At 39.1% G+C, this 532500-nt stretch overlaps 2 protein-coding genes, 1 non-coding gene and 1 pseudogene across 5 annotated transcripts in view; 2 read left to right on the top strand and 2 right to left on the bottom strand.

Moving 5' to 3' along the window:
* Positions 1-153899: 153899 nt before the first annotated feature.
* PDE3A (phosphodiesterase 3A) lies at positions 153900-486681 on the top strand. The gene is made up of 16 exons (XM_075552015.1): positions 153900-155641; positions 352946-352996; positions 416040-416297; positions 418442-418596; positions 422376-422497; positions 432938-433160; positions 438439-438524; positions 439645-439799; positions 443233-443370; positions 444176-444287; positions 455235-455348; positions 455474-455673; positions 457740-457943; positions 459019-459174; positions 462221-462470; positions 478710-486681. The coding sequence occupies exons 1-16, from the start codon at positions 154688-154690 to the stop codon at positions 478949-478951; spliced, it is 3420 nt and encodes a 1139-aa protein (XP_075408130.1). The 5' UTR covers positions 153900-154687; the 3' UTR covers positions 478952-486681.
* Positions 261025-261632, bottom strand: LOC142450268 (transmembrane protein 126A pseudogene; annotated as a pseudogene).
* LOC142452185 (small nucleolar RNA SNORA42/SNORA80 family) lies at positions 386201-386334 on the bottom strand. The gene has a single exon (XR_012785217.1). It is a non-coding gene; the product is annotated as a small nucleolar RNA SNORA42/SNORA80 family (small nucleolar RNA).
* Positions 486682-510778: 24097 nt separating the features above from the next.
* The window catches only part of SLCO1C1 (solute carrier organic anion transporter family member 1C1), a 61577-nt gene continuing 39855 nt past the window's right edge, over positions 510779-532500 (top strand). For 2 of the 3 annotated variants that reach the window (XM_075553063.1, XM_075553062.1), the window contains exons 1-6: positions 510779-510907; positions 513169-513310; positions 518707-518839; positions 526558-526682; positions 529665-529811; positions 531553-531651. In XM_075553063.1, coding sequence (XP_075409178.1) covers positions 510779-510907; positions 513169-513310; positions 518707-518839; positions 526558-526682; positions 529665-529811; positions 531553-531651 — 775 coding nt within the window. The remainder of the gene's footprint in view (positions 510908-513168; positions 513311-518706; positions 518840-526557; positions 526683-529664; positions 529812-531552; positions 531652-532500) is intronic. The other variant, XM_075553064.1, reaches the window with a different exon arrangement.

The following is a 532500-nucleotide window of genomic DNA, read 5'->3' as shown; positions in this document are numbered from 1 at the left end:
GTTTGTCCTGCGGCTGTGCGGATGCACAGATAGGTGTTGGTCGAGGTAGAGGAGAGAGGAATGTTTGAGGAAGATGGTGAAGAGAGAGTTTGCTTGCTTGCTTTGCTCACACATCCAAAGTTCAAGAGGATAAAATCAAGGGTTTGGGAGACAGAGCAGAGTGACAGATTCAGTCAGGGAAAAGGGAAAAGAGGATTATTGTTATTAGAACTCAGGAGAGGAGCTCTAAGCAAAGATGTTTCCCGTTGGAAAGATGATGACTAAATAAGAGGAGTGTCGCCGGTTACCACAGTGTCTAAGCCATTTTGTCTCATGCTTTTAACGGAAGCCTTACAGAAACGTGTAACCATTGCTAAGGGTTCGAATTCCTCACCACGCAGGACAAGTCGATCACAGCAGTGAGGAGTGACAGATGAGCCAAAGATTTGTGGTCCTCCATCGACATTTAAAGAGCTTCGGGTACTGGTTAAAGCATTCTGCTGCTAACGAAAAACAGGTCTGCGGTTTGAATACACTGCAGAGCGACTGACAGCCTGCTTCCCTCATGATTTACAATCTTAACATCCCTTTAGGGCAGGTCTCTTCTCTTCCAGAGTCCCTGCAAATTGAAATCAACTAGATAGGAGTGAGTTTTTGATTTGGGTGTATATTTAAGCTTAGAGCTGGGTGCTAATGCTTCTGTGTCCATAGTTTAATCCTCTTAGCTGTCTGGGAATGTCTTCAATCTGAGGTTTCAGGGAGCCTGTCAAGGCTGATGGGGGAATGCATAAAAGGTTTTGCCATTCTCTCCTGTAAGATATGCCAGTTCTGTAGAGCCCTAATTTTAACACGGGGATGAACATCTCTTAAATCAGCAACCTAATTCATCAGAATTAAGGGGAATGAACAGGTGCTCTTTGCTTTGTAGTAAAAAAAAAGACATTAATGGGAGCGGGGGACTACTAGCATAGACTATAAGCAGAAACTGAGACTGCTTGGGTATCGGCCAGATGGCTCGTAACTTAGAATGCGTTTTTCTTATTTCTTTCAACTCTTAAATCAAATGGCATGTATACATGTCTATATATTTTTAAAGAAAATAATATTTCACTGTTCTTTCAATTTCCATTATCAGTGAAATTTAGTGCATTTTTGCATCACTGTATGTTAATAAAAATCGAAATTACCACTTTGTAAAATCATATACATTCCTGTCATGATATAGTTAACAAATCTGCTTTAGAGCTCCTTATATTTTTTTCTGGTTTGATATTTAAATATTCTGGTGAATCTTTTGGGTGTGTGCATAATATAGATAAATTAGTGTAAGTTCTAAGAAACTGAATGACTGCGAAGCCTCAATATGCTTTATTACCAAATTTGTCTCATAGAAACTAGTGTGAATTTATTCCCAAGATACCATTTGAGAAAATACCCATATGCTGTATTTTCATCAATGTTGTATTTAACTATGTATTTAACTACCTCTGCCAGTCTCCTAAAGAGCTCTGGGAGGTTAAACATTGATCTGTTGAACAAAGGGCTGGCATTCAAGCCACCAGCTTCCCCTCTGAAGAAAGATGAACCCGTCTACTGCCAGAAAGCCCTGCCCTCCGGAGCAATTCGATTCTGCCTTCCTGGGCATCACTATGACTCAGTCCGGGTTCAGTCAGCCTCAGAGTTCAGAAGTAGTAAGTCCTCTTTAATTTTCTTTCTTTATCACACATCGAAGAGTATTTTGTCATGCATTTATTTTAGTTTACCAGTATCTTCATCCTTTTTAACACAAGCAATTTATTTATCAAGGTCTTATAGACTTTGTCTTCACTGATGTATATATTATCTCTGTTTTCACTTTTATCTTGTAAAACTTTGTTTTAAATTTTAAAAGTTCAGTTTTTTCTTGTCTGTTTTTTCTTTCCTAGCTATGGTCTAATGCTGTGATTTATAGCTTTGGTTTCAAATGATTAGAAAGAACTGCCATTAGTACAATATATACTAAACTATATATTCCTCTTGTATTTTTGAAGTTTGTTTTCTGCATTAATTAATTAATTAATTAATTAAGTTTTTTAAACCCCCCCATGCATTAACTTTTTAAATAATTCTAAAATTTATTTTAGTGCCAGATATAAGTCTCAGCATATTTTATTTTCAATTAGTAGACCCCAAAATAATTTGTTTAAAATTTTATTCTTTTAAAAATCAATATATAATTAACATAACTCAAGGTTTTAAATCCACCTTATTTTAATCTATATCTAATTCTACCTAAAACAATAAATGTTTTAATTATTTCCATTATATAATATATTTTAATATTATAGGAAAAGAATTATTATTAATGTAAATTTTAGTTTTTATTAAATTACTTTAAAATGAAGAGTCTTGATTTCTGTTTTTGTTAGGCTGGAGTATCTAGAAAAATAAAGCCAGTGACAATTATACATGTGTATGTAGAATGAAATTTGTATCAGAAAAGTGACACACGTGGTGTAGAAGTGCATCGATCCAGGCTGAATTAAATCTGTTGGTCCAACATTAAACCAGAGGCTTCTGCTGACTTGTGTAGGTGCCAGGCTTGACACATAAGGAAGCAGTAGGAAGAAGACAACACACAGCCTGGGTACAAAGTTAAATGGACCCAAGGTTGACAGTTTGCTGATCGTCCTTGTGGCTGGCAGGCATTATAGCAGGAGGTTAACAAATAGGAAACAGATTCAGAGACAGCAAGAAATCACAAGCTTCCCCCCATTGTCTGCTTAAAAAGAAGCAGGCCACCTCCAATTTCACTAGAGCTGTAACCTGATCAAGGGAGCTGTACTGGACCGCTGATAGCTGCTCACAGAGTTGATGTTATGTAGATCCCATCATGGATTTGATTACATTGTATTAGATCCCATTATGGGGAATTACTGTCAAACTATTGATACAAGTTGATACAAACCTAATTGTTACACAATCCTTTTAAAGTTATAATTCAAACTGGCTTAAGTAGAACACTTAAGTTCATAGATTCAAAGAAGAGGTTGGAAATTGTGCTTTCAGAAAAGCATCAAGACATTTAAATTTTAAAACAGTGAAACTGCTGAGAAACACTGGTAAGGTTTTCCCTTGAACTTTTAGCTCTATCTTCCCTATTATGGCAGTCTTATACTCACTATAGACATAGTGGGAAATATAGCTGCCCCAAACTCGATATTGTATTTGTAAGACTCAAATACCAATATCAAAAAATTCTCCATTTTTGACTCATTTTAAGTGTATTTGAATTTTCTGATACTTTGATCAGTTCAGGTTAAGAATCCACCATTTTTCATAATCCAAGCTATGAAAATACACTCATGGCAGGTAATTTTGTATTCGTTTTTGGAATGCATTAGTAGGTGTGTAAATTGTGTTTGAAATTAAGGGCATGATTATGCTTGGGGAAATATTTTGACAATGTAAATGTATAAAAGATTAGGAGAATGATTTTCTTTTTTCTTTTCTTAATAGTGTAAGAAACATTAGTATTGAGGTTGCTGTTTGAAAAGTTGACCCGAATAGTTTACATATTTGAAGTGCGTAATAGTATTACTTATTAAAAGATGTTTTGAATTGAATTTGGTTGGTGACCCTAGAAGCTTTAAAAAATCATTTTATTGGGGGCTTGTACAATTCTTATCCCAATCCATACATCCATCCATTGTGTTAAGCACATTTGTACATTTGTTGCCATCATCATTTTCAAAAGGTTTTCTTTCTACTTGAGTCCTTAATATCACCTCCTCATTTTTCCCCTTCCTCCTCACTCCCCCCTCCTTCATGAACCCTTCATAATTTGTAAATAATTATTTTGTCATATCTTACACTGTCCGACGTCTCCCTTCACCCACTTTTATGTTGTCCATCCCCCAGGGAGGAGGTTATATGTAGATCCTTGTAATCGGTTCCCCCTTTCTTCCCACCACCCTCCCGGTATCACCACTCTCACCACTGGTCCTGAAGAGATCATCTGTACTGATTCCATGTGTTTCCAGTTCCAATCTGTGCCAATGTACATCTTCTGGTCTAGCCAGATTTGTAAGTTGGAATTGGGATCATGATAGTCGGGGGAGGAAGCATTTAAGAACTAGAGGAAAGTGCAGGGTATCATTGTTGACACCTTGCACCCTGACTGGCTTATCTCCTCCATGTGACCCTTCTGTAAGGGAGTGTACAGTTGCTTACACATGGACTTTGGGTCTCCACTCTGCACTCGCTCTCATTTACAAAGATATAATTTTTTGTTCTTTGATGACTGATACCTGCTCCCTTTGACACCTTGCGGTCACACAGGCTGGTGTGCTTCTTCTATGTGGGCTTTGTTGCTTCTGAGCTAGATGGCTGTTTGTTTATCTTCAAGCCTTTAAGATCCCAGGTGCTATATCTTTTGATAGCTGGGCACCATCAGCTTTCTTCACCACATTTACTTTTGCACCCACTTTGTCTTCAGTGATCCTATTGGGAAGGTGGGCACCAGCAGTTTTTTCAGAGTATGGGCAATCATAATTTGGCTAAATGAGTCCGTTATGCCAATTCCACCATTTCACCTCATAAAACAAGATCCAAATTCAAAGAAATCCTGGTTTCAATGCTTGTCTTTAGAGAGTGTTATATAGTTCTCCTCAATGATGGAAGGTTGATACCATCACCTCCAAATCACAAAGATTTATCAGATACTTGCTTTTACAGAAAAATTGAGCCATCAGAGAAATCACATTGCCCTCCTTTCACAGTCTCATCGTTTTAAACCTCTTGCCCCTTGTTGCAGGTTTACTGTGGGGCCTAAGAGTGAAATAGTTGCAATTTAAGGAAGCAATCCCCTTTAATTTGCCTGGAAGACAATGGATGGAGATGATGGGTGGTTAAAACATGTGCAATTTCCAAATGCAAGCCTTACCTACAAGCAACTACTTCACTTGTATTAATTTGGCCTGTGGGATGGGCCAATTATGGATAACATGCCTATTACTAAAGCTATCAAGTCCAAGATTTTTCTACTAAAATTGTGTAAAGGCTCCAAGTTAATCATGTGGGTAAGTAGAAGAAAGGATGAACCACAGAGAAACAATATTGAACTGATCCTCTCTGTGTCCATTCGTTAGCAGTCAGCATATTGTGCCCTTCTTCTAAGATGCACAGTTTTAAAAACCCTGTTTAATTATAACATTTAATATCCAAAGTCTTATCAGTTCACTTTAGAAATAATAAGATAGTTCTGGTCCAAATGGCAGTGTTGTCAGACACACCACCGTTTTCCTACAGAAAAGAGGTTAGAAGATGCTGGTGGATCATGAGTATCAAAGGAAAAAGATAAACAGCACATGTAATCACATATGAAAAGAAAACACTGATCCCAAACAACAAACTAGATGAGACGTGGAAGGCTCCTGCCAGTCAGCCCAACACCGTGTGATAATCTTGAAACAAAAATAGCAGCAATGTCAGGTGAGGGGCAGATAAGGCAATTCATGGACTTCCCAGCAGTGCAAGAGGATGTAGAGTCACTGGGCAGACGTACCCAGAATAGGATAAAGGTCTGAATCTTGGCTGCAGGCAACATGAAAATCCCAGGCACAGCGACCAGAGGAGTACGCTCCTACCACTCCCTCACTTCTTGGTGATTAGTGACACAATCCTAATTCCGAGCCACGGAGGATGAAGGTTTGAACTTCCTTTATCCCAACCCAAGCCCCAATAGGCACCATTCCATTCCTGACCATGTAACGTCTGCGTCATGCAGCAATAGGCTGCTTGGCTGCGGCACAGCAGCTCGCCCCGCCCTTTCTATCAAGCCGCAGGTGGTGCCTGCACCACCCCTCCAACCACGAGAGGTAGCAGATCACTCCTGTGCTTAATGGCCTTCAAAAAGGACAGGCTCCAAAAGAAAACCACCCAGACCTGTCAGAATCAAGCTTTAAAACAAACGATAAGAGACCACTCAGAGCATCCCAGGAAAATTGAAATGTTATAAATGGGAAATTAAAAGACTGGCTTCCCAATAGAAATAATGTAGGTCAAAGGCAGTGGGATGATATATGAGAAGGTATCCCCCCCAAAACCGATTTTTTTTCAAAGCTATGTATTTTTTTTTTTTACAAAACAACCTTATCACCTTCACAGTACTCTCCATTACACTTAATACATTTGTCAAATCTGCTATTCCATTTGGAAAACATTTTTCAAACTCATCTGTTTGGATGGCTGACATCACCTCCCTCGATTTTTTCTTTACCTCTTCTATGTGGTCACATTGCTGTCTTTTCAGGTCCCTCTGCATTCACAGAAACAAAAAGAAGTCACATGAAGTGAGGTCAGGTGAGCAAGGTGCATGGGATAAGAGAGGCATGCTGGGGTTTTTTTGCGCCAAACTGGTGCACTGAGATGGTTGTATGAACAGGTGCATTGTTGTGGTGGCAAAACTAGTCGCTCACCGGCCACAAATCAGGCCTGTTTTTGTCACACACTGTTAAACAATCTGTTCAGAACCTCTGATTGGGAAGCTTGATTGTCTGACCTGGTGGAATGAACTCCAAATGCACTTCAAGTCAACATTTCCGTCCCTTAGGGAAGTAGACAGAACTCCAGAATGAGAGTTGTCATCAATTGACATTCCACCTTTTCTGAAACGAGAAAACCACTCATATGCTTCAGTTTTTCCCTGAGCACTGTCCTTACTAGCTGTGTTTAGTATCACAGCATCACAACAGTTTTTGTGGCATTTTTTTTTCCTGAAACAGGAAACAAAATTACATTTCTGCATGCTGTTCTCTTAAATTGACCTTCACAAAAAAATGAAATTGGAGTGAAACTGTTCTCAGGAAAAATTCACTGTGGCCAGAGAGAACCTTCTCAGGAGATGCCACTGGGTGCACTAACTTAGAGCGAGTTGCCTGAGTTGCTGAATACTTGATGCTCCCCTACTGGGGAAAATGCTTACTATGAAAGTTCTGCCCTGCCCAGAACAACCCCAAGTTTTTTTGGGTACCTTTCATAAAACTTTAAATTGAAAAAAACAGCACATACTTATAGATTCAGTTAAACTCTATATTCAGTATGTATAAAATAAATAGGAAAATATTCGTTATATAAGATGGTGCATTCAGTAAAATTATATATTCAGTAAAATACAATGATGGAAGTAAGACATTTCCAGATGCACATAAATTAAGAGAATTCGTAAATACCATACCACTCTTATGAGAAATACTGCAAGGAATCCTCAATGAACCAACCTCAGAAAACAACCTGATATTAATGTACGTGACAAAAATTACCCCCAAACCAACCCAGGTTAAAAAAGAAAATTCAAAATAGAACAAAAGACAAAATAGGGAAGCAGTGACATCAATATGTAAGCAATGGCAACTTCAAAACAGAAAGAGACAGTTAAGCAAACCTGGGGTAGTTATTGAAATTTCACATGGGCCAGTCAAAGCAATGCCAAGTTCTTTCATTATTTCACTTGTTCTTCTTGAACTTCCCTTTGGAATGAATGGTCTGTTCAACTCTTTTACTTTATAACTTTTCTATTTCCTTTAAGCTACTGTATGTTCAAAAGTAAGTTTCAGAGTCTCTTTTGACATCCACTTTGATCTTTTACTTATTTCCTGATTTTAATGATCTTTTATGTTCTTCATACATGTTTCCATGTCATCCCACGACTTGTTAGCTCTTCTGTTCATAGCATCAAACCTATTCTTGAGATACTTTTGAAATTCAGGTGGGATATTCTTAGGGTTGTATTTTGGCTCTCTTGGACTTGTTTTAATTTTCTTCACATTGAATCTGAGTAATTGACAATCTGTTTTACAGCCCATGTTTTGTTTCAGCGGACAATATGGAGCCTCTCCATCATCTCTTCTCTGTTATTTTTGATAATAAATGTGACACAATTGCTCCTGAAGTTGTCATTCACATAACAGTAAACCATATGATTATAAAATTCAAAAAGGACCAACGCATGTATTTTTCAGTTCACCAAGGTCTAGAATATTGATCTTCCTGCATCTCATTTTATTTTTTATTTCTTCCAATTTTCCTGGATCTAGACTTCAAACATTCCACATGGCAATTATTCATAGATCCAGATGTTCTTTCTTATTTTGAGTCTTGCTTCATCAAATGAGTCATTTTATGCTATCCATGTCATGAAGATTGACTCTATTTTTAGGAAGCAACTCTCCACCTCTCCTATTTTTACTTCCCTACATTTTGAAGAGTCCTGGCAGGGTCTTGGGCTCCAAATTTGGCTGCTAGCCACTAGGTCAGGATTTTGAATCCATTAGCCACCTCTTGGGAGAAAGATGAGGTTTTCTGTTCCCATACGTATTTACAGTCTTAGAAACATATTGAGCTAATTCTGCTCTGTCCTGTAGGATTGTTGTGAGTAGGAACCAACTCTGTGGCAATGAGTTTCCATTTCAAACTGAAAGATTCATCTTCAAGCAGTATATTTGACAAGGATCGGCTGCTATACATACAAGCGAACACCTATGAGTATACTATAGCTTCAAGGGAAGTCTATATCAATTGGCATGACATAGTTCATAAAGATAATATCCTACATTCTACTTGTTTGATTAGCATCTTCTTCTTCTTCCTCCTCCCCCTCTTCTTTTTGTTAATAAGAAGGAACTTTATATCAAGAAGTAATTGTATATCAGGAAAACATCCCAGTCCAGTCCAGAACAAGTCCTTATGTCCAATACTGGTCCATACGTCCCTCTTGAGATTCACACAGTCACAAGTAATGATGACAAATTCAGGAATATCACCAGCCAGTGGGTACAATGTCCTGTGGATCCTTTGGGCTCATCTCCTGTTCTCTAGTAGATCTCACGTTGTCTCATTAACGGGAAGATAAAGGCAGAGAGAGGGGAGAGATTCCCAGGATCCTCTCTGAGAAGGTCACACCCACAAGGAGGCACCATCAAGCTGTGACCTGATTGACAGGATAGACTCCACTCCTACACTTTTATATCTTCAAGATTATGTAACGACCACAGACCAGCCCTTGTCAACTTGACACCTAGACACAACTCTTTAGTCATACATAATTTTTCAAACAAAGACAATAGTAAATTTGTATTTGTGCCTCACAAGATAAAATTAAAATGCATACAACTCAAAATGTCCCATCCTCATTTAAACATAATACTCTATAAGTAAACAAAACAAAATAATCTATGCACCTAATAACAACAACAACATCTCATTGCTCTGTTCAAATAACAGTCTCTTTGCCTATGCACATATTCCTTGTGTGGGCAATTAAGTGCCCTACACAAGGTTATCCATATTTGTTATGAACCACAGAGTCAGATATCTTTGTCTAGTCAGTAAAACTAAATACATTGACTTCTAGTGTCCTCTGATTTCTGCCAAGACTCCCCTGACATTAGCAATAACATTCTGTGTTTCCTGTCTTCTTCTCAATCTACCTTGAATTTGTAGCTATTCCCTGTCAATATCCTGCTACAATCTTTTGTTTTATTTATCTTTATTAAATGTGTACTTGTGTGAGCTGTTCAATGTTGTTATTTGATAATCAATAGATAGGATTATACAGTGATCAATCATACTTATGCTCCTTAGAAAAATAAACCAGTAGAAGTCAAAAGTCAACAGTGGCCAACAAAATTCAACAGGCAGGTTGGCAAGACAGATGGGCAAATAGAAATGTCCAGGGAAGAAATGAAAAGACTGTTACCACATTGATGAGGTTGCAATTAATGTTATGAAATTAAAAGGGTATAAATTATAATATGGATATGAATCTATCTGAATGAGAAATGAATTTACTTTTCACATTTTCACCTAAATTCTGATAAAATATTAAAAATATAGTAATAGTGAAGAAAACAAGAACATATTTAGGAAACACTTCCTACATCCTGGAACTAAATGATAAAGCCAGAAAACAGGTGTCTTTGGTGTTACTAGTGATGTGATACACTCTTATCACTATTATATGATAAAATAAGCATATGAACTTATTAAGATTAACCTAAAGATGCCTTATGAGTTTCATCCTAACTACTCATATATTACCATACATTAATACTTTCATATTTCCCGTACCTTCAGCTAGACCTTCTATGTAGCTTTAGTACTGTAGTACTTGTTTATAAGTACTTGTTTACTACTACTTCATCTTTTTTCTTTGTTGTTCTTGTCAGTATCTCTTAATCTGTCAGTTTCTGAATCAGAGACATCTTATTTATCATTGAATCCTTAGAAACTTAGCACAGTGATTTAACACATGATGGTGTTCTATAAATTCTTAATAAGTTAAAAAGTAAAGATGCCATAGAAATAGTAAAATTCAAAGTGGGATAAAAAAACTAGGTTGCTCATTTTTATATGTGAAACTATTTTACATAATCACAATTGGAGCCTTTAACTCTATCTATACTATGATTCCATGAACTTCTCATATATTGGCTGCCTTGTAAATACTATAAATCACACCCTTTTATTATATATCAAATATGTAAATACACTAAGACCTCTAAAAGACTTTTAGAATAATATATGCTCTATGGAAACAATTAGAAATGTCATCAAAGTTTCAGGTAGGTCATTGAGTGAAAATAGATCATCAAATAGATATATTCTCTCTGTGTTGTTTTTTGTGTGTGTTTGTTTTCTGAATTATATCAGGAAGGATCCAGCTGCTAACAGAAAATTAGGCAATTTGACCCCATCCAGTGTCTCCGTGGGTTAAAAATCTAACCCCAGAAAATGAGTAGCCTAGAAACCCCTAGGGAGTGATTAAAATCTGTCACATGGGGTCAAATAAATTGAACATCAACTCTACTCAACAACACACAACAGGAGTAGATCTAAATACATTTCTTGCATATATATACCCAATTGTTCAAAATACTGTAGTTTTCTAATATGTCTTGAAATCAGATATTAACCCACCCATTTTATTTCAAGGAGCCCTGGTGGGGCAGTTTGAATCCACTGGTCAAACTGAGAAAGAAGGAAGCGATATTAGGGGCTCTTCTACTCTGTTCCCTGGAGGTACTATGAGTCAGAATCACAGTGGGAATTTTATTCTTTTTAAAAACTGGTTTGGGCTCTACTAGGTGATGTATATGTTTAAATGAATTATATAATGTTTGCAAATTCCTACAGAACAAAATTAAAATTAAAATTCTATTGAAATTATGATAGAATTTTATGAAATGATAGATCAATTTAGATAGCTAGCATACTAACCCAACATTTTTCTCTCAGTTTGTCACATTGTGTATTGTGTGATGCTGAAAGCTATGTCACTGGCACTTCAAATACCAGCAGGGTTACTCCAACTAAGCATGAAATACATAGAAGAAATAAGATGCCTACTTTGAAGAAATTAGCCACTGCAACTCTGATGGCTAGCATTGAAACACGGTCAGATACTGAAACGTTCATTAATAGGAGAAAATTATCAGAAATAGTACAAAAGATGAGCACTTTGGGTTGATGGCATTGAAAGAATGAGGAATTGCTGCTTTCTCTAAGTAAGAGCTGCCTTCTCATTGATGGTGCCTGGCTATTAAAAAACATAGTGCCTGGGGTCTTAAAGGCTTGGAAATAAACAAGCATCCATCTAGCAAGGAAGCAACAAAGCCCACATGGAAGAAGTACATCAACATGTGGGATCATGAGGTGTCAACGGGATCTGGCATCAGGCATCAAAAGAACCAAAATAAAGAAGTATATTGATGCAAATGATGGGGTCAGAGTGGATACCCAAAGCCCATCTGTAGACCATTGGACATTCCCTCATAGAAGGGTCACAAGGAAAAATGAGACATGCAGGGCAGCATAGCATCAATAGAACACACAACAGTCCTCTAGTCCTTTAATGCTTATCCCCCCCCCTATCATGACCCCAGTTCTACCTTACATGTCCGGCTAGACCAGAGTACATACACTGGTACTGATAAGAGCTCTCAACACACGGAAGTCAGGCCAGATAACCCCCAAAATGAACATTAATGAGAGTAATGATACTATGAGGGTAGGAGGAAGGTGGGAGAAGATGGGGGAGAAACAGGGATCTGACTACAATGATTTGTACATCCCCCACCTCCCTAGGGGGACAAGCAACAGTAACATGGGCAAAGGGAGACAGCAGGCAGTATAAGATATGAAAATAATGATAATTAATAATTTATCAGGGGTCCATAGGGTGAGAGATTTGGGGAGGGAGAGAAAAAAAAGAGCTGATACCAAAGGCTCAAACCAAAAGAAAATATTTTGTAAATGATGGTGGTAATATATGTACAAATATGCTTGATACAATTGATGTATGGATAGTTATAATAGTTGTAAGAGCTCCAAATAAAATGATTTATTTTTTTAAAAAATTTAACTTCAAATGTATGAATCTAGGAAAATTGGAATCCATCCAGAATAAAGTGGAATGCATAAAGCTCAATATTGTTGGCAAAATAAATATTGTAGACATCAGTGAGCTGAAAAGGACTGCTAACGGCCATTTAAAGTCAACACTCATATGGTAACTATGCCAGGAATGATAGATTCGAGAAGAATGCATCACATTCAGAGTCAAAAAGGACATTTCAAATCTCTCCTGAAGTACCATTCTGTCTGTGATAGGATAATATATATCCACAGGCAAGAAAATCTAATAAACACAACTAATATTCAAACTTATACACAAACCATCTACTGATACAGAAATTGAAGAATTTATCAGTGTTTACAGTCTTAAATTGATCAAATATGCAACAGATATGTATTGATAATTATTAGCAATTGGAATAAAAATGTTGGCAAAAAAGAGGAAGGAACAATAATTGAAAAATACAGAATTGGTGATTGAATTGAAGCTGAAGATAAAGTATGATAGAATGTTGTAATACCAACAGATTCTTCATAGCATATATCTTTTTTCAACAACACAAAGAGCAACTATACATATGAACTTCTCCAGGTAGAATATATATGTGGTAGTTACATAATCCGGTATCAATTTGGGACTTGATAGGATTGAGAATGAAGGGGTGAAGTCTCATCTGTCAAGCAGATCATAGTCAATGAGGCCTCTGTGTGGGGATGACCTTCTCCTGAGAATTCAGGGAATTCCTAGATTTCCTACTTGGAGGTGGGAGACAGACTCTCTCTTTTTCTCTGCTCACTTCCTGCGAGACATCCCTGAGGAGGAAACACAAGTCACTACGCTGATAGACCCCATGCTTGGAAACTGGAGAAGCCATGTGGATCAATTTATTCAATTTATGGATTTGCTGAGAAAATAATCAGAATCAGAATTTAAATCAGAATTGGAGGAAGGCTTATGAACAACCTCTGATATGCAGACAACGCAAACTTGCTTGCTGAAATGGAGGAGGACTTGAAGCACTTGCTAATGAAGATTCAGGATTGCAGCCTTCCATATGGCTTACAACTCGATGTTAAGAAAACCAAAAATCCTCATATTTGGGCCAATAAGGAAAATTATGATAAATGAAGAAAAGTTTGAAATGGACAAGGATTACATTTTGCTTGGATCAACAATCAATACTAATGGAAGCAACAATCAAGAGATCAGAAGACACATTGTATTGGTAAATCTGCTGTATAAGACATCTCTGATGTCTTGAAAAGCAAGGATGTTACATTGAGGACCAAGGTGAGCTTGACCAAGGCATTGTATTTTCAATGGCCTCATATGCATGTGAAATTGGACATTGAATAAGGAAGACCTAAGAAGAATTGCTGCATGTGAATTGTGGTGCTTGTGAAATATATTCAAAGCACCATGGAATGTCAAAAGAACCAACAAATCTGTCTTGGAAGAAGTACAGCTAGAAGGTTCCTTCGAGACAAGGATGGTGAGGCATCATCTCCTGTCCTTTGGACATATTGCCTAGTAAAGTGGCAGCAAAAAAGAGGAAGGCCCTTCAGAAGATGCACTGATGCAGTGAGTGTAACTACCGGCTCAATCTGAGGGAACAACTGTCAGGATGGTGCAGGGCTTGGCAGTGTTTTGTTCTATAGCACTTAGGATCACTGTGAGCCGAGCTGACTCAACAGCACCTAACAATATATGAACAATGATGTCTGTTCCATTCCATGGACTAGATATGTCCATTTATTGAGGGCTTCTTCAATTCACTCAATTATTTTTTTTCTTCTTTCAGTTTTCAAAGTACAGGTTTTTATTCTTGTGCATTTATCTATACTAAATCTAATTAAATAAAATAATGTCATAACAATAATATCAATGTATTACATATTCTACTATGTTTCTTAGAAAAGAACCTGAAAGTTAAATGGCTTAATTTTTTCTGAGTTCCCACATTTCACTAAATATGCTTTAATGTTTTTTTTATTTATTGAAGGTTGTGAAATAGGGCTTTAAACAAATTATATGTAATATATATATAACTATTTCAATATAGAATAAATACATATAGTCATAAGAAAACATAAGATTTCTAGATATTATGTCAAGATTTAATCTAACGTACTTTTCTATGTGATTGGCAACTGTCACGGGAGCTAAACATATGTCCTAAAGACTAAAGTAAACTAAATCTATGTAATCTAGCCATATTATACCACTTTAACAATTAAGTTTCTGAGTATATCATTCCAGAAACAGGAGTCTATGAAAAAGAATGTGACATCAGGACTGGGGAGAGACTCATAGACAGCCTACAATAAGCAGATGACCCAACCTAATTTGCTGACAACAGAAGACTTAAAGCTCTTACTGACGAAGATTAAGGACTACAACCTTCCATATGAATGACATTTCAACATAAAGCAAATAGAAACTCTCAATTTGGGCCAATAAGCAACATCATGAAAAGCAGAGAAAAGATTGAAGGTGTTACGGGTTTCATCTTACTCAGCTCCACAGTCAAATCAGTGAAGAAATCAAATAATGGATTGCACAACAACTGCAAAGACCTCTTTAAATGACTGAAAAACAAAGATGTAACTGTGAAGACAGAGGCGTGCTGGCTCAGGTCAGGGTATTTGAAATTGTCTCCTGTGCATGCAAAATCTGGATCATGAAGAAGGAACACCGAAGCATAATTAATACGTGCAGTTTATGGTGGAGGTGAAGAATACTGAATAGACCCTGACACTGAGAAGAACGAGCAGATCTGAATACTTGAGGCTTGGTCTCATGAACTTTGGACATGCCATCAGCAGGATCAGTCATCAGAGAAGGTCCTCATGGTGGTGACATAAAGGGTGAGTGAAAAAGAGGGAGATATTCCAGAAGATGACTGGCCCAGTGGCTGCAACCACGGGCTCACACATGGAGAAGTTGGTGGTGCGTGATGGGGCAGTTCTAATGTCATACGTCGCACTGCCCACCCTACGGCACCTAACGAAACACCAATGCAGTGCATTCATTTCCATTTCTGTTTTACGATTCCAAGTAGCAAAAAGAACACATTTCTTTTCAATGATTCACAGAAGGTCACACAAAAAAGCTTTATTAACTAGGATGCTACTTAGCAGAAGGTAAAGCCCAATCCTAGGAAATAAGTAGCTTTCCAGGACATGATACCAACTTACAATCATGCTTTCAGTGTTTTATTACATTGAGTTTTCCCTAAATAAATGATATAATTGAAAAATAATACTACAAGACAGCTAATTAGGATAAAACTTACAATTATACAATTTTAACCACATTCAATAAATATTAGCTCACATTTAGCTTATTTAGAAGTCCTATTTGTTTGCAATTAAAATAGAGTTGAATACTTCAACTTTTAAAAAAGAGTTGAATGCTTCAATTTGCCTGAAATTTCAAAAATTTGCCTTGATATATTTGAACAGGATTAAATTTTCCTCACCAGAAATATTTTCTATTTTATAAAATAAATACCATTTCTGTTTATGTACCTTATGATGGTTTCTAAGTTAATGTTGATTTTATCTGTAATGCAGAAGCTGATTGTCACTGTGAATTAACTAAGCTTTTTGTTGTCAGAAACTATTACTATTTTTATACCTTGCTGGTGTGCCAGTAAATTTTTCTCACTTCATTATTATGACCAGGCCTTTATAATATCACTTAATACAGGATGAAAATATTTATCCAGTTTGGGTTTGGATGATTCTGAGCATGAACGATGGTTGTAAAGAAGGGTTTTCACTAATGAATAACAGCACCCTTCAGAGCTATGGGTACATGCAATTTTAATAGATGCATTTATTTGATTACCATCAGCCATTTGTAGTGTGTTCCAGTTGCTCCCTGTTAATTCACTTGGACAAATAGTTATTAACCCAAGACTTCTCATACTCTCTGAACTAGACTTATTTTTATTTAAATATAAGTTTAAATTTGTAAACCATTTTACAAATACCAAATTAAGTTTTTAGCATTTACCTTTTTTTGAAGGACAGACTAAGGAGGTTTGTTATGTTGCTTTGTACAAAATTTGAAATAATGTCTTTTAAATATCAGGGAGAGAATCTACCTCTAAAATACATACATGACTCATTAGTAAAGAAACTGAATTTTAGTAATTAGACACTGAATATTTTAACATGTACACTTCAGACTTTCTCTCCAATTCCAAATTCTCACATTTTTACTCTCCTAAAAACAGTGCTGGGTTTGTTCTAAGCAGCTTTCCTTGCGTTTTTTCCTCAGTTGCTTCCAGGGCAAGTGACATGAATCGCCGTGCTGTTCACATTGATAGTGTATGATGGTTTAACCCTCAGAACTCAAGTGCTGTGTACTTTGGCTTCATTCCAAGTCACCATGGGATGTACATAGGGCATACTTTGTCTTCACTGAAATCCCGAAAACACTGCGATTTCAGATTATGTTCTACCTGCTGCAAAATAATAAACTTGACCTATCTACCGCCTCTCTCTGGAGCCCATAAAGCATTCCCCGTGGTTCTTTTAAAACTAAATACGGAATATGTCTGTCACGGGATATTTATTTCTGTGGATATTCATATTAATGTGTGGATTTGGGTGCCGTTGTTACTTTCATTTCAAAATGAATTTTCACAGGAAATTGGCAATGTTTCTCTATGAAATTTAGGTCTAATTTCACAGAGATAATTCTTCCTGTGTCAATGTTTTCATTGAGAGTGCAAAATTGATTGAGCACACAATTACTTATTTGTACTCAAAATCACTAAGTAGATCTTTGCCTCTAGTATAAAAGGGTCTCTTTTGTTAGTATTTGTAAATGAAAGCCAAACTGCACAGTTCATTTTGAAGTTAGCAAGGTTTTAGAAGCACGTTTGTTGAAAAAACATAGGAGTTCAGTTACAACTCAAGGGAATGAGCCAAAAGATGCTCCATGCTACAGGAAATCTGAGATAAAAGTATGTAAAAAGCCTCAATGGTCAATGTTTGACACAAATAAGCCTTCAAAATGCTCAAATGGAGTTTAACTGGGTTTTTTAGTTTATAGTATACCAAATAGTCAGTTTCACTATTTTGTCATATTTCTCTGAGGTTTTGAGAAAATCAAAGGGATAAGTTATATTTTCAATTTTGAAAAATTTAATTAAATAATCTTAGTATTGATGTTCTGTCTTTCTTAAAAATCATTTTATTGGGGGCTCATACAACTCCTATAAAAATCCATACATACATTAATTGTGTAAAACACATTTGTACATCCATTACCCTCATCAGTCTCAAAATATTTGCTCTCCTCTTAAGCCCCTGGCACCAGCTCCTCATTTTTCCCTCCCTCCCCCCTACCCACTCCCTCGTGAACCCTTGAAATTTTATAAATTATGATTTTGTAATATCTTACACTGTCTGACGTCTTCCTTCACCCACTTTTCTGTTGTCTGCTCCCCAGGGAGGAGGTTATATATAGATCCCTGTAATCCACTCCATGTTTGCAACCCACCCTCCCTCCACCCTCCGGGTTTCACCACTCTCACCACTGGTCCTGAAGGGATCATCTGTGCTGGATTCCCTGTGTTTCCAGTTCCTATCTGTACCAGTGTACATCCTCTGGTCTACTCACATTTTTAAGGTACAATTGGGATCATGATAGTGGTGGGGAGGTGGGGAGGAAGCATTTAGGAACTAGAGGATAGTTGTATGTTTCATTGTTGCTACATTGCACCCTGACTGGCTCATCTCATCCCCATAGCCCTTCAGTAATGGGGTGTCCAGTTGCCTACCAATGGTGTTTGGGTCCCCAATCTGCACTCCCCCTCATTCACAATGATATGAGTTTTTGTTCTTTGATGCCTAATCCCTGATCCCTTCAACGCCTTGTGATCACATAGGCTGGTGTGCTTCTTCCATGTGGGCTTTGTTGCTTCTGAGCTAGATGGCTGCTTGTATTCCTTTGATGTTCTGTGCTAATTCTTGCACAGATCAGTTCTAATTCTGTGCTAATTCTTTCAACAGATCAGTTCATGACAATCATAGCCAGGAGTATAGAAGCAGGAAAAATACCATGTTTGGTATACAAATACTATTCCAGATTAGCAAACTTTTCAAGATTGCTTCTGAGCCTCTCTCATCATGTTGGTCAGGGTATAACTCACAACCATGTGACCTTGGTACCCCAATGTACCTGAGGGTGAGCGTCCCTTCCAGGACTGACCAGTGGGATAGCAGCAGATAACTTTCAAACACACTCTGCCTAAGTGCAAACCATTTTATACTGCCAGTCAATGTCAGAGCGAGCTCTGTGGAGGCCAAATGTATGATAGAGATGCACAATGGACTTGTGCCTCTTGCTGTAAACCATTGGTTATTACTGTTATTATAGCGAGGTAACTCAAGTTGGCCCAACTCTTAGCAACTCCACATGCACAACAAAGCCAAACCCTGCCTGGCCCTGGGCCATCCTCATGACTATTCTGTTTGAGCCCATAATGTCACAGGCATGTGTCCATCCAACTTACTGACAGTCTTCTCCTTTTTCACTAAACTTCTGTTTTACCAAGCATTATTTGCTCTTCCAGGGACCGATCATTCCTGATACCATGTCCAAAGTAGCTGGAAGAAGTTCTGCCATCCTTGCTCCTCAGGAACGTTCTGATTGTACTTCAACCAATGCAGGTGCATTTATTCAAGGTACTTTCAACATTCTTCACCAACACAATAGTTCAAATACTTCAAACTTTATGCAGTCTTCATGCACTGACCAGCTTCCATATGTATGTAAAATGACATACAGAACTATGGCTGAGGTCAGAGGCACCTTAGTCCTCAAAGTTACATTTTTTTATCTCTTCACATTTTAAAGAGGCCTTGTGCAGCAGAATCGCCCGGTGCAGTACATTCTTTGCGGTCTTGACTACTGCTTCCATGAGTGTTGTGGTCTCAAGTGAAATGAAAGTCTTGGTAGCTTCAAGGTTTCCAACTTATTGTGATGTTGGATATTGGCCCAATTATGAAGATTTTTGTTTCCCTTTCACTTAAATGCAATTCATAATGAAGGCTTCAGGATTTGAGCTTCATCGTTAAATACTCCAATTCCTCCTTTTGGCAAGCAAGGTTATGTCATTTGCAGATCCTAAATTGGTATTAAGTCTCATTCCCATCCTTGTGCTATGTTCTCCTTCACATAGTTCAACTTCTCAGATTATTTGCTTACCATAAAGAGTGAACAAGTATGATGAAAGGCTACAACCCTGGCCCTGGTTTTGAACCATGAAGTAGTCTCCTGCTCTGTTAAGACTGCATTGGTCCGTGACAGTTTCACATATGCGCAATGAAGTGATCTAAAATTCCCATTATACATATTGTTATTTATAGCTTGATGTGATCCACATAGTTGAATGCTTTTACATAGTTAAATACTTGTTGAATATCTTTCTGAAGTTCTCTGCTTTTTACCAAGTTCCATCTGAAATCAGAAATGCTATTCTTCTCACCAGGTCCTCTTTTGAACCCAGCTTTCATTTCTAATAGCTCTCTCGAGTTGGGATGCTGCTTTTGCTTTTGAATTATCTTGATCACAATTTTGTTTAAATGTGATATTGATGATAAAAGACAGCTTCCATCTTCTTTCAGAATTTGCACAGATATTAATTTCTTACAGTTAATTGACCAGATAGCTATTTTCCACATTTCTTGGCATGGACTAGGCAGTGCTTAATTAGCTGGTTTTTGCTAATACCTTCAGTTCAGCTTGGAATTTTTGCTAATATGTTCAGTGCAGCTTGGAATTCTTCCTTCAGTATCATATACTACCTCTTGAAATGGTTGAATGTTGATGAGTTCTTTCTGGTACGGTTTCTCAATATATTCCTTACATCTTCTTTTGATGCTTTCTGCATCATTCACTAATTTTCCCATAAAAGTAGTTCAATAATATAACTTCACTTTTGAATATGTCCTTTCTTTCTTTCTTTCAGCTTGAGATATGCTGAGTGTACACTTTCCCTTTCTCTTTCTAACACCAGGTCTTCCATCACGCATTTCACTATAATACTTTACATTGTCTTCCTGAGCTGTCCTTTGTAATTCTCTTTGTAGTTTTTCATGTCATCATTTTTTTATTTGCTTTAGCTACTTGAACTTCAAGAGTAATTTACAGAGTCTTTTCTAACATCTACTTTGGAATTTTCTTTATTAACTTGTTTTTTAATGCCCTTTGTTTTAGTCATGTGTGATATCATCCCACAGCTCACCAGATCTTTGATCATTTTTGTTCAATGCATTAAATTTGTTCTTCAGATGTTCTCTCAATTCAAGGGAGATATACTCAAGGTTGTATTTTAGCTTTCATGAACTTGTTTTATTTGGATTCTACTTCAACCTGAACTTGCATATGAGTAAAGGATAGTGTGGTATTTGGTCCCTAGGTAGTTCCTGGTTTTGTTTTAACAACTGATTATGAGATTCTCCATTGTTTCTTCCTGCTAATGTAATTAACTGTTAACTTCCACAAACGTGGTGCTCATAATTTAATCTCTAATTAATTATACATATGTGTGTACATGTATATATACATAAATGTAATTAAAAGTATAAATGCTAATATAAGTATAATTATATACTCATGGCATTTTAGTTGTTTCTATCTCATAATGACCAGGCGGGACAAAGTAGAACTGCTTCATAAGATTTGTGAGACAGGGTGTTTTTTTTTTTTACTTTTTATTTTGAATTAAGTGAAGATGTGCAGAGAAGATCATCCATTTTACATGCAACAATACATCCATATTTTGAGAAGCTTCCTTCTCAAAGTAGAGTCGACCCTGGTAACATGACTGGAGTAGAGCCGATAGGCTTGGAGCCTTCCAGTTTGTCATGTGTTGATAGGGCACAACTCAAGGTGAGGAGAAATAGTTGTAAACATCAATTACTAATCAGAATATCAGATGTAAAAAGTATGAATGTAAGAAAATTGGAAGTTGTCAAAAATGTAATGGAAGGCATAACGATTGATATCCTAGACATTAGTGACCCTCTCATCAGATTTATTCAATCTGCTCCAATCATTAGAGAAGCTGGATTAAATGAAAAATAATGTGGCATCAGTATTGGAGAAAGGTTTATCAACAACTTGCTATATGTGAATAACACAACCTTGCTTGCTGAAAGTGAGGAAGACTTGAAGCACTTGCTGATGAAATCTAGGATTGCAACCTTCAGTATGGATCACAGCTCAATGTAAAGAAGACCCCAATCCTCACAACTGGACCAATAGGTAACATGATAAGGGGAGAAAAGGCTGGTTTTGTCAAGGATTTTGTCTTGCTTGGTCCACAATCAATGCTCATGGAAGCAATAGTGAAGAAATCAAAAGATAAGTTGCATCAGGTAAATCTGCTGCACAAGACCTCTTTAAAGTATCAAAACAAAGATATTACTTTGTGGACTAAAGTGTCCATGACATTTTCCAATGCTTCACGTGCATGTGAAAGTTGGATATTCAATAAGGAAGACCAAAGAAAAATTGATGCACTTGGGTGCTGGAGACGAATGTGGAGAGTACAATGGGCTGAGAAAAGGACCAACGGATATTTCTTGGAAGAAATATGGCCAGAGCATCCCTTAGAAGTAAAGATGGTAAAACTTCACCTTATGTACTTTGGACATATTGTCAGGAGAGACCAGTCCCTGGAGAAGGACATCATGTTTGGTAAAGGGGGCTGCAGTGAAAAAAAAGGACCTCAGGAGATGAAATGACACAGTGACTGCAACCAGGGACACCACACCGGCATAAGAACAATGGGGAGGATGGCACAGGACTTCACAGTGTTCCATTTGGTTGCCATACGGTTGCTAAAGGTTAGATCTGATTCAAGGGCACCACAGCAAGACCAACAACATGAGCTGAATGGTCCAGTATTGGCCAGTTTGAATCCCAAAGTCATCTTGTTTACTATGCCAGGAATGACACAATCTAGAAGACTGGCTTTGCATTAGTTGTAAGAAAGGACATTTCAAGATTTATATTGAAGTACAATAATGTCTGAGACAGGATTATATCTATCCACTTTCTTGGAAATCTAATCCACACAATTATTGTTCAAATTTGTACACCAAGCTGTAAAGCTAGCAAGGAAGAAATTAAAGAATTCTACCAATGTTTTCTGTCAGAAATTGAGCAAATATGAAATCAAGATGCATTGATAATTATGAATGGTTGGAATTCAAAAGTTGGAAACAAAAAGGAAGGAACGGCAGTAGAAAAATAAGCTCTTGACTATAGAAAAGGAACTGGCGATCACATGATAGAATTTTGCAGTGACCAACAAAGACTCTGTTCTAGCAAGTACCTTTTCCTCAACAATACAAACCACAACTATACACATAAACTTCTCAAGTCTAATACGCAGTCACCGATTATTTCTGTGGGCAGAGATAGTGGAGAAGCTCAATATCAGCACCTAAAACCAGGTGAGGTATTGACTGTGGGCAGACCATCTGTTATTCACCTGAAAGTTCAGGTTGAAGCTGAGGAAAACTGAAACAAGTCTTCAAGAACCAAAATACAACCTTGATTATGAGTATATCCCACCTGAATTTTGAGAACATATCAAGAACATATTTGACTCATTGAACACTAATGATAGAAGACCTGATGAGCAGTGGGAGGACATCAAGAACATCATTCACAAAGAAAGCAAAAGATTAAAAGACAAGAAAAAAGAACAAAGCAGATATCAAAAGGGGATCTCATACTTACTCTTAATCATAGAATAGCTAAGACAAATGGTGGGGATGATGAAATAAAAGAGCTAAACAGAAAAGTTCAAAGGGTAGCTCAAGAAAACCAAGTAAAATATTGGGGAAAGAACTAGGTTATAAACCAAAAACGAAGGACATGCTCATTTATCTTAATCTGAAAAAACTCAAGAAAAAAATTCAAGCCTGTGAGTTGAAATACTGAAAGATTTTATGGGTAAAGTATTCCATGACACAGGAAGCATCCATAGAAAATGGAGTCAATGCACAGAATCATTGTACCGAAAAGAATTAGTCAGAATATCATTCTTCAAAAGACTGAAGAATCCACACATTTGAATTATTACGGTGTTAGAGAAGAATATTGAAATACTATGAACTGCTCAAAGGACCAAGGGTACTCCTTAGGGGAGTGGATCTCAACCTGTGAGTTGTGACCCCTTTGGGGGTCAAATGAGCCTTTCACAGGGGTTGCCTAAGACCATCAAAAAACACATAACTATTTCACAATATATAATTACTGTAATGTAACTGAGAGGAATTACTGAAACCCAAATGAAGTCTGGGTATGATAGTGGGACAAGAGGAAAGTAAAAGGACATAGAGGAAAGAACTAGGAGGCAAAGGGCATTTATAGAGGTCTAAATAAAGGCATGTACCTATGTAAATATATTTATATATGACGATGGGGAAATAGATTTATGTGTATATATTTATAGGTTTAGTATTAAAGTAGCAGATGGGCATTGGGCCTCCACTCAAGTACTCTGTCAATGCAAGAACATTTTGTTCTATTAAACTGGCATTTCATGATGTGCTCACCTTCCCAACATGATCACTGAAGACAAAGTGGGTGCACAAGCAAATGTGGTGAAGAAAGCTGATGGTGCCTGGTTATCAAAAGATATAGCATCTAGGATCTTAAAAACTTGAAGGTAAACAAATGGCTATCTAGCTCAGAAGCAAAAAAAGCCCACATGAAGAAGCACACCAGCCTGTGTGATCATGAAGTATTGATAGGATCTGGTATCAGGCATCAAAGAACAAAAAATCAAATCGTTGTGAATGAGGGAGAGTGCAGATTAGGAACCCAAAGCCCGTCTGCAGGCAACTGGACATTCCCTTATAGAAGGGTTATGGGGAAGATATGAGCCAGTCAGGGTGCAGTGTAGCAATGATGAAACATACAACTTTCCTCTAGTTCCTAAATGCTTCCTCTTTCCCCGTCACAGCCCCCCACCTCCCCATCATCATCCCAATTCTACCTTACAAATCTGGCTAAACCAGAGGATGCACAGTGGTACAGATAGCAACTGGAAACACAGGGAAGCCAGGACAGATACCTTTTTAGGATCAGTACTGAGAATAGCTCTACTGGGAGGGTAAAGGGAGGGTGGGGTAGAAAGGGGGAACCAATTACAAGGATCTACATATAACCTCCTTCCTGGGGAATGGACAACAGAAAGTTGGTGAAGGGAGATGTTGGATAGTGTAAGATAGGACAAAATAATAATAATTTATAAATTATCAAGGGTTCATGAGGGAGGTAGGAGCAGGGAGGGAGGGGGAAAATGAGGAGCTGATACCAAGGGCTCAAGCTGAAAGCAAATGATTTTAGAATGATGATGGCAATAATGATTAAATATATGTATATATAATTATCATAAATATTGTTTTGTGATTAATCACTATGCTTTAATTGTTTGATTATGTTCAATTTGTATCAATGAAATAAATTCTGCCTGTCAGATGTTTACATTATGATTCATAACAGTAGCAAAATTACAGTTATGAAATAACAGCAAAAATAATTTTATGGTTGGAGGTCACCATGGCATGAGGAACTGTATTAAAGGGTCGTGGCATTAGGAAGGTTGAGAAACACTTCCTTAGAGACAAGCATGGTGAGACTTCATTTTACATGCTTTGGACATGGGAGCAGCAGGGGTGGTGGGGGTGGGGTTGGTGGGAGACCTGCAAGGAGATAGATTGACACAGTGGCTGCAGCAATGAGCTCAACGTAGAAACAATGGTGAGGATGGCATGGGCCTGGGCTGTTTTATTCTTTTGTGCAGAAGGTTACCATGGGAGCAGAACTGACAGGGTGGCTACTAAGAACAATATACAGGTATGTTGCATTAGCGCTTAAATTCTAAGGGTTTGGCGTGCTGACGGCTGGGATTTGGAAAATATGTTTTAGCTTCAGTTTTCAGTTTGACCTCAATTCAGCTCTCAATCGAATTTTTTCTGATCATTAATTAGCAAGGTAAAAAGTTTTGCCCTCTTGCAGAATGTGAACTTCCCCTAGCCTGGTCTAGTGAGTCAAGTGTTAGCCTGTTAACTGCAAGGTCAGCGATTCACCTGCTATTGATGGGACTATAAGCTCCAGCAAATATTTAGAGCCTCACAGATGCTAGGATGCCATCCTACTTTGTGCTTTAGTACCAGAGTTAGAATTTACTCTATGGCACTGAGTGAGTCGGTTGCCCAGAGAGGAACAATTATGCCCTCACGGGACTTACCTTATGAAAGGTTGGGATGCCAGGGTCATACCCACAATTATGTAGCCAGGCTGACTGGGGGATTTTCCTAATCTGTAGTTCTTACATATCCCAATCATAGTACTTTTCTCACTTTTAAAGTCCTACTTTGTGACAGTGATTAATTGGCCTGCTGCCAGTCAATTTTGCATGATCTTTAAGTAAACCACACTTCATAAAGTCTTTGAACACCATATAGCCAAATGTTGATGGTCTCCCACCTATGGGTAATTTGTGTTTGTCTTGTGGTTGCCATGTTTAAGATTTCATAAAGGAGTTGCTATAGGATATATTTAAATTGAGGATTTCCCAAACCCCACTTCTCAATCAATATATATAAGGAAATTTCAAATAGCTCATGGAAAATGAAATTAATAGATATAAATTTTGAAATGGAAATTTTATCTCTCAACACAGGCTCCAAAAAGTTCAAGGCACACTTATAAGTGATTGTATCAGTACATCCATAAAGAAATGAAAATCTTGGGAAGGTAATCACATCAGTGTAATCTGACAGTTTTAACTGAAGAAAATTCGGTGCCCTTTAAAGATTTTTTAAAAAATTTGTTGTTAGATACAATCTATTTGGTTCTGATTTGTAGTAATCTTATGTGTAACGGAATGATTCGCAAACAAAGAGAAATCTAGAATTAATCAAATGAGGACTGTGAACTGGATACCTAATGATTGTCAAATTCCTTTGTTTGATGAGAGGAGTAAGCAGGGACATTGTTGTGGTAGAGAAGGACTCCGGTTTGATGCTTTATTGAGCATTTTTCTGTGACCACTTTCGCTAACTTGTCCAAAACACTCGCATAATAAGCACAATTCATTGTTATTTGGACCTCCAGAAAGTCAACAAGCAAAATAGCTGAGCATGCCCCCCAAATGTTGCCCTGAGTTTTGCTCTTGACGTGTCTGCTTTTACTTGGATGAGACCCTTTCTCCATCTTTGTAATAATGCTTTGTCTTCATGGTTATACCAGTAGTGCCATTTTTCCTGTCCTGTTACAATTGTTTCAAGAAATTCTTCGGGATCTTAATCCCAGTGGTGTAAAACATTTTATTTTAGGTGAAACAATTTGGGTGTCCAGAAAGATGGCTCAACGTTGGTTTGTCAGTAATAACTGTGTAAGCTGAACCAATATAGATATCGACAGGGCTAACTATTATTTCTGTAGTTAATTTTAGACCCTTTTCAGTTTGGACACAAATATGAATTTTTTTCTTGAAAATTATTTTGGATGGTCTGCTACTATAAGTTTCATATTCAAAATCATTGTCCTTACTTAGGAAATTTGTCCATTATACATTTTTCATAAGGAATCAATAAGTTCAACCTTATTCAACCACCCCCCCCCCATAAAACCAAAACAAAACAAATTACTGCCATTGAGTTGTTTTTGCGTCATAGTGACCCTACAGGAAAGGACAGAACTTCCCTTTTGAGTTTTGAAGATTGTGGCTTTAGAGGAATAGAAAGTTCCAGCTTTCCCCAGTGGCTGGTGATTTTGAACTTCTAATATTGCAGACACCCCGCAAGCTCCTCTTGTCCACCCACGTTTCACTACAAATGTTATGTTTGATTTTGCTTCAATGTTTGCCAAAGAATATGATAGGGATTCTTTCAAATTCAGGTCTTATCCTTCATAGTACCTCAAATAAAGGTACAAATGTGCGTGACACAATGGATGCATGCATGAATTGTGATAAGAGTGGTACTAGCCCCCAATAAAATGATTTAAAATAGTTATGTAACAAGCTAGTAAAAGTTTATCTTGATGTAATTTGTTTGTAAAAATGCATGCATCATTTTTCATAGCATGCATTGTTGATACATGAAGCTCTCTCATAGTGGAATTCTTTTTTATATATAAATCATTTTATTGGGGGTTCGTACTATTATCACAATCAATACATCCATCTATTGTGTCAAGCACATTTGTAAATATGTTGCCATCATCATTTTCAAAGCATTTTCTTTCTACTTTGGTATCAGCTCCTCATTTTTCCCATTCCTCCCCGTCCCTCCCTCTCTCATGAACCCTTGATAATTTATAAATTATTATTTTTCATGTCTTGCTTTGTCCAATGTCTCCCTATACCCCCTTGTCCATTTTCAACCCCCCTGTCAGGGGATGGATTATAGATAGGTCATTGTGATCATTTCCTCTTTCCTGCCCCTCACCTTCCCCTTACCCTCCTGCTATGGCTACTCTCAATATTCATCCCGAGGAGTTTATCTGTCCTGTGCATGCTCATGGGTAAGGTTTGTAAGGTATAATTAGGGTCATAAAAGTAAGGTATAATTAGGGTCATGATAGTAGGGGGAGGAAGCATTAAAGAACCAGAGTAAATCTATATGTTTCATCAGTGCTATACTCTACCCTGACTGGCCTGTCTTCTCCCCACAACCCTTTGTAAGGGGATGTCCAATTGCCTACAGAGTGGCTTTGGGCTTCTACTCCTCACCCCACCCCACGCCCATTCACATTATACTTTTTTTGCTCTGGGTCTTTGATGTCTGATACTTGATCCCATCGACACCTCATGATCACACTGGCTGGTTTGCTTCTTCTATGTGGGCTTTGTTGCTTCTCAGCTAGATGGCCACTTGTTTATCTTCAAGACCCCAGATGCTATATCTTTTGATAGCCGGACACCATCAGCTTACTTCACCACATTTGCTTGTATACTTGCTTTGTCTTCAGCGATCCTGTCAGAAAGGTAAGCATCTCAGAATGCTGGATTATTAGAACACAGTGTTCTTGTGTTGAGGGAATACTTGAATAGAGGCCTAATACCATAATGGAATTCTTTCCTGAACTTTTGAGCCTCAGGTTTAGCAGTGCGAATTTACCAAGAGAAAAGAAGAGGCTATCTGCTCTCTCTCTCTCTTTTTTTTTTTTTTTTACGAAAATAATTTCGTGGTTGGGGTCCCCGCAGCATGTGGCACTGTCTGAAAGGTCCGCAGCATTCGGAAAGGTAAGCCCCACTGTCCTCCCAGGCCCCTATGAGCTGGGATCCACACAGCAACCATGGAATTTCTTTAATCCTGGAAGCAAGTCTTTTCCTTAATTTTCACACGGCTGGGGCCCACACTCCCAAACCATCTGTCACCTGGTGAATGCACTGATTAAGGGTTTTTAAAAATCAACCAGTCAGCACACCTGGAGCCAGGGAAAGGTGCAGGGCTGTACATAAAAATGAGATCAGAAAAGCATATGGTTGAGAATGAGGGGTGGTCGGAGCAGAGACCCAAAGCTCATCTGTAGACAGTGGGACATTCCCCCACAGGGGGTGAGTCAACCAGGGAGCAGTGAAGCACCCATGAAATACACAATACTCCTTTGGTTCATTAAGGCTTCCTCACCCCTCCACAACCATGACTCCCGCTATCTACCCTCATAGAGAATTACAGACTTGAAAATCCTCAGGAGCACATAAATACATATTTATTTATTTATTTATACCACTACACCACCATATTTATTAATATATCAGAGATATAATTTTTATTTATAAAATAATTCATAATATAAATTCTGATTTTTACTTTATGCATATCATATATCCATAAACTATATTGCATGCCTTTATATATATACTTCAGTACTTGTTACATATAAATGTTTCATCTCCGTAGATTTTATTTTTAAAGTATTTAAAGTTAACTTAAAATTAATTCTAAACATCATATTTTAAATAGCATAAAATAAGTTATCATTCTATTTTCCAAGTATATATTAAGCTCACTTTTTAAAAGAAATACAATTAATTTATTAAATTTCTTCTGATCTGTGGTTCAAGGATACCCAGTAGAAAGAGGAGAAAATAAGGTGTCTGGCTGTGCAGTGAGGCTCTCAGTCACCAAAAATCTGGGAGAACTTTTGATGCTTCTGAGCATAAAACTGCAGTACCTGAATAGTGGGTTCAACTTCTTTGTGAAACTACCCCTAGAATTTTACCTAATCCTTTATCCTCCTCCTTTCTGTTACTCTGGGTTTAACATCAATGGTCAAATTTAATTCTTAAGTCCAGGAAGGAACAGCAAGTTCTTGTAGTCATTCCCCCAAGTAATAATTTTAAAGTCTTGCATCAACCAGGCAAATTGCATCACAGATGCTAAGAGGAAAAATTTTTAGGGGGAAAATATTCAAGTGTGCTGAACATTATAAAGAAATACAGGAAAGGGAAAAAGTAAAACTGAATATTCTGATTTAGGGTCATTAGCAAGAATTCCTAAATCTACTATAACAATATATTTTATAGCAAATTCTATTACATTTTTTGGTAAGTTTAATAGTGCATTTTTAGTAAAATCGAATAAAGAAGTCTTACTAATAGAAATGCATTAGTGAGATGCTGGTTGGAGCTAAATGAGAGCATTTTTGAAGTAAATATTTGAGAAGTTTTAGGTAAAGGCAGCAAGAGAGCAGTAGGTGTAGTTAGAGAATAGGGCTCGTTTAAAGAATCAAGAGGGAGTGCTGTTTGCATAGAGGCTATGTGTACGGTGACCGCCCACAAGGTCAGCAGTTTGAAATCATCAGCTGCTCTGAGGGATAAAGTTGTGACTTTCTACTGCTGCAAAGAGTGACAACCTCAAAAACCCATCTGGGCAGTTCCTGTAGCATCACAATGTGTGAGATTGACTTGATAGCATGCCAAGTAAAACTAGATGCATGTCTTTTTTTTAGACAGATTAGGTTTAAGCAAGACATATTTTGATGTTTTTTCCATTATTGCTTTTACCAATAAAGCCAAACATTTATAGAAGAAATCCATATATAATACATTTATTATTCAGATAATTTTGTCACTGCTCTTGCCTCATAGACTTAAATGCAAGACCTTGGATTCCAGTCTGTAATAATGAGAAAGACCTTTTTGAGCCAGCTAGAAGTAAAGCTATTCCTCATAGAATTTAAAATCTATTCCATGAAAACTTAAGACCAAGTAATCTGCACATAATAAGCTACATATATTTTCACTGTATTGCCACAAATACTTTTGCTGACAAAAACAATTTTATTATGGACAAGAGACTGCTCTTTCAGAGATTTTCCTCTCTAGCTTTTCATATCAGAGACCGAGACAAAAGTGAAAGTACACTTTAATCCTTTCTTTCTGGCTCTCTTCTTCATTCTTTCAGCCCAACCACCAAATGTTTATGTTCTAGGCACTGGGCTAGAAGCCAGAGATGAATAAGACACAGGCCTTGTTATCAAGGGGCCCACCGTCCAGTGGAAGAGATAGAGTAGATCAGAACAAGGCATTGAGTGAAGCAGGTTTTCTGAAACAAAAGGGTGCCCCTCTGGGAAAATAGAAAGAAGCAGCCAATAAGATGTAGGAGGCAGGGGGACATTTAACAAGATTTCACAGATAAAATGGCAGCTCAGATAATTGTGAGCTTATGTTTGCTGAGTACACAAAGTCAAAAGAATGTTCCTGGTAGATGCAGGAATACACGGTAAAATAAAAGAGGCGGGGCGCCAGCGCTCTGACCGCATTCTGTATGTACGTGGGGATAATGAAAGAAGGGTCCCAAGGAGGTATGCCGGTCCAGAAGTCTATAAAGTATATGCTAAAGGCAATAGAATGCCACCGATATTTTGGTCCATCTTCTTAATATCTTATAACCCAATGGGAGATGGATTTCAGAGAGGCTCAAGCAGAAAGAAGAGGGGGGTAATTATTTATATAACTCATGTATCAGCTGTGACTGGGTTCTTAAAGGTAGTATTCTAAAGGGTAGCAATTGGTCTCTGTCTTCCCAGAGAAAAGAAAAATGATGAAAATTGAAAGGCATATGGAAATATTTGTCCAGTGGACTAATAGGTCATGCAAAATCATCCTCCATGACTCTTTGACCAGAACTAGATAGTACCTGGTGACCACCATCACCTGTTCCAGAAAGGATCACATTAGAAGAGGTGTTCTCAACCTTTGGGTCACAACCCCTTTGGGGTCGAAGAACCCTTTCACAGAGGTAACCCGATTCATAACAGTAGCAAAATTACAGTTATGAAGTAGCAATGGAAATAATTTTATGGTTGGGGTCAGTATTAAAGGGTTGTGACATTTGGGAGGTTGAGAACCACTGCAGTAGAAGGACAACAATATACAATCATAATAGAGATAATATTGGTCAGATAGAAACTGGTATAACTCCTAAACTATGACTCATAGACATTCTTTAACTCCGGAACTGAACTCGCCCCTGTGTGAGAAGCATCAGCCATTTAACATCGGCAGGACAGCGCCTTTACCCAGGGACAAGGTTCAGAGGTTAGGAAAGAAAGAGGAAGAGAAACTGGAAGCACAAGGAGGCATACGTGAGGAAGTAGATTGCAAGAGTTGAGTCAAAGCAACACATGCATGTTCAAGGTAAAATCTATTATCTGCTCTGTAAATCTTCATCAAATCATAATAAGAAGGTATTCTGGTTTTTGATCCTAGAAATGGTGCACATGTGAACTCATGTAGTGTGCCTAGCAGTTGACAGAAGAATAAGGACAAATTATTATTGGGGGGAAAAGTTATCCATATCTATTTTATGGAAGAAAAAAAATGAAAACAAAAACAAGTACCTTCACTAGTGTTTCGATAGGACGATGTGGAACTGCCAGGTTGATATTAAAGGCTACAAAACTTCTGGAACAGAAATCCTCCTCTGAGTCACTCAGAGCAGATGGTGAGGTTCAAACTGCTGACCTAGTGGTCAGTAGCCAACACAGAACCCACCACACCACTGTGCAAACTAGAGGATGTATGCCCCAAATTTGCTACTTCATTGTAAATATTTGTTGAGGATCAATGATTATTTACTTAATTTAAAGATAAGAAAATGTAAGGTGTTCTCAGGCAGAATTTTGTCTTTTGTTTCCTCTTTTTCTGTCCTTTTGTTCCTTTTAATTTCATTAATGCTGAGAAAGTGAACGTGGGCTAATTTAGGGAAAAGTAAACTCTTTCTTTTTATTTGAATTCATATCTTCAATAAACATTTATATAATACCTGCTCTGTGTCCCTGAGGATGTGAAGAGAAAATGCCATGGTCTACAGCCTTGACCTAAAGACGTCACAGTCTAATATAGGACCCAGTACAAAATAGTATAATGATTTTCATAATGGTGATTTTTATGAATTACAGGAAAAATACAGAAGAAAGTAGCATGTGAGGTCCAACTTGAATACCAAATAATTTTAATAATAGACAAAATGAGTCAGAGACAATAAATACATTTTCTATTCAAAAGTTCAGACAAATAAAGAAAACTAGCATGATGAAGAAGACAGAATCTCTTAAAATGACTTAGAAAATAATGGTGAGACATGGAATTATTCAAGCTAACTGAGGGCCAGGCTATGGAGGAGTTATTATGATAAAATATTCAAGAATTATGACATGATCAGAGGAGAGGAAAGGAAGTCATATTAGTTAAGCATATGCCAACTCCTTGATAAGTGCTTTAGATATAATTATCTCAGCATGATGTAATGACAAGAGAGAAGTTTGAAAATCAGCCAAATGAGTTCAAATACTAAATCTTCTTCACTAATTTGAACAGTTGGGGGCAGTTATTTAAGTTCTTAGAACTTCCCTATTTTTATCTTCCTCATGTTTAATATATAACTTTCAGGGTTGATATATTTCTGCACTCAGTCTGTTAGTGTGTGATAATATATCATCTTGCCAATATCATATTTCAAATGAAATAAGTCATGATATTTCTCAAATAATTTGGGTTTTTAAAAAAAATGTTCTATGCATTATTCAATGAAAAATACTTAAATGCCTTTGATACGAGTGGAAGACAGCTGTTCCAAGATTGTTAAACTGTTGAATTGTTGGATAAACATGGCCTTGCTACATCAATGGCCTATATGCTATACTCAGAAATGCATTATTCCTGCCAACTTGTGTGGGAATATTACTGTGATATTACAAATATTATTGTAAAATTCTCTGACAATAAACTCCCATTGTATAAATAGGCTCTAGCCACAAAGGATTGATTCTGTACAAGTGTTTCAAGTACTGTGATAAGGAGTTACCCTGCATGGACCCAATAGCCCTTTCTCAACAGGGCTTTTAAAAATTGGCACCAGGGGCTAATCAAAGATAATATTAATAGAAGATTATTATGCCCCAGGGGGGTGTTCGATAAGACTCTCTACAAGGAGAATTTGAAAGGGAGTCAAAGGCAGATTAAAACAAACAAACAAACAACATAGATCCAGGAATACGTTTGGGTTCCCACTAAATCCTAGCTCCAACTTAAAAACAATTACCTTATATACTCGAATATAAGCCAACCCAAGTATAAGCCATGGTACCTAATTATTACCTGGGAAACTAGAAAAATTGATTGACTCGAGTAAAAGCCTAGGGTGGAAAATGCAGAAGCTATTGGTGAGTTTCAATAATCAAAACAAATGAAAATAAAATGACTAAAATTTGAGACATCAGTGGGGTAATGTATTTAAATATTTATTTTAAATTAAAAAAAACATAAATAAAAGGACAACAAGCCATTTGACATTAGTAAACCCAGCACAGTAAGTGGAAAATAGGTTCAACAAAATCAATAAGGTATCAACAATGATACCTTAAGCGTACTATTTCCTGAGCTCAATCAGCAACGAAGCTAAAATGTAAAGAGTTAAAATCATTCAAAACTGGATTCCTCATCATCATCCCTATCCCAATGCAGAGCTTCAGCTGGTGTGAGGTCATCATAGACACTGTCCTCACTGAGATCACCATCATCACCATCACTGCTGTCATTTTCATACAAAGCACAGTCTTCACTACCATCCATAGCATTACTAATACTTCATTTCTGGAAGGCATGTCGCACCATGTCTTCTGGAATGTCTTCCCATGCATCTCAAACCCACTTTGCTATTAACTCTATGTCAGGCTTCATGAGATTTCCTCCTTTTTTTAGTCGGGCTTGACCAGATGACATCCATTCATGCCACATCTTTCATACACGATCTTTAAAAGGCTTGTTCAAAGATACACCCAGAGGCTGCAGTACAGATGTAAGCCCACCTGGAATAACAGCTAAAGTAATTTTACTAGATTTTCCCAAATTTTTATGTCATCTGATAGGTGGGCGCCGAACATGTCCCAAACATGTAACGATGGCTTTTTCTTTAAGGTTGCTCCTGGTTGTCGGTTCCAAATTTCTTCCAGCCATTTTTTTGTTTCATCTTCATCCATCCAGCTTTTAAACATGTGTATGCATAGTAATTCTTGGTGGGAAGTTGATCTTTTTAGGCAAGGTCTTTCTTTTAAAAATAATGACAGGATGCAGCATAGTTCCATTAGCCAAACATGATAGAACCACTGTAAAGTTTTTTTTTTTTCATTTCCTGTGGTTTTGAGAAAAATGGTTTTTTTTTCTCCTAAACTTGCCACAGTTCTGTTGCTTGGAAGATCAAAATTCATGGCAGTTTCATCCATATTCCCAATATCTGCCAGGTCATAATTATAAATCCTTCTTTGTTTTATAATAAATTACTGGAATGACAATTTTTTTTTTCTTCAAGGTCTTGTGGCAATTTCTGGGAAATCTTTGTTCTTTGTCTCAAACAAAGCAGTAGGCCAAATCTATGCATGAAGCGGGTACACCATCCTGCTGACGCAGCAAATTTTTCAAAGCCTGGTGCTTTATATTTGTCATCCTTATCCATTTGTAGAGCATGTATGTGGATTCCCATGCGTGTTATGCAGTAACCATTTTGACGACACTCTATAACCCATTTATGCAATTCACTCTCTAGAGCCCCATAAAAAGACGTTAAACCACGATGAGCTTTTTTAGCTTTTGGAATCTATTCCAAGTAAGCCTTCATTTTCCACCACTCCCTCACTTGCTTTTCTCAACACAGAATTCCCTACTTGTAATACTGTTATTGCTCTCTTCTGCTCTTGACACAACTTTCATTTTGAAACCAGGCTCATAGGACTAGTGTTTTTGTTTTGGTTCAAGAGTATCAATTGCTAATAGGATAAAAAAACAAGACTTTGAAAAAGAACTTTCACGTGTTAGCCAGGAGGGTGGGGGAGTCCATGTGGGCGGGGGATGCAGTATGTGAATTAACACAGACACCAGAGGGGAGAAATGGAGTGCAGCCACAGACACATCCTTACCAGTTCAGCTGCTGGAATAAGTGAATCACTACAGATGCTTCTGTGAATTGGAGACGTCCACGTCATAGTCATAGGACATCTCTGATTGGTTAGATGTGAGTAAACAAACATTCAAAGCCCTGCAGTGTCAGTGGGACTTTGAATGAACAGCAGAGAAACAGAAATCACCAGTGAGATAATGAGTGATTGTCCCGTTACCTTGGGGGTCCCTGTGAGACGTTAAACCTCACTGGGGTACCACCGACCCATGTAGAAGCTGAACCCTAGTTTTTCAGCAATTTTTTTTGCTGAAAAACTCAGCTTATACATGAGTATATACGGTAGTTCTTGTAGCATGGCCCTACTAGATACTAGCCCTCAAGAGGGGAACAAAGAAGATATGGTTGCTATTACAAAATGTGGTGAAGAAATTAGATGTTGCCAAGCTATCAAATAAAATAGAGTCTAGGATCTTAAAGGTTTGTCTCCCAACAAGCAGCCATCAAACTGAGATGTCAAATAAGAAGAAACACATCATCATTGGTCATCAAAGAATTGTAGATCATATAATCCAAAGTCAACGAAGGGAAAAGTATCAGAGTCTAAATTTTGAGGATTCGGTTTGCAGAAGTCTGTGGATGACAGGGGGAGCCCAAGATATATTTGTGGGAACTACCTAGGAAAATAAGCCTCCAGTGATCTCCCTCTATCCATAATTGAGAGGTGGGAGGAAAATGGATACTAAGCAGAGTGAATTGGAGAGATGAGTATAGAAGATCAAAGGCTACATTACCCTTGATCATGCCTTACCGGGTTTCCCACACCCAACTCACCACCAATTTGTATCACTTGTTGCTCCCTTGTCCCTGGGTTTGTTAACACCACTTCCTTTCCCCCACCTCCCCCTATCCCATTCTACCCTGGAACTGTCAGTCCCATTGTTTTTCCCTCCAGATTGTTCATCCAGCCTATTTTATTAAGACAGACCTGCAGAGATAATAGCATGCACAAAAACAAGACAGAGCAAAACCAAACAACAATATACAACAAAACAACAACTACAACAAACCACTGACAAAGAACAAAACAAACACAAGAAGAAAGAAAAGCTTGTAGTTAGTTCAAGGATCATTTGTTGGCCTTTAGGAGTGTTTTTCAGTCTGGTCTATTGGGGCACCACTCCCTGGCCCCAAAGTCTACCTTCAGCATTCCCTGGGACCTCACTGCTCCATTCCCTTGCTGTTCTGTTGCACTCCTCCAGTGCTTTGCCTCAGTATGGTGGAATCAGATCGGGCACAATTCCCACACCATGTCTCCAGTGCTGTCCCCAGCAGGGCCATGGGTCAGTGAGGGGCATCATGTCTCATAGTGGGGCTGGCCATGTGGTCTTCTCTGTGGACTGGCTGCTCTAATTGGGCTCATCATCCTCAGAGCCTGGTGGGCCAGGATGTGTTCCATTCTCTCCAACTCCCCCTTCATCTGCTCCCGTGTGCTCTTATCAGATATGTCCCTTTCCATGCTGTCCTTTAAAATAAATTCTTCTTGGGGGAAGGGTAGGTGTCAACTTAGTATTTGGGGCTGGGATCAGCCCCCTAGACCTCTCCACGGGTTCGCTACTCCACTCCGGAATGTTGCACTCACACCTTGGGGCACTGGGTTGAAGTCTGGTGTCTCTTTCCCTGTGGAGATATAAACAATATCCTTCCCTTGGGTGGGTTAGTGCCCCATGCCCCGGCTACCCATTTCTTCCTTATTTTCATCATTTTTTTCCTTTACCCACCTCCTCCCCAGTTGTCTACCATGTGAATCCTTGCATTTGATCCGGTCCCTGCCATACTACACAGTCCTCATGTAACCAAGAGGAATTGCTGAAACCCAGGTGAGGACTGACCATGATAGTGGGACAGGAAGAAAGTCAAGGGAAATAGAGGAAAGAGCGGGGAGGCAAAGAGCATGAGGTCTAGAAAAAGACATGTACATATGCAAGTAAATTTATATATGAGGATGGGGAAATAGATCTATGTGCCTATATTTATAGGTTTAGTATTAAAGTAGCAGAAGGACATTGGGCCTCCACTCGAGTATTCCCTCAACACAAGAATAACTTCTTCTATTAAATTGGCATTCTATGATGCTCACCTTCCTGATACAACTACTGAAGACAAAGTGGGTGAATAAGCAAATGTGGTGAAGAAAGCTGATTGTGCCCAGCTATCAAAAGATGTAGCATCTGGGGTCTTAAAAACTTGAGGGTAAATAAGCGGCCATCTAGCTCAGAAGTAAGAAAGCCCACATGGAAGAACACACCAGCCTGTGTGATCACGAGGTGCCAAAGGGATCAGTTATCAGGCATCAAAGAACAAAAATTCATATCATTGGATGCACACCTCCATGATATGTTTGCTGAAGACAAATGGGTACATAAGCAAATGTGGCGAAGAAAGCTGATGGTGCCCAGCTGTCAAAAGATATAGCATCTGGTGTCTTAAAGACTTGAAGGTAAAGAAGTGGCCATCGAGCTCAGAAGCAAGAAAGCCCACATGGAACAAACACACCAGCCTGTGTGATCACAAGGTGTTGAAGGGATCAGGTGTAAGTCATCATCAGAACAAAAAATCTTACTATAGTGAATGACGGGGCTAGTGCAGAGTGGAAACCCAAAGCCCATTTGTTGGCCACTGGAGATCCCCTTGCAGATGGTTCTAGGGGAGGAGATGAACCAGTCAAAGTGAGATGTAATAACAATGAAAAATACAACTTTCCTCTAGTTCCTAAATGTTCCCCCCACTTCCCCACCCCACTCTCATGATCCAAATTCTACCTTGCAAGTCTGGCTAGAGCAGAGGATGTACACTCGTGCATATAGGAGCTGGAGGCACAGGGAATCCAGGATGGATGATACCTTCAGGACCAGGGGTGTGAGGGGCGATGCTGGGAGAGTAGAGGGTGAATGGGATGGAAAGGGGGAACCGATTACAAGGATCTACATGTGACCTCCTCCCTGGGGGATGGAGAACAGAAAAGGGGGTGAAGGGAGATGCTGGATAGGGAAAGATATGACAAAATAATAATTTATAAATTATCAAGGGTTCATGAGGGAGGGGGAAGTAGGGAGGGAGGGGAAAATATGAGGACCTGATGCCAGGGGTTAAGTGGAGAGCAAATGTTTTGAGAATGATGACGGCAATGAATGTACAGATGTGCTTTACACAATTGATGTAAGTATGGATTGTGATAAGAGTTATAGGAACCCCTAATAAAATGATTTGAAAAAAAACAGATCAAAAGGATAAACCTGACTTAAATAGAGTAAACATTTGTCAGTTGATCCCCCTTTGATGCACACTGGACCTGATCTGGTTTTCAACATAGTCTGGATTTTTGTTTTGTTTTGTCCTTATTTGTGCAAATTAGGAGCTATCTCAGTGGTGTTATATCATTGGGGGTCACCCTCCTGAAGTTATGCTCGATGTTTTTCTGTGTTTCAGTATATGAAAATCAGGATCAATGAACTTATAGGGACAGCAAGTAGAATAAGTTTGGGGTTTTGTTTGGAGGTTGGGGGTATTTTCGGTACTGTTGTGGAGGGTGGCGTGGTAATAGGGAGATGATGTCCAAGGAGTCCATGAAGGAAAAGAATGTTTGGAAACTGATTTTGGTAGAAATTGTAGAATATTGCTTGACACGATTGAACTGTGGAGTGATATGATACATGTAGTAACTCCCAATTATGCATATACACATGTACATATATATATACACATGTTGTAGTTACAGTCTGGTGTCAATTTAGGACTTGAGAGGATTAAGGGTGTATGGGGTGGAGTCTAATCTTTCAATCAGATCATAGCCAATGAGGCTTCTGTGTGCCCATGGTGTTCTCCTGAGAATTCTGGGAATTCCTGTATTTTCCTCTTTGGAGGCAGGAGACATTCTCTTTTGACTCACTCCCTTAAAGACACACTATTGACCAGACACATGTCTATGCTGATAGAACCCGTGCTCTGGGAACTGGAGAAGCCGCATAGAGACCCCTGTCAGTGCTCAGATGCTAACAACTCACTGGTCTTTGATCGTCCTGCATTAGGCATCATTGCATGTGTTTCATGAGTCTGAAGGGGATTTTATAGATTGGTATTGGACATATGGGCGAATATCTTATACACATATGTGCGTTTGTGAATTTGTTTCTCTGGTCTACCTGGACTTACTCACATATATATTTAAGTTTCAAGTCTCAGAGATCCTATTTAGTGTCTCTCTGAGTCAGTCTACTCAATAGCATTGTTTCATTTTGTTTGTTTGTTTTTGTTTGTAATTTATCCAATGGTGGATATTTAGTTTATGTCAACCTTTTTGCTTTTGGGAATACTGCTGGTATGAAGATGTGTGTGTGTGTTAGTGTTTGCTGTAACAACAATTTTGAGTCTACAACTAACAGGGATTGTTGGATCGTAGGATGCGGTGACTAGAGTTTAGGCCAACTTCAATGCATCTGAGTGGCAGTGGGGACAGAGGCCAACTTGTCAATAGCAGGGTCGGTAGCCTGAGGGGTGTGGCCTTTGTAGAAAAGAGGCGGTGGGAACTTCTCTTTCTCTTTGCCTTAGATCTTTGACCTTCTGCTTGCTTCTATTCTGTGTTTGCCTTAGTGGTTATGTTAAGCTGCTTACCGCAAGGCCAGTGGTTTGAAAACTACCAGGTGCCCAAGGCAGAAAGCTATGGCTATCTACTCCCAGAAGGATTTAGTCTTGGACACCCACAGCCATCCTACACTATGGGTTAGAATTGACTCAATAGCAGTGAATTACCAAGTATGTGATCTAAGGGTAATGATGAACAATATTTGTATCATCAACAACTTTTGTATCATCTCAATCTGGAATGGAGGGAATAAGGGTTGGAGTATAATTCAAAGGGGAAAGACATCTAAACCAAAGTTTACTGCCTCGAGCCAATGCCAACTCATCTGATGAGTAAACAGAGACAGCCCATGTAGATCACACATTCTAGACGCTGAGTCCTTCCTTTTTAAGAGGAGAAAGGGTACAGTAGCTAGAGTGGAGACAGTGCTGAGGACACGTTATTCCTAAAATGGAAGAGACGTGAACATGTTTACAGGCAAAGGGAAGATGCCAATAGAAAGGAAGAGGGTGACGGTACTGAGAAGAGAGGGGAATCATTAATGGAGGAATCAAGGCAAAGATAGAATGTCATGAATATATCAATTGCTAGATATTTTCAGTAAGGTTTAGTGTCTGCAAAGATCGTAATTTGGCTGAAAAGTATTCAATTTTTAAGTTAACTTCAGCATGTCTACTGATATATTGTCTTGTCTTTTCTAAACTTTTCTACACTTAATCATTTAAAGTCTTGTAACACCCTACTTCCTCCACCAAAAACAAACACAGGCACAAACAATTCTAAGTTAAATTAATGAAAACTCGGATTCAAAAGAGCTGAGATCTTCATAGTAAAACAATACCCGAGATGACTGAAGGAATCTCATCAGAGCCGTTTTGCAGACTTGTAGAAGCTGTTCTGCTTTTCAGCCTGGAGTTTTGTACATTCTGATGTGCAAAAACAATGAGAAAGAGGATGACGTCAAACATGGGAAAGAAATGGCCGGAATCCAATGGGAAAGACATGCCCTCCACTTTTGGCAGGAGGAGTGCAGTGAGCCAGTGGCTTTGTGAAGTGATGAGTCACACTTGAATGGAGGCTCTGGAAGGAATTAGTTCCAGAGAAGACTGGAGCGCTCCCTGAAATGTACGACCGCCTCTAGCCATCAACAAGACGTGTGTAATCACTGCAGGGCAAAATCAGTCCTAAGATCCTCACACCTTCTTGTTGGACCCAGCGGAGTAGCTGTAGCTTCCAGTGCTTCTGTGCTGGGTGTAAAAGGACAGTCCCCCATCCTCCGTTTCAGTGAGCAAACATTTCATAAGGAACACTCTTTAGAAAACATCATTATATGATCTGACAGATCATTAATCAATCATTCGATCTCTCTCTGGGCACATTGCAAATTTGCTCTAATGTTTATTATTTTCTGTTTTCTTTCAAACTGGAGTTTATCTCTGTTGTGTTTTCTTATTGTTTATAGACTTTTTGATTCTTCGTTATGGACTTTTCTATGTTTTTCCAGTATATGAAACCCAGGATGGTGAATCTACTGAGAGACAATAACTAGATTAAGAGTTCCTGGGAGCTACGGCAGGGGATCGGGGGGGGGGTGGGGGGGTGGGGGGGGGGTGGGAGGGGGATAAAGGAAAGTTAATAACAAGGAGTATAAGAAGGAAGAAAATGTTCTAAAACTGATTGTGGTAGCAATTGATATGACTGAACCATTGAATTGTATGATGTCTGGATTATGTGCTAATAAAATGGTTGTTTTGAGAAAAAGAGGAAAAAATGGGTTTTAAATATGGTCAATAGGTCATGAAAGCCAGGAGAGAATGATCTGCTAAAAGGGTCTCTGAGCCATAAAATCCATGAACTTGAGCAAGAGGAGGCCTTTACCTCCCTGAAGCTATCAGCAAAAATAAAATAAATAAAAACTGACTGGGTGCAAGCAGTTGAACATTGTATGGTCTCACAATTACCCCTGAATTAAACTCAGAGATTTCAATGTCACTAAAGAACAAAAACAAATTTAAATATCAAGCATCCATAATGAGAATTATTATACATACCTAATACCATGTATTTTAAATCAAACGTCCTAGCCCTTGTGATAGTAATCAGCTCAGTATCTAATGCTTTATTCCATCTTTTTTGAATAATATTCAAATGATATAAATAGAAGTACTTATCGGTGTCCATCCTGTCTATGGTATCATTTCATAGTATTGATACAACCTTAAAAAGAAATAGTAAATGTCCTCTGCTCATATTATAGATTAATGACTGTTACACTCCTGTGTGTTCTGATTTGACAGGAAAATGAAGTTAGATTTTGTAGTGTGAGTTATCAAAGTGTGACCTTAATCCACACTCGGCCCCCACAGCTGGTTTTTAAGTGAACTGCCAAGAAATCAATACAACTCACTAGTAGATCATCCGGTTCATAAATTACCCCATGATCGATGGAGCACAGAGGAAGGGTGCTGGATATTTAAAATGGGTTAAAAATATGATTGGAAACGCAGTTGTGCAATAACGTCAGAACACAGCATCAGCGTGTGCCAAAACATCTGCTAGTTCCTAGCTTTTCTAATATTATTCTTACTTTTGTTCATTTTTCAAAACTGAAGGACTTGAGACGACTGGAGAGGTAACCCGCCTACTTTTGGGAGCTTCGTGTGAACACACAACGTCTTTGCAAGTCAGTTGTGATCAAAGGACTTGAACATTTCACATTTCCATTTTCATTTGCTTTGGAGAATAACCTTGCTACTGGATTAATGTTAAATAAAATAGATGGATCCACAAACTGTAAACATCTCCACCGTTTGACTCAAATGATGTCAGCGGAGTCTGATCTGAGGCCAATTGTGGACTCTGAAGGAATGTTCTCTAACAGCGGTTGAGGGAGTTTGCTTGACTCTGACTTTTGAAAATTGCCAGCATGTTATATGTATGTCCCTCCTGCCATTTGGAAGGAGCTGGGAGTTGTGGGCAGAGAAGACGTGATTGTCCCCAGCCTCCCTTTGCATGAACCTTTGCATGGCTCACTTAACAGTTTGTATTACCTTGTTATTCTCGTTGTCCTCTTGTGTCCTATTCTGAACTTTTCCTGAATGTAGTTTTTCTCTCTTTTCCTTCAGAGTTGAGCTTGCCGAAATCTAATAAAAAATGTTCCATGGCTGCCCTCAGGCATGTGATAACAATGTATTTTATTTGTGGATCCCCGCCTATTATTCGTACAATACTGTTGGGGAGACATTGTGAGGGTCCGATATAAAATTGCTCTTGTTAATGATAGTTGTGATTTTGTTAATTCCAACTCATGATGATCCCATGATTCATGGAGTGGAGTGGTCCCACTGTTTTCCATAGCAGTTCACCAGCTCAGTCTTCCAAGGTGCCCGTGGCAGTCTTTCAAATGGCCAACTTTTATCTTGTAGATGAGCACTTAACTGGCCACCCAGAACTCCACAATGCTAGATATTTTTTCTGATTTTGCAAGGGAAGAAACTGAAGTGTATAAAATAATTGAAGAAAATAGGAATTCTAGTGAGCAGGTGTTAAAATATTACAGTAAAGAAAAAGTCCTGGAAATAGTACCTACTCTGTGCTGGATAGTGTACTAGGTGCTGGAATTTTAAAGTGTATTCATTCAAATTTTCACAGTAACTTTAAACATTTAATAGCATGATTTTCATTTACTGCTCAGCCTAGGGCCATTACTTGACTCCAACTCTATCTCCTTCCAAAGTCCATGTTTCTTGTCACATTAGAAAATGCTGCCTCCCAATTGAAGTAATAATTTTATTACATATTTAAGTAGTACATTTAGTTTTACTTAAGCATTTTATTATCTATTAGTTTAGTCTTTCAAGAATATTTGAAGTTTAAAAGAGATTACTAACGTTGTCCTGCAGATAAAGAATCACATTTTTAAAAGAGGATCCTTTGAGCAGTTTTAAAAGATTAATCAAATTAGAATAAAACAAAATAAAGGTCTTTGGTGTTGAAACATTGTGCAATTATATTAGAACACATCATCTGTTTTTGAATATGGGGTTCTGTTTTTGTTTTTAAATTTGAAGAGAAGCAAAACAGTAAATGAAATGTGTACCAAGACTTCTACAAATAATTACCTAAATTTATGGGCTATCATTAAGGCCAGAGGATACACACTACTATTGTATGTGTGCAGAAAGCATGTAAACGCTTACATAGCAGGTACCATATATTTACTTCTGTCACATGTTTCAAGAAATATTTTTGAATGAAATTTAAACATTTAATAACATTTAAACTTTAAAAGAGCATTTATTAACGAGGCCAATACATCTAGAAGTTACAGACAGCAGAATGAAAACATAATGGGCTGTGATTACAGTTGTAAAACTTCAACTTTTCAACTTCCCTCATTTTCCTCTGATGAGAGAGAGCGAGAGAGAGAAAGAGAGAGAGAGAGAGAGAATATAACCCCTCCCTGGCCTTCATTGGGAAAATGTGTCCTGGGGAATATTTTTAATTATGAATGCATACTGCATACCAATTTTTCTGTTGTTGTTAGTTGGCATTGAGTCAGCTCCCACCCATAACAACCTTAGGCAAATAGAACAGAATAAAAATTCCCCACTTCTGTGCCATCCTCACAATTCTTTCTACTGTTTCAGTCACTGTGAGGGGCTTCCTCTTTTTCAATAACCCCCAATTTTACCAAACATAAAGCCCTTCTGCAGCAACTGGTCTCTCCTGACAACCTGTCCAAAGACAATAAGATGAAGTCTTGTGAGGTTTGCCTTTAAGGCACACTGGCCATGTTTCATCCAAGGCAGAGATGTTTGTCCTTTTATCAGTTCATGATCCTTTTAATGTTCTTCTCCAGCACCACAATTCAAATGCATCAATTCTCCCTCAGTCTTTTTATAGAACATCCAACTTCCGTATGCATAGGAGGCCAAGGGAAATATAATATCCAGAGATTATATTTTATTAAAATAACAAAAAGTTGTTTATAAATTTCAAAAAGACTGTCGAAATGTGTTGATTAGTTCCAGAGAAGTAGCTAAAGTGTTTCTGAATAGTATGAAGGGCTGTTACTGGCACTGTGTTACTTAACTGTGTGTTAAGTATTCTCGCTGCTAGCCAGAGGTCTCCGGGAGAATAAGAGGCAGTTCGTTTCCCGAACCCCTTACAGCCTCAGAACCTTACAGAGCAACTCGACTTCAGCCTGATGGGTTCCTGTTTGGGGAAGGGACTTGAAAGAGATGGTTTATATTTTCAAAAACTCACATTTGCTCTATTCTGAGTCTAGGAGGAAAATGGCCTTCCTCAGTTTACATCTAGAGCACCCATCTAGGTATGTGTATGAATTCTCCTTGTATCAATATTTCCCTAGTCTGCTAAAGGATTCTGGTCATTGAGGAAATGACTTCCTTCTGCCTGGGCAATTGTGATCCTGTAAAGCACAGAAAGTACCAGACCAGTTTAGTGGGAAATCTTGTGGACTTTGCTTCAATGTGTAAATTACAACCCTCATTCTTTAATGGTGGCTCAAACTTGTGATTTATGATGAGATTGTATTTATTCCTAAGTATGATACACATATATGGCCTTGGTTGTACAATTAAAAAAGGGCATTTTCCTATGGAAATAGCCAAATTGCATTAAATTAAAAGTATTTAGTAAAATAATTTCCTCTGAAATGTGAGAAGATAATGTTTATGTAATGTTTCAATTCAGCATACAAAGAATGATCTAATCAGAGTTATAGACACAATAAGAGGCTTCTTCGTATCTTTCAAAAATGCCAACAATATTCCAAACAAAGCAAAACACCAAACACACACACACACACACACACACACAGTTCTTATCATCCGCTTATCCAGTCATATGCAATCTTTCCTTGATTTGAGTGTCAGCAGTGTGTGTGTGTGTGAATACAAAGAGTTAAATGATGTCACTGTAAACCCTAAAACTTGTGATGAGTCGATTTCTTCAAGTATATATAATTAAGAACACCTGCTATGCTTCTTCCTGGGAGGCTCTGAGACTGTTTTTCTCAGTTGAGGAATAGATTACTGGCCTGTAGGCTCTTCAGGCTAGCTTGAAAAAAAAAAAAAAGAAAGTCAAAGAAAAATCCCACCTGTTGAGGAAAGGAAGGTTGCGGTTAATTACGAAATCAACAACATTAGAATGGACAAGTGTAAAATTCCCTATTGGGGTCACATGCATAATTTTGTCATCAAATTTGATGACTTTTCCTCTGAGGCTTGTGTAAGGTAAGATGGGTTTTGTTTTGTTGAGGAGAAAAGTGCTTCTTTCATCCACTTCCCTCTTCCAAAATATCTCCTTGAAAATATTATTGACTTATTAAAAGCCCAAAATTTTGATTTTACAAACCAAAGTCTTGGCTTTCTGACTCATAGAACGTAGGTACATTCCTCCAGAATTAACTCGGATTTTTCTCGTGGTACATAGAAGCTATAAGAAGTTCTATGAATACTTTTTGCAACTTTTGGAAGACAGTTTTGCCAGTCAGCTTTAGGATACTTAGGTTTGTATTTAGATTTGAAATGCTTACTCATTAACAAATGTCTTCTCTGTTCTTTATTGGTATGGACGGCTCTGTTGTTGATTCCTTAACAGTTTCCAAGAAATGTTTATGAAAGGTTAGAGACATGATTCTGCTTACCAAGTTAGCCAGACACGATATGAGACACTGGCAAAAGACACGAGCTCTTGGTTTATACTTCATAGCAAAACAATCTCTATGAAGATCATGCTGGCAAAGTTTCCCTTGCCTGCCATCTTCCCTGAAACGAATGTGACAGGGCTGAGGTTGCTGCTATGCATACCCACACTGGTAGCACAGTAGTTAAGCACTTGGTGTTAACTAAAAGGTCATGGTTTGACTCTACAAGCCACTCCCAGAGAGAAATATGTGTCAGTCAACTCCTGTAAAAAATTACAGTCTTGTAAACCCTATGGGAAGTTCTACCCTGCCTCTTTTTTCCCAATTGTTTAAGGATGAGTCATAGTTGACTCAAGAGCAACACGTTTAGTTTTAGTTCTGTTCTGATAGGACTGGTAACTCAGCGATAACATCTGCCAGGAGAAACCCAATTTCTACAAACAAGTTCACATGCACAAGTACAATGGTTAGAATTTCAACGTATCATTTTGAGAGACATAAGTCAATCATACCATGATCCAAAAGTGGATTTCTAATTATTGCAGATGGATACTATTGGTGGTGAGAAGAAGAAGGATTCCTGGGAGCAACAGGAAACACAACAAGGTTGCTATTGTGAAAATGAAAGAAGCACAAACTGTATGCGAATATTCATTCTTCCAATCAACAAAGAGTAATTGCATATATTTATGTAAATTATATATTTATTAATTGTATATATCAACTATGCCAGCTACCAAAATTTCTTAGCTTTAATGAGATATGGTCTTAAAAGTAACATATAATAAAGCACTTTGTCAGGCATCTACAAACAAATATATTAATCATTTTCTTTGATTGCTAAGTGTTTGGTGGGACAATCATAAAAAATAATAATAACACCAAGCAAACTGATTGTTACATACAAAACCATGTATTTTTATATCTTATTTACAAAGACTTGTTCTTAATTATTGTTTTTCTAAACAGTATGTCTGGTCTCTTTCTGGGTGCAATTACATAAAGAATTGGTGAGGGCCTGACCCACAGAGAATCCCTTTTAGCAGGATGACAGCATAATGAGCTGAAGGCTAATAGGCCAGGCAGCCAATGCAGCTGAGCATCATCAAAGAGCCTCATGGGAAGAAAACTCAGGATATAGAAACCATCTGGCTAGAGGTACGTTAGCAAAGGTTCATAAGGAAATCCAGCTTTTGCTAACTACAGTTACAGCAACTCAGAACAGAAACCATTTAACTATCTAAATAAAATGAGTGATTAAAGATTCCAGAAAGGGCGTCCTACAATGTTCTCTTCAGACATGCTGGCGTTTGCTCCTCAGATACCTCTAGCTGAAAATGAGCTAGATTTTACTCACAGTATATTCTGCCAGTATACACTTTAGGAGTACAGTTTTTTTCTTAGATGAACAGAAATTCTGTCGCCTGTGAGTATTAGATGGAATTTGAAGACTAGTTTGTTTTCATAATTATAGAACACACCACGTGTCTGTCAATTTGTTGAATGGTAATGGCTTATATGTTCTCTGCTTTAGTATTTTTTCAGGATCACCACAGTGGACAGGTTTCAATCGAAATTCTTGACAAAAGACAGATTTGAAAGAAAGGCCTGATAATCTGCTTTTTCAAAATTAGCCACAGAAAACTTTCTGAATCACTGCAGTACATAGTCCAATATTGTGCCAGAAGATGAAGCCGCTATATTGGAAGGCACTAAAAATATATATTGATTATAGCAATGAACTTTTAGCATAACGACAGTCACAAACATGATACAAGACCAGGTAACGTGTCCTTCCGTTGTACATGGCAGAGTAGGGGTTGCCACAAAGATTCTGAGCCGACTCAGTGATAGCTAACCACAAGCTAACCGAGAGTGTTGGTACAGTCGATATATCCTGGAAAGAAATGAAAGGCTTTCTAAGAATGAGATAGTTAACAACCAGCCAGTTGTTTGAGCTAAACAATACAAACCCTTTAAAGTCAATAGATGCTATTATGGTTACTCAATTATCGTCATGGATAAAATACAAGTTTATAAAGTAGATATTTACACAATTTAGTTTGGTTACAATTTTAATATTATTAGGGACAATTGCCAGACAATTGAGAAAAGAAATCAAGCCGAGTTACTCAGTATATATTAAAGGGCAATGCAGTGGTCTGACAGGAAGAAATCAAGGGATGAAGAGAGATGAGTCGGAGAATCAGGTGAGAGGGCAAAGGAGAGAGATTCTCTGGGCACACAGGAGATGTATTATGTATACATGGGAGAGGGAAGCAGGGGACCCAAGCCAAGGTTTTATTTCTATGTATATATAAGAATAACATGAAATAAAAACACAAGCAACTTGTGAAAAGATTCTGTAAGGAAGATTATTTCACCAATGACAGACACAAACTATCAATTACAGAGAGTAAAATAAAATAATAAACCTTGATAGACAGATGACATGATGGATTAGTTTTCCTGTAGTAATGTGGCAACAAGAAACCACCAAGAATGTTATGCAGAAAAAAAACATTTTCAAATGAATTTTAGGAGAATAAAGTAGTAGACTAGTAACATAAAATTTTACCCCTTTTTCAGGCATCACCAATGAAATATTATCATATTATCAATGGAGTTATTATAATAAAGTTAATGTCTTTAATACAGAATCTTAATACATTTATTCACCTGTACACAGTACCATATGGTTTTCAATTGGCAACATAGTAACATAGTTAAAACATTATAAAATATATATTTGGAGTGAATTTTATTATTCTTCTCAATTAGCATAGGAGCCCTGGTGCCCTTGTTGATTGGTAGAATGAATATTTGGGGTTTTTTTGTTGTATTTTAAAATCATTTTATTAGGGGCTCATACAATCATATCACAATCCATACTTACATCTGTTGTGTCAAGAACATATGTACATTTGTTGCCATCATTATTCTCAAAACATTTGCCTTCTATTTGAGCCCTTAATATCGAATGCTCATTTCCCCTCCATCCCCACTCCTCCCTACCCCAGGAATCTTTCATAAGTCATAAATTATTATTTTGTCATATATTATACTGTCTGATGTCCCCTGCCCACCCTCTTCTCTGCTGTCCATCCCCCAGGGAGGAGGCTATACATAGATTCTTATAATCAGTTCCCCCTTTCTCTCCACCCTCCAGGCATCACCACTCTCACCACTGGTCCTGAAGGAGTCCTGGATTCCCTGTTTCGAGTTGCTATCTGTACCAATGTATATCCTCTGATCTAGCCAGATTTGTAAGGTAGAATTGGGATCATTATAGTGGGGAGGAGGAAGCATTTAAGAACTAGAGGAAAGTTGTATGTTTCATTGTTGCTACCCTACACCCTGACTGACTATCTCTTCACAACCCTTCAGTAAGGGGGTGCCCAGTTGACTGCCGATGGGCTTTGAGGCTCCACTCTGCACTCAACCACAATTACAATGATATGATTTTTTGTTCCTTTATGCTTGATACCTGATCCCTTCGACAGCTCGTGGTCACACAGGTTGGTGTGTTTTTTCCATGTGGGCTTTGTTGCTTCTGAACTAGATGGCCACTTGTTTATCTTCAAGCCTTTAAGACCCCAGACGCTATATCTTTTGATAGCCGGGCATCTTCAGCTTTCTTCACCACATTTGCTTATGCACACATTTGTCTTCATTGATTGTATCAGGAAGGTGGGCACCAACTGATATGATTAATATTTGTATAAAAGTGTTTTGTTTTTCCGTGTAGCAACGCTGCTGTGTTTTCTATTGGAGTCTGAAAATCTCCAGTTACATCGGGCCCATTGACTTGAGTTGGACTGACCTGGCCTGCTTTGTTCATATAACGTCTGTCTTAGACATAACGGGGGCCATAGCTCTGGTTTGTCAGAATACTTAGCTTAACACAGCACCTAACAATAAGAGCCACAACTTTTTGTGACACACTGGTTTTGTCAGTAGGTTTGATCTATCCGTATTGTATCCATCAGAATAGACTAAACTGCAGTAGCCACAAATTCAAGCCTTTATATCTTAAAACTGTGCAGTTTTGCCTGCTTCTTATATTATAACTGAATTTCTGGTTAAATGGTAGGTTCTATAATCCTAGTTCTTACTTAGAAACACAGAGTGGGATGAACACATCACTGTGTGTCCATGATTGTTGAGGCACGCACACCCTGAAATCCCATGGTACAGTTCACACTTGTTTCTTAATTTATACCTTCTATTCTTTTTGTATTTAAAGACCAACACTGTAACATTGACCTTTAAAGTTCAAAAAAAGGTAATCCTAATGTAAGTCTAGAAGGAAACTTGACAATATGTGATATCTGCACTGTACATGTATTATGCAATGTAACGGAGTATTTGTTGGCTTCAAACAAGGGATATGTATTAAGTGAAAATTCCTGAGTGGTCAGAAATTCGGATATGTCTTACAAAGGTGATTTGGGATTCATAGCTCTCCTCAGTTGCTGTCCAGAGTCAGCTAGTACTGCAGTCATTGGTGGACTTGATGAGGCTCCTGGATCTGCTTTAAAATTCACTTATGTGAACTGCTGGACAAAGGACTCAGCTCCTCAAAACCTGAATTTCTCCTTAAGGTATGGTAGCATGCTACCCCTTGGAAGTGATATAGCATCCCTTGTGTCATAATCACCTGACTACATATACCAGCAATGGCAATTTGTGGAACAGGATTACACAACAGCCTGAATAGCAGTTGGAAGGAATCATCTGAGGCAATAGTATAGCTAGCTATCATAAACACCAATGACAATCATATTTCACTAAACACAGCAGTGTTTATATAGAAGCAGATACCATGATGACTGTATAACCCCATTCAAGGGGAACCAATAACAGAATTGCAACTGAGTAGATACATTGAATGGTGTGATATATGGCAAATAATAATAATATGATATATAATAATAAGGGTTTCAGGAGGGTGTGGGGGTAAAGGAGAGTTGGTATCAAACCAGTTAAGGAAAAAAGAAAATGTTTTTAAACTGATGGTGATAGACATTGTAAAATTATGCTTGATCTAACTGAATTATGGATTGTTATAATATGTTTGAGCTCCCAATAAAATGATTAATAATAATAATAATAAAAAGCTGCATGGGGTGGTCAGTAGGTTAAACATCTCAAGAAGTATCAGGAATAATGAAAACGGAGAAAAGATCTTTGAATTTGACACATAAAAGTCCATTCATTGCTTGAGGGAGACTAATTTTTAAATAAGCAGTGTAGCTTATAGGAAATAGCAAATTTTCGATGCTTAGGAATTATATATAGCCTATTTGCTAGAAAAGTTGGGCAACAAAAGGAGAAAAGACATGACAGGAAGTAAAAATGGTGCAGTGGTAAAGGGAAAAACTTTCAAGATGATGGAGAATAAGTTGTTGCTTTTAACACCTGATATTTCTATTAATAGCTGCTCAGTGTAGCAATTTTCCCACAACTTTTAGAGAAGTAGGGAAATACAATTACAATGAGATAAATTATAGAATAAAAGAATACCCAAAATAAACGTAGCTACCGTATGCACTTTGTATAAGCCGAGTTTTTCAGCACATTTTAAAATTCCATTTTTGTGATAAAATTAGGTGCCTCAGCTCATATTCGAGTCGGCTTATACTGGAGTGTGTACGGTATTCTCTGCTATGCTACCCTCTTATCTCCATATGACACAACACAGACCAGTTCGAATGATGATCATTCCACACAGAGTTCTATTCATAAAATGCTTCCTGATAAGTTATTTCTTGTTTGCTTTAATTGTTTTAATTAAATTTAGTTCACTTTCTTTGCTTATCTTACGTCTCACCCCTCCACAAAGTCTTCAAAATACCATTCAAACCATTTGTTTATATATTTCTTAGAGCATAAATAATGCAATAACTTATAATTAATGAAATATTGGAGTGGAGTATAAGTTCCTGTCAGGTAGGAGTTTGTCTCAAAATTTTGATGAGCGCCCAATTGCCTATATAACAACAACGCTAGCCTCCCTTCTCGCGGCAGCAATGTGGTGATTTTCCTTCCTGGTTTCTGCTGCAGAGATGCTGAAGTGACACTTTTGACCTAGATTGAGCCTGGACCCACAGGGAACTTTGTTTCTTCCTCTTGGCGATCGTAATTAGTCCTGGGAGGAATAAAATGACCCAAGTTAAAGGACATAATTTGATTCCATTCTGGACACTGGTTTAAGTCATCCAGGAAGCTGACTCTATCTGATGGACTGACGGGAGCGGGAAGCTTCCGGGATGCTGCCTTGCAGCTGGAAAAAGGAGTAAATCCAAAGGGCGTATGAGTTGTGCTAAGAGATGAAACTAGTGGTATGTTTTACCCCCTGTCTCAAGCTTTGCTTCTGTACCCTGGGGGCATGTTAGTTGGTCAGCTGGAGTTCAGTTTTCTCCAATTGAAAGAGACGTTTGCGCCCCCATTTTCCTTTCTGGACACTCGAGGTACTACATAGCACATCCAATATTCTTCACCAAGGCAGCAATTCCTAACATTGCCCGGTATTTCAAAGGTGATTTCACTAACACATTGAAACAGCTTCTAAACCAATGATGAAAATTAAATTTTAATTCATAATTCAAGAAAACGCAGCTGCTGAATGATACCAGCAGTGAAAGGCAGAAGGCGCATACCTATGTGGAAATGGTCTCAAAACAAGGATACTGGCAGTTTATAAAACCCAATATAAATATTCCTTTTGGATTAGTCAAAGCTCAGAGTTTTCATTCTTTGCAATTTTAAACCAACCAGATTTTTGAAATCTATTTTTCAACCTGGGAAATGTATTTTTATTACTCAAATGAAATATTTTCTTTAAGCACAGTTGTCACATCTATTATTTAAACTCTTTAAATTAGCCCTTTCTTTCTATGATGGAATATTCTGTTTTCCTCACTTCTTGACATCTTGTTATTTAATGAAACAAAATTTTCCTATGAACCTTTTATATATTATTTTTCCACTTAGAACAATCTATCTTTTATAATATTTACATATTTTCCTGTTTGATTTTGTCCTGATTACTGGAGCTTTCAAGAGCAAGTTTTTGTCTTAAGTTCAACTTGTGAGACTTCTTCATGTGTAATATTGTAAACTTCATTCCCTTCATTGCTGGACCATATATATTCTCAATGTATATAGAATAGAAGAGCAATGAAATGATGTTTAATGCATAATGGAATTCTCTAGAAATTATATATAATAATAATTATTATTATTATTGTCTCTTCCATCAGAGCTTTTGGTGTACGAAATTAGAAAAAAGATTATGTAGTAATGATTAATAGTATGACTTTTTAAAGTTATGTATTTAAAATTATAATATTTTATTTATCATCTACTTTTCAGGACACAACATATAACCCAGTTATAAAATATATTAGCATGCAGCATATATATAGGGAAAATATAAAGAACTATTTTGTGAAGAGATTTTCCAGGACTTTTCAACATTGAGAGGAAAATATTGAAATTTATTGATATAATTGCTAAAAGTTACCTAGGTATTTAGCTATCAAACAGTGTTTTATTTATTGTGTTTGTTTGTTTTTCTTTTTCGTAAGCCACCTAACGTAGAGGAGTTTGGCTTTGCTGCAAGCAGTCTTTATATTGTTGCCAAAGAATATCTTCTGAAAGCTGATTATATGACTCCTCTGCTTAGAATTTTTGAATTGCTGCCCATAGATGTCAGTCCAAAGTTCAAGCTCCTGGCACATGATGGCCTTTAACGTCCTGATTCCTGCCTACTTCTCTATGTTTCTCACCTGTTAGTCTCCCGTAATGCTGGTTGCATTAAGCTCATTGTTCAGTATTAAGTAGAGGCAGCTCAGAAGCCAGCTTTTCTTTACTCCATAGTATAGTTTAACAATGGTGTGCCAAACTTTCTCAGCCTGCTGGGCTAATAGAGCTTATTAAGAAAATGCAAATTTACTAACTTCTTTAACACTCCTGCTTATTTAAAATCTCATTTTGAAATCTAGAGGCATGTGTTGTGAATCTCTTTTGCTTCACTCCCTCCATCCCACCCAGGGCTGGCTAGTCTTGCTGGGAAGCAGATGGCTCTTGGATTCTCCCTCTCACTCCCTCACCTTACATCTGCCAACACGCTGGTCTCTGGGATCCTTCCTTTCCAGCTCCATTCCAGCCGAGGGCGCCTTCTTCAGCGTGCCCGGGTCTTCATAGGAAAGAGGAAAAGGAGAGAGTTGTTGTGGAGTAGGAATCAAGGGTATATTCAAGTAGAAATGAGCTACAAAAGTTTTTGATATCTTATTTTTTGAAAGTAAATCACCACATATTTCTATGGAGGTGCTTTTAGGCACATCAAAACTTCCCATTCGCAGATAAGAACTCTTCCAGCTTACGCCACCAAAGGAATCTATCTGTCTGTTCTTGGCCACTTTGATTACACATTTGTTTGTTGATGGTGGCTTTAGGCTGGTTTACACTGACAGGTCATTAGGTTCTTTCTGTTGCTAATATACAGAAGTTTACACACTTTAGAATCCCCCAAACCTGTATTTGGAAGACAAAGAAACAGTGCAGTGAATCTGAAGTAGAGCAATTTTTGAAACCCAAAACCCTAAAATTAAATGTTATGCCACTTATATCTGGAGAAACTTTCACATATTTTGATGATAAATTACTACTAATAATTTTACTTTCATCACTTTGAGAGCCAAATAAGGTAATATGGGTGAAACATTTAAAAATCTATAAAGATTTATAAAATACAAGTATTGTCAGGTTTCCTGAGCGGGTGATTTCTTGGTTCTCAGCTTCACATGAGAACGAATTCATGCTGAAGCTCATTTTGGAAACCACGTGGGTTTTAATGAAGGACCGGACAAGTTTCAGGTGTTACAGTCACAAAAGGGTTCCCACTGGGCATGAACAACCTCGAGGAACAGCACATGCACATGAGCGGGACAGGGGAGGGATACCGGAGACCAAGAGGTTGAGGGAGAAAGGGGCAAGAGGTCACAGAGGCCAAGCACAGGACAGGGGGACTGGGACCAGAGAGACTGCAGGGCATGAGAGATCATGCCAGAGCGTGCTTCCTGCTTTTATGCTGGCCCACCCCCTGACTGGGGGAGGTGTGGCTGACAATATTGGTTGACCTCATTGGCTGGGTTAAGCCCACCTGGGTGAGGTCATGAGCCTGGGCCTAGTTTGGATCGCCCATGTGTACCTCCCACCTGGTGGGGGCTTTGAGTGTGAGCTTGCTCACTAATGGTTACCTGATTTCTTTACAACCTTCTCTATGAGGGGGGTGAGGGTGGGACTTTTCAGGCATGGGAGGGAAAATGCCCCTGTCCTGAATCTGGGTACCTAACATTTCACCTTTAAAGAAGGATGGACCCAAATCTTTGGGGGTACTGGGCTGTTTCCTGCTGACCAAAGGGACATGACATAGGGCATTCGGGTCCACCTCCTTCCTACTCCATTGGGAGGGGTGGTCCACTTAGAGGCCCATGGTGGATGAAGTTGGGATGACCTATGAGCTGGTGATCCTGCGGTTGGCAACTTGGCTTAGGGTTGTTGGTAACCTGACGATCTGGAAGAAAGAAAACAGGTGAATAGTTTACAACCGTTTAGGTAAGGTTGGGGCAACTCTGTGAGGGAGCAGTGCCCTTGGAAGTGTGAGTTAGTGTCACGGGAAGATTTGAAAGGAAATCTTAGGACTGACAGGTATGGGTGCGGTTTACTTAAACACAAGAATTGTGTAAGAGCATTTACCCCTTAAAAAAATGTTTGTGTGTCTGAGGTAGTGTTTTCAGTGGAACACTTATCTGTCTCAGGGTGTCGGTAGACAGCATCCAACAGTTCCCAGAAGGACTTGTCTGTGTGCTCCACTTCTGAGGGGTCAAGTTGTGACAGCTTCCACAGTTTTACCCGAGAAGGGTGGATCCAAGCACTTTGACCTGGAATTTTAAGGGCAGTGGGGGTAGAGAGAATCACTAGTAAAGGACCCTTCCAGACTGGCTGGAGCTGGGAATTGGGGCACCTTCCCTCCAGGTTATTGTAGGAACGAGGTCTCTTGGCAGGCACAAGGGTGGTAGCCTTCCCTCCCCTTGGGTCTGGGTGAGCCCATGCTGATGGAATGCCTGCTGGCATGGGGCTACCCCTATGGCACATTGCTATATTAAAGTGACCTCGGAGTCTATAGCTGGCTTTGTTACAAGGAAAGGTCGTCCATAGAAAACTTCATGGGGCTTATTTAAACACATAGGTTGCTCTGGGGCAATTCTGAGACATAACAGAGCTACTGGCATGCATTCTTCCAGTTCATCTGAGTTTCTTGTGTCAGTTTCCTGAGGGTTAGCTTTAACTGCTGGTTAATTCTCTCTACCTGCCCTGAGGACAGTAGCTGCCTGGTGCAGTGGAGATGATAGGTTATTCCTAAGTGTTGAGAGACTCCTTGAGTGATTTGGGAAATGAAAGAAGACCCATTATCACTCTGCAGTGATTTAGGAAGCCCAAACTGAGGAAGTATTTCCTGAGGTAACCTTTCAGATACTGTATGAGCCTTGTCAGGGCCTTTTCAGTGTGGGTGGCAAGTTTCAATTCACGTAGGAAAGGTGTCTGTGAACACTAGAAGGTACTTGAATCCTTAGATGGCTGGAACCCAGGTAAAGTCTATCAGCCAGTCTTCCCCAGGACAGTATCCCTTGCACTGGATGGGCTGAGCACAGTGACTTCTAAGCGCCCCTTGGGGACTGATGGTCTAACAGGTGCAACAGTGAGCAGTTACAGACCTGATAGTCGATGTTAAGTGGCCCCACTGAACTGTTGAGTGTGCAAGGTCAAGGAGGGTTTATAGCTAAGATGGGTGGCAACTTGGAAAATTTCCAACTTTCCACTGTATCCTGTGTGGCACTAGGAGTTTGTTGTTTTTCTCCCACCATCCATCAGGTGGAAGGCAGAATTCCTGAGTTTTAACCTGTCCATTTCTTCTGGAGAGTAATCTAGAATAGGAAGCTGGTTTGTGGGGATTAGGGCATTCATGGAGACTAGGGGTTGTGCCCAGGGCTGCCTGTCTGTCTACCCTGTCAGCTGCTCAGTTGCCCACAGTGACTTGAGTCACCTTTCTGGTGCCCTCGGCAATGCACTACTGCCACTTCAGTAGGTTTTTGGACAGCTTCTAAGAGTGCCCTGATCAGGTCACTTAATGGGGCTTCCCTGAGTGATTAGATAACCTCTTTCCTGCTAGATTGGAGAGTGTGTGTGCAGAACTAAAAACCCTTATTTAGAATCTGTGGACAGTGTTAATTTCCTTCTCTCTGCTAGTTTGAGGCTCCATGACAAAGCTGTGAGTTCAACCAGCTGGGCTGAAGTACCTGTGGGCAAGGGGTTGGCTTCAATGACATAGTTGAGGGAAACAATGGCATACCCAGCCCTGTGCACTCCATTGGTCACAAAGCTTCTACCATCAAAGAACCAGATACAGCCTGTTATGTAAGCAGTTGGTCTTTAAGGTCTGCCCAAGGAAGGTTATTAGTGGGCAGTAGCTCAAAGCAGGAATGGAGGGGCTCAGAGTCCTTCCCAGGGTCAGGGAGTAACATAGCTGGATTGAGGGTGCTACATTAGGGTTTATGGCACGTTCCCACTGTTCCTGGGTGGGGGGGATTTGAAGCTCCTCTGTGGTAAGGGACATTTGCAAAGCTATAGTGGGACTAGTGTGAGGACAATGACTATGTGGGTGTGTAGCTTAGACAATACATCTCAGCCTAGAAGAGTGACTGAACATTGAGGGACTACTAGGAAGCTATTAAAGTAGTAAAAGTTGTCCCAGAGGCACCTTTAGGGTTCAGTAAAGTGTTTAACTACAGGTTTTCCTGACACTTCCAGGATGATGCCATGAGTCCAGGAAGGAGGTAAGGACAGAGTAGGTAGCCCCAGTATCTAGGAGGAAACTTACTGGCCTACCTGCCATATCTATGGTCACCAGAGGCTCCAGATGGTTAACAGCAATCTCCTGCTGCTTGGCCATCTGGGCCGAGTCATTTCAATCTTCAGTTAAAAGCTGCACACTAGTCTGAGGGCATCTCCCCTCATGGTTGTCTCCCACAGGACAGAAGGCTGCCCAGTGGCCAGTTTGTTTGTAGCAGTCGCATGGCCCGTGTGGAGGCCTAGTCCAGTTAGGGAAATTCCCAGGCAATAGCACACATGACACTTGGTGCCTTGTGCAGGGGTCTTGGAAACCTGGGAGGCAGTCAGTGGGCATTCAGGCAGTACATGTGCATGCCTAATGTTCTTTCTTCTCTCCTTCCCACTTCCTGTCCCATTGTAAAAGGTGACATTGGCACTAGTGACCATGTCTCATAAGGTAACTCCTGCAGGCTTCTCCACTAACTTCTGGAGCTTTGCCAAATGTCTGGTGCAGCCTGTGTGAGAAATTTGTCCCCGAAGAAGACTTGCCCTGCATATGAGTCCGTGTCTAGGCTTGACAAAAGGAAAACCAGCCAGTAGAACAACCCAAAACAATACATCAGCAGAAAGCCAAAGCAAACACCAAACAGGACCAAGCTACTTGTTTGTAAACAGGAGAAAACAGTTTGGGGGATATCCGTGGAAAAACACAGGTAAACCCCCATGGCAACTAGGTAGTGCTAGCACCACCACCAACCCCCTCTCCCCCCACACACACACTTGGTTGGAGCCCTGCACGCCATCTTGCTGAGCTTGGTAGAGGACCACATGCTCAGTTGCCTACAATGAAAATGGCAGCAGACACTGAGAGGTGCCATCTCAATGAAGTCAGTGGAGTCACGTGTTTGGTTACCCTCCAAAAAATGGTGGCTGCATTGTACAGTGGAGTTGAGAGTTAGAAGGGATGGGAAGTCAGACCAACAGGTTTTTGCGTGAGGCAGTTTTGCTGGCAGGAACACGGAGAAAAACACTGAAAAACAATTGAGGCTTTGGGGACCAGCGTTCCCAAACTCTGCATGCTTTCTGCCTCACAGGAAGCAAAGCTGCGGGAATAATAGAGCCAGGGATTGGCAGAAAGGCAGACGGGCAGGGGGAGGAGAGAAGGGCACCCCTTCCATCCTTTGATGAAGTAAATCTCACGTGGCACCTCTCAAGGACAGGGCTAAGCGGTCTGGAGGAGAAGGTCCCGTCTCCCCTCCTACAGAGACAGGCATTTTCCAAACCACACGTCTTGCTGTTTAATTCCAGCACTTGGAAAGTTCAACCGAGCCACCCGTTTCTCAGTCTCTCAAGAATGGTGAGGGGAAGTCCAAACAAACAAGTGCACTCAGAGTCCATGAAGCAGGAAGTGTATGCCTGCTCAAGGGACGTGGCGATGTCCCCAGCAGGCCGACCTTAGAAATGTAGTCCAAAGGTTTTATCTGAGTTATGGCAACACCGTGTAAGGTGCCTCAGTTCTTGCTTCCCATGATGAAAGCATTCACGCCAAAGCCCATTTTGTGATCCAAGTCAGTATTTTTTTTTAAGGACCGGACAAGTTTTAGGTTTTCCAGTCTCAAAAGAGTACACGCTATTTCAGGGAAGTGTGCTGGGCCACGTGGCAGCTGCATGGGAGTTTACAACTGGACGCACGCAGGGACAGGAGAGTCAGAGGTGAGAGAGCGCGACATCGGAGAGAAGCAGAACGTACTTCCTGCCTTTATCCTACTCCACCGCCTGGCTGGGGAAGGTGGGGCTGAGGGTATTGGTTAGCCCCATTAGCTGTGTTAAGTCCCCCTGGGTGGTGTCATGGCCTGGGCCTAGCTTGGGCCACCCGGGTGTTCCTCTGACCTGCTTGGGGGCTTGAATTTGAGCGTGCTCAATTTGGAGGTCACCGGATTTCCATTCAACCTCCTCTACGGGGCCTGTGCAGGCATGGGAGGAACACCACCTCCACCACCCACCCCTACCTGAATGTAGCTACCAACATTTCTTTTATTCATTCATCTTTTCTATTTGCTCTTTTTGAAGTTGGAAAGGAAAGGCACCAATGTGGTTTGAACAGCTTAAGCTTCCCCCATCCCCTCATCTCTTGTTTGGCATGTATACCCTCACCACTCAACTTTTTCATATCTGGTGTTGCTTTAAATCTACCTCCTAGTTCATTGAATACTGCTTGGGATCTTGAAAGCTTACAAGTAGCCAGCCAAGATAGGAAATTGGTGTCTGTTTGTCTGGAGCAACAAAGGAAGAAGGAACATCCAGTACAGGATGGAGAGTGTAGAGCTCATTGCTTCCATGAACAACTATCGCCTCTGATAGGAGACCGGAAATTAGATGGTGTCCACTCCCATTACTGACCATTTTTATCAAAGAACCTATAGATGTGTGCTGTTTTAAAAGGGCAGAAATGCAGAACAGAATTTCACATTTTCCTGCACTCCAGACTTCCAATAGCCTGAATGACCCATGGAACTCTTGCTTTGGTGTCGGCATGAAAACTTAAATCATACATATCCTCTGATGTTATCTTAATACAAAGATAACATCTTGATTGTCTGATATTATCTTTAATATCTTAAAACTAAGGTTTAGCTTAGGTAGTTTAAAAATTTTTTTTTAAGTCTGCCTTGAGCACTACGGGGATCAAAGTGGTGACAGCAACTCCAACGTTAGATAGGAAGCTTTAGGGAAATACGTTTATGTTAATGTAGTATAACTCATCCAAAGGAGCTATACTCCATGTGTACATACTCTATTAGTTATACCAATGGAGTGTAACTCATGTGAAGGAAATAAGAAAGGGCACACACCTCCAGAGTGTACTCAATCTCAATGAATTGCCTGGAGTGTGCAAACAAAAACTATTGAATTGGTATACACACTGCTGTGTATATTCTAAGCAAGAAAGTTAAAAGGAGGAAACTGGAAATCAGAAAGAAAAAGAAACACAAGAAAGACTTCCCACTAGTCTAGGCATTCTACATATCTTATCTCTTTTTAGTTTTCAAATGCTAACTATATTTATTTCTGCCTCCAAGGTATAAATGAAAATTCTTAGGGATATAATGAAGTCTTAATAGTAGCTGGTTCTGGGAAATGTATAAGGAATAAGTAATAGGGGGTTTTACTTCTTATTCAGCCCTGTATTTTTCTCTATTTTTCAAAAAATTAGAATGTATCTTATTTTAAATGTATATTTATTTTAAATATATACATTAAAAAAGTTTTTCAATGGGGAACTATAAATTGTGTCGGGTTAAGGATATACCTAAGACACCATCCACAGCCAATAACTAGCCACCTCATTCTTTACTAAGTTTGTATTTAGTGGTGGATACCATGTCCAGTGACTTTAGTAATAGCTGGGTGTGAACAGAGAAATCAGTAAGCAACTGTTGATGGCAGGACTGCCCATTGTTCTGGCAGACCCATTTCCACTAATCCTTTTTGCTATTTTTTCCCTTTTTTATAGTAAGATTTTGAATCTATAACCAAAGATTTCACCTAAATTTGCTGAGTTGGAAAGAAAGAAAGAAAGAAAGAAAGAAAGAAAGAAAGAAAGAAAGAAAGAAAGAAAGAAAGAAAAGAGTGTTGTGTGCTTTGAATATACCTGAGAATATACCTCAGAACCCAGAGCAGAGATGTCCTCGGTGGTTAAATGTCACACATCTGGACTGCAGATGACTCAGTAAGTAGGTGCTGTCTGTACATTAGGGGCTCCTGATGTTGGATAAATATGGTTTGGGGAGCTTTGTTCTAGCCTTTCATTCATTTGCTATTAATGACCTTGACCTTGTTTTTGTTCACAGTTCTGCCATGACATTTACATGGCACATCTTGCTTGTTAGTGTCCAATAAAAGAATTAAAATATTATCAAGACTAGGTGCTTTCTCTTTTCACTTCCCAATAATATAGAGAGAGTGAAGATGATAAGGAGAATGTGTTTTCTGATCATATATTCCTCTGGTAAACAATCCTGGAGATTAAAACCATTCTTTCAGGCTTTCATCTCCTAACTTCAGAAAGAATATCTGACATCCCAAACATTAGAACAGCACAGACAGGCTTATCCTAATACATGAATTAAATAAGAAGCATCTGTAGATGGAAGAAGACAGCATCTTGTAGAACATATCACATTGTTCAGTATTTTTTTCCTGCCAGTGAAGAACTAGACCCTAAAACTTCACACATTCAATAACACATTTGTACAAGTTTTAAGTGACCAAAGGTACAATGACACTGATGGAACGTTAATTTATTTGTTCCTGCTACAAGACCTTGGGATGCTTGGAAACTGACTGCAGTCTGGGATATTCCATGCAGCACTGCAAGTGGGAGCTAGGACTCTGGGAATTTAAATGGGAGAGACAGTCTACAGAAATGTCTTTTTTTGCTATCCAAAGGGGTTTTAGCAAATTTACAGTCTTTGATGATTAATTATTTTAATATGGTTGTGATCACAATCTTGGCTTGAAAGGTGCAATAGAAGAACATTTCCAAATATTTATACAGAGTGAGTCTAAGTTTTAGTAAAAGCATAATTCATAAGTTTCCACAAGGGCATATGACTACATAGTCAAATTTATTTGCAGCATCAATTTTGTGCATATAGTCATTTAATGACAATCTCAATAAATAATACCACATAGTTAGAGAATAGAATTTCTATTTTATTTTTGGAATTCAAAAGTAAAATATATTGCCTCCTTGCTTTTGCAATATATAATAAATCTTCACAATAAAAATATTTTAAGAATGAAAATAACAGGACTGTATCTTCTCTTATAGCATGTTTCTCATTTTCTAAAAGCTTCACATGCACAGGATTTTCTTCCTAAGCAATTCTAATGTGTTGGTAAGTTTTGATGAGCTACAGGGAGAATGAGACTAAACAACAGGGTACAATCCGTTTGTTTATTCTTGACTTAGTTGAATAACTGAGTATTATTTATTGATAATAATATCAAATGGCTACATGTATTTTGCCTCATGTGTACCTACCATAGAAGGTTACCATAACATTGACATGGCATTAAATATAAAAATGTGAGGGTTATACCAAGAAAAGACAAGCTATAGAGTCTGACACAGATTACAATCCTTCCTTTTAATATAACTGTCTTTAAGTACAATAGGGAATTGGGGTCATAATTCTCTCAGCAATATCACAAGACAAGTGGCACTTATCTGTATCATTTTAAAGATTAAAAGTAAAAAGGTTCCAGGGGTGGAAAGTTAGGACATTTCTGAGAAAGGGGACAAAATAACAGAATATTTCTCTCTCTATGAGAAGATGCAAATTCCTAGCTAAATCACCTTGAAAAAGTAAAGGTTCAATTACATTTTCTTATAACTATCTACCTTGTATTTTATAAGTGAAGTACAATGATTCATTTATCATGGTCAAATGATTCACACTTAAAAGACTTAGGTATATGTGCATAAACCAACCAAACTCACTGCCATTGAGTCAATTCCAACTCAGAGAGCCACCTATGGGACCATGCAGAACTGCTCCATAGGGTTTCTCAGACTGTCTTTAATGGAGCAGGCAGCCTATCTTTCTCCTACTATATGTACATGTTGCTGTTGGGAGGTACCAACAAGTTGACTTCAATCTATAGTGACCAAATGCACAACAGAAGAAGCTCTATGTACATAGCTGGTATCAATAACTAATTTTAACAAAAATCATATCATTCAAAATGTGGGTGAGTGCAGAGTGAAGACTCAAAGCCCAATGGTAGCCAACCAGACACCCCTTGCTGAGGGGCTGTGGGGAGGAGATGAACCAAGCAGGGTGCAGGGTAGCAAAGATGAAACATATAACTTTCCTCTAGTCCTTAAATACTCCCCCCCCCAATTTCATGATCCCAATTCTACCTTGTAAATCTGGCTATACCAGAGGATGTACATTAGTACAGATAGCAACTGGAAACACAGGGAATCCCGGACAGATGACTCCTCCAGGACCAGTGATAAGAGTGGCGATGCCTGGAGGGTGGAGAGAATGTAGGGTAGAAAGGGGGAACTGGTTATAGAAATCTACCTATAGCCTCCTCCCTGGGGGAGGGACAGCAGAGAAGAGGGCAGGGGGAGACGTCAGACAGTATAATATATGACAAAATAATAATAATATGTGAATAATGAGGTAGGGGAGAATGGGGAGGGAGGAGGAAAATGAGCACCATATATTAAGGGCTCAAGTAGAAGGCAAATGTTTTGAGAGTGATGATGGCAACAAATGTACATATGTTCTTGACACAATGGATGGATGTATGGATTGTGATAAGAATTGTATGAGCCCCCAATAAAATGATTTAAAAAATAAAATAACTAATTTTAATTTTAAGCTATCATAGTTTCAATACCTTGGCTAAGAAATTATGGACTCTATATTTGTCTTGACTAGCAATTCAAATTATTAAATGCACTTTCTTTTCTAAAAATTCTAATTACTAAAATGCCTTCTCTTCATATATGAAGAAAAGAATATATTCAATGTCTCCTATGATTCAAAGTCAGTTCAGATTTATCTGTGGTTAGATTTGTCTTGCGTTGCTATGGTTATCTGCCATGAGTCAACACCAAATCATGGCGACCTCCTGCATAAGAGCTGAAAATGTCGCTTAGCTGTGCTTCATCCTCACAATTACCTGCATCTTCTAGTGCATCCTTGAGATTACTTTGCCAATCTACTTGATCAGAAACTCGCCATGCCCTGGTTGGGTCTCTATTTCATTAAAACTCAAACACCAGTCTGCTGAGGGCACAAACCAACCACTGAGTGGGCAGATTACAAAGAGACATCCCCTCTGGGCAGAAAATTGAGAGAGTACCTCTGCGTGGGAGGCTCAAGTCATGCAGCAACCTCGGTGAGTGGCGCACAGGCTAACTTTGAGGCCCCTGGTCTTTTGGCGCAGCCCCTTTGGGCATCAGACAAATTGTACATCAATACCCGGTGGCCTATATACAGTGAATTAATGAGACAATGAAGACATAAGTGAATAAATGAGCACAATCTGTTACGTAGTTCCAAGGTTGAAGCAATAGTAGGATAAGGTTTAGTGCAGATAAATGGTGCTCGGAAGACTATGGAAGTTGCTGTTCCCTGATTTGTGGCCACTAGGGCATTTTCTGATTAGTTCTTTCAAATCCACCTACTCTGATGTTGGTAGCAATAGAAAGTAAGAACAAGGCATTTGCCTGAAAATATTTTGCAGACATAAAACCAGTACTGGTCCAAAGGTGCCTTTAACAAGTTGCTGCTGCCTTGTGAGGATGTACCTGAAAATACCAACTGCTCAATCTCATTTGACTACAAGCAAAGTTTATCTTATCCTGCAGGTGTGTCTGTCAAAAAGGCAGGAGGAATTCTTTAAAAGGTGGACAAAGTAAACGACATAAAATCATGTACTGAATTATAGACTGCTGTTTCTAATCTGCTAGGGCCCCAAATGGAAAGGCAGAGTAAAAACCAAAAAGTATGACAGTAAATAGTATAATGGTCTAACATTCAGGAAGAATATAGAACTAGAGTTTTCTACAGCCTACACAGTAACTCAAAAGGCATTTATATAACATCAGGAGTATCTAATATACAAGCAAGTCTGAAGATTTCAATGAGCTCTGATTTATCCTTCCCCGATGTTAGAGTTCTGCCATAGTTCAGATTGTATTGATCATACATGAAAACATTTCATTCTGCTCACTTGTTCAAGAAGGAAAATAATTTGGATTTCTGGAAAGTAGTTAAAGTAAAAAAGAACTAAAAGACTGTTAGACTGGGTTGAATAGAGAAACAAATCCAGAAACAATTCACACTCATATGTGTGTAAGAAAGGGCTTTTTACCAAGAAGCAGTTATATTTCAAGAAAACATCCCAGATCAGTGCAACTCAAGTCCATACGAGTGTGTCCAATGCTAGTCCATAAGTCCCTCTTCAGACCCACGATGCCCCATGCAATGACGCAGAATGCAGGCACATCACTGGTCGATGGGAGCAAAGTTCCATGAATCCAATGGTGGTGGCTTCGACAGTTCTCCCAGAAACTTGATAGCAGAAAGATGAAGAGAGAGAGAGTGAGATCCCTGGATCCTCCTTATGAGAAGTCCATGCCCACTAAGAAGTACCATCAGTCTGTGACCTCATTAACAGGCTAGACGCCACTTTTATATCTTCAGGTTGACCGGAAAATGTTCTAACTATCACAAACACGTCTTGTTCAGAGGAATGTTCTCTTACTCTAGTAAGAATGTGTCGTGTCTGTGACTCAGTCATCAGTTGCAACTACTTCATTGTGACTTGGGTATTCTGACAGGACTTCTGTGGAGGTTGTCTTGAGGATGAAAGCTTTCACACAATGAATACTTGTCCAAATTAGAATGCTCTGATAATAACCCTTTGCAAGGACAGGTTTGATATTAAACTGGTGTGAAAGTCTATACCATATCAAGTGCCATCCCTTGAGTAACGCAGGGGATCTGGACCACACCAGGTGACACACTGTCAGAGGGAATGACAGCCAAATGACCATCGATATAATTCTTGTATAATGTTTCAGTAGAATTTATTATTTTAATATTAATATTCATGTGATGTTGCCATTGTTAGGTGCCATTAGGTCAGCTCCCAACCATAGCAACATGTACAACAGAGCAAAACAGTGCCCAGGCCACGTAGGTCGTTATAAAATCAAAAGTGTATTTTTCACAATCCCAGTTTACATGGGCCAATATACTCGCAGGACTAAAAGTAGATGCTGATTGACGTTTTGTGCATTCTATTGTACTCCCATCAGAGCTTCCACTGCTACCCAATTGTGACGATGCTCCCAAATGTTACATATATGTGTATATAACAATGTAATATATATATATATATATATATATATAATGTTACACATATAATATATAGGGTTGCACACATATAATATATATCAAATGTTACATATATGATCAATGTAATTGGGAAATGGGCAATTGGTTAATATATATAAACACACAGGCATATATGTATGTATATACATGATGGTGGAGAAAGTCTCTCAATGAGACTTTCCTAGGTGTTTTTTGGCTAAAGCTTTGGTTGACTTTCTCTAAGCACATTCATAATAAACAGATATTCTCATTCTCTGGCCCTCCAGAAAGTCAAGTAAAATGCCTAAATATACCCCCAAAATATTGCCATGAGTTTTCTCTGGACTGGTGTGATTTTACTTTGACTAGACCCCTTCCACCCTCTGGTTGGTTTTTCTTTGTCTTCAGAATGGTACCAGTTAAGTCATGTCTCGTTGCCTGTTACCATTCTTCCCAGAAATATTTCTGGATTTGGACTCCCCACTCTTTCCTGCCACTGGTCTGAGCATAATAGTTCCAGCACTCATGGAGCAAGAGGTTTGCTCGATGTTAATTTTTACATCATAATTGCGTAAGATGAACCAATTGAGATGCATATTTCATTGGCTATTTCTGATATGAATTGTTCATCTCTCTTTAATTGGTACATGAAACATATTAATCATTTTCATTGCAAATTGATGTGGATGGAGTGCTGTGGCAAGCTTCAACTGTAATATAGTCTTGTCCTACTTAAAGCAAGTTATCCATATGTAAAACTACGACAACTTTGGGGCTTTGTCTGCATAAACGTCTCATAAAGCAGCTGTGATTTCACCAATCTTCCACCCAAGAATAATATTAATTTGATGTTTGTTCTTGCTTTAAATTTAGCATAACTTGGGATGCTCTAATAGGGGCTTATATCAACAGATTTCTTATCTTTCTCAGTTCCTTGAACTAGATCCTATGCCGATATGAAATATTGAATTAATACAAGTTTATTTTAATGCAAAAAAGGTTTTGAAATGAATGCATAGTTTTCTTTATTCCAAGGAAATTCTCGGCAGATTTTACTCTTCAACCTTTTATCTTGAAGTCAAACCTCTTAACTGTTTACATCAAAAGGAGTAACGTTATATGTAGAGGTCTTGGCCATTGCGTGTGATAGTGTAAGATATCAATGATGATGATGATGATGATGATGATCGTGAAACATCCCCGGTGGCACTGTCAAGTAAGTTTTGGACTGCCGACAGCCAGATCGGTCGTTTGAACACAGCCATCACTCTGCGAGAAAGATGAGACTGTGCGCTCCCATAAAAATCCACAGTCCCAGAAAGTCCATGTCGGGTTCCTGTGAATCAGAAGAGATGTGAGAACAGTGGAGTGTCTGAGGCATTATAATATCATCATTGATTATGCATATCACTATTATCACTGGTAACTCAGTAGTAGGTTAAAAACACCGTCTCTGAAGTAAAACTGCCTGTGTATTTTAAAAGGTAATGTGTACACTTGCTTTTAATGGAGTGAACACACAACCATCCATTACCCAAATGCAATCTAGCTGTATGAACTAGGTGTGTCTGTGTTGTTCTCAGCAACCCATGCCGTGTTTCTCCTAATCACGCTTTCTTCCCCTGCTCATCTAAGCAATATCTTTACTCTTGCACAGTTTTGTCAAGAAATTACTTGGAATTGTATTTACAAATTTAATATTTTCCATTTGTGGATTTAGGCCAGAGATTGTAAACTTGTGATCTTTGGCCCTTATGCATATGTAGGTAATGATATAAAATGTTTCCGAACATTTATTATTTTCCAAGCACTATTCATTATAAGTTCATTTATTCTTTATAATACTTTACAAATTATATTCCATTAGTTCTATTTTGTGTAACCTGGTGATATTTTTGTAGTCTGCATGTATTTGTCATATTTTCAAGCTTGACCATAGTCTGCCTTTTGTTCATAAATGCCTAACACCTTTCACCTTAAAATTAATACTTAACATTCAAACTTATTTTGGGAGGAACATTCACCTTCTTGGGGTTTCCTTGCTGGCATGATTACATCGAGCATCTTCCTGGATAAGTAAGGAAGGTGAGACTTGTAACATTTGCTTTTATACCCCCAATTAAGACTAAACACTGAATTTTGTCAAAGAAGGAACTCTATAGAAATACGCTACTAACTTTTAAAGTTACTAAAAGGACAAAATATATTTTTCCTCCAGGAAACTGAAATAACGGTCCAATTCATTTTAAATAATTTCAAAATGTGGAGAAAAAAAGATGAAGTGAAAAATCTCTTCAATTTTATAATAGTTTTGCTAACGCAACTTAAGAATGTGATGAAAAAAATTTAAATATAAGTACATAAATGGATGTTTCAAATATTGATGACTTTTTCCTCATTTCTAATTTTATTTAATGCCCAGTCTGATCTTTGGTAATATAAAAAACAACTTGAACATATTTAATTTTGTCAAAGAAGATATCTATGAACCTAACCCAAATGTAAGAGTTAAATTATATGACTGTTCATGTTTCATTAGAATCTTGGGTTCAAGGAAAACAGAGTAAGTCCATATGAAGAATGTGAAAGTTCACTTCAAAGTTAAAAAAGACCAACATGGGTGTCAGAAGAGCCACTGAAGATGAAATATGATCAAAAGAGCTAAATGATGTTGTAACAGAACCAAACAAAAGATTTTAAAGGTAGTTGTGGTGGTTACATAATCTCCTGTCAACTTGAAGTATTATGAGTAAAGGGTGGAGTCTAGCCTGTCAATTGGGTCACAGTCTGATGAAGTCTGATGGTCTTGTCAAGAGGATTCTAGGAACTTCCTCTCTTGATTCTGCCATCAGAGAAGCAGGTCTCTTCTCTCTCTCTCTCTCTCTCTCTCTCTCTCTCCCTCTTTCCCTCAGCTTCCTATTGACAAGCTGCAGGGATCTACACTGCTGGTATTTAGTGCTGCGATGCTTCCACTGCCAGTGGATCCACAAGACATCACCCACTGGCCTGTGATCATCCTACATCCGCACCATTGGAAGCGCTGCATGAATCTAAAGAAGATTGTTTGGACTAGTATGGGATTTATGGTCTAATTTTGGACTGATGGACTTGATTTGAACTGGACTAGGATGTTTTATCAATATGGAATTGCTCTTTGATATAAAACCTTTTTTTTAAAACATTTTATTAGGAACTCATACAACTCTTATCACAATCCATACATATGCATACATCAATTGTATAAAGCACATCCGTACATTCTTTGCCCTAATCATTTTCAAAGCATTTGCTCTCCACTTAAGCCCTTTGCATCAAGTCCTCTTTTTCCCCGCCCTCCCACTCCCCCCTCCTCATGAGCCCTTGATAATTTATAAATTATTATTTTGTCATATCTTGCCCTATGCGACGTCTCCCTTCACCCCTTTTCTGTTGTCCATACCCCAGGGAGGAGGTCACATTTATATCCTTGTAATCAGTTCCCCTTTTCCAACCCACTCACCCTCTACCCTCCAAGTATCGCCCCTCACACCCCTGGTCCTGAAGATATTATCCACCCTGGATTCCCTGTGCCTCCAGCTCCTATCTGCACCAGTGTACAACCTCTGCTCTATCCAGACTTGCAAGGTAGAATTCGGATCATAGTAGTGGTGGGGGGAGGAAGCATTTAAGAACTGGAGGAAAGCTGTATTCTTCATCGGTGCTACGTCGCACCCTGACTGATTCATCTCCTCCCCTAGACCCCTCTGTGAGGGGATCTCCAGTGGCCGACAAATGGGCATCGGGTCTCCACTCTGCACTTCCCCCTTCATAAAACCCTTTCTTACACACATATGAGTGTCTCTGGATTTTTTTCTCTAGTTTACCCATACTGACACAGTAGTCCTAGAAAACGAAGTGTGTTAAGACCTGGATGGAGTTAGAAAACCTAAAGTATAGAATAGGCTCAGTTTCCCAGGTTGAATGAATTGAATATAAAAATAAAGCCTGGAGTTTTAACATTAACCAAATAGTTGGTGTTTTGAATCCATTAGAAACTTGGGCGAAAGATGAATTATTTTTGTTAACTATTTGCAGCATCAGTAGCCTCAGGGAGTAGTTATACTCTGTACTATAGGGTAACTATGAGTCTGAATCTATTTGATGACACAGTTATTGATTTATTTGTTTATAATGGGCACACTATTGGATAACACAGGAAGCATCAAGGGAAGGTAGAAGGAATATACAGAGTCACTATCCCAAACACCTGTATGGCCTTCATCCATTTCATAAAGTAGCATGTGAAGAAGAACCAGTGATACTAAAGGAAGAAGTCAAGCTACTATGCAGAAAGCACTGGCAAAAAACAAGCTCTAGGCATTGATGTTTGAACAAATGGATGTTTCAACTGAGATGGTTTCACAAATGGATGCAATTCTGGAACTGCTGCTTCCTCTATGCCAGGAAATTTGGAAGCCAGCTATTGGACCATCCAACAGGAAGACCCCTGTGTTTGTGTCCATTCCAGAGAAAAGTGGTAGAACAGAATGCACACTTACAGAACAATATCATCAATATAATATGCACGTAAAATTTTCTTCGAAGGAATTTAAAACTGCAGCAGTACATTGACAAGGAACTGACAGAAAGTCAAGCTAGAATCAAAAGAGAATATAGGATGAGGGATATCATTACTTATGTTAGATTGATCTTGGCTGAAAGCAGAGGACATCAAAAAAGATATCTCCTGTGTTTCATTGACGATGTAAAGACATTTGACTGGGTGAATAGTAACAAGTTGTGGATAACATTGTGTAGAATGGGAATTCAAGAACACTTAATTCTGCTCATGCAGAATATATGCATACACCGAGAGGCAATTGTTTGGTTAGAAAATGGGAATCTCTGTGATTTAGCATTGGGAAAAGTGTGTGTCAGGGTTGCATCCCTTCACCATACTAATTCAATCTATATGCTAAGCAAATAATCCAAGTAGATGGGCTACATAAAGAAAAATGCAGGATCAAAATTGGAGGAAGGCATATTAACGACCTGAGATTTGCAGATGACACAAACTAGCTTGCTAAAACTACCAAACACTATAAGCAATATCACTGCAAATGAAGAAAAGATTATTGGTATCTATAATCAGTACTCATCAAAGCAGCAGAAATCAAGAAATCCAGTGTGACACTGTGTGGTTGTTAGGGTTTTTGGTGTCAACATGGCGCCTGTAAGAAAACACGGTGGAGTGTAGCCTGTCAATTAAGTTGCAGCTTTATGACTGCCTTTAGAGGGGGACAGAGACAATGGCTCTCTGAAGACTGCTTCCATTCTCTCTGTCCCTTTACCTTCCTGTTGATGAGCCACACCGAGACCTGCAGGAACCCTGTGATGCGGCCATCGCCATTGGATCCACACAGCTCTGCACCCACCAGCCTGTGATCTTCCTGCATTCTGCATCATTGCATGTGGATGTGTGAGTCTGAAGAGGGATTCATGGACTAGCATAGGGCATATGGACTTGATCTGGAATGGGCTGAGATGTTTGCTTGACATATAATTACTTATTGATATAAAGCTGTCTCTTAAACATACATGAGTGTCTCTGGATTTGTTTCTCTAGTCAACTCAGCTAACACATATTACATTAGTTAAATCTGCCACAACAAACTAACGTGCAGCCATCAAGTCCCTTCTGATTCATTGTAACCCTATAGAATAGAGTAAACATACTCCTTAGGACTTCTGATACTGCACTATCTACTACAAAAGAACTCTTTAAAGTGTCAATTTGAAGACTCGGGTGCATCATATTTAAGCCGTAGCTCTTGAAATTGCCTCATAGGCATGTGAATGCTGGACCATGAGTATGGAAGACCAAAGAATCAATGCCCTTGAATTATAGTATTGGCAAAGAATACTGAAAATACCCTAACAAAACTCAAATCAATTCTGCCATGAAGTGGATGCCTATTCATAGTGATCGTATAGGACAGGGTAGACCTGCCTCCATGAGTTTCTGAGACAGTACCTGTTTATGGGATTAGAAAGCCCATCTTCTCCCTTGGAGCTAGCTGGTGAGTTTGAACTGTTGACCTCTCATACCATAGCCCATTGAATAACCACTACACCAGTATACCATGGACTACCAGAAAAACAGGCAAATCTATCTCAGAAGTACAATCCTCCTTTGGATCAAGAATGGTAAGACTGTCTCACTTACTCTGGATTTTTCAGAAAGGGCCACACCCAGAGGACATCATGCTTTGTAGAGTCATCAAAAAAGAGCAAGCCCCTCAGTGAGATGGATGGACAGATACAATGGCTCCAACAATGGGCTCAAACGTAGCACAGACTATTTTGACGCTGCAGGTCTGGCAGTTATTCCTTCTGTTATACATACAGTTGCACTGAATTGGAACCAACTCTAGGGCAGTGGGTTGTTTATTGGACTGCTAACCACAAGGTTGGTGGCTCAAACTGATCAACTGCTCTTAGGAGAAGATTGAGGCCAACTGGTGCTGTAAGCATTTATTCGTAGTTTCAGAAACCCTTTCGAGAGATTCTACTCTGTCCTTGTGGGCCACTATGAATGGACTTCTAGGTTTTTCAATTCTAGAGCACCTCACAATAACAACAGTGAGAAAAAGAATTAATAAAATCTTTCTCAAATGCCTGTTCGAAATGTTTGAGGGGCGAGGACAAACTAAGGTTTGACTATTTGGACAATGTGTGCACAGTCAGCCTTTGGCAAAGAGCACTATCAACTACAGGATATGATGCTAAAGATTTTACTCACACAGAAAGAAAATACTTCCAAGAAAGAGCAGTACTAACCTCTATTATGTAATTTGTCCCTCTAGTTCCGATCTGATTGTCTAACTGTTTAATGAGCTTGTTTTTCCTTAAAATTTATCACTAATTTAATTGCTTAAATGCATAAAATTGTGGACCTGGGATTTCCACCAAAGACTGTTTGGAAGAGCAAAAATGTTGAAAACAACCTACATGTCCCATTCAAAGGACTTGGTTAAGTGATAAAAGATAGAAGCACATAATAAACTGCTATCCGCCAGCTACTAAAGGCTTTCGAAAAGCAGAATCCACTCGATGGCAGTGGGGTTGGATTTTAATATACTTTCTAACATGGAAAGGTATTCACAAAATAAACAGCATAAAATAGTAATAAGTTATAGCTATGAATTACATTTTTCTTAAAAACCACTGCATACATGTATGCAAATACATGTATATGTATATATGTGCACTGCATACATGTATGCAAATGCATGTATATATATATGTATATATGTGTATGTAGATGTATATGCTGTTATAGCAGTGAAGTGTTCCTTTTTAGAATAAAAATGCCCTTTTGGACTAAAGGGGAATACGTCACTGCTATGACAGCTATTCGTTTCTTTCCTGGAACTGTGTGTGTTCTTTATTGTTTTATGTTTTAATTTTTTCAGATTCTAATTTTTTCACAATGTTCCTGTATCACTTTTGTAATGAAAAATAGAGGAATGGTAATTTGAAAAGATAAAGAGAAAGCAATTTTTAAAAGAACCCTCTACACCCCCACCTCCAACATCCCTACTCTAAATTAATTAAGGTTCATTTGTTTACAATTAGTCTCTCTGAGATGTGGCTATCTCAAGGCTGCCCTTGCAAATCCGGCTCCACTCTACAGACTCTTGGAAACATCAGCTAAAGTTTGTGGTGATGATTCCATTGTGTTATTACCCATGATTGATTATCTCAGTTGGAGGTGACTTTGCGGGATTATCTGTTTCTGATTGGCCTTTGAAAGGAAAAGTATATTCATGGGGTAGTGTGGTCGTTACATAACCTGTTGCCAATTTGAGAGGATTAAGAGTAAAGGGGTGGAGTTCAGTCTGTCAATCAGGCCACAGCTTGATGACCTCATTTGGAGGTACTTAAGAGATAAATAGCTCGCTGGAGGTGGGACACAGGCTCACTCCCTTCGAGACATCTCTGTGGAGCCAAAGGAGCCACATGGAGACCACTGCCAGTGCTGAGGTGCTGACACTGCTACTCGATTCACAATACCTTCCACCCACTGGCTGTGATTTTCCTGCATTCAGTGTCATTGCATGTGTTTTTGTGAGTCTGAAGGGGATTTTATAGATTTGTACCAAACATGTGGCCTAATATTGGACTTATGGAATTGATTTGGACTGGGCTGGGATGTTTTCTCAAAATTTAACTGTTCTTGTATATAAAGTTCTTTCTTGTATGTATATGCGTGTTTATAAATTTGCTTCTCTAGTCTACCTAGGTTAACACAAGTATTTTCCTGATGCCAGTCAAAACTTGCTCCTTTTTTCCCTTGATTTCTCTTACTATCAATGTAAATTGATGCCACAAACCATGAAAAACAAAGAGGGTCCTTGAAATGCATATCTTTAATATTTAAAAAATAACAAATAGGTATTAATAGAAATTCATATATTTAACATTTGTCATACATCTTTTCAAGAGTATAATTGGTTTGAATAAAAATAAATTGTTAAATATTTTTATAACACTACCAAAATTTTTGTCTCTTTTTAAAATTGCATATGCTAAATAATAAAGTATTTCCAACTCATTCTCATCCTTTCTTCCTGTGTAGTACACTTGTCTAAATTATAAATACAAAGAATTAAGAGATTGGAACAAAGAAATATAGTAAACTAGACCAGTTTCTCATTAACATCAGCTGTGCTGACGGAATAAAGTTTTCTGATTATCAGGATCTGAGCAGCCTGTTTCTCATGATATAAAAATGGAGTTTTACATCCAAAGAGATGTGAGGTTTTAATTTCTGATGTTGACTGGTCAAATTGACCTAAGATAGATACCTAACTTACATTTCACAACTTAAAACCAAAGAAGTAAGATTTGGAATTCAAATATTTTATTAACATTCTCAGTCTAGAGAAATCAAGAATTTAGGCTTAATATTCTCTTGGCTAAGTAGTTCTGTGAAGTCAATTTCAATTCATAGTGACTTTGTGCGACAGAATAGACTTATCTCATAAGGTTTTCTTGGCTGCAATCTGATGGAAGCTGATCACCAGGTCTTTGTCCTTCTGTCTGGTTGCGTGGGCTCTCCCCGTCAGCTCTTCAGTTTACATCAGCACAGCACCGTACCTGCACTATAGATCTGCCCTAACAAGGAAACAGCCATGCTTGTGGGTGGCAAAATCACTGGGTGGCAATGCGAAAAGAGCAAAAACATATTAGAAATAATTATGAATATCAATTTATTGTGTTTTCAAATTTCAAATGCTATGGTGTTTTGTTTGTTTTTATTAAATAAACCTGGAAAAGCAAATCTCTTGTATTTGCTTTTCTCCTCTGTGAACAAAAAGCAAACATTTTACTCATTGCTCTGTAGCTCATTACTGCATTCCTCTATCCATGCTAAGACACTCAATTGTTTGGAGAACTGACCAATGAACAATGTTTTTCTCCTTTCTAAACTCTCTAGTGCTGAAGGAAATTTCCTCTCCCAAACAGGAACTGGTCTTGGGGAGTACAGTTTATTTGAAAAATGTGCGTTGTTGTGGTGGTTAGGTGCCATCCAATGGGTTTGTTACAGCCGCACTCACAGAGAAGTTGGTGTGTGGTAACAGACTCCTTTGCAGTGTACAAAGGATCCAGAAAAGTTAAGGCTCTTGATGGTTCTAGGGCTTTACTCCACCGAGATTACAATTGGAAACAAACCACCCAAGGTTAAAGGGTAGACTCACCATTAGCTGGCCACACCAGACACTGCAGGATTTAAAACTACCTTTCAGAAGACAAATGCATTTCTTTCATTTGCAAATGAATAAGAAGTAGACCACCTGGCAAGATCAAAATACTGTTCCTCATCAGCTGTACAATTCTTTCTATGGTTGCAGCCAGTTATTCAACCACAATAGGATCCTAATTTAAGACATCTTTCTGGACTATTGTAATGAGATAATTCCAAAATGTGTTCTGGTGGTTGAAACTGAGAGAAGCTGAGCGAGGCAACAGGGTGGCCTTAAGAAAGAGCTGGGGTTTTTTATATTGTGTTTTTTTTCCCAAATGGGCAGGGAAAGCAAGGACTAGCCAGAAGCAAAGTAAGTATTGCATACAAGAACAGTGTTTGGGAAGTCAGGAAACCCAAGGAAGTGAGAGACTCAAGAAGAAAACAAGCTCCAAGTTCCTCTGGAAAGAAAATTATGACATTAAACTCTCTGATTTCTTGTAAGGAATAGTCCCTATTCCTCAAAGCACTTTTAGCCAACAAGAAAAATGAGAACATTTTTCAGTGTCTATTACAGAAAATAATGTTCAGGACATTTTTGAGCCTTTAATAGGGGCACACAAGCTTACTAGGATTTCTTAGTTTTCAAAGTGTGTGAAGACAACTAAGTTCTCTTCCATGCGCTCTGGCAAACTTGCCTTTGATGAGGCACATATTGATGGTGTCCCTATGTGTATGAATGGGGCTTCAAAATTTCCGTGGCAAAGTTGGATAAAATGATAATGGATTTTTTCTACAGACCTTGAGAACCCCTCATATATATTTAGGTGAGTCACATAGAATCCACTTTTAATTGTATTTATTTTAAATCATTAGACGGTAAGATCTATCAAAGCTTAGTTTTTCTAAATTATTTCTTCTAATTACCCAGCACTTAACCTGAAACTGTGTGAGGTGAGTTTAAGAGTGGGCTGCTAACAAAATATCAATGGTTCAAACCGACCAGCTGTTCTAAAGAAGACACCTGAAGCATTCTGCATCCTTAAAGATTGACAGACTCTGACATGCTATAGAGTGTTCTGCTCTGTCCTCTGGGGACCCTATGAGTTATAATCAACTTGATATCCACAAGTTGGGTTTGGTTTGCATGACTAGATGATTAGGCTAGAGCAGGGTCAGCAAACTTCTCAGCTGGAAGAGCCAATCCTGTCACTCACACCAACTTAAACATTATTTGAGAGCCATACCTATATTTATAAATCACCATTATCTGAATAATATCCTTTGAGGTTTTTCAATTTTGCTTCGGAGTCACATCCTCAATGAGCCACAGGTGGCTTGGGAGCCACCGGGTGCTGGCTCCTAGGCTAGGGCATCTCATGTGGAGAGGAGACTGCCTGCTACTCCCCAGAGCAGTTTTTTGTTGTTTGAACTGCTGACCTTACGTTTTGTAGCTCGGCACATCGCCCACTATACCACCAGGGTTCTCCATCTATATAATAGCCTAAACTTGTGATCTCTCCCAAGTTCCTGCTTTTCTACTTGTTTACCCTTCTGCTGTTTTCTGTGATCAAGATTGCCATAGGCAGACAGCAGCATCCAACAATGGGACTAACATTTTATTGTTTTTTTTGTAAGCCACAAGCTCATTAGATATGCAATCTGCCTTCTAACTTATTTCAATAGTGTGGGTTGCTATCCTTCTAGTCTGAAATATCAGTTTTCCCTGGCAGTGCCCTAGTCAATGCCATATCTTTTTAGGTTATTGGTTACAAATCAGCCCCCTTTTAGGTGCCAATTTCTCAATAAACTACATTATGCTGCACTAGCTAAGCCCACAATTGTAGTGAACTGTGATAACAAAGGTTCATTTTCGCTTTCAAGTCATATTTTTCACAGAGTGGCCTGGGATTTCCATGTTTTCTACACTGGATCTCAGACTGAGTCGCTACCATCTCACATGCTATGAGCTGAAAGGGTGGAAAGAATGCTCAAAACCACTCAGGCACAATAGAATGTTCTTGCTCTAAAGGGACACACTTCACTCCTACTCACAGCCCTTCAGCCAGAACAAGCGCAACCACAGCACAACGAGGAGTGCCATTCTCTACTCTGAACCCAAAAAATGGGGAGATGGACCTATTTCTTGAAACATATTAATGACTACCACCACAACAGTGAGGATTTCTGTAGGCTGTCCTGGCAACTACACTGAAGAAATAACACCTTAGAATCCCTACAAATACCTGTAAGATATATAGCTCTTATTTTGCATTTGAGGGAAGGAATATGCAGCTGAATCTAAAATCTTGACTTTTATTCTCCTAGAAATACTACTCCAAAATAAAAATGGATTCTCTGAATGGCCAATAAACATGTGAGACAATATTCCCAATCATTAGCTATAAGAGAAATGCAAATTAAAAGGAGATACCACCTAATACCCTCAAAGATAGCCCGATTCAAAAAAGTCAGAAAGCAACAAGTGTTGGAGGGGCTGTGGGGAGACAGGAACTCTCATCCATTGCTGGTGGACTTGCAAGTATGTACAGCCACTATGGACATCTATCTGGCGATATTTAAAGCAGATGGAAATGGAACTACTATACGACCCAACAATCCCTCTACTGGGCATATATATACCCAGAAGAGGCAAGAAACAAACCACAGCCAGACATCTGTGCTCAAATGTTCATTGCGACACAGTTCACAATTGCAAGGAGTTGGAAACAACCCAAATTTCCATCAACTGATGAATGGACTTTACTACGCATCACTAAAAAGCAGTGATGAACGTATGAAGCACACCGCCGCATGGGAAGAACTGGAGGAAATTATGCTAAGTGAAGTAAACCAAGCACAAGACAAGTACAACATGAGTCCACTTTAAAAAAATGCAAAAGGGGCATAGGGAAAAAGCTACTGTATGCACACATTCCTGGGGTGAGGTCCAGGTAGTATGGCAGGGCCAGACCAAATCCAGGAATGCATATGGTAGCCAACTAAAAAGGAAGAGGGGGAAAGGAAAAGAAAAAAAATAGTTAGAGGGGGAGCAGGGCACTAACCCACCCAAGGGAAGGGCATTGTTTATATCGCCATAGGGAAAGAGGGACAAGATTTCAACCCGGAGCTCCAAGATGTGAATGCAGCTTACTGGCATGGAGAAGGGAACCAGTGGAGAGGTCTTAGTAGCCAGCTCCAATCCTAACTACGTGGACACCAGTCTCTCCATCCAGAAGAATTTATTTCAGGGAACAGCAACTGAAGCTGCAACTCAGGGAGAGGGATATGTCTGAGTAGAGCACATGGAAGCAAATGAATGGGGAGGAAGAGAGTGGGGCACATCCTGACTAACCAAGCCTTGAGGACTATAACCCCACTCAAAACAGTCAATTCACAGAGAATACCATATGGTCAGCCCCATTATGAGACAAGATATCCCTCATGAACTCATAGCCCAACAGGGGATAACACTGGAGACACAGTGTGGGAATTGTGCCTGATCTGACACCACCACACCAAGGAAAAACATTACGAGCATGCAACAGAACAGAGCAATAAAGTCCCCAGGGAACACCAAAAATAGACTTTGGGGCCAGGTCGTGGCACCCATCAGACTCGACCGGAACACACTCCTAAAGGCCAACAAACAGTCATTGAACTATCTACATGCTTTGCTTTCTTTTTTTTTTTTTTGTCATTGGTTTTTGTGGTCGTTGTTTGTTTCCTTTTGTTGCTTAGTTTTGCTCTGTATTGTTTTTGTGCATGTTATTATCTCTGCAGATCTGTCTAAATAAGGTAGGCTGGATGAACAATCTGGAGAAGAAAACAATGGGACCAATGGTTCTGGGAGGACATGGGAGAAGGGAAGGTGGGGGGAAAGGAAGTGGTGTTAACAAATCCAGGGACAAGGAAACAAGTGATCCAAAATTGGTGGTGAGGTGGGTGTGGGAGGCCTGGGAGGGCATTATCAAGGGTAAGGTAACTGAGAGGAATTAGTGAAACCCAAATGAAGGCTGAGCATGATACTGGGACAAGAGGAGAGTCAAAGGAATTAGAGGAGAGAGCTAGGAGGCAAAGGGAATATATATAGAGGTCTAAATAAAGGCATGTACATATGTAAATATATATAAGAGGTTGGGGAATAATTATCTGTCCATATATTTATAGGTTTAATATTAAGGTAGCAGATGGATATTGGGCCTTCACTCAAGTACTCCCTCAATGCAAGAATACTTTGTTCTATTAAACTGGCATTCCATGTACTCCCTCAATGCAAGAATACTTTGTTCTATTAAACTGGCATTCCATGATGCTCATCTTCCCAACACGAACATTGAAGACAAAGAGGGTGCATAAGCAAATGTGGTGAAGAAAGCTGATAGTGCCTGGCTATCAAAAGATATAGTGTCTAGGGTCTTAAAGACTTGAAGGTGAACCAGCGGCCATCTGAGAAGCAACAAAGTCCACATGGAAGAAGCTCACCAGCCTGTATGTTCACGAGGTGCTGAAGGGATCAGTTATCAGGCATCAAAGAACAAAAAATCATATCATTGTGTGCTCACTTTCCCAACAGAATCACTGAAGATAAATGGGTACATAAGCAAATGTGGTGAAGAAAGCCAATGGTGCCTGGCTATCAAAAGTTTAGCGAATGGGGTCTTAAATGCTTAAATGCTTAAAGTAAACAAGCGGCTATCTAGCTCAGAAGCAACAAAGTCCACATGGAAGAAGTACATCAGCCTTTGTGAACACGAGCTGTCGAAGGGATCAGCTATCAGGCATCAAAGAACAAATATAAAATCATTGTGAATAAGGGAGAGTATAGATTGGGACATCCCCTTACAGAAGAATCACGGGGAGGAGATGAGCCAGTCAGGGACCAGGTTATCAATGATGAAACATATAACTTTCCTCTAGATCCTAAATGCTTCCTCACCCCCCACTATCATGATCCCAATTCTACCTTACAAATCCAGCTAGACCAGAGGATGCATACTGGTACAGATTGGTACTGGAAACACAGGGAATCCAGGGTGGATGATCCCTTCAGGACCAGTGGTGATAGTGGCTATACTGGAAGGATGGAGGGAGGGTGGGGTGGAAAGGGGAAACTGATTACAAGGATCTACATATAATCTCCTCCTGGGGGACGGACAACAGAAAAGTGTGTGAAAGGAGATGTCGGATGGTGTAAGATATGACAAAATAATAATAATTTATAAATTATCCAGGGTTTTCAGTAGGGAGAGGGGAATAAGGAGGGAGGGAAAAATGAAGAGATGATACCAAGGGTTCAAGCAGAAAGCAAATGTTTTGAGAATGATGATGGTAACAGATGTGCTTGACACAATGGATGGATGTATGGATTGTGATAAGAGTTTTATTAGCCCTCAATAAAATTATTAAAAATAAAAGAGGACTCAAGGTTAAAATTTTAATACAAAAAATATTTTAATACTATCTCCTACAATACTTGCAACATTTGGGGCATATTCCTACAAAGGAGCTTCAAAAAGAATGTAGAAAAATAGAATTGATAGAAAATGGGTTTCTTCCCACAAATTTTGGGATGCTTCCTCATATTACAATAATGATTCCTTACTAATACTAATTACTGTTTATCTGAAATTAAAATTTACTGAGTCTTCTGTATTTTTGTTTGCTTCATAGAGTAACTTTATCCACAAGTATTGTGGGTTTTATGTAAAAGACAAGAGATTGTAAAGGGCTAAAAATAATTTGAGATAGCAATTGAATTCTTAGTAAAACTACCAAGTATATGAAAATGGGCCAATGAAACATCTGTTGATCTAGCCCGAGGGCAATTCTCTGTCCTTGAACTTATAAAACTAATATCTCTATGGCTCTTATGGCTGGTCTTATGAGTACCAACCACTGCTTACAAGTAGATGCTGATTTATATCACTCCTAGATTGAGTTTCTGAGGATACAAATCTTTACTGGAGCACCCAGCCTCATCCTTCCCTTGTGTAGCAGGTGCTGGTTTTGAAGAGCCAGCCTTGAGTTAGCAGTCGAATGCTTACCTGACTGCCGCACGAGAGCCCCTTTCTCATGAAAAGTAAATAGTAAAGATATTTTCAGCTTGGTTTTATTTCCTCTAACTTTAATACAAGTATTTGCACTCTATTTATTTTGGTATACATGCAAACCTGAAACTATTCAAAATAAATTTGTTGAATGAAAAGTAAATAAGAGCAGTTATTTCATATGGCGTGTGTGTGTGCGTGTATAACCAAATGTACGTATAGAAACAGAATCATAGAACCCACAACTATTGAGTTCATAGGCACGTGTACATGATTTTTATTACCTCATTTTAATTTTCACAGGGTGTATACAAGTTCTCCATTTTATAGACAAATGATTAAACTAATAAAATGAGGTGTAGAGGGATTAAACTATTAGACAAGACACAGTGATATATACCAAGCTACAGAACAGTGTACGGTGATGTCACTATTCCACCCAGGTCTGTCAGATAACAGGTCTATTAGACTCTAAAGCATCCTCTGAGAGAAATCGAAATAAAACTACATTTTACAAAAATAGAGCAGGCTGGCACATTTTTTCTGCCCACACCAATGCACATAAGAGATACTCCGAGAATCTGAGATGTATTGATAAACTTCCACCTTCTTTATTTTTTGACATTTCATAACCAGGAACTTGATTGAACATCTGCTTTTGAATAGCATATTTATTGACATAGTTTATAAAGTTCCTCTGAAAAGTAAAGGGATTTTATAAAATATACCTATTTCCTTTCAAAGTAATATACCTAGAAAATGGAAGAAAAAGTATAGACATGCTTTTCATTTAAAAAGTAAAATAAATAAAGTAAGATCTATAGGAATGCCATTAGTGAAATAATGAAATAACTAATCTTTTTTAAGAGAGATTAAGTGTATGCAAAATTTTGCTTACTAGAAAAATAGAATAGATAAATGATTAATAAGTCAAAGGAATTTGTAATCATATTATACAAAGAAATGAAAGTGGAATATCCTTTTCAATCATTTTCATAACTCTACCTGAACATATGCATCTCAATGAAGAACTATACAAAACATAAGAGCTTAAATCAAATTTCCCTGGTAAGGGACCTGGATTGACTGAAAGTTACAGGACAACTAAGGTACCAGGGACCTATTAGGACGCATTCTACACCCTGAAGATTTGGACTCAAAGTGATTAATATCTCATGGCTGACCTGGGTCTTAGATCTAATCCATGGCTGGTCACACTCTCTCCAAAGCTGCTGATCACGTGGTGCTGCATCACACTTCCTGCTGAGAAAAGCATCCCTATCTCCAGTGATAGCAGGGTAAAGCCCAGGGGCGGGAGAAACAGGATGACTCTCACCAAGATAGACTGACATGGGAGTCACCACCATGGGCTGGGACATAACCTCAGTTGTCAGGATAGCACAGTTAGGACTGGGCAATGTTGTCTGTGGTGCACACCAACATCTCAAGTGAGGAAAAGAATGCTTAATTTCAAATGATGTTTTCAAGTCTAGACATGGTTTCAGTTAGTGTAAATCTAGAGAAGGGGAAAAAAGCTACACTGTTAGCTTGGTGAGAAAGGGACTTTGTTCATAAGTATAATCAAAGCAGTACTTTTCCATAATTTGCCTAATTTAATTTGGGGTTTAAATGAACCTTAAATGTACTTCATTGAAAACATTTCCTGCCAGTACAAGCTGTTTGCTTCCTCTTCTGAACTGCTGCAACATGTGTTGTGAAATTGTGCGTGTGATACTAGCATATATGCAATCTTTAATAAGATTTATCATGTGTATAGATCTACAATTAAAAATATGTTCATATCTCCAAACACATTTTAATAATAAAATCCTATGAATGAATGCATCAACAATCTCACTTTATAGATTAAAAAATAGAGGTCCAGTGAGATAGAGTCATTTGTTTAAATTGTTAAAAGTAATAGATCTGAAACTCTTCTGATTCAAAATATACCATACTTTCACTGAAATTACCATTGCTCTTATATTGCTGGTAATATTTACCAAATTTTTTCTGATTACTAATAGAATTAGAAGCTTTTGTGTGTCCTGAAAATTTTTAATACCAACACTCACAAAAGTTCTGAAGGATAATCATTAAAAATAAAAAAAATCTGTTGAGTAATTTTAGAATGAGATGCAATTTGGTTATATTTTAAAATATAGTGAGCTGAATTTCCTACAAAATGTTTTCATGTTAAGTTTCTAATATGTTTGCCTGCCAATGTTTCAATTTCATGTTAAAATAAGCCAACAAAATATCGACTCATTTCAATAACTTCCAAGCAAAAAATACCAAAAAGTTCCAATTTTACAATCATCTTATACATTTTAACATTTCTAGAAAGTTAACTTTACTGGGTAAAGGCAAACAGAAGTCAGTAAAACACAAACTTAAACATATCATTGGAAAATTGATTTGAAGGAATATGTTTTTGTTTTATTTTACCATTAAATTATAATGACTTCAGTAGTTAACAACGTTGAGAGTGTATTTTTATCAGAGGCAATTGATTCACAATGAGGGGAAATGTCTCTGCAATGAGTAAAATATAATTTCAAAAACAATTTTGATTCTCCAATGATCTTAAAATGACTCAACTCAGTTCCTGAACAAAATGCAAATACAAAACAAAACAATAAGAAAAAATTCTGTAGCTTCTATAAAATAAGACATGTTTTATTTCCAAGAAATTTTCTGCTCAAAGAAATACCAGTGATTGGATCTTAAAGGTTTAAGCTCCATTGTCTTCAATCACAAATTTAGCCTTTCTAGAAGTAAAATTCACTGAAAGACAATGTGGAGAGTGGGAAGTTTACTTTTGGAAACTCTTAAAAATAAGTTCAAAACACAACTTGGCATTCTGTGATACTCACCCTCCCAGCACAAAATGGGTACACAAGCAAATGTGGTGAATAATACTGATGGCGCCTGGCTATTAAAAGATATAGCAACTGTGATCTCAAAGGCTTGAAGTTAAACAAGCAGCCATCTAGCAGAGAAAGCAAGAAGCACACCAGCCTGTGCAATCATGGGGTGATGAAAGAATCGGATAACAGGCATCAGAAGACCCCAAACAAACAAATAAAAAAAACCCAAATTATTGAAAATGAGGGGGGTCAGAGCAGAAACCCAAAACCCATTTGTAGATACAGCCCCTCACAGAAGGGTCACAAGGAAGGGATGAGTAAACCAGGATGAAGTGAAATATAGCACAATATTCCTCTGATTCCTTGAGGCTTCTGCACCCCCCACTATCATGACCCAATCCTGCCTTTCACTGTGGTCTAGGCTGAAGCATATACACAGGTACAGACAAGAGATCTGGACACATGGAATTCAGGTCAGATTACCCCTTCAGGTTCAGAAATGGGAATAGCGGTAACAGAGGGCAGGGGAAAGGTGGGGGAGAGGAGTGGGGAGGAAACAGGGGGAAAGGAAAAAGTGGTCAGTGTAATATATGAAAATAATAATAATTTATAATTTTTCAAGGGGTCACAAGAGTGGGAGGGGGAGGGGGGATAAAATGAGGAGCTGATATTAAGGGTTCGCACAGAATGTAAATGCTTAGAAAATAATGATGGCAACATATGTGCAAATATATCTGATACAATGATGTGTGGATTATTATAAGAGCAATAAGAGCCCCAATTAACTGATCTTAGAAAATAGTAAGTTAAAAACAAACATACTATTCCCTTAGAAGATGTCACATTAAAGAAATATATCTGTATTCCTTAACATTATATTTCTACTAAAGGGGCCAAGATGACATAGCAGGCTAAGCATTAAGCTGCTAACTGCAAGGCAGGCCATCAAAGCCCTTCAGCAGGAGAATGGTGCAGTTGACCATTCCCATAAAGATTGATAGTCTTGGAAACCCTAAGGAGCAGTTTTATTCTGTCATATAGGGTTGCTGAGTCAAAATTGACTTGATGATGGTGAATATGGTAATTAAGTCACCCAAGTAGTTAGCAGAGTTCACACTTACCTCCTACATGCCTCCAGAGTTCCATTGTACAAAATTATTTTTATTTCTGGAGTAGGCATGTGTATTAGGCAGCATTCTCTAGAGAAACAAAATCAGGACACATGATCATATCTATCATCTATCTATCTATCTATCTATCTATCTATCTATCTATCTATCTATCTATCTATCTATCTATCTTAGATCAGCAGTTCTCAACCTGTGGGTCACGACCCCTTTGGGGGTTGAATGACCCTTTCACTGGGGTCACCTAAGAACACTGGAAAACACATATTTCTGATGGTCTTAGGAACACAGACATGGCTCCTCTATCCATCTCCAGGAGGGTCCGTCCACATGCAGATACGCCCACATATGAGTACCCAGCCTGAAGACTGTTACCCATATTACACCATGCTTTAAGACAAAAATTCATTTATTTGTAAATTAGAATGAAATATTTCACAATTATGTATTGTTTTTGTCATATATACTCGAGTATAAGCTTATCCGAATATCAGCCAAGGTACCTAATTTTACCACAAAAACTGCATTAAAAATGTGCTGAAAAACTCGGCTTATACACCAGTATATTCCTAGCTTTAATTATGTTCAATTTGAACATAATGAAATACATGAAAATGCAATGAAATTAAAATACATTGAAAACATATCCTGTATTTCAGACATTTACATTATGATTCAAAACAATGAAAAATTACAGTTATGAAGAGCAACAAAAATAATTTTATGGTTGGGGGTCACTCCAACATGAGGAACTGTATGAAAGGGTCACGGCATTAAGAAGGTTGAGAACCACTGATCTAGATAGGTAGATTTATACAGGGAGAAGGAATGTATCAGCTAATTAATCCACACAGCAGTACAGAGGGCTCAGTTCAACTCACTTTGGTGGATCAGTTAGAATACTGAAGACTCCTCAACTCATGTGGGCTGCTAGTCCAAGGTGAAGGAAGCAGGCACCTGAGTCTTCCCTCCAGCAAGACAAGCAAAGTCTGTCAAAGGCAGCAGACAGCAGGGAGGGGCAGCAATAGTCAGTAGCTCAGGAGTTTAGCGAAGCAGATCCACCAGCCTTGGGCATGCTGAAGGAGCCTCAAGTTCTAGTGACACTACCCATGGATGGACTTGGCCCACAGGTGGTGCAGCACACAGTTGAGGCAAAGAACTAGTTCAAGTGGCAGCACGCTAGTCTAATCACCCGTGAAGAAGAGAGACAGGATGCTGGCAGTCCGAAGTATTTATCTCGGCTGATTGCCCTCGAATTAAGCTGCAACTGGATGAAACCATGCCCACATGTTCCTATGGAGGCCTAGTTGGCACAATAGACCTATCACGGCATGCTTCAACATTTTGATGAGGAATTCGTGGTTTATGGAAACAACTGATAGCAGCCACAGTCTACATCCTGTAACTGTACAGATCCTCTCTTCATTCATGTATTTAACACATCTCCAGTGAGTGCCTATCATAAGTGGGGTACTGTGCTTTGAATGAGGTTATTAATGGTAAATAAACATGATCTCAACATGGAAAGGAAACATCAAAGAAATGCTTATACAGATATTGTTAAATTAAAATTTTCTTATTTCTACTGATAATCTGAAGGTGGGTCTTTTTTTTTCAGACTAAAGACACAAATTCATTATCAAGCACTAGACACATGCATAACAAACCCAGTGGTTATAGCATTTCAGAGCTCAGCTGCTCATCATAAGATTGATCATTACAAACCATCTAGGGGTTTTGCAGGAGAAAGACCAGGTTGTCTGCTTTCATAAAGACTGCATCTAAACAAAGTTGCTGTCATGTCATTTCTGACCCACACAAGCCCTATCAACCAAGTGCAATTGCCTCATCAGGTTTTCAAGGATATAATTTCTACAGAAGTACATCTTTCTCCTACCGAGTGACTAATGGGTTTGAACCGTCAAAGTTTTCCCTTAGCAGTTAGCATCACTTAACTACCACATCACTAGGGAAACTTTCATAAAGATTACAACCTAGAAACTCCTATCAGATCATTCTGCGCTGTCACCTGGGGTTGCCACGAGTCAAAGCTGGATTTGAAGGCATCTGGCAAGAACAACTCCCATAGTTACTGAAAATGGTCAGTCAGCTTCGCACACATGCATCAATCCCAAAGAAATCACCAGACTAGAAAGATCGCCAAATTCAGATGCTATGAACCTAGCTTAACGTTCTGGCTCTCAAAACTTTATAAGATACGGGTTATGGTTGAGGTGTTACTCTTATTTCCATCATCCATGAAATATGGAAGGACTGGTCCTGAAATGCTCTTGAACCATTCACTTTGTGGGACGACATGTAATCAGTGTGGTAATAGAGAACTTCAGAATTTGTTCACAACGGAAAATCTGGCCCATTCATTTTATGGACAGATTCTTAATTTTAATTGTTCTGTTGAGTATGTCTTACATAAATATCATAGCCATTAGAGAATAGAGGTTCATTTTTAATTCAAGTCACTCTGCCCACAACAGAAATCAGCTACAAAAGGTTAGATTGTTTATGTATTTCAGCATCACATTCACCTGATGCCTTTTATTTCAGTCAACAAATAGCCTTAGTTTATCCGACAGTTGCATGTTCAAAAGGGTATTGTGCCGTGTTTCTCTGCTTTATTTTTTTAATAGCCAAAGGATTCTGAAAGTTATCTCTTGAGTAAGCATGATAGGGAGACTGTTTCCTGGCTGAGTTTCTCAAGCTTTCCATGCAAATCCATAAAAATGAACTTGCACAGACATTCTGGGACATTTCTGTGGAGTAATGTGAGCAATTTAGGCTCAAGTATGTGGGAACAGCCGTAGGAGAGCACATTAGCATGCCGTGCTTAGTGTAAGCACCCTTTCCCTTTGTGACATCAGTGGGCAATCTGCAGGCAGATTATTACCTAGCCATGTCAAGAATTTTCCATCCTTCTCATCTTGGACTTGAAAAAAATTGATGTCTAGCTAGGGACAATTAAAAGACATATGGCAAAGTAGTATAAGTAAAAAAGTTTTCATGCTTTTATTTAATTTAATAACTCTGTTAATGCTTTGTAGCTTTTGAAAATGTAGCCAGCGCTCTTTAAATTAGATCAGATTCCTTCAATGTTTTTCTTCCTTTCTCTCAATCTCATCGTCTCTCTTTTTCTGTCCCCTTTCTATTACTTTTTTCACTGAATATACATGAGGTAAAAAGAATGAAATGTTACCATTTATCAAAAATCTCATATAGTTTTTTTTATGGAAACTCCCCTCAAGAAAAACAACCTTCTCCTAAGTAAATATCAGCAAGTAAATGAAATAAGATGGGTACTAAAAACTGAGACACCGAAAGGAATTGTTCCCAAACCAAAATCAAACTCACTGCCATCAAGTCAATTCTGATTCAGTAACCATAGAGGGCAGAGCTTCCCAACCTGTGGGTCACGACCCGTCTGGGGGACTTTGGGGGGGGGGGCTGCACATGGGGGTGGGAGGGGTGGCGAATGACCCTTTCACAGGGGTCGCCTGATTCATAACACTAGCAAAATGACATTTACGGAGTACCAACGAAAATAATTTTATGATTGGGGGGGTCCCCACAACATGAGGAACCGTATGAAAGGGTCGTGGCATTAGGAAGGTTGTGAACCACTGCTCTAGAGCATATTTAGCCTGTGAACTGCCCCTGTGGGTTTCCAAAGCTGGGAATCTTTTGGGGAGCAGAAAGCAAATCTTTCTTCATCCGAGGGGCTGTTGGGCTCCACACATTGATTGCTCTGTAGTCAGCAGCAAAACTCATAACTCACCACCCATCCAGGGCCCCTGGGACGGACCCCAAGGATAAGAACACTGTTATTCCTACTTGACGCCCCGCATCCCCTTGCACAGTGGCGCAACCCTCGCCTCCGTTTCTGCATCAAACAGACTCGGAGGTGCCTTTACTGTGCAAAGCCAACCCCATTCTGGAAACTTCTTACAACCCCAAACGATCTGTCTCATTTGAGTTTTGTCAAAATGACATTGGTTTGCAAATCAAATTTAGTGCATTGGGACTTATTGGACTTTTACAAAACGTGAGAGCAACTCATTTTTTTAGATAAATAAATGAAGGGATTGGGGATTTGGTATGAAATTAATATGTATTCTGAGTATAAAAGAAGGTATAAAGCTTGATGTAGCTACATTTTCCATTGTTTTATATATGTGTATCCAGTCACATACTTTTTGAAGAAAAGGAATCTTCTGAGTCTGATTTTTATTTTCTCTTACACATGAATTTCTTATACCTTCATGACTCCAACTTATTTTCAGGACCTAATGTGATCCTGTTGACCTGTTTATGTGGATACTACCTGGATATCTCACAGGCACTGATATTTCTGTCAAAACAGAACTATCTTCGTCCTTCAAGGGCTTCAGGGGGCTTTAGGTGGTGTGTTTAAGTTACTGGTATAACCGAATCAAATCCTTCCAATCACCCTTGACCTGTCCCTCAACCCCCCATCCAAAGACCACTGAATGCTGTGCGCCAAGTCTCTTACTTTTCATCCCCACTGCCAGTACGTTTTAGCCCAAATCCTCAGTATACTTCGCTGTGGTTGTAAGAACATTCATCAGGGATCCCTGGCTAGACCTATCTACGTCTGGGGGTGGGTGACTACATTGCCAAACGATTAGGAACCAAGGGGTCAAGAACATGAGATGGAGAATTCAGCAGAAGGAGCTACTAGAGTCACTGCAACCATGTATTAGCTATGCGATTAATACTTATTTGACTCCAATAGGTTCACTCTCCTCAAATATCAAGTGGAGAGTGGATTTACTACACAGCGTTGCTGCGAGACGGAATGTAGTCATGCATATAAAGTATTTAGAAGATTGCTAGCATCTAGTATGTTGAATCTTAATTGATGAAGGGTCAGGAAGGGAAGGCTAACAGAAAGCACAAAAGCTGGGGAGACCGAAGCAGTGTAGCCATTCAGAAATAAGAGTGCTCATTTCAGTATCAATTGACTGCTATTAGATAAAGACCCCAGGCTGAGAGGTTCATTAGATAATATTCTCTAGCTCAATAACATTTACTGACTCTTTTTAAAGTGCAAAGTGGAAGAGATAATTCAGTAGGGAGAACACCACCACCCATCGATCCATGTATACACACACATTCGTAAACTTGGAGACCCTCACGGGAAAATATTTCTAGCAAGCCGCTCTTAATGCACAATAATGAAAAGTGACCACAGCAAGTACTGTTGCAAAGCTTTCTGGGTAGTTGTTTATTTATAATATTAAAAATGATCATTTCACAATGACCCTATATTATCAATATAAAGCTACAAATAATAGGAAACTTTGGCCAGGACACTTAATTATATTGTGTATATATATATATATATATATATATATATATATATATATATATATATATATATATATATATATATATATATATAATATTCAATCTTCACTCGCTTTTAGTCCTGATTTCTTTCTTCTGACTCATTTCAAAAAGCTCCTTTTTATCATTTTCAGTTGGCAAGGCTCATTGTGTCTTCAATTCTCCAGGGAACGATTCCCCCTTGGTGTCAGTGCCGCATTCAGGACTTATCTGACAGGGACAGTGTTCAGTAGCTACCAATAGTACTACCAATAGTAGCTACCAATGATAGTAATGGGGCAGATCTGTCTGGTTTTTCTTTCTACTGGGAGAAGAAAGGCAAGAGTGTGTCAGTGATGGTCTCCTCACCAGACCAGTTTTCATGTGATCAATTATAACAAAATCAAATGTGTCCATTCGCTGCTAACTGAAGCAGAATCTGTTTCAGGAAACATTGAACTACTCCATTCTAACCTCAATGACTTATCCTATTTTCTCACCATTTAAAATGTCCTTTGGCTTTCCTTTCTCCTCATAGCGGGGTAGACCTATTTACAAAACATACGGTGGTAGTTATATAATTTGTCAATTTGAGAATTAAGAGTATAGGGGTGGAGTCTAGCTTGTCAATCAGATTATAGTCAATGAGGCCTCTGTGTGGGCATGGCCTTCTCCTGAGAATTCTGGGAAATCTGGCACTTCCTGCTTAGAAGCAGGAGACACTTCTTTCTCTCTGCCGCTCACTGGCAGACACTGCAGCTGACAAGATACTGTGGAACTAATCTAGTACCCTAAATTGGAGAAATCACATGGACCTACCCTGATGCAACCAGACCTGTGAAGCCGGAGAAGCCACATAGTGACCCCTGCCAGTGCTGAGAAGCTTACAACGTCACTGGATCCAAAGACTTTCTACCCACTGGCTTGTGATTGTCCTGCATTCAGCTTTACTGCATGTGTTTTGTGAGTCTGAAGTGGACTTTATAGATTGAGATCAGACATGTGGGCTAATATTGCAGTTATGGACTTGATCTGGACTGGGCTGGGGTGTTTTCTCAATATTCAACTGCTCTTGTATATAAACCTCTTTCTTGTACACATATGAGTATCCATGGATTTGTTTCTTTAGTCTACCCAGACTAACACACATACCCAAAAGGAGACTTGGCCACTTTGGTAATTATGGACTACAATCTATTCGGATAGCAAAGCAAGTCCAGTAGGGAAGAAACCTATTAAACCCCAAAACACCAAACCTCTTGCTGTTGGGTTCCTTCCTGGCATCTGTTGTTGAACTGCTCTGTAGTCTTTTCTTGCTTTGCTCATTAACGGAAGCAGATGAGGTAAACGCCTGTGGCACAGCTGGGTGAGTTTGACCTGCTAAGTGTTATATCAGCAGTTAAATGCAAATCACTCAGTAATGGTTTATGTTGGCAGGGGTTTATTTATGGGTATTCATTTGTTTCTTTTTTTATTCATTTGTTGCTATAAGCTCTTGTATAATGTAAAGGGTCCGGCTGCCAACCCAAGGGTCAGTTGGTTTGAACCAATCCACTGGTGACTTTTCAATCTAGGGCCCTGAGGGGAAAGTTCAACATATTGATGACGGCAACTCTGAATTGCGTCAACTTGACAGAAAACAGTAAAACACGTTTGTTTGTTTTAAATATGAGTTTTCTTCAATTTTTTTTTGAATATTAGGGTTTATCTCAACTTGTTACCATTTGTAAAATATCTTTTATTTTGGTCTTTGGTAGATAGCCTAGGTATTATCTCCCGCCCCCCCCCGCCCCAATATGTTGGTATTTTGTACTATATCTGGCTACAGGAAAGGAGGGCTGGTGGCATACTGGCTGGTGCACTGGGCTGTTCACTAGAGGTCATGCTCTCAGGGGAGAAACATGATGTGCTTGGTTCCTATGAAGAAGTACAACCTCAGAAACTCACAGGGATGTTCTATTCTGTCCTTCAGGACCACTGTGAGTTTGCTTTTACATTGTTGCAGTTGTCAAGCATCTGCATATTGAAATAAGGAAGATAATGTGAGGATATTTAAAACTCTGAATTAAAAAGAAATCAAGAAAAGATTTCAAGCAATGAAGTTTTAGGAAATGTAAAGAAAATAGAGTTGTTAAGATTTAGTTCCAACTAATTAAGTGTGAAGTGAAGTTCTTGGTGATTCAAGTCCACTCCAAAGGAACCTCTGAATAAAGGCCTGGTGATTTACTTAAGAAAAAAAAAAAACTCACTGAAATCCCTGTGGAGCGTAGTTCCTCTCTGACACTCATGAGGTTGCCTGAATTTGGAGGTGACTCAATGGCATATAACAACAAGTCTAAGGTTGGTGGAAGGCAGTGATAGTCATAAATGTTCTAGAATGACATCCTTTGGAATGGAGTGGTGGAAGGATAGTAAATTATTCCCATTTATTGTCTAAAACATAATACTATTAGTGGAAATACTGGGAAATGGAGTGGCATACATTCATAGGTGTTGTCTGGAGGTGTAACAAAGACGCTTAACTTACTCAAGAAATTCCAAGGGTTTAGAGTTATCTTTTAGGAACCAAGGAAAAGATGACATTCTTTGGATACAGTTAAATTTTTACCCCACAGGTATTTTGAAATTTTATCTTATGTGAAGAGAACCAGACAAGCTTTGCTTATCTTCCTTGTGATTCATTTGGTTATCTGAAGCGTATTGTCTTTCATACATGTTGGTAACCCTCCAACAGCATTAATGTCTTTGAATATTGCTCCATATCATTCTTTCAACTGCGTTAGAGTGAAACTCCAATAAGATCTACAGCTGATCAACTTATTACATCCCCCTAAAAGTGAAGCACTCTTAACAAGTGAATCAACCTTTCATGTTTCCCACGTGTTTCTTTGTGGTGCAATTAGTGCAATCTTCAATTCCACCTTCCTGTGTGTCGATTTCATCTTTAAGCTTGTCTAGTGATACACATTTCTCACCCGCCTGATTCTGCTCTTTGCTAGTTAAACTCACTTTCTCTCAGTAGCTTATTGCTTTAATTGTCTTGCAGTTTTAAATTTTCTTTTGTTACAAGTTTATGTCCCTTGGTCTTATTCTTTAAGTGGTAGGTTGAGGCTAATGAATACGAGAATTCTGTGCACTTGTTTTTTCTAAGCAGTAAAGGAACTTACCAGGATAGCTTTAAATTCTCAGGGTTTTTTTCAGCCCATCATATACATTCTCAGGGTTTTTTTTAGCCCATCATATATTCTTACCCTACACTTCTCATTAAGAATCCTGCCTCATGATCAAGACTGAGGAAGGGGGAAAATTAGCTAGAATTTTATTTACTTAACCCATTGAAAGGATTGCCATTTTGGGCTCTTGGTTTATACAATGGTGTCTCTGTGCTGTCTTCAGACATGGAGTTTCCCCTGGTTTTGTCTCCTGGCTGGCAGATATGGACATTTAAAATTCAAACACCCTATCATGAATTTTCCGATGCCCCAAAGGCAAACACCTGCGTTTCTTGTTTCTAAGACATCTTACTTTCCAAAAAGTTTAGGTATACCTTTAGAAAGGTGATTGCGGCGGGGGTCAGGGTGTTCTGTGTGTGTGGAGTTAATCCAGAATCATTGGCTGTTTTTCACTGGGAGATTTATTCCAGGCAGCTAAGCTACTATAAATAGAGAAACAGAAGACAAACCTCGAGGAAAATTGCTGTTAGAATCGTGGTAGAAACTCTCAACATTGAAGGGTTCCAAAAGCCCCCAGTCAATCTCATAGTTCATATTGGAGACTTACCATGCAATAGGGAACTGGTCTGGAGGAAATGGCGTCCAAAAATGGAACAGAGACTGCCTAAGAGAACCAGAAGACTAACTAAAACTATCCCAACATAATGCTCAAACCATACTACAAGCGATGCTTATGGAAGCAGCACCAAGATGAGCTTGATCCAAGCCAGGGTCTTTTCAGTTGCTCAGATTCATGGGAAAGTTGGACATTATAAGGAAGACCACAGAAGAATCAATGCATTTGAATTGTGGTGCTGGAGAAGAATCTTGAGAGAATTATGGACCGCTAAAAGGAGAGGTCAGTCTCTCTTGGAAGAAGTACAGCCAGAGTGCTCCTTCGAGGGAAGGTTAACAAGTCTTTGTCTTACGTCTTTTGGACCTTTTGTCAGGAGAGACCAGTCCCTTGAGGAAAGCATCCTGATTAGTATTGCAGAAGGGCAGCAAAAAAGAGAAGGCCCTCAAGGAGTTGGATTGACACCATGGTTACACGTGACTCAAGCAAAACAATTTTGAGCATGGTGCAGGACCAGGCGTTGTTTCATTCTGTGTGCTTAGAGTCTCTGTGGGTTGGAACCAACTGGACAGCATCTCCCGACAACAACTAGAAACTCTGAAGTTAGTTCTTCTCCTCTGTTCCTGTGCTTTCTACTCTGCCTGGCTACCCAGTTTCTGTCCTCGCTTCCTTTACCTGGACATCATTACTTTCCATTCATTGTGCCTCTAAGAACCATCTCCCATTGTTATCACAATCTAATAAATTTATCTCCCAGCATGCCCTTGGAAATCAAATTCAAATGCATTCCCTGTTGGAGAATGTTCATGGTGATGAATTTCAGAATTCATTGAACATATATGAGAAACAGCTTCAGGGTACCTATGAGAATAGAAGTGGAGGCTGGTCAACCAATCAGAGAAGAGAATCACTTGCGATCAAGTTGGATTTGCTAATAGCAATGCATTTGCTATTAGCAAGAAAACTTGGTTTCTAAAATAGCAAAAGCAGTGAAGGACACAAATGGTGTAAGGTAGAACCCTACGAGAGAAGGGAAACTCAAGTATTTTCCACTAAAATTAACAACAGGAAACTGGAGAAAAATCTGTCAAAAGTTAAACAAAACAAAAACATAAACCTTAGAAGGCCAGGAAAAAAACAAGACAGTCCTCTTGAATTCTGGCCCTCACAGGTTTCACTGGGATTAGTTGAGTGGACTAACAAATTTATTTCAAAATTGTCATAAATAAATAAGAGATTGGTAGGAAAGATAGAAAATTAAATAATATGGTAAAATGGCCACTGTGTAAATGTACATGAGTATGTAAAATTCCCATTCAAAATTCATTTATTATTAAAATTTATTTTTAAATGCCATCTCTTTGCTGCTTATAAGAGACCTACCCAAAGCACACGGGCATAGAAGAAGTGGGGAAGGGGACATTTATAAAATGGTATCATGAGGTCCTTTTGATTCAGGAGGCAATTTCTACCACATTTGGTGTCTCGCCTTTGACCCTTCTACTAGGTGGTCCCCAAGGCTGTCAGCTCTCAGTGGTTTTCAAAGTCAAAGAAGACTCTCTGGCTTGCAAGACAGTCTCCACAACTAGATCCTTATGACCAAGTAGGTCCAATTTTGCTCAAGGTCTCTGATAATCAGCATGCTCTACAGACTGCAAGAAACCCCACAGAAAAACAGGATTTTTTTTTCCATTCTGACACTCAACAACCTCATTAACACAGTGCCTGCCCTTCTCCCAGAAAGCATTCCTGGCTTGTAACTAGTTTCTGGTGTTAACCGGATTCTTGAACACAGCATGTCAGATCATTATGTGATTCAAAATGGCCCTCTTGAATTAGGCACTACTAGAGCTTGTGTTTCTTTAGCCACTAATACAGCTGCACACATCATTTCTTTATTAAGATCAGTTTTGCAAGCCGTTTGGGGTGAGATTATCAGTAAGAAATGGTGCATTCACCCACTCCTATATGAACACTCCCATATATGCATACCGTTGGGGGGGAGGGATGGGGTTTTCCATAAAACTACACATATCTTTACTTTATGGAGTGCACACTTACATTTTCTATCCTATGATATTCTAATTGATTTTTAAATCCTGGTTGGAGTATACTTATTTCATTTCACAATCCACTAAAAGGTGGTAACACACAATTTGAAATGTCATCTCTAAGCTGTCGTCATGAAAGGACAAGCAAGCTCTGGCGCCATCAGTGGGCATCTTGGGCTTCACGCTCACGGTCTTTAGCAGCCTGCATGTGTGCCTTCACGGAGGTTCAGTGGAACACAGAAAAACCTATGCACACTTTAATTTGGTTCCTGGGGTTGACTTTGACTTTTATGACTAGACTGTTTTAGGATAAAATGTAATCTTACATTTTATATTTCAGTTTAGCATTTATATTTCCCCTCGTGTTTTTTAATGACAAGCAAAATAAACATCTCCTCCAGGAATTCCAACTCATAGTGACACTATAGGACAGGGTAGAATTGCTCCATTGGTTTGTGAGGCTGTAACTCTTTCAGAGCCAGACTGCCTGACCTTTCTCCTGATGGATGGCTGGTGGGTCCAAACCACCCTAGAGTTAGCAGCCCCAACACTTAAGACCCTGGGTCTCCAGGACTCCCTGTTTTTTTATTAGTTTGTTATATACAGTAAAAATCACAAACATTATTGGAAGTGTTATGCTTATGTAAGTAATAGTCAAAGCAGAAATAATTACCATGATTTGACTTAGAGCAAAATAAATCCTCAACTCTGGCCTGTTGGAAAAGAACGTTTATCGAGTTCAGGAGGTTTTCCATTTTTCCTATAGCTTAGTGTTTTCTGGATATATACAGAAATGGCCTTGTAACCCATCTCATCTTCTTTCTTAGAATTCTTGATTATTAATGTTTGAAGAGGGCTTTTCCTATTTTTTTCCATAAAGGGTAAATATGTGATTATTTTTTCAGTCTTCATATACAAAGAGAAGGTTTTTATTTTACATTAGCCCATACCTGGTTGTTTGAACAGGATGTAAAAGTAGCCTCACTATCTTTTATCTGTTGCAATTTTTCAGCTTTCATTTTATTGGGTCCTAGCAGAAAGGTTTGCTGATGAAAAATCTGATGCTGAATTGAATTCTCCTGTGTTGTTACTCTACTCTATTTTTTTCTCTGAAGTATTTAAAATTTTTCTTCATTCGCCATATTGGTCCATTCACTCCGTGTTCTGGATGAGAGACTGCTTTGGATGTTTGTATAAATAGGGAATGTAATCAAAATAGTCCTCTAGGTATATGGAGGTAAGTGGATTAGCTTTCCAGTGGTCAATATTAGGAGAGCGCTAAGCTGGGAGAGGCAGTAGGGGCAAAAGTGTTGGACGCTGAGCTTTCTCGGTGTACTAATTTTTCCTGCATTTCCTCTTTGCCTGGCTTCTCTTGTGGCAGAGCAGGGGTGTCCTGCTTTTCTTCCCTCTCGGATTCTAAGTCTAGGAAGTCCACGTTGACATTATTGACAGAGCCGTTCTTGAGGCTGGGCCTAAGCCAAAAACAATCAGTACCAGCTACGCTCCACACACAGGCCATCGAGGAAGGTAAGAAAGCAATTCCCTCCGGTGATTTGGAAGCAGTTGTGAAATTAATCTCCTTGGTCTATTTCTCTCGACATTTCTGGATTCTGAGATGGCTCCCCTTTGCTTCCTAGCTTGTACTCCACATGCTCGAGTTGGCTTTCTGTTTCGCTACTTCTTTCTCCAGCTCTGATCTCTATGTCCAGGAACTCATACCTCTCATACCTCTATTTCCATTTTTCTGCTCCCATGATCCATCAGCGTCCATTTGTTTTCTGCCACAGGATTTCTAATCCTTTAGGTTGCCAATGGGAGACTTCCCTGTTTGTTAGACTTACTTGCAAACTCTAAGGTCCGATTAATCCAACTCGGCTTGGACTGGCAAGACCACTCAGTGGCTGACACTCCTTTACCCCAAACAGATCCCCCTTTTAGAGCAGAATCCACTGTTCAGACAGAAGCCCCAGAGGTCCTCTCAATGACTGTCTCTTTCCCTTCAAGGTGGTGCTGAATGGGCTGACTGGGGAGATGCTGGTGGGTCAGAGCACAGCTGTGCTCTATAGGGTTTCCAGTGACAGGTTTTCCAGGGGCGCGATGCTTTTCTCTCAAGATGCCTTTGGGTGAACTTAAATCACCAGCCTTTCAGTTAACTGCTGACATTAGCGACACCCAGGGACTCTGGTTGATACTAGAGACAAAATCATGAATCAAAGTGTCAGCTTTCCTAAGATTTTCATTCTCATGAAGAGAGCCAGAAATGTAAAAATAAACAAATCCAAGATGTAAGCAAGTGAAAAGTGTAGAGAAGAAAAATGAAGGATGAAAAGGGAAGGTAATACATTGGAGATATTATTTTATTTAATAGGAAAATTTTATATATGATTAATTTTTCATGTGATTTTCCTATTTAATTTATATGGTAAGAGAAACAGAATTTAATAATTATAATGTGCAAATATCATTGTCAACAAATTTATTAAAATGAATTTTGCTTTGAGATAATGATTAATGTTTGAAATAAAATTGATATGATGGTGATAAAAAGTAAAGGAGGGACAAATGTATAATTTTGATTGTACACTGATTCAATTTAAAAACACGTTTTCATTTTAGTTATTTCTATACTATTTTAAGTGAAAAATATTCAAAAAGAATTTTTCTTAATGCTATTTTAAGCATTATGTTAATCTTCACTGTTCATAAAATTATCTTTAAAATGCATAGTCTTTTTAATGTACGCTAATATGCAAATGTATTAGACGATTGACTAACAAATTGAAGTTAATAGAGATGATTTGCTCAAAATTATACCAACAGCACAGTCAGCATTCAAACGTAGATCTAAAATCAGATTTGGTGTTAAAGCAAAATTCTTTCCACTACTCTAGCCTCCCCTATATAATTGGCTATACTTTGCAGTTTCTTAATCCTTAAATATATATTATCAATCTTTGTTATACTACAATAATTCCAAAACATTTTCTTTCTTCTCAAACTCCTTGATATCAGCTTCCTATTACTCACCTCCCCACTTAACTGCCATACCTCCTGCCCCCAAAACCTTAATCTAGTTATCGTCACTATAGATTCACACATCTTGCATTTCATATACTGAAAAACAGACAAAATACATAACGTAGACTCAAGAACAGTACCAACAATGACAAAATACAACAGGAACAAACTCCAATATGAAAATAAGCCATGAAAATATTATGAACTAGGTCAAGCACAAAGTATATCAAAGGGGGAGCAAATGACAAGGTTTTAGCCATTCAAATAAGAATTATCATTTTAATCTATTGGCATCTCTCCAATACTCTTTTGGATAATCGGGTTCTCCCAGGCCTCAGTTACGGTCAGAGCAAAATTTACTCTTGTGCAGATTCTGCAGATGTACTTTGGCTTCCACTGCTCTCCATAGCTTTCTGCACACCAGGATCTCAACAATGTAAACTTGGATGCAATTCCCTTCTTTAGATTTGGATTATACAATTTACAACCTTTACAACACCACGAATGTTGGTGTGCTTCTTCCACGTGGGCTCAGTTGATGTCTACTTAGATGGCTATTGTTTGAAAACAAGGCTTTAAGACCCCAGAATGTCCCAACCCACGGGAACTTCAACGCAGACCCTGGAGGAGGGAGTGAGAATTGGGGGGGGAAGAGACATGAGAAATGGAGACAAGACAAGTAGCCTGATCAAGTCTCATTTATTGAGTAAAAGGTTATAGCTTATATAGGCCAGGGAAAGGGAAACAAGCCACAGGTGTTTCCCTGAGAACAATGACTACAGAAAAAACAGTTCCTGTGGAAAGTTACAGAGCTCAGGCAATAAAGATCAAGACAATGGCCGGGACTCATGACTCTGGACAGGCAAGGTTATGGCCGGGCCTCATGGCTCCCCACACCAGACACACTGTTTTCTGGTAGCCAGGCACCATCTAATTTCTTCGCCTCACTTTTCTATAGCACATGTATCTTCTCTGTTTCCTTCAGGAGGGCAAGTATTGAGCAGGGCTTGTTTAATATACATTTCTCAATAATGTTTTAAATTTAGTTGCCTCTCCTCCCCCTCTAACCCTCAAGGACCTGTGGGGAGATAGTCAGAAAGGTCAGTGTACAGACCTGTAATTATGTTTGCTTTTTTGTTAATGTTTTTTATTTTTTTCTCTTTTTATCAATCTTTAGTTTTATTTTTGTCTTCATTATTGCTGCATTGCCTACCTATATAAGATAGGCATGGGAAGCAATCCCAATGAAAAAGCAACAAGACCAGCAGTTCCAGAGGGACTTTGGGGAAGGATGAGGCCAGGGAATGGAACAGGGAGCAAACATCACCATAGACAGGAGAACAACTAGGGAATTAGAAGCAACACAAGGAAGACAGAGATCCCAGTGGCGTTGGAGCAACAGCAATCTAGCTGAGAGGAATTACTTAGAGGCAGAAGAAAAGTGAGCATGATAGTGGGAAAGTATGAAGGTACAAGGAAACAGAGGAAAAAACCTAGAAAGCAAAGCTATGGCTAAAGGTGTCAGCATAGGTGTGTACATATGCAAATACATTCATTCATAAAAATAAATGTATTCACCTATGTACATATATTTATATGACAATACATTGAGGAAGTGGATGAATTTTGGACCTCTTCTCAAGCTTGTCTTCAATGCAAGAATACTTTATTCGAACAATGTAATTACTGAAGACAAAGTGGGTGTATATGCAAATGTGGTGTAGAAAGCAGATGGTACCTGGCTATGAAAAGATATAGTGTCTGGGGTCTTAAAGGCTTGAAGTTAAACTAGCGGCCATCTAGCAGAAAAGCAACAAGCCCACATGGAAGAAGCACACCAGCCTGTGCGATCATGAGGTGTCAATGGAATCAGGTAATAGGCATCAGAATCCCCAAACAAAACAAACAAAAAACATATTATTGAGAACAAGGGAGATTGGAGCAGAGACCCAAAACCCATCTGTAGACAACAGGATCTCCCCTCACAGAAGGATCACAAGAAAGGGATGAATCATTCAGGGTACAGTATAGCACCAATGAATAAAAAATATTGCCCTGGTTCTTTGAGGCTTCCTCATCCCCCACTATCGTGACCTAAGTCCTGCTGTGCAATTATAGTAGACCAGAACATGTACACTGGTACAGATAAGAGCTGAATCCAGGTCCGATTAACCCCTCAGGAACAGAAATGGGAGTAGAGATACCAGCAGGATAGGGCAAAGGTGGAGGGAGGAGGGGAAGGAGGGGGAACTGATCACAATGATCTATGCATAACACCGCCCTCCCCGCACCCTAAGTGGGATGAGTAACAGAAACATGGGTGAAGGGAGAAAGAGGTCAGTGTAGTACATAAAAATAATAATTTATAAGTTATCAAGGGGTCACAAAGGTGGGAGCAAGGTGAGGGAGGGAAAAAAAGAGGAGCTAATACGAAAGGCTCAAATAGATAGTAAATGTTTAGAAAATGATGATGGCAACATATGTACAAATATGTTTGATACAATTGATGTGTAGAACATTATAAGAGCTGTAAGAACCCCCAATAAAATTATTTTTAAAATAATTATTTAATTGAAAATAAATTAATTAAATTAGTCCCATGGGCTAATCAATGATACTGTAAACAGAAGGTCCTTTGCAACTGGGAAATGATAGATATGATTTTCTACCATAAAGTAACAAGGATATCTCTAAGGCAGATAAAAACACAAAGGCAGATAAAAAACATAGATTCAGGAGTGGCTACAACTTAATCCTAGCTCCTATCTAAGACAAAAAAATCTTAACTTTTGATAGGCTAATACTCTGTTTAAATGTCAGAGAATTGGTTCAGTAGCTTTCATTGCTAATGCATTGAGATATATCAGCATACTGTGGAGCAGTCTCACGTTTACCCCAGTTCCTCGTTTACCTGCAGCCACATTTCAGTTGGTATAATTTAATGTACAGGCCACTCTCTCACTGTGATCGAATCAGTTCTGACTCATAGCAAGCCTAAATGTGGTCCCTAAGTCTGCAAATCTGTACAGGAGTATACAACCACATCTTCCTTCCTCTGAGCAGTTCATAAGTTTGAATTGCCAACCTTATAGTTAGGAGCCTAATGTTTATCATGTAATGTCACCAGAGCTACTTCATAGACAGTCTTTGGGTTACCAACAAGACCTATCACTTAGTATACTCACAAGTTAAATGTGTAGCTAAGTCAGGATAGGTACATATGATTTCTATTTAGCATTACTTTAATACAGAAAAGGAGTAGTGCTTCAATGAGTTGAAGATTGGGCTGTTAACCAGAAGATTGGTGGTTCAAGTCTACCAATTATTCCTTAGGAGAAAGACTAGGCTGTCAGTTGCCCATGAAGCAGTTCTGCTTTGGCCTTAGAGGATCACCAAAAGTTGGAATCCATTCAAATTTTTGAGAAAAGTCATTTCCAATTTGATTGCCTGTGTCCTTTCTTTTTATCACTGAGACCATGTTTTCCAATTATGGATCTTTACTCTTATTTTCCTCCTTTCATAGTTTGTTCACCAGTGATTACCAATGCATCTTCATTGCGTACTTGATTCATTTCAGATTCAAGAATTGGGCAGAATTTTCAAATGTCTTTATCAGTGGCTTTGGTGAGTTTGAAAGATAGTCTCATTAACTTCTCTTCCTTCTGGGTGTTTAGATGTTGTTCTACACCGAATTGTACTTCAAAATAGACCTTGGCACATTCTTTTCTTTTGATAGCTTTATTGGTGTGCAATTCACTTACCATACAATTGATTGTTCTGTCGTATTAAGAAGAGTTGCGCAATCATGACCACAATTGCAGAACATTGTCTTCCCGCAGCCGTTGTCAGCTCTTCATTGCCTCCCCACCTCTCCTGCCATGGCCTGGAGGAAATTATGACCCAGTTACTCTATCTATAGATTTAGTTTTCCTGGATTTCATACACAGAAAATCATACAAAACGTAAACCCCAAACCCAAACCTCCAACAGCGACTAGATAAAATGCAGAAAAACCTCGATCAAAGAGAAAACAGAAAATATTAGAAGCCGAGACAACTTTAAAATGTGTCAGGAGGGAGATCAATGATAAGGTGTGATGAGCTTAGCCTAGCACATGACATAATCAAATGTGCAATACTCTCTGTCTGAGAGCAAGGCTGTTCATACCCCTGGACTATGGACAGAGGGCGGTCATGGGAGGCTTCATCCACCTGGGGATCCTGAAAATGGGTTTTGGTATTCCACTGTCATCCAGAACCTTCTGGAAACCAATGTTCAGAATTCAAGCTCTGAGACCATTCCTCATGAATTCATCATTTCTGTCATAGTAAATAATATGATTGTCCAATTCAAATGATTAATACCAGTTCATTTCATTTCATCAATGCCTAGAATATATTTTATTTTAATAAATTGTTTATTTTTTTAACAATTTCACCAACATAAAATTCACGTATCACATATCTCAATAGTTGAATCACATAGAATATTGTCCCTCTCAATTTCGATAACTTCACATTTTCTTCTATTCTGACTACATTCACTCTATGTTCCAGTTATCAATGGATCACCGAGGCTGTTCCTTCTCACTGATAGTAGTGCCCCATCAGCAATGAAAATCCTGAGCTTTGCTCCATCTATGTCACTAAGGTGAACTCTACTCTGAGGAAGTAGCTCTTCCCAGTCATGTTTTAAATGCCTTTCAACCTGAATGACTTATCTTCCAGCACTATGTCTGGAATAATGCTCTGAACCTATTATCAAGATTATGTTAAGTTTTCACAAGTGGACCCTTGTTCCCTTTCCCCGTGGATGAGCATCCTGCTGCTGGAACTTCCAGGGACATAACTTCCAGCCCCACAGCAACGTGCTAGTTTAAATATTGGGACACACACAGCTTGACCTAAATTATCCACACGAGGAAAACAAAATTTCTAACAGTAAGATAGATATATTCAGTACACAAATATATATTGCATCCACTTTTTTTTAAAAAAAAAGCAGTGCTGATATTGGTGTTTATAACATGAGCAATAACCATGGGATCTTTCTGCTTAAATGTCTAGGTAAAATCAATGAACAGAATGTACCTTCTTCCCCACTTATATTCTAACTCAGCTTCATTATAACGGATAAATATTCTTCCTAAAGATTTCAAGATTTCAAATTGAGTATACTGAAGTAGACAGATGGCTTGGTAGTAATACATACACACATGTAGCTTTGGATAAAGGACAAAAATGATTTCATTATGGTCATCTTAATTAGCATAATATTGCCTGGACTGCAATTTTTAAAAAGCTAAAACTTTTCTCATTTCAAAGCCTTGTTCTTAAATTTGATATTATCACTCTAATAATTTAAGACTCACTGAGTGTCTTGGGCACATTACTTTCAAAAGAGAGTATATGGGCATAATTATTTGCCTTATAAAATTAATCAATAGAGGTTTCTTGAATTCAAAACCTATCTAGTGGATATTTTAATATTTTCATTTCAGAATCTGCTTTTCTTGAACAGAGTTGTTACAAGAAATGAGGAGCACCTGTGTGTACATAGTGTCCATAACCGGGCAGGTTTTCAACTATCGACTGGAGCGCATGGAACACATGCCATCAGCAAGTAGAGCAGTTCCCGAGGTTGGCTTTGGAAGGCTGAAACTGCTGTGCTGAGGCGCCAATGGTTTAATCATAAACATTTCTATCTCATGAGCCTGGCTTTATATTCGTAGAGGAAATTAGAAGTGATATTTTCAGACCTTAAAAGAAAAAAAAACCAAAACAAAATAAGAAGAAAGAGAAGTTCTAGTCAGTCAAATAAATTTATTTTGGCAGTTGTATTTTCATAAAGGAAATCATAGACAAAATGTGTCCACTTTAAAAGAGAGTGGATAATGTCCCCATTTAATACTCATTTTATTACATATAATTATAGAATAATCAAAATATAAAGCCACATTTAAAATGTCCACTTCCCTTTTTATAGCATGTATTATATCATCATTTCGGGAGTCAAATCAGAATGAGGCATTTATTTTTATGAATGTCCTTAGATGTATTTGTACATTTATACCTTTCCTCCATTTCTTTCATTTTCTCTGTGTATAGGGCAGGCATACTTATTTGGCCCAGGGTAATGCTCATACAATAATGGCACAACTGCTGACGGTTTTCAACAGCAGAGACTTGGCAGTGCTGGATAAAGACTGGAGAGCACCAGCCAGCTCACAGGTGGACATTGTGGACATTTCCTTTTTCTGTTTTCCTGCTCCCCACCACCAGCCAATCAAGAGTGAAAGCCTTGACTCAAACCTGGCACCTTTAATTCTGATTCTCAGTTCAAAGGACTATACCTGCATTCCGACTCCTCGGCAGGTGACGTCAGCCGCGGTTGCTCTAGGAGTAGACTGCAGTCAACATGCTCACAGTGCATTTCTTCCTCTCTTTGTCGTAAAGTTCTTTTCTTTTATGAAGAAAAGTATGTATCAATGAAGGGCCGTGTTTAGAAAAATGGACTGATTGTCAGCTATTCTTAAAAGCAGTGCTTCTTCACTTTAAAACTCTATTTTTAAACTCTGCTCAGAGAGGAAAGAGGGACATGGACTTTGGAAACGCCTTTCTTTGTAGATTGCAGAGGCAGTCCTTCTAATAAATGGAAGGTTTGTCTGTTTCATCTCATTTCCCAAATATGATCTTGGGTCTCCAATTCATTGAAGCTTTGTGACAGAAAAACTCCATACCAACTTCAGAGGAGAAATCTTCATGGGATGGGGGATGATTGTTTTCTTTTGGAACATTTAAAGCATACATACTAATATTGTGATAACTGTGAAATCGACAAAAACCAATGGAGTTCGTAGTTTTCTGTGGCCGTTTAACACCTTATTACAGATTTATGAACTTTAAATGATATCTATCAAAAAGTTCTAGTTCTGTATATCTGCTGTCTGGCACAGCCTGACTAGGTTCTCCGCTCGGGAATCTCAAGGCTGAAATCAAGATATTTATTTAGCCTTGTCTTTCACCTAAAAGCTCTGCAAGAAAGTGTACTGACCAGCTAATCTGGATTGTTGACAAAATCCAGTTTTCTGACATTATGTGACTAAAATCCCCCTCTTTCTGGCTGTTGAGGGGGTGTCACTTTGAGCAAGTACAGGTTCTTCACAATCCTTTCTTCATGAACTCTTTAAGCCAGCAAAAGTATGTCCGTCCAATCATTCTTGTACTTGAAATCTGACTGCTATTCTACGACCTGGCAGAGAAAACGTCCTGCTTTTAAAGAACTCTGATGATTAGGTTAGGCCCTTCGGGATAATCTAGCTTCAGGTCAACTGATTAGGAACTCTAGTGACATCTGTCAGATCCCCGTTGCATATAATATGACATAATCATGTAACCATGGGAATAATACCAAGGGGTGGGATTCAGGAGATCATCTTAGAATTTTGCCTACCACACGGCTGTCCTGCCCTGGTGAACCTCTCCAGGTGATTGAAACTTTTCATTGTCCTGGTGCCATTTTAAAATTCTAAGATATAAAAAAAAAATGGATTAGAACACAAATGGTTCTTAGTCATAGAACTGCAAATGAAATGTGCCCGGTAAAGTGCAATTGAATATTGCTATGTCTAAACAGGTCAGTTGTGCATCTATTTGTAAATTTATTTCAACATTTGTTATTGCCTATATATGCATGCTTTTAAAATGCTCCTTCAAAGAAGTTGTAATAATTTAATGGTTTCCTCAAAAAGTGAAGCGTTTGACATGTGTTCATCTCATTTTTATATGAGTTTTGAATTTATTCTTAAATTAAGTGTTCTACAATATTTATTATACATTACTCATTATATTATTTATTTCATACATAAGGACATGATCAAGTATATAGAATCATTAGAAACTTGGTCTGTTAAACAAAATAATTATTTCACAAACATGAGCACACACTTTCCCCCATGATAGCTGAAGACAAAATGTGTGCATAAGCAAATGTGGTGAAGAAAGCTGATGCTGCCAGGCTATTAAAAGATATAGTACCTGGGATCTCAAAGACTGGAAGCTAAACAAGAGGCCATGTAGCAGAGAAGAAACAAAGCCCACATAGAAGAAACACACCAGCCTGTCTGATCACAAGGTGTTGATGAATAAGGTATCAGGCATCAGAAGACCTAAAACAAGCAAATATATCAATACAAATGATGGGGGTAGGAGTGGAGACCAAAAGCACATCTGTCGATAATTGGACATTCCCTCTCAGAAAGGTCACAAGGAAGGAACAAGACAGTCAAGGGACAGCACGGCACAGCACCGATGGAACACACAACATTCCTCTAGTTCCTCCCTCTACTCCCTATCATGACCCCAATTCTACCTTACAAATCTGGCTAGACTGGAGCAGGTACATTGGTACAGATATAAGCTCTTGACACCTGGAATCCAGGACAGATGACCCCCTCAGGAAGAGCAGTGGGAGGAGCAATCCGATGAGGGTAGGGAAAAGCAGGGGGAGAGGGAAAATGGGGAACCGAATACAATGAGGTGTAATAGCCCCTCCCCTTCCCTTGGGGATGAACAACAGTACCGCAGATGAAAGGAGAGAGAAGGCCGTATAAGATATGAAAACAATAATAACATAATTTTTCAGGGGTCCATGAAGGTATGAGGGTGGGGGGGGGAATAACAAGAAGAGCTGATACCAAGGGCTTAAACAGAAAGAAAATATTTTGAAATTGATGATGACAACATATGTATAAATGCGCTTGATACAATTGATGTATGGATTGTTCTAAGAGTTGTAAGAGCCTCCAATAAAATGCTTTATTTTTTTAAGAACATGAGCACATTTGAGTGGAAATGATATTGCAATTTCAAAGCATTTTTCAAGAAGGTTACTGCTAATGCTTTATAAACATTTTTACTACTATTATATGGAAAAACCCATAACTATGAACTTTATGAGCCAAATAATTTTTTCATAAGGAGATGTCCTGAGTATATGTATTTAATAATATGAGAATGAGGCAAAATATTGTTATAAACAAAATATTAAAACGTGAAGCAAATGTTTCTGGACAAATCCTCCCCTGAGATCTGTGCACTTCTGAAGAGGCAATGTTTCCATCGCGATAGCCCTTCCCCGGGGACTTCTGAGTTCTTTGATATATACAATGTCAAAGCATCCTGGAGGGATTCAAATCATGTCCTTTCTAAATATACTTTGACGTTGGGAAACAAAAGGATGTCTGAGGGGCAAGGTCAAGGCTGTAGAATGGCTGTGTAATAACATTTCCATATGCTAGCCTTTGCTATCCTTAAATGAGCAAGTGAATTGATGTAAAGGAGGGAAATTCAGTGAAACTTTCCTGATCTCTTATCAACAAGACAGTTTGCAATTTTTCTAACACTTCCTCTTAATAAGTCCTCATGATCATCCTGGCTCTTTAGAGAAAATCTCCCAAGATCACCCCTTTGGAATCCTAAAAAGCAATTGGCATAAATTTGTGATGTTTCTATTTTGAATATAGTTGGACAAGAAATCGCATCAGAAACCACTGTTTTGATTGGACCCTGCTCTCTGGATAATATTGGTTAACTCAAGATTCCTTCTTAGGGATGATTTGTTCCATACAATTGTTTTAATTAGCTTCAATCTCGCTCAAAAGACTGAAGGCAAGACCAGCTCTTGGACTTGGCCATTGCACAATGCTTTTGGCCCCATCCAACCAAAAGCTTGCCAAAGCCAAGATGTTTGCTTAAAATTGCAAAGGTCAAACAAACCATGTGAGATTCCAACTTCAGTAACTATCACGTCAGTGGTAATTATACAGTCTTCTTCCAACAGTTTCTGCGAGTCCACCAAAGTTTCTTGATTCATTGAGGCTGACAGTCTTACCTCTCTTGGTTCATATTTGAAGTCTCACAGACGTTTAGTACACTTGATCCATTTAAACACTTGTTTTGTGTGTGAGACATCATTCCTATAAGCTTGTTGACAGATTTCAATGATTTGGGAAGATGTCGACTTCAGGTTCATTAAAAATTTGATGTTAGCCCTGACACTCTATGGAGATCAAGTCAAGTACATTACTGAGAGAACTTGTTTGGCACCATCCACTAAGTGCAGAGGTGTGTTTTTTTGGAAATACACCAGTGCATTTATGAGCTGTATTTTTGGACTTGCCCTCATATTCACACTCAAACACACTGCTATAGAGTTGATTTCAACTCTTAGGGACTCTGTAAGGCAGAGTAGAACTGAACTGCCCCTGTGAGTTTCTGAGAATTTCTGAGACTGTAACTCTTTATGGGAGTAGAAGGCCTCATCTTTCTTCCAAGTACTGGCTGGTGTTTTCCAACTCCTAACCTTGTAGTTAACCCAATGGGTAAGCACTATGCCAATATATTTAAATTGGAATAACCTTATTTAACTTTCTTTCACTAAAGAAAGTTATCAGTTATGAGGACTGTTTGAATCAACATATAGAGAGGTGGAAGCATTGATCCTGACTTGCAAATTAAACAGGGTAATCTGGGCCATTTATGAATCTGGTTTTGTTGTTGTTACACATAGTTGTATGGATCAGTAGCCAATATTCAATCATTATTGAAAATTTTATCGCTACATTTAAATTTTGATGTATTGCATAACCACCGTGGCTTTCTCTCTATTCTATCATCTAGTGGTATTTTTGGCATCTCTTTCTGCCATTAGGTCATATGGACCCTATAGGACAGAGTAGACCCACCTCAGTGGGATGCCTAGGCTGTGAATCTTTACAGAAGGAGGAAGCCTCACATTTCTCCCTTGGAGGAGCTGGTGGGTATTGAAATGCTGACCTGTGGTTGGCAACCCAACTCGTAATCCAATATGCCCCCAGGACTAACTTAGGTCACTAATATGTACTAGGATTTCTGGTTGTCCTCTTGGGTAAGCAATGGACTGTGAACCTCAAAGTCTATGTTTCAAATCTATCAACAATTCCACAGGAGAAAGATGAGGCTATCTTCTTCCATCGGGGCTCCTCAGACATGCTAGTTGTGTTAGTCCAGGTTGACTAGAGAAACAAATTAATAGATGCTCATATGTGTATAAGAAAAAGCTTTATATTCAAGAGCAATTGAATATTGAGAAAATATCCTAGGCCAACCCAGATCCAGTCTATAAGTCCAATATTAGCCCACATGCCCAATACTAGTCCATGAATTCCTTTTTAAACTCACACAGTCATGCAATAATGTTTCCAATGGGTGGAAAGTCTTGTGGTCCCAGTGGCCGTAGGAGCATCTCAGTGCTGACAGGGGTCTCCATGTGACTCCTCCAGCTCCCAGGGCTTTAGCTGCATCAGCTTAGCTCCATCAGGCTCCTCAGTAATGTCTCACAGGGAGTGAGCATGTGTCCCACCTCCAGTGAGGCATTTATCTCCTTAGTGCCTCCAAATGAAGTCATCAAGCTGTGACCTGATTGACAGGCTAAACTCCATCCCTTCACTCTTAAGTCTCAAATTGACAACAGATTATGTAATTACCACACTAGTGATCTAATTATACAAAACTACTCCCAAATCCCACTGGATGCTAGATTTACAGCCTCAGGAACCTTGTATAGGGTTACTGTAAATTGACTTTGACTTGTTGGCAGTAGGTAGAATGTACTGAAGGATCCCTTGTGTAAACTCCAAGGGAGAAAAATGAGAATGTGTTGTAAAAAGTTATAGTCTCGACCCCCCCAAAGACCATTTCTACTCTGTCCTATAGGGTCGCTATGAGTCAGAATCAACTCAATGGCTGAGGGTTAGCATGTGTTGCCAATAAAATAAATATAAATAATAGTCTTGAAAATAAATCTAAAGGAGAATGGAACTATCAATTATTTCAAATGAAAACAAAAACAGACATGATTGCATATTCCTCAAATGAACGGGCCTCTTGCCTGAATGGAGATCCAGATTCACAAGATGACTAATTATGCTTCCCAGCTATGGCAGATCCAACATTTAAAATATAATATATTTTGGGTGGTCACTTATGTTTATTTCAGGATATGATTGGTTATGTTGAGCTACAATAATAAAAGATAGAAAACTGTTTTTGTTTGTTTGTTTGATTGCTAATTAGTAGCCAAAGTCAATATTTTCATTTTCAAAGAATAATGTTCTAATTAGGTAACTCACTGCCATCAAATGGATCCTGACTCATGCCTCAGTGGGTTTTGGAGACTATAACTGACTATGGTAGTAATAAGCCCCATTTTATCCCTCCAAACAGCTGGTAGGTTTGAACTGCTAACCTTGTGACTCACAGCCCAGCACACTACTCACTTCACCACCAGAGCGCCTTCTAATTACGTAATGGGATTATTGAAAATTAGGTTCATTATGTAGGGAAAGGGAAGAGAAGTAGTTAAATGTACCTTCCTCTGCTTCTATTTTTATATTGTTATTCGATTCAGGAAATAATATACCAGATGTTTTGTGGAAAGTATGCTTTTAAAAATATCTTAAAGTCAGTGAAAAGTTGCTTGTTCAGAAAAAGTATCAGAGTTAAAAAGCCTTGTGAACTTTAGAAGGAAATCATAAGGCTCGACTTGGCCTTCATTCTTTCTGAGAAGAGTGATCTCATAGGAATCACCCTCCCATGACTCATTTACAGCTCTGCGTACGTGACGAAAGAGAAGAGGCGACTGCTACTCTCAGGTCTAACTGGGTGACAGAAATTTATAGTATGGACTTGTGGGAGAGTTCCTGCAGCCTGATGAGTAGTTAGTCATCTAGAGTCAGTGAGTAGCACATTCGCCCTTAACCCCCCTCCATGCTGTTTTGTTAAAGGCAGTTAGCCAAGCGAGTTCAGCCTGCTGCGTGAAATGCATGAAATTCAGAGTGCTACATTTAGACTTTATAAGTAGGATACTTCTTTTTAAGTAGATTGTGTTTGTTTTATTTGCATTACTATAAAACAAACCCTTGAGACATTCTTCACACTTTCCAAAGTGTCCTAACATGATGCAGAAAGTGTTTATAAATAAGTCCCAGGAACAAATAAAGTGAATGAGCACATTTCAAAAATCAATGGTAAGTGGCTGGAAAATAAAGCTTTTTTTTTTTTCTCAAAGGGTGATCTAAAGCTGCGGCAGGATAGACTGACAGATCAATAGTGCACCTTTCCAGCTTGCTTCCCAAGGCCTTTGAACAGCGGCGCTTTCACGGCCACATCGAGCGTTACTTTGACTTTCTTGCTTTGATGCATTCCTGAGTTTATTACTGCTTAAAGGCAAAGTTTGGATTTTATTTATTTTAAAAGCATTAGAGAAATATTTGCAAAATGACTGGGTTTATAATAGAGGTGTCTAACAAACATAGATCAGTTGGCAAACCACAAGAAACTGGCCCCTGGTGATTTCCCTGAGTCAAGCCGAGCGAAGTGCTCAGTGGATGAGTCTTACAACATGGAATATTGCCTCCGAGCCTGAAACAGCATGATTAGTTGTTCACATAGAGACAATCAGGTTTAAAATCTGTCACTACTCTGAGATCTAAACAAATACCACGCTGCAAAGTTGCTTAAGCATACCAGCATATTGCCGATGAAAGCCAAAATGAAGCAGGCCAAACTAAGCAATTAAAAGAGTAAGAATTCCGTGTATACACATGTGGGCCACATCACAACAACCAATTGTTGAACCAGATTTTTTAATTAAGTCAATATTAGGGCTTAACTCATTGAGAGGTTCTTTGCTTTGGCCAGGCCAGCCTTCATTTTCAAATCCTCTCAGAACTCGGAGCCACGGTGAAAGTTGCACTTTCTCTAGGAAGCCTTTCCTGTTGAATTAGACTTACTCTAATTCCATCTCATCAGGAAGTCGACTTTCAGGGTCACAAATTTGGCCCTAAACTGTATTCAGTGCTCTGTTGCGTGCCGACTGTGTGCTTGTGCACACACGTGTCTGTGTGCGTACAGAACTTGCCCCGCTGTAGGAGTGTATGCTTCAGAGGGCAGGCAGTATGGCCTTCCCCTTTGTATGTCCCATAGTGCCTAGGGTAGCGTGCGTTCGTAAGCATGAAATGGTTCCACTGTAAAACGCCAGGCTACTGCTGCCAAAGGGGTTTTTAATGGGGTACACAGGAAGTATACTAGAGCACATGCTTTTTGCCTAGTAGGGGATTCATTTTCAACTTGGACCTAAGCTGGAATTTATTCTCCCAGCCAAAAGCAGTAGAATATACACCCCACCCCGCCCCGCCCCCTTGCAATTGCTAAGGCTCTGGCAGCGCACAGCAGCAGCAGCAGCAGCAGCAGCAGCAGCAGCAGCACAAAGAGCACTCAGAGGAGACAGAAAGTTGTCAGGCTGCTCCAATAGAGACAGAAGCCAGTCCCTTTGGAATAAATAGGCGCAGTGGCCCTTCAGCTGACAGCAGGGAGGATCCGCCTTTCTGTTTAAGGAGCCACGGTCTGTAAGGACTCTGCTAACTCTGAGAAGCAACAACTGGTGGAAGCTAAGTTGTTGCTATGATGAGTAATTTAAGAAATTACCACAAAGAAGTGTTTATCCTGGCGTAGAAGAGCAAGAGGGGTCATGAAGAGGAGGTGGATGAGAAAATTACCCAAAAATGAAGACAAGAAATCTGTGTGGTTCCTGAACAGAGATCGTGCACTAGCCTCCCGGAGCTAACGCTACAGACATTGGAGAAGAATCTCCAGATTCTATCCAACATTATTTCTAGCTTGTTATAGATGCTTGTCCTCGAATACAAGCAAATTATAATACTGAAGTATTAAGTATTCATAAATAATTACACCAAATAAATAATTTCACTTACATAAATATTTATTAAATAAATATACGAGAGTATATTAAATAAATGCTTAAGTTAAATATTAAATGTACCGAAACCAGTATAAGTAAAACTTTATAACACTTCTCTTCACAGAGCCTTTAGTTAAAGAACCCCTTCAGGTATCATTAATGGTAGAAATCCGAGCCTACTTCTTTTCAGGAATTAACCTAGTTCCTGTGTTGGATATAGTGGGTAACATTATTTATAGAACACAGGCAGTCCCCGGTTATGAATGTGATCTGTTTCCAATAGTATCTTTAAGTCAAATTTGTAGTTGGAGCAGGTGCATACAGCCTGGGTTAGCTTTACTTCAGTTCAAAAACATTTTTAAGGAATATAGAAATGTATGTGAAGCCAAAGAAGATGGATGTGACAAAGGGTTGCTTGGGTGTCGGGGTTGCGTCAGCCATTTCAAAGGGAGAACAAATTCATAGACCATTAAATGACAGGTAGCCTGTGTCTCCTAGTGAGGTACAGGCATGCATTACCTGACACTGCCTATAGATGTGACAGAAAAAAGCAGAGGTTAGATGCTTGATAACTTTGGAATTGAAAGAGGAAACAGCTGGTTCTAAATGAGCCTCCGAGCGTGACACTGACCGCAGTCAGTTTACCTGGGCTCATAGTTCGACATCCCAGCCCAAATCATCTTGTCAGTGACCGAGGGCTGAATGTCCGGGAGAGTCACTGGCATTTTCTACACACCCAAGAGGCCGAAAAATGCCATTCTGGTTAATTATGTTAAAACGGCGTTATAACTTAGCACTCCTGGTTTCCAGTGATTAAAAACCCCAACAGCAAGCTGGCTTAAGTACAAAAGGAATTTATTGCTTCGAATAACCGAAAACTTTTTGAAGGACTAGCCAGTTTGATGTTCAGGCTCAAACATCACAGTTGCCTAGTTCTCCATCTTGGATTGATTTCCTTCCACATGTTGGATTCATTTGCAAGCACGCTTTCCCTTCCTAATTAGAAACTTACCACTGCTGCTCCAGGCTTCACTTCCAGTGCAAAAGAGGGACACTATTTCCACCGACACTGGAGATGGTTGTTATGGCTCCAACAGAGCCACATACCCTGCCCTGGAGCGGTCATTAGACGGGAAGACAGGAGACGCGGATTCAAGTTAATTACCCCTGCAGATCGACTCCACCTTGAGTTTTGGCTGAGAAGAGGAATCCCTTATTTCTGAAGGTAAGGCAAGGTAATACTAGAAAGCAGAAAGGACATTGGCAGGGGTGGGGGCGGGGTGCTAATTCCATCATACCATGAGAACTTCAACAAAATAGTGTATTCACCCCAGTCTCAACCATTTTCCCTGCCAGTTGCTGTCCAGTTGGCTCACAGCCCTGTCGCAGTGGGTAAGCGTTCTAAAGTTTTCAGTGGCTGATTTTGTGGGAATAGATCTCAAGAAAGCGCTTCTGAAATGCCTCCAAACTACCTCTAGGTTAGCTGCGAATATACTGACCATTTGGACAATGAAAATATTCTTCTTTTTTTACCAAAAGTGAAAAACGCTGATGTGAATTTTCAGATCTTCTTTTGATTGGTCAAATAATTTGATTAAGGGAAGTTGGCTATATGGTTCAAATATTGTGTGACAACAACTGGTATGTTCATCCTCATACTAAACATATATCTGTTCAATAGTGCTCTGGGCATTAGCTTGCCAGAGGCTGCAATGCTCTCGAGTAGAAGCTCTAGCACCAGTGGTGTAAAGCCAGTTCTAACTGGTTAATAGACTCAGTTTTAAGTTCGAGGCAGCCAGCAGTCTAATGTAAAACTTGAATTGCTATATGTTACAGCTCAGGGGACAACACAAACTGCCACACTGCTTTGAACATGACACTCAGCTCTGGTAATTTCACCTCCATTTTCTTGAAAATATTATGCACCCACTTACTAAGTGCATTACTTTTGGACAGTCACCCTCTCTGAATCTCAGTTGAATAAATGTTAAGTGAGATAATGATATAGATAGTTGCTACCGTCGCGTCGACTCCAATCTATGACAACCTTATATACAACAGAATCAAAAGTGGTTTGACCCTGCATCATCCAAGCTCATTTCTGCAATTATCCAAGATCACCAACATGTTCAAGTTTATTTACTTTTTCCACATTCACAAGAGACTAAAAGCAAAAGAGATGAACAACTTATTTTGAGGGGGTCGGGTGGAGGCTGATTTTTAAAAGTCAATCTCTAGGCCTCTTTTCACAATCTGCCTAGATTTGGAAGTTCTGCTGAAACCTGTCTACTCCGAGTGGCACTGTTGCTTCTTTAAAGTTTCACTAGCCTAGTTTTGAGTGCCTGCCAGCACTGAGATTCAGGAGTTGGAGGGAGTCAAGTAGAGTATCTACCATAAGTTACATACATTCTTCCTAAATTCATTGTGGCAATTAAGAGCATCATTTAATTTTACATACTATATATATTCATGCCATATGTTTACTGTTATTATGTGCTAGCAAATAAACCTCCAATCTCCACAACTTAGAAAATCAGGTCTATTTCTCACTCATGATACATATCAGTTAGGCATCTGCTTCACATCTTCATTTACAAACAGAGTGAAGGAGAAGCTTCCCCTGAGGAAATTTGAGGATTTTACGGTGGAAGGAAAGGTTACTAGTGGAATCCATCTATCACAAATTCTTGCGTTCCATTGGTCAAATCAAGTCATATGGTCATGGCAAGCGTCAATGTGGTAGAGTGAACGTAGGCTTACTGAGAAGGGCAGGCATATGACAAAGATCTTTGATATGTATTCTTGTCACAGGGAAGAAAACGATGCTCTTGGAGAAAAGAAGAAATATCATGGTACTACCCAAGTTGATTAAAATTTTAAATTATGTTTCCATGTATTATATTACCTTGCCTTTACCTTGTGTGCAACAAGAATATTGTGGTAATTACATAATCTGGTGTCAATGTGGGACTTGAGAGGATTAAGAGTGAAGGGTGGAGTCTAGTCTTTCAATCAGTTCACAGCCAAAGAGGTCTCTGTGTGGGCAGGGTCGCCTTCTGAGAGTTCTGGGAACTGCTATTTTTCCTCATTGGAGATGGGAGACACTCTTTCTTGGCTTACTCCCTTGGACAATCACTACTACCAAGGCTGACTCCCTGCAAATCATCCCTGAGGAGAAGGCACTTGGACCTACCCTGATGCAGCCCTGAGTGCTGGAGAAGCCACCTGGAGAGCCCTGTCAACGCTGAGATTCTTAGACTGCCACCACTGGATCAAAAGAATTCCCACCCAGTAGCCAGTGATCATCCTGCATTTGGAGTCATTGCATGTGTTTCGTGAGTCTGAAGAGGACTTTATTTATCTGTATCAGCCATATGGGCTAATATCGGACTTACAGACTTGTTCTGGACTGGGTTGGGAGGTTTTCTCTATATTTAATTGCTCTTGTATATAAACCTCTTTTTTTATATACACGAGTCTCCCTGGATTTGTTTCTCTAGTCTCTCCAGACTAACACAAGGATATTGTTTAATACACTCTAAATATCGCATTTTTAAGCATTGCATTTACAATAGACCCAATGGGACTGTTTTGAAGGGAAAAATGTGAACACGGACCACATTTTCTCAATGCAAATGAACAATCAGTGTGGTTCCTAGCAATTCAGCTGCTTGGGGATCATGATGAAACCCATGAAGTTGAGGACGAGGGTGGGAGGATGCGGTGATGGGCCTGGGTCTGGGTCTCACTGTGCCTTTTCACGGTATCGCTTCTGATTCTTCACTGAGGTTGTCCCAGTACCGAGCTCTCAAGAAAGGGAACAGTTGCTGCATGTTTTGAGTGCACAAGTAAGTGTTACATGAACAAACAGTATTGATGGGGCTTCGGGTTCTCTTTCCTCCGAAGGAATCAGTTTCTGCAGTCATTTCAAACTACTGGCCCTGCAGTCATTGGATTAAGCAGCACTTTGGAGTTTGTTAGAAATGCACACTTTCAGGTCCAGCATCCAACTTACGAATCAGAAACTCCAGGAGAAAGACTCCCCTCAGCCCTCCTCAGAATTGTGAAATCCATCAACGTGTCAAAACGATGGGTCTAAGCATTCACTAGTTTCTGGAACTCCACCCTTTTGCTATGTGGTAGCAATGTTTCTGTGTAGCTAATATTCGCAGCCATATTTTTTTCTTTCATCTAATACAGTATATCATGGGGCATCATCTCTATCTGAATTAATAAAACCTATACAGCCTAGTGTTCTAAAACCTCAGCCAGACCGTTGACAGGGATTAGTATAAGAAATATTTCCATATCGCCACATATTTGCTTTAAAAATATGTTTTAGCTATTTGCCTCAGTATGCCACTTTGACCAATGTTATGTGATCTTGAAATAAAAACTTGTCTTATTTTAGGGCTCTGCTTTGCCAAAAATATTTATGGCTTTCCCAGTTGGGGCAGGAGAGAGACCTAGAGGACTTTGGTTTATTGCAGGCTGACTTGTGCAGGTCAAGAAGGGCGGTGGAAAAATCTGAACTGTGACTTGTTCCCAAACAGAATCCAGGTCACCGTTCCAGAAAAGAGAAAGAAGCTCTCAGGTGAAATTTACTATTTTTCTTTTTTCTCCTGGAATATTTAATGTAATTGGCACACTGGATGAATATATGGATTGTGATAAGAGATGCAAGAGCCCCAATTAAAGTATGGGGAAAATATTTAAAAGACATTTCTGAAGAGTGCCTGTTTTGGGGGCCAGAAAAAAATGTGAAGAAAAGCACAGCTGTGTGGGAATTGCTAAGTTAAAATTTTGAGTAAGATTTATTTTCCTAATTTTTGAAGTCTTTGGGTCACTTTGGGCTAACATATTGAGTAACTGCTAGTTCTTTAGTCATTTATGTAGTCCCGTAACTCGTTGGGTCTTCAGGTGTTAGTGGTCAATGTCGCTCTGTTGTTAGGTGCCGTGGAATCACTTGAGACTCCCAGAGACCCGTGCGCAGCAGAACTGAGCAATGGCTCCATCGTCCTCACAACCGTTATATATGTCTCCATGATTGCAACCATGGTGCCAATCCATCTCGTCAAGGGCATCCTCTTGGTTGCTGCCCTCAATTTCACTTCACACACTGTCCTTCTCTCAGGACTGGTCCCTCTGGATAACATGTCCAAAGTTCGTGAGAAGAAGTCTCACCCCTCCTTCCTTCCCAGGAATCTTCTAGCTCCACCTCTTTTAGGACAGACTGTTCTGGAAATCTGTAGTATTTTCAATATTCTTTTCAAGTACTATAGTTCAAGTTTATCGACTCTTCTTCAGTTTTCCTTATTCAATGTCCAACTTTCACACGCATATAAGGTCACTGAGAGTATCATGACTTTGGCGAGGCGATTCCTTGCTCTTCAGTACTCTAAAGAGTCTTGTCCAACAGGTCTTCCAATGCAGTATGTCATTTGAACCCTTGACTGCTGCTTCCATGAGCACTGCTTGTGGATGCAAGCAAGATGAAATCCTTAACCACCTCAGTCGTTTCTGCATTTATCGTAATGTTACCCATTGGTAAAGTTGTGAGAATTTTGCTTTTCTTTAGTGCATAATACATTAAATCTTAATTCGTGTTCAATACATTAAATTTATTCTTGAAATTATCTCTAAATTCAAAGGCAATGAACCCAAGATTATACTTTGGCCATGATGCTTTCAATCTTCTCATACATAAATAAGAAGGCCAAGGGAGAAGCTATGCCTTTGAATTATGGCTTTGGTAAGAATGTGAAAATACCATAAACAACCAGAAAAAAAATGTACAAGTCTATCTGGTAAGAAGAACAGTTCAATTGCTCTTCTGAAGTGAGGAATGGAGAGGCTTCATCTCACATATTTTGGACATGTTGTTCTCCAGGGATCAGTCCTGGAGAGAAATATCATGCCTGATAAATGTTCTGGTCACTGCCATAGCTACAGTCTCTCATGACCTCTCCTTGGCTTTCTTCGTTGTTCTCTGTTCACATGTCTAGGCTGGTGTGTTGACTTTCCCTCTGTGAAAGTATCTAGACAGGCTTGCTGACAGTTGAGTATCAGAGGCGCTAATGGTGAAATAAAGAAATACTCTACACTGTTATATTAAACTTCTTTTTCTCTAAGTGGCACTTTTTAGTTTCTTTTAGACTTACTCATTCAGTTTGTTAACACTCTCCTTTGCCTAAAGTAGCTGGCATAGGTTTTCTATGTGCTGTTCCAGAAGTTAATTTGTGTGATAAATCATTTTGTGTCTACCTTGCTCACTAATTCCCACTATATACCAACCCAAATTAAAAATGAAATGACCATCAAATACAAGTCCCTTTTTCATTTACATAATGCCTAAGAAGCAAGGAGGTCATCATTATTGCTTAAATGCGTTTACTAAAATTGGAGAATGCGATGCCTTCTACCACCGTCATTCTCCTGAGGAGGATTCCTTTGGAATATATGCTCCTATTCAACCCTCAAGAATCCAGCTAAAGATGATCAAATGGAGGCCTTTTTACCTTTCCATTATGATGTTGAGGACATATTTAGGAACTTTCATTTTTAAGAGAATAGCATTCATATGATACCAATCGTCATTATGTAGGCCAGCCCTCTGAGGCCCAGGAATTGACAAACCATTACCTTTGTGGGTGAAAGTGTCCCAGACCTTGTCTGGGAACCATTTTCTTAATTACCAGTACTGCAAGATGCAAGAGCGAAGTAGAGAGACTTCGAAAAAGAAGGTTGAGTTCAAGACAGTGGGTGACAGATTGTATTGAATGAGCAAATGCAGCGAGGAAGAGTTGGGAGAGACCCATTGGAGACGAAATTGGTAGACATTAAAGAGACCAGTGGCTCAAAGCCAAGGTCAGGAAGCTCTTTCAGAAATACACAGCCTGCTTGACACAGTGCTTTTATTCCGAAGAGGAGGAGCACCATCTGTGAAGTGAAAGCTATTCCTGAAACACACAGTAACAATTTATTTTTACGGTTTTTATGCGCAGTTATATCATTGTTGCTGTCAGGTGCTCTTTAAGTCCACCCCGATTTGCAGCAAGCTCGCCGGGGAGCATAGAACTGCTGCACAGTGCTTTCCAGCCTACAGTCTGTCCCAGAGCAGACCACGAAAACTTTCTCCAGTGGAACTGTTGGCTGACTTCAAACAAGGAGCCATTTGGTCACCAGCTGAACTGTTAACCATTGTACCACCAAGTATTAGCCATTATTTGGAAATTAGGAGCTTCTTTAGGCTTTATTTGGAGGGTTAGGGGGCTTTGTTCTTTGCTTCTATCATTATTGAGAAGTGAAAGGAAAATAACTGTCCTAGGAATCACGTCTTTACCCTCTCTTTTGAAAAGTCATATATTTGAAAAAGCATAAATATTTATGTGCATTTTATTCTCACAAACATTCTTTAGTCGGTTGGCTGCTTTTCTCTCTGAACTTCAGCCTGACTCTTCATCTTGACCACATTTAATGATGAGTCTCTGCTAAACCTTATTAAATGATTGTCAATCAATTGTTCACACCCCGTTGAGGAAGGAACGTAAATAAGTCCCTAAGTTGCTCCTTTTCAAGTAGCTAGCAAGTTCTAAGATCCTTCCACAAATGTATGCATTCTACAATCTGGAAAGGTGTATTTTCTTGACCATATTAATAAAGGCCACTGACTTTTATCAGATAAGCCACATACTGGCATGAATTACTGAAGAAAACATAGACTCTTCAGCAATCATTTTTGTCTTTTCAATTCAAATCAAAATAATAATTCTCTTCAATTTATAACTGCCTTTCACATCTGGTTTCAATTACATGTAAGGACAATAGTATCAAGTTTGCAGTCAATCTTCATGGTTTCAGAAAGTCTAGAGTCCACAGAAATTCAAATTATGTTCTGCATTTCCACCTTATTAGCTCATGATTCTTCTATAAAATCTTTGATCAAAGTATTCAGTCACGGTGGCCAGGTACAATGTAATTTTTCTCAAGGTAAAGGAGGTAATTGTTCATGGAAATTAATCTCATATTCCAAATCCTTCTTTTCCTGACTCTCCCTCTTCCCTTTTTGTTCCAGATTAATAGAGATAAATTATTATTTGGATGGACACTTTCCAGCTCTTAAGAGCCCAAGCACTAGGCAATAAACTAGCACGTAGAATAGAAGCATTAACTACAGGAGGCCAATTAAATAGGATGCCTAATGAAATGATAACCCTACAACTCCAAACCAAAGAACCATACATTTTCTGGCTGTACATAAACACTCTTTGCAGCTAATCTTTTTGGTTGCTATAGTAAATATGAGTTTACATTAAAAATATTGTTACTGGGATTTATTTCATATGTGTGCTACTTATTTAAAAAGTGTTAAAACACCGCTATGGTCAATGGATGGTTGATTCAATAATACATGAGTCTTAGTCTCATTAAATTTTTTTAGAAAACTTCTTGTCATAGAGTCAATGCCCATTTATAGCAACCATACATAAGATTTTTAAGTTTGCAAACCTTTACAGGTGTAGATAGCTTCATCTTTATTCCACAAAATATCGGATGGGCTTGAACTTCAGACCTTGTGGTTCTTGCAGTCCAACACTTAACTAATAGCACTACCAAAACTTAGTCTCCTTAGGATGACTGTAAATAAAATGATTTGGTTTAATGTGACATTGAGCTTTAAAAGATTATGTAGTCAGGGCCAATAAAAATTTTTTTAACAAAACTCAAATGGACATCTTCCCAAGTTATTGAAACATTGCAGCATGTTTACAGGAATGCTGTCCCGCATAAAATAACAGTCTTTAGATTGATCAAACGTTAGAAGGAAGGTGAGGGCAAGGTCAAAGTTGAGCCAAGAATGGAAGACCATTAAACCTGATGAACGAGATTTTGGCTGCAGTCCAAACTTCAAAAACTGGTGGAAGAAGACCATAGAGTTATCATTGATGCTGTAGCTACTGAATTCGGGATCTCACATCGTTTGGCATTGTAAATTTTAAGTTAACATCTTGGTCTCAGTTTATTTGGGTCTCTATGTATACCAAAAGTTTTCATGGAAGATTTGATCAGTTTATCGGTCTTTTAGGATAGATCAAAGCTAATGAAGATGATGTTATGGAACAAATCATAACCAGGAAGGAGTCTTGAACTTATCAGTATGATTAAGAGAACACTGACCAATCAAAACATTGTTTTCCTAAGAGATCTGCTGGACCAGTTAAATTCAAAGCAGTGAGATGAGCTCAGATGGTTATGGTGAATATTTCATTGGCATTCTAAAGAATTTTGGATTTTCTTGAAGGACACAGAATAATTATGGGGGACATTATGGAGAAGTTTTTAAAAGTTGGAACCTGCCTTGGTGAGAAAAATGCCAGAAAAATTGCACTGACTAAATTAATATCCGTCTTGGCAATGCTGTCCTACAAAAATTTCATTGGAAAATCTTACCCCATGCCTCCGAAAGCCCCAATTTTAACCCTTCAGACTTCTCTTAGTCCCCAAACTGAGAATACATCAAAAGAGCATTCATTGAGTCCCTGGAGAATACCAAACTGCCACTCTCATAAAGTGTGAATCGAAGAGTTCAGAGCTCTTCATGGTTACAGAGATGGAAGCACATCCTTCAGTAGTCCACAGACCTAGATGGATGATGTTGAGATATCGAAGATTCCCATTTTGATATATTTTAGTAATTACAAATCTTTTAAATATTTTTAATTATCTTTTTGTGTGTGTGAATACATATATATCACAAAACTATTGCCAATTTAACTTTCTACAAGTGTATAACTAATTTTTTTAAGTTTTATTTGTGGTCATCTACATATCACACCATTCATTTGTTCAATCATATCAAGAAGGCTTGTACAATCATTACCGCAATTAATTTGAGAACATTTTCCTCTTTCTTATACTCATGGTTATTCGTCTATTTTTTTAATTGTGGAAAAACCATCAAGTGTATCACTTATTGGCAGTAGTTACAATCATTGGCTTTGCAATGGTACCCTAGTGAACACACTATTTCCATCACTGTTAACCTCCTTTTCCCCCTTCCCTCCCACCACAGTAACCACTGATCAACTTTGTTCTCTATACACTTGTCTTCTCTTGTCTTCTTGTATGAGTTATTTTTTAATGTTTGCATTCCCTTAAGTAATTTCTCACTTTCATATTTCACCCTTCTATCTTTGCTCTCCAGTGATGATATCGAGGTATACACGGTCATCTTTCTGTGTCACGGTACATGTGATTTTGTCATTAGGCAAGAAGATTTCTCATATCCACACCGTGATTTTGGATCCTCTGGTAGATCATGGGGAGGTCATGCTCAGTCTGCTTTTGAGACTTGTGAATTTTGAGGTGTGAATGTTCCCGTGAGGTATTTTAGAAAAATAGGAACACATTTAACACTGTTAAATGGGCAGACAATTTACATCTCACAATGTTACCCACAATGTGATAGTACCTACTCATAGCAACCCCTTTAACTACCCCTCATTGGGACATGTGAGAACCAGACACTTATCAAAACACCAGGAACATGGTCTCCGTTTGATAGATATTCCCAATACTCACAGGTACTGTTGAGAAGTTGACTCTGAAACAGGGATTTGAGCTCCTTTGTTCTATTTCGCAGGTAATCCCAGGGCACTCTGGTAAGGAATGGGAAAGGGAAACAAGCAAGGGAAAGTAAACAATAATCATGGTTCATTAAAAAAGAGATTTTTCTACTGGGCAACTGGTGCCCAATCTCCCGGGCCACTTCCGCGAGAAAATGTAGAACACTGTTTCTCAACTACTTCACGTGACCTAAGGAAGGTGACATATTTAGCTACCAGTTCCCATTGATCATTGATAGAAGGACTGGTCTCAGAGACCTACCTCCACAGCCTGTCTCACCTGTGGACCGAGCCTGTGCCTCTGATGAAAGAGAAGGCCCAGGAAGGAGGTGCACATGATTGCAGAAAAATGCTATAGGCAGTGGTCAGCATCTCCACAGGTAAACTAGTGGCAATGAACAGAATATTGACTACATCTGCTATAGCCCCACTCTTGCAATACCCGGAGCCCTTAAGTCCGGTCTTTAGGTGTTCGCGTCCGTGACCAGTTTTTCAGGGGTTGTGCTTGTTTTACTCTCTGTTTCGGAGAGATTGGTGAGATAAATGAATTTTCCAGATGCCACAGAAAGCCCGGAGGTTATAATTGACACCCAGAGTCCCTTCTTCTACCCCTCGTTATAGTCTTCTCTCCCTCCGGTATCACTTCTGCTGGCCTCTGAGATAACCTTCAACACTAGGCCTGGGTCCCCATTGCCACAATGTACATCAATCAAAAAGTCCCCAGGCTAAGACCATCTGTAGGAAGCCACTGAGGCGTGTATGGAAGTTGCCTAAAGCACACAGGAAGGGAAGGGAAAGCATCTGCTATAGCCATAGTAAAAAATATATATATTTGCTATAAAACGTGGCATTCGATATAGGATTGAGAACCACAGTGCTAGTCTAGAAATTAGACATTTTTCTTTTTTAATGTCATCCTGAGAGCTGGACTCCAGATTTTTATCACTGAACATATCTTTATTTTATGCTATCATATAAAATTTTTATTATATAAAGAGACTTCCAAAAGTCTGTGGAAAATTAAATGAAAATAGCATAGAATTTTTCCCAAAGAAATCTTTGCATCGCCTTGTCTGAGGGCACAACTGAAGATAGAGGAATGGAAATAAAGCAAAGCAAACGCAGCCTGGTGTTCTCCTAATTTCCAGGACCTCTAAACTGACAGCATAAGGCAGCTGTTAACATGGACAGGAGGACTTGGAGTCCTCTGTAACCGAGCACAACATGCAAGTTTTCCACAATCGGCTGGTAACAGAGAGTAGTCTGTTCAGATTCCATTTAGTGCTACTGCTTGGGTGCAAGAGGGAACTTATTTTAGCTGTCAACCAAAATATATTGGCTAAATTACTATCATTTTCATTTAGAGGCAGCTGAAAAAATATACGTCAATTTCTCCCAGTGACCACTGGACTCAAGCCGTCTTTTCATTCATTAATGATTGAGCATCAGGCATTTCTAAGAAAGGTGATAGGGACTTCTCGCTCTCTTTCTTAGCACTTCCTTCATAGAGGTGCTGTACGGATTACTTCTGCCTGTGTGGTAATACCATTCAGTAGCCTGCTTTGAGTTTCCCAGTGGTGGAAAAGGAGTTATAAAAATTGTAAATTAAAAAATGCTACTGCTAATAAAGATGTTGATCTTGAAATGCAATACGAAAACCAGAGGCTGGAAATTTTCAATTTGTAATGAAATTCTATAAATCGGTGATCTCCCCAGACCTCCTGAGTCCAGCAAGGGTGGGCCCCAGGAAGACTTGGATGGAAGATGCCACAGGATGTGGTGGTGGTGAGTCAGTAGGTGGCCCTCTTCCATCCCAAAGTGGTCCAGAGCCAGCTCCTAGTCCTGGATTATGGAGCACCATGCTTCAAGAGAATCATCTATTGGGTGAGATGTAAGACTGAGGTCTGACCACTTTTGCCCATTAAAAATTCCAGGAAATTTTTATAAGGTTAAGGATGTGCCCTTGCGTTCAACAATCTGGTTCCAGTTGGTAGCAATAGTGGCTTCTTAGTGAGGTGCGGATTGAAAGAAGATGTGTGAAATTTTCAGAATAGTGATGAGCATTCTGTGTGAGAAAATTCAGGTACAATAATTCAGAATTGTATCTCAAAGTGTATTTTAAAATGCAGTAAACACAGCACCTGCTTTAACTATGTTATTGCAGCATAGAATGCGTTTCTAATTGCAGAGAGTCATAATGCTCTCTCTCAATAACTTTCCAGAGCCAGTTTTAGTTGCATTGGGCAGAAGGTATGCTGGTGGCACTACTGGGTAAACAAATGCTGGGCGACTCAAAGTAAGTTCGTGGTTCAAACCCACCAGCTTCTCCGAGGGAGACACACAAGGCCATTTGCACCCAAAAAGATGAACAACTCCAGAAACAAGATACTGGGTCCTGGTGAGTCAGAACTGACTCCATTGCTGTGGATTTTGAACTGGAGAACCAGTAGTTAGATATGGAGACTCGGGGACTTGTTCTTGGAGAGTTTCTCCAGAGTCTCTTTCCAGTTTCTTGATTAATTAATACTTGGTATATGAAATGGAGTACAACATATGATGAAAGATAATAATTATCTCAATTGAAAGTAATCTGATTATATCAAATGATGCTGGAAAAAGTGGATTTCCATCTGCAGTGAATGAAACAGATCCCATACCTTGCCCCATGGCTAAAACCAAACTCAAAATGAATTAGACAGGGACCTAAGTGAAAACCCCAGAGCTGTAAGGATCATCAATGAAAACAATTGAGACAAACTTAAGGTCTGTGTTGCAGAGCACACACAGACTACCAAATGTAATAAAGGGCGCACAGACAATGGAAGGCAAAAGAGATAACTGGGACCTATTACAAAAATACTTATGCACATCAAAAGACTTCATCAGAAGAATAAAATGAGAGCCCACTGACTGGGAGGGGGGAACTTTATCAATGACACAATGGACAAGGGACTAGTTACTAAAATCTATCAAACTAAGTGAAATCTCAATAAGAGAAATAAATCACATTAAAAGGTGGTCAGAGGACATGAATGTACAACTCACAAAGGATAACTTTGAATGACTAACAAACACATGACAAAATACGTTCACTCTTTATCTGGGAGATACAAATCAAAACAATAAGGAGATGTCATCTTATACTTACAACTATAGTTCAATTAAAACAAAAATTAAAAATACAAAGAACAACAAATGATGGAGAAGATGTAGAGAAACTGGAACTCTTATACACTGCTGGTGGGCTTGTCAATATGTGCAACCATTGTGGAAAGTGGCATGGCACTACCTTAAACAACTGGGGATAGATATACCAGACGACCTAGCACGTGGATATTTACTCCAAAGAAGTAAGCGGCAGAACACCAACAGACGGATGTTCTCCTTTGTTCATTGCAGCACCACTTCACAGTAATGGGAAGCTGGAAACTGTTCAAATGCCCATCAGTAACAGAACAGCTAAAGAAGCTCTGGTATACACACAATGGACTACTGTGCATCCCTAAAAGACAGGAATAAAACCACGAAACACCTCATGACATGGATGAAACTAGAAACCATTATATGTAGTCAATCACAAACAGACAAAGTTTGAATTCACTAATATAAGGATAAACACCAAGGCAGCTTCTGCTGCCAGGTCATGTAATCTTCTAAGCTGGTCTCCCAGGCAACAAGATTCAGATCCTGCCAAGCGCCTATGAATCATATATCACACTCTCTATATGGACATTTTAAAAACCACTTGGACAGAGGAGGCCTCGCCTCAGCAGTCAGTTTCTCAAGATGGAAGAAGAGGGAGAAGACCATTTAATTGATGGCACATAACATTGTGATAATCCCACTGAAAAGTGACAGACGCTCCTGAAATTGTGATTAGTAAACCTACCAGAAATTCAAGTCAAGATGAGGGGACGGGGCATAGACGTGTTTGAGAAAAGGATTACACTTGTATTGGTGGTAAACCAGGTGGAGCAACCTCCCACTGGGCAAAACAATACTTCTATGGAACCCAAGGAGAACATATGCCCAGTACTACTTTCCTAACTGGACACTTCTGACCCAGTTTCTATCCAGCCCTTTGTGACCCAGGCCTAGGGCTATAGACCATTTCCTTTTGAGGCCCACAACATCTTTCATAGGCCACACCAGAGAATTCTGTGTGGAAACCCAGTAGCGAAGGAGGCGTTAGCTCAAACTCACCTGTAGCAGATTTAAGGAAGGGAAACACTCTCGTGTGAAACACTCTCGTGTGAGTAGCAGCAGATGACTGCTATTCCAAGGTGATGGGATTGGTTCCCATCTCATGTTCTGAGGGTTCCCTGTAAACAGTGGCCAGGAACTACCATATGTTTACTATGCTAGTGCTCCCCTACATGCATTTTCTGGAAGGCATGATTCTGCCTCTCTGGATGAATGTTATTGCCCCCCTTGTTCATGTAAATAGTGTTCAGTTACTTAAGCTCCCAATCTAGACAAGTCAACAATTCATGTATTGTAGTCAGAAAAACTGGCCTGCACGTGTATAAATTCCTTTTCTCAACAATGTCTCAAATATTATACCATTGGAAAAATTAGTGACACTGTATAATTGAAGGAGCCCTGGTTGCCTAGTGGTTATTTCTTGGGCTGAGATCCACAAGATCAGCAGTTTAGAAACTGTTATGGCTACTTGGGAGAAAGATGGGGCTTTCTACTTCTGAAAATAATCACCGTCTCAGAAACTCAGCAGTGAAGTTCTACTTGGTCCCATTGATTGCAATGAGTCCACACTGACTCAATAGCAGTGGGTACCAACAGAATTGTCTTATGCCCCAGAGGGATAATTTATGATGTTCTACGTTACAAAATTATAATGCCATCTCTACAGTGAACCAGGGACATATAGAAACCATAAATATGTGAATGGATTTGGGACTTTCATTAATTCTAGCCCCATTCTAAGATCAATTAGTTCTTATGACATGGTTCTGCTTTCCCTCAAGAGGAGATGCTTTCCCTCAAGAGGAGATCGATGAAGGTATGAGTTCTATTAGAAACACATGGTAAGGAAACCGGATGGTGTCCGGCTATCAGAAAGAATAATGTCTGGGGCCTTAAAGACTTGTCATTCAATGAGTAGCCACCCAAGGGAGGCATCCATATGAAAGAAAAATACCAATCTGGATAATACATGGATTGTAAATAATAAAGTCCACATCTGAATAAGACAAAGATATCAGATTTATAGTTGTGAACACCCTGTTCCAGAAGACTATGGACTACAGTGGAAGCCCAAAATCTATTTGCAGGGTCCCCCATATAGATTGAGTTTCTGGTGAATCCCCTCTTTCTAGGGGTGTAAATAGTATTGCTATCAGACAGAGAGCATTGTAAAGTTGATTGTGGCAGAATTAGTTAGGTTAAAATGTAACCCTTTAATACTTGGTCTGTATTCTGAGTCATTTTAAAATTGTTCCAGCTTTTAATCTTTTCTGCTTTCTTTGCCATTGATGATTTTCTGTGTTCTTTGTCATTGGTGTGGAGTTTGTGTGTGTATCAGCGGTGTATGATTTTCTGTGTTCTTTGTCATTGGTGTGGAGTTTGTGTGTGGATCGGCGGTGTATGATTTTCTGTGTTCTTTTTCATTGGTGTGGAGTTTGTGTGTGGATCGGCGGTGTATGATTTCCTGTACATGACATCCTGGACAAGTAAACTGTAGACAGTCGAACTGTCTACTGAGAATTACCTAGGGACAGGGCAGGGAGGCTGGGGTGGGCAATGGGGGCCAACAGCAATGAGTACGAGAAGAAAGCTTTCTGGAATTGCGATGCTGATTGTGATAATTTCACAACTCTTATTAATATGACTGAATAATTAAATTGTATGATATGTTAATTATATGACAATAAAACTATGAAAAATTATAATCTGAGACCTTTCCTAACCCCCCTTTAGCTCTATCTGACTCAAAGATTCCAGAACTTTGAGCTATGTTATCATGACATTACATGTAATGTATGAATTGTAATACCCCAAATCAGAGCAATAATATCACATTAATTTTTAATAGGAAATGAATGAGAAGTTCTCATTATGGACTCTTAAACAAGCAACCAAAAAGTCACTATAAAGAGAAGTTACACGCTGATCTATATTTGGATACACCCATTTCCTAGGATGGGAAAAGAACCAAGTTGCGTTCTTCCACCTATCATGTACTATTCTTACTGAGCTCAAGAGATCTAATTTCTGTATTTTGACTAAAAGAAATCAAGGAGTCTAAACCCTGTATGTCATTTTCCATTTCTGTGGAAAATTACCATAGTACTGTTGTTCCAGTAGAATCACAATAATAACCATAATCTAACAGTTACAGGTAGAGAGTTAACTATCAAATTAACTAACATGCACAACACTGCACTGTCTCTCCTGCCATGTCACATATCGGTTACATTGAACAACCGTGCAATGCCTTCTTTCCCAATTGCCTACGAGTGTGGACCTCGGACTCATTTCTCAGTTTGCTTTTTTCTGGAGTTTAAGTCTTTGAAGTAGTTAGTTATAGACACTGATTACTTTTTTCCCTACAATTTTTAAAGGTATTATTAAAGAAATGCTGTACTTTGACATTTAAGACATAGTTTGGGTCAGGCCAACCTTATGTTCTATAATCATGAATTAGATTGCCCTTTTAGGGGCTAATGTTTTAGTAGAGACAAAAAATTAATAACCCTTTATTCTATAAGATCCAATTCTATTCAAAAGAATATTACTTATGTACTGTAATCAAGAACTAGTTTTCTTTAGCTACAGTCACTTAATGATGCAAAATATCTAAGTGTGAGATAGTACAATCAATAGAACCAACCTTGTGGCAGTTACATAATCTGTCAACTTGAGGAAGGGGTAGTATCTGGCCTGTCAATCAGGTTGCAGCTTGATGACTTCATTTGAAGGCAGAGCGGAGATAAATAATTCACTGGAGGCAGGACACACTCACTCCCTGCAAGACATTCATGTTGAGAAGACACATGGAGCTACTCTAGAGCCCTGGAGCGGAATGAGCCATATGAGATCCCTGCCACCTCTCATATGTGTCCATTGCCACTGGGTCCACAAGACTTTCTATTCATTGGCCTATGATCTTCCTCCATTCGGTGTCATTGCATGTGTTTTTTGATTGGTATGGGGCATATGAACTAATATCAGACTTATGGACTTGATCTGCACTGGGCTGGAATGTTTTCTCAATATTCAGTTGTTCTTGTATATAAAGCTCTTTCTTATACATATATGAGTGTCTATTAATTTGTTTCTCTAGTCTACCCAGACTAACATAGGCCTCTTGACAGAATTTGGGCATTATCTTAAGAGAAACACCTGATTGTGGCTCTATTCATACATTTAATCAATAAATATGATATTACTGCTATATTCATTTCACATATTTTAAAGTGAACAAAGTTAATGAATCATCTTTGAAAGCAGAATAAAAATGTGATTAAATTGTTATATTTCTTTCTAGAATCAACTGCTTTATAGAGCCAAAAGACTTTGTATTTTAATTATTTAGTTTCAAATTTATTTTCCCATTAATTTTACTTTTTATTTTGATAAAAAATATTTTAAAATAAACTAACCAAACATCTAAAGAATTTCAATGTATAAACAGCACAGGGAAAGACAACACGGTTTTTAAAAATAGAATTAATACAGAAAGAAATAATAGTGATTCCCTTTTTATTGTTGTTGTTAGGTGCCAATGAGTCAGTTTCCACACCGACGTACCCTGTGCACAACTGAATAAAACACTGCCCGGTCCTGCGCCACCCTCACAATTGCCCATATGTTTGCAGCCACTGTGTCAAATCATCTAGTGTAGGGCATTTACCTTTTTTGCTGTCCCTCTACTTTACCAAGCATGATGTCCTTCTCCAAGGACTGGTCTCTCCTGAAAACATGTCCAAAGTTCCAAAGTATATAAGACAAAGTCTTGCTCTCTTTGTTTGTAAGGTGCCGTCTTACTTCTCCCAAGACAGAGTTATTTTTTTGGCAGTCCATGGTACTTTCAATATTCTTCCTCAGCACCCCAATTCGAATACACTGATTATTATTCTTATTTTAGATTCATGTACAGTTAAAAAAATAATTCAAGACATACGCAGTCTTTCAAGCATGTTTTGCATTTCTAAGCAGATGATCTGTTTTCATTTTCTGTGGTACTCCCTTCCATGGTGGGGGTCGGTATAATTCTGGTTAGGGCCAGCATATGGTCCAGTCTCTTTATGGATTCCTCCACACGTTAAATTGCTCTCCTGGTTTGGTGTGTTATGGTGGGGTCTGTATGCACATTCCAGTTCTGTGGGGACGCAACCAATACTCTCCCCCTGGGTGGGTTAGTGCCCTGTTCCCCTGAGGGTCTTTTTTTCTTTTCACTGCCCCTCTGCTTTACCAAGAATGATGTTCTTCTCCAGTGACTGGTCTCTCCTGATAACACTCCTGGTGTGTGACATGAGACCTCTCCATCTTTGCTGTCTAGGAGCATTCTGACTTTACTCCCTCCAAGAGAGATGTGTGTCTTCTTTTGACAGCCCTTGGTACTTTCTGTATTCTTAGCCAGCTCCATAATTTGAATAATTTTTAGCTAAGAGATCCTTATTTTTTAAAGTGCAAATGAAAGAATCATTTCTTGTGATAATCTGTATTTGTAAACTGTGGTAGTTTTAATGAACGACAACAAAAACAGCATGGAATAGCTGGATCTGCAGGTGACACAACAGGAGATGGGTGAACCGGGCACAGGACTAGAGACAGAAGAAGTGAAGGGGCAAACAGGCTGGGCTCTACTCAGGGTCTCTCTCTTAAACCAAAGGCTAACCCCCAGAGGGGTGTCCTCAAGCATAAGAACAAATGACTGAATATTCATCCATTATACAAAAGGGGTGCACTAGGAAGATCTTGAGCTAAGTGCAAGAAGCTAGATGCAAAGGCCATTTATTGTCTGATCCGTTTGCATGAAGGGTTCCATCTACTGCTGTCGTGTTGATTCCAACTCTTTGAGATGCTATAATACAGAGGAGAGCTCCTCCTTAGGGTTGATGAGACTATACATCTTTGGGGGAGCTTACAGTCCAATCTTTTGTTAATGGAGCAGCTGATGGTTTTAAATTACTGAATTGGGAGTTAGCGGCCCAGCAATGAACCTACTGCACAATCAAGAGACTTAAGAAGAGGGGTCACAGGAACCCATGAAACACAACTTTCCTCTAGCTCTTTGGTGTTTCCTTCCACCCACTATCATGACCTCAATTTTACCTTACAAATTGGATTCGACCAGAGCATGCACACTGCTGTAGATAAGAGCCCGCAACACAGGGAATCCAAGATAGATAAACCTTTCTGGGTCAACAAGGAGAGTAGCAAAACCAGGATTACAGGAGTGTTGGGGAAGAGAGGGGGAATTGATCACAAGGATCATATAGAAGCCCCTCCCAGGGGATTAATAATGGAAAAATGGGTGAGGGGACACAGAGGATGATGTAAGATATGGAAAAATAATCTATAACTTATCAAGGGTTCATGAGGTAGGGCAGGCAGGGGAGCTGATATCAGGGGTTCAAGAGGGAAGAGAATGCTTTAAAAATGATGATGGCAACATATGTGCAAATATGCTTGACACATTGGAGGAATGTATGGATTGTGATAAGAGATATAAGAGTCCCAGTAAAAGTATTTTTAAAATAAATAAATAAATTGCAAACATGCAATTACCATATATAGATATGGTGCTGTCACCAAAAAATAATAGATGGATGGCAGATGGGATGCATGGTTGATAAATTGATATTTGTCACTCAGAACATGTGTCTTAATGTCTATTGATATCATCAACTGTCTATTTAAGGTCAAAGAAACATGTTCCGTGAGAGATAGACTTGTATAATAATTCACATTTGAACAGGCATTTATCTTTTCTTTTTTTCTTTACTAAATAATTACACTTTTTTTAAACAAACAAACAGAAAGAGGTGTCTAAAGAATAGAAATTGTCCAGACCTGGAGGAAAGGGGTGGGGGAAAGTGACTGCTAATGAGGATAGATTTTTTCCTGGGGTGATAAACACGTTCTAGAATTACGATATAGTGTAAACTGCACAGTTTTGTAACTATACAAAACACCCCTGAATGTACTAAACACACTTTAAAAGATGAATGTAAATTATATCTCTATTAAAGGTAAAAAGTGGAACTTCCCATCTTTGGAAATTCTTAAGCTATAGGAACTCTGATTAGGTAAAAGACAGTGAAGGGTAACCTTTAAATTCTCTTTCAAATCTAAGATATATATATATTAAATTGAGGAATATGTTGGAGTAATTAATGATAAACAATGGAGACAAGAGTCAGAATATTTAGATTTTTATCTTTGCTACTTTGGTAGCTTAAGTAGTCTCAGGCTTTTTGGGTAGTGATTTCCTTTTAGGTAAAATAAGGATAAGATGGTAAGCTTCAATTATTCACACAAAGGGTAAAGATTAATTAAGATAATAAACAATATTATTTTTAAAGCTGAAAAACACAATAGAAATATTTTTAGAATATTTTCAGAACTATATATTTGTTTCATTGGTGATTTTGAATGAACACTTCATAATTTCATTCCAAACTTAAAGTTTTGGTAGTTTCAAAGGAAAATTATATAGGGTCATTGATTGCTCCAGCTAGATTTTGCTACTAGTAAATTATCTTTCTGTGTTTCCTTTTGCCTAATTTTAGACGATGAAGCTTCCTCCCAAAATACTAACTTTCAATCACTCCAGTAACCATTTGAAAAAAAAATGCAGCAATTTAAAAAACAAGCAAATACTCAATTTACATGTACTTTTTATATAAAAAGAGATTTAAATTTATAGAGTAAAATAATGCTTTAGGCTTACATGTAAATTTTGTTCCTTACAGCCTAGTATTATGTATATAAAAATTAATAATTTTTGTGATTTTATTCTAGTAGGCAAGGTAAAATTTTTTTAATCTAGTAGTATATGGAATATAATATATTAATTTTTCCTTGGAGGACAAAGAAAGCAAAAATGGTTCAACTCTAGAATACTAACCACAGGCTGGTAGTTGAAATCCATTCAGAGGTATTTCAGAAGACAGGCCTACTGGTCTGCTTCCGAACTGTCACAGCCTAGAAGCCCTGTGGAGAGGTTAAACTCTTCACACAGTAGTTGTCTTGAGGTAGATTAACTGAAGACAACTAAACAACCTTACTTTCCTTTCTACCAGAAGATATCAAGTTTTTTCTCCATCTTCTCACAAATAGGTTCACATTAAAGTCATTTGTAAATTATAACCTATTTAAATGGTCTGTGCATCAGGGGCAACTGGAGACCTGAAACATTTAGGTCTGTGAGAAGTCTGCCCAGTTGTCTTCGATCACTTATTTCGCTACCATTGCATTTTTTCTTATGTCTTCCAAAAGAGCAGATCATTTTTCATGTTCTTGCATTTATTTATTTTTATTCTAATACATTCATTCCTCTTCATAATTGATTAGTGTTCCTTTCATAGAAGATTCACTTTTGGTAGATTATTATAAATATGAGCTGTATTCATTTAGGAAGAAAATAAAAGTGAAAATCCTAATCCATTTTCCCCCTGATATATGCTCGCCCTGCTCCCCTAAAAACAGAATCATTTATTTTCTTATGGAGGAAAGAATATATATTGTCTATGTGTATATTATCTATGAGTATGTAAATTATATATTTATACATATATTCTACATATGTGTACATACATACATACACATGCATATATACTTTTATTATGAATTGGGTGGTTTAAGTGAGGAAATCAATCTTCCATTCAACAAGTCACACAATTTTGTGTCATATCTCTGTAACCCCCACAACGTCACGTCCCTTATCCCACATCCTCCTGTGTTCCTGTTCCTACTCCTCTTTCTTTCCTAACTCTTCTGAACTTTGACCTTGGGTATATGCTGCTCTTTGATCTCACATAGCTGATTGTTATAAGGAGTGCTTATCTTCCTGGTGTCCTTGGTTCTATTAAAGACCTTTCATTTGGTTGAAAATTGAGTTGTGGGAGTGAGTTTACATCTAGACCTGATCTGTGCTTACAGACCATAGTTTGTGGTTCTTTTTCTGGTGAGTAAGCTTGCTGTCTTTTATGACTTTGAGTTGTGTTCCACATTTTTCTCCCACACGATGCAGGACCTTCTAATAGGATTGCTTTCAGAGCACTCTGTAGTAAGAGCTGGGCACCATCCAGTTCTTCGGATCTCAGAATCATGGATACTAATATGCAGTTGGTCAATTATTCCACTGAACTAATTGTTTCTATGTGTGCTCTCTCTGCTTCACACATCTTTGCTCCAGAAGGGGAGAGGATAATAGTTGTCCTTTAGATGGTCATACATTAGTTTTCAGTTTTTATTCAGCAAAGTAGAATACAGAATATTGTCTTTGTGAATTATGCTGTGCCAATTGTCCCTTGTGTTCTGAGACCAGAGTCCTAAGCCCCCAGACCCAGTGCCTCATTCCCTGAAGGTGTTTGTGTCTCAGAGGTTTTCATATATTTTTTCTCACTCGGTGTATGCTCTACAACATTAATTGGTACATTTGCAGCACAGGGAAATAGAAATATTTGTCAAGGCTATCCGTGTAAGTATATCCATGCAAGTATAGAAATATCATCTGTCAGACTTCAGAAAGTTCATGGAAATGTTCGATAAAAGATAATGGTTTTCCCCATGAAATGTTCGAAGTCCCATTGTCATGGGTACAGTCCCACTCTCCCTCCCGCTCCTACCAGCCTGCATGTCTATCCATGTCCACTTGCAGATTCCTATTATTGTAGGATTAAGTATATAATGCTACTTACCTCTGTCGCCTTAATTCTTATCCTCCTCTCCATGATTCCCCTTGATTCCAGGCTTTTTCGTGGGTGTGAACTCCTTATTGCTGGAGAAAGATGGGTCTGTCTGCTCCTATAAAGATTTCCAGGGTCAGAAACCTCAATGGGTAGTTTGCTCAGTGGCCCTCAGGGCCACTGTGAGTGAGAATTGAATCAATGGCAGTGGGCTTTTGGACCTTCTTACTGAACATTGCCTTCTTCTTCACCCAAGCTTAATGTTCTTCCCTCTAGCTAATAATTTACTCTCTTTGTCCCTGTCACCCCGGTAGCCATTCAAGAATGTGTGACTTAAGATTTCACTCCTCCAGGTTCACTCGTGCTATGAGGTGTTTCACAGATTCATCGCTATTCTTTAATGTTGTGTAGCATTGCATTGTGGGTATGCACCATAGTTCATCGATCCGTTCTTCACTCATGGACATTTAGATGGTTATTTCAATCTTTCACTGCGGGACAGTTGTATATGTTTCTATCTCAGCTATTGTGAATAAAGCTGCAATGAGCATTTGCATTGCAGCCCTTATTCCTGTAGGCTCTATACCAAGCAGTGGGCTTGCTGGATTGTATGGTTTCTCATTTCCCACATTTTACAGGGAGCACCACGGTGTTCTCCACGGTGGTTGCACAAGCCTCATCTGCGGAGCTGAGGGTACCAGTCTCTCTACACCAGTTGCCAGCATTTGTTTTCTGCTTTTTGAACTTTGTATTCATACTTGCTTCAAATGATGTCAGATTTTAATTTGTATTCCCCTAATGTGCAATAATCATGAGCATTTCTTCATTTTCTTAAAGATAAAGTTTATGGTCTTAAAGAATAAGACCACAAAATAAACCTGTCTTACTTTCATGCTTTTGCCAGTATCTTGCTTATATTTTGAGAATTAAAATTGTCCTAAAAGTAATTATTATGGTACATTCAGATATCAGTACATATTTATTCTTCCACCATCATTTAATTCTATACATGGAAATTATTATTCACAGTGGTATGTCTGAGACACTACATGATTTTGAATCACAATAGAAAAATCCAATTAAATTTGTCATGCTCCTCTTGCTAAATCAAAGAAGTGGAATAATATAAGAATTTAAAATAGCGTTATCCCATTGCCATCAAATCATTTCTGATTATAATAGATCTTTAATACACTTATTTTAATTTATAATCATCATACAATTGGTAGTATATTACTAAGTGTACAAAAAAAGAGTTATACATGCAAGCATTGTTCCAAGATTTTTTCTTAAACTCAGGTACTATATTCTCTGGCTTCATGTCCCTTGATTTCCTATCTTCTTAAAGGGCTTTTCCAGTGAGATTGAGAGATGGTAAGTTTAAGGAATTCTAGATTAGAAAGCATAGCTCTTCATTTTTATAATGGACATCATAAATATACATATGGCTATAAACTAAAAACATGCTGATTGCACACACAAATTAATTTAGGGACTTTAACTAGATAAATAAAATATATAAAATAATACTACCACTCGTTTTTTAGTTGGTCGTGCTGTAACACTTTGCATGTTAAAGTGATGGTGGAAGCCATACCACTGGTATTTCAAATATCAGCAGTGTCACACATGGTGGACAGGTTTTATTGAAGCTTCCAAAGACAGGCTAGGAAGAGAGGCCTCTCTATCCAAACGTGTTTAAAAAATAAACAAACAAAACACACTGAAATCCCTTTGAACAGCAGTAGAGCTTTGTCTGATAAGGGCTGACAAATGAGCCCCTCTGGTTAAAAGACAATAGAAATACCACCGAAAAGAGCTGCCTCCTTCTACTAGTGTTGACTTTAAGAAAGTGGATGGAGTAAAATTTTCCTGATTTTTATTTGCTGATTTGGCACCACTCAAAATGAGAAGAAACAGTAGCACACATCTATTAATAATCAGAACAGAGTGTACATAGTATGGACCTAGGAAAGTAGAATTCACCTTAAACTAAAAGGAATGCAGAAAGAACAATAATATCCTAGGCATTAGTGAACTGAAATGGACTAGTATTAACACTTGATTCAGCTGAGAAAGACGAGTTAAAGTGAAATTACATAGAATATATCATCAAAAAAGAACATATCCAAATCTGTCTTGAAGTACAGTGTTATCAGTGATAGAATAATCTCCATATTCCTACCAGGAAAATCAGTTCATATAACTATTATTTGGTGTTCCACCAGATACTGATACCAAGCATGAAGAAACTAAAGATTTTTACCAACTTCTACAGTTTGAATTGGATCATGGTTATTGGAATTCAAAGGTTGGAATCAATGATGAAGGATAGGTAGTAGGAAAGTATAGACTGGAGATAATTGCATGATAAAATTTTGCAAGAATTTAAGACTTATTCATTGAAAATATCTTTCTTCTGTACACAAATGGCAATTATGCCTGCAGAGCATGCTAGATGAAATGCAGAGGAACTAATTCAATGACATCTGTTGAAAGAATCAATGAGAAATTTAATATCAACAGTCAGAACTATGCTAGGGGCAGACTGCACAAGGGAGCATTAGTTGCTCATATTCAAATTCTGATTGTAATTCCAAAAAAATTAAAACAAGTATATGAGACCAAAGTGCAACCTTGAATATTTCCCAACCTGAAATTAGAGACTATTTCTTTTTTTTTTAACCATTTTATTAGGGGCTCATACAACTCTTATCATGATCCATACACATATCAATTGTGTAAAGCACATTTGTACATTCATTGCCCTCATCATTCTCAAAACATTTGCTCTCCACTTCAGCCCCTGGCACCAGGTCCTCATTTTTTCCCCTCCCTCCCTGCTCTCCTCTCCCTCATGAACCCTTGATAATTTATAAATTATTATTTTGTCATATCTTGCCCTGTCCGACATCTCCCTTCACCCACTTTGATGTTGTCCATACCCCAGGGAGAAGGTCACATGTAGATCCTTGTAATCGGTTCCCCCTTTCCAACCCTCACCCTGTACTCTCCCAGTATTGCCACTCACACCACTAGTCCTAATGGGATCATCCGCCCTGGATTCCCTGTGTTTCCAGTTCCCATCTGCACCAGTGTACATGCTCTGGTCTAGCCAGACTTGCAAGATAGGATTTGGATCATGATGGGGGGGGGGCGAAGAAAGGAAGCATTTAGGAATTAGAGGAAAGTTGTATTTTTCATTGTTGCTATATGACACCCTGACTGGCTCATCTCCTCCTCAAGACCCCTTTACAAGGGGATCTCCAGTGGACCACAAATGGGCTTTGGGTCTCCACTCTGCACTCCCCCCCACCCCCATTCACTATGGTAAGATATTTTGTTCTGATGATGCCTGATCCCTTCGACACCTCATGATCACACAGGCTGGTGTGCTTATTCCATGTGGGCTTTGTTGCTTCTGAGCTAGATGGCGGCTTGTTTATCTTCAAGCCTTTAAGACCGCAGACACTATATCTTTTGATAGCCTGGCACCATCAGCTTTCTTCACTATATTTGCTTATGCACCCATTTGTCTTCAGTGATCATATCATGGAGGTGATTACACAATGATATGATGTTTTGTTCTTTGATGCCTGATAACTGATTCCTTCGGCACCTCGTGAACACACAGGCTCGTGTGCTTCTTCTATGTGGGCTTTGTTGCTTCGGTGCTAGATGGCCTCTTGTTTACCTTCAAGCTTTTCAGACCCCAGATGCTATATCTTGTTATAGCCGGGCACCATCAGCTTTCTTCACCACATTTGCTTATTCATCTGCTTTGTCTTCAGCGGTTGTGTCAGGAAGGTGAGCATCATAGAATGCCAATTTAATAGAAGAAAGTATTCTTGCATTGAGGGGGTACTTGAGTGGAGGCCCAATGTCCTTCTGCTACCTTAGTAGTAAACCTATAAATATATGCACATTGATTTATTTCCCCATCCTCATATATAAATATATTTACATATATACATGCCTTTATTTAGATCTCTATAAATGCCCTTTGCCTCCTAGCTATCTCCTCTATTTCATTTGACTTTCCTCTTGTCCCACTATCATGCTCAGTCTTCATTTTGGTTTCAGCAATTCCTCTTTGTTACATTACCCTTGATCATGCCCTCCTAGGCCTCCCACACCCTATTCAACACCAATTTGGATCACTTGTTGTTCCCTTGTCCCTGGGTTTGTTAACACCACTTACTTTCCCCCCACCTCCCCCTCTCCCATGTCCCCCGGAACTGTTGGTCCCATTGTTTTCTCCCAGATTGTTCATCCAGCCTATCTTATTCAGACAGACCTGTGGAGATAATAGCATCCACAAAAACAAGACAGAGCAAAACCAAGCAACAATATACAACAAAACAAAAGCAACGATATACCAACTACAAAAAAAAAAAAAAAAAAAAACAAGAAAGAAAAGCTTGTAGTTACTTCAAGGATCATTTGTTGGCCTTTAGGAGTGTTTTCCAGTCTGTTGGGGCACCATGCCCTGACCCAAAGTCCAACTTCAGCATTCCCTGGGGACCTCTCTGCTCCATTCCCTTGCTGTTCCATTGCACCCCCTTAGTGTTTTGCCTCGGTGTGGTGGGATCAGATCAGGTACAATTCCCACACTGTGTCTCCGGTGTTGTCCCCTGTAGGGCTATGGGTCAATGAGAGGCATCATGTCTCTTATTTCATGAACAGATTTGACACATTGAAAATTAATGACCCCAAATCCAAGGAGTTGTAGAATGACATCAAAGGTATCATACAAGAAAAAAATCAATTTTTCACTAGAAACATAGGAAAGCAATAAACAAAATGGATTTCAGAAGAGACTGTGATACTTGTTCTGGATCATAACGTAGCTGAAGCCAAAGGAAGAAACGATGCAGTAAAAGAGTGGCGCAGATATCCCAGAACCCCTTGAAAAGACAAAGTAAAGTATTATAATGAAATGTGCGATGACAAGAAGTTAGAGAGTCCACAGGAAAGAATGAACTAGGCATTTCTTAATATAAAAATGCTGAAAATAAATAAAAATCAAGTCTAGAATTGAAATATTGAATGATCATCAAAACTCACTGCCATCAAATCATAGCGACTCTTTAGGACTTGCAGGCCCTGTCTCTGTGAGTGTCCGAGACTGTAACTTCGCAGGAGCAGAAAGCCCTTTCTCTCAGGGAAGGCCTGGTGGTTCTGAGCTGCCGACTTTGTATTAGCAGCCCCATAAGCAACCACTATCCACCGGGGGCTTCTTGAACAATACAGGAAACCTTAAAAGAAGATGGAAGAAATCGTTTTGTACCAAAAAGAATTGGTCGATGTTCAACTACTTTATGAGGTAACATATGATTAAGAACTGAAAAGATTGGAAGGAAAAGTCCACGCTGCATTGCAAAGGCGCTGGATGGGGTAGGGCTGGGCAGGCTGGGCGTTGCTGTTTCCTGTCTTTGCAGGTGCCACTCCAGGACTCTACCCTCTCTGGGCTGCTAACTTCATGATCCCATTCTGTCCTGCATGGTTTGAGTGCATTGTAGTAATTATTAAGGCTCCAGGAACTCATGGAAGATCAATTCAAATGTTTCAACAAATGGATACAGTACTGGAAGCAATCTCTCCTATGTTAAGACATTTGGAAGAGATCCATAGTTGTGTTTATTCCAAGGAAAAGTCATCGAACAGAATGTGGATATTATTGGACAATGCCATTAATATCACATGCAATATTTCAGAAGATAAATCACAAATGGTTGTAGTGGTATATTGACAGGAATTGTCAAAGATAGAAGCAGGATCCAGAAGAGGAAATAAAAGGAGGGACATCATTTCTGTTGTCAGATAGCTCTTAGCTGAAAGCAGACAATACCCCAAACCTATAAATACAAATGCTATAGAATACAAAGTACCTGTGTATACCACTGTACAAAGATATTCGACTGTGAAGATCATAGGTATCGATAACATTATGAAGAATGGGAAATCCATATTTAATTGTATTCAGGTGACACTGGTACATAGACCAAGATGCGTTGTTTTAATAGAGCAAGTAGATACTGCTTGGTTTAGCATGAGGAAATACATACTTATCTACTTTTAACCATGCTCATTCAATTTGTATACCGAACAAATAATTTGAGAAATCAAACTAAATGAAGAAGAATGTGTCACCAACATTGTACAAGGAGCCATCAACAGTCTGCAATATGCATATAGCACAAGCCTGCTTGCTGAAGGCAAAGAAGACAGGAAGCGCTTAATGATGCGGCTGCAAGAACTCAGTCTTCAATCAGTAGGTGGTCTATGAAAAAGAGGAAGACCTTCGATGATATTGTGTACCACAGTGGCTGCAACATTGGGCGTAGTCATAGCAGTACTGTGAGAATGGCCTAGGACCAAGCAGGGATTCATTCTGCTGTTCATACAGCTGCTGAAACTCAGAAGCCACTCAATAGCACCTAGCAACACTGTAATCTCACAAAACTCTGTTTTCCAAGAATTACCTTATATAAGTCTTGAGAGAGAGCTACTGACAATCAGAGACATGCTGTTGTGGAAAAATATCCAAATCTGTGTATGGTAGGAAATATTTGGATTCTAGGCCATGATAGTGTATTTTATAACTCAAGCTGTGTCATTTGCAAATATCCAAACTAGATCATTTTAATTTAAAAAGAATAAAAATGTTAAGACTAGGTAAAATTATACATATATAAGTATATATGTGTATAATTACTTATGTGAACATGAAGATAAAGAAGCAAAAATAATCATGAAGTGGATGTCATAAGGATATTCAGGGTGCCTTCAGAGGGAGACTTCCTACTTATTTAGTGATGTAAATGGTCGGGGTATAAAAGCTCCCATGGGTTACAGGGCTCATGAGATCTTGATGTCTTATTCCCAAAACCTTTGGCTGAAACCAGCTTTGCTCCTTTAACCCAGGAGACAGAAAATTGTAATAATTTTCTGCATCTCCCAACAAATGAGCAAAGTTGGGGACCCTTATATCTGATTTTATTAGAAATTTGGTGCCAGTCATTAGCAACACCCAAGGGATGATGCAGATAGTCAACTTGGTGTTAGACAACAGGGGTGTAAAAGACGTGGACCATCTCCTGTGCTGTGGACACTGCACTTCCTCATTAACAGCAGTTCTCAAGTCTCCCTTTTTCTCTTCAGTGTTATAAAGTTGGTTATTATTGTATTTCCAAAGCTGTTACTTAAATTCTTCAGAAACTAAAAAGAGAGAAGTAATTGATAGAAAGAGAAGGGAAATGGTAAATTAAAAATTATAAACTATGCATGTTTCTTTGATTATATATGAAATAATATGTATTAATAAAGTCTATTACTAATTTGTATAAAATTTTATTGAAATAAATATTTTATTTGTAGAAGTAAAATAATACATATATTTTTAATGTACCTCCTCAAGTAGATCATGATGTCAGATGTGACTTCTAAATAAGGTACCTATGTTTAGATGAAATGTGGCAAGCTACTAATTCTGGATTTCTCAGGTGACTTGACACCTACATGCACAAGTTTAATACTATCTTTGTATCTGCCAAAAAGTTACTGTGGATTATGAATATTTCACCAGAAAATCAAGAAAAAGTTTTCAAATACATTGACTATCATGTAGTTCTTTTCCAGATGAATAGCTTATATAGAGGTGCTGTCCCAAAGCAACATTGCACAGTGAAAGACACCATTGATATGATTTGCCCATCGGTCTTCTTCAGGCAACAAACTCTTTAACGTAAGGTTTCAGGGGACTACTCATCGTCGTAACTTTAGATAAAACTATCTGGAAATGATCTTGAACTTTACATTTACAAAGGCAATATTTATTCTTATTCGTTACTCCCTTCATTCATTAAGTCTTTTAAATAATAAGTATGTATTGAGCTTCTACTATATGCAAATCACTGTTCTGGTCATTGGATTTACACAGAAAATAAGACACACACAGTCCTTATTCACGTGACACTGAGACTTTAGTGTATGAAGAAAACTCATAGTGTGGTATGACAGTGGATGACAACATGCTTGTGCTTACATATGAGTGTCCCCACAGTTTACAAGATGGCTCCCAAGAGGTCTTTCTCAAAAGGTAAAGCTTGAGGTCACAACTGACAGGACAGAAGACCCCTCCATGGTCAGACCTAGGAGAAAAGCATTCTTGTCCAATTAGAAGCAAATCTAGTCATCAAAATCATAGACAGTGTTTAAGGTTTGGAAAATGATATGCCCTTGTGGCATATTGCATTATATGTTGGGTTGTTAACCTCTGGGTTAGCCGTTCAAAGCTACCAGCCACTCTGAGGGAGAAACAGGAGGCTTTCTAAGTTCTTAAATATTGACAGTCTCAGAAATTCATGGGGGCAGCCCTGCGGGGTCCTTGTGAGCCAGAATTGGAAGTTTTTAAAGAACAAATGTAAGGTCAAATGGTAGAGGAGTCACTCACCACCCATTGTTATTAGTAAATACCATTGAAGTTTTAATCTGTCAAATATGATGTCTTTTTCCAGGCACTGGATTCTCCTGATAAAGCATTCAAAGTTGCCATGTGGGATTATTTAAATTTAAATTAAGTACAAAAAACCCCAAAGCACAGTTTTTCAGAGAGGCTAGCCCTGTTTCAAGAGCTCAGCCACCATGTGTGAATGGTAGCTAGGACCCAGGACAACTGAGAAGACATTTTCTGTCTTTAAAACGTTCCAGTGAAAGAATCGGGGTAAGAAGAGAGGTCATAGAAAGGGACCTAAAAGCATCCTGAAGGTTATTATAGGGAAAGACTTGGTATTCTTCAAGGACAATGGGACATCTTTGGATAGTTTTAAGGAAGGTAATGACATTTATCTAGGCTGCATTTTAAACTTAGCAGTCTGGCTGCTATGTATTAAATAAATCTGAAAAGGGCAAGATCAGTTAGGAGGTGATTGCAATTACCCTGGGTGTTAGAATAAGTTGTTGTTGCTGTTTTTAGGATTTCGACCCCTAGCGACCCTGTGCACAGCAGAAGGAAACCCTGTGCCTTCCTGTGCATCCTCACAATTGATCTCATGCGTGAGCCCAAGGTTTAGCTGTGGTCTCAGCCCATCTCCTTGAGAGCCTCCTCTACCAAACATGATGCCCTTCGACAGGATGAGAAGTACATAGATCTAACATTGGGTTTAGCCATGGACTCAGGTGAATTTGATAGCAGATTGGAAGTAAAGTATGAGGATAGATTTAAGAGTGATGTGATGATATCTTGGAGGAGCCTAGGCAACTAGGTATATTTTTAACTGGAATGGAGAAAGACTGAAGAGGACAATTTGCATGTATTCGAAGGGAAGACAGTTGGAAGTTAAAAATTCTATTTTGGACAACACTGTTCTGTAGGTCCCTATTGAATTTATGTACCTAACTGTCAGATTGGGAATGAAGAAGGAACAGATCAATACTTATGAAGTGTGGAATCCTTATTGAACAATAAACTTATTTTAATTCAAGTCAAAACACTACAAAGAAGTTTATTTTTACAACTTCTTCACAAAGAACTATTGAGAACCCGATATGTCAAAATGAGGGGCTGTATCAAATCAAAATACGAAATTGTCTTCCTGTTGTCTACATTCGACAGAGTCCTGCTGTACCAGGGTTAAAGTGCTCAGCTACTCACCCGAGAGTCATGCTCCTCAGCGAAGGGAAATGGTGGCTTCCGTGAAGACCACAGCCTTGCAAACTCTCCACGGCAGTTCTGCGCTGTCCTTTGGGACTGCTATAAAGTGTAACCGACTCAACGGCATTGAGTCTGTCCATATCCTATGATTTTTCCTCTGTACTACATTTTCCTTGTCCTCTGATGAATTATCAGTTGCTTAAATCAGGGTTCCTACCTATCTAGAAAATGGGCAGTTTTTAATGAAATCTGATTACACAATATGCACAGGGTTTTATCTTAATATACTTTCTGTTTAATGTACATTAGTCACTTCTTTTGTTTGTATAATCCTGCAGTGTTTGCTTACCTGCCTCCCTCTTCTGGACTGGAATGGGCTATGGGGAGGGATTCTAGCATCCTTCTCCTAGGTGACACTCAGAACTTTCTGATGGTGACTTTTGTTGACAACTGGCAGAAATTTGAATCCCAGGCTACTGCCCTGTAACATTGTCGAGCGGCTGAAGCATGTCATTGTCTGGTCTTTCTGCCATTCACAGAGACCATGCTTTTATTTTTTATATAAATTTGTAAAAATGTCCACTTTACCTTTGTAAGGATTACATTTTCATAGTGACTTTATATTATTTAAAGAACTGAGATAATTGTGAGGGGATGAGACAGAGAAATTAACTCTTCTAAAATTCTCTTGTGCTTTTCATTCTAACCTTGATGTACACAGAAATTATTACAGTTTTTTATTGTAATGTGTTATTTTTGAGGTCAGTGTACATTAGTATGGTTTTCCAATTAAGGTGTTTCACTCTGAAGTGTCCCAGGTCGAATCTATTGTATGAGTCATCATTTCTAAAATGGAAACTCATGAAAGTGTGCATGCTAGGGAGCTCATTTGTCTTTGGCAAAGTCATTGCTGCTCCTGTTTCCTTAATTATTAAACAGATGGTGCCCACTGCCACTGACTAGCTGCCCAGCTTGTTTTCCATGTGGTGCCCAGGTCTGGACATGTGACAGAGACGCCGTAGTGCCACAGCTCCTCAAACCCAGTGATGTCATAGCACTAATATGAAGACCGGCCTCTAACTAGAGCAGGCTGCTTCCCAGGGAGCTGACTCTGAATCCTAAATTGAAGCCATCTTCCCTTCTCTACTCTTCCTCTCTCTGCATAGAGTTGAGTTTATCTCACGTATCTCTTTGAAGGAGCCCTGGTGGTGCAGGTAAGTGCTTGGCTGCTTACTGAAAGGTTGCCTCTTTGAGTCGCTCTGAAGGAGAAATGTGAAAGTCTGCTTCTTAAACATTTACAGGCTTGGAAACCCACCGGGCAGTTCGACTCCGTCCTATGGGCCACTGTGAGTCAAAGTCGCCTTGAGGGTCACGGGCTATCTCCTTTTGGTTCTATGATCCTATCTCTACACACAAAATACATTGATACACTAAACCCAGGACTCTAGTCTATCAGCAAACTTTAATCTGCAATGTCATTGGAAATGAAGACACAGGAAAATAGTAATATTCATATTATTAAAGAAAGACATCTAAGGTTGCTGTGCATTTTACAAGTGAGCAAAAGTGTACGGTCATATTCTTGTTGGGATCTAAGTCTCCTGCAATGTGGTGAGACCCAAAAGGAGCCCTGGTAGCAGGTACGCTTCAGAAGGCTAATGGCAAGGTTGGTGATTCAAAATTACCAGTTGCTCAACAGGAGACCATGCGGCTGTCTCCTTCTGCAGCTTCAGCCCCCCCGCCCCCACCAGGATTACCATGAGGAGCCCTACTGGGACAGTGGTTCCAAGTGGCGCTGCGATTCACCTGGCTGGCAGTATGAAACCACCAGCAGCAAATCTGAAGATAGGCTGGGTTTTCTACTTTAGTAAACAGTGACCAGCTCTGAAACCCACAGCCGGTCACCATTAGTCACCATTGATGAGATGGCGGTGGGTTAAGTTGGAATCAACTCAATGGTAGTGAATGAGGCTTGGTTTTTGGTGTATGTAGTAAAACAGAAATTAACTCTCAGGAATTTAAAAGATATTTTTAAGTGGTTTAGAAACTAGACATTGAATTATTCTTCAAAAATCTTTCTGAAAACTTGTTAGGTGCTGTGGAGTCTGTTCCAGCCTGTGTACAACAGAATGAAATGTTGCCTAGTCAGTCCTACACCATCCTCACAATTGTTCTTGGGTTTGAGCCCATCTTTGCAGCCACTATGTCAATCCATCTTTTGAAGGGACCTTCTCTTCTATACATGATGTTCTTTTCCAGGGACTAGTGTCTCCTGGTACCACATTCCAGGTACAAGAGACAAGGAAATCTCCCCATCCTTGCTCCTGAGGAGCCTACTGGCTATACTTCTTCCAAGTTATATCTGTTTATTCTTTTGGCATTCTATGGTACTTTCGTTATTTTTCATGAGCACCGTAATTCAAATGCACGGATTCTTTGTGGGTCTTCCATATTCAGTGTCCAACTTTCACATGCATACGAGATGATTGCAAATTTCATGGCTTAGATCAGGTGCGCCATAATCCTCAAAGTGACATCCTCACTCTTCCACACTTTAAGGAGATCCTGTGCAGATTTACCTAATACAATACATCCTTTGATTTAGTTAGTTTCAATTTTTCCCTTCGTTTTTCCAAAACTCTGGTGGCAAAGTACATGAACAGTGTGTCCTTTATTCACTTATAACTAGAAGCCCCCCTCCCCGGCCGCTTTTTTTCCCCCCCTTAAGCTTTCTTTATTGTAGGCAGAGTAGCTCGGGGCACAGATGGGCTTGGGAGATCTTTCACTGTGTTAACCTACCCATCTTCCCCTGCTCCTGACATGGTCTATCATTGTCACCAGTCCTTTCTGGTGAATTGTGTACATCTTGGTAAATCTTCTTAAATCGATGGTAACTTAACCCCGATGTAAATGGAAACAAAACAAAACGCATATGGTTGATTTTTTTTAAAGCTTCAATATTACTTTAAAAAACTAGGACCAATGGTGAGCGTGGCAAGGGTGGAGGGAAGGTGGGGTAGAAAGGGGGAACCTATTACAAGGATCTGCATATAACCTCCTCCCTGGGGGACAGACAACAGAAAAGTGGGTGAAGAGAGACATCGGACAGTTTAAAATATGACAAAATAATAATTTATGAATTATGAGTGTTCATGAAGGAGGGGGAGTGGTAAAGGAGGGGGAAATGAGGAGCTGATATTAAGGGTTCAAGTAGAAAGCAAATATTTTGAGAATGATGATGGCAACAAATGCACAAATGTGCTTGACACAACGGATGTATGTATGGATTGTGATAAGAATTGTAGGAGCCCCCAAAAATGATTTAAAAAACTAAACAAAAGAAAAAAAGACAGAGAACTTTCCTCCCCCTTCTCAATAATGCCCTGAGGGTGTAGGTAAGTTCCTTGAGAGTTGGACCAGCAAGAAAGGCTTGGGCTCTGTCTTGAAAACACACCTTCCTGCAGGAACAGCCAAAGGACAATGACACCTGGACTGGAGAACCTAGGAGCACCTTTAATCACCCAGACAGTAGATGGAACTGTCATCTGTAATGACAGTAGGATGCTAGTTGGCTCCCTTCCCCTGCCAAGCAGTATCTCCACCTGCCCTCCCCTCCCCCCATTCCCCCAAATCCCAGGACGCTCAGTCCCAGGGCTAACTGCAGGTTCCAGAGTCCCAGGGCAGCAGGGAGCCCAGCGTTGGTCTGTTGGCCACCACCACTACCTGTGCAGCACGCAGCACTTGCGGACCAGCTCCAAGCAGGGAACCAGAGCAGTGGCACAGAGAGCAGCGCCGCCTCTGGGGAAGGGCAGGGGAACTGGACCCAGAAAGCTTTCCCAGGGAGTTGTCGGAAAGAAAAAGAAAGAAAGCGGAATTGTAGATCACTCCTGTAGCCTGCCTGCTCTTTCACACAGTTTTAAGCAATCATCTCTGCTCGCTTTTCTTCTGCAAAACTGCAAATCATCACCAACCTAGCACCAAAAAGGAAAGGAGGGTGAGAGAGGGAAAAAAGCGCTTTCTCACCCTCCCTTTCCTCTCCGCCCTCCCTTCCTCTCCAGCTCTAGCCCTTTCTTCCCCTCCCACCTCCCGAGGCAGCGGCGCGCGGGCCTCCGCCGGGGGTTTCCCTGGGGCTGGACTTAGCAACTTCATTATTATTTCGGAGCCCCTTTCCCATTCCCCCGCCCCCCACTCTTGGCCATGAACTGGACCTACCGACGCGGGGGAGGCATCGCGGTCGGCCCCAGGGAATGGCGGTGCGCTTCTGGGGTCTGCGGTGGGAAGGATCTGCGGAGGAGAAAGACAGAGTGATCCCGAAAGCGCTGCGAGAAGGAAGCGCTGGGGGGACCTCCCTCGGCCCGGGGCGCAGCAGCCGGCCGCGCCCGGGATGGCCCCCGAAGAAGTCGCCGCGCGCCCGCGACTCGGCCAGCCCGGGCGCACGCACGGGAAGCGGGGGGCGACCTGGTAGCCTCCTCCAGTAGCCGAGGAAGACCCCGGGTGGACCCTGGGGGCGGGGAGGAGTAGAGAATTTTTCCGAGCTTTACAAACAGAGCTAGGGGGACCGTCCGCTCCGCTGCTGCGCGTTTTTGAACTTGAAGGAGTCTCTTTGGGAGCATCTAGTCTTCTCCAGGAGTTATTCCAAAGCTGGAACATCCCGGGTCGGGTCTCAGGGCCTGGAGAGAAGAAGCAGGGATTCGGAGGGTGGGATTGGGAAGAGCGGGTGTCCCAGTCGGCTTTGGGGTCCGAGTATCCGGGGGACGTGAGGGTGGGAGCGCTTTGCCTGTGAAGCGGGCACACCATGGCCGTGCCAGGCGAGGCCGCCCGAGTCGGGGGCAAACCGAGTCCAGGCGGGGTGAGTCCAGCCCTCGCCGCGAGCCCAGGCTGCCCCCGCCGGGCTGGCCCCGCTTCCCCGCGGGGCTCGGGCTGCCGCGGCTGCTGGGGCGACCTGGTGCTGCAGCCGCTGCGGCGCTCGCGGAAACTTTCCTGGGCGCTGGGCGCCGGCTCGCTGCCATTGCTCTTGGCCTTGCTGGTGCGGCTGGTGCGCGCGGAGCTCGACTGTGACCCCGAGCAGCCCGGGGCGGCGGCGGCGGCGGCGGCGGCGGCCCCGGGTGCGGAAGGGGGCGTCTTCCCAGGGCCTCGGGGAGGTGCTCCGAGGGGCGGCGCGCCGCGCAGCCCTTGGCTGCAGCCCTCGGCGGCGCTGCTCTTCAGTCTCCTGTGTGCCTTCTTCTGGATGGGCTTGTACCTCCTGCGCGCCGGGGTGCGTCCGCCTCGGGCCGTGGCGCTGCTGGCCGCCTGCTGCGGGGGGGAAGCGCTCGTCCAGATTGGGCTGGGCGTCGGGGAGGACCACTTACTCTCGCTCCCCGCCGCAGGGGTGGTGCTCAGCTGTTTGGCCGCGGCGACATGGCTGGTGCTGAGGCTGAGGCTCAGGCTGGGCGTCCTCATGATCGCCTTGACTAGCGCGGTCAGGACCGTGTCTCTCCTTTCCTTAGAGAGGTTCAAGGTCGCCTGGAGACCTTACCTGGCGTACTTGGCTGGGGTGCTGGGGATTCTCCTGGCCAGGTACGTGGAGCAAATCTTGCCCCCAGCGGCTCCTAGGGAGCACTTTGGGTCCCAGCTGATTGCTGGGACCAAGGAAGATACCCCGGTGTTTAAGAGGAGGAGGCGGTCCAGCTCCGTGGTGTCCGGCGAGATGTCTGGCTGCAGCAGCAAGTCGCACCGGAGGACCTCCCTACCCTGCATCCCAAGAGAACAGGTAAGCCTGGCCCTTTCTCTCTGGAAAACTTGAAACACTTGGGACCCGCCACAGAGTGGAGGAAATCTCAACTCTGGGAACCAACAGGGAGACCGCTGAGAAGAGTGGTGGAACTTCAGGATTAGTAGGAAACGGGTGGGATTGTCTCACCCTCACACACAGTATGCTATCACCTGGACAACAGAAACAAGCATAAGTAACAAAATAGATGGCATTTTCAGGGCCATTCTCAGCTGGGCCAACTTTTTAGATCTCCTACACCTGGCATCTGACTCCCCTGCGATGTAAGTGCTCTCACACCTTTCCTCCCCCAGCAGAAATCTTCCAATTGAATTTTTCCTTGTGGGTGATTTTTTCAAGTGGTAGGCTCCATGAGAGTTCCTTTTATCATAAAACTTATTTCACAGGAAACGGCAGGTTAACGTTTAGGCAAATCAGACAATTCTGGAGCCCAAAGCAAGACATCCTTGAAGGTGATAGCTTAATATGCACTTCAAATTTTGCAGCGTCTTACTTAGAGCGATTGTGCCCAGGTTTTTTTTAAAACGTAACTTGGAAGCATATGTTAGTGTGCTTTGTTTGTATCATGATCCTAAATATTAAGCTGAGGAACAATATGTATAAACCATAGGACTTGTTAAAATCACATGAACCACACGATTCATGTCATCTGAAAAAGAAACCTCTGAATATGTACCTTTGGAAATTCAAACGGATTTTAGGTGGATATTTGAAAATTCAAGTGGAGAATATTTTTAAATGGCTAATGATGTATCTCAGAAAAGAGGAGGAACTTGGAATTAAGTTGTTTAAGTAGATATTTGGTGACTTTATAGGGGAATTCTTTTATGAACATTGCAAGTTTTTAAGATGATGGCATCTAGTTGTACTCAAACCTACTGCCAGCAAGTCAAGACAGACTCCTAGAGATCCTCAGAGGGCACATGTGAGAGCTGCCCCACAGGGTTGGCGAGGCTCTGCATCTTCATGGAAAGCAGGCTGCCCACAGCTTTCTTTTGCCATTGCCATAGAGGGTGTAAAGGAGCAATCTCAATGGCAAATGCAAATTGGATCTAACTAAAGTGTTCACCTTGGTACAACTTGAAGCTAAGGTGACACTTGGTTTGGGTGGGTGGACAGTTGGTTATGCAGAGTGAGTGGAAATTTATTCTTTTCTCTTTAAGTTTATACTTGTTTACATTAAGATTTTGACAACTGTAGGGAATGAAAGAACATTTTTAAGATATGTAAAGTTTATCTGTTGAATTTTGTTCTGTAGATAATCATGGAGGCACTTGTAAGAAATTGCAGTCACCATATGGTGTAGATGACTAAGTTTGTTTTCTGAAATGGAGTTCTTTCTCGGATCTGTGGTTGTTTGGTGTTGTTTAGCAGATTGTATGACAGTACCATGGTCTCTGTTTATTTTTTAAAAAATATACTGATTTAGCTTTTGGTTTAAATACAACAAATATTTCTTGGGTGTGAATTTACTCCAAGCAGGCCATTAACTGGTTCTTACTTTTGGCAGAAATTTGGAAATTATCATAATAAAATATCTACCCAAGGGTAAAGCAGTTATGGAGAAAATACATTTTACTTATTTTCCACAGGCCAGTGAATATTTTAAAAATGAAAACAGGAGCTTAAATGTTTAGGACACATAATTTTTTATTGAAAAATGTGTCATTGCAAAATCCAACCATAATTTCTAAGGAAAAATTCCATTTTGGGGATTTAATAAAAATAATTTGACTCCAAATTGATTTTATGTTGGCACTAAAATTAAATTTCTGAAATTCCATATTGATATAAGTAGTTAAAATATAGATTTAAGATAAGGTGTTAATGAGAATTAGTCAGCATTGTTAATTAGCTCCCAGAATTTTAATTGCTTTCTCTGGTTTGAATTAATAAATGGAGAATTTGAATATCTGTCAACTTCTATAAAGAAATATCTGAGCATTGCATTTAAAAAGAAGAAATGTTTTGCTGGTGAGTGCTGCTGAAAGTTCATAGTTTTTATGTATGAGCCATTAAAGTTGTACTGAGAATAATTAGTTGGTTGAAGGGTGAGTCGGAAGGAACAAAGCAGTATCCTGAAAGATAGGGTAGTATCTCATACCTCAGCCTAGCTGTGTGAAAAGTTCAGGAGCAATATAATAAATAGCTTATCTATTTTATCATAAGGAAAAAAACCCTTTTGATTAAGAGTTCAAAGTATACCACTGTCATCTGCATACTGTATGAAGCCAACACTCAAAATAATTATAAAACAAGTATAAAACACTCTCCTGAGTGCTATCGATGCATACTTTTCTAAAGCAACATAAAAAGTCTACTCACAACATAATATAATATTCATAGGCAACAAGTGAATTTTAAATAACAGTTTAAGCAGGAAGCACAGGGGCTCTGACAAAAGCCTCTGAAGATTCAATTTATTTGAACTCTGCTTGTCATGAGGGTTAAAGGTGAGGAAATTTTAATATTTTCTTATGCATATGAATGCTTATAAACTTGCTCCCAGTTCTACAAGGACATGGAGAAGGTCTGGTGACATTCTCACAAAAGACACACCAACTGAGACTCATTTTTCTCCCCATTGCTTCTCTTGCTTATAAAAAATCATAATTAAATCGGCAGATTGCGTATCGTATATTGAATTGAATTGTTCATTGCAAATGATAAAGCTGACTTCCAACAAAGGAAGGGGGAAGAGGTCCAGTGGTCTGTTACAGAATTCATTCGACACTGGGTGTGTCCGAGAATGCAAGTGAAGCTATCGTTCCTCGCAATGAAAACTGAATTCATAGCATCTGGGTGGCTTTCAGTCTATTGCTATCAGACCAATGTTCTCAACCTGAGGGGGATTTTACAGGGAACCTATCAGCGCACTTTGGGGGTTGGCGGGCTAAGAAGGTGTGTGCCTCCCTTGAGGTACGTGTGTCTTTTCTGAGTGAGCATTCACCTCTGGGAAGGAGTTGTGTCCTTCTGAAGTTGTCACTGTGCCGCCAGCCACTGGAATAAACACTTAGAGGGACTTAGAACTTCTTCGATTATTTGGTATCGAGCACGATATCAATGTTATTTTTCAGCCAGACACTTTTAACTGGAAATGTGTAACATCTGCAATTGTATTTGAAGTGTTGCCTTCGCATTCTCTGTCCACCCCACAGAGCGCGGGGATTGCTCAGTACTCCTAAGATTATTGCGGTCCCCTTCTATGTTCATTTCTTTAATGATTCCAAACCACTGTCATTTCACTTCAGGGACATGCTGGAATCCAGTGTGATTTTACTTGTGGTTTCACTTCTAGAAATGAAAAAGTTGTTTCTTTACATGATGCATTCTAAGGACTTACTGATGGAACTCTTTGTGATGGATACAATAGCAGTCAGAGATGGACAGATACATATTTTACGTGATGTAATAAAAAACTAAAATTATTCCCTAGGACTTTTCCCCAAAGCATCCAACTAAACATCTTTAGTAAAACTTTAGGCATTTATATAGGAATGTAGTGTAATCTGGAGGCTGCTTATGAAAACTCAAAACAAATTTTATCACTAATGTCAGAAAAATATATTCAAGCCCCAAACAGACAAAAGAATGACAATTACAACAAAGCAAAACTGGGAGACATAGATGCGGTCTCTTTTGATAGGCACTGAATGTGACTTTATGTCTTGGATAAAAAGAATGACTTGTTTGCCAATATAGTACAGATATAAAATACAGACACCAATAAATGCAGAATATATGGTCTCAAGCGCCTATGTACATTGCAATGCAACATATCTCTCAAATGAATACATTGCAGAAACAAGCATGAGATTGTAGGAACTAAAATGTAATTTCCATCACACTCCCATAGTTACATTCAGCTTACAGTGATAGAGCCAGCAATGTTCATCATTTATGTTGTAGTAACAGAATTAAAGTTAATTAATACCAACCTGAGAAAATTCTGAAAAAATAAAAACTAGATTTTCTTATTCTTTTGGAAAGGTGAGCCCAAAGCAATCCCCTCCCTCAACTCCCCCAACACGCACACATACCATGAGGGATAAAATTGGGATTTTAATTTGTGAGCACAGATATTTAAAGCATACTGAAAAACTGTTTTAACTGACAAAACTAGCCAGTGAATCTGTATAAACTTACAGAGGTTGAAACAGTGATCTAATTCTTTCTGTATTGAGTCTGAAGTGTAAAAAGTTAAAACTGTAGAGCTGAAAGAAATGCTGTGTATGCTGGGCTGTCATGTTAATTAAATAAACAACCAGAACAGTGACTCTGTGTATGAAATACATTTTGAAAAGCCTTCGGGGGGAGGGGGTGCAGGCAGGCAAGGGTGAGTGACCTGGCATGAAATAACCTTCATTACGTCTGCAGTGACAGTCGTGTGAATCTGTTATAGTCTCTTGGGTATTAAAGCTATGAGAATACACTCTTCAAGGCTGTAGTTGAATACAAACTTTCTAAATTTAATTGAACTTCTAAATTAGGTAATATAAGTTCTAATTTATGATGTTGGAGTAGGGGGCTTATAAACCTCAAAATTAGCAATATGTCTATGTATAGGTTTCATTAATGGGGTTTGGGTAACAGTCCAAGAGAGTCTTTGTAGACGCCATTGAAAGCGCCTGTTACTCAGCGTGTCAGCCCATTACGTTTAATTCGGGTTTTAGGCATGAGTTCTACTTTTTAGAAATCATTACACTTGTGAGATGTAACTTCGAGGCTATAGGAACATATGTGGTCCATCCAATGCGGCATATAGGAGGTTTGGGTATGGTGGATTAGATAGACCCTTTGCATTTATCTTTGTGAGATTATGTAACCTAAAAGATTTACTTAATTGCTATGTTTCTTTTGTACCACAGAATCTTCCTCTTCTATTTTGAATATTTATAAGCATATATTCTCTACAAACAAAATATGGGGTACTATCACCTCAATCCATTTCATGCTTACTTTCCACATGTGTTCAGTGGAGCGCTATCAAAGAGTTCAGAATGAACGGTAGAAGCTCCAGCAATCTCTACATCCTTGTACCTAACCATGTGAACTTAATGTACTTTACATAGATGTTTAAATAATCTAATTATTTTTATAAGCATATACATGAGTACATACTGTTGCTATTACTGTTTTTTTAAAGAGTTGACAAAATATATAGATTTGATCATTGGGGAAAGGTCTTAATGATATATGAGACGTGTTTAGCGGAAGACCTATTAAAAATATTTGTTGGCCATACATTCTCATCATAAATGCACCCTTTTTATAAGATGTTACCTTTAGTTCATATTACTGGTGAGTCAGTACATAGAATGTTAAGTCAGTATGTGGTTTTTTTGTGTGTGTGCATTAGCTCTCAGGCTAAGAATCATAAATTATACAAGGATAGATGTGATATAGTGCCTGCTTCTCCAGACCTTAGAAACTAGTTAGGATACTGACGGAGCAACACAAGAAAAGGAAAACCATAGTAAAACATCCTCACTTCTTAGATAATAGGGAATGGAATATCTTAGGGACAGTTATTGAAATGACAGCTTAACTTATTTTTTTTGAGAACAGCATCTAAAATTTTCATAAGTTTTCCGAGAGCCCTGAACATGGACCAACACAGGTTGTCTGCACGGTGAGCAATTCTACATTTTGAAAACAGAGCATTTTTTCTTTGAAATGGAAATAATTTACTAAGTTTCTAGGGCATTCTGAAACAGAGCAAGAACATGATAGAGTTCAGAATATGTTATCCTTCAATATGGTAATGGCTTATTTGTTTTTATATTTCTGGTAGCTTATGGTTACAAGTAGCTTGTTCTAACCACACCATCATGTGTCTTCAGGACACTACTATCCCTAATATTTTAGGGAGAAAGGGACTGAGGAAGAGATAGCTAAATGATGTAGACTGCCCGAGGCCACTTTTGGCTCTTTAGTCGTTCTCTCTTGGCCCTAAATTTGCTTCTGAGGCAATGGAATAGACGTGAATCAGACAAGGGCTCATTTGTGATTTTAAATTTGAGCCAGTTCTGGATTCAAATTCAAAATTAGAAGATTGAGTAATTTCTATTAGATTCACAGGTGACACAAAACTCTTTTGGGCCTTACAGTGAGGTTTCTGGTCATCATGTAGCCATGTAGCCTACAGATATATTATTCTGGATGTGAGTTTGTCCATAAAAGAATGGTAATTTCCTTGTAAATTCTAACTTTGTAGGGGCTGTGTCAGCAAATAAGAATTTTCAATGGGGATTTGAATAGTGATTTTTTTTTCAGTAAACTAATTTTAAAATGATTACATTTTGCAAATTCGGTTTCAAAACAAAAAAAACTTACACAGCAATACCATACTTGTCACCCCAAACTGTTCTTGTCATTTTTGTTGAAATAAAGCATTTCACAGGGTTCTCTAATCCCATACAATGTTAGTAAATATCATATAATATTAGGGGAGGCCCTGAAGAACCTTACTATTTGGAAGAAGGGGAGCTATTCTGGAAAAGTGGTCACAAACTAAACAACTTCCGTACAATTTCTTTGATGGAAACTACCATTGACTATTAAGGAATCTATAATTAAGGAATTTGTGAATGTTAATTTTTTTTTTCAACCTAAGCGTAGTTTGTGTATTGATCACTGTGTTTTTCCCCTGCCAGGAAATTGCTTTGGCTGTGACAATTTAGTGGAGAAACAGTGTCACCCAGTGGCGTTGATAAAAATGGTCCACTAAACACTATAGATAAATGCTACCCAATGGAAATAGAACAAGAATCACATATTACATTTCATATATTAGATTTTACATATTACAGTGGCTATATAACATACGTTTTTTTAAAGGTGGAATGTATAATAGTACCCACAATATGCTCCTTTTAACTCATTCTAGCATACAAATGTGCACTCACTCAACATAAAAATTGTCCAAGTATTTTGCATTCATTTCCTTAAAAGCAAAATATCTGGTGTGTATTTTGCTATTAAAATAGGTCTCAGTTCGTGTAGCCACATTTTACATATTAGTAGGCATATATGGCTAGGCATGTTAGGCAGTGTAACTACATGTTTCACTGTTAGCATGTTAGGCAGATTTTAAAGTGATGAAACTAGACTACTTAAGTCACCTCTTCAGCTATGATGGGAAATCAATTCAGATTTAATTATATCATTTAATGTACAACCTTTCAATTTTCATATGTAAACCTTAATAGCTAATGTTTATATCACTAATGTCCCTAATAGTTATCAAGTCTTTTTTTGGCCTTATTTTCTTTCACATTATTGCATATATTTTAAAGTATGATTACTTTAGTTGGAGAAGGAATTTAATAGAGCGTTTTAAAAGAACCTCTATATTAATCTCATTTATAACACAGTATCAAGGTTTCTAGTTAATAATGAAATTGCCTCTCTGAGTGTGATTTGTATGTAACAGGGGTTGCTTATGTATCTAGTGTGAACACATGCTCACAGTGATTAGTCTGTAATTGGGTTATCTGCTGTCTCTTTAGAAATGAAAGTGGTTATGTTTATAGTCTAGGTCATTATCTCTGTAACTTAGGAACCTAAAATGACAAGTCTGCTAGTAGCTTTAATGGATGAAAATTACAAGAGCCTGGGTGAGGGGTTCATGACTCCCCACTATCTCTTATACAAACACTACTTACATGGACACAAACTGGAAATGTGTCCATTTTGTGTAGAGAAGATTGGAAACCTGGATAGTATGGCATTTCTAAACTCAGCCTCAAGCTTAGGTGGCCTTTGTGATTCTACTTGTTTTCAAACAACAGGGTCAATTTAGGAAAATGTGCAGATGAAAAAGATGATAACTTTAAAATGCCTCTATCTTTACATATCCTCAAACACTATGAATTCATTAGCTTGAGGCATAGCTCAATGTTACTTTGATAATTAATAAAATTATTATTTTTCTAATATACAATGTGTTCCAGAGATATATAGATATGTAGAATGATATTTTCATAGGATGTATTTATTTTGAGTAAATGGCTTACATTTCTGTGTGATGCTTGTCGTGATTTTTTTATAACTAATGAATTTCTCCATTTTATAGCAAAGAATGTGATTTTTATTGGCACTTGAGAATAAAAAGACTGAGAAACACAGTTTTCATATATCTCTTAGAAAATTATCTTTTAAAAAGGACAAGATAATAGAATATTGGTATACCAAAGAGTGCATTTGGCTAAAATGAAATAATGTGCACTCAGGGTTCATGCCTGATAAGTAGTTTAATGTAACTTTCTTGAACCAACTAGCAGAATCAAAAGAATGCCATTGAAGGACACACCTGCCATTCAAAGTGCTTGTGTTTGAATTTAATCATTTGCCTCAGCTAATTCTGAAGTTGTTTTAAATTAATGTAGAGGTTGGTCATACAGTTTTTCCCTTTGTCCTTCCCCTTCGTCCAATTATTCTTCTTTTCCTGATATATACAACATGAAACCAAAGAACCAAACTCAAAGCTGTCGAGTCAATGCCAACTCATAGTGACCCTATTTAAGACCGGGTAGAACTGTCCCTGTGGGTTTCTGATTCTGTAACTCTTTACAGGAGTAGAAAGCCCCATCATTCTCCCACATACGATAAGAGAGGTTTAAATTTTTCATGGAAAAATTCCATTCTCTTATAATTTCACTTTATCACAAACTTTTTGAAGTCCACTCATTTGTGCACTTAATTATTTTAGAAGTCATGTGCCTCTTGTGCCTGTTCAAATCATCTACTATATTTCTCCCTCTAAAGGGTGCTTGAATTTGAAGGGATATTTTTATGTTCCCCATAGTACCTTGTCAGAATATTGAAATAATTTTATGTAAGCAGTTTGTGGTTTTAATTTAATAGGATTTTAATAAAAATTTTCCCATCTTCTGAAGTGCGTGTAAATAACTAAATATTTATGCTATGTCTGTGGAAAGTGTTTCCTCCTCTCAGGATATAATCCATGTAAAGCAACCCTGTTATATAAAAGTTTGAATCCAGAAATATTATTTTAGAGAGAATGGTTCTTTTTGTGTCAACGAATGCCTTGTTATACGGAGTCAGCATCCTTCATTTAATTTTAAACTACAGTGAACCCAAATATTTGAACTCACTTTTACTTTTACCCAAAGTATTAGAAGATCAAATGAACAGGTCCACATAAAATTTGCTCCTGAGGACAAAGTGTTTTTCCTTACGAGAAGAAGCATCACCTTTTAGATGTGAATATTTTGGGGTCCTGCCTGAACGATAATGTTTTAGCACCATTTTACAGAGAGACCTTATTGACCTGCCCATGCGGCAGTGAGAATTTGATTTCTAGAACTAGAAAGTCAGATTCAGATCTGGACAGTTTTGTTAGAAGGGAATTAAGCTTTTCACCTCATTGTCTCAGCTGTCAGCACTTCCTCTAAAAGCCCTGGCCCAGGGCCTTGCCAGTTAAGGAGCTGGCTGGCAGGTAAAGGAACACAAAAGACATAAGTGGCTTTTAATCTGAAATATTTATTCCCTTGTGCAATTGTTCAAAGGATTATGTTTATGTGAGTCAATGTCTTTAGAGAGAAGAAAAGAAATGGTCTGTTAACAAGTCTGTGAAGGCACACTTCTAATCCTTGGCTTCTGTATTTGTAAATTTATATTTATTTCCTATTCCTTCTGTGTGTTTCACATAAGGATCTAAATTACCTGTGCTTTCCAAACAAAGCTCACTGCCATCGAGGAGAAGCCGACTCATAGCAACCCTGTAGGACAGAGTAGGACTGTGTTGTGAGTTTCCGAGACTAACTTTTTACAGGGGTAGAAAGCCTTGTTTTCCTCCCAGGGAGTAGCTGGTTGCTTCGAACTGCTGATGTCACAGATAGCAGCCCAAAGTGTAATCACATAGGCCTAGGATAAGCCCATGTTCCACATGAGTCTTAGATATATTAACCTGCAACTGAAAATAGCCAAAGTGACCATTCAGTTCATTGAATATATATATATATATATAGATAGATAGATAGATATAGATATATACATATATTTAAATAACATCTGAAATTAGAATTTATTTTTTAAAGTAAAAATTCAAGTCATTTTTATGATCAGCTAGTAACTCAAGAAAATTTACCTTTCACGTAATTTACTTCCATCACTTTCAACAAAGAGCTGACATGTGGTCATCAATAGTCGGAAGATATATATTTACATATATCTCCATATATAGGAATTAAAAAAATTATTAATTTATATTATTTTGAAAATGTTTAATGAATAGCTGTATTCCCTGCAAAGGATAATGTAAATACTCTTTTTATTTGGTCTTTTTTAAGATGCTCCGTAATAAAATGTATTTTGAGCTAGTTGCTTCTAGGTTTGATTTTTTTTTAAATCATTTTATTGGGGGCTCATACAACTTATCACAATCCATACACATACATCAAGTGTAAAGAGCACATTTGTACATTTGTTACCCTCATCATTCTCAAAACATTTGCTCTCCAAGTAAGCCCCTGGCATCAGCTCCTCATTTTCCCCCTCCCTCTCCGCTCTCCCCTTCCTTTCTAGGGTTGATTGTGCGAAATAGGTTTATATGAAATCTCATCCAATTACAGTGCTGAGTTAATCATACTGAGTAATCTAGAAGATTGTTTGCATAATTTATGGGTCAAAATACACGAAGAAACCAATAGTTTATAAGCTTTTGTTGAACTGACGAGTTTTAGATTAACCAGTAATTTTTCTTTCGCCATCTATATTTTAATGTGATTGGAGTTGGTAAGAAAGTAAGTTATAGGTCAGATCAAAACATTTTGTTGTTATGGTATAAAAATTAGTAGAAATAATATTAAATCATCTTTTTGGAGGATGGTGGATTTTATCATTACCGTCAATAAATAAGAGGTAGAATATTTAGAAAACAAAGTAATTGTTCATTTTACTTTAAGTTTCTTTTAGTCTGTGGATGTTAAATGTTAAATGAAGTCTCATAAAAGCAAACCCAAACCCACTGCTATCCAGTTCATTACGACTCACAGCATCTCTCAGTAGGGTTTCTGAGGCTGTACATCTTACGGGAGCAGCTCGTGTCCACTTGCTCCAGGGGAGAGGCTGGTGGGTTTGCATAATGGACCTTGTGGTTAGCAGTCCGACAATCACCTGACAGTGAACCCATGGCTAGATTTTTTTTTTAGAAATATTGCCATTACTGATAACTTTCAGAGTTTGATATTTCTTTGAATTCTAATTTTACTTAAAAAATGATCACCTGGGAAGTTAGTTATAAATCAATCTGTATTTTGAGGTTATCAAAATATTTTCTTATAAATAAGTGATTTCTGAATTCATTTAATATTTTTAAAATATTACATGCAAAATAGTTTAACTAGATTTGCATTTGGTAAGGTAGAGTTAACTGCCGGCTTATTCTATGTTGAATATTGCCTGGTTCTGCTCTGAGTGTTTTGTTCTTGTTATCACTGGGATTTTGCCAGATGAACAGAAATTAAACTGCAGTGCAATGACTAAAGCAGTAGCCTCATTTTGATCACTTCTCTTCATTGTTTTTTTTACTTGAATGTTAATTGGATTGACTCTTAAACCCTTTAGAGAATTGCTACTAGAACTTTTAGATGTTTGCAATAGAACTGAATTAGGTTGCAAGTGTTAGCTACATCTCTCTCTGAACACTACAGTCTATAAAAATACAACAACATTCATAAGTGCTAACTGCCTATAATAAAGGAGTGGAAAAATAATGCTAATATTTGGTTTGTGTAGAGAAGACCAGAACAGTATCAAATGAGTTACCCTTCATGTTATTGTTACTTTTATTGTCAGTTCTTTTGAAGATCTAATGTTGGTGTGGCTATAATCTAGAAGTCCTTATGATTTCGAAAGGAATGGAAGAACTGAACAGAGGGCAGGAAGTATAGCCATGTTTTGGCTAGGACCTGTCCTTAAACAAAAATCACGTAGGTGGCGATAGTTTGTGGAAGGGTGTGTTCATGCTGTTCATGAACTTTACTGATATCTAGTATTTTCTAAGACATTCATTGTCATTCTTTAGTTGTTTAGCAAATGTATCCCATTATCTGATAATGTTCCTAGTGGTACACCCACGTGAACAGTTACCCCTTCGGTGACCAGAACTGAATACAGATGCCAGAAAGTATATGCAGCTTTTTGAGGTTATCAGGCCACTTTTGGTTTAATATTGAGTAATTTCTGTAATCGAAGTACTTGAACATGCCCAGATTTTCTTGAATTTTTCCACGGTGATAGTTGACCTTGTATAATGACAATGCTGTGGCAATCAAATGGATGCTTATGAATTATGATAGTGAAAATCTCTGCCTCAGGTTTGTAGGAAGAGAAAGACAACCTTTAGACACTTCCCGAGTATGCAAAGAGGTTACCTGGCCTTCAAATCCTACTGAAGATTCCGAATTGAGAATCCTGCTGTAATTGTCAAATTTTAGAATGCATGTACATAAAAGTCATCTGAGAAACTTATGAAAATACGAATTCCTAGGCCCAACCCAACTTCAAATTTTCAGATTTAGTTAGCTATAGCACGGAATCCAAGAATATATATATATATATATATATATATATATATATATATATATATATATATATATATATATTAGTCCGGTAGACTACAGAAACAAATCCAGAGAGTCTCATATGTGTGTAAGAGAGAACTTTATATCAAAGAGTAAGTGTATATTATGAAAACATCCCAGTCCAGTCCAGATCAAGCCCATATGTCCGATATTAGCCCATATGTCTAATACCAATCTATAAATTCCTCTTCAGACTTACATAACACATGCAATGACATCAAATGCAGAAAGATCACAGTGGAAAAGCTTGTGGATCCAGTGGCGGTGGAAGCATCTTATCGCTGGCAGGGCTCTCCATGGGCTCCTCCAGCTCCAGGGCTCTAGCATAACTCCATGTGTCTTGTGGCTAGGAAGATGAAGCAGAGAGTGTGTCTCCCACCTTCTGGGAGGAAGACAGGAGTTCCCAGAATCCTCAGGAGAAGGCCATGCCCACACCAAGGCTTCATTGGCTATGACTTGATTGTCAGGCTAGCTCTACCCCTTCACAAATTGACTTGAGATTATGTAACTGCCACAATACCCAATTAAGAATATGTGGCTTTACCCTTCCCTCTATTAAACTGTACAGAAATCTCTGATTTTGCATTTTGATTCAACAAATACTTAAAAAGTTCTTGGGTCAAAGGAGAGAGCATAGTATCATGGGGAAGCTATATTGATCTTTACGATTTTTCTCTATACATCTATCAATAGAGATGATTATTTTTGAACCTGTGATATTTGAGCTAATCTGACATGGATGATAACAGTTGCTTTGGAAAAATATAATCCAAATGCAAAAGAATTAAGAGAGACATTTTGGAAAATTGATGGGAGTTCTTGAACATTTTTGTAAAAATGGCCGTTGCTCTCATGGGTGCTTTGTGCAGTATAATGTGTTAGTAATGTGACATATAGTCCAAGAATCCGGACATTTCTTATGCGCTTTCAGTTATCGGTTTTGTTTTAAAGAAAACAAAATTATTTTCAGAAACTTTAGTTATATTTCACAGTAATGTCTCAGGCAGGCTCTTCTTTCCTTATTTATCTCTTGCCCCATCATTTTCAAACAATAAGGACATTCTCCTTATGATGCATGGAAAGAAGCTCGGGTAACACTTGCCCAGAAAAAATAGTTAATAGAAGGGCATGATGATTTCCTCACACCAAGATGTTCCTGAAGATGTACTCTTCCTATCAGCATCCACAAGGCTGTACTGGAGACCCTAATCCTGAGACGGCTTTTCTTTTCAATATTGAATAACGTTTTAGTATAGTCGGAGGAGGTAATTTTAGGTTGAGCCTAGTAGGAGCAAGGATCAGTTCACTGACCCATGCGTTCAATTTAGAAGTTCTTCATAGGATAGTCTTTTTTGTTTTCTTCCCCTTTCCAACATAATCATAGAACATTCACTGACCTAAGGAGAGATATCATAGAGTTGAAGGGACGGCATTTGCAGACCACTTAGGCCACAAGAGGATGATTGAAATCATTAAAAAAATGATCGGGAATTAGGCCAAAGTGGTAATGCTAGTGGAGATATATACGCATAGACATATATATGTGGAGCTATATATGCATATACATATATATATTAATTAGTATCACAAAGTTTGTAGTGATTGGTTGATTTCCTTGTTGTATTCTGTTACTGTTTTCTCTTTTACTTTGGGACCTAATATTAAGAGAGGTGTCTAGGTGATGCAACAGTTTTGTCTTGATCACTAACCTAGACCTAGTGATCCATTTCCAGAAAGCCAAGAAACCCCCTGGGGAGGTTCAACGCTGTAACACATGGGGTCGCCATGAGTTGAAATCTATTTCACAACAATGGATTTGGTTTTAATTATAAGGCAAGGGATATATCTTCATTCCCTATTTCAGAAACCTGATTGACATGACTGTTTCTTCTAATGTTATCTTCTGCTTCTGCCTCTGCTGTAGGAACTCTGGACCTGACTCAGAATATATTCCAATCAGGCATCTCGAATTCTTCAAAACCTTGTAGATTATGAGGATATTATGGCATTTGGGTTAATAGCAGTTGGTTTTGAAATTCCATCTTTATGTAAATTCTATTCATATTTTTAAGTAATTTAAAATGTTATTCCCATACTCTCTCTCCTAAATGCAGATGTGTTTGTACTTGATAGTCTAATATCTTAAGCTCAGATATAGCAAGAATACTGCATTATTCAAACAAAGTTCACAGAGTTTATTCTTTGAATTTTTCAAGAGTGAGACAAATCCTATTTCCATCTAAAGGTATGATGGCCAAATGCCCTAGACCTTCCTATATAGAAAAAATGGTCTCATATTCGCCCCAAATATTTGTCAGCTTGCAGAGACCCTCAGTGGTAGGAGCTATATAAATAAATTATGATGGCTTGATTCTATTGTAGCTTCTTTAAACTTGTTATCTCAACACTGTAGTTACTTTATGAGTGTGACATAACTTTCATATTGCTTGGGAGCTAGTAGGATATGGACATTTTAAAGTGGTGAAATGGAGCATTTTTAAACTCGTGGGAGATAATTTTCTTGAGCATGCTGCCATTGACAACAACCCAGTGATCAGCAGGGAGGACATCTATCCAAATGGTACCTTTGGTTTGTGTCATGGGACTGCTGGTGCTTATTTATTTATTTGTCTATTAGTTTCTTTTCCTCCTGCACACATATTTTACGATAATAGAAAAAATTAGAATTCAATGTAAATTAAAAATTTAAAGTGTAGTCATTTGAAGCCATTTAGATAGTCGTTGGTTGACTTAAAAACAAATCAAAACAAACAAGAAAACACTGCTCTGGACACCAACTCATAGCAACCTTCAGAACAGAGTTGGACTGCGCCACCAGGTTTCCAAGGCTGTGAAAACGTAGTCCTGGAAGATGTCTGAGACAACTTTCTTCCTCAGGTCTGAACCACCAACCTTTTTATTGGCAGCTAGCTAGCACCTTAACCACTGTGCTACCAAGACTACTTACTCACAGGCATGAAATTAACATATTTGGAACTAGTTAAGTTAATGTCAGTACTGGATAAAACACATTTAGAGATAAAGTTTGTTTGCGCTCCTGATTCTTAACCTAGATGATTGAACAGGCCTAAAATTTCTTATTCTATTAGAGATTCAACTAACCTACAATGCTCCAAATTTGATTTCTGAAACTGTAAATTGGCATATAAATGATTTTTTCACATTCTCCAGCAGTATAATTTTATGTAAAATATTTGTATATACTTGTTCTGATAAAAACACATATAAATTGCAATATGCTTCCATTTTTATAAATGTGTTTGAGGCGAAACCCAAAATAAGTAGGATTTTACATTAATGAGACCATTGAATCTCCCTCACTGATTACCTAGCAGCTAGGTTGCAAATAGAAATCAGCTCTAAAATGGTTGTTTTTCATAGTAGTTAATAGATATTTTTTAAATGTTTCTTGACTAGAAAGAATTATGTGTGCCGAGGTACTTACCAAAACTCATTCATTGTTGAGATTTTACTAATATGTTATACATTGACTATATAGAAAAATGTAAACATTTTTTGTTTTGTAATATTTAAAGATTGAGAATAATACAAGTGCAGAAATATTGTAAGTTTTCTTAATATTTTGTACTTTTCATTGCTTCTATTATACTGGTATATTATTGACTGATTTCAGTTTTGCTTGTTAGATTTTGCTGATTATTCAATGCATTTCTTATATAAGGCTAAGGAATTTTGTACATTTCCATTCAGTGTTTTTGCTTGTTTAAGTGAATATGGCAAGAATGTGGCTTGTATGTAATATTTTAGCAAGTACTTACACATTTAGGATTATTACCATGTGTTTTCAATTTGAAGAGTTGTAAATACCGATGGACATTGGAGAGTATTAACCTAGGGTCTATGGCTGAAAAAAAGGGAGTAGGTTGTAGTCTTACTTTAAACCAAAACAACCCAAGGCAAGGCTTCCCAGGAATAAGTAGAATAGGCTCAACTGGAATTGTTCAATGTCACCAGTTTGGCTTCAACTCATGACAATCTTGATAAAAAAGAATAAAAGATGGCCCGGTTCTGTGCCATCTTCATGATCATTGGTATGTCTGAGTTCATAATTGTGACTCTTGTCAATTGGGTTCATTGATGCTTTCCTGCATTGTTGATGAACTTCCGCCTTACCAAACATGATGTCCTTTTTCTAGGAATTGAGTTTTCCTGATGACAAACTCAAAGTAAGGAAGCTAATGAAGTCTTACCATTCTTGAATTTTGAAGATCAGAGATGGTAGTTAAAAAGAAGCAAAGCCAAACTAAATTTTTATCTCTGCTTCTTTTTCCTGGGCTATCTAAGAAGAGTAAACAGTTTGGGACTAGCTGATAGACTGATAGGTAATTCCTTGCAAAGGGTGTGTGCCATGGGGCGAGGTAGGGCAATGAAACTAGCACTTGGCTAGAATCTAGCGTGCCACCTGCAGGTCAGAGATATCCCTTCCCCCCCCCCCCCATAGAACCAGAGGTTATTCACTCCTATGGCACACTAGTAATAAAACTATCATTCAGAATGTCGGACTATTCATTTAGGTGCGGCGAGGGGATTTAAACACTTCTTATTTGTAGTTAGTGGGCAATCACTTTTAGCAACTGTTGTGTCCTAGATATTGACTGTGAAAGTTCTGACTTGTGAGAATTGTACTTGGAAACTTTACACTGCATGTATTATCTTTTTCAAAAGAGTGCCTACAATATGCCAGAGAGTGTGTGGAATAGTAAGATAGGAAAGGATTGTGAAATGGACCGTCCTTGACTCCTCTTCCCAACTCATAGTTAAGTTACTGTATTAACACAATGCCATTGCCAAGTGATACATGCTCTGAGCTATAGAAACTCGTGAGAACTTTGCTCTCCAGAAAGGTCACAGTTAAGATTACTGCTGAAATACCATTGTCACCCTTTCAACATGGATTTCTGATAAAAGTCTGACTTTCCTTCCTTTCTGACTTATATATAACTTTTTCCCTGCACTTATTTGATAGTAAACTGACTGTAATCATCTTTGGTTCAATCCATAGAAAGAACATGCAAACAGCTAGTTTCCCTGTGGCTCTGTGGCCTAGAGGTTGTGAGAGGGAGACAGGGAACAGCATTGTGTGGTAGAGGGGGATGTTAGATGTGGGTCATTGTTGTGTTCTGTAAACGATACAAGGGGCAGATGGTCTATGATGTGTGAAGAGGTGAGCATCAGGATGGTGATACATTTTAATGAGAAATAAGGTAAAGGGGGAATATAGGGTGCAGTGTTCCAATGTGACGTCGAGGGATTTAAACATTGTGTATGCAAAAAAGTTAGGAATGTGATTTTAAAAAAATCTATGGATAGATAAACCGTATAACAGCGATGAAGTGAAGGACAATTTGAAAGGTAATTCTAATAGCCCTGACTAGAGACATGGGGGATTTGCTAGGGCTATGGTGGTGGAAAGAAAAGATGATTTAAATATGTATTTTTAAAGGCCTGAACTTGGCAGGATTAAGGCATTCTTGAAGATTGACTCTGTTAACGGAGCACCAACAGCGGGCGTCAAGTTGTGAACGTGCGGAACTAGAAAGACGCTCCCACTCCCCACGGGGTGGAAAAGCGTCAGGAGATCCGTGTTTTAGTGCACGTGCTCAAGGGTTGGGGAGAGGAGTTAATATTTAGCATTCGTTTTTATTTATGTTTATTGGTTGGTATAGATGTCCTCAGTGTGTGATACCCAGGAGAGCCCATTATCATTTGTTCACAGGAAATATGTTAGTGCCCGGCTTACATTTGCTCAGCTAGTTCCCTGCAAGAACCCACCATCTTCACGGCCAGGTTCATATCCGTGAGTCAGTAATGAGGTGACTTCAAAAAGTCTGTGACCAAAATACCATGATCTTTTAATTCCACGAATTTTCTGAAACCCCCTTGTACATGCTGGATCTTATGACTAGTTAAAAGAATTGGTTTATCCAGGGACAATCTAGGAGGTTAAGAAATGTTCACCCTATAGAATGATCAAGTTGAGTGCCACATTGATATTTTTCTTTTTCAAGGCTTTAAACTGGTTTGAATGGGTTAAGTCAGGGCCTAGAAAGTTAAACTTGAGTAGAAGGAATTTGCCATTCGTGGGTGCCTGGGTGGCAGACATTATGGAACCAAGCTCTAGGATGGAAAAAGTGTAGGAAAGCTTGCGAGGACTCTGATCTTGAGGATGGAATTGCTGCCGGGATTGTGGAGAGTGCTGAGGTCAGCTGCGATCTTTGAGTAGGACATCCTTGTTTTTGATTCGGCCGAGCAAGAGATCTGGTTATTAAGCAACTCTCACATTGCTCATGCTTTCTATGAGGGAGGTTCCTGACAGTCAGAAGTTGCCCTGTAACTTCCTTGTTCCAGGTACCCACACTTTACAGATTCCAGTCCATCTTGGTTTACTTCATTGAACATAACTGAGTCAGGAATAATGAGCTGATGTGTTTTCATTCATGCTTACTACTGTTATTTTTCTTAATTAATCGTATTCAATAATATTAGGCTCTTGGTCAAGTTTCCAAGCATTACAATATGATTGTTATTCTCTGTCCACTGAATAAATTTTTCCACCTTCATTCCTTTCAGTATTTTTTAGATTTATCTTTAAATATTATCGCGAGTTGTTAAAGAACTCTTTCCTTCTTTATTTGAACATTTTATATTGCTTTGGGTGAATGTTTAGAGAACATATTATTTTCCCTTTCAACAATTTCTACGCATTTTGTTTTATGACATTAATTGCAATTCTCAGTGTAACAACACTTTTCTCACTTCCTCCATGTGTGTTCCTCATTTCCAGTCGTCCTTCTGTCCTGCCCTTTCATGCCTTTGGACCCTGGTTTTGGACAAATGCTGCCCTTTTCGTCTCTTGTGATTCATTGTCCTGAGAAGGACATTCCTCACAGGTTTTTAATAGGCCTATTTACTGTTTAGCAAAACAGTGATCCTCAGAGATGGGTTCTGTCTTCGGTTTGAAAAGTATCTAAGGGCCACAGTCTTGGGGGCTGGTATCCCCCAGTGAGGTCTTTCATATGATTTTGAATTTTGTTGTACATTTTTCTCCCACTCTGTTCAAGGCTTTATATTGTAATCTCCGTGGAAGCACTCAAAGGTGGCTATAGTGGTAGCTGAGTACTAGCTCGTTTGACATGTCTCAAGCCGGTTGATGGTGTCATTCACATGGTCCATTAGTCCTTTAGACAAGTTATTTCCCTAAGTCTCTGATTTTCTTCCTTCTTTTTGCTTTGTGGTCAAGAAAAGCGTTGACATCTTCGATCGCTGCTCACAACCTTTTAAGAACACAGCTGCCACTCACCAAAGTAGAATATGTCTTAACAAATTAACTGACATGTCTCCCAAGACTGTTGTGTTATCTTTTCAGATAATAAACCCTAAACCCAAACCCACTGTGGCTGACCTGATTCTGACTCACTGTGAACTTCCCGTAAGGTTTATAATGCTATAAATCTTTACGGAAAAGGACTGACACACCGAACTCCTATAGCAGTCATTCTCAACCTGTGTTTCGTGACCCCTTTGGGGGCGGGGGTCAAACGACTCTTTCACAGGGTCACCCAATTCACAATAGTAGCAAATGACAGTTACGAAGTAGCAATGAAAATAATTTTATGGTTGGAGGATCACCACAACATGAGGAACTGTATTAAAGGGCCATGGCATTAGGAAGGTTGAGAACCACTGTCCTATAGAGTGGATTGTGAATTTACAACTGGGTCATTTGATCGCTCTACTACTAGGGGTTCTCAAAAATTATAAACAGAACCACATTTACGAAAGCCCTAACAAGTTATCTCATTGAGCTGTTACTTAATCATTACCATGATAGGGAATTGAATTCCCTTCCACCCCATTCCCATTCCCTCTTCTTCCCATTCCCTCACTCTTTCCCATTGCTCACCTCTCCTATCCATGGCCTTTTGGAATTGAGAAGTTCAGGACCTCCATACAGCAGATAAGATATGATCTGCTTGGAGTGGAGCAAAGCAAAGTATTATTCTAATCCGTTGTTTTTATTTATTTTTTTTCAGAATAACGTATGTTTCTTGAGCCCCAATTTGAATATCTGTATCAAAATGTACATTAGCAGATAGAAGCAAGTATGACAATAGGATATGTGAAATTCTCAAACAAGGTTAATGAACAGCAACTATTTTAAAGAGACCATTAATGCATATTTTGATTGCCTTTGCCTTTTAGGTCACAGATTTATATTTAGTTTATAGACATGTGTAACTCTGGAAATCTTCAGACTAGTTGGTCCTAAGCTCTGTCTATCCATATTGTGCCAGGATTTTGGACCCAAAACTCTTGTATTTCTTGTTGTCCCTTGAAATATTCCTCTGATGATTCAAATTAAAGTAGGAAAACTGTCAAAGGTTTTACTAAGTTAAATGCCTTTTGGTGACATAAGTATTGCTAGCATAATGAAAAGTGGGAGGAAAAACATCCAAGTGAAAGCTAGGTAAGTTTTAGGGAAGTGAAAGTTAGTTCAAGTCATACACTTTCTCCTTATTCAGTGTGAACCTTTAGCACAATAGAAATCTGCATATAATAGAAAATGCTTTGGGTTATCCAAAAATAAGATGAGGATGAATTTACCGGCGATAGGAAAAAAGACCAGTCTAGTAAAAGGAAATTTTGGCTCAGATTTTTGTACTTAATAATTAATATAAGCATTACAACCATTTCGTGAATCTATCATCATGGTACGCATCTAAAATATGGCTGGAAGCGATGGCCTGGATTAGGTGCACCAAATCATGGGTGCTTTTGCAATACTCTTAGCACCAGATGGTCTGGTCGGGGGGTGATGAGCTTTTCATCCCAGGTGGCAGTCACAGATGGTCTTTAGACTCTACAAAGGTGATTCTTTTGTGGTGCTTGTGGTGGCTATCTGTTGGCTGCCGAGGCGTCTGTTTAAGCTTACAGTGATCCCAGGTGACTGAGTGGAACTGCGGCCAGGGTTTGCTAGGCCATAGTTTTATACTAGAGCAGATCACTAGAGGTATTTCTCTTGCAGAGGTCCTGGGTGGTTTGACCCTCAAGTACGCTTTTGAGAACTTTAACCTTCCCCCAAACCCTAGTGGTTTAGTTGGTTACATATTGATCCACAGAGCAGTAGGTCAGCACTTTGAATCCTCCAGTGACTCCCAAGGGAAAAGATGAGGCTTTCTGCTCTCATAACGATTTACAGCCTAGGAAATTCACAGGGTCAGTTCTGCCTGGGCCTATAGTGTCACTGTGAGTTCAGTGCAACTCAGTGGCAGTTAGTTTGGTGTTCTGGATTCAATCTGCCCAATTCTGATACATTCTGTCTAGAGAGACCTTCAAATCTCCTGGATCAATGCTGTCATGAGTCATTGTTATTATATGTGTGTCTGTTAGATCTGTGTGTCTGTTAGAAAGTCTCATCTTTCTACTCCTGCAGAGTGGCTGGTAGATTTGAACATCTGACCTTGTGGTTAGTAGCCCAACAAAGTTTGAAAATTACAGCTCTATAAACTTGATCCAAGCAGGTCATGAACCTCATATGTGGGCCAAGTAAGCATTTACCTTCCTGAATACAGTTCCTGTAATGAGAGATTTAAATAAATACAGCTTAGAGGAAGGGCCATTTTAGGAGTTTCATTGTACACCAGCCAAATATTCTTGCAAGAACTAGCATTTGGCTGAATGTTTTAACCGGTTCTTTAGACTTCAATGAATGGTTTTCTCATATTGAATGGCACAGTATTTCATATAGTCTCTCATACAATTTTACTGGATTATCTATTTTCTGGAGCTTAATAGCTTATGTTTGTAACCTGTTGGGAAATCATATAACACGAGACAGAGGGTAGACGGAGCACCGAGGGCTCTGAAAGGTTAGATCTGGTATTAGAGGTGGGATCAATTACTCTGGCCTGAGTCGAGGAAAGCAACAAATTCTCTGTGGCATTTTGGGAAATCACAGAAGGTGTACTTTCACATTACAATGAAATATTTAATGAAGTTAAATGTTAAAATAGATATAAGCAATGAGTTTTTTTGGGGAAATGTTCTAATTGTGCAGATTCACATTGTTTCAGTAATATAAAATTCTGTAGTCATATGATTTGAAATGTTCACTATTGCTATGCTCTGAATGAAACTTGAGGGTGGTAGTGTAGGATGTTGTTAAGTTCCATAGGAGTGAGATAGTGAGTTTCCAAGACTGTAACTCTTTATGAGAGTAGGAAGACTTATCTTTTTCCACAGAGTGGCTCGTGGATTTGAACCTTGGATGCTGTAACGAGCAGCCCAATGCATAACTACTATGTAATCAAGACATCACTGGTCTCACTGCTGCTTCCTGGGGTGAAAAGGTGTGACGTGCTGTAATCTTGGCATCCAGGAGATGCAGTCCACTCCTGGCTCTTCTTTCTTGGTGGCTGTCACATTCTATATTCCTTTTCTGAGATGGCAAACCCAAACTAAAAGTCCCTGCCACGGAGTCAATTCCAACTCATAGTGGACCTATAGAATGAATAGAACTTCCCCTTTGGGTTACCAGCACTTTGTAACCTGTGGGAGTAGACCAACTCACCTCTCTCCTACAGAGCAATCATTGGGGTTGAACCGCTGTCCTTATGGCTAACAGTTCATTGCATAATTCTCTGCATCACCAGGCCTCCATGTGTATGTAGCAGGTTGGCGAAATTGCCCCCAAACAGAGGGCCAAGTTTTTACAATCAGAATTAACCCCACTAGCAATTATCAACAACTGAATCATATAAATCTATCAGCATCTTCCCTCACCCAGATCCATCAGAAGAGGAAATAGACCAAATTACTACACTGTACGTGTCACACTCTACAAGTCTGATCTGTAAGTCCCCCGATCTTAACTAACATTTCAGTGGAACACAATTAAAGTCCCTTGAGGATGTTATAATGGACACTTTGGCAGGATGTTAGAAAGGACTCGGAATTCTCCAGGAAACGGAAACATCACCTTCAGAAGTACAGAGATGTAACCCAAACAGTGCCATCGAGTCGATGCGGGCTCATCACAAACCCCTAGGAAAGAATAAAAATGCCCCCTGAGTCTCCGAGGCTGTAACTTTTTGGAGTCAAAAGTCCGTTCTTTCTCCCACGAGGGCGTGGATGATTCCATCAGCTGACCTGTGGGTAGCAGCCCACCCCATAAGCCCTACAGCCCCAGGGTCCTGCCACACCTCGGAGGAGGAGGCCACATTTAGGAACAATGGCTTCATGTTTTGATAGTTTTATGTAGAGGTGAGTTCTATGATTTTATGTCAATGGTTTTGGACTTCGGTGTGTGTGTGTGTGTGTGTGTGTGTGTAAAGAACTAGAAAATGCTATTTGGCGATCTAGGAGCAGCTACAGGAAGAAGGTAACCTTCCAAACAGTAAACTAGTATTCCAAGATGCCAAATTATGAACAAAGCCGGTTTGAGTGTCAGTAGGTGGAGCCCCAGAGGTCCAGGGCCTGTGGCACCTGTGCTCCACCTGTTCACCTGCTCGGAACCACAGCCCAGGAGAGGTACACGGCTCCCCCATGCCTTCTGGCGGGGATATGGGCTCCACTCTGGCTTCACTGCTGCCCAGGGTCCACATCCTGCTGGGTTTGGAGACATGGGAAGAGAGAGCAGCCGAGGCAGTCAGCTGACCCAGAGTGCTGGGCGCGGGCTTTGTAAACATGAGGTGTCCGCAGCACGTTCTCCTGGGTTCAGGCGCCCCTTCGCAAGAACACACACCTTCGCTGAGCGTTCACACAGGCTGCACACAGGCTGTGCCATGATCCTGCATCTTCCTTCAGAGGGTATCCACCCTCAGCACACTTGAGATATTAGTCCTTTCACGTTCTTATCTATGATTTAAATATTCTTCATTTTTTAAAAAATGACAAGAATTACAGAAAGAAACAAAAATCCATATAGTTTATTAGTATGAATACTGAAAAGTATGATATTTCTGAAAACGTTTTTCTAGCGTACAGGCTTGCTCTTTTTGCTGGTTTATCTCTATTAGTTGGCTTCCCTCTTCAGTCACCTTTCTAAAAGTGGTGAAGATGTGGGAGCCATTAAAATTTTGCTGGAATGATAAAGCTTGTCATATTGATGCCTTTATCTCTGAAGTTGGCATGTGCAATTGGCTGACACTGAAGCCAGGGAAATTTGGTCTGAGTGGTGAGTAAAAGAGGACAGGAGAATTTATAACTTGAATCTTCAAAGCCAGGATTCTGTCCTTGACCTGGTCGTCTTCAGCAATTTATCTAGAAGTCAAATGAAAGTGCATAGAAAGCATGCTCATTACGTTTCTAATTGACACAAATAATGGGAGGCATGGGTAATAATTTAGAAGATAGAATGTTTATTTCAAGATGCACATACATTTGAAGAGTGGGCAAAGATTAAGAATATGAAATTTGACAGTAGAAAATGTAAAGTCCTATAAATTTGGTTTTAGAAATATGAGTGCATATTTCCTGATGATGAGAGAGTTTAACTCCTGTTCAAATCAAGAAAAATTCCTCCGAGTTGGGTGACAGCAAGGTCTAGCCCTGGCTGCCTCCTAGACTAGGTTGTGACAGCATCTGCCCCGGAATTCCACTTCTACATTTTCAGCATTTTGCTTGCCACATTTTAAGAGGAATTTTGACTACTATAAAGTGGTCAGAAAGCCTAGAATTACTCAAATCCCTGTTCTGCCACATTATGAATTGGGTGGGTTTGAGAAAATGGTAAGGCTCAAATGCTCAGAGTTTATGTTTTCTTATATAAATGATGGGATAACACCAACTACCTCATGGGGTTGTTTTAAGGACTGACCGACATGATTCTGATGACACTGTTTTGACAACTAGTGTTAGCCCATGGGTACTGCTTATTCTTAAACTGGCTAATTCTCAACACTTCCTTTATTTGAAGTCATCTAATACTCATTAGTACTTTTTGAGGTTGATAAAATCACTCCTAGTTCAGAACTGAGGAAACTGAGGCACAGCAAGGTGAATGTCTTTATATGTTCTACCATCAGTCACAGTTTAACATGTTCATACTTTGAACAATATCCAACAATGCCATATGTCCCATATACTTTCGCGACATTTGGCTGGCTTAGGAAATTGGCTTACTACAAGGAATGCCCTGAGTCCTCTTGGTACCTATCAGGTTTGTAGAATGATATTTACAGTAGCACAAAGCAGATTTTTATTTCATCTAAGTCTGTTAACAATAATTTACCAAATAAATAAACATGGTAAAAAAAGTTTCATTTTGGCAAGGTAAAATCAGGTTCCAATATTTAGTTCATGTGAGTGAATTTATATATATATGTATAGGTATACTATATATGTATTATTATATATATACAGAGAGAGGTAGCACCCATATGTATATATATGGAGCTCTGGTGACTACATGGGGCACCCACTGAACTGCTAACCACAAGTTAAGCAGTTTGAAACCACCAGCTACACAGAGGGAAAGGATGGGACTTTCTTTGTAATGAGTTACAATCTCAGAAACCCACAGGGGTGTTCTGTGTCCTTTAGGGTAACTCTCAGAATGGACTCAATGACAGTAGAAGTGATTTTTAGTCATATAGTTAAATTAAACCTTATGAATATTTGCATATTGAGTAGCATATTTTAAAGATGAACTGAAATCTATATTCTTGATTTCAAAATTATTAAAACCCAGAATTTAGTTGAAAGGAAAATCAACCCAGTTATCTTATTGAAAACAAAGCTAACTATAAATATTCTAATAAAAGATGAGATTGTGAATAGAAGAAAATAAAGTAAGAATTCTTAACAGTGCAGATTACATTTGAAGAGGCTTAGAATAAGTAGAATTTATTGTTTTATTTTCATTCACTTTATTTAATTCACTTTACAAAAACATAAATATTTGTCAGTTCTTTTCTTTCATTTTTTCCTTTCTTGAGTGCTGGCATTCACTATCCAAATGAGCCTTTTTGAAAATTTTAAACCAGAGCAGAAACTCTGATTGGTATTTACAAATAAATAATAGGCTTAAATCCACTTAGGGGCTTCTTATGAGGTGAGGGCACGAGAGGAGACAAGTCTGTGTATTGGTTTGTTTGTTTGTTTTTGGAGGAAAAAAATCACATCTAAAAATTGTACTAATGTTTTACTCTTGCTTTTACTGAATTTCCTTAAATGGTACAGTCTTTGGAAAATGTTTTATTTTAGTGGCTTTAATTCCAACCTATGTGAAGAAAGCAATTCTTAAACATGTGAGGTGAATTAACGCACATAGAGATGTGGACAAGTTTATTACTGATGATTTGAAATAGCATTCTTGATCCCAAACTGCTATTTACTCATTAATTCCTAGAACTCCAGTGTGTCTAAGAACTTTCATTAGAGGAAGTTGTCTGTGCTGTTTAAAATGATAGGAATAATGATCTCATATCAGACTATCAAGTGAACAGAGAAGATGCAGCAGATACAGGCCAAATTCTTTAGCTACATCTGTTTAGTCTGGGAGAGAGCAGAGGCGTTCTATTCCCATGAACCGTTACAGTGTTGCAAAACCCACAGGGAGATTCGAGCTTGTCCTGTATGGTCGCTGTAAGTCAGAATTGACTCAGTGGCAGTGAGAGTGAGTGAGTGATTTAGCTAGGAAGTTTCCCAAACTGATCCTCATCAATCATTTACTCATGAAAATATGAGAGATTATATGTAGTACATTAAAGACAAACATAAAATACTTGTATTTTTTTCTGTATATGAAATCCAGGTTAAATAAAAATATTAAGAGAATAACTGGAAAATGGTTTCTCGAGGTTTGGCAGGGGAGATTGGGGAAAAATGGGTAGCTAATAACAATGAGGACCACAAAGAAGAAAATGTTTGAAAATTGAATGTTGATGATTGCTCAATTCTTCTTAATATGATAAAACTACTGAATTATACGATATGTGAATTATATGCCAATAAACTGTTTTAAAAGTACTTCAGGACATTAGTTAGGATATTTGAAGCTCAGGTTAAACCTTAATGTTTTTAGTTAGTTGATCATTAAATGCAGGATAAATCTTAATACAAAATTGATACAAGAAGCTAAAGTAGTATGATTTTAGTTGTTTTCCACTATAGAAGCAAAAAATAAATTTTCTAACAACATTTGTTTCTGGAGCATCCAATGCTCTGCTTTTCCATGTTTTTTTTTTCACCAACAATGATCAATTTTTTTCACCTATAAAATCAGACCAATATTCTAAGTTATGAAAGTATTACAGTGATGCTATAAACATATTAAGTAGCCTCTGACAAACTCTTTTGAGTGTTCCCTTAAACACTCATTCCCTTAAGCACTCATTAATTTTCACACTAATAATTATTCTTATTAATTTTCAATCTGATAATTCACAGTAGGGCAAGCAGGTGTGTGGGAATGGCTGACCTGGGCAGAAAGCAGAGCAGGCGCTCTTGTCCTCGGCCGAGAGCTTAGTAAGAATTCTGTGTGCTCCGTTTGCACGGATCCCCACCTCCCGCTTTGGAGACATCGTAGACACCTTTCTGCCCTCTAAACACGTGGAAGTCCAGCAGCCAGCAACACAGGCGTCACGTTACCTTCTGGAGGTCTATTTCTGTGTTCTGGCAAAAACCTAGCTAAGTGCTATTTTTAAAACTAAGTAGCTGGTACCTGAAGCCAGAGAGCTCCTGGAGATTGAAAAGCCTGGAGCCTTCTGCTGTCTGAAGAAGTGACCCAGCCAGGGGCTGCTCATGGTGGAATAGATTAGTTGTTGTTCTGTCTTATAGAAGCTTATTTTGACTCCTTCACCCGACTAATATCTTTGCACATATTTTTGGTTTGTCTAAGTTGGTTTGTTCTTTTCCTCATGGTAAATTTCCATCTCATGTTCTAAGCATCATCACAATTAATTCTCAGAACAAAAAAAAATAGTAAGGAGGTAGGCAATACATATGGGGCTGCCAGGAGTTGACAATGACTTCTTGGAAATTGGTATTATTTATCTGTGAAGTTCAAAGAGGTTCAGTAACTTCACAAAGGTTTGATTGGTTTGTAAGACTTCTTGTTTCCATTCCACCAGATTGCAGAAACATCACCAGGATTTATAGTCGATCACGATCACTTCTCCCCCACCCACGCCCAAGTGATAATTATTAGCCTTCCCTTCCATTTCTACAGCCCTAGGGGAAGGTCTCATCAGATCACATTTCAAGAGGCGTCCCAATCAGTTTGCCTGTCACCATGATGTTTTAATATTAATCTATTATCCATACTACTGCACTACATCTTCATAACAAACAATGCCATTTATCATACCAATTTTGTTGACTGTTAATATAAAACCATATTCATCTCTAGAAAAAAGTGTGGTTTATAGTTCCTAGTTGCCTTTCAGAGAAAATGAACACTCCTTAATTAGAGTTCATGGGACTCTTTTATCTACCATTTCAACATTTCTAATCTTTCAAACAGCTTCCCCTTTCCCAATGTATTTTCTAGCTAATTTAACTTCGTTAACATTTTCTCTCTCTCTGTCTCTATCTATCTAGAAATGGAAGGGGGGTTGTATTTCTTGATTTATTATTCATGTTAATTATTACATTGGTGGTTCTTGTCTTTAATTTCTATCTCTTTATTGTGATCTCCAACCAACTGAATAAAAAACCCTATACCCATCCTCTACCTGTGATGTATTTTCTGGTCATCCAGATAGAAGTTCTTTCTCCTTTAGTCTCCGTAGCACTACATACATCACTCTCACAGGTGATTACATTTTCTAACCTTTATTAGGAATATTTTTAAAAGTGAGAGTGAGTTTCCTGATAGTTATATACACATACCATCAATGAATAATTGAGACCTCATAGCCTTAGCCTCACATTGCTTACTACAGTGTTATATTGATGGCCAAAATATGTTTTTGAGTAAATGAGATATTATAATTAACATGTAGATGGTACTCAGAAACGTAGAGTGCCTTTTAAAGATCCAGTACATTAACTGAATAAAATAATGTGGAGTTTGGCAGACATGCTCATTTTATACTTGACACGTGCAAGGTCACAGTTGTGGAGAGGAAATAGATAAGGCGTTGTTGTAGGAGGTTCTGCTCCTGAGTAAATGTGAGATGTTATCTCCAAGCTAGGTAGTTTGGAGCGATAAAGGGTCTCTGAGTCCAACCCCATTGCTCTCCAGCTGATTTCAGCTCATCATAGTGTGCAGGATAAACTAGAATTACCCCATAAGGTTTCTAGTGGTGTATTCGGTGCGGAAGCAAGCTACCATATCTTTCTCTGGCAGAGCAGCTGGTGAGTTCTTGGCCTACGGGTCAGCAGCCCAGAGCTTAGCCCCCAGGCCACCAGAACTCCTAAAAGACACACAGGGCAAGAGAATGGAGGGAAACTAAATTTTAATTGACTTTAGAATCATCTGTAGGTTTTTTTATTTTAACTTAAAATAACATTTACCAGGCCCAACTCCAAAGATTTGGATTTCATGGCCTAATGTGGGATCCAGACTTCGGTTACTTTTATTTTAAGTACTTTCAGTAGCACTGATATAGCCTAGTTCTTTGATTGTAATATCGAGATGCATAGCAATGCCAGTGGCTTTCAACTGAAAGCAGAATCAATATCTTCATATTTTTTCTGATGTGATTTTTTTCCGTTCTACTAACCAGTGGCATTTAAAAGCAATATTAATTACGTGGGTTTTTTTCCTCCAAAAATTGATCTGATGAAATTACCTAAGAATTTCTTATATAAAATATATCTTCTGAAGGTCCAAATACTAACACTCTCCTTTGATTTCTTTGTGAGTCAACATAGTATTATGTGATTTTGTTTTATATAAGTTTCATAGAGGCTTTCTCTTTCCTTCCTAGAACTTTTGAATAGTAGTAAGCTAAGATGGGACGTTTGGGGGCAGTCCTGTTAGGTCAGGAGTTCAAAACCACCAGCTTTTCCTTGGGAGAAAGATGGGCTGCTACCCCCAATTACAAATTCAGAAACTTACAGGGCAGTTCTATCCTGTCCCCTAGGGTCACAATGAGCTGGAATTGACTCCATGGTAGTGGGTTGAGTTTAGGATATAAAATCATGAATGAAAATTACTTAACATGTGTAGGGGATTATACAGCTCTTCCTTAGGTTAAATTATGCTTGTTTTTTTTAATGATTTAAGACAAGGCTTTAATAAAAAATGGCCTATGAGATCCATAGTCCTTTAAATGTCAATATAATTCTGCGGTGCAATACTTTAACTCTCTAAATACTCATTGAGAAGTAAACCATAAGTCGATAAGGTAGTCTCAGTGAACACTTTGCGATGAGAATAATTACTGACGTACATGAGAGTTGCTTTATAATAAATTTGAACTTGGCACCTATTTTCCCAGACAAATATCATTTTAGGGTTTGAGGATTTAATTAATATTTCATGAGTTTGTGTCCTCTTTGATGGGAAATAAAATCTAATGTTACTGGAGAGGAAAATACATTTCTCTTCTTAGCTGCCAACTTTCTTCTCATCTGGCAACCAGCAAGGATGCTTTTCAAGAAATGTCTGATAAATGGCGAAGCCGCTGCCATCATCTTACTAGCCTTGCACTTCTGCATGAACTTACAAGGAAGATGCTCTCAAAGGGCTGAATAGTCCACAGCATTGTGAGTAGTTGTAGCAATTAAGAGAACTGGTGGTAAAATATTTCTCTAGGTTTTTATCTTTATCCAGTTTAACAGTCAGCAGATATTACCATGTTGATCATTGATCTTATAACTATAGTTTCAGTATGAATACTTCATGGTCCATTAACTTAATGTGTGATGATTCTACATATAACTGAATTCAGATTTAGTCATTACTTTTTATCTTTTTAAAATGCTACATTAAGACAAATGTAAAAATTTGGAAGAGTATTTTGGTGTCCTGAATTTATAGAATATGATTTCTATAATAATACAACCCCCATTTTAAACAAAATCATTCACTAGTCTATTTTTTTCAATGAAATATAAATGAAAATTCCCTTTATTTTTGTTTTATTGTTAAGAAATTCAGTATTTTCTGATACTGGCTAGAAAGAAGAGCCCTGGTGAGATGATGGGCATAAATTGGGCTGCTAACTGAAAGGTCAGCCATTCCAAACCAGCAACCATGCCTCTGGAGAAAGACTTTCTACTTCTGTAAAGAGTCACAGGCTCAGAACCCCTTAAGAGCAGTTCCGCCCTGTTCTCTACACTCACCAGAGGTTGGGGTCGGTCTCACGGCAGTGAGTTTTAGTTTGAGAGGTAGAAAGATTCACTTGTCTACTTTTTGTAAGAGACTATTATGGCAGAGGTACTGAATTGTTACTAAATACCTGCTCCTCAATTAGTGACTTGGTTAGGTTCCAAAGAAGACATTTTGCAAATATTGGTGTTAGCTAAAGAAGGGCTTTCCTTCTTAATACCTGTTTCCAGATGGTACATTTGTCTGAGTTTTTAAAATTAAAGAAATCTCGTAATCGGAATAATAACAGCTAAGATATACTGATGTGCTCCTCCCTGTGTGAAAAGTTTAGATAGGATTTTCCTCCGCTTGGAGGATACGAAGTAATGAAGTGAGACAGAAGGGTTGATCGTTTTCTTTCCTTCAGTTGCTGAGTCAGATGGCCCCCCAGCTGAGCTGCCTCCCATGTTCTCTTCCCACCCCTGCAAGCCCTGAGTTCATGATCCAGGAGCCCCTTCTGTCCTCCCCGCCCAGGGAGTCACTGCATCTTCCCGTGAAGCCTCTGGAAACCGGAGCAGAGCCGGCACCCACCAAAGGCAGAGGCTTCCGGCCCAGGTTGGCTGCCTTTGGACTGTCATTAAACGCACACATTTTGGGTAAACACCCTTTTCTTCTAAGCTGCCTCTCCTATGCCTCCCTCCTTCCGCCCTGGCCACCCCACAGCACTTTGGCCCTGCGGGACTCCTCTCCGACTGTGTTGGAGCTGAGAGCCAGTGCCAGTTTCAATGTTAGGCCTAGGACTGGCTCATCCTTACATTCGCTCAAAGGTGGAGGCCACAGGCGAGACGGGCTGCATGTGGCTGGTGGGCAGGTGCCCACAGCAGCAGGTGGAAGCTGAGGGCACCCAACAGTGGGCAGAGTGACCCAGCTTCTGGGAGGCCACCCATAACCTTTGCAAGGGAAGAGACCCCTGCACTTGTTGTTACCATGCCAAGAGCCACCTCGATAATGTGTACTCGAAAGGTAGAGCTTTACTTCCTGTGGCCAAGCGTATGGACTCTCGGACAACAGGACAGTCACTAAGCGAAGAGTAGATGTGGTCCTGGCTCTGAGAGATCAGGCGAAACCTTTTCTGAAGTGGTCCTGGGGGTCAGTACGCGTTTCTGTGAACTACAAGCGTAGGTACCGAAACATACTATGTTTAAAGTTCCAAAATTAAAAGGGAAAACTTTTTGCTGGTAGTGAGAGGTTACTGAAAAAAGAAAGTTACTTAAGGATAGAGAGAGTAGGATTCCCATATATTATATTGGAACAATGATAATGTTGTGTGCCCCCATCAAGATGGACAGTCTCAGCAAGTACAGAAGGACAGGTTCCACTCTGTCCTTCAGGTGGTGTTTACTGGGGGGCAGTCATGAGTGGTCCTCACTGTTTGCTAAGGGTCCTGCACAATGCTTCAGTGCTGAGCTGCTTACAAGAGTAGCTCTGCGGGGGAAGGATGTGGCTGTCAGCTTCCAAGATATTTATTGTCTCAGAAAGACTAGGAGACAGTTCTATTTTGTCCTATGTGGTTATTTTGATTCAGAATAGATTCAAGTGGCAGTGGGCTTGGTTTGGGGTTTATAAATGTAGATATATAAGTAGATGAAGGAACTTTAAAAAAATATTTAGATCATTTTATTGGGGCTCATACAACTCATCACAATCCATACATATAGCAATTGTGTAAAGCACACTTATACATTTGTTGCCCTCGTCATTCTCAAAATTCACCTTCCACTTGGGTTCCTGGAATCACCTCATTTTCCTTTTGTCCCTCCCCTCACCCCTCCCTCATGAGCCCTTAATCATTTATAAATTATTATTTTTTCTTATCTTACACTGCCCAGCATCTCCCTTCACCCACTTTTCTGTTGCCCATCCCCCAGAGAGGAGGTTATATGTAGATCCCCAAGATCGGTTCCCCCTTTCAACCCCCCTTCCCTTCCAGTATCGCCACTCTCACCCTTGGTCCTGAGGGGCTCATCTGTTCTAGATTCCCTGTGTTTCTGAATCACGTCTGTACCGCTGTGAATCCTCTGGTCTAACCAGGTTTGCAAGGTAGAATTGGGATCATGATAATTGGGGGGAGGAAGTGTTTAAGAACTAGAGGAAGGTTGTGAGTTTCATTATTGCTACACGGAACCCTGAGTGACTCATCTCCTCCCCACTACCCCTCTGCAAGGGATGTCCAGTTGTCTACAGATGGGCATTGGCTCGCCATCATGCTCTCTCATCATAATGATATGATTTTTTTCTGCTACCTTTAGTTCTTGAAACCTGGTCCCCTCGGCCCTTCATGATCACACATGTTGCTGTGCTGCTTCCATGTGGGCTTTGTTGCTTCTGGACTAGATGGCCACTTGTTTACTTTCAAGCCTTTAAGACCCCAGATGCTATATCTCTCAATAGCCGGGCACCATCAGCCTTCTTCACCACACTTACTTATGCACACATTCGTCTTCAGCGTTTCTGTGGGGAAGGCGATCGCACAATGATGTTTTTTGTTCTTTGGTGTCTGCTACCTGATCCCTTCAACACCTCATGTTCACTTAGGCTTGTGTGCTTCTTCTTTGTGGGCTTTGTTGCTTCCGAGCTAGATGGCTACTTGCTTGTCTTCAAGCCTTTAAGACCCCAGATGCTATATCTTTTGATAGCCAGGCACCATCAACTTTCATCACCATGTTTGCTTATGCACACGTCTGTCTTTAGCGATCATGTAGGAAAGGCGAGTATCATTGAATGACCGTTTAGCTGAGCAAGGTGCTCTTGTATTGAGAGAATGTGTATGAGAAGGCCCAATGTCCACCTGCTACCCTACTACTAAATTTATAAATATATACACATAGGTCTACTTCCCCCATAATCATAAATATATTCACATATATTAATGTCTATATTTAGGCTTCTCTGTATGCCCTTTGTACCCTACTCCTTTCCTCTATTTTGATGAAGGAAGTTAAAATGGAAGCAATCTCCATCGTCTTTTACTTACATCTTCTACATTTTTCTTTTTCTTCAAAAAGTAAAAGTTTTGCATATATCACTAGAGAAAGAGAACCTATAGTAGACATTCATTAACTAAAAAAATATTTTTAAAAACTCTCAACCTAATAATTTAATGAAAGTGTAATCTTTAATCTTCTACTTGAACTTACTAATGAATTATTTCCTTTCAAAAGGCTTCTTCCTGGAACTTCTCTCTTTTTGGCACATAAGCTCACTTATCTAAAGTGACATCATGCAGCCAGATTTTTAAAGCAATAATTTAAAAGAGAGAAAAATGTTTTGTGAACTTCGAGCTTTCTAGTGTTTAAAGTTGGAAGAAACTAAAGTAGAAAAATCGCGTGCCAAACTATTAGAAATATGTATTGATTAAAGTCTGCTGGTATTTTTAATAAACTGGGTTTTTAAGCTAAAGTTATCAATTTATAATTTAACTTCAGAGGGGAAATATTTTTATCTTCCTCTTTTTTCTTAGTTAAATTTTAGAAAAGTGACTTCATTATAAATGCGGAGCTGTATCCTACATCATAAACCTAATTTTAATAAAATCACATATAATTATAGGTATAAAAAAGGAAAAGACAATTTGGATAATTTCTAAGCTAAAAATAAAATACTATAACTTTCAGAGGAACCACATCTCCTTATTTTTTTTCTTCATCCTGAACTGAACATAAAAGTGTGTCATATATATTATAGGTATATATATTTTAGTTGGTTATAAAAACATATTGAAGAATACAAGGAATTCTAGCTTTTTTCCCATTTCCTCTCACTTGTTGAACCCCCAACTCAGTGTTTTCCTAGTATTTCTTTGATGGAAAAAAAAATTTAAGCATTTAACTGTTTGACCTGTTAGCTTCCTTCTGCCATATATATTGTCATAAATTTTGTATATATACACACATAAAATTGTATAATGTATATATAAAACTATGTATACATATGTATATATTCACTGGTATCAGATTGATTCTGACTCTTAGGGACAGGTTTCTGCAGGTGTAAATCTTCACTATAGCAGATTTCCCTCTCTTTGTCCCATGGAGTAGCTAGTGGGTTAGAACCACTGGACTTTCTGTTCAAAGCCCAAAACTTCATTCACTGCACCACTTGAACATGGTTCCTATTCTTTTAGCTCATGGCTACTTGCCAACCATGGCTGCCCATTGAGTGATGTGTAGTTTATAGCAGTTGTGCTGTCTTTATGTTGAGCTGGTTGGTGTCGTTTGGTGCCATCAAGTGGGTGTGAACTCATTGTGACTCTGTGTGCAACAGAACTAAATGCCTGCCAGCGCTGCACCATCCTCCCAATTGTTTTTTATGGGCTTGAGACTATTGTTGCAGCTACTGGGGTCAATCCACCTCATCCAGGACCCTCCTCTTTTGAACCGTCCGACTTTACCAAGCATGAGACCCTCTTCCAGGACCTGGTCTCTCTTGATAACATGTCCAACATGCATGAGATGAAGTCCTGCCATCCTTACTTCCAAGGAGCATTCTGGCTGTGTTTCTTCCAGGACCGATCTCTTTGTTCTTTTGGCAGGCCGTGATACTTTTAATATTCTTTGCCAGCACCATAATTGAAATGAATCAGTGGTTCCTTGGTCTTATTTATTCAGTGCCCAAATTTCACATGCATATGAGCAATTGAAAATTCTATGGTTGGGACAGGCACACCTTAACTTGAAAGTGGCACCCTTGCTCCAAAACACTTTAAAGAACTCTTGTGCAGGAGATTTACCCAATATATGTGTCATTTGATTTCTTGAATGCTGCTTCAAGGACCATTGATGAAATCTTTGACAACTTCAAATTTTTCTTTAACATAATGTTACCTATTTGTCTAGTTGTGAGGGTTTTTGTTTTCTTATATTAATTGTAACCTATATTGAAGGCTGGAACACTTGATCTTCATTAGCACGTGCTTCCGGCCCTGCTAACTTTCAGCAAGTAGAGTTGTGTCATTTACATGTCACAAGTTGTTAATCAGCCTTTCTTTGATCCTGAGGCTGCACTCCTTTCATATAGTCCAGCTACTTTATTTGCTCAGCACACAGGTTGGATCAGTAGGTGAAAAATACACCTCTGACATACCTTTCCTGCTTTTAAGCCATGCAATTGTCCCCTGTTCTGTTTGAATGACTGCCTCTTGGTCCATGTCCAGTTTCTGCATGAACACAATGAAGTATTCTGCCATTCTCCTCAAGGGTATCCATAGCGGGTTATGATTCATGCAGTCGAATGATTTTGCATAGTCAAGAAACCTCAAGCAAGTATTTTTCTGGTATTGTCTGCTTTGCACCGAGATCCATCTCCTGCCTTGCTGTCTTCATGCAGGATATTCTTGATGTCATCCTATAATTAGTGAAGTATTCTGTCATTAGCGTCCATGAGTCAAATTTATTGTTGAAATGTTCTAAAAATTCAGGTGTAATATGACTAAGACCATATTTTGGCTCTTGAGAAACTTTTTCATTTTCTTTGGCTTTAACCTGAACTTACATATGAACAATTGATGGTCTGTTTTAGAGTCAGCCCCTGGCCTTATTTTTGCTAATGATATGGAGCTTCTCTGTTGTCGCTTCCCATCCATGTAGTCAGTTTGACTTCTGTATATTCATTCCATCTGGAGGAGTCTACATGTATGATCATCATTTATGTTGTTGTAAAACAGCATTGGCAGTGAAGAAGTCACTGCTGTTGCAAATTCTATCGTAGCCTCTCCAGCTTTGTGTCTTTCACCAAGGCCCTTGTTTCCAACTACTACTCTTTATTTCTTCCCCACTCTTTCCTTCTAACCACCAGTAATCATAATGCATTTTGATTCCATGTTTGATGAGTTTCAATCTGAATAAGTTGGCAGAATCCTTCAACTTCATCATTAGTTTTAATGATTGGAGGATGAATTTAAATAATAGTTAAAATAGTTAAAATGACTGGCATGCTGTATGGTGATAGATATTATCTTATCACAGACAGCATTCAAGACAGAACTTGAAATGTTCTTTTTCATGACTGATGTCATCTTATTCCTCTTGATTAATGTCACCTTATTCCTCTTGAATTTCTCATTCTCAGTACAGTAAGCCATATGATCGCCTGATTCAAAATGTGAGTCCAGTACAAGTCCGTTTCAGCTCACTAGTGCTTAGCGTACAGTTCTTTGTGAGTTCCATTTAATTTTAATGACCTCCAATTTTCCTAGATTTATACTTCATACATTCCTAGTTTCAATTATTAATAGACATTGACAGTTGTTACTTCTCTTTTTGAGTCACGTCTCCAAAGCTTTCCTCCATACACTTCCTTATGGTCGACTCTACTTTGAGAAAGCAGCTCGTCCTCACTTATAGTTTGAATACCTTCCAACCTCAAGGCCTCCTCTTCTGGCACACTGTTTGTCAGTGCTCTGCTGCTATTAGTGAGATGTTCAGTATTTGGTATTTCTCAGCCTCCCTTCATAGGTTTTCAGCCCCAATTCTGCCTAAGAAGACAGCCTAGTCCTTCTTCATATTATTTTTCTTATTCAGGAAGCTCTGCTGAAACCTGTTCACTCTGGATGGCCCTGCTGGTGTTTGAAACACCAGTCACCCACCCGGCTTCCAGCATCACAGCCACACCAAGGCCACCACAATAAGGCAAGGTGACAGACACTCTAGAGCAGGATCTAATGCAGAAATATTTACTCAGTGGTTAATGCTAGACAAAGAATTGATGGTGACTCCCTATTGTTTACTGATTCAAGTACACCATTTTCTTCCTGGCTTCTTTTATCCACTCTTTCTTTAACAGATTCTGGGAAAGAAACTGTTGATTCCAAAGAATATCAGATCAACTTCTCTGTGTAAAGCTTTGGATTTGATGTGAAGGCTGGATATTGACAGAAGAAATGGAAAGGGAAAAGAGAAGAGACAGGAATCATGTTTTTAGGCCATTGTTTCCTAGTAATTCTTCCATCGTTATCCTCCACCATTACCTATTTGTTTATTATACATATTTTTATTATTTTATGTGAAGGCCTATTCCTAGGAATGACCCACATTAAACAAGCTTTCGTCGTGTACATATTCTTTGTTTACATATCCCTGTTACTGAAAACAGTATACTGTTTTTCTGGTGAACCCTTTCCCTTCCCTTCCCTTCCCTTCGGCTCTTTGGAATGACCTAATTTGTATTCTGTCCTTATTAAAATCCTGTTCATTCTTCACAACTTATCCCCAGACTCCTCTCTTTTTCCCAACACCTATGAACCACTGTACCCATTCCCATTGACTTGAACACAAAATAGTAGACCTATGAAATAGTGTAGCTGGAAATATTCAGAAAAGTGAGAAAATGTCTACCATCCAAAGCAGTACTTGTTTCTAGAGTCTCTCGGTATCAAATGTTTGTTTAACCACCACTTTAAAATGTTGGATTATGTCAATAGAGCATAGCAGTGTATCCACTGAAGAGAAAAGTTCTTTAGAGCCAAATAGAATTTGATTCACCCTGTAGTTCTGCGACATTCGCTATTGGACATGTGAGCAAATTTGCTAACCTTGGTTTCTCTAGTTCTGTAGATTTGTTGATAGATAATGTGAGGTGCACAGGTATTTTATAAAACATTACTGAGGCATGGGTGTGGTGTTGAGCCCAAATCCTCGCTGTCACTCTGGCTCTTTACTTCTAACATTGTCTGTTCTAGATGATCCAAACATCACAACAGAAAACACAGCTACACCCACTGCCAGTGATTCAATTGCAACTCATTGCAGCCTGATAGCAGCCAAAATGTATAATTGTCTATGTCATCAGGACTCCTGGTTCTACACGATAGGTTAAAGTAACCGAATACAGCTCTTATTTGCCTTATAGGACATCACACTCTTCTCACTAGGCAAAAGATAGCAATTTGACTCAACGTTTTGTTAATGTTAAGTCTAGTTTTCATCTCTGTCAACATTGTTCCTTTCCTCTTGGTTGCACTTGTTATCAACTCTCATTGGGGAACTGGTGTATCTTTATTGTACCCATCCTCTGTGAGAACACTCAGTAGAAAGGCAGGGCTTTCAGCTACAGCAGAGTTACAGTCTCAGAAACCCACAGAGGCAGTTCAGTATACCTTATCCTATAGGGTCACTATGAATTGGCATCCATCTGATAGCAGTGAATATTTTTTCTGTGATGATTCAAAATTACTCAGTTGTCTCATCTGTATCCAAATGGATTTAAGCTAAGCAATGAAATTCTGATCCAGAAATTTAGCTTTGGGATCATGTGTGAACTAAACAGTCTAAGAAATGGAGAATGCCCATTTGCAGGGAGATTAAAGAAGTATGAGAGAATGTGGTAGCATAGGATGAGAAAGAAGTGATGGGGAAGAGATCTTTATTTTTCTGGTTCTCCTTTTTCCTTGAAGGTTGTCTATGCTCCTGACCCTGGTTCAGTGCAATATTCCTGACATTAGCTGTGGATTTTCTATTAGTTTTTAAGTAGAACAGGGTGTTCATTGTTAAAACTATCTTAATTCTGAGATGTAAAATTCTGGGAAAGCATTATCATCCCACAATCCTTTTGAAAACTATTTCAACTGACATCTAAGGCTCAGCATTAAACATGATGATTGGCCTTCCCCTGCCCCATCCACGTGGCAGCACTAGAACCCAACAGACTTCCTGCTCTGTCCCCAGACCCTCTATCTAGTGTCCTCAGCTGCCTGTGAAACACTTCCATTTAGATGTTTCCATCAGAGATAGTTGACAGCTCATACCCAGTTTTCCTGTCAGGCTGGCTCTCCTTACTTTATTTCAATAAAAACATCATTTCTCCCATCTTGTAAACTAGTATGATTTAATAGTACATTTGAATTTTTTCTATCTTATCTTAATCCAAATTTTCTCTTAAATGTTGGCATTTCTTACGTTGATATTCTCCTACAATTTGCCTTTTTTTAAACTCCTTTTATTTCTTCACAGCACCAGAGTCTAAGGCTCTATCATATTTTAGCCTGGGTTTCTAAATTTATGTCTTAGCAGCTCTTTTGCAATGATCTTCTGGCTTGCAGACCTATTCTTTAAAATAGTGGCTTAAACTGGTTCTTGACCTCAGGGCTAGCTAACATGAGATGGTACAGTGTCGTTATTGCTATTTATTGTGTCAAGTTGGCTCTCACTTCTGGAAACCCCTGTACAAAAGAATGTTACTCTGTCCTGTGCCATGTGCACTTCCATAGTGTTCAATGGAAGAGGCTCATTTGCAAGCACGGTATCAGACAAAGTCCTTCTATGGCCTCCCCAAGGTTTTAATGGACTGATTTTTAGAAGCAGATCACCAGGCCTTTCTGACTAATGTGGAGCCTCTGGTGAAACCTGTCCACTGTGTGTGGCATACTAGCATCTACGATACTGGGTACAGAGCTGCCTTCCTCTGAAAACATGTTTGCTGATCTCCCATATCATTTCGCTTTTCTTGCTTAATGTGTTAGCTCTCCATAATCTAGTGTGACTTTTAAGTATCTTCTTACAGCATACTTAAATTTGCATGTCACCTATGTTAGCCAAGGGCCTTTATTACAAGCAGATAACCATTAAACTGATTCTAGGGAGTCAGTTATTTCACTTGTCTTGTTTTTTCTTTATGCATTGAATTTTTGTCAGATGAAAATTTAATCTATTATGAATTATCCAAATAATATACCCTCTGCTTAGCTTACTGCCTCTATATCTGATAGTCTCTATTTATATCTCTCAGTTAAAAACTTAATTTTAAAGGCTATTACTATGGATCATATTATACTGGTCAGTAATTTTCTAAGTAGATTGCAGTTTCTGGAAAACATTTTTTATAGCTCCGTGTTAAGGGCATTGTGCAAATATATATGAATTGGGCAATAGACATTAGTTGTAGAAATAGTTTAGAAATAAAATGAACCACTTTTCTGTTAATATAGTGCAATGATAGAATGAACTATAGATGCAATATGAAAGCTGCCATGACATGATTATCATTTCCTATCTTATTATTATCTCTATGCCACCCATCCGTCATTTCTTTAAAAGTGCTTTTTAGTTTCAAAATATCTAAGGAAATTAATTTTTTCCTCTCAAGAAACATGTGGGCAACTTATTTTATTTGATTAATATTTAAAATAACCTTAATAGAGTTTGATAGATCCATAGGTTATTATTTAATGACCAAGAACAAAAAGGTGTGGATGTATAATATTGACCAGAAGCTCTTTAGCTGGTGGTGCTGGACGTCCCACTCAGTTGGTACATGGGAAGGCTATGGAACACACTGTTTTTGGACTTAAAAAAGACAATTTACATGGTGTCTTCTTTTAATGATTTCCTAAAATTTAAACTCGGTGTTATTGTTGAGTGGGAAGGATAATTCTAACACATCTATTTCATCCAACCTATGTGGATGATACTTTTAAACTTGGCCATGAATCCCCTCCTTTCTGTTAACATTGAACAACATTATGCTACCTTTATGAATCAAATACTATGAGGGAAGATGTACATGTTGAAGGTCATTGTAGATAACATTAGCTGAGATGACATCCCCTCCCCCCCCCCCCACATACACAGCCTGAAGCCGATACTGTGCAATTTAGACTAGTAATGATGCCTTGAACCCAACTTGCATCCTTTGCTGTGCGAGGAATGGTGCTGAACCAAGTACAGCTGCCTGAGGACTCTCACAGTTGAGTAGGAATGTATTAAATAACCAAAAAGCTGTTGAGTAAGACTAAAACGTGATTACTGATTATAGCAAGGGACCTCCACTTTTCCCACAGAGGTTAGTGAAACCCTTCCAAGAATGGTCCCTTTAAGTCTAGAGGGGATGGTTGATAGGAAGTCACTAGGCAAGAAGAAACTTGAAGCCTTTTTCAAGAGGAAGGAGCCAAAGGCTCCAGGATAAGCAAGTGTACTGTATGATGTTAGGGGCACTGAAAGGCAGGTAGCATGGCTGGAGCAGAGAACAGAGAAGATTAAATGATGCCCCAAACTCACTGCCATCAAGCTGATGCTGACTCCTAGCAACCCTTTAGGACAGGGAAAAGCTGCCTCTGTGGGTTTCCTTTACACTGTCAACTCTTTACAGGAGGAGAAAGCCCGTCTAGCCCCCAAACCAAACTCACTGCCATCGAGTATTATATTTCTAGATAATAGACACAAATCATGCTGAATTCTTGCAAGCTCTTTTTAGAGGCTACCATTTCATGTGCTTTGAACTAAGACCAGCAGCATTTTTTAAGAGGAAAGTACGGTTTTTAACGAATTTTCATAAGCAAATTTAAATACACGTGATAAGCCACTGGTGATAAATTATTCCTTTTGAACTGAAAGGTCAGATCTTACAGAGTAACTGATACAATTAACGGCACTTTAAAAAAAAAAGGAAAACCTCTCCCAAACATCTTTTATTTAAAGACTTTTTAAACCACAAAGTAGAGATAGTTATGTTCTATTTATTGCTGGCTTCTATTTTTTCTTTCTTTATGTATCTTGCCCATAGCAGCTGTTTCCCTAACCCTTACCTCAACCCACAGGCTTTCCCACGCTCCTTTTTTGGCTCTCACTTGGCATGTATCCTCTGCTTGGCCGAGTAAACACATGTGTGAACCACAGTGATGGCCAAGCTACAATCCAGCAGGTTTCCCTATCAGGGTGGTTACCTTCATTTTACCCCCAAAGCAAGAGGATCCTTTTCCGAGAAAGCTCTCAGTTCTCTTTGAAAGTATTGTTAGCCTTCTCTTATTTCACTTCCCATTCCTTGGTGATTCGCTGATGTATCGCAGAGCTGGGACTGGAGACCGACAAAGGAGCGTTCCCTTACGAGACAGACAGAAAGGGATTCAGTCCAAACGCATGCACACTAGCTATGTGATCCTGAATGTGACCTTCAATTTTCATGGAATTTAGTCTTCTTATGTATAAAATTAAGTAATAATGATGGAGCATAGAATTATAATATATATATATCCTTATATTGAACACTAAAGGGCATGTCTTAAAAGAAATAGGCATATCTTAAAAGAAAAAGGGCATATCTGAACTAATTGAAGCCCAGGGGGTTGATTGGCAGGGGCCTGTCAGCTGGTAGCTATGGAGAGAAGTGTATTAACCTGGATGTCATGAATTGATCCTCATTGCTTTTGATGGACTAATTAATATCCCTGCGCCTCTTGGAATCTTGAGAAACAAGTGATCAATGTGGTAGAATTTAAACCAGCATTACCACCTGGTGTCATTTAGAAATACGAAATCAAAAGAGTTAGTTCTATGGTTATACAACATGACTTAACAATATCTAGCCATAGAATAGCATCAATTTTGGATGTAGAAAATTTTCACAAGTCACTGAATGGATGTATATTGATGGACGCCGAAATTAGTACTTAAAATTGACTAAGATCCTCATATGAACAGTGCTTTCAAGGATATAGGGGACTGATGGTAAGAAACTGTTTCAAACAAAACAAAGTATATTATTTTAAAAAGTCAAAATTACCCCTCCCCTTAGAGTATTTTACAATAAAATGAAGCCTTTGGGGGGGGGGCTTGAGGGGATGGAGGTGTATTTATTGCCTTTTTATTATTCTCTCAAATTATTCAATGCATTTTATGTGTGCCAGAGAAAAAATAAGAAGGGGAAAATAAATGAAATAAAAACACAAAGAAAGTGAAGGCAACTCGTGTGTGTGTGCATTGAGCGTATGTGTGTGTGCATTGAGCGTATGTGTGTGTGCATTGAGCGTATGTGTGTGTGCATTGAGCGTATGTGTGTGTGCATTGAGCGTATGTGTGTGTGCATTGAGCGTATGTGTGTGTGCATTGAGCGTATGTGTGTGTGCATTGAGCGTATGTGTGTGTGCATTGAGCGTATGTGTGTGTGCATTGAGCGTATGTGTGTGTGCATTGAGCGTATGTGTGTGTGCATTGAGCGTATGTGTGTGTGCATTGAGCGTATGTGTGTGTGCATTGAGCGTATGTGTGTGCGCATTGAGCGTATGTGTGTGCGCATTGAGCGTATGTGTGTGTGTGTGCATTGAGCGTATGTGTGTGTGCATTGAGCGTATGTGTGTGTGTGTGCATTGAGCGTATGTGTGTGTGCATTGAGCGTATGTGTGTGTGTGTGCATTGAGCGTATGTGTGTGTGCATTGAGCGTATGTGTGTGTGTGTGCATTGAGCGTATGTGTGCATATGTACAGGTCCTCAGGTGCTCACTGTTTAGAACAAGGCCAGAATTAAACATTCAAAAAACATTCCTTAAGCAGCCCACTGTATGCCAGGGAGAGCAGAGTAAATAGAATTTTCTAGAGTTACAGGTTTCCCTCCAAATTTAGGAGTGCCTTTGTACATACTGTCTGAAACAGCGTAGTTTTTATTCGTGTAGGTTTCAGTTACAACTTTTTTTAAAGTTTTTTTTAAGTGACTGCCCCATCACTTCATAAAGCCCTTCAGAAATTATGATAGAGTTAGAAGACATCCATCTGACTCCTTAGATTTAAATTTGGGAGGAATTTTCTTTATATTATGTGAGAATCCTTCTTTACTCTGGCACTTCATCCATAGACAGGCACAAATAGACAATTATGGGCTGTGTTCATTCACTCATAATTGAAAAGAGCCCTATTTTAGGAATACATACTTTGTAACATGGAAATTGAACTTAAATTCAAATGAATGCCATGCTAACTTGATATTCTGAATATGCAAACTGAGATGTTGTATTTTCCTTATAAATATATCCCATTGACAGAATGCAATTGACTTTTTATTTAAAGTAGAAGTAAGAATTTGACACATGATCGTGGAACCCATAGTTAAAATGTAACTCATATAAGTAAATGAAGAGGAACTTTGTGTCTGCAACTAGAATTTATGCTATAATATGGTTATTCTATGAATGCTGCTTCCAATTTAATCTTTCCCTTGTAGCTAATATATCAGTCACTAATAAGGTTGTTCATGAGATATTTATGTGGTATTTCTTAAATTTTAGAATTTAAGAAATCTTTTTGCTTTTGAAAATCATATGATTTGTTCATAAAAGTATGATTACATGAAAATGACATTTTAAATCAGATATAAGAATGATGTAATTTTCTTTTTTTAAAAAATTGGCTTATTTGAAACTGGTTAGTAAAATCACAACTTACACTTTCAACTATTAATATACTTAAGAGTATTTTACAAAACTGTAGTGTTCAAGTTGTGAGAGATAAACTTATCCTTATTATTAATTTCCCATGGCAACTCCCAAAAATAAACCCACTGCTATTGAGTCAATTCTAACTCATAGGAACCTTATAGCCTTTCACAAATGAAAATTTTGTTATAAGCAATCAGGGCATGATGTTTGTTTGGCAAAGGCTATTTAAACTTAGAGATTAAGAAATCTCGGGGAATATTCATTTAATTTCCATTGAAACTACTTTGGAATGGTCTTATGGTCCATTAGGCAATTAAAATATTCAAATTCCCCTATTAGAATTTGAAAGGTTTCATTTGCCCTGACAGACATTAGAAAGAGGACTGTGTTTAACATATATAAAGCATATTTGATATGAAAATGTGATGAGATAATAAATTTGCTACTTTTGTGGACCAAGCTTTTAAATCGATATTATCTTAGGGTAGTTATGGATGTTGCATTGATTAATATGGAGCACATGTATATGTCTTGCACACACATAACATATAAATGATAAATATTCATAATAATAATTATAACATTAATTATAATTCACTATTATTATTCATTGTTATTATTTTGACACCCTCCTGGGAATGTCCCTTTAGATCCCAGATAAACAGAATCAGAATGTATATATTTTAAAGAATCAGGATATCTGGGTGGACATTTGAATTCTCAGTAGAAGGTCCAACCAGAATGAACCAGGTAGACACACTGTAACAGAGAAATGTCTAAATAACATGTAAATTCTCAGTGAGGGTTAAAACTGACTGAACCAGTTCAAAGTCTTACACTACTGTTGAACTGGCTAATTTGATTTCTCTCAGTAGAAATAATACTGAAATAAAAATCTTTATAGAACCTTATTTGCATTGCTGATTATTTCTTACAGATATATTTCTTCCTGGTGATTTCTGAGTAAAGATTTGGGAAGTGAATGATGCTACTTTAAAATAGTGAATTTAAATATAATAATTTTAATTGAGAGCAATAAAAATACTAGAGTGGTAATTTAAAAATTCTCTGTGGCATCTCCTTTGCAGTATTGCTATTCGGTAATGAAATTTCATGAGGAGGATTCTAAAATTTATATAAAAATTCCATTATACTTTAATTCTGGTGTTTTTCAAGAACTTTTTGAAGTCTCCACATGTTGAATATATTTTTTCCATTTTCTCTTACAACATATGCAGCTGTTTCTTATTAATAAGAATGCGTTTCAAAACCTCAGATTTTGACAAATAAAATCAAAGTTTGTTGCTTCATAAAGCTAATGTTTTGGTTTTACCTTATAATAATTAAATGTAAATATTATAGGCACTGTTTTTGAACATTCATTGATAAACACAAGTTACCCTAAAGAAATATTTTCGATAACAAAAAATTTATTTACAATTAGATATCAATTCTGATGAACTCTTTATTAAATAACATGCTGGCATAGTATAGTTTCAGGAGACTTCATTTATGTTTTAAATCATGTAAATAATATTTTACTGACTTGATAGGTGTTACCAAATTTATCTTGGAAAAGATATGGAAAAACAGTTACTGATGCAGGTGTGGAGAGAACACCATTCCTTTCTCACCCTCTAAAGCATTTTCAAAGGCATGTGTGTCGAATGGAACAAGGGTTTCAGAGGAGAGAGAAAAATATTTGAGTGATAGCATGAGGGAGAGTGTTTTGGAATCTTCTTGGAAACTGAAAGAAGAGGAAGGGAGGTGGGCACACAAGTGACGGCTGGTGGACAGGACATTGCCGTGTGGTTTCTACTTGTAAATGCCTCTGTACTTCCATCCTCCATCCTCAGTCAAGTCTAATAAATTTAGAAATCTTTGTTTGCAAGTGGCATATGGTTATTAATGTGTGAGAAAAGTCTCAGCCTCATGCTGAAGTTATCGTGGGTTTTTCAGCAACTATGAAATGATCGAGTAGAATAAGATTTGGCCTGGGGGTAGGAAATAGCAGGAGAAGGCAGAGTATAAAGGTTGCAGCAGAAACTCTAATTCTAGATTTTGCACACATCCTAGGCAATTCTACTTGTATTGTACCTCAAGGGGTGAGTATGTGTATAGAGGATAGATGATAGATAGATAGATAGATAGATAGATAGATAGATAGATATGCTATATAGATTATATAGATTTTTTTTCTTTTACTCAAAACCATGCATAGGAAAACAAGATTTCCCTTACATTTATTGATGGGACAGAGTCCCAGAAGAATGGGCCTTCCATTCTAAATGAAGTCCCCGACTCTCTGATCTTGTTTCGAGAGTCAAGATCTCTAGACCCTGCTCTTAGAGATAAACTTGTTTTCCCAAGTCCCTCCACTTTAATTTCACGATTACTCAGATTTGCAAAGCATCTGATGACTTGAAAACTATTCTTAGTTAACAGTTGTTTAGCTATTTCCATGACCTGAGTTACTAATACCATAAAAAGAATCTATCTGCACTAATTCATATGTCTGAAATTTGGCAGACACTTAGACTACATTAGGACTAGGGGGAACGATTGTATATAGATGAAGGATGTTGTTGTTAGTGCTGTAGAATTCGTTCTGCCTCAGAGTAACCCTATGTACACAAGAACAAAGCATTGTCTAGTCCTCTACTATGCTTACAATTCTAGCCTAGTTTTGAAGCCACTGTTTCAGTCCATCTCACTGAGGATCTTCCTTTTTTCAACTCTTCTATTTTACCAATCATGATGTCCGTTTCCAGGGACTATTCTTTCCTGATAACATGCCCAAAGTATATGAATCAGTCTCTCCATTCTCACTTCTAAGAAGATTCTGGCTGTACTTCTTCCAAGAGAGATTTGTTTGTTTTTCTGACAGTTCTTGGTACTTTCAATATTTTTTGCCAGCACCATTATTCAAAGACATCATTTCTTCTGTGACCTCCCCTATTCATTGTCCAACTTTCACCTGCATTCATATCTGCATCTGTTGATTCAATTGAAAATACCATGACTTGGGTCGGGAACACCTTAATTCCTAAATGAAATCCTTACTCTTCTCTCTCATCTTACTTTAAAGACCTCTTGTGATATAGATTTGCCTGATACAATGAGTCATTTTATTTCTTGACTGCTGCTTCCATGAGCATTGATTGAGGATCCAAGCAAAATGAAAGCCTTGATCCTTTCTCCATTGATCATGATGTCATCTCTTGGTCCAGTGTAAGGCTTTTGATTTTCTTTACCTTGAGATTTAATTTATGCTGAATGCTACAGCCCTTGCTCTTCAAGTGCTTCAGTGATCCAGGTTATGTCATTTGCATCTTGTAGCTTGTTAACGAGCTTTCTCTGAGTCCTGCTGCCATGTTCTTATACATATAGTTCAACTGTAGTTCAGCATAAAGATTGAATAATTATAGTGAAAGGATACAGCCTGGCGCACACTTTTCCTGATTTCAAGCTACACAGTGTACCTTTGTTCCGTTCGTATGACTGGCTCTTGGGCCACCTCCAGGTTCCCTGTAGGAACTTGAAGTGCTATGGAATTCCTTTTCTTCTCAGGGTTATCCGTGGCTGGTTATAAAAACACAGTCGAATGCCTTTTCAAAGTCAATAAAACAAAAGTAAACATCTTTCTGGTATTCTCCACTTCAGCTAGGAGCCATCTAATGTCCCTCAGAGCATGTCCTTCTTTGAATCTAAATGGAATTTCTGAAAACTTCTTGGCATTGTTGAATGATCTTCAGCAGAATTTTACTTGCCTGGCATGTTAATATCATTTGAGAATTTTCCCACTATGTTATTCCACCTTTCTTTGAAATGAGCATAAATATGAATGTCTTGTCCAGGTCGCTGTCCTCCAAATTTCTGAAGTGACGGTCTCTAGTGTTTCATCAGCTTGTGGAAACATTTCAGTTGGTATTCGGTCAATTCCTGCCTCTTTGTTTTGATAATGTCTTCAGGGCAGGTAGGCTACTCCCTTCAATGTCAGTGGTTTTTCTATCATCTCCTACTTGAAATGGCTGAAATGTTGCTCAATTGCATAGGTACATTGGCTCTGTGTATTGCCTCCATTGACTTTTGATGTTTTCTGCACCATTCAGTATTTTTTCCCATAGAATCCTTCACTATTACAACTCAAGGTTTGACTTTTTGCTTCCGTCCTTTCAGGTTGAACTATGCCGAGCTTGTTCTATCACAAAGGTAATCTTTTTCAAGTGCTGCTCCTTCTTCAGTTCCCAACTTTTGTATTACGGTCACCAATACTTTTTATTACATCTTGATTGCATATTTAATCTGTTTCAACCTGAAGGTGTTGGTAGAATTCTTCAATTGAATTCTTCAATTTCTTAATCTCTGGCTTTTGTGGTTTCTGTAAAAGTGAATATTAATCTCAAGTATACATCATTGTAGTCCAATAGATATTATGCCATCATAGCACCGTATTTCAAAATAGGTCTTGAAATGCTCTTTTTGATGGTGAATATACCACCATTCCTCTGGAGTTTGTCATTTGGACAAAATAAAGCACATGATTGTCCTAGTCAAAATGCCCAATCCAATTCCATTTCAACTCAGTAAAACCTAGTATTTTTATCTTTGGCATTCCACTTCATTTCTGATGATGTGTTGTTTTCTGCATTCAGACTTCATGTCATTCTATTACTGGACATTTACAGCTGTTTTGTCTCGTTTTAAGTCATGCCCTATCTGCAAATGAATCTCCTGAAATCTTTATTGCATTCACAACATTGAAGTGGACTATTTTTCAAAAGGCAGATCTTAGTCCTATTTTTGAGGGCCTTGCAAACTCTGGGGCACATCTTCCACCAGGACACAATCTGGCAATGATCCATGACTACTCAGAAGATTTCCAATAGCTCATTCCTCAGAGGGGGAGCACATGGTTCTTCTTCAGCGTCTGTTTGTAGTCGGAGCCCACTGAGAGTTTTCCCATTGGGTGACCCTGGCGGTATTTGAATTACTGGTGACATGTTGTTGTTGTTGTTATTGGTAGGTGCTGTCAAGTCAGTTCCTGACAGTGACCCCGGGGACCACAAAAAGAAACACTGCCCAGGCCTGTGGCATCTTCATGATTTGTCTTAGGTTCTTATGTCCTGTCCCTTTTTGCAGCCAATGTCAGTCTGTCTCTTTGAGGACCTTCCTCTTTGTCGCTGCCACTCCTCTTTACCAGTGACACAGCTTAAGCCACCATAGTACGACAAACAGAGAAGAGGTCAGTTTGGTCAGTACTACCCCATGGATAAGTAGAACTGATAGAATCCTTTTTTAGTCCTGGTATTTATTGATGAAATCAGAAAACTTTGAAATCGGATAATCATGATACCACAATGCAAAATTGAACCCAGTGCTACTGAGTGGACTCTGATTCATATTGCCCTCAGATAGCCTCTTACATGAGCAGAAATCTCATCTTTCTCCCAGGGAATGGCGCTCAGTTGGTGGGTGTAAACCTCTAGCCTTGCTGTTCCTAGTCCAATGCTTACCTCACTGCACTTAACTAAATAGGAAAGATTGGCTATGTCAGATATATTAATATATTCCAAGTCTAGAAATAGTAAAATGCCTAATTGACCACCCCCAAATCTGATGACATTTATGTTTAGGCACACTATTCTTTTAAGGGTTTTATTCCCCCCCCCCAAAAAAAAACTTTCCTAATATGTTTTTCAAAAACGGACTTTTCCATCATTTTGTACTTCTATGAATATAATTTTGACATTTTGGTAGTCAGATTACATTTTATACTAATAATCATACTAACTTTGATTATCCAGTTAGGTAATGCTTTTTTAAATGCCTTGATCGTTTTTAAATCTGAATTATACTAGATAATACAAGCCAAGGCTGTGAGAATATTCTTTTGACGGCAAGATTTGTTGCTCTAATTGCAGTCATTTCATATTTAACAATTATACTGCCATCTGTCTTAAGAGTTTATAACTCTTATATAGAATCAGCAAATAGTATAAAACACTTGTACCTGTGTACACTGCTCAGTTTTATTGGTAGTATAAAAAGACATGCTGGCTTTTGTGCTTGGGAACAGAATCTGTTTCTAACCTTTGCTATTAACAGGAAATGGGAGAGGTGAAATGAGGCCTGGTTTTGTGGCTGGGTCAGAGCACTCTGTGTTCCTAGGAGTGGTATTCCGGTTTCAGGTCTGTCTAGCTTCTTGCTCTTTTGAATAGCTGCTCTTTGAAGTCCTAAAACCATAGATCAGTAATGAGCAATGTACAGTGAGGAGTAAGTAAATATTTGGAAAATCATACTTCTGAGAATAGCCAATCCAGGGCAAGTTTATTTAGATGATGCTATAACTGTTGTTGTTTTTTTTCTTTTCCCAACTAAATTGTGACATTTCACTAATATAACAGTATATATTTCCCATATAATAATAATAGAAAAATATTAGCTTTACTTGCATTTCTTAATTTTTAAAAGCTTTGGTCTTAGTGTATTTCATTGTAAATTTAAGAGCAGCACTAAATGCTCTTTAGTGTTTTAAAATGACGATATAGCCCGGAAGTGGCTGTGTTTTCTTATTAGAAATGGTAGCTCCATCCTAATGTAGTTTAAAATTCTAGTATATTTATCACACAAATGATATTTAATATTTTTAAATGTATATGGAAGAAATTAATAAAGATTTGATTTAAATGATCATTCTAATATAATTTTAGGATATATGTTGGATCTAAGATTTGACATGATGTTAATTCAGTCTTCAAATAAAAATAAACCTTTTAAGTCTATTGCATATGATCATTGCAGGTCCCATTCAAGTATATTCAGTAATCTGGTTTAGAAAATGCTGCTCTCTGAGGGGAAAAATAAACAAAACACACAATGTAATTTTATGACTTATTTCCACAGAGGTCGTAGTCTAAAAAAATGATAGGACATGCTAGTGGCTTCACTTCGACTTGGGTGACTACTGGAGTATCTTGTACGCACCCTGGTGGCATGGCGTGTTAGGTACTCAGTGTTGCTAACCACAAGGGTGGTGCTTCAAACCTACCAATCAGTCTGCAGGGGAAAGATGACACTGCCTGTTGGCTCCAAGGGAGATTCACAGCCTGGGAAACCTTAGGAGCAGGTCTATCTGAAAGCCAGGAGTCGGGATCCACTCAATGGTGGTGGGTTTGCTTATTTGGGTTTATAGTTTTCTACCCAATGACACAAAATAAAATAAAGGGAAGGCATATATGAGTGTTTTAATTGATATATTTAGGAATCGATGGCTTCTAAAAGGTGATCTGAATCATTAGAACATGTATCTTCTGTCTTAGGGATAATTACTAAAACTTTAAGGACTATTTCAGTAAAATTGCCACAATCCATTTGAAAGATGATTTAAGGTTTAAGATTACAAGTAAATTCCTTTAAGTTTTCTTGTCATGACTTTCTTGTCATTTCAGAAAGTAAAATTTTATAATAATACTAATACTCATTCAATATGTTACAACAATCATGTTATAGTCAGTCATAGTGTACTATTTCAATTGTCTGATCACAAACGGACTATATTAGACATTATTGGAATGTATTGCCAGGGATTTCTGGGTTAATTTCAGTTATGCCTGGTTTCAAACTATGTCAAGCTGTAATGCCACATTTTAAAAATCCGGGTTTCTGACAACTTGGACTTTTGATTATGAAAATGTCTATCATAGTTGTGAATGATCGGGAGGATTCGCAGAATTTAAATTTTAAGCAGAGACTTACAGCTCCTGGTGTCTTCCTAATTAAAGGTTCACTCTGTTACAAAGTCAGTTTCCTCCTATATCTTTCCGTTTCTCTCTCAGTCCCACCCATGGGTTTTTCTCTGCCTTGGTTGGCTTTTTTTCTTGAGATTTAAATCCTGAAATGTTCACATTACACGTGAAGCTTAACGTGTTCTTTCTCAGTGCACGCTTTCATGATGCCTTGAGCTTGTTTTCTTGTGGCAGAGGGAAACAACCTCATGCACCTGGACAAACAAAGGTGTTCCTTCCAAAACAGACTTGCAGAATCATTAATTCTGGTTTAGAAATAATTATAAAGGTTAAGTGGACTCTCATGCATAACGTTTTCAGGTTGGTGAGCAGCTGCTCTGGGTTGTGCTTCCCTCTTGCTGTCATCATCCCACTGCCGTTGCTATTACTGTGCCTCCCCTCCGTAGCAGGTGGGCCACCCTCAGCCTCTGGTATCTCCTGCTGGGGGGCACAGCCCACTGGCTGCCATGATACACACTGCTACCCAAGCAAGCTTCAAGGTTTGGCTGGTGCTAATGATGGGGAAAGATTTCTTTTCTCTCGCTCTCTTCGGATGAATGGTAGCAATGCAGAAAGAAGAGAGAGTACGTCTGTAGTAATACCCAAGCGTGTGAGTAGAGTAATTGTGTTTATATAAGGATGATGAAGTCAGTGTGTTCAGGGAGTGGAAGAAATTGAGAGATGGTACAAAGTAGAAGAATTGTAATCTTGTACTCTTTTCGTGTTATTAAAATAGATGACTGTAACCCAAAGTCAAACTTGTCAAGAAAAAATAATTTTGTTCCTTGAAATTTCCAAATGGTATTGATTGCCTGACTGGGTTGTATTGGGTCTCAGATTCGGCCTTGCTGCATTCTGTAATGACTATAAAAGGAGGGGTCAGTTAGTTGTCAGGAAGAGAGGGTGGACACGAGAAAGGAAAAATAGAAATGGGATCTGGGACTTAGGGGGAATAATTCTTAGCAATAGACTTCCTATTTTTTTACCCTCCTTTTCCTTTCTCCTCGCCTTTAAATTACTGCCCTTGAACTGGGTTTCCATTTTTATAGCACAGTAATTCAAAAGAGACAAATAGATTTAGGGAAGCATATATGAAACACTGACTATAAGTTAAGGAGTTAAACATATAGTCACAAATTTTGTTTTATTTTAAAAAATCCTGTCACTGAAAATCATTAACTTAAACTCTCAGCTGAATAAATAATGATAAATCCCTTGCCATGCAGGAAGTGGAATGGAAGAATATTTACAACTACTTTATGGATGATTTGCTGTGGGACTTCTAGTTATATATGTTAGAATACCTTTTTGTTGAGAATTATAGTAACAGTTAGGCACGTTTCTATTATTATTCTCTATAGAGGAAACCATACTCCCAACAGCAAACTCTAATAGGTCTCAACAGTAATTTTAATTCTATAAGCTGAAAATATCAACACTATAAAAGCACAGTCATCTTCATGCAGTGACCCTGGAGCCCTATTTGAATTCCCTCCATCGCGGAATGCAAGCAGGTGTGCTTGTCTCCATGTGAGGTGGCAGTACAGCACACAAGTGCTAGCCAAATAAGGGTTTATTCATCTGAGAAAATTCTAGTGATGAGCTGCTTTTATTTTACTGGCAGGTGACCCTTAGGAAAAAAGGACAGTTTGTAAATCTTGTGCCACTCATTTCAAAGCACTAGCAGATGAACGCTTTTAAGAAAAGTCTTAGATTTGCAGAAACTCAAGTGGGAAGCCAACAAGATGTATAATACTAAAGGGCAGCAGCTCCTGGCTGGGTTTAGGTGGCGAGCATGTCTGGTCACAGTTCCTGTGTTTAAGGGTAGCCTCTTGTTAACTCTGAAATAAGCTCATGGTCGTGGCACAAAGGAAGCGAGCAGCTGGATGGCAAAGAAAGGGCGATTTTTTTCCTCTTCTTTGCTCTTGGGATGTGGCTGATGGCCCCGCCCCCTTCATGCTTACCTTGCTCCTTTTCCACATGACGGAGAGATTTCACTTTTTGGAAAGAAAGCTTTTTATAACATATTTCTGCATATAACTTGTCCCCGTAAATAATATGCACATGCATATACTGCTCATAATGTGCATAGGAAACTAATGTGTGCAAGGTCACTCAGATTGATTGCTGAAACTATGCCGTGTGTAAGTTACCATATTTGCCTACAAATACAATAATGAATGGTTTGTTCTTTCATTCCCTAAGAAACGTTGCTTCTGAAGATGCTTGCTGGTTGTCAGTTAGTCCTGCGTGGAGTCAGTTCCGGCCAGGGCAACCCTACGTGTGTCTGAGTACAACCACGCTCCAGCTTTGTGGTTTCCCACCGATTGGTTTGTTCTTTGAATGGAGCAGCGCCCTCCCAGATCTGTTATTTCCATAAAAGCTAGCCCCCTGGATACGTTTGGTTTAAGGTTTAAGGAATTTCTCCGGCTGAAAACTTCAGAGTCTTCGAGTTTCACCTTTTCCAGTACACCTGAACTTTGTAAAGCATTTGAGTGTGCCAGGTTTCTCTCCTCTTTGATTGAGATCCATTTGTCGGCAGGGGCAGTCGGGCAGCATCTAGTTCTGTCTCCGCACAAGTGAGGCTCTGGCTCCTGCTTGCCATCCGCTCTGTAGAGGAGTATGTGCAGTAAGACTTGCTTCTCTCTTCTCCTGCTGAGTAGAGATCAATAGTTGAATCTTAGATGGTGACTGGAAAGCTTTGCTTTCTCTAGACACAGCTCACAGCACTAGGCTGTAGAACATGACATTTGTTTACTAATTACAGCAATTGATGTCATTGCCTCATCAGACTAAATTGCTTAGCTTTGAAACCCAGAAAATCCATCCTCTTTAAAAGGTGCTTGATTATATTTCAGTCATTTAAACTGTGTTCTCTATGAATGTATATGAATGCATACACATGAATGTGTATATATATCTATCTCTCTATACACATATGTGCACTCACCTACACTTACCCATGCACACAAATGCATATATATTTGTATATATGACTGCACATTCATTTTTGCTTATTGTCAGCATTGATAAATTACATTTGTCAAATTTTGTATGAATATGCTTTTCCTATGCATTTCTTAGTGACATAATTTACTTTTCATAAGCTGTACTCATTATACCTACATTTGGTTCTATCTTTCGCATCACCAAATACAACAAGCTTCTGTAATCTAGAGTGATCACCCTCCTACCCCACTATTTCTGATAACACCAATGAAAACTAGTCACTGTATCTCACATGCGCGTGCACGCACACACATATACACACACATTTAATAAAGGATATGATATGTGTATAAAGCATATGATAGGTACATATATTATACCTTGTATTTTATCATACATATTCTTTATTTTATTTGTAAGTATATGTATATGTATAGAATATATTAGAATATATATAGAGAACATATATATATATATTCTTGCCTTCATATAAAAGTTGGTTCATACGATATTTGTCCTATGTGATTGACTTACTTCACTTGGCACTGTGTCTTCACAGGGCTATTTAAGGCTGGGACCTTGAGAAACAGATCACTTGGTCTGTTGTCGGAGGCTTTCCTGTGTGGGTTCAAAGCTTCGACCTAACAGCGACTAGTTGAGGGCTTTAATCATTGTGCTATCTAGGGCCTCTCATTGTATCAGTGCATCTATACGATCGGTTCATGAGAGTTAGCACGAAGTAGCTCAGGCGGTGCCTTGATTCATCATAGACGGTGAACCAAGGGGTTGGTTGTTTAGAAAAAAGACTGGTGGCAATATTCCTTCACAAAGATTACACATTTGTAACCTCTATGGTACAATTCTACTCTGATATATAGTATCTCTATTTATTTATACATTTATATAAACTAAAAAATTTAGAGGTATGCGTGTGGAGTTGTCCTGTGATATTTAATATCTCTATAAGTCAGGAAGGGCTTAATGGCCATGGGGCTAGTTTTGACATGTGGTACATATGGACCGACATATGGTATATAGTGCTCTACCAGTATCAATTTATTTACTCTTTAAAACAGCCCTAAGAGCAATCTATAAAACCATGCTCAGAATGTCTATGACTTTTTTCTATGTTAATTACTGGTTTTACGTAATGGAACTAATGTAAATATACCGAGATATCATTAATAATAGTTTGTTTGCCATGTAGTGTCATGATGTCAATTTCCCTGAGCATATGGATCTTAAGAACAAAACAGTCTTATAAAGTTATGATGAGTCAGAATTCTGGAGTTAAGATTTCAGGTTTTGAATTTTGACTCTTTTTATTAGCTGTGTGATTTGGGGGAAATTACCTGATTGTGTTTATGTTTTAAGTTTATCATTTGTTAGGCATGTAAAATAGTGCCTTGTTAATAAGGTCTTTATCCAGATTAAATGAATTAGAACAAATATTGGCTCCTACTAAATATTATATAAGGAATAAAATAAAAGCAAACGTTAGTACTTGAATATATAGACTTTACCAAGAGAACATAATTTTTTAAATGAAATTTTAAGAAGTGAAAGTGGCAACCAAACGTTTATAACAAAATAAAGAACATTTTCTCAGTTATTTATCCCTCTTTGGGCAGCTACACACTTGAATTCTCTGTCTGCCTCTGAAGCAAGTGGTTTCTGGCCCCACACAAGGCCTGAATATGAAAATTCCCAGTTTGTGGAAAACATCTGGAGACGCTACTAGACTACAAACTTAATCTGAGCCAACTGTATGATGCAGCTGCTTAAAAGAGAGGGGAAAAAAGAGAAAGAAAAAGAAAAAAATCTTTAGACCTCCTTAGGGCAATATAAATAGAAATAGTGTCCACATCATGGCAAGCAATATCTTTGACGTACTTCACACTGGTCAGATCACAGTTGGAATAGTGTGTTCTGTCCAGGACACCATATTTTTAGGAAGAACATTGACAAACTGGAGATCCAGAAGTCTGGAAATCATGTGAAAAACAGAGGAAGTGGGCATGGCTATCCTCTAGAAGAGGACATTCACAGAACTATAACACCTGTCTCTAATTATTTATAAGGGTACCATAAAAACAAAGCAAAAAGGCCCTTGAAAAACAGGAGATCTGTGTGTTGAACTAGAAAGCAAAAGTAGAATCACCATAATGAAAGTCATGTGCATATTACAGTTTAATATGAAGGGAAGAAACTTTATAACCACTGAACAAGAATGACAACAAAAAATTACCCAAATTACAACAACAAAAATTCAATTGAGATTGATTGACAGTACTCCTGTAGGACCGAGTGGAACTCATCCCCAAGTTTCCAAAACTGTGATCTTCATGGAAGCAGACTACTACATCTTTCTCCCAAGGAGTGGAGGGGGAGTGTCAACCACAGATCTTTAGATTAGCAGGTGAGCTCTTCAACACCGAGCCGCCAGGGCTCCCTAATAGCCTCTGGTGCGTTTAGTGATGGCCGTGACTGTTCTGTCATTGTATGTTCATCCTAGCAATGAGTATAGCACTGGGCCTTGCAGGAACAATAGGAAAACGCTGGAAGCTTGGACTTGATGACTCCCATTTGCTTAGATCCAAGGAGGCATTCATATCCTCCCTGGGCTTGGGCAGTCAAGACATTAGATCCTTGAAAAATTCATTGCGGGTTTCGAACTATCGGAAGGTGAATGGCCAGAGTAGACAGAATGGCACTAATGGCTCCTCCTTGTAGCCCAAAGAGGGAAAGGGCTGTGCCATTCATTCATTTTTATTTAGTCTCGTTGAGAAACCTCAGTTACGGGTGACACAGTGGATTATGTGCATCATAACCTTGAAAAAACTCTTAAACTTAGGTTCAGGAGGTTGTTAAGTACGTACACACATATTTGTTGTTGTTGTCAGGTGCTGTTGTTTCTAACCCATAGTGACCCCATATACAACAAAACGAAGTCCTTGCTGGTCCTGCACTATCCTCCCAGTTTTTTTTGTGTGAGCCCATTGTTGCCGCCATTTGTGTCCATCCATCTCCTGGCAGGGCTTCCTCTTTCTCACTGCCCTTTCACTTTTCCAAGCAGGATGTCCTTCTCCAGGGACTGGTCTCTCCTGACATTATCTCCAAATTAGGCAAGCGAAGTCTTGCCAAGGAGCGCTTTGCCCCCTAGGAGCACTCTAGCTGTACTTATTCCAAGAGAGATTGGTGTGTCCATTTAGAAGTCCAGCATCTCAATATTCCAGCACCACAACTCCAATGCATTAGAAAGTCTTTGACCTTTATTATTCATAAACAACTTTTATATGCATATGAGGCAAGTGAAAATAACATGGCTCAATCAGGCATGCTGCAGTACCTAGAATAATATCCTTGCTTTTCAATCAATGTTCTAAAGATATCCTGTGCAGAAGATTTATCTAATGAAAGGTTGCTTTTGATCTCTTCACTGCTGCTTCCATGAGCATTGGTTGTGGATCCGAGAGAGACACAATCCTTGACAGCTTCAACCATTTCTCCATTTATCATGATGTTATCTAATGGTACCATTGTGAGGATTTTGGTCTTCTTGACATAGATTCTTAATCCATACTGGAGGCTACCATCCTTGCTCTTCCTCAGCAAGTGCTGCAGTTCCTTCTGGCTTTCAGCAAACAAGGTTGTATCATTTGCACATGACAGGTTGTTAATAAACCTTCCTCCAATCCTGATATCACACTCTTATTTGTATAATCCAGCTTCTCTGATAATTTGGTCATCATATAGCTTGAATAAGCATGGTCAATGCATACAACCCTGATACAAACCTCTCTGGATTGTGAAACATGCAGTATTCCTTGTTCTGTCGCACAGCTGCCTTGTGACTTGTATCAGCACAATGAAGTGTTCTGAAACACACACACACACACACACACACACACACACACAAATATGTGTATGTTAGCAAATAATTGTTTAATAAGGGCCTTACTTGATTGTAGCATGATGTCAGGATATGATCAGTGAAAATTCATAGTTCTACTTCCCGATTGCCAGTTGCTTAAAAATGGGCAGAAACATTGTGGTCCTTTGATTTTTATATGTGGACAGTGTTTGAGATTCATACGAGCATACTGAGAGCTAACTTTAAGAAATGAGTACAAATGAAACGACACTTCTGGGAAATATTATATAAAAAAGTGTCCTTGATTTGTTCTTTTCTTTATTCCTGTACTTGTTCTTTAAAAGCACATATATCTTTTGCTGTCTCATTCTTATTGCTTCAAATATAAGTTCTGTCTTTTTAAAAATCATTGTATTAGGGGCACATACAACTCTTATCAAGATCCATACATACATCAATTGGGTAAAGCACATTTGTACATTCATTTCCCTCTTCATTCTCAAAACATTTGCTCTCCACTTAAGCTCCTGGCATCAGCTCCTCATTTTTCTCCCTCCCTCCCTGCTCCCCCATTCCTCATGAACCCTTGATAATTTATAAATTATTTTTTTGTCATATCTTACACTGTCCAACCTCTCCCTTCACCCACTTTTTTGTTTTGTTCATCCCCCAGGGAGAAGGTTATATGTAGGGCCTTGTAATCGGTTCCCCTTTCCAACTACCCTCCCTCCACCCTCCTGGTATCACCACCCTGGCCACTGGTCCTGAAAGGATCATCCATCCTGGATTCCACATGTTTCCACTTCCTATCTGTACCAGTGTACATCCTCTGGTTTAGCCAGACTTGTAAGGTAGAATTGGGATCATGATAGTTGGGGGAGGCGGGGAGAGGAAGCATTTAGGAACTAGAGGAAAGTGGTGTATTTCATCGTTGCTACACTGCACCTTGCCTGGCTCGTCTCTTCCCTGCAACCCTGCCGTAAAGGTATGTCCAATTGCCTACAGATGAACTTTGGGTCTCTACTCCTCACTACCTCTCATTCACAATGATATGATTTTACTGATGATGCCTGATACCTGATCCCTTCAACACCTCATGATCACACAGGCTGTTGTGCTTCTTCCATGTGGGTTTTGTTGCTTCTGAGCTAGATGGCTGCTTGTTTTCCTTCAGTCCTTTAAGATCCCAGAAGCTATATCTTTTGATAGCCAGGCACCACCAACTTTCTTCACCACATTCGCTTATGCACCGCTTTGTCTTCAGCAATTGTGTCTGGAAGGTGAGCATCATGGAATGCCAGTTTAATAGAACAAAGTATTCTTGCATTGAGGGAGTACTTGAGTGGAGGCCCAATGTCCATCTGCTACCTTAATACTAAACCTATTCGTATAAGCACATAGATCTATTTCCACATCCTCATATATAAATATATTTACATATGTACATGCCTTTCTTTAGACCATTACATACGCACTAAGTCATATAATTTCTTTAAGCTCATTCTAGCAAAATGTTTAAGGAACTGTGGTAAAGCAATAGATAAGCATTGGGTTGTTAACTGCAAGGTGGGCAATTCAAGCATACCAACTGTTTCCTGAAGCAAAGCCAGGTTCTCTGCTCCAATAAAAAATTGCATTCTTGGAAATACTATAGAGAAGTTTTACTGTGGCCTGTGGTTCATTTTGAGTCCAATCTACTCAATACAGTAGTGTTAGGATTGGGACCAAAATGTTTATTTTTTAGTAATTACCCTTTGGTCATTCCCGACATCAGATTGTATTTAACTTTAGCTACCTGATATAATTTATTTGAAAGAACAATATGAGGGGGTGCCCATAAAAAACAGATTTCTTTTCAAAGGCATGTATTTATTTATTTTTTTTTACAAAACAACCTTATCACCTTCAAAGTACTCTTCATTACACTTAATGCATTTGTCAAATCTGCAACTTCATTCTTGGAAACATTTTTAAAACTCATCTGTTTGGATGGCTGACAGCACCTACTTGTTTTTATTCTTCACCCAAGCCCTCAAATTGCTGTCCTTTCATGTCCCTCTTCATACTTGGAAACAAAAAGATGTGCAATGGAGCAAGGTCAGGTGAGTGAGATGCACGGGGCAAGAGAAGTATATTTTTGTCAAAAACTGGCACACTGAATGGCTGTGTGAGCAGGTGCATTGTTGTTTTGGCAAAACCAGTGCCCCATCTGCCACAAATCAGGTCTTTTTTGCTGCATACTGTTATGCAAATTTTTTCTGAACCTCTAAATAGAAAGCTGATTAACAGTCTGACCTGGTGGAATGACCACCCCCTCCAAACACTATTCTCCTTACATTAAAAAAATTTGCATAATCTTGATCTTTGATTTCACTTGATGAGATTTTATTGTTGCGACAGGACAATGACATCTTCCACTGGCTTGATTGATGTTTGCTTTTGGAGCTGAAAGGATAGCACAATGTCTAGTCACCAGTAATGACATTGGGAAAAGACGTCTCAGTCACTTTGGAGCTGTTCTTTCAAAGCAGCATGTTTCCACTCGACTGGTCCGTGAGAACCTGAGGCATAAACTTCACAGTGACCCTTCTCATTCCCACACCATCTGTTAAAACTCTCTGAATATAGTCCAGATTGTATCCTCATTTCTTCAGTGGGCAATCGTCAGGTTTGAGCACATATACTTGAATTTTGTCACCATATTATTCTGCTCAGGAAGTTGATGGACATCCAGAATGAGGTTTTTCATCAATTGACATTTCGCCATTTTTGAAATGAGCAAACCACTTGTACACTTGTATTTTTTCCCATACTGCTGTCCTTGTAAGCTTGGTTCAACATCACAACAGTTTCTGTGGCAATTTTCCAGAGCAGGAAACAAAAGTTCACAGCTGTATGCTGTTCTCTTAAATAGGCCATGACAGAAAAATGAGGTTCGGTTTGAGTAAAACTGCTTTTATGAAAACATTCACTGTGACCAGAGAGAACTTCCCCAGACTACACCACTGGGTGCACTAACTCATAACAAGATGCCAGACACCCACATAGCAGGAAAAATGCCTACTACCAAAGTTTTGCTAGAAGACCTTTTTCATTTAGTTGGGTGTGGTGGTTGCATAATCTGTGTAATCTTGAGAGGATAAAGAGTGAATGGTGGAGTCCTGTCTGTCAATGGGATCATAGCCAATGAGGCTTCTGTGTGGGCATGGCCTTCTCCTGAGGATTCTGGGAACTCCTGGATTCTCTGTTCACTCCCTGAGAGATGCTCTACTGACAAGACTCACCGTGCTATGCACTGGGAGCTGGGGAAGCCACATGGACCTACGCTGATGCAACCAGACCTCTGGAGCCCAAGAAGCCATGTAGAGACCACTCTCAGCACTGAGATGCTTACAAGGCCACTGGATCCACAAGACCTCCAACCCACTGGCCTGTGATCCTCCTGCATTTGGCATCATTCCATGTATTTTGTGAGAGTGAAGAGAACTTTATAGATTGGTATCAGACATACTGGCTAATATTGGACTTATGGACTAGATCTGGACTTGGCTGGAATGTTTTTCTAATATTTAATTGCTCTTTTATATAAATCCCTTTCTTATATATGTACGAGTGTCTATGGATGTGTTTATGTACCCAGACTAACATGGGGTGGGGGGGGGTGGGGAAACCCATCGTGTTATTAACTTGGTAATTTTATGGCCCTCCTAGGATACAGATAAGAGGTTAAATCAGAGTATTTCTACTAAGTTTCCAGTACTAACAGGCAGAGTTTTATTCTAAACAATATGAGTTTGAACATGTTTTTGTGACCAATGGATGGCCGTAGACAAGTTCTCTCAGTAATGTGTGTGGCTTCTACTTTTTAGAGTGCCTTCAAAAAAAGGTCCAATTAAACAGTGGCTTCTGAGGACATGGTCTAGACCAATTACATTGAAGACAGAGAGGTCAGCTGAGAAAGCTGAGAAAGCTTTGGTGACTGATTTTGAGATTCCAAAGGGCTAATCTTGATGTATTTTCTTGAAGGACACAGTGTTACCGTTAGAACTTACTATGTAAAAATTTGAGAAAATTGACAATTGTACTGGAGAGAAAAAACCCAGGAAACTGGTTGAGAATTTTTTTCCCAACCTAACAATGCACCTGTGTATTTGTCAAGAGTAGAAAAGAGTGCCCTACAAGTATTTCGTTATCCCATTCACTCTACATCCCAGATCTTGACCCTTAGACTGCTCTTTGATCTCTCAAGTTAAATATATGAAAAGAACACTATTTCAGTCCCTCCAGGATGGCAGAACTGCTAGGTTTATGTGGAGTACATTGAAGAATACACAGTGCTTCAGGGAAGGGTTAGAGAGATGTAAGCACCACCTTTAGCAGGGTGTTGACTTAAATCAGTGGTTCTCAACCTGTGGGTCAAGACCCCTTTCATGGGGGTAGCCTAATATATCCTGCAGAGCCGATATTTACATTACACTTCATAACAGTAGAAAATTATAGTTATGAAGAGAAATTAAAATAATTTTATGATCTGGGTCACAATAATATGAGGAATTGTATTAAAGGGTCACGGCATTAGAAAATTGAGAACCACTGACTTAGATGGAAGATATATCCAAAAACCAATAGCTTCAACTTTTGATAGTTTATTAAAGGTTTCTATTATTGGCAGCAAAACTTTTAGACCTCATAAATTAAAAGACAGAAGGAAGATATTCTTGATACATTCATGAATTACAAACTATAAGTATCATGGCATTTTTATTTGCTTGATGTTATAATGCATGGGACTGAATATATATGTAAAAGTAATGATGCTACCATTCATCCAAAGGTTCAGACTAAACTGTTTCCTTTGTACTCTTACTTTAAAATGAAATGCCTGAGGAGAAATCAGTGGACCAATGGTCCTGGGGGGACATGAGGCAGTTGAGGGCAGTGTGGGAAAGGTGCTATGAGCAGGCAGCACCATAGACAGGGGAACAACTAGGGAATTAGAGTCAACAACAAAGTGATAGGTATCCTGGGGGTGTTGGAGAAACAGCAAACTAGTTAAGAGAAATTAGTAATAGGCGGAAATAGGGGGAAAGTGATGGTGGGGAGGGAGGAAGGTAAAAGGAAAGAGAGGAAGGACCTAGGAAGCAAAGCAATGGATAGAGGTATGAACATAGGTGTGTACAGATGCAAATGCATTAATCCACAAAAATAGAGGTATTGTTGCAATACACTGAGGTAGTGGATGGACTTTGGGCCTCAGCTCATACTCTCCATGAATACAAGGACACTTTGTTCTAACAAATCAGTATTCTGAGATGCTCACCCTCCCGACACAATCGCTGAAGACAAAATGCGTGTATAAGCAAATGTGGTGAAGAAAACAGATGATGCCTGGCTGTAAAAAGATATAGAATCTAAGGTCTTAAAGGCTTGAAGTTAAGCAAGTGGCCAGTTGGCAGAGAAGCAACAAGCCCACATAGAAGAAGCACACTTCTAGTGCAATCATGAGGATTCATAAGGACCGGGTAATAGGCATCAGAAGACACATAACAAACAAAAACATATTGTTGAGAATGAGGGAGTCAGGCAGAGCAGACACCCAAAGCCCATTTGTAGACAATGGAACAAATCCACACATAGGGGCCACAGGGAAGGAATGAGTCAACTAGGGTGCAGTGAAGCACCAATGAAACACATAATATTCCTTAGGTTCCTTTAGGGTTCCTCACCCCCCACTATCATGAGCCCGGGGTTGCTTCTCAATTCAGACTAGACCGGAGCATGTACACAGGAATAGATAAAAGAGATGGGGTTCATGACACATGGAATCCAGAAATAGGAGTGGGAATAGTGATACCAGAAGGGTAGGGACAAGGTGGGGGCATGGAGAGGAAGGGAGAAAGGGCAAATCGACCGCAATGATCAACACATAACCTTACACCCTCTACAAGGGGAAGAACAACAGAAAACCCGGTGGAAGGGAGACAGCGGTCGGTGTAAGCTATGAAAATAGTAACAAATCATAATATATCAAGGGCGTGTGAGGGTGGAAGGGGAGGGAGCGAAAAACGTGGAGCTGATGCCAAGGGCTCAATGGAAAGTAAATGTCTAGAAAAGAATGAAGGCAACATATGTACAAACATGCCTGGCTCAATCGATGTATGGATTGTACCAAGAGTTGTAAGCGTCCCCAATAAAATTATATTTTAATGAAAAAATTAATTACATGAATTCCATCCAAGAGGCAGTTTAATGACAAAAATATTTTCTTAAACTCATTTTAAAATAGTCTCATTTGAAAAGATTGTTAGGCCACAGTTGTATCTAGGACTTGTGTCCGATGACAAATCCAAATGGCATTGTGTGTTACAAGACGTCTCCTTTCTTTTCCTCTTGTTGCAACCCTGCTACCCGGGTTTCCGTTAGAATACCGGAGGGAACGGTGGTGGCGGATAGTACAGGTAAGAATTTACTGAATATCGTCCTCAGTGAACACAGGCCAGAAAAGTAGCATCTGTGCGTTTGACTTTTGATTTATTTCTCCGAATGGCTGATTTGGGGCTGTTTCAGCAGGTTTACCACTACTCCCAATGGGTTGCTGCACTGATGACTATTTTTAGAAATGATTATAAGATGTAAAGAATAGGGTCTTCAGACATGAAGAACATTTGAATATCAAGCCTCTTCAGATGTGAATCTAGTATTGGTTGCATCTGTATCTTTTTTTTTTTTTTTCGTTATAAAATCGTTTAATTAGGCTTTTGCGCATCGTGGCCGCTGGCGGCCGGAATGCAGTGAGTGTGGTGGCCTGCGGTACAATACTGCGCCTGTAATCGCTGCTATCAATATATACATCTGTCTGGTAAGACCTCGCTGCGTGCCGCACGCCCCTGCCGCACAGGTATAAAAAGTCATAAATATTTACACCCTGTTACTCCTCACCCCACAGGAAGGGGATCCCTGTGGCTGGTGGAACCCACCCAGAGGACACACAGGGTTATGAGGGTCCGCGCGGCCTGCAGCCAGTTAAGACAGGACCCCACCCGCCTCTGGATCCCAGCACTGAAGGCATAGACAGAAAACAAGAAATAACTTTGGTCCACAATTTGCAGAGAAACAACACACGAAGAGCCCTGAAGAAGTGTGTAGAGTGTGTCTGCGCAGCTGCAGGGAGGTGTGGTAAGGCTGCAGGCAGGTAGCTGGCTGGGGGCACGCAGACCCTGCCCAGGCCACTTCCTGGACACGGGCGCGGGCTCCAGCGAGGCAGCCTGCTGTTACAAAGAATACTAAAAGTAGAGTACAAGGTAATGCAAGGAGGAAGCTTACATATATGGATGTCATCTTTATCTTGCTATAAAAAGTTACGTAAAACTAGGTCCTTTGCATATAAATAAAGAGATTAGAATTTGGTCACCTGAAATATTGCTAGGCACAGCTGTCTGCGAATATAATACAAAAAAAGAGCACCCCGCACCGCCTGGTTTGGGGATGTTGGGAGGGGGCGCCCTGCTGACAGTAGTGGAGGTGGGGGCCAATCACGTGACTTGATTGATGGGGCAGGCGGGCCGCTGCCCAACCCTCAAGGCGTCAGTCAGTATATGATGGAGGCATCTGTATCTTTGAGGCTCAGTGAGGTGGTCTCCTCAGGAAAGAACTATTTTCAGTCAACTGATGCTATAGCATAGGATAAAGATCCTAAGTAATGGTCATATAATGTGCCCATTTCCCAAGAGGAAGGCCAGTATTGTTGTATGAGCTCTTTGAAGGCCTACAATATTAGATACTAGAGCTTAAAATAGAGAAAGTAGATATACCATCTATACTCGAGTTTAAGCCAACCTGAATTTCAGCTGAGGCACCTAATTTTACTATAAAAAACATATGAAAAATGTGGCCTATGCACGAGTATATATGATACTTAGATTTGGCCAACAGATAGGGCAAGTTAAGCTTGGTCAGGTTGGTATTGATGCTACGAAGGATTCCCGCTGGCATGATGGTTACGCTGTTACCTGACAGGTTGGCCCTTGGCGCCTAACCAGCTGCTCCGGGGGGACAGACCTGACGATCTCCTTGTGTAGAGGAAACCCCGGCGGCCTCTCTAATTGGTCACATGGGTCACTGTGCATTCAAATACACTGGGCGACCTCTGGCAGCAAGAGAACTACATTGATGTCTAGGAATGCCTAGATGCCCCAAGCAAATAAATACTCTACTTACTAGCTAAAAGGTGCTTGCTTTGAACCTAGCAACCAGAGGCACCTCTTAAGAAAGGCCTTGCGATCCACTACTGAAAGATCATGACAACCCACTTCTGAAAGATCATGATGATCCACATCTGAAAGATCATGACGATCCACTTCTGAAAGATCATAACGATCCACTTCTGAAAGATCATGACGATCTACTTCTGAAAGATCATGACGATCCACTTCTGAAAGAGCATAGTTGTGAAAAAGCTATATGACAATTCTATTCTGCACACATGGGGCCATACACATGGGGTCACACAGATGGGGCCACACACCGGGGTCACACACACGGGGTCACACACACGGGGTCACATACACGGGGTCACACATGGGGTCACACAGATGGGGGTCACACACACGTCTTACACACAAGGGGTCACACACATGGGGTCACACACACACGGATCACACACACGAGGTCATGCACACAGGATCACACATGGGGCTACACACTTGGGGTCACACACATGGGGTCACACACATGGGTTGGAATGGACTCGATGGCAACTGACAGCAATGTTGGTAGTTGGTTTTTAATCTTTATTTCAATTTCAGATTTTGTTTTAAATATTGAAATATCAAATCCATGTTTCATATATCCTAAATGCTAGCTCCTTATGTTATTTTGGCATCTGCCCAGCCCCCAAATGCCAACATCTGCTGTTTTTAGCCTTATAGTTGTAGGCTTGAACTCCGAAATGCCCCCGAATGTTCTTCAAATTTATTTGTGTACATTTTCAAAATAGCCATCCTTTGACTTCTCAGTTTTATGTGAACTGTAGTTAAACCCTTTTTTTCCATGACTTGTAGCATATGGTATTTAACTGTTTGCTAGTGTTGCTTTCTCAAATAAACACATTTCTACAAAGGCATTTTAAAGAGCAGTGTACTTAGGCCTTTAAGGTGATTCTCCAGCTTAAACACATTTATAACTGAGAATATATACAGTTTGGCACATTGTTTCTCAATGCTCATTATAATAATGAACCTCTGGAAAAGAAGTAGCATTTATAATTTTTGTAGCCCAGATAATCTTTTAAAGTTTGATTGTCATGAATCCGCCCCTAATAGAAGAGAAGCAAATCATTCTCTTAAAATTTTAGCCAATTATTATCTGTCCTGCACTTTGACAATCCAACTACTATATGCGGTTTGAAAATATAATCAAAGATAAATCCAGGATTGGAATTTTCTGACCTAATGGAATAAGAATTAACTTATATAAAATGTGGCCTTAGTAGCAATTTCCTTTTCCTTTTAAATTTTGCATAATGCAGTGCATGTGCACGATATTCACCTGTCCAAGTTTTCACAAAGAAAGATTACCTATCATTTCCAACTCTGCTAGTCCTGCAACGACAGATTCAATCTAATGTTGGGATGCATATTAATGATCCCAGCTCCATTTATGCGAGTGATATTGTGTGTCAGGCATCTATAAATCGAAACAAAGCGGCAAACATTTAAGGAAGAGTATAGGTGTGAATGGTAAATAAGAGATGTTCATCACAGAAGAGTTTGGAGACTTGCTCTGAATCATAAGATCAGCAGCGGAGTCACGATCCCTGCCCAGGATTGCTAGCGCTGTGATTAGTGCTGCGTCCACTCCAGCCCCAGAGGTCAGGTGATCAGATCAGCTAGTGTGCAGTAATAAAGCGAGTTCAAATGGATTCTTTCCATCATAAAAAGTCTGTAAAACAAAAATTGCAAAGCTTGTGAAAAGAAATAACCTTATGAATCGTGTCGGTGTTGTACATTTATAATGCTCAGGCCTATTGTTTGTGTTTTTTTGACGAGGACCAAACTGGTAGTGTGGCCAGCAGGTGGGGGTTTTCGTGGGGCTGTTGGAGGACTAACAGAACTGGACTTGGCCGTGGTTCTTCTATTGCTAATATTGTGACATTGGAGACTAGCCCTGGTTTCTTCCTACATAAAGGAGTTATCGTTTTCTTACTGCAAATTTTGAAGACCATTACAGATATTATGAAGTCCCACACCAGTGCTTGGTACCAGATCAATAAAAAGTGATGCAAACAGCAGCCTCTTCTAAATGGCTATTTAGAAATCAATTATGTAAATCTTCTTAATGTTTTTACGTCCTTTGCTCAAGGTCTGATGAGAATTCGATATGTTTGATTTCGTTCTCTATGATAACCAAGTCTCTGGATGGGACGGTCTGTTTGCAGAAGACTACCTATCAAAGGATTGGTAGGTTGAAACCACCCAAGGGGGCTGCAGAAGAGGGACCTGGGGAGCTGCTTCTGTGAAGGTTCCAGCCTGACCAACCTTGTTGAGTTTAGTTCTGCATTGACAGAGCTCACCATGAGTCAGAACATACTCTGCAGCTCTGGGCTCGGCTTGGCATACATGATAATCAGGAATCCATAGATAATTTACTAGCCTCTAACTATTTACATTTTAAGGGGAACAATATCCACTTCCAAGGAAATCAAAGAGAAAAAAAGCATAATTACTAGAAGCCCACAGGTGGTAGTGTGATTTACTTGAACTTTTGTCAATACAGTTTATTAGCTATTTTCAAAAATCGGTGTATTTTTCTTCCATGTACACTGTTTATATATTATTTTGGAGAGGGTTTTGTTGCTTAAATCCTAGCAACTGTTTCCAGGATGAAGGCAGATGCGGGTTGCTTTGGAGGAAGAGGTGAGCATTTAACCTTTGGTAATGGTCTGTTCTATGATTTGGGAGACAGAATACGGATAAGGTCTTTCAAAGATGAAAACTTAAACAGATCCCAAATGACTCCATCAGGGCATTTGATTTCTAGGGGCCTAAACAGTTCAGATAAGATGAGCTACCACGTAATAAAGGATACAATGAATAATAATTCCTTTACTTCTGGTTCTTCACAATTCCTGGCTACCCTTTTTGTATCACTCTGGATTTCTTCTGTGCAAATTTATGTGCCTTGTTTTATGTAATTAACACATCCTTTCATATATTTTAAATGCATCAAAAACTTCCAAGAAGCTATCAACATATCAACGCGTTCTATATCTTGTGGTTGATTGCTGGTGCGCGGTGTCATAGGAATGGTGGATGCAGTAGTCGCCCTATGTCTAAGCACCGACCTAGGTGAGTGGACAAATTGCACTTGGTATGCTGCAGGGAGCAATAGATTGAGTATTCCTATAGCTTGAACATCCCATGCCCTACACTAATATCATTAGAACAATGATATCTTCTGTCAGGGTTCATGGTCATACCCATTGGCATAGAACTAATTTTCTCCATGTTGTTGTAGTTAGGAGCCATGAAGTTGGTTATGACTCATAGCAGCACTGCCAGGTCCTGGGCTGTTCTCACAGTTCTTATGTTTGAGCTCTTTGTTTCAATGACTCTCAATCCACCTTGTCAAGTACCTTCCTCTTTTTCACTGCACCTCTACACAGCTAAGCAGGTGTCCATCCCCAGGGACTGATCTCTCCTGAGAGCATGTCCAAAGTACATGCGATGAAATCTTATTGTTCTTGCCTCTAAGGAATATTCTAGCTATATTTCCAAGATACATGTGTTTGTCCTTTTGCAGTTTATGGTACTGTCAGCGTTATTTACCTATACCAGAATCCATTTGCCTATACCATAACCCATATGCATCGATTCTTCCTTGGTCTTCCATCTAACTTTGACATGCACATGAAGCAATTGTAAATATCATTGCTTGGGACAGGCACACCTTAGTCCTCAAAGTGACCTGCTTACTTTTCAACATTTTAAAGAAGTCTTGTGCAGCGGATTTACCCAGTGCAGTGCATTGCTTAATCTCTTGAAAACTCTTGATTGTGGATGCAAGTAAAATGACACCCTTGATAACTTCAGCTTTCTCTCCATTTATCATGGTTTACCTATTGGTTTAATTGTGAGGATTTTAGGATTGTGAGATATTTTTGCTTTTAGTTGTTACCTACTGAAGGCTTGACTCCTTAGTCTTTGTCAGCAAGTACTCAAGTCCTCCTCACTTTCAGCAAGCACGGTGGTGCCATCTGCATATCTTAGGTTATTAATAAGCCTTCCTCCAATCCAGATACCACATTCTTCTTCATGTAATCATTCATCTTTCCTAGTATTTGCACAGCACACAGATTGTTCCATGTCCTCTTCTGAATCCAGCCGGAGCCTCTCGAAGCTCCCTGTCAATGGAGTGCTGCCACAGTTGTAGGTGATCATTAGCAACATTTTACTTGTATGTGGTATTAATGATATTGCTATATAATTTGTGGATTCTTTGGGGAACGCTTTCTTGGGAATGGGTACAAATATGGATCTCTTCCAGTCAGTTGTCCAAGTCGCTATCTTTGAATTTTTTTCGCACAGACATATGAGTGATTCTAGTGCTCCACCACCTTTTGGGAGCATTTCCGTTGGTGGTCCATCAATTCCTGCATCTTCCTTTTTCCGGCTGTCATTGCAGCTTGGGCTTCTTACTCCGCTACCATTGGTTGGGGCTACTTCCTGAATTGGTGGAACGTCAAACAGTTGGTTTTGGGACAGTGACTCTGTGTCTTCTTTCCATCTCCTTTTGATGTTTCCTCTGTCATTCCATATTTTCCCATGGAATTCTTTAAGATTGCAATTCAACTCATGATTTTTTTTCTTGAGTTCTTTCTGTTTGAGATATGGCAGTCATGTTCTTCCTTTCTGGTTTCCTAACTCTCAGGTTTTTGCACATTCCATTATAATATAGGATTTTGTCTTCTTGAGCGGCCCATGGGCATTTTCTATGTGTCCTTTGTACCCCAAGATCCCTGCAGATGGAATCTCCTTGGTCCACTGTGATGCCAGAGGAGCAGCAGAACCGTGATCTAGCATATGAGAGAGGCCTGTGGACTTCTCAGTCCACTGAGCAAGTAAAACTGACGGTATTTGGGTGGGAAGCTGGCTTGTAGCGTAGGGTGTCTCTGGGCACCTAAGTGGGGAAACTCGTTTTGCTGGCTCACAGAGCTGGAGCTGAGTGCTGTAGAGTAATACAGTGGCAAGCCCTTTGGGCATGTATCTGGCACCCCCAAAGTGCACTGTAACATCGTCAGAGCATGGCAGAATGGGTACAGGAGCAGGGAGACTTCCTGTGGGCATGGCAGAAAAAACTGTCTTGATGGAACAAATGTATCCTGAACATTTCTCACCTGAACTGTAAACTGCTGACTTCCCTAATGAACGCATAATTCATTGTGAGCACTGTCTGTGAGTTGTGTGGCCCATGCAAGTCTGCACAGTAGAGTGGTGTGGGAGGATGGCTGGCATTAGGCGGGGCTAGAAAGGCGCTGTGGCAGTCACCAGAGAAGGTCAGATATGGCCTCCACGCCATTTTTTGCCAGGCTCGATCCACCACTGGGGACCTATATGCCGCATCTGTATGCACTGGCAGTTACCTGAGTCCCTGACCACTTGCAGGCTCTGTTTTTAAGAGATATAAACAGAGTTTCATGGGACTCGGAAGGCTTTTGTTGTAGTGTAGGCCATGTTTATGACCTCTCTACTTTGCTTCTCTGCTGCTCTGCGGGGACTGATAGGGTTAATGGGAAAACTGCCATAAAACCATGTTCTTTTCCAGGGCTGCAGCTGACTGATCCCCATCTCCAGCCAAGTAGTTTTTTTTTTCTGTATTACAGGTACTGATATAATACTTTCTAATAGGATCATGTTATAAGGTTCTGGGTAGACATACATTTCAAGTAGACACAGTCATTCCGGAGATCACTAAAAATGTATCAGCAAAACACCAAGAGTGTAGATTCAGAAAAGATGTCATAAGACAGATACCATTACTGATGTCAGACAGATCATGGAAAAAAGCTGAGAATCCTAGAAAGATATGTATCTGTGTTTTCTTGGCTATGTAAAGCACTTGACTGTGAGGATCATGGATAACTTTTCAAAGAATGGGAATTCTAGAACACTGAAGTATGCTTATGCAGAACCTGTACTTAGCCCCCTCCCCTCAAAACATCAGTGTGCAAGCAGAATGGGGCACTGCATTGTTTAAAATCAGTAAAGAGTTTGAAAATCAGGTTTGTATCCTTTCGCCGTACTTATTCAATCTGTGTGCTGAGCAGGTAATCCCAGTGTCTGTCCTGTATGAAGAAGAATGAGGTGTCAGCATGGCAGGAAGACTCTAACAGATGACACATCTGTTATATGTAGTGCAGATGACACAATTTTACTTGCTGAAATCAAAACGGATTTGATGTACCTACCGATGAAGATAAACTAGCCTTCATTATGGATTATAGCTTAACATAAAACCAAAATCCTCGCAGCTGCACCAACATGCCATTTCATCATCAGTGGAAAGTATTGATGTTGTTAGATATTTCATTTACTTGATTCAAAAGTCAAAGTCTCCAGAATCAGCAGTCAAGATATCAAACGATGCATTGCAGGTACAAACCTGCTACCAAAGACCTCTTTGAAATGTTAAAAAATAAACACATCACTTTGACAACTAAGGTGCATCTGACCCAAACCTTGGTATTTCCAATTTCTTTGAATGCATGTGAAAGCTGGAACATGAGTTAGACTGACTGCCTGGATGCTTTGAATTATGGTGTTCATGGAGAGCATTGCTATGCCAGGGACTGCCAGAACAAATCGATCTGTCTTGGAAATACAGCTAGAATGCTCTGTAGAAGTGTGAGGATTGTGAGACTGTGTACCACACACATACTTTCGACATGCTATCTGGAGGGACCAGTACCTAACCAGGGCATTATGCTTGGTAAAGTCCATGCTCAGAGGAAGATAGATAGGAGGACTCCCCACAAGACAGATTATCAGGTGGCTGCAACACTGGCTCTGTCGTAGTGATTAATGTGAGGAGGATGCAGGACTGGACCGTATTTCCTGGTGTTGTCTTAGGTCACTGTGGTTGGAAGATGGACACCCAACAGCACTATTCAGTCCACTCAAAGGTCGATGATAGGCGGCATAGGGAGAGTCTGTTTAAACTAAGGAACGTTATCCCTTCCACTGTATTACAAGGTGCGACATCCTTATGGGAGTGCTGCTGCCACTCTAGGGTACGTGTTGGATTGCTAACCATAAAGTCCCTGTTTCAAACCCACCAGCCTCTGTCTGCTCCAGGAAAAACTTGCAAAAACAACCTAGTGGCTGTGTGTTTTGCTTTGTTTGAGGTCTACGTAAGCAACAATTAGTGAACAATAACAAGACACATTTGAGGTCTAGTACAGGTTCTGAAAATAGCTCCATAAGATTGATTTGGGGGGGGCGTTGGGGGTAGTTGTTCATTGAAGTATTATGTTGTTTAGCTTTATAAGGGTGGGGGAGAATTTCAGTAGAGAAAATGGGAATACTATGACATGTGGTGGAGATGAGTGATTTTCTTAGCTTCTTAAGCTTGTATGATTTCCTTGGTCTTTCTAAGGCTTCTTTCTCATGTTTGGGATGCTGTGAGGAATAAATCGAATCCAATGGGCTAAGTGTTAAGATAATGTTCCTGTTATGTAGTGACTGGCCATGAAAAACAAAAACAACCACTGCTACTTAGACATTGTATTAGATTACATCTTAATTTTTTGAAATTCAATTAAAGAGCAAATCTAAATTAAATATAATTTTGAAATTAGATCATTTCTGTGCTTCTCATTTAATACACTATTTTAGAAATACAACTGCATCCTATTGCTACTATAGGGTCCATACATTTCTGATTGTTGAGATTCAAAATTTTTAAAAGATGGGTTTGAGTAGCCTGGTACTGGATTTAAATATTTGCCAATAAGATTTTTTTTTAATTCACAATAATTCAGGAACACCTTTTCTTCTCTCTTTGCTTCTCTCTCACCCCCAAACAGTGATAATATGTCACCAATGGTGGCATTTTGAACTAAAGAGCAGCTTTTATTTACAGATGAAGAAACTAATGCCAGTGGTGACAAAGTGCTTTGTCCAAAGTCCAATGGAACTCTGCTTTCCAGTTTACCAGATACTTCAGTATTCTTTTCTTTCATAGAAAGTTAATTGTTTGCTCTTTAAGCATTTGCTGAATTCTCACTATTTCTGAGATTATGTAAAATACTGGGAATGTCCTAAAGAAAAAAGATAAAGGCTTACAATTTTTTCTTTTCCCCCACATAATCATAAAAATCCAGAGGGCTAATTTCCTAGTTGAATTTTCTTGCTTACTGAACCATAATTTAAAAACTATAGACATGGGCCTTCAAAAACATTATGGACAAATTCCATTATCTTTTAATTCCATTTTTCCACAAACTTTTTGAAGCCCTCTCGTATTTCAAAATCAGTACTCAATTTGGTACCATATCCTTGCTCATTAAAATGTATCATTCTTGAAATTTAGGTAAGTAGTTTTAAATAATGAAAATATGCCTGTTAATATGCTTTTCTGTAGTGGGCCCAGACAGCCCAACTGAAAATTATATATGTGATAGTAACAGGTGTTTTCTCTTGTAAATGAACTAGAAGGTCTCAATTGACTTCGTTAAAGATTTCTGACTCCCTTTACCTTATAGTCCCTGGAGTTTACCCTCCTTTTCAAAGGTGATCAAGTCTATTCCCACTCACAGCAACCTAGAGAAAAGAGTAAAACGTCCCCTTTGTGCTGGCTCATCTTTCTCCTCTGATGGATTTAAACCACTGACCTTATAATGGACAATTCAACACTTATCTCACAGAGCCACTGGCCTTGGTGTGGAAAGCAATTAAGCTTTATTACTTGGGGTCTCATATTCATATGGCGTGACAACTGGATAAGGAGTATGGAAGAATTCCCTAAGCAACACCCGCATTCTCTCATTAGTCTCAATGACTTTTTCTCTACAGCTCCTTGAAATGGTAAATGGGAGCATCTCCTGAAATATGGACAGATGGTTGGCCATAGTAGAACAATAGCACTTGGATTATTTGGAAGAGGGATAGCCAACCATCACGATTCTGTTTAGACAAAGAAACAGGGACAAAAGATGATATGCTGACAGAAAACAATGTCCCTTCAAAAAATGTAGGGGCTGCATTCCAAAAATTAAACTCATGAGGTTTTCAGTGGCCAATCCCTCAGAAGTGGGCAGATAATTCCTTCTTCGTATTCTTGGTCTAGAAACCCTACTAAAACTTGTTCATTTTGGGTAACCCTCCTGGCATTTTAAAGACCAGTGACATTGCTTCCAGCATTAGAACAACATTCAAGCCATGACCGTATGACAAAGTGACAGTTAAGTAGGGTCATCGTGCTCATGCAGAATCTGTACATGGATCAGTTATGTGAACAGGACCATGGACTACTACATGGTTTACAATCAGGACAGGTGTGTTTCAGGGCTGTGTGTTCTCACCATACTTATCTTGGGGAGAAAACAATCTGAAAACAGTGGAATATATGAAGAAGAGTGCAGCATCAGAATGAGAGGAAGGCTTGTTAATATCCCCTAACACTCAGATGACTCAGATGCTTGTGGAAAGTGAGGGGCACTGGAAGTGCTTGCTGTTGAAGATTAAAGATCGCAGCTCCAGGGTGGATGACAACATAATGTTAAGAAAGCAACAATCTTCACCAGAGATCCAATCCATTGTGATAAATAGAGAAAACTTGAAAGTTATCAAGGACTTTACCATTATTAGAACCTCAATCAGTGTTCATGGAAGCAGCAACCAAGAAGTCAAATGACTCCTTGCATTGGGAAAATCTGATGTGCATGATCTCTTGAAAGTGTGGAAGAGCAAGGAAATCATTTTGAGGACTCACACAAGCTATAAGGTTTTCAATAACCTCCCCTGTACGTGGACACTGAGTAAAGAAGATTGAAAGAGAATCAATGTATTTGAATTAAGACTTCCACAAAGAATATCGAACATAGCATGGACTGCCAAAGGAACAAACAAATCTATTTTGCAACAAGAACAACCACAAAGCTCCTTAGAACCAAGGAGGGTAAGACTTTGTCTTCCATGCTTTGGACATCTTATCAGGAGAAGCCAGGCCGTGGAAAAGGAAATCAAGCTTGGTGAATTAGAATGGCAGTGAAAAAGGGGAAGCGTCTGGATGAGATGTTATTGACACAGTAGCTGCAATGATGAGTTCAAACATATGGAACAGCACTTGGCAGTGTTGTACACGGGGCCTGATGTGCTGGGCTCAGGAGGAGCCCACATCTACTCTACAGTATGTACCATCACCAATCAGATTAAAGGAGACCCCAAACAAGTGAAACTCACTGATGAGTCATGGGCACTATGTATGATTTCAGTGACGGAATATTTATGGGAGCAAATGAAATTTAAGGGCCACTGATTTTATATTTAATCGGGATAACCAATTTAGAAAAGTCAGGGGAAATGGTTGCACAACTTGAAGAGTGCCATGAATGTCATTGTCGCAGGATTGTGTTAGCTGAAATTGTTGGATTGGTATATGTTGTGTGTAATTTTCAGCAATAGCAAAATAAGTTATAAAAACTATATGGAAATGTTGACTTTCAATAATCCTCTAACAAGAGAGTTGTTAATTTATTTCTAATTTATTCATCCTGGAATATTTTTTAATTCCAAGCCCAATCAAATCAACCTTTTATGAATACAATGTCACATTTCAGCTCCAGAGTTGTAAGAATTCTGAAATAAACTGTTCTGAAATCTATTTAACCAGTGTTCTATTTAAAGATTTTCAAGTTGATTTAAATTTTCACTAATTTAGTCTATAGTGAATATCGCTTGACCTCACTGCACAGTTGCCCAATTCCCTTCTTATATGCCAAGAAATTGCACATGACTAATTTCATCTCATTAAAATTTCCTAGAGCCTATGAATATATATGGAATATTGTGCCCACACAGACTCTACCAAAGGAACCATTTTTTTTAAAATTTTGTCAGCTGATGATGGAGCTAGGACGACTGTTTAGAAGTAAATCTTTCTAGAGAAGGTTGCTAGCTCTTTGCAACTCCTAGACCTGATAAGGATCATGGCCACGTCTGTCCGATGGATACATCTGTGGGCAAAAGTCCGCACTGCCTGTCCGCAGGAGGGGGTGTCTATGTAGCCAGGAGTGGATAGGCAAGTAAAATGTATCCATATATGGGACCTATTCAGTTTATAAAAGGGAGGTGTATGGTATTGAAGCCTATAATAGACTTCTCCCATTAAATGCTGGTTGAGCCAAGATCTGAAGAAAAATCACAAATTACATTTCCACAGTACAATGAATAGTAGGCTTGACCTGAACTCGAGATATTGGCTCACTTTCTTCTCTTTGGTTCACTAACGGGTTTGTGCGGAGTAAGATTTATTGCAGTGGGCAGACAAAGGGGCTTCAAATCAGTAATTTCGCGTCAGTTTAAAATGAGCAAAGTGTCTCTCGTCCTGCCAACGACTGAGCATTTCAAAACAACAGCACATGCAGAACCAATCGAAGACCCCCAAAATGGACGTATCACATATTTCAACAAATGTTTGCATTGATCACTTTTGGATATTGATTTTAATTATACTGAAGTTATACAAATTTTAAAATATGTATTTTGAGCACCGTCTGTGATAGCAGGCATTTTTCTTGGTGCTGGGATGTAGTAGAAAAGAAACCTGCGAAACCTTTAAGGGCATGGAAACTCACATCCAGAAATAGTCCATTTTGAGACTGGCAGGGATAGGATTTCTCACTCAGAGGGCATCCTAACCACCTTCCTCGTGATGGTGGACCACTGTGATGGTGGACCACTGTGATGTGTGATTGTGCATTTTCACTTGAGGGCTAACATTGCTGCTGCTCGATGTCTGCTATGTATTTCCAGGTGGATCAAAAAGATGTCTTTACTGGTGAATGATACCTTGAATGTCACAACGTTCTGTGTAGCTGTGTGTCATTCAAAGGATGTAGGCTTGGTTTCTTTTTAAAAAACAATCACATCTTACGTAGGGTATCTATTAAAAAGTTACATTCCCTTCTTTTTGGTTTTACAGCTGATAGAACAACAGTGCAAACCTATCAGTAAACAATCATCGAGGAGATGGGAAAATATGGGCGATGGGAAAGGTTTTCTTACTGTTACAGACGAGAGACTGTAGATTGGGGGTCTGAGTCCTTTGACTCTCACTACGTAGGAGAGTGATGCTGCTTAACTTGATCAGTCAGTGTCCTCCTTTTTTAAAATAGTGATTATATCTGTACTACTTAGTTCGCAAGGATTGTAAGGACCACTTGGGAACTGTATGGATACATTGTAAGGTAAGTAAAAAGCTACAATGTGTTCTAACCATACTTGGAGGATGCAAACAAGTTGAAGAAGGGAAACTGGAGTTTTTCTCATGCCACTCCTACTTTGATTTTGGGACAAACTCCTATTTGATATTTTGGTAGATGAACAAGATTGAGGGTTTTTGGTGGGGAGGGCTTTTTATATGATAAAACTGATATTTGGATAAAGGTAGAATAAAACCTGTTTCTCAAAGGCAAGCCCATGGATCAACAGCATCCGTATGACCTAGGAACTCTGAAATGTATATTCTCAGGCCCCACATCAAACTAAACCCAACAAGAAAGCATTACTGCCTTCAAGTCAATTCAAACACAAAATCCGTGTGTGACTTCTATGCCAAATTTTCTTATCACTGAGTCTGAAAGGTATCCAAAATTACCAAGGACACTCCCAAAGACTCTTTCCTCTGTTGTAGATATGCATAGAAGCCTGCTAGATGTTTTACCATCACCTGGGGAGAATGGTGGTCCCGATAAGGGTGTGTGGGTGAGTGTGGTGCTGGTGTGTGAGGTGTTATAGTCATAAAAACAGGCTGCTTTCTGTTCCCAGGGATCCATTTTAGGGATGAAAGGTTCATATTCCATCATCAGTCCCCTGAGCCCACCAGGGTACAAAAATGCTTTGCTTTTTTTTACCCTCAAAGCATTCGTGGTGTTTAGCTAGGATTTCCCTATTGCAATAACAGACCCAAAGTGACTGGCAGCGAGAAAGCCTGGGATTAAGGTCCGGATGCCGAGTTAGAAGAACTGGGAAATTATCAGGAGAAAAAGGTGATTTTATCTCTAGGATTCTGGTTTCTAATCACCTTTGTTCTCTGATGATAGTTAATAATGCTGCTTTACTCTGCTTCTTCCAAGTTCAGTGAGCTATCTTTTAACTTCTACATTTCAGGTGGTTCACAAAAAAAAAAAAAAAAAAGTATTTTCTTGTTTTCACTTGTAGAGGGGTGTCAGTTGAAAAGGAGAGGCTTAAATTCTGAAGATGAGGTGTAGGAAATAGTTCTACATTTAAGACCCAAACCTTTTCTGTGTAATCACGAATAAGCACTCACTCAGGGCCTAGCAACATTTTCTATTAGGTAGAACTGAAATAGTATATTTCTAGAAGAGGGATTTTCATTACAGGACTAGTGACATTGCTTATCATCTTTCTTCTCCTGCCAGCATAATGATTGTAACATTGTTCCTTTCTTCCCTTTGTATTTCCCTCTGGCCTGAGGTCCCGGGAAAAAAATGCAAGGAAGTTTTCTGCTATGCTCAATATTTGAGTAGAGCATATGCATCAGAGGCTCAATGATTCTTTTGAACATTCACTTCCTATCTGGACAGTGCTATTTTAAAAAGTCTACTTTTAGGAGGGGGAGGGTGGGGAGGAGAAAAAATGAGGAGCTGATACCAAGGGCGCAAGTAGAAAGCAAATGTTTTGAGAATGATGATGGCAACAAATGTACAAATGTGCTTCACACATGGATGGATGGATTGTGATAAGAGTTGTACGTTCCCCCAATAAAATTATTTTTTACAAAAAGGTCTACTTTAAGACCAGCATTTGCTGTTCATGACATATTTGGACATATTTTCAAACCTTGTATATTGAAAATGTGCTAGGAAACATTAGTCATATCCAACATTTAGCAACCAGTACTTTACTTAACTCCACCATCATTCAGTTGTTCAATTAGTGATGGTATACAGGTACCTGGGCAGATGCAGAAATGAGAAACACGCCCTCGTTCAGCTTATAGTTTATGATGCTAGACTTCTTTTTGAGACTTTAATCAGAAATTTGAAATGAAATAAATAATATTTAGTACTCTGCTGCTCATAATTGTGTCCCACTTTCAGTTTTACCTAAGTCTCTTTCAATTTTAGCTAAAAATGAAAAGAGTTTCCAAATAAGGCTTCCTGTCAAAGTAGGTAATCATTTTATTACAATTGTCTTCCAAATCACCATTATCTGAATACTATCCATGCAGGGCTAGTGAAAACTTTAAGAATTATTTTTGGGATGCCCTATATCTGACTCCTAGGAAAGAGATACCTTAATTCTCAGATATAGAACATATTGCTAGAAATAGTTTTATTTTCCACAAAATTCCTCAGTTCTCCCAACTTATCTTCCAAGGATGTTCTTTGCCCTCAGGTATTCTACCTCTTAAAATCTCAGTGTATGTTCCACACAACCAGCTTTTGGCTATTTTCCATACAGCTTTAACCGCACGGTAATTCCTCCTTTAAAAGAAATCTGCTGTGTATAATGTTAAGGCAAAGTTGACATGGCTGTCATGCTGGGTCTTATGCCAAATACATTCCAAGGTTATGTGAGTACACAGAAGTAAGTGTTTTCAGATGTTGGCTTTGCACTTAGCACTTTGGTAATGGGCGGGGGGTGGGGTGGGGGTAGGAATAGTTCAAAAGTCATGGCATGGATGAACCTGGAGAACATTATGATGAAATTAGCCAATCACAAAAGGACAAAAATTATTTGAGACCGTGGTTATAAAAGGGGGATAAAGATAAGAACTTTCATACCAAAAGGAACAGACTTTGGAGATTGTCAAGGTGGGGAAGGCAAGGAAGTAAAACTAAAGCGCAGGCTAGCCCAGGGCTTGGTAGATTTTTGAGATGGAGGAGCCAATCCTGTCCCTCCCAACCATTTAAAAATTAATTGAGAACCATAGATATATGTTTAAAACATGAAATCACCATTATCTGAATACTATTTTTTTATTTCAATTTTACTTCAGAGCCACATGTATGTACCAAAAGAGCTGCATTTTGCCAACCCAAGGCTAGACAGTTGATAGGTATTAATTTGGGTGAAGTAGAAGATTAGTAATCCACAAGAGAGAAAAGAGAAATCAAGGAGTGAAGGAAGAGTAAACTATTGAGAGGGGCTAATTAATCATTTAAACCATCGAACACAAAACCGGTGATCTGAAAGGTAAACTGTCTAATTGACAATAAAACACCATTTAAAACAAATTAAGGGGAAAAATGTTGCTCCATTGTTAAAAAAAAAAGTACTTAGGAAAAAAAGATACTCCAGGAATTAGCTGAAGTAATTAGCTTACTGGTATAATATCTTTAGAACCATGTTCAGCGTGACCATACCACCTGTAGCAGGGCGAAGTCATGAGTCCATGTGCCTTGCTTCCAGTCAAGTAACTTCTTTGAATGGCTGAGTTCTTGGCTTCTCTCGTCACGCCATGTGTTCTGTTTGTACGTCAGCTTTAAACGTTAGGGGATTTTAATTTGAAAATGATTCCAAATATACTTTTTCTGTGCAATGCGCTGCCTAGTGACATTGGATGATTGCCTGGGAAATGACACCAGGTATGTAAGCGTCTGATCTATCTCATGTTTTGAAGGAGTAGATTGAGTACAACAAGACTGAATTGTTGGGATGCCAAGAATAAGTGATGTTATCTGAATGTGTAGCTTAATATTCACATATAACGGTGAATATGATGTTTTTAAAAAGTTATATCAACTTATCTTCTAATTAACTCAAAAAAAGAGAATGAAATTGAATAATGGTCCTTTGTATTGGCTCTTGACACTTTTAAAAGAGAATATATTTATCATTATCTCTTAACCATCTTTAAACTGTGGCAGCAGTATTTGAAAAGAAACAAGTAAGAACTCTATATAATGCATGATTTATTGCACTTGAAACTATTCAGATCCTTGAGTATTGCTTCAGGGTACAATGTTAGGATTTAACAAAATTGTTCCATCCTGTGGGAAAAGGAGCTATGCTAAATTTTTTAAAAATGTGCATTTCTGTCTTTACCTTGTAGTCTTCTGATGCATAATTCAAAATGTTTGCAAAGTAGAGAAAGTTTATTATATTTTTAAACTATCTGTTTCAAATTAAAACTTTAAAAAGAAAATGGGACATAGTCCGTCCCCCACCCTAGAGACAGATTTTCCATGACAGGATAGAGTTTTAAACATCAGGATATTGCATAAGTTAGTCTGGGGAAAAAAAGGAGGGGGGACAGACAGACCTACCTAATAGAGTTGTACTCTTGCTACAGATTTTTCTTTATCGTTGTTAAGTGAACTGTAAGTGAATTTGTAATTTCCCTACACTTCGTTGCAGTGAATTTCGTTTTTATATGATATACTTTTAAATTATTAATTATGTTTTTTAAATGTATGTTGTGTCTAGTTATATTTTATTTGCCAGATCTATAAAAGTAAAACATTAAAATTTCAGTGTGGCATGAAAACGAAAACCAAACTCACTGCCATCAAGTCCATGCTGATTCATAACGACTCCACAGGACAAGCTAGAATTGCCTCTCTGAGTTTCCAATACTGGTAATGTTTATGAGATCTGTCTTTGTCTCATAGAGTTGCTGGTGATTTTGAACTGCCAGACTTATATATCTCCCCAACATGTAACCATGCACCACCAGGATCAAGATTTAAAAAAAAATCAGTTGATCCATGGCTCTCAGGTGTGGTGGAAAACCTGTGCACTCACATTTGGAAATTCCTATAAGGAATGAGACGTTTGAGTGTCTTATTCGGTCTGTTCTGCTGTCCTTTTATGTTTTATAAGGGGTACTTAAAATTTATTTAAAAATAAAATCCCAAGTGGTTAACCACTTAATTTCAGCAGCATACAAAATGTCCCTACCAGCCTCAATAAAATGATTTTCAATTTTTAAAAAATGTCCCTACCAATAAATCTGTCCCCACAATCCATTGTCCCATCTGTTTGGGTTGTCATTTTCAAAACTACACCTTTGACAATTTATGTCCAATAACACAGTTATAATTATGTTTATGTACTTGTTTTTTAAAGAATGGGAATGAAGAGTAGAATTACAAACTAAAAATACAGTAATACTGCTTTTCTTACACAAGCATGTTCTTTCCTTATCAGAAATCTCTAGTTAAGGATCTGACTTCAAGTGACTGTCTAGTGTCCTTTCACTGAGACCGGAAAGACTCTCTGCCATTGTTTGTAGAGCAGGTTTAGGACAGCCCCACGGGTTTTGTTACCTTCACACCTATTTTGAAAGACTAGTTGGCCAGATACAAAATTCTTGGGTGAAAGTTTATTTTGCTTGTGTTTCCCCAGCACGTCCGATATACCATCCACAGTTCATCTTCTTGCTTGATACCCTTTAATTAATGAACTGCTTTCATCACCGCCTTTTAGACCTTCTTTTGTCCTCTCCTTCTCTGTTTATAAAATGGCTTGGTAAAGATCTCCGGGTTCCCTGAGCCACCTTTGGGTTCTCCTCGTATGTGTTCTTGAAGCTCTCTGAGCATATTTAAGACCATTGTTTCAGAATGATTAGATCTTTAAGTTTTACCCTCCCCCCAACCTTACTAATGTAACTTATAAAGAAAAATGAATTTTGTGGATGGGCTCAATATCCTATGGGTGGCTTGGGATCTGGCTCTATGAGAAGGTTAAAGGTCAGAACCCATTTCAAAAAAAGCTAGAACCAGGGTGGTTAAGCAAGGCTCTTTTATAAATCTCTTTTGATTTTATGTGATCACTTAAAAGAAGTTTGGGCTTGTTCTTATGTTTTTCAAGTTGCAATGATTAAATCTCTGAGCCAGTTGCTCTTCACGTGCAAACCTATTTCTCAATACATAGCTTACATAATACTTCGTGAATGCTGTCAACTGCAGCATAAACAGAGACTATCAAATAATAGTAGCTTTGCTTGGTGCTGTAGTTTGTGGCTCAGGGGATTTTTAAAAAAAATTATTTTTGAACAGTCAGTTGTTTATATGGACTCTTATCTTCCATGTGACATTTTTATAGCTATGGGAGTGAAGAATTATATTGACCAATTGTTGAAGATTAACTTCCTCTCTTTCTATCCTGGAATAGAAGAGCTGAGGCTATTTGATTGGAAAGAATATATTTTCTTTTCCTTTAGCAGTTCTCCTAAGCACATCATGCCATTTCAGAATGACTTACCCCACCTAAATCTGTGAGCACTTATGCATAGGCAATAGAAGGGAGAAAACTAACAGTTGTGTGAATTAATCGCTGGTTTTGAAACTTTATGAATATAAAATATTAAAAGAGGAAGTATTATACTGATAAATCATAGTCATCTGTTAAGCTTGGACCTAATTTCATGAATTACTTACTTTCAAAGAGCAGTCAGTTCCAGGAGGCACTACAGTAAGTGTTTAGTAGAGCTCTGCACGGGTACGCAGAGAGCAACCTGCCTCTGTGACTTCATTTGAAAATACTTGTCTTTCTCTGAAGTCATCATGACCTCTAATTTCTTTCTATATTTTCCTTGATTAGTGTCTACTTCTGGAGTACCCTTCTGCACCTCTAGTCTTCCTCAGAGCCCCCCTCCCCCGCCACTATTCTTATTTATTGCTACATATTGGAGCACTGACTAACCCTTTTACTTCATACGAAATTTGAAAATTCATCCCCAGGCATCAAATTGAGCAGAGTTTGGATGAATCAGCATTCCACATTGAAGTGATCTTTTATATGGGTGTTAATTTTCATAAACATACTGTTTTCCTAACATTCACTAGCCTTCATTTTTGTTTTGTTGAGCCTAATTGTTTGTCTTTCTGTTTGCGAGAAGACGTTCTACTGAAGTTGATTTGAGGAAGGTCATGTTGTATAGATGTGGCAACGAAGAGACTAGTTCCCTCGATTCCTTGGGAAGGCTTTATAAAATCTCCCTAGACTTCACCCTATCTTGGATGTAGGGGTAAGAACTAAATTCCCCTAAATAATACTAACTATCCCTACCTGATATCAAAATACCCCTCCCTGGAATTTTGAAAGGATGTAAGGAGAGGAGTCGTACTGGTGTAGTAGCTGAATGCTCCGCAGCTATCCGAAAGAAAGGTCAGCGGTGGCGCCCAGCAGCCGCTCCTTAGCAGAAGTATCTGGTAGTCTCCTCTGTTCACATTTCATCTCGGAATCCCAACGAACCACTTCTGCTGTGAACTACTGGTTTACTGTACGTTGGAACTGAGTTGACAGCACTGCCTTTGCTAGTGGGGTGGTTTGGAGTGAGGTAAATCAGGTATCTAATCATGCCAGCATTATTTGCTGCTTGAAATTATTTAGGAAATACCTCACTATTTTCCAAATGAACAAAGGCTATCAAGACAGATGGACACAAAATGAGATCGAAAATAAGTATCTGTTTGATCAAGCATTTTCCCTAGTGACCGGTTTTTACCCGTGTTTTCCTTTCCTTGCTCAGAAATCGTATCTCCTTTTATTTCATGTGTGTTCATTCATTATGGACTTTCTTTTGCCTCACCGTAATTGTGTTAAAATAGCAGAGCTATGTATTAGCATATGTTTAAAATTAAATATAAAGATCATAAAAAGTTATACTGTGAAAATGAAATTCCTTTTTAAAAGAGAAATCCGTATTTGTTGTTGCTCTGCTCTTTCATTTGGCAGATATTTCTCATAGAAGATAAATTCCCTGCCCCTCAAAGTAGTTGTAAATCGTTCAGCCTCAGCCACCCTTTCCTGAGTGCTTATGCTCGTGTGTGCCTAGCTCACCCACGGGACGGCTGGCGGTGCGGGTACGGGGGGTCACCTCCAGTACAGGGCAGATTCACACAGCTAGATGCTCTGTGGAGCGTGGGAAAGAACAAGAAGAAGGGACAGCCTTGCAGTACTGCCTTGTGGAGTGGTAACCTTGGTGATCATTGAACCCAGGAAACATTTCCATGCTCAGCAATGTGGGGTATGTTACTGAGGTTTCAAAGATTACCAACATAAGTGGGGGCTTCAAATTTGTCATGGAAAATTTCCATTCTCTTTTAACTTAATATTCCACAGACCTTTCTGAGGCTCGTTTTTTCCTTTACTGTTTGCTAGTTTGCAAATATGCACACAGCACCTGTAATACAAGATAGTTACACCTATGTTTTCAGACCTGCCTGGGTCTCTCTGGCCCTGCTCCCCCGGTTCCTAACTTCCTAACACATTGCATCTCTTTTCTGCCTAGTGAGCTTTCATGCACATTGATTTATTCTTTCTTCCAATTAAAATACTGAAATATCAAATAGCAATACCACTACAATTTATAAGCCCAAACAAAAACACATTTAAAAAGTCAGTTGCATTGGTTTTTATCAGTCCATTTAGATGCTGAGATTTCTAGTCAATTAGATAAGCTTCATTTCTAAGTCCATCGACTGTATCCATCTATCTCTATGTTGTTTTAAGCGTATCCTTATAGGTTTGACAATAAGTGATCAATATTTATAAGCTCCACACGGACCTTGTGAGTTTGTAAAAGTGAAGTATTGAGATTATTCATTCTCTCTAATTCAAAGAATTTAAAACTCACCCTCCCCCTATTAAGAGGATAGATAAAATGACTTAAGATGAAGTCCAAATATGTCCAGTAAATTAAAACCAGATGGGATGTCAGTGGATGCAGGCAGAGAGTGAATGCTTTTAGATTGTCAGTTGTAGAAATGGCACGAGGACTCGGATGTATGGGAACACAGAGATTGTTTATCCAAGAGCATGGAGTATATTAAAATTAAATAATTTTGTGTTCTCTTAAGCAATCCAGATTATAGGTTTAAATTCCAAATGAATCCATTCACTTTACACTAGAAAAACACCTGATTTGTAACCTAAGGACACACCTCTTACTCTGGCCAGCTGTTAGCAAAGCCATCGTAAAACATCTCCCAGGACAAATCCAGAGCAAAGCAACCTGGCAGAAATGACAGAAATAAATTCATTACGAAAGAACAAGATGGATAAGTTCCGAAACTCATTTCTTTGGAGCCTCACGTGGTTTTGCATACATTTGCCACAAAGGTAAGCCACCAACATTTTCCTAGAGATGCAGGCATATGTGGGAGCAGCTGGTCCTAGCGCTTTCTCTAGGTTTTCCTGGACATGTTTCATCGTTTGAGAGAAGCTTGCTTACAGACTTGTACAAATCTGTGTGACTCTTAATTTTTTTCCCTTCCTGGAGTTGCAGTCACACAGGATCTGTTAACTATTTCTTCCAAATACTTTTTAAAATCTCTGCAGGCTTCCCTCAAAACCTGCCCTGTGTCCGAATGGTCGCGTGCACATGGAGTAGAGCCAGCTTTAGAAATGTGGGTTGCAGTGTCTTTAACTCTGATGCAGGATGCCTTTCCCCATAGTGGGAAACATTGCAGGATTCACTGAAAAGCCTTTCAGAGCAAATCGAGTAGTGGAAAGACCCAGGGAACTGGGGCTATGGCTTCCCCTTCTTGTCCACCCTGGCAGCCTGAACACTCCCCTCGCTGTGATGTGCACTGTTTCTTCCAGACGATCTTTGCATACCCGGTTCATGGAGCAGAGTCATTGCCCTGGACTCATTTTTTCCTTCCTGGCGGTATAAATAGCCTGATGACGTCCTAGGCTCTCTGCAGCCCGTGCATCATTCATACCGTACATCTCCTTTCTAGGTCACAAAGCTTTTTTTTTTTTTGAGCCTCTGCAGCGGTAGCAGCATGTGAGAAGATGAACAGATGAGCCCTTCCTCTCCGCTCAGAGCAGTGCCTTTGAGAGCATCCAGAGCGCAGTGCGTGGAAACCTGACATTTGGACAGCTCAAGAATATCAGAGGGAAAAATAGCCACTCTGAACAAATAACTTAAAAATAGCAGAGGCTGAGCATTTTCCCCTCCACCCTTTCTCCCCCACATGCCTGAAATGGCGCTGTTCCCATCCACAGCATCACTAGGAATTTGGGTTTGTGAACATCTGAAGAACTTGCCTCGCCGGCTTCAGCAGCTATCTGCCTGAAAACATCTTCCTTATTCTTCCTCTCTCCAGTAAAATAAAAATGCGTAGTCCTTTTTCAGACGTTTATCCTTAAATTCTTGCTGTGTGAAGAACAACATAACGGGCCCTTGGCAATAAAACTCGGGAAGATCCCCTAGCGCTCTGCTTTCTTCTAACTTCTCTGCTGTTTGTAATTGTCCATGAGGCCTGGGAGACGGATACATTCCCCTAGATGTTGAACTGCCAGAGAGACCATCTCATTTTGGAATAGCTGGCAGCAAGGTTGGCGCCGTGTCTTTAATGAACAGGTGGGTCTTTGTCCTCGATCTAGGTACGTCCTGCTGTCCTTCGGGTCTCTCAGCACGCCTTAGAGAGAGAGCTGCTATGGATCAACTCTGACTTCGGGAAGGCTTATCTCCTACGGAACCAAATGTTGCCTAAGTTTGTCGTCTTCACCATCACCGGCACCTTTGTGCCCTACGCTGTGGAAGCGATCCAATCAAACAAATGTTAGGCGTTGCCCGCTGATTTTAATTGGCTGATTTCCAGATGGCGTTTCTACGTCTTTCTTCCTACGTCATTTTAGTCTGAAGGCTTGCTGAAACCTTTCTCCTATGGGGACCGTGCTGCTGTTTGCGATACCGATGGCACAGCTTCCTACTCCTACGCGGGCTAGCGCTGGGAAACAAAGAGTACCAGCTGGGTCGCGAGTTTAAGGATCATTGCTTCTCTCGTTTAGCAAACATGGTTGAATACCTACTATGTGCCACACTCTGCTCTAAGTATTGAGGTTCCAGTTAACAAATAGTTCATTCGTTTTGAACTTCATTCTAATTACAGCATCTTGCAGAATAGGCGCGATGAAGAAAATTCAAACAGGCTGAATGTTATCGATGTAAATTCTAGAACATGGGAGCTAGAGAAGAGCCAATGGAAAAAGGAATGATTGTTTTATTTTGCCCGAAAGCGTCAAGAAAGTGGGTCGATCGCATCTTTGGGAGAAATGTATTTCAGGAAGAGATGACTACAAACTTCAATATTACAAATAGCTTAGAGCCGAGGAGCAGAGCCAACATTGTCATGGAAAGGGGTTGTACAGGTAGAAAGGGCACACACCACAGAGACCATTATAGGACAGGTGGGGCATCTTGTATTTTATTCTGGTCATGATGCGACATCACTGAGCAGTGGCGTGATTGGACTTTCTTTTTAGAAGACTAAGGTGGAGCACAGAATTTATATGCAACAGAGAAAGCCACACACATTTTGGTTCTTGCAAACCAGGCAGGTGGGAGAAAATAGTGACTTGAATAGAAAGTAATACTGATACAATGGGAAGATTTTTTTAATCATATTTTAAAAGTACAGTCAACCCAATCGTATGATTGGTAGTTTCGCTGCTCTTAAAATACCCTGAAAGTGCTTCCCTCATTCTCTTCTCCTCTCTCTGGGTCCCTGGAAATCACTGGTCTTCCCCTCTTACTCTAGAAGTGGATCCTTTCCAGACTGCAAAATAGGTGGAAAAATACAACATGTGACTTTTTCAGGCTAGCTTCTTTTACTTAGTAATACAGATTTTGGTTTCCTTTAGGTCTTTTTATAGCTTGAACGTCTCTTTTTGTCCAGTGAATAATACTCCATGGTGTGTATCATACTTTGAGAATATCATGATTGCTTCTGATGTTGGGAAGTTATGAAGAAAGCTTCTACAAACATCTGTGCACAAATCTTTCATGTGCACATAGTTTTCAATCCATTGAAGTAAATACCTAGAAATGTGATTGCCGGATTTATAGTAAGCCTACATTTAGTTTTGTTAAAAAAAAAAAAGTCAAATCGTCTTACAAAGTCGCTGTATCCTTTTTCGTTTTCCCCAGAAGTGGACAAGAATTCCTGTTCCTGCACAGGTACATTAACACTTAGTGCTGTTAGCCATTTGGGTGATGGATAGATTTTACATGCACATAGGTAAGTGCTATGGAATTCTCAGTCTTCATAATGTTATCTGTAGTTTATTTTCCACATGAAATAATGAATTTTCATACCCACACACACACCTTGCTTTTAGCTAAGATTCATCTGACATCAGCAATGGCATCTCTTGTTTTACATCCTTTTCTGAATCTGACTTAAATTTCTGTCAATGTACTATAACAATTTTTTGCATGGTTGTGATCTTAATGATATTATTTGATAATTTCTGCGTTCTGTTCAATCAACTTTATATGAAATGAAGACAAACATGGATCTTTTCAGATCATTTGACCATTGGCTGGGGTCTCCTGGTCCTCATCTGTACTCGGTTTCCCTCTCCTGGTCACTTTCAGCTGCTTCCTGCCCCTTTGCCTTCCTGGCTGAAGAGCCTCGTCCTTATCTGCACTCCCTGTTCCTCTCTCAAGGGGAAGTTTAGCCCTTTCTGATCCCGCCCTGCCTTCCCATCCTCTGGGCAAGGAGCTCCCCGGCACTGTCCTTCCTCTCCAAGTTTCTTGGCAAAACACTGCTCTGATTTGTTGAAAGATTTCACTTGGTATTCCATTACTTCTGGAGGCTTGCTTTTCACCAACATCTTAGTGAGGCTCAGACTTTATCCATAAATACGTCAGTTCTTTCAGACACGCTACCTTCAGAAATGGTTGAAGGTCAACCGATGCTTTTTTTAATGCAGAGACCTGGTCTATGCCTGTATCTTCTTTTGATGCCTCCTACGTCCATCAGTGTTTTTTCCATAACATCTTTTAATATAGCAACTCTGGACTTAATTTTCCCCCCAGTTCTTTCAGCTTAAGAATTGCTATGCATCCTCTATCGTTTGGGTTTTTAACTCCTGATTTTTGGACATTTCACGATAATACTGACATTGTCTTCTAAGCTGATATTTGACATTATTTGTTAGCTCTTTTACATTTAGTTTTTCTGTGGCCCAGAGCATAAATCTCATAGTGCTTGGGAACACCCAGGCAATACTAGAAGACACCAATAAGTGTTGAATTAAAACACATACAAATGTTGATCCTCAAATTGCTGTTGTTAGGTGCTGTCGGATAGATTCCGACCCATAGTGACCCTGTCTACGGCAGAATGGCATGCTGCACCTGTATGCTTTGAGTGTGTTTAAAATGTAAAAACCCATTCATATGAAAATGGTTTTTGTTTGAAGAAAGTGAAAGAGATTTATAGACTACAATAAAAGGTGTGTGTGAAAAATTGAAAACCTTGATTGACAGATAGTTCTTTACAGAATATTTTTCTGTTTGAGAGAGTACTGTCCTAACGGAGAGTTGGAGAAAAGTATTAGGGGCAGACCAACTTCACTTCAACCAAGAGTCAGCTGAAATTTGGCCGTAATCTGGACTATTAGAAATCCTTCATGGGAATTTAGTTATATTTTGATAAATATGTTTAGTATAGGGGTTTTTGTTTTGTTTTACAAATAATGATACTCTGAAGGCATTGCTCGCCGTAATGGTAAGCTGATTGAGTGACCTGTGACGACCCAAACTGTAATGTCAGCCGGTGGTACACAAAGACAGAGTGTTCACTTGGGTGCATGAGAACTCTTCCCTGTGACTCTTCCAAGAACAACTTCAAGGCAATAAGCAATGTTTAAAAGCTAAGTTATTTACTGAAAAGTACTTCAGTGTTACAAAGCTTAGTGTTTAAACTTACTATTTAACTTTAATCCTTTCAAATGTGTTAGTGAAAATGGTAGTATTTGGTTGTCTGGAGCGGCAAAAAAGACTGGAGGAAGGTAAAGATAAAATCTGTTATTTTCATAAGTGGCTCAAACTTCCAATCCATAATTGTTTTAGACTTCAGTAACCTTACAACGTCCCCAGACCTCTTCATTGGTCTTTCACTCACCTCCAGTTTTTAATTTTTTTAGCAAAGTAGGACCAATGATTAACCCTTTTGAAGTTATGATATAATGGCACCCTGGTGTCTAGAAGTAAGTTTTTATGCCAAAGACTAGAATAATGGAGTTTGTGTTTTCAAAATAGTCCCATGTTTTATATAATCATTTTATTGCGGGCTCGCACAACACTTATCACAGTCCATCCATCCATCCATTGTATGTCAAGCACCGTTGTACACTTGTTGCCCTCATCATTCTCAAAACATTTGCTTTCCACATGAGCCCTTGGTATCAGCTCCTCATGTTTCCCCTTCATTTAAAGTTATATGTCTATAATATGTTAGTAGAGTATAGTGTACAGGCCATTATTAACTCTTTAACTTCATGTTTCATGACCTTTCAGCTGTGTGCTACGTCCAACCTATCAACATTTCTTTTTGTTACTGTTTGAAATCTCAGTAACCAAACTGGTCTTTGACTCATTCAGTCTGTCCTGTCCATGTGTCTGAACAATCTTTTCTCTTAGACGTTACTTCCTCTTGGCGTGTTTTCCTGAGCAATGCTCTCTATGCTGCAAAATCCAAGTTAAATATCAGCGCTCCAGAAGCAGAGCCCCCTCTGAGCTGCTCAGCCTCGTTCTCATGCTGGGGTGTAATTGCTCACAGCCCATAAGCTGGTAAAGGGCAAGAATAACCTCCATTTTGTTCATTTGTCTTATTCTTGTACATGGTTTAGTGTGTGTAGAAAGCCACAAATAAAAGCCTGATCGGTGAAATTGAAACCAGAGCTTATTGTATAATTATAAATCATTTGAATATATACCTGATTCCCAGGTCTGCTCTCAGCATTAGAATTAAAATTATCTTTGATATATCATTCAATGTGTTCCTAACTGTTGACAGTTTCTGTTTGCCGTGACTTTGTCTTGCGAAGGAAGTGAAAGTGTACGGAGCAGGTCATCATTTTGACACTCCGTGATTCACACACATTTTGGCTCATCCATCACCGCCCCCTCGCTGTGCCACCCTCCATCCTGCCTTCTTTCTGTGGTTCTTGTTTCCATTCCTTCCTGTTCCTAACCTTCGGAGCTTTATTCTGGAGTAAACACTGTCCTTTTGATCTTAAATGGTTGATTATTCCTGTCCAGACTGAAGGGTGACAAAAGGCCCTGGTCTCTAAGGTCCCACCTGTCTCTGCTCAACCTGTAAGCCTGGCTGTTTTTATGATTTTAAAGTTCACCTTGCATTTTTCCTCTCTATCCGGGAGCAATTGGTGCGAGTAACCGCATACCATCTAGAGCAGCCATTCTCAACCCCATAGGTCGTGACCCCTTGGGGGGGGTTGAACACCCTTCCACAAGGGGTCGCCTGAGACCATAGAAGACACGTGTATTTCCAATGGTCTCAGGAACCGAGACACTGCTCCTCTAGCCGTCTCCAGGCAGGTTTGCCCACATGCAGATCTGCGCACATACGAGCACCCCCGTGAAGACTGTTACCCACGCTACACCGTGCTTCAAGACAAAATTTCATTGATTTGTGATTAGAAAGATGCCTTAAGATATAATTACATACTGTTTTTGTGACTAATCACTGTGCTTTCACTATGTTCAATTTGTAACAATGAAAATTTACATGACGATTCATAGCAGCAGCAAAATGAAAGTTAGGAAATAGCAACAAAATTAATGTCATGGTTAGGCGACCCCACAACATGAGGAACTGTATGAAAGGGTCACGGCATGAGGAAGGTTGAGAACCACTGCTCTAGAGAATAGTTGTGTCCATGTATCTTTAATTTACATCCTTCTTGTTTCCTCTGGATGAGGTGGGAGGCCAGTTTTCTCCTGCAGTGTGTCTGTGAATGACGTCCTTCTTTCCTTGCCCTCCTTAAGGCCTTTGCTTGCTTTGCCAGTTAGGAGAACTCGGTTTGGGAACTGACACTCAGCAGTCAAAACCTGTATTGAACTTGACAAAACCTGTATTGTAGAGCTTTTCATAATTTTTGCAGAGGAATATGCGATACAGCATTTTCTATATTTGTTTGATCAGAGAACTCACTTTTTGGGTCTCAGAGCATCTGATATGATAAAAGATCAGATGTGGTAGACAATGGTGATGTGGTAGACAATGGAAAACAAACTCATTGTCCTCAAGCTGATTCAGACTCATAGTGATCCAACAGGGTGGGATTGAAAGACCCTGTGGAGTTTACAAGGTGACAAATCTTCCTGAGAGCTACCTGCCAGATCTTTCTCCCATGGAATAACTAATGGGTTCAAACTTACAAACTTTTCATGGAGCCACCACACTCATTGAATACATAAAAAGCACGTAATACATGTTGGCTGGGATCATGAAATAGCCACTTCTCTCATCATGGGCTGAGGATCCTTCGCTTTTCCTGATATGACTGACGTCAGCTGTAGACAGCTGTAAACGTGTGCAAAGGAAACAAGCCAGATTCCTGACGAGGACGGACTTCTGACTCTTCAGCTCCCAGGCTGCTCCCCTCAGTTTACCTGGATTATTAGGTACAGGGGCCCCGAGTAGGAAAGTGAGGAGGATCCAGCATGTACACCTTGTGCATCTCCTAAAGAAACTTCTATTGCTTGTAACAGCACGATGGGTTGCTTATTTTCTTTGATTTTTGTATTGATCAAAACTTTAAAGGATCAGAGGCCGTGTCATCAGGCACCTTAAGGACAAATACTGCTAGCAGGAAACTCGAACCTCCCTGCTCTCCAGTCCATTTAGATTCATCCTGACCTCTATCGATGGAGGGGAACTGCCCCTGCATGTTTCTGAGATTGTAACTCTTTATGGGAGTAGAAAGCCTCATCTTTCGTCCAAGAAGCAGCTGGTGATTTTGAACCGTAGACCTTGAAATTAGCAGCCCACCATACAACCACAATGGCAACAGGGATCCATGCTTTCAGTGCTCTTTTTGAGGCTTACCCATGGAGCTGATTTGAGTCACTGAAGTGCCAGGGAGTCAAGAGAGCCTCATGTTGGGCAGTAAGCCTGTGGTATTTCATTTCTCAAAACCGCAGCTAGTGGTTTGGAATGGAAGTTTGGCTGTATACATGTACCAAAAATGGTTCTATTCTTTGCTGTAATAAAGATACCGGTGTATAGGTAGCAAAAACAATGGGCAGAGAAATAAGCTTTATTACAGGACTTCCAACTGGTTCATTCCTTGATGAGAATTTGCTGTTCCCCCCAAATACACTGAATTGTAATCTATAGCTTAACAAGATTTCCAGGTGATTCTCGTGATTTGCCAGGTGTTTCTGATGTTATGTTCCCATGAGCATTGCCTTGTTTATCAGAGGATTCCAGTTCAGTGTATCTAGGGTAGACGTGTCCTTTCTCAGCAGGAGGTGGAAACGGAATGATCTGCTCCTAAATCCTGTTTTATCAGTGAAATGAAGAGCTAAATCAAATAATTCAGAAAGCTATTTAAAAAAAAAACAAAAAAAACCTAAGGCGGCCAGAAGGAAGAGTGTCTGTACAATGTTAGATGTCATTTTGTTCTCGCTTTGAATATAAATAGGGATCATATTCAGGAAATCATGTCTCTGACATGTTGATTATCCTATTATACTTTCCAGTTGCCCAGGCCACAAACGTTGGAGTCATCTTTCCCAGCTCTGTTTCTTTTATTTCCCACATTGGATTTATCAGCAAATCCTATTCCACCAAACTTCAAAATACATTTTGAGTATTACCATTTCTTGCCATCTACATCGTCACCACCCTGGTCTGTCATCATCATCTCTTGTGTAGTCATTTTTACAGTGTCCTATGGCCTGCCCTGTCTCTCTAGGATTAGGTCACCCCACAGCAAGCCTTTTCAGAAAAGGGCAAATGGTGTCATTTCTTTGTTTGCAATCTTGTGATGGCTTCTGTTCTCATACCGAACACATTCAAAGTTCTAAGCACATGCAATGGACTCAGGCATGATCGGTCTACCTATTTTGACCCTGTGAACTTACCAACAGATACGTTTGAAAAATGTCTCCAAGGATGGAATCAGAGATTTGACAAACATGTTAAGTGTAATGGAGAGTACTTTGAAGGTGATAAGGTTGTTTTGTAAAAAGAAAAAGAAAGAAAGAAAGAAAAACACATAGCTTTGAAAAAAATTCCATTTGAGGGGTACCTCCTCATATTTTGCATTGTTCATTTCATATTATGACGTGTGTTGATATCTGTGTTGTATGTTTCTTTCCACTAGAAATTGAGCCCAGTAAGAAGGCTTTCCTTCCATCATGCTAAGAACAGTGCTTGTTGCACGGCGTTCTTGGCATCTAGTAGGCATGAAATAGATATTTGCTAAATATGTAAAGATAGCATAATGCACGAACGGTCCTGTTTTGGTTAATTTTGTTAGTTGGCACAAGAGGAAATAGTGTGAAGAAAGATGTTTTTGTATGAGTTCTTTTCATCACTACATATTTATCCAAAAATCAGTAAGCTTTGTAATTATAAATGTATAAAGAAACATTAATAGCTGCTTTCTTATTTCTATTTTATAGTGTGAGCAGAAGGTAAGTGTTTTAAAATGAGGTTGGATATTATGATTAGTGGATTAGAAGAAAGTAGAAGATTCCGTTCAGATAACTCCTATTGAATTTGCTTCAGAAAATTTGGGGAACGGTTAAATTCCATGCCCTCATCGATTCCAACACATAGTTACACGGCAGGAGAGACTAGATCTGCCCCCTTTCAGGTTTCTAAGATTGTAAATATTTCCTGAAGCAGATAGATAGTCCATTATTGGGTGATGCGGAATGTTTTGAGGGGACTCCAAACGGGCAGTTCTGATGGACTTTTCTCAAAGAATAGAGCTTAGTAAGAAGAAGGTTTTTTGTTTGATTTTGTTTAGTTTTGAATTGAAGACTACCTTGGTAAGAAAGAGGCCAGGAAGCTTGCACCCAGGAATTTTGTGGGTTCCACAGCGGGCTGCTAATGGCGAGGTCAACAGTTTGAAACCATTGTAGCTCTGCAGAGAAAGAGTAAGGGCAGTCTACTTTGTCCTTTAGCGTCTCTATGAGTCGAATCAACTTGATGGCAATGAGTTTGGATTTTTCTTGGTCACAGCAATGCGCCTGCTCACTGAATCTTGGAAACACTGTTGTAAGAATGTACAGATACAATAGCTTCATAGTTTGATATGCTTGTTTAATAAATGTTCATAATTTTGTGGCAATGTATTTTACTCACCCTCCCATAATCCAATTTTAACAAAATACTGAAACTTATTGAAAATGTTAATGCTATCTTTCATAGTATCTTCTCTGGCCATTTGTTTGCTCTTGTTTTATATTAGTCCAGTCATAAAAGGAAAGATACTGTGCATTAAAATTTGAGGTGGATTTAGAAGAACAAATGTGGATATTTCACATGTGAGCTGTAATGTCCATAGCTTAATGTCTTAGGCAATTATAGTCCCCACATGTTGATAAAGCTATGCCTCTCTGTGCTAGGGAATAAAGTGACAGTAGTGATCCTAACACTCCAATTTGATAACCATAGGGCAGAGTTGGAATAGTTCAATAAGCATGACCAGGTCACTACATTATTTTGATATATTAATAATAAATAATTTTTACCTAAGAAGAAAACCCAGAAACCCAGTTATGTATATGTATTTCTTTGGGTAAGGTTACCATGAATTGTAGGGCAATTGTAGAGCTTAGTATAAAGCTTAAATTAGTTGTAGTAGACGATAGGGATTTGATTATTTCAGTTTATGATGATAACATTTTAATATATCCTTCTATCCCATTTGGTTCTTTACTGAGAAGCACTTAGCAACAGCAAAATGATTAAATTTATCAAACTTGTCCATAAGAATCGAACAAAGAGCTTGGGTATTGTGTTGATAAGAAAATCCTCCTGGAGTCTGGGCTCAGGCCATATCCAAACAGTTACGCTGTTTCCAGAACACAGAGATGCTTCTGTCAAGAGTATTGATTTCCATATTGTCCTCCCTTTGTAGTCTAAGCCTGTTTCCTAGAGCATCAAATAAATGGTATTTTATGAAAATCTAATAATTAATGACTTAATTTCCATAAATGCATATTTTTAAAAGGGGGGGTGGCTGGTAGGGCAGGCTGAAAATCACATACGTAGAGATAACATCTCAGGCACACTTGAAGAAAAGAGGGTAAGTGGCAAATGATTGTACTTAATGTAGAGTAATTTAGGAGAAAGTCTATAACAATCGGGTTCTAATATCAGCTCATTAAGATAATTGTTTATTCATTTTATTTGGTTTTTAAATAATAGTCCATTCTATACTTAGACCTGAGATTTTTATGTGTCTTATATTTCTATAAGACTCCTAATAGTATTTCACTTATGTATGAAATGAAGTATATAGGAATTATGGTATGGTTTATTTGTATATATGGTGGTAATTTTATGTGTGAATGGATGCATACACTTATCATGTGCACACCAAAGGCATATAACCGTGACTTGATTAATTTCTTATTTTATCCATGTGTGCGATATAATCCTATATAAGCTATCATGTTGCCTTATATAATAGCGAATCTGTATACATGTCTCCTATACTCTCAATTAATAGAAAATGGTATAAGGCAATTATTCAAAGATATAATAATGGTTAATCTACTTTTGCAAATGTAGAGGTTAGAACATTTTCTTATCTCAGTTTATGATTTTGGTTAAAAAATAACTAGCAATGTAATTAAATTGATCACAATTGGTTTATGGCAATGGTATAGTTTTTTAAAGAACATTTAGTTATGCCCTGATTTCGACTAATAAATGTGTCAGGTAAATTACCTTTACCTTTTTCTAAAACATCTGCATTCTGAGCTGATCTACTTTATAAGTTTTCACAATGTTTTTCCTCTGGATAGTCAGATACTATGATTATCCTGATAATTTCCCCCTAGATATTAATGTTCCTAGCTAGCAGATGTGATTTTTGACATATTCTTTCTTCAAACATTGCTTCCAGATATTTTCTACCCCCTGGATTTCAGAAACTTGGAGTCTTTAGTGTGCTGGTGAATGTTCATCTTTTGCACAGGTTCATTTTCACAGGATACATTTATTATTTATTTATAAATAAGCTATCTGTGCCATCATAAAAAAGCACAAAGGTGGCGGCTTGTATGTTCTCCTGTAGCTTTTCAGTGATTGCCTCATATGCTACATTTTCTCATTTCCTCAGTGCCTTTCCATTACTCTTCATTCTACTACTGACTTCTTTGGAGCCCATGTTTCCATTTTTTCCAATAACAGTTTTTTTTAATTTATCCTAGATTTAATCAATTTGTGTGGATATTAATTTCTAGAACCCTATATGGAGAAGAATATATAATATTATGAAAATGCTTGGGGGTTGATTTATGAATGAGCTGGGTTGTAGTTGAGTAGCTCTTTCCCACATGAGTGGGCAAAAACGATGATGGATATTTAACCAAATGCCTGAATCTGGGAGAGAGTTTATTAATTTTAAGGCAAGTAAACACACAGTGACTAGCTGAAAGTTTGCTCATTCCTAACCCTAGGGACTTGGCAGGACAGACATTGCAGTCAGTTTCCAGGAAGATTTAAAGCTTTGGAAACCATATAAGGCAGTTCTACTCTGTCCTATTAGGTCAGTATGCATTGAAATTGACTCCAGATGGCAACAGGTTTTGTGTGTGTCTGCTGATTTTGTTGTTGTTGTTTTTGTTAAAGGCAAATACAACTGAAATGGAAAATATCTTTCAGTAGCCGGGCACCATCAGCCTTCTTCACCACACTTGCTTATGCACACCTTCGTCTTCAGCGTTTATGTGAGGAAGGTGGTCACACAATGATGGTTTTTGTTCCTTGATGTCTGCTACATGGTTCATTCAACACCCTGTAGTCGCTTAGGCTGTGTGCTTCTTCTCTGTGGGCTTTGTTGCTTCTAAGCTAAATGGCCGCTTGTTTGCCTTCAAGCCTTTAAGACCCCAGATGCTATATCTTTTTGATAGCCGGGCACCATCAGCTTTCTTCACCACGTTTGCTTACACACACGTCTGTCTTCAGTGATCATGTCGGGAAGGTGAGTATCATGCAATGACCGTTTAGCAGGGCGAGGTGCTATTGTATTGGGTGGGTATGTGTGAGGAGGCCCAATGTCCATCTGCTACCCTACTACTGAACCTATAAATATATGCACATAAGTCTATTTCCCCCATAATCATAAATATATTTACATATGTACATGTCTGTATTTAGGCTTCTCTGTATGCACTTTGCCTCCTACTCCTTTCCTCTATTTCCTTTCCCTTTCCTCCCATCCCACTACCATGTTCAGCCTTCATTCTGGTTTCAGTAATTCCTCTCAGTTACCTTGCCCTTGATCACTCCCTACCAGTCCTCCCCTCCCCTCCCTCCTCTGGTTTTGAACCACTCACTGTTCCCTTGTCCCTTGTCCCTGTGTTGGCCGACACCTCCTCCCTTATGACCCTCCAAGACCGTTGGTCCCGTTATTTTCTTCTCTCGTTGTTTGTCCAGCCTATCTTGTCTAGGTGGACCTGCTGATATAGTAATATGTGCATACAAATGCAGATGACTTTGACAGCACCCAAGTGGCACATATGAACTTGGCTTTGACAGCAGCAACACCGACACGCTGATAATCAGAAAAGCCACTAACATACAAAATTTACAAGGTAAAAAAAAAAGAGAGACAAAACAAAAAGAGCAATATAATAATAAGCTTTACTTTATTGTTTTCCTTTGATATACGTAGGGAATTGGTATCAGGAGTCTTCAGTCAAACCCCAGTATTAAAAATCTGAAAATATTCAAGTCATCGCTTCTATAAATGGGCATGATATTTGAATATCATTTGCATATTATCCTTTTGTATTAAATCATCTGCAGATATTTAGAATGCATAATGCAATGGAAACATAAATAATATACTATACTCCCTCTTAGCCTTTGCAATTACTTTGACTGCTTCTTCACCTCCTCCAATATTTTCAATCAAGATGGATTGAGTCTATGAGTACAGACCCTGGAATATGAAGGACTGACTGGGTTTGTCTGCACCTAGTGGGAAGTCACAGAGCTGTTCCTAAAGCGCAGAAGCAGAAAGCTGTTCAAGGAATAAGGAAAGAAGTTAGAAGCTGATCCATCTTCCTCACACAGACTGTGTTTGTCAGGCTGCCCAAAGGTTGCCTCCTATCCCACACTCTGCTACTTATTTCCTGATTGAAAGTATCAAGTCAGGAACTAGGGTTCCTGAACAAAAACTAGATATGAATCCATCTGTTCTTGTAGAGATTGTAGATTTCAATATATTCTGTCTCTTTAACTTTTGTGAGACAAGGTACTAGAAATAGAAAAAAATATTCGTATGTGGTCATAAAGGGACTATAATCCTGGGAAATACTAATTATAAATTTCAACCCATTTCCATCTACAAAGATATATAATGCTGAACCAATTATTATGAATTGGACTGAAAATAAAATTATGGAAAAATGTTCATATCGTCCTATGCTCCTCAAAGATAACATGACCTTATAGATCATCCTCTATTTGTAAATGACTATGCAAAGTAAAACAAAAATTGTATTATTGGTGCTGGAAGTATGAAAAGTAAAAGAACTCTTTACCCTCAAGACTTACAAAACGAAAATGCATCTGACCCTAACTTGTCATGTCAGATAGAGCATGATTTCTAGGTATGAAAAATATGACAAATGTCCATACTATGATATAGTGACAGAAATGTAGTAATATGAAGAAGATAGACTGAGATGAAAGAAGAGATGAGTAACATTTAGAAAACAGGTTCTGGAAAACAAAAACAGAAAAAAAATTAGATTTTTACTAGTAAAGATAAAAGTTGCCTCTAGAAATTCCTATCAATGATATGAATGGCACATCAGGAAACCTGGACCACAGAGAAAGTAGGATTTGCGAAAGTATGATGAAGATTAGCGGTGCAACAGGGATACAGGATTGTTATCTAACGATCCAAAATTCTTAAAAATCAGTAGTAGATTACTACTACCCAAGGTGGGAGATCATAGAGCTGCACTCATTCAGAGTTGTTGCGTGGTGGCGTGGGCGGGTTACTGCTTCTGTCACTTTCGAAACCACACGGCTGCCACTCAGTAGTGTCCCTGAAGCCTACCTACCATTGACTTGCTGTTGTGGCCTCTGTCAGAAAAAACACACATGTAACTTTCTCTTCCTTTTAACTTTTGAATTCACCACCTGTGCCTTCTCCAGAATCTGACACAAAGTCAGATAGTTGGGGATTAAGAAAATGTAGTTTACAGTCTTCTAGCCTCCTGTGAAGCAGAAGATAGGAGTAGAGTTGAAGTCTAGTGGACAATCTGGACACGTATATGTTCATTTATTTCTTTCAGTTGTTTCCTAAATTGACATTGCTTATTTTGATGACTTTCCTGCAAGTAAATAATCCACTCTTGGGTGGATTACCCAATAAACCAGGTCAGCATGGGCTTACTTGTGCTGACCTTGTTTATTGTGTGTTCTAACCCTATCAAGGATTTTTTTTTAATTTTTACCACTTTATTTTTGTGTACATGTTTTACATCAGGGAGTTTCTAAGACAGGTTCTGGTAACTGACCGGCTTTTAAAAGCAGCTTATATTGTCTAGACCCTAGGTATGCTGCAAACACGGTCTGGAGCAAAATGGGAAACACCATCTTTCTAAAGACAGGCTTAGACCTTCTGATCCAATAGGTTAAGATACTTCCTTTCTCTGGTAGCAGAGCTGATGCATACCTGGCTGCTAGGCCACCATTGATGGATATAGCCAACAAAATAGGATAAAGCCCACCAAGAACATGACCAACCAGTCCACCCCGTGTTACAGTGCAAGTTTCACAGCACAGATGACCTGCACTCAAAGGAAGATTTACAAACGTTTTGTAAGATAAATCTGCTGTAAAGAATGGAATCACTGTCATTGGTAAGCCAGCAGCTATCCGAGCCTGTGTCACATTTAAGGCACGTCGAAAAAGAGTGTTTGCTATCAGACCACCGAAAGCAACATTAAGTCCAACATATGTTGATCCATGTTCAAGTAGATTCTTTTCTACATCTGGAAGTTGGTTAATTTTTCTGTTTATAATACTAATATTTAAGGTTTCCTTCATGGTATCATCTCGGTCATGATTTTCCATCTTGGAGCCTTGAAGTTAGGCGTTCGACACTTCCGGGACAGTGCCGCTCTGGCTCCTTGTGTGCCGGGCCCCGTCTTGGCTTGGCCGGGCGCTCAGGGCAAAGCAGGCAGTGCGGGCGCACGGGCGCGGGCGCGGCCATCTTGGGCACGTGCCTATCAAGAATTTTTAATTTGAAATGATTTTGTAGAAAGGTGAGTTAGAGTTGGAAATGACACAGATGCCTGACCACTGTTAACGTTTCCATGAGTCCCTCTATCATTCTGTCATGAAGCAGTTGGTGGGTTCAGAATACCCACATTTTTGTTAAACGCCTTAAACCCTGTACCAACAAGGCCTGGAAGTACAATGTACTTAGAATTCAATGTATTTACCTAACAAAGCCCACTTGCCAACTGCTGAACAAGTACTTGAATTGTTTTTCCAGGCCTTGTTTTTTAAATTGCTATTGGTAAAACTAAGTGCATTGCTTTTTTTTGTTAGCCAAGTTTCTACCTTTCTGCCTTTTTAATATAATTTCTACCTTTCTGCCTTTTTAATATAATTTATTTATCTTATTATCTCTCAATATATACACAGCAATTCATACACCAATTCAAGCTTCTACATGCACCATTTAGAAGCATTAATTACATTCTTCTAGTTGTGAAACCATTTTTACTCTCATTTTCTGAGTTGATTACTCTCTCATTCACATAAACTCACTGCTCCTTAAGGGTCATTCTAAGTTTTTATGTTGCTATTGTCAATTTTATCCCATATTAAAAAGCATAATTCTCAAGGCAGACATTTTTAACTAATTGTTTGCTTTTAAGAAGAGTTCAGGGATTATTTTTGGTTTAAGGATTATCTCAGGAAAAGTTTCAGAACTCCCTCTTATATTTGGTGATAACATCATGCAACTCTGGTCCATTCCCTTTAGACTAACTTCCTATACTAAAGAAGTTGTTTGTTCTATAACATTAAAGATCTTAAATGCTTACCTTTCAAAGTTTTAAAATGGGAGCATGCCTTGAATAAAATAGGAAGTAAAAATCTGACACTGTTGGAGGTAGTCAGAATGGAAAAATCAGATAGAACAAATGGTCCCGAATTCTTAGAACTTGAGGGGTTTTATCTACAGGAATGTTCTAGAAGAGGAAAGCATGATAAATAATACAAATACATTCCAAAACTATTACTCATCTTGGATCTCCTGTTTTGAAATGTTGCTTCAATAGGAAATCGTGTTTAAATGAACATGCTCCAGAGACCATTGCTAAGTATGAAGAACCAACGAACGAAGTCAGCAGGCTACAACCTGACCTCTGGCCCACTGATTTTGCTATCTTCTAACTCTTGAAAAGCATGTTCCCTAGAGACCCATCCACATAGTCACTGGGAGTCCAGAAGCCCCGCCCTTTGTGCAGCACACTGAACTGTGTTACGCAACATGAAACGGTCCCATTCCAGTTCCTGACAGCCAAGCTCTTGAGAGTCAAGCAAAGAAACAGGATGCTCGGTGAAGCATAAACACTTTGCACTGACAGTTATGGTCTGTGAATGAAGCTCGTTTTTGTTATATGATGAATGTGTCTTTGAATTGTTTGAAAATTCCATTTTTGAAAGCATATAAATTGAAAAACGCTTAGAGCAACTAAGAGTTCACCTTGAATAAGAAACAACAATTCTCTTGTATCCCTCTTATGTAAACGAAGGGAACAAGATGGGAAAGGTTTCCGTGTGAACCATCTAACAAGGTGCACTGACGTACACTGAGGGATCGTCAAAAAGTCATGGGAAATATCTATTTAATTCTATTTTTCTAGGACTATGTGAAGTCCTTCTCATAGTTAGGCGACTTTGATGTGATATGATCAATGGTTTTGAGTGACCCCTGGAATTATAATGCTTTCTTTAATTTTCAGTATCCTTTCTCAAAAATTGTTTTAAGACCAACTGATTGCCAGCATGACAAATCAAGGGGCCATGTGGTAAGAAGGTCTTTTGTCGACTTTGTGTGTTTCTAGCTAGTTTGTGTAGGTCATATTCTAGATTAAGTTACATAAATTTTCATTGCTGGCAGCCATCAACTTGACTTCCACTAATGAATACCCATGCACCATAGAAGGAGGAACGCTCAGGCCTGTGGCATTCCCACAATTACTAGCAGTCAACCGTCTCCTTCTGGCTATTGTGCCAGGCCTTCTCCCTGAGGGTCTCACTTGCCCTCGCTGACCCACTTTACCAAACATACTGTCTTCTTCTAGTGAGTTAAACAATGTTTTGCTGTAATCTGTAAAGTTTTCATTAGCTAATTATCAGAGGTAGTTAGCCAGGTCTGTCTTCCTAGTCTGCCTTAGTCTATAAATTCTTTTTTTTAAAACATTTTATTAGGGGCTTATACAACTCTTATCACAATCCATACATATACATACATCAATTGTATAAAGCACATCTGCACATTCCTTGCAAGCCTAATCATTTTTGAAGCATTTGCTCTCCACTTAAGCCCTTTGCGTCAGGTCCTCTTTTTTCCCCCTCCCTCCCTGCTCCCCCCTCCCTCATGAGCCCTTGATAATTTATAAATTATTATTTTGTCATATCTTGCCCCCTTTTCTGTTGTCCATACCCCAGGGAGGAGGTCACATAAATTCTACTGAACCCTTTCCACCATCAATGACTTGATACACCGGTAACACAGCTTCCAGTATCATGGTAGCATATGAGCTGCTACAGTACTATAAACAGACAAAGGGCTGGAACATGATTCTAGAAACCACTGTTCATAATGAGAACTATTTGCTTGTGGTCTTCTGTTTGAGAGCAGTTTGAATTTAGGATAAACTGTTTCTTTCTCATTCTCCTCTCACCACCTGCTCCAGTGTTTTCTCTCAGTATTTTCAGGTTGAAGGGCAGAGTGAGATGTGGAGTTCATACTTCCTAAATAATAATTATTAGAGGAAAGCTGTCGTTTGAACTCAAAATTTGCTTAAACAGCACAAATCCCATTAGTGTCTTGAAGTGTATGCTACTCATTTTCCTTGTTTTTCTAAATGTTGGGTGGGAAGCCTCCTTTAAATGTGCCTTCCAAAGGGTTTTTATTTTATTTTTTGGTTGTGGAACTACTTGACCTCTGTGTTATTCTAATAAGGACACTCCAGTTTTATCTAGTAGGCAGTCCAGGAGCACATCTGTGAGGCATCAAGTCTGTCTTACTGGTTGTGTTCCGCTTTTGAACACACGGGATTAGAGAAATAACAAATAACTTGGTTAAAAACAATAGTTTGTTAATACATACCATTCTAGGTATGATTATTTAAGGAAGAGGATAAAAGAAAGATAAATGATGTTGCTGATTAAAATATATATATATATATATTTATATATATATATCCATCCTTAGGATTATTTCATTCTTAAATGATTGGTAAGAGATGGCACCTTACTTATTTAAATCATCAAGGACACCTAAACATCCATCATTTTTTCTTATGTATCTTACATATCTCCCTGGTACTCTTATTTAAAAACACAGTGAACCAAAACACTGCTATAAAATCTACTACTATTGATTGTATACAAGCGAATTTTAAATTTTTTTCTGTGATACTCCTTTCAAAGTATGAAAATGTGCTTTTTGACATCTTCTACTTTGTTACAGACATTCTTCCTTACACATTATTAGAAGTTCCAGTTTAATCTGAATATAGAGATTCACTAAACAGAGCCATGCTGGTCAATGAATAGAAACACTTCTTGAAATCCTCATCTGAATTTACTGCTTTTTCTAGCCAGCTTTGTGATTGTCTTTAATGCTCATGCAAATAAATTGCATTGTTAGGCTTTAAAATAGAAACACTGTCCTAGCAAGATTTAACTCTGTTCATAAGTCATTTTGGCATTTATTTTTCTACTTGTAAGTGATCCCTGAGCATTTACTTTTATACTGGGAACTCCTTCCAAATTTTCTACTTGTCTATTTTCAAATTAAATACTTTGTATTTGATGTATCTGTTGCTTATTATCATTTATTATTTGTCTGGAAATTAAAAGGCAGATGATTATGGTCTGTACTAGCCTGTGGTCTTGGAAAAGTTATTGAATTCTTCTGGATCTCATTTTCTCATCTGTAAAACAGTCCCAGCAGTATTGATCTACACGATGGGTGGTAAAGCTTGAATAAAATGATAACCATAAGTTGCCTGGCATGCCGCGTGGAACCTTGAGTCCCTGCTAATGACAGGGACAGACTCCAGGTTCCCACCATTGGTCTCTAGTCGCCTTGACCAACAGAAGTGTCAGCAATCAGAGGATGAAGTGCAGTGTGTGTCTAGTTCCCTCCATGAATACCTGTCCTCTTTGCCAGGTGATCAGAAGAACTAAATGTTTGCAGCCAAGCATTCTGATAAAAAAAATGCTCTAGAAGAATTCTGATTGAAAGGGATAAAATACAGAATAGTAATAAAACAATAACGCCAAACCTCTCCCCCTCAAAACCCAAAATGTCTCACTGCAACTGAGTCGATTTTGACGCCTTAGTGAACTACATGCAAGCTTCATAAGTGCCAGTCACATGGCTTTGGGGAGAGATGAGACGTTCTAGGACCACCACAGGTGGCATCCTCAGAAGCCCCCACATTTCTGAGCAGTTTGTGCGAGCGTGAAGTTTCTTCAGGAGCCAGGAAGACACAGAAGATGATTTCAATTTCCCAGGGATCTAGATTTTCTGGAGTCAGGAAGAACAAATATACCTCTGAAACTCTTTCCCTGAAATAATATTTAAATCCTAAACCCAAAATAACCTGTGAAGTCTTCTTAAAACCCAACAGAAGTTTAGCGTCATTAGTTAAAGACCATTGGCATTGAGCACTGTGTTCCTTTGAGAACCGTCTGAGTATGAGATCCGATTGACAACAGCATTGCCGAAGGCAGACAGGAAATTTAGAAGGTAGTTAGCTTCTGTCAAGGAGAGGGGAACAACTCTGAAAGGAAGGTTGGAAATGATTGCAGAACCGAAAGAATATTATCAGTGTCATTGAATTGTGGACTCACACATATAAAATCACTCAGTTGGCATATTTTCTGCCACCTATGTTCTTAACGAACATCAAATAAATTATTTAACGAAGAAAAATTAATAAAAGTTTGCCACCTGCGTGGTGAAAACTAGAAAAAAAAGAAAGATAAAAAGCAATTCAAATTAGGCTGTCCAGTGTTTCAGGATTCAGTGAACCTCCCTCTGTACATCCTGTCATCATTGCACAGCTTCCAGCGTGCCAGGGTTCAGAGCATTATTCCCTGGTGCTATTGGTAGGACTTTAACCTAGCTACTGTTGAGAAGAATTTAGAATGGACATCTATGAAGTGTTTGTCCTCTGCATGTTGTGGTAGATTGGCAAGCAAAACAATCACATTTTCTAAGGCTTCCCTACAGAAACGATGGAAGATTGCCTCCTCTTTCCAGGTATTTTCTGGCCAGCATGACTTTGTTAAATAACTCTTCAGGAAAGGTTACTAAATAGCTCTCATTTTGCAAGCGGTTACACTGCCAATTTGTCACAAAATGGGTCATTTACATAGTGTTAATTATTATTGGAACCCTCACAATTCAACACGGAGCTGGGAAATGAATCCTAAAGTCATAGACATCTCCACCTCTTTGGTACCCAGGTAAGGATATGCTTGAAAATTAATAAGCTGATCATCATAAAATATGAGAAATCAGAAATGCTCCTGAAACCACCCAACAATATTATCAATGTCACATTTTACTCAACTGGCAGATTTGAGGTGCTTTGGGTGCTGTTTCACCTTGAAGAATGTCCATGCCAATTTTCAATCCTGGGAGTGACTACAGTTTTCAGATTGCCTAGCAACGCTAGCAGCCAGTATCCTCATTACTGATGCGTGATCCTCAGGGTCCATTTTTCCTGCCCTCTATCATCCCTTGTATTTAATACATCACCACATCAGTGACCATTCCGCTTTGTATTTGTCAATCCCTCTCCATTACTACAGATTTACTTACTTGTAGTCACCCTACGCTCATTCATTATCATGGCCCCAGAACAGCCTTCCAGTGTGTAGCTCCCACCCCTTCCGTGCTAAGTCTGTTATTGCTGCCCATCACTGTGCTAAAATATACATCTTCGTGGTATGCACTTAGTATATAACTGGAATGTCTTTTTCTGAATTTGATAAACTGATTCCAATCTTATTTTGTTGACAATTATTTAGCATTCTTTCCATTTTAGAAATATAAAAAAAACTTTCTATAAACATAAATGCTTTTAAAAGCCATTACTCATTGGATAATATTTAAAGAAGCAGAATATTTTTATGCATAGTCTGTTATATTTTTATAGCCTTTGAAAGGAAATATTATATTGGATGAATTAGGGTTGTCTATTCTGTAGGAAGTGAAAAATGGAGTAAATTATTTAACACGTCTTGACTTGCTATCATTGTAAACAACTCCTTAAATTGTGAAATTAAAGGCGAGTGTGGGAATGAAGGCAGATGAAATGGTTATTCCCGTGATAGAACTTTTTTGGGCTTCAGAAAACTCTGAATAATTTTTGGTTCCAATAATGACTATGGAAAATTACCTCCCCTTTTCTGAATTTGCTTCCATTTGCACCTCTCCTATTTCCAAGATCCTATCTTGAATCGATTGTCTTTCCTGTGTTGCTTCATTTCTGCCACATGTGCTAACGAATTGCAGGACTTTTTCTGTGTTTCATAACTTTTGTGGTTTTATGGATGTATGTGTTTGCGTGTGTATGTATTCATGTGCAGAGTGTTTCCAAAGGAAGATGGAGATGCATAATGGGAGAGGAAGAGTCAGGAGAGGGGGCTGGGTTAGAATATAAGGGAGAGGGTTGATGAATTGTTTGAAATACCGAATGTAGAGCTGATATTCCGAAATGTAACTCCCCACCTCTCACCTAATTCACATAAAATATCATTTTAAAAGACCCAAAATACTCAGTAGGCAGAAAACAAAATTTGTGGGAATATGGAAATGAAATATAATGGAATTTTGCCATAGCATTTTGAAGCTCCGTTGTATAGAGATAGCAAAACATTGTATTATGCAAGAAATAATTGCTGTGAAAACAATGTGTAAATGGCCAAGAAAATCTTGAGTTTATAGTTAAGGTGTCTTAGACAGGAGTGGGAGATTATTTATGGACATTACTTGAGTGTAGAAATAGTGAAGGGGTTATTTTTTTATTCTCTATAAATCCTGATTTGAATCTGTTATGAGCCTGGGCAGCATACAGAGGAGTGACACTTCTTGTAGACTTTGCTGGAGAAATATATATAGTAGTCAAATTAAGTACATCTGTGGTTGATGCAGAAGCTCAATAGAAAAACTTAGAGCAGTGGTGATCAACGTGTGAGTCGCGACAGTAGCAAAATTACACTTAGGAAGTAGCAACAAAATAATTTTATGGTTGGGGGCTTACCACAACATGAGGAATTGTATTAAAGGGTCATGGTATTAGGAAGGTTGAGAACCACTGACTTAGAGCAAGGCCAAGATGCACATTCAGGTTGAACCTGAAAACATTTTAAATAGGTCTGCGACAGCCAGCATGTCATCTTGAATACATTTCACTTGAATTTAGAGAAGTCTCCAAAGTAGATTTGGAAACAAGCTTATTTTTGTCTTTGTTGTTAGGTGTTATCAGATTGGTTCTGACCCACCGTGTCCCTGTGCACAACAAGACAAAACACTGCCCAGTCCTGGACAGCCTCATCATCATGCCTCCACTTGAGCTCCCTGTTGCAGCCACTGAGGCAGTCCATCTCAGTGGGGTCTGTCTCTACTTTTACCCAGCACGATGTCCTTCTCCAGAGACTGGGGTCTCCGCTGTCCTTGCTACATGGCCAAAACCCAGGCACATTTGGGGATGCTGTTAAGGATATCATATGTGAAGTAAGCAATAGGTCATCGAAAAATAAGACCGAAAGGGGATCAGAAGAGATGGAAACTTCTCTTGAAAGCAGAGTAGATAAAGTGACGGCAATAATTGGTGACATAAAAGAGCTGAACAGAAGATTTTGAAGGATAACTTGAGAAGGTGAAGTATTGGCATGAAACATGTAAAGACCTGGAGTCGGTCAATCAAAAGGGAACGACATGCTGTGTCTTTCTGAAGCTGAAAGAATTAGGTGTCAAAATCTAGGCTAGCGCTGCAATGCTGACGGATTCTGTGGGCAAAATGCTGAGCAAGGCAGAATACACAAACCCCACACCCACCGGAAGGAATACACAAACCCCACACCCACCGGAAGGAATACACAAACCCCACACCCACCGGAAGTGTTTGGCTTTAACTCTTTCAAAAAGCTACATACAATCTAGAGTGGCGGTACTGATGCAACACAGTGGGCAGTCTGAGTACGGTGCCGACCCGGCAGTGTTTTGTGCTGTTGTGTACGTGGCTCCTGGGAGTGGTAACCGGCTCTGTGTCACCAACCATAGCAGCAATTTCCGCAGCTACAAGCCTTGACCTTGCATCCTGGTACTTCTGCAATGTTTAAGACACAGTTTTATCCTTGATGATTGACCTCAGCAGCTCCTCTCTACAGCCAGTGTCAAACCCTTCAAAATCTCCGTATGATTTCCTAACGTACATATGGGTAAAGAAGATATGCACAGATGGGTAAGTTGTGATCTGCCTGTAAGTGCTTTTCAGCCAAGCCTGCGCTTTAACACTTCCTGGGTGAGCTTTCAAAATAATTGATAGAAGGATTCATCCCATGTCAATTACTTTGGGCATCAAACCAGGGCGTTTTTCGTAGACTTGTAGGTCCGTAGGTGGGTGGGGCATGCAGCACAAGACAGAACCAACTGACCTCAACGCACCACTTTTCCTCTGGGCTTCGGCTCCACAAACCCCGGGCTTGGGAGACCTAGTGTCGGACGGTAATTTTTTCCAGGTGGGTTCCCTTTTCCTCATCTCAGGGCAACCTTGATGTTATTTTCTGATCAGCAAATGCAGTTTTACCAACCAATTTCTTCAGTGCTTAAAATCCCAGATTCCAGATGGAAAAGGTAAGTGTGTGCTCAGGGTTCTGGATTCTGGCTAAATTGGTATTATTTATTAAAGTGATATATTTTAAAGAAGTAAAGATATTTTTGTTTTCTAGTAACATGAGACGATGTGTGATGTTGTCCTCTTAATGACTATTTTTCTGGCTTTTCTTTGCCAAAATGTTTATTGATTACCTTTTATGTGCTTGCTGTTCACCATATTTTGTATTAAAAATAAAACGGGGAAGGCAGTGCTCAGGCTATTTACCAGCCAGTGTGTGGCACTGATGAATGATCCCAAGTGGCACAGTGGTTAAGTGCTCTGTTGTTAACCCAAAGGTCAGTAGTTCAAACCTACTAGCCACTGCATGGAAAAGAGTCTTAGAAACCTGACGGACCAAAAATGTTGTTTAATTGTAACTGGTTTGGTTTTGGATTTTGGTCCTAAAGACATGGTCAGAAAGGAAGCAGAGTAGAGTAGAAAACCCATGCTGCTGAGTGGCTTTTGGCTAATGGTGACTCTATGGGACATAAGCATGCCAAAGTTATCATCCTTATGGAGCTGACAGCCACATCATTGGTGGAGTAGCTGTTGGCTTTGAACTGCCTCCTCTTTGGTCTATTGTCAAGTGCTTAAACACCAGCCCACCAGGGTGCCTTTCGCATGCTATAAACAGCCTTTATGTTCATACCTGTGCACGTTGGCCCTGAATTTCACACTGAGAAAGATGGTTGAACTGCTCAGCTCATAGTCTCTTCCAGAGTCCTAAATTTTATTGTAGTTCAGGATTCTACAGGCCATTTGTGGTATCAGTCGCCCCCAGAGGTGCAGATTCTACAGGCTGACTTTGCAGCTAAGGAATCCACGTTTTCAACATATTTCCTAGAAGTTTCCAGAGGAAAGGCATCCAGAAAGGGATTCCACAATTGCTTCAAGAGGCAGTCTGGAATGTTTTTAGCAAATTCCCGGCATCTCCACGTACTTCCTCTCAGTCCATTCAGGCTTTTCATGGAAACACTTCTATTGCCTGATAGTTGACATCTTTGCAGGGCGTTGTAGGCAGGCATTACTTTACACATTTCTATGATTTTAGCTCCCCCTTGACTCCCACTTCAAATGCCAATCAACGGGAAATTCTGGAAACTTGGAGATATGCTTTCTATCCCCCTCCCAAAGGCACTGTTTGGATAGACATCAAACCCTGTGTTCCCCGTTTGTCAAATCTCCCTGGAAATCTGAGCATCCCTTGGGGGTTTCCTTCATCTGAATGACCCCCTTATCACAGCTGCAACTCATCTTCCTAACTATTTCTCAGAAAAAGTCAGTAGTTAGTGACTCTTGTGTACTGAGAAAAAACAAAACAAACCAAAGACTAGTTTAAGTTTGAAAAGTCATCAGGGTTTCTCTTAAAATGTTTTAGCTGTTGTTGGAATGAGTAATGTTTAATCTTTTGGGAGGAGGTTCAAAATTTGGTTCCAATTAGAGGGCAAAATGTTTGAAAATGGAAATAATATAAAGTCTAATAGCATTAAATAACTAAAGATTGTGAAGAAATTATTATTTTCAGATTCACATTTTAAATAAATTAAAGTGACTACCATGATGGTAAATATTTTAGATGTGTTTAGTGGACATATTTTTAAGTGATGATTTTTTTGCCAGCATAGTGCATGCGCTCTTACACATAGAAGAAGTAAGAAACATGATTGTTTTCAATAATCAGTCATGAATTCTGAGTTACACCTCAGAAGTGCTTTCCGATGCGCCATTTAACATCTCTCGGTGTGTTTGTTGCAAACACCCTCGTCTTTCTCTACAGAGCGTCCCGTGGGTTTGGGCACTGCCGAGTCCGTTCTGGCTCACTGTACCCTGCTGTACAACAGAAGGAAGTACTACATGGTTTATATCCTTCTTAACATCGTGACCCATAGTTGCAGCCGCCTCTCTGTCCATCTCCTTGACGCCTTTCTCTTTGTCACTGGCTCTCTGTACTTCAGGCATGTTTTCCAGCCTGCTTCCTTTCATTACAATACCACCCACAGCTCATCTGATCTTTGTCAAATCTATTCTTCTAATGATTTCTACTCTTATGGAGGGTTTGCTCACGGTCCTAGTTTAGCTCTTGAGAACTTATTTGAATTTTCTTCTGCTTCAACATGAGAGGAGGCCCTCTCCTTGTTCAAAGGAGACCATGATTCTGCCTAGTCCCTTTCCACAGATGTGCTTGATTTGATATCAGTGTATTCTGTTTGGTGAGGTCCACATGTGTGGTCACTGTTTATATGCTATTAAAAAAGGAATTTCCTGAGAATAAATCTTTTATTCTATGATGCAATCTCTGCCATTATTTTTATCACCGAGGTCATATTTTCTAACTGCTGATGCTTCTTTGTGTCCTACTTTTGCATTTCGATTATCACGATGATCCGTGCACCTTTATTGCACTACTTAACAATTTCAGACTGCAGAAGTTGATTAAAAGCTTCAATTTCTTCATCGTCGGAATGAGTGTTAGTGTTTCGTTTTGAACACGTCAAATAGGGGTGTCTTATCGGTCAGTGGCCAGTGTGCTGTCACGGACAATGCTGTTCTTCAGGATAAAAAACAAAACAACAAGTCACTGTGTTGAGTCCACTTTGACTCCTGGAGATTCTGTCGGACAGAGTCAAAGGTCACCAGGGCGATTTCAAAGTTGGGAATCTTTAGAGGAGTTTATGCATGCCTTTCTCCGCTGGACTGGCCAGTGGCTGGACTGGCCGGTGGCTGGACTGGCCAGTGGCTGGACTGGCCAGTGGCTGGACTGGCCAGTGGGTGTGAGCTACCTTCTTCTTGGTTCACAGCTGACCGCTGTACCATTTACACAGGAGAAGCTGATCTTCACATATTTTTTTTGATAGTGTGATGCTGTTCCTCTTTCACTTGCCATCCAGTCACAGTGAAACATATGACTGATTCACAATGGTCAATACCTCCAGTCCATTTCAGCTCACGAATAGTAAGGGTATATGGGTCTTCATTAGTTCATTTTTGACATCTCCCAGTTTTCTTTGATTTTTACTTTGTGCATTCCACACCCTGAATATTAATGGACATTTGTAGATGTGCCATATGACAGCATATTTGTCCATTTAAAATGGATCGTCTTTTGAGTTTTACCTAATATTTTTCAGTGTTCCTATCTAACAGTATAAATAAAAGTTTATGTAGCTCTGGTGCACATGTATAAACCCAGTATAAACCTGGGTGTGAAATTGCTGAGACAGAGAACTTATGTATGTTCAACTTCCTTAGATAGAAAAAAAGCACATTCTTCCTCTCTGCGGGTGGGGCTCATAGATGTTCTTTATAATAAATCTGATGACTATAAAATAAAATTTAAGGTGGTTTTAATTTTCATGTATGTTATTAGTAGTGAGACTGAGTCTTTTTCATATATTTAGAATCCTTTAATAAATTGGCTTTTCATGGTATTTGCTTTTTTGTTTTGTTTTGCTCAATGTATTATTGGTGGCCTGTCATATTATTATGTCTGCAGTAAATCGCATAGAAGACCCTTTCTGACCTCCTCTGGCTTCCCCATTGCTAAGAAGTGGGGTCAGACCTGCCTCCATGCTTCACGCTACTTGAGCAAATCTGACACCCCTGTCTCCCAGGGCATTCCTCTTCCCTGCTGGGCTTGACCATTTGTTGCAAAGGGGCCACAGAGAGCTCCCCAGCAGTGCTCGTGAATCTAGGGGCTTGGTAGGGAGTTAATAGCTTTGCCCAAGTCAGAATCCGTAAACAATAAGGATGCAAGTATTGGTCCACAGCCATGCCTCTCCTCAGCCAGCCACCAAGTCCTTTTCTGGTCCTCATCCTTTTGGCCACATGGCCCCCTGGCTTCTGCCTCTGTGGGCTAGTAAGCTCCCCAGGAGCTCTGTTTCACAGTCCTAGATACGGTCTTGACATAATTCCTCTTGCTCTGTCCCATGGTCTCCACACCACAGTCTCTGGTCTTGGCATCCACCACTGAAGACGGAGATCTGGAATGTGCTTTTCCGGGGTCTTGGGTTCTCTCTCTCAGCTCCTACTTCAATGGTGGCTCGTTCTTTTTTTAAAAAATCATTTTATTAGGGGATCGTACAACTCTTTTTACAATCTGTACATACATCATTTGTGTCCAGCACATTTGTACATATGTTGCCATCATCATTCTCAAAACACCCACTCTCCACCTGAGCCCCTGAGCATCAGCTTCTCATTTTCTCCTCCCTCCCTGCTCCCTCCTCCCCCTGAACCCTTGATAATTTATAAATAATTATTATTCTATCATATCTTACATCATCCCACGTCATCTTCAACCAGTTCTCTGCTGTCTGTCCTCCAAGGAGGAGGTTACATGTAGACCTTGTCATCTGTTTCCCACTTCTCCCTCTCCCTCACTCCACCTTCCCAATATCGCCACTCTCACCACTGCTCCTGAGGGGCTCATCTGTCCTGGATTCCTCATATTTTCAGTTCCTATCCATGCCAGTGTACATCTCCCGATTCAGTCGGTTATGTAAGGTAGAATTGGGATCATGATAGTGGGGGGTGGGGGGAATGAAGCATTCAAACTAGAGGAAAAGTGTGTTTCATCATTGCTACACTACACTCTGACTGGTTCCCCACAACCCTTCTGCAAGGGGATGTCCAATTTCCCCAAAATGGGCCCTGGGTCCCCACTCTGCACTCCCCCTCATTCACAATGCTATGTTTTTTTTGTTTTGTTTTGGTTTGTTTTGTCTTTGATGCCTGATACGTGATCCCTTCGATGCTTTGTCATCTCACAGGCTGGTGTGCATTTTCCATGTGGGCTTTGTTGTTTTTCAGTTAGATGGCTTATTCTTATAGTCGGGAGGGGGAAATGAAAACTGACCAACCCCCTCGATTGATCTTACACATATTTTATTTGCATAGTCCCACCCCATCACTGGGTTGGAATTGCAGAGACATGGGTAGAAGTGTAAAATTAAGATTTTTCCCTTCATCACGATTTCTTAAAAAGTTCAAAATGTTGTTGGATCTTTATATTTTATAAATTATATATATATATATATATATATATATATATATATATATATATACACTCATGTATAAGCAAAGTTTTTCAGCACATTTTTAATGCAGTTTTGTGGTAAAATTAGGTGCCTCACTGATATTCGGGGTGACTTATATTCAAGTATATATGGTACATTGTAAATGTTTTCCTTGAATTTTTACTGCCTTTAATGTGATTTTAATGAACTGGATGCTTATGATCTGTATGATGCATGTATTCATTGCTTACAGTTGCTGTAGCAAATTGCCACAAATTTAGTAGCTTAAAACAACACACATTAATTTTCTGAACAGTTTTGGAGGGTAGAAGTATGAAATCAGTTTCACTGGGCCAAAATCAAGGTCATGGTCTCTCTGGAGACTCCAGGGGAGAAGTTGTTTCCCTTTCCAATTTCTAGAGCTGCGTTCCTTGCATTCCTTGGCTCATTGACTCTTCCTCCATCTTCAAAGCCAGCCGCTTAGTATCTTGTTCCGCCTTCACCTTGCTTTCTTGGATCTCACTTTGCCTTCCCTTATGCAGTCACTTGTGATGGAGGTTAAGGTCCACTCAGGTAATCCAGGGTCATTTCCCCATCTCAGAATCATTAGCTCAATCCTATCTATAAAAGCTTGTTATTGCCATAGCACTATTCATGAAGGTTTCAGGGATTAAATTGTAGGTATCTTTGCGGGGAGGGGGGGTCTGATTTGATCTTTGGTTTGCTTTCCTTTTCCTTTTTTTTTTGTCTCATCTAAGTGGCAGGCACTGTGATTGATTCATTTCACAGTTCACAATGATAACGTGATTTATTAAGTAATTCCTTGCGTTCCATTGATCAAAAAAAATGAATGACAAAAATGTTCCAGCCACTTAAGGAAGAGGGTATAGTTTTCTTTCCTTACCTGTTACTCCTTATGCAAAATAAGGGGAAAGTACATATTTATTTGTTATCCACACACATACTGAATTGTGATAAATATAGTAAATGTGTTCTTTCCACAGTACTAGGTCCTATTTTTCCCTCCCCTTAAATCATTGTCTTGTCCAAATCTATGTGCTCAGTGTCCTGAGTGAGCTCACATTCATCTCTGGAAACTGTGCTCCATGACAGACACTATGGAAAAGGCGAGAGAATGACAGGAAGATCGTCTACAGTCCTCTTGCACACCTTTAGGGCTGCTGGTACATAATGAAGAAAGGACACGCTCTTGGCTTTGTGACTGGAAATGCATTGGGATAAACAAGGCTAAAGACACAAACTCTGCTCCAAAAAAAATGAATGAACGGAAAAGCAGATGTTCTCGCGCCAGCAGAGAATGCAAGAGGCTGTGGGTAGATAAGCAAGGAAGTGGAGGCAGTAGTCGAATGAGACAGAGCCAAGAAAACCCTAGTACAAAAATTGTGTAAATGCTTCCACTTGTATTTGTGTTCGTATTACAAGCTGTTGTGGACTTTTAGTTGATTTTGCTTAATTTGAATGTTCCTTTTTATCAGACATTTTAAATACTGTATATACTCCAGTATAGCCAATCTCAATATCAGCTGAGGCACATAATTTTACCACAAAAGCTGCATAAAAATGTGCTCAAGAACTCGGCTTATACGTGAATATATACAGTAATACATCCTTTTGCAAAAACAAAACAAAACATGGAAAAAGTTTTTGGATGTCTTTTATTCTTATTTTGAGGATTGTAGCAATATTTAGAAAATATGAGCACACAAAGTTATTATTATTGACAAGAAAAATGCTATTTCCACAAACTTATACTTCGTCTACCATGCCGCTAGACTAAAGAAGATGACTATCTTCATAAATACCTATGGTAGGTTCTAAAAGGAGAGGAGTGGATATTTGTTCTGTGTACATGTACATAGTGCTTGAGTTGCCATCCATTCTCCAACTCAAGCGTTATACACATGATCGCTTACTGTGAAGTAAGCCAAGCTCCTTCTGACAGACAGTAGTATAACACATTGAGAAAAGATCGGTGTTGTTAAGGATTTCATTTTTCTTGGATTGACAATCCATGCTTCAGGAGGCAGTGGTCAAAAATCACACATGTGTTGCATGAGGCAAAATGCTGTTCTCAAGTCCTCTGTAACGTGTTGAAGGGCAAGGGTATCCCTTTGAGGACTAAGGTGCTCCGGACTCCGGCCACAGTGCTTTCAGTTAGCAGCATAAATATGTGAAGGTTAGGCACTAAGCAAGGGAAGACCATAGTTGTGTTGCTGCATTTGAATGAGGATGCTGGCAAAGATTATTGAAAGGACGAAGTGAGGGGATAGTGAGACGTAATCACATGTTCTCTGGCCGTGTTATCACGAGACAGCAGTCTCTGGAAAAGGATATCATACTTGGTAGAAGATCATCACAAAGAAGAAGCCCCCGCTGAGACGGAGAGACTCAGTCGCTGCAACTGTGGTCTCCAGCATGACAACCATAGGAGGAGGATGCGGGACTGGAGGGTCTTCTGCTCTACCCGTGGTCTCTGTGAGTTGGATCCAATTCAGCAGCACCTAATGGCAACAGAGAGATTTGGATTTTTATATTTGAGTTTGACTGGATAGACTTGGTGGAATTTTTTATGATCAAGTGGATATAGGTTTTTGCCCCTTTGATTTTCATATAAAATGAGCTCAACCATAACACTTGTGAGGATGGTGTAGGACCCCCAGTATTTATTTCTGTTGTGCATAAGTGCTCTCAGTCAGAACCAGATCTATGCAGCACCTAACAACAATAGCAGATGAAAGAAATATATAAAACGTGTAACAACTGCAAAGAAGCCTGGTTGTTTGTACCCAATGATTAAGTCAACACATTTCTGCAGCGAAAATGGGAACTCAGAAGCAGAGCTTCAGTTTGCTACTGATTTTGGTCCTCGCCTGTCCTGTTCTCCTGCAGGAGAAGAGGCGGCACTGGGGGGGAAGGGTTGTTCCATGTCATTATCTCAATTGCTTAAGAAAGACAGTCTCTGAGCATCTTGAACATAGATAGGCTCAGGTCCATGAGGACTCAGACCCAAACTTTTGGTCCCTGGATGAAAGGCCCTTCCTCAAAGAGCAGAGACAACACGTCAACAAAATTATAACCTTTGTCAACTGCCATCACATTGTTTTGAATCTGTGGGCTGAAAATGTCAGTACTTGTTAAATCATACATCGAAAATTATTAAAATATAATTGCTGAACCTCCTATCTTCTTTTTTTGTCCTTCGCGATGAAGTACCATGAACATTCATTTGTCAGTCAACAAAATTACTGTTTAAGATGAGGGAAAACAAGAGCACAGAGGAATTGCCTTCCTCTGTCTTTGCACTGTGCTGGAATTCAGTGCCCACAAGAAGCCCTCCTCCCCTCCACCTCTCCCTGCTGAAGGCCGCCTTCAGCGAACCCTCCTGTAAACCAAAGTCCAAGACCAGAAAGGCAAGTTCCTGACATTCCCAAGGATCTCAAAGCCCGGTGAATAACCCTTTGGAGAAAATGTGAGGGGCGATACTGGGAGAGTAGAGGGTGAGTGGGTTGGAAAGGGGAAACCGATTACAAGAATCTAAATGTGACCTCCTCCCTGGGGGACGGACAACAGAAAATGGGGTGAAGGGAGATGCCAGATAGGGCAAGATATGACAAAATAATAATTTATAAATTATCAAGGGCTCATGAGGGAGGGGGGGAGCAGGAAGGGAGGAGAAAAAAGAGGACCTGATGCAAAGGCCTTAAGTAGAGAGTAAATGCTTTGAAAATGATTAGGGCAAAAAATGTACAGATGTGCTTTATACAATTGATGTATGCATATGTATGGATTGTGATAAGAGTTGTATGAGCCCTTAATAAAATGTTTTTAAAAATGAGGTCAGGATAGCCTGAGTTCTGATGCAGCTGTAACAGAAATGGGAGGAAACAATGCTTCACAAATGCTACTGCTTTGTTTCTATGTCAAATACATAGGCAGTTTAGTTAGCTGCCGTCCAGTGGACTCGGGCTCGTGGCAACCTTTTGTACAACGGAGAGCAGCATTGCACAGTCCAACAGCAGCAACATTTGGCAGTCTGTCCTGTGGCGAGGGTGCCGATCCATCTCACAGTGTCTCCCCTGTCCTCGCTGGTCCTCCCCTTCACCGAACAGGTTGTCCTCAGCCAGTGCTTGATTCTTCCGAATGTTGCCCAAGCAAGTCCTCGGCTAATGGTCCATGGTGATTCATAAGGTTTTTACTGGCCAATTTTGGGAAACAGATAATCAGATTTTCTTCCTGGTTCATCTTAGTTTGGAAACTGCTGAAAACTGTGGACCACAGGTGATCCCGCTGATACTTGAAATACTGGTGGTATAAATAACACACACCATGGCAGTAGGGGACCTAACTGATGGTAGGTGCCGGGAAATGCTGTTGTTAGTGGTGAAGATGAACTGGTGTCCATGGCTGGGCCATCACCATGGTCATTGCCAAGCACTACCCTTCACTGTCATGATGGCTATTACAGAGTTTGCAAGAAAGAAGAGATTCTAGCCTTGGAATTTCTAATCAGATATACGACCCCCTACTCCATTATTCAAAAATGTGAGTAAACTAAGAGAACAGCACTATTTGGTATATGCAAGCTATTGAAGTCGTACACCAAAGGAAGAGTCCCACCATTAGAGAAAATGGACAAACTGTCCAAACAGCCAGTCCTGGAGTTTTGGTTTGGGTAGAGGGAGAGGAGGGAGCTTTGAGTTTTGTTGGAGGGAACTGCGAGGGCTGTGGGCATCATTTTGAGCTTATGGAATGATACCAAGAAATGCATGTTTCTTAAATGTTAAACAGCAGACAGGACTGTTTCTGAAGCACACTCTCCTCTGCCATTGGATAGTCATTTGTTTCAGACAGAGGAAATCTTGTGACCTGCACACTTTGTTTACGTTATAAAAAAGAGAAAAATAATTGTTGGTTTCCTCGGTGTGATTCGTATGTTGGCCAAACAACTCAGAGCTCCTGTATTCTTGTTTAAAATCCCAAATATCTTAGTAATACTGTTTGACAAGAAGAGGAAGACATTTTAATCCCTCCTACTCTGACATCTCCCCTTATAAAGAAGGGACCTCTGTGATTTTTTTCAGAGTCAGAGTGATTGAGGTAAGTTTTGATGGGTAGTCATGTTTTCTCCCTAACTTTGTAAATGGAGCAATTCAAACATACTGAAAGTTGAGAGAATCTTACATTAAACATACATGAGTGAGAGTCCACCATCACCACTTTATAATATTTGCTTTCTCTACCCATCTGTTACCTCTGCATCATCTCATCAATCTCTCTAAAATTTCAATGGATTTAAAGTAAATTGCACACATTAGCATACTTTTTAAAAATCAGTCAGCCTGCATATCATCAACTAAAGTTCGATATTTGTTTATAACTGTTTATGTTTTCCACCTAACTAGTGTAGAGCTACTCGGCTAAAAAGAGTTATAAAGAGAAAAAGCTATTTATTAATTATCTAGTGCCTGTGTGAAGGAGTACAAGTGGGCATCTTTGGAAAAGAGAAATGTCTTTAGGAATGCTGGAAGTCCAAACTGAGGGTGCCAAGTGAAGGGGAAGCTCTCTTTGTTGCCTTGGGAGAGATGCTTGTCTCTTTTCAAAAGCTTCTCGTCCTGGGTCAGAAGACCTGGCGGTATGCTAATTACTAGTTGGGCTGCAAAATGCTGAATTTGAATCCACAGGCACATACATGTCCAGGAGGAAAATGGGGCTTTCTGCTCCTGTAAATAATTACAACCTCGGAAACTCAAAGGGGGCAGTTCTACAGGGTAGAACTCGATGGCAGTAAGATGACTAAGCTCCTTAGAAGTGGTGTCTCATATATCTTTCATTCTCTTTCTGTTTGCCTGATTGCTCTTTTATATCTCAAGATATATTGATTTAAAACCAAACTCAAAACCAAACTCACTGCCACTGAGCCAACTCTGACTGATCATAACCCTACAAACTTGCTCTGCATATTAGCTAAACAATGCCTATTACCAAAACAAAGCAAAACCATTTCCAAATGGGACTATAGCCATGCGGCTAGGGGCTAGGATTTATAATTCCTATATTGGAGGGTAACAATTGAATCAGAAGTGATTGAAAAGCTGGTTAGGAAGAAGTAGTTTCTTCTTAGATTCATAATAGCTTTCATTTCCACTTACCATGCTAAAGGATTTAAATATGCATTTTTAACTTCAATTTATTTGTAAGGAAATTAAGGTTTAAAGAAATTAAAACATTTACCCCAAGGTATACTCCTCCAAAAATTAAAAAAAAAACATCACATTTGAATTGATTTAATTAATAGTGATACAATACTCTAGGACAAGTAGAATTGTTCACGGGTTTCTGAGACTGAATCTTTACCAGAGCAGGCAGCCTTGTGTTACTCCTACAGTCTTCCTGGTGGTTTTGAGCCTCCCACCTGACATCAGTAGTTCAGTGCTTCACCCAGCATGCCATCAGGACTCTACCTAGTGAATACCAAGCAACAAAAGCCAGCCCGCTGCCATAGAGTCTGTTCTGACTCATAGTGGCTCCTACATTGTTCCCAGGACTGCAAATATGTACAGGAGCAGAAAGTCTTCCTCCAGTGGAGCAAGCGCTAGGCTTGAACTGCTGACTTTGTGGTTAGTAACCCAACAGGTAATGCACGGTGTTAGCAGGGATCCTTGTTCAAGGTAGAGAACAGGTATATAATACGTCACATGTGTTAAGCTTTAAGGCTCGTGCTTCTGTTTCAATTTGTTTTATCAGCTGACATCATTATAGTAGCAAAAGTTAAAAAGTAGTTTTTTGTTTGTTTTAAATATATCTTTGAAATATCTGAAGAAAGCTGTCATACACAAAACAACAATTTTAGATGGGCCAAACATTTTCTTTTACTTTGGATATTACTTATTAAATTTGAGAAAACGGAATTGAAATGTTAGTCAGAGCTTCAGAGTGCCACCAAAATGAGCAAGGGTGCTGTATTTTCTCTGTTCCATGACCAGCCATGTACAAGAGAATGATCTTTCCCCTAGCACAGGAAGTAGCATGACTGATATATAATAGTAAGTGAGCATACTTTTCAAAAATCATAGGAAAAAATCCCATTGTCTTTTGTTTAAATCAAAAGACCATTGTATTGGGGATTCTTACAACTCTTGTTACAATCCATACATGATTGCATCAGGCATGTTTGTACATATGTTGCCTTCATTCATTTCTAGACATTCACTTTCTATTGAGCCTTTGGTATCAGTGCCTCATTTCCCCCCTCACTCTCATACTCCCTTGGTAGATTATAAGTTATTACTACTTTTATATTTTACACCGACCACTGTCTCCCATCACCCATGTTTTCTGCTGTTCCTCCCCCTGGAGAGGGGTGTATGATTATGTGTCGATCGTTGCGACCGGTTTCCCCTTTCTCCCTTCCTCTCCCCCACTTTCTCCCTACCCTTCTGGTATTACTATTCCCACTCCTGTTCCTGGACTCTGTGTGTCAACAGCCTCCATCTCTTTTCTGTACCTGTGTACATTTTTCAGTCCAGTCTGAATTGAGAAGCAATGCTGGGGTCATGGTAGTGGGGGGGGGGGAGCATGAGGAAGCCTGAAAGAACCAGAGGAATATTGTGTGTTTCATTGGTGCTTCACTGCACCTTGGTTGACTCGTTCCTTCCCTGTGGCCCCTCTGGTGGGGAATTGTTCCTTGGTCTACAGAGGGCCGTTGGGTCTCTGCGCCACCCCTCCTCATTCTCTGCAACAATGGGCGCAAGCATAGGAATAATGTGAGGACGGTGCAGGACCAAGTCGTTTTTGGACTTTCATTTCCGAGTTTCACCACCAGTCTCTTCATTTGTCAAGTCTTTCGGCCATCCTTCCTGTAGTTATCTTAGCAGTCTTCTAGAGCTTGAACCAAGTATTTTAAAGTCTCCCTCTTTGATGGCCCTCTACTTTACCGAGTGTGCTCTTCTTATCCAAGGCCAGGTCTCTCCTGACAGTGTGTCTAAAGCATGTAAGACTAAGCCTCATCGTCCTTGTCTCTGGCTGTACTACTCCAAGACATTTCTATTAGAGCAACACTAAATTAGCTGAGACAAAGTGGAAGCTTTGTTCTATTGAATTTTGCACAGAAACTTCTGTACCAACTTACGTATATGTATCTATTTTTCTGGGGAATGGAAGAGCTAGTTCCAACTCAGTAATATGTAATTATAATTGTCGAGCCTCATATACCTCAACATGTTAAGAATTAAGTGCCAAGTAGAGTAATGTCAACTAAATCCCATACAAAGAGATAGTATTTATGTTGCATAAATCAAAGGCCTCAGAGTTTAGCATTTTACTAAAACAGGTGAATATCTTGTTGTACACAAAGGGTTATACATTCGTCCATTTTCATGTTCGCCCCACATCAGGGCCTATGCTTTTGTCAATACTTATCATTGAATGTGTTCACCTGGGGAGGGAGACCCTTCAAGAACTTAAAGTGGATTTTTGTGTCTGTGAACAGCAACGTAGCCCCTATTTCTCTTGTAATAATGAGAAGTGGAGCCTGACAAATTTTTTGTCATTTGTTTTAATAGCTTCCTTTCTCATTGTCGTCAAAGTAAATGATTGTCTCAGACTTAATCTTTGGCCAGAATCTACAAGTTGGGTTTCTTGAGATCTCAGAAGTACGCATTTCTCAAGTAGCTAAAGTGAGGAGATCAAAATCATCTGCATGTCTTCACGTTCTGCTGATGACTCCTGACCTCCAAAGGTGGTCTGTCAGTCATAGCAGTGTCCTCAGTAAAGATTGTGAGAGAACTAGAATTAACTGTAGCAATTGTTCTTCATCCGAATTTTACCTCTAAAATTCTCTTAGGAAGTAAGATGGTTAGGTCCTCTTGACATCTTGATCTCTGTCAAGGAAATAGGGACTCATATTTGAAGTCCAACATGTGAAATTAGAAGGAGAAATGACTGACTCAAAAGAGAATACAGACACTGTCGATAAAATAATAGCGGTTAGCAGACATAAACCATAAGGACGACCATTTGCATTTCTATGCCCTTATCAAGTCAAGCAACTGGAAACATGAAACTGATATCACAGTTAGCAAGCCCTCCATCCAGACCGCATGCATTAACCCGGCATGCACTGCTTTCGGTATGCTAGATCTTTTTCTTTGTAGTATTAATATTAATGGGGGGGAAATCTTTTCCCTCCTGAAACTCAAATCATTTCTGAGACAAAATTTTGGCATAAACATTTTGGCCAAAATTTCGGGATTGTTGAAAGGTTTACCAGCGTTCTGCAGTTTCTCTTACCTTTTTCCACCACCTTGATAAAAGTTACCTTGCATTTATATTTGTTAAACATCACAAATCCATGGCCAGATTTCTGTACCATTTGTTAGAAAAATGTTGATTGTATTAGTTTGTCCTATAGTTATTTTCAGATAGTGCTATAATATATCTTAGGAGGCATATTTGAGTTATGCTCTTCTTTCCTTTTAAAAAGATTTTTGTCTTAATCTTAAAAAACAGCCAGTCCTCTAATATTGCTCCTCAGGGCTTCTGTTATATATCCTGGTTTCTTGTATCGTGCCTAGCTTCTTAAAGGCTGACAAGTGGCCATCCAAGTTTCAATACTCTGTTTCTGTCTACCGAGAGCGGCAAAGGAGGATGCGTCAGCAGAGGAGGAAACCAAATGAGTTACTTCCATAAGGAACAGCTGCGATTTCTCTGAAACAGCAGAGATTACCTGGTGCCCAGCTACTGAATATTTTGATAAAGATTCTATAGAGTAATATATGCAAATGATAATAATTTCTAAATCATCAAGGTTTCACCAGGCAGGAAGAGTGAGAAAAGGAGGGAAAAGTGAGCTGATAAGGAGGGCTCAGATAGAAAGAAAATGTTTTAAAAAGGACGATGGCAACGTATTTACAAATGTGGTTGACACAATGCATCTGTGGGTTGGTCTAAGAGCTATAAGAACCCCCAGCAAAATGCTTTATTAAAATTTTAAAAAATCTATAGAAGGTATTCTGTTCAAAAGAGAGAAATATGAACCGAAATTTCAAATTCTCAATGGAGTCACTGAGGGTAGATGAACCCCCCAAGTTATTGCCCTGAGAGCATCTTTCCCTTTAAAACCCAGAATCCAGTCTTCCTTGGGTCCTCTTTGAACCAAAGAATAATTTATCTTAATCGGCAGAATGGGTCTACCAGAGCAATGTGCTCTTACAATATGTCTGTGTCTGGTGGAGTAGACAGTTGTCGCTTCGGTGAGAGGTTAAATGGAGAGTTTGGACGGAATCAGTTTAAGATACTAGTGATGGGAAGGTTTAGAGAAGGGTCCTGGGAATGACAGTGCAATTTATGGAATGTAATCAGTGCTGATGGGTGTTTTCTGATGAAGATGATAGAAATGATGAGTATTGGGTTGTATATATTTTCACCCACTTTTTAAACAAATTAAAGCTATGTTCTCTTGGTAGTGTCATGTGAAAAGCTACACACATTTCTGAGAAATGGCATGGGTATGCATCTCCATTGTAAACCAAATTTTCTTGTGACCATTTTTAAATCCTGACTTTTTGAACTTAGGGTCAAACATGAACCCATTTATAAAGCGCTTTAGAGGAGGCGCTTTATGGTTGAAAAGTAATCTCAATTTCACTAATGCTGCTTCAGTGAAAGGCTTCTGCCCCTGGAATTGTTTAGAAGATTCTCACCAATGTGTGAAATGCCGCAGTGTATAAACAGTTGAACCTTGTTCATTTTACATTTGCTCCTGTCACAAAGCAGATGGTAGGTATATAAGACCTCTCACACAAAACGTTTGATCCTCTGAACTTGAGTCATCAAATGCGTAAAAAGCTTAATGGGTCCTAATGCAGTCTTTATATTCTGAGGGCTTTCCACCACACTTGACAAGAAGTATTTTAGATAATTGTTCTCTGGGCTATTGAGAGGGCAGTGAAGTTGAGTAGAGCTGTCCATGAAGTTCTTGTTATGAAGTCAGATCCCCCACCACTTTTGAAAAGAACATGCGGTGCTTGGGCCTTGTTTGAGCTGCCTCGATGGCCAAGCAGTAGAATGGAGAGGAATTAGAACCATTGCTCTAAAAGGAGACAGATAATTGTAGAAAATGAAAGCCTAAAACTTCAAGCCAAAGGAAGAAAGCATCCTTTCCCCTATTTGTGAATATGTTTTAGCCATTTCAGAAAGGCTGTCTGCATTCCAGACTTCTTTAATTATTTCCTCACCATGATTTATTTTAGCCTTATCCAGTTAGAATAGCATTTTTGATGTAAAAAATACCTTATGGATGATTTGCTGTCTGTATTAGGCAATAAAAATTTAGCATGTTCATTTCTGTCTTCTAAAACTTATTTTTAAGAGAAAAAAGATACAGTATTTGCAAAACTAAACCATGATGATTTTAACATTAAATAAACATCTTAGTCACGTGCAATTCTATTAGGATGAAACTTCCTAACTTTATCTCTTGGCCTTTTCTAACTTCTGGAAAGAATTTTCTCTCTCTGCTCTGGATTATGTAACTTCTCATTTATTTTAGCGGTGATGTGCCCAGAAGTAGTCCCTTCAACTTGACAGTATAGGAAGGCAATGAATCGTGGGATATTTATGATGAACTCAATCCATCATCTTCTCACAATGTGAAGTTCAAAGGATAAAAGCTCCCAAACCAACAAAGAAAGAAAATGAGAATCGGCAGTTAAGGCAGAACCCGGTTTAGTTTATAAAATGAAACTGTGAGAGACATTCTCTTTCCTGAAATGGAACCAGCTCACCTGACTCACCAGTGCTTTCTATTCTCACTGCTAAAAACACCAACTGATGTTCATGAATGCGTTTGGTCCCAAACCAGTCTATGTCACTGATGCAACTGTTATTACATAATGCAACACTGCAGAACCTGTTGGAATGTGGACAGGAAATAGTGTTGCTATTTCTGAAAAAAACAAAAAACAAAAATTTGATTGCATGCTTTGAAAAGCTTGATGAAGGTAAATGTCGTACATTCGTTAGGTGTAAGTGATAGCACTGTAAAATATTTAGAGCACAGTGCAGGTCAAAGAATGTTGCATTATTACGGATGTTTAAGTCACCTCCCTTTCACAGTAACAAATTACAGATTTGAGATGATACAGTCCTGACATAGGGTATGTGCAAAAAAAAATGGTGATGTGGAATTAGAACTGGGAGAGCTATACTTTGAAAGTCTTAGCCTTTTTGACAAAGATTAATCAATAAATGTAAGAATAGGGAATGTTTCAAGTTGAAATGCCTCTTTATTATATATACAATTAATTTACTTAAATGCTTATCTCCCCCAGTGACTCTTCCAACTTCATGAACTGATACTTTGTTACAACCACCTACCAGCTCTGTCAAATGGATCAGCAGACTCCAACCATAATACTTAACTATCAGCATCTCTGGGGAAGACTAAAGCCTGCTAGTCTTCTCTAGCTGGATAGACAGTATCACAGGGCAGCGGTCAAAACATTAGAAAAAGGTAGTAAATAAGCAAAAGCAACATTGTGACCTTTATTTATCTTTTTAAGGAACAACAAAATAAATACTATTTTTTAACGTATAATATCTTTTTTCAAATTATCCAAGCTCTATCAGGTTCTTGACTTGAGCAATTAATTCCATCTCATGGAAAGTAATATATATTTTTATATGTTATAAATAAATATATATTCTTCACATGCTCCAAAAACATTTGCCCCCCGTGGAAGGTACAGAAAGCACTACATTATTTCTCATTGTCTCTTCGACTTATATGGTTAAATATTTGACCACTTAAATGGAAATGGAATACACTTTGTGATGTTACTGCTTAAAATTATTCGTTGTACATATGCGCTTTTCCTACACGCCAAACAAACCCAAAGTAAAGGAATGTTTTTAACAGATATTGATGCACATATTTTTGTTCCAATACAATCAACCAGGAAGTTGTAGCGTAAATGAATGTTCTCTATGCATCTGGCGCAATGAGTGTGTGTGCGTGCGTGTGCAGGTGTGTGTTTAAATGAGCAGATGATGCTTCACTGGGGAGTCTTTCAAGGAGAAATCAAGTACAAATTGAGAGTGAGAACTTTTTTTATGAAAAGAAGCATATGCTGACCTATGAATATTAAAAATGATAACCATTGAAACCTCAGTTATACATAAACCTGCCTGGATATAAGACACTTTAAAATATAATAAAATTGCTTTTCAAAGGACACAACTGGAGTTGTGCTTCAGAGCGGAGTCCTTCTGAACTTCTGGTGTACATGGAGAAGCTGGTGTTTATGTGAAAGAGACTGTGTAAAAGCCATATGGAGTCGCCCCTAATAAAGATCCACTTAATCAGAGGTCACTCTGCTTTTAAAATGTTTTGTAGTTTGATGAAGAGAATGTACTTTTATTTCCTCAACAGCTGCTCTCTTTAAATGGGTGCAGCTGTACTGCAGATTTAATTGGCAGCGATTGCTTAATTTCTAGTCTGCGCTGCTAGTCTTTCAAAAGCAATGTTTCATGTTTCTGGGGAATGGAAAGGCTCGATTTCTTGTTCCTAGAAAGTGGAAAGTGTGCTGTGATGTAGGAATTAGGAAAACAGAAGTCTCTGTCCGATTTTTTAAAGCGCAGAATGATGCTTTCCCTTTTGATAACACTGCTTGACTGGATGCCCATTTCAGAGGAGGATACCCGCCAAGGAATTCATGGTCCATCAGTGTTGACCTCAAAACTTCTAAACACTGTAGAGTTAAAAACAAAAAAAAACACCTGGAAAAGTCTGTCACATGACTTAGGATAAAGGTCTTACCAATTAGTTTTAAACATCTTTTGATTTGAAAATACCTAAGCATCAGGACTTGCTTGTTTAAAGTAGTACTTTGATGTTTTAATATATAAAGATTCTTGTAACTTGGCTTATTTGATTCAATTAAGTTATAAAGCACACATTGACCTCTCCATATGTTATCTCACTCACTTTCACCTCCGATATTTCAAAATCTACTCCATTAAATTAGTTGCTATGGAATATATCATCTATTTAAATACCCGAATTTCAGTAATTTTTTTAAAACTAGGAAAAACATTTGGAGGAATGATTACTATACCTGCCATGAAAAATATGAACAACAAAAATACAGACCCACTAACATCAACTCTAACCCAGAGCGACCCGATGGGAGGTTTCCCAGGGCTTGGAATCTAGATGGGAGCAGACAGCCTCCTCTTTCTCACCAGGCGTGGTTTCCCAAGAACCCACCGACGCCGCCTGCGACCTCTTAGCCTTACCATCCCATCGTTTACATCTCAGTCTTTCAGTGTCCAAAGGAAACCGTGGACGCAGATGTGCAGCATTTCAATGCTTGATCTAAATCTTAATCTTTCTTCTTACAAGACTTGTCTGTGGAGTTCTAAATGAAACCTCTTAGCTTACTTTATTCTTCCAGTGATTTAACTCGAAGAATTGTATTATTCCAAACCCATTTTATTGGGAATTAATACAGCTAGCCGATCATGCCACAGTTCAATCACATTAAGCAGCACTGTACAATAGCTAGCACAGTCAGTTTCAAAACCTTCTCTTCCTTATTGGACTCCTTGGCCCCTCCCCGATGTACCCCCAGGAACCCTTATTGAATTTGCTGTCTCTACAGGCTCATCAATCCTTGGGTTCATATACCAAAAAACAGACAAATATATAACAGATACTCAAGAGGATTACCCCCAATGACTAAATACATCTGAGATAAACCCCAGTATGAAAATAACAACAACAAAAACACAGAGAATGTTGAAAACCAGCTCAGGTCCAAAGTCCACCAGAGGGGGAATCAACCAACAAGGTTTGAACTATTTGAGCCAGGCTGATCATTGTGAACTCTGATACTCAATCATCTCTTCAGTGCACTGTGGTAGCCAGTCTCTTCCCATCCCCCTGTTATGGATACAGGGAAATCACCGGAGGCTTAGTTCCTGTGTGGACCTCACAAATGGATCCTGGGCTTCCCCTGTCATCCATAACCTTCTGCAAACCACAATATCACAATGTAGGCTCTGATACTCTTCCCTTCTTCAGCTTCAGATGATATGATTGACTATCTTTAGGTCACTGATATTGGTGTGTTCCTTCCACGTGGACATAGTTGACATCTCACTTAGATGGCTGCTTGGTTGGAGACAATCCTCTAACACCCCAGATGCTATTTTATCTGATAGTCGGGCACCGTGTATTTTCTTCGCCACACTTTGCTAGAGCACCCATAGCTTCTGTCTTCCAGTCCTGAGGGGGAGGATTCGTATTAGGATTTTTGTTGGATTGGTTAGTGCTGTTATTAACTTATTATCTATAGAGTATTTTCCAAGATCTCCAAGCATGTACCGGAGTCTCCTTGACTATTACCTAGCTAATTCCTTGATTCCTTACATAGCGATAATGCAGAAAGGATTGCATAATGGAAATTTATACCTACTCTCTACTGTATAAGTCCCACCTATATGTTTCTGATTATAGCACAAGTTAAAACTAACATTGAAATGGTTACTAAGATTGTATTTTAGCTTTTCATCTCTTTAAAAATGGTAGGAACATGGTAGTTTAATAGCCTATGTCATTTATTCTTTCTCATATTGACGATAGTACAAAGTATGGATATTAAGCTCCTCTTTAAAAAAAATAAGCATTTTAGAAAGGTTTTGAGTTGAACTTTGTTTAAACATTGTTTGGTTTTCTTTCATTTTTCTTTTTCGTTAATCTCTTGTTCTTTATTCCACTGTTTTGAGTTATGGGTGTGATATTAATATAAAATATTAAATTTGAAATAGTCTTAAAATTTTAAAGTATGACAGTAAAATTAAAACAACAGTGTTAGTAAAATATCATTAATAAATAATTGATGATCAGAGGGTAAATTGTGACTTGTGTTTAAAAATTCATTGAACCCCCTTCAAAGATTTAGTTTTGCTCTCTTTTTTTCTAATTCATGTGAATGTGTGTATGTTTTGATGAGGGCGAGTTGAGGAAATAATAAATGAGTTGAGGAAATGCAAAATTAGGTCAAACATTATTACTACAAAAGCACAGAAAACTTCATTAAGCAAAACGTGAAGCTATTTCTTTTCAGCACATCTTCCATATAGGTCTACATACTTCTAAAAGCAGTATTTCCATCTCTCCAAACATTTGTGCTTGATCACTTGATCATAGTGAGTTTGATTTTTTAATTTGTTTTAACCATTACCCTAAAGAATTCTGTGCTCTTTAATTTACAGTATATCAAAACAGTCTGGGATTTCTAGAAAGACTCAAAGTGTGTGTGTGTGTGTGTGTGTGTGTGTGTGTGTGTGTGTGTGTGTGTGTGTGTGTGTTTGTGTGTGTTTTATGTTCTTTGAGTTGGTAAACAAAAAGAAGTCTGAAGGTGCATGATGAGGGCTGGTAAGATGGATGGGATAAGGTCTCTCAGTTAAATTCTCATATTACAGCCCTGGATGCCCTTGAAGAATGAACATGAAGGGAATTGATTTACCTGGTGTATCGTTTCTGGCTGCAACACAGCAGGCTGTGTAAGGCTAGCTAGCGCAAGACTGGGTAGTGTGTTGTTCTGTTATACATAGCACCTCTGTGAGTCCGCACCAACTCAAAGTCACTCAACAACATCAACAGCAAACTACGTTAATTTGGCTGTTTTAAGAACCTAATAAGCACCTGAGTATTTGTCTGACTTCATTTACTTGATCTTGATCATTTACTTCTTTATAACCTGTAATATTTATTTTCTTGTTTGTACTTATTTTCTTACTATTGTCTATCCTAAAATATTACTAGTTTTTAGGATGCTCATTTAATTGAATGTGTGGCCCTTCTAATATGACAGACAATGTAGAGCAAGGATTAATGGGTTAATTAAAAAGTTTTCTGGAATATAATTTTTAAAATACCATAAATTTCCAAAAATAAACAAAACCAAAAGGGAGCGAGTCCTTGGAACAACGGCTTGACTTGCCTACAGTGCGCATATTCTTTCCCTAAGATCTGGGCATCCATAGGAAGGGTCTTCACTTGTCAGTCTTCATTGGAACCGGCAACCTCATCTTTCTCCCTTGCAGGAACCTGTGCATTTGCATCGCTACACTGGCAGTTGGCATCCCAGAAAGCACACCCTGCCTCCACCAGGACACCAGAGCCTTTTAGCTACTGTTCAGCTCATGATACATTTTAGTAGTGTATTTGTCACTAGGTAAAATAGCCAACAACAAAGAGAAAGTCCCTCAAAGAGATAGCTTGTCCAGTCGCTGCAACAATGGGCTCAAGCATGACCACAGTTGTGCAGCTGCCGCAGGACCTGGCAGCATGTCTTTCTGCTGGACGATCATCGGGCCCTTAGTGAGTCAAAGCTGACTCCACCGGACCCAACAGCATCAACAGTCTTTTCATAGGCATGTGCATATGTGCACAGTTAAAGAATAAATCTAAGAACCTACATGCTCACAAACATTAAGTGAAATCATGGTAATAATTTCATTTGCCTGATTTGTTAATTTGGAAACTTTTGAAGAGTCAAAATCTTACTCACTGTCAGGTAAGGAGTATTGAAGGCCGTAGTACGAATTTATAAATAATAAACACCTGGTCAGTATCAACAGGGCAATAATAAGTTGCATTCTAGTGGACATAACAGGCAGTTCTATTGCTATTTGTTTTCTGATTAGGATAGCCATTTATTTGTCTTGTTTTTCTTTGCTTAAAGCCTTTCACAAATTTTCTATGCAATAACCCCAAACTCTTGCATGAAAAAATGCCTTAATGGAAAAGATATTGAAGGACTGTGAAATTATTATCCCTCGATTGTTGATAATGCATCAAAGAGATAGCAGGTACTAGTCTTATTATGAGATGAGAATCAACAGACAGAAATGATTTATATCTATTTTAATATTATATAATGTCTATGAATTACATCTAAATTTTTGCCTAAATATAACATAATTGAAAATAAAACAAACATCCCCCCCCAATTTTTTTAATTAAAATTAAATTTAAAAAAGAAAACAATTATTTGTATTCCTTTCCATTGACATAAATACTATTCATACAGTTACTCCTGATCATTATAAAATCTGTAAGCAAATGTTATAAAATGAAACAAGTAATGCAAAAACTTACTCTTGCCTGATGCCGTAGGCTGCTAAGAGAAGGGGGCCAGTTTTAAACCACAGCTGGGAGAGAGGAGGCTATCAGCACCCATAAAGATGCACAGCCTTGGAAGCAAAGAAACAGCCCTCCCCGGTCTTATAGGGTCAAGATGAGTCAGAAACAACAGAATGATAATGAGCTTGATTTTTTTTTTTTTTTAGTTTGGGTCTCCCTTTCCTTTATTCTTGGACGGCAGTCCACGCCCAGTCCCCCTTTTACTTACTTCCCTCCCAGTTAACTTTCCCCTCCTTTATGTCCTCTTACTACCCCATCTCCAAACTGACACTTCTTCAGGCCTCCCCCATCCACAGCCTCCCCACCTTCACACCAGTCAGGCTAATACTGAAAACCACGCTCAGGTAAGGATGCCAGAAACACCATCTCAGGTGCGCAGGCATGTGTGGTGCTCGAGGTTGCCGGACAAGCACTCTTGACATTTATCTGTATTTCTATTGTAACTGCTACCAAATTAAAACAAATTAGTCAGATCGTTATTCACCATTTTAAAGATACAACTCATGTGACAAATGTTTTTAAATAGGAAAAGTTTTGAAAGAATGAGCTTCTTTAGCACTGACTTCAAAATGTTTAATCATTCTATATAATCAGTGTTTGATGCTACTACTAGTCCAAAGTGCCCAGATCCAAGGTGATATTTTCTATTTCAATTCATATTTTTAACTAGGAAAGTCTTAGGGATTGACTAAATTTCTTAGTCATGTGTAAAGTGGTATCTTAATATATTATTTAAATGAACTCATTTTGGATCACTTTTAAGTATGGATTTTTGCTCATTTTTTTTTCATTTGGGTCACTTATTTCCTTCATTGTGGATTTTGAGTTTCATTTATACTTGAGTTCATGGAAAAGAGAATAGATTGATTCATTTATATCTTTTCTGGTGATTAATACAAAAATTTCCTAGTGGACATTTAGTGTAGCTCTTATCTACTGGGCAGTTGGCTCCTGACAAGATGAGCTAGTCTTCGGGTAGGCAGGAATGCCTTGTGTCAGAGCCTCACTATAATACTGATGAAAAAAAACCTATTTTGTGCATCAGTAAATTACTGAAACCTTGAAAACAAGAAGTCATTTAGTGGGATTCTAGAATGAAAAGTCAATATATAACTCATTACCCATCTTTATAGAGGCAGGCCAATAGTTTATGCCTAAATATACTGATATATCCCCGATCCATCTTATATACATCTAACTGTGATCACAAGTTACATAATGTACTTAAATTGTATAATTAATTTTTGTTCTAAAGACTCAATAACTTTATTCTACTAAAAAACAAGTTCCAAATCAGCTGATTTACAGGGTGAGGACAGATGGGCTCTAAGCCAGGATAACGTCTATGGCTTCTAGACAATAATCGTTAACATTTACGCTCCAATAATGAATGCCCTGAATTTTCCCCACTTATTTGCTCAGGAAAGACAGAGCTATGGAGGCTTTGACGTCATAGAGCCGAAAGGATTTGCGGCTTTAATGTGTTTGCCACTGGCAGTCAATCATTAATAAATCCTGGGTTGGAGAGTTGGATTTGAATGACATGTGGAGGCCTAGTTGTGGGCCAATTCTAGATTTTCAGGGTTTTTTTTTTCTGGTAAGCTAGATTTGGTTGTTGGGAAATAACATTTTGCAATGGATGGATTTAACACTTCACAGTGAGAGGCACTAAAACATTGAAAGAACCAGAGGAGAAAGATTGGTCTATTATGATTGTTTTTACTGAATGGGATTGATTAATTTGATGCTTGGTGCTAATATGAAAATTACTTGACCTATGGAGATTTCTGGGATATATGCACTTTATTAATTGCTATTTAAAAAAAGATTGAATTTTCTTTATCAAGAAAACCTTCAACTGTTATCCTTCAGTATTTAGAAACAAACATTCCAAAACATCTGGCTGTGAAGCTGAATTGTTAATTTTACCAAGTTATATGGTATTATAATATGGGAAACTCACTGCGAGTGTTGGAATAAAGTGAGAACATTGTGTCTGCAAGATGGAGATGGGAAATAGAACAATTCTTGCCAATCACTAAGGAGAGGAGGGAATGTGTAACGCTGTTGGTATGCATCTTCGTTTCCATGAAGCCTGTGACCATTCAGTTACCAGTAAGTTGATTCCAACTCATATCTACCCAGACAGAGTAGAACTCTCTGGGTTCCCGTTTTTTTTATTTGTTTTGTTTTTTGCAGTATGTAACTTTATTTATTTTCACAATAAGATAGATAAATACAAGAAGATAAGAGATAGTAGCGATACATTGTGACAAATTTCTAGTTTGAAAATTTAAATTCATATTAACTGCCGACTCTTGGCTTAAAGGATATTTAGGAATATCCCGGACTATGATCTAGATTGGTGTGCACTGTCAGGCATGATTCGATTTTTAAAAGTCTAGAGATATGTGTTCTTTCCTTGCCCCAGTGATGAAGAATGATGTACAGAGCCTCTCACAGCTCCAGGTGGTGTCTGCTGCTTGCAGCTGCGTGTCTCTAACTCACAGGGAGCTGACTCATATCAACCCTGTGTGTATTTTCAAGACAGTAACAATTTTACAAAAGTAGAAAGCTCCATCTCCCTAAGAGCTTCTGGTGGCTTTGAACTGCTAACCATCCTAATCACAGTCCCATGCTTAGTAACTACACCACCAGAGCTCCATGCAGCTGAGTTTATCAGTGGAGAAGTTGAGAGACAGGGACATAATCCAAAGTTGGTCATTTGACTCAAACTCTGCAGCCTGGCCTTATTGTATTGGATTGACCTTGTGCATCAGTCTTTCTATTGCTGGACCAGCCGCTCCTCCTATGATCTTTCCCATTGCTTAGTTTCTTCTAAGGGCTTTACTTTCTGGGCTTCTCAGACACTTGGTATCTGGGTTTAACTACTTGTGGACTCTCTTTTCAGTGGCTGGTTGTAACGATTCCTGAACTGGAGAACCGGCGAGTCCTTAGCAAGGGTTGTTCCCTCTTTCCTGGAGAGAAGGGGCTGCTGGAAGATGAGGGTGTTCCGATGAGCCCAGAGCAAGTGGCTTCTTCAGCTGTTTCAGTGCTTCCTGCTGGTGCTCCCAAGCCCGCATCTGCAGAGCACCTCCAACAGGTTCCACACAGAAAGGCTCGAACTCAGTTCCACCATCCTTTTCTCGCAGGTTAATGGTGTCCAATTGGGGCAAAGGAACATGTGCTGAACTTGAGGATCTCCTCTTGCAACTGTTCTTGTATTATCGTCTTCATCTTCTGATGGTCTTGAGAAGCAAAGGGGAAAGTTCCCACTTCTACACTTCTTCCTCTAGGAGTTAGGGGTTAGAAGCCACGTCATCACACGGCTCAGGCTTTCCAGGGCTGCCAGCTTTATGGAAGAGACTTCGACACCTTTGTCAGGAGAGGGGCTGGGGATTTCAATCTCTGATCTCTTGCTTACCAGCTGCACCCTACAAGATTGTGACATCAAGCCTCCTTCACCTCGACTTCACTTCCCTATGGAATAATGCCCATTGATCTTACAGATTTGGTGAAATGTGCTCTATTAAAAGACAGGGCTTCAAAAAGGTCATGGAAAAGTTTCAGTATCTTTTAATTCCATTTTTCCACAAGTTATTTGAAGCCCCTTTGCATATAAACAATGCCCGAAGGTAACTGTAAAACTCTAACGATATTAATATAATATTAAAAATGCAGTGTTGATCATTTCTTTCTGTTGATTCCCAGGAAAAGAACTAGTACCCATGATCTCTTTGATGCATGTTCAACAATAGGAGGGATGATAATTTCAAAGTTACTTTTTGAATCAAGACTTTTTTTCTATCAAGATTTTTTTTCTATCAAGACATATTTTGACCATCCAGAATGTAGAAATATAACACATTATCTCAACCTCTGTTTTAAAGAATGATTATCAAAATATTCGTAAGAAAGCAGTAAAGTAAAATTCATTAAGCAAAAATTTAGATACACAGTAATATCTGTTCTATAAATGTCCTTCTATAAGTATATAGAATTTTAAATGTAATAGTCTTAATATTTTACTTACTAAATTACTTAAAAGTAATAGGTGGTATCAAATCCCATTCACTTCTTCCATTGATGCTTAATCAATGATATTGCATTTATTAGGCAAATATAAAGCAATAAACTCTGACTCTTAAAGAAATATAAAAGCAGATGTCCAAATTATATCCTATAATCCTACTTCCCAGTTGTAGCTCCTATCCACAGTTTGGTACATTGTTTTTGTTGTCAGAGAGTGAAGAGGCAGGATGAGATGGGCTAGTGAACAGCCTCTGGAACCAGATTGCCTGGCTTTGGATCTTGTCTCTGCTACTAGATGAACCGGGGACCTGGTGGGGAATAGCTGAAGTCATCTGGGAAATATTCAGGAAAACAGCAAGGGATGGTGAGATAACCTGTGTCAGCATGAGAGAGAGATGTTTTTTTATCACTTTCTTGCTGGAAGCCAAAACTAGAGAGAGGCGGCCATTGCTGAGATGCAGTGGGAGTGGTTAGAGCGGTGACCTTCAGAAGAGGTTCCTGAGAAAGAGCGATAGGCATGGGTAGAGAGGCTCAGTCTCTACTGTGAGTAGGTGGGAGCAGGGCAGCTAGGAGTGGCTCTAACGTCCACGTTCTAAAGGTGTGTCCTTTAGCTGAACATACACAGAATCTGTGGGCTGTAGAATCTAGGTATTGTCATTCATAGGAACAGCCTCCATCAAACATAGAAAGTCATTGGAGGGGAGGAAACAACTGGAAATTAATCAGCACAATCACAAACTGTGTACCTCAAGGCATTTTGTTTAAGTTTCACTGTGCTTCAGTTTATTTTATCTGTGTGTAAAATAATAGCACTGATAATACAAGGCTGTGTGCAGCTTACACGAGTTGGTATACCAAATGTTTAGGCAAGTGTCTCCTGGATAGAAATCAGCCAAAAAGTATTATTAACCTTGTCATTATATTTTACTAATTAATTTCATGTATACTATATAATAATTCAGGATCCCAGGTGGCATAGTGGGTTAGGTTTGAGCTGCCAAACGGCTCCTTTTGGAAAGAAAGATGAGGCTATGGGGTCTAGTAAAGATTTATAGCTTTAGAAACCCAGGGGAAAATGGTACTCTGTCCTGTTGGGTCCTTGTGAGTTAGAATTGACTTGATGGCAGTGGATTTGGTTTTATATAACTTTGTCATTTTTTTTACTTCCCATATATTGGATCATTTTTTCTCTGTACGTATAGACATGTGTAGACATGTAAGGAGCCCTGGTGTATAGACATGTATAGACATGTAAGGAGCCCTGGTGGCTTTGTGGGTTAGGTGTCAGGTTGCTGCACCCAAGGTCAGTGGTTCAAATGCACCAGTCACACTATAGGAACAAAATGCTACTGACTGTTGCAGTAAAGATGTATAGTTTCACAGGAGCACGTCTGCTCTATCCTATAGAATCACTATGAGTAGGGAAAAAGTTGATGGCAGTGGGTTTATGAACATTGATACATATCTACATACACTTAAACACACAAGCATCGCTGTCTGTACACTCAACAATACGCTACAGTTTCAATGTATTCCCCGTATGGAAATATAATAATATGTTTGAACATTTATATTTAGAATGAAATGTGGATGGTTGCCAGTAGTTTACAATTTTGTACCTTCCTACGGTAGCACGTGGTCTCTTCACTCGTAACTTTGGACTCTACAGAAACCAGTGCATTTTGTTGGAGTCATCTCACTTAAGTCATTACCACTTCCATACAAGAAGGAATGGAAATGAATGATATCGGTCCAACTACCTAGGAAGTGGCATAGGCCTTCAGTTTTATGTCCCAGCCTCGTTTACTTTTATAGAAAGAGAAGAAGAATATTGTTTTAGGTTTTGTGACCTTTTAATTTAATGAAATGTAGCTTTCTATTCTATAAGTATTATTTTTTTGGTATCACAAAATGTATTGCACTGGTATTTTGGGCTTATCATTGTATTGATAATTATATAAACAAATCAGGGACAAATATGTGAATTAGCTGACTTCAATGTCAGGAGGCCAAAGAAGCATAACTTTGAGTGATTGACAGACATTTCACGCTCTCTGTGTGTATGTGTGTGTCTGAATTTTCTGACAGAAGAATGTGTCTTGTGTCTGTGCTTGATTCGTAGCATGCATTATTTTGGCTCTCGATATTTTCTGTCATTACATAAAGAGTCATCAAGTAAATTGTACAAAAGTCCATTGAGCAAGTATGGGGCAGGAGAAGCATTCTTTCTCCTTGTCTGGTGCTTGGAGCAGAATTGGGGTGGGAGGAAATTTATGCCATTCTGCCTGGAAATATTTAAGGATATTTTGGAGAATTTAGACGCAGGGGAATTTTTTTTCACCTGGTGTTTATTAAAGATAAACTGAAGCAAACTGAGTGAAGCAATGCTTTAAACACACACAGAATGATATATTGGTAGGTGCAGGGGCAGTCTCTCACTTCTACTATATGTCCTAGTTCTGCATGGATCTGATGAGAATCTGGGGGAAGATACTGCTTTATCTGGGAGTACTTGTGAATAGAGGCCCTGGAATGACATCCTGCTGCATATAAAATAAGTCCTCTGAGAAGCAGGAGGAGCGAGCTCATTAACAGCAAGAACAGAGCGGAGCACATTCTCTGGACCCGAAAGTCCAGCTCAGTGAACCTCTTGGAACCAGAAGACACCTATGCCATCGGAGGAGGAGCGGCCTGACCAGTAGTCAGGACATGCAACCCCGGTGCACATACCAGCTCCCGAATCAAGTCAAGTTAGTGCTTTTGTGGAGAGACTGGTTTGGGGGTTTCTGCAGTATAGGAGGGCTTCTGGACTCGTAATTGGGGAAGATGGACTTGCTGACCCATGGAGCTGGAGATCAGTGCTGAGTGGCATGGAGTTGATGCTTACTGTGTCGTGGTATGCCTTTTTGGACATTTATTAGCAGACCTGAAAGAACTTTGTAATATATCCTGATAAACAACATTATCCTGAGTATATCTCCCTGGCTTTACAGCCTGTTAACTCCCTTAATAAACTCTTTACAAATAACTGTTGTCTGCAAGTGCTATATAATCATTACAATGGATATTAGAGCCTAGAAATAAAGTAGCAATAAATACCAGTTAAGAAAACACAGAGGCATTGATGAGAATACTTTCAAACTGCAGGCACCGCTCTTGTTTTATCACATTAGCGACTTAGCACCACTATGATTGATCTATAGGAACACATTCTACTTTAAATTTTTTAAAAATGTACCTTCTATCTAAAATAATTCAGGGAATTATTTAATGTGGACAGCAGAAATGAAATCAACTTTCCCCAGTTGTCTTTTGCTCTAAGTCTACCTGTGTGAAATGTAGCCACTCGATTCCTTCTTGGAATTCGCTCTTACAGGCTCTGGTCATGTTTTGTCTCTGTCTCACACTGACAATACATTTAGACTATGATGGGTAGGGTTTCGGTAATCCGTCACCACTACCTTAAGCTCAAACTTTACAACAGTTGTGAAGATAGTACCGGAAGAGGAATTGTTTTATTTTGCCATGTTGGGTCACTCTAAAGTGGAACCAACTGGACAGAACCTTATACCACCTCTTTACCACAATGAGAAACCCTAAAATTTATGACAGTACAACAAAGGAAGGATGAATGAATAGTGATTTTAGGACTCAGAAATAAGAAGTTCACACTTATGAATCTGTATCATTTTGTCCAATTTTATACAGTGAAAAGCGACAGTATATTTATCTTTTAATGTCCCTTTTAAATTACATCGATCACTGGACTCCCTGAAACAAGAAGAATCCATGAGAGCATTATCTTGCGATACTCTTGAAACTTGAAGTGAAACTATCCTCTGAACTCACCTTTAAACTAAATAGCAGTTTAGCATAAAAGTACAGAAAGCCACCTTTGATTACCGCCTTCTCTCTCACTTTTTAATTTCAATGCATCATTTTATTTGGGGTTCTTACAGCTCTTATAACAATCCATACATCAATTGCATCATGCATATTTGTACCATGTCGCCATCATCTTTTCCAAAACATTTTCTATCCCATTTTTTTCTCTCCCTTCTCCACCCTACCATCCTCGTGAACCCTGAATAAATTATAAATTATTTTTATTTTCATATTTTACCCCATCTGCTGTCTCCCTTCACCCACATTTCTGTTGTTCATCCCCCTGGGGAGGGGGTTGTTATATATCGATCATTGCAATTGGTTCCTCTTTCTCTCCCCTCTCCCCCCACCTTCCCCCTACCCTCATGGTATCACTAATCTCATTAATGGTCCTAAAGGATTTATCTGTCCTGATTTCTTGTATCATGAGCTCTTATCTGTGCCAGTGTACATGCTCCAGTCTAGCCAGATTTGTAAAGTGAATGTGGGTCATGATAGTCAGGGGGAAGAAGTACTAAAAAACTAGAGGAATGTTGTGTGTTCAGTCAGTGCTATGCTGCATTCTGGCTGGCTCCTTTTTCCTTGTGACTCTTCTGTGAAGAGATGCCCAATTGACTACAGATAGGCTTTGGTTCTCCATTTCAACCCCACTTCATTCTCATGGAAATGCCTGATACTTGATCCTGTTGACACCTCGTGATCACACGGGATAGTGTGGTGTGATTTTTCCATGTGGGCTTTGTTGCTTCCCTGCTAGATGACCGCTTGTTTAACTTCAAGAATTTAAGACCCCAGATGCTCTATCTTGTAGTATCTGGACACCATCAGCTTTCTTTACCACATTAGCTTTTGTGCCCATTTTGTCTTCAGCAATCCTGGGGAAGGTAAGCATCACAGAATGTCAGGTTACTAGAGCAAAGTGTTCTTGCATTGAGGGAGGGTTTGAATAAAGTCCCAACGTCCATCTGCTACTTAACATATAAATATATGTGCATAGATCTATATCCCTATCATTATATATTAATATACTTACATATGTACATGGCTATGTTTATACCTCTATAAATGTCCTTTCCCTCCTAGGTGTCTCCTCTGTTTCCCTTTACTTTCCTCCTGTCCCACTATCATTCCTCTCAGTTCCATGGCACTTGATCAAATCCCACCAGGCATTCTATGACTTCCTCACCATCAGTTTTAGATCTCTTGTTGTTCCCTTGTCCCTGGGTTTATTAGTTTGCCCCTCCCTTTCTTCCACCTCCTCTTCTCCCCTGTGTCCCCGGAACTGCCGGTCCCACTGTTTTCTCCTCAGGATATTTTATTCTATCTTTTACAGACAGGCGCGGAAAAGAAAAATCAAAAAAATAGCCTGTGAATATTTCCAGCTCTGCTGACCCTTATGGATGTTTCCCAGTCGGGTCTGATGTAGTGCCAGGCCCTGCCCCTGAGTCTGATGCCTATTTTCAGAACTCCTCAGGGGATTTTGTGGCTTGGCTCCGTTTGCCACTCGACTGCACTTCCTTCCATGTGCACCCTGGTGTGCGGTGATTGCTGCGCTCATTCAAACAGCTATAGAAGACTGACTAGAGGACAGTTCCCGTGCCCATGGATGAGACATGTGGGGGACGATGAATCTAAGCAAAGGGGAAGCCATTAGAAATGAGATGTGGCATAATATGAAAACTGACCCATGCAGCTGACCGGGATATGTAGGAATTGTTGAGTAAGAGTGTATTTTGCAATGCACATTTTAAAAATATAGTAAAACATTTTAAAACTAATATAAATAAAATTAGGAACTTTCCTTGCATTAAATGTTGCAAAACATTTTAATGGTCATGTGCCAATTCATTCTATAGCTATGACATACCCTATTTTCTTATGAAGAATTTATGTTGTTTCTAAACTCTACCTACTACAAATAACAATGAGACTAATTTTTGAACAACAAAAACGATGTTTTCATGTTACAGAGATCACTTTACAAACCAGCCCTAGGGGTGAATCACTAGGCCATGGTATGAATATTGTAAGCTTCCCAGACATACTGACAAATTGCATATTAGGAAGGTTGTACCAATGTGTACTCCCACCAGAGTTGTAAGAGAAAGCCTGGTAATTTCTGAATTGGATTTATTTGATTAGAAGCCAAATGCATGACATGTAAGAAATCCTTAAAGAAAAGTATAACTCAGAAAACATTTTACATTCAAATCAATTTCGGTTATTGTTTTAAAAGAATTCTGCATGCTAAAATCAATTGTATGACATATTTTAAAACCTCATTTAGTCAGTCTCTGATTGACTTACATTAATTTTAGTTCACGTTTATCCTTTTTGAAACTCTTAAAACGAATAGGAACAAACGGAGGTTAAAGGATGACCGTGTTCCGTGGGCCTGGCGTTAAGGACAGCGCGTGGGGACTGAGTCTGCTCGGAGGACTGAAGAAAGCACAGGCTGTGTTGTCCCTGTGTGGCTCCCGCCAGTGGAGAGAGATTGATAGATTACTACCTTGTACTTAGTGCTCGATATATTTAAAAAATGGATGGAGGACTTCGTGAATGAGGGGATGGCTGGATGAAGGGGTAAACTCACAAACATTCTGTTGTTGTACAACCTCCTAGTGTAGGAGAGTCTGCTACATTTCAAAGTACGAGTATGGATTGGTGTTTCTACAGGAATGTAGTGTGCGAATCCCTGAAAATGTAGGTCTGAGAATTGGTCACTTAACAAAAAATACCACAAGAAAAACAGGGTTGAGATAGACTGTTCAAACCAGTATGATTCTGTATGTCATTGCCACAGAGTCGATTCTGTCTCGGAGGGAGCCTGTAAGACAGTGCAGAACTGCCCCGTGGGACTCTGAGGCTGTAGCTCTCTTCATTTACTCAAAAAGCCCCATCTCTCTCCTGAGATGTGGCTGCTTGTTTCAGTCAGCAGCCTGACGCATAACCACTCTAATATTGGTTGCATTGGAAATGCATATTAATACAAACAACTAAGTACCACATTAAATAAAGAATTTACCTTGCAAAAGGTGCAGGTTTATAGCTGGAAAGGGCAGTTGGGAGAGTTGAATCTGTGAGTAGTGGAGGCAAGCACACTGTGGATTCAGTGAGGGAGCATACACAATTGTATCACCGAGAGGATCGTTAGTCAAAGGGAACACAGGAGAATGGGAGAGGGGGTAGGCTGGCGTCCCCTACGTCGATGTCCCATATAACTTTATGCCTTGTTCGGTTCAGTTTTGTAAGTGTACTTTGTGATCTGTCGTGGTGTTTAAATGTTAGCTAGCTGAGGAAAAAGTAAGCATGCATAAGCCAACCCATTTTTTGCTATACACTGTTTACCTATTGTGTATGAGTTCATTCGCTATCACAAAGATGTATTTGCATTCACATATCTTTTGTGTAAAGTGATACCTCCACTCATGTTGTATAATGAAAATTGTACATCATGGATAGGGTTATAAAATTAAAATTTTATTAAATTGTAAATGGATTCAATACATTCTTTTTAATTGATTAAATTATTTTAAATCCTGGGCAGCCTAGATTGGTAAGTACTGGAGAGTCTGTAGACTAAGATCACAGGCTCCATGGAGTGAAGGATTTATATCCATTCTGTTCTCTAAGCAACTCTTGTTATTTTAAAAGAGATATATTTTTTAAAAATATATAAGACTTATAAGTCTTCTTTTGGGAAAGTCGTCAATTGTCTTCTCTTTCCATTGATATTTTGTATAGAGGGGCTAGAGCTATGAGTTAGCCTTACTGTGGTGGCAACCAACAACATCTTGGCCTTCAAACCTGTAAAACGGAACTCTGTATCGCTGATATAAAATATAACAATGGAAAATAGTGATTTTTCTCTTTTTTGATTATTTGTTATTTTATTTTTAAAATACATAAAAACAGATATCAAGGCATAAAAGCATTTCTGAGGTTCCTTATGTCTGATTATGAATTTATAATGACAAAAAGTGATATTTTTTTAAAAAACTGATTTACAAAAGAAATATACAGAATAGATTTGATAATCTTGACAATTGCAATTAAAGGTTCCTAAATTTATTTAGAGCACTTTTTTTTTCCTGATGAAGGTTAGGTTAACATATGGTAATTGACTTGAGGCTATTATGTAGTGGGGTACCAAAGTATGTAAGTCAATTATGTATGTCAATTATGTAGTGGGGTACCAAAGTTTTGTGCCTATGACTCTTTGATAAGCTTAGAATTCATGTTAACATTGAGGATGAAGCTGTACTTTTCAACAGGAATTACTAAAGGTCTATATATTCATGTCCAAAATGAGGAAGGGCACGGAAATCTAACATTTATAAGCATTCCCTTCACTGACTGTTGAGTGGGCAAGCTTAACTAATGCATTTTCTTTCAAAGCATGAGAAGCCATTTTTAAGCAGAGAAACATGCAACTTAAACAAAATTCCATTTTTTACTATTTCCGAAGAAACTCCTAAAAACAAAACACAGCTATTGACTTAAGGATAACTACTCAAAATTTCAATGCGCTGCATGGAGTCTTGTCCGTGGTCTTAGGATCAGCTGTCTCTTTTTGGTCATGGCCCTAGGGCACTTAAGGATGATTACTTGTTTCCCCTGGCTGACCAAGGTGCTAAGGTGCAGAAATTTATATAAATGTGGGAACTCACTGCCAATGAGTTGAAGCTGACTCATAGCAACCCTATAGAACAGGGTTGAACTGCCCTGAGGGCTTTCGAGGATGTAACTCCTTGAAGGAGAAGAAAGCCCTTCCTTTCGGCCTTGGAACAGTCCTGGTTTCCAGCTGCTGAGCTCCTGGTGGCAAAACATTGTGAAAGCACCACCCCCCACCGCCCCCTGGCTCCGCTACAAAGTAGGAGTTCACTGAATAATCTGGAATCCAGAGTCTGTAATGTATGAACACATTTTTCTAAATATGTATAAATATTAACAAGACATCTTAAATGTGTCCATATTTGGGCATAACAAATGGGACAATGCATTTTAAATACTTACAGTGTATTACTCTCTTAAAAATAGATGAGTCAACTGTTAGTGTTTGGATAACTAGACTACAAAGAAATATTTTCACACTAGTCACTTAAATGAACTTTGTTCAGTTTATAGAAAAATAAAACTCTTTCCCCATTTTCATTATATCGAGTTACTACTTATATATGGTGAAATGCTTAGATCTAACTGCACAGTTTAATGAGGTTGGCAAATGCATAGAACCTACTTGCTAGGGACTTCAAAAGTTTGTGGGAAAATCCCATGATGTTTCATTCTGTTTCTTTACCCTCTGCTCAAGCTTCTAGTTTCTCCACCTGTCATTAACAACATGTCACACTTGCTGAGGGATGACCAGGGTTAAGAGCTGGTTTTTGTCCTTTACTTACCATTGTACCCATCTACTCATGCACACTCACAGCAGTGTTACTTGCTTCACACTATAAATATCTTCATGTGACAGATAAAAACTTTTTAAGGCAAGATAAGTGACTCTCCTGAGAAGTGGCAGAGATACAGAGACTGGATCAGAAAACAAGCTTATGCCCGTAACTTCTATACAGTGCTGTGTCTCTGTCGCCACACTGGAGACAAGCTGCACCCCTTGCACAGGCTTCCGGGCTTCCCTTTCAATCTGATGAAATCATGCACACCTTCTTAGTCAATTCATCTTGGTTTTTGCTCAGTGATAATATCTTAGGATTTCAGATTAATAGAGAGGCATATAATAGTTTTCCTATGACAAGGGTTTCTTGAAAATAGAGACCATATCATATGTATACTATATATTATATTATACCATATTATATAAAATATATATTTATATCATAGTATAGTATCAGTGATACATTCAGTATCATATCATATATGTAACATACTATATCATTGTATTCTATATAGTGATATGAATCTATATAAAATAGTATATAATATCATATTGAATGTATCATTGATCATAGTATATAATACAATAACTCCCCCATGCATATGAGGCAATGGTGAATAGCATGGCTTGGGTCAGGCGCACCTTAGTGCTTCCTTACTCTTCCTCCTTGCTCTTCAATACTCTAAAGAGGTCCGTGCAACCAGTTTACCTAATACAATACGTGTTACTGCCATTTCCATGTGGATCCACCTAAGCCAAAATCTTTGGTCACTGCAACCTTTTCTCCATTTATCATGATGTTGCCCGTTGGTCAAGTAGCAAGGATTGGGGTCTTCCTTACCTTGAGTTGGAATCCATGCTGAAGGCTGCAATCCTTGACCTTCATCAGCAAGCTCGCCACTCCCTCCTCATCCTCAGCCTGTAAGAGTGTGTCTTCTGCATACCTCAGGTCGTTAGCAAACCTTCCTCCAATCATCGTGCCACATTCTTCTTCACATAATACAGCTTCTCTGATGACATAGATTGAACAAGTATGGGGAGAGGATTCAACCACGACACATGCTTCTCTCAATTTCAAACTGTGGAGTATTACCTTGTGCTGTTCAAAAACCGCCTCTTGATCCATGTAAAAGTTCTGCATCAGCACTATGACATGCTCTGGAATTACCTTTCTTCTCAGTTATCCTGTTTATTATGATCCACACAGTCCAATGCCTTTGCATAATCAATGAAACACAAGTAAACATCTTTCTGGTCCTCTCTGCTCTGAGCCAAGATCCAACTGAATACAGCAATGATATCCCTTGTTCCACATCCCCTTCTCAATCTGGCCTGAATTTGTCAGCTCCTTGTCAGTGCAATCATTGTTGGACCATCTTAACTATAAAAAGCTATCATTGATAGCCCACACAAGAAAAATTTTAAAGATCATCCAACAGTTGTTGCAAAGGACACTCAAATAGAGTATTCAAGAGGTAATTCATTTTGATTACTGCTCAAAAGAAGACAATGATAAATCTTTTCACAATGAAGAGAATACTAAGGGGGTGAAGGGAGGTGCTGGATAGGGCAAGATATGACAAAATAATAATTTATAAATTTTCAAGGGCTCATGAGGGAGGGAGGAGCTGCAAGGGAGGGGGGAAAAAGAGGACCTGATGCAAAGGGCTTAAGTAGAGAGCAAATGCTTTGAAAATGATGAGGGCAAAGAATGTACAGAAGTGCTTTACACAGTTGATCTATGTATGGATTGTGATAAGAGTTGTATGAGTTCCTAATAAAATGATTTTTTAAAAAAAGAATTGGAATACCAAAAAAAAGAGAGAATACTAATTTAAAATACTAAAATGGTTCATAAATCTCAACATGATGCCTCTACCAATTTTGAGCGAAACTCTAAAATTTTTGTTTGCTTTTTGGAGTGACCTAAATTTTACTTTTTTCCATGTCTGGTTTCTCCCCACATTATCTAGGAAAAATTCTTTAATTGTATGAATATGTAGAAATCTATAATCAGATTGTTATTTTCTTACGACTTTCCTCATATTGTTTAAAATTATGTATATTGTGTCTTGTTAGAGGGTTTTATTTTTCTGATTCTTAAATACACCCAGTTAAGAGAAAAATAACTTTAATTCTCTTACTGAATTAAACTCACAAGTGTTACAAGTAAGCAGAGAAAAATGAAATATTAGTTTAAAATCCCTGCACTAACTTAGGACTCCCTTCTCCCCCAATTAGGACTCCCCTCTCCCCCACTTAGGACTCTCCTCTTGCCAACATAGGACTCCCCTCTCCCCCACTTTAATGTTCTCACAATTCTAGGGACCAGGAGTTGCACTACTTGTGTCTGATGGTTGCACTGTAAGCATTCTGAAAAAGAAAAAAGGAAAAGCTAAAATCATCAGAAAAAAAAAATCCATGGACTCACAGGAATATTTTACTGATCTATGTAAGTGTAAAGCTCTTTAGTACTATAAATTATTAACCACAGCAAAAATTCAGGTCATGTGTATTGCCTACCCACAACCACTCACCCAGTCTCATAAAGTTGATTTGGCTCACAGCAAAACTCTAGGACAGATCTAAGTGCCCTTTGGGTTTCCCGTGCTGTAAACCTTTATGAGAGCAGAACCCCATTGATCTCCAGGGAGTGCATGGGGGGTTAGGCCTGCTGACTTTGCACCTGGCTACTTGATGCATAACACAGGACACAATCAAGACTCTATTTGTTGCCCAGAAAGTGCCAGATAAGTAAATCATTAATTTCAATAAATGGCTTAAAATTTTAACAATCTATTAATAATACATGTATATTAAATAAATGTAAAATGATTATCTTGCATCAGTTTTTTTCAGTTATAAAAATAGAGAAAGATTCAAGTAGAAATTATTTGAGATTATCCACAGGAAAAAGAAATAGTTATATTTTGCCATGTTTATTTTTCTGACAGATTATACCTAAACATATTTTGTAATAATTTAAAACATTCTGAGTAATCCAGACTTTTTTTAATATAGGGGATTTTGCTATCATAGTAACAAAATTTTTTAAAGAGTCCAAAATTTAATGACATAATGGAAATCGCTGAAATATTATTAAGTTTACTTAATGCATTAAGCTGTCATGATTCTAATATTATGCTAAATAATTTACCAGCTTTATGCAGTATATCCTCTTACAGTATTAATTATGTAATTGACTCTATCTGATTATAATAAACATCTTCAGACCTTACACTTTATGTAAAATTGATTTTGAAAAAATGGGGGATCCAAATATTTGTCAATGTAAATGATCAATCATAAATAATATAAATATAGGAAAGTAGCCTCATAACTATCATGTGAGGCTATACAGAGGGGTTGTTAAAAAGTTAGTGGCCAATTTGTATTATTATCTATTAATAATACAAAAAAGATTTGTACAAATCTTTTTGAAGCCTCCTCATATGTAAGAATGCTGCTGCATTTAAATTTTTAAGGAACTACTATTATTAGCTTGGTGCTTCATACTGTATCACATGACTTTTTCTAAATGCTAGATTTTCATTTAATAGATTATCTGATCTAGCTAGTAAGGGTCAACTAACTATATATTGTTTATTAACCAAATTTTTCACTTAAATTTGCACGAAAAAAGAAAACAAACAAAAAAGATTTCCCAATGGTTAGACTCTGAAAGAACTATTAGAAGAAGTCTTCTGACCGGGAATCACTGCCCCTAGTATATATTCTGAGAGTCTATTTCTTCATTTTATTCAGATCACAGTTCAAATATCCCTAAGACAATCCACATATTCTTCAAGGAAGACCTTGCCGTAGGGAGCACACCTCCCCCCAAAAGAAAAGTTTTAAAATTATTTCTCTCCTGTACAATGAAGCTTTCCCCCCTGCTCTGTTCACTGACTTCATCGTTAATGACTACCACAACATAAAAACAAAACCTGTCGGTGAATGAATTCTCACTCATAGCAACCCTATATGGGTTTCTGAGGCTGTAAATATGGGAACAAATAGTCTCATCTTCCTTCTGCAGAGCGGCTGCTGGGTTTGAATCACTGACTTTGGGTTTAGCAGTCGAACACATACCCGACAGCACCAACGGGACCCCTTTGTGTGCTCAGCAGGTCTGACAAATACACCAACGGGACCTCTTCGTGTGCTCAGCAGGTCTGACAAATCGGAGGCCCTAGGCATTTGTCTCAGAGACAGATGAGGGTTTCTGCTCCTTTAAGGTTTAGCGTCTCCAAAATGTCCAGGGGAATTCTTCCCTGCATTCTAGGGCTCCCAGGAGTAACCGACAGGCCTCAGTTGAGTTGATCCACTTTCTCTCTGTTGTCACCCCCTTCCTTCCTTCCGCCTCATTCTGCGGACATGAGGTTGGCCACCACCATGAAGCTAGAGCCCCAGAAACCCTGTGTAAGGTTGCTATAATGCTGAGGTAGCAGAGGTTTGGTGTTGGGTTTCTCACTCACTCTCTGGCAGCACCCTCATCCTAGGCACTCAATAAATATTTGTGCAAAGAACTGGCTAAACAGCCTTAAGTACATCAGAAAAAAACTTATTCCTAGAGTCTTTACATTGTATCCCATAGTGTTCATGTGCAAGGAAGCCATTTTATTAGACAGAATTTGATGAGAGTAGCCATTTTGTAATTTAAAAAACAACTGAGAAGATTTAGATTAAACAGTTAAAATGTGGTAGCTGTTTTGAAACAGGATTATTTGGAATTGATTGCTTTTCAGCCACATTAAGCAGTTATTGAAATGATCATTTATCGGATTCTTTTGTCAGCCTGAAACCTTGAAATCATTATCCAAATATATTATACCATAAAAATCATTTTTTTAAATTGCTTTCTCTTTTTCTCACCAGGACTCATTCTTCTAAGTATCAAAAATACATAAATATGGCCACTTATTTTACTCTTGAGCGAGGTTATCTTCTCAAGATAAGGAACCATAATTCCAAGTCAAACCAGACAATTGAAGTCATATTTTTTATGTCACTGGCATACAGAGCAGTCATCTGGTAACACGTATGTCCTATCACCAGATCTTAAACTGCCTCTCTTCTGTTGGATTGGTGACCTTGTGCATCATCAAGAACTGAACTCAAAACTGCACACAAAGCACAGATTCAATTAGGTCTACCGAACAGCTAAATAGCTAAGCTGCCAGCATGAAAACTATGTTAACCCCCTATCCAGTGGGCCATTGGTTTGAATAACAGAACAACCACATCTGTGTTCACAGCTGCTTCCATTTAGACGGGTACCATAGCACAATATTTTCAACAAGAGGCTGTTAAAGAGTGTAGACATAAAAATAGTTTTAGGTATCAGCCAAAGTCGTCTTCAGTGTTCTAGGGTACTGGTTTCCCATAAGTGTTCTTCCAAAGCATCCCCTTTCTGTGTTCTCTAGCGCGCTCCTTTCTCTCTGCAGTCTTCCTCCGGAAAGCCTCTCTTCCTAAAAGAATCTCTCTTGAATGCCTTAGTTTGAACTACTTATTCTGGAAGAATTTGAGGGTTTTTTTTCAGCTTAATTTGAAGTTGAAAATATAAATAAAGATTCCTTTTACTTTAAAAACTTGATACAAATAAATGGCTGGAAAAAAGTCTTTTGTGGGCTTTTTAGGCACTACAGAAATTCCAGTGGGCAAGTTAGGCTACTCTATTGTTACATAATATTTGCCTCGGCCCTTAGGAGATTTTATCTCCAATGTTTTTGTTACCAGAGCACTGACTGGTTTTCTTCTTGCTGTCTTAAAGCTTGCCTTCTCAATAGCGAATGTCGGAAAGGCCAGATGTTAATGTAGTGGGAATTAACAATCATGTTTCTACCGCTCCTTTCAAGACGTATGTCTTAATTCAACTTGGCAATAATTGTGTAGGATACTTAATTTACTTATAAATTTGGTCATTGAAAAAGAATAGCTCATTTATTTAACATTTATTATATTACTTATAAGGAGCCCGGGTGGCTAGTGGTTTTGTGTTGAACTTCTACAAGGCCATCTGCTGCTGCTCAGGGGAAAGATTGGGCTTTCTACTTCTGAACATGCTTACAGTCTTGGAAATTCACGGGGCAGCTCTACCCTGGACTGTATAGGGTCACTCTGAGTGGGCATCTACTTTCTAGCAGTGACCTGTTTAAAAATACATAATTTTTCCAAGTCTTATTTGTTTTTTCTCCTTTCAGATATCAACACATTTTATCAGGAATGTTTTCCAAGAATTTGTTAAAGCTCTTTTAAATGTAGTGTCTGAATGCTTTGGAAATCAGTTCTATGAATGATTAGTTGCATATAAATAAACAAATTGGATTTTTTATATTGCTATATAAATTGTCAACAAGTTCCATTTAACATATATAAATTTTCTGTTGACTTTTGATAGGTTTAATCAATTAAAAGAAATCATGAATAAGAATTGGTTAGGGTTGGTAAATTAGATAGAGATTATAATTTTTGCTTCGTTAGTAGTAGATTCCAGATCATTATGTATTAATAAATGGACAGGGGGTGAGGAAGGAAACTTAGATGATTTTTTTTCAGGATTCTGGGCTATGAAGAGAAGCAGAAAAACAGGAATCAGCTATGCACTGGGTTTGGGGATAAAAATTGTGATTTTTAAACATAGGAGAATGTGGAGTGTATTTTAAACATAGGAGAATGTGGAGAATGCGGAAAGGAGAAGGGAGGAGATGGGGAGAGGGTGCAGAGGCCGAATAGAGAAGGCAGAGATGGAGGTGGATTGCTGAAGAGGTGGTGTAGAGAGAATCTAAACAAAAGGTTGGGCGCCACTTTTCACATTGGCTGCAGGGGAGAGATTTGGGCACTGCCGGGCATAAAGGGAGGGAGATGAAGGTAGGTGGGGTGGAAATGTGTTGGCAGGAAGAAGAGCTGTTGGCTGGGGTAGTTGCCACTACATAGCGTCTATTTCATTTATTAGTTAGAAGGTAACATGCTCCGAGGGAAAAAGAAGGCAGTGGATGCTTTTTATACGTGCAATCCTTCATGCATTTGCCAGCTAATCACTTATTAAATGTCAACAATGTGACAAAACCCTGTATTAGGACCAAGAAAACGGATTTAAAAAAAAAGAAACAAATGTACATTTGAGTCTGTCAAAATAGTGCAGCAAAGAGTGATTTCAAAGGGAAAAAAGTAACTTCTGTCCTATGAGATACAAACAACCATTCATTAAAAAACAAAACAAACAATTAAAAAAATACAATAAAAATTAAAAAAACAACATAAACAAAAAACTCTGCCAATGTGTTGATACAGACTCATAGCAACCCCCAAAGGGTTTCTGAGATGGTAACAGTTTATGGGAATAGAAAGTCAAGTGTTTCTCCCTCAGATTGGCTGGAGGTTACAAAATGCTAGTACAGGAGCAGTGGGTTATTTCATATGGCTCCTCTGGACAAAATCTCTGTAACTCCCACCAAACCACCTTCAATAGCTGAGTCAGAAGTTAGGGGACGACTGGATAGGATCACCTGTGACTCTGCTAACCAGGTCCATTGTGATTGTAATCCTGCTGAGTAGAAATGAAAAGCAGGAGGGAGGAATCTCATGGCTAGCAAGAGTCAGGAGTGGATGGTGTCCTCTGGACCCCAACTTTCCTGCACCCTCAACCTCCTTGAGCCAGAAGACAGTGGGGATCGGAGAAGAGGCAGTAGCAGCAGAAGCAGGAGCCGGAGAGAGTGGGGTAAAGAGCTAGTTAAGCTGGGTGCTTCGGGAGCAGGGCTTGCGGAGTGGGGCCCACCCTTTGGGCACTTAATTGGAGTTGGGTTTCCCGACTCAAGGAGCTAGAGCTGGTGTCTCGTGTTATAGCTTAAGGCTTACATTGTAGTAGCATGCCTTTGGGGCATTTATTTTCGGCCTTGAAGGAATTCTGTAACATGTCCTGGCTAAACATCTGTATCATGAGCAATTCCTACCTACATTGTAACCTGTTCACTTCCTTTATTAGCCTTAGAATCTTGAGCATTGTTTGTGAGTGCTATGTGGCCATTGCAATGAATCTAGATGAAAATCTAGAAAGTGTTCTTGGTGAGAGAACACAGCTTGGGTGGCAAGTGTAGGTGTGGTTGCCCGTTGGACTGCTAGCCACAGGATCAGCAGTTCAGAACCACCAACAACTCTTCAGGGACAAGGTGAGGCTTTCTACTCCCTGAAAGAGTTGTAGTCTTGGAAAGCCACAATGGCAGTTCTACCCTGTCCTGGATCACTACCGACTTGATGGCTCTGAGTTTTTAAGTAACAGAACCTGCTCAATTTTATTAATGTCATCAAAGGTGAAGATACTGTATTTAGATACAGATGGGTACATATAGATATCTTCATCATTCTGATTAAAAAACACAGGTTAGTAGGTTGTTGTGAGCCAATGACTCAATTCTGGATACCTACAAATCCCATCTAACAGTGTAAACATGAGCCGAGGGTTTCCTGAGCTGGAATAGTATGAGAGCACACGGTGACATCTTTAGTTCCATGGAGCTACCTGGGATTTGAACCTTCCACTTAGGAACTAGACACAACCATTGTACCGCCAATGATCCCTTAGGTTAGTATAAAACATAAATAAACTTGCTATCAAGTCAATTCGTATTCATAATACCCCTATAGGACCGAGTATAATTGACCTCAGGATTGAAATGTTGTCGTTCAGCTTGTAGCTTAGAAGTTTCTCTCAGCAGCTGAGCACTTTACTATTGTTATGCTCATTGGCTGGAAGGACCTCGCAGCTATGACATCCCAGTAGTAATGAGCCTATCTAGCACCCAGATCTTGGTTTCTAATATCATTTCCAATGAAAGAACCAAGCTTCATTACAGAAATGGATTCTTATAGGGCCTGGGACAAATAATACACTAGGTGTGCCTAGACATTATTTAGTGCTCGTAAGTCAGGAAACCACTGGGAATATGCGCATGGATTCTAGGTAGTAACTTAGAGAAATCCAATGATTAGAGTTGGAACAATCTGAGCAAAAACGTAAGTATTGCAGATTGAATCATGACTTAAAAAGTGAAATGAATATTTAAGAGTTCATTGCTGCATCAATGATTAAATAAAAATATGCAAAAGTTTCAAATAATTTCTATGGTTACATCCCCTTCAAACATATGAAGCACATTCCTTCCCACTCTGTGCAGTGTGGGCTGTGCTTCATGATTCCTTCCAAAGGGTGTAATATGGAAAGGGTGGTGGAGGTAGGGGTGATCCTTTTTAGTTGGGGAAACCTTAGGGGTGATCATTTTTAGTTGGGGAAACGTTACTGACAGTGTGTCAGCAGATTGTTAAAGGTACAAACCACCCGAGTCTTGTTGACAGTTGCTAGCCTTCCTATGATGTGATAAGTTTATAGCTGTGGTCTTCCTACCCCAAACACATGAGGGAAAAATCCGACAAGTTTCCAGGGTTATTCTAAAAAATATATGACCCATAGGCCTCAAGACTGTTAGCCTCATCAAAATCAAGGAAAGCTAGAACTTCCACAGTGGAGAGCAACCTCGGGAGCATAACAGCTCCATGGGATCTCCTGGATAGGCTATTGGAACAGAGAAAACAACTGGATAGGAAGCGTGGGCATTGACAAACAATGATGCATTGCCGTGGCTCGTTAATTGTGGCAAATGTACTATACAAACTTAAATAATAGGAAAAATGGAAAAAAATTAAAGAAAAACGGAGAGGTATATGAGAACACTCTATCTTATCTTAACACCTTTCCTGTGTGCCTATACTACCTTGACCACATTTTTAAAATATAATTTTTAAAAACCATGACTGGTCATATACTCTGGTAATTAATTATGAAGATATATTTTTTAAACAGGAGATGGAAACAAATTCAGTTAGAACTTATTTGTTCTCCTGAGCGCCCCTCTGTAGAGAGCCAAAAGGCTGATGGAATGCTAGCTGGTTAAGCCTCCATCACATCATTCAGCAGAAGCAGCAGGACCAGATTTTCCAATTTTCCGATTGAACATGGCCAGTCGGAGTTCTGGTGGTGTGGTGCTTATGCCTGGGGCTAGTGGCTGGGTCAGTCATTCAAAATCTCTAGCTACCCAGAGGGAGAAAGACGATAACGTGACTCCCACAAAGATGTGCACACTCAGAAATCCACGGGCGCAGTTCTACTCTGACCTGTAAGGTCACTACCAATCAGCTCGGTTGCAGTGCCCTTTTTTATGTAGTCCATTTCAGCTCATAATTCCTGTTAGGGATCTTCAAGCATTCTATTTCCCTTTTTATACTTCCAATTCTCCTATATTCATTCTTCATACATTCCATATTTTCGTGTTAGTAATTTGTTGCTGCTGTGTCTTCTCATTTTGAATTGGCCACATGAGCAAATGAAGGTCCCCAAAGCTTTAGTCTATGTCATTAGGCATTGCTCGAACGATGAGGCAGCCCTATCCCGGTCGTATTTTGAGTGCCTTCTGACCTGAGAGGTTCATCTTCCAGAACTATACCTGACAGGGTTCTGCAATCCATAATGTTCGTACTGACTTTTGTTTTTGTTTTTTAGATTAGATCACCTGGTCTTCCTCTGTACTATGTTTTACTGTAGGAACTATGTTGAAACATTTCCACACTAGAGCTTCTACTGGCATTTGAAATACTCATGGCATAGCATTTGGAATCACAGAAACATACATTAGGACAGTAAACTGACAGGGGGATTGTTAGTTAATGGTGATAGGAATGTGAATGTTTGAAACAGACACCAAGATCAGTAGTTGGAAAATAGTACCCTGGTGATGGAAATAAAGTAGAGATCACATGACAGAATTTTATAAGAATTATAACTACTTGTATGTATAACTACTTATTCATTGCAAATACCTTTTTTTCAACAACATAAACATTGACTATAAACATGAACCTCATTGGCAAAACATAGGATTACATATGTGGAAATATATGACCGAGGAGCTTGGAGTAAGGTCAGCACCAACTATGAAATATCAGTGGCTTTTCTGCAAGTTCACGTTCGAGCTGAAAACTCAAAACCAATTTTGCTGCCATTATGTTGACTGACTCCCTGAGAACTGTATAGGAGAGACTAGAATCACCCCTGTGGCTTACCAAAGTCGTAAATCTGTGTCGGAGCAAAGTGCTCCATTTTCTTCTGAGAAGTGATTCGTGGGTTCCAACTGCTGACCTTGTGGTTAGGAACCCACTCTCGAACTACAGTGCCACCAGGTCTTCATAGGTTAAGCTAAAGAAAAACGAAGCAAGTCCATGAGAGCCGAAGAACAAATCTCATTATTTCCCACTTAAATTTAGAAATTGTCTCAAGAATAAATTTGATGCATTAAACACGTATAAGTGCAGACTTGACAAGCTATGGGGTAACATCCAGGACACCACACATTAATAAAGTAACTGGATACAAAAAACAAAAGGAAGAATGAAAATACCAGACAGATGTCTGAAACTTACTAAAGCTAATTGAGGGAAATGATGGAGTGGAAAACTAGTGTGAGAGAGGCAAAGGGCAGCTGGAGAAGATAACGTTTATTATGAAATGTTTAAAACCTGGAGTTAGAAAACTTCAAGTGAAGAATACACATCTCATTTCTGATCTTGCAAAGACTGAAGAGAAATTTAATCACCCACTTACAATATTGAAGGATTCTTTGGGCAAAATACTGAGCCATGCAGGAAGCATCAAAAGATGTAAGGAATATACAGAATCACTGTCCCCGAGTAGAATCGGTTCAGCGTCCACCTTTCCAAGAGGTGTCATATGATCAGGAACCTAGGGTATTGCAGGAAGACATCCCAGCTGGCGTTGAAGGCACTGGATCCCCCAAAAGTAAGCTCTCTCTTGTCTGTGCCAAGAAATTTGGAAGATACCTACATGGTCAGCCAACTGGAAGAGACAGATTTCTGGGCCTATTTCAAAGAGAACCCATTGTTGAAATCATTGAATAATATAATTAATATTGATATTGTATGTAAGTAAAGTTGTGCTGAAAATCATGACTGCTGAGTCAATGCTAACTGATAGCAACCTTATAGGACAGCATCTGCCTGCTGTGCAGGCATACTAAGGCTGTAACCTTTAACAAAAGCAGGCTGCCTCGTTGTTCTCTCATGGAGCACCGTGTGGTTGGTTGGCACTCCAGTACTTAACCCACTGCACCACCTCTTTCAGTGGCTATCTTTAGCCCTTTGTATTTCCAATGGTTCCCACTCTTGGCTGCGCATTAGAACTGCTTGGGGCAATGTAAAAATCGCAATGTCTAGTATTCACCCTAAGCCAATTAAACCAGCCTCTCCATTGGTGGAACCCAGTGATCAGTTTTTTTTCACAGCTTTCTAGGTGGCCAGTATAGCCCAGTTTAAGACCATTCTCATAACTGGTCTCTTTGAGTGTGCTAGATAACAGAGGGATCCAAAGACTAGACACACTAAAAAGGCAATAGAGAATCTCACTTGTGCTGGCTTTGGTTTGTTAGTGCTTTTGGGCAAAGAATAGTTTTGCTCATGATCAGCTAGAGTATAGTAAAACAAGCTACGAAAAATGGGAACAAAGTCAGTTTTCATCTTTTCACAGATTTTTGCTTAAACTCTGAACATGATTGAATATTGAGTACTCCGTTTATTATCAGTATTCATTTCTCATCATTCTTTGCCTTTTCTAAGTAGTAATATTCCAAAACTTGCTCGATGTGAAGTTATTGAATGAATGGGATAATAATGAAATTGATTTATTTCTAATTTATGAGTTAATGATTAAATTGATTTATTTCTTATTTATTAGAGAAACAGTTCAAATAAGTGGACAAATTCAACAATTATGATTCACCTGATTTGTATCTTTCAAAGTGCTAATGAAGCAATCATGTAATGTATGACCCTAGCTCTCCTTCCAGTGTGTTTTAAATGTATTACTATCAACATATTTAATACACAGAATGTAGACTGTACATTTCCATATTTGCACAATTAATCCTCAAAAATCTTTCGTGTATACAGAATTGTTTCAGCATTTGGGGCTCTCAAGTTATTGGTGAATTAGATTTCTTCAGTGGCATCAAAAGAAGGTTGGGGTTGTAACAGTACTGGGTGATACTGTAAGAGAGGAAGGCACAAAAATGGTGTCTATAAAATTTTTGTGCAGAATTTCAACATAATTTCTATCAAATCTCTGTAGTTACAACAGCTAATGTAACATGCTTAAGGCCAGGTGACATGAGCCTATGTACTTCCAAGGCTAAAACGTCCTGCAAAATTACACTTTGAACCTTCTAATGTACTCACCTGGGAGCTGTCATTAGTACCTGATTGCAAAACCAGAAGTGTTTTGTTTTGTCAGTTGTTGAGTTTCATTTTGCCTTCTATAGTTAGCTAATTATAAAGATCAGTATGAGTTTAATCTTCAAAGCAAATTGCATGGAGCTACATTTCAGGCAAAATTATCCAACTTAAAGAAAAGATTGCTTAATTCTGAGAAGAAAAAATATAAACTGAATAATAGAGGTGGGATGTCGTGTTAGTCTGGGTAGACTAGAGAAACAAATCCAGGGAGACTCATAGGTGTATAAGAAAGAGCTTTGTATACAAGAGCAATTGAATATTGAGAAAACATCGCAGCCCAGTCCAGATCAGGTCCATGAGTCCAATATTAGCCCATATGTCTGATACCAATCTACAAATTCCTCTTCTGACTCAGAAAACACATGCAATGGACACCGAACACAGGAAGACCAGAGGCCAGTGGGTGGAAAGTCTTGTGGATCCAGTTGCAGTCAAGGCATCTCAGTGGTGGCGTGTGTCTCCATGTGACTCCTCTAGCTCCAGGGCTCTGGCTGCATCAGCATAGCTCCATCAGGCTTGTTGTCAGTGATGTCTCCCAGGAATTGAGTGTTATCTGGCCTCCAATGAGGTATTTATCTCCGTGGAGCCTCCAGGTGAGGTAATGAAGCTGCAACATGATTGACAGGCTAGACTCCACCCCTTCACCAGTTGATACCAGATGATGTAACTCCCACAGATGTTACAAATGCTAGCATTTTAAAATAGGAAGATTATCTTGCCTCATCGAGAACACATTGTTTCATAGGCACTTAGTGACTGGAAAATCTAAAAGTAAAACCATGTCATTTGATTACCAATCAGGGTTTCTATGCCAATTGAATAATGCCATTCTTGAAAATGGCAAATAGTTCAGAAAGTTGTTTGGTTTTAGTTATTGTTTAATTGTCATGTATTATTCTTTTTACCATTGCCCCGCTGATCCAGTCATCCATTTGACAAGATACGGTGTAACAACTCTAGTGATCCAGGCGCTAACAATAAAACAAGCAAACAAAAATGACCCGATTCCTTGTCAATGGGTAATATACAGCGAAGGTTAGAGAATGGAGTTACTATGGTTTTATGGAAGCTGTGGGGAAAGAGTAAGCTTCAGCTCTTGAATTCATGTGTTTGCTTGGTTTCACAGTGTTGCCTGACTAGAGTAGCTCACCCATAGACTGTCTCAGTCACAAAATGGAAATCATGATGACATAAATCCACTTTGCGGACTTGCTGCTTTTTTCTAAATCTTCATCCTCTAATTGACTGAATACTTATTATGACCTGAGTTTACTATGGTGTAGTGGTTACACACTGGGCTGCAAACTGCACGGCCATGAGTTCAAACCCACCGGTCTCTCAGAAAGAAGGAGACTTTCTACTCCCATAAAAAAGTTACAGTCTCAGAAACCCACTGGGATAGTTCTACCCTGCCCTATAGGGTTGCCATGAGTCAGAATTGACTCAATAGTAATGAGTTTTTTTACTTTTGAAGTTTACATACACTGAAAGTTGAAAATATATGCAATACATTCAATAAAACTTGAACATATCTGTAATAAAAAGTCATTAGAAAGTGATGCGTTGGGTTGGTGGTCTAAAATTAGCAATTGTCTTCAATTTTAGGTTCTTCTCCAGTTAATCTTAATAAGTTAGGGCTACGCACTGTGATAGCCTTTTCCCTAGGCCCTGTAACTAAGGATTCAGACTCACGGCAACTCTGTAGGACAGGCTAAGATGGTTCCTTTCAGTTTGGGGAGACTTTAAACTTTACAGGAGTAAATAGCCTCATCTTTCTCTTGGTGAGCGTCCAGTGGGTTTGAACTTCTGACCTTGTGGTTAGCAGTAACTCTATCAGTCAATTATGACAGTGGTTGCCAAACTAGAATATGCATCCACATCTCCTTGGTAAATGTCTATGTCCAGACCTTCTCTCAGGGTTATGATTTTGGAAGCCTGGATTTCTAGGCAGTGAATTACATGAAATTCTAATTAATAACACATACAGGCAATTCTAACATAGTTGATCTAGACCAGGGTTTAAGGATTCCTCATTATTTCATGTTTTCCTTGGCAGGATGCATCTCTCCCTCCTTCATAGCAGCTCTTCCGGAATGGGAAATTTCTGGGCACTTTATGAATATCTAATTATTTATATGTTCCTAACCATGGAGTAAATTTTAACTCATAATGACCCAATACCGGATTTCTTAGACTGTTAACCTTTTTGGGAGTAGATGGCCTCCTCTTTCTTCCAAGGAGCCAATGGTAAGTTTGAACTACTGACTTTGAGGCTTGCAGCCCAATACCTGCTCATAGTGCCATCAGAACTCCTTCAATATTGAGAGACACAGTACATTTCCCCCAGGGTTAAGTTGCAGACTTGTAAATATGCATGCACTCCAGAAATAAGAACAATTCATTTTTAAAGCTGAGAAGAATATTATTTGAAAGATTTCTGATCCTTGATGTGACATTGACTGCCTTTTCGATAATCCACTGTTAAAGTTTCCAGTGATGTTTCATACAAAAGGAGACAAGGGAATAGGGGTCCATTTGAGAAGTCTCCAAGTATCCATTAGCCCTTTGCTTCTTTCTGAGAAAATAAGCAGCTTATAAAAGCAAAAATCTAAAGAAATCATGTATAAAACATTTTGTTATAAATTGAATCAAACGGCTCTATCATTCAACATATCCTGGTAGCACAGTGTGTTAAGTACCAGGGTGCTAATCCCAAGGTCCATGGTTCAAGCACAGCATTGCAACACAGGAAAAGATGAGACAGTAAAGTAGTTCTGCTCTGTCCCACAGACTGCTCTACGGGAGAGTGACCTAAATGGCAGTGGGTTGATGGGCCATATCTAGTGGAAAGGCCTTTCCAGTGTTGGACTAGAGCATTGGTTCTCAGCCTTCCTCAGGCTGCGACCCTTTCATACAGTTCCTCATATTGTGGTGGCCTCCCCCAACCAAAAAATTACTTCCGTTGCTACTTCATAACTCTATTTTTTCTACTGTTATGATTTGGGTGACCCCTGTGAAAGGATCGTTGGACCTCCAAAGGGGTCACGATACACAGGTTGAGAACCACTGGATTAAAGTGAATCTATATTTGTAAACCTAGATGAATGGGTGTTTTAGAATGGAAATAAGTTTTTTTGTTTAATCTCTCCTTTTCATGTAAAGGATAATGATGACCGTTTTTGGTATTTGTCAGCTAATAATCTAATCAATCAGTGGATTCAATTGAAGAGAGCTATGTGAGGTGAACTCTTGCCGTTCTGACTTCCAAGGAGCCTTTTGTCTGTAGTTCATCCCAGACATACGCTCTTCTGACAGCCCAGGGTGCAGGCAATATTGTTAACCAGCACCGTAATTTACATGCGTCAGTTCCTCTTCTGTCTTTCCTGTCCAGCTTTGATATATATTTGAGGTCATTAAAAGTACTATGACTTGGTTCAGGTGTACTTTACTTCTATAGTAATTTCACTGCTTTTTAAGCCTTGAACACTGAAAGAGGTATTTTTCAGTAAACTTACCCATCACAGTGTGTTGTTTTATTTCTTGACGGATGATCACATGGGCATTGGTTGTGGATTCAAGTAGAATTAAATACTTGACAATGCAATGTATTTTTCATGTGCAGTTTGGGGAGTTTTAGTTTCCGTATGTTGTTGTGTAATTCTTACTGAAGGCTGTAGCCTTAAGTCTTCATCAGTGAGGATTAAAGACATCTTCACTGTCAGCAAGCAACTGATTTCCTGAAGACTAAAGTGGAGACATGGGCTAATGAAAAAAAAAAAATCTCTGCCTTAGGAAGGATGTTGGGATTTAGCCTGTAAGTAGTATTGTGGAATTGTAGAGGGATTAGTTTAGGCGAGGCAATGACATGATAAGTTCTAAAGAAATTCAGGAGCTGAAATCAACAACAGATTTAGCTAATTGTTCTACTTGAATTTTTAAAAATTGGTCTTATTATTTCCTGAATACACCATTGCTGGGAAATGCTTGCATTCTGTCCCAGCATGTGCTGGGTATCAGCCAACGCAGAGTAAATTTCACCAGGAATCACCAGCCCAGAGAAACATGTGGGTGCATAAGAAATATTATATTGTTTTCACATGTTGGCCAATAAAGTGGGAAGGTTTGGGGATTTTTTTCATTTGTGTTATTTAATTGATGGTCCTTTACAATCACGAAAATATAAAGTAATAGGACAGCTGGTGTTTGATCAAACTGTCAAATCATATTTCTGATTTGGCACCAGGCTTACCAGGGTATCCACACCTTCTGCTCTTTTAGATCTTGCCCATTGTAAAATATGAGCCCAATCTTTGCTCGATGAACAGTTTCTTGACTTCTTACTCTCAAAAGTGCCCACCATCAGATCAATGGATGTTTCAGAAAAGGAAGATTGTTGCTTACTGTCTTCTCTCTTTCACTTAAAGGATAATGGTGACTTCTTTTTGGTATTAGTGAATGATCTAATTAATCAGTTGATTTAATTGAAGAAAAGGACTGATCCCTCTTAATAGCACTTCCAGAGTATGCGAGATGAACTTCCCCTATCCTTCCAAGGATCATTTAATCTGCGTTGCATCCAACACAAACGTGTTTACAAATATGAAATCACTTCCATCAAACCCTACACAGTCTTTTCTAGAAGACTGTGGCCCAGCACCCACTGCCAATGAACTGACTCTGACTGAGAGTGGGCCCCGCTGGGCAGGTGGAACAGTTCTGTAGAGTCGAGTGTCCAAGAGAGTAACATTTTACGTGTTCACCTTCTCCCTTTGTTGCAGTGGTGGGTTTGAACCATGGACATTGTGGTTACTGGTGGCCCAGTGAGGACTGGGATCCAAGTGCCCTAAGCTGAAACTAGAGGCAATTCTGAAAAATAAAGTGAGCAATTCTCTTAGCAACACCTGTGGCCCTCATTTGAAGACGACCTGATCTGAGATTGAGGGAGCAGAACTCCAGTGGAGACCTCAACATCTCACACAACCCCTCTCCTTCCTTTCTGATTATGCATGCTTCGTGTGCACCCACACCTCTGCCTAAGGCAGTGGTTCTCAACCTTCCTCTTGCCGAGACACTTTAAGACCGTTCCTCATGTTGTGGTGATAGCCAACCATAAAATTACTTTTGTTGCTACTTCAGAACTGTGATTTTGCTACTGTTGTGAATTTTAATGTAAATATCTGATGTGCAGGATGTATTTTCATTGTTATAAATTGAACATACCATATATACTCAAGTACAAGCCGACCTGAATATCAGCCGAAGCACCTAATTTTACCATCAGAACTACATAAAAAATGGGCTAAAAAACTCAGCTATGCACTAGTATATATGTTAATTAAAGCATAGTGATTAATGACAAAAATAGTATGTAATTATATATTGTGAAATATTTATTTCTAATTATAAATAAATGAAGTTATGTCTTGAAGCATGGTGTAGCATGGGTAACAGTCTTAATATAGCAACAGTAAACTACATTGCAACATTTTGCCATGGTATGCCTAAAAGGCCAACGTCAGTGTGAAGGTTGAGATAGCTTCTTTCTCACCAGATCAGATATTCTCAGGGAAGTGTTTCCAAGTGTACAACAAAGATCATCTTCCACAACAAGTTTACTTCTGTATTTAGACTTGATAACCAACAAGCTGTAAAACCAGATTTCACAAAGATATGTTGTTGGAAATGGAAGAAGAGGTGAAACACAGCCTCAGACAGAGCAGGATATGACTGCGAACACTTGATGCTGAGTTTTGTAACTGGTATTGTGAGAAATCAATTCTCACTGCATTGCTGTTAAAAAGTTCAATGAACTCTTGTGCTGTCTCAGGAACATCTTCAACTTTGAGTGTGAATGGACTTCTGGCAAGTGCAAGTGGGGTGTTAGGTTTAGAAAGTCTGATGAAATTTCACCTTCAAGCATGCACAAGTGTTCTTTCACAGAAATTATCATCGTAATCCTTTTGTCTGGTTCAATGTCATGTTCCTCAAAGAAAGCAGATAATGTAGGCAACCTGTAAATTTTATTTTCATCCATTTTTTTTGCCAAAGCTGAATTTTCATTTGCTATGATCAGATCTTTTCAGACAAATTGAGGCATGTTGCATTTGGTCCTTGCAGTGATCAATTTAACTCATTCAAGATGGCAAAAATATTGACCAAGTAGGCTATTTTCTGCCATTCATTTTTATCACTGAAAAGTGCTTTGAACTGTGGTCTTCCTTTCTGATTAAAAAACGTTTTGAGTTCATCATGAAACTCAAAAACACGTTTAAAAACTTTTCCTCTCAACAGCCATCTCACTTCAGTGTGAAATAGCAGAGCATTATTTGGTGCATCCAACTCGTTGCACAGTTGCAAAAGCAGTGGACTGTTTAAAGTGCTCACCTTTGCAAAATTGACAGAACTTAAGATGCTTTTTATTACTTCTTGTAACTCTCGTGGCAGCACCTTCATTGCTAATAGTTACCGATGAATCGTGCAGTGAGTTCTGATGACTTTTGGTGACTCATTTAGTATCAAACATTGAAATCCAGATCGACATCCTAGCATAGCTGGAGCACCATCTGTGCAAACACCACAAACCTGTCCCCAAGAGATCTTACATTCTTTCAGAAATGAACCAACGGTGTCAAATATATCACGTGCAATAGTTGTCATTTCAAGAGGTTTACAAAAAGGAAACTCATTTTTGAAGTTGCCATCGTTAATATACCTCTGGTTGTTCCTATAACCCTTTTCCCTTCTCTTAACTTGATTAAGTGTGCCAGTGGTTCTCAACCTGTGGGTTGCAACCCCTTTGGGGGTCGAATGACCTTTCACAGGGGTCACTCCATTCATAACAGTAGTAAAATCACAGTGATGAAGTAGCAACAAAAATAATTTAATGGTTGGGGGTCACCTCAACATGAGGAACTGTATTTAAGGGTCTTGGCATTAGGAAGGTAGAGAACCACTGTGTTCGAGAAACGTGCAGGTGTCCAGAGACAGGCTGTTTGCACAGGAAGGGAGCAGGCAGATGTTGTTTGGGATCCGGGCACTGCTGCTGTGCTGTAAGAATTTATGTTAGGAAAGAGGAGTGGTGACATGGAATGAACAAGAAAAAAAGTCCTGGAAACCTTACATGTCAGGAAAATAATTAAGTATTTTAACGAGTTGTCTTGAGAGTCAGTGAGTTTAAGTAAATGGTCTACTGTAATAATCATATCATTTTGTGTCAACTGAAGATATAAAAGTGTAGGGGTGGAGTCTAGCCTGTCAATCAGGTCACAGACTGATGGTGCCTCCTTATGGGAGGGGCCTTCTCATCAGGAGGGTCCTGGGAAAACTCCCCCTCTCTCTCTTTGCCTTTACCTTCCTGTTGACCAGTCAAGCTGAGACCTGTGCCAGCCCTATGGTGCTTCCACCGCCATTCATCCACAAGACTTTTCACCCACTGGCCTGTGATCGTCCTGCATTTTGCCTCATTGCTTGGGTCAGTTTGAGTAGGAAGAGGCATTTATGGACTAATATCGGACTTATGGACTTGATCTAGTCTGGGCTGGACTGTTTTCCCGATAAGTAATTTTTTCTTGATATAAAGTTCTCTCTTACACATATTTGAGTGTCACTGGATTTGTTTCTCTAGTCAACCCAGCCTAGTCCATGTACTGACTGGCAAATCAATGATTATTGAACGTGTGCCATTTAAGAAAGTGTTCTACCTTTATGACTACTAGCTTAATGATTGATGCACTCAGTAATAATTGCCTAGCTTACAAATTATTGAGCTATTTGTCGTATTTGTAGTGTTGCTATTTGGTGTCATTCAGTTGATTCCGACGCATAGCAACTCCATGTGGCAGAGAAGACTTGCCCTGTACTCTTATGGTTCCTTGGCTGTAATCTCGATGAAAGTAGATTATGCCAAATAACTGCAGGTGGGTTCAAATCACCAGCCTTTTGGTTGGTAATCAAGCACTTAACTGGTGCACTTCCAGGGCTCCTTAGTTGATGATTATCCAATTACAGAAAATAAAAGAAAATATGTGTGTATGTGTTTATACAATACTTTGTCTTAGGGATGTTTTAAGATGAACTGTTTAGAATTTGATGACCATAATTTTGTATTACATGTAAATATTTAGAATAACAGGATTTTTCTAAAGCAGTGACTCTCAACATCCTATTGCCGTGACCCTTTAATACAGTTCCTTATTTGTGGTGACCCCCCAACCATAACATTATTTTTGTTGCTATTTCATAACTGTAATTTTACTACTGTTAAGGATCGTCATGTAAATATCTGATGTGCAGGATGCATTTTCATTGTTACAAATTGAACTTAATTAAAGCATAGTGATTAATCACAAAACAGTATGTAATTATATATTGTGAACTATTTATTTCTAATGACAAATGAATGAAATGTTGTCTTGAAGCATGGTGTAGCATGGGTAACAGTCTTCATGTCAGATACCCGTATGTGGGCGGACCGGCCTGGAGGCAGATAGAGGAACGGTGTCTCTGGTCCTGAAACCGTCAGAAAGATGAGTTTTCTGATGGTCCTAGGTGATCCCTGTGAAAGGGTCATTCAACCCCCAAAGGGGCCATGCACGACCCACAGGTTGAGAACCGCTGTTCTAAAGTGACTCATTCATATATTCTAACCATATTATTGAATATCATGTCAGTTACCTCAGTTGCCTTTTCATGTGCAATGGCCTGCTCTCGGGTAGATTTCATTTTATGAAACAATGGTTTCTAGAGTGTGATGTGTGGACTGGAAGCATCTGTATCATCTGGGAATTATTAAAAATGGAAATTCTCTGTCCGCTTGCCAAATCTGCTGAGTCAGGAATCTGGGACTAGGGGTTAACAATGTGTGTTGGAATAAGACCTCCCGGTGCCTGAAAGACTCTGAGAAGTGTGACCAGAGGCAAGTGACTGAAAGAGATGCCCTAGAAAATGCTGAGGCTTAGGAAGAAGATGGTGGAGCGTGCAGTTTTGGATGGAGTGGGCAAGGTAAGCCGTGCTGAAGAAGAGAGTGTGAGGAAACTGGCTGGGAAAACACCCAGGAGTCTGGGGATTCGCAGTACCCTCCATTTATTGCATGGAGGGGGCTCTGTAGAGATTTTTGTCTCTAAAAATGTGTCAAAAGATTGCCAAGATCATGGTGTGTGTTCACCAAAATTTCATTGCCCGCATTTCACATTCAGTCACGATGTTCCAAATGCCAACTTGTGAATTGTCATCTGTGATATGTTGTAATTTTCAGTTGTGAACTATAGCACATGTAAAGACATACGTAAAAGTGTAGAAACTATATGTACAAAGTAGTCATCATTAACAATAACAGAAATACTAAAATATAAAAGGAACAGACAGGTACCAACCACTGGGTGTAAACATTGACTACTTTTATTTAAGGATGGTGTAAAGGTTCTTTGAGCCCCAAATCTACCTCCCCTCTTTGCTTGTCCTCTGAGGGAACACCGGGTCAATCACCTCATTGTTAGGAGGGTCGAGCTGAATGGAAGCCCCAGGACCTCTGAGAAGTTATTGATTTCTCTGTCCCTTTGTCTTTTCATGTTTTTAAAGGGAAATGATATATTCCTGCTTCATAAGATTATTCTAAGGATTAAGTGAGGTTACCTAGGTGGCATCGTACAGCAGCCACTGTTCAAACATTTACTGCTTTGTCATTGTTATACTCAATGTCATGTTTTAGAGACCTGGAATACTCCCAACAAGAGGGAATTTTCACTTGCTCATTTTACTTTCAAAATCTGTCTCCACTCTCTCAGTCTCTCTCTCACTCACTCACTCATTCACTCCCTCACTCCCTCTCTCACTCATTCACTCACTCACTCATTCACTCCCTCACTCACTAAAAAAAAAGAGAAAAAATCTGTCTCTAAGAAAAGATGCGCCAACTAAACCATCATGGGCTTTCATTTACCAAGGTTTTTTAATAATCATCAAAACGGGCATTTCACAGATCATGCCCATGTCTCTCACTCAGTGCACGCTGTCAGTTACAGGGCTGCCATGTGTACTCTTAGAAATACCTGATTGCCTTGTTAGGTGACATCACTGCGTTTGAATACAGTGACACAAAATTTTGGCAGATTTTTCAAAATGTCTTATCTGCGTGTGGGGTTTAGGCTGTCTGCTGGCCAGATTAAAGAATATCTCGCGAGGAGCTGGAGAGGCTGTTTAAAAGAAGAATGGAAGTTGATGGTAAAATCAGGAAAAAGACTATACAATATGACAAGATACAGCCCCAAACTGCTATCATTTTGTGTTGAAAGTCAAGGGGGCAAAAACTTCACTTGTAAATTTTGTTTTCTTTCTGAGTATAATTAAGTTAGAATGAATAATTATACCAACATGTTTTCTGAGAAAAAGAGAGTACTCTTGTACTCCAGGACATTATTTCAATGTTGTCAGGGTTTTTATTGTTAATATAAATTCATCAAGAAGGGATTTAGTGAGTCTGGATTCCATAGTACCTTCTCTTCTTTATTTACTCAGAGAATATTGTCCACAGTCTATTGGAATGTGGTGTCACATTTGATGTTTAGACATCCCTTATCTCCCACCTTCTAACACTTTGGCTTTGACATTCAATAAAAATGTCACCCCTATTTAGCTGGTGTTATTTCAGCCCCCACCCCCACTCACTACCACCACTACTCATCAACTAGTTTGGTATTCTCTAATGACTCTTTTGCTATAGTGAAGATAGAAAATGCCAGAAGGGTCTCCTGAGGTGGAAACAATCCAGCCGAACTCACAGACCAACACAGAGTAGGAAAACGGATTCACTCCTCGCAAACTCATCCAGAAAAACATTCAGTTGATCCACAATAGGACCCTGTCTTGTATCATGTCAGAAGGTGAGGTCTTCAAGGTGGAAGGCACTTGGAAAACTCAGGAGAGGAAGAGGAATCTCCTTCAGGAAGAGCAGACCGGAATGGCGTGGATGGAGGAAAGCCCTGGGGCCTCTCCTTTGGTGATGTGGCATTGCCCATCATTGAAAGAAGCAGCTACAATATTCATTAATAATAGGAACACCAAACATGTGAAGTATGAACCTAGGAAAATTGAAGGTTGTCCAAAAGGAAATGGAATGTAAGAAAATCAGTCATCTAGTCTTTAGTGAGCTGAGATATATTCCTTCTGGCCAATATGAATGGAATAAACATAGGGTCTACTACTTTAGCGATGGCAAGTTGAAGAGAAATAGCATCACATCCATTGTGAAAAATTTAGAAGGATAATTCTACAATACTTGACTGTGCTCTTTTGGAGCCTGCACATAGATATTCTAACAGAACAAGGGCTAAAACGGTTAAAAAGATGTACATCGGGGCACTAACCTTTCCGCATATTTATTATATCCTGAGCAAATGATCTAAGAAACTGAATTATATGAAGAAGCACACAGCATCAGGACGAGAAGAAGACTCATTAACCACCTGTGCTAGGCAGTTGACACAACTTTGTTTGCTGAAACTGAAGAGGACTTGAGCACTTACTGAAGAAGATCAAAGACGACAGCCTCCAGTATGGACTACAGCACAACCTAAAGAAAATAAAAATCCACACGACTGGGACGATGAGCAGCATCTTGGTAAACTAGAGAAAAATGACTTTTGCCGAGAATTCCATTTTACTTGGATCCACCATCGTTGCCAATGGAACAATAGTCAGAAATAGATCCCATTGTGCCAGTCTGCCACAAAAGGCGTCTTGGAAGTGTTAACAAGCAGAGGTGTCTGACACAATGGATGGGTGGATAGATTGTCGTAAGAGTTGTATGAGCCCCCAATAAAATGATTTTTTTACAAAAAGACAGCAAGGATGTCACTTTGAGGACTGAGGTGCCCCTGGCCCATGTCAGAATGTTTTCCGTCATGTCCTATGTATGTGAAAGTTGAAACCCAGCCTAACCCAACTTCAGAGCCTCTAGGCTTCAGGAAATGCGGACCTGTGTCCCATGAGTATTTCATAAATTTACTGAATAAGGACATGGCAAGGTACCTGGCACGTGGAGGAGGAAGGTAAAATCTACTCCTTTTCTTTAGAGCTACTCTTAAACAGATATATATTTTCACTTGCTGAGTCGTTTTCAAAAAGATTATGGGCCTGGAATGGGGCTGTCCCTGGAGGCAGTAGTTTGAACCTTCCAGGTTCTCTTGGGAGTATGAGGTTTTCGATTCCCTAACCCTGTGGGGTTGACTCAATGGCAGTAGACTTGGCTTTTTTTTTTTTATAAATCCATTGTATATAAACACAAATTTATATTGCTAATTTGATATTTATATTCCTGGAGAGAAATAAATTATGAACCTTAGCAGACATATGAATATTTTAAAGGCACTAGGAAGCATTTTTCTTTGTCTGTTTTAAGATGATAAATACTACAGCCGAAGAATAACTTAATAGTCACTGAACATCTGAAAAGATGAATGCCTCTCTTCTCTTTAAGTAGATAGGAAAGTTAGTTAAGCATTTCTAATCTCATATTTGATGAGATTGTTTATATAACCTAATAGTTGCCTCTTCCCCTCTCTTTTTATTACCTAATAATAAAAACATTGCCTCTGGAGTTAAGTGTGCAAGATCAATAGGAGGGATTATGCGGTCGATGGGCCTTCCCTTCGCCTTGGTCCTGCTCCCTCCCAACCTGCAGTTCTTGGCAAGGTCCTGCCCTCTGCTTTCCAGTGCTCAGACTCTGACGTAAAGGACTCCCAGTGAGTGACCTCCAAGACAAGCCTGTAAAACATTACACAGCCTGAATAAGAAGTTTCTTATGAGACCTGCAGCTGGCTGGGTGCAGACAATCGGCAGCGAGGATGTTCCGGAAGAAAGGCATCGCTTGACAAAGGAGCCAGTCTCTCCAATGAAGATTTACACTGGCTCTCCTTGATGTTTATAATACCCTATGCCAGGGGCAACGATCCCATCCTCCCCCTATTATAGTGTGATTTTACAGCTTAAACCCCATTAGTTCCCATGTTGGGGGGGGGGCTAAAATGCCCTTGCAGACATTTATGCATGTCTGTATAACTTGAAAAGCAGAAAAGCAAAACCCACAAAAGGGCTTTGCCTACCCAGCTGGAGATGCTGGATACTGAAGGCTGCTCACATTCAAAGTGAGGGAGTTTGTGAAAATGAATTGAGTCCTTTGGAGCAGGATTCAGAATTACGATCAAAGGGCACATAGACTTGGTAATGCCCCCACATCCTGAACGGTTGCTTTTGACTCTTGTCAGTATTGTTTGTATCAGGAGTAGGCACTGGACTGCAGAACAGTGAGGGTGGGAATAATGTACAGCCTAGGAAGTGATCACATTGATTTACATGTGTTTCTCTGTCTGTCTTTGTAATGCAGCCTGCTTTCATTCCATCTTCTTTTTGCAAGCCCAGTTCCTAGCTTTCAGAGGAGCGTGGTTGATTCGGGGCTGTGCAGGAGCACATGGGTGCCGAATAATCTATTGTGCCATGTCCTGACGATGGCAGTTGGATAGTTGCCCAGGACTGATGGCACTTGGAATCACAGGCACAGTACCGGATAGGTTAGGTCTAGTGGCTAGCCGTGCGATGAAAATGAACACTGCTGATCCTACAGTGGTTATTTATTCCTCTGTGATCTCGGATGGCATTTCTAATGTTCAAAATGTTTCATGTTGCTACTGCCGCTCTAGTCTTCATACATCACAGTCTGTAATGGCTTATTAAGGAGTCTTTACCTTTCCTGCACTTACCTTGTGTGGTTCTCATTAGCATCCTCATTGGACAGCTGAAGCTACTGAGACACGTAGCAGAGCAGTAGGCAGGCTGAACTGGCACTGGAGTCTCTAGTAAATCGGTGCTGGTGACACTTTTTAAAAACTTATGCTTTACCTGAGAAGTCCCAGAAGAAATCTAGTGTTTACAGAGAGTAGATATGAGTTTCAAAAAATTGAAGAACATTGCTAAAGTTGTTATTGAGAATAATATTATGAGAATTCTGAATTGGGAGATATTGTTTCTAACATTTTTATGTTAAGTCTTGGGCAGGTTGATATGCTTGTTTACTTTGCTTTTTTTCATCAACATGTTTTTTAATCACTGTGGAGCATGATCTGTTTTATTTATAACAAGTTCCAGGAATCTAATAAACTTAGGTTTAGGCTTTATTTATTAAAATTAAAAGAATCAAACTTGATAGGTGAAGTTCTACAATCATTACTTTCACTTCTCAGAGTTGATCAATGGGACCCACAGGACACTACACCTGGCTATTTCTCTGTGGGCTTCCAGTGGACGTTTAAATCATAGCTTCTAAAAAGGGATCAGAATCAGTTGCCCTATTACACACCTCATGGGAACACTCTACTCCAGAAAGTAAAAATGAGATGCAAAATGTACCTTTTATACAAATAAAATTGGTTGGTGCCAAATAATTCCAGTCAAATATAATTTTTTAAAGAACTGAAGATGAGTCTCTGACCAATATTAATGATTATAAAGTGTCTTGTATTCCGAATTAGCATTTTGGAAAAATCGCTTTAAAAGTAATCCTTCCCCAATTTTCAAGTTAAAATGAATCAGTAAATTAAAAAGACAAATACACATGCCTCACTAAGCTTGACAAATTAAAAAATGGAGCATGGATCCATCTAGTCCTCCCCCAGGCTTTTTCATCTGAACACATTAATTAGAATCATGTTTGCTCATTTGTTGGAGAATGACAGGGTTCTTAAATACCTCCATGCTGTCTGACTACGTTCAATTAAAGCCTTACAGTGAATCAAAGTTGAGATGCTGACAACTTAAAGAGATTTCAGATTGCCTGTTTTATGTGTCAGCTAAAGAAAAAACACTTCCATAGCATTGCAGAGGTCTGCTCCATCAACCTGTCTCCCAAAGCAGGCACCTTGTAATGCCCAGAGGTCACCGAGTTTTCTTTCAGAAGACACATTCATGAGGTCCACAGAGCCTTCCTCTTAGTGTTGTCTGTTAGACTAGTTTCTATTTATGTTGTCACAGAGCATAGGCAGGTGTCATTAAAATATATATTACTATAGGACAAAACAATGTCTACTAGCTATGAAGAGGGATACTTTTAAAAATGAAATGTAATTCTATATTTCTCATGCTTAACTGAATAATGAAAGTATAAAGTACATATACAATAGTTTTTAAAATTCTTTAACATTTAAGTTCTCTGATTACTCTTATCATCCATGATATGACACAAGACAGCATTTTTATGTTCATTATCTATTTCCTCTGTTTTAAGTCCCTATGAGGTGATTAAGATTGGTGGTGTACCATTTTACTTATAAAGTAGGCTCAATGAGGATAAATGAATTTCTGAAGGGGCTTGCAGAGTAGACTCTAGATTTTTAGGATGAAAGTTATTCTGCTGGAGCAACAAAAATGTGCAATATGACAATTTATTTGAATAAATAAATTTATTTAATAAGTAATAATACATATTTAGGCAATTGTATTGTTGTCTAAAATATCCAAGAAGTTATTTCAATGCTAAGAGAAACTATTATTATAGAGTTAATTTTTATACAGAAAAATGTGAGTGAAGAGTTTATTCCATATAAGTAGACTTCTATTTTAATAGAATTCTGGACACCAAAGTAGGAACCCTTTGCAAGTTACTTAAGCTTTTCATCTGTACAATTCATGTATTGCAGTGTGACTAGTAGGCTTATACATGTATGATTTTCCTTTCTCAAAAGTGTTTTAGATCTTATACTATTGGCTAAATTAATGATAATACCAACAGAATTACCTCATGTCTCGTGGGGATAATTTACAATGTTCTCTATTATACAAGTACATCTTTAAAGTGAACCAGAGACATATATAAACCATACATATATGAATGGATTTGGGGTTCACACTTAATTGTAGCCCTAATCTAAAAACAAATTGTTCTTATGACATAGCCCCACTTGGTACTTGGTCTCATGAAGAGATCGCTGAAGATACGGATGCTAATAGAAAACTGTGGTGAAGAGACCACATGGTGCCCACCTGTCTGAAACAATAGCAACTGGGGTCTTAAAGGCTTGTCTTCAAACAAGCAGCCAGCTAAGAGAGGTGTCAGTTAAGTCCACATGGAAGAAGCACAACGCTACACAATCCAAGATTTTAAGTAATGAAATACAAATGCAGAGGAGAGAATGGTATCAGAGCTTACGTTCTGAACACCTGGTTTGCAAAAGTCTACGCCTGACAGTGGAAGCTCAAAATCCATTTGCAGGTCCCCAGGTAGGGTAATCGTCCAGTGAATCCCCTCTCACCACAGTAGAGGAACGTCAATGGCCTTGTGATCAGACCACACAGGGAGCAGTGTAAAGTCGGTTGTGGCAGATGTCATTAGGATAAAATGTAATCTCATCATTTGATCTCCCTTTTGACCCATTTTGAGGTTATTTCGGTTTATAATATCTCCTGTTTTCTTATGGATTGAGGTTTTTCTCTATTTTGACATTGTTGTTGAGATTTTAGTTGTCTTGGCATTTTGTATGATTTTTCTGTAGATGAAATCCAGAATAAATAAATCAATAGAAACAGCAACTGGATTAATAATGACCTAAGGGCATGGCAGGGGGAATTGGGAAATGAGAAGTAAATATTGTGAAATTGATTTTAGTGATGTTTGCACAACTCTTAATATGATCAAACTATAAAACTGTATGACTTGTGAATTATATGCCAGTAAAACTCTTTTAAAATATTGTATCAGTCTGATAGATATCTTCTCTGAGGTTGATAAATTTAAGATTCATAGCTTAAATGCCCAAGATATGCCTTGCTAGATACAAGTCATATAATGCATAGTATTTAGGAATTATTTACTAATATGTTCCCTGGGAAGAAAATAATATACAAATACAATCACAGGTTAACAAAATGATATATATATATGAAGAACTCTAAATAAAAGTATTAATAGATGCATGTCAAACTTATTGTCATCAAGTCATTTCCAACTAATATCAACCCTATGAAACCACTTCATTTAGATGACAAACTTTAGTAAAATCTAAGGACTATGAAGATATGAAATGCTAGATATTTGACACATTCTTATTCAAGACAAAATAATTAGTAGGTATACATGTATTTGGAATTGGGTTTGGAAATTATTTGACATTACTTTAACCAGCCGCACTTATTAAGAGCAGAATACTAGTGTTCTATGTATAAAATAGTGTAGCTTTAACCCTTTATCTCTTTTTTAAAAAAATTGTTGTTTATTATTTTATTACTGTCATAATCAAGGGCTTTAAGGATTTATGATATTTTAAAACACACAAGGACATCATAAAATAAAACTGAGAACAGAGTACCTGACTTGATGGATCACTGGTGCCGTAAGCACCAGGTGCTTAAATTTGTGAAATAACCAGTGATTCCCATCTGGAGTCTGGGAAGATGGGACCATATTTTTACATCTAAAGTACCTGGGAAAATAACCGATGCATGCATATAACACTCAGAGCTTGCCGGTGTCCTGTGTAACCCCTTATCTCTTAAATTTACAAAATAAGATTGAAAATCCACATGGGGTTAGTTGGATATGAAAGGCATGCGATTGACATTCTGTGTAAATGTTTGCAGTCTTGATATGAGAGACAGACCTTTGGGTTAAAAAAGTACTTTTATGTCAAGTGTCTGTGTTTTAATTTTCTTTTCATAGAAGCCTATTTAAATACAATTGTAAGAGGATATTAAAAGTTCCATGCTATATTAGGAGATTCTCAGTGTAATATAATTGCTATTAATAAAATATTACATTTCAAGCTGAACTGCTGTTTTACTCAGTTGTTACCCATTTTCCAGTCTCTGTCACTAACTTCAGACTTCGGTATTTCACTATAAAATTAGCTTGCTAGTCTTTGAGAAAAGACCAGGTGGCAAGCCCAGTGCGTGGTCCAGTGACTGGAAGATAAACCTGCCATTCAGAGTGTGCAGCCTTTGCAGACAGACAACTAGAGTCTGCTATTGAAAATGCCCACATTTCATGTTCCTTTCTCAAAATCCCACTGCAGAAAGTACCTCCCTCTCCACTCCCTCCTCCATTCCTGTTGTCTCTCTCCTGACTCAACTTCTCCTTATCTTGTTGCTGGATGGTCGAATCATTTCTTAACTGGTCTCTCTACTTCCAACTTCCCACCTTCACCTGCCCCCAATCTACTGTATCCACTTTATCAGTGCCTTTCCATCTCGAAAACTGTCCTTGGCTCCCTTGAATTTATGATGCAAATTTTCCAATTTAGTAGCCTTCCATATCAAACCCTTCAAAAATTGAGTTAAACCAGCCTTTCCAGAAACATTAGTCTCACTAACCTATTCTTTATCATATGCAACTTTGGTTGTCATGAATCTTAAGTACAGATATCAGTAAACTAGCCTGTTTTTCCTGAACAAATCATCTATACACTTTCACGTTTTGAAGTATTTTCCAGTGATGTTCTATCTGCCTGGTATATTCCTTCAAACCCCTTGACCTTTCTTAAGTTCTTTGTAATAATACTCTTTACAAACTCCAGTATGTATTTTAATATCTTCTTAAGCAGCCTTTCCTGCCTTAAGAACCACGCCTGTAAAAGGCAATAGTATTTCATTGTGACTCTTCACTTGTGTGTTGCTTTTTTCCCCCTATAGAGAATGGGGGTCCCCTCTAGATGGTGACTTATTCAGCTTCTTTCCTCTTAAGCCCCCTAGTACCTAGCAGATAGTAAGTGCTCGATAATGGCTGGGTTATTGAGTGACCGATCAATCAATATGGATGGTCTCGTTAATGAAAATCATATCTGCTTCTCTCTCTAAAGGTCTTCATTCTTGGCATTTTCGACTCTTCCCAGCGTACATCTTGTTTTTCTTCTCATGAGGTGGGGAGTGTGATGTCTCTGATGGGTAATCGTGGTTCCAATGGCAAAATATTCATACTGAATTTCTTGACTCGATGTGATGCCATTAATGTTTTAATCTCCTCATCCATATTCATTTGTATTTGTGAAGTATCCTCAGGGCAACAGCCTCTAAATACGACTCCAACTTAAGAAATGGAAATCGGAGTTCTTGGCAAACAGTCTAGACCATGTATACACGTTTCTTGCTCGGGGAGTTTGTAAACTACTCATGTTGCAATTGAGATTTAAATGATCTACTTAGAGAAAGAAAGGGGTAAGAGTAATATTTTTAATTTATTCCCTCAGTTAATTATACCTGTGGATAGTTGCAGCCTCATGTAAAAACACAGATGAGATTGTATTTTACAAAAGTGATTATTGCATGGTAAAGGGTGAGGTACTTGTTTCCCAACTCTTAATGTGTCTTCAATTGAGTAGGTTTTCATTGTTGGAACAACAAGAGAATGAGTCTGAACGTTAATAAACAATGCTATTTTGACCCTACACTTAACAGTACAGTGAAATGGAAATTCGCATAACAGCCTGGCCATCAATTTCCTTCCCCCTCGTCTATCATCCCCCACACTTCTATTCTGTTGATAGGCTTGTCTTCGTAAAGTGCAAGTATGTTTACCTAAGCCCTACTTTAAAGTCCCTGCTAGCTCATCCTGTCTTTCAAATATATATGCCTTTTAATCACTTCATGTACTAAGTTCTTATATCTTGACTCCAACTCTATTTTAGCTCAACTTGCACTGATTTTCCTGTCTCTGCAGGCAATACTTTATTATTTCCATATTGGTGATTTCAGATCGCTTTAGTTCATGATAAAATGTAGAAAATGAGAGTGTTTTAAATACAGGCTTTGCTGTACAAATTCTGATTTGATGAAACCCTTGGCAAAATTCCACAGATTAAAGGGCTTGCCACATGTCAGTTATAAAAGAAAGGAAATAATATTAATCCAGAGTATCATTTTAATATTTCTTAAATAATGTGTAGAAAATAGCTATGCATGCCTGAGGTGCACTGGGAACTCAAAGGAGAAGCCAATGACTGACCTAGCATTGATTATCTCCCTGGATCTTCATAAGAGCCATATGGAGTAAGAGACGTGATTATTATCCTAACTTTACAAACAAAGAAAATGAACTTGGACATGATTGATTAACTCACTCAAATTAATAAATTAGTAAGAATTCAATTGGATTCGGTGTCATCAAATTCAATTGGAAAGTCTGTTCTTAACTACTATACAGCTTTATAAATCTATAATAAATATACTATAATATGCATAATAACTTGTATGGTAGGCCCTGGAAAGTTGTGTAAGCATGAGCGTGAGGATGGAAATAAGACTTCTGCCAACTAAAGGAATAAGTTTTTGAAAGATATTTTTTGGTGACTCATAATTTGAATCTCTAGTCTCTCAGTTCCTCTTCTTATTAATAATTTTCCTTGTGTAATAAATCATAATCCAGGTTATTTTAAGGAATGGAGCATATGGTTCCAGTGAGAGCTTTGAAGATATGGAAGTTGAGCTAAAGTGTATTTTTTTGATGTGGAAAACATATACCTTCAAGCAATAGCTTGGAAGAAGAAAAACATAACAAACATAGGTGTGCTATGTTTTTGAATTTTGACTATGCATTGCATAATTTATTAATTCTGAAAAGTTGAATTGTATATCCTCTAAGAATACTATTTAGCAAATCTTTTTACCATAAAATCAGTATATAAAAATAACAGGAGAGTCATCAAAAACTCCCATGACTCACAATAATTTTCTATTTCAAATGAGATATTTTAAATCCTAAAAATATAATTCTTAAACTTCTTCAACAAAGATAACAGCTGAAGATTTTCCTTGATCATTTTGTTAAGTTCTTTAGCTTTGGTGCAGCAATGACGTATAAATATTTTTCTTGTTGAGCTTCACCTTGCCACTGAACTCTGAATTTTATATGTGCTAGCATACTTTAATGTATTTTTAGTAATTCATTAAATACTCTACATCATTCAAGGTTAGAATCAGTGTGGTCAGTAAGTTTGTTTTTTTACTGGGTACTTCTTTGACACACACAGAAAAATGTAGGAACGTGTAAATTTAGAGTTATAAGTAAACTCACTATGAATCAAATCCACTTTATAATATTGATAGAAATTTGCCAGGTCAGTGATAACAATAATACGTCAATAAACCTTGCTGGTGTACAACTCTGGATGACTTTTAACTAGCAATCATCAAGTAATGTGGGTGTTTGTTCCTTCCTTGTGTTTCTTCCTTCAAGACTCATTTTCTTTTGATGTGCAGCCCTTACCACGGGCTCAGTCTATGTCGCTTGCTTAAAAAGCAAAGGAAGGAAAGATCAAAAAGGAAACGCAGAGGGAGGAGGGCAGGAGTGAAAGAGGAAAGAATGAGCAGGCTCTTCCGGTTGAGATAGGAACACAGAGCAGGGTAGCTCTCTCTGTAGCTCTCCTTCTGCTTATTCTGCCCGCTTCCGTTAAGTACCGCATCATGCTGGGTCATTCTACGTCCTTCCTGTTTCTCTGTCTTTTTTCTTTGCTACATCATCTTAAATTCCACATCCCTAAAAGGAGATTCACATCGCATGTTCCCAAAAGGAATACATTTTGAAGAAAAGTTTTTGCTGATGTTAGTTCCCCCGCCCTTCCCCTCACAAAACATTGATTTAAGTATAAACAAAGCCATGGCACTCCTTTGCAACTGTTATCAAATGGATTCTGGAACCATCCAGGAAAAGTGCTGGGTAAAGTCCAATTGCGAATCATGGAAACGGTCTACCCTGAACTCAGTATAAAAGAAAATCTTAAGGCCTTGCAGTAAATTATAGCCAACAACATTTAAGAACCTGAAGACAGATTGTACAAGTTCTGTTAAAAATCTAATTGTAGAAAGTGGAACTGAAATGCTGTTGGCAGTAGCAAGTTCAAAGAAAAAGAAGAAGGCCAAGGGATGTACAGTGGGACTGGCACATGGTGCTTGCTCTCTGCTGCTTTCAGCAGTCTCGTCTATTTTCAACAACCCAGGGGCGCTGTTTGTGGAGGAGAAAGTAGCTGCGGAAATGTTTGAGTTTGAGCTTTGCACTAAAGCTTTGGGTCACTAATGAAAGACACGGCTAAGCACTGGATAAAATGAACTTTAAGCATTTTGTAAAGGATATTATTTTTAATGAAATAGGATTTTCACACTAAGAGAAAAGTGTATAAAATGCTTCAGTATTATATGACATTTATATGTTAAGTATGAGTTCAATTGTTAAGTCACACGAATGATTTAGATTTATTTCTTAATGTTACGCTTTTAACTTTTAAAGATTATTTGAGATCAGTGTGACTGATTAGCCACCTAAAGGGCTACCACCCTAGACCACATACAGGCCTCTACTTTCCTTCTTCTGTTGAGCACAATGTTGTAGTGATCTTACTTCACTGATTAGAATATGTAGACAGTAAAATATTACGAAGCACCAAGAGCAATTTCCGTAGAACTAGACAAGGCTGAGCTGGCTCGCACTTTCCACAGCAGATATGCCCACTGTAGCTGATTTTCTGTTAATAGATCCGATGGGCAGGAGCAGTATGAAACCTATCTTCTCACATGGAACTCTTGAGAGAAAAAGTCAGTGGTAAAGGAATTTCAGAATGGATATTGCCAAAGGAAAAATGCGAAAGGATCATGACAAGGTTAAAGAAAAATTTTTCATTTACTTCCAAAATTGAGGACTCCAGCCTCATCACAGTAAATGTGAAGTTTAAAGAAAAGCTTCCACTTTTAGGCATCTGTTGGAAATCGAAACACGCACAGGATGAAATAATAAAATCGGACCGACCCTGGCATGCGCGATAACCGTGGAAGGGCACCCTTTTGGAGGGTAGATGCTCTATAAACTTTTCTGGTGGGAAAAGTTTTGTTTCATTTGTGTTTGCTAGTAAATATACTTAGGAATTTTTAAGTAATGGAGTAATGGCTACCTTTTAGATGAATTTTTACTAAGGGAAGGGCTTAATATCTATAATATTTAAAAGTCCAATTCCTTTTTGGAATAAGAACATGTTGCTGTTCTTCACATATACCATTCCTGTTCCTGACTCAGGGTCTTCACTTCATCTGTTTACTCTGCCTGGCATGCTCATCCCCCAGACAGCTGTACGCCTGGCTTTCTCATAGATAAAACACCACTTTCTCAGAGAACACTTCTCTGACTTAGGTAAAATTAACCCTGCTCCTCACCCACCCCCTCCATTGTCCACACCATTTTCCTCTTCTTTAAGCATTTTATAAGGAGTGATGATGTTGGTGTTGGGCTTCGAACGTCAAGATCAGCAGTTCCAAACCACCAGCCACTCCCATGGGAGAAAGAGGAGGCTTTCTACTCTTGAAAGAGTTACAGCCTCAGAAGCTCATGGAGGGCATTCCGTTCTGTCCTAGAGGGTCGCTATGGGTCAGAACAGACTTGAAAGCAATGAGTTGGTTTTTTGAAGTGCGTTTTGTTGATATATGTTTAATCGTGTAACTTCTCTCTTTTGGTTTGAATGTAAGGGCTAGGAGAAGAGAGCTGTGTCTTGTTTTGTTCACCAATCTGTAATGTGTGTGCCTAGAATTGTACCTGGGGAGTCTTGGTGATGCAGCGATTAAGCACCATTGTATAATGTGTCCCTAGGCTAGTGCCTGCACATTGGGGCTTAATTGCACATCAGCCCTGGTGGTGCCGTGGGACATTTGATGGGCTGCTAAGACCAAGGGTAGTCTAAAACCACTAGCCATTCTGTAGGCAAAGAAGAGACTTTCTACTCTCATAAAAAGTCACATTGTCAGAAAAACACAGTGCCAGTTCTGCCCAGTCTTATAGGGTCGCTGTGTGTTGGATTCAACTTAGTGGCAATGAGTTTAGTTTTTTTTTTGCATTTAGTTTGTTTTTGTTTATTAAGCAATGAGTAAGTTTCCTGGAGAGTCTTGGTGATGCACCAGTTAAACATACGGATGCTTGTTGAAAGGTTGTTGGTTCAAGCACAAGCAACGGTTCTGCAGGATAAAGACCTGGTAGCCAACCCATAAACATTCTAGCTTAGAAAATCCTCAAGAGCAGTTCTACTTGATCTCATGGGTCTCCATAGATGAGAATGCATTCCACGGGACCTAACAAAGAGAACAGACAATAAAAAAATAGTTACTCGATCAACACATGAGGAAAACATTTGTGTAAAATTGTATATATCTTTTTACATGTTTTATCACAAGTATGTTTTAATCATTTTCAACAAAATTAATGAAATAAGAGTTTTCTTGAGAAACGTGAAGAGTGCAGTAGTACCTGTACTCTCCCCCGTTGCCTGTTCAGATCACGGTCTGCCCACCTCACTGTGATGTTTTTTGTAGTTCTGTCTTCAGTGGGGTTTCCGTCAGCTTTCACTACCTCAGCCTTACATACCGTGATTTTCTTTTAGTCCTGAGAAGTCCTTAAAAAGGCAGCAAGTTTTATACAAACAAGAAAATAAGAAATGAAAAGAGGACTAGAAAAAATAAACATCAAAGACAATATTTTACCTACCAAAAGACTTTCAATTATCTTCATTTCTCCTGCTCTGACTTAGATAGGACCTTTTTGTTGCTCTGCTGCCTACTCCTGTAGACTTGCTAACATTCTAGGTTTGGCGGGAATCTTGTTTTCCTTGGCTTCAAGTGCTGTGCAACATACTGAAAGCTGTGACATAGAAATTTATTATTAAAAATAAAAGAGAGAGTGAAAGAATTTCTTCTAAAAGGATGGAAGTAGCTTAGCTATGTCAAGGAAGTTAGGATTTCCACAATGCTTCATGAAACAGACTGTGGTTATTTTCAAGGAAGTGTGCTATGTTTCCCAGGAATAAATTCACAATCTTTGTTCTGCCTAGGCTGTTATCTTGAGCTGAGAATGGAAGAGAGATATCCCTTTTTTGGAGAACTGCTTCATGCAGATGGAAGTGTTTTGCTTATCATAGGCAGGTATGACATTAGTGACCATTATAACGCCAGACCTTCTCCTCAGATGCGTATGAAGTTGTCATTTCCGAGAAGAGTAATCATAGTTAAATGGCCAAAAGAGCTTTTAAACAAAAACCAAACAAACGAACACACAAAAAAAGCCCAACTTTTTTTCTTCCTAATTTAAGTAGCCTGTACGTTGTGCCAACAAGAATATTTGAATTTCCTATTTTTAATTCACAGCTTTACGGTTTGCTGTGTATGCCTCTGTGCTCTGGCATGATAGCCCAGGCAACCTCCTCTAAAGAGAGCCGTGTATCATGTTGATGCATTTGCTGACTCACCCCTAGAATCCCTTAGGTATCATGTTTCTAGTCATTCAGCTTGGAAATTTAGAGTAGCTGAGATAAATAGTCAAAAAACAAACAAACACCCAAAACCCCAAAATCTAATAGTTTCACCTTAACTATGTTCTACTACTCTTACTTGTTGCTTACAATCCATTTATATCATTTATCTAGTCCCATAAGGTCTAGTACGCCCTGGTGGCATACTGGTTAAAGTGCATGGATGATAACAGAAAGGTGGTGGTTCTAATCCGCCACCCACTCAATGGAAGAAAGCTACGGCAGCTTCTGTCCATCAAGATTCATAGCTTTGGAGCTCTATGGGCAGTTCCACGCTGTCCTCAAGGGCTGCAAAGAGTTAGAATGGAATCCGTGACGGTGTGTTGGGTTTGGTAAGCCTATGATATCAAAGGATTAACTTTGTTCATCTGGATTCTAAGCCTATTCATAGCTGTTATAAACAAAGGGTGTTTTGATGTTTTCATTAATATATGATCAGATGGTGTGGAGGCCTTATGTGATTGCCTCTGGTCACATGAAGGAAAAAAGAATCCAATACCGTGTCTGCCTGTGGATGATCCTATGAAGCCATGTCTCCAACCTCCAACGTCCTTTACCCTGCTCCGACACCACCCATTCCTCTAGCCACACTCGGCGTCTCTGCTGGATTTGGTCATGGGTTACAACAACACACAGAACTCATAGACCACTCAAAATTATGGAGGTTTATCGGGAAGTCAGTGGGTTATGTCAAGTCAGGATAAGAAAATATTAAGTATACAGTTCTTCTGTCTATAGGACCGAGTCTCAGTCTTGCCAGTCTGTGTCTCTGGTCCCCAGCCTCTCAGCCATACCCCAGACTTCCATAAAGGCTACAAAGCTCCTTCAGTGCTGATCAATGCCCAAAAGGTATTCTGCAAGCCAGTCAGTCCCTGCCTGAAAGTACTCAGCGGTACTCATCCAGTGCACTCAGGGCAGGCTCCTCTGCTCTGTCCTGATGCTGTGCCTTCTGGTGCCTCCGCTACCTTCAACACTTCAGGGAGGGATCTCACACAAACTCTGCTGGTAGCTCTTGTTTCCTAATGATTATTGGATTCCTGCCCTGACTTCAGAAACCTCTCATTTCATACTCGGTGGAAGGACAAAACTGACCAATCCCATCATTTAGAGTCCTCTACATCGTATTCTCATGGTTCAATCTATTCATTTGGTGATGATTGCTGACTGGATAAAAGAGAGCTCTAGCAAGTCACTCCAGTTTTTTGCGCTATTTGACCTAACATGGAAGTTCATTGACTTCTTTTGAAAACTCTCTTTTGTTTAACTTGTCCTAGTCAATATTTTTTATTTGCCCTAATCACTGGGCAACAGAGTGGGAATAGGATTTGCTTCTAACCTTCCAGAAAGCTCAGTCCTGCTTTAAAATGAGTGCATATCAGTACCCTGATATTAGATAAATATCATACTGGAAATATTCTGTACCTGTCATTCTTTGGTCCATGATCTAAGGTCAGTGGTCTTAGCACTATAAAGTACATTTTGCATGCAAATAAGATTAAAAAACCATAAGCTATCAAGCACTTCTCCCCTCCTTCACCTCTACCATAGGTCAAGCATGCTCTCATCATGGAGAAGAATATACATAGATCCCAACCTACAACACCATGTATGTTACAAGTAAATGTACTTACAGTGCTCTGCTCTATTTTTGTTTATGTACATCTTATCCTCATATGCGAGCTTCCTGGTGGCCTACTGGTTACATGTTGGGCTGCTCATGAGGTTGGCAGTACAAAACCACGAGATCGATTTTCTATTCACATAAAGAATTACAGTCTCAGAAATTCACAGGGGAAGTTCTACCCTGTCCTCCAGGATCATTAGGAGTAAACTCGACTTGATCACTAATTTGATTTTTGGTTATCCTTATGCACTGTATAATGTTACAATACATAATTTTGGGGGATATCATTCTCAGGTGCTCACTCTCAGATGTTCAGTGTTATAATTTATAAACATACTGATAATAACAGATGGTAATTTTTAAAATGAGGTATATGACTTATGTCAATTAAATTACAAAGGTACAAGGGAATCACTGGAAGGGAATACTATTGTCAATTAGATACTACCTCATTATGGTAAAGTTCTTTTAATATTTCTTCAAGTTCAAAGAGAGGAAAATATCCTGTTGATTTCCTTGGGTTCTCTTAATGGATAGAGAACAGTACAGTATCTTGTGAGAATGTAAATGCATCTATACATGATTATTTAGGTAATATATGATAGGATGAGATCATGAAACTCTTCTACCCTCAAACTCTTTCATCAGTTTATTTTATAGGACTAAGAAGTAATACTTTCAATTTAACACATTTGGCAAATTTTATCAATTTATGCCAGAAGATAAGTTGGTTTTAGAGAATGAATTTTAAAGATTTATCCATTCTGATTTATTTATTACCCAATTAATTGTATGCAGTAAATTATGTTCCAAATTAATCTATATTTTATTGTCCTCTTTCATTAAATGAATCATCTTTAGTGATGACTGAGGACAGTGACATCTGTACGCCTCTGATTTCCATTCTGATCTGGAGATATGTAACCTCTGTCAGCATCGAATACCCTCTCAGTAAAATTTGAATTACAATTTACAAAACAATTTGAGATTTATTAACTTATAATTTATGTGATCCAAGTGCATGAGAGAATGTAATAGACTATCTCATTAGTTTAATCTCATTAGGTCAGACAACAATAATCATAATTTTTTGGACTTAAAAAAACCTTTTTATTGGGGGCTCATACAACGCTTATCACAATCCATACATAACATCCATTGTGTTGAGCACATTTGTACATCTGTTGCCATCATCATTCTCAAAACATCTGCTTTCTACCTGAGTCCTTGGTATCAGCTCCTCATTTTTCCCCTCCCTCCCACATCCCTCCCTCATGAGCCCTTGATAATTTATAAATTATTATTTTGTCATATCTTACACTGTCCAACATCTCCCTTCACTCATTTTTCTGTTGTCTGTACCCCAGGGAGGAGGTAATATGTAGATCCTTTTAATTGATTCCCCTTCTACCCTACCCACCCTCCATCCTCCCAGTATTGCCACTCTCACCACTGATCCTGAGGGGTTCATCTGTCCTATCTGTACTAGTGTACATCCTCTGGTCTAGCCGGATTTGTAAGGTAGAATTGTAAAAGTATTTTTTTAAGAACCATTTTGTCTAAAAAGATAAAGAGATAATTCAGTCTAAGTTCAGTAAGAGATCAGCCATTTGCTTAAACGTATTTTTTTCTCTAACAAATAGTATCATGCTCAAGTTTATCATCATTAAAATTTACCCAAGACAAGTCAGAATCAAAGGTCATAGCCAGTTTGGCTTTGTTAGTCTTTCTATTGTGATGGAACAGTAAGTTCAAGACCTCAAGGAGACAGATGACTGAAATAGATCAAGAATTATTTCTCACTGTTATCTTTAATTAAATTTCTTAATTTATGTTTTCTAAATTATTCTATTTATTTCTTTACTTTATTGGCATTTGTGATCAAGTCTAAATTAATAGTAATGGATATTTTCCAACAGATTTAAAACAGATAAACCCAGAAACTTCAAAGCAAAGCATTTTAAAACACCAACTATGTAAACCTTCAATATTATACAATGATTATATGGGCTAATTGCGTGCCAGCCAAGCTCTCATTAATCATTTTATAATAATGCCAAGACTCATGCTATCCAGTTATTGAGTGTGTCTTGAAAAAGATAATTCGTAACATCACTTTGTAATACATTTCACTTATTATTCCATGAGTATTACTTGCATGATAGAGGAAAAGGTCTTAAATCTTACACTTTAATAAATATGAGTATTCTTCTCGGAATTCTCCTTTATGAGATAGTTACTCCTTCGCTGGCCACAACAGTGATGCATACACTATAATTACTATATTTGTATACATTGATTCAAATGTTGATTCTATGCTGTGTAGTAAAGGACCATTTTATAAAGCAGTATTTAAGACATGTACTGTGTTTATGTGTAAATAAAAACCCTGGTTGTTCAATGGCTAAGTGGTCAGCTGGGTATCAAAAGTTAGGTGATTCAAACCTACCAGTATCTCTACAGGAGAAAAGGCCCATAGATCTACTCACAAAACGTGTAGGAAACCAAGGGACAGTTCAACTCTATCCTGTGAAGTCATTCTGAGTCAGAATCAATCTGTGTAGCACACAACCACATGTGTAAATATACAGTACATACTGACATACTGGCAATGTGCACATTTGATTATTTAGAGCCTTACCAAATATTCATTATAGATTTACTACTTTGATAGAAAAAAGTAAAATCATGTTATCATTTATATTAAACTTCGTTGCCTTCCAACAGAGTTAATTGTTTTCATGAATCTACGGATGCTATCTACTGCTCTGTAAATTGCTCTTATTCTTATCCCAGCATCCCACAAGGGTTGTTTTCTTTTTTAATTTGTAATTACTTAAGTGCACTGAGGATTTTACTCTTTATCTGCACCGAGGGAGAGGATAAGTAGATAGGGGCTGATGGTCACATGAATCAGTATCAACTAGAAAATAATCAACAACTACAACCATTTGCTGTAGATTTTTTGTCAATGTGACATTTGTACAGATATTTTTAGTATTTATGCAGACATATTAATTGTTCTTTCATTTTTTTGAATTTTCAAGTTGGAAAATCTTTTTGTATTCCAAGCTAAGTTAAATATTTACTTTAACTTTATTTCATTTTGTGCTGTTTTTAATTTTTTTTAATTTGAGTAGTTCAGAGATATCTAGAATATATATTAATGTATGAGATGTATTTTTCCAGATTCAACTTCTTGTTTTCAGTTGTTGAGTGATTCGTCCAATACTCCTTGGTTTTTGATAGTTTCTTTAACATATTTTGTTGCTACATTATTTGAAGGTTTTTTTTCTTCAAAATTTTCTATTCTATGTTGACGGTTGAGTTAGTCTGGGTTGACTAGAGAAACAAATCCATAGAGACTCATGTATGTCAGAGAGAGTTTTATATCAAAGAGTAGTTATACATTAAGAAAACATTCTAGCCCAGTCCAGATCAAGCCCATAAGTCTGATATTAGCCCATATGTCCAATACCAATCTATAAAGTCCACTTCAGACTGACGAAGCTCATGCCATGACACTGAATGCAGGAAGGTCACAGGCCAGTGGGGGGAACTCTTATGGATCCTGTGGCATTGTAAGTACTTTAGCACTGGCAGGGGTCTCCACGTGGCTTCTCCACGTGGCTTCTCCTCAGGGATGTCTCGCAGGGAGTGAGCCAAGGGAGAGAGTGTTTCCCTCATCCAAGGAGGAATTTATCTCCTTAGCGTCTCCAAGTGAGGTCATCAAGCTTTGACTTGATTGAAAGACTAGACGCCACCTCTGCACTCTGAATCCACAAATTGACACCAGATTATGTAACTACCATAGTGCTGAGCATAGCTGCATTGCAAAATTGCCTATTGCATCTTCATAATCTATAGTTTTGATTCTTAACCTATTATCACATAATTGGGGCTTTAAAAGTTGTAAAATACAGGCTATTTTTATCGCTCCTAATATATCTGGGAGAAATTATAGTGGCACACAATTCAAGTGCTCTAGAGCTAAAGATTGGCAGTGTAAATTGGCCCACGGCTTCATGGGAGGGAGAAGTCTGATTCCATAAGGATTTATAGCATGGGCACTCACAGAGCAGTTTTATTCCGTCTTTATAAGGTCACAATAAGTCATGATCTACTTGATAACCCTGGGTTTTTAACATGTCCAGCAGTTTCATAAGTAGATTCTTTCCAGAAAGTTTTTAATTCTTGTGTTTTCAATTTCCTATAAATGCTAATTACTTTATGTAGTAATTGAGTTAAATCCCAAGCATTCTATGCCCATTAGTAAGAGTCGACCACATACTTTCTATATGCCAAGCACATGTTCATTGATAATTCTGTACAAAGTTATATAATCTTTATTTTGATTTATTATGAACATTTTCTTTTATTATATCTACTCATGTATGTATAAAAACTAATGATTTATATAAATATGTTGAATAATAGTATACTGTGAAAGAGTGCTAGTTTGTTAATTATAAATAGGTCTTCAATTGGTATTCATGTTCTTCACTTGGTATTAATGAATAGTGAGTGGATCATTGATGAATGAAATCTTATTTCTCTTATTTTCAATCTTATGGTTTCTTAAAATCCTCCTGATAGTGTATTTTTCAATAAAGATTAGACTTCAGGAGCAGAGTTTGTTTTTGTTTTTGCAAATATGCATCTTTTTTGTTAGAGAACATATTTCATATTAATTTCAATTATTGTAACTCATAATTTTGTGATATTATTTCCACATAATTTGAAAATATTAAAATATTTTGGCCTTCTGTCTATTGCCAGGACAGTAGATTAAATTGCACATGAGGATTACTTTCATTTATTTGCCTTGTAATCTAGAGGCTTGGTGGTTATTGGTAGGGCCGTCAAGTCCATTACACTTTTCAACTACCTTCTCTCTGTACAACAGAATGAAATATTACCCGGTTCTGTACCATCCTCACAATCGTTCCTGTTTGAGGCCATTGTTGCAGCCGCTATGTCAATTAGAGACGAGAGACTAACATCTAATCCAGCCCACTGCCATCCAATCAAAATTAAGAGTGACCTTATAGATGGCTGCCAGGACTGTACATCTTCATGGGGACAGGCAGCCTCATCTTTCTCCCATAAAGAGGGTGATGGGTTCAAACCACCGAGCTAGCAGCTCAACGTCTAACTCACAGCACCACTTGAGTACCTTAACAGCTAGATAATAGGCAGTAAACCTGTACACATCTCTGCTTTTGTGTAGAATGTTCCTAAGAATGAACAATAAAACTGCCTATCAAATGCACTTATTACTTCAGGTAGTTCATTTGCTCATGGTGATTATTCAAGGCATTACTATGAAAACCTACATTTCAAAAGCCTTATTCTTTAGAAGAAAAAATTAAAATGTAGTTCTATGTTTAATTTACTGTAATTACTTTCTCTACAGCTCATGGGACATTCTGAGTGGGATCATAAGCGAGGGCCAAGAGGATCTCAGGTAAGAATGTATTTCTTTGATTCATTTTGTTCCTCAATGCTTTGGATGGGCCTTCACTTTTCTAAACCTTCAGAAATAATAAGAAGTAAAGAGAGGAACAGACAAAGCAATTATGCCATTTGTTTGTATTTAGGTTAGCTGTAATTGAAGTCTGGATTTCAAACCCCAAAGGCAGATGCCAGCATATTCTTCCTAGGAGCTTTCTGTTATCCCAGATTGGTTGTGTTTATGTGAATGCCAATTTTATATTCATCTTGTCTCTACGGAATACATTTTGATCAGCAACCCACACTTGATTTTATTCACTTCCTTTGGTAATTTCTCTACACATTCTCTTGTTTTCTCTGTCTTCCTGTTTTTGGTTAAATATTTTGAAATATAATCAGAGAAAACCCTGAACTAATTAGAGATTTTGTCTCTAAATTAACTGTCTAAGTCTTAGGGAAATAGAAAGATGAAAGGGCCCATTATTTTTGAAAAGAAACAAATTCTAAACCTTTCTATATTAGCAGGCTGTTTTCATTGTCTTACTTTATGTCTGAGGCCAGGAGAAACGCTTCCATGACGCATTTCTGCTTTTTAATGACCTAATTAGACAATGTGGATTTGTTTTGCTTCCAGAATTACTTAGCCTGACCGAATCAAGGCTGAGGTTTAAATTAAGAAAATGACCTCTTCTCCTTGGATATTTTGAGAAGAAATATAAAAATAATTTATCTCATAATAACCAATGTTTTCCTGGCCGTGAAGAGGTCAAAAGCAACTGGACAGTGGAACATGTTTACCATGGCGGCCCTCAGTGTGTACTCCCCACGAAAGCATAGTGTGTAAAGAGAGAGAGTTTATTTCTGGGATACCTGTAAGAGTTTACTCTGAAGGATGGCCTCCCCCCCGCCCCCTCAGTGTTCCACACAGCATCCCCGTACCTGGGCTTTTATTGAGTTGGCACCTGGAACGGGTTAATTTAGGTCCTTGAAAAACAAAACCAAGTGAATGGATTTTTTTTGGTGAAAAAATGTAACAGCTAAGATGATATTTTTGTCATTATCAAGTTTATTGATAAATTGATACTTTCCTCCATTGCCATCAAACCTGTTCTGACTCATAGCTGTCCTACAGAACAGAGCAGAAACAGTGTGTTCCGAGACAGACAGCTATGTCTTGGGTTGAGCCGCCAGCTGTTAGCTAAGCAGCCGAGCATGGAACCACTGTGCTATCATATACACGACCCGATTAAATTAGGATTGTCGCAACAGAATTTATATTCTACATTCTGTCTTTCACTCCAAATTCTACATCCCCATTTTGCTCTGACAACTGCCCCTCTGCACACATTATGCACCAGAATTTGAATGGTTCCATGCAGCTAGGTAGGTGTCAAATGTGCGAGTAATGTCTGGTGAGTGCTTTGTGATGCTCATCCAATAAGAAGTACAGATGAACACATTAAGGAACTACACAGTTCTGTGGTTTCTGTGTATTGCCATCAAAAATATTTTGATAGCTAAAACATGCCGAAAAGCATTGCACATATGTCCCTTCAAAGTAACGCAGTGCTGTATTTTCTTAAAGTTGTTTAAACTATAGCTTGTTTAGTCACCAAATATGTATCATCAGACTTGGATTGAACACTCTGTCAATATAAATTGGAAAACAAATCTCCCCCAAATTCAACATTGCTGTGATAACTGTAACCATGAACACGCAGAGTAGACATGAAAACTATTCTGAAATTGCACATGGATAGAAAGCTTCAGATTTCGACAAACACAAAACAATATTTTCTTCATAAACTGGATTATACTTGAAAGTCCAAAGTGTTCCGTAAGCATAGAAATGAAAACACACTTGCTTGAATTACCATCACAAAGGCATCATAGTTTTCTTGGATCGTGTAACTAATAGGATAGCTGTTCTAAATGTAGAATTATTTTGTCTTATTTGACATCCTCAACTCAAGGAAAAATTATCAAGGCAAAAAGCAAATCACACATACATATATCAAACAATAGCAGCAAGAAGATTTTTCTTTGAAAATTCCAGGTAGATAAAGTAAGCAACACAATACCTATCTCTACTTAAAATAACAAAGAAGACTTTATATTTATGTTCTAGATATGTGATCCCGTCTCAGATTGCATGAGTAATATATCTAAAGTCTTTCAGCACTTCAAAGAGAATTTCAGGAATGCTGGATTTGAACACAAATACCAATATTTTATTAATACTTAAAGTTATCGCTTTAATCTTATCAGAGTTTCGTTTGATTTGGGTAGGACAGGGTTTTAAGCATTATGAAGCATGCATAAAGAGTCCTGGTGGCATCGTGGTTATGCGTTGGGCTGCTAACTGACAGGTCAGCAGTTCAAAATCACTCGCCACTCTGTGGGAGAAAGATGAGGCTTTCTACTTTCCAACAGTCTTGGAGACCCAGAGGGGCCATTGTACCTTGTCTATAAGGTTGCTGTGAATCAGAATCGATGCATTGGCAGTGTGGTGTTTTTTGTTTTGTTTGTTTGTTTAAAGCATGATTAGGAGGCCTGGTGGTGTGGCGGGTTATACCTTAGTCTGCAGATCCTCATGTCAGTAGCTGGAAACCGGCAGCCACCCCATAGAAGAAAGATGTAGTTTCTACTGCCATAAGCAGTCACAGCCTCGGTAAACCACAGGGGCAGTTCAACAGTGTCATGGAGGGTGACCATGAGTGGGAATGAGCTTGGTGGGAGAAAGTTTGCATTCTTTAAAGCGCTTCTGCAGGGCCTTCAAAAGGTTCATGGAAAATTGAATTTTAAAATTATGAAGCCTTTCCATAAACTTTTGAAGCCTCACGGTACTATGTGGAGACTACGATGTCTTACACGGAGGGAAGGCCAAACGACGAAGTGAGTCCTTTCAAAAACCTCACACATTGCAATTGAAAAGAGAGCAATACTTTATATCGAATCCACATATGAACAGATGGTGTGATGCAATATTAAATATATAAACGAAGTCTGATGGGGACTCCCACAGGAGTCTGTATTTCTCCTTTGTAGAACTTGAAGAACGTCTTAGAGCTGCTAAGACGGATTAAGGTTTCAGAAACACAAAGGGGGCAAAGCGTGAGTGCAGACCTACAGCGTAAAGTGTTCCAGATCTGTCTGCATGCGTGACAGGTTTCTTTACAATTACTTTCTGAACACCTACTGGATGACAACTGTTGCAAGGGTTGCTGGAAAGAAAGCAGAGAGCATCGTGGGTGATAGAGTACTAGCAGGAGGGAAGTGAGGAGAAGGTTTAGAACTGGGGACTTAAAGCATGAATGCCATTCCCACAAACCCCTTTAGAGGCAACCCGATGAGTTCCTTTTACGCAATGTTAAGTGAGAAAGAGTGATGCCAATCTACGGATTAGGATGCCTTTAGTGAACTCTGAACAGGGAGGAAATACACACAAAGAAATCAAAGCACTTACGTAGGGTATCAAGAAAACATGGTTCTCAGTTGTCCAAAGGAAAGTTCTATAAACACCGCGCAGACAGAGTTAAAGGGAATAAAGTGAATACTGTTATATACACAATCCTGCAATAACTGTGAGTGGATTTATGAATAAACATATAGGTTGAAGGGGTAAGAGATGGTGAGTAGGCGTATACCCACACATTTATACAGGGGTGCCAGGAGATATTTGTGTATGGGTACTTACGTTTGCTGTAAATATAGCAATGGAAATAGTGGAGAAGACAAAGCTAGGACAACATCTTAGACATACTAAATACCTTGAGGGACGAGCCTCTCAGGGCTGGAGTCTTAGAACCCTGATCTCCAAGGTCAGCAAAGTCAATTGGCACAACAGAGTTTACAAAGACAATGCCTTCAGCCTTCATGAATAACTACTGATGTCTTCAATGCCTGTGAGTCACCATCTAAGGTGCAACTGGAAGCAATTAGCCAAATGGGCTAATGGGCCATGTGATCACAGGTCTCCCTGACCCTGAGGCCAGAAGAATGAGGTAGATGATACCTGGCTACTACTGTCTGAACAGGATCACTTTAGAAAGCCCTGGATTGAGTGGGAGAGAAATATGGAGCAAAACTCAAATTCACTAAAAAAAATTAACAGGGCCTGTGGTCACCCTTTAGGGCTGAAAATAAGCTACCCGTATGTGTCCATTTTCGCCAAACAATCGATGCTTAAAGAAAACAATCATGCCAGTGAGGTACCTAAGATTAACCCAGCAGCCTTGAGGTCTGTAGAGTGGCATTTACCCAGGGGCAACATTCAGAAGGAGCACTTCAGCACAAACTTTTTTTTTTAATTGAGGGTTCTTCTAGCTCTTATCATGATCCATACAGATATCCATTGTGTCAAACACATCTGTACATGTTATCATCTTTTCAAAACATTTTCTTTCTACTTAAGCCCCTGGCATCCTCTCCTCATTCCCCCTCCCCACCCCTTTACCCCACTCCTCCATGTCCCCTTGATAATTTATAAATTATTCCTTTTTTTACATGTCTTACACTGACCGCTGTCTCATTTCACCCACTTTTGTGCTGTCCATTCCCCTGGAATGGGGGGGAGGGGCATATATTGATCATTGTGATTGGTTCTCCTTTACTTCCCCACCCGCCCCCCTTACCCTCCTAGTATTGCTGCTTCCCTTATTGGTCCTGAGGGGTTTATCTGTTCTAGATTCTCTATGTTGTGGGCTCTTATCTGTACCACTATACATGTTCTGGTCTAGCCAGTTTTGTAAGATAGAATTGGGGTCATGGTAGTGGGGGAGGGCATGGGGGAAGCATTAAGGAAGGTTGTGTGTTTCATCTGTGCTATACTGCACCCTGACTGGTTCTTTTCTTCATGTGGCCCTTCTGACAGGGGTGTCTAATTGACTGCTGATAGGCTTAGGGTCTCCACTCTGCCCTCCCCCTCATTCCATTGATAGGATTTTTGTTTGTTTGTTTTGTTTGGGTCTTTGATATTTGATACCTGATCCCATGGACACCTCATGATCACATGGGCTGGTGTGATTCTTCCATGTGGGCTTTGTTGCTTCTCAGCTAGATGGCCACTTGTTTATCTTCAAGCCTTTAACATCCCAGATTCTAAATGGTTTGATAGCCAGGCACCATCAGCTTTCCTCACCACATTTGCTTACGCACCCGCTTTGTCTTCAGTGATCATGTTGGGAAGGTGAGCATCATGGAATGCCAGTTTAATAGAACAAATTAAACACAAACTTTTACAGAGAAGTTCAGCAATTGCATCCTTACATGAGAACTATATTCACAGATTCTCTAAAGACAAGTTTTATTATTGTAGACGTGTGTGATTCCAAGATGGACGAAAATACGATACATATTTCCAATGCTAAAATTGCTTGAAATGTGTTCCTAACTCTAAGGCCTAAATGACACAGCAGACCATGTACTTTCATTCCTAAAAAGACTTAAAGGCCCTGGCATACAACATCGATTCAAGGAAGACTCCATCCATTATCCTTATGATATATGGAAATTGATATTGTTCAGCAGGTTAATTGTAATGAAACAGTGGAAGAATTTTTAAGAGAGAGTAAAAAGATCATTTGTAATTATAGCATGTTAAATATGAAAGGTCTATCTAAAAGTTAAAAAAAGTTTAAATTGTATTTTTTCTTGATCATGACATTTTCCTTTATGACATCTTCATTTTTACCTAAAATACAGTATTTATTATGAAATAAGCTTTATTTATTATTATAATAAATAAGCTTTATTATATAAATTTATTATATAAATATTTATTATATAAATAAGCTTTATAAGCTTTATTTATTATTATAATAAATAAGTATTTATTATAAAATAAACATCAAAACTGAAATAGCAGCTCTTAAAATTAAAATTAGTAAAAATCAATTTCTCAGTATAGGAAATTTACAGAATTTTCTGTCAATTGTAGAAGCAATTAAATTAATTGACTTATTTTCCTTATAGAATATGTGGTATCTTCTTTTTGTAAAAATTGTGACTTACAGTAAAACATTAATGCCCTGCAGTCACTAAAAGTTTCATGATGTATTTCCCCTGAATGCACTAAAATGGCATATGTTGCTTGAGTTCAGTTGCTGATAATACAGTTAGATCATGGATCACTAAAATGCAGGTGTGAGTGTGTGTCTAGCTGTCCCTGATGTATCTTGTTTTAAACATAACTATAATATTATACAACCCATGGTTACATATTACTCACATATCCCATTTTCAGGCATGAGTAAGCAGAGGAGGGAACAGAGTTCAGAACCACCCTCATCTACCTCACTTTGAGAATGTGTTTTGAACGTGAAGAAGTGGTGGGATATAGAAATTAAGAAATAGTGCAAGACAGAATAAACAAGTCTCTTGGAGGAATTTTTTTAATGTCTAAAGAAACAGCTAACAATGGAAGGGAGTGAAATTTATTTTTATGCTAAAGTGAGATGTCTTTTAAAAACCCATGAGGGTGGGTGGGTAGGGGATCAGGATAGAGAAGAACATTCTGAAAATTCATAGAATGGCCTGAGTAAGAACTGAAAATTATAGTATAGGTCAAGGAATGGGACTGTCCATTCTTCCACATGAATCCGTTTTTTCACCTGTTAATGTGTTTTGCTCTTTCCACCCTATAATCCGTCACCACTCCTCAACTAAATTCAGAAAAGCTGGCCACATACTGAAACACACTAGGACCAGCTGCTCTTAAGTTCCTAAGTTGAGTCTGACTCCTGGCATCCTGATAAGTGTCAGTGGGTCAGAGTGGAACTGCTCTCTGTGGAAGATTTCCCAGATTGTCAGACAATTTCTCTTTGTTTTGGAGGAGTTTCTATGTGGACAGGAACCTCCAATTATTCACTTAACAAGCAAGCTCGTTGACCATTTGTACCACCCAGGGACACCATTCTGAAACAAGCCTCAGGATACAGCCAGGAGAACGTCCAGATGAAGGAGCTTGAGGAACAAAGTGGAGCCACTACTATAGAAAAAGAGAGGGAGAGGGAGAGGGAGAGGGAAAATGAGGAGCTGATACTAAGGGCTCAAGTAGAAAGCAAATGTTTTGAGAATGTTGATGGCAACAAATGTACAAATGTGCTTGACACAATGGATGCATGGATGGATTGTGATAAGAATTGTATGAGTCCCCAATAAAATGATTTTTTTTAAAGAGAGAGAAGTTAGGGCAATAAGCATTCCTAATTAAGCAAAACATGTGATGGTAAAGGGTTACCACATGGAGGCCACATGAACTATAGACGTAAAAAAAGAAAGAGAAAAAAGAGAGACTGAAAAGAAATAGATATTAGAAAGAAAGGAATGTTTTACGCCTGGTTTAGAGAAGAGAAAGCATGTAATAGCATTGAGGATGTAATAGTAGAAAACTTTGAAGGGTAGAAAAAACCATAGAGTACAAGTTTCATTGCTGTCCATTTTAAGTATCAAGAGGGAGGGCGGGACCAGCAACAAAAAAGTCTAGTAAAAGCAGGGAGTTGTCTCCAATGTGAGTGAGCAGTCAGCAAGAGATAGTTTAATCTACGTTGCATTGAATTGTAAAGCAGAAATATATGTCAGTCATTTTTATAGCTTTTAAAAAGTCCAACTAGAGGAAAACAAATTTAGCCTTCAAGCATCATATAATGTCATCTAAAAGCAGCCTTAGGTTCTAACATCAAAAAATAAATAAAATTGAATTTAAAAGGCATCATGGTTTAGGGTCCCAGGCTGTTCATATTAATACCCTTATCAGAAGATAGTTAAGCTCGCAAGTCTTTCCCCCAAGGTGCTCAAGAAATAAATAATTTTCTCAAATTTGCATAGTCTTCCAGAACTGTATCATATGTGCTTATCACAGGTAACAACATACATATTTCAGATCAAATCTCTGTATAGAAAATGCAGATTGTGTTTCAACTCGATCACTCCAACACTTAATTCCATATGACTGTTGTTTAGACTCACCAAGGGGTTTTCATTTAGATTGGCTTATTTCACTCTATTCTAAGTAACTCTCTTATCTAACCCAACTTGTCATTTTAATTACATCTTCATCACTGATTTTTCTTTTTCTATTTTTTAAACTGTATATCCCAAGGAGTAGCTCATCCATATATAGGAAAGATACTAATGGCTAAATAAACTTTCAGCAGCATGAAGAACTCTTTATTTGGCAGTATTCCTGGCAATACCAAATGAAATCCAGACTGATATCCTGAGAAGGAAATCTGACACACACACCCTTTAACCTCTTAGAGAGAAGTTTTCCAATGATAAATTAAAAGAAGCATTAGAAAATTGTTCTCATTAGATACTCAAAAGTGGTAGGAAGTAATTTCAGGGAGTAGAGAGTTAACATTTAGTTGAATGTCTTACGGGAAAAAAATAATAACTTTGTGAATATATAAACTCCTTAACATTTAAATGTAGCAGGAACCAATAGTTCTTTTTTATAAAGTTTAATTACTTAAGACTACTTATTGAAAAAATAACTATTTTTGGTAATATATCTAGTCCTCAAATGATTGCTGCTTTTCTTTTGATGAACAGATTCTCACGTTTGCATTCCTAAATGATTTTCAAACAAATATGATTTTTTTAAATGTATGTACCAGCCACTGATACCAAACATGAAGAAATTGAACATTTTTACCAACTTCTGCAGTTTGGCACTGACCAAACGTGAAACCATGATACACTGATAATTACTGGTGATTTCAATGAGAAAGTTGATAAGTTAAAAGGATCAATTGTTGGAAAATGTGACTCCATGATAGAAATTATAACAGAGATTACATAGAGAATTTTGTCAGACCAGTGACCTACGCATTGGAAATATCTTTTCTCTGTAATGTAAATGACAATTATGTACATGGACTTATGTACATGGATCTCACAGGATGGAACATACAGGAATCAAATCAACTCCATCTGTCGAAAGAGATGGTGGAGACACTCATAATCATCCGTAAAAACTGGGGTCCATAGTGAAACTCACCATCAATAACTCTTGTGCAAGTTCAAGTTAAAACCAAGAAAAGCAAAACAAGTTCAAAGAGCTAAAGAACAAACTGAGTATCTGTCACTTGGATTTAGAGACCATCTCAACAACAGATTTGAAACCTTGAACACTGAAGACCAGGCGAACTATATGATGCAATCAATGCTACCATATTTGAAGAAAGCAAACAGCAGGAAGAAAAGACCAGCATGGGTATCAGAAGTGAATGAGATGTGCTTCAACAGCGAGCAACGAAAACAAAAGGAAGAAATGATGACATCAAAGAGCTGACCAGAAGAGTGGCTCGAAGACACACAGTATGATCATGAACCATGCAAAGACCCAAAGCTAGAACCCAAACAGAACATGCTCTGCTTGGCCGTCCCCAGCACCCCTGCCGCTACCAACCAGATTCAGTAGCAACTTCCTTGGCAGGGCTGTGCTAACCAAAGTTTACCGACATTGTAGTGTCCCCTGGGAAGAAAACCTCTGGGACCACAGCTTAATCTCCTTGCTGTCCTTATTGTGTGCCCTTGGCTTGATTCTGACTTGCAACTGGCTGCGACATTTTAGTACAGAGTTGAATGGCCCCAGAAGGTCTCTAAGGCTGTCATCTGTACATAAGCACACTGCCACTTATTTCTCCTTCCCAACAGCTGTGAACTTGAATCACCAACCTTTTGGTTAGCAGCCACGCACTTCACTAAGGCACCACCGGCCTCCTTCTGCTGTGCATCTAGAAGATAGTAAATAAGTATTTAGTGCCTAACAATGACACTTCATTTTAGGAAAAAGGGAAAAATGCTTCTATAAACATTTATTCTTCCAGGCTTTCAGGCTTCATCTTTCAGAATGTAAGCAGCAGCTGTAAAGAATATATTTATTTAATTGTGCGATAGCTTACTCACAGTACAATCATGCCCTAGAAAACTAGAGAAAACAATCAGTCTTTCCACAGCAAAATGACTCAGAGGGGCAGCCAGGGAGAGAATGCGGCTCTCTCCAGGCAGTGGTTGTGTGGAACATGTGTTTTTAGTGAACTGATAGATGACCTTGAGCACGTCACTCTCTATTAAAGGTTCTGGTCTCTTTAAAAAAACATCAATGAGCAGGAATCAAACAAGTCTACAGAAATAAAAGGGGAAATTGCCGTCGGCATTCATGCTTTTTATTTTTTGTCTCCTCCATGTTTATCAAGTAGTAGACACGTTTAATGCTTATTGAATGACCCTCTTATCCTGGGGACTACAGATGTCACTCACATGACATGTGCACTGCTTTTGTTCTTGCCACACCAGCACCCTGTGGTTCTTCATGTGCCTCAAAACAAAGCCGTGAAAGTAACAGCCATGGATAGAGGTGTTTATCAGCAGGAGCTTTAAATAGCTTAGGCAAGAGTTAAATTTACTAAGTTAATACAACCATACTTTGAAAGGAATAAAAGCAATAGTAATACCTATTACTTTAAACCATAGACAGTTTATAGCCATTTTTTTTCAATTTCAGCATTGGTTTCTTTTTAAGCAATCTTGATAAACACATTAAGATAAAATGATGAATATATTGATAGAGTTATTTGCATATAATTTCCTATACATAATGCACCTAGCCTGTCAACCAACTTTTGGAACTCTGAAATTTTTGCCACCCACTTGCTAGAATCAAAGGAAAATATATGCTAATTTCAGGGTTATTCGTTTTATGTTTGATTTGCAACAGCTGATAAAGGGAAATGATTTTTAACTGAATTTCAGCAATCTATGGCATAGAGTAAAATCATGTTCTCCAATTGTGAAAACACTATAAATGAGAAATACTGTGCTGGACTTTTTTTATTTTTACTCTAGTTACAGATAAAACTGTGATTATGGTGAATATAATCAGATTCTTGTAGGAGACATAAAGATCAGGATATATGGCCTAGAGCAAATCCTCAGAGAGGTGAAGGCCAAAGCAGAGTTAGAAGCTTAGCTAACTGCAAAGCATGACATAAGGCAAAAGATTGTGGGAAGTGATTTATCCTTCAACATGAACCTGGACATCTATTTTGGTGTACCAACAAGAACAAAAATAAAAATGCAGTACCTTTTGGGATGACTTCTAGAACTTTGGGGAGAGACCATATTTTTATTTAGGATCATATTAATACATAACCAGGTCTTATTTATAGGCAGTGATTTCTAATATAGAATTATAATTTTATTTATAGTATAGGCATTACTATAATTTTATTTTACCCATACAAATGAGCCCTTTATTCATTTAGACATTTTTCCATATATTGCATAAATGTTTGTGTTGGTGATGCATAGCCACATTTCTATCTTATGATAAGGTTCTTCATAATATATCACCTCCCTAGATAAAATCTCAAGCAGGATTGATTTCTCAGGGAATGTTTTTGTTTTATTTTGTTTTCTGCATCAACATCTAAAAACCAAACTGCATCAGCTTTGACTCAAATCCAATAGTCCAGAGGAATATAACTCTAAAATTATAAAACTAAGAAGCAGCAGTGCAAACTGGAAAGAAAGAATGGGTAGGCAGAAAGCAAACAAACAAACACAGGTCCCGGTTCACCTTCCTTGACTTATTGCTTCACTTCTTCGGAGCTCAGCTTCCTGTGTGCTGAGCCTTGCCGAGTCACATACACTCTAACAATAAATACGCAGAGACATGGACGAGTCCACACGAACTGCAAACCAGCTACCGAGAGGTGGGAAAATCGATTGGGATTATTTGTGTTTGAGATGCTCCATTCCCCTTCCTTAACAGACAAAGAAAAGGGCCAAGTGAAGTGATGGCTCCTTAACATCCCTTGCACAGATGCATGCTTTCTTCTTCTTAAGTTTCCTACTGTGAAAACAGTGATTGTTAGGAAGTTCTCGTCTCATCGGCGGTGAAGGGAGTTTCCCATTTAGCATTGAGTGCAACCATCATATAAACGGAAGCAACCCGAAGAAACGGGTGCTGATGATCACAAAACAGAATCCTGGAATGACAGAGCTCTGAGTGAACTGAAATGATCTCAAAAATACAGAATCTGTGTTTCTTGTCAAGTTTGATTTTCTAGATCACAGAGTTGTTATTTTGTGGTGATGTTTTATGCAAGGACCAGTTCTTGGAACATTCTGAGTGCTTCAGATGAGTTGGTACTTATTGGAAACCTGCAGGTTATCAAACTTGAATCAAGAGAGTTTGCTTGCCAATTCTGGGTTCTATGTTTAGATGAGCCGGGGTGACCACTCACACTTGGAATTTGTACAACTACTTCCATTTTAGAGTTTTGTAGTCGAGTTCTTTTCTCCTCACGTTAACCCCAAGTCTACAGAACATTTTTTTACATACAATACCATTGATACACAAGTGCGTATGCAATTCAATATATAGATGGATTTGGAAGGGAAAAGACAGCCTCAACATGCAATTGTGGGTATTGCAATAGTTGGCATAGGAATTTCAAAAGTAATGGAAAGTGGTCAGTCGGGAAGACCAAGAGGTGCACACATATGTAAGAGCCTCTAGTCTCAAAGGATTGATGACAAAGGAGTGGAGAGACTTTCTTTGTAAAAAATGATTCCAAAGAGGCCCAGGAGGGAAGTGGCTTGTACGTCGAGAAAGGACTACCTGCCAAAGCCAGGTGAGGACATAGGTATTGCAGCCCATTATTGCTGAGGCTAGAAGCACATGTGAAAGCCCTTTGATTCTCAGGAAGATTATTCAGGAATTTGGCATGCCCTCTCATCAGTTTTATTCCGCGAGGTTACACATAAGTTTACAGTCACTTGGTGCCACAACTTGTTACTAATTCTCAAAAGACTACCTCAAAATTTGGGGTTGCTTGCTGCATTTTAATTTTATTTTTAGGCGTTTCTTTTTATTTTCTAAGTATGTGAATTTTAAGTACTAAAAGTCGCCCTTTCTTCTTGATGGCGAAGTGTTATCTCTGGATATAGAAATATTTTAGCCTTGCAAAATAGCATTAGTTCAGAATTGAATCTTATTTTATACCGACTACAGCAATCTAGAACATGATGACTTTTCAATAAATATTTCAAAAGTAAATGAAAAGAATGTAGATTTTGTGAACTTAGAGTTTATTCAAGTTAGTTTGACTAAATGAGTAGATCTTTAAGAAATGTCTTTTCATCCATGATAAGATAGAGACACTATCGAAAAGCTAGTGATATTATTTCTAGAGTGTAACAAAATGTTTTCTCCTACTAAGCTTTGCTTTCTGACAACTCTGCATAAATATACAGGCAAAGTGAGAGTCCCTCACTTTCAAGTTCACGATACTGTATTTTAAGACAGCATTTCATTACACTGGATCTAAGACAGAATTTTCCATGTTGGCATTAATAAAGGGGAAGCTAATATTTCAATAGGTACTTCTCTGTATAGGAATATGTTTCCAATTCTATGGCCCATGTAACTCCTTCCTCCCTTCCTTTTTGAGGTAGTTAGTTTATTGTGCCAACCTGGGTGATAAACACATGTGGGATTAATTGAAGGGGGAGAGATAAATGGCTCAATGAGCCTCGTCTTTCTTGTCTCTCGCTCTTTGATCATTGGAGCAGTGTGCGGCTGCCTTGCTTGTTCTGTGCCTCAATTTGCAAACTACACTACCTGTGAGACACATAACCGGTGGACTGTGTCTCTGTAATTTGAGGTCCCTTTAAGACCTGCTTTGCCACACAATTGGAATTTACATCTCTTGAGCTGGGGACTGACTGTTAGTGACCTGCCTTCCTGTTTGCTGCCTGTGCCATGATAGCCTGATTCTCTGTACAGAGGACTACCTGCCAGCCCTCAAGACTTGAAGGACTGCAAGTGTCTCACAACTCTCTCGTGGGAGTGAGTTGCACTGAGCCATTTGTACTGCTTTATAATCGAACTGTTCATTTCTTGTATTATATATCTATCTCTCTGTATATAATTTAACTGTTCATTTCTTGTGTTATATATCTATCTATCTGTATAAATATATATATATAATTATTAGCAATCTGGTTTTGTCTCTCTAGAGAACCCTGTCTAACACACTTTTCTTCTTTCCTATTCCATTATCACCGGGCTTTTTAACTCCAGGAGCAATCTTGGTTACACACCTCAATTATCTGTAATTTCTATAACAACTTTAATAAAAACTTGTTTTTAAGCCCTGTCACTATTTTTGCTATTTATTTGGCATGAGACCAATGGAACAAACTGAACTTGGCATTGCTATTTCTGTTTTAAAAAGAAGGGAATATATAATTTTACCATGCATCATAATTTGATCTTGGCACTGGGACCTTTGTTTATGGAAAAAGACAGGAGAGGGAAAGGCATTATTTTAGCTTCACACGGTAAATACTCATACCAAACTGAAATTTTCTAGAAAAATTAAAAATGGGATATTTTTCCTTATTACAATAAAATTGCTACAAACTCCATGAAAACTTTAAAGCAAGAAGTCACCATTAACCTCTTTTCAAAAAGTAAAATTGTATGTTTAAATGACTCACAAAAAACTAGACACTCATAACAATGTTTAGAGTTTAATCAGTTTGTAGCCAGGCGTGAGTAACAGAAGCCTTTTATCTGCATCACAGAAGTTATTTCCTGCTGGTCGACTCAGGCCTTAGTATGAAAGCATGGACACTTACTCAAAAGGTGACAGCCAACACGTAGTCAACCTATCATGTAAGTGATTTACAGGCATGATTATTATTTAATTTAAAACATTCACTGTCTTTATCCAAGGAAATCTCTTTCAAACATTAAAAGGAAAAAAGAAAATAAGTAATATCTATGAGGTAAGTGTCATGGGGAAGTTCTATTTCCCTCATTTTTATATGCCATTGGTCTTGGCAACTTTCATTGGTAGATGCAGAATTGGGATGTAAATAACTTTTCCAGAATTAACAGCATATTATATATATTATGGCTATAGAAATATGACATGTTGACATTTGTTAAAATAAATATCATATCAAATATTTGAGACCAGTTTGGGGCACTATGGGATATTTCACACTTGGTAAAATACAATGCACAAAGAAATATAGATCCACTATTTAGATTTAATAGGGATTAACATCTTTCTATATTTGATTAAGATTTTTTTTCTAATTGATAGAGTCTGTGAATTTCAGTTAGATAATACAACTCTTCCTTCATCACCTAGTTATGATAGTCACATTTGCATATATATAATATTCCTTACCAAATAACATATGGCTTGTAACACATTGCCTTATTAAGAGACTGTCCTATTTAATACTTTTGTCAGTGAGTAACATAGGCAAAAGAATACCAACTTACATTTTGACGATAAAATGTTGGTTGTGTAACTGATATGTCAATAACAGAATGAAGATTTAGAATATTTTCTTTACATTTCAGTTAAAATATTAAACTAACAAGATAAAACAGAAGAAATGGAGTTGAGATGTTAGGAAACTTTCCATTTATATATTTATGATATCTGTATATACAATTGAAAAAAGTATTGCATTTAATTCTGAGCAAGCTTTCATGAAGAGTATTCAAAAGCTGATGAACTTCCAAAGATCATCATCTGTAGCAATTATGTCCTGTCAGATACAGATGCTTAACTTATAGAAGCAAACATGCTTAACTTATAGAAGCAAACATGCTTAACTTATAGAAGCAAACATGCTTAACTTATAGAAGAAAACATGCTTAACTTATAGAAGCAAACATGCTTAACTTATAGAAGCAAACATGCGGAGCTGCCAGAGTGGAGAGGGGCGGAATGCAGGTCGCTCTGACAGAAAATGAGGAAGACATTTGTGGCCATTTAAACTTGTATTTAGAAATGGAAAGTAAATTGAGAAAAAAATGAAGTGAGACATTCATGAATATAAAGTTGTTTAAATGATTTTTATGTTAGTGGTATACCATATAAAATTAGATGGACTAACTTCTTTACTATGAATATTGACAAATTGTCCAAGACACTGAAATCTTGATCTTCTAAATTAGTGTACAGCTCAATGCGACTCAGAGAAAATGCCTACAATAGTGCCCTTCGTTTGAAGACAATTTCCAAATGTAAGCACACTATAAATTTTAAATCAGATCTGAACATCATAGAAGATAGCCCATTTCCTGTGGGAAAGTTAAAGTATCATAGTAATTATTCCCAGGGATTCTGGTGAGATCCATTCAGTATCACTTAGGGAGTTTGCCAAAACAAATTCTTGGATTCAACATATGAAAGATTCTGATTGACAGAGAAGTGAGACTCTTCCATTTGACAAAGTTTCCATTAGTAGAATGGATTGTGAAAGGATTTCAGTGCCAACAATTATTCCCCTGGGACTCAATCTCCCTGAAACTAGGAGTGTAGCTTAATTTCTTTGATGCTCTGTGCTTGTTAACATACAAAGTTGGAGAGAGTGTATTTCAGATTTGCCTTGCTTATTCACTAGTATTCATGACGGGTCATAGAATAATAACAGTAAAGGGTGGTAACGAAGGTATGAGAGCAAAAATAAGAATATTGACTACTGGAAATGACAGATAAACAGCATTTCAGATTGATAACGGTTTCCCTCTTTCAGTCTCTCAAACCTAGGTAGCAATGTGGCAAGACTCCATTGAGAGTTCGTTACGTTGGGTTCTCTGTTTCAGTGATGCTTCTGGAGTTCTGTGGTACATGGCTGATTGCATGGCCCTATGTAGTCCATCAAGTTTACTTCTAAACTTTATGCTTTTGGTAGTTGCCATTGAGTCCACACCAGCTCATGATGATCCCAATCTACCTATCAAAATAAAAGATTGAAGTGTCACTTTATAATCTTTAGTCTAGAAATCTTCATTTATCTATAAATTAACAGTTTCTCTCTCTCTCTCTCTCTCTCTCTCTCTCTCTTTCTCTCTCTCTCTCTCTCTCTCTATCTCTATCTATCTATCTGTCTATCTCTGAATTTCCCCTGTGCTGGTTGCATACTTAGAGTTTTTAAGGTCCTGTGTTAAAATTTATGAAAGGATATAAAAATATATAATGTCTTGTCATAGTAGCAGAAAGCACTATGTGTTGGTAAAAATATCATTTGAACAGAAGAGTCATTTATATGTAAGGATTGCATGTGGTTTCAGTTGTTTGGACCAGAAATTTCCTAATATTTGAATTTTGTTGTCCAAGCATATATTTTATATTTACATATTTTTGTAAAATATGTACAATAAGAAATAACATTATATCTTTGACTCCTTTAAGGGGCTTCAAAAATTCACACAAAAAATTCCCTTATCCCTTAATGCCATTTTCATGAACTTTAAAAAAAAGCCTCCTATTTTATTTTCTGGTGACTATCATTAACAGTCTTAGTGACTATCCTTCAAGTCTCACCTTAGTAAACTTGCATGCTGGTTCATCTTGCTTGATTGGGTTAAAATGCTGAGTTAGAAATGCCTTGTGACTTTTGTTTCATTTTGAAATTTCTTTTTGCTTCTTGTAACAAGAGAGAAAAGATTCGACTTGTTGTTGTCAGGTGCCATCAAGTCAGCTCCAGTCCATAAGGACCCTATGCACAACAGAATAAAGCACTGCATGGTCCCGCGCCATCCCCACAACTGTTCTTATGTCTGATGCCAACGATGCAGCCACTGTGTCGCTCCATCTTATTGAGGACCTTCCTCTTTTACGCCACCCTTTCTCTTTACTAAGCGTGATGTCGTTCTCCAGGGCCTGGTCACTGTGGACAATATGCCCAAAGTATGTAAGATGAAGTCTTGCCAGCCTTGCCCGTAAGGAGCGAGCACTCTGGCCTTCTCCTAACACAGACAGGTTTGTCCACGGTGTTTTCTATATCGTTCTCCAGCACAATTGAAATGCATCTCTTCTTCTTTATGGTCTTCCTCCTTCAGTGTCCAACTTCCACATGGATATGAGGCAATGGAGAGTACCATGGCTTGGTAGCTAAATTAGAATATTAAAAATCTAGTGCCAGTGATACAGTTGATGGAAACTGCGACTGATTAAACCATTCTTTTCATGAAAGTCATACTCTCGGGTTGCAGACCATGCTATGACACATGTAGGACATACAGAGCTGCAAAGAGTAGGGCTATGTCGGACTCCACAGCTCTATTTTTGCCTCTACCCAGTAGTGTTGCTATCAGGTAAGGATTAGGTTGCTAACTGCAAGGTCACTGGTTCAAAGCTACCATCTATTTCATTGGAAAAAAGAAAACCTTGGTGACTTTGAGCTGACAGCCTTCCTGGCTTCCAGCCCAGAGTCAAACCACTGTGCTATAGTCTGCTCCTGTAGAGATTTACAGTCATGGAAACCAGGGCCACGTAGAGCAGTTCTAGCCGGCCCCATAGAGTCACTAGGAATTAGAACTGATTCAACAGCAACAGGTGTGGGTGTTTTGATGCTCTCCTACCTGTCAACATGACGACATATGTGTAAACAGCACGGGATCGGGCAGTATTTCTTCCTGCCGTTCTTAGGGGTGTTGTAAGTCAGACCTGACTCCACAGCCCCTAACAACAGTAACAACATCAGGGATACTATTTTCGGTGTTTTTTCGTTATCTGTCACCAGAATACTTTTAAAATCTGATTTATCACCTATGTATAGAAAACATCTTCTTAGATCAGTAAAAATGAATATTCTTAAACTGATGTTAAGTACAATCATTTAAAATAAATTGTTTTGTTAATGAGCTGCTAAGTCTTAAATTTAGATAGAAACATAAGCCTGGATTTTAATGAAGATAACAAATTTAATGTCTTCCAAGTTTAAATGAAGTCAAATTTTGCATAACAGGTTTTCCAAGCAACCTTACAAACGTGCAGGAAATAAACCTTTCTGAGTTGCTTTTCTAACAAAGATGGTAGTTTCAGCCAACAGAAATATGCCCTGGTATTTTCTGCTGCCAAGCCCCACTTACATAATTTGATTTATTAGGTAGAGTATATAGAAGTTCCATTCCAAACCTGTGCTGCTGTCTAACCTTTCCATTTTACTACATGTGCACCAGGGCCGTTCAGGAGGATAGTTTATTTAGGAGAGAGTAGACATTACTTCTGAACCTGGGCTCTTGAAGACCTCTAAATGTGCTACAACTTTTAATCTAACCAGTAGTATCCCACTGAATTAAAATGTGTGATGCCTAGTCCACGTTGGGCTGCGATCTGCATGGTCGGCAGTTTGAAACCACCAGTTGTTCTAACGGAGAAAGACATGGCTTTCTCCTCCCGTGAAGAGTTAAAACCTTGGAAAATCACAAGGGCAACGAGGTCACTAGGAGTCAGCAATCACTCGAACGCAATGAGCAGTATTCTTAAAATTGCACATTTGCCAAAGCAAAGGGTTATAGTTAAGTTTCCATGGAATTTTATGAAAGTACAAATTTCTGAGTATAGTCCTACAGATTCTACTATAATGAAAACAGAAAGTCGATGTAGTGGTTAAGAAATGATCATTGAAATAATCCATTTCCCAGCTCTACCACCGATGGTAGATATGATCTTAAGGTGATATCTAACCTCTGGTAGCAGCCATGATAGCTCATCTGGAAAATGTGATGTCTGCTTGGTGATGTTCTGAGGATGAAACACATTGTAAAGTATGAAACCGAAAAGACTGTCTAGAATAATGTAGAAGTTCTCACCCAACGATAACGGTTAAAATGCTTCTCACTCGGTCATGACTCCCACCTCTGCTCGTTGTTCTTATTAGGTGCCGTCAATCAGTATCTATTCATCCCAACCCTGCGGGAAACAAACACTACCTGTTCCTGTACCCTACACTCCTAAAGCGTGTTACGTCTGAGCCCATTGTGGCCGCCCCTGATGCCGCCATGACCTTTCATCCAGGGCCGTCCTCATTTCTCACTGACCTTTGACTTTACCAAGCATGATGTCATTCTCTAGGGACTGCTTTCTTCTGCTACCATGTCCAAAGTATGTGAGACAATAGAAGGAGTCCCTTGCTCCCAAGATGACCTCCTCTCACCGTGGAAACCTCCTGACCATGCACTGTTCTTATTCGTTAAGGCCACAGAGAACCACATGGTCATCATCCACGTAGTCCTAAATCTTAAATTAATAGGAACTTTCTGTTTTTTTTTAACAATTTATTAGGGGATCATACAACTCTTATCACAGTTCATACATATACATACATCAATTGTATAAAGCACATCTGTACAGTCATTGCCCTAATCATTTTTTTCTCCTCTTTTCTTTTTTTACATTTTATTAGGGACTCATACAACTCTTATCACAATCCATACATATACATACATCAATTGTATAAAGCACATCCATACATTCCCTGTCCCAATCAATCTTAAGGCATTTGCTCTCCACTTAAGCCCCTTGCATCAGGTCCTCTTTTTTTTCCCCTCCCTCCCCTTTCCCCCCTCCCTCATGTGCCCTTGGTAATTTATACATTGTTATTTTGTCATATCTTGCCCTATCCAGAGTCTCCCTTCCCCCCCTTCTCTGCTGTCCCTCTCCCAGGGAAGACGTCACATGTGGATCCTTGTAATCAGTTCCCCCTTTCCAACCCACTCACCCTCCACTCTCCCAGCATCACCCCTCACACCCTTGGTCCTGAAGGTATCATCCACTCTGGATTCCCTGTACCTCCAGCCCTCATATGTACCAGTGTACAGCCTCTGCCCTATCCAGCCCTGCAAGGTAGAATTAGGATCATGGTAGTTGTGGGGAGGAAGCATCCAGGATCTGGGGGAAAGCTGTGTTCTTCATCGGTACTACCTCGCACCCTAATTAACCCATCTCCTCTCCTAGACCCCTCTATGAGGGGATCTCCATTGGCCGACACTTGGGCCTTGGGTCCCCACTCTGCACTTCCCCCTTTATTTAATATGGTATATATATATATATATACACATATATGTACATATACACACATATACACATACATACACACACACACATATATACATATACACACACATCTTTTTTTTTTTTTTTGCATGATACCTTATACCTGGTCCCTTGGCACCTCGTGATTGCACTGGCCGGTGTGCTTCTCCCATGTGGGCTTTTTTGCTTCTGAGCTAGATGGCCGCTTGTTCACCTTCAAGCCTTTAAGACCCCAGACACTATCTCTTTTGATAGCCGGGCACCATCAGCTTTCTTCACCACATTTGCTTATGCACCCATTTGTCTTCAGCGATCCTATCATGGAGGTGTGCAACAAAGCCCACATGGAAGAACACACCAGCCTGTGTGATCGAGTGATCCCGAAGGGATCAGTTATCAGGCATCAAAGAACAAAAAATCATATCATTGGCTGCACACCTCCATGATAGGATCGCTGAAGACAAATAGGAACTTTCTTACCTTTCCTTTTTATTAAGCAGAGAGGGCAAAATATCTCAGAATCATCTTTCTGCTTAATGGAAGATCAATTATTCCACTGAAAACATTGCTGAGAACTTGCCATTACACACTTTCCTTGATAAATGAGAGAGGACTCGCTTTATAACTGAGCTCTGAAATGGACTATCGTCCTTTCCTGTTTTTACAAATGTCATGGTACATGTTATTGATTGAGTTGTCTCTGACTGTATGGCTGAGATGCTATTTGCCTGCTTTTATGATGCCTGCTGCTCAAGGAATTTAGGAGGATGAATATAATATTATACATAAAATATTCCTCAGCTCTTTTCAGAGTAAATGCTAAATTTTAATGCCCTATATTTTACACAACGAATTATGTCAGAGTTCTCCTCACTGAACATCGACTTTTGAAACTGACATACTTTTTACTTGGCACCAAAATAATGTAAAACTAAATAGGTTTCAGCTTATTGAATTGCTATCTAATTATTTCATTAGAGCTAATATATTATTTGAGAACAAGCTATAAAATTAATTGGTTAAGTTACCAAAAAACCCTCAAATTAAAGACAAGAAGGAAAAATAAAACTGATTTAATAAATAATGCAGAAACCCAGTATTAATATAATTGTGGAAAACTTAACTCAATGGGGTGTTTTGTTGAATAAAATTTTGTTATAAACTGATTAATCAGGCAATATAAATTTTCCCCAATATTTTTTAGTAGGAATAATGTCATCTCAAGAAAGGCACATGTTTGCAATCCTTTAGTTGGTTATATGGTACACAATATGAGGTGGCTTCATATTTTGTGGAAAATGAAATTTTAAAACAATAGGATTCTTCCATGAACTTTTAGAAGCCTCAATATGATATCATTTAATATCATATATAATTATTAATGAATATTAATATGCACATATATTAGTCACTTTAATTAATTGGGGATGTCTATGGAGGTTTATAAACTTGAAAAATATTCTTTTCCTATCTCATCTGTTATATTACAGCCCAAACCAAATCTAAGTCTGTTGCCACTGAGTCGATTCTAACTCCTAGAGACCATACATAAGTGCGTTTCCAAGGCCATCGTTATGATGGGAGCAGACAGCCCCACCTTTTCCAACAGAGTGGCTGGGGAGTTTGTACTGCTCAGCCGAGCAGTTGGAAGACCTACCCGTAACCCATTGCACCACCAGGCCTCCTGTTCTATACCAGCCACCGAAACCAAACTGACTGCCATCAAGGAAGTGACCCTCCGTAGGCTTTCTGAGACTATAAATCTTTACCAGTGCTCGCAGGAGCATCCTTCTCCTGCCAATCTTCTGGTGGATTTGAACCACCAACCTTGCCATTAGTAACACAATGCTTAACCCATGGCACCCACAGGAATCCGGGCACCTTTGTTCTGTCACAAGGTCCTGTGAATGTAGTTGTTTATGCACTGCTCTGAATCACAGAGAGATTCTTTCACCTTCTAATCTTCGTTCAATCATAAATTATTTGACTTTGACAAATGAGTTCTAATTTCATATTAATCTCATCATTTCTCTTAACTGAGGAAAATTTTTCAGACATATAATGAAAATTAAACTCATAAAACTATCTAATAAAGTGAAGGCATCATTTACATATATTCTATAAGTCAGAAAACACATGAAGAAAATATTGTCATCTCATAACTTTAAATTTTATTTTTCTAATATATGCTTGTAAAATGAATCACTTAAATTTTATCATTAGATATCTTGTAGTTTTCTAAGTACAGTTTTAGGTTAAAATATTAGTTGTGCATTCTTGAGCAAGGAATAGTGTTAGTGGTTAATTAAATTGTGAGCACTAGTTCATAGACTATAAATTTCATGTTAAATGCTACATTAGCAGGAAATAGTTAAATGGCTAAAATAAAGATTTGAACATCCTGAAATAAAGGCAGTACTGTATACAAGTTAATGAAAAACAGAGGATGAGCAGTTTGGCAGAAGCAATAGGATCTCTGAAAAACAGGAAATAAGAGTTGCCTCAGTCTTACATAATAATATAAAAGGACTGAGCCCTCTAGTAGCAGCACCAGCAAGAGGACCTGACTCTCTCCGTATTTAAGACGTCAGACACCAATGGGAGTGTATTAGGCAATCTCCATTGTAAATCTACATAATTTGGAGCTATTCATAAATATTCAATTTAGACGTAGAAGCTAGTTTTCGTGCCCGTTGCCTCCAGATATAATGAAAACGTGAAATATTTATTCCTCGTTACCCTCATGCTCTTATCTGCCCATCGCAACTGTCTATTTTTTCAGATGAAATGTATTCAATTTTAGAAACCAAGATTTGACAAACCAGATAGGATTTACAGAGCTATGCAAAGAACTAAAAGAGGAAAAATGGATAGAAATTCGATGGCCGTATGTTTTCCAGTTATATACTAGATCTTGGAATTTCGACTCAAGCATAACTCTGCAGCCAATTATTTGTATTTTCTGTTAGACTAATTGTATACATGTTGTGACACAAATATCAATATTCTAATGAGTGTTCTTTGTCTCATTTGTGCTGAAGTCAGTAAGCACAAGGATGAATTGACCATAATTCTCGCACATGGCATTTTCATGTGCCTCGTATGCATGCGGAGGTGTGATATGGAGTGCAGAAGACCGGATGCATTTGAATGGTGGCGCTGGGGAATCCTATGGAAAATACCACAGACTCCTAAAAGGACAAACTGGCTGTCTTAGAAGTACAGGCAGAGTGCTCCTGAGAGGCAAGGATGGCAAGACGTCACCTGACTTTGGACCTACTGGAGTAGGGCATCATGCTTGGTCAGGTGGAAAAGCAGCCACAAAGAGGAAGGCCCTCCGGGACACGGATTGGCACCGTGGCTGTGGCTGCTGGCAGAGGCACGGGAGCAGCTGTGTGGCTGCCGCAAGGCCGTGCCGGGTCTTTTCTGCTGTGCAAGTGTTGCTATAGGTGGGAGCCGACTCGGCAGCGGCACCTACAAGAGCAACGTCACGTTTGTTGATTTACCTCCTACTTGCTTACTCTCTTAGTTTCCTATGGTATCCTGGTTTATCCTTATAAATAAGCTGAGCCCATACATGTTTTGTCCTCAACAACTTAACATGTCCAGGTGAATAAGTAGTCGTGTCATAGAAAGTTATATGAAGTCATTTCTCAAAAATTTTTACATGGTCCCTTTTAATTCAAGAGATCTCTAAATGAAGGGGGCAGGGGATACGCCTCTCCTGGCCAGCAAATTGGCATCTTTATGCATGTGCAGGTGCACTGGCACTCACACGGGCAACGTGGACAGTCTTGGTTTCAGAGGACTGCCGTTACAAAATGAAGGAGTAGCAGCATTGGTTACAAGAAGTAGATGGCTTTAAGGAGCAAACAACAAGTAATGTTCTTATAGTACTGGAGTCTAGAAGTCCAAATCAGAGTCTTGGCTCAGTTAGTTCCTCTGAAGGGCTTTGAGAGGGGAACAATCCAGTGCCTCCAACCTTGCTTCTAAAGGCTGCCAGCAATCCTTGGCTGTTGGCACATCCTCCAGTGCTATCTTTCTCCTGGCTGTGATTTTCTGCATGTCTCTCCTGCCCTTCCATAAAATTTTACTCAGATGGTATTAGGACTAAGACCCAACCCTACTCTGGTATGGCTTAACTGATATCTTTAAAGAAAGACCCTTTTCTTACACTATGACACCATCCCAATTATGTGGGTTAGGACATCAACATATGCTTGCCGGACACATTTGTAGCTGTAACAGACAGTATCTTCACGGTGCACACGATCATTTACAAAGGGAAGCAGAAATCATGTAGCACCAGTATCCGGAATCCATTCCAAAACCTCACATTCCACGAGTTCTCCTCCATTTCTACTCTGTCCTCCACAATCACGATGGTTTTTCTTGATTTGGTATCTTGGGTTTAACTGATAAGTAGATGGTTAGAACGACCAGCCACTTGACGGGAGAAGGGTGTGGCAGTCTGCTTCTGTAGCAATTTCAGGCTCAGAAAGCCTTTTCAATAGTTCTATTCTGCCCTAACTGTCCTGAGTTCGTTTCTTGTGAGTTTGGGTGTTTATTTAGTATGCTAGGGTGGTACACCTTTTTAGTAGACCTGCCCCCTGAGCTGTGGGAGTAGGCACCTATCTGTATTTCTCTGGGGCTTCTGAATCCACCTGCAGAGTTCTTTCTGATCTGCTTTGTCTTCGTGACCATTAGTGAAAGAGGCATTAGGAAACACGCACCTCTTGGGGACTGAGCAGCTTTATTTGATCACTTCTTGCCTATAGTTCTTTAAAAGTTAAAGTGTTGTGTTCAGTACTGAACAGTGTTGGCTCTTTTGGTAATTTGACCCTGTCTAAAACATAACTGATCATTTGGTGGATTCCAGGAGGTTTTGTACGTTAGTGATCACATCTACAATCTTGTTTTGTTTTCTGAATAGGTTCCTTGCATCTGGTATATTTTCCTGTCTTTTCTGGTCTCTAGCCTAAAGGTTGGTGGTTCTACCCAACGTCCACTTATTGGGCAAAAGATGATACTTCCAGTTCTGGTAGAGATTTACAGCCTCAGAAGCCCCAAGGAACAGTTCTATTTTGACCTTTAGGGTTACTCTGACTCAGAAATGACTTGAAGGCCCTGGACGTAGGATGTGGGTTTTATGCTGTTTACGCTGCAGTTGAGTTTAAATTCTGAGCACCTTGTTTACAGAAGGATATGGATGACAGTGAAAAGCCAAAATTAATTTGTAGAGCCTCACATGGATAAAGTCTCCATTGATCCTTCTGACCATTTGCCGAGGATGCAAATACTCTCAGGCAGCGTGCACTGGAGGCTGAATTATCTCCAGCTCACCCAGGAGCAATTTCCTTTGGGGGCTTGCAAGGCAGTGTTCTTGATGGATCTCACCTTAATCATGGCCATGTAGTCATGGGCCGTTCCCTGACTGCCTTGTTCTGAAGGCCCTGGACCAATCTTGTAAGCTCTTCTGTCTGAAATAATGTATATTTCCCAATCATGGTCCTGGTCCTACTTCTGCAGTTACAAGTGTAACCATGATATATTGATCTACTCCCAATCATGCTTTTGGGACAGTTCCTCTGCCCGCCTATATCCTTTTAAAAATTCTGTACCTGAACAACCTTCTGGATGCCATTATGACCCCTATTATGACCTCTATTATGACCTCTTGCTAATGGTCTTCCTCATCTGGAAGACCTGTCTTTGCCTTGTCTTTGTCCTATTTAAGACTTAAGAAATGTTCTCCTTACATTAGATTTCAAATGTGAGGTCTCTTGTGTACCCCCAAACAGCTGTCAATTTGATACATGTGATTTGAGACTATCAAGCTGTGCGAGATGATTTCCATGAGGCAATCATTTTTGTCCTTTTCCACTGAGGTATTTTGCCCAATTGAAATGACATATTGAGGATTTGTAATGTGTTTGTAGGGCCTGGCTGGCGAAAGTGGTTAAGCATTGAGCTCTTAATTGAAAAGTTAGTTTTTGGAAACACCCAGAGGCTTCTCAGGAGACTCCCCTGGAGAGCTACTTCCTGAAGATAACAAGGATAACCATGCTTTGGAACATGGTTCTACTGGGCAGCAATGCGGTGTGGTGAGCTTACAGGGACTGGGGTGATCAAGGGAAAGGCTATACCATGAGGTGGCAGGAACATACCATGAGCTTTATTTGCGTGACATTTTTAACAGGTTTGCGTAATTAGGAAGTTGTTCAGTATATGGGGCTTTCTAAGGGCCACTACCTAGAGAGGAAAAGAGTGTTCCAGAGGAAACAGGGCTTCAAGAGAGAAAAAGCTCAGGCCTATGTGATATTCCTCAAAAACAAGATGAAAAGTCTCTTGTTAGAAGGTTTAAAATACAGCAGCATCTCTCAGAAGTCGAGGTTTTCCCTTATGTGTGGGCTAGCGTATGTTGAGTGTAGTTTCAAGTTGTACACAAGACAGATCTAAAAGCATGCCTATTTGGACAACTTTTAAAGCAAATGGGGTGAGTGGGTGAAGTCTTCTTTGGCAGGAAGTGAAGTATGGCTGAAAAGGTGGGTGCTTCTGTAGCACCCTATTCTTTGGGAGGTAGAAAGAGACCATGCACATTAGTTCCAAATTTAGCAAATAAAAAGATAAGGTTGAGACATCATCCATCATTATGGCTCTTCCAACCAGATTTCCTTATGGGGTGTGTTATAATTCTAGACTCAGTGCCTGGGGCTATGATCCCTTTTGGAATGGCTTCTCTGTTACAGGATTAAGGTAGGGCTGAGTCCTGACCTCAGTAGAGGGTGAGAAACAAGCCACCCTGGGAGGCATCTTAAACTCTACTACAGGGTGTGTCTGGGGCCCACACCTCCATCGAAGCCATTCCTCGGAATTTAAGAGTCGTCTAGTGCATGGAGATAAATCGAGGGACCTCTTCCTTTGAAAGGGTGCACCCAAGATCTTTGTCTAGAGTAGCACTGGTATCAAGATCAGAGGTCCCAGAGACTGTGACAAGGTGCCCCAGAGGAGCCATGGTCGCCTTGGTTAATCCGGACCAAGGCTGAATTGTAAGAGGCATTTTTTTATCTCAGTGGAGGGCCTTCTTATCTGGCCACAAACTCTGGAAGGTGAGACAGAGTAGTAGCCAAGCCGACTTCCTGGTCCCTGGAGAAAAAGGCCAAGGTACCATGTGGCTGACAGACAGAGGCTTGGACATGGACTAGGCTGCTGGCTAAGGAGCAGTGTTGCTATGGACCAGTGATTGTATTCTTACTCTTTGCAGATCTTGACTTGTGTTAACTTCCTTAGGAAACCCCCTTAATTATGAGTATTGCCTGTGAGTTCTGTGTGGACATGCTAATGGATGATCGGAGCCAGCATAGAAATAGAGTATTGTGGTGTCAGCCTAGGTAAGGAAAGGTGTAGCGGGAAGGCATGTCTGACCCTGGCCTGTGGCAATAAAGGAAGCCGTAGGAGGTCAGATATGTCCATCTCCATTGCCCTTTACGCAGGATATTATTGCCCGAGTCGGCCGGCCAGGAGTTGCCAATGTCAAGTGAGTCAATGTGAAAGGAAGAATGTCATTGTGCCAGCAGGAGGCTCAGTGGATTCCCATGCAGAGAGTAAGCCCTGCCCCTGGAGTCTGGAAGGGATTGCTCAAATGGGGCTGTTAGGGATTAGCTAGCTAGCAGCTGGCAAGTGGGTTACAGATGTGAAAGCGGGTGAGTTAATGCTCTCTGGGGCCTTTTCCCGCACCTTACAGTCTTTGTCTGTGGAGAAGGGCATTGTCCCTGCCTCAATATAACTAATTCAACATCTTTTTAAAAAATCACAAACTCACTGCGGTTGAGTAGATGCCAACTCATAGCAACCTTATAGAACACAGTAGAACTCCCAGTGGGTTGCTGAGACTTTCAATCTTTGTGGGAGTAAAGTCTCATTTGTTTTCTTATAGAGTACCTATGGTTTTGAATTGCTGACTTTGTGAGCAGCCTAACTCACCCACTAAGCCACAATTGCAATAAATTCATTGTCCTCATATTGTGTGTATCACGTAGTAAATACCTTCTTGATGGCCTCTGAGCTTCATTATTCAAAACTTACAGTGTAGATACAAAATGAGACACACATACAAGTAGTTGTGTTAAGTGTCCCTCGGGTCATTTCCAACTCGTCGTAGTTAGCCCATGGACAGCAGAATGAAACACGGCCTATGCTGACACCAATCTCCTGATACTTTGTTTGTTTGTTTGTTCAATCACACTGTCGTAGCCACTGGGTCAGTGTATCTTATTGAGGATCTTCTTTTGGAATAGCCCTCGACCAAGCAGGATGCGCTTTTCTAGAAACCGGTATCGCCTGGTGACACGCAAGAGGAAGTGTGCCATTCTTGCTGCTAAGAAGTTAGAAGATGATTATGTAACAGTTGCGTCATGCATATGGACTATGGGAGAAAATTGACGGGAAAATCACAATAGGCTGAAATATTCACAAAGAATTTCATACAAACTGATAGTTTCAATGGATAGAGGCAAAGAGATGAGGGACAGGAAAGAATAAATTTAAATGTCAGCTCCGTAATCACTTTGGTGATAATCAAATAATCTAGGGTCTAAAAGTGTTTAGTCAGTTCATTCTGTGATCAGGGCAATCAATGAACTCGTATGCGTGTTGACAGGCAAGATTCTTTTGATTCTTCTCTGGTGCTATTTCGATTGATCATGGGGTTAGGCAATTACTACAAATTATATTTTGCTTTTCTTTTTTTTTCTGACACTAACAACAATCATGTGTGCTTAAGTCAGGGGACTAAATGCACTGCCTGGCATTAATGTAGCGTTCTTCTGCCCCCCTACACACGCATGCACTGCATTCCTGACAAGCATATGCAAATATGCAAGCCTTTCAGAAAAGTGGCAGCTAATGGTATAAATTAACCTCCTGAATCTGAGGCTGGCATTTTCCAAACTACGGTAGCACATAAAAGATAGTGGTGAAATGTGAGTAATAAGTGGAAAGGACAATGACATGCCCTCCCGCTGCTTTCAGAAGCAAAATGGAAGGTTACATTATCGAGAAAATTACAGCTTTTCCATTTGTTGATTACTGAGCTATTTCAAACAATCTTTCTTATGATAAACTCATGTAGATTGGGTAGAAAAAGAGCAGAAGACAGCTCTGTGAATTTTCTTTTAATATTATGAAAGATACTCAGAGTCCTGAAGGATAGGCAAAGCAAAAATAGTCTATCCCACCAGAAAATATTAAATTAATGAGGAATCCAAAGCCCCAAAGCCCACTTCTATCAAGTTGGCTCTGACTCACAGTGACCCCATAGAACACAGGAGAATTGTCCCTGGGAATTTCTGAGACTTTAAATCAGAAAATGGACAGCTTCATCTTTCCTCCCCAGAGTGATTGGTGGGTTTGAACTTCACACTGCATAACCTACTACACCACTAAGGCTCCTCTTAAGAATATAGCAGGTGAAGTGTGAGTTCCTAATGGAATGCTAAAACTCTGGTGGTATTGTGGAATAAGTGGTTGGGCTGCTGACCACAAGTTTAGTGGTTCAAACACACCAGTCACTCCTCAGCAGAAAGATGAGGATATTCCTGTTCATAATCTCTAAAAAGCAGTTCTACTGTCTCTGGAGTCACTATGAATCGGGATGAACTCAATGACAGCAGACTGAGTTTTTAATGAAATGCGGATTACCTACTATATTTAACTCTGCTGCCTTTAGAGTGAAATGCTAGTTTATTGTTTCCCCTAAATGAACGTAACACATTAAATGAATACTTGGTATTGAACCCATTCATGGTATGAAAAAAATAAATGAAAAAAATGATGAGTAAATAAAAGGAACATGCATCACAGTTCAGAGTCAAATGTGCACGGCCACCTCACTTGTTGCCTTTCTTCCCGTGTGCTCTCCTATGCTGGAAAGTGAACGCTTACTCAAACCAGCCCACAGCACCAAGGGGAACCGCTCCTCTTAGTCACTTCGCCAGGAAATCTTTATGGGAGCACATTGCTCGGTCCTTTCTCTTGAACAGTGCCTGATGGGTTCTAACTGCTGAACTTCTGATAACAGCAAAGCACTTGAAACACTGGCCTACCGGAGGTCCCTGATCAACAGAGTAGAAATTTATTTATATCTAGATATCTACATAGATAGATATCTAGATAGATAGAGCAATAGATAGATAAAGAGATATGTGTAGATGTTGTATTTCGGACCCCCCAAAAAAGGAAAGCACCTGATTTGGGTCCTAAGCACAGTTTCATTGACAGGGAGGATAAAGGGGAAAAAGTTCTTTTCAAAAAGTTAGTTTATATAGAAAAAGAATGTTTGGAAACTCGTTGCGATGGAAATTGTATATTCTATTTGACGTGATTGAAATTTGGAATGATATGATATATGTATTAAATTCCAACTAATAATAAAAATTTTATTATTTGTCTTGGGGAATTCTTTTATTTTCTGTGCTCTTGACAAGGCTCTGCTTTCTTATCCAGAGTCTGTTAAAGACACATTTGAAAACCAGGCTGAATTTTACATTTTCCTCAAAAGCAATCCTAGTGCATATACCATTCTATGCTGTGTCACTTTAAAAATGGATATAAAATAAATCATTGTGATGGAACCAATTTAATCACTTTATGAATAACACAGTGTGAATTATCTAAGGAGGAAACTTTAGTTGTTAAATCATAGTAAATCCTTCCAGAATACTAAAACAATAATAATAGAGTGATATAAATACAAAGGAACTACAAATTTTTTTTTTAAAAACACACATTATCCTTTTAATGGTGATCTATTGCGATTGGGTAAAGATTTACAGAGCAGATCGGTTTCCCATTCAACTTCTGTGTGCACTTTGTCGCATCTTGTTGATTGCAGTCCCCACAATGCAACCATTAAGCCACAATAATATTATATTAGTGATTCTCATGTTTTATTTATCCTGTAACGTGACACCTCTTGGCAACCTCTGCACTCCATTCCTCAAAGCATACACTCTAGATAAAAAATAAGTAGTTGTCATTAGGTGTCTGTTAAGTCCGTGACAACTTATAGTAACTCAGGTACAACAGAACCAAACGCTGTCCAGTTTTGTTTGAGTCCATCTTTATAGCCAATGTGTCCATTTATCTTGTTGAGGGTCTTCCTCTTTTTCATTGACCCTCTGCTTGACCAAGCATGGAGGTGTGGTTTTTGTCTTTCAGTAGACCATACCCCCAAACAAAAGGTGGTGATCTGAGTCACATCCTCTGCTCAGGTGGAGACTCAGAATGCATCCCACCTTGACCCTATAACACAGAACTCCTTCCAAAAGAGAATTATAAATACAGGCAGAGAGGCTAGAATAACAATACATCACAAAAGGAATTACATCTAGAAAGATTATAGTAAGCTGTTGACTATATCTCAAGTTCATATTGGACTATAAAGGCATACGAGGGAAATTACATTTAAAGGTTTCTCCCATGATTTTAATACATAGAGAAAAGTGAAATTTTAGAAATCACTGAGCACTTACCTTTTTTTAAGAGAAATCACGCCCCCCTGAAGAGCTCTTGAATTCTGGTGAACGGCTCAAAAATTATAGCTATCATTGGATTCTTCCTCCCTTCTCATCGTCAGCATTAGTCAGGAGATGCCTCTGAAACCTGTTGTGGTACAGTTTAATAATCTGCTATAACTCTTTCATCCATAGTCTTTTTTAACTCTCATCAAATAACTGGTTTGCGGAATGGGGAGCCCTTTGGGAACTGATCATTTTTCAGGAGCTTTGCTACACTTGACCGAGTAGGGCAGAGACCAAGGGGCCTGGTAGCTGAGAGGACAAGACCAGAGGAAGGCCTGCCTGCAGGAACAGCTGAGGAAAGGCACTGTAGACAAAAGAATACCGTCCTTGAACTTTCTGATCCTGAATTATAACTTGTTAAGTTCCTTAATCAGCACCATGATCATGACTACGGTCTGAGTTTGGTGTGTCTATTGAAACAGACGGCTGCACTCAGTAGAGAGGCACAGTTTGTATCAGAATAGGGCAGAGAAGGTTGGAGGGTGAAGACATGTCTGATCTCAGCTATGGCCTTAGACTGAAGATGAGTGAGTCTCCTTCCCTTTGTGTCACCCAAGGTGGTCTAATAGGGACCTCCAGCCATTCTTGTACCGGGCATCCTGGGTAACTCTAGCATGCCTTCCTGTAGCGCGAAACCCATAAGCCGCCCAAGTATGGCATTGCATAACCTATAGAGAGTGTTTCACTATGCTTTAGTCCAAGATACACCTTTATTAAGTTCTAGATTTTATTTAATTTACCATTGTTTCTACTGTTCACTTTTTTTTTTTCTTCTACTGTGCAACCCGCTTCAGTGCCTGAAGCCCAGGGGGTAAGGCCAGGCAATGGTTCGGGGTGACAGTGTGCTTTGTCATGGGACGCTGTGAGAGGCCCATGGGATCGTACCTGCCACAAATCCAAACCCATGCTCCACTGTTTACTTTTTATGGAAAGATAAAAATTATTTTAGAAGCTACTAATGTACCCACAACAACTTTTTTTATTTTGATAGCCTAACAGTACGAGGAGAAAACACATACAGTATGTGATCCATATTGGTTTCCTCAACATATTCAGACAAGCCTTGTAAGGATTTTAAAACTATCTTCTATTTATCTTCTTGGGATCCATTTGTGCTTCTGAGCTAACGAGCATTCCAGTCTCCTTCGGAATTACTCAAAAAAGGCATCTTTATAAATATGGCTTACATTGTGTTCCACACAAACTAGTTCTTAATAGAAAGAGAAAATAAGGGACGAGCTGTCAAATGGAAATCCCAAGTGTGGTTTAAAAATTAGGGAAGTCGTTTTTTTTTCTGGTGGTTTTCATTTTCTGTTTCGCGGTTCACTTTAACTGCTTTCTGGAATTTGTTTTATGCAGCCCTGACCACGACTCTGTTATCAGAGAAAAATAGCCCAAGCTTAAAGGTGGCTATGATTCAATAAGGCACTAAGAATTTTCTTTGTTTCTGTTTTGCATTTGATATTCTTAAAATTATCTGCTCCATATTTCTGCTCACTGCTCCATATTTCTGCTCACCGTGAGGAGCTTAAAATAACAAATTTATTACTCATGGGTCCTTAATATCATTCCATCCAAATGCAAAATTGACATTTTCTCTCTCTTTTTTTTTTGATGTTGCTAGGCCTCCTGAATTTTTTATTTTCCCAATACAGATCATGAATTTAAAAAAAGTTACCAATGGCAGATGCATTTTTGAAGGATTTGCTTAGTTTCTATGTTCGGTGAAGCAGTTGCCTCTAAATCAGCAGTTACCAGTGACCTTTTGTTCCTGGGAGCTGTTAGAAATGCAGGTGACGTCCTGGAACTGAAGCACAGTTTAGGTTTAACATTGAGTTAATATTTTCCAAATTTACCTAGCTTAGATTTTGACGGCGACCCAAATGCATTTACTCTTCCGATTTTAAGATTCCCTGCAAGTGCAGGAATTCATCACCTTGCCTCCTTTCTTCATTGTCTCTCTCTTCTGTGAGCCCAGGAGCTAAGGGGTGGACAAACTGCCTTCAATTCCTCCCCATGATCTGACAACTGAGTAACCACGAATAAGTGATGAAGTCACTCTGAATGTGGTCACACATCATTCCCACTTTTCACGTTTTGTTTGGCCCACTAAGTAGAAGAATGTATGAAAAACTCTACCAAGTGTCTAGGTATCTAGGAGATGCTCCATAAATTTTTGGTGCTTTCCCTGAGCCATAATTAGTTATCTTTTCATTTTATTTTTCTCTCTTCATAATGACTCATTTGAATTTTTTGCTTATGTGATACCTTTTTCTCTTTGTTTTTCCCTTATTGTGCTTGCCTTGACTTTTATCTTCTTTTTTCCCTTTTCTTTACTTGCTTCCATCCCCATATATTGAGTCCTTAATTCTGTGCTAGCCATTGAGAAGACAGCTAAATAAGACTGTTCCTACATTGATAGAGTTCACAGTCTCAGGGAAGAATTGACATGCACATCACATGTAAAAATTAAGATGAGATTTTACAAGGGGCTTCAAAAAGTTCATGTAAAAATGGAATTGGATGATAATGGAATTTTCCCCAAAACTCTTTGAAGCTCCCTGGTATTTACAAAGCTTTTACAAAGTAGCACCAGGGTAGTCAATGAAGGCTTACTAGAGGACGAGAATGGCTGAACTAAGCCTTAATTTTAAGGAGGAAGAAGGCAGTAAATAGGTAAGTCTTATTTTCAAATGAAAGTGGCATGATCTAAAGGCACAGAGGTAAGAAATTACCATACTATTGCATTAGAAATAGAACAGCAAGTGTTGAAGTGGAAATAAGAGGTAGAAAGGAGCTCACTCTCGGAGCTCAGTTTGGGTATGTTATCCTCCCCATTACGTGGTAGTAAACTTTCATTCTACAACCTGCTCATTGTTTCTTCTCGCCTGAGCCCAGCCTCCCATGTGTCCTAGTGGCTTAATCCTGACTGTTAATGGCACTGTGTCATGGAGTGAAATAAAATGGTCATGAATTGAGAGACCTCCTGACAAAAGCTTTAGCTTCCAATGACATGGTCCTAGCTACACTTCAAAAATCCTCACCTAATTTCATGAGTTGTGTTAGTCTGGGTAGACTAGAGAAACCAATCCATAGAAATTCATATGTGTATATGAGAGAGTTTTATACAAAGGGTAATTGTACATTAAGAAAGCATCCCTTTCCAGTCCAGTCCAAGACCATAAGTCCGATATTAGCCCATATGTCTTATACCAATCTACAAAGTCCTCTTTAGGCCCATGAAAGCACATGCAGTGATATTAAATGCAGGAGGACTGTAGGCCAGTGGGTGGGAAGTCTTGTGGATCCAGTGGCGTTGTAAGCATCTCAGCGCTGGCAGGGGTCTCCATGTGGCTTCTCCAGTTCCCAGGGTGCAGGCTCTACCAGCATAGTGCCCTATGTCTTGTCAGTAGAGCATCTCTCAAGGAGTGAGTGTTGTCAGTAGAGAGTCTCCAAGGGAGTGAGCAGAGAAGGAGTCTGCCTCCTGCCTCCCAGGAAGAAAATGCTGGAGTTCCCAGAATTCTCAGGAGAAATCCATTCCCATACAGAGGCCTCATTGAATATACAATGATTGACAGGTTAGACTCCACCCCTTTACTCTTAATCCTCAAATTGACACCAGATTATGTAACTACCATAGGAGTTATAATTGTAAAATACTGGTGCTATGTGTGACCTTTAATAATAAAGTGTTTAATATATAAAGTGTGAGAAAGCAAAACATTTAGGAAAGGCAAAGAATAGGGTCCATGACTGTAGATCTAAGTAATCCCAAGGTTGATTGGTATGTTGTAGTTGTCAGGTACCAACATAACAGTTGGCTGTGACTTGTAGTCACCCTACTATATATGCTAGATGGAGACACTGCGTGGTCCTACTCTGTTCCGATAACAGATGTCATGTTTGAGCTCACTGTTGTAGCCCCGGTGGCAGTCCATCTCCTAGAGGGAGATCTTTTTCAAAATTCCTTCTTGTCTGAAAATGTAATGGGCATTAGTAATAATAGCTCTGATATGATAGGGTCATATTCAAATGTTTATTCATTTACATTGAAGAGACTTGAATGGGCTTGATTGGTTGACTGTTCACGATATAATTCCAGTCTTCATTGTTTTTAATTGTGCTTTCCAGTTTCTATGACAGGCTAAGAATTTGGGGTATTCAACTCTCTCATAAATAAAAAGCTATAGTAGGCAATAATAACTTTAAATTGCTATGCACTGCTACATGCATTCATACAAATATTAGAGTTATTTTCCCCAAATTGGGCCTTCTGTAAATGATTTTCCTTTGGTTTTCGTTACCTAACATTGCTATATACCAGGACTACCACAGTGGGTGGGTTTAACATACACATATCCACTCTCTTGGTTTAGGAGCTGAGAAGTATGATTCAGGATACCCGCTCAAGGGGAAGGCCCTTGTCTCATCAGTCCTGTGTTTCTCGGAGATTTCCATGTGTCTTGGCAATAATCTCCCCATGCCTCCAGGAGGTTCTAGGTGCAGGAACCCTGGGTCCAAAGAATGTGTTCCACTCTCAGTTCTTTCTTAATTGTACTGAGGTCCTTCCTTGGAGACCCCCTTACCTCTCGCTTTTCTTTATAAGATAAAAGATGCATCAGTCCACACCTTGAGAAACTCTCCTTATATGCATCAGGCATGCATCTCCTTATGGCCCAGGTGTCTCATCTCACCGATTCCGTTTACAACTGCATGACTGAGCATACTAGATCACATCGGGGGTGGGTGGGGAGGGGGTTTCCTTCTTACAGAACTGCCAAATTATATCATTATGGAGTTGCCACGCCACTGAGATGTGGCCTTGTAAGCCGACATACATTTTAGGGCATCAGAGTTTGACCTGTGACATGTTTGATGGTGTTTCTTCTATGACTTCACAGCTTCTTTGACAGGCAGTACAAACATTTGGCTTATTTGCATTGTGTTTGGTATGTAAGCAAAATATGATTTTCCTGGAGGAAATGTAAGGCAAAAATAACTAGATAACTATATCAGATGACTTCAACATTAAAAAAATATATAACTTTAGAAACTTCCAATCACCTGGTGCCAGCCAGTGTATTGTGCTGAAGGCTTTAGACTCGTTCTCAGTCTCATATGGGTGTTTATTTACCAAGATCCAAGAGAACGTGCGTTGCATTAGAACTAGATTAGTCATTTTCACTTAAGCCTCCACTCTTGGAATAACTGTTCTTCAAGTCCTAAAATGCAAATAAAACAGGATTTACATTTTCTTTTTCGTGTTATGCTCTCTGCACCTCCAGCGAGAACTGGGAAATCTGGAGTGAAAATACCATTGCTGCCCTGACACCAAAGCTGGTGCTTAATCTGGAGCAGACAAGAAATACAGAAAATCCTTTTACAAGGCCACTTTGCTGCTCCTTTCTCCCTAACTGGAAGCTGGAGCATGTCACCAGGGAGGAGGGGAGAGGGGAGTTGGGGGTGAAGGGGAATGATGGCGAAGGCAGTGGGGGTAGTTGTTTTTCTGTGCTTGCTGACGTCAACGAAATTGCCAGATGGCATTTGAATGCTTTGCAAAAAGACAGGAGCCTTTTATTACAGCTGTCACATGGGGTTTCGTTCATTTGCATTCCCAGAAGTGGTCTAAAGCTTTCCTGACTGTAGGAGTAATGAGGGCCCTGGACCTTCGGAGACCCAGAGGGCCTTTTGTAGGATGTTGTTACCTTAAGTGGCTCTGATAAGGGACACATGCTCAGAGAATGGCATGTTTCACTGTCAGCTTCAGAGAGCCATGAAGGACTCGGCTTCCATTAGGAATATAATGTGATCATGCAAACAAATCTCCTCTCCAGAAGGCCTGTTTTGAGGCCTCAAAGCATACACAGTAGCACCTGAAGGTTCTAAAGTGGCCGCAGCAGGCTAGCGAGCACACACAGGTCCTGCAACTTGAGCCTCTTGTACAGCAGCCCCAGGCACATGTCCAAGCCGCTTAGCTCTTGCCCTCTTACTGTGGGCTGCCTCATCAGCCCAACCCCTTTGGAGAATGAGACCCCCAAAAGCAGCAGGGGTCTGTGAGTGGGGTGGGCACTGGGACTTATGGAAAATCAATGGGCCCATATGTAGAAGAAAGAAGCAAAAGCCAATCTTGAATCGCTGAGAGTTTCTTTTAGAAAATGACCCCAGAGCCCCACTCCCAGGCCAGGATGACCTGCTCTCCGTCTACCCCAGCCCTTCCCATTGCCAGAAATTTTCATATGTCACTTTAATACCTGCAATTTCTCAAACTTAATTTACTGGGATTATCATGAACCTTTTTTATAATGCACCTGTATCCGGGACCGTTAATTGAATGAATTGAGTTTCAGATTTAATTTGAAAATTTAAAAATGAGCTAAAGTACTTATACAAAGTGAACTTTTGTCGTAGTTCTTATTACTTACTCACGGTAAATAAGTTGCATTATTAAACCTGAGCAGAGCTTTGTTAGGCTGCTTTCTTCTTGATCCTTAAAATCTCCAGTAAAGGTTTACAGTCACCAAAACTGTGTTTGGAGTCGCTATGAGTCTGAGTCAACTCAGTGGCAGTGGTCGGATTAGTTCGGCATGATAATATATACTGATAAGGAGTCTGATCATCTTTCTGTGCCATTTTGTCAGTGACAACACATCACATGGCTGTTGAGACCACAGACTTGAGTGATGGGCAAACCTCGAGCAGTTTGTAATGTGCTCCATTCTTGGCTGCTATCCAAAAGGTCAGTGGTTTGAACCCACCAGCTGCTCTGCTGAAGAAAGAGGTGGCAATCTGCCTCCGTAAAGTCCCTGGACACCCTATGGACACTGGAGGAGAAGACCTTGTGATCTACTTCCAGAAGATTGCAGCCAAGAAAACCCAGTGGACACAGCACATCTGCTCTAGCGCATCAGATTTCTATGAGCAGAAAGTCATCTCCATGGCTCCAAGCAGCAATTATGCTATAAACCAGCCAAACACTGCTGTCAGTATTACCACCTGAGACTCCAAATCCAGACCGAGTCCGTGATGCAATGTTTTCCACATGTGAGCAGTCAGAGGGGCATTGCCGGGGCCTACGTTCGGCTCATTCTAATTTCACTGTCTGATTCTGCTTTAGGGTTTAGTTGGCAGGTGATGGTAAAGATGGTCGAAATTTCTGGCAGCCCCTTTCAACCTCCTTTTATCCCCTCAACTATAGAATACACTGAACTGATCCAAGTCTAGGAGAAGATCAAGATTGTAAGTCCATGCACAACTTACAGATCTGAAAGGAAGTAGGAAGGAAGTAGGACAGATAACCTTAAAGGGGAGGGGAAGAAGAAGCATCCAGAAACAGAATCCATATAGGCCAAGAGTCCTAGGAATAAACCAAACCACTGTCAAGAAGTCAATTCTGACTCAGAAGAATTTCCAAGGCTGTGAACCTTGATGTGAACAAGCATTCGCATCTTTCTCCCACAGAGACGCTGGTAGGTTTGAACCATCAACCTTGTAGTTAGCAGTCCCACGCTTACCCACCGTGTCACCATGGCTACTAGGAATCATAAAATGAAATATACAAATATAACCTACCCACTCCTACCCAGGGGGCAGCCAGAATCACGATTAGAGATGTATTCATAACAGCAACAAACACTCCACGTAGCGCTTAGTGTGATTAGTCGTCATGGAGGGAACTTTTGACACGTGTCATAGCAACCCCATGGTAGACAGGAGAACGAACTCCCTCACGGAGTGGAACCGCCCACTGGGATTTCTAGGCGGTGAGCACTAAGGGAGAAGATGGCCAGCTATTTCCTCCTGAGGATTTCTGTACCAGTAGGGCTCTTGTCACATAGAGTTTCCTTGGATCCAAATCTCTTGTGTGTGTACAGGTGATTATCAGTTGGTTCTATGTTATGTTGCATGTTGCCCCAAGAGTCAGTCACACTCACTGACCTTCAGTCGTAGCAACCCCCAGTGGGTTGTCAAGACTGTGACTCTTTCCAGGAGTAGAAAGCCCTGTCTTTCTCCCATGGTGCAGCTGGTGGTTTCGAACTGCTGTCCTCCCAGGCCACAGCCTAAAGCATAACCATTTTGCCACCAGGGCTCCTTCCTCAGTTGTAGAGAGACTTGCAAAGTGTCCTACTTTGCTTGTTCAGGGTCCTTGCCTACTTTGAAAGAGCAGAGCTCTTGTGCCAACCAGAAATGTTGCAATTGTTGGTATTATAATGGTTATTTTTCATTATTGTCATTAAAATATATTACAGTTAGCCTGAATATCACCAGAATTAAAACAGTAGGTTACTGAATGTAATGACAGGTGATAAAATGTCTTTGCTATACGACACCCAAATCGTGTAACAGCAAAGCTGTGTGTCACTTATTTCTCAGCTATAGATAACTATTGCTGTTAACTTATCTCCCATGATAATGACATACATTTTAAATAGTGCAATAACAGTATAACATGGTAGCTTACATGTACTTGGGCATTGCTACAATTAAAAGACCATATAGAGTCAAATATGTGTATATATGTACACATATATTTCACCCTGTTTAGAATATACTTTCATGACAAAATTTAATAATTTTCTAATTATAAAGTGAGACCACCACTTTACCTCACTTTAATAGACAGTAGTTAGTACTCCATTTCTTAAGACCTAGTATTTCAATGTCCAGGCCATAATGCAAACCATGATCACATTATCCAAGGTGGTAACCCCCACAGCAAATTCATCTCAACTTCATCCCTTTGCATGCCGAATGCCCCAAGGCACGTGCACTATTAAGAAATCAGAAGAAATAAATTCTTCCCTTCCACTTATTTTCTGATATTCCTTTTCTTTATTGTCCATCAATCAATAAATAATGCCGTAATAAATTCTTCATGGCAAGCATGGTCAGTTCTTGCCTAAAATCTCAGAATAAATATCAGTCGGTGGCCCACCACAGTCTCTGACAATAAAATTATGGAAAGATGGTGAATCTGGACAATATAAAGATATTAGCATTGACTTAATTTCCCAAATCTGAAGGAAGAAATGCCTATGGGCTGGTTACAGTAGCAAACATCGTAATTGTTGTTTTTATGAAGCGAGGGATTAGCTAAAGATCTCCAGAATTACTTTTCTTTAAAGATACAGAAGAACAGCTTATGCTAATCGAAAGGAATTTAAACATTGTCTATAATCGTGTCACAAAAACATTGTAAGATACTGCTATTTTAGCAGTGAGTCGGGTCTATCTACTCTTTATTTTGCCCTTGTGTGTCCTAGTGATTTCCAGTGGTGTCAGTACTACAAAGAGAGCCACATCTGGTTAAATGTGACCCTGTGTTCCTATACCAATCCTACACAGGGACCATGACAGTTACCAATGGCTGTGGTCTTTCTTTGTCCTCCATCTGTCCTTACGTCGATACTGGCCTCCGATTATACCAGGTGTGGCAGAGTAGAACTGCGCTCCAGCACGTCTCCAGTGGCTGATTTCTCAGCCATCGCTTGGCAGGTCTTGCTTCTGAGGTGCTCCGATTGGATTTGAACCACCAACCTGTTGGGTAGCAGCCAGAGCAGTAACCTCTTGCAACACTCAGGAACTGCAGTGGCCCATATGAAGCTGTCACATGGAAAATCAGGGAAAGCCTTGAAAGGAAATTGGTGTATTCTCCCTCTTTCTCCAACAAGCCTTTTTCTTCCTTGCTTGTGGGAATCTGAGTTTGCCTGTGAATTGAGTCTTTGTTGCAAGCATGATACGCAGTGAGGGGTTGTGAGGATTGGAAAGGGGTCTTGCCAGGCAAAGACAGACTTTTTGAACTGATGAAAATGATTACAATCCTCCAGACTTCGAGAACCACTTGTCAGAGCCGTGCATTGTGTTAGAAGGCGATTAGAACTCATTCATTTAGCAATTATGGTGGGAGCCCTTTCCTAGGCTGAGTACTAAGATTACGAAGGCGAGTCACAATTGTTCTTGCCTTCAAAGTCACAATCTGGCCAGGAATTTAGCCATAAACAATTAACAGTAGCACAATATGACAATAGATGTTGGAACAAAGTGCTATGGAGGCTTCCAGGCCAGAATGATATTTTTTAAATTTATTTTTGTAGTTGGTGAAAATAAGTACAGCAGAACATACACCAATCCAACAATAGTCATGTGAGCAGTGATTAATTTCCTATCAGTTTGGGAAGAAGGCTAGAAGTATTGTTCTTTCAAATTTAAATCTCGGTCGGTACTACAAATATGTGAGAGGAAAGAAATGCCAGGCTGAAGTAATGCCGGAAGTAGGGATACAGGATTGTAGTAACATATTTGGGGAGATAATTAAGCTTCAGTAGGAAGGCCAGATTTATCGGGTTTATGGGAGAGAAGACAGGTTGAAGGTATAACTGGGGAGGAGCATGAAGGATTAAAATTTTAAAGCCTGAGAGTCATCCCAAGAAGTGGCATCTAGAGCTATAACTTTGAGAAACTATGTTAATAATGTCAAGGTGTCCCGTTTTGATTGAGTTGGTTGTCAGCCAAGATACGACATAAATACGAAGAGAAGATTTCAGACGGTGGAGAGGAAGTGTTCTTTCTTGGAAAGTTGGGCAGGAACTATCTGGAGAGAGCTACCATAAGGAGGTGTGACCGCAGGGCCGAGACTCCGAGGAATATCCATTTCAGAGCGGCAGACTGGCAGATATTCACTGTGCACTTGGTGAAAGCTGAGAGAAGAGAGCAGAGATTAAGATGAGGAAAATAATAAAAAGGAATGACAATTAAGGAGGGAAGAGGAGCCAGCAAAGCAGACAGAGTGCTCTCTCAGAGAGACTGGAGAAGAGCCAGGCCGGACTCAGAGCCAAGGGAGTGGAAGCAGACAGAGAAAAGGCCGGTGTCAAGCCATGCCCACTGGCCACGTGAGACAAACCCGGAAAGCTTGGAACTGGATATTTTAATTAAGATATTGGGAATGTTAAGATAAGGAAATGTTATCAGGGAAAAAATGGAAATCAGATTGCCATGGGCAAAAGATTGAATACGTCAAGAAAGGATATGAAGGGAGAAGAGAGATCTCTTTCAAAGGGTTTGATACATAATATATATATATATATATGTATATATTTTAAGAATTGATGGCAGCTTTAGGTGTAGTCAAGGAACAATTTTATTAGCTTGGAAAATGCTGACAATGTGTTTAATTTTCTAGAAGAGAGTATGGGAGAAAATGGAGAGAGTATAAGAAAACTCCTAATTCAAAGAAGAAATGCACTGTCCATGTTAGAGCATTGAGGAAGAGGACTGATACTTGAAGAAAATGTCTGCTTTCCTGAAACTATTCAGACATAAATAGAAGCGCTTATGAAGTTGTATCCATATGGACAAATATATTAAATTGGAATTAATATCTCTAAAAGAGGACAGGATAATGTGCATATTTTTCTCCCAAGAGAAACTAGAGAAAGGACAACTTTTTAAAACTAATTAGACACCTTTTTTGTTTGTTGCTGAGCATAGTTAAAGGTAATGCTGGGGATGAGTAGTGCTGTATATACTTGAGTCTGAGCCCAGTTTTTCAGCATTTTTTTCATGCAGTTTTTGTGGTTAAAATTAAGTGCCTCGGCTGATATTCGGGTCAACTTATACTCGAGCATACACGGTAAATATAAAAATGAGTGTATCTTCAATAAGCACATACAGTCCACACATGTGTAATATAACAGCACAGCACAGAAGATCCAGTGAATGGATGTTTGACTATTACAGGCCACCTTAAAGGCCCACGGCACATGGTAATTTGCAGTTAGGGTGTGAACAAGAGTGATGTGATGGGTGTTATTCTAGAAGTGAATCACTCATCCGTGCTCAGTAGTCACAGTTCTGGGTAACTTTATTCTGTACGCATTAAATACACATTTGGTAAAATATTCTGCTATATTAGTTGGAAATTTTCCAGCTCTAACTAAAAGAAAATTTTCCTGAGGCTAGCTTTAGCAGAAAAGAACTTTAGCAATAATGATTTCCTAATGAGAAGGCCAAAGGAGGGAAGCCTTCGGGGTTTGTGAATCCAGTGGGTCAGCTCTGTTATTAATAACTTGGGTTTCGACCCTCTCCACTCCCATCTACATTACTGACTTCCTTCTCGAGTTGATGCCACTGCTGGTGAAAATGATGGCAGCCAACCATAGCCTGATTGCTTGTTCATCCGGCACAGGAGGAGGTGGATTTCCTTTCCATTCCCAGCAGTAGTAGGGAAATTTCTCATCATGTCTGATGGACACACATTGTCTCAGATCTACTCATCTTTGACCAAATAACTGGCTTGAGGGGTGAGATTAGGATAATTTGCTTTGAGAACCCATGGTGACATCCGTGTGCACATGCTTTGGGAAAAGTTCGAAATTGCAGTGCTTCTGAATATCTCTGGAGTTGTTGGCTTTGAAATCAAAATGCTACTATTGTCCATAGTCCAGCTATTGAGACTATATCTTGGTCTGGCAGCTACAAGGCATGTGTGTTAGTCATTTGAGAAGTAGCTGTAGTCTTTTCGGTGTCAGTGTAGAGTGCGACTGAAGATAGAGCTTATATATTTAAATTGTTTTTTAGAAATAGTAAAACTAGCATGAAGGAATTTTGAGAATATGTAAACATGTTATCAACTATTCTCAAACCAGCACCAGATGCAGTGTGGTCTCCCCATGTGAGACTGAAATGAAACAGTTCCATAGTTTCCTTGGCTGTAAATTTTTTAGAAGTAGCTTGCCTGCACTTTTTCCTTGAAAAAATCCTTGGTTGTGCAACGGCTAAAGCAATATTTAGGTTAGCTATAGCAATATTTAGGTTTATAAACTATACCACCCCAGTTAGTACTTTGTGTTCATTTTAGTCTTCAGTTTACTCTCAGAGCCAACAGCTAAAAAGATCTACCATTTCTGTCCTTTGTTTATTTCAATACAAGTTTACTTATTTGTTTCTAGGAGGTTTTTGAAATCCATGTTTGTCCCTTTAATTAAAAACTTCAGTTTTTATCTCCTTCTTTTAAGGTGACATAAAACTCCATTGACCTGACATGGTTGTTAATAAAAAATTCTGGATCACTTTCTCCCCTGTCTCAAAGAAACATATGATAAACTCAAATTTTTTGTCAAACATATTATTAATCTTATGAGTAAGATTGTTAAAAATGTATCTTTTCTCCTCCACATCAATCTTTGTCATAAGACTTCATACTGAATCTCTCTAAATTATCATTTATATTATGTCTTAACTATGGTACTAGTACTATAATAATAGTATATGGGAAATTGACTGAAATATCAATTATATCCACAAGGAAGGAAACAAATCTTCATCATAGATCCTGAATGATTCATTATTAGGACAAAATTACTCTTTCACTTCCCTAATTGTTGCTAAAGTGAGGGTCAGGGAATCACCTCTAAATGTCTCTCATACAAAACCTTGGCTCTCCTATCCAATATCTGCCTACTAAATATTGTGGTGCACTATCGGGATCTGCTGACAATTTTTTTTAGTTGTTGGATAAAATTCTGACTGTAATAAGATTATACCTGAAACCAGGTTCTTAAATTGAAGTAACTAACCCAGACTTGTACGTATATGCATTATAAATTTTTATTCCCATTATCACCTAAAAGGAAACCGAAGACAAATATCTTCTAATTAGCAACAGAAATCTCTAGGAGGACCCATTATCTTCTTTCCTTGCAAGGTTGAATTTTTTTAGATATTTGATGTAAAAATAGGAAATAGGGAGAATGAATATGTAGCATTTTTCGTGATGGAGAAATACTTAATAGCTGGGTCTTCCCTAAGACTTAGTTCTGGGAAGAGTCTAATTTGACAGTTACAAAAAGACCTGAAGGAAGGGAGTTTACCATGACATTGTGGAGGTCACTGATGACGTTAACAAGTTGATTAAGAGAGCCTCAATTGATTGCAGCAAGGGTTCACCAAACCAGCGGTTGATAGCCAACTTGCTAAGATATTTTCATAACATCAAAAGTTAGAGATTCTGCATAGGAGTGGTCACCCCACTATTGATGTACCGTTTCTGACTAATGCTGACTAATTCTCGGAGTTTTAGATCCAGACTGGCTTTGAATTCTGCCTTTACCTTGTACTGGAGGTGTAGCATGGGCGAGTTACTTAACCTTTTGTGTACCAGTTTCAAACTTTGGAACTCATTCCCTTCATAACATACATTTTCAGAATTGTCTTGGTTAAGTCTACTTTTAATCCTCACCGAGTTTACCCTTAGAAAGTTTAACTCCTTATCTTCTCAAGGTTCATTTTTTCCCCTAAATTGAAATTCATGCCTTAGTAAACCTTTATTTTTTTTGTGTTCAAAGTTTTAAAGAGAATTACTTGCAGCAAATAGAGTAAGATGTGCTCTTACTGAAAATCTCCTAAAAATGAATTATCCCTCTTTCCCAAATGGAACTGAAATATATGGACACAATCGAGCTAATGTAGTGATGTGCGGTTCTTGGAGTTTGTCCTTTGAGAATCAGTTATTATTCTAAAACTTTGAGATCTTCAAGGACTGTTATTAAATAGGCTGCAAATGTATCCTCAGGAGTCCTGGTGGCACAGTGGTGAAGCATCGGGCTGCTAGACCACAAGGTCAACAGTTCGAAACCACCAGCCATTCTGCCAGAGAAAGGTGAGGCTTTGTCCTCCCATGAAAATTTGTTGTTTCAGAAACTCACAGGGGCAGTGTGCCCTGTCATTTAGGTTTCCATGAGTCAGAGTTGACTCAATAGCAGTGAGTCTGTTTGTTTGTTTGCTTGTTTAGAAATGCATACTCATAGCTTGATGCCTAGATCATGGCCAGAGCTGTTTCATGCCTAGGGCACATTAAAAAAAAAAAAAAAAAAGAAAAAGAAATGCATACTCAGGCTTCCCCTAGAAATTGTTTTCAAATAAATTTTGCATGATTTTTATTGGCTCTTTTCTTGTAATCCAAGAAGATAGAAAATAAGAAATTATCATTTACATTCTAGAAAATTAGGAATTATTAAATACTTCATTACTGTTTATATTGATTATAAATAAAACTATATTTTGAGTGCTAGAAATGTTGAGATACAAGTATATTTTTTAAAATGATCTGTTTGTAGATTGGGAAGCCTCATTACCTAATTTATAATGTATTATATAAGCTAAAGAAACATGAATTTAGTTTCTTTAATGCACTAAAAGAGTATACATTGTGAGGTGTATCACACTCCAAACTCTAACTCAGTGCCACAAGTTGATGCGGCCTCACAGTGACTCAGAGTACAACTGCCCCCCACCATGTCCTCTTGAGGGGGATAAAAAGGCTCCTTCTCCTCCCCGTGGAGCAGGTGGTGAGTTGGAACTGCTCCATTGCAGCTAAGAGCCACCATGTAACCACCATGACACCACGGCTCCCTGGGAAGGTGTACAGTATTACATTAAAGCAAGTTTGGGCTATTGAGAATATATCAAAAAACAAAACTCACTACCATTAGCAACCATAACATACAGTGTAGAAGAGAGTTTAGAAGACTGTAATCTTTACAGAAGCAAGATGACTAAATCTTTCTTCCACAAAATGGTTGATTGATTCAAAACAAAACCTGCTGCTGTCAAGTCATTTCCAACTCAGAGTGATTCGTAGAACCAAGTAGAAGCCCACTGTCACTCTGTATAGCAGTAGATGGCTTCGTTTTTGTCATGCGCCTCTGGTGGGTGCCAACGGCTGGCCTGTCAGCAGCCACCAGGGCCTCGGTTAGTGACCTTGTGGGTGGGTGCAGTCATAGGAAATCTAAAAGAAAACATCCTCTGACCCTAATGGGAAGACCCGAGATGGCTTTTATGTTCACGGAGCCCTTTAAGACTTTACCAAAGAAGGAAGTGAGAGGATGTTGTGGACAAAGCAAAGTAGAGTACTGAACATATCACAGAAATAAGCAGATTTATTTTTTCATGACCCTGTATCTAATCAGCATCCGAGTGTCATTGAGTCTTTAATGTTGCTTTTCTTCTTCCCTTCCTAGTCATTCATAATTCCAACATCCTAGTTTCACACATGCTTACTGTGTTCTCATTCAGAGCCGCCTTCTGTACCACACCTGAGTCTTGCTTGAGCACTGCACTCTGATGACATCATTTTTCCTCAGATGTCTGCCATGAATGAATTACACACTAATAGAATTAAAAAATCTTGTCTTTCGATGGGCATAGGTGTCGGATTTCGGGACTCATACTTCATTTACGTCTTTATTCTCCTCTGATAAAAATAAACTGAAGCTCTCCATGCCTGAGAGACTAATTCACTGATGGAACCCTGCAACCATCATTTTCATCTAATATAATCATGTTATAACTATAGACTTTTAATTTTTTTGGCTCTGACTTACTTTCTCTGTGCCTATTGTTCCACTTCACCAGAATTTCCAGGAAAATGACCTGATTTTTTTCCTTTTTTTTCTTTCCTGCTAGACGCCTCACTGTTTTTACTGTGTTGCCTGTTTTGTATGAAATTCCGTGCTGCATAAACGTGAAACTGCACCAAGACTGACCATACACTGGTGTTCTTGGCCTCCCACCACGGCTTGAGTCTTAGTATTGCCAGCAAATCTAACCAGCTCATGATTTATTGCCTTTTCTTATCAAGTCTGATCGTTGCAAATGAACATCTGAGTATAATAAGATCAGCAAATTGTGAGCTGCTACGTTGTTTGCTGTCGTTAAGATGTACCAAACAAACCAAAAGGGGTGATTGTGAATGTAGTTCTTTGCAATTCAAATGCATCATAAATCGGAGGGCTACCTATACTCTCTCTACTGCTAGTAGTCAAAAGTTTAAGTGTTCTCAGCATGCCCTTCCTTTACTTCTAAATCTTTTCATGAGATTTTTCCCCCTAGAAATGACTTACACTTAAACCCTTACTCGCTGATGACTATTTTCAAGTATGTTTCAGATGATCGAAAAGTTTGTGAAGTTGCTTTTCTTCAATTAGGAGATAAATCCTCTCATTGAATAGTAGGTATTCCAAAATATTTTCTTTAATCTATAGTTTTTACTTATGAATCCAGCATCCATCCTAGCAAGTGTACATTTTTTTCTAAATTTGATACTTGAACATGAAAATATATTAAAAGATATTTGGGGTTGGGCTCCGGATAATTTAGTGATTTATTTTAATCAGATGTCTTGGACATTTAAATTTGTGTTTTGTGTCTTTTTAAGCAGAGAGCTGGATAAAAGAAACATATATCTTAAGAAGTTACCTGGTGATATCACAAGTCAATTCTAACTCACAGTGACATTGCAGGACAGGATAGACCTGCCCCTCTGGGTTTCCAGGACTGTAACTCTTTAAGGGAGTAGAAAGCCTCATCTTTCTCTCTCAGAACAACTGATGGTTTTGAACTGCTTGCCCTGTGGTCAGATGCCCAATGTGTTACCACTCTACCACCAGGGTGAATTTAAAAAGCAAAGATCCATTTCTCACCTTACAGAGAGCTGAAAGGCTAAATGAGAGATTGACCTTCTCAATTCCTTCTTTGCCTATAGTCCCTTTGTGCCTATATTCTCTGCAAGTCTCACATGGCATCTGCCGGCCAGTATGTGCATGTCTCTGTGTCTGATCTTCCTTTTATTATTCAAAAATGATTAGATTTAGGACCCAACCTACAGAGGTCTCTGATCAAATGAATGTAATGAGAACCTTTGTGCCAAATGGGGTTACATTCAAAGATATCGCGGCTAGAATTTCTTTTTAAAATTATTTTTGCTTTTTATTTTAAAAATAAACTAGTTCCTTGATTTTTTTTCACATTTTGTTCAAAATCGGTTGGTAATCTTTTAATCAAGTATGCAAGGGATGGTGAGCCAAAGGACTTTAGCTCTTGAAGGATTGAGGAAAACCTAATTAGTGAAAACAAAAGTTACCAATAGAAAACCATTGAGATCTGTCCTTGTTAAACCAGATAGAGGCTAGAATTTCAACAAATATTTTGGAGGGACACAATTAAATCTATCATAGCATGTTTACAGTATGTTAGCCATGCCTGCTTAGAATCACTCATTTATATTATTGAGTGCCTACACAGTGCCAGGCACTCAACTATGCTCAGAAGCTAAGCTAGTGAGTGAAAGCTGTCATTGACCTTGCCCTCATGGAACTTTCAGCCTCAATAAGAAACACGAAGAAGATCAAATAATCGCACACCAAGAGTTGAATTAGAATCACAACAGGTCACATGACAGGGAAATTCCATGAATACAGGTGAGAGCTGGTCAAGATACAGGGTTTATCACTTGGTTACAGTTTCCAGGTTTTCTCACAATTATAGCTTCCAAAGTATTTCATTTGTTTGTTTTTTGTTTTTGTTTTTAGTGTTCTAGTGTATAAATACAAGAATAGCCCAACAAGCATTAATATGAAGTTCAGTGCTGAAGGTATTTCAGATAGGAAATTTGAGACGAAGCACCTTAGAGACAAAGCATTAACACAGAAATGGCTACTGCACACTCGATATGAAGGTGTCTGGTGAAGACCTGGATGCTTAAAAAGAGATGTCCATGAAGGCTCACAAAACCATCTTTGAGGTGTTTTGCTTGTTGCTTGCATTGTGGATATTTTCATGACAATATAAAGTTATTTGTAGACAAAAATTAATCATACTGAATGAAAATGAGATAATTCAAAGGCATATCTTATAAAGATGGAGAAAGATGAAACAGAAATGTATACCATTTAGAGGAGTTACATATTATTTCATTATAGTTTTCACTTTAGCAGTGACCTTAACAAATATAAATCCAAGCTCATACACTGACTCATAATGACCCTATTGGAGAGGGTGCAATTGCCCATATGGGTTTTTGAGTCTTAGTAACGCTTTACAGGTGTAGAACGCTGCTACCCAATCTATTCTAACTCCTCATGGCCCGGCAAGACCGGGTAGACCTGTCCCTGTGGGTTTCCAGGACTGAAACGGTTTCAGGGAGTAGAAAGGCTAGTCTTTCTCCCGAGCAGTGGCTGCTGGTTCTACCTGCTGACCTTGTGATCAACAGCCCAAAAGGCAGCTGCTAGGCTGCCAGGGTTCCTGTTGCAAGCAGCCCTACTTTAATGGTTTCCAATAGTCTCATAAAATAAGGTTTTCTTTTTTAAATTTACTTTGGCTTTTTGCAGAAAAAAATATAAGAAACTTGGTTGTCAATGAGGGAGCCATACTCATTCAGAAAGAGTGGGTGAAACCATTGAGGTGGTGTGAAAAGGGAGAACACTGCCCTCTGTGGCTCACTGAAATGGTTTTTAGGCGAGAAGCACACAGGCACCTCCAGTTCAAGTTCAATAGCAACTCCGAAAATGTAACAAACAAGGCACCCAAAGTGAATTCACTTCCTGAGTTTATCCTTGAGCTGCTGAAGGTTTCCTATAGTTCGCACAGACTCCTGTGAACATCGCAGTGTCCAGTGGCATGCTCTTGGTGTCTTTCTTCTTCCGCCAGCAGAAATAATCGTGATTTTTATTTACAATCGCAACTTACACTTCGGCAAACCTTCTGACATTTACGTGCATGAGCAGTCGCATGAATACTCATTATCGACATAGCTCAGATCTTGCCAGCTACCACATCTTGTGTAATTCTGAGTGAGAGCGACAGCCAACGGGGAAGTCAAAGGCAATTGAGCTTGTTTTCTCAGATGTGAGGCTCGCTAGAATGAGCTATTTAAGAAGACTATTTTATTCCCAAATGATAAAGTAGTATTTTGTTATCCTTGTTATAGTTGAGGATATTGGGAAATTTTGCTACTGTCTAGACACACTTGTCAATATTAGCATAGACTTGTTAATTTTTTTTGCTTATTTTGAGAGAGAGCATAGCAAAGTATATGCTTAAGGCCCCGTAATGCACCTCATTTGGTGACTCAGGGTGCCTTTGAAAAGGAAGCCAGGATGTCCAGAGAAAAGGAAGCCAGGCATTCCGGTGTGTTCACATTCACGGTATCTCCTCTCTCCAGGGGATCCTGCCACAGAGAGGTTGTTGGAAAGCTGTTTGATTAAGGGCCCTATATTTTTTCATCCTACTGTTCATATATATTATCTTAAGGAGAAAGTCCAAATGTAAACGCATATTCCCTGCCAGAAAATTAAAATAAGCAAACATCTGCTTCCTTGGGATGGCATTTAGCCAAGGTTCAGCCTACAGTGAATTACTGCAAAATTTTCACATGATTTCATTTTTTAAAAATTTCCCAACCGACTTCAAGTCTAAAATTATAAATGGGTCCTATGAAAGTATAAACACATATGCAATTTTTTTCTGTCTCTGAGGTCAGAACCAGTAATAAAGCAAAGATTATTTTATTAAATTCAGCTCATATTCTAAATCAATTTAGAAAATTAAAGACCAAGATGCTACTTCCTAGTATCACAGACCGCTGCCCTGGGAAAGACTTGCAGGGGTGGGGTCACACTGTGCTCTAGAGATGCAGGAGGATGGAGCTTTCCAAAGTACCCCAGGCCTGAAGGGCCAACGTGGGGTAAGAAAAGACCCTGTGACTCTTTCCTTTTGTGTGTCATCCCTTACGCTGCTGCGTCCTCTCTGATCCCAGCTCCCTTTGCACCCTGAGAATGTTCTTCCCATGCTGTGTTTGCCTCCCAGGGCGCCTCCCAGGATGACTAAATAGAAAGAAAAAAAGTACATGCCACAATGAAGCTAACAGCCTGGCTTTCAGAATTCCTTTCACACACTGTGTTATAAATCAAACCAGTGAAATCAACCATATTAACTAAAACCAGGACTTTTGTACAATTACTTTTAAAAGGCCTAAAATTAATCTGTAACTCTTATGAGTATATGAGAATGGAGAGTACAATCACTATGATCGTCTTTTACCCAGTGTAAGAACATGGAAGGGTTTGGGATCTTGTGTTTCTGGTTTAGTGTTGTTAGTAAGGAAATCATATCTCCATGCTGTCCTCCTCTGGTAGAGAAATCCCTGACTCAGTACTCACTGCCACGGAGTCGATGCCGACTGAGAGCTACCCTATAGGACAGCGTAGAATTGTCCCTGTGAATCACCGAGACCGCAACTACTTATGGGAGTAAAAAGTCCAGGCTTTCTCCCGATGAGCAATTGGCTGGTGGTTTCGACCTGCTGACCTGAGAGATTGCAGCCCAGGGCACAACCATTACTGTGCCAGGGTTCTCCATCATGTTCCCCGCACTCCAGCCTCTGAACCTAGTGCAAATGTGCCCTGTGTCTTTATAAGCCCAGTGTGCCGATTCAGCAACAAAGCTTCCTTCCTGTCTCCTACTCCGGGAGCAACAGGTCTCGTCAGTATGTGCTATGTCACCTCTCTTAGGAAATGTGTGCTTCCCAGGACGTTGGAGCCCTTGTGTGTGTCTCATAGTACACCCTTAGGACCAGGGAGGGTCCTGCTAAATTTATAAGGGTTTTCTGCAAAGAATCATAAGATTATGACCTACCTCCAAGAATGCATTGTAACTTAGTACTTATAAGTACACAAGATTTCACACACCGTTTAATGATGTTCCAAGAAAGAGAATTTTGCTCTGAGTATGTGTTCCTAGTTGTTCTTAAATAGACCGCCCTCAGACGTTGTTGGATACGGTGTCTGACAGCCAATTTCAGTTTCTTTAGAACAAAATGGCTAATCTACTTGGAAGTATTTTAAGTTGAGAATCCTTCAGATAGAATATAACCTTTGAATTGAATTCTTACAATTGTGTCCCCACACTCCCCTACCTGCTTCAATACCTATTGATTTTAGGGCCTTACTTTTAGGAAATGTATTTAATCAAACCATTAAACTTCAATTTTTAAGGGGAAAAAATCTTTTTAAAATCTGCATATCTTGGCTTCTTGATATACAAGTATTAACATGTGTATTCTAATGACATTCTAATGATAGGTGCAAATGGCCAAGAGATTCGGGAAACCAAACACTATTTGTGTTTGTCCAATGCACAATTTATCTGGAGGAAACAGGAAGTGGGAGTCCCAAGCAATGGTCATTTCTTCATGAGTGCACCATGAGGGGTGTGTTAGTCCAGGTGGAGAGAAATTTGGAGACACTCATGCGTGTAAGAAAGAGCTTTATCTGTAGCCCAGGTGGGGATGGAGCATGGTAGTGGGGCAGGAGGAAAGTCAAGGGAGATGGAGGAAGGAGCTGGGAGTCAAGGAGCATTTATAGAGGTCTAGACAAAGACATGTACATGCAAATATATATATATATATATATATATATATATATATATATGGATGGGGAAATAGATCTATGTGTCTATATTTATAGATTTAGTATTAAGGTGGCGGAAGGACCTTGGGCCTCTACTCAAACACTCCCTCAATGCATGAATAATTTCTTTGATTAAATTTGCACTCTATGATGCTCACTCTCCCGACACAACTGCTGAAGCCAAAGTGGGTGAACAAGTAAATGTGGTGAAGAAAGCTGATGGTGCCCTGCTATCAAAAGAGATAGTGACTGGGGTCTTAAAGGCTTGAAGATAAGCGGCCATGTAGCTCAGAAGCAACAAAGCCCACATGGAAGAATACACCAACCTGTGTGATCGCGTGGTCCCAAAGGGATCAGTTATCCGGCATCAAAGAACAAAAAATCATATCATTAGCTGCATACCTCCATGATACAATTGCCGAAGACAAACGGGTGCATAAGCAAATGTGGCGAAGAAAGCTGATGGTGCCCGGCTATCGAAAGAGATAGTGTCTGGGGTCTTAAAGGCTTGAAGGTGAACAAGCAGCCATCTAGCTCAGAAGCAATAAAGCCCACATGGAAGAAGCACACCAGCCGGTGCGATCATGAGGTGCCAAAGGGACCAGGTATAAGGCATCATGCAAAAAAAAAGAATATATGTATATATATGTGTGTGTGTGTGGATATATATATACCATATTGAATGAAGGGGGAAGTGCAGAGTGGAGACCCAAGGCCCAAGTGTTGACCACTGGAGAGCCCCTCATAGAGGGTTTTAGGATAGGAGATGGGTCAGTCAGGGTGCGATGTAGTACCTATGAAGAACACAGCTTTCCCCCAGATCCTGCATTCTTCCTCCCCCCAACTACCATGATCCGAATTCTACCTTGCAGGACTGGATAGGGCAGAGATTGTACACTGGTGCATATGGGAGTTGGAGGCACAGGGAATCCAGGGTGGACGATACCTTCGGGGCCAGGGGTGTGAGGGGCGATGCTGGGAGAGTGGAGGGTGAGTGGGTTGAAAAGGGGGAACTGATTACAAGGATCCACATGTGACCTCCTCCCTGGGAGATGGATGGCAGAGAAGTGGGGGAAGGGAGACTCCAGATAGGGCAAGATATGACAAAATAACAATCTGTAGATTATCAAAGGCTCATGAGGGAGCGGGGAGCGGGGAGGGAGGGGAAAAAAAGGGGGACCTGATGCAGAGGGCTTAAGTGGAGAGCAAATGCTTTGACAGTGATTAGGGCAAAGAATGTACGGATGAGCTTTATACAATTGATGTATGTATATGTGTGGATTGTGATAAGAGTTGTATGAGCCCCTAATAAAATGTAAAAAAAGAAAATGATTAGGGCAAAGAATGTACAGATGTGCTTTATACAATTGATGTATGTATATGCATGGACTGTGATAAGAGTTATATGAGCCCCTAATAAAATGTTTTTTAAAAAAAGAAAGAGCTTTATATACAAGAGCAACTGCATATTGAGAAAACATCCCGGCCCAGTCCAGATCAAGTCCACAAGTTTGGTATTAACCCGTGTGTCTGGTACTAGTCCATAGATTCCTCTTTAGACTCACATAACACATGTAATGATGCCAAATGCAGGACAATTGCAGGCCAGTAGGTGGAGGGTCTTGTGGATCGAGTGGCATTGGCAGCATCTCAATGCTGGCACGGGTCTCCCCATGGCTCCTGCAGCTCACTGAGTGTCTTAACAGCAGGAAAGGGAAGGCAGGGAGACTGGGTCTGGCCTCCGGTGAGCTATTTATCTCCTTTGTGCTTCCAAATAATGTCATCAAGCTGTGACCCAATTGACAGGCTAGGCTCCATCCCTTCACTCAAGTTGGCAAGAGATTATGTAACTGCCACAAGCCTGAAGCATTTTTACCACGGGGAGGAAGTAGCCTCGGGGACTCTATAATTAATTAGAGGTGGAATAAAGTTATCATCAGTGACACAGACTTCTCGAAAACTGCAAGACAAATTTTAAATATTTTAAAACATTTTCCAAATACTTTATGAGTCTAAGAAATAGTTTCAAAAGGAACCCCTTCTTTCTTTGATGTGTGTAGTATACCAACTTGGATATTATATAGAGCAATTATTTAGGCTGGGAAGTGGAAGGACCTTAGAGAGACCCCATTCTCTGCATTTAGAAGAGGCAAGCTGGAGAGCCTGAGTGCCCCAGAAAACATGGCATTATTTGTGGGAAACTTGGGATTGGTTTTCAATACTGTCATGAAATGCGGGGAAACAAAATACAGTGGCCCAATTTGAAGTGTATAATATGTCAACTCAGTTATCTAAGAATTAATGTTTTAGCATCGATAACCTGTCTTAGAATTTCATGGAGAATTATAAAGAGAGGCTTTTGTGCTGCTTGTAACTCATTTTCTACAATTAGAATTATCTCCCAAAGTAAATAACACAGTAATGATTCACTGGGTCAGAGGCTTGGGAATTATTAAATTTCCTGCCTTTGGGTAAGAATATTTTTGGCCTCTCTCATTAAATTGTCCATTTAAGCTTTCTTTAAAATGTGTAGGAAGAAGACATGTAAATTGAATACACTGATGCCACCTCAAACCAATTTATCAAAAACTAGGTGCATGAGCTTCATTTCATACTGGATAATCTCTCTGCCCTTTTTTAAATGGCAAACTTCAGCTAGCAATTATTTTCCCCAATCCCTTACTGATTCTCCCCCTTGTCCCTCTGGTTATGTCTAAACCTTTCTAAGAAGTTACTTGGTAAAGTTTTCAATTCTGGATAGTATGAGGATATAATCCTAATTTGTTACTTAAAGATACAACTTTACTGTCTATCTCATTAGCAATTTAATCATACAAACTTCTTTGATGAGTTATATAACCTGTGATAACTTAGAGCCTGTTGTCTTTCATTGAATACAATTGTTTCTCTCTCTCCTCTTTACTCCGTGTGCTGAGAACTTTCTCCCTTAGCTTTCAATTTAGCTTGGCATTATAAAACATCACAGCCATTGAAAACTCTATGAAGTGCAGTGGTACTCTGGAACACCACAGGGTCACCAGTCGTCAGATGCAACCAGACAGCAAATGGTTGGGTTTTAAAGCCAACATTAGGAGGACCTGGAGATAGTAAAGCACAGTGGATGGTGATGGACAGCGGGGAAAGAGGTTTGAGAGCTGAGTGAGTTAAAATGAGCTGGACTAACTAGGAGAAGTGGTTATTTTTTATTTGCTATATAAAACTGCACTTTCTTCCACTGTTTACTGAACTTAGATTCCAGATTGTCTGTGTAATGGTGACAATTCAAAGTCAGTTGTCATTTAAATAGTGTCTAGGGTATTAAACTTGCAATTTCTTAAATGTTGAATATAAATATTTCTACTAGACGGAGGCCCTATGAAGTTGAGTGTTTTATATTGCTTGGTAACATTTTTATCAAGGAAAAGGGTTGTTTGGTCATCTACCCTGTAAAAAGACTCAACTGTGGCTCTGTGCTGAGTACACCACATTACCATCGCACTTGAAGTTGATTCCAGGCTTTTAGCTTAAGACTTTCCTTTCAAGTGGCTTTTGTATAAACCCAACCTTTAGCATTTATGATAACTATCTGACTTTTTTTTTTTACCAGATACATGAAGTATTTCTCTGGGTATCAATTTGAAAAGCCAAGAAATGGAATTTTATTATTTTTAAAGCTAAGAAGGTATCCACAGACCCACTGTGGTAGTCACTCAATTATTTCATATTTTATATCATGTAATATGAAAACTCTTGCAACAACCATAGTCCTTCACTGAAATGCTTTACGAATAGATCCCTGGCCATATCCTTGTCTTTATTGCTTGTCTGCTTTTCAGCTGCCTGTTGAAGTAGCATCCAGCCTATCTTTCTGCCCCTCCGCGTTGCCTGTGTGGTTCGGTAGCCTTGGCAGCCTCGTGGCAAACCAATCTGATTGTTGGTTTTCGATTTCATGCCTCATTGAGACCCTAGTATGATTCTGAAAAGTGGTGAGAACTTATGTATGATGCAAGGTTTCATACCTAGACCAATTTTTTCCCTTGAATCAAAAAGCCAATGAACAAAGGTCTGTTTTTATAATAGTAGAGGATATTTTCAATATAAAAGTGCTCTCCTTGGTTTCATGACTATTTTATGCATGAGTGATTTGTTGTTCTTTATGGAATTGAATGCTGTATCTATTTTTCACTTGAAGAGCTTACTTTGAAAAGGCTTTGTCATGTTTAATTGTGAAGTACGTATTGGGCCTATTTTCTTAATGCACATGTCAAGCTAACATTGACTCAGGGTGGTGCTCTAAGTTCTATTTCTATCTTAAAGATTCATATATAAGATTATTTTTAATTTTCATTTGGTTATATAAATAATCCACCCATGGTTTTAAAAAGTAAATAAAATGACTGATTTTTTTAAAAGATATAACATTAAAGAATTACAGACAAAACAGTCTCTCACCAAAACATATTATAAAATGATAATCGTAATTTTAATTCTAATTATCAGTGGACATATTCTATTTACCCTCACATTTGTATACTTTATGTACTAAGAACTCGCTGAGGAAATATCTTTAATTATTAAATATAAAAGCATAAAATCTTTATTTCTTTTCAAAGACTCTTAAAATTGTATGTCATGGAAACAAGTTTGACTTAAAATTTCAAATTTTTCTGGAAACACTGCAGTGACACCTTAGTTTGGATTGATTAGAGCAGCATTGACAATTATAAACATTACCATCTCAGAGGTTCCCACTTGGAATATTTTTTAAATATATTGATTAGAGAAGTACTTGAAACTAATGTGTTTTAAAAGGCAAAGTGATAACCTAATTCAGTGTCATGTCATGAAGATGTTTTTTAATTAGCAATAGAGTACATAAATGAAATATGCATAATTGTGTGCCCCAGAACTATTCATAATGCACTTAGATGTTCATGTCACTTCAGAGTGAATATGTAAGCCAACTAACAGAGGAAGTCACCGTCATAATGATGGAGTACTACATCAAATACTTTTTAAAGTATAGTTATATATTTATATGGTTCTCTATCTCATGGTTCTGGTTTGGCGCTCAGATTCTGCTTTAAATGTTTTATTTCCCAGATTTTTCTTTTTATTGTCTTATATGTGACTGCACACTACGTTTGATGACTCAACCTGACCCCATGTATATAAGGGTTCTGAGACCGTCCATCTGTACAGAAGCACCTGCTTCATTTTTCTCCCGCAGGGTGTCTGCTGGCTTTGACCAACCACCTTCGGAGTTAGCAGCCCAGCGCCTAACCCACAGAGACCAGGATTCCTTTTATAGAGACTGATACTCATAAAATGAAGCCAGACACGGTGCCTCCTTTATATGCCAGTGCTCAGTAACCAACATCTGCCACCATGGGCATTGGGGATACTTCTGCGGCCACCGGCCTTAACCGCTCAGTGGCTGAGTAACAGGTCGAAGTTTAAGCCCACTACTGCTTTGGGGGGGAAATGTGGCAGTCAGCTTCCATAGTGATGACACCTTTGAACTCTGATGGGTTCTACTTAGTCTTATAGGGCCACTATGAGGCAGAATTGACTTGACTGTAATTGTTCTGTTACTCTAGGGGTACAGCATGTAACTTTTGGATATGATAACACCTTTACAAAATAATTTATCACTTACAGTTATCGCAAGATGAGATATTCTCAAGGTAGCATGTTTTTAAAAGAATTATATTTTTCTGTTTACTTTTTCTATGTCATACTTTCACTTTTCATGACATATTGTGTATACTTTTTCTAATACCATATATACTCAAGTATAAGCTGACCCGAATATCAGCCGAGGCACCTATTTTTTCCAGAAAAACTGCACACGAAAAATTTGGCTTATACAAGAGTATATGTGGTACATATTTTCACTTTTTCTATGCCATAGCCCCCACCCCCATGCCCAGCTAATCAATATCCCAAGGAGTCTTGGTAATTCAATGATTAAGCGCGTGCTGTTAAGTGAAAGGCCACTGTTGGAACCAACCTGGGAATTCTTGAAGAGAGAGACCTGGCAGCCTGTTGTATATGGATTCAGCACCTAGGAAACCCTGCGGGCAGGCTGCTCTGTCCTCAAGGTCGCCATCAGTGGGATTGGCTACAAGCAGCCTGCCTTGGGGGTCAGGATTCTAAGGACTCTTTTCAGATCTACCCACATATTTTAAAGAAGTACATAATGCTTTTTAATGTCGTTCTATTACAACCTGGGAGAAAACTCCTGTTGGACGCACATTTAGTAACTGCATGTTTTGATTGTGATTATCAACCTGTGACATTGGTGTCCTTGCCTATATGTTGAGATATTTACAGGAGCAGTATTTAGGCCCAATTTGAAGTTACTTACCTGCGTTATGGAATACCTACATTTCAAGAACGAATTGGTCAATTTATAGAAGTTTCTTCTATAAATACTGGATTGTATTGTATTAATCACCATTAAAGGACTTGCATATGTTGTCACATCATCATCAACTAGCACTGTCGATTTGGATTATGTTGTCAATTTCCCAGGTTATAATTTTTATTACATTATTTATTATTTTAAATATTTTAAAACATACTTATATATGTTTTGAATTTCCACTAATTACCTTTATCCAAATTTATCTTTTATTGTTTTTTGAGAAGCTCTTTATTTGACTATGTTTTGTCTTTTTTTATAATCATTTTATCAGGGGCTCATACAACTCTTTTCACAATCCGTACATACATCATTTGTGTTCAGCACATTTGTATGTATGTTGCCATCATTATTCTTAAAGCACCTGCTTTCTACTTGAGCCCTTGGTATCTATCAGCTCCTCATTGTTCTGTTTTGTCTTTTCTATGTGGTACATTTTCTCAGTTTGACTTTTAACTTTGCTTACAGTATTTTTCTCAAGTAGAATTTTACACCTTTATTGAGTAAATTCTATCATAGTTTCTCTTAGTGGTTTATGAATTCTTACTGTTTTTCAAAGATCTTATTTCCCAAGTTATGAAATATTTCTCATATTTAAAAAATAATTTGATGACTTTAGGCATTACAATTTTAATCTCTTTGGAGTTCACTTTTATGCCTGTTGCAAGAGCATGTGTAACCTTCAGTGTCTTTGAAGTAGTCAGCCAAACTTCCCACAAGTCTCTTGATTAAAAATTCCAGAGCTATTATTAGTAGCACCATTAGCATTATTGCCGTCATAATTGCCACCAGTGTAATTTCACATATAACGAATCCTGAACCATTATTCTGAAGTTGATACTATAATTATTAATCTATTGATTTTAAAAGTGGAGAAACCACATTAAATGGAAGGTAGTGACTTACCAAATAACATGTATCTAGAAGATGGTGGGGGACGATTCGGGGTTTGGAACTACCTAGCAAAATTCTTGAATCTCCACTACCAGTCATGAACAGGGTTGAGTTATTCACATGTATGTGGGTATTTTGCACCTCAAACTATGTTGATGTTCATAGTCCAATGTTCATAGTCCTTTCTAGTCTGTCAAGTCCAAGACTCTTCCCTGCTCCCCTTAGTCTTCCCAACATCTGCCCCAACCAGCTGGTAGACATTTATCTTCGTATTTTTGGTCCCTATCCTCTGGTCAGTGAATCGGAGGCAATGACTGAATCCAACTGGCAGCTGAGCAGACCAGGCTGTATATGTCATGAACTTTTAGAGCTGATGTTGTGACCCTTTCCTCCCAGAAGAACATGAATACTCAGTGGCTGTAAATTTGACTTAAATGATGTTTTAAAATCTCAAATGTTAGTGGAATAACAAGCTAATAACTATGTGATTCAAGTGTTGTATTAAACTCTTGCTAAATTAAAATACTATAGTACACGAATGTTATTTTCAGAATGAAAACTTAACTACGGGTATAATGTTCACCTCTAAGATGTGATTTCTAGAAAGTGTTTTTTCACTGATCTGAAATGTCTTATCTTTTTACAAATGTCCTGTTATTCGCTCTTGAGTTGACTGCAGTTCATGGCAGTCCCGGTGCCTGTCCAGAGGGTTTTGCAGCAGCAGAACCCCCCACCCCATCTTCTGAGGCACCGCTGGATGAGTTTGAACTGCTGACTTTTAAACTAATCATTAGCTGTTAACCATCTGATGCCACCTACTGTTTACTTTTCGCATATCTTCATATTTGCTGCATCCCTTCCTGTGCTCTGGTGTTAAAAGGTGTGTGCCGAAAGACAATAAAGGATGGAAACTTGTCACCTGGAAACAGAAGCATGCTTGGAGCTTTATTAACCATATTGAAATGATCAGGAGGCAGGACAGGTAATTTTTCAGTGACGTAGTCTAATTCAGTCATTTCTAACCAAGTTTTTTTTTCTTTATTTGGTGTCTCAGTCTTCAGGAACCAGTATTACTGTGGATATTGCTGTGATGGGCGAGGCTCATGGCCTCATCACTGACCTCCTGGCGGACCCTTCTCTGCCCCCGAATGTGTGCACATCTTTGAGGGCAGTGAGCAACCTGCTGAGCACACAGCTCACCTTCCAGGCCATTCACAAACCCAGAGTTAGCCCCATCATTTCCTTTAGTGAGAACTACACCTGTTCTGATTCTGAAGAAAGCTCTGAAAAAGACAAGCTGGCCATTCCCAAGGTGAGAGTTACAGTTGTTTTAAATTCACCCTGTTTCTTCTATCGCCATGTAGCCCTTCTTCCTGGTGCCTCAAATCTCAGGACAGGTTCTCATCAAGATAGGATGATCACAGTAACAAAAGTAATAAGAATTTCAGCAGGAAGAAATTGCCCTTACACTTCATCACTTTCATAAAATAGAACTTCTCCCCATTATCTGTTTTACCTTACCTGCAAAGACATTTGTATTGGGTACCTTTAAAGTGTGAGATCTTGTTTTAAGTGCTCAGTAGCAAAAAATAGGCATAAACGCCAAAACTAAAGGAACACAAAGCAAAGCCCTGCTCCCACTCTAGGGTGGTTTCTTTCACTGTCTTCATAACTCAAGGTTTCTTTGCTCTTTGATTTCTTGGTATAGTTTTCTTTGTCATACTCTCATGTATTTCTCAACCTGACAGCATTTTAGGTATTACAGTGTGAGCTGATTCTTGTGATTGAGATAACATTTGGCCTCACTGGATTATACAATTTCTTCTTTTCATACATAAGATAAAGACATTTTATAAAAGGAAACTATAGGCTCAAATTCTCTCTTGGCAGATTTGTGCCCTATTCCAACTTTTGGTTAAGAACAAGCTATATTAGAGACTTTTTAAAAAATCAGAATTTAAGTGGTCTCTTAAATGCATCCAGCCTTGCTATTTATCTAGTAGACAAGCCCTTGTGTTAAACGGGTGGTAAATGGATAATCCCTGGACTCCTACAGTATGAGTCTCTTGACCCAAGAATGTGATCCTAGTAACTCTGGAATGGGGTCTTTGCATAGTTCCCGTCTCATAATCAGCTTCTCCACAAAAGTTATACCTAAGTCTGACTGGACTATAAGAACTAGACAACAAGGTTCACTGATTCTTCTGGGGTTTCAGAACAGTTGCCAGACCAGTGACTGATCCAGAATAGGAATATTGGTATTTTTCATTGTTTGGCTGCATTTCCTACTGAGTCACCCTCTGAGATACAGATTCAGATATTTAAGAGATAGAGAAAACTAGTTAGAATTACACAAGTTTTTTAAATCCCCCAAATGGCATATTAGTTCACTTCTCAAAAACATTGCCATCTTCTGAAGGGGAGAACATGTCTTTGGAAATCTGGATGCATACTGGATGGATCCAGTAGGAGTAACCAGCCCTAAGTAACAGTAGATTGAGGTTCTGTTGTGACCATGGCTTACACAGTTTTAGGGGATTAACTTTGTTTAATTTTTTTTAAGGTTAAGGGCCCACTTGAGAGTGTTTTTGTCTATCCTTTGGGATCCAGAATCTTGTCTTGGTAGTGACGATACCATAGATCAGGGTTAGGGCATGATGGGGAAGTAACAGTAACGAGAAGTGGGGGCTGGGATGCCAGTAAAGTCTGGATTAAGAGGAGATGCTTCAGATTACATTGTCTTTTCCCTTGATGCCTAAGGTGCACTTGCAACAAGAAACCTGGGACATTATCTATAAAGTGTTATACCCTTACCCTTAGCTGCTATCATTTGTAAATCAGATTACTTGAATATAATCAATAAACAGTTGAATGTATTGCTTCTATTATGAATGATATAAATGTATTAAACCCCATACAAGAGGCTTTTTGGGGGAAATATAATAATGGTTACCCTAATACATAGGTAAGTAAGATGAGTGCTGATGTCAGAGTGGATGCTCACTGCTGATCTAAAGGTCTGTGGTTCGAACCCAGCAACCACTCCACAGGTAGTCTGCTTCTATGAAGATTCACAGATTCTGGTGCAGGTTTTTGCCCTAAAGGGTCTTATGAATCAAATCACCTTGTCAGCCATAGGTTTTGCATAGGTGTGTGTCATAGAACTAATAATAACTATAAAATTATATCAGAGGTCATTGGCTCCCCTTCCTAAGGTCCAACACTTGGGTAAACAGTGAAAATGAGACTGTAACATGTTTCCCTGTAGTCACCCATTTTATCCTGAATATTCTATTGAATTTTGAAGTATCCAAATTCCATATTGCCAATACTCACCCAATAAAAGTTTTATAAGTTCACTTTTAATTCAAAACCCAGTTCCTTGCCTTATATTACATCAAACTATTGGTGATATAGAATATGGTTGGTAATAAAATGCACATTTCTTCTTCCCAGCGCCTGAGAAGGAGTTTGCCCCCGGGATTGCTGAGGCGAGTCTCCTCCACCTGGACAACCACGACCTCAGCCACAGGTCTGCCCACCTTGGAACCTGCCCCCGTTCGGAGGGACCGCAGTGCCAGCATCAAGCTGCACGAGTCACCTCTATCCAGGTGAGACAACGTGCTTGTTGCTTTCCTGGATCTGAGTACCATGGCTTATCAGTGACCACTTCCTGAGGAGGAAGATGCATGGTTAAGGGTCAGGACTGGAAAAGGTGTATCCATTACAGGTAGAGTGGATTAGGGATTAACATCATAATTAGACTTCAGTTCTGTTTTGCGGCCTCAAGTGTAAACAAAGAGTGACTAGAGGGGATTTCTTCGGTGTGACCTTGAGTCAGAATAAAAGCAGGATAGATTTTTATTACATGACTATGACCTACATGAGACCTTCAAAGCAAAGGCATCCAATCTGACACTTGACATGTAATTCTATTCCCAAACCTATCCAGTCGGCTTGAGCACTCGCCCCAAGGCAAAGGTACGAATCAACAGTAGGTTATCTTCTTATAGTCACACAGATATGTTCACATATTTGGTAATTTAACTTTCTTAAGTATATTCACTTAAAATTTTCAATGTGACGTGAAAGCCAGGGTTATCAAAACTAAAGAGATCGTGTTAACATATGGAAATAATTTTAAGGAAAATATTTAATGTGAAAAATACTTTAAGTCAGGAGTTTATGTGTAGTATTAGTCTATTGGGGGGGAAATCCTATCTTATATAAATTCCATAATTACGAGAACATTTCTATAACTTATCTTTGAAACACATGCCACGATGTCATTATTGACCTAATGGACTGAAAAATATTCTTATCTTTTGGGTGAATCACATGATGGTAAATGAGAAATTATTTTCTTCTGATCTTAGCCATGAATATGAATACAGCAAGCACCATGCTGATATTGTCAGAGAAAAGGAAATTTCTCAAAGCATAAGACTGCTAATTTTTGTAATGCCTCTTTGATTAAAAATGTTTAATTGGTTTTTTCCAAATTGACATTCATGGTCTAATAGATCGGAGGTCAGACACAAACTAAATTTGTTCTCGTAATTACACTCCATCATATAACCTGCACATTTGTCGCATTTCTAAATATCACACAGGAGGATATTGGCCCTATCTGTTTTGTAAGCATGTCCTAAAGTTTGAAATTATGTCATCAGCGATATGTTCTTGAACAACGTTTTTCATTATCAATTTATAGGGTAGCAAATTCTGGTAAATTGTGGTTAATATTATTATTGTTAACTTTTGTTATGGTTAAATATTGTCACTTGCAGCATGAATTGTGTGCTTAGGGTAGGATGTATATCAGGTTGTTTATTTTACTAACATACCTTACCAAATGTCTTGTTATAACATAGTTAGTGACATATGTATTTTGTTTTGGGCTTGTTTATTTATTTTTACTATAGCAGAACTGCACCAAAAGTCCGCTCAGGCAGAGTAAAACATCTTCTTTCTACCGTATATACTCGCGTATAAGCCGAGTTTTCCAGCACATTTTAAATGCAGTTTTTGTGGTAAAATTAGGTGCCGCGGCTGATACTCGGTCGACTTTTATTTGAGTTACATACGGTACCTATTTTTCTGTTACTCTAGTCAAATCTTATGTACTCCTGCTCCTCTTTGCACATTGGGACCTGAAATGAAATCATGATGAGGAATAGAGTTTTAAGAACTTTAATGAGAGTAAGCCCCAAAGATGCTGCTAACATAATACTCAGACTCAAAATAGATTCAAAAGAGACAAAGGATAACATGTGATTGTACTTTCTATGTTGCTCCTAAAATATTCATATATATCTTTACTATGTAGGTTTATTTCATGCTATTCTTTAATTTCATTGTCTTGTAAAAATGCCTCATATAAAATCTGAGAGTAGGACAATGTTTTCATCATTACAAAAACATGAAATTCATTATAAACTTATTTTGGACCCTGTAAGGAAAAGCCTGATTGAAGGATGAAAACCTCAGAGGAGTAACGATAATATGAGGAGCTGATGCCAGGGGCTTAAGTGGAGAGCAAATGTTTTGAGAATGATGAGGACAGTGAATGGACAAATGTGCTTTGCACAATTGATTTATGTATGGATTGTGATAGGAGTTTTATGAGCCCCTAAAAAAGTAAATAAATTAAAAGAAAAAAATTAAAAAAGAAACAAACACTGCATACAATGAGTTTTGAGTGGCTCATCCCTCAGTGGGCTGCTAATAGTGAACAGATAGCCAGAGATCCTGTTCCACCATCATTAGACGCCAGAGTGAAAGTGCTTCACATTCTGTAAATGCCTTACCAAACTGTGATCAATTCGAACTTCAGTCCTTGCAGGTTTCATTTCTGCTTTTTTATATCTGTGCGCTCGTTGAGATTCTCTCTGGACTGATGTGATCAAAAATAGAACAAAAATCTAAAATAAAATTTAGAAAGAGTCGACAGCTTGGATCTCTTTAGTTCTACAACAGTGTACTCCCAGGAATTGGAAGCATAGCCTGGTAGGAAGAAAAAAAACACTCTGGATTGAGAACCAGAAGACTCTTGTCCCTACGGTTTACAGACATGGGTCCCGAGAAGCAAGTCCCTAGCCTCCATACCCACTAGCACCTACCCATCACACAAGGAATGTAAAGGAAAAGGAGATGGCATGGACATAATCAGGAGAGATATTGGATAGAAGAATACAAGCAGGTGTTTAAAAAAAGTAAGCTCGGAAGAATTTGGTAAAACTGATGCAATTCATAGTTTAAGTCATTCCAGGTCTGTCTTGGAATGGTCCCCTTACCTATATAATAGGCAGGAAGAGACTGTAAACTCTATAAAAATAAAATTGTGAGGGCACAGAAGGACTTTTGAAACCTAGGATGAAGTTATGATGGGTAGAAATAAGACCATACAGTCGACATTTTGGAGAAGAGACTGGAGATCTCCACAAGAGGCACGTGGACAGTTTCCTTCTAATCTTGTGAACGCAGGAGCCCTGGTGGTTACGTGGCGGAGGTGGGGGGGGGATCCTCCCCAAAAGCTGCATTTTGAAACCAGCAGCAGCTCCGCGGGAGAAAGACGGGGCTTTCTCAGTTCCAGTTTCAGTGTTCTTCCCTTTGATCAGTCAGAGATTGTCCATCTTTTTCTACTATAGGACATGCAGGCTTTTAAACAAAGCATTCATATATAATGCTTACCAAGAGGGAAACAATGTGTTTGATAAGCATTTCCAGATTATACCCTACTTATTATACAGTTTATGCCCCTATAATTTCATCACTTTCTTTTTGTTTACAATTTAACCACTCAGACAAGATACAGTTTTTATACACTCCCAATCTAAAAGGGGGGAAATGGTCAAATTGTAAAATGAAGTCCATGAAATTATAGATCTTACCTATTAACAGATTTACCTAAAATTCAAAAGACACCATTGATAGAAGGGCAGAACTGCCTTCTATGAGTTTCTGAGACTGAAAACTCTTTACAGGAATTTTAAAAGCCACATCTCTCAAGGGGTGGCTGATGGTTTCAAACTGCCTACCTCGAGGTTAGCAGCTCAAGGCATAACCAGTACATGATAAGTAGAAGGAGAATGTTATCGCATACCAGAGTTGACCTGTACAAGTGTTTGGTTCCTGTTAATTAAGCACATAGGAAAATTGTCTTTCCTCTTTCCTTAACCCAGAAAGCTCGATGAGTAACTGCTATATTCCTATAAATACGAGAGATGAAACTTTTGTCATTTGGAAGATGTTCTGTCACGAAGCCTGAATTAATATTCAGATGGACAAGTCTGTTGTGGGAGGAATAAACGGCTTGGGAAAGATCTGCCCCAGTAATGGATTAGTAGTTTTGTTATTTGTCTTGATATCCCTCTTTCTGCTTTGAAAGTGCTGTGAATCCTGATTCTTGGAATAACCCAGTGATGATGACGCTCACGAAAAGCAGACCCCCCTCGTCGTACGCCGTCTCTGCCGCGAATCACGCGAAGATGAAAAAGCAGACGCTTCCAGGTAAGTCGCCCACTCGGTGCCGAGGTCTGACTCGCTGTGTGTAAGGCCATGAAGTGGACCGAACTTAAATATGGAAATAAATACATATTCCTTCAAGGTGGCAGTACCAGTTTTCCTATCAGCATCACTACTAAGAGTAATCTCTATCAACATCATCTTTTAATATTAAATTTAAGATTCTGTGTATAAAACTTCTATTTCATTTTTAAAGCCCATTAAAATTACTTTGCATGAGTATGGTATTTTACGAGTTCAAGGAAACACTTCACCTACAATGCATATCATTAATTTTTTTTAAAAAGCCTTTCTTCATACCACCCACTCCCCCGCCCCAGATATATACATGTTCAAGTAAATGATATTTGAATTCCAAAGAAATATAATCCAAGGTCTTTGAGAACTTTTGGAAGAAGTCCCTAAGCCAGTAACCAAAAGATTCCCAACAATCTCATGGAGAAGTTTTCCTTCTCAGATAGGTATAAACACTAAACTTTTGTTATGCTTTCCCATGTAGGGCTTGATAGCCGAACGGGTTGGAAATTTCCAAATTGGGGATAATACACCACTTACATTTCTAAGCCGAAGTGTCTCCCTTGCTGCGAGCTTCATGAACTCAACAAATATCAGTTGAAGGTTTCTTGTTTCAGGGATAGCACGGTCATGAGGGCAGATCCAGCCTCTTCTGGATTTATATTCTTCTGGAAAGACAGACAAGGCAACAGCTATTGTTGTGCAGTATGTTACGTGCTATGATCCGGGAATGAGAGAACACTTTCAATGATAAAATGAAACAAAGGGGGAAATGAAGCAAACTAGTAGAGAATGGCTAATCTTTTAATAGAACTCAACATGAGTCCAAATTGCTGGAAAAGCTAGCAAGCAGCTAGGGAAGAAGTTTGTTTGTTTGCTAGGTGCCACGAGTTACACCGAAAGGATAAACAAGCCATGGTGTAGACATAGAATGTTGTTGTTAGGGGTCTTTGAGTTGGTTAGGACTCATCGCGATGCTGTAAGAACCAACCACTACCTGACCCTGTGCCACCTTCACCAACGTTGTTATGGTCTAGCTCATTGCTGCAGCCACTGTGTCAGTCCATAGTCCATCTTATCTAAGGTCTCCCCTGTTTTCGCTGCCCCTCTACTTGACCAAGCACAATGCCCTTTTCTAGGGACTAGTCTCTCGTGGTAACCTGTCTAAAGGATGAGAAGAACTCTCCCCATTCTTGCTTCAAAGGAGAATTCTGGCTGTGCTTCCTCCAAGACAGATTTGTTTGTTCCCTTGGAAACCCATGGATCTTTCATATTCTTCCCTGGCACCATAATTCAAAGGCATCCATTCTCCTTCAGTCTCTCTCCGATGTCCAAGTTTCACATGCATATGACTTGAGAAATTAAGACAGATATGCAAACAGAAACCAGATGGTACAGGATCTTGTTAGCAATGATAAAGAGTCTGAGTATCATTAAGAACAATAAGGTTTTAGGGAGAAAGGGGAAATGATTTCAGGAAAGATGACCTTATTCAATCTACATACAGGGTGACTCCGGATTCTAGTTTTGAAAGGTTTCATCTGTCTCTAGAGTGTCCCCATCCCTAGGATCCCAACAGAAGATCTGGTGTTTACTTTTCCTTCATAGAGAGTAGTACACTCGAAGCTCTCTTGTTTGTTTTATTTTATGAGCACTCCAGAAAATTCTATTAAGATTTTTTCATCTTCCTTTAGCAATGTAAGAATTTACTTAGGATACGACTCCAGGAGAATTGCTTTCTCTGAGATGTTGGACATTGAAATTCTTAGTGTGACTGCACCACGAGATGCAGTTTCTCTGACACCAGAATCACGCCCTTGCCCAAAGCTCTCCTGGCTAACCTTTCCCCTAACTTCACCCCTACTTGTATTCTCAGTATCGTGCTCATGCCGACACTCATACTCCAAAGAGAATAACGGGGTAGGGACTTTTTTCCTTCCTGGGAACCTGGGCCTTCAATGTGAATGGCCTTATCTAAAATAGTTTTTATTGATTTGTCACCCATTATTTTCTAGTTTTCAAAGCAGCATTTGTTTACCACAAACTACTCCATCATTGGCAGAAGTATAATTTCTCAAAATGACAATGTTTATAAGAGGCTTACGGAAACAATATTTGTATTCCATTGATATTTCAAAAACCTGTCTTGTGATTTTAACCGTTAATTTTAAGAGGATCACTTTAGGGATACATTCCTGTTGTTTTTTGCCACAAATGTAAAAAACAAAACAAAAACCTCACTGCCATCCACTTGATGTCAGCTCATAATGATCCCAAAGGACGGAGTAGAGCTGTCCCTGTCGGGTTTGGAGACTGCAAGTATTTACAGGAGTAGAAAGCCCCACCTTTCTCCTGAAGTGTGTAGGATGGTTTTGAACTGCTGACCTTATAGTGAGCAGCCTATCGTATAACTAGTACACCACCAGGGCTCTTTGCAACAAAGGCAGAGGGTGAAAATGAGAAACAACAGCTTTAGTAAGAGTTTCTCTTAATTCTTGCCTTGGGAAGGTATCTTCATCATGATTACACTGTAGGAGATTTTCAGTTTGCATAGCTGAGCTGAGTGTTGATAAAATTCCTCTATCTGGGTGCAAGCTAAATTAACTAGACACATCCTTGAAAGTGTGTCAATAATGGGGAAAACCTCCATCCAGATTCAAAATCTGAAATCAGGTTACATCTCCCCCACAACAGATGGTTCCTCATGTTTGGAAACCTTGTTTCTATTCCTATTTGGGTTAATTTAGCCAAGTAGGTGCATCATGACAAAACCCATTGTCAGTGCCAACTCACAGGGACCCGATAGGGCCACCTGATAGGGCAGAGCGGAATCGCACCATAGAATTCCAAGCCTGAACGTCTTTATGGAAGCGGACAACCACAATCTGTTTCCTTTATTATTGTCTTTTATTATCAGTATCATTTGAAAGCTAATCTTTATTTGGATCTGGGGTTTGGAAACATCACATTTAAATTTACAGATAGGGTGACATCAGAAAATTATACATTGTAATGTTATATTAATAAATATTAATAACGATAAGACATCATTTATCTTTAAATACAACCTGATCGTTATTAATGAAATTCATCATAACTGAAATGCATTGGAAATTAAGGACTATCTAAACATGTTTTATTTTAACTACACTTTTTAAACTTTACTGGGAAATAGATGATGGTTCAATAAATTAGATCTTCAGTTTTGCATTCAACAATTTATATATTCTTTTTCAAATTACCCATGGCAATTCCCTCTACGTACCACCAGTTTTCCCAGTTGCTCCTTGTGTTTTCTATTATCCCGTGTTTTCTGTTACTTCTTTCCGAACCCTCTGTACTTTGTCCTTGGGGAAATGCTGCCCTTTCGACCTTCAGTGTTGATTATGCGAACACAGGTGAGTTCAGTTCCTGAACTGCAGGGTGAGGAAAGGCCAGGGTCTTGAAGGTCTCACCAGCCTCTATCAGACCAGGAGGCCTAGTTGTCTTCCCCATTTTGCTCTCACTCTACCTGGCTCCTCCAATGTGATCTTTTTGAGACCAGTATTAGTGGTAGCTGGGCACCATCATTTCTGGTCTCGGGGTTGTCTTAGTGCGTTGAGCTAAGTATTTCTACATCAAAGGCCCACATCTTTCTGCTGTGAGGTGGCTGGTTGGTTTGAACCACTGAGCATTCTATTAGCAGGCAGGTGCCTCAACCATTGTGCCACCAGAAGACTACCATATGCCTACCATGTGTCCTGGTTCTCAGTACGATATGTAGGAAGGGACTGGGAAAATGGAATCAGATAAAGTATGAAAAGAATCTAACCAGGAACATAAGCATCAATAGTTGAAATTGGTGGGAGAGAGGAAGCATAAAGTTAAAAAGGAAGAAATAAGGAAATCTGTTCTTGGTGGTGGAGTAGTTAAAAGCTGTGCAGATATCCTCCAGGTCACCAGTTCTCAACCACCAGTCACAACACAGGAGAAAGATGAGGCTTTCTGATCTCATGAAGAGTTGCAGTCATGCACACCCACAGCAGAAGGTCTACCCAGTCCTGTAGGGTTGCTAATAGTCAGTGTGGTAGTTATATAATCATTGATCAATTTGAAGATTAAGAGTGTAGGCGTGGAGTTGAACCTGTCAATCAAATCATAGGCCTCTGTGTGGGCATGGCCTTCTCCTGAGAAATCTGGGAAATCGGTATTCCTTCTTGAAGGTGGATACCCTATTTCTCTCTTGACTCACTTCCTTGGAGACCCACAACTAACAAGGCTGACACCCTCTGAAACATCCCTGAGGAGAAGTCACATGGGCCTACCCTGATGCTGGCAGAACCCTGGACCTGGAAAAGCCATGTGGTGACCCCTGGCAGCACTGAGATGCTTACAGTGCCACTGGATCCACAAAACTTCTAACCCACTGGGCTGTGGTTGTCTTGCACTCCTCGGCATCATTGTGAGTGTTTCCTGAGTCTGGAGAGGACTGCATATATTGGTGTTGGACATATGGGCTAATATCAGACTTAAGGCCTTGGACTGGGTTGGGGTGCTTTCTTAATGTACGATTATCCTTTATAAAAATCTCTTATACACATATGAGGTTCTATGGATTTGTTTCTCTAGTTTACCTGGACTAACACAGTCAGTATCAACTTGATGGTTATGTGTTTAGTTTTAGTTTAGATATATATTTTTAAAAATCTGAATGCTGACCATTTTGGGTGTGGAAAAGAGGCATTTATGTAGCAGACATTCTGGTTCCTTTCTTGTTCAATTATAATTAAAATGTGAGCGTATTACAGCTTAAAACAGATGGGTTCACTTAAATAATTTCCCTCCAGTATTGTTTATCTTCTCCCTTTGATTGCCCAAAGTTCCTGGAGTCTTGACACACAGTCTCATGCTTTCAGGAAGACAAAATTAAAGAAAAATTACTCAAAGGAGTTGGTATTTTAGACTTTTGGGGTTTTTTTTGCCAAGCACTTAAAACTTTTTCTATCCTTACATATTTTCATTTAAAATATTTCACATTAGGTCAGTTTGTATCAGGCAGCGATTTATATTTCATGAGATAAGTCTTTTTCCTGGCATCTCCTGAAATTTCTAAAATAAAAACTGAGGATAAGTCTATTTGAGAACATGCATATTTGAATCACTTCACTCATGTTTGCATGTGTGTGAGTGTGCAATATCAAGTTGGAAGAGATTTTAAAATATCATGATACTAATCTCTCTAACTTCAGACATGATTAATTTTAGAGCCATTTTTAATGACTTGCAAAAAAGGCATTTCCTCCCATTTCCTTGGTGTTTCCTGTCCCTGTATCTGAAATAACTTATTTGTAGTTATGCATTTTAGGAATAAAAGGTATTTGGTTATTCTCTGTATTTATATCTCACTGTTTACTTGAAAACTAATATACATTACTCTGTATAAAGGAGTTCTAGTCACTTTTATAAACTTTAAGTCAACTATGATAATGTACACAGTAAAAAACAGTGGTGCTTTGAAAAAGATGAATTTATATGTCTAGCCCTTTATCTTCTCACCTACAGTTAAAAGAGTCTTCCTTCTCAGAGTTGTTGCCATGATTTCTATTTGTTAAAAGTGATCTAAATATGTACACTAGTCGTACTACAGATGAATAGACCTTATCATCTGTTGTAAGATTTATTTTTAAAATGTGTGATAGGCTGTATATTTGGGGTCCCAGATCTGATTATTTGTTTAAATTATTTATTTTGGTCACAGGGAAGCAAATTATTCAATAAATTGTGAAGGTTGTATTTAAGACTGCAGAGCTGGCCCTGTTTCACTCTGCTACGCATACATAGGGTTTCCATGGGACTGAAGGGGGAAAACAAAATGACAACTACAAAAAAGCCTTTAAGAGTGAGTAGTATTTCTTGGCCAAGCATGCTATCAGAATGCATTGATAATTATGGGTAATTGGAAAACAAAGTTGGAAACTTTGGGAAAGGAAAAGTCATTAGAAACTATAGCTTTGGTGATAGAAACCGAGCTGGAGATCATACACAAAACCAACCAGGAGTTTGCAAGACCAATGACTTGCTCATAACAAAGTCGATAATGCAAAATATTCACATGAACGTTTCTAAAAGGAATATACAAAGAAATCAAATTGGCGGCATCTGAGGGGAAAGACAACGGAGAAGCTCAATATCAACAGTTAAACTGAGGCCAGCGGCTGAGTGTGGAATGGTCAATTGCTCATATAAAAGTTCAGTTTGAAGCTGAAAAAAATTAAAACAAGTTTGCAAGAGCCAAATATGGCCTGGAGTATTGTGGCAGTTGCATAATCTACTGTCAACTTGAGGAAGGGGTGGAATCTAGCCTGCCAATCAGGTTACAGTTTGATTACCTCATTTGGAGGTGCTGCAGAGATAAATAGCTCACTGGAAGCCAGACACGCACTCCCTCTGCTACACATTGCTATTGACAAGCCACATGAAACTACGCTGACAGAGCCAGGAGCCCTGGAGCTGGAGGAATCATGTGGAGACCCACACCAGCACTGAGATGTTGCCACTGCCACTGGGTCCAAAAGACTTTCCACCCACTGCCCTGTGATCCTCCTGCATTCAACGTCATTGCATGTGTTGTGTGAGTCTGAAGAGGAAGTCATAGACTGGTATCAGACATATGGGCTAATATCAGACTTATGGACATGATCTGGACTGGGCTGAGGTGTTTTCATAATATCCAATTACTCTTTATATAAAGCTATTTCTTATACACATGAGTCTCCCTGAATTTGTTTCTCTAGTCAATCTCAACTCCACCTGAATTTTGACAACACCTCAAGAACAGACTTGTATTGAAGACTGATGACAGAAAGCATGATCAACTATGGGAGAACATCATATATGAAGAAAGCAAACAAGGTTATTAAAATGATAGGAGAGGAGAAAAGATCAAAGTGGATGTTGAAGAGACTGTAAAATTTGCTCTAAGTTGTAAAGTCTCTAAGGCAAATGAAAGATATGATGAGGTAGAAGAACTGAACAAAAAATTTTAAAGGGCATCTCCAGAAGACAAAATAAAGTATTATAATGAAACATTTTCAAACTTAAGAGTTAGGATCCCAAAAAGGAAAACAGTGCTCAGCATATGTTAATCTGAAAGAACTGAATAAAATACTCAAGCCTCAAATTCCAATATTGAAAGATCCTACAGGCAAACTATTGATTCAGAAAGCATCAAAAGAAGATGGAAAGAATACAATGTCATTGTGCCACAACAGAACTAGTCAACATTCAAGCATTTCAAGAAGTATATATGATCCAGAGCCCGTAAAGGAGTATGTCCAAGATGCACAGAAGACATTAGTCGGAAACCAGGCTTCAGGAACTGATGCAATTCTCACTGAAATCTTTCAACAAGTTTGTGAAGCACTGGAAGCACTGACTTGTATATGCGAAGACATTTGGAAGGCAGCTACCTGGACAACTAATTCATCATCCCAAAGAATGGTGGCCCATCAGAATGTACAAATTATAGAACAATGCATTAATAACACATGCAGGCAAAGTTTTGCGGAAGGCCTCTAACAGCAGAGTTGCAGCAGAGAGCATTGACAGGAGCTGCCAAAAGTTCCGCTCAGATTCAGAAGAGGACATAGAAACAGGGATATCATTCCTGAAGTCAGACAGATGCTGGCTCAAAGCAGAGGATACCAGAAAGATGTTTCTTTGTGTTTTATTGACCATGTAAAAGAAATTCAACTATGTGGATCATAACAAGCTCTGCATAACCTTGAGAAGAAGGGAAATTCTAGAATTCTTCATTGTGCTCATGTGGAACCTGCACATATATCAAGCGACAGTTGAACAAAGAGAACAAGGGAATGTTTCATGGTTTCAGGTCAGGAAAGGTATGTGTCACAGGGCTGTATCTTCTCACCACACTTTTCTATCTGTGTGCTGAGAAAATGATCCGAGAAGCTGAAAGTATATGAAGAAGAATTTGGCATCAGGATTGAAGGAAGGCTTATTAATAACCTGTGTTATGCAATTGGCACAACCTTGCTTGCTGATGAAGATCAAGGATTACAGGCTTCAGTATGGATGGCAACGCTGTGTAATAAAAACAAAAATTTCCAAGATTGGACCAGTAAGTAGCATCATGATAAAGGAAAAAAGATTGAAGTTGTCTAGTATTCCACCTTGTGTGGATCCACAATCGATGCTTGTAGAGCAGCCATGAGGATATAAAAGGATGCCTTGCATTAGGTCAATCTGCTGCACGAGACCTCTTTAAAGTGTTGAAAAACAAGGATGTTACTTCGAAGACTAAGGAGCACTTGACCCAAGCCATGGTATTTTCAGTTGCCTTATACGCATGTGAAAGTTGGCCATTGAGTATGGAAGACTGAAGAAGAATCAATGCATTTGAATTACAGCAAAGAATATTGAAAGTGCCATGGAGTTCCAAAAGAAAAACAAATCTGTCTTGGAAGAAGTACAGCCTGAATACTTCTTAGAGACAAGGACGGTGAGACTTCATCTCCTGTACTTTGAACATGTTCTCAGGAGAGGCCAGTCCCTGGAGAAGGACATCACCCTTGGGAAAGTAGAGGGGTGGCAAAAACATCAAGACCCTGCAAAAGACAGATCGGCACAGTGACCGTGACAATGGCCTTAAGCGTAACAATTGTAAGGATGGTGCAGGACCCGTCAGTATTTTCTTCTATTATCCGTAGGATCTCTATGAATAGGAATCAATTGAAGGCACCAGAAACAGCATTTCTTGGAGGATATTTATTTTATTCTCCTCTCTCTCATTTCCCCCCTTCTCCTCCTCCTCCTAGATTTACATCCATTCATACTTCTCTACATGCCAGAAACTTTCGTAGTGCACACCTTGATGTAGGTGTTAGGAAATCGGAACTGAACTGAAGTTCACTTTAGTAAACATATGTTCCAATGGACCCAGTAGACAGTTGATTAAAACTATGTAATGTCAAGATTTTTTTCAACATGTATGGTAATATATCTAAATATTTACATTAGTTGTGGAAATTTTAAAAACATAATTTTCAAATGCGTCCTATTAATGAAGGTTTCTTTCCCCTTGGTCAGTCATTGCCAAAAGAAAAAGTCAATAAATCACATTTTACTGAGACTATTTGGGCTTATATTTCCGTGCTTCCTCACCTACTAGTATTATGTCATCTAAGTAGGTTGTTCAACCTCATTAGGTCTAGAGTGGCCTCGTGGTTGCATATAAAAGTAAGGGAGTTAGTTAGATCAGGAATCACCAGTCAAAAGTAGAAAATGACTAGGAAGAGATTACTGCTGCCACGCTAAAGGAAAACTAAGCAAATGAGATTACCAATAAGAAATTTGAAGAGATAAGAGCCAAAGTTCTTCACCATACTTCATGTTCCTTCGAGTGGACCAGGGAACCCATGGGAATGACACATGCAACCTGTAAGGGAGCGACATTTGAAACAAACTGTGCTGTGCACCCTGACACTGAAGCCCGTATGTTATTTGATGATGTAAACGCCCTGGCTTTAAATTTCTCCTGAGGAGTGAGAAACAGAATGGTTTTTAATGATGTCATTTCATTTACCCTAAGGTCAGTTGATCAGCCATAATGTCATGAAAAATAATAAACAGGTGGCTGTTCTACAGTAATTTCTTTCTTCTCAAGAAATGTTGAGAAGATGTTTCCTTCTCTGAGTTTGGGAGAGAGCAACTTTCAAAAGCATCTTCCTTGTATTCCAGCATCGCTGCTTTGAAATCTAAGGCAACGTCATGAAGAATTCTCACAACCTAGAGTAAACATAGGCGGCTAGGTATAAATATCCATATTTAAATTTGTGAAGTGGTCTAAATTGAATTTTCAGGCATACTGTTCTGCTCTAAAGTGGATTTCCGTGCAGTTGCTCATATTGTCCTCCGAAACGCTTTTGAGCAAAGGCCATGTCACTAACAGTGTGATGACTCACAGACCTGTAGCTTATTTATATATTATTAGGCATCAGATGCCTGCAAACTCTGCTCCAGATACGGGCTAGTGTTTAGACTGATAGCAGATCTTGTTCCTGCCCCCAAAGCTTCATAACCGAAGGGGAAAAAAAATTAACTACTATGTCAAAATGGTGAGAGCAAACAAAAGTGGGAGAACCCAATAGTATTGGTGGGGCCTGAAGTTACTCCAGGACACCAAGCCTTGCATTGGGTTCGCTCTACATGGTGACTTCTCACTCCAATTTCATGTTGTGGAGATGCCCCAACCTCACACCGTGTCTCCAGGTAGTGGCTCACAGAGGCCAGCCCAAGTGCCTGAGAATGTGGTGTGATGGTACTTGATTCCAAGGTACACTTACACAGAGTTGGAGTTTCCCATTTCACAGACATTGATTTGGTCCAGTCACATCTCTCTTTCTTTCTCAGATGCCCTCGCTAAGATTTCACCTCTTTCATCACCCTGCGCTTCACCTATTCAAGGGACTCCTACAAGCAGCCCTGTTAGCAAAATTTCTGCTGTGCATTTTCCTGAATCTTCAGAAATAACTGCCAAACAAGGCCCAAGTTCGCAAAGGGCCTTATCTTATTACACTCAGAGCGCCCCGGACCTGTCTTCTCAGACCCTGACTTCATCTGTACTTTGTCGCAGGTAAGGGTTTTATAGCTTTTAATGGTGTTTACAATCTGTTTTTATTTCTGCATAGGGCAACTCACCCCTGGTCTACACAGCTCCTGAAGCTGGGCCAAGGAGAAGACAAGCACAGCATGCGGCCTTTTATTACGTTGCGCTTCGTTGTGCTTCGCAGCTCGTACACTTTATGCAAATCGAAGGCTCTGGCAGCCCTCCCATTTTCCACAGCATGAGTTCCCTTGTGTCTCTGTGTGACATTTTGGTCATGCTCACATTATTTCACTTTCTCATAGTGCTAGCACATACCTTATAGACTACCAAACCCAGTGTCATCAAGTCAGTCGATTCCAATTCAGAGTGACCCTGTTTACAATCAGGTTCCCAGGGCTGCACATCTTCCTGGGAGCAGATAGCCTCTTCTTTCCCCCACAGAGCAGCTGGTGGGTTTGAACTGTCATAGTCGCCATCAGTCCAAAACTTACCTGACAGCACCCTCAGGGGACCATTAATAGACTAAGTTGAATGTAAATATAATTTTCATTGCATTGGGAAACCAGAATATGAGTGTAACTCACTTTATTGTGATATTTATATTTGCTTTTTTTTGAGAGTCTGAAGCCCAAAATATCTCTCAGGTATGCATATGCAGGGCACTGTGTTTTCTGTTGAATAGATATGAATAGGATGTTTTTCCCCTGTTAATAGAAGGTGTGGAGTCCACAACTCAAACTTTGAAGACCATATAAAATAATTAGTTATTTGTTTTGTCTGAGGAGCCCTAGTGGTGTAATGCTTACAAGTTAGACTGCAATCTGCATGGTCCATGGTTCGAAATCGCCAAGGGCGAAAGACTGGGCTTTCTACTCTCATAAACAGTTACAGTCTCAGAAACCCATAGATAGTTGCTATGAGCCAGCACTGACTCAATGACAGCGACTTTTAAAATATTCTGTCTGCTATTTTCAATGAAATAAAATTAAATTTAAAAGTGTACGATTTGGATAAGATTCTAGATTTTGACAGAATGATTTTGACTTGTTCCTCGGAGTGTTTTCTATTGACTGCAAAAACCTTTTATCTGTTTCCATTTCCCATTTAAGCATTTTGGAATTGTACAAACACTACACAGCAGCTTATGACTGGACTCCTAATAGTTCTCTGAAGGCAACTAAGCAAATCCTTGAGTTCCCCTATTCTGTTGACCCAGAATTGTGGTGTCGTCTGTTACTATGGACGGGGCACAGTGGCCAACCATTATAGGAGTATTGGTTGCGCTTCAAGACCAGCTCCATCTGGAATAATTGGCCTTAAGCATTCAATGGTTTTTACATAAGAAAGAGTTGAAGTAGTGTTTAAAAACTAGCTTTAATCGTAAGGTTTCCTTGGACAAATGGCATCTCTTTTCTAAGTTTAATGAGGGTAAGTATTTCATTAAATCAATGGTGCAGTGGTCTCCCAGTATCAAATATTAGTTCATGCCCTCAGATTGTATCCACATTTTCAGTTGTAGCGTCTGAGATTCAGCCTCACCATTTCATATTCAGATACTTCCGTAAATTCGGTAAGCTGTTTACAAAGTGTAATATATTTTATCATCTTTGCTCCCTTCCTCTTTGCAACTATTTTTCAAATTTCTGTTCATTTGTTTTGTTTGTTTAGCAGGGGCCAGACTAAAAGAATTTTCTGCCTTCCAGAAGTTATTCTATTGTCCTTTCTATGAGCTATTCCATAAAGTAACTTCTGTAGGACCTTATTAATTACCTTTTCCCTGACAAGATATGTGTTCAGGCATGTTTCCCTGTGAGACGTTCGCAGTGCGCGTCACTTTAGAAACTCGGGGAAGTCTTGGTAAAAGGACATCTGTGGATTCTTGTCGTCTGATTCTTGTGTCAGAGTTTTCTGAATTCATTTGACTGCCAAATCCAATTCTTTAGGTTAACACCCAATAATGCCCATGAACCTGGTGTTTGGCTGAACACACTTGCCAGGTATGGTTTTGTGGTGTACATCCTGAGCCAAAATTAAACCCAACGGAAGAATTTGCGTCAGGGAGATCTGCTTCCAGCTCTTTTAGAGAGACTTTTAGTTTAGACTTCCAACTTGCAGAAACTAAGTAGCTTAAAGCAAGGAGAATGATGTTCAGAAAATATGTCCCATTCACATGGTTTTTCTCATCCTAGTCTGTTTTTTTCCTCCCGCTTAGCAGGGGGTAAATGTAATGAGATTTTTATAAAAGAAGATTTAGTGAAAAACAGGGGAATTTCACTGCCTACTTGTTCAGGACTGTTTATAAATCCAGTAGTGTGTGTTTTATTTGTTTGGGCTTTATAAATCTATAATTCAAACCAGGTTTTATTATTGCTTTCAGGACAGCCACCCATGTAGCCACAGAGAGCTCCAAAAACACACGACTAATTGTTGTGGTTTCCCCTGCTGAACTCGATGGGTTTGGCGGTGAATCTTAGTCTCTGAGCTGCTGTAACGTCTATGCCAAAAGCTATTTTTTTGGCCTAAGTGCTGGTATATTTGAACTACCAATTTAAGTGTTCTTTTAAATATTATCTAGCAATGAAAAATCATAAAACCAATAGAGTCTACTTATTAGAGACCACCAGGTTTAATCCAAAAATGCAAGTCCATCAATTGCATATGCTTATTTTTGAGCAAATAACACACCCTTGTGAAGTTGTTAGTTGATCAACAGGTCCCTACCCCCAGGTACTTTTGTAAACACTCTATTTTTTTTTTTTTTTTTTTTTTAGCAGCAGCATGTAAAAGAAGAAATTCGTGTAGTGGTACTTATGAAAATACCTCCCAGGGGGAAGTATCATTTGCAAATTAGTGTAGGCATAGCACACTTTTTGTTGTTTGTCTTGTTTTATCTCTTGACTCCCTAAGTGAAACCAATAAGATTGCATACTTAGAAATATTTTGTTTGCGATACTTTCATATTTCAATTCAAAACTTAAATAATAAATGTATTTATTTACATTTCTGCTGGAAAATACTTTCTTTTACTGTTTTCCAGTGCACATACAAGCACAACACAGTTCAGGGAGAGGTGAGGGGAAGAGAAGACATTTAATATATGACAATAAACTATCACTCATTGCTTCTCATTTCGGAGTGAGTACACTGTGTTTCAGTAATACATAAAAACACTCTGAGATCTTTGTAGTCTTAGAAAGAACAAACCCAGCAGCCATGATAGTGGGACAGGAGAAAAGTAAAAAGAACTAGAGGAAAGAACTAAGAGGCAAAAGACATTTATTTATAGAGATATAAACATGGACATGCACATATGTAAACATTAATATATAAGGATAGGGATATAGGTTTATGTACACATTTTGTATGTTAATTTTAAGGTAGCAGATATACCTTGGGTCTCTACTCCTGCTGTTCTGAACACAAGAACGCTTTGTTCTAATAAGTGGCGTTCTGTGATACTCACCTTCCCTACACAATCACTGAAGACAAAATGGCTGCATAAGCAAATGTGAGAAAAGCTGACAGTGCCTGGCTATTAAAAATATAGCACCTGGGGTCTTAGAGACTTGAAGATAAATAAGCGGGCATCTGGCAGGGAAACAACAAAACCCACTTGGAAGAAGCACCGCCAGCCTGTGTGATCACGAGGTGTTGATGGGATCATGTATCAGGCATCAGAAGACTCAAAAAAACAACCATTTTGATGTGAGGAAGCTAAGTGGAGACTCAAAGCCTATCTGAAGACAATTGAACGTCCCCTTAAAGAGGCATCACAGGAAGGAACCAGTCAGCCAGGTTGCAGCATAGCATTGACAGAACACACAACATTCCTCCCCCAAGCCCTCTACCACCACGAAACCAGAGCATAGACACTGGTGCAGATGAGGTTCTTAACACACGGAATCCAGGACAGAGAAACCCCTCAGGAACAGTAATGGGAATAGCGATTCTATGAGGATAAGGGAAGGTGGCGGGGTGGGGGGGAGATGGGGAAGAAATGGGGACTGATTGCAATGATCGATGTCTTAGCGCCCTACCCCCCGCCCCACCAGGGAGACAAAAACAGAAACGTGGGTCAACGAAGACTGGATGGTGTCAAATATGAAAATAATGATAATTTATAATTTATCGAGGGTTCACAAGAGCGGAAGGGTGGAGGAGGGAGGGGGAAAGGGGAGCTGATACCAAGGGCTCAAGTAGAAGGAAAATGTTTTGAAAATGATGATGCAGCATATTCAAAACTCTGTGTGATATGATTGATGTATGGATTGTTGTAAGAGGTCTAAGAGCCCCCAATAAAATGATTTATTTTCTTAAAAACTGAGCCATGAGATCGCCTAGCAAGATAAATGAGAGAGGAGCCAGTTTAGGACCTTGTCAGGCCTTGTATGGGGTTACTTTACAACAAATCTGGAAAATAAGAAAAACTGTTGAGAAAGCAAACAGACCCTACATCTTGCCAATGCTGTGACTGAATCCGGTGCCCCTCTCAAGTACATTCACGATTCCTATTGGCCTGCTGTATGCCTCCGTGGCCTGCTTTCATTTGTCTCTTTTGTCTTGTTCTGTTTCTACCTAGCACCTCATGCTGATAACCTTACATTCATTTTCCAAGTTCTATGAGAGACTTCTCAGTTGAATAGACTAAACAAAAGGCTTTGTGCATGAGTATCTTTCTGTAGCATACCTCTCCTGTCCAGGTGAGTGCACCTTGCAACCTCAGAGCTCATGCTGTGCTTGAGAGTCTGTTCAGCCACTGTAGGCTAGGGTGAATGGCTTGTCTTTCCCAACTTATTCTTTTTCACCATCTCCATCTCTTCCACAGGAAAGGGAAGGTGTCTTCTTTTCCCTCCACATCCCTACATGATGGGGAGTCTTTGCGGGGAAGTGTGCCTCGCTACCTCCCTTTGGTATTAAGATTCTGTTCTTTGCCACGTCTTCCCCTTCCCCTGGTTCTTTCTAGATATCAATTATTATTATCCATCTTAGTGGACAAGTATGGCCCTGTGGGTTAATCATTGGGTTGGTAATGGCAGGGCTGGTGGGTCAAACCCTGCAAGCCATTCCTCAAAAAAAAAAATGAAAAACATGAGGCTACTTGTTCCCATAAAGATTTAGAGTCTCAGAGAGCCCTGTAAGGTCACCATGACTTGGAATTGATGGATTGCCTTATCAATCAGGTCACCATGACTTGGAATTGATTGGTAGTGGTTGCCTTATCTTAAGGTACACATACTTGGTGTGTACCTGTGATTTTTTATGAGAATATTTTCACCTTTGAATATGTTCCTCCAATATTTCTCAGCTGTGGCAGGCCATATTCCCAAGCGAATCCTGCTGATGGGCCACTGGAGAAAGGCAGTGCCGCCATTCGGACACCTAGCAGAACGGGTAAGCCATTCCATTCAGATTCTGGTTGGCAGCACGGAAATTGCCTTACTGTTTTTATGTTGTTGGTTTGTTTATTTGTTCTGATCTAAAGAGTAACATATATTCCTAGTTTTTAAATTTGCAAATTTAAAAAGACAAAGAAGAAAACCAAACCAACCATTTGAGAAAGCAAAAGGTTTCTGAGGACAGGTGGCACACAGAATGTAATTGTAAAATAAACAAGCAAAAACAATCAATGACTGCAGTAACAACAAAAACTGGACTTGATCAAAAGTACAGGGCACAGATAAGAGAGATCATCTTCCCGGGTTCAAATTCTGGAAGCATCGTGAATGAGCTGTGTGACCTAAATCTATTCATTTCTCCTTCGAGGCCTCAATTTGCTCTTGACAAAGTCGGGCTAGCAATGCAATAATACCTGCCTCATCCACTGAAAGGATTAAACCTGTCGATACAGATAAAGTGCTTTAAGTGGTACTTGGTAGTAGGGAGCCTATTGCTATCTTACTCAATTACGAAATAACTTAATTACAAGAAGCATTTGTAGGTCGCTACCCAGAAGTTTGTTCTTCAGACACTTAGTCCTTCAGGTAGCACAGTTTATAGCTGACTGAAAGGAGACAGAAGCGGATGCACAGGAGGGAGCCACAGACTGCAAGGGAACCAGATTGGATATACAGAACCTCCCCTTTTCCTAAATACATGCCATCCCCGACGCGCCACAGGTCACTGTGTTTCTAGACATGTCAGCATAATCCCACCGACACTGCACCCATTCTAGAGTCAGTGTTTGCATCAGGGAGTTGGTGCTTTTAGTGTACTGGGGAAGGAAGAGGGGGGAAAGATAGAGCAAATAACAAGATTTATTTTTTAAAGTTTGAACTATGGATCAAAAATTATTAGGGATGACTAAGTTACTATATAGATCCCAAATCATATTAATTCCTATATGTTGTGTGTGTTAAAAATATATGTTCTTCCCACTCACATTTTGTGAATAAGCTCCCAAAGGCAGTGTTTTCCTAAGCTCTGAATCCACAAGATATATTTCTGGAAAACTTGCCATTGATGAACTGCCTCTCCCTACTGAAAACTGATTGTTTGTTTTTTTCAATTGCAGATGACGCAGCTCAAGTTACCTCTGATTATGAAACCAATAACAACAGTGACAGCAGTGATATTGTACAAAATGAAGATGAGACGGGATGCACCAGAGAACCACTGAGGAAAGTGTCAGCTTGTGGCACCTACACCCCGGAGACCATGATATTCCTGGTAACCTTGACCACTCAACTCCCTCCTGTGCTTGCGTAATTGGCTTTCACTGCAAAGCTAGATGCAGCTGTAGAGTCCGGAATCCTTAGACCTGCAGAGATCGCTCATTTGGGAAGCATGGGTATTAGAGCCTCACCCTAAACGCTTATCAGCGTTATCAGTATACCATTGATCTCTTAATGGAGCTATGACCTAGTGATTCCAAATATAAATATTAAAATCCCCACAACTGATATCAGACATGTCATAATGCAATAAAAGAGATGGCCATGCATTAGGTGAATTTATAGAACTTCATTCTGAACAAATGTTAAATATTTTAAATGGTACGATAATTATAGGTAGAAATAAGAGAAATATATGTATTAGTTGTCTTGAGATGTTTCCTGCTGGTTTTCCTTTAGTACCGTATTGATTTACAGGGTAGCCTAATATTAATTTCTTTGTTATGTTAAACTAAGTTTATAGTGATACTTGCTACCTGTCAAAAACCTGCAGTATTATTCCTGACACTCCTCTTGCCAGGTTGTCAGTATCTAACGAGGAGTTGTGATGCTGGAAGCTCTGCCATAGGCATTTTAAATACTCAAGATTGAGGGCAAACTTAATTAACAGCCTGTAATATGCAGAGAACCTAAATTTGCTAACAGAAAGCATGGAGGACTTGAACGGCTTGCTGATAAACTCCAGGACCGCAGCCTCCAGAATTGATTGCTTCAATCAATGTATAACACTTACATGGAGTTCTTGAGTCACTGTAAACAAAACCAAATTTTCACAACTAGCCCAATGCATAATATAATGATAAACAGCAAAGCGATTGATGATGTCAGGGTTTTATTTTACATAGAGACACAATCAATGCTCATGGAAGCAACTGCAGGTGTTAAAGAGCAAGAATGTCACTTCGAAGACTAAGGTGTGCCAGACCCAGGCCGTAGTGAAAGTTTGAAATTGTGTAAGGAAGACCACTGAAGAATCAATACATATGCATAATGGTAACCTGACTATGAATTATGGCAAAGAATATTGAAAGTACCTTGGACTTCTAATTGGAAAAAGTATGGCCAGAATATTCCTTAGACATGAGGCCATACTTTGGGCGTGTCACCGGAGAAATCAGTCCCCAGAGAAGGGCATCGTGCTTAGTAATGCAGAGGGGCAGTGAAAAGAGGAAGACTGTTGAGGAGCGGGTTTGACACGGTGACTGCGACAATGGACCTAAGAGTTGTGGGAAGAGCTCAAGTGGGTCAAGGTTCATGCTGTGACACCTGGGGTCCCTCTGATGTGGGGTCTGCGCAGCAGCACCTACTGACCAACAACAGCAGCCGCTGCAGCTGTGATTTCCTGTGTACCTGATGGGTCCGCTGAAAGAGGATGAAAGTGGACACTTGGGTTACTTTGGTGGAGACAAAAATTGCTGGAAATAGTTTACCACGATGTGACTATCCACATTGATGCTATTGCTATTTTTCTTTTACTTCATTTACTACTTTTCAATCAAGCATATTGCTATGAGACAAAATTATTTTAATTAACAAATTTTATCTTCTGTCTCCTTCTTTTGAATATCCCGTGGCACGAATGTTCTCACTTGGGACTCCTTTTAAAATATAACCTAAGTGGTGCATGTTTCTCATGAAGTGGTAGAGCACGTGGATCATTTTCTTAAGTCATTGAAAATGTAGCTGTTGTCATTCTGCAGAATTAATGTTCATTTTGAAGCATTAATATAAATTTGACTGATTAGGACAGAGGTGATGAAGTCTACCTCCCTGCTTTTGGGTTTCTCTTGAAAGGCCAGTGTAACTATGCAACCTTGGTCTATACAAATTTACTAGATAAATCTATAAAGTGACCTAGTTATATTTAATTGCAGAGTTCTCCAAAGTCCTTATATGAATTTTTATTTAGGAACCCTGTACTAAATTTTGCAGCAACTCCAAACAAACTATGTACAGTTAAGGATGTCTGTATACAAACATACACGTGTCTATCCATGGCCAGCTAATGATTCCAGCTACTAGACAGTAGAAGCCGGGCCATTGCTATCATCTTCCAGAACCTAGATGGCCACATATTACTCGCAGGAACGGCTGGTGGGTTCAAACCATTGACCCTTCAGTGAGCTGCCAAGTCCTTTAACCCCTGCACCACCAGGAATCCATGTTTAGTTAAATAGGTATATACAAGGATGTGTGTACATATGCATACACACATAGATGGACTGTATATTCAGGTATGTAGTGCATATATTTTTATAGAACCCATAGGGGCATAGTTACAGATACTTTTTTAAAATTTGAGTATAAATTAAAACAAATATTTTATTATTCAAGCATTTTACATCATTAAGAGAAATTTTTGTCTCTTCAAAAATATTGTATATGATTTCTATAGTAATTTATATTTTAATTTACATTGCATGTAATATCAATGTATAATTATAATATCCTACCACCACTCTTACTCCTCAGTAGCCATCAAAGTCTGTTTCTTTGGAGAGGAAGACCTTTTTGCCCTTGAGGTTCTTCTTTTAAACCAGTGGTCATAGAGCATCTGTATCCCTCTTAGATACAGCCATACCCCTTTCAAAATTGGTTGCCTGAGGTGAAGACTCGGGACATAGTCCATGGGACAGCTCATTCGCTTGGCACAATCTACTTCATAAGGTTTACGTTCTACGTCCTAGTCTGTAAATAGTATATGGATCTTAGGAGCTTGAGAACAGCCATCTAAGCTAGAAATACTGGTCTCTACTTGTCCGGAAAATAAATAATGATGAAGAATAAAAGCAAATACTTACAGAAAGAAAACAAAACTAGTCTATAAGACTAGCAGACTCCACATACCACATCTCATCTACCTCGAGACCAAAAGAACTAGGGGGACCTGACTATCATGACTGACTGTTTTGATCAGAATGCAATGAATTGATCCTGATGGAAATGGAAGAAAACACAGAACTGTGCTCAAAATCTTAAAAATAATAAAGCTCAGAATGTTATCCTGAGATATCCTTGAACCCTTGAACCAAGACTGTCCCCTGGGCTTCCTTTGGAGTTCGAGTGACTCAGACTCATACAATGAAGAACAGAACTATAAGTAGAAAAAGCAGATCCCTAGGCGAGGCTGAATCACGGCGGCCTTAACTGTGGGAATAAAAATCCCAAATTGCTGTTGTCTGTATGAACCAGCGATAAGTGAGCACCAAAGAATGCCAAGTTCATCGTCCAAAACAGTCTCTTTCTCGCACTGTTGGCATCATGTCTTATTCATTTTTATTTTTATTTTTTCAGAGAACTCATTCGCATGAAGTCTTAAGTCATTTATTTCTGGAAACCTCCATTGTTTAATGAGAATTACCAATGCAGCAATGGCTTTTTAACAAACAGCGTATCATTCAGGCATTTCTTCTTTACTTTTCCGTTAGGACAAGCCGATTCTTGCTCCGGAACCTCTTGTTATGGATAACCTGGACTCAATCATGGATCAACTAAATACTTGGAATTTTCCGATTTTTGATTTGATGGAAAAAATAGGAAGGAAATGTGGCTGTATTCTTAGTCAGGTATGAAATATACATTCTTACTTATGATTGCTGAATAAATAATAATTACTTGGTTGCTCAAAGCTTTGTGGATGGGTGGTGTCTGAAGAAAATAAATCCTATCCAATGACTCCCTAGGTTCTTTGGTGGAGAGATTAGCTAAAATATCATAACCTTCAAGTAAATTGAACAGTATATATTTTTCATTTAAAATAGTATGCATACTTTAAGAGGATAGCTGGATATGTAAGCATACTTGCCAAAAATCTAAAAGTCATAGAATTCAAGAGAATTTTGCAAAAAAAGAGAGAGAATTTTGCTAGCGCAATCCTCAAAATGTGTTATATAAACAATTACTGCCTATAATTTTTCCAATGACTTTGATTTTTACATTTGAATATTACAGTGCTTGGGTCTTAGAAAAAAATACTATATTGTATAGAAATATGTTTTGCCCAAGTGATATGATAAAAATATCAGGTATATTTTTCTGTATTTCAATATGGAAAATATCTCTACTTATCACAGAAGTATAGAGGAGAATGGTGGCTGTGTAATAAGCCTTTAGTGTGTTTCTTTTTAATGCTAGAGTCCGTCCAAGACTTCCGAGATACAGACTGGTTTGTGTATGCCAGTATGCCCGTGTCCTACCTTTAGGATAGATGATAAACTCACTGAGTTTAAGGACTCCAGGGAGTAGTATTCCCACTCCCATGTGCTACATTGGCTGATATGGTAGATGGGGCGTGTATTCTTAATTCTTTTTATCTTACGTATCCCATACACTGAGGGGTATCTGGTAAGGCCTTGACTTTGTCTTTCACAGGTATCATACAGACTTTTTGAAGACATGGGGCTCTTTGAGGCTTTTAAAATTCCAATTAGGGAATTTATGAATTATTTTCATGCTTTGGAGATTGGATACAGGGATATTCCTTGTAAGTATAAGAGGTTTGGGATTTGTTTGATTGTGTGTGTGTGTCATTTTTAAAGTGTTAAAGTTGCTAGTGGTGCTGAATCTCTGTAGTATGGGTTACTAGCACAGACTTCTACATGATAGACACTGAATATGTGAATAAGGTGTCGTGGTGAGGATTTACGGCCTTCATTAGGTTCATGGGCCATTGTCTTACCAGCCGTGTCACATGACTTTGTGTCTTTCTTCACCTCTACATGTCTCCTTTCTTTACCTGTTAAATGTGATCGTACTCGCCACCTCCAAATAGTAAGTTGTAAGACTCAGATGAGGTAATACTTTTAAATGGGTTATAATAGGGCCTTGTACATAACTAGTGCCATTTAAGTGTTTGATAAATAAATAATCAGGTTTTATTTTGGCATCTGAGAAGGTACCCAGATAAGTCCACCAATATTGAAGTGTCCTTGATATCAGACAAAAATTCATTATTGAAGGGTTGATGAAGGAAGTTAAGGAGTTGTAATGTCAGTGAGAAATTCTCAGGAAGAAATAGTGAGTTGTTTATCAAAACATAATAACATTGTAACCAAAGTTAAATCTATTAATAAATGATCAAAGTTTGCTAATAAATGCCCAAAAAGCACACCAGAGGCATCCCGCTTCAGTAAGTCCAGGCTTAAGGCACTCAGCTCTTTCAGGGTGTCTATAATTACAAGGTTCAACAAGTCCAGCTTCCTCAATTAAGTGCCCAGATGCACCCCACTCTGTGAGTCAGTCTCCTGCACAAAAGCATTCAGCTTCACTTGCTTCATGGGTTGGGAATTCCTTCATTCTGTGGTATGCTTCGAATCCTGGTTCTGCTGCTGCTCCCCTGATGGGATCGCGGTCTTCTGGATCCAGGAGTTCCACTGGAGCAGAATCTCAGGTCCAGAGGACCTGCTCCCCTCCTGGCCCTTCCTGGTAATGAGGGACCACTTTCTGCTTCTCAGAGGGCTCATTCAATACACTACAGGATGGCATTGCAGGAAATCCTATCCGAAATTACTCAAAGGTGAATCCTATCAGTATCTTTGCCATCTTCTTACCAGACCCTTGCAGGGAAAGGTTGGTTGTTGGAAGTTAGAGACTTTTGCTAGAAGAACAGCATTAAATAATTCACTGCCTCTGTAGCTGGTGTACTCTGTAAGCTGATTTTTTAAGAGTTTTCAGTAAGTGATTCTGGACACATAAATAATTGGAGCGATTTTAAAATGGTAACCGTGAAGACCCAAAGAGAGAACATAATAAAGGGGAAGACCCAAAACCAGATTGACACTCGGAACATTGTGAGCCTAGGTGCGCCGTTTAGAGCTCTGTGAGCAGAGGTTTGCCATATATAAATAATGAGAAATTGGAACACCAAAATCAACTGCAATCCAGTCACTTCTGGCCCACCGCAACCCTACAGGGGTCTCTCAGAAGGTGAGTCTTTACAGGAGCAAACTCATCTTCTTCCCTCAGCGTGTAATGGGTCTGAACTACCGTCTCTGCAGCACACAATCCATCACATTAATTTACAGGACCATCGGGGTTCCTTTAGAATACCAATGGATTAAAGTATCTTCAATAGGTACCATCCCTACTATTATCAGAACACATAAGCAGATTTGTCCTACATGCTATATAAATATATGGAACTTGAGAAAGTACTTTTAAGTCAAACCAGGAATGTTATTGAAATGTGTATAACTCATATGGCACTTCAAGAGAATAAATGTAATGCATGAAACAGTCATAAGAGAACATCGTTGTGTGTTACTTAGAAAAATGAGAGAATTAAAGTTAAAATTTTATATCATTCTAATTATCAGCTGAAATGATGAATGACTACTTCCCTTAAATCTTTTCATTTGAGTCAACCATTTCCTGCAATAGAATATTAATTCTAAGACCTTAATTTTTTTTCATTTGAAAAGAAAAATACATTCCCAAACTTAAAAGTATTCTAAGTCACCACAGCAACAAATGTTTTGCCCCTTCTCATACTGAACATTTTTACCTTTGAAGTTTTAAATTGCTTTTATGCATGTTAGAATTCATATTCTTACCTCTTTTTGTGAACGCAAGTGCTGAAGTTAAAAATTGTATGTATGCAGATAAAAAAAGGTTTTCCAGGAAAGAGTAGCATATTAACCTAGGGATTCATTATTAACATGCTCTTTTTCAAATGCCATTGACATGCTACATTGGAATGGGTATACACAGTGGATAGTGATTTAAAAAAAAACAATAAAGAATTGACTCAAGCAACAAAGCCCACAAAGAAGAAGTACACAAGCCTATGTTAACATAAGGTGTTGAAGGGATCAGGTCGCAGACACCAAAGAACAAAAACCATCATTGTGTGATCACCTTCCCCACATAAATGCTGATGACGAATGTGTGCATAAGTAAGTGTGGTGAAGAAGGCTGATGGTGCCTGACTATTGAGAGATATAGTGTCTGGGATCTTAAAGGCTTGAAAGTAAACAAGTGGCCACCTAGCCCAGAAGCAACAAAGCCCACATGGAAGCAGCACATCAACATATGTGATCATGAACGACTGAGGGGGCCACATTTCAAGCACCAAAGGCAGGGGGGAGGGAAACCATATCATTGTGAATGAGGGGAGTGCATGATGGGGACCCACTGCCCATCTGTAGACAACTGGACATCCCTTGCCGAGGGATAGTGGGGAGCAAAAATGTGTAGCAACAATGAAACTCACAACCTTCCTCTAGTTCTTAAACGCTTCCTCCCCCCAACTATCACGATCCCAATTCTACCTTGCAAACCTGGTTAGACCAGAGGATGCACAGCGGTACAGATGGGATCTGGAAACAGGGAATCTAGGACAGATGAACCCCTCAGGACTGGCGGTGAGAGTGGCGATACTGGGAGGGGGAGGTAGAAAGAGGGAACCGATCACAAGGATCTACATATAACCTTCTCTCTGGGGGATAGGCAACAGAAAGGTGGGTGAAGGGAGATGCCGGGCAGTGTAAGATTAGATAAAATAATAATGTATGAATTATTAAGGATTCAGGAGGGAGGGGGAGAGAGGAGGGAGGGGGAGGGAAAAAAGAAAAATGAGGAGCTGATTCCAGGAACCGAAGCAGAAAGTGGACTTTGAGAATGATGAGGGCAACGGATATATAAGTGTGCTTTGCACAATTGATGTATGTATGGATTGTGGTAAGTTATATGAGCCCCAATAAAATGATTTAAAAAAAACCAACTCTCATACCAACCATATAGAGTCCTTAGTAATGTTGATTATCAAATTTAATTTTAGAATTTAAAAAACCCTGCCCTCTGGTTGATTCTGATGCATAGGAACCCTACAGCCCGAGTAGAACATTCCTTGTTGGTTGACCAGGCTGTAAAGCTTTACAACCTCATCTTCCTCACACCTTGTGGTTGCTAGGTTAAAACTGCTCACCTATGTCAGTTTAAGTGAAAGAGTAAGTGACAGATATGAAGGGAGGGGGTAAAAAGTTTGTGGGACAATTACATTATCTTTTCTTTTATTTACTTTTTGAGGTCCATTAATATAGTTTTTCATTCCTTACATGTATTATTTCTTAGATAGTATGAATACTCACAATAAAGTTATTCTGTAAAATCTTTTTTAAAAATGACTCTACTAATGAGATTTGTTGAACAGTTGGTATAGAAGGAATTGGAGCTTGAAGGCACTTAGTCCCTAGGAAGAGTCAAGCTGATGGGGCCATGGAATTTGGCAGAGAAATATGGAAAAGAAGTATCTAGAAAGGCCCTCAAGATAAGCCTTGCTGTGTTGATGCCATGCTCCCGGGGCACACTCTGGTTGAATGCCAGTGACTGACATCTGTGATCTTTCAGAGGTTAAAGAGTTATATATAAATAAACGTTTTATAGAAAGGAAGCCACTGAAAACACTTAAGAACAGCTAGTCATCAGACTTCATTTCCAAATGAATGTTATATTTCCAAATTTATTGGCAACCACATATTCATAGCTGAATTCCATTTAAATTGATAGACACCATAGATATCTATTAACATTTAATCTCTATTAGTTTGCTTCAAGTTACATATCATTAAATAATGGGAAAAGTGACCAGTATTTAAGTGTAAAAGGAAGTTTCTGTATTCTAAATTTTACTACTCTATTTTACATTTTCTTATTACATTTTCACATAAGGGAATAAATGTTTTTCCTAAAACATTCACATTCCATGCTAAACTAATTGACATAGTAAAAAGGCATGCTTTATTGGCTATTCTAGACTCTTTCTCGATGGGAGTTCACTTACATTATTTGCATAGAAAAGCTTTCATTTGATGATTATTTAAAATATGCTTTGTGTGTTGAGGTTTTAAATTTAGCCTAAATTATATTTTTAAACATTTTATATAATTAATTACAGTCAGTATATACAAAATTGATTTCTAGTTATTCTAATGTTTTCTCATCATTATATTTCTAATAGCTCCTTCTGATATTAAAGTCTATATTAATAAAAAGGGTCTAGTGATGAAGCAAAGTGAAGATGGGGTTAGATTAATATGAAGATGAGCTAAAATATTATAAATTAAATTTTTAGGAGTGTTGTAGTTAAGCCTTGAACAATTAGAGAAGAGAGAAAGTGGGGCAGCTTTTAAATTTGTAACCTGAAAGTAGAAACTGTAAGACAGAAATCTGTCTGGAAAGGAACACCCAGGTATCACCCACTTAAATGAGTGATCAGAAAGTCGTAAGACTTGCCCCTTGGCAAAGGGGGAAAACGGAGCAAGACCCAAAACATAAGGCGGACCTTGCCGTCTGCCTCTCCCAGGCTTCTTTGCAAATGTACTTCATGGAGTCCCAGTAGGCAGCATCATAAATTTACGTCACTCACTGATAGACATGTGTTACAAAGAATATTTTTTCAATAAGGACTAGGACAAATCAGATATAGTTGATACGGAACTATATTGGAAGGGATTTGTGTTTTGCACATGTTATTTATAGTCCCTTTCAAGAATGAAGACATGATAATTCATAGACTCAGTTATTTTCGAGAGTGCTTTTCTTCCCCCTATTTTAAAACACATAGCTATATCTAAAATATATTCTTAATGCCTGCCATGCCCGGTTTTCAAGTATGAGAGATGAGGAAGCTGTCTCATAGCTTCCTGGGATTATGTAGCTATCTAATGGCAGAGATGGGAATCATTTTTCTCTGTTTATGTTCATTGTGGTTCAGTGAAGCAACATAAGGTATACATTGATTTTTTAAGCTGTATGATCAAGTAACACTGTGCAAGTGAGAGGATTATCAAGATTATAACATATACTGCCTATGTTTTAAAGAAAAAAATTTTAAAGATGAAGGTAATGCTTCTATTTGCTAGTACTTTCCCTCACCATATGTGGTACCTTTCAGCTCAGGCAGACTTTTAAATTAAAAATCTGTCCATTTGGGTCTAGAAGTCCATAAAATTTACATACAACTCCCACCCTCCATAGCAGCCCTCTTCAACTCTGTCCTTGAGGGCTAAGGAGAAAGTTGAGAAACCAGTGTATGGAGAGAGAAGACTCTGAGAAAGAGGTAGGGTGTGTGGTGTGTTGGTGTGTGCATGCATGCTTCTGTGTTGTCGAGAAGGAGAGGGTGCTGCCAGGTGGGCATGAGACTGGAAAAGAAGGTTGGGTGTTTAGGAGGCAGTGGTGAAGGAAGGGTGATGAGTTTGAGGATAAGAATAAAAGAAAACTCAGAGAGCATCCTCTAGCCCTCTCAGCTGTCCACCATAGAGAGCGACAAGAGTTCTCTTTGTTTAGTTCCCGTGTGTGTTATATAGAAACCTGTTGCTTCTATATAAAGATCAGATACAGTTGACACTGAACTGTATTGGGTCGCCAGAGGGTTACTGGAAAAAGCAACAAAGACAGTAGCCTTAGGCACAATAGTTGCACATAAAACCAAAACCCACGGTTGTTGAGTGTGCTCCAACTCGTAAGAACTCAATAGGGCAGAGGAAAAATTGCCCCCAAAAGCATCCCGCCACACCTTTCTCCCACTGAGCAGCAGGAGGGTTTGAACCACTGGCCTTTTGCTTAGAAGCTCAGTGTTTTAAGCACTATGCCACTGGGGAACCTTTACTAAGTAAAGGTCTAGTTCATCCACATGCTATTGATTGCTTCTGCATAAGTGGTAGGTGATGATGTAATCCTTCATCACATAGACACACGGACAGATTTGATTGGCTAGTCTTTCACTTAGAACCTCTCATCACAAACCCCAAATACGCTCACTGCCATGAAATCAGTGTCAGTTCTGAGTCACGGCAACCGTGCAGCACAGGGTCAAAGGGCTCCTGTGGACTTGGGAGACTGTGTCTTGACGGGAGTGGAAAGCCTCCCCTCTGTACCTTGGTGTGGCTCATAATTTTGAGCTGCTGACCTTGTAATTAGCTGCCTAACACACACCCACTGCACCACCTAGCGCCCTAGCATAAGCAAACACTAAAACAGACACTATATAATTTTTTAAAATGCTACCTTTGTCTTATTGTTAAAGCAAGATTCTACTGTTGTTGTTTCTCACTGTCGTTGTGTAGATTCTAACCCAGGGCAATCCCCTGGGTGCAGCGCCGGGTGTTCGAGGTGGTGACCTCTCAGAAGGGTAGCCCTTAGCCTGTTATCTGAAGAACCTCTGCATCCATTTCAGCCACCAACCTTTTGTCAACTTTCTGTCAAGGTCACCTTCTGAAATGAGTTTGGAAGCAGTTACTTCCTTTTTTATTTTCTGAACTAACTGATTTTGAGGAGGTCATTTGTGCCTTCAAAGGTTGGAAAAATTACCAATAAAGTCCCCTGAGCCTTGAGGGTCAGAGCCGGGATGTGGAGCAGTTGTGGCTCCAACCTCCAAGTTCACCTGTCTGTTTCTCTGTCCACGCCCACAACCAAGCTCCCATTCGCCCACCCACCCTTTGTAAAGCTGAACACATACTCAGATTTCTCTGACTTGAAGGATAAGAGTAAGTATCCGTGCAGTAGGATTCTTGACGGGCAGTGAGGAAAAAGAAAAGATCTTGACAAACAGGCTCCCCAAGTAGTGCTAATGCTATGCCTGGTCCCCCATTTTTCTCTGATGATGGCTCATCACTGTCTTTTGCTTCCCCGTGGACTTAGAAGAGCTCTCCTCTTACCGCTTGGTCCCTGTCACTGCAGATGATTTGGGAGAGAGCTGGTAATCTCCATCTTGTTTTGTAGCAGCAATTTACTTTTTTTAAACGTTTTATTAGGGGCTCATACAACTCTTATCACAGTCCATACATATACATACATCAATTGTATAAAGCACATCTGTACACTCCTTGCCCTAATCATTTTCTTCTCTTTCTTTTTTTTCTCCTTTTCTTATTTTACATTTTATTAGGGACTCATACAACTCTTATCACAATCCATACATATACATACATCAATTGTATAAAGCACATCCATACATTCCCCGCCCCAATCGTTCTCAAAGCATTTTCTCTCCACTTAAGCCCTTTGCATCAGGTCCTCTTTTTTTATTTCCCTCCCTCCCCGCTCCCCCCTCCCTCATGTGCCCTTTGTAATTTATACATCGTTATTTTGTCATATCTTGCTCTATCCGGAGTCTCCCTTCCCCCCTTCTCTGCCGTCCCTCTCCCAGGGAGGAGGTCACATGTGGATCCCTGTAATCAGTTCCCCCTTTCCAACCCACTCACCCTACACTCTCCCAGCATCGCCCCTCACACCCTTGGTCCTGAAGGTATCATCCACCCTGGATTCCCAGTGCCTCCAGCCCTCATATGTACCAGTGTACAGCCTCTGTCCTATCCAGCCCTGCAAGGTAGTTGGGGGGAGGAAGCATCCAGGATCTGGGGGAAAGCTGTGTTCTTCATCGGTACTACCTCGCACCCTGACTGACCCATCTCCTCTCCTAAACCCCTCTATGAGGGAATCTCCAGTGACCAACACTTGGGCCTTGGGTCTCCACTCTGCACTTCCCCCTTCATTCAATATGGTGTATATATACATATATATATATGTACACACACACACACATACACATATTCTTTTTTTTTTTGCATGATGCCTTATACCTGGTCCCTTGGGCACCTCGTGATCGCACTGGCTGGTGTGCTTCTTCCATGTGGGCTTTTTTGCTTCTGAGCTAGATGGCCGCTTGTTTATCTTCAAGCCTTTAAGACCCCAGACACTATCTCTTTTGATAGCCGGGCACCATCAGCTTTCTTCACCACATTTGCTTATGCACCCATTTGTCTTCAGTGATCCTATCATGGAGGTGTGCAGCCAATGATATGATGGTTTTTTGTTCTTTGAATGCCTGATAACTGATCCCTTTGGGATCACTCACTCACACGGGCTGGTGTGTTCTTCCATGTGGGCTTTGTTGCTTCTGAGCTAGATGGCCGCTTGTTTATCTTCAAGCCTTTAGGACCCCAGTCACTGTCTCTTTTGATAGCCGGGCACCATCAGCTTTCTTCACCACATTTACTTGTTCACCCACTTTGGCTTCAGCAGTTGTGTCAGGAGAGTGAGCATCATAGAGTACCAATTTAATAAACGAAAGTATTCATGCATTGAGGGAGTGCTTGAGTAGAGGCCCAAGGTCCTTCCGCCACCTTAATATTAAACCTATAAATGTAGACACTTAGATCTATTTCCCCATCCTCATATATATGTTTGCATGTACATGTCTTTGTCTAGACCTCCATAAATGCCCCTTGACTCCCAGCTCCTTCCTCCATCTCCCTTGACTTTCCTCCTGCCACCCACCATGCTCTGTCCCCACCTGGGTTACAGCTATACCTCTTCTCTACGCAACCTTACCCTTGATAGTTCCCCACCAGGCCTGCCACTCCCCCCTCACTACCATTTTGGGTCCCATGTTTTTCCCTTGTCCCTGTGTTTGTTAACACCACTTCCTTACAATCCTCCCCCTCCCCCACCCGGAACTGTCTGTCCCCCCCGGAGCTGTCTGTCCTATTGTTTTTCCTCCAGATAGTTCATCCAGCCTGTCATTATATGAATAAGTTGTATCAATAATTGTAAACCTGCTATGTGTCCGACACTTTAAAACGTGTTTCTGTATCTGACCTCTTCACAATTATATAAAGTAAGTGCTGATATTATCTCCACATTTCTGTGATAAAGCAACTGAAACTTAAAGCTTTAGGCAACTCCCCAGAGTCAAGCAGAGACAAAGCCAGCTCTGCCCTGTGTCCAGAAAATACTAGCACACTCAACTTAAAATTTAATTGTTAAAATTAAAATTTTCTGAGCTGTTCTATACTTTGGACTATAAACCCCCGATTTTAATAAAAATTGCTCTTCAAAGTCCTAGATGATCATATTAATATCTAATAAACATACAGGACCACAGGTTTTGATATTTCTTCCTCGGGAGACTAGGTTTGTTTCTCAACCTGAGATGTCTTGAGCTCGCAGCTGGGCCCCTTGGCTGAGTGCCGGCGAGGTTGGTCCAAGTTCATTGCTTGGCCTCACTTGAAGACTGCTCTAAGAGTTTCCAGAAACGTAGGGAAAGAATCTCTACTGACACCCATCTACCTGCTTGCCACCAATTCACAGATATTTTCATTTCTTCTATCTTGCCTGGCAAGAGTCAGGAGAAGGTGTTTCTTCCATACCTCTATGGTCATTTTTCTTGTCTCTTCTGTTTCTCTCCTCTCATTGGTTGAGTATTATTTAGAACACTAATGTATTAGAGAAAGAAACTCCATCATGAGTGGCTAGTAGAAGGAAAACATAAAGTTAGAACATTTAAGATATAGCATATCAGTTGATGACGTTTAGTTGAGGGGTCAGAAAAACCTGGAATAATTGCACCAGGAAAAGGAGATGAGCCAAGAGCACACTGGAAGTTTGGTCATGGTTCAATAGCATTGCCCACTGCCATCAAGGTGATTCTGCCTCGTAGTGTCCCTACCTAGGGCTTCCGACAATGTAAATCTTCAAGGGAGCATGTAGTGGATTTGAACCACTGACCTTGAGATGATCACTACAGTGTTTACATGAAAGTACAACTAAGCATCCTTTTAATGATATTTTAACTAGAAAATTTACTTACCTATGTACTCGAGTATAAGCCGATCCGAATATCAGCCAAGGCACCTAATTTTACCATAAAAACTGCATTAAAATATGCTGAAAAATTCATCTTATACATGAGTATATACAGTATTTCCATAACTTTTACTTTTCTAACTGGCTCACCATCCTACATTACGATTCTTTAGACATGTCTTTGAGCTATATCCCCAATTTAGAATCTCTAGACCAGAGGGAATTCTCTCTGGTCTAGAGATTCTAAATTGGGGATGTATATATTGAATTTTGCTTTGTGGGCTTATTATATTTATCTATCTATATATTTGTTTGTTTGTTTGTATGAGTGCAGTATTTTTTTCAATGGTTTCAGCTTGGTATCCAAGAATAGCATAATATTCTATTGATAGATTCCATTGGGATACCATTTATAAGAGATGGCACAGTGGATGCTATGGACATTGGTCTAACTTAAAGAATAGCATTGGTCTTTCTTTAATTCTGGTCCTGGACATGATCTTCTGTGGTAGCATAGAAATAATTGTAGAGTAAACCTTACAGTCATTTCATATAGTGAATTCTCTGTGTACACACATGTCCAGTAGACTCTGTAAACAGATATTCCCACTTCTGGCATCTGCATGCAAAATGAATGTTTTGAGTGCTGTTGTTTTCTTGTAACTATGGATAGTGTGGTGTTGTGGAAGAGTAATCAAAAAGTCTTTGTCCTAGAAAGTTCAGTTGGCTGTCAGCGGGGTATTAAAATGCTGGGACTAAATTGTTTATCCAGTAGGTGGCACTCTTAGTCCTTGGACCCCAAAGTTCACAGTGGAATGACTTACTCCTTGCATTGCATTGGTTACAGATCATAACAGAATCCATGCCACGGATGTCTTACATGCTGTTTGGTATCTTACCACGCAACCTATTCCAGGACTCTCAACTGTGATCAATGATCACGGGTCAGCAAGTGATTCAGGTATTTTCTAAAGTACATTTGTGTTCCCTTGTGAAAGCTAGAAGAAGCAAAAAAGTGTGTGGATTTTTCTTTATTTTTAAGAAAATCAAAGGTGTTCACAACTTCCATTGCTTCTGTTTTCTCAGACTCTGACAGTGGATGTACACATGGACATATGGGATATGTTTTCTCAAAAATGTACAGTGTGCCGGACAGTAAATATGGCTGCCTCTCTGGGAACATCCCTGCCCTGGAGTTGATGGCATTGTATGTGGCTGCAGCTATGCACGATTATGACCACCCAGGAAGGACGAACGCCTTTCTGGTGGCAACTAGTGCTCCTCAGGTAAGGTCTTTGCCTTCTGATGAGAAGGAAATTAATCCAAGACAGACGTTTCTCCAAAGAAAATTAATTTTATAAATTTGACTTGTAATAAATACCAAGTAAATATAAGCCAAATTATATCTCAAACCAAACCAAGCTCACTGCCATTGAGTCAACCCTGACTTAAAGCAACCCATAACAGGGTAGAACTGGCCCTGTGGGTTTCGACAACTTTAACTGTTTATAGGAGTAGAAAGCCCAGTCTTTCTCCGGAGATGCCGCTGGTGGCTTTGTGACTGCAGACCTCGTTGATCACACGCCAACACGTAACCACTAAGCCACAAGGTCTCCTAAACTACATTTAGTCATAGGTTAAAAAAAATATTCAGAGACTTTGCTAATTCTAAAAGTATGTCATGGTTCTAAGATTAACAATTGGTATGTAACTTTCTTTATTATCTATGGGTTTTTTTTTAGCTTTATTCTTAAGAAGGAAAACTACTTGTATGAATGAGCTTCCTGAAGAAAGAAAACCCAACCTCTCCAAAGTCCCTTCCTAAAAAGACTGGAGACTGCATCCTTCTGAGACTTTGAAGAGAAACTAGAAGCCCTCTTTACACATAAATCCCATTCCTTCAGAAGATATTTGTTATCATTATGATTCTTATGGCTTATCAATTGGTTAATGGAAGTTAAAAATCTATTTACTTCACTTATTGAACGCGCTTATTTTTTTTTAAACTGAGGTAGACCTCGCCCCCTCAAAAAAAACAGTGAATAACTTTAATGAAGTTTATTCTGATGTATATTTAGTTTAAGGCAAAGCAAAATCAATGATATCTTAGCTCTGCTGGGTTAGTGTTGGCCTGCTGAACACAAGGACCTCAGTTCAATCACACCAGTCACTCCACATGAGAAATATGAGGCTCTCTGCTTGCATACTGGTCTACAACCGGATAAACCCTGTATAAGGTTACTGCGCACATGAATCTATTTGAGAGCAGTAGGTGTGTCAATGAGGCATTTATACAATCAAACTCAACCACCTCCTTCTTCCTTTAATTATCTACATACATGTTCATGAACGTCCCCAGATTTTGTGATCTATTTTCTAGAGAAGTTGAGGCTAACCTGGTACTACATGTACTTTAAATTTCTTCTTTGCCATTTTTCTCCTTCCCCACTACCATTCTTCCCCACAGCCTGTCTTATAGACTAGCATAGGAAGTTTTTCAAATCATTGTCTTACAAAAATTGCCCTGATAGATACATACATCTGCTACTAACTTTACCTTCTTTCTGCATGTCCTTTTATTTTTGCTAAAGATAACCAGGCAAATCATTTTGCCAGCACCACTTTCCAATAACCCTATGTGTTTTTATTTATCCCAATATTTATTTCCATGTGCTTAATCTTTCCCTGTTCTTATGCCTCCCCCTCTCCCCCATAGCCTATATCTTTCACGTTCATCTTCCAGCTTCCAAGAGGCGGTTTCCTTTTCCCATGAAGCATCCATCAGAGAATTCCACATATACAGACACTTGCTATATAATCTCAATTACTGCAGACAGGGCAACATTGCTTATGGCTGACTGTACGTGAGATTATTAATTGTGGGTTTCTTCGGGCATCCATTCATATTGATTAGCTAAATACTCATGGATGTAGGAAAGGTAATTCTCATGCCAGAAGTAGAATATAACTGCATTCCCTCTTTGGGAAACTGTTTATATATATAAACACATAAAATATAATATATAATTTTTAATTGCTTAAATTACTGTGTCCTACAAAGAAATCTGAAAATGCTAACTATTTTATGATAGGCGTATAGTCCTCATTTGCAAGAATTTAGAATATTGTTTCAAGGAAAGGAACTTATATCTTTTAAAAAAAATGAAACTAGAGGAAAAATGACTTTCTTTTAGAGACATGTGCAGCAATAAGTAAATCTTAAATAACTAGGAGTCACAAGATTACCTTTGTGAGTTTTATAAGAAATTACAAGATCAAAGAGCATTGCAAACTCTCATATATATTATTTACTTTAAAATTGAACTTATAACTCTCTTCCATATTTGTCTAGGCGGTGCTATATAATGATCGTTCAGTTTTGGAGAACCATCATGCAGCTGCTGCATGGAATCTTTTCATGTCTCGGCCAGAATATAACTTCTTAGTTCACCTAGACCATGTGGAATTTAAGCATTTCCGTTTCCTTGTCATTGAAGCAATTTTGGCCACTGACCTGAAAAAACACTTTGACTTCGTAGCCAAATTTAATGCCAAGGTAAGCAAGCTTGTACCAGTCTTCGTTTTATGGCCACAACTGGAAAATATCAAAAAACAAAAGTCTGGACCTGAACACATTGATGTTGACTGTGGGGTGTCCAATGTGAACATGCACTGCGTAGTCAGAAGCAGATACAAAGCCATTGGCCCCAGTGTGGAGATCTTAGATATTGTAATGGTAACTGTGTACAATATGCTTTGTGCGACAGAGGAGAACGAGTAAAGCTCTAACTCCAGCTTTGCTATTTTTCATTTTGTTTAATTTTTTAACTTTTTATTAGGGGCTCATACAACTCTTATCACAATCCATGCATATACATGCATCAATTGTATAAAGCACATCTGTACATTCTTTGCCCTAATCATTTTCTTTTCTTTTTTTACATTTTATTAGGGGCTCATACAACCCTTATCACGGAGATGGACTGCAGAGAAGGGGGGGAAGGGAGACTCCGGATAGGGCAAGATATGACAAAATAACAATCTGTGGATTATCAAGGGCTCATGAGGGAAGGGGGAGCGGGGAGGGAGGGGGGAAAAAAGAGGACCTGATGCGGAGGGCTTAAGTGCAGAGCAAATGCTTTGAGAGTGATTAGGGCAAAGAATGTACCGATGTGCTTTATACAATTGATGTATGTATATGTGTGGATTTTGTTTAATTTTCTTTCATCCCTTCTAATCGACTGACATAAGTTTCTGATAGTAGTACAGGTCCAAAAGATGAAGCAAACTTGCATATATTGAATATAAATGCCCTAAATCTTAATTTAATAAAATATTTTTGTGACTATATTACTTTGATGGTAATTGAAAGCATATACCGATTTTAAGATAATTTATTGGTCAGTTTTTGATTAGTAATTAAATATTTTATCCATTGTTCATTGTTCTCTCTTTTCATGTACCATTTTATTATTAATGCATACCATTAACAATATTTTTAATATTGGTAAATTCTATAATACTTAATATTTTGATCTCTAAATGGTTGGAAGATGAAGAATTTTTTTTTCTCTCCAGCAAATATTTTCTGTCACTGAGGCAAAATAACTTTTAACTTTGCCCTCCCATAGGTCAATGATGAGGTTGGAATCGATTGGACCAATGAAAATGATCGTCTGCTGGTTTGTCAGATGTGTATAAAGTTGGCCGATATCAATGGACCAGCTAAGTGTAAGGAGCTCCATCTTCAGTGGACAGAGGGGATTGTCAATGAATTTTATGAACAGGTAAATAACTTTTTAAGAGATAGTTATTCTGCTTGTGAGCTCACAACATCTTTCAAAAGGTATAAAGTGCTCAATTTATTTCATTTCCATACTTAAGTCAGAAAATATTCTAGCAAATTTCTTTTTTTGTGTGCAAATTTCTATCACGGGATAGAAAATGACAGATATCAAAATTTGGATAAAACTCTAAAATCACATTATCTGCAGCATCTTCAAAGTGCACTATATTGAGATAATGAATCACTTCATGAAATATTAGTACCAGGAGACTTCAAAAAAGTTCATTGAAGAATGGAATTGAAAGAGAATACAACTTTTTGAAGCTATTATAATGTTATAAAGAATTACTTATGCTACTGAAAACTGGTGTTGACTTATATAGAGGAATACATTTACCTAATTGAGGTAATTTTCTGATAAAGTTATAACAGCAGTAAATGATAGATTAAAATGTAAAAATAAACATGATCATGTAAAAATAAACACATTACCAAAAAAGCTAACACAAAACATAAGTACGGGTAATCTTCCATACATACCCTTCCCCTGATCAGATTGTCCTTGAAGCATTATGCTCAGCAAGTGAATGCATAAGAAGGATGGTCGGTAATGGAACGTGGCAAAGGACAAGCATTCCTGACATGCACGTGATGGAACTGAAGATATTTGAACAGGCAGAAAATGGAAGTTATATAATAACTGTCTTCCAACACTTAAAGAATTTACATACAAATTTAGGATTAAGTTTATCATTGCATAGGTAGGGATTATAAAAAGATGCGTTGTATACTTAACACAGGGTCTAATTTATAAGAAATGTTCTTTCCCTCTTTGCTTATCTAAAAAGGGTATGAATATGAGTGTTCTATCAAAATTAGCAATTCAACTCTGCAGACTGCCCTGAAGTTGATTCCAACCCATAGTGATCCTAGAGGGCGGGGTGGAACTGCCCCTAGGGTTCCTGCGACTACCACTCTTTTTGGGTGTAGAAAGACATCTTTCTCCCAAGGAGCCACTGGTGCTTTCGAACTGCTGACTTTGTGGTTCCCAGCCCAGTAGGTAACATGGTGCCACCAGGGCTACTTTGAGAAGTTGTAGGGAGATACATTTAAAGTCAATGCCAGAAATGAATGTATATTACTAGAAAACAAACTCTCTATCACCAAGTCCAATCTGACCCATGGTGACCGTATAGGACAGAGTAGAACTGCCGCTGTCAGTTTCTAAGACTAAAACTCTTTACAAGAGTCGAAATCCTCATCTTTTTCCAGAGGACCTGCTGGTGGTTTTGAACTGCTGACCTTGAGGTTAGCAGCTCAGTGTATAACCACTGGCCACCAGGACTCCATGTATTAGTAAAGGCATCCAAAAGTAGCATGACACATCTTATGATATAGTAAATTGACTATCCCTAGACATAATTTAGAAAGAGATGACAGAGCCTTTTGTGGAAAATAAGACTCCAATATAAACAAACCAGCCTATGTGAGCCAAGGATTGTAAATAATAAAATTCACATCTAATGAAGGGAATGTCATCAGAGCTTAAATCGGGAACCTCTGGTTTTCAGAAGTACATGGGTAACCATGGAAGCCCCACATCCATTGTCAGGGTCTACACATGGGCTCAGCCTCACGTGACTCACCCTCAATCAGAGTGCAAGGTTATGGATAGTCCTGTTTTCAGACAGAGAGTATTATCAAGTTGGCTGTGCAGATGTCATTAGATCAAAATGGAATATCATTTGATCTCCATTTTGAAATACATGCGGAGGAAGCCGCTGGTGAAACCGCTCTGCCCGTGGCCAGGGACGTGAACAGCCTTGCTAGCATGCAGCGTGCATCGCAGAGTGGACAGTTGCACATTAGCAACCGCACTTAATCTTCCTGATGATCCATTTAAACTTGTTCCAATTTTTCATAGTTTGTCTCTTTTCTATTGAAGTTTGTATTTGTTTTACTTTATTATTCTTGTGAGCTTTCATCTGTCTGTTTTTCAATGTTTTGTGCATATAAAATTCAAAGAGACAGTAACTGCATTAAGGGTTCCTTGGGGAGGGTGGCAGGGCGGTTGGGGGGCAGGCGGGGAATGAGGAAATAATGAAGAGGAATACAGGAATGGGGAAATGTTCTAAAACTGATTGTGGTGATTATGGTATAAATCTTCTTGATGTGATTGAACTATTGAATTGTGTCATATATGAATTATATGCCAATAAACGTGGGAAAAATAATAAAAAAAGAAAACAACAGCAACAAAGACCCCAGTATAGAATTACAATTTTGTCCTTCTAAAAAAAGTAATATACTATCTTTCCTAGAAAAATGATTGACTTATAATAATAACTGGAATGTGATATTTAAAAGTCAGTTACAGAAAACCTAATTATAATCCCACTACATAGACCAAACCATTGTTGATACTGCTTCATTCATTTTCCTAGCTAATTTCTGGTCTACAAGCTATTCTTTTTATTTTTCAGAAATATTTAAAGCTTTTAACATAATATGATAATTACGTAATACATATGGTTTAAAAATTAATATCAGAAATCATGTTTTTCCACAAGAAAATCCAACCAAAATCTAAGATTAAGTGGTAACATTCATTGAGCAGTAATTCATTTTAAGCTTCTAGAAGCCAGGTTAAAAAGGAAACATGCTAAGATAAATATTTGTTTAATAAAAGACCCCACTTTTTTCTAGGAGAAAAAAAATCCTAGTACTGTGTTTTATGATGCATTTATCTTTTAATGTAAGGAATATTGGCTAGTATGATAAGAAATATAATCAACTGAAGTATTAGAAGCACTTCTCATATTTCATCTTGAAAAAAAAGATAAAACCTTAAGGTCACCAGCATTCCTTTGGGAATTTCAATGATTGGGATGCCTTAGCAATCAAGTAAAGAGGGAATTTGCCCCTAAGTGTTTGGGTATTTGTTATCAGCTCTTCTTAGATGCATGTAAAATACTTGCCTGACTTGCAATTTAAATGTGTCCATTTGACTTTTCCACTAACTAATCCTGCTGACTTCCTATGTCTAGGGGGATGAAGAGGCCAGTCTGGGACTGCCAATCAGCCCGTTCATGGACCGCTCTGCCCCTCAGCTGGCCAATCTTCAGGAATCCTTCATTTCTCACATCGTGGGGCCTCTGTGCAACTCCTATGATTCAGCAGGCCTGATGCCAGGGAAGTGGGTGGACAGCAGTGATGAGTCAGGGGATACGGATGACCCAGAAGAAGAGGAAGAAGTAGCAACTGAGGAGGAAACCTGGGAAAACAATGAATCCCCAAGTAAGTTAGAAAGCCAGTTTCTAACACTTTTTCTAGGTGACGTCTTTCTTAGGTTTAGAGGAATGTTTTGCTTTAAATAATTACATATTCTGAGTCCAAAAATGATTTCCTTTATCTGATTCTGAGTAGCCTTCTTCCCCAGTGTCATATGACAGAAATTCCATACTCTGCACTCACCCTAAAAGGGCATGCTCTTAGTAATGAAGTTGAAAAAAAAAGGAATAAAGAATTGAAGGCTGTTCTTCCAAGTACCTAAATGGTTTCAGATGAAAGAAATATATGTTGCCATATAAATCAACATGTCTCATGACATGTTTCAGGAAAGGCCACATGAACAAGTTAAGAAGTAGCATTTCATTTTTCTTTCTTTTGAAATATTTATTGAGTACCTACTATGTGTCATCGTTCAGGCTTGAAGGGGAGATTCATAAAGAAAACAAAGCAAAATTAATGATTGCCATTATAAACTTACCTTCTAGTAAAATCAGCAGACACTAAACAAGACAGGAAGGAAACCTTTGAGAAGTGGAAGGGGAGAATTGGAAACACTACCGAAGAAGTATATACAATTTGATATATATCTTATATAAAATTCTCTATAAGAGATCAGTGAAAAACAAATAAAGAGATTTTTAATAACCTGACTAGGTTTGCCTTTTGGTTTGAGTGGTACATGGGAGCCCTAAACCCAAAGCAAACCCACTAGCGTCAAGTTAATGCTGACTCACAGCAGGCCTGTGAGACAGAGTAAAACTGCCCCTTGGAGTCTTTCAGGCTGTGCATCTTTCTGGCAGTAGAAAGCCTCATCTTTTGCCCCAAAGATAGAAGCAATCGCAGTGAAATTATATACAGTTTGGATTGTAGGGCTCGGGGTCCCTGGGTGACGCAAAGGGTTATGTGCTCAACTCCTCGACCAAAGATTGGCAATTTCAATCCATCCGGCAGCACACTGGGAAACAAGCCTGCTGATTTACTCCTAGAGAGTGACAGCCGTGAAAATGCTGTTCCCCGGGGAGTCAGTCTGAGTCAGAATCTTTCGATGGCAGTGAATGGCAAAGATCCCCTGTGGCACACTGCTGCTAGCTGGGGCGTGGCGTTTTGAACCCCAACAACTAGCTGCTCAGTGGGAGAAAGATGTGAAGAATGCCGCTTCAGAACACGACACAAACAGCAGTTGTACTTTCGTTTGGGATGTGCCCACATTCAACGCCCTGGCACTGGGTTGGGTTTGGGGTTGGGTCGGTTATGTGATAGATTTGGCTTTAATTTTCAGCAAGGTGAGAAGCTACTGGGTATATCCGATTGGTGGAGGGTTTCATTCGCGTGACTCTGCTGTGAATTGGTTCAGACAAGTTGCATATTCCTTTTTTGTTTGTTTGGTTCGTGTTCATTGTGATTGCCTCTGATTACCAACATCTCTATAAATCTTATATTTACTTCTCTGTGGGAGTTAGAAACATTGTAAGCTTACAGATATTTTTTTAAGTTACACACATTTTAAGCACAATTATATGTACTATTCTATTTATACTATTATACAATCATAGTATACTATGATAGTATTATACTATACTAGCATACTATAATACATAATAATATACTGTAATAGTATAATATGTACTATTCTATTTATACTATTTACACTATAATAGTACTATTAGATGCACTATTCTATTAATACATTTCTATAAACAAATCATAAAAATAAACTCCAAGGATGAAAAGGAATGAGCAACATTGTCATTTTGTCAGTTATGGTAAGAACTCCATTTGGGAAGGTCCTGGATTTTATGCATTATCTCTTGGAATGGAAACAACATTTTTAGTCAGAAAATTAGTGAGAGCTTTGTACTTAGAGCTATTGACGGGTTGCTATTTTAATTTAAACAAAGTGGAAGTCCCTATACATCAATCTATGCATGCATCAAGAATAGAAGGGCCCAGGCCAGGAGATTTAACAAGTTCAATTTGTCAACCTAGGCCTAGCACATGCTACCACCAAACATTCCATTCTTTTCTCGAGAGTTGGGTTACATACTGATTTCCAGATCTTATTGTGCTATTCTCCTGACTTCCTTTAAAAAAGCACATCAAATTCTCTAAAGCAGCTAGAAGAATTCTGTGGATTCTGTCCACAAACGGCTTTCAAAAGTAAACCGGACATGTTAGAGTCAAATTAAAAACATTCTATCAACAAGGAGTTGATATCATACTTTTGAAAAATTGTCTGTGAACTGTTCCCTTCAAGCCATGAAAATGATTAATGGTGAGCCATGGTAATATTTATTTACTAAAAATTGGCCACATGCAATAATGGAATTTTAGACCTTGAAGAAGAATCCATCAATGATCAACTAATTTAGCTCTCACTTTATAAAAAAAAATAAGCCAGAAGTTAGATAATTAAATAACCTCTTCAGAGCAGAACCATTAAAAAAAACCCAGTTTCCTTAATTTTTTTTAAAACCATTGCTCTTTGGCACATTAATTTCAGAATTCACATGACATCAGAGGGCAGCCTTGATTTAGCCTGGTACTTAGATTGGAGGAGGGAAACGAAACGAAATGCGCATTTATAAATTCTGAGATTTGCAAATCTTGGACATCTCCCAGGAAACACAGGATAAAATGTTTCAATATGGCATCCTAGGGAAAAAAGGGGGCTTTTTCCTCACCTCATAATTAAATTTGAAAGATTCCTACAGCGAACTAAGAGGTTTCTAATGAAGTACTAAGCTACATTTAGACTTGGAGTAATGAAAGGTTCTTTGTTCTCATTTCAAAAGGTTCCAGTGGCGAACATCTTGGCTCCCAGCTCAGGCATGTTTTAGACCACCTGCAGACTCTAATCTACGCAAATGTATTTGGTACAAACTTTCTTCTACGTCACATTCTTCAGTATAATTCCAGGGAGGTTTATTACTAATGTTTAACAGCTTTAATAGGAGAACAGCTGCTCTCAAAAGATCCGCCCGGAAAGCAAAGAAGGAAAAATGAGCTTTTGTAATTTGCATCCCTGTGACGGTACAAATGTCTGTAACTTTCAAATGGAATGATTACCTCAAGCAGTCGAGGACTTCCTTTAACCATAATTCAAGTCTTTCCTTCAACCGATGACCATCTGTACCATTTGAGTCAAATAATACATTAATAAACATGTTCACATTTCAGATTTCTCCTCAATGGAGACTTAGGTATACTTAACTACAACAAGAACAAAGTAGAAATATGCACAATGACTTTGGCAGAAGAGTGATTTTTTAAAATTTGCTTGGAAAGTAATGTATTCATATATTTTAATAACTTTGAAATAATATATATTTTTAAATTTTAGATTATATACATATTGGCCTTATTAGTAAGTTTTCAAATGAATAAATTGCTGTGTGGTACATGATCTAGGGTCCCATCCTTTCTTCCTGTGCACATGGTCCTCATTCTGTCTGCAGTACTGGAGGTAGCATCTACTTCCCCTGGTACATTTCCTACAGCTCAGGTGACACATCCGTAACACAGTCTTCACTGTTCCCCACAGGTTGAGTCCCTGGGCCACCGTGCTTTGAACACAGACTGTGTGCATTTCTGACTCTCTCACAGACTAGATTTTTCACACCTCCGTAATACATCTCACTGGTCTTTGTTTCAATAGAAACAAAGCAAAGGATGTCAGTTAGCAAGAGGTTGCTTCCAGTTGGTTGGATCTATCTGATGAGTAAATAAAGAGTACAGTAAAGCATTCTTAAACTCTTGCTTTCGACTCTACTTGTGCACAATCTTCCCCAACAGTGACTCAGTTTAATAATTTCTAACATGTTTGGTTCAAAACAATTCAAGGTCATTGAATCCCTCCTTATGCTATTGAGCTTTTACTCCTATGAAGTAACAGAAATATCTGTGGTAGATTATAATGAATGTGTTGAAGCAATCAATAACACCGCCACAAAAGTACTGAAGGGTATCCTTTAAGAGATTTTGTTCCTTTGACTCTTTTCATAGTAACTTGCTTGCTAGCTTGCTTACTGTTATTCATCATCCATGCACTTATTAATGTTGTCATGACATTTTTCTTGCTTGTTTTTTTCCTCTATTTGTCCTCCCCCCAAAGTTTGCTGATTCTTGTTAGTTGCACAGACAGACCCAAACATCCCGCGGGCCATGCTGGTCACACGTGCTAGTCTCTCTCTGTTTAAGTCCCAGCGAAGATTAGAATTGGTAACGGCTACTATTCATATTATTTTTGTGTTTGTTGTTGTTGTTAGGTGCCATTGAGTCCACACCAACTCATAGAAACCTAGACTGAATAAAAAAGAACCTGCATGCTCCTACGTCATCCTCACAATGGTTTCCATGCCCGAGCCCAGTGATGGCGCCACACTGCGTCAAGCTAGCTCATTGAGGGCCTTCCTCTTTTTTCACTGCCCTTTCGCTTTACCGCATGATGTCCTTCTCCAGGGACTGGTCTCTCATGCCAATATACCTAAAGCATATAAGAAGAAGTCTTGCCATCCTTGCCTCCAAGGAGCACTCTAGCTGTACTTCTTGCAAGACGATCTGTTTGCACTTTCAACAGTCTGTGGCACTTTGAATATTGTTCTCCAGCATCACAGTTCAAATGCATCAGTGATTCTAGTCTTCCATATTCAGTGTCCAACTTTCTTTTTTTTTTTTTTACATTTTATTAGGGACTCACACAACTCTTATCACAACCCATACATATGCATACATCAAGTGTATAAAGCACATCCATACATTCCCCGCCCAAATCATTCTCAAAGAATTCGCTCTCCACTTAAGCCCTTTGCATCAGGTCCTCTTTTTTTTCCCCCTCCCTCCCCGCTCCTCCCTCCCTCATGTGCCCTTGGTAATTTATACATCGTTATTTTGTCATATCTTGCCCTATCCGGAGTCTCCCTCCCCCTCCTTCTCTGCCGTCCCTCTCCCAGTGAGGAGGTCACACATGGCCCCTGTAATCAATTCCCCCTTTCCAACCCACTCACCTTCCACTCTCCCAGAATCGCCCCTCACACCCCTGGTCCTGAAGGTATCATCCACCATGGATTCCCTGTGCCTCCAGCCCCCATATGCACCAGTGTACAACCTCTGCCATATCTAGCCCTGCAAGGTAGAATTCGGATCATGGTAGTTGGGGGGAGGAAGCATCCAGGATCTGGGGGAAAGCTGTGTTCTTCATCGGTACTACCTCACACCCTCATTGACCCATCTCCTCTCCTGAACCCCTCTGTGAGGGAATCTCCATTGGCCACAGTGTCCAACTTTCACATGCATGTAATGCAATGGAGAATATTATGCCTTGGATCAGGCACACCTTACCCCTCAAAATAATATCCTTGTTCTTTAATATGCTAAAGAGGATTTGTGCACCAGATTTACATAACACAATACATTCTCTTCATTGCTGCTTCCATGAGCATTGATTGTGGATCCAAGTTAGACAAGATCCTTGACAACTTCACCCTTTTCTCCATTTTCATGCTGTTACCTACTGGTCCAGTTATGAAGATTTTGGTCTTCCTTAACTACTTAACTATCTACGTAGTACCATGGAAAAGATATGAGAGAGAAGCAAACTCCTTTATTTGTAATCCATACAATCAAGTTGATTTGTAAACAATACTGAAGTGTACAATCCTTGATCATCATCAACAAGTGCTTCAATTCCTCCTCACTTTCATCCAGAAAGGTTATGTCAGCTTCATACCACAGGTCATTAATAAGTCTTCCTCCAATCTTCATGTTGTTCTCCTCTTCATATAATCCATTTTTTCTGATTATTTGCTCAGCATACAGATTAAATATGAATGGTGAGAGGATACAACCCTAAAGCACACCTTTCCTGATTGTAAACCAGGCAGTATTCCCTAGTTCTTTCCACATTACTGCCTCTTGATCCGAGTACAAGTTCTGAATGGCCACAATGATGTTCTGCAATACCCCATTCTTCTCACGCTTATATAGAGTTTATCATGACCCACACACTCCGATGCCTTTGCATAGTCAATGAAACACAAGTAAATATCTTTCTGGTATTCTCTGCTTTGAACCAAGATCCATTTGACATCAGCAACAATATCCCTTGTTCCACATCCTCTTCTGAATCCAGTCTGAACTTCTGGCAGCTCCCTGCCAATGTACTGCTGCAACCATTGGTGAAAGACCTTCAGCAAAATGTTGCTTGTGTGCGATGTCAATGACATCCTGCTGCAGTGTGAGTCTTCTATTGGGCCATCTTTCTCTCGGCCAGGTGTCTGTCTTCCACATTCTCTGCCATAGATGAGTGAGTGCTTCCAGTGATTGTTTAGGTTTCTGAAAAATTCCAGTCAGTACCCCGTCAATACCCAGCACCTTGCTTTGGGCTGATACAGTCAGTGCAGTTTGAACTTCTTTCTTCAGCACTATTGGCTCTTGCTCACATGCTCCTTCCTGAGATGGTGAGTGTCAGCTCGTTTCTTTTTGATATTATAGTGACTCGGTATCTTCTTTCCACATTCCCTTGCTCCTTCCTAAATCATTTCAAATTCGGCTAAAGAACCTTCTACCACCACTTACCTGTCCATTTGTCATCCCGTGGTGGTTTGTGTGTTGCTGTGATGCTGCAAGCTGTGTCACTGGTGTTTCATTAGCCAGCAGGGTCCCCCAAAGTGAGCAGTGGAGCTTCCAAGCTAAGAACACACTGTGAAGGACATTGCCCCCCACTTTGGAGGAAGAAATTGCTGAAAACCTTATTTTTATTACTTAGCACATTTATCAATACTTCACTCTCTATGTAGTAACATGAAACAGATACTAGAGAGAAGTGACTATTTAGTAAGTATTTACTGAATACTTATCAAAGCTTGGGACCTTACGTGAATATACAAGCCAGTGGGAAAGGGCTTTTGGAGACATTAAAGTCTAATGGTGAGGTGGGGGTTTTAGCCTAAATTATAAATGCTTGGCGTATGTATGACATGGTCATTTGGAGGAATGATAGTTATACTCTGACTGCTTAGAAAAGAAGCCAGGTTTCTAAGTATGAGATTAGCTGTCTCTTGCCTCTACGTCGATTATCTCCTAGACACTTGTAGCTGTGCATAACAATATTCGAATCTGCTCCTTATCCAATGGTCCATTTCTTTACATCTTTCCACCGCTACTCAACCAATCAAATCAGACAATAGTGCTCTCATTGATTCCTCTCTCTTCCTTATTCCCTATCTCTAATGCAGAGGTCTCACAGTTATCTCTGCTGATCTTTATTATCAGTCTTATCCTAGTCCGTACAACCATCATCATGCAATATCTCCCCATTCCTGTCTGTCGTCCAACTTTCAAGGAATTTGTAAGACTCGATATAGCGTTAATTACCTGTTCACCTCCTGTCTTCTCTATCATCCCAACAGAGTGGCAAACATTATGTCTGTCTTGTCTGCCACGAATTACAAGGCCCTAGTCTAACACTTGGGGCTTCTTAAGTGCTTAATAAATATATAAGGAATCAGAAGCCTAAATAGTGAATTGTGACATTAATTCATAGTCTTCCTTTAAGCCTCATGTTTCTTCTGTTGAAATTCGGTTTCCCATACTTCCTGAATCTAGAGATGTAATTCTGTAAAAAAAATTGCCTTTAACATTTCTGCATTGAAAATGGTGTTTGGTCACAGAAAATATGATTTGTTTATATATTAAATACATATTTGCTGAGCATTGTCATGTACATGTTGCCTTTGGGCAATCAGTATGGCATAGTGTGTATAATTGGAAGATTCATGAACAAATATGCTTTCATGATTGACAACTTTTTCTAGAACCATGCAATTGGAGTAAGACTTGAGAATTTCCCTGGAGGGTGTGTACTTACGAGAAAAAGAGAACATATTGAGAAAGGAAACTAACAAGCACAGAAAAAATATTCTATGAGGTGTCTATGGAGTAATATGAGCTTTTAGGAAAGACTTTTCTTAGGAGAGGAAATCAGTGAAATCTGGCTGGGTCTTAAAAACAGACATGGATATTTAGGGATTGGGGAGAAAAAAGGAGAGAGCTAGCTTCAAAGTAGAAGAATTCATTGGTTAAATGAGGTAGAAAGTAGAATTCAAAGATAATGGAATTTCCTCTCACATACTTTTAAAACTTTCTTTTTAAATACAGAAAATAGAGCAGTTAATATTGCTAGAAGGTAAGCTGTAAAAGGAGATGATTATGAAAGTGGGTAAAAATAAGAGTTAAAAGGCAAAAGAAACAAAAACAAAGAAATGTGAAGTCCACATGAAGCAGACTAGTGACATCAAAGTTATCTTTAAGGCAATCAATCCCGTAGAAGTCTGAGACTTGCATCTGTCAGCAAAGCTATAACAAGATGTACTTACAATACTGTAAGTAAAGGTTTGAAAGTCTGTATGCAGTCAGAGTATATCAAGATACCAGTAGAGCCTTGAATTGGATGTGAAAAACAAAACAAAACAGTTGCTGTGAAGTTGATTTCAACTCATGGCAACCCTATTTTCATCTCGAGAACCTGTCAGTCTATGGCACTGTAAGGTAAACACTGGGCTGCTAATTGCAAGGTTGGATGTTCACGATCACCAACCATTCCATAGGAGAAAGATGAGGCTGTTTGTTCCTGTACAGCCTCGGACACCCTCTAAAGAGGTCACTATGAGTCAGTTGCCTTGTTGGCAGTGAAGGTAGTTATGAACAAGATTTAATATTTGGTAATGTACAATAGCGAGATCCTTTGGTGGCACAAATATTTTTTGCTCATCTGTTAGCCTAAAAGTTGGCCATTGAAACCCACCTTAATAGTGTTCCAAAGGAAAGACCTGATTATCTGCTTTCCTAAAGTTAAACCTCGTGGAGAAGTTCTACTCTGTAACAAGGGTCACCATGAATCAGAATTCATTTAAGGTCACAGGTTTTTATGCCAAATAGAATCCCTGGATAGATTATCTTCCGCTTTCCATTTGTTTCTGTACACTCAAAACTATTTTTTTAAATCATTTTATCGGGAGCTCTTACAGATGCCATTACATTCCATGATTCAAATGGATCGAGCGTAATTGTATAATTGCTACTACAATCTATTTCAAACATTTTCTTTCTTCTTGAACTCTTGATGTCAGCTCCCTTTTACCCCCCTCCCCCACTCTTTGCCTCAGGAACCCTTATTGTTATGTTATGTATTATTATTATATTGTATATGTATCTTTATAGCCATGTCATCTCCCATCTACTATATCCATTCACCTACAATTCTGTTACTCACTCCCCTCAAGTAGTCTTATACAGTCATCATTGCTATCAGCTCCCTCTTCCTCCCCTTCCCCTTCCTCTTCCCGTATCCTCAGGGAATCCTTACTCCCAATACTGCTTCTAAAGGCATTCCTGAATCAAACTTTCTTAATAACACAAACAAATGTACATAGGTCTAACAATATTAATGAGCTGAAAAATAAGCCTTAATAGTAGTGGGAGGAAATATTAAAGAACCAGAGGATAGTTACGTGTTTCATCAGTGCTCCAACACACCCTGGATTTATCATCCATTATGTGGGGCCCTTCTGAGAGGGACTGTCCAATTATCTGACAGGTGGATTAGAGGTCTCCACTACATACACATTCCTTCACATTGATTTGGTTGATTGTTTTTGAACTTCTGATACCTCTTTCCATCAACACCTGATCACACCAGCTGATGTGCTTCTTTCATGTGGGCTTTATTTATTCCCTGCTAGATGGCCACTTGTTTAACTTCAAACCATTAAGATCCCAGATGCTTTATCTTTTAATAGCCATGCACCATCAGCTTTCTTTCCCACATTTGCTTATACATTCATTTTATCTTCAGTGATTGTGTCAGGAAGGTGAGTATCATAGTATAGAAAATACACCTATATTTATATAATTGTATATTTATACATCAATATTTATACCTATATAAGTAATTTTTACTTTCTTCTGTTTTCTTTCCTCCTGCCATACTATCATGTTTACCCTTCATTCACCTCTCAGTAAATCCTCTCAGACGCTTTTCAATTGGTCAAACACAACCAGAAACATTACACCCTCCTCACTGTCAATTTTATAACCCTGGTTGTTCCCTGTCCCTGCCATTATTGGTTCACCACTCACCTCCCCCTGCCTTATCCCCTCCCATGACAGCCCCCTACCACCTTTCCCTGAATCATTGGCCTGTCGCTGTCTCTATGGTATTACTTATCCTGCCTATCTTATATAGATAGAAAAAAAAGAAAGAAAGAAAGAAAGAAAAAAAAAAGAAAGAAAGAGAAAGACTATATAAATAGTTGCAAGTCTACTGGTATCCTGACCCAGAGTAGATGACTATCTCTGTTAAATAGTGAGCAGGCGCTGTTATAACCCCTCAACTTAATCCCCTTTTCTATAGGGTTCCAGATCTTGGGACCCACTTACCTGACAGCATTTAAACCCAGTCTTCAGCTTTAGTGTTGGAAAGGCCTGCGTCTACAAGTCCCCATTGCTTTTCCTGCAGTCAGGGAAGGAGCAGTTTAGTGCCCCCTGCCCTCCCACCCTGTTACATGTTTAAGCTTTCAGTGTGCCTCTCATGCCAACCGGTTTCGGTGAGGTGCCAAGTGCTTCCCCCAGAGTCAGAAGTCTGCAAGTAGGATTCCTCGTGGACTTCAAGGCTTTGCTCCCAACACTGGTCTGTTTCACTCTGCTCTTGGTTTGCCCCTAGGTGTGTGGGTCAGACCAGCTGCTCTCCCCGAACTGTAGCTTCAGGATCATTCTCTATAGCGCTGTCATCCAGGGAGGGGATGCCATGTCTGGTGCTGAGGCCAGCCCTGCTGTCATATCTGGGATTGAGCTGCTCTGAGCAGGAACATCGCCCTCAAGGAATGGCACCCTGGATTGAGTTCTACTCTCCTGTCTCCCTTTCCTGTGGAAATATAAACATTCTCTGGTTGGGTAGATTAGTCCCCTTGTCTCACAGTGCCATCATTTTTCTTCACCCACCCCTCTTTGGCCTTAAAGGCATATGGGGGGTGGGAGGTGGAAAACGACTTTCCGCATAGGTGCTATCTACATCTTTATTTATTTTTATGATTCGTTTTGCTTGTTTGATGACATATGTACCATTAGGTTTGGTTTGGCTCACACCAGAGTATCTGGTCCTCAGCTCAGGAACTGTGCAATGTGTACATTTCCTGCTATGCCTGTTCTGCTGTTTTAACTTACTTCAGTGGACTCATGTTGTACTGGTCCTTTTGTGCTTGGCTCACTTCACTCAGCGTAATATTCTTTGACTCTTTGCATAAGATGAGATGCTTCATCTTTTCATCACTATTTTTAGGGATGCGTAGTATTCCCTTTTCTGTGTATACCAGTTTTATATTCCATTTGTCTATTGATTGAAATTTAGGCTGCTTCCAGTTCTTTGCGATTTTGGACTGTGCAGTGATGAACCCTGGAGCACAGATGGCTGATCATGGTCTGTTTCTCATTTCTTCTGTGTATATACCTAGTAGTGGAATTGCTGGGTTGTAAGGTTACTTGATTTCCATCTGTTTTAGGTATCGCCAGATCACTTTCTACAGTGGCTGTGTGTATCTACAGGCCCACCAGCCGTGAATTAGAGTTCCTGTCTCACCACACCCCCTTCAACATTTGTTGCTTTCTGATTTTTTGAATTGGGCTATCTTTGTGGGTATTAGGTGATATCTCATAGTTGTTTACTTTGCATTTCCCAGATGGCTATTGATCGGAGATATTTTCCCATATGTTTACTGGTCATTTGAGTTTCCTCCCTTGTGAATCTGCTGTTTAAGTCTTTAGCCCTGCTCCTCGGTGGGAAATTAATTTTTATTTATTGTGAGCTTTCAAGATTGTGTAGATTTTAGTGATTAAAGTCTTTGCCTGATATGTCATTTTAAAATATTTTTTCCATGTCTGTGGGCTCTCTTATTACTCTCTTGATGAACTCTTTCAATGTACACAAGTGTTTTAGCTTTAGTAAGTCTCACTTGTCTATTTTATCTTCCTCTGAGTGTGTATATTCCTTATTCCTGATAGCCCATGTATTCCATGCACTAAAGTTCTTAGCTTTGTCCAAATGTTCTCATTGATAATCCTGATAGTTTGGGGTTTTACCTTGAGGTTTGTGATCTACCTTGAATTTGTTCTTCTGTGGGGGATGAAGTAAGGGTCTGGTTTCATTTTCTACAGATAGATATCGAAGTTTTCCAAAACCATTTGTTAAAAAAGGCATCTGCTTCTCATTTGATAATTTGGGGGGCCGCCCGTATTGAAAATCAGTTGTCTGTATGCTGCTGACTTTATTTCTGGATTTTTTGTTCCTATCCATTGGTTTGTGTTTCTGTTATTATAGTCGTACCATGCTATTTTGACATCTATGGCTACATAGTAACTTTTAAAGTCAGTTAGTGCAAGCCCTCAGACTTTACTCCTCTTGAGGAGTTCTTTGCCAATTCTGGGCTCCTTCCTTTTCCATATGAAGTTGATAATTAGTCTTTCCATTTCTTTGAGAAAAGATGCTGGTATGTGTATTAGTATTGCATTGAATTTATACAGTGCCTTGGGTAGAACTGACATCTCTACAACATTGAGTCTTCTAATCCACGAGCATGGGATGTTCTTCCATTTGTGAAGGTCCCTTTGGGTTTCTTGAAATAATATTCTGTAGTTTTCATTGTACAGAGGGTTTTTTTTTATGAAGTATATCTCATCCTTGCCCAGTTTTGATATCAGTGTTCTACTAGCTTCATAGAATGTGTTTGGCTGTTCACCATCCTTTTCTATACTATGGAAGACCTTGTGTAAAATTTGCGTCAGCTTTTCCATGAATACTTGGTAGAATTCTCCTGTGAAGCCATCGGAGCCAAGACTTGTTTTAGTTAGTATTCCCTTGATAACTTTATTGATTCCTTCTTTTACTATGGGTCTTTCAGTTTCTTGACATCTATATGAGACAATCTGGAGAGGATTTGTTTTCCCAAGTATTTGTCCATGTCTTCTAAGTTGTTGTACTCATTGGAGTACAGACCTTCATAGTACTTAGTACTGTGTAATTAGTCTTTTAATGTCATCAGGGTCAGTTGTAATTTCCCCTGTTTCATCCCTCTTCCTGTATATTGATATTGGCTCTTTCTTTTGTGTTGTTAGATTTGCCAACCGTTTGTCGATCCTTTTAATTCTTTCAAATAACCAGCTTTTTACCACATTGATTTTTTGCATTATTTTCTTGTTTTCCCACCCACTCATCTCCACCCTGATTTTTATGATTTCCTGTCTTTTGCTACTACAAGATTATTTTGTTGACTCTGTTCCAACTGCTGAACCATAAGCCTTCTTCCTACTTCATATATGCATTTATCTCTATCAAACATTCTGTGGTAACTTCCCTTTGCTGTATCCCATAGGTTTTGGTACGTTGTATTCTTATTCTCATTTGTATCTAGAAACTTCCTAATTCCATCTCTAATTTGAGCCAGTGCCCACTCCTGTTAAAGAAGAAAGTTACTCGACCTCCAAGTATTTGCCCTTGATTTTATCTTTCTTTTTGTTAATTTCCATCCTTAGGGAGAATTGGTCACAGAATGAAGTCTGAGTGAACTCGAGATGTTTGGATTTACTCAAGCTTGACTTGTATCCTGGGATGAGGTCTATTTTTGAATGCATGCCATGTGCACTTGGATAGAATTTGAATTTTTTTGCAGGAGAGCACTGAATATGTCTATCAGGTCAAGTTGTCAAATTGTGGAGTTTAGTTCTTTAGCCTCCTTGTTGAGCTTCATTCCCACTGATCTGTCTTTCTAAGAGAGCAGTATATTAAAGTATCATACTATGATTGTTGATCCTGTGATTCCTTTTATCATCTTTTGAAGGATTTGATTGATGAATTGTATGGGTCTCTTGTTGGGCGTTTATATGTTTATTATGCTCACTGGGTCTTGATTTACTAATCCCTTAAGCATTAGATAGGGTCCATCCTTGTCTCTTGTTATGTCCTACACCTTGAGATTGATTTTTTCAGATTAGATTTGCAACTCCTGCTTTAAAATTTTTCCATTAGCACTTGATATACTTTTCGCTAGTCTTTGATCCTCAGCCTGTTTTTGTCTGTGAGCTTTAGATGTGTTTCTTGCAGACAAACGATTGATAGGTTTTGCTTCTTAATCCAGTTGCCTAGCCTTTGTCTTTTAATGGGTGAATTCAGACCATTAAATTCAGAGTTATTACACCTGTGGGTTCTTTGCTGACATCTTATACATTTTGTGTTGGATATTTTCCAGCTGTGTGTTGTTTATATGAGGGGGGATTCATTCTTGCCTTCTTTCCATCATTTGGCCAATGAATTCCTGGGCTATGCTTTCATTGCATTGACTTCTAGATAGAGTTATAGTATTCGGTGATCTCAAGTCAATGTGCTCTGTGGATATTGATCCCCTAGCCCAAGTGAGCCAGAAAGAATTTTTTGTAGTGCTTGGTGGGTTGTGTTTCTTGGTGTTGTTGTTTTGGGTTTTTTTAGTGTATTCTCTAATTTTTTTATGTCTGGGTAAACTTTACCTGTCCTATTTTGATGTATAGTTCAGCGGGATGGAGGATTCTTAAGTTACCATTATTCTCCTTCAATTTTTCAAAAGCTGCCACAGCACTCTCTTCTTCCTGGTTTCTGCTAAGTCTGAGCATATTCTTATGTGATTACCCTTATAGATGAAGCCTTTTTTTTTCCTCTAGCTACTCTTACGATTTTCTCCTATTACTCAAAGTTGCATAGTTTGCCTACTATAAGCCTTGGTGTATTTTTCTTCTAGTTCATTCTAGTTGGTGTTCTCTCTGCTTCCTGGATTATTGTCTGATTAAATTGTGGAAGTTTCCTTCCATTAATTCCCTCGCTATTTTGGCTAATTTCTTTATTTTGACTTGTTCAGCTATCCCTATTAATTGAATACTGTTCCTCTTCTTAGTATTGTTCATTGTTCTCAGGTTTTCTTCAGCTTCTTTGATTATTTTGTTTTATTGCCTTTCTCATTTGTTGAATTCTGCTTGGCTATCTTTGAGGTGACTGATGGGTTCCCCACCACTTCTGGCATGTTGGTGAGGTCTCTTACAATTTTATTTGATTCTGTTGCCTCGTCCACTTAGCTCTTGTAATTCACTTCAGTATGTAGACTCTATCCCCTATATATTTCATCCTTATTTTCTGTATCGATTCCCTCATATCCTGTATGACTCTAAGCAGCATTCTGAAGATTTCTTTCCGTGGCAGGTCAAAGCCTGTTTTGTTTTGTTTTTATGTAAGTTGCTAAGTTAAGATCCTCCTCAGACATTGCATTTGGTTTCTCTTGCTTTCTTGTAATGGTTGCTGCTATGTGCTGTTGTCTGCATGTCATTTTGGTGGACTTTGGCACAATTTTCCTTGGAGTCCAGGAACCCTGTGTTTTCTCTCTGGGAGACTTATAAGAAAGATTTTAAGAATTTCCTGGAGCCCTCTGTGCTGTGGGATCATATTGTGCCTCAATCCCACTGGGTTTTGCTCTTTCCCTAGACAGCCAGGATTATCTATTTGGAGGGCAGCTCAGGTGGCCCTCTCTGGTAGCATGGACAGGGAAGTCCCAGCCCACAGGGGTAGTGCTGGGCAAGCCGATCACATGCATCACAAGCCAATGTTCATGGGCTGTGCAATTTGGGGGGGTGGGTGGAGGGAGCTGCTCAGGTGACCTGGGCATTGACCAGTCAAAAGCAGCAGTTCCAGGCCTGTCACGAGCAGTGAGGGTGGCACTGGGCAGGCCGATCATGCACAGGCATAGTACATGTACATGGCCCCAGCAGGGAAGGGAGTGACTCAGAGGACGCGGGTGCAGTAGGTTATGGGGGATATGTATTTAGTTGGTATGCTGGTGGAGAACAGTTAATGTTGAGGTGTAGGAAGTAGGTTCCAGAGGTTGTAGTTGTTGTGGTGCATGATAGGTATACTAAATATTCTAGAGTTCCTTATTGATCCTGTAAATTGTGAATGTGGAGTACAGGCCTTTAAGTACTTGTGTTTATAAAAAAGACTTCTTTATAATAAGTTGTTGCACATCTCCGAAGTCTCCTTTCCTTATGTACAGTTCAAAGACTAAATTCTTATACTATGCAAACTAGGTGATACATATTTGTATCCACTTGGTATTTAACTCCTATTGATCATTTGAAAGGGAATAACTTTCATGTGCTCAGGTGTCTGATTTGATGTTTCCTCAGGAAAGAAAACTTTCAAAAGGAGGAAAGTCTACTGCCAAATAACTCAGCACCTCCTGCAGAACCACAAGATGTGGAAGAAGGTCATCGAGGAAGAGCAGCGGTTGGCAGGCCTGGAAAAACAAGCTCTGGACCAGCCAGCTCCGCAGCACTCCTCCGACCAAATCCAGGCTATCAGGGAAGAAGAAGAAGAGAAAGGGAAGCAGAAAGCAGAGGAGATCCCAGCTCCACAGCCAAACCAGTGACAATGGGTGCACAGGCCATGTTTCCAGACAGACTGACTTGTCACAGACTCTTTTTAAGCCAGCACAACACTTAGACACAACACTGTAGAAATATGAGAAGATGGACAAATGACGATGGCATATTGAGAGTCTCTGCATTTTTTGTGTATCTTTTTACAGTGAGGTACATTGTTTAAACTTACTCAAAGAAGCTTTCACACTGCAACACCAGCTTCTAAACTTTGTGTGTGTTTGTTTTTTAAGGAGGAAATATGTGTGTGTGTGTGTAAATGCACACGCTGAAACATGTAAATCATATGCACACACATACATGCACACATGCACATATAGAGAAAGCCAGAATCACTGGCCCATAATTTAATAACATTCATATTAAGATATATAACGGTCACTGTGATGTCATAAATCATAAAGGAAAACAAATCACAAAGGAAATGGTGCGGCTTGACCAGGAAACAGTACAGCAAATGTAGGTTACCAACTAGTAAGCAGCTTTTGCCCTTGATACTGAGGGATAAAAGATCCAGAGCATTATTTGAATTCTGATACATCCTACTAATACTGCCTGTGTAAGTGTGTGTAGCCAGGGAGTGAAAGGGTGCTTGTGTGTATGTGTGTTGGTATGAATGTAGAGAGAGAGTTTTGTAGTTTTAGTCATTTATAGAATAACTAGCCAAGGACTTAGTACATGTGAACTGACAGAAGGGAGTTCACTCTGGAGTGTCTTGAAGAGGCAGCCATTCCCAATGCCCTCTTCCAGTGAGCTGCCACAGAAGGTTCCTTTGCAGCTAGAGCGTGTCCATGGACTGGTTGAGGGGACCTGATTGGAAACTACTGCTATGCACCATTTGGGGGTGCCCTGACCAGCCTCCAACATGGGAGGAAGGCATTGTTCAGTCTGTAAGCCTAATGAATGTATAGGAGGAGCAGTGTGTCTTTGAGTCCGAGTGTCAATCACCTAAGATCAAATCACCATTTTAAGGGAATGGCGTTCTCTACACATAAACACTTCTAAGGAGCTCAAAGCAGGTCCTTCGAGTTAGAATTCTAAATGGTTGCTGGAGAAGGGCCAGGGGAGTTATACAGTGATCTTTTATGACTTCTTAAAATTTGCTGGGAAACATGACAGAGAAAATGAGAAGGAAAGGCAAAGAGAAATCCAGCGTGGGGTTTTCAGCTAGGTGGATGGATTTCCACCGAGGATGTTGGTCGTGACCGTTTAGTACAAGGCTGATTCTCGACAGCGGTTGAAGACTCACTTTGGGAGGTAAAGCTCCCACTGAAAGCCTCTGCCTGGTATTCCACATGGGGCAACAGGTCAGTGCCTGCATCCGGCCTGCTGTCCTCTGTCTTTTGGCAGGAAGATGTTTGGGGGTTGGGCCTATCATTGAAAGTCGCTTTTGTTTTGTTTTGCTTGTTTGTGTTTTGGGTTTGTTTGTCTACACTTGTTTATGCTGTGAGCCAAACCTCTATTTAAAAAGTTGCTACTCACTTTCAATATTTTATTTCATATTATTATATTTGTCATGCATAGCTATCTTGATGTAAATATAAAGATTTTGTTGTCATCTTTGTAGATAGTAAACTCTTAAAAAAGGGAAACATTTTTATAAAGTTATATTTTAATCACCATTTTTATACATTGTAGCCACCTCCAAGCCCAGTAACACAATGATGATTCATTTGTAGGTGGTGATGGGCAGCCACTCATCCACCTATGCTAATTTCAATGATAATCCCATAGAATTGCTGGATGTTCATTTAGTGAGGAAGCTGACAATGAATTTTCCTTGGTTAACTTTCACTAACTGAAAGAACATGGTGTCCTTGTGTCCCCAATGACTTTCTGATCTGGAAGATACAGACTGCCTCTAACCAGGACCCGTCTCTTCCCAACACTCTTTCATTGTAACTCCCCCTCCAGACCTATGTAAGGCCCTGGGCTTCTTCCATCCCTTCTGAGACTGCTAGTGATTTCACCACTTGATTTCCTCGGACATGATCAGAAGAGTGTTTACATTAAAAATACCTTTGTTTCTCATAAATGGATATTGTATTCTTCTGAAGCAATGATTCAACAGGAATCCATGATATTTTTTTCAAACACAATAATAGCACATACAAAGAAAACATTGCGTTAAGGCAATTTCTCAACTATTAGGGCAACTCAGAAAAAGGTAAAGTAGACTCAAACACCTACTTAAATGATCAGAGTCTATTTCAGCCTTTTTCTGACTAACGCCAAGTTTTTGTTATTTGAGATTTGTTTTGTTCCTTGCCACTTTCTTGGTATAGTCCACGGTGTAACCAGCTCCCTACCCAATCTCCCCAAGCCCTGCTCATGTGCAGATCCCAGTGATCATGGGTCAAATGCATGTCTCCAAATAATTTGCCTGTCGCTCTTCCTTTGCGAGTAAGAAAAATAAATAACCCATCATTTGAACTTACATGGCCCCTGATTACAGAACAATTAATTTCCCTCTCCCAAATCACCTATGCTTCTGAAAGAAATATAAATTGGGAAAGATCGAGTGGTGGTGTGAGTAGGAAGATGGAAGATACAAACATGAACTGAACGTTTGTCGATACCTAATCACTTTGTGGCAGCTTTTCTCAAAGCTCTGTGGCCCCCCAGTAAGAGGCCACCCAGATGATGGTGTGCACACCTACGCACCCTGCCCGATGTTTGTTTCACTCTAAGGTCCATGGAAGGCTAGGACTGATAGTCGCCACTGTAATTACAACCTGTTCGTTTCAGAATTGGTTTTACCTGTCCAGGCCGATTGATAATTACAGCCAGGGGCTATTCTTTGTTGTTTAAATGAGGGGACTACTGGGGAAAGGGTGGGTCTTCATCCAGTTGGTCACCTCCCTGCACACACAGAGGGCCGAGTGACATACAAAGATCTGTTCTGCTACTGACACGTTCTTCTCCTCCTAGGTGGCAGTACTGCCAGGCAGAGCTTACTTCCTGTACAGCCAGTGTAGTCGTGCCATTTACTCTGTTTAATACGAGCTGATTTGTAAACATCATGAACTTAACTCAGGTCTTTTGAAAGAAGAGATTTCTAATTCACTTAGGGAAGAGGCATTTGTAGGGGATCTATAAAATCAAAGGAAAGACCGGATGGAACTGTTTGCCTGGATGCCATTAGTTATTTTTTATTAAGTGAAAGACCAAGCATATTTAGAATGCCACGGACATCATTTTCAGCTTGCTAAGAATCCCTTTCCACTTCTCCATCAAAACCAACCTTTAGCATATTGTTTCATTGGTGAGAATGCCCTTTTCCCCCTTTGTTTTTACCAGGAAATCCTTTCCACCCCTCTTCATTGACACTTCTTTTGTATCTACGTTGATCTTCAGCTGACAGGGGGAGGGATTTCCTCCTATTCATTTCAGAGAGTACCCAATTTGCTGAAAACATTGTCCATTCTGTCTGTTCCGAGTGGACAGGTTCTGGTCGTGGCAGCCACAGTGAGAACGGAGAGAAAACTAGTACACCGCCCAGAGGGCTACTACTCGGATCACTGTGTGGGAACTGCTGGTTCTCCATTTCCCTGTGTCTCTGTCCCCCCGTTTTTCAGAGAATGTTCACTGAAGGTAAAAGGTGTGCAAAAGGCATAAGACTCAGGCCTAGTCTTTGTTTAAATGTTGGAGAAATATAAATTATTTTCTAAATAATAAAGATATGCAAATAATCATTATAAATAAAGCCTAAAGCTTGAAATGCCTGCTTGACAATAGTGACTCGTGTGTGTGATGATGGCTGACTAACACAGGGACGAAGCATTTCGAAGTCACCAGTATTTTTCCTTTTGAAGTTTTTCCTGTCATGCCGGGCTAGGTATCTTCACTATCCTGATTTAAAATATGAGGAAAGTAACCAGGAAAACCACAAGGGTGCTTGTTGGTCCCTTCACTCCCCTTGATGTCTTTCCTGATTTATATGTCATGGCATATAAATTGACAGAAGGCTTCCGTAAGGAGAGTTCTGTGAACTTCAATGTTCTAGACTAAGGCAAGAGTCTATTTTCTAGGGATGATCTATTAGGGTGCATGGGAAAAAATGCAGTAAATTATATCAGATAGCTCAACTTCTGATATGTAAGATCTACATATCTGTAGATCACAAAATCCAACTGCCATTCCTGCATTCGGTCTCCCACCTCACAGACAGTGAAACAGTGCATGGCCATTGTTCTGGTTCCTTCCCTTCTCTCATGGCTTCATCAGGACATAATGCTATGAATGGTTGACTATTGTCCTTGCAGTTTTCTACTCAGGTCAGCCAAATTTGAACTTGACACTTGGAAACTATTTAGTCTTGTTCAGTGAAGTACGATCCAAAAGTAAAGTATTCTTAGAATTCTGAATCAGAAAGAAGTTTGCCAATTTTTATATCCTAGATTCATATGTTTGTTCCTCTAAAAAGTACTCAAGTTCTAACTGGAAAGTCCATGGGAGGTGTGAATTAATTAAAGGAAAATCACTGAGTTAAGTGAAAGGCAACCATAACTTAAACTTGAGTTTTCCCGAGAATCTATGATAACCAAGGGCGTGGCAGGGTCTGCTAAAAGCCAGGACTTTTTCCAGTTTATAGTGAACACCATTGATGAGTGGGAATCCGTGCTGTTGCCAGACAGACAGCAAACGTTAAGATAATGGTGCTTTTACTTCTTCTGGATGTATTGTTACATTCGTGCTAACAAGTCGTTCTAACATTGGCTTAATAATAGTAACGAAAGGCAATTGGACACTTTGTCACTAAATATATTTGAAGGTATGAAACTGAAAATTCAGATTAATTCCTTTGTAGATCAACTAATTAAAAAATTCAGATGCTGTGTAAATTATCTTAGGGCAATTGAGACCACAAAGTATGAAATAATGTATACACACAAAACAAAGTTGACTTTTGATACATGCTTCAGATGCTAAAGTATGCTTTTAAATCTGATTATTTTGGCAGGCATTGATATCCATAGGTTCCTGATTCTCTAGGAACTCGTGGACAACAAAAGACCAACCCTTCTCCTTATTGATAAGATTTATGGAATATCCATAGGACTAGAGGGATTCCTTAATTACTTCACATCAAGCAATGTTTTTTTAATTATGAAAATAATTTTTTTTCAAAGAGAATAATGCTCAATCACATGTAAGCAGTATTGAGAACATTTAAATTTTATTTATGTTCTTGAATTAAAGCTTTTTTACAGTGTGTAATTAAAATAAAATCCATAAAATATCGTTTCATGGTACTGAGATATTAAATAGTTTGCTGTAATCTGAACTAGTGTTAAGCTATAGAAATCTTGGAAGAAGATTATTTGATATTTCTGATATTAAATGTCAAATCATGCCTTGAGGAAGATGTCTTATGAGAGGCCCAATAAATAAATGAGATAGATAAAAATCAGCTTAGTCACAATTTTACTTTGGCTGAAAATGAAAAAGTATATAACCCAAATCCTTCTGAATTAGCACCCCCTCCCTCTACCTCCCCAAAGAATGTGCCATCCAGGAATGTATCCTGATTTATGTTGTTGTAAAGTAAGTGACAGGTTAGTAATTTTTTAACTAAATTCCAACATAATTAAAACAAATATCTTACTACTAAAAAATTTTTCAAAACTCATTCATCCTGACTTCTAAACATGAAGCTCTGACCATTTAATAAATACCATCCACTACACCCATCTCCCAAGCATGATCAAATGGTGGCTTAGCATTTGATCCACAAAGAAAATGTAATATAAATGAATTTGTAAAGCTCTAGTGCTGTAAATTGTTAGTACATGAAAGGGCCGATCATGAAAGAAACAGAAATCACAGCAGAGAATTGTTTCCTCCTTTCTTTTCCAAAAAGAAACCAAAACAACAACAACAGTCTTAACTCATAAGGAGAAACGCATGGCTGCTCTTTGTGTTACGGCTCTTGTCCAAAATTAGTAAAGTGAACATAGAAAGATGGCCCTGCCCTCATCCTGAAAGCAAGCCTGTTGCCTCAAATTCCCATTCATTGCGCCTAGTTTCACTTGAAACCTTTGCCACTAGGAAGCACAAGAAGCAGAACTGTGGATTGGAAGTGAACTCCACAAAGAATGGGAGCGGCCACCCCAGGACACCCCTCCACCTTGATAATAAACCAACTAGTGAATAAAGTGGCTCTGGAGTAAAAAGGCTTAACAGACAGATGTTTCCACCCAGTCTTTCTTTACTAAATGAGCATGTCTATGTGTTTCTGAATGTGAATTAGCCCGTGGAGCTCGGCACCTGCTGCTTGAATGCCTTTTGAAGGGAACACTGATTTTTCATTCTTGCCATGGTGCACCCTCCAGAGTAGGAGAATAACTCAATGTGGTCAATGTGAAACTAAAAGAAAATGTTTTAAAATGTTTCTTTGTGTATATAGCTTGTTGAATGATAGAATATCCCCCCACATTTCTTTAAAAATTCATAATGGATTATTTTTTCCAGTTAAAATCATATTCTATCAGATATTCCAATTTTTATATTGAGTATATTATAATACTATAAATTTGCTATCTTCAAATAATTGCCCTAACATTTATACTATATATAGATATATGCATTCCTGTTAGTGGGTCTTTAGTGGCTTGACTTTTAGTATATATTTGTTAGTTTACAAAATCAGAAGTTTTTTATCCTGTTTGTAAAATATTTGCATGGGATTTTTACCATAGTAAGTTAGCTTTAAATGTTTGTTGAGCTTTGTTTTTTTTAATGGGTATCCATTTATTTCTTAATATAGTCTCACGGAAGAACATGTATCATTTTGTTCAACAAGGACAATGCATTAGTTGACAAGCACTGGAAATAAATATCACTGAAGACTCCACCCCCACTTTATCTCTCTCAAGATTTTATCATGCAAATTATAAAATACAAATTGGTGCTTTTAAAATATTTTACAGGTCTCAATGCAACATGACAAATATAAGATTCTCCCTGGTTGTCTATATAATATTGAGACATGCCACTAAAAAAAATTGAATTCAGAGTGTTTGGGGTTTAGAAGGGTTTCACTTGGTTTTGGGTGTTACACTGTCTTCCCAGTGCAGCAGCTATTCTGATCACGAAATGTCATTGGCAACTTTTAATTAACTTAGTGACTTTATAAGATATTTGTGAATCAGAGAGTGTTAGAATAACATAATTTAGTCATCACCAAAAGCAATATTTCCAAGTAACTGCCAACCAAAATGACAGTTTAGATGTTATTTGTATGTGATTATTTTTAACAACATAATTCTCACCACTGTCAAAAAACTTGAATACATTTATTAATTGATAACCTTGAAAATTTTAACAAAGTTTTAGAAACACTAACGAGTGAATTGGAATTTAAATTTAGGTGACCATTTTACAAATGAAATAAATCTTGTCCTTTGACCTTTATCTTGCACTTAATTTATGTGGCAATACTTAATATCATCCCATCACAAGTATTATTTGTTTAGAGGCTTGGTTAATGGCTGATAAATGTTTTATAAAAAGTAGAATCTGTACAGAAAAAAAATAGACGAATTGTATTTATTTTTCTTATTTTTTAGCTTAGCCATCATAATGATAATCTCTTTTTTGCCAGAATTACTGGAAGTGCCTCTTGGTTTTATAAATAGATACTAATATTACAGTAAATATATATCCAAAATAATTAGATTTGTGAGTCACCTTTGATCAATGTGGATGCTATAATGTGAAGATAATGTAAAAATAAATATAATTCCATGGTATCATGTTTGATGTAGTTATTTATAAAACCTTAGCGCTCGAGTTTTGAAGTCATTTTTCCTCTGTGTCCAAAAACAGTGATGTGGTTCATTAACTAACTTTGTCCTGTGAGACGGTGTTACAAATCCCAAGGATCCTTGTGGTGTGTTCATGCATTGGCAGCTAACTGGAAGGTCAGTCGTTCAGAACCTCCAGCTAATTCCTCAGGAAAAAGTTGAGGCTTTTGACTCTCATGTCAGACCCAGGAGGGTGCTTCTACCCTGTTCTGTAGGGTTGGTGTTCGTTGTAATCTACTCAGAGGCATTCAGTGTGGTTGAACTAACCTCACACCTGTGAGTAGATTACTACTCATAGGCACCCATATAGGATAGAGTAGAATAGTTCCTTAAGGTTTCAGAGGCTGTAGAGGTTTATAGGAGCAGACAGCTTCCTCTTTGTCCCAAGGAACAGCTTTGTGCTGAGTAGCACAATGCTTAGCCCACAGAAGTGCCAGGATTCCTGTTGTTTGGTGTATGGAATAGATTCTGTCTCCTAGGGAACCTGTGTACAAGAGAATGAGGCATTACCAGGCTTGCACCATCTTCAAAATGGTGATGGTTGAGCTCTTTATTGCAGGCACTGTATCAGTCTAGCTTGTGGAGGGTCCTCTAGTCTTTCCATGAGCCGTGACCAAGCATTGTGCCCTTTTCAGGGAGTGATGCTCCTGAGAACATAGCCAAAGTATCTTGCCATCCGCCATGGTAAGTAGTATCCAGGTATTGTTCTTCTGGCAGTCTCTAGGATTTGAATGTTTGCCAACACAATTCAGATGCATCAGTCTATCTCCACTGTTCTCATGCATTGTCTAGCTTTCACACACACCACTTGTCTTTCAGTTTATTATACTGTGGTAGCGTCTGTGTTGGTGTGAGGCTGGAAACTATGCCAGTGGTATTTCACAGACCAGCAGGATCACCAAAAGTCCATAGGTTTGAGCAGAGCTTCCAGGCTAAGGATAGACTACACAGAAAATAGGCTATCCACTTCTGAGGAATTAGTCACTGAAAACCTCATGACTAGAGGTAGAACATTGTTAGCTATCATGCTAGAAATTAGCTCCTTACGTCAGAAAGGCATTTAAAACATGCCAAAGAGCTGCCTTCCCAAAGCAGTCAACCATTAGGATGTAGCTGGAGCAAAGCTTTTAAAACCTTCATTTGCCGAAACTACATGATCAAAATGAGAAGAAACCCGAAAACATCTATTAGTAATCAGAACTTGGAAGGTATGTATGAATTATGAGTCTAGGAAATTTGGAAGTCGTCAAAAATGAAGTGGAATACATAAAGTCAACATCCTACGCCATCAGTGATAAAGTCAATATCCTACGCCCATGGACTGGGTTTACTATGCCGCTGAGGACGAATTTAGGAGGATTGGCACCATATGCACCATCAAAAAGGAAGCTACGAGTTCTATTTCTGTGAGCATGGGAGCATTACACGAAGAAGAAAAATTAGATCTTTGACTTAAGTATTTCCTTCATTTTCATGATTTTGTCTATTAATCTAGTTGTGAGGATTTTTGGTTTTGTTACATTGAGTTATAATCCATATTAACCTTGTAGTCTATAATCTTCATCAGCAAGTGCCTCCAGTTCTCATTTTCAATAAGCATCATCGTATTAAAAGATGTTAGTAGTTGCCCTCCGATCCCAAGGCCACGTTCTTCTTCATAGAGTCCAGCTTCTCTGATTGTTTACTCACTAAGCACATTCCATAGGTATGTGGAGGATACAAAGCAGACACAAACTTGTCTTGTTGAAATGATTGTCTCGTAGTCTACGGGTAAGTTCCATATGAGCACAATTAAGGCTTCTGGAATTACTGCCCTTTGTGATGTTATTAATTGTTAACCGCAATCACTCAAATGCCTTTGCATCGTTAATACAGTAACTATCTCTCCTATTTTCTGCTTTGAACAAAGATCCATCTGACATCAGCAATGATATCCCTTGTTCCATGTGCTCTTCTAGCTGGACTTGAATTTCTGGCAGCTCCCTGGCACCATACAGCTGGAACTGTATTTTAAATTAATTCCTGAAAATTTTTATGTGGATGTAATATTACAATAAGACTCAGTATTTTATAAATGCTGTTGTGTCCCCTCTCTTTGGGATGGACACAACTATTAATCTCATACTCAATTGTCATCCAAATTTCTCGACACGACTAGTGAGTGCTTGTGTCACTGCTTTAGTTTGTTAGAACATGTCAATGTCCATTCCATCACTTCCTTCTTGATAGCATCTTTAAATCCAGGTCGGATACACTCAAGGGGATGCTTTGGTTCCCTGACTTGTTTTAATTTTCTTTAGCCTCAACTTAAGACAAGTCTTGAAATTCCATATGATCAATTGATGGTCTGTTCCACAGTTAGCTCTGGCCGTTCGTTGGCTGCTGAAATTCAGGTTCTTCTTCTTCACTGTTGTTTTCATAGATATAACCAAATTGACTCCTACATATTTTATTTGGTGAGGCCTACATTTATAATTGCCATAAATGTCGTTGAAAAAGGGTATTTGCAACAAAGTCATTGGTCTTACAAAAATTTATCTTGTAATCTCCAGCTTTGTTTCTGTTCTAAGGTTATATTTTCCAAACAATCCTTCCTCTTTGTTTCTAAATTTCATATTTTAATGCCCAATTCACCTTCAGATTGAAGAAGTTTGTAGAATTTTTCAATAGCTTCATCACCAGCTTTCATAGGTGATGTGAATTTTTGAATAATAGTTACATTACCTGGTCTTCCTTGTAGGTATATAAATATAATCCTCTCACAGACAGTATTGTGATTCAGGATCGATCTTGAAATGTTCTCTTTGATGATGAATGCAGTCATTCCTCTTAAATTTTTCATTCATGACATAGTAAACTCACATGGTCAAGACAAGTCCATTTCAGCTCACTATTGCCTGGGATATTTATCTTTATGCATTTCATTTTGTATGAAAGACATGGCAACATCTCACAGATGCTGAAACTCCGGATGTTGCACCCTACCTCATTTTCAACCAGCAGGAAGCTGAGATTTCTTCTCACACTTTAAAATATTGTAAATTCCATGCGGGTTTTGTTACTACTGAGCTAGATAGCCTCTTGTTTACCTTCAAGCCTCTAAGACCCCAGACACTATATCTTTTGATAGCTGGGCACCATCAGCTTTCTTCGCCATATTTGCTCATTCACCCACTTTGTCTTCAGTGGTTGTGTCGGGAAGGTGAGCATCATAGAATGCCAATTTACCAGAAGAAAGTATTTTTGCATTGAGGGAGTACTTGAGTGGAGGGCCAATGTCCTTCTGCTACCTTAATACTAAACCAATAAATATAGACACTTAGATCTATTTCCCCATCCTCATATATAAATATATTTGCATATGTACATGTCTTTATTTAGACCTCTATAAATGCCCTTTGCCTCCAAGCTCTTTCCTCTATTTCCCTTGACTTTCCTCCTGTCCCACTATCATGCTCAGTCCCCCACCTGGGCTTCAGCAATTCCTCTTGGTTACATTACCCTTGATCATGCCCTACCAGGCCTCCCACATCCACCTCACCACCAATTTGAATCACTTTTTGTTCCATTGTCCCTGGGTTTGTTAACACCACTTCCTCCCCCCCCCCCCCACCGCCCCCTATCCCATGTCTCCTCAGAACTGTAGGTCCCATTGCTTTCTCCTCCAGATTGTTCATCCAGCCTATCTTATTTAGACAGACCTGCGACACTAGTTAGGATACTAGTTAATAAAGCATGCCACAAAGGAAATAATTGCAAATCCATGATTGATGGCAGATCAATACATGACAGTTACAAGTGGGGCCACAGAACTAGGAACAAGACCATGATAGGGACACATGCAGCATATTAGACAAAAGAGTTTATAAAACTTGTCCAGAGCCTTTTGACCAAAGCGGTCAGGACACAACTGATAGGGTATAACTCATGAGGACCCGAAGTACTCTCCACCAAGGACACACACAAACAAGTCCCAAAGGAATACTGCCCCTCCCAGAGCTAGATTGAGAGTGATGGAAGTAATCCTCTTTCCATAGCACTCAACTTGAGGGCAACTTTATCTACACCCTTGCTTCATGATTAGACAGAATTCAGTGGAGCCTTGATCTACTCTCCACTCAAAACCAAAACCCAAAACTGCACTGCCATTGAGTCAATGCTGACTCCTAGCCATCTCCTGGTTTTCCAAGCTGCAACTGGTTATGGGAGTAGAAAGCCCAGTCTTTCTCCTAAAGTGTTGCCGGTGGTTTCGAACTGCCCGCCATGCGGATTACAGCCCGATGACTAACCACTACACCTCCAAGGCTCCTCACTCTCCACTCAAGGGAATCTGCAAATGGATTTTGTGCTGTCCTTGCCATCATTCCCTTCTGCAAACAGGCTGCTGAGAATTTAAGTTCTATTACAGAATTTATTCAGACTTGGGTCACAGATATAAATCTGAGTTTCCTCCACTAACAGCTTTCATTTATTTATCTATCATGTATCTATGGATCTATGATCTCTCTCTAGTTATTTACTTAGTTATTAGTTAAATCTCAATTGTGGACATTTTCAAACACATTCAAAAGAGACAGCATGATATATAAGGAACTCTGAGGCTTTCTATTACAAAAAGATTTGCAGTCTCAGAAAACACACACCCCTTTAATGAGGCTAGGAGTAAAATTGACTCAATGGTGGTGAGCTTTATGTATCCATTTATCATGGAGCTGAAACTATTAACAATACATGTCCAATCTTATTTGGGGAATTCAGTGCTCGATCAGTGGTAGAGTTCTCCTTTTCTATGTGGAAACCCAGGTATCTTGGTTAACCTATCTCATTTGGAGCTCCCAGTTGTCTGTTACTGGAGGCTTGTGTACTGCTGTGAGACATTAATAGGTTTCAGTGGAGTTTCCAAACTAAGACCAAAAAAAACCAAAAAACCCTGAAAAAACAAACTCATTCCCGTGGAGTTGATGTGGACTCATGATGACTCTTAGGACAGGAAAGGCTTGACCCTGTGAGCTCCCCAGACGATAACTGATTATGGTAGTAGAAAACCTGGTCTTTCTCAGAGCGGTTTCGAACGTTAGACCTTGAAGATCCCAGCCTAATGTGTACTACGCCACCAGAGCTCTTTTAGACTAAGATAGACTAGATAAAAATAAGGACGAGGGTTGGCCTTGAGAAACTACTTTTGCAAACCACCAATAAGCAGTCTATGGGTCACAATGGTTCAATCTGCAGGTGCTCACGAGGATGGCCTAACACTCAGCGGGGTTTGGTTCAGTTCTTAAAACAGTTGTCTTGAATGAGGTCTAGCACCTGGAAATGCGCTTCCGTCATCTTGAGACTCTGCCTGCCACTATGGATCTTGGCGCCTACCTACAAAGATCCTCACTTGAGCTGAAACAGCAGTTAATCTTCCTCCTGAGACCTTTGGTTAACTGTAAATGTCTGATACATAAATATTTACGCTCTAAGCATTTAGCTTGCATTATCATTGTAATTGTTGGTTCTGATTAGACAGTTCTAAATGAACTTTGTGGGGTCTTAATTGCCTGCTGAGTTAGTTAAAGTTTATTGTGCCAACCTGGCCAATAAACACATGTGGGGTTAATTGAAAAGCAGAGTTAAATAGCTTGGTGAGCCTTGCCTTTCGAGTTTCTGGGTCTCTTGCTTTCTGATGGTCGGACCAGGGTGCAGTTGCCTTAGCCAGTTCCTGCTTCAGGTGGCAAGCCTCATTTCCTGCAAGACATCCCTGAGGAGAAGCTGCATGGACCTACCCCGATGTAGCCCTGGGTGATGGAGCAGCCGTGTGGAGACCCCGGCAAGCAATGAGATGCTTACACATTTACTGACTCAGCTTTCCTCTTACGGTCAGAGTCATTGCATCTGTTTTGTGAGATGGAGGAGGACTTTGTGGATTGGTGTCAGACATATGGGTTAAGGTTGGACTTGTGGGCTTGGGCAGCACTGGGTTGGATGCTTTCTTGATGTGCACTAACGTTTATATAAAACTCTCTCTCTTATACATGATTTTCTATGAATTTGTTTCTCTAACTTGTGTTAAGCTAAAAGCAAGTTTATGCCATTGGAACCTGACTGCTTATTGATTTTCTAAGACAGAATCCTACACATTGCTCTGTGGGTCTCTTTAATATGCTGATCTTATTTGGATGTTCTCATTTTGTTCGGTGCTATGAAGTTGGCTCAGATGCTTGATAAGTTGAATGTAGACCGAATGAAACTTTGCTCAGATTTGCAACATTTCATGGTCATTGTTTTCCTGGAGTCAATTGTGTCTGCTGCATATTTTAAATCATAAACATATAACACTTTTTATTTGTTCTAGCCGTAATTCTGAGGAGTCCTGGTTATGCATTCAGTTTTGTGTGGAGTTGCTTACCAGAAAGATAGTGGTTCGACCCCAACATCTGTGTTGTGGGAGAAAGACGAGGCACTCTGCTTCCATAAAGATTTACAGTGTGAGAAACCCTATAGGGCAATTGTATTCTGTCTTAGAGTGTTTCTATGACTTGGCATTGGCTTGAAAACAGTAAGTGAGCCAGTTATTCAAGTGAATTATCAAACCCAAGGACATACTCGGAACCAATAGGTTGGAAGGTTAGAACTTAAGTTTATTTCTGGTAGCCTAATGGAGTCAATGAGAAATCCCAAAATTATATTAAGCGGGTCAGAAATCAGAGAATCCAAGGAGCTCTTGAGCTTGCATCTGGCATCCTGAAGGGGTAATGGAAAAACTCTTAATTTGTTACTAAGAGGTCAGAAGTGCAGGAGCTCTTATGGCATAGTGGGTTACAAGTTGGGCTGAATAGTGCAAGGTCAGCAGTTTGAAACCACCAGACTGGCCATGGGAGAAAGATAAGGGATTTCTACTCTTGTGAAGAGTTGCAGTCTTGGAAACCCACCGTGGCAGTTCTGCCCCATCTGATGAGGTCACTATGAGTCAGTCAACTGGATGGCAGTGAGTGAATGGGTAAGAGGAGAGAAGTGTGGGGAGCCCTCATATCCCCCCACCCCAAACTCTGGCTGGTCCTTGATTTCTTGAGCCAATTTATCAATCTTGGGAATGGTGTCTTTGATTTTATGAAATCTGACCTATCTCTGAGTAGATAGGGTCAGAGGCAGAAGTGCTGAAAGTATAGCTAGTGTCCGAAGAGAAGAACAGAATTGATTATGAATTGATTTGAGATTGCAACTGATCCTTATAGTTTGATGCAAGAAAAAGGACATTTTACTTATCCGTGCACATCTATACCATCAAACATAAGCCTCCTCTCCAAATGTCGTATAAAATTATCTATAAATAGTTCATTATTTACCACTATAAGCCAAGTACCCTGAACAAGTGTTTTACCACTAAAAACAAGTAAAGCAATGCCTCTATCACTTCTAAAATAATTTTAAAATTCTGTGGCACATCAAATACCCATGTAGCATTCATATTTCTGAGGTTATAAAGCTTCTAAGAAAATTGTAAGATTGTCTTGCTATATATTTATTAATAAGCATAAAGTTCATACATTTAAAGTTGCTGAGTGATTTAATACTCATTAATATTCACTTCTCTTTTATGTTGTAATTTTTGATTTGGAAAAAAAACAAGCCAGTTGTTTGTCCAACAGTGATTCTGCCTTCAGATTCACATCTTATACCTTTATAGTATAGTATCCTTTAACAAGTTCTGTTCTTCTCCGTATTTCCAATTAGTTGATATTGTTGTTAAGTGCTATCAAGACAGTTTGTATTCATAATGACGCCAGGAAAGCAACAAAACATTTCCCAGTCCTGCAACATTTTCACAATTGTTATGTTTGAGCCCGTGGTCACTGCCTCGCTCTATTTTGTTGAGGATCTTCCTCATTTTCACCCACCCTCTCTTTTACCAACCATGATGTCTTTCTCCAGTGACTGGTCTCTCCTGGTAATATAGCTAAAGTGCATGGGATGAGGTCTCACTGACTTTGTTTCTAAAGAGTATTCTGACTCCAAAACAAATTGTTCATCTGGCAATCCATGGCACTTTCAATGGTATGCACCAAAAACCATAATTCAAATGCATCAAGCCTGCACCAATCTTCTTAACTCATTGTCTACCTTTCATTTGCCTATGGAGCAATTACAAACGTTGTGATTTGTGGTAAAACAACACTGGTAGCACAATGAATTTGGTGTTGGGCTGCAGATGTCACTTTGAGGTCAGCAGCTCAGACCCACCAGCTGCTCATGATGAGATTTTCTGCTCCCATAAAATGGACAGTCTCAGAAACACACAAGGACAAGTCTACCCTAGAGCGTTGCTATAAGTCAGAGTCAACTCGATGGCAGGGAATATGGCTTGGGATCAGATGTACCTTAGTCCTCAAAGTGAAATCTTTGCTCTTTAACACTTAAAATAGGTCAAATACAGCAAATGTGTTCAATGCAATGGATTCTTTGATTTCTTGACTGCTGCTTCTATGATCACTGATTGTGGGTCCAAGTAAAGTGAAATCTTTGACAACTTCAGTTATTTGTCTATCATGAATTGTCTACTGTTCCAGTCGTGATTGTTTTTGCTTTTCTTTACATTGAATTGCAACCCATACTGATGATTCAGGTCTTGATTTTCAGCAGCATGGGCCTCAAGATCTCCACCCTTTCAGGATGCAAGGTCGTGTCATCTACCTATAGCAGATTGTTAATGAACCTTTCTCCCCTGCCAATGTCAAGTTCTTCTTTATAAAGTCCAGCTTCTCTGATCACTGCTCTCCCTCCAGACGGAATGAGTATAGGGAAAGTAACAACCCCTGCACAAAATTTTCTGTATTATAAACCAAGTAATCTTCCCTTGTTCTTTTTGAATGACTGTCTCTAAGTCTGTACACAGGTTCCGCATGAACACAATGAAGTGTTCTGAAATTACCTTTCTTCCCAGGGTCAGTCATAGTTTGTTATCTTAAACAGTTGAATGCCTTTGCGTACATAGTGTATACAGCACAATTAACCATCTTTCTAGCATTCTCTGCTCTCACTCAACATATAGCTGATGTAAGCAGTAATAGCCCTTGTTCCATGAATCCAAATAGAATTTCTGGGAGTTCCATGATGATGTACTGCTGTAACCATATTTGAATTACTTTCAGTAAAATACTTCTAATATGAATATTGTGAAATAACTTCCATATTCTGTTGGGTCCCAATTCTTTGGAGTAGGCACAACTATGGATCTCAGTTGTCCAGATAGCTGCCTTCTTTTACATCTGAATTCCTTTACATCAGCTTGTAGAAACATTTCAAGTGATATCCCATTGAAGATCACTTGTTTCTCAATAATGTCTTCTGTGCAGGTTGAACTTCTCCTTCACTATCATCAGATCTTGATCATATGCTACCCTCTGAAATGAACAAATGACAAACAGTTCTTTTTAATATAGTGACTCTATGTATTCTTTCCATCTTCTTTTAATACTTACTGCATCATTTAATATTTTACCCATAAAATACTTCAATATTCTGACTTGAGGCTTGCATTTTTTTCTTCATTTCTTTCAGATTGAAAAATGCTGAGCTTATTTTTCTTTATGACCCTTCTATCTTCCAGTCTTTGCACATTTCATTAGAGTACTTTGAATTCTGTAATTGCCCTTTGAAACGTTTTGTTCTACTATTTTACTTATATTCTTCCATTCACTTTAGCTAATCTAGATTCAAGAGCAAATTTCAATGTCTCTTCTGACATCCACTTTGGTCTTTTTTCCCTTTCCTGTCACAAAACTAACCTTTTGCTTTTTTCATTTATAATATTTGTAATGTTCTATAATTCATGTAAAGGAAACCCAAATCTTCAAAACTGGCCTAATAGAAACATAATCAGAAATGGAGAAAAAGTTGCAGTTGTCAAGGAATTTTTCCAATCCTCAGAGAACCAGCAGTCAAGATATCAAATGACACATTGCATGCATTGGGTAAATATGCTGCAGGAGTTAAAAATCAAGGATGCTACTTTGGAGTCTAAGATGCACCTGACCCAACCCGTGCATTTTCAATTGCCTCATATGCATGTAAAACATGGACATTGAATAAGGAAGACCAAAGAAGAATAGATGGATTTGAATTATGAGGCTGATGAAAAATATTGGAAGTGCCATGAACTTCGAAATGAACAAACAAATCTGTTTTGGAAGAAGGACAGTCAGAATGCTCCCCAGAAGCAAGGATGGCAAGACTTTGACTCACATATTTTGAACATATTGTCTGGAGAGCCCAGTGTCTAGAGAAGGACATCATACTTGTTATAAAGTAGAAGGGCAGCAAAAAAGAGGAAGACCTTCAACATCATGGATTGACACAATGGCTGAAACAATAGGCTCAATCATAACAAAACAAAAGATAGGAAAATGTTTTGTTCTGTTGTACATAGGGTCTTTATAAGTAGGAACAGACCCAATGGGACTTAACAACAACAAAAAATGCACAGAAAGAAATGGTCAAAATGATTGCATTTGGGTTTTAAGACCCAATGAGGCTAAAGAATATGTGAAATTAGATTGTTTAGAAATAGGGCATTGCTGGTTTGCCTACGTATATGTGATGGACATGGGAGGGAAACGTGGGGAGAAGGCAATGGGACCAATGGCCCCAGAAGGTATAGGGGGAAGAAGGTTGTGGGGAAAAGGGTGTGGGGAGCAAATGGCATCACGGGCAGGGGAACAACTAGGGAATTGAAACCAATATCTAGGAAAGGGTAGAGATCCTATGAGAATTAGAGCAACACCAAGCTAGCAAAGAGGAAGCAATAAGAGGTAAAAGAAGGGGGAAAGTGATGGCGGGGCAGGAGGAGCCAAAAGGAAACAGGCTAACTCTAGGAAGAAAAGGCATAGAAAGGGATATTAACAGAGGTATGCACTTATGTAAATACATTAATCCCCAAAAAAGAGATATTGGCCCATGTACATATATTTATAAGGCAATACACTGAGGTTGCAGATGGGCCTTGGGCTGCGGCTCATACCTTCCCTCAATACAAGAACATTTTGTTCTAACAAATTGACATTCTGTGATGCTCCTCCCTACATGATTGCTGAAGAAAAATGGGGGCATAAGCAGATATGGTGAGGACAGAGGATGGTGTCCTGTTTTTAAAAAGTATGTCTGGGGTCTTAAAGTCTTGAAGTTAAACAAGCGGCCATCCAACAGTGAAGCTACAAGCCCACATGGAAGAAGCACACTAGTCAGTGCAATCGTGTCATCAAGACCAGGCAATGTGTATAAGAAGATTCACAACAAACAGTAAACAAACAAAAATGCATTGGTGTGGAGAGTTGGAGCAGAGACCCAGAGCCCATCTATGGACAATGGAACATCCCCCCACAGAGGGGTCACAGGGAGGGGGTGAGTCAATCAGGATGCAGTAGAGCACTAATGAATCACGAAATATACCTCTGATCCCTTTAGGCCTCCTCATCCCCCACTATCATGACTCCAGTGCCGCTTCCCACTCTGGACTAGATGGGAGCAGGTACATAGGTATAGGCAAGAGATAAAACTCACAACACATGGAACCCAGGAATAGGAATGGGAATAGAGATACCAAAAGGATAGGGGCAAGGGGGGAGGTGGGGAGGGAGAAGGGTACCAATCCCAATGAATGGCACATAACCATACACACCCATCCACAGGGAAGAACAAAAGAAACCAGAGAGGAAGAGAGACAGTGGTCAGTGTCAGATTTGAAAATAATTAACAATCTATAATCTATCAAGGAGCCACAAGGGTGGGGGAGGGAGGAAGGGAAGAAAAAAAAGCGGATCCCAAGAGCTCAATGGAAAGTAAGTAAATGTCTAGAAAAGAATGATGGAATATGTGTACGAATATGGTGGATACAATTGATGTATGGATTGTAGCAAGAGTTGTAAGAGCACCCAATAAAATGATCTAAAAAAAAACATAAATTATCAGTGGTTCATAGGGAGGAAGGATAGAGGAGGGGGGAAATGAGTTGATACCAAGGGCTCAAGCAGAAAGAAAATGTTTTGAAAATGATGATGGCAACATATGTACAAATGTGCCTCACACAATGGATGGATGGATGGATGGATGGATGGATGGATGGATGGATGGATGGATGGATGGATGGATTGTGATAAGAGCTGTAAGAGTCCCCAATAAAATAACTTAAAATAAATAAATGAATTAAAGAATTCATCATGAAATACAGAAGGGATTGGTTACAAAATAGGATAATGAAAGTTGAGATTATAGAAGGTGTGTAGAGTCTGATAACCCCAACATTTTGGACAAAGTTTGGCAAATTATGGCCTGTGAGCTAAATCTAATCAGCCATCTGCTTTTGTAAATAAAGCCTTTGTGTGGAGGAGGGCAGGGTTGGATGTGGACTCAAGAGACATTCATTTGTTTATATGTTCTCTAAGGAGCTCAGGTGGCATAGTGGTTACTCTTTGGGCTGCTAACCACAAGATCAGGAGTACAAAGCCACTCCATGGGAGAAACATGAGGCTTTCTACTCCCATAAAGAGTTACAGTCTTAGAAATTCACAATGGCAGTTCTACCCTGGCTGATAGGGTTGCCATGAGTCATATAGTAGGGAGTTTGGTTTGAGGTTTGGTGGTGTATTGGGTTATGTATGGAGCTGTTAACTGCAAGGTCAGCAGGTTAGAACCACCAACTGGTCAATGGAAGAAAAATGAAACTTTCATTTCATTCCTGAGGCTGAATATTTACAGCCTCAGCAATGCAAAAAGAGAGTTCTAGTCTAGCCTATAGAGTCATGAATTGAAATCAACTCAATGGCACTGGATTTGGTCTTTGGTTTATGGTGCATTTTGCACTACAAGGGAAGAGTTGAGAGATTATGACAGGGGTTGTGTGGTCCACACAACCTAAAATATTATGATTTGTGCCTTTGTGGAAAAAGTTTGCAGACCTCTGACCTAGAGGATAAAAGTGTGCATGAGGGAATACAATTCAATACTAAAACTATATATGAGAAACTTTGAAGATGATATTAAATATTGTGATAACTTTTGACTACATGAACAGAATATAAATCAGAGAATGAAGAGGAACAATTTGGAAATAGGACAGGAACTAATTGCATGTCTTTGTGAGGGAATGTATCATGGCTCCTTTCTGTTTTTGCTGCTACATATTTTATCTTAATATACCACTGGACATCAATTTAAAAACCAAACCCACTTCCATCAAGTCAGCTCTGACTCGTAGTAACCTATGAGTCTTAGGAACCAAGACACTGCTCCTCTATATGTCTCCAAGCAGGTCTGCCCACATGCAGATATGCCCACATACAGGGTTGCCACAACATGAGGAACTGTATTAAAGGGTCGCAGCATAAGGAAAGTTGAGAACCACTGCTGTATAGAGTTTCCGAGATTTAACTTATGGGAGCAGACAGTCCGATCTTTCTCTGACAGAGTAGATGGTGGGTTTGAATCACTGATATGGTTAGTGTTCCAAGGCCTAAACCACAGTTCTGTCAGACTCCTTTAGATAAATTTAAAACTGTAGGATCTACTTGATGATGTTTATTTTTTTTCCTAATCATCCTATCAAGGGCTCATACAACTCTTATCACAATACATACATACATACATTGTGTCGAGTAATTTGTACCTTTGTTGCCATTATCATTCTTAAAACATTTACTTTCTACTTAAATCTTGCTATGAGCTCCTCATTTTTTTCCCTCCCTCCCTATCCCCCTCCCTCAAGAACCCTTGATAATTTATAAATTTTTATTGTTTTGTCATATCTTATACTGTCCGATGTTTCCCTTCAACCACTTTTCTGTGGTCCACCCCCCAGGTAGGTGGTTACATGTAGATCCTTATGATCGATTCCCCCTTTCTACCCCACCTTTCCCTTAATCTCCTGGTATCGCTACTCTCATTATTGGTCCTGAGGGGTTTATCTCTCCTGGACTACCTATGTTTCCAGTTCCTATCTGTACTAGCATACATGCTCTGATCTGGCTGGATTTGTATGGTAAAATTGTGATCATGATGGGGGGGAGGAGCATTAAAGAACTAGAGGAGAGCTGTATGTTTTATCATTGCTATACTGCATCCTGACTGGCTCATCTCCTCCCCACAACCAGTCTGTAAGGGGATGTCCAGTTGCCTGTAGATGGGTTTTGGGTCTCTACTCCCCACTCCCCTTCATTCAAAAGGATATGATTTTTTGTTATTTGATGCCTAATACCTGATGCTATCGAACCATCATGATCACACAGGCTGGTGTGTTCTTCCATGTGAGCTTTGTTGCTTCTCAGCTAGATGACTGCTTGTTGATCGTCAAGGCTTTAAGACCCCAGACATGATACCTTTTGATAGCCGGGCACCATCAGCTTTCTTCACCACGTTTAATTATGTATCTGCTTAAGCAATTGTGTTAGGAAGGTAAGCATCATGGAATGCCAGTTTAATAGAACAAAGTGTTCTTGCATTGTGGGAGTACTTGAGTGGAGGCCCAATGTCCATCTGCTACCTTAATACTAAACCTATAAATATGTGCACATAGATCTATTTCCCTAGCATCATATATAAATATATTTACATATTTCCATTACTGTATTTAGACCCCTAGAAATGCCCTTTGCCTCCTAGTTATTTCCTCTATTTCCTTTTAGTTTCCTCTTGTCCTGTTATCATGCTCAGACTTCATTTGTGTTTCAACAATTCCTCTTGGTTATATTGCCCTGGATCAAGCCCTGCCAGGCCTCCTACATCATCCTCACCATCAATTTTAAATCACTTGTTGTTCCCTTGTCCCTGGGTCTGTTAACACCACTTCCTTTCCCCCCACCTCCCCCTCCTTGTTCCCCCAGAACCATTGGTCCTATTGTTTTCTCCTCCAGATTGTTTATCTAGATAGACCTGCAGAGACAATAATATGGGCAAAGAACAAGACAGAGTAGAACAAATCAACAAAAGAAAACAAAACAACAACAACAAACCAATGACAAAAAAAAAAAAGAAAAAAGTCTAAATAGTTAAATAGTTCAAGGTCTTGTGGTCTATTATTGAAAATGTGCCATGTGAACTTGAAAAGAATGTCAATTTTGTTTTATTTGGATGAAGAGCTCTGTAAATTTCTATCAGGTCAAATTGTCTAATTGTAGTGTTTCTATCTCTAGCCTCCTAATTGATTTTCTTTCCCTGTGATCTATCTTTCTCAGAAAGTGGTGTGTTGAAGTTACCCACTATAATTGTTGAGCCTGTGATTCTTTTTTTCATCTTTTGGAGCATTTGGTTGATGTATTCAACAGGTCTCTCATTCGGGGAATATATGTTTAAAATGCTTAGTGGTTCTTTATCTACTGTTCCCTCAAGAATTATACAGTGTCCCTCCTATTCTCTTTTTATGGCTTGCATTTTGAGGCCAATTTCATCAGAGATTAGGATTTGAACCCCTGATTTTTTTTTGAATTGCTGTTTTCTTGGTATGCTTATCTCCAGCTTTTGATTATCAGTCCATTTTTGTCTGTACTCTTGAGCTATGTCTCCTGTAAGCAGCAGATTGATGGGTTGTGTTTTCTAAGACAGTCTGCAAGTCTCAGTCTTTTAATGCCTGAGTTCAGTCCACTGATATTCAGTTTATTATCTCCATCTGTGCTCTGTGATGCCATCTTATACCTTTGTGTTGAGTGAGTTTTCCTACCTCCCTTTCTTATCATTGTGTTGTGCATGTGTGTGTGTGTGTGTGTGTGTGTGTGTATGTGGTTCATTTTTTACTTATTTCTACCCATAAGCCAATGTTATCTTGGGGTCTGTTTTCTCTTTGTTGTCCTCCGGGTAGAGTTGTCCTATGTGGCGGTCTCTTATTTGTGTTCAGTGAATGTTGTTCTTCTGCCCAGACTGGGTCAGCAAGGATTTTTTGTACGGCTGGGTTTCTTTTAATGTATTCTTTGAGTTTTCCCTTGACTGGGAAGAATCTTACTTTTCCATCTATCCAGATAGATAATTTGGCTGGGTAGAGTATTCTTGAGTTTGTGATATTTTCCTTCAATTTTTGGAACATGTTACTCCACTCTCTCCTCTTCTTCAGTGCCCGCTGATAAGTCTGAGCATATTCTTATTTGGGAAACTTTATATGTGATTTATTGTTTATCCCTAGCTGCTCTCATGATTTTCTCTTTTTCCTCAAAGTTGTATAGCTTAACTATTATGTGCTTTGGTGACTTCTTGGAATACAGTCTAGCTGGTATTCTTTAAGCTTCCTGAATGGTTGTCTGATTTTCATTCATTAAGCTGGGGAAGTTTTCCTCTAAGAATTCTCTCACTATTTTTGCAGATGACTTATTTGTTGTGTCTTCCTCCGGTAAGCCAATTTTCTGATGTTTCTATTCATATCATCAGCCATAGCTCTTAGGTTTTCTTCAACTTCTCTGATGAGCTTATTAGATTTTTGTTCACGTTGGTTAAAATCTGCTTGGCTGTCTTCTAGGTCACTAGTGCAGTTCTCTGCCTCCTCCAGTTGATTGTTGAAGTCCAGGAGTCTGCTACTGGGTTTTGTTATCTTATCCCTAAGCTCTTGTATTTTTCTTGATGCATGGACTTTATATCCTCTATGTTTACATCATTTTTATGTACTGTTTCCCTCATATCCAGTATGACTCCAAGCAGCATTGTGAACATTTCTTTCTGTGGCATGTCAATGTCTGCTTCTTCTATGCACATCGGTAGTCTCAGGACATCTTTTGCCATTGCCTTTTGTTTCTTCTGTTTTTTCATTGAGGTTGTTGGGCCTGATTGCTTTTTGCACTGCATTATTGTAGAGGAGCCAGTTGCCATTTTCCAGAGAGTTGAACGTGACTGGCTCTCTCTGGGAGAGAGACTCATAGAACTCTTCTTTGAACTGCCTGCAGCTAGCTGCACTATGGAATCAGACTACTGTTTTATCCTCCTGTGGCTTCACTCTTTCCCTAGTCAACAAATAATCTATTATTTGGAGGACAGGTTGGATGGTCCTCTTAGGGTATGCTAGTTGGATTGTTGTGGATCCACAAAGACGGTGCTGTGCTGTGTGATCTCACAAGAAGCCATGGTGGTATGTCCCAAGGAAGCTTGGGGTCCTGCAGAGGGTGTGCAGTGGTGCCTGCTGCAACAGGAGTGCTAAGAAGGCTGGTGGGTTGCCCGCTTTGATGTAGAGGACAGTGAATGATGGGTGGAATTGCCCTGGTCAGGTAGATTGCTGCAGAGGTTGGGCAGAAGTACCTTCAGCAGCATGGAACATTGGCGGGTGTTGGCCAAGCTGCCTTAGGCCATGTGTGGCACTATGGCAGGCAGGAGGAAATTCCCTCAGTCATGTGGAATCACAGAGGATGGAAGGAGCTCCCCAAACCACGAAGGTAGGATTTCCCCAAAGAAGGTGAGCAGGACTTCCCAGCCATGTTTTGAGAGCATTGCAGAGGATGGATGGGTGGACTGAATGTCCCCCAAAAGAAGTTGGGGAGGATATCCCCTAGTGCAGAGTGGGCAAGCTTTCCCCAGCCTTAGGTTAAACTGCAGCTGGGTGGAGGGCCCATTTAAATGCCCTAGGCTAAGGGAGTGGTCTGGAGGTCGGCAGTGGTGTGTAAGAGAAAAAGAGAAAAAAAAAGAAGATAAATCCCTAAACTTGATAAGACTATGGTGAGAGAGAAGAGAGCGAAACAAAAGTAACAGTATAGCTCAGCCCCACTCTGCCTGTGGGGCTGCTAGTGTTTAATCCCTGCCCCGAGGTGGCGGCAAACTGTGGCTGTGTTGAGATAAAACCCTTGCACAGCCTCTAAGTGATCCCAACCCCAGCTGAGACAGTGGTGGGCCTAAGGTCAAACTCTAGCCAGCCTCCACGGTGGTAAGCCAAAAGCCGCCAGCCCCTCAAACCTTGTGGATCTGTGCCTGCTTATCTTTATGATGTTCTTCCTGTAACCTGGCAGTGTGGAATTTCCCTCCTAGTAACAATCCTGCACTGATTTCTGTGAAGTCCCTCTGACATGTATTACTCAGTCGCCATCTTCCGGGAAGTCTCATGTTCATTATTTCTCATGATGAAGTCTGATTAGTAAAATAAATATTTAATTATTCAGAGTCTGAATACACCATTGCTTCATTGATCACTTTTATAAACCCTTATTTTCCTTTCATTTTAAAAAATGTAGTTCATGAATTTATAATAATGTTAATAAGCAATCCTAACAATATGCCAGATAAAATTAGACATGTGTGTTGATGATTCCTTTGACTAATTTGTTTATTATTATTATTATTGAAGTGCTTGTTTATGCATGAGATCTTTTCATCTTAAAAACAATGAAGTGAGTCTGTTGGGGTTTTATTTTGGTCTTGTTGGTTGTTTTAATAAAACTTTTTTTATAGGAGAAAGTTGAAACTTGGTAACTAAGTTAAGTAAGTGACCCAGAGTCAGAGTCATTTAGCAGTCCATAATACATAATACAGAGAACTTTTAAACCAAAAGGGGATAAGTGTAAATTAAAAGCAAGCCAACACTGTTTCAAATCCTTTTAAAATAGTTCTGTTGGGAAAAAAGAATTTATTAGAGTTATAGAATTTCTCAGTGTAAGAAGGATTCTCATTCTTTGGAATTATGTAGAATCAATAATGAAATGCCAAAATATCATTGTTTCTCCCCTTCTAGTTTCAAGACTCTTCGAATTATGCACATGAACAACTGAGCATGTCTCTTTGAGAATCAACTCTTTCTGGAAAAAACAGCAAGCCTTGATCCTGACCTAATATGTGGTCCTTGCAAAGTCTAGAATCTCAAAGGGAAAAATATCATGCAGAGATTTAGCCTGAGAGTCTTTAAAAAAACAAAGCAAAACAAAAGGATCCCATTGATGTCTCCAAGGATTGGCTGGCTTAAAATTTCTTGGAAGAAGGAGGGAGATATTTGTTACAAGCTTTTCCCTCCTCCTGGTCCTGTTCCCTTACCCTCTGGCCCCCTACAGAGCTATGTTTTCTAGGATCAGCAAGTAAGATCACAAGTGGTCTTTTCTTTTTTCACTTGCTCCCATAAAAAAAAGCTTTATCACGTGTGGCCTTAAACTTGCAGCAAATTGCAAAGAAATGGCTCAAAGGCTTCAGCTCTTTCTGTGCCCTGGGAGCTGAGATGCATGTCAGTGGCTGTGCCAGCCTTGCCAGTTCTCCACACTCTGCCAGAGAAAAGAGGCCAGGAGGAAAGAAAAAAGAGACAAGATTGCCCAGTGGTGGAACTATGTCCTTCACCTTTTCTTTTTCCTAACTGCTCTGTCTTATTCTGTCCATCTGTCCAGGCTCTCGTCACCTGGAAACCCCACGGAAAGTTGTAGAAGTCACCTCTGATCCTCTGGCAGTCTAAGGACTGTGGTCCTGTGTCTTGCCGAGCTCATTGAGAGGCACTGGCTGCCTGATCGCCACCTCTAGGTAAGATTTGTTTCTTTGCTAGTACGTGACAATTGCTCCGGATTCTCACTTTGTGCCAGAGCCATACAAGTTCCCGTTGCAAAGTGACGCTCCCCTCTGTACGTTGGTGGAGACAGAAGATGATTTGGTTAAAGTTAGAAACATGCAGATACACTCAGCTCTGCCTTAAAATGTGACTCTTATTTGAGTCTTATTAGTTGGGTATCCTTTGACAAGTTCCTTAACTCCTTGAACCATATCATCTTCTGTACAAGGGGGATTATGTTACTCAATGTGTGCTGTTTCTCACTTATTGAATATGCTTAGTAAGATCCGCGGAGCTGATTCAAATCAGTAATTGAATCATGAGAATCAGCTTTCGAGTAATACATATTCCCAGACAAGTATCAGGTTAGTTTTCAGAGCAAGGACCCTGGTGTTCAGGAGACAAGTTTATACAGAAGCAGAAGTGTGTGTATCTAAGGCACGGGAGGTATGGCACATGCCCGGGAGATGGAGGACCAGTGAGCAGCTTCTGTTGATTATCACAATTTCCATCTATACCTGTGAGAGACACTTTCAAACCAATTGCCGTGTGTGCTATTTTCCCTAGACACGTTTCTGTCCAGAAGTGTCCCTCAGGCGAGATGACTAAGAAATGAGAATGATGAGGTGAAGCTGCCTGTATGGCTCTCTTTGCAGCTGCCCTTGTGGGTTATGGGATAAACTATAAGTCAATGGATCAGAACACAGAGGTTCAGTGCTGCTGCCTTATCCAACCACAACCTTCCTTTCTAAGCCATCTGCATTCTTTGAAGACTGAAATAAATGGAATTTTCTTTTTCTGAAAGCTAAAATTCATAAAAATCTGCTTGATCTGATTTTCTTTGGCTTTCAAAAACACTTATACTTCAACTTCGGGTGTCAGATAAAAACTTTCCCATGAATCTTTTCCTGGAGTAGTCCATCCTAGTAGCAGCAGAAGAAACGAGGTTTTTGCAAATGTCAGTCCTTCTAAATAACTGTATATGCTTTCTCTGTTTCTGAAATTTCAAATGAGGAGAGAGTCTGAACAGCCAAGACTTTCCTTATGCCGTTGGCTTCCTTTTGGAGTAAACATGAAGCTTGCTATGGGGAAGGAATCATAGTTTCTGGGAATAGACTATACCTGAGATGATCTGCATGTTTGTCATTAAGATGAAATTATGTTTCCACTTTTTCAAATATTTTAAGCTGTACTTTATTTTGCCCCAATGAAACATTAATTAGAATGACACTAGCTGTCTTGTTTTTGTTATCACTTCTTATTCTAATTAGTGATTTTATGTCAAAACTTGTGAATATAATGATATTAGTTATATTTTAGTGCTGTAAGTTATTTCCAAATGATTATTTCTCTTTAATAGTCAAGAGGTAAGCAACCCTTTAAAACATTTAGGGATGAATGGCTGCATTCATAAGTAGTCATATATAGCTGAGAGTCCATGTCAAAATTAAACATTTTATTTGCATTTTCTGATAATGAGCTTATATTAATTATGACTGATAAATCATATAATATATGAACCTCAAAATCAAGAGATTAATTTGAATTATATAGTTTAATTATTGAACAAAGATCTCATATTAAACTGTGAACTTAGTACAATTTGTTTTGAATTTTAAGTTTTTTATAATATATACATTTCTTACTCAGAAATACCAAGTTTTTATTATTTTTAAGAGGACTAAGTATTCAGTGACTACATATTAGAAAATATGGATACACAAAGTTTTTCTTAAAAATATTCTACCTAAACCAAAAATAATAATTATTAACCATACTTTATAAACTTTCAGAAGCTTTCTTTTGTCTATATATTTACATGTAAGTATATGTGTGTATTCTTCTTAGAAACAAAGGTGTTAGACATACTATTCTGTAGAATCTGACTTTAAAATGATCTCTGTAATGTATATAGTTCTATATAACTATATTTATTTTTCACTCCGATCTCCAGAGACTTCAACATTTTTACTGCGTGGATATAATGACAATCCGTTGGTGTTTTAGATACATTGGTTGCTTGTTTTCTTTATAAGCAAGGAGTCTCGCTAAAAATTTAATTAAAACTACTCAGCACTTTTGAAGTAGCGAAATCTATTAAACATTGTACAAGCCAATGTTTCTGAATTTTTTTCATTGTTCTGAGGAAGTTTGGCCTTGGGAAAGTTGTCATTATTGATCATTGCCCTTGAGTCGGATCCCCAACTCATGACAGCAGCCCTATGCTCAGTGGAATGACCCCATGGCCCCTCTTGCATTAACCATAATTGGCTGCAGCGCAGACCTTTGCGATGCATTGGCTAATGATCAGACATACGTGGGTCTCCAGACCTTTCTCCCTAGTCTGTCTTTGTCCAGAAGCTCTGCTGAGACTTATGCAGCATCATAGCGACATGCAATAATCCCCCACTGGCAGAGGATGCATTGGAACTTGGGGTGCCTTGGCTAGAAAAGAGTCCAAAGATCCCACTTAGAAGGAAAAAAATTCTCCCACTGAGCCATCAATGTCCTATCTGGAAAGTTTGTTTAGTGAGTCAGGGGAGGTATACAGTTGACTGTTGATATTACAGAGATGATAAAGAGAATTCTTTTTTTTATTCCTAGAATTTATTGTTGTTACTGTTGTCATTTTCAGTAGGAATGATTTCTGAATTTTATTGTATTACATCTACAGATATTTTATAATTTTTCCCTTTGAATTCTTATAATGTGATGATTTAGGATAATAGAGTTTCTACTATTAACAAATTGCTGTACTTTTAGAATGAATCATAATTTTCAAATAATCATTAAAGTCAACTTGCTAATATTAGGGATTTTTTTCAATTTTTTTGGTGTTCTTACAGATATTATAACAAATCATAATTCAATTAGACCAAGCATAATTGTAAAAGTACTGCCACCATCAGTTTCTAAACATTTTCTTTCTTCTAGAGCTCTTTGATATCCCCTCTCCTACTCTACCCCTTAGGAACCCTTATTATTATATTATATATTATATTATTATTTTTTGCAGTATTTTATGTGAGATTTTATTATTTACAAGCCAAACACTCACTGCAGATTCTAACTCATAGGAACCCTGCAGGACAGAGTAGAATGTCCTCTATGGTTTTCTGAAGTAATCAATCAAAAAGGAGCAGAAAATCTCATCACATCCTATCCCATCCTTTCTCAACTAATTTCCCACTCCCTGGAAGAACCCATTTTTAATTGTTTAGGTCTTTCTTTGATATTTAGCTCTGTATTTTAAAACAAAGTGATTGTACTGTTTCTTCATTTTCAGTGTGAGCTATCTCTGAATTAAATCTATTAAAGATAAATTTTGTTAAATCTACAACAGCATGACTCCAATGCATAGTCACTGTGATGTATACACAGGCAGAATAAATCTAAATTTATCTACAGCACATGACATGCTTACTGTTAAATGTTATTGCTTTAGTTAGTGTAACAATGGTGTAGAAAGTTTATATTGACATACAGCCTCCTTATCTGGCAATCCTTAAGCTGATCCAGAAATTAACTTATATTAAAAACCCTTGATTTAGGTTGAGAGACCCCTCGTAGGTGCAGAAGGTGTGTAAAGATTGGTGGCACCCATTTCAGCCAGGAAAATTCCACGAAGCAGTTCTACTCTGTAACATATGGGATCGCTATTAATTGGAATTGATTTAGAGGCCATACATTTTTGAAGTAGGTTAGTTAATCAGATAGGCACTGAGCTATGCACGCACATAGCTATGCTGAATCCCAAAGAAGTGGGGCCATAGGGTGCAAAAATACTGATTTGAACAAAGAGAAGATAAATTTAGAGTATTGGATGCTGTTCAGGGTTAAGTAGAGTATGAAGCTTAAAGGGAGGGTTGGAAACAAAAATTAAACATAGCTGCCTACTGCAAGGCAGACTAAAAGACTGTACTTTCAACTGAATTATAGATAAGCATGCAGTAGAAATAATTTTCCATTTTTGTTTATTGCAATAGATAATGCACAGGTCGCTTACTTCTTTTCACCTTATTGTAAGACTTTCTTTGGGTACTTCTGGTGTGTAAGAATCACAACTTGTCTGTCGTGATCTATGACAGATGCCCATGCTTTGTACACTCTCTACAGAGAAGACGGGTGTAGAGATGGAAGCCTAATGAATCAACATGCAAATGACTGCATTCCTCTTCTTCCCTCCCTGTTTGCTTCTAGTTGAAGCTGGCAAGACCACAAAGCTTACAAAATTCTACCTCGTTATTTATTCCAAAGGCAACATTTAAATTTATTCTTTTCCATAATTAGGCTTACACTGAAGGGCTTGAGAAAGAATACCGGCTAGAGTCTCAATAGCAAGACTAGTTAGTCGAATATCCTGGTAGATTTTAATTGAAAATTGTTGCCAATAGACTGTGGTAACAAAAGGTAGTTTCACTTCAAGATTATGTCTGTAGGAGTGTCGTCTACTTTGGAATAAAAATATGTAGTCAATTTTATAGGTTTGAAATGAATGCTTTAAAATTTTTTAAATCCATTTTGACAGGTCAAAGTCAAGGAGCATTTTCATAATGGACACTTCATCCAAAGAAAATATCCAATTATTCTGCAAAAATTCAGTGCAGCCTGCTGGAAGATCCTCCTTAAAAGCAGAATATGCCTGCCCCGAGGCAAAACAAGCTTGCTGTGGTGAGCTAAAGGTAGAGTAATAAACATCTAGGTGGCGGAGACTCTCTTGGCTCTCTCTTGATACCTTCAGTATACTCTAAGGAGAAGTGAGAATCCCTCCCCACTCCTTTTTTAAACCAATCTTAGGCACAATTTGTGAAAACCACACCTTCCCCGTTCAAGGCAATCGCTATCTGACCTTGTGGATAAGACTTATTCAATAATGCTTTCCTGCTTCGGCTCATGATAAGTTGAGATCAACCGCAGGGCACCGAACAGCAACATGCTCTTTTTGTTTTTAATTATTTTACTTTTGGTGAAAATATTTACAACAAAACTCAGGTCTCATGCTGCAGCGGAGGACACAATGATCCACGCTGTGGGTTACACTCTTCACATTGTGTCAGTTGTAGTCGTCTCGCTACTCCCCCTCAACCTTCTCATCTATGTTGTTGTTGCTGTTTTGGAAAAGATCATTTCATTGGGGGTTCTTACTCTTGTTACTATCCATACAGCAGTTTTGTCAGACGTATTTGCACATATATTGTCATCATTCTTTTCTATACGTTTACTTTCTATGGATGCCTTGGGATCACATCCTCTTCTTTCCCTTCCCTCCTTCCCCCCACCCTCATGGCTCCTTGATAGATTAAAGATTGTTATTATTTTCATATCTCACACCAACTGCTGTCTCCCGTCCCCTCTGGTTTCTGTGATTCTCGCCCCCCTGGAGAGGGGTGTGTGGTTATGTGCCATTCCTTGTATTCATTGTGATTGGTACCCCCTTCCCTTTACTCTTGGTATCTATTCCCATTCCTGTTTCTGGGTTCTGTGTGTCGTGAGTTTTATCTCTTGTCTGTATCTGTGTACATGCTCCCGTCTAGTCCAGAGTGGGAAGCAGCACTGGAGTCATGATAGTGGGGGGTGAGGAAGCCTCAAGGAACCAGAGGAATATTGTGTGACCCACTGACGCTCTACTGCACCCTGATTGACTCATCCCTTCCCTGAGACCCTTCTGTGGGGGAGGTTCCATTGTCTAATGGATGGGCTTTTTCATCTTTGTTTTAAAAATTCTCTTTACTCTGTGTTCTTAAAATTTGACTTGAGTGTGAACTTAACTGTGAGAAATAGTAGTTCTATTTCTTCAGTCCAGTAATAGTTGTCCATTTTCAGTCTATTATAATGTACACATGCCACTATGTAAAATGCAACATTATGAGATGCTCTTTGATTCATACAATTCATTTGTTTAATATTCTTATCTCTGGCTGTCCCCTTTTTTTGCCTCCACATACACTGAATCTTCTTTTTAAAGCAAGACTCAAAAATAAAACATTTACGGGTCTAGGGGTGGAACCAGAAGGAATCATTTTTTCAAAACCAACATGCATTTTGAAGAGATCTATTATTTCAAAGAGAATTTGAGTTTTAAAAAAATCAATGTGTACTTCAGGCTGGGAGTAGATCTACCACAGTACATGAATTTCACCTTTAATGCTAATTAGCCTGACATCATTTTGACATTATTTTGAGCTTGTATTGTAAAAGAACTCCTAAGACTCCAACCCCTACCCCACCCAGCCCTGTGGGTTTCTGAGATTGTAACTATCAAAAACAGGGAGTAGAAAACCCAGTCTTTCTCCACGTGACGTTGGTGGCTTCAAAGTGCCGACCATGTGGATCGCAGCCCAACACGTAGCCTTTCTACCACCAGGGATCCTGAGAGTAGGAAGTTATAAATGATACTAGAGACATATTTATTATTTGGACTACAATTCACAAATTGGGAAGCATGCAGCTTCCATGTTCTGTCCAAACTAGGTGGCAGTTCCGTCCTTTATAGTCAGAGGGCAATGAACGAGTCAGAGAAATCCAGGTGACTATCACTGGTTTTTCATCGGTTCGTGAAGCTGTCCTTCAAAATCCTTTCTTCTTTGAGATTTTATTTTGCTCAAGAAGACAAACGTTGCAGGTGGGAGGTGACCAAGCCTGCTGAGCAGCATTCAGGTAACCAGATGTCTGAATGTATGGAACTGAAGGAGTTAGAGCGCAGAGCCCCTGATTACACAAACCTCTGGAAACCTGCTAATTAGTATGTATTTCTAAACGTTAGGTTACTTATTATCTATAAATTCTGCCTGTGAAACCTGGCACAAGCCACGGTCTTTTGGATTGGGCATAAGTCACTGCTTTAGATGCCAGTCACCGTGCTGTCTTCCTCCTTTGGTTACGAGTTCTCCAATGGTATGTCAGACTGGATTCGGACTAAATTGGCATCTGCCGTCTATTCCAGGTGTTCCTCGGGGCGCTGTCTTTTGTTTACTTTGCCAAAGCACTGACGGAAGGCTATCTGAAGAGCACCATCACCCAGCTAGAGAGAAGGTTTGACCTTCCTTCTTCACTGGTGGGAGTTATTGATGGTAGTTTTGAAATTGGTGAGTGTGGCAGATGCCCGGTCTTATTTTTAAGCTCATGGCCTTCTAAGCATGCCTAAACAACATTCTGACTGTGTTCTGTTCTGTACTTGGAAAGCTTGATCTGGACCGAATCTGACATGGCCTTATGTTACATTAAGGAGCGTTGGAGTTGCAGTGGTTTAGTGCTTGGCTGCTGAGCTAAAGACGGCAGCCTTTCCAGCTCGCCATCTGCTCTGCATGAGAAAAACGCAGCAGTCTGCTGCGATACAGAAGTATGGCCTCGGAAACCCTGTGGCACAGTTCTCCTATGATTCCAGCCAGAATGGACTCCATAACTTTGCGCTTCACAGGTTTTTAATGTTCTTGTAGAGGCAGATTGCTTGCTCAGGCCAATGGACAGATTCCCTAGCCTAGGAGTTTATTGTTATATGACTCATGATTTAGATCCCACAGTTGGAGTTTCTTGGAGGAAAGAAAGTAAGAGGTTGGTGGTACTGTCGATATAAAGTGCATGTGGGCGGTGGGGATGGAAGCTGGGAATCTTGTTATAAACAGTTATGTATCCTGTTAGCCCTAGGATTCCATTACAATGTTTTGGAAGAATCTAAATGGACTCTGAAAATGTATTACAATGTTTTTTTTTGTTTTTTATTTTTAAACATTTTATTAGGGGCTCATACAACTCTTATCACAATCCATACATATTCATACATCAATTGTATAAAGCATGTCTGTACATTCTTTGCCCTAATCATTTTCTATTTTCTCTCCTCTTATCTTTTTTTACATTTTATTAGGGGCTCATACAACTTTTATCACAATCCATGCATATACATACATCAATTGTGTAAAGCACATCCATACATTCCCTGCCCCAATCATTCTCAAAGCATTTGCTCTCCACTTAAGCCCTTTGCATCAGGTCCTCTTTTTCCCCCCTCCCTCCCCGCTCCCCCCTCCCTCATGTGCCCTTGGCAATTTACACATTGTTATTTTGACATATCTTGCCCTATCCGGAGTCTCCCTTCCCCCCCTTCTCTGCTGTCCATCTCCCAGGGAGGAGGTCACATGTGGATCCTTGTAATCAGTTCCCCATTTCCAACCCACTCACCCTCCACTCTCCCAGCATTTTATTACAATGTTTTAAGAAGATATTAAACCATTAAAGAGTTTTGACTTCTGTCTAATAACTAGATAGGGGGATAAGTAAGGGAATTTGATTAACAAGAACACCAGATCAAAGCTGGCAATAAAAAGTCTACTCTCCAGTGTCTCTGATTAGCAACTAACTTAATGCGGCTTGAAAAAAAACCAAGTAATTTTAGCCACTATTTGTGTCTTAGTACTTTAAAAGTATAATCTCAACTACTTACTTCCTGAATTGAGAAATTTCAGCTTTTCAATGTTTCTCGAAATAACCAAAATAGTACTCTCTGTTGTCTTTGCTGCCTCTTGGGGACTCAGAGACAAAGCCATGAACATTTCTAATTGCTCCTGTGTCCGCCTCACATGATGGATTTTCAGAAAAGTGAAGGGACTTGTTGTTTTCCTACTGCTGAACAACTTATGTTTTTAAGTTCATAGTACATATTTCAGTTTGAGTAACGTTTGCCTTCATCCTACCAAAAGGAGCTGTAGCAATTGAGTAATGATGGAACTTTAATGTGTATATGCATGACTGGCCAACAGTATAGATGTTGATTATGTAGGTCCCCCAAACTCAAACTCATGCCATCGAATCCATTTCAGCTCATAGTGACCCTATAGTAGGAAATCCCGATTTCTGACAAGCTTCAGGTGATAATGGAGCTAGGAATTGGCCCACAGTTCTACAGTCATGTTCTAAAACATCTGGTCACATCACTCTGGGTAAACTTCTTAAACAGACTTGATAATTGATTTATTCCATAGTACCTGCATAGTTCACAGTCTGGAGTAAATGAAGTGCCATAGTAGTTAAGATAAGGATGATACGTTGTATCATAATCAGAAGCAATTTTTAAAAAGACAGTAGATATCTAATAAAAAACCAGAGAGACAGAAGCTATATGTGATGGAAGGACCTAGTTTTTATAATATAACAACTCACCACCATTGAGTTGATTCTGACTCACAGTGACCCTATAGGACAGAGTAGACCTGACTCTGCCTGTAACTCTTTACTGCAGTGGTTCTCAACCTTCCTAATGCTGTGGCCCTTTAATACAGTTCCTCAAGCTGCGGTTACCCCCAGCAAATAAAATTATTTTCATTGCTACTTCATAACTGTAAATTTGCTACCATTATGTATCATAATTTACAGTAAATATCTGATATGCAGGATGTGTTTTCATTGTTACAAATTGATCATCATTACAACATAGTGAGAGTTCAAAAACAATATGTAATTATCTATTGTGAAATAATAATTTCTAATGACAAATAAATGAAATTTTGTTTTGAAGCATGGTGTAGCATGGGTAACAGGCTTCACGCCAGGCACTCATCTATGGGCATATCTGCATGTGGGTGGACCCACCTGGAGACGGATAGAGGAGCGGGGTCCCGCTTCTGTACGCCATCAGAAATGTGTTTTCCAATGGTGTTAGGTGACCCCTGTGAAAGGGTCATTTGACCCCCAAAGGGGCTGCGACCCATAGGTTGAGAACCACTGTTTTCCTGGAATAGAAAACCTAGTCTACAGAGCAGTTGGTGGTTTCAATCTGCTGACCTTGTGGTTAGCAACCCAACACCTGACCCACACACCACCAGGGGTCCTTAGTTTTTCATAAGAAGTAACAAAAGCCAAGTTACTTTTACGTTCAGCTCTCTCTGCTATCCAGTTGATGCCGACTCAGAGAGACCCTGTAGGATAGAGTAGCACTTCTGTGAGTTTCTGGGACTGTAACCTTTCAAGGGAGAAGAAAGACTTGTCTTTCTCCCATGGAGCAGCTGGTGGAGTCTATCTACCTGCTGGTCTTGCAGGGAGCAGCCCAACTTGTAACCACTACCACAACAGGGCTCATATGAACCCTTCCAGATCACCACAAGTATAGAAATTATTATTGGGTGTACTTTTAAAAACTATAGATGCTTGCTCACAAAAAAGTAGTTTTCTTATTGTCAATCAGTAGTTATTTATATAGAATATTTTGGACATTTGTTAAGGTAATCATAGAATTCTCTTCTTCCATCAAGGTAAGTAATTTTGGTATTAGGTTTTTGTGTTGTGTTTTGTTTTTAATTTGATAGTATCTTTGCTCCGCAGGGATAAATTGTTGATATTTTACTTGGGGTTTTGACATCTATTTTTTTAATTAAGCTTGAATCAAATCATCCTTTCTTACATTTTCCTGGCCCAGTGTTGTTTTCAGGGGTAGATTAATCAGATGAGTTAGAGAGTTTTCCTTTATGCCATCTGAAATGGTCTCCAAAAGGGAGGAAAGGAAGTGTCTAATGAGAGAGATTTTTGAAAACTTCGTAAAATATCGTTTCAAGTTTTTTCAAACATTTTTCATTGGCAGCGAGGGGAGAATTTGAATATCCAGACAGATTTTTAAATAATTTCCCATCACTATGACTCACTAGTTATCTCCGGAGAACTCAAAGGATACTAAATGTAGGAAGCAAAACCTGTTGTCTAGATAGCACAGATGCTGAGGTGAATATTAAGCATGCCTGTTCATGCAACATGGAAATGGCCTTGCAAGCTTGAATTCTCCCTCATGGAAGCATTGGTAGGGTAGCAAGAAGGAAGGAAGGTAGGCCTTACATACACTTTGGCAGTTATCTTTCACCACACTTTGGATTTACTGTGACTCATTAACAAAAGTATAAGGATAACTATTAAGATAATATAAAATAACTTCTACTAAATACTGAAATATCAAATGGGAAATCTAAGACATAATTTTTTTAATAGCAAAATTAAAAAGAACTTAATTCTTCCCAGAGTCAGGGTGTCTTGAGCCAACGTGCAGGTGTCTTTTCTTGTCATTATGACTGTCCTCAAGGCTTTAAAAAAAATCACTGCTCTTTCTTCCATAACTAACTGGAGATTTGGCTTCCCAGCAGTCATGGAAATGATGGGTTACAGATGTAAGGAAACACTGGCTGGACAATTGAAAATGTAGGGGAGAGCTTCAAGACAAAGTCAGCCCTCAGCCGCCATAATCAACTATTAAAGAATTGCTGAAATCTTACTCTAGCTAGCGCTGTGTGTTTTAAAATAAGCATCACAAATGAAAATGGCTAACTATATTCAAGGAAACCTCATCGCCATCGAGCCCATTCTGACACCGTGAACCTGTGGGACAGGGTGGAACTGCCCCTGTGAGGTCCTGGACGGACGGAGAAGGCCTCCGCTGGACAGTTGACCTTGTGGTTAGCAGACATCATAGAGGTGCTTGAAAATCTAACATCCTGAGCTACAGTTATCAAAGCATGTGCCAGGAATTCTCTCCAGTCAATACAATTGAGCTAGCAAAAACAATTCAGTTTCATGGCTAGGAAGCTGATCCAGATAATCTGAATGCCAAGAATCTAACAGTTTGAGAAGTCAGATTTCTCCAACTGCCCATCTCAGTACTATTTATGTATACCAAAGTATGAAAACATCTTGAGTAAGGCATATTTCATCAGTTATTTCCATCACCAATGAAAAAAATATCTCTTGCATGCTTCACTAGAGGAATTTTAGAAAGGCCTCATTCCCACTTTCAAAAATCATATTCTTTATCATTCAAGATACTAACTATATGTATATGGAATATACTAAAGTATACTACTGCACTCATTGTATTCTTTACGGAGACTTTATCATAATAGGTGCATTACAGGTGGACATTGAAGTGATAAAATAGGTGTATTTCTGAAGTCTTTGTGAAGTTCTGGTTTTTATTTCTAATTTTGTCTTCAAATAACATAAATAAGAACAAAGTTTTAAAGGTATTTTGTAAATGGGTTTCATAAATTGATAGAATAAAATGAGTAAAGTATGCTTTTTTACAGCCTCCAGAGGGAATAACAGGTAAGTTGAGGTGATGTAATATTTATTCCAAGAGCAATTGGGAGCTTTAATTCTTTAAATATTAGGAGAAACTTTAATAAGTGAAGAAACTGGCCTTCTAAAAAAAAAATCAGTGCTCAAAAAGGACAAAAGCAAGGCTGGGAGAAAAGGAAGTAGGAAGATAGTTAAAACATTTTAACAAAGGGATAAGGTGATTGTAGCAAAGACGGGGTGAAGATTAAAGAAAGGAAAGGTGACAATGGGGGACATGGACTGGAAGCATGTTGCAGTCAAACAAAACATTGCTCCATCTTTTACCTCCTGTCAGCATTCATGCATGTACTTACATACATGTGGTTTTATAATTATGCCAATGACCTTTGCTAAATTCTCTTACGTGTGATCATTTCATTTTTTTTCTCCAAAGGGAATCTCTTAGTTATAACACTTGTTAGCTACTTTGGAGCAAAACTTCACAGGCCGAAAATCATTGGAGTGGGGTGTGTGGTCATGGGAGTCGGGACACTGCTCATTGCAATGCCGCAGTTCCTCATGGGACAGTAAGTACAGAGCAGCCATCTGTTGGCGACCTTGACCCCAAACTGCATGATCGGTTCCCTTTCTATGATTCTACTTAATTATTTAAATTCGAGACTCTAGTACATGGCTCAAATTATCCATGATAATTTTATGTATCATTTTAATTGCATCCTCCTTGGGCATGATTTCAGAACACTTTTAGAATTTTACTTTTGTCTTTATTATCTGTGAAGCGTACTTATTGACCAGGTCCTATGTGGTAAGAATTGTATTGATTTCCATGAGATTGAAAAGAATTTTTGTACTAAACATTTTGATTCATAAGCTTTAATTCAGTAGTGGGGGTAAATATAAAGTAAAAAGAAATTAACATATGCTAAATGCCAAAAGATTCAACTGGGTAATAAATGATGAATCATGGTATACTTTTCTGACTGATAATTGGCCGTAGGTTATATTATCAACTTGTCCAAACATAATCTCATGGACAAATCTCACTCAGCAGGACTAGTGGGCTACCAGTAATCCCTGTCCTAAAAGTATGGTTTTGACACTTCCATTAGAGCACCGCTCACCTAAAACATTAGTCGTTCCAAATGTTTTCATGTATATTACATGCTTTTATATTTTAAACAATCTATGGGGTAGGATGACAGTCTATCACTGTTATTTTTGAGCAAAAGATCTTGACTTGGAGAATTTCTTAACATTCTTGATGTTCGGTGCTCATGAGTATGGAACCTGAGCCTTCAAATGGATCTTCTGACTTCTTACCAGTATTCTTTTATTTTAAATCATTTTATTGGGGGCTCAGAGAACTCTTATTACAATCTATACATACATCCATTATGTCAAGCACATTTGTACATGTGTTGCCATCATTATTCTCAAAACATTTGCTTTGGGGGCCCCAAGTCCTTCTGATCGAGCCCCCCCCCCAAAAAAAAAACACAAAAAACATTTGCTTTCTACTTGAGCCCTTGATTATCAGCTCCTCATTTTCCCCCTCCTTCCTCACTCCCACCTCCCTCATAAACCCTTGATAATTTATAAATTATTATTATTTTGTTATATCTTACACTGTCTGAGGTTTCCCTTCACCCACTTTTCTGTTATCCATCCCTCAGGGAGGAGGTTCTACGTGGATCCTTGTAATCAGTTCCCCCTTTCTACCCTACCTTCCCACTACCCTCCCAGTATTGTCACTCTCACTACTGATTCTGAGGGGTTCATATGTCCTGGACTCCCTATGATTCCAGTTCCTATCTGTACCAGTGTATATCCTCTGGGCTAGTGATATTTGTAAGGTAAAATTGGAATCATGATAGTGGGGGGTGGCATTTAAGAACTAGAAGAAAGTTGTATGTTTCATTGTTGCTACACTGCACCCTGACTGGCTTGATTTCTCCCTGCGGCCCTTCTGTAGGGGTGTCCATTTGCCTACAGATGGGCTTTGGGTTTCTACTCTGCACTCACCCTCATTTACAATGATATGATTTTTAGTTCTTTGATGCCTGATACCTGATCCTTCATCACTTTGTGGTCACACAGGCTGGTGTGCTTCCATGTAGACTTTGTTGCTTCTGAGCTAGATGGCCACTTGTTTATCTTCAGGCCTTTAAGATCTTTGCCTCCGAGTTCTTTCCTCTTTTTCCTTTTAATTTCCTCTTGTCCCACTGTCATGCTCAGCCTTCATTTGGGTTTCATTAATTTATCTCAGTTACATTGCCCTTGCTGAATCCCTACCACGCCTCACACCCTCCTTGCCACTGATTTTGGATCACATGTTGCTCCCTTCTGCCTGGGTTGGTCAGCACCTCCTCCTTACCCTCACCTCCCCCTCTCCCATGTCCCCCCATTACCATCAGTCCCATTGTTTTCTCCTCCAGACTGTTCATCCAGCTTATCTTATTTAGATAGATCTATAGAGATAATAATATGCACCAAAAAACAAAGCATAGCTAGACAAAGTGACAAAAGAGAACACAATGATGACAATAAAGAAAACCAATGACCAAGAAAAGAACAAATTAATTTAAAAAAATTAAAAGTCAAAAAAAAAAAGAGAAAAACCTGTAAATAAACCCAGGTCTAATTTTTGACCTCTAGGCATGTCCTCCAGTTGAGTCTGGTGGGGTGCCACGCTCTGGTCCCAAAGTCTATCCATTGCACTCTTTTGGGAGATCCGGGCTCTGCTCCCCCATTGCTCTGCCTCGTGCCCTAGGTGTTTTTCCTTGGTGTGGTGGGGTCAGACCAGGCCAATCCCGAAACTGAGTCTCCAGTGCTGTCCCCTGTAGGGCCATGGGTCAGCGAGGGACATCATGTCTCATAGTGGGATCATCCATATGGTCTACTCTGTGCATTGGCTGTTTGTAACGGGGAGATCATCTTCCAGGACTGGTGGGCTAAGATGTGCTCCACTCTCTCTTCCTCCCTTGCTCCCGTGTGCTCTGATCAGACATGCCCTTCTCCCCTAGCTGCAGCTTCAGTGCTGTCCTCTAAAGTAAATTCTTCTGGGGGCAGGGGCAGTTGTCCACGTAGTTGGGATTGGGGCCGGACCCTCAGACCCCTCTACTGGCTCCCCTCTCCATGCAGGTACATTACATTCACATCCCGGAACACCGGATTTAAGTCTGGTCTCTCTTTCCTTCCCAAGTTTCTGGTATGGCAGCAGGAGCTCCTGACGGGTGAATCCTAATTAGTCACCATTTTCCTTGCATCTCTTCACTAGTATTCTTTATGCATATTAATACTACCTCCCTTTTCTGCCGTCACAAGAAATATGACTAACAAGAGGATACTTACATCTATATATAATCTGATTATTGCCCCTTCTTAATCATTGCATCATAACATGTCTGAGAGGAGATTTAGAAATGTACTAGTCCAAATGTTTTCTTGGATTTCCAAATCTCTTTTGACCTGCTTAAGCAATTGATGAAGGTAGAATCTGTGCAGCAGATTGCCTACTGTTTCTTGGATGAGTTCCCAGACCCATTATCAGTGTCTGTGGAACCCTGCCTATTCTTCAGACTCCTCTGAGCTCTCTTTCACAGAGCGGAAGTTTCCTTAGCTCATGGACTGTCCTCATAGGGTTATGTGGAGAAAATAGGTTGAGAAGGTGTTGAGGAGAAGGCTGAAGAACTGAGTTTCTATTCTGCCGAACTCCAACCAGCAATGGTTCAATCATAAAGGTGTTATATTAACTATGTAGCCATAGTTTTCTGTTTTATACATTAGGCCTCTTGGTCAATAGGTGCTCAAGATTCAAAAATGTCTCATCACTAAAAAAACATTGAAAAGTTGAAAGTGGTTTCAAAGGATCAATGCATTCTTGACTTCAAAGTAAACGAATTGAATTGAATCAGTGGTTGTTTTATGTGACCACGGATGTATTACTTAACTTTTAAAGATCCAAATTCCTACATTTAAAAATAATCATCAAGATAACATTCTTCTTGGCTTGCACAAAATACCTACTATGGTTCTTGACATTATTAGTAGTAGTGTCATTTTTGATGTGTGTTATCATTAAGTCTCCTTAGTTAATTAAGTCATTTGGTTTGAACCAATGACCAGCAATGGTTTCACCATAAAGGTGTTATGTTTAGAATTAAAATGTGATTAGCACAACCCACTATGCCACTGGGGCGCCCCGTAGGTCTCCCAGAACCTGCTACTAGTCATGAGAACCAATACATGAGGCACTCCCTTAGACGGGTTGTGCTCCTTTTTATTTCATCCAGTTCATTAAACAAAAGTGAAGGGGAAAGGAGAGAAGATGTCAAGTTTGGTTTATAAACATGGATAACATTTAAATCATCTGGAGAGACTTCCTTGCTTTCTTGGATGATTTCCCTGATATTTTATGAGATCTTAGGAACCCCAGTATGTACCTGGGGTAGTGTAGATTCTAATCTAATAACTCAGCATTAGGGGTTAGATTCCATTCTTCCATAGCTACTGCTGCTGAAGACAGTAACTGGTAAGCCAGACTGAATCGTAAGCCCAACATTCAACCGACTGGTATGGAGTCCATTATGGCTCATAGCGACCCTTTAAAGGGATCCCAAGGCTGTGAACCTTGATAGCAGTGGATAACCTCATCTTTCCCCCACAGGTGGTGTTTGAACCACCAACCTTGCAATATGTACTCCGGAGCCCAAGTGGCATGAAAACAATTGCCAGGACTTTAGCTTCTCCCCTACATGAGACAGGACACCGAAGGGGAAAGGGGTGATGAGCAGCATGACATGAGCTGACACAGCATTAAAGGATCGCGTTGACTCTGTGTAGACAATTGACACTGCCAGGGCCAGCTTACAAACAGGGATGTTTCTGGAGAAGGAATTTCATTCATCATTCAAGACTGTGTCGGTCAGGATCTGAATGCAAGTCAGAACAAAAATCCCGAATTTAAAGGTTTCAAAGTACTGTTTTTCAGTTCCATCCTTTCTTTTCCAATTTATCCAACAGAGCATAAATATACACAAACCACCTGCAGTCTTCTTTTTACAACTCAGAAAATTGAAGCCTAAAATTATGAGTCTATTTGTGTGTGTGTGTGTGTGTAGAATAGTATTGAACGACGAAGGTGACACTAGCATAAAAATCTATTAATTCAAAATCTAAGTAGTCATGTTTACAACAATTACTTTTTGGTAGATTGAATTGTGAAACCTCAAATAATTAAATGATTTCAAAATAATACATAAACAAATATTTTATGGTTTCACTTATATGTGTAGCAGGTAAATCCACCCACATAAAAGAACATCAGTGATTACTAGGGATTGTGAAGAAATAAAATTTTTAAATAAAATAAAAACTGCATCATGACAACGACTTTTCTAATTACTTTGAGACACTAGTACAATGCATGCTGTTAAAAAAAGACAATCATATTTATCAAAAATTCCATGTTAAAATAATCTCTGTGGAGCTAAGAGTTTGAAAATCAGTTACTCCATTCCACAACTCTTAGCTCATTTTGCTCAGGGAACTATGTAAAACAATGACAAAATGATTCATCTTTCCTTAAACATTGATATTCAAACACACAGAAAAAACATGCTGTTGCTTTGCAATGGAGTTCGTGAACCCATTGAACCGTTAACTTGCACTAATATCTGATAATCCACTAGTCAGTTAAGTTTTAGGAGAGCCCCATATATTCTACCACACTGAATAGATTTTACTATTCATATTGCAAACAATTACTACAATAGTAGCCATTTGTTATATAGTACATGGACATAATGAGTGTCAAGACGATGTTGTAATATCAACTTGGCAGTGATTCTACCTTCTAAGAGGGTGTAATGAAGTAGATAACATGAAAGATAATTTAAGTGAAAGTGTGGATCTTAGGAATTATAGATAGAATAAACTCAGTCCTACCATTAGGTAGGAATCTTCTTCCCAACTGCCATCACAATCCCCCAAACAAAAAGAATGGTAGAATTAGAAATAACTTAGAAATATATTAATATATTGTAGACAGTAGATGTTGTATTGTACTTAACATATCCATGAAGCAGAGTTGAGTCTAAACAGAAAGCAGGAAATAATCTCACTAAATTATTCAAAACCTCCATGCATATATTAGCCTAGCAGTTGTTCTACAAAAGCTGTATCTCTAAATGCAATGCACAACTGGTCATGAGTTGTTAAATTCTTTTTTTTTTTTTTTGACTCAGACATAATCATGACTCAGCAAGTGTGGCTTCTTTGTAGCTAAAGGATTAAATTTCTATAATTAAAATTACCCCCCTGTAAATAACTTACTTTTGTTCATTAAACTAGGTCTTTAACTACCCCAGGAGTTGTGTGGTAAAGTGCAATGGAGGCAGATCCAATCCATAGCAACCCTATGAACACCAGAAGACAGCATTTCATGGACCTGCACCATCCTCACAAATGTTCCTAGACCTGAAATCATTTTTGCAGGCACTATGTCCGTCTATCTAAGGGCCTTCCTCTTTTGCATCGCCCTTCCACTTTACCAAACATGATGTCCTTCTCCAGGGACTGCTCTCACCTGACAATATGGTAAAAGTATGTAAGACCAAGTCTTGTTATCTATGACTGTAGGAAGCACTCTGACCTTCCAATACAGATCGGTTGGTCCCTTTGCCATTCCATGGTACTTTCAATATTCTTCTCCAGCATATTTCAAATGCATTGATTATTCTCTGGTTATATTCAATGCCTAACTTTCACATGCATGTGATACAATGGTGAATACGTTGGCTTGGCTCAGGCACACCTGTCTCCAAAGTAACATATTTGCTCATTAATATGCTAAAGAGGTCTTGTGCAGCAGAGTTACCCAATGCAATACACCTTTTGATCTCTGGACCACTCCTTCCATTGATGATGGGTCCAAGTAAGACAAAATCCTTGACAACTTCAACCTTTTCTCCATTCGCCATGATGTTGCTTATTGGTTAATTGTGAGGACTTGGGTCTTCCTTACATTGAGTTGTAATCCATGCTGAAGGTTAAAATCCTTGATCTTCATCAATAAGTGCTTCAATTCCTCCTCACTATTAGCAAGTAAGACAGTGTCATCTGCTTTCTGCAGGTTGTTAATCAGCCTTCCTCCAATCATCATGCCACATTTTCTTCATATAATCCAGATTGTCTCATGATTTGCTCAGCATAAGATTGAACAAGTATGGTGAGAGAATACAATGCTGATGAACTTTCCTGGTTTTGTACTATACAGCATAGTACAACTGTCTCTTGATCCATATACAAGTTCCAAATGAGCACAAACAAGTGTTCTGGATCCCATTCTTCTCAAGTTGATCCACAGTTTATTGTGACCCACACAGTCGAAGGCCTTTGCACAGTCTATGAAACACAAATAAACATCTCTCTGGTGTTCTCTGCTTTGAGCTACGATCCATCTGACACCAGCAATCCCTTGTTCCACATCCTCATCTGAATCCGGCCTGGATTTCTGGCAGTTGCCTATCATCGTATTGCTACAGCCTTTGCTGAATTATCTTAAGCACAATCTTACTTGTGTGCGATATCAATGATATCTGTATAGTTTGTGCTTGCTGTTGGACCACCTTTCTTTGGAATGGGCACAAATATGGATCTTTTTCAGTCAGTTGGCCAAATAGCTATCTTCCAGATTTCCTAGGAGGGACAAGTGAATGCTTCCAGTTCTTCAGCTTTCTGAAACATTTCAGTGGATATTCTGTCCATTTCTGGAGCCTTTTTTTCCCGGGGGGGTGGGAGGGCACTTAATGCAGTCAGTGCAGCTTGAACTTCTTCCTTCAGCACCATTGGTTCTTGCTCATATTCAAGGTTTGAGGTTTTTCTTGAGTTCTTTTTGTTTCAGACATGCTGAATGTTTTCCCTCTTGGTTTTCTAATTCCAGATCCGTGCACATTGTGTTGTCATGTTTGGCGTTGTCTTCTCAAGATGCCATTTGGAATTTTCTAGTCAGCCCATTGAGTTGATCATTTCTTCCATTTGCTTTAGCTACTCTATGACTAAGGCATGTTTTAGAGTCTCCTCTGGCATCCATACTTTTGTTATTTATGATCTAGACTTTCTGGATGCCTATCAAGTTCTGCTGTTAAATACTAGTTTGGTTGTGTGATAAATAGATAGCTGTAATCTCAATCGGCACTATACACTAAGCCACATAGCATGAATGCACTTTTTTAAAGCATGACACAAATAAATCTGTAATAAAGCAAACGTTCTTTTTGTGCAGGTACAGATATGAGCGATATTCTTCTTTCTCCAACTCCACTCAGAGCATCTCTCCATGTCTCCCGGAGACAAATGATCCACGACCAATCTCAGTCATGGAAAAACCACAATCTAAAGCAAATAACGGTAAGATGATCTTTAAAAACTAAATTTGACCAAGCAAACACTTTTTGCCAAAACTTGCTGTGACAAATATTTTGATTTTTTTTGTTTTCAAAAACATAACTACCTAAATGGAGAAAATATTGTATCTAACGCCTTAAAATTTCTAACAAATAAAGTAGTAGAGGCCCCTTAAAAGGGCCATCACATTTCAGAGGAAGAAATACTATTAATTGCTAGTAACTCTGGCAAAGTCTTCCAGCAGTTCTGGTGGACCACAACACCTGGTTTAGCACCCTTAGTTTCCAACCTATTCCTCAGACCTGAGAGAAACAGTTTTCCTCTACAATTTACTTAATTTCTGTGGTCAGCCTCTAGAAGAATGCCAAGTACTTCCTCTGAATTAGTCTTCTTCCGGGGGGTCCTTGCCTTCTAGGATGCTTATAGAATAACACGGGGTGCAGTGGGGTAGGCCTGGCATTATCAGTCTCCTCACAGTTCACACAACTCAAATCGAACACAGTATGTGTATTCCTCTCTTTTCTTTAGGGACTACTCTCTGAAAGTCCTGTTCCTTAGGGTTAGTGGACAAATATGGATATATAATAAATACGACTCTCTCAAAAATACTACATTCACAACTTGATTCTCCCCATTCAATAGAGAAAAGCCGTTCACTAGGTGATGTCTGTCATGATGGAATGGTTGTATATCTGTGCCATCCAAGATAGTAGCCACCAGCTGTGTGTGTACTTGAGTACTTGAATGTAGCTACCTTGACTTAAGAATTGAATTTGTAATGTTATTCAATTTAGATTAAATTTAGTTGTTATTATATTGGACAGTAGCGGTTACTATATTGGTGGTGTAGTGGGTTATGCAGTGGTCTGATAACTCAATGGTTAGCTATTCAAAGCCACCAGCCACCTGGAGGTAGAAATATGAGGTTTTCTACTCCTGTAAAGAGGCACAGTCTCAGAAACCTACAGGGGCCATTCTGCCCGGTCCTACAGGGTCATTAGGAGTCAGAACTGACTCCGGGGCAGTGTTTGGTTGGGTATTGGGTAGCACAAATCTAAAATATCTACCTTCATAGAATCATAAAATCATTAGGGCTAAAATTGATATTAGAGTCCATTTGTAGGAAAGGAGCTTGCCTCATCTTTTTAGAAAAGGAATCAAACTGCAGATAAAATAAGTGCCAAATGTCCGGCCACTTTATTACATGTCAAGAAGGGAGCAGAATCAAGACCAGAGTCAGCATAACTGCTCAGTAGTCACATTCATCTGCCCAAAGCTTATCCACGACAGTTCTTCAAATAGCCCCCACTGGGCCATCGCATTTTAGGTAAGGAACAAACTCCTACCTTATGGGATTGTGAAGAGGATTCAATTGAATAATGCATGTAAGCCATGCATTCAAGCACCTGTGTCTCTGAGCGCTGCTATAAGGGAGCACCAGAAGTGTTGTCACAATCCCCAAGGCTAAATTTCCCAATCCAAGGCCGCCAGCTCGAGGAGAGGCTCTCCCTGTGCGCAGGGGGAATTCTCCTTTCAAATGTCTCTAGTCAACAAACTTTGGAGTCCTGGTTTGGAAGCAGGTTGGTTTAAAACACTCCTATCCTGATCTGGTCTCAAAAGTGTAACAAGGAAACCACTATTTTGAAATGGGAAGACATCCACCGGGATTAGGATTTATAAAACAATCCATAATATCCTGGTACAGAAGACACTTTCTGAAGTTGTTATTATTGAAGCTCATTGATGATATCACTATTATTAAAATAACTCAATTCTTTAAAGCAATTCTTAATTTATGATGTGGAGAGAATTATCCTACTTACATGATCATATTAGCATATGACCTGCATAGACACATTTGAAAACTGTTCGCTTTGAATTTTACTCTAAAAAATAATGTCAAAATGCTCTTTTATTTAAACCAGAATAGCTGTACTGCCGATGCATTTCTAATTGTTTTGTGTAATCAAGTCAATTCTGACTGAGAGCAACGTTATGTGCTAGAATAAAATTGCCCAATAGCGTTTTCTAAATTGTAATCTTTAATGAAGCAGTTTATCATCTCTTTTGCTCCTTGGAGTCGTTGGCAGGTTTGAACCTCTGACCTTTCAGAGAACAGCTAAGCACTTGATCATTGTGCCACAAGGGATCCTCGCAAAAGCTTGAATCCTTTGTAATTCTTACATGACTTTGTTTCCATGGTCCAAAATGATGGTTACTTTCTATTCAAATCTCACTGGCATTAATTCAGACTTCTAGTGGCCCTGGTGTGTTTCTGAGACTGTAAATCTTTAAGAAAGCAGAAAGATTCACCATTCTCACTATAAAACAGATATAACTGTGAACCAGACTGTCCACCTGGGAGTATTGGTCATAGAAATATTTGATGAAACTTGACTAATAATAGTAGTGATTTTTGCTGAAAATTGAAGTATTTTTATAGTGTAACATGAGTAAGGTTTTGTTTACAATTTTGCACTTTGTCCCTAAGAAGATATTAAGAGTTCTCAGAATATAAGAATTCAAAGAACTCAGTGTTGGAAGAAAAGAAAGAGAGAAAATAAGCATTAAAAGGAACATTAACAAGAAATAATGTAGAGTTCCTGAGTCAGAATTCGGGGTCTTCATACTGCCTAAAATCTAAAGTTACAAAATGTTTTCTATGCTTGCCCAAACTCATATATGAAGATAAATTATGAAACCACCAGCTTCTCCTTGCGGGAAAGACAGGGCGTTCGACTCCAGGAGAGTCCCACTCCCAGAAACCTATCAGAGCAGTTCTACCTCGTCCTACACGGTCGCAATGAGTAGGCATCGACTCCGTGGCAGTGAGTTTGGGTTTTGTTTTTATTACAGATTTCCCTTCTATAATCTAATGTAAAGCAAATCATTGCAATGCAGTAAAGTAAATTGTTGCAATGCAGACTCCGCTTTTTAACCTTGCTATCCATCTAATTCCAAACCTCTTGTTTGCTTCCTTTTAAGAATGTGAAACGGATGCTGGTTCCTCCATGTGGGTTTATGTTTTCCTGGGAAATCTTCTTCGGGGGATAGGAGAAACTCCCATCCAGCCTCTGGGCATCACCTACCTGGATGACTTTGCCCATGAAGACAATGCGGCCTTCTATATCGGTAAGCCCCTCACCCAGCTTCTTGCAAGCCAACGCACCTGGTTCCCCTGTTTCATTAGAAACCAAATTGAGCATTGAACGTTTTAGACTTCTGACCCATCTACTTTATTGAGGCCACCTGATTTGGAAGTATACTCTTAAAAATTGGATGTGATGACACCTGAACCAGAAAAAAAGCCCAAAACTTTTATATTAGGGGAATAAACCTTATTTTGTTCAAATTGAACAATAGTTATGACTTGAACCTCGGTGTTGTGTGGGACCTCGGATAGTTACCCTCACCTCTATGCACGTGAGATGCTGTATCCCTTTCCCAGCATGATTATACTGCTAAAGTATTTAAGCTTTAACTTTGTCTACCTATTTTTTTCCCAAATCATAGAAACTGGACCCCATTTTACAAGACCTGGTTTTGTAAGGCAGCTTTTTAAGTTTTATTTTGTTTTTCTATGAAAGATGGGAGATAAGGGATTCTGCAATCGCAACAGGCACCAGGAGGAAATAGAGACAATCCAGGAGCAAGGTCTCAGGTCAACGGAGGTCCCAGTGGGTAGGCTAGTGGCTAAAATCATAAAAACCAAAATAATGGGAAATAAAGCCAGATGCATTTAAACAGTATAAAATGCAGGGTGACAAACAACTGCTCTCTCACATTGGTAGTAATTTCTTGGGTTTGGGATCATTTGTGGGCATCAAATTCACGGAAAGACAACCACGATTTAAGTTCATCGAGGAGCGACAGCAAGGACAACTGCACCATCCGGTTCTGGCTTGACACACCAGGACTCTTGGAAGCCTCTGAGCCTAGCTAAGTAGGCTGTGGTTAACAACAAGGGTCTGGCTCCAGTAGAAATGTCAGTCCACATCAGGAGCTGGAAGTGCAACAGAAGCTCCATTCCATGTGCTAAAGAATGACTCTGGGGACAAGGGGGAGATTGCAGCCAAATGAACCTAGGAGCTTCCTTCCTGACCAGGATCAGAGCCTGCTCCCTTTTGTTGCTTGCTCTCTATCAGATCCAGGGAAGGATCTGATGCCAGCTATTTACTCCTCCGGTTCATTTAAAAGGACCAACTCCCTCTCCCAGCAATATGGGCTTATTAAAGTGCAGGGACATGAAAGGCAAAGAGGAGACATCTCACAGGGAAAAGCTAGTTCCTAGCAACAGTGTCGGTCAGTCTGCTCCAAGTGTCAAGGATGTCTAGGCTTGTTCAATGTGTTCAGTGCAGCCCCTTCTCCCGGGTCAAAAGCCTCCTTCCCTTGCTAGCTGCCTCGAGGGATCTGCTCCAGGAACGCTCCCCCAAACGGCCCCGAGAAACTCAGAGGGAAAACATTCACGTTTGCACTAACATGGGAGAAATCAGTGTTGTTGTTCAATCAAGTCTGCAATGTAGCTGACCATAATTCTTTTTTTTTTAAAGGCTGTCAGCATTAGTAAAATTCTGATTTTTATCAGTAGAGAATCAAATCCCAGGGAATCCATGTCTCTGCATTTGGTGAAATTGGCCTTGTCAGATTCTAGGTGTTATTTTCTTACTGAGAGATCATCAGTGCCTTAAAAAATATTCACTCTTCTCTCCAAGCGGAGACGAATTTATTTTCTGATGAAACTGATAAATTAAGCACCCAAATGAGAAACTGATGAAATATTGTTAACTGCTAATGCTAGCTCACATTTCTTGTTTAAAAAGCTGCCGATTTATAAAATCAGACAAAATGACAGTTTGCTTTCTTTCTTCTTCAGGGTGTGTGCAGACGGTTGCAATTATAGGGCCGATCTTTGGCTTCCTATTGGGTTCCTTATGTGCCAAGCTATATGTGGATATTGGCTTTGTACCTCTAGGTAATAGAGTTTATTTTCCTTTATCCATTCACTTTTGTTATTGTATTCCCTTTCATGAGAATTTTGTGGAAAATGAAAAATATCTTTTCATGAATGGCAGGCTAGTAACTTTTGATACAGTGAACATAACCGGTGGAAGAATTATTAGTGATAGAATCATCGCATGCCACAGTAAAGAAGAAAAATAGGTGGTGGTTGGAGCTGGATGCCAGTGCTCTGGTACAAACCTGAGTCCTTTTTTACTTCTGGTCTCCCAGTTCAAATGCGTGTCAACATATCCAAGACTAAAACTGTGGCTACTTGTTGGTTCCCATGTATCTCAGGCCTTTCAACACGTATTACAGTCACCCCAACTGATCATACACCTGAAACCTTGCTGGAAAGGTGAAGTGGTCTAGTGACCAAAATTCCCTCCTCCTCCTTCTCCTCCTCCTCTTCCTCCTCCTTCTCCTCCTCCTCTTCCTCCTCTTCCTCCTCCTCCTTCTCCTCCTTCTCCTCCTCCTCTTCCTCCTCTTCCTCCTCCTCCTTCTCCTCCTCCTCTTCCTCCTCTTCCTTCTCCTCCTCCTCCTCCTCCTCTTCCTCCTCCTCCTTCTCCTCCTCCTCTTCCTCCTCCTCCTTCTCCTCTTCCTCTTCCTCCTCTTCCTTCTCCTCCTCCTCTTCCTCCTCCTTCTCCTCCTCCTCTCTTCTTCCTTCTTCTCCTCCTCCTCCTCTCCTCCTCTCCTTCTCCTCCTCCTCCTCCTTCTCTCCTCCTCTTCCTCCTCCTCCTCCTCCTCCTCCTCTTCCTCTTCCTCCTTCTCCTCCTCCTCTTCCTCCTCTTCTTCCTCCTCCTCCTCTTCCTCCTCTTCCTCC

The sequence above is a fragment of the Tenrec ecaudatus genome, chromosome 6 (assembly GCF_050624435.1).
Source record: "Tenrec ecaudatus isolate mTenEca1 chromosome 6, mTenEca1.hap1, whole genome shotgun sequence".
Lineage (NCBI taxonomy): Eukaryota > Metazoa > Chordata > Mammalia > Afrosoricida > Tenrecidae > Tenrec > Tenrec ecaudatus.
The sequence above is the reverse complement of the archived record's forward strand: the minus strand, read 5'-3'. Positions and strand labels throughout refer to the sequence as shown.

What these genes read in the sequence shown, in the direction of transcription:
- PDE3A (XM_075552015.1), top strand. Translation starts at nt 154,688, where the DNA reads ATGGCCGTGCCAGGCGAGGCCGCCCGAGTCGGGGGCAAACCGAGTCCA. An exon ending in ACAAGCTGGCCATTCCCAAG is followed by an intron (nt 416,298 to 418,441) that starts GTGAGAGTTACA and finishes TCTTCTTCCCAG; the next exon opens with CGCCTGAGAAGGAGTTTGCC. An exon ending in CACGAGTCACCTCTATCCAG is followed by an intron (nt 418,597 to 422,375) that starts GTGAGACAACGT and finishes CTGCTTTGAAAG; the next exon opens with TGCTGTGAATCCTGATTCTT.